This window comes from Gamsiella multidivaricata, assembly GCF_025024155.1.
Source record: "Gamsiella multidivaricata strain RSA 2152 chromosome Unknown BC939scaffold_1, whole genome shotgun sequence".
NCBI classification, from domain to species: Eukaryota; Fungi; Mortierellomycota; class Mortierellomycetes; order Mortierellales; family Mortierellaceae; genus Gamsiella; species Gamsiella multidivaricata.
This window is the reverse complement of record NW_026251709.1, coordinates 1-506,299: the sequence shown is the minus strand read 5'-3', so window position 1 is coordinate 506,299 and position 506,299 is coordinate 1. Positions and strand designations below refer to the sequence as shown.

Sequence of the window (506,299 nt, the reverse complement as noted above, 5' to 3'; positions counted from 1 at the left end):
CTTTGTCAGAAATGGGAAGGATCGTTATTCTTGTCGCGCTGTTGTGTAATTCCAACGATAGACAGAGACGGTACCCTGCAGAGCAGTAAATATGAGATGGTTGTTAGATGGATGTATGAAAGTGAGTATATGGTCCATTGTTGCAATAAGGCAGTGATGAGGGCAGCTGGACCGCGGAGGTCGCCCATTTACCCTTAACATCCAGATTAAAGTTTTCAGGTACCACAGTCAATTGACTGCTCGATGCCATCGTCGCACAGTATGTGCACTCGCAAGTCGCAACATCAAACCCGCACAGCGTTTCGTAAGTCTAGATGGATATTTATTATGAATGCAGATGAATGAATTGATGAACGCGTGCGCTGCGAGGCCTACGAGAACAGCTTGATCGTGTGATCGGCACCACTGGAGAGCAGCCATGGCTGCGAAGGATGCCACTCCACGCATAGTGCGCCTGTAAAGTACATGTAGAAGAAAAAGACTCGATCAGCAACAATTATACCGCATGAACAACGAAACAGCTTTATCAATTAAAAAACCAATCTTCCGCTTACCAAGGGCATCGATGCGTTCGTGAACATTCTTAAGGATCTTGACGGGGACAATCAATGGGTTCTGCAGCAAGTCGTTATAAACCATGCCGTGGAAGATTTGCACAGTGCCATCATCCGCGCATGACGCAAAGAGTGGGTAGCGCTTATGATAGGCGACAGAACGGATGGCCTGCTGGTGGTATCTCAGAGTCTTGTAAGGCTTAGACGAGAGGTCGAGATCGAACCAGCACAGACGCTTATCATACGACCCGATGATCAAGTTGTCTCCTGCAGGGTGAATATCTAACGATGAGATCCACTTAACACCAGTTTGCATGGTCTTAACCAGCTCCTGACGCTGTAAGTTGTATTGGCGAACATAACGCTGCGTGGCGACAAAGAACATGGGCTTGTTGGGGTGAAACATGACCCTCTGCACAGCGCCCTTATTCTTCTTGAAGGGCTGCTGAGTCTGGTGCTTAGTCAATTGATGGATTAAAACAGCGGAGTTATTGGCATCCGGCGCAACCGTGGCAAAATAGTCTCCCTTACGATGCCATGTAACCTGCTTCACTGCCTTCTGAAGATGAACCCAGACACGAATGCCCTGATCAAATTCCGCGGGTGTTGGCTGCTTCCATGTCGCTTTAGAGTTCGTCTCTGATGTGACGCTGCTGGCGAATCCTGCCTTCAGGTATTCCTCAGAGTGCAAAGTGAGCTCGGATGAGAAAATCTTTTCGGGCAAGATAAGTCCGACCTTGTATCCGCTGTAATATTGAAAAGAGGAAGAACTCAGTCAACTAACTAGCTCCTTTGGAATAATGCACGCAAGCTATTCAAAACTGTGCATGCTATGTAACAGATATCCTTAACTTACCATGCGACTGCGAGAATAGCAACCTCCTTATTGGGTCCCCAGACAACAGACGTGACGAGCTCATCCAAATGGTAGGTAGCCATGCAGCGGCCAGTAGCGATTTCCCAAATGCGGACAGTCTTGTCGTCAGATCCAGATGCGAGCCACAAGCCGGAGGGATCGACAGAGATTGAACGAACACGACCCTCGTGTCCCAGAAATTCGATGGCAAGGCGGGTGGGAAAAGGCTGCAGGTCGCGAGGTGAGGGTAGCTTGGGAATCAAACTCTCGGGATCGATATTGAGACGGTTCTTGCGTACGCGAGGTGCCAGATAGAGATCCAGGCAACGCTCGAAACGCTCCTGAATAAACTGGCCGTAACCTGGAACATTCCTGAGGGCATTATACTTTTGTGGGAGATAGTTCTTTGGACGATCCTCCTTGTCCATCTCGTTCCACTCCTTGATCTCCTCTTCTGTTGGCAAGTATTCGGCAGGCGGGTTGTAACTCTCGTCGTGAGTGGGTAACTTCATCTTGGGCGCAGCAATGTGCATAACATGCTCCTCCCTTTGCTTGTCCTCCGCATCGTTCCAGAGGTTGTAGAACTTTGGCTTAGGAGGAACATAGCCAGACTTGCGAGGAACGATGCGACCTTCACGAATGGCGCGAACGATCTTCATAATCCTCTTCGCTTCATGCTTCGAGGGAATGAAACGACGCTTCGGTTCAGGAGCAGCAGATAGAGGCATGATTTCGGTCTTTGACGTGAAGAATTCAACCTGATCCTCGTATGGGTTGTAGTCTGCATCGGGAATCCTGTTGCCCTCCAATCTGCGGATGATTTCGAGCTCCTCTGCTGTCAACTTGACATCTTGACCCTCCTTATAGTTGTGAGCCGATAACCTATTCAATTTGGTTTCAATTATATGCATATCCGGTTAGCTTTGATACTTATGGGCATTTTGGATTGCGGTTCAAAAATCAGTAAAGTAGTTGAACATGAAGATAGGAACTTGCCATGAGTCTGGATCATCCATGGTACTGAGGAACTTGTCAAGCTCGTCGCCGGTGGCGGGCTTCATGATCTTTTTGCCGTTGATATCGTATCCGATATGTGGGTAATCGTCGTACCAGTGCATAGGAATGTTGCCGACAGTGTTCTCGTTCTGGCAAGATAGTGGGGATAAGAATGGCACCGATCAGTTACTTGGTTCGTAATTACCATGTACATCGCATTCCTTGAGTAATGCAAATGGTACAAACCTCTTCCGTCGAGGAGTCACTGTCATAGACAGGGTCGATTTCTGGGTATTCTCGTTTGATAGGATTGTAGTCACTTTCGGCAGGGAGGGGTTCGTTGAGGTTATGTCCAAAGTTGGGATCGATATCGTCCTCCTCAAGGTCGCTGAAATCGCTCTCTTCATCATCATCCCCTTCTGCCTCCTCCTCCTCATGCTCTTCCTGGCTGTCAACAATGCTGTCGCCGTCCATGTAGGACCCCTCAGAGTCATCCTCGTCCTCGTCCTCCTCAATATCGGCAGCAGACATGTCCTGTCCTTCTTCCTCCGGGAACTTTTCAGCTTCGTCTTCCTCTTCGTCTTCCTCTGTATCTCCGTCCATATCCTCATCGTCCGAGGCTATGTCGATGGCAATTTCTCCAAATTCATCGTCAGACTCCTGCTGTGCTTCAGCCACGGTTCTCTTCTTACTCTTGGGTACAGCAGCAGGAGCCACCTTCTTTGTTGGTGTGGGCTTGGCCTTGGCAGCAGAAGACGCCGCGGCCTTCCTTGTTGGTCGCGTGCTTGGCATTGAATGTGAGTGAGAATGGGTTGTGATGGAGCTTGTACTATGTGTTGCGATGAGACGATACGGAGAGTTGTATGGACAAACGGTCGACTCGCGACAATATCCCTCAGTGAACATTTTAAAAAAAAAAGAAAAAAAACACAAAAACATAAGCCACGTAAAAAGCAGTCATATTTTTTTCTTCAGCTCCACAGGCACGCATTCACGGCTACAGCATAGCTCAAAAAAAGAGCTAGGAGTAAAATAATAATCATAAAATGATACTGGCATAAAGTTGAGTTATGGGCTTTATTTGATCCGATATTTCTGGTGTGAACATTTGCAGATCCATCCTGAGGTGTCTCCAAGAGTGCATTACTGAGCATATCACAACATCCCATTATGAATGTCTGCGCTACAATGAGAACAGACAATTTACTCGGCGTGCAAGGTCTCGAGGAAGGCAGCGGAGGTCTTGGGGGCCTTCTTAGCAGACTTCTTCTGGGTCTTCTTGAGGATCTCGGCACGGCGAAGGGTCTGGGCATAGGGGTTGAGACGGTTCATGACAGCCATGGACTTCAAGGGGTTCTTCTTCTGGGTGTAGGGGCGGGGGGTCTTGGCGGGACCAGCAGCCTTCAAGGTACCCTGAATCTCAGCAGAGTTGATAATACGGGTGATATCAGGGTTGGAGATGATGTGGGAAGGAAGAGAGTAGTCCTTCTTGAGGGCAGAAGCCTTGCGGTAGGTACCATAGATCTGATCCAAAAGAGCAAAGGCGTTCTGGGTCCAGATGACGAAGCGACCCATGTGGCCACCAGGAGCGAGCTGCAACAAGTTAAGGTGGCGAACATTGGCGAGCTCAACACCGGGAATGTTGCGGAAGGCCTTGACGATACCGTTGTCCTCGGCGTAAACGACGAGGGGACCGCGACGCTGGCGGTGACGACGGTTGCGCAGCTTACCAACACCAGCACGGAGCTTGCGGGAGTTGGAGACCTTGACGACATCGGCGTAAGCGTGAATGGACTCGAGGAGGGCGACGGCAGCCTTGGTCTTGGTCAAGGACTCGACACCGTTTCCGACAACAAGGGGAACCTCCTCGATCTGCTCAATTCTGTGACCACGGGCCAAAACCAACGAGGGGAGGGCAGAGGCAGCCAAAGCAGAGGCAGTAGCGAAGCGCTTCTGGTTCTGGTTGGTCTTGACGTGCCACTTGCGCCAGATCTTGGTGGGGGCGAACATGCGACCACCACGGCACATGTTTCCGAAAGCGGCCTGGCCGGAACGGTGCGTACCGCCTCCAGAGACACGGGGAATACGGGCAACAGCGCGACCGGTACCCCAGGACTCGGCAGAGGTCTGGTGACCAGCCTTCTCAGAGACAGAGTAAGCCTGGCGGTGGTTCTTGTTCATGTTCTTGTGGACGAACTGGACAACATCAGGACGAATGGGAGCCTTGAAGACAGCAGGCAAGACCTGGGTGCCAATGGCCTCCTTGCCAGACTCGGAGAAGACGGAGATAACGGGACGAGCAGCCTATTCGCGCAGGTACAGCGTAGAATCCAATCGTTAGATCTCCATGTCCTCGCGTTTGAACACTTTAGCTCTCTTCCTGGCTGCAAAGTGTTTAGTGTCTATCCTGAACGCTAATTCAGATCCTGCAAAACATGCCATGAACCCCATTCTCGGTCTGGTCTAGCGTTGTAAAGTGCGACGTCCAATTGGTTCAAGAAAGAGGGTTCCTGCTTCCAATTGTAAGTGATCCCTTCTGCTGAATCCGTAAGTTCTTGAAGCAGCACTCATCGTCGACTAGGTGCAGAAGATCAATTATCCGGGGTGCACATGATGCCTTTGGCGCGATCGTTGAGATGGTGAACGAGCAACTGCTTCATGACGGACGAGAATCGATAAATTGGCGATGGATGAATTGGCAATGGATGGATAAATGGATGGATTGGGTGGTCTGGATAGATCTGCCAGCACTAACCATTGTATTATGTTTAGTGGGGTTTGAAAGAGAGGGAGCACAAGTGCCTCACGCTGCCCGCCATAATATGAGGGCCATTTTCAAGCCCCTCAAGTTCGATTCAATTATAAAATTGGTGTGCTGAGTTTCGTCGGATTTTCAAGTTCAATGCGCTACTGGTACACCAAAAGTACTTCCCCCACTACAGCTTCCTTTAGTAAAAAAGAAGTGCATTCTATCCACAAGCAATTACTGATCCAACAGATAGACCCCGGTGTAAACATGGATCTGCTCTTTCGGTATTAAAGGCGTTTTTCCCCGTAACTGGGCTATCGGTAGCGTGCCCGGACCTGTCATCTGTCAGCATGAACAAATAAAGCGCGCCATTTTGCGTAATGTGCTTTCTTCAATGTAAATTATTGCGTACGTGATAGGTGCAGGGTCCCGATGCAGGGGCGCACATACCCCGGTTGCACGCCGGAGAGCAGTCTAAATGTCGGTACAGATCTTACGATGGGTTCTTGAAGTTCTATTTCGGGTCAAGCTGGGTACCAAGGACCCTTGTATAATGTATGATGGTCATTGCTGCCTGGAAACCTGAAAATCCTTTTTTTTTTTTTTTTTTTTTTTTAAATTACATTAGCACCAGGTTTTATGAAAGAACAGTGACGAATGAAATCGAATTTCTGGTCATCGAATAACGCCTTTGGAACAAAAAAGGGATGTCGGCGCCAGGGAACAGGTCTTGGATCTGCCCATTGTTTACTCTTCCCCTGAACTTCAACTTCACACTTCTTTTCATTTTGTCCCACTCATTCACCTCGCTCTCTATTTACAGCACTTCCTCTCCACGGCACTCTTTCACTGTTTCACCCACAGATCATTCACTTAAACGAATCGCTTTCTCACACAGCAAACGACACATAACAATGAAGTTCAAGCGGCAGAAGGACACTCAGAACAAGAAAGAATCCGAGGCGAGCGATGGCCTCCTCACCGTTGCCGGAGGTAGATACACAACCAGCTGTAACCAGCTACAACCGACCTCAACCTCTCTGGGATCAGAATTCCCATCCAATTGCTCCTATCGTGTGCGCCTGCCGGCTTTTCGCAGTGCACCGTGCCCGATATCATCACCCATTCCAAATCGCACTGTGCCCATCCATTCATGAACCGTCCATCGTTATCATGCAAGTCGGATTCTTCATGTATCCATCGCCATCAGCTTATCTGTCCTCACTTTGCCTGTTATCTTATTCTCTGTCCTCTTTTTGATATATATCCTTCACTTCTCCTGTTATCAAAACGAGCTGTGTTGTGTATTTTTGTGCGACCAAGTAAAGGATCGAGGAAGATTGAGCATTCCAGGCCATTCAGTCTCACTCGATCTTCTATACCTCTATTCATTAACTATACCGCCTCAAAGATGGAAAAGACCTTTTGCACTAACCTCAAGCGACGGCCGTTTTCGCTAGATATCCCCCTGACCATGACCTTTACACCCAGCTCGCCCTGTGATCCCTCTGGTCGTCCACCTTCGTCCTTTCCTCCCGCAGAGGAACTCATAGGCTCTGATCAACTGCACCCCTATATGACACCTGCCTCCGAGCCAATTACACCCTACAGCACCTACAGGACCAGCAATTCCAAAAGCGCCAACAGCGAGAAACACGGCTCAGACGCAAATGCTTTACCGTCTTCGACCATGATCGAAATCGAACGCATTCTCAAACAAGACCAGGCCATGGAGCACGATTTTACTCCACCTCGTCAGGCCATGAACAGCGACGAGTCTGACTTCGACTGGGACGAGGATGTCAATATTGATGATAATGGCCAAATTCATAGCAAGAAAAAGGACAGGAAAGCGCGATCGACCTGGCGTAAATTATCGCCATTCTTACGCATGGTTATTATGATGATTACCATTGCACCGATCGTCGCCATCCCTGCAGTCCTAACGCAGATCTATCTGAGTGTCCCACCTCACCCAGCATACCCACCCTCGGGTGCCACGGAAGACACAATGCTGCAGTACAATCAGGATATCGCCGCGTGGGAGAAGGACCAAGTCCGCAAGGATTCAATCGTCTCGGTGTTTGGCTGTCTGGCATTCATGTGGTGCATCGTCTGTGTCACCAATTGGGGCGTCGACATTATACCAGTCGTGATTGTCCGTATCACCTCGCTTGTTGCCATTAACCGACTGGAGACTGTGAAGTCCAGGCTGTTGATCTTTGTTGCGACCAAAAAGTACCTCAAGTGGTTGATCGCCGCCTGCTGGGCTACGGGCTCCTTCGCCTTCCTTTCGTCGATAACATTTCCAATCATCAAGGACCAAACCTGGCAGCCTATCATAATCAAGGTACTAGGCGCCATCGTTGCCGGTTGCGCACTCGTGCTTGTGGAGAAGGTCCTTCTCCAGATTATTTCCAAGAACTTCCATCAAACCGCATACGCAGACCGTATCAAGGAAAACAAGTACGCCCTGCAGGTGCTCGATCGTCTGGGAACTTCCAAGAGAGTTAACAAGAGGGTTCGTCCGACACATAGCCGAAACAACACAGCGGATAACGCAGATTATATGTCGCCCTTTGGACTCGGCTACAGGTCTCGTCAACAATCGCGGTCTCACAGTCTGGACAACACTGAGACGCTTCATCTGAACGATCTGATCGGGTCATCGAACACGACTCCATTAGGAACACCAACAGAACACAACAGCCGCGGATCGGCCGCACCTTCGGTGCGTCGGATGCAGCGCGACAGCAGGGGCCCCAGGCATAACGACATCTTCAAAGGAATTAATCGAACACTGCAAGGTATCGCTATGGCGGACGACACTCCTGCCAAGGACATCAATTCGACCGAAAACGCCAAACGACTTGCAAAGACACTGTTCTACAACCTTCAAGGCAACGGCGAAGATTTGGTCGTCGAGGACTTTTACCCGTACTTTGATACTGAAGAGGATGCCAAGGAGGCGTTTATGATCTTTGACAAGGACGGCAATGGTGACATTTCCAAAAGGGAGATGAAGGAGAAGATCTTTTATGTCTACAAGGAGCGCAAGGATCTGCATACTTCACTGAGAGATCTGTCGCAGGCTGTAGGCAAGCTGGATATCATTTTCTTGACCATCGTCACGGTGGTTTGGATTCTGATCATTCTATCGATTTTTGGAACGAGCGTTGTACAGAATATGCTATCAATCGGCTCCTTCCTAGTCGCACTTAGCTTTGTTTTTGGCAACTCGCTCAAAACTCTGTTCGAGAACATCGTCTTTTTGTTCATCACAGTAAGTTGGCTCCTCAATAATCAGGACGCTAATACGAAATGATAAGCTGGGGGGCCATGTATTCTGACTTTTTTTATCATTGCTATATATAATAGCACCCCTATGACTCTGGAGATCTGTGCAGTATCGATGGCTACGACATGTACGTTCGCGAAGTCGGTCTTAACAGTACCATGTTTGTGACTTGGGACGGCAAGCGCATGTACTTTCCCAACAACATCCTCAGTCAAAAGGCCATCCACAACGTCCGTCGATCGCCCAACATGTCTGAGAAAATTGTTCTGAATGTTGATTGCTACACGCCTCAAGTTAAGATTCTTGAACTCCGTGCAAGAATGCGCGACTTTCTGGCCAAGGAGAGCAAAGAATTTGCACCTGATATGGAAATCCAGATTCAGGAGATGGACGTTAAACTGAAGATCAGCATGGTCATCGAGCACAAGGGCAATTGGCAGGACTCTGGCCGTCGCTGGGCCCGGAGGACCAAGGTAAACCATCTATCAGAGAAACTACCGTTTTCTATGGTGTTTTCACGTATCTGTGATTCATACATTCTCTGCTGACACCATTTTCTTTACAAACTTCTAGTTCAACTTTGCACTGAAGGAGGCCGTGGAGGACATCGGTATCAAGTACTACGCACTTCCTCAACGTTTGGAGATCACGAACCGCGATCTACACGATGAGAATTACGACCAAGCTGACCAAGCGACATTAGGATCCAACTCTTCGCGGCAGTACTCCTCCACGGAAGAAATGGCGCGACCTTATCGTCGCCGGACCCATCGTCCTCAAGGAGATTAAGAGTTATACCAAGCATTGCAATAAATTGACCGAGGGTCAACAATGATCATTTGTCGCATTAAAAATACTGCTATGTGGCCGCTGGCGAATGGATCCATAAACCACTCCCCTTTCTTCTGCTGCTTCCTGTAGCCCGTTCTGGTAGTAGCTACAAGAATGCAGCCCATTCACTTTACACACCCAAAGTACTCGCTGCAATTGGCAAATACCCACCACATGAAGTAGGTATATACTTCCTGTAAGCACTGATGTGGACTCCAATAAGGTGTACTTGATCAGATCAGAACCGTCTGGGTGTTGTCATGATTGAATTACCGCCCTGTCATAAAGCAACGATTTTTGCTTCGCTTAGACATAATCTGCGATCGTCCATGAAGCGTCCAAGGAGAAGGGACATGTTAATATTAGGATGAAACATGAGGCATAGTTTGTCATGTAATGAACCTACTTGTGTTTTTCAGTACTCTTAAATCCTGAAAACGAATGAACTCAAGAAGATACTGGACTGGACGGCGAGGTTGGCACATTGAATGCCAACATGAACCGTTACTGGATATTTAAATGGAGCTTGTAACTCGTTTAAAGTAGCGGAGCACTGACCGAAACCAAGCTGCGGCTGCTTCTTCATCCACCAGATACGACGCGGTTAGGCTTCCAACCCCATTGAACATCATTTTCGTCACCATTATTCATTATTGTAAAAAGTCTCAAGCTTATTTAGTCTGACACGCGGGGAAGCTGAGTACCGAAATGTGTTGCCAAACGGACTGTCCATGAACACGGTCTTTCATAATGCCCACAAACCGCTAATGTAACGCGACTTCGTTTTTCAAACATTGTCCTTGGACTAACTCCAGGAACGGCGCTCTCTTGTCCAAGCCCCGTCCTTCAGTCCTGGATCTTAAAGTTTCTAATCTTACGCACGCCCATCTTGAGTTCTTATCACGATAAATATAGCAAGGGATTGGAAGAATACGCGGCAATGAGAAGTAAACGCATATCAAGTTCACTGCAAAACTCGTCGACTGCGCAAAGATAATAGCTGCTGCAAAGGACATCTTTGTTTAGGGCACAAAGATCCTGTTCGGATGTGGACTTCCGGAGAGAAACTTTTTAGTCCCTCTTACAGCAACATCTGATGCCGCAAATAGCCTAGGGAATGGATTTGCGGATTAGAATGCGGACCAGGACGATCTTCGATCGATAACAGATGTTGTGCATGCGCATTGCCTTCGGCGTTGTGACCCCATCAACATAACAAATGAGTGCACGCGATGGCAAGGCTACAGAAAAACAGGATAGAAGGATAGAAGGATAGATCTTCTTGGGCTCTGGCAGGCGCGATTGCTTGCCTTGTCATCCCATCCTTTCTATGTGCGCACGTATGCTTACATACCAGGGCGCCCTGCAAATCTTGTACCGCGAGAACCTACTAGCGCCAAGGGACGAAAGATCGTATAAAAGGGGGGCAGCGACGCTTCGTCATACGGAAGAAGAGCTATTAGCTGCAGTTCGCCATCGTCTCCCTCTTTTACCAGAACACCAGAACATCATCGACGTTTTCTTCCGGAGACAAATTCAAGGACCTGGTCGTGTGACAATAGCAAGTAATCCATGCGAACCTTCGCGATCTTAGCAAATTCCTCCAAAATGAATATATCATACCACTGGCCCCAGTTTCTGTCCCCTTTGCTCGTCACCATCGTAATCTCCGATTTGAGTGACAGTATCTGGGACACAAAGCTAAAAAAAAAAAAAAAAAAAAAAAAAAAGGCGGTTAGTTTCACCCTGAAGATGACTGTGCGTTGTGGGGAGGGCATAGGAGAGGTCCAAAGATGGCGGCAAGTGACTATCTAGTATATACACGCTGGGAGAATGAATGATGGTACTACGCCTTCGAGCGGTTCCGTTGTTGGACCATCTTAGTCTACGTTCTTCACTCTATAATATCCATTTTCACTGCTACTACGCCTTGTACCGTCATCATCGACTGTGCCCATATCTCCACGCAGTTTATCCACTCGAGACAACAGTAGTAATCCTGACGATTCGCTTGGTTTCTTTTTCATTCTTTAGCCATCATAATATCGCAGTATCACAGCATGATTCCAGCCCAACCGAGGCAGTCATCCACCACGACGCGCAAATTGCTCTTGCTCCTCTTGGCTACCTTACTTTTTATCTGTTTGACATCACTATACACCAGCAGTATCGGTTATGTTCAAGCAACGCCCGCGTATCGACAGTCGGTACCTGTTTACAAGCGCGCAGTAGCGCCAGAAGACCCGATCTACGCGCTTGTGAAGCGACTCTTGCCGGTGCAATACCATGATCACTTCGTGTTTTCCCTCAAACCAGACCTCGTGCCTGCGTCCTCGACCAACATACACGACACCTTCAGGATCTCAAACGGGAGTGATGGGGTCAGCGTCGTGATCGAGGGGGCCACTTTGTCAGGTTTAGGCGCAGGACTGAACTACTACATCCGAAACATCTGTCAGGTCGAGATGTCATGGAGCGGCGATAGGTTCAGTGACATGCCAACAGTGCCTCCAGTAATCGATACGGCCAAGGGAATCATCAGGGCGAGCTTTGTGCCATGGCGATACTACATGAACGTAGTTACGTTCGGATACTCGTTTGTGTTCTGGGACTGGACACGATGGGAGCGGGAGCTTGGTAGGTGGCATTCCTTTGCATTTGTTACGCCGTATAGCCATTATCTAACCAGTGCGCGTATTCTTCTGTAGACTGGATGTTCCTAAATGGCATCAATATGGCGTTGGCGATGGTTGGACAGGAGTATGTCTTCCGACAAATGTACGAAAACCTGGGCTTGACACGAGAGGAGCTCAATGGATTCTTTGCTGGGCCAGCATACATGCCTTGGCAACGTATGGGCAATATTCAAGGCTCATGGGGCTTCCCGAATGATACACAGTACAAGAATGATTGGATCGACAGTCAGTGGGAGCTGCAAGGACAGTAAGTTAAGATCCCCAGTTGCAAACTTTTTTTTTTTTTTGTCACCATGGGAATGATCCATTCTAAAATTGTATGTTGACTGTTGACTGTAGTGTTATGAGCAGAATGAACGACCTCAACATCACGGCTGTGTTGCCAGCTTTCAACGGTTTCGTGCCTCGGGAGCTCACCAAAAAGTTCCCTGACGTCAAGTTTAACCAGTCTTCACAATGGGGCTTCTTGGAGGACCCATACTCTCGCAACACCTTCATCTCCTCAGCAGACCCCTTCTTTGCCAGTATGACCAAGCGATTTCTTCAGACTCAACAATCGCTCTATCATCAAAAGGGTCTTGAGTCAAACGCTGACAACCAGTTCTATCTCTTGGACCTGTTCAACGAGATGCATCCGGTGTGCATGGAAACCGAATGCTTGAAGCAGTTAACCAGCGAAGTAATGAAGGCGCTCAAGGCCGCAGATCCCAAGGCCATTTGGGCCATGCAGTCCTGGTTCATGCTTCCTGTGGTGGAGGATATCTGGCACGAGCAGGAAATTAAGGCATTTTTTGATGGGATCCGGACGGTGAACGACGGACGAGATGCGTTTGTGATCGATCTGTACTCGGACGTGGCACCCCTCTGGAATGTAACACAGGGGTTCTTTGGCATCGATTGGGGTTGGAGCATGTAAGTCTATGTGTGTTCGTCCTTGCGATGGCTAGCGGTTGGTTTAGTATGGACAAATGTACTAACGTGGATGCCCTTGATTGCCGTAGGCTGAACAACTTTGGTGGTGGCCAGGCTCTCTACGGCACGCTGCCGACGCTTCTCACGGAACCCTTCAAAGGATATCAGGAACCCGCCAAGGCGATGCGCGGTATGGGGATTACGATGGAGGGCATCAACAACAACGAATACCTCTACCAACTCATCCTCGACATTCCTTGGGAGTCTGTTGAAGCTACGTACCCATCTACTACGAATGACAACATCAAACCTGCCGGTCAAGAATTAAGTCAACCTCCACTGGACGGCCAAAAGCACCTCGAGGCATATCTGAAGCGCCGCTATGGACCTAACCAGACCTCGGACGCGGTTCTTGAGGCATGGACCACACTTTCACAAACCGTATGGGACTGTAGCAGAGACCATTTTGCCCAGCCAAAGTCGTACTTGGATCTCACCCCAGCTTTGGAGATGAACCGTACCGGCTTCCTGCCGACTATTTTCGACTATAACCAGGCCAAGGTTGTACGTGCATGGACCCAATTTGTTCAGTCGACTGAGACGGAGACCTCGCGTAGGAGACGTCGACATGGGCAGGCGCTTAAGACTGTCAGCGGTAGGGCTAGTCTCGAGCCTACGGACCACAGTGGCGAGACGTTAACCTCGATACCCCTAGATCTTAATGAACGCAAAGCGGCCTTGTCGAAAGCTTTCTCGAACAGGATTCGCGACGCAATCCTCAACACCATCGGCCAAAGAACCCCAGACACGAGCAGTGAGAGATACACCGGTCCATCCACAGATTCCACATATGTGACTCTTCTCAAGCGCGCCGACCCATTACCCAAGGAATCAGAACTCCCGCTGAACGTGTCTAGTTTCCGCTACGATCTCGTAGATGTGACCCGCGAGATCATGGCCGCGATCGTGATCCCAGGTCTGCACCATGAACTCGTGGACGCATACAAGGCCAAGGACCTTGCTCGTACGCGGTACTGGGGCCGTCTAATCCTCGAAGCGATCAAGGACACGGACCGCATCCTTGGCACACATACGCATTTCATGCTCGGTCCCTGGATCCGTGACGCGCGCCTCGCTGCCAAGACTGCCTCGAGCTCGACATCCAGCCGGTACCAGAACTACGTGGAACACAGTGCGCGCAACCAGATTACATGGTGGGTTCCTGCTGGACAACAGGGTCTTGCGGATTATGCGGGAAAGCAATGGAGTGGACTTGTGAAGGAATTTTACTACCCGCGCTGGAAGATTTTTGTGGACCGACTGGTGACTGCCGCGCAGAAGGGTCGACAGCTGGACTACAAGGCATACTTGGCAGATTCGCTCAAGGTGGAGAGTGTTTGGCTGAAGCAGACGACCTGTTTGGGCAGTAGTCACGGTAGCAGGTGCTCTTCAAAGCACACGTTTGCACTGGAGCCCGTGGAGGATACTGTAATAGTAGCGCAGGATCTGTGGGATCGATGGAACAAGATCGCCGCACGGCTTGCAGAAAAGGCTGACAAAAAGGCCTGAGGGAGAAGATGATGATACGCATTCAGTGGGTGGGCTAGTATTGAGAAGCACCTCAGACGAGCACCTCAAACCGCGACTTACACATTAAGTAAGGTGATTGAAACCGAAAAAAGACTAGACGAAAGAGCGAGCGTATAAAATTGGGAGCTGCAAGTGAGCGAGGCAGCTTCGTCCCCTCTCACTTCACAAGTAAGCGAAGAAAGTGAGACTTTGTAAAGGTTTCGCTGTACATGTACTGTACATGTACTCTAGAGTGACCAAATAGACTACAGTACTACAACGCATCGTAGCATGGGCTCAGTCGCATGCTTTCATCCTCTTGTCCCCCATTCGACAACAGCAGGTAGTCTACTTTCAGACAGAAATTTTGGCTTGTGTACTGTTGTGCAGCCCTTGGGCTCTATTAGTCGACGGCAATCGTTTTCCATCGTGTGGATGAACTCTAACGATGAATGGTTGCTCTTGCCAATTATTTTTTACCGACAATTCCGACCGTTATTTCTTCCTATGCTCTTCCTATGCTCTTTCGCCCTGGGAATGGCCGTCAGTGTCTACGCCCTCGCCCCCGCCTCCGATTGCAACCCCGCTTGTTTGCTACATGCAATCTAATCTACTCTACACCTGGCCAAACTGACTAAACCAGCCCTCTTCTTCCTTCCTTTCTTCTCCTTTTCCCTGTTTCTCCATCCGTCTCTCCCACACTTCACCCACCCGGATCCCACCGCCTGTCCGAAGCAGCACACTAACCGCCCCACCATCTGCAGCACCAGCACACAGACATACAGCGCCCGCATCTTCAGTAAACTTCACAAAATGACCAATTCCTGGACGGAGCACCATGCCGATACAGCCTCGATTCGCTCGAAGAGGTCACCCCGCAGGACTCGGAAATTCTTCTCGCTCTTGTTGATCGCCTCCCTGTCAATATGCCTTACTTGCTCTTCAAACAACAGCATCGGCCGTGCTCACGCTGTACCGACACGCCGGCGGTTACCACCAACGTCATGCGCGCCTCATACAGTGCCCACAAGGCCCACGTTGACCAAACCAAAAGTCGATACGGCTGCCGCAATACTCACTAAGGCCGTATTCAAGCGTGCCACACTGCCGGAGGACCCAATTTATGCGCTTGTGAAGCGACTCTTGCCGGTGCAATACCATGATCACTTCGTGTTTTCCCTCAAACCAGACCTCGTGCCTGCGTCCTCGACCAACATACACGACACCTTCAGGATCTCAAACGGGAGTGATGGGGTCAGCGTCGTGATCGAGGGGGCCACTTTGTCAGGTTTAGGCGCAGGACTGAACTACTACATCCGAAACATCTGTCAGGTCGAGATGTCATGGAGCGGCGATAGGTTCAGTGACATGCCAACAGTGCCTCCAGTAATCGATACGGCCAAGGGAATCATCAGGGCGAGCTTTGTGCCATGGCGATACTACATGAACGTAGTTACGTTCGGATACTCGTTTGTGTTCTGGGACTGGACACGATGGGAGCGGGAGCTTGGTAGGTGGCATTCCTTTGCATTTGTTACGCCGTATAGCCATTATCTAACCAGTGCGCGTATTCTTCTGTAGACTGGATGTTCCTAAATGGCATCAATATGGCGTTGGCGATGGTTGGACAGGAGTATGTCTTCCGACAAATGTACGAAAACCTGGGCTTGACACGAGAGGAGCTCAATGGATTCTTTGCTGGGCCAGCATACATGCCTTGGCAACGTATGGGCAATATTCAAGGCTCATGGGGCTTCCCGAATGATACACAGTACAAGAATGATTGGATCGACAGTCAATGGGAGCTGCAGGGACAGTACGTTCATATATCTGTAAGCGATCTTTTTAAGTAGCCATTATCTTTATTTCACCAAAATAACCAGCCTTTGCACTGCTCATGCGATCCGTTTCTAGCATTATGGGTAGGATGGACGACTTCAATATCACGGCCGTACTGCCGTCCTTTAACGGTTTCGTTCCTAGGGAGCTCACCAAAAAATTTCCTGACGTCAAGTTCCAAAACGCCTCGGATTGGAACTCTATAGGCGACACATTTTCCCGCGTCACCTTTGTCGCCTCAACGGAGCCGCTTTTCGCCAATTTGACTCAGCAATTCTTGCAGACTCAGAGCGCACTCTATGTTCAGCAGGGTCTCAGTTACAAAGGCAACAAGAATTACTATCTTCTGGATTTGTATAATGAGCTGCATCCAGTGTGCATGGAAATCGAGTGCTTGAAACAGATCACCAGTGGTGTTATGGGAGCTTTAAAGAGTGCCGACCCAAATGCAGTTTGGACCATGCAGTCCTGGTTCCTGTTGAACCGAGATCTCTGGCATGAGCAGGAAATTAAGGCATTTTTTGATGGGATCCGGACGGTGAACGACGGACGAGATGCGTTTGTGATCGATCTGTACTCGGACGTGGCACCCCTCTGGAATGTAACACAGGGGTTCTTTGGCATCGATTGGGGTTGGAGCATGTAAGTCTATGTGTGTTCGTCCTTGCGATGGCTAGCGGTTGGTTTAGTATGGACAAATGTACTAACGTGGATGCCCTTGATTGCCGTAGGCTGAACAACTTTGGTGGTGGCCAGGCTCTCTACGGCACGCTGCCGACGCTTCTCACGGAACCCTTCAAAGGATATCAGGAACCCGCCAAGGCGATGCGCGGTATGGGGATTACGATGGAGGGCATCAACAACAACGAATACCTCTACCAACTCATCCTCGACATTCCTTGGGAGTCTGTTGAAGCTACGTACCCATCTACTACGAATGACAACATCAAACCTGCCGGTCAAGAATTAAGTCAACCTCCACTGGACGGCCAAAAGCACCTCGAGGCATATCTGAAGCGCCGCTATGGACCTAACCAGACCTCGGACGCGGTTCTTGAGGCATGGACCACACTTTCACAAACCGTATGGGACATCCGCAACGGGCAAATGTCGCAGTCTAAGTCGAGGCTGGATGTCACTCCCTCACTCGACATGGATTACGGAGGTTTTATGTCATCGTTAGTTTGGTATAATCAGACCAAGGTAGTTCAATCCTGGGGCCAGCTTGTGCAGTCGACTGAGACGGTGGAATCAATGAGGAGACGAGGTCCTGGTGTGATCCAGAACTCGATCGAGCAAGTCTTAAGGATAACCAGCGGTATGCTGATTAAGGAAGCACCAAGGATCGAGAAGAGGGCCTTCGTTTCTACCCCCACAGCGTCCTTTACAAGCCGAATCCGAGGTTCCCAGCAGAAAAGTGGACGCCCTGACCGTGGAAGCAGCTATCAGATCATGGCCTCATGGCTCACGCTATTGAACTCTGACGATCCACAGTCATACACCTATCGGCCTACAAATCTCAAATCGACAGCGCTCCCAAAGTTGTCCGACCTTCCTTTGAACGTATCTAGTTTCCAATACGATCTCGTGGACGTGACTCGCGAGATCATGGCTGCAGTCGTGCTGCCTGGTCTGCACCATGAACTTGTTGATGCTTATAGATCCAAGGATCTAGAGCTGACAAGATCTTGGGGTAAGCTCGTGTTGGAGGCGATCTTGGATACGGATAGGATATTGGCAACGCACTCTCATTTCATGCTAGGACCATGGATTCGAGATGCTCGTATCTCTGCCCGAGTCGTCGATTCAACGGTCCCTACATACACCCGAAACAGGACTCTGGATGACATGAACCTCTACGCGGACTATTTGGAGCAGCAGGCTCGGACGCAGGTTACATGGTGGGGTCCGAATGGTCAAACGTCACTGTCGAACTATGCGTCTAAGGAATGGGCAGGAATTGCCAAGGAGTTCTATTACCCGCGATGGCGGATCTTTATCGATTACCTTGTTCAGGCATTGGAGAATGGCATTGAGCTGGATTACCGGGCGTACGCGGCGGCATCATTGCAAGAAGAAGCGAAATGGCAGGCGCAACGAACGTGTCTCGGCAATGGATGTTTTCCTGGTGGTCCATCCAAGGAGAGTATGGGCGATCGGGTTACGTTCCCAGTGGAAGCCGTGGAGGACACGGCCGAGGTGGCACAAGACTTGTGGGACCAATGGCATCAATTAGCGATGCGGCTTGCCCAAAAAGCCGAGAAGGAGAAGCAGATCAAGTAGTTGTATCCATGAAATATATTCGTATTCATGCACATCAATTCCTCAGTTCTGGTTCAAAGTGGTTTCTTTTGAGGTGCTCGTATGCACCAGAGTAGATAACAAACATGCATTCACGTATATAATCCAAATAATCCAAATGTCCAGAACGATGGCTGGCCAGGCGAAAATCGGACTGGAGCTGGGGCTGCCATAAAAGACATGCATATCTGCATCAGCCCGCTAATTTTCTCACTCTCTTCACCAAAGACGCCGTGAAGCAGCTCAGCCTTCGCAAGACCGGATTTCCTCCGCAACTGAGTACCAACAACCACCCTACAGCGCCAACACCGATCTCTGCCATGTCGACTGCACCGTTGGCGTTAAACCTAAACCCACTTGCTACTCCCGAAATACTGAAGTACATCTTGGTGATACTTCCTCAGTACACTATCATCCACTATACTTATTTCGCCATCAAACAGCGAGACGCAACTGCTATTCACTTCCGCCGACTCCGGACAGTATGGGTCTATAAGATGATGAGTTGTCGTCTGAGTTGGGGCTCAGTTCTTTTTAAGGATTCTAAAGTAGAGGTCCAGCAATCAGAAGGCATACGATCGATTGGTAAGGACACTGCAGCTCACGGCAAGCGACCCTTTGCAGCCGAGGCTGGGACTACAGAGTCAGCGACGCCGGATATTGAAGAATGCTTCAAAAAGATCGTCAGAAAAGGAATTAAATGTTGTCTTCTCACGTATGTATCATTATTGGAATCTTTCTACAGAAGCTCGTCGTCAGCACCTTCAGTGATCTCAAAAATTAGCTTTTCCCGCTGCTTCCTCCACTGCGGTCATGTATCGCCGAGAGCCAGCTGCAAAAGGCCACCCAAAAGACCTATTGTGTCGAGCACCTGCTGTGCGTACTCCCGAACTTCGTCTGATTTTCCTTGAAGTCGAGTAATCACGACCTATACCCAACCATGGACGCCACATATCTGATTGTACACCTCCTATTAATGCTCAAGCCATCTTCGGTACTCCTTTCCCGCCCGAAGCTCCAGAGGTTGGTCTGAAGGATATGCTGTTAGCCATGGCTACGCTGGAGCGAATCCTCTGTCACTGTCCAGATCTAAGGGAGCTGAAACTTATCGGCATGCAGTATCAAAGTTTTCTTGTCTACAGAGCTGAGGAAATGGATGGCTATACACTATCCACATCTGGAGTCGACAATCTCACTTTTGCTAGCGTTGCGCTGGAGACAACACCGATTTCGAGTGGATGGTGTATCTGGGGTGCCGACAGCGGACGCGCGTTCTTGTGACCCCTTACTAGACAGTGTCCGCCCACCGAATCGCTCTATCATTCGCGTCGAGATAAAGCACTTAACCAAGACGATCATCATGCACTTTCTATCCCTCAAACCATAGGACGGATGTGATGACGAAATGGGTCGATAGCCTCGCCACCCACGCGGGACAGTCCGAGCCCTTAGTGAACCCAGCCTAAAGCTGCACGAACACACCAATAGACTCCGAGCCCCAGCGCAGGGCCTTGCTAGTGCGCAGCGCAACCGACCTGCAAAATGACAACCTAATGCAGCCGCCGCAGCAGCAACCACGGAACACTCCGACATCGACATCATAGGCCGACAAAAGGCCGATCCCAAAAAGATCTTCATGTCGAACCGAATTATCTTCGACTACATTTCCGCGTGTTATCCAAAGCTTCAGAAGTTCACCATCTACCACTCTGGGCTGAGTCTAAAGTTCGAGCAGGTCTATGTCTTTTGACGTGGCTCTGCGACTTGAAACGACTGAGTCTGGGGACGACGAATCATGTGAAAATGACCCCACAAGGCATCGTATGGGTGGCCCGACTTTCTCCACAGTTTCGCACGAGAAATACGATCAAGGGCCTGGCCCCCAAGTTGATGCATGTCTCCATCAAATTTATTCGAGAATCCTCAGAGGAGTTACTCAGGAAGAGGGCTAAGGAGAATCTAGCATCCCGATTTCCATTCGGTGGCCATAGCAAGCTGGCCAAGACTCAGGGCAACGGGCGACGCGCAGGCGATGTCCGGCCACGGTTTGAGTGACTGACCCTGTTCCAGAAAAAGCGAGTATCCGAATGGAACAGAGAATTGGTAGAGAACGCAGGGGCGCTTTATGAACCTAATGTAGAGGATGTGGAGCGAAGGGTCGAGGTAACAGAGATGCTCCACAGATAATCGATCACAAGCTTCTGTTCACATATACCAGGCGCGCTCAGAATACGCGCGACCATCAACGTATCGATAATGCAATAGAGTTGTTTAATAGTAAGAAGACGCTATCGTATAATACAGCCCATATGTTGCTTCCGGATGTTTGATGTATAATGTCTGTCCATGCTCAACGATGTGCACTCGAAGTCCCTTTCTTGGCACCCCTAGCAGTTCCGCGTCCCGCAGATTTGCGACCGCCACGTCCACCCCATCTCTGAACCGGTGCGCGCGTTGTGTTCTCCTTGACATCCTCTTTGATCTTGCCGAGCATCATCTTAATCTGGTTGGCAAGGACGGGTTGTCCGCTGGGTGTCTTTTCACGCATCTTCTTCGTTGTCTTTTCACGGTTTGCGTAGTATGCATCTCGGCCCTTCTTGGCCAGAGCCCTCTCACGTTGTACGCGCTATCGACAACCGACGAACATGAAATCCATATGTTAGCACCGATGCTCTATCACGATCTTTTTTTTTTCCTCCTTCCTCGAACAACTTGAGGATGCCAGTTTGGGACACAACTCACCTCTCGGGCTTCCTGAATGGCCTTCTTCTCGGCCTCACGCTTCTCAATCGCAGCTTTGAAGGGGTTTGGCTTAGGTGCGCGCACAAAACTGCCGTCTTCCTGTTTTCCGGGTTTCGCTGTTGCGGATGTTGATGCCACTCCCTTCTTTGATTTTTTGGATTGCTTCTCTTCTTCAGATTCCACCTCATCTTCCTCATTTTCGTCCTCCTCATCCTCGTCAGATCCTAATCCCTGCATATCCTCGTCATCGCTGCTTCCACTCATTTCTTCGGCATCATCCTCGGCTTCTGGAGCGTCATCGTTCTTGTATGCGATAACGTTTCCCTCGTTGTCAATTGTCTTTTCGCCAAAGATCTATGTCGGAGTAAAAAGATGGGAGATTTAATCATCATTTGCTCTTAGCATGATAGCTGAGCGCCTTTTTTTCCAATTAATTTTGAGCAATGGTAGCTTACCTTCTTGTAGAACTCTGGGGTATTCTCCTCTTCCTTCTTCAACACCTTGGCGAAATCCTTCTTGACCTTGGCCTTGTGAATCAGCTCTGCCTTCAGTTTCTTAGCTAGATATTATAATAAAAAGCACACAGACTTTTCAACGCGAATCCTTCTCCACTTTGAGACCTATCTATCCCAAAATAAAAACAAAGAGACCAAACATTGATTCACTGCATCACACCGTACCATGTCCTTTATAAGCATCCGATCCCATATGCGCCTTCGCCATCGGGTTGAACCCCTTCTTCTTCTTCTCTACACGTCCTCCAGTGGATCCTGACTTGTTCGAGCCCTTGTTCTTGAATTGACTGTTATAGTCGTTTTTCATGCGATTGGCTACCCGCTCACCGCTCTCCATACGGTCGCGACGAGGTGCTGGTCCACCACGACCGCCGCGTCGACGTTCGAGAGAGTCCCTCGGCAAGCCCAATGGTTTGACCATCTTGTTGAAAGTGTATGAATGTGAAAAGAGCGAGGGAAAGGGGGAAAGGGAAATAGGGTAGGCAATGGAGGAGGTGGGAAGGAGGAAACGGTTTTGTTTGTTGTAGAGATACAGAGAGATATGCGACACAGCAGGAACAGGGCACTGCTAACAAAAAAAAAAAAAAAAAAAAAAAAAGCGCTGTTTACTTTTTGGATTCAGCAGTCCCCCGGACATTTTTGGATTGCCAATGATATTGGAGGAATATCCAAAACACATTTGGGCGTAGTCGTTCGAACGGATTACATTGGTGGCAAATTCCAGGCACAAAGATGCATCCGCACATTTTGGGCGGCATCCATAGGGGAGGAAACTCTCTTTCTTGGCAGGAAAGAGGGGGGGAGGAGGTTTACACGGATATGAAAATACATATAGGCGTATGGCAGGTTGAGAACGATGACATATAGGGTCGAATATGCTCAGCGAGCTTGTTCGCGATGCGATTTTTTTTTTTTTTTTTGGTGAATCGGATCTGTAATTTGCATATCTAACTACCTCCGACGTTTCCAGGCTATAAGCGACGGTATTCATTAACAAAACGGGATAGGGATGAAGAATGTCTTCGCAATCCTTGCTCATTTGGTTTCTCAACTGTTCCAAGAGTTTCTAATGAATGCTCCTTGATTCTATGGCTCGATTGAGGCGCACAATCATCGCTGGATACTTCCCTGAACCAATCTGACCACGATCAATTCTCGGAAACGACAGTAGTCTAAAACGCGCTTGACCTGGGGACGCGAATACAATAGACTTGCTCTTTGCGGGAGGAATGCATAATTTCAGCAAGTATCTTGGAGATGGCAAGTGTGGACCGGGCCTCATTCTCTTATGTTGTTGCCTGAAGGGGCTTTATGAAACAATAGAACGAAGATGAATCATCTATCGTATCCGCTCACATGGCCACTGAAGTACTGAAAGATGGTGGACAACTATTCCTTGATTGACCGATTACTGTCATGAACCCTGACATCGAAAGGTTGTAGAACCTCCCACGTCGAGAAACGCCTGCAGACGAGTTTCATGCCATGTTATGGATTTCTTCAATGGGTATAAATCTCCAAATATTGCTTCTCTATGCTCTATGAGTCTATATTCTATAATCCTGCTCTAGATGTAATGATAAAGTCTATTTCAGAAGGCCATATGCCTGGGAACATGCTCCAGCTCGCTCGCGTCCATATCCCAGGGCACCGTGATACTAATCGAGTTATCGACACTCGTCACCTCATGCCAGAACCCCGGTGGGGTGTACAACGCATCACCAGGCTCCAAATCAATCACCCACGGATCCGTGTACTTGATCTTTGGCCATCGTTCCAGCACCTCTGACAGATTTTCGTCCAAATGCTTCCTCTCCTGCTGCTGCTGCTGCTGCTGCTGGTAGAGCTCTTGTGCCTTATCTGAAGAGGAAGAGACAAAGGGGAAGCAATGTCCCAATCCACGCACTTTACTCGCATGTCCTGGCCCGGCGATGCTGTCGTAGGCGTAAAGGTTATTGGTATCCTCATGCGAGAACACGACGAAGCGTTTTCGACCGACCAACTGCATAAGGATCCCGTGGCAACGGTCGTAGTGCAATGGGGTCGTCGCGCCAGCGAGAGAGATCCAGATCCGCATAAGAGATTTGTTTGGTGCGCTGGCGAAAGGAGTAGTGTCCGAGGGTAGAGAGAGGGAATCGAGGAGGGCGGGGATCTGGAGGGCAGTGTAGAGGGACGGCGGGACGTGGCCGCGGTAGTAGAAGCGGATAAACGAATCATGTGGGTCCAAGTCCGAGTCTGAGTCTAAAGCGTGGTTGTTCTCGCAGAGAGGACAAATGCATACTGAGGATGTTGTTGTTACAGCTGTCTGTGCGCTAGTCTCTTTGGTGCTGTTGTTGTCCGCATAGATATCAGACCCTGCATCGCATGAGATCGAGGACGATGGACGCACAAGCACTCGGGTAACGATCTCGCGGGCGGTCATGGCTATCTTCTTGGTAAACTGCGGGTTGTCCATGAAGTTCTTGGTGTCCTCGGCAACCATAACCGGCAGCAGCGGTTCACGGAGAGTCTCCGACTCTGTGATCGACAGCAAAGACACTGCGGCGTCAAACCCCTCCTCTTTCTGCTTCTGTTCCTGGACACTGTTATTCAGGGCCTGGGCAACATGCTCTGGATCCTGGGCCCATTGATTCAGTACTTTTGGATCGATGATCTGACGGAGAATCAACGGACCCCTGTTGCGGAACCTGCGGGAAAAGTTGTCGCTGGGTTGAGGGAGTCCCTGCACCCCAGCTGGCACAGACGCTGTGATTCCTGGCATTCCGTTATTGCGTCACTTGAAAAAATAGTGTTCCTGAAAAATGGGACTCTTGTTCCTGAAAAAGAGGACCCTTGTTCCTGAGCTTATCGGTCCTTTTTTTTTTTTTTTTTTTTTCACCAGTAGAAAAAAAAATGAAATGACTTGGCGAATGAGTGAAAGAAATGAGGAACTGAGGATCAGGAAGTTGATTTCTCGCATCGGCTTGATCTGCTCTACTTTTTGTTTTGTTGAACCGCAAATATGTATGAGGGATTTAATTTTTTTTGAGGTTCAAGGCTTCGAGCAATCCACACCAATGGAGGGAGAAGATGTACATTATCAGCCGTTTGTAGCACTTTTTATCTTTACAGCCAGTACTTTATACGGATATGCAGGCCAATGGAGCTAAAGCTGGTCCTCAGAATCACTCCTTCTCGTACGGCGAAGGCTCTGGAAACCGAAGATTCAAGAAGTTTGAGAAGAACTTCTTGACCCTCTCAATGATCAACGGATTGTCCTGTACATCATCATTGATACAAAAGAACGCCTGCTTCTCCCACTGCCGCATCAGCGTATTGAGCGCACTCTCCGCCTGCATTCCAGACTTGAGCTGGAGAAACGAAAAAGCAGAGTGCCCGACCACATAGTTGTACTTTGCCAGGTCCCTCAGTACCTCCCCATAGGCCTTCGAGTTCTGATCCAGAGGCATTAGTGCGCTCATTCCGGGGTTCGGACTTGACTGACGCACGATATGGAGTAAACAATCCCCGCAATGGAACTCTGTGAACGCCAACCGCTCAAAAACAGATCCCTTTCCGGTCATGGCATCTACGAACGGGATACTGCTGTTCCTGAACTCAGGCCCCAGACAAAAATCAATCTCGAACTTGCATTTCCTCTGGTACTGCTGAATCAAGTAGGGCTTGGTGAACTGATGCCTTGAGCTCTTTGTTAGGTCGCCATACGCCAGCATGAAGGGGTACTCATCCATTCCCGTCAAGAAATAAGTCGTCCGGTTAGTCCACGAGATCCCCACGTTCTCCAGCCGCCTATCATGATCCTTAAGGCCGCTTACAAATGTCCTCTTGACCAAGTCTGGCATCACTTTTTGATTTTCAGCCTGCAAGTTATCATAATGCCTCACCATCCGGATCAGCTCCTCCCGCTCCTCCCAGTCCAGCAGCCCATCCTGATTCTTGTCTAGTCGGTACCTCCACCACGATGTCAACTGAGTCTCCCGAAGTCGCTCCATTGTGTAATGCGACAATAGATACGAGACTTGGATCTCATGTGCGAATCCTTCGCCTCGGAATCGATGTGAGCTCGTCTTGTTGAATTCTTCGGGCCAAGTCGCCTGAATCTCTTCCATGAGTGGCACGCTGAGAACGTGAGGGATGTGGGCAATGTAGACACGATGGCGGGCTCCAAACTGCTTCGCCAAGATCGAATTGGTGTACTGAAGGGATTGCCATTCACCCACGACAGCTGTGTTCTCGAGAGGCTTTGGTGGGTGCGGTGGGATCTTTGTGAGTGGATCCATTCGGAAGACGAAGCCATAGAGTGGTGTCCAGAAGTCCGCAATATCGACAGGCATTCCAAAGAACATATCGTCGTTGAGGTAAACAAACTGCGAGGAATAAAAAATGGATTCAGGTCAGAGATACAGCTCTTGAGGTTTAGGTAGAGACATAGTCATGAAACCGTTCACTCTGCCACCTACAATATCAGTTAGGCCCCGGACATGGTGCATTTGACTCTCGATCGACAGGCTGTTGAAGCTCGGTAAATGCTCCTTGTCATCATAAATTTCGCTGTGCGTGATTAGGTCGACCTTATCCCTCGCTCTGTCCAAGTCCAACCACTGCGGGACCTGCCCGCGCTTCTCGCCCGTCCGCTGATCAACGACGACTTCCGTTGTCAGGATATGGATTTTGCGAAACATATTTGATGCTCCATACTTTATCACAGATCGGAGTGAGTACTTGAGTTCGTTCATATCCCTGAATCGGTTCACGGTCTGATCTGCATTCTTGTCCACTGTAGCTCCATTTCTCCCCCGTCCCGCATTATTCTGTCTCAACGATCCCTCGGGTAAGGCCTTCAATGCCTGGAACAAGGGCGATAGATCCTTGTAATATTCCTTCATGTCTTGTAAGGCTGGTTCCGTGCCATTGACCCACGTGTAGACCAGATCCATGGCAGCTTCCTTCTTCAGATCACCCAAGGTCTCTGGGTTTAGTTCCTGGGACCGGAACCAGTCATTTTTCCAGTTATCAGCTGCGAGTGGTGCATGGAGAGGGTTCCGGCGCCCGCCTCGTAAGAGTTCAGGGATGACGACAGGTCTTCGCTGGACTGGCTCTGCGGGCTGGAGGACAGGGGGCTCAGGAGTATCGGCGGAGAGGTAGATAATGAGGTTCACAAAGATGCAGAAGAGGGTTGTGCAGATGATGATGCCTTTGAGATGCCGCCGCATAGTACGGTAGGAGGGGTATGGTTGCTGGTGGTGGTGTGGAGGCGGGCGGGAAGTGGGTATTGTTGCAGCCATAATGCTATGCGGCGTCAATGAGAGTATGATGTGTACTGTGGACGTGGATGGATGGTGGTGACAGATAACGGGCGAGAAGTGAACGGACGAAAGGCAGGGTTTGCTGGGTAAATAGAGTTAAGCAGGCGGGGATATATGAACGGATGTATGTAAAGAGAAAGGGAAAGCGAAGGAAGGGAGAGGAGAGAAGAAAGAGTAGGAAACTCCAAGAGATAAATAAGAGGTCACTGGTCCCCCTGCTTTCCTTTTTCTCTCAAGAAGGTGGGGAGAGAGAGTATTTACCCTGTTCTCAGAGGCCTTGGGTGCATGTGCGTCCCTCTAGAAGTGCTCTCAACTCAGACGATGCACTAAGCTGCTTTAGAGTTCACTCGTTCTTTTGACAAACATCTTTCCACCAGAAACCGAGCGGGTGCAGGAACAAGCATTCAAAAAACATGTATGAGAATTAACCCGGGTAACTGTGAACATCGCATTGGCATGAAGGTATGTCTATGAGTTGCTTTAATATCTTCCTTCACTTGTTCGTTCGTCCTTTGCGATGCCTCATCCTTCTTTTCCACCTTTAAACAATGAGACCCAGCTTCTGCGCCAGTTCGGCCAGCAACACGCCTGATCCCGCTGCGCCCAGGATGGTATTGTGGACCAGCAGTGTCAACTTGATGTCAAACACATTGCACTCCCTCACGCGGCCAACCGTAACACTGTATCCATTGCCGTTCTCCCTGTCCAGACGAGGCTGTGGCCTGTCTTCGTCTCTGCTGACAATAATTGCCTGCTCCGGTGCAGAGTGACATCCGAGCTCCTGAGCTTCCGTGCGGTAGTTCTCCAACACCTTGATCACCTCCTCAACTGAGGGAGCAGGACGCCTCTCAAACTCAATTGAGACACACTCCGTGTGTCCATCAATCACTGGCACGCGGTTGCATGTCGCCGAGACCTTGGTGCCCTTCAACAACTCAAACCCATTGGCTTCCTGGTTCAAGCCGCCGAGAATCTTAAGTGTCTCCCACTCCATCTTTGATTCCTCGCCTCCAATGAATGGAACCACATTGTCCATGATGTCAAGCGATGGTACGCCAGGGTATCCAGCACCGGAAACAGCCTGCATGGTAGTGACCACGACTCTGGACAAGGGACCGAAAGCATTTTGAAGCGCCTTCAGAGGGACCACCAGACCAGTGGTCGAACAGTTGGCGTTAGTGACCAAGAATCCCTTGGAGAGCTGGTGCTTAGTACGCTGGAAAGGAAGCAGATTAAAGTGCGAAGAGTTGGCCATGGGCACAATCAGGGGAACATCCTCGTGTGTACGGTAGTTCTTGGCGTTAGAGAACAGAGCCAGGTCAGCCTTAAGGAATGCCATTTCTAAGGAATAAATTCAAATCAGTCATCGCTGATCTCAGATCCATTCTTCTTCCTTGCAGATCTAACAAAGACAGTGACAGTGTCCATACCGATATCGCCAGCAACATCGGCATCGAGTCCCGAAAAGACAACATCGCACTCCTTAAACTCGTTCTGGGGTTCGCAGGCCTGAACAACCATATCGCGGACGTCCGCAGGAATGGACTGGGACATTTTCCACTTGGTCGCCTTGATGTAGGACTTTCCTGCAGAGCGAGGGGAGGCACCGAGGGCATGGATGGAGAAGCCAGGGTGCTGAGACAACAAGAGGATGAAACGCTGTCCAACTGTGCCTGTGGCACCAAGGATACCGGCCTTTAATACACGAGTCATTGTAATATATAAATGTGGGAGTGAGTATGTGTAGTGAAGAAGAAGGTGATGGAATGAAAGAGTGGGAGAAGTGGAGATTCAGGAACTTGAATGGAAAACGGGGGAGGAGGACTTCCAACGAATTTGACTCACACAGTGACCCACCGATATCTACAAAATTTCAGTCACATCCATTCCTCCTCCCCCATCCAGATATTTGCCGCAGGGTCCACCCCTGGCAAGGATACAAAAATGCAAAAAATAAACACATGCGGGTAGAGTCGTCGTAGTGCTAGAACGATGCCATGTTGGCGACGAAATACATCCCTAGAACCACTCCCCACCAGGCAACCGCTTCCAGGACCATCAGCCACCTTAGAATATTGCGTGCCAGCTGCATATCCCCGTCCTCCACAGATAACCTCCAGCGCCAGGGCAACAAGGCGCCCAAGAAGTGCTGACCCTGCACATGGGATCTCAGTGCACTGGCACTACTGACTGCAGCCATATGTGCGACCGCCTTGTCCGCTGCCACCCAGTTCCTGCTACTGTTTGTGCAGGTATTCGATCGAGCCCCGGCGTTCAATCCGAGAGAACCAGGAGCTGGATGCGGCGAATCATCAACGCTCACTCCATTGATGGCTGCGTAGGGCATCGCGTCGTGAAGACATTTAGCAACAGATTGGATAGTAAGATTATGCGCTCGACCGTAGGGAATCACAGATTTGGCAACTTCGATAGTATGGGCTGTGAGATCATGATCGAGCGAGATGAATCCTTTCCTGTGGGCCACATTGTTGTTGAGGTACGTATTAATGGACTGCTTGAAGGTGGCAATGATCTGGCTTGGAGTTTTTTGTTTCGCGAGAACTATAACAATAAATGATTATCTTATTAATAAACCATAGCACAAAAAAAAAAGAATGCAGTGCGATCCTCGGTTTCTTACTCCTCCAATCCTGGGTATCAAACGTATCACCGCTCCAGTCAACCACAACATAGCCCAACTTTTTGAGGACAAATCGAACCCGGCTGTCAATGTCACCGTACGGAGGTCGCATGTACTTGACCCTGTATCCTGTCGCATCCTCGATTGCTCTCTCTGTCCACTTCATTTCTGCGACGATCTCCTCGTTGGTCAAGGTAGTCAGAGCGTGATGGGACCAACTGCATTGAGATAAAGGAGGATCGTGTTAGTAAATGAAATGCATTGGTGGAAACGTGGCCTTGTTCGCGTAGAATCTTGTCTCCTGAATCGTCATTGCTCTCAACGGCCGTCTTCTCATCCCAGGCTGAAGTAGAATTTATGGTTATCCAGCTTCTTTCTTCTCTTTCTTCAGTCATTAGACCCTTAGAGCTTCTCCTGAATGTTGCTCACTACTCTTCACGTCCTGCGTCATATCCAGCTTAGCTCAACTCAGGAGAGCAATTGAAGGGCTCCATAGAGCACGTAAAATTATAATGGACTCCAAAGGAGGCACGTCCGAATATGAAGAGAGTGAGAGGTCGGGCGTGACAAGTTATCTTACGTGTGTGAAGCAATATGATGTCCTTGCTCTACCTCCGCCTTGGCGATATGCGGGTACTGCACCACATTGCTGCCGATCAAGAAGAATGTCGCCTTGAGCTTTTGCTGTCGCAAGAAATCCAGCAGATCTGAGGTCACATTTGTTGGTCCGTCGTCAAATGTCAGCCCCCAGACATTGCGATCGGGGCAAATCACTACATCGTCTGCAGCACAGCTCTGACATGTCCAATAACAGGCCTTAGGGTCGATCCGTCTAGCAGGTGGACAGGTAGGAGGTAATCCGTGGTTGAGCTTGAGAATCGGAGCACCAGAGAGGTCGATTTCCTTGAGCCAGGCCTTGACCTGTGAAGAATTTGTGGGTGGTACAGCGTTAAAGGGAGGATATACGGTTGTCACACCGATAGCGAAAGAGGAAAGAGCGCCGAGGAAATAGATAAGTATGCGAAGAAAAAATGGGCATGTCGATGCTTGTGGAGAGGCCATGATGAAAGTGAGGGAAGAATATTGTTGTCGAATAGTGATATCCAATTAGGCGAATACAGGTATAGAGTGGATGGTAGCTATGCGGATGCAGTTGTGAACAATGAGGAGATAAAGGGAACAAAATATATCAAGAAGTAAGACTGAAAAGAAAAAGGAGCATTTTTATAGAGACGACTCTGCCAAAGCACTCAACTACATGACTGCATGAAAGCGCGTTTCCATTTTCCAGCAGGCAACATAGGATGAACGCGTTCGGAAGGCGCTGTGCGTGTCCTTCGCGGAAGACCATGCAAGGGCAAGTGTCTCCTGGCTGGTTGGTTTCATTTGAATTCCGCACGTGCGCGAGGTCAAGCCACTGGACTAGGGCCGAATATGAAGCAGTGCTCAATGAGATTTTGACAGTCTCTCCCCCAACTTGTAGAAGTAATTATGATTCGATTTTTGCTGGCACAACAGCCGGGACATCCATTGCATGGCGGGAATGGCCAAAGCAACCATCCATCCATTCATCGATATCGGCATCGCCTCACGCTATCACAGCAGAGACCGGCGCCGTTTCAACCAATCCATTCACCATTAAAATTATTCTGGACGCAATATTTGCAGGAGGAGTTCATCATCGCTTCATGCTGGGGATCACGACTCGTTCACTTATGATCTCTCGACAACGAGCGAAACTGGCGGGATGTCCGTCAATTACATTCAATGGAACTGAATGTATGAGGGGAACCCCTGCATCTCATCGCAAGGATCAGGATCTGAAGTACCAACCATCGATTTGCACACTCTTTTGACCATGGATCGATCTGCCTCGGTACGAACGACAACGCAGGAATAAAAAGGACCGAAGTTTTCAGCAAAGCATACAATCGAACAATCACCGCCATCTACTACAGTATCAGCACTCAGCCCTAGGCTGCTGCTTTGCCGCCATCACAAAAGGATCTAAGGATCTGAACCGCGAAAATAGACCTAAACAGATCGCTAACGCAGGAATTCCTCTTGCTGTATTTGCGTCTCTTTTAGAAGATGGCTCAGCGTCTCACTTACCGCCGCCGTTTGTCGTACAACACCAAGTCCAACAGGACTCGCGTCGTCAAGACCCCCGGTGGTCGCTTGACTTGGCTCTATGAGAAGAAGCCCGGTACCGCCCCCAAGTGCGGTGACTGTGGTGTCGCTCTCCCCGGTGTAAGTCGACGGAATAGAAAGAGGAAAGCGGAAAGGACTTTGGGGAGACAGGAGTCTATGGACAAGGAGCGAATCAGGAAGACGGAATCTAAGCTGCACATGGCGAACAGCTGAAGGATGTCATACTTGGTTCTGTGAATCAGGGATCACTTTCACGGTGCAAGTCTGCGACTTTTTTTTGCTACCGTCTATGCTCAATCGCCCCGACAAAAGCTCGACTGTGTACCATCCAGCATTCCAGCATTCCAGCAACATTATGCGTATACATTCGATATCCTCGACTAATCGCCTAGGAACAGGGGGAAACGAAGTGCGCGGATCAATTGCCGCTTGGATGATGGCGTCGGAAGGCGTTCGATCAATTGCTGCTATATCGAGTTGGATCTGACCACGTTTTTGATATTCTTTCAATCGACTTAGGTCCCTGCTCTCCGCCCTACCGAGTACGCTCGCATCTCGCGCCGCCAGAAGACCGTCAACCGCGCCTACGGTGGTTCTCGTTGCGCCAACTGCGTCCGTGACAGAATCGTTCGTGCTTTCTTGATCGAGGAGCAGAAGATCGTCAAGAAGGTCATCAAGGCTCAGGCTAAGAACGCTAAGCCCGTCAAGGCCCCCAAGGCCGCCAAGAAGGCCTCCAAGTAAACGTGCAGCAAAACAAGAAAAAGGATCAAATAAACCAGTTTGGTCTGTCTATTGTTTTCTATTTCATTACAGCATCATCTGGAGGCGCATTCATAGAGGAAAAAGAAAAGAATAAGAAAGCAGAATATGATTATGCTTCTAGATTGCTATTGGTTTTGAACAGCTGTCTAAGGAGATTCGCATGCGCGACGAGACACGAAGGTGTTGAGTGCATCGATCTGCCCCAGATATACAATATGGGGAAGTCCATGTGCATCAATCTGCAGGCCCTCATGTTTAGGTTTCCGCCGACGCCGCTGTATTCTTTGTCCAAACACCCTTTCCTCCCCTCAACAACAACAGCGAGAGAGATCACTCGCCATGCCACGAGCCCAGCGAGGACGACCGTCTCTTCGCAAGACACGCTCGCCAGTAAGGACGACATCCCAACGTTCTTGCCATAATGATAACAGCGATAGGACGTCGCCACTACCGCTACCGCATACAGTGATGCCTGAAAGGGAAACGAGCGATTGCTTCTCGGAGGAGATTCTCAATGCGCTGGATGCTTGGAATCACGTCTTTCTACAAAGTTTCCTCGCTATGGACGATCCTGTCCGCCAGGTGCGGATAGAGCACATGGACCTTGAGTATCAATGGGGTCGATTAGCACGTATGTGAAAAACAAATCGACACAGATAATATCGTTCGCGTGGAGAGGATCGACTATACTGGGAACCTTGACCTTTATGGCTAAAGATTCAACACGTTTCCCCCCTCTTGAATGACAATTATGTAGGCGGCAAGGCGAGCATGAATCAGGAGAGCAGCGACTCCTTTCTGAAGAAACATGACATTCTGGAATACGCTTTGGACGACGACTTTGTGGCGCGATACAATCTGTCCGTGATGGTGCATCGGCTGTTTCTACCTGAGCTGGAACTCGGAAAGTGCTGGACGGGATTGAAAGGATATATCCGGATGTTTCGGTCACAATTGGAGGAGGATGCTCAGAGATCCGGAGAGGATAAGGGCATCTTCTGGAGGATGGTGATGCAAATGATCTGTGTGGTAAATACAATAAAATGGGGTTCGAGGGATGTTGAAAAACGTGAACAGGATGATACGTGGATGAAGGAACCAATGCCTGACACGGAATGGCGACCTGTGTATTGTTTTTTTCTTTTTCTTTTATAGATCATGGCCGTCTATATACGGTCGGGAGCGGACATATCAAACTATCAGCCGGCGGATCTCATGAAGGAAGCATGGGACATGGAAGGAGAATATTCAAATGCAAAAGGTCCCTGTCCTGCACGGATACAGGATGCTGCTGCTGTATGTACAAGGCGTCTCTGTTGGCAACAAATTGCACCTTTTTGCGCTGCAATAGAATTTGCTCCGCTGACAATATCTTATACCGTCCTGGTGATAGCAATTTATACGTAGTATAGCGAGCCGTGCGGCCAAGGACGATTGTCGACTATATGGACTTTACCAAAACACCCTTCAATTAGTCCTGGAACAAGTCCGATACTGTGTCCTCAATTTGGAGGATCCTCGGGAGATCAACCTCGTCAGGGACTTGTCAGAATTGCGTTCTAGCAAAGTTCAAAAGCTTTATAGCGACCCCTCGATAAGGAACTATGGTTGGTCTACACTGGAGAACATGGATTCACACTGGTTCGAAATATCAGAGGCTGTTAGGCAAGATGCAGAGGGGAATTTGCAGGAGGAAGACGAGGAAGACGGCAAAGACGGGGAACAGGAAGAGCAGAAGAAAGAGCAGAAGGAAGAGACACAGTACCAGGACCAGGACCAGAAGCAGCCCCGACAGCATGCATCGACGACTTCCCCATCCCCGAAGGTCCAATCCCCTTCATTTCTGACGCAAGATCCTGTCATTTTTAAGGCCCACGACTTTAAGGTCAAATATTGGGATTCATCTGAGGAGAGTGGCTCTGAGCAGGAGTTTATACAGAAAGAGAGGGAAGATTCGTCGCCAGTGAAAACCGTGAGGCGTGCAAGCAAGCCCTGTGCAGCTGAAGAGAAGGATGATACGAACTTGCAGAAGAACAAAGGAAAAGGCAGGAAAGAAGCGTCCTTACCTATCGAAGGACATCAAGGCCAGCTACTGCCAGTACAACCATCAGCATCAGCAACGCCGGCAACAGTTTCATCAACATCAACAACAACAGCAGCACCATCTATATTAACTGCGAGTTTATCTTCTTCGTCAAAGGAACCATTCGCACCTAGTAAAGCACCTTCGAAGCCCGTCCCTGCGCGTCTTACCCCAGATGCGGTACAGTCGATGCCAAAAACAGCACCACCTTCATCAGATACGGCACCAACTACGTCAGCGGCAGCAGTATCTTCTCCAGGCTCGGCACCTGCACCGCAGTCCCCGTCAGCGCCGCCGCCGAGAATGGAAAAGAAGGAGGCTATAAGTCTGCTGGATCGCGTCTGTAGAGCGATTGGGGTCGGCTCAGCGTCAGTAAAGCAGCAGAGCGACTCAGAGTTCGAAGATGACGGTGACGACGTACCGCCCATAGTTCTGAAGCCAAGACGAGTGTCTCTCCCTCCTGCGAACCCAGACCCAAAGAGTACTATCAAAGATGATCAGAAGAAGGAGAACACTGAACGAGACGGCTCTGGAGAGAGCCAGAGCATCCGCCGTGGCACGCATGCTGTTGCGCAATTTTCAACCTCAACTTCAGCCTTGGCCCCAGATATTACCTCGACTCCAGCCTCTTTAACGGCACCTAAACTCGCACAAAAGTCTACGATACGCAAGGAGCGTAGAAAGAACCGAACATGGACACGCGCAGAGGTAGAGCGGCTGATGGAGCTCGTCCCGCGTTTTCAGCATCGATTAGAGTCAGGGGCAGCAGCGGCGGCGACAGGTCCCGGTCAAAAACAAAGATCACGAAAAGTTCAGTGGGCCCGATTGAAGCGATTTGATGAGCAAAATGGCAACATCTTACGGCACCGCGATCAAGTCATGTTGAAGGACAAGTATCGAGAACAAACGGATCACGGCCGCCATCGAGCTCAGGTGAGCGAGATATTACGGACCAAGAGTACGAACGCTCCAAGGCACCAATTTCCACAGCAAGATAACCAACTAGTTCAATAATAGTGCACTGCAGGGGCTACAGTTCGATGTAGCCAAACGCATGTGCGATGTATCATAGCCTATTATCCATTAAAGCTCCCAAACAGCTTCGCCCAGGATATCATAAATGAGTAAAAGCAGGTCTTTTATTATGGAAATAATAGTAATCCCTGCATCTACCGGTCTTATACGAGCAGATCAAAAAAAAGCAAATCCAAGATTTACTCGTCAACGACCTGGGTCTCAAGACCCTTGTAGGAGGTGACGGGGACGTAGGAGACGTAGGTGTACAACTTCTCCTTGGCTTCCTCATCATCGTTACGCTTGCGGGACAAGCGGACACGAATGCGGTGCTGGACGGTCTTGACACCCTTGGACCAGATCTGCTTGTTCAAGCTGGGGTCGACACGGACATCGGAGGTACCCATGGTCTTCTGAGCGAACTCCTTGATAGCCTTGATGGCATGGGGAGCACGCTTCTTGAAGGATCTGTTTGTAGAGCGAAAAGAGAAAAAGAGATCCAGACGTCAGTCGAAAATCCATGTTGCAATGACCGTATTGGAGATAACATATCAAAGAGTGGTGTGTGGTGCCAATTCCAATGCCAACTTTACGAGAGTCGAATTTATGTGTTGGGAGCTTTGTTGTTAGCCTCCTGACTATCGCTGTTCGTTTCCTTTCGCAGCTGCTAATGCAAAGATTGTATCACATCGCTCTTGTACAACGGCTAGTTGATATTGCATCCTTAACTGTCCCATGTGTCAAATGGATCCTGATAGTTTTAGCCCGAAAGAATCTTTTGCCCCCTCTTTCCGTGTCGTCAATTACACCCAATCGAGCTATTGCTGCTGAATCCTAACAGACAAGTGTATGGTAGAGGTAATTATTTACCTGCCGTGGACATGCTTGTGCAAGTGAATGGTGTATTCACGGGCGACAACGTCGTGGATGGTAGAACGCTTGGTACCCTTGGATTCCTTGGCCATTTCTAGTGAGTGATGCGCAGATACATATCCATGTCAGTTTTCCTGTTGTCAAAAAGCCGCGGTGAACAATATATGCGAATTTATGGTCGAGGATAGTGGTGTCGGTCGTATAATGATCCAATGCTCCCTCTTGCTCCTTTTCGGAGCGTTTGTCATGGTGATGGCTCATAAGATCTGCCGTGCCGATCAGCGTGATGATGCCATGGACGCTAAATCCTGAAATGTGTATGGGTTGAGCAGTGCGGATGGCGCTCATGGCGATAGGATTAACGATAATCCCTCAATTGCCGAATCGATATAGGTGATCTCCTTTGTGTTATCGATGGATGGATTCCTATGTTCCTCTGTGATTTTGTCCACGACGGATTGAATGTCTCCAAGGCGCACCTGAAAAAATTGCTTTTTTTGATAGAGGAGGAACCTTGGACGAGCCCGAGGAAGCACATTCAAATACAAGGATCAGCAATTAACCCTTAATCAAATGTTAGTCGACCGAATAAGAATGAGTAGCAGGCGAATGGACGCTTTTGTGGTGCATCCCAGTGGGTCAGTTTGTAGCCTCCTTCTTCTCACACACATTCCAAAATGGTTAGTCACGTGGAGGAACCCGGATTGCTGCCTGGATGCCTGGCACTTGCATCGATTGACATATCAATCCATCCGTCTCGACAATTGCCTATATCAGGCGCGGATAAGGGCCGTTCCGGAGCACGAAAGAACATTGTTAATTGTGGGGGACTATAAGTACAGATGGAGATGCTTGCGATGGAGTTTCACTGCGAGTGAACTGAGGCACGATCTAGGGATGGGTTCTCGTTGAAGAACAGCAAGGATATCATATTGGCTATAATCGGATTCGAGGAGTGAACAGGACTCGCTATAGTTCAACTTTGGAGGTAGTATTACTCAACGGCAAACGCAGCAGGAACTATCCACGACCAAAGACTTCATCAGTCATGTTCAACCTTTACCGACTTTTTCAAAGGACATCACTTTCTTTATCAAGGAACAAAGATCTAGCTGTTTCTAATACCCAACATCTCTGCTGTTACATTATCTCTTTTTCAGGATAAGACCCCTGTCAAGCACGCCAAAGTCACCAAGGTTCTTGGCCGTACCGGCTCCCGCGGTGGTGTCACCCAGGTCAAGGTTGAATTGCAAGAGGACCCCTCTAACCCCAGCAGCATCCGCAACGTTATCCGTAACGTCAAGGGTCCCGTCCGTGAGGGTAAGTGTACTTTCATGTGCGACTTTTTTTTTTTTTTTTTTGTTTGGAGGCTCGTCGTCGCCGCAGCAGGATATCACAATCTGGACGTTCAGCAAGCATGCCGGAATGTGACTTCGTCTCTCGGACACTTAATGGTGCGCTCAATAGGAGCAGCAAACGGAACATATGCGTGGATCAACGGCTATAGCTTGAGAACTGAACAAGATCGTAATCAGCTGCAACTGCGGTACTTTAGCTGGGCTTGGTTCGCTAACTAAGAGGACAGACGCTACTTCATCCAACACGCGCACTGTCTCTTCGTACTACCGGACCCGTCGACCAATGCCGCTTTGCCCATAGGTCTCGACATCTCGTTTTGTTTTGGGTCAACTCCGGCAGTGACAATCAGGATATACGTATCTCATTGACAGAAACTGCAGAAATATCCATAGTTTACTATCTATGGGGATGTCGCGCAGAGATCTAACCTGCTGTTCCTATCTGGCGCTTTTATTTATACTATTATTTAGGCGATATCCTCTGCCTCATGGAGTCTGAGCGTGAGGCCCGTCGTCTCCGTTAAAAGGACTGTGTTGTTAATTTGATAAGCAGCAGGAATAAACCAGAAAAGTCAGCAAAAAGAAAATCCACATCGCTTATTGCTATATGCCTTTTTATTCAAAAACTATCTCTTCACGAGTAAGATTTTACTGCATCAGAACCGTAGCAACCGTATCGAGGGCGTTCATGTTTAGGGCAGCTCAGAATCTTTCTAGTCCCAGGCATCATAGTAAACCAATATCATGGAGCCAAAAGCACTGCCCTGTATAACCAAGTAGATAATGCTCAGCGCGATAAGTTGGATGATCATCAACTCCAACCGATCTACAACTTGGTTGCGCCGAGTTTCAGCTCAAAAGAGGCGATGATAGGCCTAGAATGTTTGTCAATGGACACTACAGACTCTGTTCTCCACATAATACATTCCACACTTCACACTGGATGCTTCATGCCCCTCATGAGATAATATATTATAGACCTGGTATTCCTGTCCTAATGATGCATATCCTATCGTGTTGTATTATTCCCAGGAGGTTGACACACGTGACGCTTCATGCTGTGATGACAAAAAAGACCAACAAGGAGAAGAATTGCGAGCAGGATCAGGAGAGCGACTACTGGCAGCAGCCATTGAAGCAATTGAAGGCTATGTAGACCTGTGCGGTGTGGATGAAATATTTTTGAGTACATGTGCATGCTGCATAAGTGCGAGAGGCGAGAAGTATACAGTAGGAAGCGGAGTGTGTGGCATGCTACGATGGGGCATACATCCCACCCTTGTTTTACATGTGTTTGGTGATTGGATCCCAAACCCCTTCTCTCCCTCCATCATCATCGTTCTCATCATCTTCCTCCTCCTTCTCCTTGTCCTCATCAACCAGGCCTCATCTCCCATTACATAGCCGTATATTTATTCGCCTATACATGCCCTTTTCCTTCTTGTAGCACATCTCACACCTCGGTTCCTGGACCCTTATTTTTGTCCACTCTTCTCTACCCTAGAGCTATGCTAAGCTCACCTACTGCTCACCCCTCGTCCTCGTCCTTCGATACAGCCACCACCGCCACAACCTCCTCCTCTTCGTCGTCATCGTCTTCCATCAACGGCAGCTCCAGTCATAGTCCCTCCAATCGTCTCTCCTTCCTCCTCGCCTCCAAGCGCGCCGTTTACGACCCTTCGGCCGCAATGAGTATTGCTGCTAATCAGCTTCAGCAACAGCAGCAGCAGACAGCACAGACACCTCCTTCGGCTGTCCCCGCGCAGCTGACCCCTTCTGCTCCCCAGAGCTCCTTCACACCCCCGTCCACCCGACCACGCCAGCTGCTGCATAATGTGATCAACACCCCACCTCCTCAGGCTGCCCTGTCGCAAACGCAGCTGCATCCGCAACCTATCCGTCCGGCCTCGCCCACATCCTTCCAACGGACATCTCCGCCGCCACCTCCACCTCCTCCTCCACCACCGCCCATCACTACCACGGGAATCAACACGCCCTTATCGTCAATACCCCCACAAGTATCCTCTTCTTCTCTGTACTATCCACCGGTGCCCACTAAGGACGCATCCTCGTCTGCCTCAAGCGCATCTGTTTCTGCTTCGGCCTCAACGGGTTTCGCTTCGGCCTCGGATTCCGTAACAACCTCGGCTACAAGTCCAACTGTCGATCGCGATGGATCCCATTCTCTATCCAATCTCCGAGTAAGGATCCTCCTTTTGAGAAGATCCAGGACAGTTGTAACAGAATGTTTTAGTATTGATACTAATCCATATTTTGCATGACCTGTACCTGTGTTTTAGGCAAATACTAGTACAATGAGTCTCAATTCACAGCAGGAAGGAACACCCGCGGGCGAATGGACAATGGAAAGGGTAGTGCAATGGCTCCGGGGAAAACCACCATACGCCTACCTGGAGCCACTCTTTGTCGGTAAGTCGATGTCAACATCTAATAAGGTAACAACTAATCCCGCAACTGACCTGATTTTGGTTTTGACGTTGTCTGCGAATGTTGCTTCTCGTAACCATAGAGCACCAGATTCATGGGAAAGCATTTGTGGGACTGACGAATCCGATACTAAAGCAGATGGATCCCAACGGCACATATTATCAACGAAGGAAATTGCTACTGGAAATTAAGGACGCTGTCGAGGGGACCAAGACCGCTGCCTCCGTTTCGTCAATAGGACCAGAAGGTGGCCAAACTCCATCTCCAGCTTCTGGCTCTCCAGTCATCCACCGCCTTGGATCTGGCTCGCGCCCAATAGCCATGTCACCAGGACCAATTGCACCCTCACCGTATGCGAATCCCAATAACAACAACAGTGGCATCAGCATCGCGCACCCCATACCTGCAGAGATCAACACTGTTCGCATCTCCTTTGATCAGGATTCTCAGCAATACGCAAGGCTATATCGATCCCCAGGAGAGGAAACACCAGGATCTGCCGCTGTTACACCAATGGCATTGCAACCATCCTCCACCCAACCTAGGGCGTCCATTGATGCATTAGAGCCTCTGGATGACAATCCCACTTCTTCAGAGAATTCCTTCACACAGCCACCCCGCCCAACCAATTCTCCACGACCAGTGAGCGACCCTGATTTGAGGCAATTGCCCGCCCGATTACCGACGCAGGTCACTATCGAGACCACGGAGCACGCACACAAGATACCCACCATTACGCCTCGGCAGTCTTCAATCGCTTACTCCGTCAGCGTATTACGTCCAAATCTTAATGTTCCTCCTCAGATCGTGCCCAGGGGTAGTTCAAGAGAGTACTCAGCGACCCACGGATTGAACGTGCCACAGTCCGGCCGAGGCATGTCACCTGTGTCTCCACCATCGCCTGGAGGACACAGCTATCCGTGTCCAGCACGGGGTCAAGAGTCACCTATGGTAGCAAGGGATGCAGCAGCAGCAGCAGCAGCAGCAGCAGCAAGAAATGGTCAATCGCTAAATGAGCGTAGAAACAACCCATCCGTCCCTCACATTCAGACGCATAGTCTTGTGAATGCTCACGAAGGTCGTACGAGTGGACAGCGAAATGTGCACGAGGAAGAGCCTGGTGTACATGCGGATGCGACAGTCGTGGGTGGCACTCTTGGATTTGGCCGACGCTCCAGCCATAAACGCAACCACAGCAGTGCGGATGTTATCCAATACCAGCCAGCGTCTGCAGTGGCTCCACCGAAGGTAAGCAGACGTGTGCCTGCTGCGTTGTTCTGTGAGAGACCGATGATCGCAATCATTAATTTAAGTGTTCTTAATGATCACATTATTACAGCCAAAGAGTATCCAGGTTACCTTAGATAATGAAAATTTCAAGTACGTGGATATCACCGGCATTGACAATGCGGTCATGCTCAAGGAGAGAATCTTTTCAAGAATGCGCATTTTGGCTGAGAAGAACAAGTACGGGATTTTCCAGACGACAGAGCTAGAGAGCCGTAAGTGTTCAGACATGACCTGTATGATCCTATATAACGGCAATGAAACCCCTCTGCTAACGACAACGATTGTCAACTACATTTTTAGCTGTAACGGAAGACCCTTCAAGTCGAGGACCGCCTTTGAGCGAGAAGGAACTCATGGATCTGGTGCTCAATGCGGACAACAAGGGTTCTGTAAAGTTTCTCGTCACGCCCATTATGCCACTTATCCTTCCGCCAGACATGGACATCTTGAACCCGAAGCGAAATCCCACCACTTCAACGCCCTCTCAGCAACACTCACATTATGCTAACCAAGGACGGAACTCGCCTTTCCAAGGGCCTGCGGTTCCTCAGGACAATGTTGCATACCATCAACGTGAGCGAACAGCGGACTCTGCCCACCATCTGTATCAACAGGACCCGTACATGCCTTTTGTGCAGCCTCCAGACGAACTTTGGAACTCCGTTCATCCGCATCAGCCCTATCCAGACTCAAAGCATCCTCATACCACAGGTCGACCTCCTCTTCAGGGTCCTAGCGGCTCTATGAGCACGTCGCCTTATGGATCTTATCAGCAGCAAATTTACAGACACGTCGATAATCCAGGTCACCCGCTTTACCAGGTTGATGATACTCGACGCCCCTCCATGGGAACCAACAGTGCGAAGACCTCGCCTCGGTTCGGACCCGTCATCAACACCTCTCATGGCAGGATGCACAAATCTGGCAGTTCTCCTGGGGTTGATATTCCGTTGAATCATTCGCCTCTTAGCGGCAAGCGCATGCTGGCAAGAAACCCCAACCTTTCGCTTGTCATTGGCAGCAATACGGATCAGGATGGGAAGCTCGTCAACCATCAACTCCGGAGCAGCGATCGGTCAGCCTCGCCTGGAGGAACGCAGGGCTATCGACAGCCTCGGGACCGCATAGTGCCCAACTACGAGAGCGGAAGTCCCAACGCCAGTTATTACGAGATGAACAGGGCCAATCATCCGGGGTTCGGAGAAGTGCCCATGGTAGCTCCACTGGGCTATGTAGGCAACCTGAATAGCAGCGGGCTACCTGCATCACCCTTGAGCGCAGGTGCCACCAAACGGAACTCATTCCAGCCTGTCGCCAAATATGGATCCTCATACTCAAACCTGAACTCGCCCCGCTCAATTGATGGTGGTCCCACCGGAGAAATGCATATGACGGAGAATCATGATCACGAAGAATCTGAAAACTTTTGGGGCGAACGTCCTCCCCTGGACTTTTTGCTTGAGAACTTTGGTCGGTTCTTCCAGGACCACGATTTGGATCATCCCATTATCGAACTTCGTCCTCCAACACCCTATGGTGGATCTCCTATGGTTCCTGCACAGGCTATCCTTGGTACACCAGGATCCACCCAAGCCTCATCAAATGCTTTCAAGAGCCAGGACGTCAGCCCTGCCATGACAGACGGCTGGGGCTCCAATTCAACTATGTCCTCGACCCATGGCTCCAGTCCTCCTCAAGGCAGCTTTCCAGCGGGTCACCGAGCAAGCATTGTGCATAAAAAATCGATCCGCGTTGTTGCTCAGGAAGCTAAGGATCGATTCTCACGGCAATATTCTGGATCGAAGGTCGTGCGGAGAAAGTCAACAAAGATGTGGGGCAGCCGTCTGGCTGAGGTGATGCCGACTAACCAAACTGGACCTTCTGTTGGCTTGGGCATGCATGAGTACGAAGAAGAGCTTTCGCCGATTGCTGGATCGCCTGCAGTAGTAACGCGGTCGTCCATTGCAGACATTGTGAAAGAAGCAGCACAGGAACACCACATTATTCCGGAATCTCCTCCGCTGAGTCAAGATCCCCTCTTACAGGAGGGCTTGCATGACAATTTACCAGTGATAGATGTATTGTCGACCAGTCCTCAGCCGTACCTACAGCAGCAACCACAGCAACAACAACAGTTACAACAACGTGTCGTTCAAGTTGAGTCGGTTAAGGCCATAGACCAGTCACAACAACGTGTCGTTCAAGTTGAGTCGGTTAAGGTCATGGATCAGTCACAACAAGGCATATACCAGAACCCTCAGAGTGGGACCATTAAGACATTTCAGTATCTCAAGGGCGGTCTCATTGGTCGTGGCTCCTTTGGAAGGGTCTATCACGCTTTCAATCTTGACACTTGTGAAATGATTGCGATCAAGCAAGTGGATCTGCCACAAACACTTTCAGAGCGCAACTGCGATCGACTCAAGACATCTGTCGAGGCTCTGTTCTCAGAAATGGAGGTGCTGAAGGATTTAGATCATGAGAACATTGTTCAGTACCTGGGATTTGCCCAGAACGAAGAAACGGCCAACATCTTTTTGGAATATGTCTCTGGAGGATCGATTGAGTCCTGTTTGAAGCGAAGTGGACCATTTCCAGAAGCTGTCATCCGACATTTCACAAGGCAGATCTTGTTGGGACTGGAGTACATTCACAGCAAGAAGATTGTGCACAGAGTAAGTTTATGGAGGCTACAATGTTTTGAAGATGTCAGGGAATACCATATTCACCCATTGCCTTTTTATTTCCTGTCACTGTAGGACATCAAAGCGGCTAATGTACTTGTGGATGAGCAAGGAGTCTGCAAGATCTCAGATTTTGGAATCTCAAAGCGGAATGCGCAGAGCCAGGGAGGATATGACGAGAACGTTGGTTCGCTTCAGGGCTCCATCTTTTGGTGAGCATCGAGGTTGGGATGTCTTTTTTTTTTTTTTTGGTCGTAAACCATCATACGCTGACAATCTGTATTCATGTATTGTATTAATTAGGATGGCACCTGAGATGGTTACTTCCAAGGCATATGGAGCCAAAGTTGATATCTGGAGTTTTGGGTGCTTGGTTTTGGAAATGTTCACAGGACAGCAGCCTTGGAAGGGCTACGCTCCTCAGCAAGCGCTCTTCACCGTAAGTGATGGCTTCTTCAGCAAACGTTTTTTTTTTCTGCTATGGACTTGCTGTTGACGCTTTTGTTTCCTGTCGTATTGTTTCCAGATTGGAAGCAGTAGTGCCCACCCTCCCATCCCAGAAAACATCTCGGAGGAAGGGCAGCGGTTCCTGGCGAGATGCTTCATTACAGATGCCAACCTTCGACCGACCGCCGCGGAGCTGCTTCAGGATGCGTTCGCTGTGCCACCGGCTAATTTTAATTTTAATGATTACATTGAGGGAAAGATTACCGACTAGACTATTATAATATGATCGCGACGTGATACTTTTTGGTGCGTGTAACAGCATTTTTTTAATTGTTCATAATGAAAAATGATCCATTCATGTTGATGAAGACGATGTTCTATCTCTCTGGCTATGCCTTTGAAAGCGCGTAAACCTGCTTTGGGTGTCCAGCTTGAATAAGGTTGGACGCACGGACGTCGGCGGCTTGTCGTCATTGCTGTGCACCTGCAGGCACCAGGTATGGAGGGCAACACGAAGGAGAACTCTCGTGTATGAGGGCATGCCAAGATGACCAAGGCCAAATGCCCTCTTTGTATGCATAGCACTGTCACATTTCCCGCCAATAAAGCAGCATAGGAGGGACGAAGTCGAAAGATATGATATGGTTTCTGTGAACCACAGCCAAGATATAACAATGGTGATCGTCTTCCCTCTATCTTTCACAAGCTCTCATGCATTCTCTGTCGTGCTGCCATACTGTCATACTGTCACACATGCTCCGTCATGATAAAATGAAGTCCATTTGACATTCTCCAAGTCTTCAGGACCTGGCACGCGGTCTTCGTCCCCATCTTATGGTGCAGAATCGCCACCGACTAGCCGCATACCAAAATAGCTCTCTTTAGGCCCCGGTCTGGAGCGGTACAAGCACCACATCCAAGAACTCTTCTTCGACGGCTACTTCCTGAAGGGAAAGGAGACCCTATCCTTGCATGGATACAATCGTTTTCAGCAACGTTCCATACACTAAAAGTAACAGGCCTTGACCATACGGGATGTCACCATGCACATAAGCTAGTCTATAACTTCAACCTGTCAAACCCATTTACCCTCTTTGGGATTCTCTTGCGTAATGCATGCATTTGGACACGCTGAAGCTGATATACCTCGAGGCCATTCTGAAATTGCTACCGCAGTTTCTTCAAACCTGCTCAAGGTCACGTACGCTGAAGTTGCGTTACGTAATGATCTCCGAATGGCCAGAGTCTTACGACGCATCCGGAGACCTATATAGCTGGATTTCATTTCCGGGGTCCCGTTCACCATGCGAACGTTCTCCGCACGGTTAAGTCTTAATGCTTCGCGCCTTTGTATCGCTCAAATGGAGCAAGAGCTTGCGATTTGGCTACATGGCGTACAGGCCCTTGATATCAGCGATAGCCTATCTGCAAGCGTTACTGATTAACTTATGGCCATTCCCTCATCTCGAGCCTTAAGATCTGACACTTGTCCCGTCAAAAAATGCAGATCTGGCAATGGTTTTGCGACATCTACGCCGACTACATCCTCTCAAGCTCGCCCGACATGTTGTTCGAGCCATTATCGTTCCAAGGATGGAATAAGGGTCATTACATAGGGTTTGCGACCCGAACGAATGTAAGGAAAACGTAACGGACGGTGTACAGCCAACTGGCAATACCAGGCGGGCTGCAAGCGCTCGCTCATTCAAACCCTTTGAGTGGTGAAACACTCAAGAGAGCATTAAGCCCGAGTCTCGTAAATTTGAAGACGGACTGGAGCTTCTGGCTGGCCTGAAAGAGATGCGAGGATTTTCATTTGCAGGAGATGATCACCAAAAGATGGGATTGAGAGGGGCCTGGAAAATCGAAAAGCATTGGAAGCACTTACAATGTTTGGGCGGTCGAGTAAATGAGGGTTCCCAAAGTTATGCACCGATACAGGCCATCCTTTTCCCTATCCAATCCTATCGATAAAGAACATTATCGGGTAGTGACAAATGGAGACAGCGAATGAATATGTATAAGGTATGTATATAAGAAGATTCTTAGAGGCCTATCGAATACAGACATAGGCGGTTCTCTTCGCGTCAAGGGCACGAAAAAACGCGAAAAAAGGTTTCGTGTCTGGGACTGCGCATCTGCTTTGGCTCTGTGGCTCTAAACTCATACGTTAGCGGTGATAGGTCTTTTAAAAAGGCACTGTTGCATACATACTCATGTCTTTTGCTTTACGTGATTCATATGTAGCGATTTAATACCCCTCAAACTTCCTCTATTGTGCTGTGTATTGCATGCTGCTTAATCCAGTCTAGTCTATCCGTTGTCATTGCAGCAAACAATTCCTCAGTCCAATTACTCCGCATTCCTCATGGCTTCGTAGTCCCGACAGCAGCGCTTCCGGCCGTGACAGCAGCGCCCTTCTTTGCAGCCTCCTTGATCCAGCCCTTCTTGACCAGCCACTTGACCAAAGGCGGGGTGATCATACTCGTGGCGACGACACGAAGTGGGACCAGCAGCTTGTGGATTCCGTAAGCGATTACAAAGACGCTCCACAGTCCTGAGGCCTTATTATAGATCGCGCCGACCTGCTCGTCGTCGACCTTATCCAGATCCAAGTCGTCATCATCGCTGTGTGAATGTTGATGCTTCGGGTTGCGCTTGTATCCAAAGTAGGCCCCGACATGATCTACGACCCAGTCTTGGGCAGTCTCGATCTTGTCCATGCCAGCAGCTTTCACGATGACGAAGGTGGCAGCGAGATCAATCGCGGAGATACCAAGGTAGACAGCCACGCCGGTATAGCCGTATTTCTTGACCATGTCCTTGATCTTGTCCATGAATCCTCCGGATTTCTTTGTGGAGACAGCGCTACTGGTTCCTGCTTGCTGTGAGGAGGAAGATGATGATTGGGATGCGAAGCCGCGCCGGATCACGGGCATGAACCTTGAGGACACAATACCATTGAAAGAGATAGCGGAAGATGGATGCAACCCGTTAAAGCGGACATGGTGAGAGCGGTTAGGGAAGGCGTTATAGAGTGTCTTGCGGACGCTGTTGGTGCAGGGTGCTGACGCGGTGTTTTTGGTGGCATAGGATCGAGTTCCGGCGGTGGATCTGATTGTAGAGGAGGGTCGAAGGGTTGATCGGATCGAGCATGCGGCAGCCTGGCGGAGGGAATTGCCGGACAAGGGCTTCCAGCAAGCGGGATTCATTGTCGAGGGAAGGGATTGAGGAATGGGAATCGAAGGTATTGGTGAAAAGAGGGAGTGAGAAAGAGAAGGAGCGTCGAGTGATCACTTTTTTTTATGCGCGAGAAACAGAAACGGCCGGGCTGGAGATGGTCCTAAAAAGGAAATATCCGTTTCAAAGTCGTTTTCTACAAAGGCTTCGATATCCCAACACACGACAGAATGTAAAGATACCAAGGACAGCAATAGAAGGACAATAATTAAAATCGCATGCGGGGCGATTTGAAGTCGCAAACCGTGAAGGAGGCAACTGAGAAACCGATGGTATGGGGAGCCGGTGGGGCTTCCGGGCACCGGGGCTCAGGGTTCCTTCAATACTTCTGTGTGGTTCTTTGAAGTCCAGAAGAGCAGTCCTAGGTACTAGCTGAGCCACTCGAACCTGCTTGCTTTCCTTCAGGCACCGACCAACAACAAGAGACCCCTTCTCTCCTTTTCCCTATTTACCTCATCCTTCCCCAAACATAATCATCACTCCACAAGCACATCGAACATTACGACCATGATGCGTGGAGACACAAAGTACTACGATACCCTTGGCGTCTCACCCGACGCTTCCGATGCTGACATCAAGAAGGTAAACCACCGAGATCCGAATCGTACTACACTACCTCGTCATATAGCATACTAAAGACCTTATTACCGTGGCTTCCTCTTAGGCGTACAGAAAGTTGGCGATGCAGTATCATCCCGACAAGAACCCCGATGCTGGAGACAAGTTCAAAGAGATCAGGTAACAACAAACGACTCTACTTTGCAATTTCTGTATTCACTTCGTATACAGCCTTGCGTGGATGTTTTTGAACTAGCTTTCGTTATCAAACCATTCATGCTTATTCGCAATCTTTTTTTCCTTCTCCTTTCGTCCTTCTTCGTCTCTAGCCACGCATACGAGACATTGAGTGACCCTGAGAGCCGAGAGACGTACGATCGTTATGGTGAAGACGGTCCAAGCGGTGGGTTCGGCTTTGGAGGCGGCATGTCGCAAGAGGAGATGTTTGCCCAAATGTTTGGGGGCGGTGGATTCTTTGGCATGGATGATGGGTTCGGAGGAGGCCCTGGTGGCAGTCGTCGCCCCAGGTCTCGACGTGGAGAGGATATTTCGCACAACTTGAATGTTACACTCGAGGATTTATATAACGGCAAGACTACCAAGTTGTCCTTGGAGAAAAATGTCATCTGTGGGCTTTGTCACGGGTAAGGAAGATGACGAAAGTTTCTCTTGGATCCTTTGTCCTTATTCCAAACCGTGAGACCTATGGGACTGAATCGACGATTCTTTGTTTATCTCGAATGGTTCTGTAGAAAGGGAGGCAAGGCCGGTGCGGTCAAGAAGTGCACGACTTGCGAGGGTCGTGGCGTGAAAATGGTTGTCCGTCAGATCGGCCCTGGTATGATGCAGCAAATGCAGGTTACCTGCAACACATGTAAGTCTTCCTGCCTTTTTTTTTTTTTTTTTTTTTTTTTTGCGTGTGTGTGTTGTTAGGACTAGTGCTAGTAAAAATTACCATCTAACTCATTTATTCTTACGCCCTCTTCAAATAGGTGATGGAGAAGGCCAGACGATACGTGAGAAGGATAGGTGCAAAAAGTGCAAGGGCAACAAGGTTGTCAACGAGAAGAAAGTCATGGAAATCTTTATCGAGAAAGGCATGCGTCATGGCGAAAAGATCCCCATGAAGGGCGAAGCCGATCAACAGCCAGGTGTCGACACTGGAGATGTCATCTTGGTCCTCAACCAGAAGACCCATGCGCTCTTTGAACGTAGCGGTGCAGATCTGTCGTGTAAGATCACCATCTCGCTGGTCGAGGCCCTGTGCGGATTTTCCAAGATTTTGCTTACGCATCTGGATGGACGCGGAATTCATGTGGAGCAACCTGCAGGAAGTGTTATCAAGCCAGGCGAGGTCAAGAAGATCAGCGGAGAGGGTATGCCGCACTTCAAGAGGCCGATCGATAAAGGCGATCTGTACATCACCTTCGAGGTTGAGTTCCCTAAGGACGGGTGGGCGACCGCTGCAAGCTTGAAGGTATTGTTTTTGACAGGTCATTGCGGTGTTTATATGTTGCAGTCGCTTCCTAAATATTCAGGTTTTAACCATCATCCGTTTCTCGATCTTTGTCACGACGATTAGTCGCTCGAGACATTGCTTCCTAACCGTGGGCCCGCTCCAATGGAGCCCGAGCTGGTCGATCATTGCACACTTGAAGAAGGAGACATGGAGGACTATGGCGCCCAGACGCATACCGGCAATGCGTACGACTCTGACGACGACGATGATGCCCATGGACACGGGGGACCAGGTGTTCAATGCGCCCAGTCTTAATATGGAGGAAGAAGAGTCGCATTTTTTGGCCTCATTTTTCACAGTGTATCATAGAAATGAACAGCACAATAGAGCATCACAATGTATCCCGTTCAGCTCGACTTTTACAAATGTATATTACTTGACAGCTACCAAAGCTGTAGTCTTCTGTGTGTCTATCGCATTGAATAACTTAGGAACTTGGCCCCTGTCAAGTCCTCTAATGCTGCCATCCTGCTGGCTGTGTTAGCGTTTCCACTGCTGGATCCTGAGCCATCTGCCACACTTAAGTTGAGTTTCTCAAACAGCTTATCGATCTTGGACGTCTTGAAATCCACGCGCATCTGAAGATACGGGTATAAACTCTTGAAATCGACCTTGGCAAGGTATCCTTCGTTGAGGACAGAGGGCAAAATTTCTGGCTTGACCAAGAACACATTACCGAGCTGGCGTAACATCTCAAACCGCTCGTTAAGTGATGGAATGTTCCATGCCTTCACGGACTCTTGGTACTTCGCAATATCCCTAGAGAAAAATCAAAGGAGCAACTTGGTTAGAGCTGCTGATGCGTGAGCCGTCACCAGGGGCCAAGGAAAAGAGGCATCACTTACTTCGTGAGCAGGACTCCTCCTACCGGACTGATCGAAAACTTTTTGAAGTGCTCCAGAAGCATCCTATAACGAATACAAATCGGACGATGAGCATTTCTTGAGTCTCATACGTGTCTCGATCCGGTGCGCAATAGTTTTTAAACATACCCATGGAAGGCGATGCCAATCTCTGTGCAAAACATTTCGATATTCTTGCCATCAAAGTACTTGCGGATCATATCATACATCCGCCTCAAGAACTCGCAGCAGTCCATGCAAGGTTTTGTCGCCAGTCCTGTCAAGTCAATCTCGTCGTCCTTGGGCTTGAAATCAGTACGACGCTGGCGGCTCAGACAGGTTTCCAACCAGGCCAGGATCACATCGATTTCTTTTTGTATCGTGGCATTCGCCTTAAACTCTACATTAGCCATCAGCTTGTTCTTCTGAATGACTGTCTCGCGGTACACTTGCGGTGAGGGCACCGTAAGTGGTAGCTATTTGGAAAAAACAAAGAAATTTGATGAATAACAGCCATAGGTTGGTAGTATGGGAGCAATATCATAAAACGAAGGTAACGATGCACTTACAATAGTGGTTTGGAAATGCATCTGAAGCAAATGAACAATGCCGCTCACAAGCTTGACGCGCTTCATGGGCCTCATATCGGGAGGAAACTTGGGATCCATTGCTGATAAGTCTTCCAGTGCCGAGTCCAGTGCAGCATCAATGTAACGCATGCCGATATAGTCATTCAGCAGCTGAAACAGCACTGCTGTGTTTTTTGGCCTATATGATATTCAAGGTAAACCGATAGAGCGTTAACACCCACTGTACGATAAAAGGCGACACATATTTTTGTTCCGTGATAATAGAAGTCTTACCTTCCGGATACAGGCAGCAATCCCACACTCCTGACAACACTTTCTGCGTGGATTTTGAGCAGCTTGATAACAACTTCTACCGAGAGATTACCGTCGTCGTCCGAGACTTGCATGTTCTGGTATTTTTCGGGATTCTTGACGGTAGCAAAGTTCTCTTGGACCACAGGTGGAAGTGATTGGCGATTGTTGGAAGAGTCAATGATCTGGTTGAACGTGCGGGTGATGATAGCCCTGAATTTGTTGCCGCCTCGGCGTTGAAGCTAGTGCGGCGGAGAATGAAGGATAGGTTAAAAGCTTATCCCTACCATTGTCTAAGCATCAAGTGGCGCTGAAGCAAATTATATCTTGCAAAAGTCTACCTGGTATGCTGTGAACTTGGCAAGCATAGAGTCATAAATTTCACAGAGCGACTGTAACTCCTTTTCCTGGTATCGGTCACTCTCGAGGTAGGGGACAAAAAGATCGTCGAGGCAGCGATCCAGAGTTTGTGCAAGTGGCTGTGTAGTGACGGAGACGTTGGATCCCTTGACATTAGTGTTGACGCCGACCTTTAAGGTATCCTCGCATTTTTTCAAGTCCTCGACTAGCAAGACGGTTTGCTCGTGAATGGATGAAAGGGTCCTGAGATAGGCGAGCGTCGATTTTGCTTGTGCTCTTTCCAAGAGTGTCTCGATGAATTGTTGAATCTATTGAGCACAAAATACTCTAGGTTAGAAGATGAGACCCCAGTGAGTAATATTGGTTGTACGACTCAATGGCTGACATCCTACCGATTGGCCAAAAACCCGCTGGATAAAGACTTGAAACACTGCTGCGGGGTTTGGGAAGACCATCGAAATAATCTCTGCTTCTTGCTCAACCGTTGTGCGAATGTCGTCGTATAGTTTGATCAAGCCTGCGTCAATTGGTGGGATGGCCGCCACTGGATTTGCGAGGTTCTCTCTATGGTTAAAATGGTAAATTAACATGCGGACTAAATTGTATGTCCATGTAGAACGCTGACAGATACAGAAAGACCAAGAACTTACTGGTCTGGGCCTTCCACAGGCGTACTTTCATTGACTTTGGAATGCAACATGAAGAAATCGTGCTGATTGACGTAAATTTGTACGCAGGAATGTCCACCATTGAATTCTAGCAACGCCTTGGCACAATGCTAAAAAATGGTGCAAAGAAGATAAGAAGTCTTAGTCAGCTACATGCTCCAATCTCCGGTATCGTCTAGTAACTGCTGTGCCCAGCGGCCTGTGTGCCCTTACCGCCATGACCTTGGGATCCGCATGTCTGTATGCTTTGTCGAAGGAGGACAACATGTCGGTCTCAAACTGTTCCCTGAACTTTTCAATCCCTTCTCGCGCCACCTGTGTGTCGGGCAGGTCTACTTCCTTGGCGAGAATAGCAAGCTGTCTAAGAATCCTTGCTGCCTCAATCTGCCCATCAAGTCCCTGCTGAGTCATGAGCGATTCCAGAGTCGGACACCGTCCTTCGTTGAACTGCATAAAGTACTCCATTAGCTTTTTTGATAGAACCGCTCTCGCTCTTTGACTATCAGCCGTTTCCAGTTTTTCACCTAGGTAAGTTAAGACAAATAGTGAGCAAGTTGAGCTGAGTGTCAGCGTTCATTTCCATCTGAGTACCACACGTATGCGATTGCCATTGCCGTACCGATACGGATTGCTGTGCTTCCAACTTCGCTAATACGAGACTCTAGACTCTCCAAACTTGATTGAACATCCTATGGTTCCAGTAAAAGCTATGTTAGATCGCTCATATTGCAGCCATAGTCCATATTAGTAAACCTACTTATCATTTGACATGGCATACATCAAAACCAAGGCCTAATTCCTTGACTTGCTTCTTGAACGCCAACTCTTCCTTTTGTGTCTCTCGCTCTAATTCGATTGTGTGCTTCTGCATCTTGCTCGCCAGCTTCTCAAGCTCCTCCAGCGAGCTCTCGAAAGTGCGGATAAACGGCTTTGGGTCGAATGTATTGGAGTTTTCTTTGATGCGCGTGGCGATAATTCCGCTCGACAGCTTCTCGATAAACGCCTTTGAGCTGAACGTGCCCTACCGTTTACATGGATATTTAATGTCAATATGAGAATGACCAAAGACCACACGCTATTCCGGTGCTGCAATCATCGCTGCTTTGAGTCCCAGTTCGCCATCAATTACTTGGAATGACTCTACGCGAAGCGTCGCTTTCAGGTCCGGGTTCAGCTCGTAAGGTCGAGGCATTCGTGGTGGCGCCATGGCTGTTTAGTATTGTTCCCCAGCGATGGTATATGGACTTATCCTTGAGTCGATGGCGAAACGTTGATGATGCAAGGGAAGGATGACCGCGGTGGGAGATACCTCCAAAACTAGTCACGTGTAGATGAGGCCAAGTCTACACCACCATCTTCCTCACTCTTCCACCAGCTCAAACTTCGCCCACATATACGACATGTCTGACTACGGAAGCTACGGCAGCGGTTCTATGGTGCGTTGCAATATCGTCTGGCACTGGTACCGACTCTAGTGCCTTCGGATCACAAACAATTGCATTCACAGAATCGAACAACGGAAGGAGGATTAACATACAGGCCATTTGACAATAGGACGCCAAGAAGCAGCAGGTCATGGATCAGGTTCGCAGCGAACTCGCGCTCGCCAATGCCCAAGAGCTGATCAACGTATGTGCGGTCACTATTACCATGAATGTCCAGAGCTCTGCCTCGATGACCTTCTCAACGGTTTGCTCCAATTGACTTCTCTCTTCCGTAATTCCTGACGGTCTGCATCTTTATTGCGCTGTATGCTGGATGATATAGAAAATCAATGAGAAGTGCTTCGCCAGATGTGTTCCTAAGCCAGGCTCTAGTCTGGATAGCGGTGAACAGGTCAGTCTCAATTGCTATCTGTTCTTGTCTGCTATGGGCTTCTCTAACCGCTACGAATGTTTCCTTTGCTCCCTGTATTTGAACTGAACGAACTGGACGATTACTTGGAAAACGTTTTTGATGATACGAACTCAAGGCTTGCGTCTCCAAGTGCATGGATCGGTACATGGAGGCATGGAACATCGTTTCACGAACATACATCGCACGCGTGCAACGCGAGTCGCAGAACATGGCTGGTGCCGGCGGATTTTGAGCGAGTATGCTCACTTCAACTCAAGATAGAAATACAAAGCAGATCTGTTGGATGCGAATAAATAGCCTTTTCTCTTCTTACATCAAAACTGAAGGCACTTCTTTGAGATCAATGACCAATAGTGTATGGCTCTCTTCACGAACGTCTTAATCGGCCCGGAACCTCTTTCGAGCGTACGAGCATATGTAGCCGGATTATAATTTCTTCAATGAAGCTCAATACAGCCCACATATCGCAATTGAACCTTGTTCCTTGTTCCCATCGTTCCGTCAGAGCCATGCTCACAATCATCCACGCTTTTCGTATCGGGCGTAGTGCACTAAAGCAATTGCTCTCGTATAAAGCTTGCGCCCAGGAAGTGAAATTAGTTCTGGAGTTGTGGTCCTCCCTTACTCCGGTAAACGGGGCGTGGGGCTGGTGCCTTTTTAGCCGTGGCTGCAGTGCTCTACATGCATGCATGGTCACCCGTCCCTCAGTCTTCGACTCAGTCTGCTACACCAGTAGCCCTTAGAGATATTCCGATCTAAATCTCCTCATTCCGTTGAGCGACGACGCATGTTACACCTTGCTCGAAATCCTTGTCATCCTGACCGTTCTTCCTTTTTTCCCGCACTTATTCATTCTGAAAAGATGCTCCTCGTACTCGGTGAGTCTACGTTTGCTTTGCATCATTGGGAACACAAGTCCATGACAACACTTCACGGCTACCACTTTCGCTACCACTAATACTAGACGAAGTTTTATTCTGTTCTGGGACACCTTTACCTTCCTTGTTTTTCTCTAGGCTTGAATGATTGTTTGCCATCATCGCGAATTTCGTCATAGAACCGGCTAGACCAGCGGAAGCTGTTGCTAAAGCAGCCTAAGCATATCAACACTCAAAACTTGGGAACGGACGTTTCCATTATCAACTACCATACGGATGTCAATGACATGACTATCGTTGTCAAATCCTTACGTAGTTGCACCAAACGACTGGTTGGCATGTACATGTAGCGCATCGGAACGAGGAAGAAAGTCCAATTGCAATTTAGCTTTGTTACCAGGGGCGATTGCACTTTGATAAAATAAATTGTGCTACTGGGAGTGGGCGTTATATGAGATAGCCTTCCCACTTTGGTGCATGTTATTTTTTCTACTACTTTCTTGTCTCGTTCAATCTTTCTTCCTTCGCCCTCTTTGTTTTCTTCCTCGTATTTGTTTGTCATCATCCCTCTCTTTTCTCATTCATCACTTTCTTTCTTTCATCTCATTTCCCTTTTCATATTCAGGGACACTCTTCTCCCCCGTACCTGAAACTTCCACCGCCTCACCTTCTCAGTCTCAGTCTCAGTCTCAGATTTTAATTTTCTACTTCGTCTTATTCACCTCACGCTGTGATCGACCACATCCCCCTCCTCACACATTTAACTGTAGTATCACCTCACTTATCCTTCTCCAAATCACCTCAGGACCACTTCTTCTTTTCTAGAGAGGAATTGAGAGTAGAGGAATAGGAACAAGTCTCCTGCATCTATTACCGGCTCTCATTCATTATGTCCAGTATCTACAATCCAGACTCTGCCATCAACGACAAGCAGCCTATTGCTCTGGCCATCAACTTGGGCACCAACGTTGCCCTGTCTCTCATCACTCTTGGCGCCTTTTGCTGGCTCAGACCCAGGAATGGAGGTAAAGTCCGCCCTTAGTCTGTGAGGGAAAGAGGCGGGAGGGAGAGAAACAGCCTAGTGTTTAAGTAGAGTGTGCCAAACCTGTCTAGTGTGGTCGTCTCGTTTATGTTCTACTCAATCCCCGATTAAACCTCCGTGCTTATGTGATTGACACCCTGTGATACATTTCCATCTACCACATAGTCATCTATGCCCGGAAATACAAGTCCTCACCACAAGAGTAAGCACCGTTTTACACAGCATCCGCGAGTACGGCTATCCCTTTTGTAAGCTGGTCGATCGATATTTTAACTGGAGTTCCCTATTCTCTTTTTTGCAGTAAACGCGCACCAAGACTAGAAGAGGGCTACTTTTCATGGATGCGGCCTGTCTGGAGCTGCCCGGATGAAGTACTAGTCGAGAAAATTGGACTCGATGCGGTGGTCTTTATCCGCTTTGTACGCATGTGTCGACAGATCTTCCTCGCTATGGCCGTCATCGGATGTGGTGCTCTGATCCCCATCAACATTATTTTCACATTACGAGCACAACGCAACATGCCTACAGACCAGGCCTCTACAGACAAGGTCTCTATGTTGACCATGGCCGGAATGAGCGACCTCAGGTGGCTCTGGGCCCATGTCGGAGGCGTTTGGGTCTTCAGCATGATCATGTACATTGCCATGTTACATAACTACAAGACCTTTCTCGGGTTCAGGATCCGATACTTTGAGAGCGAGGCATATCAGGAGGACGTGGCGTCCAGAACCATCATGCTCGCAGGATTGCCTTCGACTCTTCAGAACGACGATAAACTGCTCAAGTTCATGAACGACATGGGTCTCAGCGACAAGCCGGTGCAGGCGCTCGTAGGACGCAAGATTGAAAAGCTGCCGGAGCTGATGGACAAGCACAAAAAGATGGTCAAGGCGCTCGAGAAGGTCGTTGCCAAGTATTATGCCGGTGAGTCCTTGCTCTTTTACAGCTCGATCCAGGTTTATTGGAAGAGCGAACTAGGTACTAACGTTTCCTGCCCGTACACTTTTCTTCCCAGACCCCAACAGACTGCCCTCCAAGCGGCCGACGGTGAAGGTTGGCGGCTTCTGCGGATCGAAAAAGGTGGACGCTATCGACTATTATTCTCAGCAGATCGAGGAACTCACGGACCAGATCGAGATGACTCGCCACCAGGTCTCAAAGTCTCGGCCTACCAACTATGGATTCGTGTCATATGCAACCATCCACGCAGCCCATCGCGTTGCCAAGGAGCTGTCCAGCGCGACGACTTTGCGCAAGCGCTCAAAGATGATCGACCCTCCTGAGCTGTTCCTCTCGCCAATTCCCAAAGACATCATCTGGTTCAATGTCGCCAACCCGAAGCAGCTGCGCAAGACACGCAGGATCATCGTCAACACCGCATTCGTGGTATTTTCGCTCCTTTTCTTCATCCCGATGAGTTTCTTGTCCACCATCGCCAAGCTTGAGAGCATCGTCGGACTGATTCCAGCCTCCAAGTCCTACTTTGAGGAGCACACGTTCGTTGCCAGCTTGGTCCAATCACTGTTGCCTGTCCTGTTCATGGATGTCCTGTTTCTATTGATCCGTAAGCTGATTGTTTACCTGGCATGGTTCCAGGGCAACATCACCAAGTCCAGCACAGACAGATCGACTCTCGCAAAGTTCTACCTGTTTTTCACCCTCAACAACCTTATCGTTCTTGCTCTCGCTGGTACTATCGTCGGCTTCTTTGCCCAGATCAAGGCAACCCTCAGCAACTTCAGCCTCTCGGATGGAACCTGGCAGGACATCAAGAAATTCATTAGCGAGCATAACAACATTGTGGAGCTACTTTCCAAGAATGTAATTGACACCAGTTTGTTCTGGGTCAACTACATCTCTCTCCGCAACTTTGGAGCCCTGCTAGACCTCTTCCAGCTCGTCTCTCTTGTCCTCTACTGGTTCAAAACCACTCTCACCCCGCGCGAGAGCAAGGCCATGAATAAGCCTGATGTGTTCGACTTTCCTCTGTACTTTTCCGTCCATATGTTCCTTCTGACGGTTGCACTGCTCTACTCTGTGATCGCGCCCCTGGTGCTCTTCTTTGCGGTGGTTTATTTCTCACTCGCCTCACTCGTCTACAAGTACCAGCTCATGTACGTCTTCCGCACCAGGATCGAGACTGGAGGTCGTCTGTTCCGTGTGGTCTACAACCGCCTTCTCGCTGCGCTAGTCCTCTTTCAGATCGTCATGATCGGTGTCCTCAACCTCAAGGGCGCCCACACACACTCACTGGTGGTCGTGCCCCTGCCAATTGTAACCATACTCTTCAAGCTGTTCTTGTCCAGAAACTATGACCCCAAGATCGACTATTATGACTATGGCTCTGCTCGCAACGAGAGACATCTGTTCAAGGGCGGCAAAAACGGCAACCTACTGGTCATGAACTTTGAGAACCCAGTCCTCAGCTCCAAGGTCGTCTCTGTACTCGTTCCAGACGTAGCTACGAAGCTTCTGAGCAACAAGGTCTTGCATGGCAGCCGCAGTACCGGCCGCTCGAAAGAGGGAGGCCGTCGCCCTGGTCAGGGCAAGCAGCCAAGCCGCGGCAAATCGTCCCTCCATTCGCAGCGTGATAACCATGGCCATGACGGAAAGGAACAGGAGATGGAGAGCTTTGAAATGGAACATGTCAGGAAGGGATCCAAATCTAACAATCACTTCCAGGTGCTGGGAGCAGATCCTTACGATTCCAGTAGCCGTGCACAATCTCCACAGCAGAATCAACAATACCACTCACAGCATGTTCTGGGAACCGACGATCTCGTCGATGATTATTTCGATGATCAGAAGCAAAGTCTGACGAAGTCGGCTACGCAGCGCTATGACGACACGTACAGCATCAGTTCGCCCCCATCTCAGCAGCAGCAACCAGCACAAGGTCCTAAGGTATATGGCGCCCAGGATATGACCTCTTTCGTTGCTGGCCGCTACAGAGCCGACCGATCCGCAGATCCTTACAGTTACAGCCGCAGTGGCAGCAACAGTAACACCGGAAGCAATGCGGGAGGCGCAGGTTCAAAGCCTTCATATCTCGAGTTGGCAAAGATGCATCAAACGGATAGCTACAAGAGCACTGGAAAGGCAACTCAATATGAGGACAAAAAGGCGCTGCACTTGCCGCCGGTGAATTTCCCCAAGATGCAGAGTAGAAGCAGGAGTGGAAACCAACAGCAACATCATCAGGATCCGTTCCAAAATGGCAGCGATCATCATAGCCCTGAACACTCAACCCCGACAACGCCGACGACACCTCTTCCTCAGCAGGCGATTCAACACCAGCCTTCACCACGCGTTGGATACAAGGATTCGTCTGCCCTGCAATACACATCTACGTCACCTACGCAGGTGTCGAATGATTATGGTTCTGGGAAGTACGGATTTGACGGACCAAAATCGACGCATGGCCACAAGGCGATGGGCCGGACGCAGACTCAAGGGAGCATGAATTATTCCGGTCAGAGCAACAAATACTACAACAATGACAATCCGCAGCAGCACCAAAACCAGGATACTTATGTATAGATATTGCACCTTCGACGAGATCATTAGAATGGGAGCTGCTGGTGTTCAATAATAATAAATAGTATGTACTATAAGAATATGTCCGATAGCATTGCTGTGAACAGTCAACGATAACAAGCCAAGTCAGGTCAGCTAGTATCAGGATGGGATGCAAAAGAGACGGTATAGCAGCGCCAGAAAGAAAGGAGAAAGGCATTACAGCATACAGCAGCATACAAGCAGTACAAGGCATGGACGAGGACAGCTGTCCATTTTTTCCTTTAGTTATAGAGCTACCACCCATAGTTAGACGGAGCATGGTAGGACCATTGATGTCCCACCCTTTTTTTCCCACCGTTCACTTCTACAGCGACCGCCACCACAGCTGTCTTCACAAAAAAAATCTTTTATCGACAACCTCCTATTGTAGCCTCTACCTTTCCTCCCTCCTTCGAGTTCAGTTCTTGGAACTCTTTTTGTGTTCTGTATTCCGCTTCTTACTTTCTTCCTTGCGCAACCATTGAATATCTGCTGCTACTCACCACAAGGTCTCGCAGGAACCTCAACCAGAACTTGACAGCAACCAGGTCCGGCTTTTACTCTGAAAGGAGCTGGCAACAGCGCTCCAAGGGCGACATCCAAAGACGGTGCCTACTGACGAAGCAAGGGTCTCCCGAAAATGTCATCGTGGTTCGGCGATTACAATGCGCTATGCTTCTCATCCTGCGTACCGCTTGCAACATGCAACCTTTTGAACAACACTCTGCAGGAATCGGTCATGGGTCGATGCTCCTTACTATCTCGGGATCTGGGCACATTCGTTATTTCTCTCCTGGGGATCATCTTTATCGTACAGCAATTAGCTTGCAAGGCCAGCCGTATGTTCATGGCTGTGGATAAAGAACCCCCATCCATATCATTTTGGGAACAAGAATGATCCCAACAAGACTATACCTTGCTGATACTGATACTCAAATTCAGGGAGAACCGAGATGAGTCTGCTGTTCGTGATATTTACCATTATATTGCTGCTGCAGCTCTTTACGATCGGGAGCATTGTTCCCAGGGGCGACAGTAGGATGTTTATGGTCTGGACTTCTGCATTGCACCTGGGTACGATTGTGTGTTTTTTTTGGACCCTGATCATCAACGCTCTAATCCGTACGTTAGAAAATCGGCATGTGCTATTGAGAGCGAAGATGGACATGGACGATGGAAAAAGCTGACCTGTGTCATTCTTCCACAGTCTTTCAGTTCGTCGCTGACGGAACAAAATATATGATCCAGGCATGTTGCATCAACCAGGACGATTCTCTGGATGTGAATAAGCGTATTTAAAATCTAACACTGGGCGAAGCAATTTTTAGTTTGTGGTAGGCACTAATATTGTTTGGATGACAGGAACCACTTTCCTATCCCTGGATCTTGCCATGGATATCACTGAATCGCACCATGGGCATAGTCCAGGACTCTTCTTTCTAACGACCGTCTTCCCAGCCGCTGCGGCGCTACTATACATGATCCTGGTCATTATTCTGGTAATTCGAAAACTGGATGAGCGTAAGCCGTTGCGTAAATGGTCTATATATTTTATTTTATTTTATTTTATTTTATTTTATTTTATTTTAAGGAACATTTGGCTGAATTTACTTCTAACAACATCAATAGTCTAGGCAGTTATAGCGCTGATGAGTTTCGCAGTCGGCCAAATTCTTCTGTTTGGTGCGAGTTCTAAAATCGCGGAAACAGCACGCAGTCGTGTCAGCGGGTCCGTGTTCTCGACGATATTTGACCTCTTGTCCATGGCATTGCTCTACAAGTTCTGGCATAGCATCACGGATGGTAACGAGTTCGATTCCATAAAAAAATGATTATACGGAAGAAAGGATTGGACAACGCAGACTGAACAGATCCTTCTGCATGCTTGGTTAGATTCATGGGGTGATTACGCTTTCTGAGACAGTTGCATGAATCTTCCACTCTGGGTTGCCTCGAGCCGCTTAAAAAATGACTGTACCGTAATAAAAGCCGTCGATTTTTACGATTCATCCATCTGCGTTGTTTATTCTCCATGGTATTATACAAAATTATTGTCGTCTTCTAGATCTGCCTGATCTATCGTCTTGTCCCTGTGCCTGCTGAAGAACCTCTTAAACGAAACGGTAACAATCTGACCAGACATAGAAGCTGCCATTGGTCGAATCGGGGCTCAGGACGAACGACTGTGAAAAGAGCCGCTTCTTCTTTTCGTTGCTGTACTGTACAGTGCCAGTAACGTTGAGGATGATACCGCATGGTGCGTTCGGCCCGGTCGCACCACGTACTATTTAATAGATGGAAATATATTAAAAGCGAGTTAGATAATAGCTCCTATGTGGCTGAAGCAAAAAGATTTGTTAATTATCCCATCCTCCGTACCTGGCAAGGGATGGCAGTCGTAAGACTCGACAGAATGTTCGCTCTTGGGCAACTTGTCGTAAAATTCAGAGAAAGGCTTTATTCCCGCGAATGCGTTTCCTATGAAGACGAGTTATGTCCAGTCGTTAATAGACATGCCTCAGAGTACTTCCTGTTGCAGCCGAATCCAGAAAAGCGCTGAATACCATTCCAGAGAATCGCTGAGCTGTCCCTGTAGAGTCGATTTAGAACCTGTAAATAGACAATAGCAAGGTGGGTCAGAAGCTGGAGACGCAATATGTCCTGGGATAAACAGCCCATTGCCAGGTAATTGGGAGCGAACGAAGCATCCCAAGGGATAAGAAGGGCGATCGTCGTACCTCACGCTGACTGTCAAAGACTTTGTAGTAAAGGGCGACAAACTGATCTGCACCGCTGGCGGCCATGTCAACGTGTGCTCTGATTGAATCCTAGTGAGGAATGTGTGTGTGTGTTTTTTTTTTAATAAAGCTGCTCAGTTTCCCTCATGTCCTTAGTCCGCGTATTTATTCAATTCTGTCTCTTTCTGGACAACATACAGCCATGGTGAATCGAGTCTTGTGCGAGAATTGGAATGAACAACAAGCAGAACTGTGGACAAAGGGCGTTGTCTGAGGTTGCCACAGAAGATTGGTGGCACGGTGGCTTAATGGACTGCTCTGTTCCCCAATCATTCGGTCCATAAAAAGGCGGCCAGTCCACGTCCTTTGTGCTCCTCCTCCCTCCTTTCACCGCCCTTTCACATCATATCATCACATACAATGGCTGTCAAGTAAGGAAGCGGCTCTTTCATCCTGTTTATCCAAGTGATCATTTGACGCGCTCTTCATCATATGCAACAGGAACTAACGCGTTACCTGATCCCCCTTTGCTTCGACGTCATGTTATTCCCACCATATAGGAAGATTTTGCTTCTCGGATCCGGCTTCGTCGCCGAGCCCTGCCTTGAGTATCTCTGCCGTCGCTCAGAGAATAAGATCACCATCGGTAAAGAGCTCGTCTCTCAATTGCTCTTTTCGCAGAATAGACCCAGGAAGGAAGGAAGGAGGGAAGATCTTTTCTTTTTCTTTTCTTTTTTTAGTGGCGCTTTTACAGTTGATAATCAGCGACAACGGATCTCGATAGATCTTTAGGGTGTAATTTATGTAGGCATTGGAAGAGCGGAGAGTGAAGCGACTCGTCTGGAGAATATGGACGTAAAGAGAGGATGGATATATGCGTATGTGTGGGGGGACGGAAGATGATTCAGTCGATTATCTTCAAAAGGATCAAATCTTTCCTGGGGAGATGTGTGATCGCCAATGAGTCGGGCAAAATTTCTTTGGTGCTCCAATCCAAACCTTGTTTGCTGTCTGCAGCGGAAGGAGCCAGACCGTGGGTAGACTTTACTATGAATATGTTCTTGTCTTGGCTCGACTGGGGGCTACCCGTCACAAAACCCTACGTTCTTTGTCCCTTTCGTTCGTCATTAGGGACGACGCTAGTACCAAATGTTTGACCTAGCGTGTCTCTCTTTGATCTATCGGTATCAGATCCATCTTCCGCCTAAGATGACCCATCCTGACCGGTCTCTCGATCTAACATCCTCTGTCTCGCCTTATCTGCCCATCCATAGCTGCCAGACGTATTACCATTGCCCAGGAGCTCGCTGCTGGCTATCCCGGTACCACCGCCATCTCCCTCGATGTCAGCGACGAGGTTGCATTGGATGCCGCTGTTGCCGAACACGACCTTGTCATCTCCTTGATCCCCTACACCCACCATGCTCAGGTCATCAAGTCAGCCATCAAGGCCAAGGTTCATGTTGTCACCACCTCCTATGTCTCTCCCGCCATGATGGCCTACGACGAAGCGTAAGTGGATCTAGCCATCACTTCGAATATCATTGAACGAGGGAAAGAAAAGGGAGTCTGACCTATTGGTCCCTATTTCCGAATCAAAATAGTGCCAAGGCTGCCGGCATTGTTGTCATGAACGAAATTGGTGTTGACCCTGGTGTCGATCACTTGTACGCTCTCAAGACCATCAACGAGGTTCACGCCGAGGGTGGAAAGGTAAGCGACCCAAATGTATCCTTGACAAGCCTTTCTTGGCTCTTGACTGCGCCTGATCCGGATCTCTGATTTCACTTCCTCAACAATTCTTTAGGTCCTTTCCTTCTTGTCATACTGTGGTGGTCTCCCCGCCCCTGAGGCCTCCAACAACCCTCTCGGCTACAAGTTCTCGTGGTCGTCGCGCGGAGTTCTCTTAGCCTTGAAGAACAACGCCAAATTCTACGAGAATGGCGAAGTTGTTGAATACTCGGGCGATGATCTCATGAACTCGGCCAAGCCTATTCCCATCTACCCCGCATTCGCCTTTGTCGGTTACCCCAACCGCGACTCGACCCCTTACAAGGAGCGCTACAACATCCCTGAGGCCCAAACCATTCTCCGTGGTACCCTCCGCTATGCTGGATTCCCCGAGTTTGTCAAGACTTTGGTCGATATTGGGTTTTTGGAGGATGCTCCTCAGGACTTTTTGGCTCCCAATGCCGCCGAGATTGCATGGGTAAGTCACGGAATACGAATGACTGCCATGTCTATGGGGAGGGGGAGGTATCTTTTAAGTCATCTTTCCTCGTGTGTCATGCAACTCTAACCAACCATACGTCAACATTTGGGTGTTTGGTGTTGATAGAATGATGTTCTCGCCAAACGTCTTGGATCTTCTAGCAATGCTGAGGCGTAAGTGAGCAAGCAATCGGGGCAGGGATACAAAGTTGACTGGTTTTGAATGAAGTAATGGCTGACCTCTTTTTTCCTTTGCTCGTTGTTTGTAGTGACCTTGTTGAGTTGATTAAGGAAAAGTCTTCGATCAAGGGAGCAGAGATTGAGCGCATTATCAAGGGCATGAAGTGGTATGTTCTTGTGCATAATTTCATAGATGCAAGAGAAATACATGCGACTTTATAGTAACAACTTCCCGTGCTAAATTTTCTGGATATCATCAGGCTCGGTATGTTCTCGACGACGCCTGTTCACCGCCGCGGTAACTATCTCGACACGCTGTGCGCGACTTTGGAGGACAAGATGATGTATGCCAAGGGCGAGCGTGATATGGTTATGCTCCAGCACCGCTTCGAGGTCGAGCTCAAGGACGGTACCAAGGTAACATAAGCTATCATTGTCGTGCAAGATGTTCTCTGTATATCATTTGTGAAGATGCAGCGGATTAACGCTTTTTTCCCTTTTTTTCCTTTTTTTTAACAGCAAACCCGCACATCTACTATTCTTGAATACGGTAACCCCGAGGGCGCCAGTGCTATGGCCCGCTTGGTCGGCATGCCCTGCGGGGTTGCTACCCAGTTGGTATTGGATGGCGTGATCAACAAGCCCGGCGTCCTCGCACCCATGTCCTCGGACATCAACGATCCGCTCATCAAGGCCATTGAAGCCGAGGGTGTTGTCTGCCACGAGGAGATCCTGTAAAGAGCGAGAAAAGATAGAAAATTGTCAGCTAGAAGAAATAAGATACATGTTTGCCTTGTACTTCATGCCTTCCTGCTTTTTGCTCGGGTTTAGTCAGCATCTTCAAGACACACACCTTGTTGGTAGAAACCGTCATCCGACGAGGCTCGATCTTCGGCCAACATAGACCATACGCCGTTATAATTCGTCCAACAAAAAGGTCCCAGCGTTGTGAAATAAAACTCTCACGACCTGTCTTGCACCTCGATAATGCGTATATAAACACCACTTTTATACCATACTCCCTCATACCTCTCACCCTCCCACCTCAAGCCGCAGTCCCATCCACCGCGAGTCCTCAGCAGCAACAAGACATTTTACGGAACAGCTGAAGATTCTAATCATGTCGACAACTGCGAGGCAATCCTTCATCGGCGCCACGTCTTCGGAGGAGAATGCAAGGATATTGGCTGATCCAGGTGCTTCATATCGCCTGCTGTACTGGGATGTGGCCTCTGTTGGAGCCACATCCCGCGATATTTTGACGTATGGAAAGGCCAGGTGGAGCAACCGGTTGCCCGCTGTGAGTTCTATGCGTCGATACCGTCCCTACCTTATCCTTGATGCTTTTGTAATAGACTAACAAAACATTGCTGCACTTTTGACTATACTCATGCACTACAGGACGATGAGTGGCAAGCTGGAAAGCTCCCCACACCGTTCGGAGTAATGCCGGTGTTGACAGTTACCGGCCTAGGTGGCAAGGTGAAGCATTGATGGCATCTGTGTAGCTTTCATGATATGTCAGTACAGCGAGTGCTGATCTACCTATGTTTATTAAACACTCTTAATTCGCCATTGAACTAGGAGGTCGTAATGTCAGAATCTATCGTCATTGACCACTACCTCGCAAAGAAGTTCGGATTATTGGGCAACAACGAGTGGGAAGAGATTACTATCAAGGCATTCTACAGCAACATCCATTACCTTCGTGAGCGATCCTTCATGTGTGTGACATGGACATACGCGGACAAGCGCAAGGTCGCACTGGAGACCTTTATGACGAAGACGTTGCCAACTTTCATTGCGGATCATGAATTCCACCTGAAGGCCAATGGATCAAACGGACATTACGTTGGGGACAAGGCAAGGCCGTGTACAGACATCTTTCTGGACGAAGAATGACTATACAGAATACTTGAGGACAGAGATCTTACACCGTTTTCGTTGTACTTGTTGCTTGAATGCTTGGATTGCTGACATTTCATAGCTCTCTCTGGCGGATATTCACTTGGCTAACGTGATGGATCACTTCTCGCACCTACCATCTGGCGAAGCAATCACGGCAGAGTTTAAGAAGTGCACAGAGTTGTGGAAAGTCAAGGAGACGGTGGAGCAGAATCCAGAGATCGCTGCCTGGAGAGCTACGGATGAATGTAAAGCGCTCGTGAAGGGGTCAATCTACTGTTATTCCCACACCGCTCCATCCGACGGCGCGGACCAGGAAGAATAGATTTGGTCACTAAACCATGCAATTGGATGCATGCACAAGAAAATACTCCTGTACAATGATCATTCATAAACGTGGCCATTTTTGGTCATGATTATGAGGAAATGGAAATTCGCATTCTATTCAAGTTAATAATATATAGTCATTATCCTTCGGGCCAGGACCATATATGTGTTATCTTCTTTTATTGAAATAAAACGCGAAAATCCAGAAACTACCCGTAAGGAAAAAATGAAATAAATTCTGCTCGTATACCATGAATGCCTACTATCTTCTTTTGTTTCGCCAGGGACATACCCGCATACATAGAAAATCACTCCATGTCTACTCCTCTCACACAAGATGCAAACACTATTGCCAACCTTCAAGAACAGGTGGCCAATATGGCCCGCCAGATCGCTATTCTTCAAAGCTCCAGAGACTCAGACCCTCAGCTCGAGGAACCGATCTCCGTCAAGACTTACCATCCTTCTGCAGAGGAAGCTGAACGATATCCTCCTATCCAGCCTTCAGACCCCGCATCTTTCTTTCAGCAAGACACCCCGGACGACGAATTTTGGGAACAGTTCCGCCGCTACCCCAAGAATTCAGCGATGGGATACGAACCTCCCAAGATCCCAAATGTCATTCCTCTCTCTCCGCCACAGAAGGCCCATGATCACCAGCTACGCAACCTCCAAAAGCGTCTGGTCAACCTCACGAGACCAATCGACATGTTCCTCCATCAGATCTGGTCCATGGAAGGCAGCGGACCCATGGATGCCGACGACGTGGTGGAGCTATGCTCAACATTTGCCATTCTCATGCGAGAACAACTGGCTGCGACTGCCGACAGGATCAACACCATACGCATGGACAATTTGCGCAGCTCACAGGGCGCCACTTACAAGCAGGACTCCTTGGATATTGTGGACCCAGGCAAATTTCAAGAGGAGATTAAATCCATTCGGACCATCACCAACGCGTTCAAACCCCGAAGACCTCCTCAATCTCAGCACCAGACCGGCAGCACCAAATCAGGCAACGACCGATCCAACTCTAATTCTAGCAACAACCAGCAGAAAAACAATCAGCGATACCGCCGCAACGATTATGGGGACAACAATTCCTCTTTTCACCGGGATTTCAACAACCGACGGGGGGACAGCGGCAGCTACCGACGAAGGGACAGCAGCAGCCACCGACAGGGAGACAGCCAGCGACGTGGCCGAAGCAGCAGCCGCCGAAAAACACAGAGAGAGTCGGAGGGAGACTCACTCTCTTCTTAGAAGCATGGCAGAGAATTACCGACAACTCCGACATCCTGTCCATCATCGAAGGGGGTTACAAAGTGCCGTTCGAGAAACCGCCACCAGTGTCCAAGTTTCACTCTCCGCCTCATCCGCTATCGAAGGATGCAATGAAGACCATCGACGCCGAAGTATCCGCTTTGCTGACCAAGGGAGCAATCGAATGCACGAGTGGGCCCGGCTTTACAAGCCCATTGTTCGTCATCCCCAAAAAGACAGGAGACCTACGGCCAGTACTGAATCTACGAGCACTAAACCAATTCCTCCCAATACAACACTTCAAAATGGAAACAATTCAACACGTCTGCCATTTAATAAATCGAAACGATTACTTGACATCTATAGATCTGAGCGATGCATTCCTACACGTCCCAATTCACCCATCATCGCGACACTTTCTTCAGTTCCAGTGGAGGGACCAACTCTATCAGTTCAAGGTTCTACCATTCGGTCTATCACTAGCACCCCTAGTTTTTACGAAAGTCCTCAAGCCCCTTCTACGCTGGGCCAGGCGGAAAGGGATACGGATATCGGCGTACCTGGACGATCTGATTATCGCGGCGACCACAGAGAAACAGTCTCTCAAGGCTACAGAGATGGTACTACACAAACTGAAGAGCCTAGGCTTCTTGACCAAGGCATCCAAGTCCAGTCTGACGCCCTCGCAGACACTGCAATACCTGGGATTCGAGATCGACACACGGTCCATGACCCTCAAGATACCAGGACAGAAGATCCGCGACGTACGACGCGAGGCATCCAAGTTGGCCAACAAAGGGACATGCACAATTCGTCAGCTTTCGTCGTTCATCGGCAAGGCCATTGCCATGACTGCAGCGGTCTTTCCAGCGCGTCTCAAGGTTCAACATTTGCAAGCCGCCAAGATCCATGCGCTGAAATCGGGCTCGTCCTGGGAGAGCTCGATCTCTCTCCCTCAAGCAGCAACGGAGGAACTTCTTTGGTGGCGTACCCACCTCCAACAATGGAACGGACTCTCATGGATTGTATCGAACCCTCAGAAGGACATCTACACAGACGCGTCAGATTCGGGATGGGGGATTGTGATCGACAAACACTCCTACAGCGGGTCTTGGTCTCAGCAGCATCGATCTCGCCATATCAACTACAAGGAGTTGCTGGCAGTCTTTATCGCCCTCCGTCGCCCAGAGATCAAGGGACGCACAGTGAATATTATTTCCGACAACATAACGACAATCGCGTACATCAATCACTTCGGAGGGACGCGATCACCGGACTTGATGAGACTGGCGACATCGTTATGGGAGTGGTGCCTGAAAACGGGCACCAGGGTTCGGACGACATACGTCCCATCAGCGTTCAACCCAGCGGACGCACCTTCCCGACGACTGACAGGACAACTGGAATGGTCAATCAGCAAGGCATTCTTTCAGAAAATGGATCGCAAATGGGGACCCCACCACGTCGATCTCTTCGCCTCGCCGATCAACCACCAGTTGCCACAATACATGACCTGGAAGCCCACGCCAGGCGCCGCCGGACACGACGCTCTTCGACATCGTTGGCGACCTCTAGGCAACGTCTACTTATGCCCCCCATGGAATCTGATCCCTCTCGTGCTTCAGAAGATCCGCCAGGAGAAGATCTCAGCAACCATTGTGACACCACGCTGGCCGTCAGCAGTGTGGTACCCGACAGTCAGGATGATATCGACGGCGCAACCGATCCCGATCCCCCGTCATCATGTGATTCCAGCACCGGGAAACGCGCCAGACATTCTGGCAAAGAACCCCCATTGGTCGTTATGCGCATGGAGGGTAAACGGCGCCGCCTCTTGGCCAAAGGATGGGACGCCGACACAGCATCCATCATCATTGACAGCCCAGAACTGAGACGCAAGCAGCAAGCATACTCACGTGTGCAGGATCGATACATCAAATGGGCCACTGCACGCGGAGTGGACGCTATGGAACCGCAGCCAGCACAGCTCCTCAACTGGCTTGCTTCAGGCGTATCGATTAACAACTGGTCCTCGGCCACAGTCGAAGCATACAAGTCGGCCATCGTTCACATGTACGACGACAAGTCCTCGTTTAACGACCCCGACTTTCAACAATTCTTTCTCGCTTTACGTCGGCGAGAGATCAAGCACACCAAGGAACTGAACATCGACATCAAGCCCGTAGTCGACTATTTTCGTCAGCAAGGAGAGAACGAGAGCCTCAGCACGGTGGTTCTTACTCAAAAGTTATGTTGGCTCCTTGGTACATGTGGTTTCCTACGCCCCAACGACATTATGTGCATCGACTTGTCCAATGATAAGTTCCATTTAGACCGGATCACGGCTGTCCTCCCTATTTTGATCCCAAAGGAGACACGAGGTGGTAATGTGGTGTAGTAAATGAGAATCAGTTGGTTGTTCTTGCAAAGTTAATATTAGATCACGGGGAAGAGCACCGCCCCCAGAATAAAAGAATAAACGGTCTGGTACCTGAACCAGAGTCTTCTTTCCACCAAAATCATTTGTATCACACATTGTATTCGTCCAGATTGTCCGGATAACACCGCATCAACGACAGGTACTGACTACCACCGTCAGCAACCCATGCAACGAGATACAATCAACAGGAAATGCCGATCCTGATCATTCGCCACCTTTGCGCCGTCAATCGCTCTTATTTAGACATTGTACTTGCCCCGCAGCGCTTCCCCGATTACCGATCGTCTCATTGAGCATCCGTCATCGGCCCACCCTCGTGAAACGGCATTATAAAGGTACAACGGAGGCCTGATCAGCAACTATTGGCATACAACGACTCCAGAGGGGTGGACTTCATTGTCACGACTCCTCACCTCATCGGACATCACAATATGCGAACTCCTTGCAACTACCCCAGTCATTCCCAAAGGAATATAGTCCTAGCTCGCACCATTTAGCTAAATAGATCCCCATATTTATTCCTTTCCATTTACGTCTAGTCTATTTTACCTTTGTGTTCTTACATTCCGATCTAAAGGAGGACCCTGCACCACGAACCAGTAAGTGACCGAAGCACAGCCTTGCCGAAGTCCTATTCGCGTGGTAACTCCCGTTGTAAATAGAACTAATGGTAGAAGTTATAGAACCCGTTAGTAGACCCCCTACACCGCAGTAACCGTATCTGCAGATATACCACAGTCAAGAGTCACGACGATACTCTCTTGTGCCCAGTCAAGACCCTCACCGAATACCTCCGACGCATTCAAGGACATGACATTGATGTTCCTCATCCCAAAGACGCGTCGATACGATATCGCCCCCTCCTGCGCGATGTCCGGGATCCTAGCCGACATGTCGGAGCTGAGCGCATCAGTAACCACATCGCTTTCATTAGTCGTAAGCTTAATCTGCCAAAGGATGCCAAGTTACCCAAGGCCCGTGCCATCGGATCTACGGCTGCGATCAAACAAGGTGCTCGCGTGGATGATGTTGTTGTCCATGGAAATTGGTCCTCATCCGTACTCTTCGACAAGTTTTATCGACTGAATGCAGCTACCGCGACCAATTTCACATCGATGGTTCTTTCATAATTCTGCTCTGGATCCACATATATGGTCCTGGCCCGAAGGATAATAGCTGGCAGAGTCGAATAACATGAAGACTCAAGCTTATTATCCGAGGGCCAGGACCATATATGTCCCACCCTCTTTTCCCACCCTGGTTCATTTCTGCACGCCCTGGCTCTCCTTTGAGAAGATAGTAGGCATTCATGGTATACGAGCAGAATTTATTTCATTTTTTCCTTACGGGTAGTTTCTGGATTTTCGCGTTTTATTTCAATAAAAGAAGATAACACATATATGGTCCTGGCCCTCGGATAATAAGCTTGAGTCTTCATGTTATTCGACTCTGCCAGCTAGAAATGGGCTTTGTGAAATATCGTTACTGGCTCTCCCTAGCATTGTCTAAGTCTGTCTTCAGATAATACAAATCCATAAAGACTTTTAAGCTCATAGCTAAAGCAGCATAGCGAACCTTCAGTTCAGTATTTGTGATAGGCCAGAAAAACTTTCTAGTTCTTCACTATCTCAACAAGAACGATTGTAAGGGCCCGTCAGAGGCAATTGCTGAATCCGTCCGCTTCGCGTTAGACCATGATGAATACCGGCATTTGTTTTTATCGCACAAGGAGAGCTAAGTCGTTGAGGAGGATCAGGTTGAGAAAGATGACGAGGAAGGTGACCTCGATCCAAATTACTACGACTCCCGGCATGGTAGTGATGTCAACCCAACTCCACCTTCAAGTCCCTTCATCGAAAAGATCCTGGACCATGAGGTCTTATAGGAAAACTTGAGCAGCTTTTTACGGGTACGCGACAATAGACAGCTTGCGAAACCAAGTACACCGAGTGGAATGAATGCTCCATGGCAGAGACATCTCATTTTCCTATTTCGTCAAGCTGTCGCCGACCCAACCGTTCCTTCATCTTAAAAAACATACCACTCCGCATACCCCGCACTGACAATGACAGCGACAGCGATATCTCCGGCAACCACACTACTTACAACGACACACCGACACCGACAGCGACGACGTTGACAGCGATGTCAGCCTGCCGAAGTGTAGGATATCTGTGTGAAGCTCATGGGTGAAGCATGCACGGGGGAGGCGGGTACATGGTAGAGAGATGAAAAAAGCAAAAAGTCAAATACCAGTTCACGAGTGCATTGGTCTTTTTTTTTTTGACAGAAAGAGACAGAGACATACCACGCTGGTAGTCGTTTGTTGCCACCAAAAAGAGAGGATATGAGCCAATGACATTGTGCATGGAGCTTGGGTGCGGATTCCCAAAAAAATAAATAGCGCGAACCTTATTGCTATCTACTATCAGGCAACACAACAATACTGGACTGAAGGTTTGCTATGCTGCTCTTGCCATGAGCATAAAGATATTCCATGCCACTGTTGTAAAGCGCGTCAAAAAAATAAAATCAGAGGCTTCATATTCTCCCACTCGGATGCGCAGCCCAGATTTCAATGAGCACGGCGGCAATGGTTGCCAAATGAGATCCCTTGCACCCCGTCATTTGGCGCCATTGCACTCCCAGCTTCTATATAAACTTCCCCAACCGCACATCTTCCATCCTCATTATTCCTTTTCTACCACTCTACCATCCAGAACAACCTCCTATTCCACCTTTACACCCCATTTCCCACCTCAGACACAATGGCCCAACTCCAAGCTGCTCATTTTAGCCGTGCCTCTACCAGCAAACTCGCCGCGTCGCTCGCGAAGCCAGCCTCGTTCAAGCTCTTGTACTGGCCCATCAACGCGCTTGGCACCACGAGTCGCGAGATGTTGGAGTACGGAGGCGCCAAGTGGGAGAACCTTTCGCAATCGCCAGACGTAAGTTGGAGTTTTTTATGTTGACGTTACAGCAGTTTCTCGCGTTTCCTCATTCAGTAATTGACGTTTTTTTTTTTTTTTTTTTTTATTTAGAATTGGGGTCAGGAAAGGCTTCAGACACCGTTCCATGTCTTGCCAGTGCTTTACATCAAGACCGAGGACGAAAATGTAAGAACCGTTATGAAAAGGATTCTCTTATCTTTTAAAACTGTCTGCACTCTGCTCACGCATGAATCTCTCCTGCTTCTTCTTGGCTTAACTACATTTAAACCCACTCCATTTCCCCGCGCGCCACGTAGGATCTTGTACTGTCGGAAGCTATTGTCGTCGAGCACTATCTCGCCAAGCAATTCTCTCTCCTCGGCGACAACGAATACGAGGAGAACCTGATTAAGATGTTCCACAACTCGTCCCACCTCTTCCAGGCAGCTTTTGCTCAGGGTGTGACCTTGTGCAGCCCTGATGTCAAGGAGAGGCAGCTGGCGGCTTTCTTGAACAACACTCTCCCGACTTGGATCCAGACCCATGAGAAGCACCTGCATGATAATGGAAACAATGGTCATTATGTTGGCGAAAAGGTATAGAAAAAAACAACAGTGAAGCGTTTTGTGTTTTCGAGAGGGATAGGCCTATCTGAATCCCTTCCTTTGTTGATGAATCTTTTTTCTTTTTTTGACCAATTGACTTGAAATGGTAGTTGAGCTTGGCGGATATCCGAACCGCTGTGGCGATTGAGCATCTCACGCTGCAGCCACAGGCAGCGCAAATCATGGAGGTCATCAACAAGTCCGAGCCTTTGATCAAGGTCAAGGAAACGGTCGCAAAGGACCCCAAGATCGCGGCATGGAGGGCTAGCGAGCAGGGACGAAAGCTGACGGAGGCATCAAAGGCCTTCTTTACCAACCCCCCCTTCGCATCCAAGCCTCCACCCAAGAACTAGAAGGGAGAAAATCAACGATATGTTTTCGCGGAGACACCATTGAGGACAGCATAGATCAATTATTGAAAATAATAAATCTTGGGTCAGGAAATATTAGTTGTTACATTAATTTGGTGCGGAATATCATTTTAGAGAGAGCGACTCAATCCTCACTATTAAGGTATACGGATCTGGAATATAAAGGCATAAATCAAGGCACCTTTCAATTTGTATCAGGGGCATGGGAAGCGGTAGCATAAAAAACTTTTAAATGCAATAATGAAGGGAAAAGTTACGCACGAAATACACATAAGATTCTGAACACCAGTGTTCCGGAAACAGACGAAGGAATATGTCAACGGTATATATGAAATACTACGAGAATCGAGTGGTGAATGGTATCTATCACTGATACATATTACTATTACTACTATTACTACTACTACTGCCCCTCCTCCTCTTCCTCCTTATCCTTAATCTCGCCTGCCTGCTGCGCAAGCTTAAAAAACAGCGAATCCTCACGCTGCAGCAACAACTTGGGCGACTCGTACTCTTCTACGCGCCCCTTCTCTAGGACCAAGATCTTATCGGAATCCATCACGGTCTTGATACGGTGCGCAATCGTCAAAATCGTCCGATCCTTGAACTCCTTCCTGATCGTCTTTTGAATCAACTCATCCGTCTCCACATCCACCGCCGCCGTGGCCTCGTCCAGGATCAAAATCTTGGTCTTGCGGAGCAACGCACGGGCCAAGCAGATCAAGGACCGCTGGCCGACAGAGAAATTGTCTCCGTTCTGAGATACCTTGAACGACAATCCACCGGCGAGTGACGATATATGGTCCTTCAAATGCGCGCGCTCCAGTGCCTCCCAAAGGTCTGCGTCCTGCAATTCCTCGAACGGGTCCAGATTCTCGCGCACGGTGCCCGCAAAGAGCGTGGGGTCCTGAGGGATGATCGCGAGGTGTTTGCGAAGTCGACTCAATCCAATGACTGAGATGTCGACCCCATCAATCCAGATCGATCCACCATCTTCTTCAACCTCGACCTTCTCCAGCTCAGCATTCTTCTCATCGGACTTTGGTGGAATCGTGTCTTCATCCTCACCGTTATGACTCGCCTTGGCCCAGTGGCTGTTTGCTGCCTCGATGATACGGAACAGTGCCAGTGTCAGCGATGACTTGCCTGCTCCGGTGCGTCCAACAATACCGACCTTCTCGGCCGGCTGAACCTCGAATGTGATGTTCTTGATCACCAGATCTAGACCTTGGCGGTAACGTGTCGAAAAGTTCCTGAACTCAATACGTCCGGCCTGAGGCCACTTCTCGGGCAAGTCGTCATCTGTAGGTAGCGAAATGGGCGCCTCGGAGTTCTTGCGGAGGTACTCGTCAACTCTTTCGATCGACACCAGTTGGTTCTGCAGATCGCAGTACGAGCGCACCAGGAGAGTGATATCCTGAGTGACCGTAAGCGCATATGACAAGGCCAAACCAACCATGCTAGGATTCAAAGAACCCCTATTCAGGACCGAGAACAGGGCTGCGCCAAGAATAATGGTGGCTCCGAGGCTCTCGAGTCGGATCTGAAGCCAGCGTGCGACCATCTGGTAGGTGAAGAAGGCGTTTGCGGACACAGTGGCTTTTTTCTCGTTCTGGAGAATGAAGGTATTACTAACGCCCATTGCGCGGATGGTCGAGACACCGACAAGGGATTCGGTAAAGTGCTGATAAACAGGCGAACGACTTGTGGAGTCAATGCGACGCAGACTGAGCGAGGGACGAATGTAGTAGCGCTGAATGGAGACAAGCGCAATAAATAGCGGGGGGACCATGGCCAGGAAGATCGGGGTCGTAGAAGCGATGACCACAATGGTGGCTAGCACAGAGACGCTATACATCAGACAAGTCATGAATCCCCATGGCTAGATGTATTACATACATAGTAGATTGAATGAATTAGTAAACGCGCTCTTGATCCTCTAATAGGAAGAATTGCTCTGCGGCATGCGTCATTCCTTACCAAAGTGTTGTCAGTGGCAAAGATGTCGGTCGAGAAACGGTTGACAATACGGCCTAACGGCGTCGTGTCGAAGAAGCTGTTTCGAATAGTAGAGCAAAGAACCCCATGTCAGCCGTGTCCGCATTGAAGAATTCGTAGCGAATTCTACGTTCAATAGATCAAAGGATCTTCTGTGGTTTACCTCATGGGAAGGCGCAAGATTGCGTTCAAAAGGGCGTCGTGAAGCTGTGCAGTGGCTCTCAATCCTGCCACAACCATGAGCAGGTACGTGGTGAAGAAGTTCAGCCCCATGTAGACGACGACGATAGCGGCATAGACTCCCAAGAACTCTGCGGGTGAGCGAGTGCCGTTTTCTGATATCCTCGTCCAATGCTCCAGCCAAATATTGGTGCCGACCTAATAATAATAATAATAATCGTATGGCTAGATTGGTACCAAGGTCCTCTTTTCGCGTTTGTGATCCTCCAAAGATGCTTTTTTTTTTTCTTACCTGGCAGGTCTGCATAAGCAGATAGGCAAAGACAATGACCACAGAAACAGGGTACGAACTATTTTTCCATCGCGGTATAAGCAAATAAATGAGGTCAGAAACACCATTGTTGTTCTTGTGCATACACCAGATCAAATGGAACCCGATGCAAAAAGGACTTACGCAGCACGGAGATAAATATCGAAAACCCCCCAGGTAACGCGTCCTAGCACCATCTTCTCAGCAGCAATCAGCTCCGCAGCCTTGTCGTCCTTCTTGGGCGGCGTCTTCGTGACCTCCTTATTATCTCCCTTCTGCGTAGCCGTCTCACTCGCTCCTTCCTCTTCTTCTTCCTCCTCCACCGCCTCGCCTTCGAGAACCGCTCCATCCATAGCCTTCTTCTTTCGATTTCTGCGAGCATTCACTGAAAACTCCTCAATGAGCTGAAAGAATCCCTTCTTCGCATCCATTAACTCGTCATAATGTCCATTCTCCGTAATCTGACCATCTTTGACCACAATAATCTGATTGACATGCTCCAGGTGGTGAATACCATGAGTCACCAAAAGACGGGTCTTGTCCTTGAGCAAACCGTTGGGACCGAGCAGGTTCTCCCACAGATGTTGGTCTACATGCGCATCAACCGCACTCAGTGGATCGTCCAGAAGATAGATGTCCGCATCTTGATACGCCGCACGGGCCAATGACACTCGTTGCTTCTGACCGCCAGACAAATTAATTCCGCGCTCACCAATCTCGGTCATGTCCCCTCCGGGCAGCATCTCAATATCTGGTAACAGACCTGATGCAGCAACGATACGGTCGTATTTATCTTGATTAAACTCAAGTCCGAACGTAATGTTCTCCTTGAGCGTCGCATTGATGATCCAGGCCTGTTGGGCCACATACGCGATTCGACCACGGATTCGGATTGTGCCCTGACGTTTATACATCTCACCGATCAAGGCGCTCAACAACGAGGTCTTGCCCTGTCCGACACGTCCGACAACCGCGGTCAAGGAGCCTTTGGGGACCGAGAAACTGATATTCGTGAGTGTGGGCGAGTAATTGACTTCAACAGGCTCCTTCTTGGCCGGAAGGGGCTTTCCAGCCTTACGTGCCTTCGCTTCCGCCTCTCTTTCTTTCTTGGCCTCTTCCTTCTCACGCGCGCGTTTCTGTTTCTCGGTTTCGATCGGCGCCTGTTCGAGACACCAGGCAAAGATGCCGTTTTGAACCTCGATCACAGGATGACCATCGTTTTGTCCCTCCTCAGGTTCACGCTCGATCATGGACTCGTCGAGTTCTTCGGCGAGAAGGAATTTTTGGATCCGAGTTGTGGCGACGGTGATGCTGGTGACTTGGGAGAGGGTACTGGACATGGCGCTGATGGGGCGGGAGAGTAATCCAAAAAGGGAGATGCTGACAAAGATGGTCTGCGGGTTGATGTCTCCGGGTCCAAAGTTGGGTCCGCCATGGGTCGCAAAGACTGCGAGGGAGACCAAGGTAATGACCAGAGGCGTCGACAGGAAGACCAGGCCTACCCATGAAAAAACTACACCGAACTTTCTGAGCATTTTGAGTTCGTCGCGACGAACAACGCCGATCTTTTCCTTGAAGGACTCCTCCCCTGTTTTTGAGAGGAAAAAGAAATATAAAAAAATGGTTTCATTAACTGTTCTTGGCCCATATCGTTAGATGGACATGCGTCAGCAAGAATATGTAATTACAGTTATAGAGTCGGACGATCTTCATTCCGCCGAGAACCTCATTCACAAGGCGGAGGCGGCTATCCATGGCCTTCATTTTGGCAGCGCGAAAGGTCGCAAAGAAAGCCGAGAGCTTGGCGTGAATAGGCGGCATCAAGACCACGGCACCGAAGCCCACAAAAATGGACCAGCCAATGAGTCCATACAGCATCCAAATGGCTATAGCGATTTCAATGCTAGGGAGGAAAGGAAGAAAGGGAAAAAAGGAGGGGAATTGCTTTTAGATGCGCTGCACTATTGTTAATGAACACGCCATCCTGGTGATGAGATACAAAACTTACGGGACTGAGATGATCATCGGCAAGAAGGACAGACTCATCGGCCAACGCTCCGCATCTACAGACATATGGTTTGTAATCTCACCCGCCGTGGACTTTTGTCTCGCATCGTTCGACAGTCTCAGCGCCTTGCGATAGATCATTGACATCAATGCCGTGCGCACCTCAATGCCCAAGTTGACCGTCGCGGCCTGGAGCTGTGCGTTCAAGTACGTCACCACGATCGAGCAAAAGAACATGCCGAACGCGAGTATCACCCCCAATGAAACCGGTTTTCTGTCCGTCTCATCGGGCATCGCGTACGATTGAATGAATCCCAGCAGACTGTTGAAGAGCTGAGGCGAGACATAGGTCATGACAGAGGTCAGGATACGGAGGATCATGATGACGGTCCACTGGTTCTTGAAAGACGTCAGGATGGTCTTCATGAGCGAGGGTGCGGTACCCTTGACGGCATGCTTGTCCCGGACGGTGTCCCATTTTGCTGATAAGCGCTCAAAGCTAAACTCGGCTTGCATGCGTTTCGGCATCAAGGTCGCGATATCTGTCTGGAGGAGAGGTCTCTTGTATCCCAACGCGACAGTGTCTTGCATAAAATGGAAGCTGATGCGCGAGAAAAAATTGGCCTTCTCGTACTGACTCGCGCCAGTCTTTCGTTGTACTACGGTGCGGCCTCGAGGCCATGCTTCGACAATAAAATGCGCGCAGTTGATAGCCAAGAATGTAACAAAGCCTTTGAACGGAGTCCGATCGGTTTGGTTGGTGTCATGCATGGTTCTGACAGAGATGGCGGATGCGACGATGGAGACAAAGCTGTAACAAAAGATATAGGGCGACGCGCGAATTTCATATTCGGCTTCGAAACTGTTCAAGACCACGACTAAACACCAGGCGGCGATCATCAGAGCCGTCCCCATCATCTCTGCGGGAGAATACCCATCCGCGAGCTGAGAGAGTAAGACCGCGTTAGCGATTAAAGATGCCACGGCAGCGAGAGCAAGGATTTGAGAGAGGCCGTATATGATCCAGGTCTTGCCGAGACCATGACGGGTTCCTCGGGTGATGAGGACAAAGATCCTGGCGGCGAAAGCGATGAGCGCCAAAATGGCGGGTAGGCCTAAGAGGATGCTGTTTTTGTTTTGTTTTTGTTTGACAGCACCCATTTTGATCAAGAGAAGCAGGGAACAAAGCGATAGATAGTTAGAAATTGTCATCGACTGGCGGGACAGTTGCATGCGCTGCAACGTGAATAAAGAATAGCACAGGTGTTTCCTTCCGTGCTCAGCAACAACGACGCGAATCAGAGCACTTAAACTCCAAATCTCGCATCCACAGCAGAACCACCAGCTCTTTTTTTCATTTTATTGTTGGTGCTGTAGCACCCTCGATCCTCTGTCGTGGTGGCCTAGCACCAACATAGGACGACATCGCATGGCAGTAGCGTGATCAGCAAGGACAGTTAGTTGCCCTTGCAGCCCACAGCAAACCGCGATGCGGCGCTCCCCTCGCAGACACAACGCATGCTTTCGCAACGCGACGCGTTCTAGATATGGTACACCCCCTGTGATAAAATGACCCTTCTCTATTTCAGGAGTCTCGAACCAGTTGGACCGCTCTGACGCGCAGTTAAGGTTTTCTCCCTTCAGTGTTTTGGTTACACAAAAGTCCTCATTTAATCTTGCTTTTTTTTCTTTGCTCTCATATTCTCTTTTACCCATTTTAAGGACGATTTTTCCGGGAATAAGAAATAAGAAAAGATGGCACAATACACCATCGGACACAGACACAACTACACTAAGCAAAAGTTCCCCCAGTCCAGATCCTTCGTCTTTATTCAATTACAGTCGAATCTGGAATGAGAGAATATTTTCCCACAAATCAACAACAACACAAAGGCAAGCAAGCAAGCACGCAGGAATAGCTATCTACATTTCTTTTTTCTTATGAGCGATAAGATGCCTGGCTATTCGATTCAACGAAAAGTACGAGGAGAGACCAGTTAATGTTGACAGAGCTACTTACGTCGACTCGAAGCAAAGGGTCAGATCTGCTCGCTCATGGCTCGTAGGACCCTGTGGGTGTGGAATGGGGGGTTGCGGACAATGGTCGAATATATATAGCAAATAGTCAGTAAGAGTGACAAAACCAGAGCAGCAAAGGGGGAAGCAAAGGGGGAAGCAAAGGGGAAAGCAAAGGTCGATCGAAGTCTTACCCAGCCCTCTGGGTCTCGACAAAAGGAGGAGCTCATGAGGATGAGGATGGGGATAAAGAGAGGGCAGGGACGCTTAAGGATGTGAGAGTGTTTTGGTATGTGAGTAAGAGTGAATTGTTTTTTGGGAACGGGAGTGAAGAGTGAAGGAAAGAGAGGAGGAAGAGGGGGGCGAACGTGAAGACTAAACACTCTCGCCCCCTCATACCCATGGGGACGAGCAAGAACACTAAAAACCAGTTTGTGATTGGTTGAAAACAGGGTTCGAGCGGTCGATAGGGGAGGGAGGTGGGTCCCGTCCAAAAATGGCCTGCATCGACACCATACAGTGCACATCGACGCTGCGTTGTATCCCGCAGTGGTAAGTAGCAGAAGAACAAAGGCGTTGGCGGAGAACATCTCCGGAGGGAATAATTTAAAGGCGGCATATCTATCGAACGCCTCTTTCCACGCAGCAGTTGACGCGTCCAACCTGCAGGAACGGGATCGGTTCGCTGTGCAATTGACGCGTATCGGTATTCAAGGGGATCAACGCGACCTACATAGACATACTCCGCCATCAACAGGCTCCGAATTTGCGGTTGCCTGTATTGTATCGTGTTATCGCAAGTCTATAGAAACGCATCCACAGGAATGGCCCCCACCTACGTTCTCAATTTCCAGTGGGGCTTCGCCTCATCCTCCCTCAGTGCCTTCGGACCCGCGAGCTCTATCAGCTGCCCCTTTAGTGCCTTAAATGCCTTACGACTCTCATCTGCATCCTCATCCACGAGCAAAAATACGCTTAACGCGTCCGCCTGGGTCTGACCCTTCTCCTTCCTCTCCTTCGCCAACACTCTTTGCGCGTCCTCGATCTGCGACTTTTCTTTTGAGGCGGTACTGTAATCCTTGTTATTGATCGCATTCGTGACATCCGACCACAACTTGTGCGACTCCAGCGGCCCCATCTCCGTCTGCGGCTTCAACTCTGGCGCGATCGGCAGATCGGCCTTCGCATCAAAAAACAATCTGCTCTCGGAGCCCTTCTTTCCGTTGCTGTAATTCGACACGCCGCTCCAGACACCCTGGGCTATGTAAAAAGGAGTATCTCCAGAGATCGGCATAAGCTTCGCTTTGAAACTGTTGCGCTCGCCCGAGAAATATCCCTTGCCGCTGTATTCGATCGAGGCGAAAAGTCCTGTGCTGCTGACGATGTAGCTCGAGCCCGCCAATTCAACCGTTGGTCGTCCTGTGATAATGCTGCGGATCTGGAGTGAGGGAAGGGTGATAAGGTAGGTCTCCTTGAACTTTGGCAGCGTCAGCATGGCGTGTCCATTTTGGTAGACATCGATACCAGCGGGCATGGCGAAACGCGACTTTTGACCGCAGTGCCCTTCCAAGACAACGCCAGCGTTCTTGTTTTCAAGGTGGAAGCCCATAATCTTAAAGCATAAAATACCTCATAGATTAATATCTCCTTCGCTGTGCAACCGTGCTATGACACTCCTGCTATTTTTTATTAGTCATTCCGGAGAGAGGGGGGATTTTTTTTCTCTCTCTCTTTTTTTCATTGAGTGACATCGCCAGCCGGGACAAAACAAATGTCTGGCTGGTGAGAACACACAGAAAAAATTACTTACTGGAGGGTGATGACTGACTTGCTCTGCTCTGAGGATGGTATCGCCTGTCTGTTCATCCCCTGTCCATTGAGCGAAGTACTGCTCACCTAGGACGGGATTGTACGGTTTCTTTTCCTGACCTGCGCGGGATGAATACGAGCCATAGAGGGTTGAGATGAACCAGCGCGTGCAATTGAGCAACCGATCCTCAGGGGTTTCGCCAGACGGGATCGCTGCGAATAGCTTTGGATGGTCACCCCAGAATTGACTAGTTTTGGCAATGGGAAAAAAAAAAAAAAAAACAAAAAAAAAACGAGTCTCTATAAGGATCGGCATGTCGTAGCGAAAGTATCGTGATACGGCTGAGATTGGACTTCAAGAAGATGACCAACGCCAACACCGACAACAGGAAATCAGCCTGAACCCTAATAACCATTCCCGGCTGTAACTCCTAAAGTACTTGTTTATTGAGTTATACTTTCAGTCGTGGTCCTCATCCGACAAAGTCGTCGGCCGAAGGTCGATCGTAATAAAGGGCGGCGACAACAGCCAGTAAAGCATAAGCAATGCACTTGAGTGGGTGATGTGTGAAATGTCCCACTTGCTTTGCCACCAAGAAAAAAAAGCTAGGAGTCCATAACAAACTATTATTGAATATACGGAATATCCTCATTCACCTTGGAGGGAGAGAAAGTGGCGTGCTTTTAAGGCATAGGTTGTCCCAATGGAGAAAACAACTTGCCTGTACTCTAGTAGACTGACGGAGCTCAGCAGGAAGCTAGGGCAGGTCAATGCAGACAGGTCTCCAGAGAAAGTGGCGAGAGTGGAGATAAAGCTGCGGAGGGAATCCTTCTGGTTGGCGGGCGCCTCGCTGACAGATGAGCTGTCGCTATCGGATTTGCCGTCTTTCCTGTCTTTGGCCATTGTGTTATTGGAATGTGTGGATGTATACGATATGTGTGGATACAAGTGAAATGAAGGATAGCAGAAAGAGGAGATGAAGCTGTGGAAGAGAAAGTGAGCGCTTAAATACGGGAGCAGAAATAAAAAGCCCGACTTCCGCAGCGTTCTCCTCAAGCCCAGCTCAACGTGCAGTTCTTGCAACAGACGAAAGCTGCTTTCTGTGCAGGGAAATAAATATATCGGCTAGATCTGGGATAAACCCGGTTACCCCGACTCCGACGAACACGTACTGATAATATATCATCCTCACAAATAAATTCGAGCACGTTGAGCTGGAACTTGGAGAAAGGCTGGCTCCACCTACTTGTGGACCATATCTTTGATACCCAAATCCAAGATCTTGTTATCAGCTCCCAATAGCACGATTCCCGCCAAGATGAGGAACGGAATGTGACACAGGGCAATAAAACGTGCAGACCATCTCCACAACCATGAACACGCACATGTCGTCCGCCAGCGAAGACTGAGCATTGAAACAGACGATATCTTTGAAGTGCGATTGACGAGCTGCTGGTGAATGTATGGTTATTTCTGGCAACACTCCTCCGGACCTATAAAATGTCAAACCCCATCCATCTGAAAAATGTAATGGGGTCATGGGTATCGTTCTCCTTGAGATATTTTTTGTCTCCATTTTATGGGATTCTAACAAACTGCAGTAAGTTTGTTAGATAGGACATCATTCAACCAACATTGAGTCTATATTTGACTTGTGCTCGCCACCACTGTCGCATGACCGTAGCCAAAGCCAACACGACCGACCTCAGTTATTGTACAACCAATAGAAGGGCAGTGGACAACGATTATAATAACCAATGAACTTTGGCAGGGACAGAGGGGACCGTAGCCCAACTACGAGTGCTTCAAAGTAAAATAAAAATGACGAAGGAAGTAGAATGATACTACCCTGCGGAGACAAAGGGCTTGAGAGAGGCGATAGCGAGAGAGAGAGACGGTGAGGGCAGCGGTATAGAAAATGAGAAAGGAAGGAAGAGGGTCATGGCGCTCGCTTAAATGATGAAGTCACTGGGACGGCAACTGAGCGTCAGTCTGGTTTGACATGCATCATAGGTATGATCGGGTGTGATTGCGTGTGATGATGAGTAGGGCGAGGGCGAGGATGTGGGAGTGGTGGCAACGGCGGGGAAGGTTGAACTGGCGAGTGTTGGACGCAACAGCAAGGGAGTGGCAATTGCAAGGCATAAGCGTTGCGCCACTTCATTTCCTCCTGCCAGGCCCTTTAGCGTATGGATGGCCCCGCCTCATTCTTCGTCTCCGATCGGTGAGCTTAGAGGATCGCAGAGTTCGCTGCTTCTTCAAATTGATCGTCCTCCTCATCTTCCTCCATATCTACTTGTCGTTGCGCCTCCACCGCCATCTCTTACTCATCCTTGTCCCTTAAAACTCTAAAGCTCCAACAGTTTTCCGGCCCAACTTTAGCGAGGAGATGCTCGAAATATAGCCTTTCCTGCTCGACGTATTTGTCATGTTGAGAATATTGAAGCGGCTGTGGTTGTTCCGCAACGGTTGACGGTTGTCGTCGAAGCTGCTCGCGCATTTCCGTCGGGAGGACTGGTGTCTTGGTGAAACAGTTTCGCAGCGTTGCAGGCTTGGCTCGATTCCATGCATAAGGGGACCAATGCCCAAGCGAGTTCGTTGGAGACACATTTCTTTTCCTCATAGTTGCGAACCAGATAGGTTTCATAGCTGAGCAATCTCTAGGTACTCTCGTTTGAAAACACTGATTATACCAGCGTCGAGAGGCTGCGTTACTGATGTCGTGTTTATTGGGAGCCGCTGTATGCGAAGATGTTTCCAAGGGATGTTTTCCCCTGGATTACGCATGTTGATGTTGTTGTGCGCACCTGCGGAGTCGAGGAGGAGAAGAGTCGGCTGGGAGAGATCGTCATCAAACATTTGTAGCCATTCCATGAATTTGCTGTGGTTCATTCATCCTGACTCAGTATTCGCACGAATGTTGACAAGCTCAGGTTCAATCGCGTCCATGTTGACCGATCCTGCTTCTCCCTGAAGTTGGCAATAGGATATTTGGTGGTGACTCTTGAAAGTGTTGAACCATGAGGCTGAAAACGATGGCTTCGCGTCTGAACCAGTGTCGTCAGAATCGTCCAGAATATCGACGAGAGCCATACAGGCTCCCTTGACCATCCTGCCGTTAACAAGGACGCATTTTGCTCGTTGATCTTGTAGCCACCGAAGCAGGGTCTCCTCAATTAGATGGTTCTTAGGATGGATGTTGTAGCAGGCGCCCGAGAGATACTTGATGGCTGAAGCGCGTACGTTGGCCTCTTCAACGACCATTTTTCGGACAGCACTCTTCGAAATTGGGACTCCTATCATAGGCCCAAAAGCGCGATAGGAAAGCTTGTGCGAAAGGTCGGACTGGCGCCTCTGAAGATAGTGATATATGTCGAGTAATTGGACTTGCTCTTCAAAGGAGTGAACGACTCTGGCCATCGGAACCCTAACCGGGTCAGCCGTTGGAAGTAGAAGGGATACATCTCTGTCGTCGCGCCTAGCACAATTCAAAGATCTTTGGATCGCCGTTTAATATCGCGCTCAATATCCTTCACACCCTACTTGTATTTTTTGTTGTTCTGAGCAGGAATATGTGAGTAGGCTGATGTCATTTTATGGTATCTCGCTGCCGCCTTGGCAAAACGCGAGGTACGAGGCTTTTTCTGGGGATTTGTAGTGGTCATGTTGCTGAATTGCATAGAATGTACCATGAGAGACACGTCCAAGGATGTCCAGTAAGGGATGCTGACATTGCTATGCCACGGCATATATGTGACCTTTTTTTCTCTTTTTAAAATACATTTTTAGAGAGGTTAATTCAAAACGATTTTGATAGCAAACTGTCCACAAAACCAGATTCGACTGTCATACACACTGCCTGCATGCACGTCATTTCATTTATCGAGGTCGCACCCCCCATCACCCCTTTTGGCTCTGCTCTTCGGATCCTCCTTCTCCATTACATCGCATTGCTTCCATCAACACATCCTGTTCTGATCCCACTGAATCCCTCTTATCCTTGCCCATTATTCTGATTTGTCTCTGCAGACAACCCTCCCTCTTTCCTCCTGACCCTCCTGCCCTTACTGCACACACACACGCACACACACCTTTCGCACATCCCAGTTCACACCCGGCTTTTCCTTATTTCTCGTCCCCCAAGGACGAACGACCTCCTCGTCCCGTCTACTTGAACACAATGCATCCAGCCGCCAAGCTCCCATCGGCCGCTGCGCTCACCACAGGCACAAGAGCCCTTTCCACAGCCTCCCGTCGCCCGTCTTCCTCTCTCGGATTCGGACTCTATGACCGATTCGAGAAGGCTGTCTCGTGGCTGCAGCCACCACGACCGACTCCGTCGTCTTCAACATCGTCTTCCATGACTTTGTATCAACAACAGCCGTTGAAGCAACATCTGCGTCAGCAATCGTCCGCCGCATTATTCTCGACCTCGAGTTCGTCTGCGCGTTCGTCGTCGTCATCGAAAGAAGAGGAAGATCTTTATCAGGTAGAGCAAACTTTAAAGGGATATGATATAACTGTCGTTATTATTACTCCAGGAAAAAACCCTAACCCCCCTTCACCCATCCTCTCCCGCGTTTCCCAAACTTCTTCATAACAGGCCCTGACAGTCTCCTTCCGGACACGACTCGCAGAACAGATCCACAAACCCGAGGACGACTATAAAGCCGTGATCGAGCATTGGACAGTCCATTCAAACGCCCAGAAAGATCATCTCGTCCGACAACGAAGTCGGGCCCGCAAGGACCGTCTCGGAGCCGCGGTCAAACACAAGGACATTGGCTGGATTCAAAAGGAACAGGAACGACTCGAATTCGAAGCCAACGGGACTCCGGATGACCATTTTTATGTGATCCAGGCCTATATCAAATGTGGGGAACTCAAACGGGCGACCATGGCGTTTGAGAAAATGGAGACTATGGGCGTTAAGTTGACGGCGAGGGTCCTGGCGGCCTTGACAAGGGCCCATGCGAGGGCGGGAGCTGGGAGTTTGGCGGTTGCGGGGGCGATGGTCGAGAAGATGCGGGAGAAGAACTTGCAGCCGACGTCGATATATGACCTGAGTGCACTGTTGGAGTATTATATTAAGATGACCCCGGTAACTGGCTCTTCAGCCTCGCCATCGTCCTCAACAGCAACCACAACAATAACAATGGCGACGAGGACGTCGGATCCTAGTCATGAACGCGTCGACAGTATCTGGAAATTCATCGAACCCCAACTCCAGCCCAGTGCCACCCCGGTTACTGTCAATAACGCCTCCTTCTCCTACCGGACCTACCTCACCTACTTGATCCAACGCGCCCAGGACCTCGACCGGGCTGCCGAGCTGATCGACAAGATGACGATTCGTGACATCTCTCCAGAACTCGAGCGTTATCAAAAGACGGCACACGCGGTCATCCGACGACTCATCCATCACGGATATCTTACCGAGGTACAGAAGCTCCTGAGCCAGAAGGATGCGACCCTGGCAAAGGCTATCTCCCCAACAGCATGGGGTGATCTGATGGATGCTTATGTCGCGAGAGGGGAGCATCAGAAGGCGAGATGGACCTATAACGATATGATCCGCTATGAAGTCCAGCCGAGTACGAAATGCAAAAAGATGTTCTCGGATTTGCAATTGATGGGCGGCACCACCGATCGTGGCGGACCTGAAGTCGCAGGCGCGGGAACAGGAGTGGAAGCAAGAGCAGCGGCGAGTAGGGAAGAAGCAAACATCTTGAGCATCCTGTTCAATCGGCAGCCCAAACCAACCCTATCGTGAGCTTGTTCACTTGTACTGTACATAGATTTGAAATAAACAGCTGTATTTTATGCGCGAGATTTTGAACAGTGGTGGATCCATTACTAAAAAAAAAAAAAAAAAAAAAAAAAAAAAAAAAGATGGTTGCCCTTCATGAATAGGTTTTGAGTATATCTTTTTAATTACAAGTTCATTCTTTATGTAATGCGACCTCCATTGCCGCTGTTGCGCCTGGTTACTTCTACGATCGATCTTTCTCCTCCTCCTCCTTCTTCTTCTTTAACTAGCTCACAGGTGCGAATCCAATGGTTTCTGCTGGACACGACTATTCCAGTTCAAGACCTGAGACAATCCCGTGAACCAATCGATGCTCTGGTCGAACCTACAGATCGTCGTAGCCGGGTACTTGGACGCTGTGATCATGACCGAATCCCCACGGCCGAGTTCCTGTCGGTGTCTTCCATCAAAGGATGCCCATGCTGTCGTCCGGCTCGATGCGGGCACTATTGGGAATTGAGAAAAAAGGATAAAAAAAAGATGGTTGATGTTAATGGGTTGCGCGAACGCGAAAAGTAATGTTTGAATAATTTGGTCCGATAAGTATAAACCCCCGAACCAGAAGTACGTACCACACACTCGAAGGCGTTTAGTGCCTGAGATGATCATAGGTCGTGCTGTCAACGAGTGCGGAGCAATTGGCGAGATGATAATCGAATTCTTGTCAGGATGAATCAACGAGCCACCGATCGACAGCTATATCACCACAGACAAAAGAAAAGACAAATAAGTTGTTGAGAGATTGAGGAAGGCATATTGGCAAAAAAAAAAAGACCAAAGAGCATACTGTATTCGTGCACGGCACTCTTACCGAATAAGCGGTCGATCCCGTCGCCGTAGCAATAACCAGCCCGTCCGCCAAGATCGTCGTAACCGGACTACCGTCCACAAACAACTCTAGTTGCAACATCCCCGCATTCGAGCCACGATCGACCGTGACCTCATTCAATACCTGCCAAGAATCCGTTGGCGTCGTAGACTCCTCCGGATAAGGTTTTGGTGACCTTCTGATCAGCGTGTGCCCTTGCTCATGACAGACACCCAGATCCGCGACCTCGGCCCCTCCTTTCGAGTCCATTTCCTTGAATTGGCGGATAATCTTCACCCGCGTTTTAGACTCTGCAATTTCCCTCCGATGGTCGTCTTCATTCTCGCTTTCGCTGGAAGCTCCGGCTTCGAGGTTCCCATCTGCACTACTGGTGGCAGCAGTATCGTCAAGGCTGAGAGCTTTCGTACCGTCGCATAAGCTGTCGGCAATGTCACTGAATTTATAAACAGAACACTGTAATCGCATCCGGATGTTGAGGTTCATGCCTTCGCCGCGCAGGATGTTGGTCATGATGGGTCGAAAGTGTTTAAAGTCAAAGTTCGTTAAGAATCCCAGGCTTCCAAGATGGAACTAGTTAATTGGAGAGCAGTGTTAGTCCCAAGCATACAATTCCAGAACGCTGCTGCATTCTTTGAAGCCCCTTCCCAGAAGAAAGACATACAGCAACAATCGGCGGCACTCGATTCTGGAACATCCACGTCGTATAAAGCACCGTTCCGTCGCCTCCGAGAGCAATTGCCAGATGGATCAGCTTTCCTGACTGCTTGTGACATTCCAGTGTCCAGAACTGCAGACGGTCCTTCCACGCCGGGTTACGCTCCAGGATTTTATGGTACTTGAAGGTAGATTGTTCCTGCAGCCTTCTGTCGACATAGACGGTGATTCCCGGAAAGTTCTCGAGTAGCCAGATCGAGAGCTCCTTGGTCAGCTTTGTCAGCTTGCGATCGGGCTTTGTCACGATCAGGATGTTGGAGATCGGTGGGAGCTGTATGGTTGGTCATAGAGAAGGAGAGGGGAGCGTGAGGAAAAAATATCGGTGATGGCGTGAGGCTATGCGTGTCCCTTTTTTGAGTGATTGTGAGGGTTAGGATAGGTTTACCTTGACGACTGTGCGGCTCAAATTATCGAACAGATCCATGACCTTCTCGTATCTATTACGTTTCCCGAGACCATAAAAAGACGTCCTGTTAGCAACCCATGTATCGATTCCAGATGAGGTCCTCTCACTCTCTCTTCTTGGTGCTAGCAACATTCTGACTTGCCTTTTCATCAGCGTTCCTAGGTCTGTGGGCTCAAAAACCTAAAAAAAAACCCCCATATTAAACAACCGAGATGATGATCCTCCGAGCAACTATGATACCCCCAATGCCATGGGTACGTACCCCAGTAATATCTCCAGATTGAATGTGGATTATTCCATCTCTTTCCATGACCTGCTTCAGAACTTCCTCCAGATCAAGATCGTCTAAGCAATATCCCAATGACATCATTTTTGGTTAGACTTCAGGGATCATAGTTCTTCTGAGCAAGCATGCAAAAGTTGGCTCACGGTGCTTCACTCGAGATCCATACCTGGTCGGATTTCGATCCACTCACCATCGCCGTCGAGCCACCGAAGGACTGGCGAGGGGTCTAAGCACTCCGGGAACTCCTTGATGAACCGAGCGATGATAGTGCTTGGGTGAAGATCTGTCATGGAGAACAAAAATAAAAAACCAGCAACAACAATAAAGTAGTTAAGGATCTCTTCCAGCAATCCAGTACGCTCCTCCGTGTGCGCGCGTATGTATAAAACAGTAACCGAATAGCATTGAGCAAACCAAAAGACGCACCCTCAACCTGGACATGGGTCGAGTGGTGAAAGTGTGTCAGCTTGAGTATTGTGGATGATCCCATGGTGATATTCGTCCTTTCTTGGGTCAAAGAGAAATAGAAAAAAAAAGGTCCTTTGTTCCTGGGAGAAATGAAGAAGTGAGATTTCGAATGAGGGTTGATGCAAAGACATGAAACGATCGGTCTCAAGCAAGACTTTAATAAAAAAAAAAAAGAAAGAGTCCAGCGGCGAGTGACTTTCCATTCCTAGGCACGCGCACTGTGCGCACAGATATGTCGTCCCCCCACCCTCAGCTTTCTCGTCCCTTTTTTTTTTTTTGCGTCGTCGCCCTTCAATCGATTATCCGCATAAACTTGAACCACAATTGCTAACGATGCACAAAGTGTCGTCATTAATGTTGCAGTTCTTCCGCCGCCGCCACCACCTCCTCTTGGATACGATCAATTGGATTCACATCCGGGGGTCCATGGCCAAGGGGGGCGAGAGGGACCTGAGGAAGGGGACCCATTTATTTATTATGCTATGTATGTATATAGGGATAGTGGTATGTGTGCGATTTTAAGTGAAGGTCAAGTTACCGCGCGGGCGCGCATTTCCCGAAGACGCGTATTTTCCGCATGGCCTCAGTTCCGGGCGCGTTTTTCGTTTACTCTTCGATCAAATAGTCGTATCCATACGCTATCAAGCAACACAAAATTCATCACAACGAACATAAAGGTGTCAGCTACATTGTTCAGTCCAGTCGTAACGCGCATACTTAATCGCAAAAAAAAAAAATTCCTCGCACAAAACCGAAACCTACCCATGATACCCTGCATGTAACAACCGAGCGTGATACCGGCTCCAACCCTAGAGACCCAATGATCGAACCTAGTAAAGAACGCCAGTGTATAGAACAACTGCCAATGGTGCGGATGAAAGAACCCTGGCACAGTCACCGACCACACATACGCCTGAAACGGAGCTACCGTCTGCAGCTCCGTCGTTGTCGTCGGAGGTTGCTGCTGCTCCACTGCATTATAATCCGTTGAAAAAACAGGAGGGTTGTTATTACTCCGGTCGACGACGAGTGGATCAAAACTTCCTGTACGACTAACATGGGCACTCGGTTGGTGTTGATCCCCCACTTCGATCACGACTGTACCTGCTTGCACGGGTGCTCCTGCCTCCGCTGACTGCTGAGCAGGCGGAGGATCGATCGTCGGCTTCTTCTGTGTCTTCGACCCATCCGCAAGCGCCATTTGCTTCTCAGCCTTCCGTCTCGCTGTCCGTGTCGCCCACTTCCACTGCAGCCGCAACATGGCCCCATAGACCCTCGAGAGCCCGAACGCGTCCTGGTTCTGCTGCTTGAGACAAGCGAATCCGATAAGTGTCAGGATGACAGGGATCAGGAGCGCAAGGAGGTAGTATCCCACGAATCCGGGCACGGTCCTATTAAGGATCACGCCGAGATAGATATGGTAACCTGCAAAGGCGAGGACTACGGCCGTGGCTCCAGCGAAGAGGGCGTACATCCCGAAGGGCCAGGTCTTCCAGGAGGGAAGCGAGGTCTTTGCAAACGGTTGCTCTGCGATCAGCTGGATAATGTACCCAAAAGAAAAAAGAAAAAAGAGAGATGGTCAGGGTTCCACAAGTGGTGCTCACAGTACAAAAAAAAAACGCACAGGGCATCCCAACATGACCAAACATTCCTCCTCCTTCACCCAGTGCTTCCCAGCTGTCCTCAATTGCAAACACTTACAGAGTAACTAGGCCAGGTAATCCAAAAAGCCAGGATGGTAATCCAGCTAGTGGTGGATTATTAAAGCAAACCATTTTTTCTTTTCTTTTTAGCTCATGTCCACTGCAAATGACAAAAGAAAAAAAGAAAAAAAGAGGAGAGAGAAAGTTTCGTGTGGCTATTATAGCATTTGTCGGTCATAGCTTACTTCAACGTTCGTGCGTAGTTGCCGAAAATAAAGACGATTAGTCCATAGGAGGTCGCATGGAGGATATCCTGGTAGTGCCTTGCAGGTCGTTTGGCACGGTGTTCCCAATTGAAGACTGTCGCGACAAAGACATAGGTCGGATAGGGGATCAAGACCGTGGCGAGCATAAAATAGATATATTTGATGGGGTCGAAGGATCCAACCCAATTGGTCATCCCGCAGGCGTCAAGGTCTGGTTCCATCGGTGCCCAACCCATTGTGAAAAAAGGAATGTGTTGCTCTGGGAGGTGATGAGATGAGATGAGTTGAGTGAGAGGGAAGGCAAGATCGCAATGGAAGAAAGAAAGAGAGATGTTGAGATAGCTTGGAGCGGGACCTGAAGGTATGAAAGGAAGGTGTGTGTGTGAAAGCGGGATAAGATAAATGCCAGGGCCAGGAACAAACACCGGAACTTGGAGCGCGAGGGAACTTGAAGGAAAAAAAAAAAAAAAAAAAGCTGGCGCTGAATGAGTGTTCAAATGGAGGAATGAAGAGAAGACTGAAAAGAAGGAAGAAAGAAAGAACGAAAGCGCGCCAGCCTAAAGTGAAAGAAGGTTATTTTTGTCGGAGGGGTCATCCCATGTACCGTTGCACACAGACACGTTTATCACATCAACATCAACAAAGATATACAATTGGGCATAAAAAGACGGGGTCTCCTCCCGCGGATGCAATTGCTTCTTCAATTGGTCTTCTATGCTGGTCCCTCTGTGCCCATTTGGTCTCAATGGCCCCACACACTCTCTCTCTCTTTGTCTTCATGAACGTGTTCAAACCATAGGACGCATACAGGTGTAGGTTGGTGGCAAAGGAGACATGGAACATGTTCAATAATGTTCGAGCGTTCAATTGCAATGCGGAGTAAAAGTGACTTCTAAACTCGGGAATATTTCACACGCTGCACCTGTTTGATTTCCCAGCACCTTCTTCTTCTCTCCCTCTCTCTCTCTCTCTCTTTCTCTCCCTCTTCACTCCCATTCTCGGTAAGGAAGACAGGAGTCCATTTCATCCCACCACCAATGCTCTTGCAACGGATCATCACTCGCTCCCCACCGCTCCCCCTGTCGTTTCTGTTCCCTTCTCTTATTCGTATCCAGGCTCGCTACAAACCAGTCAGAAATCTCCCACTAACATTTTCCACCACCTCCTCCACTTTTCCTTCTCTCATCACACTACTCAAACCACCATCCTCCCTGCGGTATCTTTCCACAACGACCAGCTTAAAAAAGAAACATACAATGACTCTTCAGAAGTTGAACTCACAAGAACAGACCGAGGCTCTTGCCCGTCCAGAGCTCAGTGGCTGGTCCTTGGTCGAGGGACGTGAGGCTATTAAGCGCACCCTCACCTTCAAGGACTTTAACGCCGCCTTTGGATTCATGACCCGCGTCGCGCTCTATGCTGACAAGCATGACCACCATCCGGAATGGTTCAACGTACGTTGATTAATTTTAGCGGGCGCAAACAGAGGGATGTTTGGCGCTGGTATGCCTTGTATTGACATTTGTGCGCGAATGTTATTGCCGTGGGAATTTTTTTGATTGTTTAGGTCTACAACCGTGTCGAAGTCACTTTGGCCACCCATGACGTCCAGGGTCTTTCTGTCCGGGACGTTGAGCTCGCAAAGTTCATCAACCAGATCTACGTCCAATAAAGCAACCATCAGTCCAGCTCTATTTCATATTCATTCTATTGTTGGCTATGGTACAGGTGCAAAAAAAAAAGGAAAAAAAAAGAGTATCTATCGCTACAACCCATTCTCGTGCAGCATATCCGAAATCTCGAGATACAACTCTATAGCATTGAACAACGGCGCCTCCTCCTTCGGCTGGTCCTTGTCACCTTCATCATCATTATCCGTCTCAAAGGCGCCCTTCGGTCTGCCATCGGGATCATGACTCGATCCTCCCAAGACCCACGGAAATCGTGCCCGACTCCATGCCAAGGCATTCACCCAGTTCATCAGATCCATATGATCCGCATTCGGGATCGTCTTCACATAGGTTCCCCACTTTGCGCTCTTTACACTCACCAGTCCATCATTCGGTCCTTCCCGATCCATGATCACGCCCCACGAGAACCGGAATCGTGAAAAGAGCCCCGGCACAAAGGACGCTCCATAACTGTAATACGACACCTCTGGATCATCCGGTGTCTTTGGATTGAATTCATCCTGGAGGTAATATGTCGTCAGGTTCTCGGCAGCTCCGCGTCCGACGCTGACCATGCTCAGCATCGCCCAAAAGGTCTCCAGACGGACCTTGCCAACGATATCGGACATGAAATAATCTGCAAAGGACGATCCACGGTGAGGCGTCGCTAGAGTTGTCAAGGACTTGACCTTGAAGTGGGGGGATTTGAGGTGCGAGATCATATATCGGCAGTCGAGTCCACCCATGGAGTGCCCGATGAGATTAAGCTCTGATCCATGGGGTACAGTTTGTTCGATAAAGAGTTTGAGTTGTTCAGCGCGTTGTTGGATTCCTGCGAAGGGCGGCACACGAGCTGTGTAGACATTGCATCCGATCTCGTCGAGGGCCTCCCGGACACCATACCAGTAGTCGAACCGAAAATCTGGATTCTTACCAAGCGTGTCGAACCCAAAAAATCCTAAAATGGGGAGCAGAGGTAGCATTTGCCCAAACAAAAGTTGTATGTTTAATTCGATGTGGTCATCATGATTCTAGCGGACTGTAATCCCGTGGATAAAGAAATGGACGTGAATGAATGTACCATGACAGAGGACAACGGGTAATCGAGCAGGACGAAACTTTTTGGCGTCCTTGCTATCCTTGGCTGCCTCCTTGCGATCATCCTTCGTGTCGTCGCTGCCTTGGACACGTCGATTGTTTTCCTGGTGGCCCTGCTGGCCTTCTTCTGCTTCGTGTCGACGACGCTTGGCGACTCCCTCACGACTGAAGGAATCCCGGGACGAATAGGTTTGATCGGTGCTTTTAAATCGAATCTGGTGCGTGTCAGGGCACAGTGCTGCAGAGGCACTGATCAGGCGTTGTGGCGGTATCGGGAGTAGAGGGCGGTGGCAGAGAGAGCCATTGCGGAATGTAGACTGGGGTATCCAATGGGCTATTCTTTGGAGTGCAGCTGAGGGTCGCATTGTGAAGGTATGGCTATCGCTTGGAGGGAGGAAGACTGGTTGGTGGCGACGATGGGAGAGAGTGAGGGAATGAGAGAGCGAGAGGACTGAGAGACTGAATGAAGAATGAATGAGACTGGCGATCAATGGAACAAAGGGCGAGACGGTGATTCAAAGCAGTCTCCGTAAATGCATCGAATATGAATTCCCCTCCCTTACAGGTGTAAACTATGTGGACCCTGCACGGCCCTGCCTCCCATGGCAAACCAAGGAGCAGCTGCATTCGCAAGGGAGCGGTATACACATCGACATCATCACTCTGCTCAAAGCACAACAACAAGTCCTGGCTTCAATTGCTTCCTCGAAACAACCCACAGCACCATGCGCTCTTTTGCATTGCCCTATGCGTATGTGTTTCTCTCCGCGGGTATTCGTCTTAGAGTTGGTGGCAATTAAAACGACTGCCAATGGACAACGGACGGCTCTCTCTCTCTCTGTTACTCTCTCTTATCCAATGGCTGTGCAATAATTGTTCGCACATGAGCCCTTCCATCACCTATTTAACTCATATGCCAATGCCGATGTCTCTTTTTTAGCATCCGGTAGCGCTGTCCTTGAAGCTACTCCTCGGCATCTCGCTAAACAATAAAAAGAGGGGTTTTTGCAGTCGTAGATCTGACTTGTGAGAGATATTGGTGCGGCTGTTTTGGAAGATGTTCCGCCATCTGTATTTACCTGCTGCAAGCACGAGCCCTTGCCGTTTATTATTACGACTGTTCATTATTTTCTATTGTAAATAGTGAATGACGATGGCCTAGCAGTAGTCTAGGCAAACGGCCGGTGTCAGCATAGGGCGTGCGGGTGTCCATGTGTGAGTGTCCATGTGTGGGTGTGAGTGTGTACGTGTGCCTCCCCCCCTGTTTTTTGCCCCAAAAAGTGCCGGGTGAAAAGGACATTTTCCTGAATGGAATTGGAAATCGCAATAGCAGGGCAGGGCTTAATATAGAGATTATAGCCAAGTCTATCATTGGCCCGCAGATTCTCTCGTGTCTCATCGTTTTTATCTACACCTTCTTTCTCACTTTACTTCTCGCTTGCTCTCATCCTCTTTTATCCTCATTCTCTTTCTTCCTCCTCATTCTCTCTCTCTCTCTTTTTCTCTCCCCCTCTCTGTCTCTCTCTCTTTCTCTCTTTCTCTCTTTCTCCTTCCCTCCCACACCGCCCCTTCGCAGCGACTGATCTTCTTCCTCTCTCGCCCACCCACAGAAGTCAAGTCCACACCACACCACACTCCCTTTCTCTCTCTTTTCCTTTCCTTCACACCTATACCCCCTACCAAGCAACTCTCGACCCAATACACCTAGAAAATGCTATCGGATCAACAATTCCAAGAGTGCCTCGCAGAGCTGCAGGTCCCCAAGGTCGACGACTGGGAGCTCTTCCTGGAGTCCCACGGGTTCAGGATCTACCGCAAGGCCATGCCAAACACTGCCCTGTATGAATACAAGGCTCTGGGGCACTACCCCGATGTGCCCGCAAGCCTGCTTGCCGATGTCTTCACTGATCTCGACTACCGCAAGACCTGGGACAAGAACATGGTCGGATTCAAGCGGATGGACCACGGTGTCATCCACTACACCACCAAATTCCCCTGGCCACTCTCACCCCGCGAGTACTTTTACGAGCTGACGGTCCATGAACCCAAGGACGGCCACTTCTGCGTCAGTTCCCAGACTGTAGGCAAGACCAGGGCACAGGATGGCGCTCTGCAGAACCTGTACAGCACCAATAACTACAAATCCATGGTCACCCTTGTCCCACCCTCGATGTCGTCTTATTCCCCTTCGCCCTCCTCCTCATCTTTGTTGACAGTCCCTGGAGGATCTGCTGCTGCTGCTGCTTCGTCAGTGTCATTGCCGACATCAGGATCAGAGCCGCATAAGGTGTTCAAGCTGCCACCGATGAACAAGTCTGTGCGTGTGGAGGAGTATCGCCAGGATGTGGTCATGGTCCCATCTGAGGACGGCAAGGGATGCTATGTCTGGTTCGGTTACTTTGATGACCCCAAGGTAAAATATCAACTCTTCTTTCTTTCATCATGATGCTACACTGCTTCCTCTTGCGCCCTGCCTCTCTCAATGGAGCCTTCAAACAAACATTACCCTTTTAAATTATGTACTCGTCATTTTATCAATATTCTCCTACACACAACACCCTCTGGGGAACAGAGGAATTACTTATTGACCCGACACCTTTAAGGAAGACAATGACGAAGAGGCTTCTTGGTTTCATTGCATGCGTGAGGATGCCACTGAAGTCCTTGTAATGGGCTCATCACAATATGGGATATGCGATTACTAAAACCTGTTTATGGCGGCAATCACTTTATTTGAAGATGAACATGGAAGAGAGATGGGGGTCATTCGATGGAGACACTTTTATCTGCGATGATGGTAATGATTGTGGGGAGGGAGGGAGAGCGAGCTTAAGAGCAATGATGATGATAACCCTCCCCTTTGTATCGTCAACAAACAACAGCACAACACAACAAGACAACAAATACGCACGATGATAATCAGACTAGGAAATGAAATGAAGACATGAACCCTGATGGGTGCGACAGAAGGAAAGAAGAGAGAGCGCACACACCACCGCCACCAAACAACAATCCCACCGTCTTCTTTCACTCTCTAACCAGTCATTTCTGTCTACGTATACGTACACGTACATAACAAATAGGGCCACATCCCATCATCGATCGTCAACTGGGCTACCAAGCATGGGATCCCAGGGTTCCTCAAGGGGATCCAGGATGCGTGTCTCAGGAGGGCAGCTGCACAGGAGGCTTCTTCCCCTTCCGTTGTCAGGGACAGGCCTGCAACACCAGACAGCGGTATCGAAGCGTAGACACCCACATATACAACAAACACGACTGCCTACATTCACCACTGCCATCGCCAACTTGGTAGCAACCAAACAACCACCATGCACATGTACGATCACGACCATGTATCTTTTCTCTTAGACCATTCATCCATACCACCCCTCCCTCCTCTCCTTTGTTTCTTCCTCCTTTTTTTGTGGCAGTAGTGGTATACTAGCAGTAGAAGTAGTATGTCAAGTGTACAGCTTTGTCAAGGACTGGATGCTGGTTCATTCAGCCCAAGACCCGGAATGTTTCTTTGCGCGACTACAGACAGATGCGCGCTAGGTGCGACAACAACCATGACAAAATAAAGTCAAGGAAACCATCCTTGAACAAACATGCATTCTCTTTCTTGGTCTTGCACTTGACAGACGATACAGAACAATAAGCACCATCCATCCACGGATCCATTGCTGCTGTAATCCTCCTCTCCCCTACCGTTTTGCGTGTTAACGGGATGGAACAGTGGGGCAGTGGGAGGAAAATAAAAAGACATCTTCACATGCAAGGAGGGCGGAAATCAGGCCATCTGCTCTATCTCCGGACTCCATCCCTGCAGCGAATCACCGGCAGCACCTTCCACCGTTCTTTCGTCTCTCTCCACATAAACAAGCCCAAGCAAGCTCTGGCTCAGGCACAGGCACAGTACCAAAAAACAACCCCCCCTCCTGCTGTCAATATAGCAAACGGCATTCGGCAGCATTTCTCCCTCTCTCTCTCTCTCTCTCTCTTCTCTCCCTCTTTACCAACAGCGACCACACACCACTGCTCATTCAACAGTCGCTACTCATTCCTCTCCTCTAGCACACCATGCACGATGCCATAGACCCACCAGAGCATGCGACGTCGAATGCCACCACATCCACCCACTCTCCATCACCCACCGCCACCACCACCACCACTACCACCCACCAGACACGACGGACCTCGAGCTCAAAGTCGAACTCGGGCTCCAGTCCAAATTCATTGATCTCTCCAGAACTCGCCGCGGCCGTGCGGGTATGCATCCGATCATACGGGGTTGGATACGTCTTTGCGACTGCACCCAAGCTCATCAAGACCGTCATAGGCTTCTTGTTGAACCCGCGCAAGGTCACACCCAGGGGCCAAAATCCCGTCGCAGCGTTTTTTAGGGCGATTTTGTCGGTGGCCAAGGATGGGACGAGCGCACGAAGGGACGGGATGAGCATGTTGTTGATGATCACCTTGGGCGGGTATAAGCTCTTGGAAGTGTTCCTGAACCGGGGGATGAAGAAGGCGATCCTTGCACAGCACCTGCAGCAGCGCCAACAACAGCAGCAACAGCAACATCAGAAACAGGGAGATCAACAACGTTCTTTACAGAAACATCAAGGAGGAGACCACAGCGATGCAGGAACGGTGTGGACAAAGGACGATATGGACAAGATCGAGTTGACCTCGGATATAGGGCAACGGATCACGATGATGGCCTCGTTCTTGTCCTCGGCCGCGGCGATCGTGTTCATGCACCGGTACCGTTCAAGACACGCGACGATTGATTATTCATTGTTTGCGGTCGTGCGGGCGCTGGATGTCTTTGGACATGTGGCGGTCAAGAATCGGTGGGGACCCAGTTGGCTGGGTTCATATGGAGCCGTCGCGGTCTTTGTCCTGGCCTGTACTGAGATCATGTTCTCATGGTTGTATGAGCCCGAGCGCTTGCCTGGGTAGGTTGATAAAGATAAGGAAGCGGACGAGGGAGGAAGACTGGATCGGGAGATGATGGTGCTCCGGATCAAATTCTGAGTGGGGGTCAACAACAACTCAACTCACTACGGATTTGTCTTCTTTTTTTTTTTTTTCTTATGGCTGTATGACACGTATGATGCATGAATAGACCGTATGCATTCTGGATCACGAGGATGTCAAGGATGGACAAAAGACTGCTGGAGACCTTGCGGGCTGTGAGAGAGGACAGGGTGCACTTTGGACAGTCGAACCCACCGGAAGTCAGCAATTTGCTCATAGGATTGTGTGAAGATCTTGGATTTGATCCCAAAATGGGTACGTTTGTCTGCTGGAGATTCGATTTCATGATTGTCTGCAACATGCATTGCATCGTCTGGTGCACTAATTCCTCCACAACAACGGATCTTTGTATTCTTTTTTTTTTATTTCTCATAGGCGACTTTGAATTGCGCAATCGCCTGTCTTGCAGAGTCGTACATCAGGGCATTGCCGATTCTTGTGAGGTAATTTGGATCCCTGTGAGGTTGTCCTGGAAGGTATGGGTAAGATAAATAGCATACTGTGTGAATAGTCTAACATCAAAACGTTTCATCCTTTAGGTCCACACGGGATACCGCTGGATCCAGGGCTTCATGGTTTCTGCAGGTGTACGTTCACGCACCCTTACATCGCAGTTTCTTCCGACAACGGAAACGAAAACTAGTACCATCGCTCTAACGATGGAACTCTTTGTGTTTGGTTCGTAATATATAGATCTATCTGCCAGTCCACCTGCTGCCTGCTTTGTTGAGTCCAAAGGCGTTCTTTGAGAAGCTGCAAAAGAACCCTATTTCGACTGCATCCTCGACCCTGCTGGCCGCCGCCCGATCGAGCGCCTTCCTCGCCACGTACATCGCCCTGATCTGGTACGGCATCTGCTCCTGGCGATCCAAGATCATGCCTCTGGTCATGAAGTTGACAGGAAGACGGTACAGCAGTAATGTGATCGACAATATCTATGGCCCCTTGCTGGGCTCATTCATGTGCGGGTTCTCGGTCCTGATCGAGAAACCCCATCGACGGGCGGAAATGGCGCTGTATGTGCTGCCGAGAGCGATGTATTCGATGTGGAGTCGAGTGATGTCTGGACGGCTGAGTCGGCGAGTCGAGCGGACGGGCGAGACATTGATGTATGCAATCTCGATGTCGGTGCTGTTGACGGGGATGATGTGGAAGCGTGAGATGGTGAGGCCAAGCATGCAGGGGCTGCTGGGCTGGATGCTTGAGGTCCCAAAGGCGAAGCGACATGCACGCCATGGACATCATCACCATGGGAAGGGAAAGGGAAAGGCGTTGGCGGAACATGAGGACATTGAGTCGTCAACGGCTGTCGTAGAAGACAAGGACGCGCTTGCGGCTGTGGAGAATGCGAGGGGCCATTAGAGCGGAGCATTTTAGAGTAAAGCTAGAGTAAACGTTGTTATGTAATGAACCATGCCCGGGTGTTACGTACCCTCTTGGGATGACATAAAACAATTACAATCGGCATCGACTGTTCAGGGAGTTGATCGCGGAAGTTTGTTTTCTGGTTTTTTTTTTTACGGAGCAATAAATAACCTGTTGTGGAGCTTGCTCTAAAAAAAAAAAAAAAAAAAAAAAAAAAAAAAAAAAAGGGCGATCGCGGATACGCAACTCCTATTCAGGCCAAGTTGCGAAACCCCGATTGGAGATGTAGGATTTGGGAGGTCCCTGTATTCAACAAAAAGAGCTTTCTGTACAACAACCCGTCTCACACTTTCTGCTCTCCTATCTTTCGCTACTTTCTCCCTCTCTCACTCACTCGCTCATCGCACCCCTTCCGCTCTTCTCGCTCCCACCTTCTCCACAACGCACATACACCACAAAGACTCTACCGACAATGATGTTCTCAAACTCATTAACCCAACTGCAATGGTGGAAGACCCTTATCACACCCGTACAATTCTCCCACGAACAAATCCCAGACCTTTCTGGTAAGGTTGCCATCGTCACCGGAGCAAACTCCGGCCTTGGCTATGCTACCACCGTCTCCCTTGCCGCCCACGGGGCCCATGTCTTTCTGGCCTGCCGCAACGAGGAGCGAGCGACAGAAGCGATTGCGAAGGCTCGAAAGGAGATCAAGGAGACGTACCCCAATTCCCCGGAACCAAAGCTAGAGTTTTTGGAACTGGATTTGAATGATATGCGCAAGACGAGAGATGCGGCGAATGAGTTTTTGGACAGAGGGCTTCCACTTCATATATTGGTTTGTAATTCGGGGATTATGGCGATTCCGTTTGCGTTGAGTGCTGATGGGATCGAGAGCCAGTTCGCTGTCAATCATATGGGGTAAGTTGAAGAGGATATGACGCACATTTTACATTCATATGCGCACGTACAAAACAAAGACCCGGGTTTCGCTATTGGCCCCCGTCATTTTACTAACCATTCCTATTTCCTTTTCACCTTCGTAACGTTCTATCAGCCACTTTGTCTTCACAACAATACTGCTCGACCGGCTCAAATCCTCTCAACCCTCCCGCATTGTTCTTCTCTCCTCCATGGCACACGAAGCGACCGTCGAATCCGGCATCGACTTCCTCACCCTGAACGATCCCTCCAAAAGCACGTCCTTTTCCAGATACGGTCGCTCGAAACTCGCCAATATCCTCTTTGCCAAGGCCCTGGCGCGTCGTCTCAGCAACGAGCGTGTCTACGTCAACGTCGCCCATCCAGGATACGTCAACACGAACCAGATCAAGTATACGAAGCGAGAATTCAAGGATCGGGTGACCCAGGCATTCTCGGATTTGGTGGCGATGGCGCCCGAGAAAGGGGTGTTAACGCAGTTGTATCTGGCGACGAGTCCCGAGATCGAGAGCCGGGATATTAGAGGGAGGTATTTTATTCCTATCGCGAATGAAATCCAGCCGAGTAAGTCATGTTATCATAAAAAGGGATGAAAGAGAGGGGACGAAGGGGGGGTGCTGAGAATTTGGGCGAAGCATTGGGAACACAAGTGGGCGAAGCATGAGGAATTCACTGCTATAGTATTTCCTTGGGTGCACAAGATCACTAACAGCTTTTTTCCTTTTTTCTTTTTCTTTTTTTTTGTCTTTTGTCTTTTGTCTTTAGGTTCTTATGCGCATGATGAGGAGTTGCAGGAAAAACTGTGGGCGTTTAGTGAGGATTTGGTCCGCGAGAAGATTGGCGCCCAAGGACCTTAAGGACTAACACTGCTGTGGATATGTTAATATAAATTAGGTACACCCCATAGCAACAGCAACAATAATATTAATAAATATTTTTTTTTCCCCTGCTGGTTAACCAACCCGGCACACAGTACAGTACCCAACCACCAGGCAACCGATTCGAATAATTTGTAGGCGAGTTCAGTTTAATCTGAGGGAAGAAATTTGACATTGCAATAAAAAAAAAAAAAGGCACAATAGGTAGTCTAGAGAATTATTTCTTCTAGGAGAAACACATGGTTTATGTGTCCATGGAGGAGTAACCTCTGGTCCATCCTTTATGGCTCATTAAAGCTCACAAAAAGTGCGTCTATGATTGAAAGTCAGTAGGTTTTTTTTTTCTCTTTTTGTGTCCCGGACGCGCGTTTTGTCGTAGTCAATGAGGAATGAGTTCGTCACCAACGGGCACGATCGAAGAAAGTACAGTATCTCCGTCCCTATGGATATTAAGCGTATTCCCTACGTCAGGAGTGTTAATACTCATAAGGTACCTTAGAAGAGAGGCCATGGCAATTAGATTCGCAGCTGCTGAGACTTTTTTTTTTATATAAATATACGCCCTAGCACCCACCTAGGGAACTTATTCCACTCTATAACAAAGCACACTGCAACAAAGCACACCATGATGCTCATGAATTCATTCCGCCAGCCCAAGTTCTGGAAGACCTACTTCACCCCGAACCGGTACTCCTACGACCAGATCCCGGACCTCACAGGAAAAGTCGCCATCGTTACTGGAGCGAACACCGGAATCGGCTATGCCACCACTGTAGGCCTTGCTGGTCAGGGAGCCCACGTCATCTTGGCCTGCCGGAGCAAGGAACGGGCCATGGCTGCGATCGAGAGGGCGAAGAAGGAGATCAAGGAGAAATATCCCAATGCACCTAAGCCCAGACTGGAGTTTCTGGATCTGGACCTGAACGATATGCGCAAGTGTAGAGATGCAGCAAAGAGTTTTTTGGAGAGAGGATTGCCGCTTCATATCCTAATTTGCAACTCGGGAATCATGGTGTCTCCATTTGAGCTTAGTGCTGATGGCATCGAGACCCAGTTCGCCGTCAACCACATGGGGTAAAAGAGAGAGAGAGACAGCGATGGACCAGGGCCATGCCATTTTCAATTCATGACGCTGACCACACGTTTTGTTTTCCCATATATCCTTGTCCGTACTAGACACTTTGTATTCACGACGACCCTACTCGACCGGATCAAAGAATCTCAACCCTCGCGAATCGTCATTGTATCCTCGATCGCCCACGAAGGCCCCGTTTCCGGCGGCATCGACTTTGAGACCCTCAATGACCCATCCAAAAGCGACAACGTCTCGCGCTACGGCCGTTCGAAACTCGCCAACATCCTCTTCACGAAAGCCCTGGCGCGTCGCATGGCCGGGGAGCACGTCCATGTGAACGTGTTACATCCAGGATATGTCAGCACGGAATTGATCCGGTTCGCCAAAGATAAGTTTGGATTTGTGCAGTGGGTGACGAATATGATTGGGGTGACCCCGGAAATGGGGGCCTTGACGCAGCTGTATCTGGCGACGAGTCCGGAGGTTGAAAGCCAGGATATTAGGGGAAGGTATTTTATTCCAATCGCGAATGAGCTCCAGCCGAGTAAGTGGTCATTTCCTTTAGGCTGTTTGGAAGAAAGATTTATAGGCCCATTCAAATTTTGGGTTAAATGCTAATAACTGACTTTTTTTATTTTATTTTATTTTTTCGATCTGCTTAGCTGCATATGCTCAGGACGAGGAGTTACAGGAGAAGCTGTGGAAGTTCAGCGAGGAACTGGTCCGCGAAAAGATTGGTGCTTAAGAAAAGCAGCTATTTGTAATTCATCTTATACCTCATCTATTAAAGAATTAAATCAAAGAAAAAAAAATCGAAAATTAAGAATCTAGTTGACTGTAGGACCTACGTCTGGCGCGTTTCGTCGTTGCCATCATCCTTGCCATAGTTATCGTCGCTCCTCTTCTCGAAAGTGACCGTTTGGCAAACGAGACCTTGGCCCTTTCGAGGGGGGGGGGAATCCGCATCCCCTGTCCACGGAGAAGGTTACACACGTACTGGCCCGTGAAAAACGATCGAGAGATAAGGTTGGACCCTGTGTGGATGGAAAGGGTATATCCGCCGAGAGTTAGTTTTTTTCTCTGGGTCATGAATGGAAACGCACGCAGCGTGGATGTCAGCCAGCTCAGCCCCATCGACACTATAGACTAGATCTTGTTTCGTTGTATAGTGTACCGCGACGCGATTTTTTTTTTTCGCGTCATAAGACTTATGTTTACTGTAGACCCAGATCGCACCAGATCCGGCATATAATCCCGTTACAAGGATCCTCGTTTCAACTCTTCCATACACACACACACACACACACACCGCTCTTTCTCTCTCACGCGTGCAACAGCCCACGACCACAGATGTATCCACGCCGAGATCAAGCTGAAGCTGGTGGCTGAAAGGTTTATGGATCCGGATGAAATGCGCAAGTGCAGAGATGCAGCAAAGTGTTTGCTGGACATGGGATCACCGCTTCATGTCTTGGTTCGCAACTCGGGCATTATGATGGCAACCCTTCGCAACCGGTACAGATGGCATCGAGACTCGGTTTGCGGTCAACCACTTGGGGATAAGAGATATCAAATGACTGAAAAAAAAAAAAAGAAAGCAGGTTGGTCAAAGCTACCACTAACGTCTTCATATTAGACATCCTGTGCTCACAACGACGCATCTCGACATAATTATCATCCTCCTCCAGCATCGATTCTGAAACCCTCCACCATAAGACCAAGAGCAACGCCATGTCGCGCTAAGGCTTCTCCAAGCTCATCAACATCCTCTTTTGGTAAGGCATTACCACCCCCTTCGTCCTGCTCCCACCCCCTTCGTTCTACTCCCACCCCCCTGTCGCCTGGATAATGGACACGTGTATGCGAATGCTGCACATCCGGGCTCTGTCTCCACAGAGTTAATTCAATGTTCCAAAGGATGATGTGGACTAATGCAAACTGAGACGAACTTGCTCCCGGATGTATGTGCGCCGACGCAGTTGCAGTTGTGTCTGGCAACAAAGCCCTGAGATCCAAAACAGAGGATTGATCTGACTCTTCCCCCCACCCCCCAATTGCGCATGAGATCCGGTCATGTTAGTGAAGGTTTCTGCATGGTTTCTACCGCATTTACGAGAGTTAATTTTGATTTGGGACGAAAGCATGCAGGATCGTCAGCTCTTGGGGGGGGGAGGTCTCAGCGAGAGACTGGTTCACACAGGAGAGCGGCGCGCCTAGGTATATCGCTGTTCAACTGAGCTGTCCGTGTCTGGCAAAGCCGGTGAAATAAAAAAGATTGGTAGTAATAAATGTTGAAAAGTTCATGTGTATACATTTCATTCGAAGAATTGGTGTACTGGAGCAAGGGATCCTGATGTCAGCTCCATATCACATCTCCATACGGATGTCGCTTTGTGTGGAGTGTATTTGTGTGCGTGTGTGTGTGTGTTTTCCTGCACCGAACTATGCCGCTTGCAACTGCCAATTGGTCATGAGCGTCAACCAATTGGTCGTAACTGACAGTTTGGCGAAAATGCCGTCCCCTCTCTCCCTCCCCTCTCCCCCGCACCAAGAATGAACAAAGTTGCATGAAGCATGAACCGACCACAAGCGGTCTAGATACACAACGTAGACTGCGGGGTTATCATTTTTCACCAATGGCCCATCACAAGCCCTGGGCACCCACCAACTATCACTGTTGCATACGCAGAGAAGATATATAAAAAAAAAGAGCGGCATGAAGGAACCAAGACCCAAGTGCTCTCACGGTACCTTCACCACATTTTATTTAATAATATAACTTAATATAACCTTCATTCATTGCAATTTCATGTCGCCAGCAATATACTCTGTAGGAAGGGACCCCGAACTCAACGGCATGGAAGGATATGAGAGAGGGTTTCTTTCTGGGGGTTGAACAATGGCGAAGTACCTGTGGGCTATTTTTTGATTGTTTTGTTGCTTATCGGGCAGACTGCAGTTTTGGGAAATGAACTCCCATTTTGCAGCCTTACCAAAATGGGTTCGTAAGCTGTTTGACCCTGTTGGCGACTAAATTTCCATTTATGGTAAACAAAGCGGAGAAATCGTGCGCCGGCCCCGTGGAATGTGCGGTAGACACACAAATCAGTTAAAAACAACACCCGCAAAAAAAAAATGCAGCCCATATCAGAAATGATCATGAAAGTACCTTTTATTTATGTGCCTGCCCATAGTAACAAACACCGCATTTTGCTTGACCTCGCCAAGAGGGTCTACATCTTTTCAAGAATAATTGGTCATATGCATAAACATTTTCACATCTCTTTATTTGGATCTATTTTTTTCTTCTTCTTTGGTGGGTGGAATACATAGATCGAATCAGACGACAGAAACCCTTGGTCCTTGGTCGACTTATTAGGAAGCAAAATGAAAAAAAAAAAAAAAAAACTTGATATGAGGAGCTATTTTTTTTTCTTTAGCCTTGGAAAGGTGGCAGGTAAGCAGTGGTGAGCAGATGAAAGACCACAAAAGCAAGCACAATCTCATGATGTGTATACTCGCAGACACACACATAGACAAAGGAGATCGATCGATGAGGGGTTTCCTTGTCCGCCATAGGTCCATCAGAGGTGTTGGCTCCTTTGCACTGGAGATTGAGAAACCGAAATGCATGCTCCTTTGTTTGCCTGCCCTTTGTCCTTCGTACTCCTCTTGCGTGCTAGCGCTTCATTAATAGTCCGTGAACTGTTTTCACCGCACGGCTTCGATTAAATGGAGCCATTTACAGTCGTTGGAGGGACGGAAGCAAAAAGGATCCGAGACTACAACGAACGGTGCAAGCTCAGTAAAAAAAAAAAAAAGCACCACACGCTAGGCCCTGCCACTTGTGATTGGTTCGCTTGAGGAGTCGAAGGAATGGCCGTTTCAATTTAGCCCTAAATTTTGAGCCCATGTCTGTGCGAGGGCACCAGGGACAGAGACAGAGACCAATGGACAGACAGGACCAGGGAGTCAACTGAGGTAATAGTCCAGCTCAAGGGACACTGTGGATAGACGCAACTATTAGTCTATTTGGGGAGGGGGCTTTCTTTTTTCCCGTGAACTGCGGAGAGAGGGACAGAGAGTTGTGTGCGCAGAGGATAGAAAAATCACACACGCAGAAGACTAAGAGCAATTGAGTTTCCTGTTTGCCTGCACCGCCGCACTAAGAAGAATTAGAAAGGAACAGAACTCTCGACTGTTCTGTCGTCGACCCTTCTTTGGAAATGTCTCATTTGACTCAAACGGGCTTTTCTCTTGGCGACCCTCGGGCTTCAAACCCAAAAGCATACAAGTCGACTCATCGCGGGACTACAGCGCTGTTGCGCTAATTCACAGAAACGCTAGGCGCAACAGTCGTGAATTTCAACCATTCGTTACCAAATCCTCCCCTGTGGTTCAGTCGCCTTTCCTTTCCCCTCTCCTTCTCCTTCTCGAGCGGAGAAATAAGATAGCACACAACGGGGGGACGGTCTTGGATGGACTCAGATAAGAGAGAGCGAAAAAAAAGAGAACGAGAGAGAGAGAGAGAGGAGATGAAGGGAAATGAGAGCCCCCCCTTATTTCTAGAACGAATAGAGAAAGAAAAAGAATTCTTTTTTCGTTTCGGTCGTCAAAAAAAACCACTTCGCCCACCATTGGATTACTTCTAATTCTGGCATTCAGCAGACGCCTGCACCAACGTGCGTCTACAGTAGTCGCGCCTCTGCCTTTTTTTTTTGATTGACGGCAACGAACCACCCAGCAACCAGCGATAAGAAAACAACTTTTATTCGTTCAGGGGCGGAGAAGGCAAGCAAGGACTTCATGCAGCATTCTGGGAGAACAACACCACAACATCAAAGCAAGAGTGGCACGGAATCGACAACTGCACCGCAAAAAAAAAAAAAAAAAACGGCAGAATCGCCATTTATCGTCGGAATAAACAACAAAGGTCCTCTTGTACGACTTGCAATGGCTGGGAGGAGGCGTATGCATTCGACGGCCATTTAATGCAAAACTTCCTCACATGTTGATTGTCTAGACAATTCTCAAGTGTTCTCTAAACCACTTCCACCATTTCTTTTTCATTCTCTGTGGCAAAGATAATTCCGTCCTGATTGCACCACCCCCGTCTTAAAATAATAAACATTTTCTGGTATGAACCTGTCCCTCTCTTTTATTTTTGCTAAATGTAGTCTAGCATAAGAATTTTGTCCATCGCCACCCCAGATCCTGGGGCTGTCTTACCGTCTTGCTGCCTTGCTGTCTTGCATTCTAAAAATACAAGGGCAAAGCAGGTAATGCCTATTTTTTTTGTGTCGATCGATCGGCCTGTGAACTCCGTTCCTTAGGATATTTTTTTTTTTGTTCGGCCAAGATATGCATGGCCTTATTTACGCCCATGGCGTTTCCGCGAATGGTGTTGGTGTGGCTGAATTTTTGGAATATCGGGCCAGGCTGACCAAACCCCCCTCCCTCCCTACTAGAGAGAACTTTGGACGAATGGTCGTATGCACGACATGATGATGTTTGTTTGTCCCTTGCAGTACACATATGCATACATGCGCACACAGCGACCGCGGGGAACGGTACATGGTTCGCCTCGACTCGTCTCTAGGTTCGTTTGTACAAATTCTGGACCATCCTTATCCGATACCCAAGTAATAAAAAAAAAGTAACGCGTCATGAGTGGATCGTTGAATGACCCTCTTTTTTTTTTTTGGAGTGGTCATACTACTGCTCGGTCGGCGTTTAGTATCAACAACTTATGCGGCTCTGTCTCAGAGCCGGATCGAAGCAACTAGAACAAAAGCAAGGAGAGAGTTGTACACCAACAATAAAGATGATAGGTCTACTCCACAACAAAAGAAAGGTATGCAACGTGTGATGACCAGTCTGGACCATTTCGGACAAAAAGGCCAAAACACACTTTACTGAGCGATAGATAGAGATGGACGGTGTATGGAGAGGAAGGGAAGGGATGATGACGGGGATTGAGGGAGGAACAAATTTCAGGAGAAAACGCGAACCTGGCGATTGATGCAGCGGACACAAATCGAACCAATGGTGATGTGTGGTTTCGAAAATCCCGAGCTTGGGGGATTGTAGGATCTTTTTTTTTTTTTTGTACTCAACACGAATGGCTCTGTACAAGGAGGAATTCGCGAACTCTCCCTTATCGTTCCACGAACAAAGGATCCAGAAGAAGGTCGTCAACCGAAGGATCCCCTCTCCTGGATATGGTCATAACTTCTAGTTGTTGGACTTTTTTTTTTTTTCATGTGCCTTGAATAACAGGCCGTTGTTGCTCAACAACACCAAAAAAGAAAAAAAAAAAATTATGACTCGAGTTATGTACACACACATATACACGTTCCGGAAAGAGGAAAATTTTCGTTTATCCCAATATAAAAGCTGAGGTTGAATCGGAAGAAGAAGAGGAAGAGGAGAACCGCGGCTCTCGTCTATTGAAAATATATACCGCTGAAAGCACAAGGGAGAAATCGCGCGCCGGGCCGTGCCATATGTCTCCCACCTCCCAGTCCAGCCTCGGTTACTGGAGAGAGAGTACCAATCACGCAGCTGAAAAAAAGGAAAATAAATAAAAAAAAAGCGCTCGGCAGTTTTTTTCGTAACGGTGGCTCAAGGGAAAATATAGCACCAACAGACGGGTTCGGATTAAAGTTTGCCACGTTTTTTATGTTTTTTTATTGTTGTTGTGAACAAAACAGAACTTTTTCTAGCGGAGACGTAAATCATGCAAAGAATTTTTTTTGCTCTATTGTATTCAAGCCAGTCTTGTCCAGCACACCTCCTCCCCCAAGGAAGTCCCGATTGAGCCTTGGCGGCCTTTTTTTCTACATGTGTTGGGGTCAAGCGAGAACTAGGTCTTTTTTTGGGAATTTGTCGCGTGTAAAAAACTCTGGTTTCCTCGGGTGTGATTACGGTCCTCTTATAAAGACACGGCTCTCGGGTTTATTGATATTTTCATGTTCAGCAAATTGGGTACCGCCCTCAATATTTCACTTTTGGTTCTCCTCCTCACTCCTCACTCGTGGATCGAAATGATCCTCACCCGTGAAGGGTGGTAGAGACATCTAGGCTATTCTTCTCTTCTCCTTCTTCTTTTTTTTTTTTTGTTCCCAGATGCTAATGTAGCCGCCATGCGGTATGTAACAATAGAGAGAGGAGGGGAGGATGGGTGCGGATCAAAAGGTACAGCTCGAGATGTAAGGCTTTTTTTTTTGATATTCTCTTTGCGCAACAGAGAGGGTCGCTTTTGTTTCCCTCTTTGACTCACCTCCACCCTTGTAGTCCTCACGAGCTAACCAAAACAACACGAAAACAGACATCAGATGTAGACCCTTATTACTCCAACCTTGAGCATTTTTTTTTTTTCGCGCCAAAAAAATAATAAAAAAAGATGTAATCGATTTCAATCTCCTCATGGCATTCAAAGGAATGTCCCGATGAATGCATGCGTCGCTTTGTCAGAACCTTTTTACATGTAAAAGCCTAGCTGCAACAAACAAAAAGGTACATTCAGCAAAAAAAACCCCCCCGTGGAGGAAAAAAAAAACCAGAAAAGGTGCCACATGGCAGAGATGTCAAAGAGTCTACGAGGAAGCAATCCGAATCCAGAACTTGAATCTCCCTCTTCGCCACGAGGGAGATACAAGGTCTGGGGTGTTTACTTTTTTCTTTGGACCCCCTGATGGTTGCCCACTGCCTCGGTCCTGTGGATGATCGACCAGTAGAACTTTCACTCCTCCCATCCCCTCCCCCCAAACCAAGTGATCTCTAGGCAGCATAGTACGCTCTCCTGCTCTAGTCCACCCTATTTTTTTCTTTAAAAAAAAATAAGGTAGACATCCTCATGGTCATTCTGCTGACCTAGGAAATAAGGACTGACCAAAAAAAAAAAAAAAAAAGCGGTAGTCGAAGCGTCGTATCCATTCGCCGCCATTGCCATCGCTCACCAAAAAAAAAAATACAGCGCCGTCTGACAAATTCAGCCAGCTGCGTCGCTTTTTTATCGTTTCAGCTCTCAGATCACACCACGTCCGCAGGTTCTTGTTATCGCCCAAGGGACACTGCCTCTCTTCTCTCCGCATAAGTCTACTATGCATGCACTGTGCATACGCCTTCTATCCCCCTCCCCCCCTGGATTCTGCGGCACGTCCGTCTGCGCTTTACAGGTGGGGTGTATAATATAATAAAATCAGACTGGAGCTTTGTTTTGAATGGACCAAGCCAGTGACTGCAATGGCAAATAAGTAACTGCTCACGGTGACTGACCACCCAGGATTGTTATGCGCAGTTTCCGATGGATAGTTGCGCCCCGCCGGCTTGACAAAAACGGCAGGGAGGCGAAGCAACCCGAGGCCAGCGAATAAAGAAAAGGAACACCTAAGGAGGGGTACTCAACTAGTGCTCATGGGGATTTATGTTAATAAAAAAAAAAAAAAAAAAAAAGGAGGGGTACTCAACTATTGAGGGAGAGGGGAGGGGGCCAGCAATTGGTACTGCGGCCGTACCACCTTCTGCTCCTAAATGCATGACCCATGTTGCCTTGTCTTGGCCGCGATCGATCCTTGTCCACGGCATAAAAAAACCCTCCTCGGAAAGGATATGCCGGTTGTCTTGGCTGTGTAGCGCTTTTGCGCGACCGACAGAAGGTTTCACACACGCATACACCTGCTTCTCCTTCTCTCGCCTTCTTGCTCTCTTTCTTGCTGACAATTGACAATTGAGCACACACGTCTGCGATCGAGGTCTTTTGGAATGTCCAGACTGCTCCTAATATATAATTAAAAAAAAAAATTATTCAAAACGTGCTACAGCCGGGCAAAGCGTGAGGGCGACTCGTGTTTGGACACGTTGGGCTTAGGTGCCAAGCAATTTATTTTATTCCAACAATAAAGAGAACCTCATGGTATGACTACGGCTAATTTGGACCGAGAGAACGGCATTGGAAGCAGCAGCACTGACTCTTGGTCATCTGCAATCCACGCCAACAAGCATCCGACTGGATATTAGCCAAGCGTTGAGGGCTATGGCGACTCTCCTTGATCAACACTGCCCTCTGCTCCGTGAACAACAGTAAAAATGCCCGGTTCGCTATAGAGCTGTTAAGGGACCATTATTCCTGGCCCTATCAAAGTGCTCTGCAAAGGTGGGGGTGAAAACAGGAGCTTCATTGGTCTTATCTTCCATGGTTGTGGTCAAAAGAGGGGGAGAGAGCTGTATAGAGAGCATGCGCCTTGCGTGCCATTGAAGACGTTTGGACATTTGAACATATCAATCGTGCACAGTTACAATAGCAGGTTTTTTTTGTTATCATCATATTTATTTTTCAGCTGTTGCTGTTGAACTAATTGAGGGTATATAAAAAAAGGCGGGTATCTATATCTACAAAGAGGAAGACCTCTACCGGTAGGAAGGTGTTTATAGGATAAAAGAGGATGCAATATCGAACACCAAAGGGGGTGGGGTGGGGTTGGGTGGGGGTGCATTAATTTTTTTCTTTTTGTTACTTGGCTGATTGGGCGAAGAGAAGAAAAACTGCATCGAGAAGACCTTAAGTGGTCGTTCTGCCCCAGAAAGAAGACGGCCCATTCTCGCGATGAGATTGACTCGACGAACAAAAGGAGGAGGAGTTCCTCGTGGTGCTGTCGAGTAGGCACAAACGCCTTGTGCTGGAGGGGGGGGGGGGGGGGGTGTCAAAAAAAAGGCAGAAAATTGCGTTGCGAAAATAGCAAAATTTTTTTGGGATGTGGTATTTAAAAAGAGAGGACGGGGGCCGAGGGATCAACCTGTGGCGACGGTTGGAACGGTCTTCATGGCCTCCTCGATAGCCATGCGCAGCTTGGAGATGTTAATGGGCTTGGAGACGCAGCCGGACATGCCAACCTGGCGGTAGAGCTCGCGCTGCTCCTCACCATCGGAGGTTGTGACGGCGATGATTGGGACATTCTTGTTCTGCTCCAAGATCGAGTGCTGGGTATGGGAGTTGTTGTTGCGGATCGCGGTCGTGGTCTCGACACCAGAGAGTCCGGGCATATCGATGTCCATGAGGATGAGGTCGACCTTGTCCTTGGTGAGCTGGTCAAGGGCGGAGAGACCCGAATTATGGACAGAGGCGAGCTGGATCGTGTCTGCGAAGTGCTTGCTGAGTAGGCGCGAGAGGATAGACAGGTTGATGGTGTTGTCGTCGATGATCATGACCTTGATCTTGCGAGGCTGCTGGTGCTCATGGTCGTCAAAGTCGTCGCCGTTGATGCTCTGCATGCTCATAGCGGGCGAAGGAGGCGAGGTGGGGGGGTCGAAGGCCGCAAGGGAAGGAGACGAGGTGGAGGGCTCGAAGGCCGCGAGACAAGAGTGCGAAGACATGCTGGCGAGGGCTTTGTTAAGGTAGGCGGTGGTTTTCTGTAGCTGCTGTTCCTGGAGGAGACTAGTTGGAGTTGTAGAACACATTTTACGGATGAGGGAACAAAGCATGGTAGATGGGTGCTGGCGGTGCTGGTGCTGGGTTTGCGAGAGGTGCGTGGGAGTTATGGTGGTAATGCGGGGTGCTTTCGAGGCGAGGAGGTGGGGATGGTTCCTGGAGGAGAGAATGGTGGGCAGGTGTGCAAGTGCGTGGTACGGGTGCAAAGCTTTCAGAGACAGACGTGTGTATTAGGGCTGGAAAGATAGTAAAAAAAATGAGGAGAAAAACTGAGAGGATGGGGGGACAATCCGCCCTTTTATACTGTTGAAGGTGCTTGGCAGGACTCAATAGGGCGAATGAATTGGGATAAACAAAAGGAGGTCAATTGCTCCGGCAAAAGGACGCGTTCCGTCCGCAGCCCTTTATTCGCACTCAATTGCATTCAATTGAACTCGAGTATTCAAAAGGGCCCTTTAGTTGGAATGAATTGAGCGAAATCTTTACAATACCGTCCACTGAGGACCGCCACATCAACTGACTCGACCATGCCCGCGCTCGTTTGACGCGCAGCCCCATCCTCTCTCGTTTGACAACACGCCTTCCCATCCCCACTCGCTCCCGTTCATTTCTTCGTTGTCAGTAGGCAAAATACCGACTGTCTCTTGCATTATATCCACACCATGCCTCATCGCCACTGCTCCCTCACTGCCGTGTTCATTCTTTTCCGTTCCTGCAGTCCACTAAACTGCTCAAGGGTCAAGAGTCAAAAGTCGACCGCATTCTCTCTCGACCAGCTCTCGATCTTGGGTCGAACGTACAGAATGCACCCGTGCCACTCGAGAGAATTGATGTTTGCCCAGAAGCAAGTCCTCCTCGGCAAAAAACAAAGGCGATCGAAGGCTGGGTAGGCAGAACGACAAAAACCTCTCGCCTTCGATTGAATCCCCTTTTTCTTTGGTGCTCAATTATTTTTTCCTGAGCCGACAACAAAATCTATTCTCCATCTGGTCCATTGTGCTACTTTAATCCGCAAACAATGAGGGAAAAAAAGGAAAACGGGCTGCGGCCAAGACATGGTATCGAACTGGGCAATCATGGCGAGTGCACTTCCACGCTTCATTGGCGACAAATATAGCAATTATCACTATGGCTCAAATAGAACATTGCATTTTTTTTTTTTATAAACATGTCCTTTTGTGCGTTCATGAATAATTGCCCTGAATTGGAGCCGAGTCCCTGGTTGTTTTTTTTTCCTTCTCGGCTGTGGGAGGGATACATGTTTTCTTGGCCTGGTTACCAGAATTGCTGTAAATAGCAAATACTAATAAATGGAAACGACATCAGGTAAATGAACGCCCTGATCTCTATCACTCAGTCATGGTATTTATATCCCACGACATGTGCCCATGACCGGGCTATAGGGCGTTGGACCGGGCTATAGGACGTTGGATAGCCCGTTCACCAAGAAGACCCCTGGGAAGTGAATGCATGAACCGAACGCATGCGTGCCTGGTTCTATTTTTTGTCTGTCCCATCCATTGCCTCTCACAACTCTCAGTCACACCAGTGTTCCCCCTACTTGACGCAGTGGGTGGGATCCATGGCATAATGGTTGTGGGACACGCAGGCAGGGGAGGGGGAAGGAAGAGGGGGGGGAGGAGGGGGGAGGAGGGGGGAAGGAGGGGGGTATGCTGAAGAAGCGACATAAACCAGTTTCGTGCGATCCAAAACATATTTCCATTGTAAGGAGAATAACATGGACACAAGAGCAGACAGGAACGTGTCGATTGAATCGTGGCATGCTGCAGCTGTGGAAAAAAATGCTCCGATATCCTAAAGTGTAGCTACCGAACCCGGATTTAAGAAAGGACCACATAGACCGATCGTCCTGTGTTCTTTTGCTCTGGGCAGACTCTACTTTCTCACTCGCACACGTCTGTGAGACGCGCGCTGAAAAAGCAGGAGAGATGAACAGGAGTATATGCATCAGTTAATACCACGGATGTTCATTGTTAACAAGCGAGCAGTGTAGAATATGTCCTGTTACGTGTATCGCAGCTATGGTGCATCTCATGGTCGACTCCTCAGTGTGACCCTGAAATACGCGAATTGCTTTTCGAACTTTTTATTGTCCCCATCCCGGCTAGATCAAGGCACACAAGCTCTACCTGGCGCGCTTCAAGGAGTACAGTAGTAGACAACCGCGCACGCATGATCAATTGAAAATGACGAGGTTTGTCGACCCTGAGCGTGTTTTCTTTTTTGCTTACTCATTTTGATTTTCTACCTAGCATTTCCTTTTATGTATAAACGTGGGCCTAACCTTTCGCCGCTTCGGCTATCCCACTTCCGCAATTGCCAAGTAAACTTTCGGGTCAAGGTCTGCGCCCATCATGCAATTATCAATCTCGAATGACTGTCTCGAGATGACAATTGACAGAAGTTTGGGAATCTAAACACATGCAATTACCACTGTTTGTAGCCGTTCCGCTCTCTCTATTTGATTATCAGTTCATAGACACCTAACGACGTAGTCTTGTTGATGGATAAACCTCATGGGAAGAACCTATGGGCGACCGAGCAGCACCGCTTCGTTCAATTACCGCTACTAGAGGCTGTATTATGGTGGGTTAATTGATTGAAGTTTGAGTTTGTGGGAAACCGACACTGGTGTTCAATTATAGAATGTTCCATGTATCTTACGATGGCTAAATGACAAGAGTCGGAGACCACAGCCTTCGGTCAATTACCGCTGCTCACAGGTGGTTCTCGACGCACAATTGATAGGCGCTAGGCGTCCCGAGATGGACTTTCGGCGGCCATTCCCATTCGGAGCGACTATTTGATTGGAAGAGTTCTGAATCACAGAGGTGCAATCACCTATGGGGCCCCAGGGGGTTTCATAGTGACGAAAGGACAGGTTTGAGAGGTCGAGCTTTAGCGTAGTTAATGGAACGGGTCTCATCGTTTTTAAAAACTGTAGTTGCGTTCAAGCGTTCACTGCCCTTCATAGGCCAATTGATAAGGGCTCCAGAACGCCTGTATTATGCAAACGTTATCCCACAAGTCGAAGATTCAAAGATATGGTCCTTGAACAGCAGGCTCGTTCAATTAGCGTAGGCCTTGAGTGTCTTTCGGTGGTTAAATGATTGTTCGAGAATATCTGGTGTCAGTACACCGAAACAGACAGTCAGGCCAGAACTCGTTGGCCTAGACTAGCCCAAGATGCTGGTCTATCGCCTGCGATCGATAGTTACGTGAGATGGCCCTGGTTAGTAACAGGTCGGGCATGAACAGACAAAGGCTTGTGTCGCAGACCTGTTCGAGATATTTTGGAAAGAAACGATGGTCAATCGAATGGTGTAGATGGTCGGTTCTGGTGCCAGTACCTCCTTCTTTGTACCTGTACCAAGACCTCGGGAGTCATGCTTCCCTTTGTGTTCTAGCCGTCTCCTACGTGCCACAAGAAAACGCGACTGACCGGACCCAGGCCTTTTTCGCGTTTTACAAATATACAACATCCAGAGACCAAAGGTCATTCGAGCTGGACCATAGACGATGAATCATCCGCCTATCGGTCATTTTAATCCAGAGAGCCAGTCCATGAAAGATAGTCTATATAGTCATTATCGAGCATCGAGCATCGACCATTGACCATTGACCATCGACCATTGACCATGAGAGATTAGGAGCCAGCGTGTTTGGTGCTCTCCATTATGGTTTGCATGAATTCTGGACAAAACAACACAAACACACAATAGAAAAATAGATGGTCTATTGCACCATGCACCAATCCTGACTCCAGGACATGCATCGAATTAGAGGTGGGAGAGACGCCTTTTTTTTCTTTTTTTCTGAGCATGCAACAGAAAATGATCATGCTCACAGGGGTTTGGCGACCTGCATTTTTCATTCTTTTCTTTACAGTCATACCCCGTTGTCAAGTTTGTCGCTGCTTTTCTGGTTTTTCGTGTTTTTTTTTTTTTTTTTTTTTTTTTTTTTTTGCATAGCAATGCATCTACCCTGCACGCCTCCTTCTTCCCAACCTATTCCGTTTCATCGCTCCGCGACATTGTTGTTGGATGGGCCACTGTTCCAACTGTCCCTGAGCAAAGCTCACCCTTGTGAGTTTTTTTTTTTCTGTTGCTGCTGTCTCTTGTTGTACACGGGTCCATCCATCCCTCCTTTCTTTGGCTGCCTATGAAAAATATATGTAGGATCGATGAGAGCCGCCGATAAGGGAGAGTTCACGATGGTAATGTGACCCATCGGGGCCAAGAGCCAAGGTCGTTTCAAAAAAAAAAAGAAGAAAAAAAAAAAAAAGCAGGAGTGAGAAAACACATCCATAACATACAGCAGTTCGAGTCAGGCTATGTCCATGTGTCCATAATGCCTGTCCTCTAGGAGAACCCATCCATTGCGCCTCATCTCCTCGGAGTATGATAGGAAGCCCATGAGGTCTAGGAGACAGTTATTTTTTTTTTTTAAAAGAAAAAGCAGGGTCAACTAAGTGGCATCTATCAAAGTCTCCTAGGAAGATAGTCTACGCGTTCACGTATCGCAAAGCCCATCAAATCAGCTATGTAAAGCGTCAACTACTCCTTATGGCAATTAGTGTAGGATGATTGTGCGCACCCTTCCCCCGGAAAAAACATCGCAACACTATGGAGAGGGATGGAGGGCCCAACAGCCCATCATCACAGACACCATGCACTCTATGCACTAGACTATTTCTTTATCTCTACTGTCTATGTCGACCGTGTAAGACACCTTCGACTATCGCGGGGGGAGGGGGGCCGTGACCTCGCCGTCATAGCCTAAGGAAGGGCAAGCAAGCGCAATGTATACATGATCGCCTGGGAACTTTTCATTTATATGCAATATATTTTTTTATTACATTTTACCGTATACTGCGGCATTACGTGAAAACGTTTAAATTGGTTCACAGAGCATCTCTCCTCATCGTCTTAGCTGATGTTTTCTATGAAATACCAGGGGGGGAGGGGAGAAGAGGCTTTTATTCTTAAGAGATCATCTGGAGCACGACTGGGTAGCGGTCCCAATTGATGTTTAGACATAGTGTTAGCAGCAAAAGAAAGAAAGAGAATGAAGGGGGGGTTCGCTGGCTCTAGTGTGCAGTCTATCATATAGAGACATGCGATTCCGCTAGATAGTTACGAGATGAAGAGAGAGGAGGGGGAGAGGGGGGAGGGGACGGAGAGATGACGATAGAGAAATGAATGGGGCAAGGGCGATTGTGAGGGTTCGATGATGTCTCTATTGAGTCCGAGCGATGACCGTTTCATTATCACACGGACCGGACCCGAGAAATAGGCAGATCATCGCAAGGTGCTTCGCCGGCAGGACCCACAGACGGGAAAAAAAAACAAAAAAAAACAACTCATTTAGACAAACCCGCCTGAGGACCACCTTATCGGGCCGGCAAAAGTGCTGTATCTTTTTCCGCTTGCGTTTAAAACGACGCAGAGCAATTGATGACCCGATTTGGCAAGAGCACGACTGACGCCTTGCGGAGAAACCAAGGGGAAAGGGGTAGTTGAAGGGTTGGTGTTCAAACGAAGCGCGTGGCCATGCCATCCGGTGTACACCGAGCACGTTCGCAGGTGCCACAGGAGACTAAGGGGATAATTATGTTGCCAGAGAGGGCTTGGTAACCGGTATGATTGGGCGCAGAGGTGTAAACTGCGTATTCGAATGATTAATAATGAGACTTGGCCACGCAATCCAAGGTGAAGCGTGTTTGCTGCCTGCAGGCACGCCACGTGTATTATTATGTGCTTGCAACGGCCGCGCAATTGGAGACCCCTCCCTTGGATTAGAAAACAAAAGCTCGTTCTTTGAAAGTCTGGACCTTCACTCCTCCACAGAGATGTATGTATCGAACCGCAAGCAAGTAACGGCGCGTCATTACTTTTGTTTTTTTTAATTATTATACAAAGTATGTAGTTCTAGAAAGGTCCCGTTTATTTCTCGCGACAAGGGTCCAAAAAAAAAAAAAAAATCAATAAAGACCAGCTTTTCTTGTTTTTAGACCCGCCTCGACTTGATCGATGATGCCTTCTCTCCTTCCTTTCAGTTCTATAACTATGGACGCCGTTTACTCCCCATCCTTCTTTTCAGAACCTATTTCTTCTTGAGGGGCAAGACGTTCTTCTTGAAGGAGGCACCGTTGTTACCGACAATGTTGCCTGGGCCATCGTACTCGCAGATGTAGATGTACCATTTGGAGCCGTAGGAGTTAGGGCAGAGCTTCTTGGCGCAGCCCACGGTCTTGGTGCCCTTCCAAACAACTTGGGTGAAATGGCCAGTGTTCAACCCGAAGCCAGGTTGCTTGTAGTTGTAGTTCTTGACCTCGCTGTACCAGCCGGTGACGGCAGCCTTGAAGTTCTTGTATCCGGCTGCGAGGTTCTCACCGTGCTATCGTGGGATTATCATACATTTTTTAAATCGATCGCAAGAGATTAGCAACCAGTACTTGCGGGCTCTGTCGCATTTAAATAAGACAAATGCATGCAGGAATGCAAAAAGATAAAAAAAAAAATAGGCGCTTACAGGTCCACCGCTGTGCTTAAATTGGCACTGTTTGATCCAGTCCTTTCCAAACTTAGCGGAATTGGCGTTCCACTTCAGAGGAGGGGCCTGATGGAGGGCACGGTACTTGTTGTGGGTGTCCAAGATGGTCTGCTGCTCCTTGGTCAAAGTGACGGCGGCCTTCTTGGGTGCATCAGCACGACGAACCAAGGCGTCGTTGTGGTTGGGACCAGGGAAGGGCAGGATCTCAGCGTTGGCCTCGTGTTCAGGGACAACCGAGGCGAAACGCTCGAGATCAGCAGGGCCAAAGGCCCTGGGAGTACCCACGGTGCGGGCGTTGGCGGAAACGGCCAGGACGGCAATGCTGGCAGCGAGAAGGGCGGTGAATTTCATGTTTGTTTAAGTGTTGTGGTGTTGGTAAGTTGTTGAGTGTTGTGGATATAGGGTATAGGGGAGGACGACGAGGAGAGAATAGGCGGTAGCCGGCGCTGTAGGGCGTGTGGGGGTCGTAGCAGGGAGAAGGACGTTTACAAAGTTGGAGTGACAAGGTTCCTCAGGTTTGGGGGAAGCCCTACTCTTTTATACCTCGTCTCATTCCTAGAGAATTCGGTAACCAGGAAGGATAATCAGCTGGGCAACCGAACCTCAGATGAGAGCACTGCGACTCCCACGATGCGCATAAGAAGGCTCTGTGGAAGGAATATCAGCCTTCCTTTGTTCTCATCCACGAATTGAGAAGACGGAACAGTTGAGAGCCGCGTTTTGTAGCGCGCTTTTTAAATTTGATTTCATTAACGTTCATAAATTATCCCGCAGAATGTTTTTGTATGAGACCAAACTGAGGCTCTGCAAACTCCCCGGATACACGGGGGGCGCCAGAAAGTGGCAGGATCCAGGGGGAAATGAGTGATTTCCACCCTCGACTCAGTACTCTAACTACTCGTTGTTTCAACAAGAGAAGATGGTTCCTGAATCAAACTGCAGTCTATCAGGAACCAGCCTCCAGAACGTACATGTACGCCATCAACTAATTGTCTCTCCATTTGTGCACCTCAACTGGTTTTGTTTGTTATTGTTATTGTTGTTGTTGTTGTTGTTGGTTCTATTTTGACAACGGCTACTTGAGAGGAGATGTTTACTTGAGAGGAAACGCCTACTTGGCTCCCCAGATCTCCGCACAATAAATTAGGGCGCCATGGACCCAGGTTTACCCAGGCGGATGGTTTTTTTTTTATATGTGTCCCACGTAACTGAGCCATGATGCACCATCTATCTGACAAACTGCATGCACGCGATCGTGCTCTTCCTTCTTCCGCTTTCTAAACAATTGCAATTTGTACCTCCAGAGTATATGTAGGTCATTGAGCGCGCGCTATCTTGATAAAGTCATACCCTGGGACAAGCATATCCACAATAATGCTCAGTCCCCATAGTTCGCTATACCTTGGTTCCCTTTATGAATCAATTTATCGCAATAATAATTAAAAAAAAGTAATAAAAAAACCGGTATGGTATTCTCAAGAGCTACATGCATCGCTTGATGAAATGCCTTGACTGGAGGATACGTTGGCGGAGTATTTTACCAGAATGGCTCTTTGAACGGGGACCGCGATGTTGGCGAGGAAGACGGGAACTCCTGTCCAATAACAGCCTGCTCTCGTTCAGATCTGAGATTCTAAATCCATCGTGAATTAAATGCGAACTGTACGCTGCAGAGGTCGACATGAAGGCGCGTTTCGACGTACATAGAGAGAAAGAGAGAGAGAGTAATATATACGTCGACACGACGCGAAAAAGTTCAGGTGACTAAAGTGGATCCACTAGGGGGGTATATGTCCAAGTGCATCGCAGGAGCCAATGATCCATTAGCAAAACAAAAGAAATTAAAAAAAAAGTGGAGAACGCGGGCAAGTAAAAGTTCTATATAAGTGGGATCGTAGGTTTCCGCCAAGTCACGCAGCTCTTTCTCTCTCTTCTCTCCAAACTGAAAGAACTGGCACGTACAACTGTGGATGCTGAAATAACGTCAGTCTTTGATAAAAAAAAAAAGCCAAAGTAAAAGAAAGCTATGGGATAAGTCCGCTTTACTGCCCAAGTAGCGTGTTTGGATTCCAGGGATCGACGGTATCCCAAGCACGCGTCTAGATATTTGATGGTTGCAAATGATTCACACTCTTAAATTAGCTACATACATGTGTCTAAACATTCTTGGATAGGCAGGGGAGGCCCTTGTGAACACACGATTACATCAAATGCGCATCCTATGAGGCGCGAATATGGATCAGAAGACAGACAAGTACACGCAATGCGGGGTCGGCTGCGGGGAACAACAGCAACCTGGCTTTGTTGTTGTGGTTATTGTTGTTTTGTTCTGGTGATTGGAGTGGGGGACCTTACAGTAAAAGGCAGATTGCGGGGAGTGTGGGGAGGGGGAGTGTGAGCGAGGGTCTTTTAGGAATCGACCCTGGGGGAGGTTTGATTACGACCGATATAGACGACATGGATATGGATGCGTGTGACGTGGGAACGACATGAAGGCAGCGGGCCCAGCTGATAGGCGCACCAGTCAGGAGTGTGGTAGGAACTGAGTGAGCGGTGAAGAGGGCGAGGAGGAGAGAGTGGCACGATAATTTGTCGGGATCCAGCTGGAAGACTGGAACGTGCACGGTCGTTGTGCGACCGCAGCATAAAAGGGACAATTTCATTCTTTTTATGTCGCTCCAAGATCGCCCCTCCACTCTGAAGCTGTCTCCACTGTTCACTCCTCTCTCTTCTCCGCACAACCACCCGCACCCGCCCTTCTCTCCCTCTGCTTCCTCACTCTCAGCTCCCCACTCTTTTCAACATGTCTGCATTCCTGCTGCCTGCGTCTTGCCGCTGTCCTCAGCGCTCCATGCTCTCCCACTTTGTCACGCCGCCCACCACCGCCCGCAGAGCCAGAACCAGAACCAGGGTCATCACCACCGCCTCGAGATCACGAAGCAGCCTTGTGTCCCAGAACGAGATCTCTGCCTCATCCTCGTTCGCCTCCCAACCCTTCCTCCTCAACGCCAATGTCAGTCAGTCAGAGACCAAGATCTTCGCACCTCTCTACCAGATGGACACACCTCTTCCTCCACAGTACCGCTACCAGCTGCCATTCAATGCACCTCCCGCACCAGCTCCGTCGCCATCTCACCAGCAACACCAACACGTATACCCATCTCATCAAGAGCGAGTAAAGCGACAGGCATCGTTGAGACACGCCTCGTACGCATCCCGGACGATCCCAGCCATGATGGGCCCAGCACCACGACCCAGCAAGATCCAGTTCGACAGGGCGTTCCTTGACCTGGTCAAGAGACGACTGGATGAGGACATGCACCATGCTAGCCACCACTTTGATTATTGTAAAGACAAACCCCTGCGCGAGGCTGCTGTCTTCATGGTAAGAAGCTCGATGATTTGGCCCCAAACCCTTCCTTTGTCCGCTAGCATGTCGTCCGATTAGAATTATCGGAAGCCAGTTAGTGAGCAGATCCTAATCTGGCGTGGTTTTTGGTTCTTTCGTGTCATATAAATAACCTTTTTTTTTTTTTTTTTTTTTTTTTTTTTTTTCAGCCTCTCTGCATCGTCAAGGGCGTCCCCAGTGTGCTGATCACGGTCCGGTCAAGTAATATGAGGAACCATCGAGGAGAGTGCAGGTACGGATAGTCAACATTCAACATTTTTTACCCTTTGGCTCTTCTCTTTGTTCTGAGGAGAAACCAATTGCTTCGTTCTTTATTACTTTCAAACCAAGGGTTTTGTTGGGATGGATACATGTGGAACGGATGCTATTCATAGCTCTGTTTTTCGCGCGTGGCGTGTTTTTTCCTTCTCGCATTCCAATGGTCATTTATTGCTCACTCACTCACTCGCCTTTTTTTTTTTTTTTTTTTCTCTTTCCGCTCCGTCTATCGATGCTATCTATCTTAGTTTCCCTGGCGGAAAACGCGACCCCTCGGACGAGAGCTGTCTGGCCACAGCTCTACGGGAAATGGAGGAGGAAGTCTTTATCTCCCCGAAGGACGTCGAGATCTTGGGCGAGTACACAGCCATGCCCAACAAGGACTGCACCATGCGGGTCCAACCCTATGTGGGATTCATTCGTACGCCGATCAACGACGTGAGCGAGATCCGGTTCAATCCAGACGAGATCCAGAAGGTGCTCACCATCCCGATCGACCATCTGTTGGATCCACAGAACTGTAAGCGTCTGGTGCGATTCAGGGACTCCAAGTATATGTATCCGGTGTGGCATGTGGAAAAGGAAGGATGTGATGTCTGGGGCTTGACTGCGTTTATTATGGACGGTGTGCTGAGGAGGATCATGAAGCAGGGTCCTATGGGCGCGATGATCTGTCCGGAGGGCGCCAACATCCCGAGGTATAAACCTCTGCCTGCGCCCGAGATCCCTGGTGCTGCTGCTGCTACCGTATGATCCTACGACTCTTTTAATGAATAAAACGAGGTCTTTTTAATTTAAGCTATTGAACCAAAAGCCCCCCTGTTGAATGGTGGTAGTATGTTGGTGGCAAACAGCCATAAGAAAAGGGCACTGGCCAGTCCAAAATAAGTCAAGTGACGTGGATCGAAGAGAGTCGCGCGCTTCCCTCAAAAAGGCGTGCACCCTGTCATCACCTGGACTTCATCCGTCTTGTCAAGCATCATCTCCTCCCTTCAAGACGCCTCACCCATACCAACATCTCGCTCTCTAGGAGTCCTCAACTGCTGAACAATCGACTGTCAACAGACGCAAAGAACGTAACAGCTTACTTTTACTCAAACCATGGCCATCAACGTTACACGGTGGACGATCGCCCTTCTGGTGCTCCTAAGCGTTCTCCCCTCGGTCTTTGGCCTCTACTTTTATCTCGAGGGCGCCGAGCAAAAGTGTTTCACTGAGGAGCTTCCGAAGGAGACCATGGTCACAGGTATAACTAAACTAAGAGATGCGAGCAGGATGACTTGGTACTCCCCATCCCTCCCCCTTCATCTTGCAGAAGAGGAGGGGACTTTTTCTTCAGTTTGATCAGCCAAAAGTTGATGACCTCCCCACTAACATCATCTCAACAACGACGTTTCTTTAGGTGATTACACTGCCGAGGAATGGGATCAGGATACACGAAAGTTTGTCCTGAACAAGGATATCCAGCTCGAGGTCGTTGTCGAGGTACACGTTCAACAGATTCTCTGACAGAGATCCCTCCCCCATTTCAGCTTTCGTTCTAGTCCGTTCTGAACTGACGCTCTTATACTCCTCGCATCCCCCCCCCCCCCCCCCCCCCCCCCCCCAACTTCCGCTTACTTTATGGTCGCTGTTGACGACGTCGTCGCCAATCAGGAAATGCCCTCCGGTAACAGAGTCTACGGTCAGAAGTTGGCCCCCAAGGGCAGATTCAAGTTCACGTCTGCGGAGTCCGGAGAGCACGCCATCTGCTTATTCACCGCGGATGCCGGCTGGTTCGGTTCTACCAAGCTCGTAAGTTACTCGGTTTTCGATGGTGGAACTCTTCTTTTTTTTTCTTTTTTTTTTTATCTCTCTTTTCTTTCTGGAATTGAATATGGACGAAACGATGTGCTGATTGCCACTGGATCTTTTTTTCTTTAAAAATAGAGAGTGACCCTGGACTTGGAGATCCGTGATATTCTTGAGGATGATAACCAGATTCCGGATGGAGCTTTGAGTGGTAAGTCCGTCGACCTAACAATCGACTATATACCAATGTAAGAAAGTCACCTCTCCTCCCACCTGACATGTCTCGATCGATCGTTCCAATAGATCTTGCCCAGCGCGTCCGTGATCTGAGCCACAAGGTCGGCGATATCAGACGCGATCAGTCTTATCTTCGTGTAAGGAAACCTTTTCTCCTCCTCTTCCTCCTTCTGCTTTTAGATCGAACCGATCCCTCATTGTCCTTTCTAATTGCGCTATTATGATCCAACACCTCTATATTGCGGCCTATTAGGACCACGAACGAGAATTCCGCGACAAGAGTGAGTCTACGAACGCTCACACCGTCACCTGGACCATTGTCCAGCTCGTCGTCTTGGGCATCACCTGCGCTACCCAGTTACGCTCGCTCCGCAGGTTCTTCGAGACCAAGAAACTGGTCTAGAGGTCTAGAGAGAATGTCCGCTCGCAACAGGCCTGTGCAGGATCGCTTGCGTCCTCACATCTGCAGTACATGACAAGTCCGTCTGTTCGGACCAAGGACCAGAAAATGGAAAACTGGATATATCTTTGCATCCAGAGGAGAGCAATACACGGCAGCAAAGTGCCATTTTAATATTAAAAAACCCCCCCCCCTCAAACATCGTTGTGTTGACATGGCTACCATCACGCCGACCATTGTCATCCATTTTCAATTCTTTCCCTGATATTATTTAAGAATATTTTATATAAGAAAAAAAAAAAAAAAAAAAAAAAAAAAAAAAAGAGTGCATTCCGAAGGATCCACACATTCCGTGATCGCATCGTGGGAAGAAGATGAAAGGAAAAAGAGAGAGAAAACTACAAATACAACAAAAGACGTGAAGCGTTTTTACTCCACGACTGAAGCAGGTCTGCTACACTACACCTCAAGTAACGTAGCGAGGACGATAGGAAACAAGTCAAAAGAATTTTATCCGCTGCACATTACGCATGCATCCTTGTTCTCAAGCTATTCAGCATAAGAATAGAGGGGAATGAGGACTTGCTGAACTCTTTGCTCATCAAATACAAGCGATACAAAGAAATGGATCATGACTCCCTTACCGAGCACATAATAGCATCTAATGCCTTTTGATCTGCCTCGTCCAGTTTCGGAGACACGAGTTCCGGTGTCGTCAATCCATTGACAGAGGTCTGGATGGTCGTCTGCTGTTTGACCGCCTTGGCCATGAGGGCCTGCTTCTTCAAACTCTCGAGAAGTGCCTGTTGGTCCACTGTGAACTTGATAGCGTCCACTGCAGGTCGCGATCGAAGGTAGTACATCCCCGTCTTGAGTCCCTTCTTCCAGGCAAAGAAATGCATCGATGTGATCTTGCTGGCACTGGGATCCGACATGAAGACGTTGAGCGACTGTGACTGATCGATGAACGGTGCGCGGTCTGCTGCCATCTCAAGAAGCGCCTTCTGAGGAATCTCCCAGATGGTTCTGTACAGCATCTTGAAGTCATCATCGAGTTCGGCCAGACCCTGAATCGAACCACCAGCGGCAATGATCTGGTTCTTCATCGACTCGTTCCAGAGTCCCATCTGTGTCAAGTCGTTCAGCAAGTGGTGGTTCACAACCTGGAACTCTCCACTGAGGACGCGACGTTGGTAGATGTTGGACGTGTACGGTTCAAAGCATTCGTTGTTGCCCAAGATCTGACTGGTCGAGGCCGTGGGCATGGGCGCAACCAAGAGCGAGTTGCGTACACCATACTTCTTGATGTCCTCCTTGAGACGGTCCCAGTTCCAGCGACCACTTGGTTTGACGTTCCACATGTCATATTGAAGAATCCCCTCGCTCACAGGCGAGCCCTCATAGGTCTCATAAGGTCCATCCACTTTGGCGATCTCACAAGAGGCATCCAGAGCTGCGTGGTAGAGAGTCTCAAAGATGTCCTTGTTCAACTGACGAGCCTCGGGCGAATCAAAGGGATATCGGAGCAGCACAAACGCATCGGCAAGCCCTTGCACACCAAGACCGATAGGACGGTGGCGCTTGTTGCTCTTCTCGGCCTCGGGAACGGGGTAGTAGTTGCGATCGATGACCTTGTTCATGTTCCTGGTAGCGATCTTGACAATTTTGTGCATCTGATCAAAGTCGAAGCGCTTGTTCTTGACATCCACAAACTTGGGCAGCGCGATCGATGCCAAGTTGCAGACAGCGACCTCATCGGGAGCAGTGTATTCCACAATCTCCGTGCATAGGTTCGAACAGCTGATAGTACCCAAGTTCTTCTGGTTCGACTTGGCGTTGCATGCATCTGCGCAAAACCACAAAGAAATAATGTGAATCACGTAAATATCATTTTCGACTTGGGGTCCTTCCATCCCAGGGGCAATAAAGCGAATCTAGCAAAAATCAAGTCCGTACCTTTATATAGCATGTAGGGCATGCCAGTCTCGATCTGGGCATCCACAATGGCGAACCACAGCTTCTGGGCCTTGACGATCTTACGGAACTTGTTGGCGGCAACGTACTTGTTGTAAAGGTTCACGAAATCCTGTCCCCAGACCCGATCAAGACCGGGACACTCTCCAGGGCAGAACAGATGCCATTCGCCGTCCTCCTGAACGCGCTCCATGAACAAGTCAGGGATCCAGAGACCCAAAAACAAATCGCGCGCTCGAAGTTCCTCATGTCCAGTGTTCTTGCGCAGGTCCAAAAACTCGAATACATCCGCATGCCAGGGTTCCAGATACCTATTGGGATGCAGTGAGGGAATGGAGAATCAAAGCACGATCAGATATAAAGTTAATGCATGTACATACATATACGCATGCATGCATGCATGCACTATGTCGATCACGCATTTGCGCACACCCGAGCACTATCACCTACATGGCAAACGATCCGTTTCTCTTTCCGCCTCCCTGGTTCACAAAGCGAGCGGTGTCGTTGAAGACGCGGAGCATTGGAATGATTCCGTTCGAATTTCCATTCGTGCCAGCGATGTAGGAGCCAGAGGCGCGGATCTTTTGGAAGCTGACACCGACACCTCCTGCAGCTTTCGAGATCAACGAACAGGTCTTCAAGGTGTCGTAGATACCCTCAATGCTATCGTCCGCCATCTGGACCAGAAAGCAACTCGACATCTGAGGACGAGGCGTTCCAGCATTGAAGAGGGTCGGTGTTGCATGCGTAAAGTACTTTTCCGACATGAAGTTATATGTCTCGATAGCGGCATCAATGTCAGATCCATGGATTCCAATAGACACGCGCATAAGCATGTGTTGAGGGCGCTCGACCACAATATCTAAAAGTAAAATAACAATATATAGCAAAAGTTATTGGTTAGAGGCGTTCAGAGGCTACTATGGACGATTTTTTTTTGCCGCCATTGATGGTCAGCGGTATTCTTACCATTAATACGCAAGAGATAACTCTTTTCCAAGGTCTTGAATCCGAAAAAGTTGTAGCCATAGTCGCGGTCATAGATAATAGCCGAGTTGAGTCGTTCAGCGTTCTCCATTACGATATCGTGTGTCTCCTTAGAGACCAGGGGGACGTTCTTATTGAGCTTCTGGTGGACGTGGGTATAGAGGTCCTCGATCACGGCCGAGAAGGCCTTCTTGGTCTCCTTGTGCAGGTTCGAGATGGCAATGCGGGCAGCGAGCGTAGCATAGTCGGGGTGGTTGGTCGTGAGATAGGCGGCTGTCTCGGCAGCGAGGTTGTCCAGTTCGACTGTTGTGATCCCTTGGTACATGCCCTGGACGACCTAAAACAACAGCCATTGTTGTTGTTGTTATTGTTGTGGTAGTTGTTACTATTAGTGAACCTGTTTGACTGTCAATTGAGCACTCCGCTTTGAAAAAGATGCATAAAATACGTGAACGCAGCTACAATGACATGTGGAGAGTGCCTTCATTTGCAGACGAAAACGGGGTCGTCAACGACTTCCAGTGGATTCGTGTGTGGATTTGTGTGCTCAATAATGGTGGCAAATCCACTGTCCAAAACAACGCCTGCATGCACAATGACTCTGCTGCCCTCACCCGGGCACAGTATACTCTCTCGGCCACACCAAGGTGAAGGATACCATGTGTAAGACAAGAGAACGGTTGAGCATGCCTGCTTACCTTTTGCGAGACTCTGGGAGGATCCACAAAGTCTGGGTTCAGACCATAGCACAGTTTCGAGATTCGAGATGTGATCTTGTCAAAGTGGACCTGTTGTGATTCAGCCGTTACATTATGCGGAGAGAGAGAATGGGAAGGTGTGAGCTGCATGCAACAGATCAGAAAGGTTCTCTCATTCAGGCTCAGTCCTTGCATCACTTACGGTCTCGCGTCTTCCATCTAGCAACAGGCAAAGGAGGTGAGCGATGTAACGGTGAAGAGGGGGGAGAGGGGGAGAGAGTTAGAGAGAGTTGGAGAGGGATAGAGAGGGAGATGCTCGGTACTAGTTAGTAGGGAGATTTCATATGTGTATGTGTATGCATGTGTATGTATGTAGGAGTGAGACAAAAGCACGCCAGCCAGAAGCACTCACCTCTCTTGACGACAAACATTATGGAGGAGGATGGACGGAGAAGGGATATGGCTGTGGGGAGACGCAGTGTTTGCTCTGGTTCGAGTGCGTCAAGGTGTGCAGAGGGGCAGCTACGTCGGGAGTGGGCGAGTGGAGGCAAGGGAACGCGTTTGTTGACCGAAAGAAGAAGAAGAAGGAATGAAGCACAAACAGGAGGGGCGGTTGACAGAAGGGGTGTGTAGGGGAGGGGTCAGAGAAGAAGAAGAGAGAAGGGGGGATGGCAGCAGAAAACAATAAAATATACGCGTCTGGACGGTGGCGTCTCTGTTGGTGGTTGCCTTTGATCATATATTATTATATACAAGACCGTTCCTGACAAAAATAAACAAAAAGGACGCGTCTCATTCGCAAGTGATCGTATTTCTAACAGCCGTTTCATTTAAGATTTTTTGGCACAGACGCGAACGCTGCGGGAAGAGGAAGGGAAAACAACAATAAAAAGCAAGGAGATATGCAATCTACGAGACAAACATATACCTAGGAGGATATCTACAGACCCAAAAAGAGAGCCGATGCCAAGGCTGTCAGCCCCAGGGCCATCGAATACACCGGCAAGGCCCCTGCTGCTCCAACAGTCGAGGCAGTGACGCCCTCGCTCTTCGTCGAGTCCTTCGCAGGATCAATGTGATAGTCCTGATCCTCCATGCCGCTCGTACTATCACCGTTGTTCGACTTCTCCATCGCGCCACCTGGCCCAAGCTTGGATCCGCGTTGGTACGGCGACTGATCATCCCAGCAATGTGCCAGACTCATCGGCATCAACCCCTTGGCCATCGCCATCGGGATCAGTTTCTTGGACAGGCTGATAGTCGCGTTGGTAAGATCGTGTTCCAATGAGATAGGCCCGCCGGGTTGACCAACCGAGGACTTGACGATGGTGTGCGAACCCAGGTTCTTGTCGAACTTGTCAACGATCTCCCATTCTTGGATCTGGTTCTGGAGCATGCGCCAGTCGTTCGTGTCCCAGCCCGCGCTCCAGATTACGGTTGTATAGCCCATTTGTCGCAGGATCTCGCGAACTCGGTTATCGGTATCACCTTAGATCACGCAACCAAATAGATTCAGTTGGAAGGACAAAAAAAAAAAAAAAAAAAAAGGGCAGCAATGCTATGTTTTACCATAGGGTGGGCGGACGTATTTCATGGTCAGGCCAGTGATGTCGCGGATAATCTTTTCTGACCATCGGATTTCTGCAACAATCTCATGATTAGTCAATGTCGTCAATCCAGCATGGGACCAGGCTATAGAAACATAAGAGGAGCAAAAGCGTTAGCGACAAAAAAAAAAGACACTTGCTTATATGACTAAACAGGCGCAGATCTTAATGGATTGCATTACTTACTATGCATAGCAATGTGGTGACCTTGGGCCACCTGCTCCTTCAAAATATCTGGGTATTCGATAACACGACTTCCGACAATGAAGAACGTCGCCGTCAATTTCTTCTCGCTCAAGAATTCCATCATTTGCCTTGTAGCTGGGCTGGGGCCGTCATCATACGTCAACCCCCATGCGTTCTGATTGCGACAGGTCACGATATCCGTCTCGGCCACACATCCTGCGCAGGTCCACCAGCAAGCGGAGCGGTCCAATTGATCGTCAGGAGGACATTGGGGAAAATGAGGCACATCCGGCAGACCCTTGGCCACAGGAATATTGGGCACCTTGGACCAGTCAATTTCCGCAATCCAGGCTTTGACTTGAGGAGAGTCTACGTCCGGAATACGATCTTTAGGTGGGTAGGTCGCGGGATTCATACGGAAAGTCGACCGTTGTGAAGACTGGCTCGAAATCAGCTCCTCTTCAGCACCCGAGATGCTAGAAAAAGGAGCAATAACTCCGTGATGATCAATCGCCCTCTTGTGAACTGATGAAGGTGACGACAGCAATCTCTTTGCCTGTTCTGTGGACACTACTGAACGTGCCAGGACGACTTGCATGAACATGGGCATGGTCAGCAAGATAATGCCGAGAAGAGCGAGCTGGCGGCGGAAGGTGGTCGAACTGGGCCGCTCATCATATCTGAGGTGAGAAAAATGCGCCATTGATATCGATGTTTCCAGTGCACCAAAGTTGTTCTTCACGTGCAGACTATGCCAGAGGTGTCGGTAGGATCTGAGGATATTGATAGTACTGAACAGATAGTAAGTGTCTTTCAGGCAGGATGCGGCAGGTTGGTCTCAGGAAATGGATAAAGTCGAACAGCGATGGGAGAGGGGAGGGGTGAGAGAGTTAGACGCGCGTTTGGGATCGAAGATCGACACTTTATGAGAACGTTCGTCGCACTATCAAAAGAGCCCCCATCCTAGGCGCACTAAGACCTTGGACGCGTTTACAACGGCCCCACAACTGCCTCTCCCATGGCGTTCCAATCGGTTCTTTTAAAAGCAAACAATGTCTGCATATGGATTATGTTGATTTAGGCCGGAGGAACATATTCGAGATTCCAACATGACTATCAAAAAGACGTATGACCGCAACTGCCTTCATGTTTGCAATACAATATTGCATCTGTTTTTATTCAGTTTTCTAATATATAATACAATCCACGCATCCACAACGGTCGTGTATAGCTTGGTACAATTAAATAGGGAAAGAGGCGTATTGAAGAGACTGAAAAAATCAAAGACTAAAAAGATGATTATACAACTGGTCGAGGTACAAAGAGGAAGGAACAATAAGAACTGTACAGAAGATGGTAGTTAACAGTAAGCAGCGACAGGGCAACACAACAATGCAGAAGAGGAAAAAAAATATCAAAGAGCAACAACAAATCTAGTCATGATCTGGAAGGGCGAGGGAAAAAATAACAAACACACAAGGTTATACACTGCTGGACAAGGAGCACCAGCAGCACACTGAGAATAGTAGACTGGGTAGAGATCGTAGTGCAGACTTGGGGCGACCATCGGACGTGGGTAACGAGTTGTGACAGGGTCGGATTGACCAGACAGGAAGACCATTGCGGGGATGACAGCTATCGGGACGAATTTCCTGCCGATCCAATGTCTTGCACACAGACGCGTCATTTTTGGTCAGAAAGCAAAGATTTTTTCAGGAACCAAAAAAAAAAAAAAAAAATAGTCTGCGCCGTGGTTTCATGCGAGGATCGGACAAGGAGGGATTGGGACTGGGCCGATCGTCGTACCGACTCCTGTTGTGGCAAGGAGTATAGGAGGCGAGCAGGGGGAGGGGTTCTGGCAGGCTCACTCATTGGCTTGAGGGACTTGACTACACACAGGCTGGAATGCGCTTGGAAACCATAGGCGTTGACATCGGATGGATAGGAGAAGCTGTCACTTCGTTTGTGTTCTATCCCGCTCGACAGCGACGATCGCTTAAAAGGGACGGGCCCTCTTCAGATACGGGAGTAAAATAACGTCTCGGGCGGGAATGTCACTGTGTCTGTTCTGACATGTCGATGTGGTACCAGCTGTGCTGATGGTTGGTTGATCCCGCTCGTCTCCGTAAAGGTATAAAAAAAAGGTGCCAAATGCGCATTCGAACGCATGGTAGGACAAATGAGGAAAAGATAAGGTGGACAACGAAAGGGAGCTACGAGGGAAAACCCCTCGCATCGTCTGTTCTTGGTTCTGTATCTGCTTTTTGTGAGTAACTGCATCGACTCTGGTAAAGAAGTGATCGTTCGGTTCGGATCCAGGCGTCACTTATGCCAGGGCTACTGATGGGGACCTGAAGGCGAGATGGGTCGCAGGGCATTTAGCGTGGCATAAAACAATGGATATGCTGTTGAAGGAAGGTTGTTGTCGGTCTTCTCGTTGTAGAGCTGATTCTGCTGTTGCTGTTGCTGTTGCTGTTGCTGTTGCTGCTGCTGCTGCTGCTGCTGCTGCTGCATCGAAAGATGGTGCGTGAGTGCTGAGGCAGTGTTTCCGCCGGCGATGAACATGAGCGAGGGTGGTGGATTTGGATTGGAGGTGCACTGTGCATAGATATTGGGTATACTTGTCCGCTGCTTGCGAACAAAGGGTGGCAGGGTATAGCTGTTGCTGCTGCTGGTGCTGCCGAGGGACGAAGGGGAGGAGGTTGCGGGCGAGTTCGAGGGCGAGAGACTGAAGTAAGCAGACCCCGCGGAAGAGGTAGAGGACGACGATGATGAGGCGGACGAGGACATGAGGTCGGTGGAGCGACACTCCTCTGAGCAGTAGGTCTCGCCTTCCGCAGTGTGCTTTTCACACACCAGGCACCAGTCGCAGTCGACGCCGTCCATGGTAAACGTGTGTATTGAGGCGGTAGTTGTAGTTGGAGGACTGAGGGTAGCGCGAGGGCTAAGAAAGAGGAGGCTAAAGAGGAAGAAGAAGAAAGGCGTGAGGGCTAGAAAGGCAACGTGAATAAGAGCAGGAGGAGGTGAAGGAGGAAAGGGGGAGGGGGGAGGGAAGGGACTGAGAAGGGTACAGGTGTGCTTTTATATAATCGTGGTTAATATATTGTCATGTACAACAGTATATTGAATCAATACATACAAAGAAATGACGCGAGTAAGGCAACACAAGAAAGAAAGGGAAGCTGGTCTGTGTTGAAGTGTCTCGAGGAGGACCACAAGGTACAACGACGGCTGAATAAGACGGGAGAGGTGGATTCTATTGGGTTCGGTTAGGGCGAAGTGGAATCTGAAAGAGACGAGGGCAAGGATGGGGGATGGGGGATGGGGGACGAGGACAGAGACAGAAACAGAAACTGCGATCGCCAGAGCGTCTCTTCGATGGGTGTTTGCACGGCCATGGCGGTCAATATGTGCTGTATGAAGTCTGTTTGAATAATGGCATTGAGTGTGTATGGAGGGGGCGGATGATTGCGTGTTTGTTGTCCTTGGTACCCTTTACCCCTGCTCTCGTTTAGACTACCACGGGTTCAACCCCAACCCCACACTCCAACTCAACTTACAAGAACCGACAACAACAAACCCGCATTTGTTATTCTTGTTGTGTTATTCTGTTCTGTCAGCCATTACACGGTTTAATGGCAATGCCTAAAATGCAGGTGCCTATCCAGGAACACAGAAATACCAAGGGACCCCAGAAAAAAAAAAGAGCAGGGGCATCGATCCGCATATACAAAAGACCCAAAGGAAGATAAAAATAAAAAAAAGTAGCAAGTGCAGGACATGAACATAGGCATGGACAACGACAGGGACAGGGACAGGGATGAGGATAGTCCGCCCAAGCACAGTCTAATTGCGTGCAGCGGAACGACAACAACGGACAGGGCAGCACTTCCTCCTTTCCTCTCCCAGCCCAAATTAGCCTTAACCCAACGATTCTATCCAAATTGCTTGGCCCTGGCTGGCGGTAAAATATCCATTTGTAGTGCGTGCGGTATTGGGTGGATGGCTGAATGGAAGGAATCGAATCGAAAGAAATTTCGAGAGCATATCGTACACAGCGTCGATCAGGTGTACCATAGCATGAAGAACCTCTCGCTGCCCATCATTTCCTCCACGCCCCCTCCATCCAAGTGAGCTTCGGCACGGTTAATAATGTCAACTATCCTTTTTTTTTTTTTTTTTGTTCATTTTTATCCTTGCCGTATCCAGAACATGGATGCAGCCGTAATCATTTAAATCCATGTGGGTTGGCCCAATGACCGCGTACATATTCTGTCTTGACGATGCTGTTTCGCTCCTTGGATGCTGCGCTGTCTCTCCTACCCATATCCCTTGTAGTTGCAAGTCTGTATGGGTTGCGGATTACTGTCCAACCATTCCAGCGCGTTTCGCGTCCTCTCGCGTCATTCTCTTGTTCCAAAACCCTAATCGAAATGCGTACCATAAAGTCATGGATGACATACCTTTGATTATATATCGATCTGTTTTGAGGGGTTTGTCGAAGAGTAGCCGGATGAAATAAGGAGGAGAAAGAATGGCGGACGATGATGATGATGAATGTATGAGGTGAGGGGCTAAACGTGTGGTATATAGGTTACGTGTGCTTTGGAAGTCCAGTGCCGGGAAGCTGTAGAGATACAAGAAATAATGCCGGAATGGAGTGAGTATCAGATGTGATGACGACTATTGGGATGAGTAAGAAAGAAAAGAAAGACCGACAAAAACGCTGACACGCACTAGACAAAGACCCCTTTCTGGGCAGTAAAGTGACGCGATGATCTGTGGGGAGATCTTCAGGAAGGCGGTGTGTTTGTCAGGAGAATCTCAAAAGCAGTGAGAGAGGCGAGGGAGACGAGAGAGAGAAATAAAAAAAAAAATTCCCCTTCGTTAATCTCAGGATAAGATTTTATCCTGTGCCAGAACACAGAGCAAAGCCCAATGCACAAGGCACTAAAACCATTGCGCCAAGCACGTAACCATGTCTATGGCTGAATGCCATCGCGCAGCCATTTCTAAGAAACTGAAATACAATATTCTAAAATGATCTCGAAAGTCTGAGGGCTTCTCCCGTCATGTCATTGCACTTCGCCACAGAGACACGATCGTTCCAACTTATTCGCCACCGAGGCGAAGGGTCCCCTCTTCAATTTTCTTTTCCTTCCTTCCTTCCTTCCTTCCTTGGAACGATGGGATGAACGCAATGCAAAAATGCGAAATATGCAATGAGATAGGGGCAGTGTCCATTCTGTTCTTGTTATTCATTCAAATAGGAAAACAGAAAAGGACCCAAATGTTTCCCCGGAGTAATCATCGGCAGCATCAAAGAAAACGAAACACGTTGAATAGCAATTGTACACAATCTCACTTCCTCAATTGATGCATGAACAGAAGGTTGAAGCACGTTGTTGTGTTTTCCTCCGCTTGACATATTCCGCCCTTTTGGAGCTGCGGGCAATAAGGCTAATGAAGGCGGGATATAGGCAGGGGGATGATAGAGTAATCATCCTTTGAGTCTTGGTCAGTGCCCTACCTGGAATACACTGTTGACAATCCGCGGAGGAGGTGAGAATGTTCTTTTTGGTCCTTTAAAGAAGCTGAGTATGGAAGGACGTCGTTGCAAGTTAGTATGCGTTATATTCAGAAAGAAGCAATAGAAAAGAAGTGGGTGAGCAAGACTGTTTATATCAGCGGAGCAATGCTCGGTCCATTGCGTGCTTTTTCTCTCTTTTGTCGTTTGCATAGCTGCAGGGCCTTCGTTTGTCTCTGCAGGCAGTATCCAGTAGGTCCTGTGATACGTTTTGTTTTCCCACCGCATTAGCTGCTTTGCACAGGGCAAGCAGCAGGATACCCTATCTTTGGAGTCCATTTTGCTTGGCCTATGCAAACATCCCAGCACTGCGTCTACCACTTTGTACGGCGCAAGATAGATAATGCATAGAGCACGCTTCGACAGCAAGGTCTGGCGCGGTATGACCTATTGTGTATCTTCTCCCTGGGGTTTGTGGAAACTATCCCGAGGCTCGGGTCGTTCCCTAGACCTCACGCCGAAGTGAAGAAGAAGGAACTGACTGCTGTGGTCCTGTATACTAGGGTTTGGTTTTTGTAGGGAGGCTCGAGCAACTGGGCGATTGAGTCAAAGTGAATGCGGCTCATTTTTCCGCGTTGCCAACGAGTCTCGTCTAGGAGCTGACGTTCACTCTAGGAAGAAAGAGGAATAGTCATATCCATCCTGCTACTTGTGCTCTTTGACCCAATGTTACTCATGGCTGGTCCAGCTGGTGCATGATGGGTATGGTCCGCCAATTCTAATATGGTCTACCTTTAGGCTGCTGCCCTGGCCATCTTGTCAGCGAAGAGCGCGTCTGTTCAAAGCACATTGATGAATAGGGATGCATGGAAATAATTTTTGAGCTTGCTTGGATATAAGGCCACTTTTCGCCCTCTAATCTCGCATATGATAAATATTAACTGTGCAACCATAGTTCAAATGAGCGAACGCTTGACTACTGTAACGTTGTCGCCAGCGAGCACCAGAATGGCGATAGTGGTCGCCTTCATTTACGATAGCGTGATTTCGGAAAATATCATCCCAGTATCTCCTTCACAGTAATGCACATGCCTTTTCTAGCGCCGCGCTAGGACCTGACTTCATGCATTGAGTTATGGTAGTCTCTCGGACCACGGACGCTTGGTGGTCAAAAGAGTTATTTACGGACATAAAGACACGTTAATAGCCCCAGCCAGGTCCAGATACATTACACAGAATAAACGAGGCGATAAAATGTTATTTAGCCGTTGCTTCTTGTTTTCTCGCATGTGCTAATCCCCTTCCTCCGCTTGACAAAAAGCAGTAGACCCTCAGTAAATTGCTCTCAACCTTTTGCAAGGAAGAAGGGTGCCAAACGGACAACCTTAGAGAGTGAGAGCCCCCGGCCATCATCTTCAGCCGCAACAGCAGGGCGTTGCTCACCCATCCATTCCTTCGCGAACACCCCGATACAGCCAGCCGTTTTTATACCTGCTCCTCTGCTGCCGTTCCTCTCTTTTTTCCCTTCTTCTCCACACATCCACCTGTCCAACTCCCGCCTGCATCCTTTTTTTCGATCTCACTCCTCCACTCTCTCCTCCACAACATCCCAAACCCAGACCAACTAAACAGCAACCATGATGACCAAATCAGCTTTCACAGCCATTCTCCTTCTCGCCGCCTTGGCCATCCTCTCCTCCACCTCCACGGTCGCTGCTCAGGAGACTCCCACCTCCGTCAGTGCCGTGACCACCACCATCACTGTAGCTTCATCCTCCTCGAGCTCCGCACCGACCTCGACCATCACTGCGCCCGCCACATCCTCGGCCCCCGGCAACGGCAGCATTACCTCACTCCCTAACTTTTCGTCCCTGGCCACCCTGATCTCGTCCTTGGCGTCCGCTCGATCGGCCAACCCGGGCAACTCGCCCACGTCCAAGCCCTCGGGCAACAGTGCCGGAGGCGGAGCCTTCTTGATGCACGAGTCCTCTCGCACTTCCGTCCTGACAGGACTGGCACTGGTCTTTGCCACGGCCCTGATGGCCGCCGTTGGCACCCTTACCCTCTAAAAGAAACGGTTCAATTGACAAAATAAAATAATAGTAGTTATAATAAAAAATAAAAAGTCTGCTGAACACTATACGTACAGCATATTATAGAATGTAGGGCGCGGCCGACGGGGCATCTTATCCTCGTCCTCATCAATCTCGCACTTGACGAAGGCCTTATTTGCTCATCGAGCACACCCCTTCGCGTTGAGTTGATGAGTCCAGTAAATGCATTCTTTGACTTCTCCACAAAGTAGAAAAATTCAAGCACCATTTAATCTATTGTAAATTACGATTTGAATTTTTCGTTCATTGGAGGAGGTTGTGGGGAGAGAGAGAGAAAGAATGTTGATGATCTATGTATGTAGGAAAGGATATGTAACAGTTGAGGTCGAACAAAAAAGCATCGCGCGCTTTCATCCGTTCAAAGAGTCGGGAGACATTGCTCGGGCGGAATTTACTTGTTGGCCTTAGTGGGTCCCAACATGAGCTCGGGGCGGACCCACTCCTTGAACTGCTTCTCGTCCAAGAGACCAAGAGAAATGGCAGCCTCCTGCAAGGTGGTACCCTCCTTGTGGGCCTTCTTGGCGGCCTTGGCGGCGTCTATGATCATTTCAGAACAGAACCTGAGTTAGTTTGAATTCTGGATCGAGCAATAATATTCTCTTCGTGTCATTTATCATATCGTGTGCAACGTACTGTCGTAGCCAATGTAGGGGTTCAACGCGGTGACCAACATGAGCGACTCGTTCATAATGGCGTTGATCTTCTTCTCGTTGGCCTCAATGCCGACGACGCAGTTCTTGGTGAAGGAGACACAGGCATCCGATAAGAGACGGATGGACTGGATGGTGTTCTTAATCAAAACGGGCTTGAAGACGTTCAACTCAAAGTGACCGTTAGAACCAGCAACACTGACAGTGGTGTTGTTACCCATGACCTGGGAGCAAACCATGGTCATGGCCTCGCACTGGGTGGGGTTGACCTTTCCGGGCATAATGGATGAACCAGGCTCGTTCTCAGGCAAGTTCAATTCTCCGAGACCGCAGCGGGGACCAGAACCCAAGAAGCGAATATCGTTGGCAATCTTCATCAGGGAGACAGCCAGGACGTTCAGGGCACCGTGGGCTTCAACAATGGCATCGTGGGCGGCAAGGGCCTCGAACTTGTTGGGAGCGGTCTTGAAGGGAAGCTTGGTGATGCCGGAGATGGCATCGGCGACCTTGACATCGAAGCCCTCACGGGTGTTCAAGCCCTAAAATGCATTCATAATTCAGAACAAGTGTGCGGTAGGTCGGTTAGTGTCTGGCCCATAACAGAAACACAAACGCTCCACGCATATGCCATTTTTGTGTTCCCTGAATGTCCAGTTGTCATCATCGGCTGTCTCGTTTTCTTCTCCACAGACAGGCTTTTTTCCCACGTGCGATGATCCTCATCCTGGCAAAAAAAAAAAAAAACTTACAGTTCCGACAGCGGTGCCTCCCTGGGCAAGGTTGTAGAGACGAGGAAGGGTGCCCTGGATACGCTCAATGCCATAGGATAGCTGCTGAACGTAGCCAGAGAACTCCTGGCCGAGGGTCAAGGGGGTAGCATCCTGCAAATGGGTGCGACCAATCTTGATGATGTCCTTGAACTCCTCACTCTTGGCCTGGATGGCATCACGGAGCTGGGTGACAGCGGGGATGAGGCGCTGGTTGATCTCGATGGCAGCAGCAACGTGCATGGCCGTGGGGAAGGTATCGTTTGAGGACTGGGACATGTTGACATGATCGTTGGGGTGGACGGGCTTCTTGGAGCCCAGTTCGCCTCCCAAGAGCTCGATAGCGCGGTTAGAGATGACCTCGTTGACGTTCATGTTGGTCTGCGTGCCAGAGCCGGTCTGCCAGACGACCAAGGGGAAGTGGTCGAGGAGCTTGCCCTCGATGACCTCGTCAGAGGCCTTGACAATGGCGTCGCCGACGGTCTTATCGAGACCATAAGTCATGTTGACCTGGGCAGCAGCGCGCTTCAAGACACCAAAGGCCTTGATAAGAGGCTCGGGCATGCGCTCGGTGGGACCACCAATGTCAAAGTTCTGGAGAGAGCTGGATATTGTCGAGGCAAAGAGTGGTTTTTTTCATAAAGATCAGTTCGTTGTCAAAATAGGGTAAAAAGCGGGGTAAGATAAAGTAAAATTCACAGGGTCTGGGGAAAACTGAACACTTCACATATTTGTGGGAATGAGAAAACGATTCCAACTCGATTCAAGGCAACGACAAAAACACGTACCGCTGAGTCTGAGCACCCCAGTATCTATCGGCGGGGACCTGGAGGTTGCCGAAGGTATCGGCCTCCTGACGGAACTTTTGAGCCTGTGGACCGAGAGTAGGGGTGATGGACATGGTCAGTTGTGTGTTGGATGTATCAATGAGTAGTGGAGAAAAGAAAACAAAGCGGGGCGCAAGAATGCTTTTATAGTCGCGAGCGAGCCGGGCGAGGGAAGACCGTGTTGTTAATAGGACAGATGCGGTCTCAGTTTACTAAGGAGCGTGCTGCTGTCCCAGGGGTGCAACATTCAACATCAACAATTAGCTGCATTTGTGGTCAGCGCCATAGGCCAAGTGAGTGGTACTTACCCAGACAGAGGGGGCAGCGCTGAAGGAGCGCAACTGCTGGCGCATGATCTATGAAGGATGCAGCAATTAGAGGCAATTGGCATAGGCTACGTTAGCTTGAAGACCTCCTTATCAAGTTTTTTATGTTTCCAACAAAAGACGAGGGCATGAATCTGATCAGTTCTGATTCAGGCACCCAGGTCGAGATTCATCTTTCAGGGTCCTTTTCTTCCTTGCACAAGAGAAACAACAACAGAAATTTATCGAGGGCAGACACCTACGGGAGAAGCCTTGACGGCGTTCAACTTCAGGATGTTCATGGCGAGATGAAAGGGCGGGGTCGGGAGCGGAGAGGGAAGATGATCAAGTCAAGCTGAAGCGAGCAACAGCTGCTTTAAATGTCGCTGTGCCCATAGGGGAAAATCGGCACAACAAAGCCACAGTCGTCGAGCTCGTCTTCGTCTTCCTATCTCCAGCCTGACCGCGACTAATTGACCATCTGGTTGGGGTATGCATGTGGATCTCCTCCAGACATGTATCAGATCCATCTCTCAATGCCACGGTCGCCAGAAAACCATAGCGGGGCCGAGGGGGAAAGGTGGTGGGTGTATTTATAATAGAAAGCACTCAACGACAGGTGTTCAGGTACAGGGAAAGTAATAAAACCGATACACTGACAGCAGGCTAGCAAAAAAACAAAGCTCCATTCAGTTGCTGCTCAGCTGCTGCCTCAATTGCTGCTCAGCTGCTGCCTCAATTGCTGCTCAGCTGCCTCAATTGCTCCCCAATAGCTGTCTGCATAGCGGGAGGATGTCGCATGTGAAGAGTTAAGAAATATAAATTGGTGGCAATTGCACGTTTCCCTTTGCCAGGGCTGCAGTTGCCGTCGAGTCTTGGTTACAGCTAAAAGACCTAGAAAGAAAACTGGCGATCCATTGAGGGACCGAACATGTGTTTCGTGCAGCCATAGTAGGACTTCAGCTGGGATGGACGTGTGGATATCATGGGTGGATAGGCGGCCATGGCTCGAGTGTGCCTCTGTCCCGTGCAGCCAACCAGCAGAAGGAAAAGAAACGGGGAAGTGTGCCTTGAATGATATTCGATTCCCACTTCTCCCTTTTCTTTTTCTTTTTCCACCCCTTCAACCTCTCCCTTTCTTCTTGATTGTATTGTGCGTTCGTCTGCATCCACCTTTCGATCGCAAAATACATTCCTCTCTTCTTCCTGCCTCTTTGTAACGAATGCTCTGAAATCTCTTCATCTTTTCATTGACTCTCTTTACTCTCTTTTAAGCATCTTGGCATCCCAATAGCATACGTCTCTGCATCACAACACTCCCTTACCCTTTCTTTTCTCCATCCAAAACGTCGTAATGTATTGGCGCTTCGGCCACCAGAATGCCTCGGTTATCGACCATCTCCTTGAGAGCGGAAACGTCTCACTTGAAGAATTGCTGGAACAGGATGATCTGATCCAGGAATGCAAGGCACAGAACCCAAGGCTCATCGAATAGTACGCAAACCTACCTATCCTTCCCTTTTTTTCTCCTGCAAACAGCGTCGTTTTATCCTCTTTTGTTCTTTCAGACCTCGGTCAGCTCTGCGTGACATACGCCAACGCGGACCTTGCTTTGTCTTATTGACTCCACTCAATATGGGAGTGGCAGGAGCCGACTGTTATGGGAAAATTGAAGCCGAGACCGTATGATACAGGAATGGAGTGGATAAGTGCATTGCATGTCCAGGCACTACTTCCGCAGGACCCAGTGGACTCTCGTTGGACGCAGTGGGTGGAGGTACAGACGAGTCCACACTGTTCAGACCTCGTCTGCGCCTTCACACTTGGATCCCGCAGTGAATCACAGGACCCTGCAAAAAGATACCACGGCAACCAACCGGAGAGCCAACAGCTTATTGGCGTTATACGTAGGATACATCCACGAGATTGATACCGCTGCGTGGTTTTCAGGAACTGACTTTTTCCCTGTCTGTTTGCCTCCCTATCTATTGATATAGTCTGCGCGACCCAGCGGTTCTTCAACAGCTGCTGAGTTATATCATTAGCGATGATCTCGAAGACCGTGCACGGTTCAAGTAAGTCGCTCGAAGCAGAAGAATACCACATGCTCGCGCTCATGCTTGCAGGAGAAACAATACGCTTTTTGTAGCGTGATTACGTCGCCCGATGGATTTTCGACTCGGGAGAGGATTGGCACAGAAAACACTAAACACAGGATGACGAGCGCAATAATAAACACCACCAAGGGAACTTTATGGACCATCCCAGCGTGGACACTCGCTCACACAGTTGCAGGACCATGTTTTCTTTCTCTGTGGCACAAGACATGAACAAAAAAATAATAACAACAAAAACAAAGCAATATGATGGGGATAAAAGAGATGAGATGGGCTGCAGGGGCATGCGACACATCCATGTGGGTTGCAAATGAAATAAGGAGCCATAGCTGTGAGCAATCAATTAACCACATAGACTTGCAGCACCACAGGCCATGCCGTGGATAGAAGAGCACCCGAACCACTTATCTTGACCTCCAGTATGGTTGCGCAGCACAGCCGAATTTGAACACGTGCTGATATTATTTGCTTACCTCGTAGGTATCCGTTCATTGCCTGCGAGGTGATTGCATGCGAGGTCTGGGCCATCTTCGAGTCGGCGCTGTCGAATATTGATATGCTGGTCAAGTTCTGGGAGTTCCTGGATCGACCCCCTCCCCTGAACCCTGTGCAGGCCAGCTACTTTGCCAAAGTGATCAGTGTCTTTCTTATGAAGAAGACTTCAGAGGTATGTCAGAGAGTGGAGCAATTGGCACTGAAGCCGGACTGTTACGCATTGGGAGCCATCGGACACGCTCGCCTTTCCAGTGCCTACTTACTGACCACCGTTGTTCCACAAATTTTTCATATACAGATGTTGGAATTCATCAAGTCGCAGCCAGATGTTGTCTCCAAGCTGCTCCTGCATATGTCTACCTCTTCAATCATGGACCTTCTCCTTAAGATTATCAGCATGGAGGAATCGCCAGGGGGCAAAGGAACTGTCGAGGTGCGGATTCGTATCAGTGTTACACTACTGGGAATTATGGTTCTATTTCTGTTACTCTTTGTTCTGACTGCGTGCAATACCTCTTTGTATTTTCAACATCTCCGTAGTGGTTGAGCGAGCAAGGCTTGATGCCATGGCTGGTGGACCGATTGGACCCCAACCTTGATGCGGAGGTATATTACAACTGCTCGGTTGACAACGACGATTGTTATAAAGTATGAACAATAGATAACTAACCCACCACCTGATTATAGGTTCATTCGGTTGCGTCGCAAGTATTGCTGGACATTATTGCGATCTCACAGTCTTCGCACCCTGAACAACCCTCTATCGGGATGAATGTGCTGATTGGTGAACTGAAGAGCGAAGTGATTGTAGACAAGCTTGTCGGCTTCATGTTGGACCGCAATGCTCCCTTCTCAACCTCAACGCTTATCAATGGCGTCACCATTTTTATCGAATTGATCCGAAGAAACAACAGGTAATGACAAAGGAGAACTAACGAGTCGTTTGAAGACATTTAGAATGGATAACCAACACGGTCTTTATGTACTTTCATACTTTCTTTCATATTTTCTTTCTCGCCACTAGCGACTATGATGTCGAGCCTCTTCCGCCAAACTCAACAGAGACTATTCGGGAGGCCGTGGACCTTAGCGACTTGCTGAAGGTGCTAGCTTCTAGGATTGAGGACTTCAAGGGTTTGCTCGTTGTGCCAAGATCAGTGGTGAGCTTTTGCCATCCATTGCCATACCATTGCAGCGCATGACTTTACCTTAGTTATGTTGACTAACGTGCTTATCATCTTATATATACAAAATCTAGACTGGTCCTATCGAGACATCTATCGGAAAGCAGGTTCCACTAGGATTTGAACGACTGAAGATTTGCGAGATGTTTGCAGAGCTACTTCATTGCTCCAACATGGCGGTATTGAATTCTCAACCCATCATCTCTGTCTCTGCCGATGGAACCATTAAAATTCCCACTGTCTCAGCCGACCAACCGATCGTGCAGCACTCTCAGACTGTCAAGGAGGAGATGGAGGCTATCAAGTCTTCAACCACCGACGGCGAGAATTCTGTCAAGGAGGATTTGGAGACTGGAAAGATCAGAGCTACTGAGAGCACGGAGTCCACCGTAGAGACTTCCAAAGAATCAAACACAGATGATGCCGACGCATCCAAGGTCGAATCCGACCCCATCAAGGCCACGGCTGCCGATGACAAGGAATCTGTTGCCGAGCCTGTCAAAGAAAATGGTGAAGAGCTCAAGGAACCTACAGCGGATAACAAAGGGGAGGCGAAGTCGAACGACACAGCACAAAGTGAGCAGCCAGCACCATCAACAGAAGTTAAAAGCGACATCGCACAGCTGGAGCAGGCAACATCTTCATTGGAACTGGACGACCAAGCTACGCCCAGAGCCTCGCCTTCTCCACCAGTTGAGTCATCTACAACCTCTCCTGTCAACGATAGTACCGCCGCAACCTCAGGAACCACACCTCAAGGCGATGTTTCGATACCCGTGGGCGATTTCCTGAAGATGCAGTTTGTCGATCATCGCATCATCCCCACATGTTTCGACCTCTTTTTCCAGTTCCCATGGAACAACTTTCTGCATACGGTTGTCTATGACATGGTCCATCAAGTGTTCCACCGACCTATGGGCGATATCGGACGTCCTGATATCGACGGAACATATATTCCACCAAAGGCTGACCAAGGTGTTACGGAGGGCTGGAATAGGAGATTGACAATTTCGATCTTCAAGGATGGACAATTGACAAAGCGCATTACTGATGCTCAGCGCTTGTGCGATCATGAGTGGTATGCTTCCACGTTTGAGTGTATAGACTGTGCTTAAAATTTTTATGCTATTTTCTTCTGGCTCTAACGGTTCTGTCTCCTTGTTTTCCATCCAACAGTGCTCAGCCCAAAGGCGTTCGTCTCGGATACATGGGACATTTGACGTACATTGCGGACGAAACTGTCAAGCTGCTGGAACTGTATTCGCAGACTTCCTTGCTGCCAATGCTCTACGAGTTCATCGACCTGGAGGACTGGTGGAACTATGTCTCTAAGGTGTTGAAGGAGACCAAGGAGCGCGATGCTCAGGTCCTTGGAGGAAGCCGTCCCAACATGATGGAGCCGCATAAGTCGCTCGATGATGTCCATGATGACGACTTTCTGGATGATCATGGAGATGATTACGGCAGCAACAGCGGCTTCCTAGGCGGAGAGATTGGTGTGGGCCATGAAGGCGACGTCGCCAGTGATCAGGTAATCGTCTTTTTCATCTCTGATTTGTTATTTTTCTTTGAGTCACGCCTTTGAGAATTGACGCTCATGCGAACCGAAACCCACTTCCTATCCTTACCTTTTTAACGTTCGAAAGTTTGCGCGTTATTTGAGTCAACAGATCACCAACAACCTGCCAGAGAAATTTGGATCGTCTGATGAGGATGAGGATGACGAGGAGGGTAACTGGATTGGCGAATATGGCACGGACACGGACTTTGAGAGGCGTCGTGCTGCCGCGGCTGCGGCCGTGTCGAGTCTGGAGGATCCATTCGGAAACAGGCACACCGTGGACTTTGACGACAGTGATGATGATGAAGGCGTAGATGAGGAGACTTGGAACTCACCCGTAGGTGGAGGGGTAATCTTTCCCAACATGGATATTTATCAATTGTTTTCTAAATGTACTGACCAAGACCTTTGGATCTCGATATTGCCTGGGTATTTTTTTAGTGGCCCAATACGTTTGGAGATTCTAAAGTATCAGAGCTGGGTCCTGCTACACAGTTTAGTGCTACACTGACGGATTGGTCGGAGGACTTCCAGGATGGATTCACAGAGTTCAAGACGGCTGAGGAGGACGGCAAGGACGACTTTGATTTCCCACCATTCAGTGTAGACCCCAAGGCCGCCGAAGCGTCAACGTCAACAGCACATTTGGATACTCCTGGTCAGAATGAGGTAGACCCCTTCGGCGACAGTTTCGAGGAGCCATCAGCATCAGCAAAGGCATCAGCGTCATCGTCATCGTCAAGTAGTGTTGCTACAGAGTCGACGACAGCGGCAAATGAGATTGCAATGGAGCCTGTGACGCTGACCAACGATGGTTTCGAGACTGCGAGTGAGACAGCCGAGCAGACCCAGAAGGAGCAGCCTAAAGAAGGTGATGCAGCTAAGGAAATGGAACCCGTATCTTTGGCACCCGTGGTTCACGATGTGCCCAAGCTCGAGGAGGCAGACACAGCTGATTCTTCCACTGCAGCAGCAGCAGCAGATGCGAAGGACCAAGAGCATGTTGAGAAGAAGGATTAGGGATTTATTTATTTTTTTAAACTCATTAGACAAGACGCATTTTTTTTCTTTTTACTGACGAACCCCGATCAAAAATCAAAATACAACAGCAAGAAACATACACAGATGAGGTCGTATTCGATTCTATCTGTGTTTATTATTATGCCTTTTTTTTTTTTTTTTTTTATGAGGATGAAGATGAACGGTATCAATGGCCGACCAGACGCTCATGCCGTCCGCCGGAGGGTTGGAAGCCTAAAGAATACATGACTTTTGATTTGAGGTCCAGCCACCGCGTGCCCTTGTTGCCGGAAACGAGTTCCTTGAGGACCCAGAGCGGTAGTCCTGCGAGGACAATGACCATCGCAAGACTGGACTCGAGCGGAGCCTTGACAAAGGGCATGAGGAACAGGAAGAGACCCAAGAAGGTGAACATTATGGGGACGATGGTCCATACCCGGAAGGGCCGCTTCAGATTGGGTTCGTGGTAACGCAGGTAGATCAGTCCGAGAATGCTGCTCAGATAGCTATGAAAAAAAAACCCCCCCCCCCCCATCAGACACTGCAATTTTTGATAACGATGGTCGAGCGATTCAGTTCCGTTCACGGTACTTTGACTTACAAGAGCCAAGCGGCGACGGAATAGAAATTTACGAGGGTTGAGAAGGTTCCGCCGAGGATCATGATAGAAGTCATGACGGCCTGAAGAGCCAGGGCCGCGATGGGTGTCTTGCGCTTCTCGTGGACCTTGCCAAATATCTTTGGGAGATAGCCCTCGCGCGCTGAGGCGTAGATGACGCGGGCGCCCGTGAAGATCGATCCGTTGGCGGCGCCAAAACAACTACAGGCCACACAGATCGCAAACAGCACGCCGCCCGTGTTCCCGAACATCTGTTTTCCAAAATCCTATAGGAAGAAGATGTACATAGACGAGTCAGCTTGTTTGAATATGCAAAAAGATAGAAATAATAATAATAACAAAAAATAATAATACTGTCAGGATGGCACTCACAATCGCCACAGTGTTGGTGCTCATGACAGTCGCCTGTGGCAGTACCGCATAATATGCAGTGTTCGCCAACAGGTAGAAAATAATCACGATCGGCACACCCGCAAAGATGACCCTCGGCAGATCCTTCGTCGGGTTCTTCATCTCTGTCGACACATAGTTCAAGTTATTCCAGCCATCGTACGCCCACAGTCCCGAATAGAGCCCCAGGGCAATGTCCCCAAGACTCGGTTGGGTCTCGCCTTCGAATGCGTGGTCAAAGTTATGGCTCGAGAGCGTCTTTTGGGCCAGGACGACGACGCCGGTGATACCGATGACCAAGAGTGTGACGACCTTCATGAACGTGAAGACATCCTGGATCCGTGTGCCCAGTGAGACGCTGAGAGAGTTGAGTCCAGAGAGGACGACGACACAGGCCACGCCGATCAGTTTGTTGGACCAGTGGCGCATCGGCTGTGTGGGGTCCCAGGCGGATTGAGCAATGATGTTGGTGACATATTCTGCAAAGACGACCTATAGATTGGGTATTTTCCCCCCCAGAAAGATGTCGATTGTGCCGAGATCAGTACTTTGGTTGCTCAATATCCACCGACCATCCTGGGTGAATATACAGCAGTTGCTTCCAAAAAAAAAAAAAAAAAAAAAAAAAAAAAAAAAAAAAAGTCGTGCTAGTCTGAGTCTCGGGAAGGAGAATGCTATGATTTTTCGATAGCTTTTTCCCCCTGTCCTCTTTGGTCCAGCAATCCCATTCTCCTGCTTCAGAATCCTTGCGTTGTCTGATCGCTCGTCGCCAAGTCCATGCGTTCTATGCAATTGCTTCAGTCCTCATAGCCGATTTCAGCACCAAAAGAATTAATGGGAACCTACACAGATAATTGCATTTCCTGCCGGCTGAAGAAGAACAGAAATCAAAGGGAAAACAGAGAGAGAGAAAAAAGGAGGATCAGCTTAAACGGTTTCATTCAACCAATGCCTATCACCACCACCTCCCACTTGGGCACCAATCCATAGGTGAGGGTCTTCTTATTTACCTTCAACAGTGCAATTGAAGTCCAGCTGAACAGGAACGCAGGTAGACTGCCGAAAGCATGGTTCAAATATGCATGCTCACCACCTCCAGAACTCGGCATCGCACTTCCGAGCTCTGCATAACATAACGATCCCGCAAACGCCAGCAGTCCTGATACGAACCAGATGATCAGCGAGACACCAACGGATTTGGAGTAGGCCAGAACGGGACCTGGGGAGGCAAAGATACCGGACCCAATGATGATGCCAACAACCAGGGTAAGGCCATTGCTGAAGGTGACATTCTTCTGGAGGTCGCCCCGTTCACGGTCAATGGCTTCGGAGGAGGAGAGGGGGATGATGTGGACATCAATCGTATCCGTATCGTTGTCGCCTTCGAGTTCTGTGCGATGGTGTGAGGACGCAGGGTTGGGATGATGAGATGCATCCGGATGGAGATGATGCTTCTGTAATGATTCCTTTCCGCCCTTGTTATTGCTCCCTGTCAGGGTCTGGTGCTCGTCCACGCCCTCGAGGTCGTCCTCGTCGTTGTCGGACGAATCCGAGAGGGGATCGATTTGGTACCGGTGCGCTAGTGTCTGGTCCAGGCGGTCGAGCTCGAGCGAGTTGTCCCGGTTGAAGGGATCACCCTTGTCGGGGTCGTTGGACAACATGTAGTTGTATGTGTATGTGAGAGAAAAGGACTGGCCACTCCTGGTTGTGATATGTCGGTTGTGTCCTGAGATGAAAGACGACGGCGGCGGGGTTCAGTTTCCCGTTGTTCCTGCGGGTTTGCTGTTGGACCTTGACGAGGGGCGAGGGAGTAAAGAAGAGGATGGGTTCAAGAAAGAGGAAGCGGACCAACTTTAAGTAAAGCGGAGATCACAGTTTCCTACCAATGCAGGCAGAGAGGACTGGGAGCCCAGCACTGGTCCTGAGTGGATCAATGCCAACAGTCCTTAGTTTACTACTAATTCAAGGTGACGCGGCAGTAACGCCGACTGTGCGATCTGCTGCTACCATCCCCAATACTCTCTTTGGATCGTAAGGAGAGTCAATGATGCCATCGTCCAAGTCCCATGGATTTATGGCTATTGCGGCAGGTATCCCGAACAGGAGGTCCCAGCGCAGGACGACCCTATAGAGACCCGGGAAGAGAGGGTGGATGAATGAGCGATAGTCACATTCCACTCAACAAAGTGCGCTCGAAGGCATCCAACTTCGTGCTGAGAACCTTCAATTGACACTGCTTGCTCTAGCTGCTATTGGCTGCAAGTCCCAAGAAGCAGATTGCTGGAGAACTTCAGCGACTTGATGACATAGTCCCGACCAAGGAGCTAAAACTTCCACCTATTCAGTTAGTCGGGCATTGGGACATGGTGCTCCGGGGAGGAATACACCAATATGGCCGAATCATCGCCAGTTGGCTCAGTAGAAGGGCTCGTTGTTGGTGAAGACAAAGCCATTTGCTTCTCGCGATCGCAGACGCTTGCGTGCGCCTTTCGCACAAGAGTGCAAACATCTAATTCTTAGTCGAACGAACGCCTAACGCACAAGATTATAAGCGCATTATTGAGTCAAGTTGTGAACATGGTGAGTTCAATGGCGATTGAAAGACTCGGACCACATCGACTTGCTCTGGGTCGCGACGCGTGCGATACAACGCTTGTTTTGTACCGAGGTGTCGTCGGGATGCAGTGTAGTTGTTGCTTTCTTAGTTCAATGTAAGGGCCGTTTTTGCTGAGGCCCTCGAGAACTGGCGATGAGGGTACTATTCGGAACCGTCGATGCCTTTGACGGTATCCGTACCCTCCCGATGCACAGGTGAAGGTACAAAAAAAAATACAAAGATGTGGTACGTGCCGAGGACATCGGCTTTCACCCTAAATGGTGTGTTGGGAGCGAGAGAGCTGAATAATAATAAAAAGAGCAATGGGCGTTGCGTGGACGGCTGGCGAGGAGATGAAATTGAAGATAGGTCGCGAACGATCCGTCGCTTTATATCAAAGAGAAGAAGTTCCGCCGCCGTTATTTGAGCCTAGTGCGGGAATACAGACATCAGTCGAAGCGCAGAGCAATTGGTCCACGAATGCACTCTCTCGCTGCCGTGCCTCTAGCCAGAATCCGGGAACCCAGTCGCTACAGATGTCCACGCAAATAACACGCGTCTAATGAAGAGTGACATGTAAGCGCATTGTGTTACATTCCACATTTCGGAAGGATTTGAAGCGTCTTTGCTGTGTGTCTCTCCCTGCATGTAAGTTGCCGTGGCAACGAGAGCACCTTGCGCTTCTAAAAATATGGGCATACCATACACCATGCACCATGCACCCAGTCATTGATCCTACATCCTCTTCAATCAACATATCGTTTCCCAATGAATGACAGAAGACAGACAAACAGTTTTATTGAAAGGCGCTTTCTTTTTTTGCTTGCAGTGACCGCGGATATGTGGTCGTCCCTTAAATCCGTTCCTTTTTCTTTTTATTTTATTTTTACTTGGAAGCCTTCTTGGGAGCCTTGGCAGCCTTGACGGGCTTAGCGTTCTTAGCCTGGGCCTTGATGACCTTCTTGACGATCTTCTGCTCCTCAATCAAGAAAGCGCGGACGATTCTGTCACGGACGCAGTTGGCGCAGCGGGAACCACCGTAGGCACGGTTGACGGTCTTCTGGCGACGGGAGATGCGAGCGTACTCAGTAGGGCGGAGAGCAGGGACCTAAATGTCGTTGTAATTGAGGAAGACAGATCGAGATATTTTTCGTTAGAAACAGGCGTTCTTTCTTCCAAGTAGGATATGATTGGGTGTGCTGCAGGGCTCGCTCCAGCAAGGCGAAAACACTGTTCAGTCGTGATCCACTTGTTCCTGCACATGTTGAGTGATAATCCGATAATTGTCTCGAAAGCACAGACGGAAAGTACAATTAGCGAACGCGTATCCTGTCATAGATGTTGAAGTATTGTTGCAACGGTCCAAGAACCCTGACAGAGCCATAACCACATGTTCTGTTTGCGTGCAGGTACTGAACAATGGACTCCGAAAAGTGATACTGGTGTTCTTGTTGCTGCTGCAAACTTTTCTAATAGTCGCTTGCTGTCGATAGCCTACTTGAGCCATTATGCGAGCGCGGAACTTTGGCGGTGGCAACAAGCTGATCGGGATTCCTCCTTGCTGAACCCCATTGCCTTTCCTGATGTCTCCTCCCCCAAAACTTCATTCCTTGACCCGACATACGTCCTGTGTCGCTACAAGACCCTTTTACACACTCTACGGCTTTTCCTGTCAATTTCCTGAGTTCCTTCTACATCCATGGTTCCGCCGACTTACACCGGGGAGAGCGACACCGCAGTCACCGCACTTGGGGGCGGTACCGGGCTTCTTCTCATAGAGCCAAGTCAAGCGACCACCGGGGGTCTTGACGACGCGAGTCCTGTTGGACTTGGTGTTGTACGACAAACGACGGCGGTAAGTGAGACGCTGAGCCATCTTCTATAAGAGTCGCAGTTGGATACGAAAGACAAGGGTTCCTTCGTTAGCGACACTGCTGGTTTACAGGTGCCTGTAAAAGTCCGTCAAAGTGTCCTGATATAGCAGCGTAGAGTCGGTCCTTGAGTATTTCTTCTCTGTTATTCCGGAGCTCTCCACTGGTGCTGAATGAGGACCTGTTCGTCCAAGGCTGACTAGAGCTCCAGCATGACATCGTGATCAATAGATGCTGATGCTGATTGACAGACCCAAACTAGTCCTCCTGAAGGCCATCAAGACTTTAGCGCGAACAAAATAATTGTTGATCCCGGATCGGCGCTTCATTGATGATATTGTTGCGATGTATGGATGGATGTCTTCCGCCTTGTGTGCCGATGTATCGATCGATGGGGGACCATCCATTCCATTTTGACTGCGATTCCTCCGCACCTGTAAAATTACTAAATGGATAGAGGGAGATCCATTTGGGTACTGAAAGCCTACCATAAAATACAGTTGAGTGAGACTATTAAGGGTATATACGAGGATTTACTGAATGTTGCTTGGAAATAGCGGATTGGAACTATGGAGTAGGCGCGCGCTCTCTGCGTATAAGCCAAAGGATGCACAGACGTCGAACAGGCTAGGAACAGTTGAGTCAAGTACTTTATTCCTCTGGAACTTGTGCTGGTCTTTGCTTTCAATTGACCTCAGCGGCGCCTTCCCTTTTAGTTTCTTCGACAGTCGTCTTTTTCAGTATCATCTCGACAACATGCACGGCTCTAGCTGGTGCTATAGAAGGCAAGGACGGCCAGGAATGCGCCAGAGAAAGGGAGAGAGGAGAATGTAAGTGAGGCTTAATGCTGTCATCGATAGTACAACATGGTCATCCCCCTGTCGCCTGCTGCTGCTGCGTGTCATCGCGTGCAAACAAAGCACTTCGCAGCAACTGCAAACTGCAGCAACACAGGGAACAGCCGATACGAGTGATCAATTGAAGTGGCAACTCAAAAATATGTTCCCCCACCTCTTCTCCCTCTCTCCCTCCCTCTCCCTCTCATTCTTACTCTTGCATCTTCACTTTCCTGCCTTGCATTCCACCATACTGCTTCCGTGCCACTTCGCCAGCTCACCCATCCCTTCACTTCCATCCCATCCCTCTCATTCGATCCCCCGCTACCCCCAACCCCCTCTTTCTCGCCATCACATCCACTCTCTTCAACTCACTATGGGCTGCTGTGGAAGCAAACACACTGATCGCGACGAGGTAAAATAATAATAATAATACAAAGAACCCTGCCCTCCCTCAGGTGGTCTATGCACACTACCCCCACACACCCACAGCACTTTAGCGCCATCAGCCATGCACACCGATCCCCCTCCCCCCTCCTTTCGCCGGCGGGATCGAGATGCCTTTCCCCTCATCAGACTTGGACCAAATCAGCCTTTGCAGCTTATTTTTTTCCATGAAATCCACCACTGAGGAAAGGGCTACTGCTGCACTGGTGCTCTCACGCTCCAGCACTGCCAATACTACCTGTTTATGTATGGCTCCCTCTGACGCCTCGATCCTGGCTCAAACATTCTGAGTCCTCATTCTTCTTATTCCACAGCGATGCGTGCTGTGTGTCTGTGTGCTCCTTATTCTCTCCCGCACCAGTGAAAAAGAAGGGCACGCTGAGTGGTGATGTCTTACTTTCTTGCTCCGCCCATTTGTCACTCTCCCTTTTATGTATATATGAAGTGTGCGTCCAGCATATTCGAGACAAGTAAAAAAAAAAACCGCTAGCAAAGGAACTTGCAGCTCCATCCATTTTCAGTCAAGAAAGACAGCAAGAAACAACGTTGCGTTGCTGCTTTGCTCTCCTGTTCACTGCTATTTTTTATGTTATGTACGTTGTTTCTATCTCCTTTTTTGAACAACTTGCGGATCGGAGAGCGAATACTTCATATTTCTGACAAGCTGGTAAAACAGGAGGAGCCGACGGGAAGAACTTCTTTTGGACAACGAGGAAAATAATATGCACCGCACGCAAATCTACACAACCACACATATTATTTTTTCCCTCGCAGGGCTGCTCAGGACTCTTCCTTGTGGTTCTTGTTCAACCGATTATCTGATTTATCGCGTTATTTCTATGGAGAGGGGGGCCATCGATGACGGACCACTTGCGCGTGAGCGATACGAGCGTTTAGCCTTTTTGCTACACATGCAACACACGGACCAAGACTTGAGTGGTCTGCGCTCGATTACATGAATAAGGACCTCGGATGGTGATCGGTCCAAACTAGATCATCCGCGAATCCCCTTCTATCCTTCCCTTTGCTGCATATGCTCAGTCTCTATCGTGCTTTCCTTCCTTACTCTTCAAACAATGATCTGGTCTACTGCCTTTATGCGGTTGCCTTATCAGCCAGAAACATGATATCGAACACAACGCAGTTAAGAAAAAAAAAGAGCCGTTCAAGAAAACTAACCCCCTTTCGCCTCCTCACTGTTTTTTTTAGGCTGAACGGATCCGTCTGTTGAATGAGAGCCATGCTGTTTGTACCTATGGGTAAGTTGAAGCCATTTATTCATTCGTTTTTATTTTTGTAATTTTTGGTATACAAAACCAAAATTCAAAGCGCGACAGGACGCGATTAATACAAATGCACAAAAAGAGCTTGGAAGCAAACAAAAAAAAGAGGCATAGAGGAGTTTGGGGAGGAGAGGTCCCATTGGGGGTTTGACAATTATCACGATTGATAGGAGGATGGGGCATAAAATAGAACATCGAGAAAATAAACATGGCGACAATAATGAGCCTATGATGTTTGAGGGAGTGGAAGAAATGCGCGGGTACGCGCGCGCGTCTGCGCACAATTTGTATACCTTCTTTTTTTATACCATGTTTCTATGAGGAATGGGTTTATTTGTTGTCTGTTTTCGTTTTTTATTTTATTTTCTCTTTTTTTGCATAAGAGCTGTTCGTTCAGAAAATAGTGGAGTGGTGCATTATATTACACAGAACTGGTCACTACTCGTCCTATTATCGAATTGATACAATATCGGCACTAGCTCATCGGCCGAGAGAGTCGGGTACAGGGGTCTTGGGCGAATGAGTTGAACTGTTGACAATGATAGACTTTGTGTCCATCAGCTGTTGTTGAGCTAGCGGCATTCGCCGTATTACACATATAAAAATAACAGGGGAGCGGCATGAACTAAGAAGACGTGATCTATTTGTTTCGGCAGAGCGGGTTATTGTTTTCGTCGACTGTCTGTTTTATTGTTGATATGGAGTAAGAAAAAAAAGGGCCCTTTTCTAAGGAGCCGCTTGCATGATTGTCCACAACACCAAAAAAAAAAAAAAAAAAAAAAACTCGTTCTCGGTTTGTTTTCCAGCGCGGAGGTTTTCTTTTGGGATGGGGCTTGACCCTATGATCCAGCATGTGTGCAGCGCGTTGGCTGGCGTCTTTTTATTGCCTTGGAACAGACTATTTATGCACCGCCCTTATAGGATCTGGTTGCTGTTGTGTTTTTTTTTGTCCTGCTGGTGCTGTACCAATGGCAGAGGATTATTTGGGCGGGAAGCAAGCACAGGAGGATTTGCCCGAAGTAGGGTTGTTTACACCACTTTTGCGGAAGAAGAGGGAAGGGTAGGTGCACGCGCCGCCCATCGCACTGCTCTTTTCTGCGCCTTTGCGAAACAATACACATACCCCAATAATCCCAGCTTGCAACAAACGAATAATATGACGTGAAAAATAAGGGCACGGTGCACAGGGAATGAGTAAAATGAGTAATGAAACGTCTAGACTAATCTTCCACGTACGCTTATCACATTCATATGTGTGCGTGCTTTTTTTATGCTTATGCGGATTCAAACTAGGACTGATCCCATGGTTGCTGCCTACGGTGAACAGAACCAAGTGCGCGAACTGGAATCATTACAACGCATCGTCGAAAGGACGGCTGGGTAAGTCCTCTTTTATTTCTTACTTTATGATTTTATCGCCGATCTTATTCGGGCCATGTCCATGCCCAGTCCCAGTGCCCAATGACCTGCCGGGGCTCGCGGTGGGTGGGTGCGCATGTGTCGATACGAGGAAAGGATGAAGAACGGGAGGATGGTTTTTGGCGCCAGGATTTTTTAAGTTTCGTGGTACCTGCTTACGTCTCATCCCCTTTCCCCCTGAGTTACATTTCACATGTGCTGTATTGAACAATTTAGACCGATTGGTTGGTGGGTCGGTTGATCGGTAGCACGGCGAGGGAAGTGATTGTCGGCAAGGAACCTGGCTGGTGCGTGCGCGCGCAGCTTCGCTCAATTGCAATGCACATTTTATTATTAGTTGTTTGGTGTATTGCTGAGAGCCGAAATAGCCTGAACATCACATCTTTGTTTGAAGAGTTCAAGGTGTAGGCGAGCTCTTTGTCTGTGGTTGGACCAAACGGCATTCTTTTGAGCAGCTAAAAAAGAGGGGATCGGGTCAGGGTGCATGATTATTCCAATTCCTGTTGCATTGAAATACGGTATTACCCTCATTACGCAATTCTCTACAACGGCCAGGAACAGCCATCAAAAGAAAAAAAGGGCGAAGCAAAACAAATACAAATCAAACTACAGCGCTCTCTGCAAGGAGACAGAGTACGCGAGATGGCAACGACATCAACAAGAGCACAGAAAAGGGTCAAAGTATAGTCGTTGTTGATGCGATTGATGGTCTGTGGTCTTTGGTAGGCCATAGCAACGACAATAGCGACAAAAACGACAATGACAACAACAATAACAAAAAACTACTGCTGCTTGGATAAGATGAGCTTAAGCGCGACCCATGAACCTTACCTTTGACCATGGACCACCTTCCAGTCAAAGCGCGGCAGAGCACATGGTATCCTTACAAATGTCGCGACAAGCAATTGGTCCGCATCTTTCGCAATCACTCACGCAGTGTTATTATACTATGGATCGCCCATCTGCCGGCCCCATCAATCAGTCTATCAACAACACATCCCTTCACGTACTCTTCCTGCGCACCGTTCACACCATCGGGTACCGCGAAACATACGATATTGCCCATCTCTCCCTGCATTCACCTCCTTTGTTACTCTGTCTTGTCAACTTGAATATTCTTCCCCCGTCGGGCGTGCGAAGTGTTCATTACATGTTTGGTGTCGTTGCTTTAACGGATGCATATCATTATTATATCGCATGAAGGAAAAAAAGAACCCCTAGTTTATCCTATACTCCTATACTTCCTTGCTGACAGTATTTACTCGTCAATTGAAAGAAACTATCTTGTGTCTTCAAGTCAAATGTGTGCCGATCCAAATCTAGACCATTTCTATTCCTTCTCTTTTCGTCTATATAAACGTGCATTTGCTTCTCTTCTCTTCCTTCCTCTCTTTTTCATTCTCTCTCTCCTTCCTTTCTTTTCTCATTCATATCCCAACAATCAATTAATTGACACTCTTCACTTCTAGAAACCTAATCGACATCCCCTCGACGCTTCAACTCGAACGCCTTCAGCAACAGGAGGCACAGAACCGGTCGAACGAATACATCACAGCGCTGAACACCGTCAAGTTACCCGAACAGGCCATCAAGAAACTACACAGCATGACATCGGTCGTCAAGGGAGGAGATATCTCAATTGACCAGTTGGACGGCGCATTAAAGTCCTCGGCTTCCTCGACCGTGAACTCTGTCAGGGCACCGTCCGTACGCGAGGTCCTCGCCGAAAAGACGATCGATTCCAAGACCCTTGGATGGGTAGGTTGAAAAAGTTGAACACAAAGAACTGCGACAAGGAAAAGAAATTTGAGAGATCGTTACACGAATCAATGCAATGAACTATGTCCCATGCCCCATGTCCTTTGGGCCCTTCTTTGACTGTTGACGCTTTTTTAATGGTTGTGCGGAATACTCACTATCATCCTTATCATTATGATCGTTTTCCAACTACATAGATGGCAAGTGCGATGGGAGAACTGCACCAGGCAACGGAGCAGATCGATGTCGAGGATGTCGGCGACTTGATTGTGACACTATCGCCACCCGTGGCTTAATAGTCCTGGCCATTGCTGCTCGACCTTCAACCGAACGATCTATTCGTCCATCTTTTTCTTTTCTTCCTCATTAATGCTCATTTTCAAAGATATCCTCTTATTCATTTTGTATTTCTTACGAAAAAGTAATTACATTCTCCCCCATGTTATTACTCTCTCCATCCAAGCATCTTTTTTTTTCTCTCAAACACACATACACACACCACACACACACACGCACATATTCATCGATGATAAAATATATATATACTTTTATACATTCGCACTGCATAACAAAACAGCGATGTGATCTTGTTGTTTGAAAAAAATAATCGGATTGGCTCTCAAGGAACCACTAGCGAAAAAAGGGAAAGCCATGTGCGGGAAACGATTATCGGTTGAGGTGGGAAGAATCATGTTCAATGGACATGACATATTGACGGAAAAAAAACACGTTGTATGGTTTCTCTCTCCGCAGTACTTTTACATACTATTTTTCCTCTGATGTTTATGGTTTCAATAACCATGCATGCAGTAGAATACCATGCACCCTGTATATATAGTTGAGCAATTGGTTGTTCATTTTGCTACCGTTTGTAAAAAAAAAAAAACGAAGACTGCAAAAGCGATGGAGAGAGAGAGGAGGACATGGGTTTGTACTTTTTTATTTAATTTTATTTTCTTTACGAGGACTAAAGTAGTTTGCTGTGTTGCTAGCATATGTTACAGCACTTTGAAGACTTTTTCACAAACGGGTCAGATCCAGAAGAGCCCCAGATCATGGGCAGCAGCGGGTCTCCGGTCGATGTAACATATCCTATCAAGCTAATCATTTAGGTTTCCAAGAATGCAGAAGCAAAAAAAAAAAAAAAAAAACAGTAAGTAACGATTGGGGTCCTGCGTTTTGGATACTTCCTCCTTTCACAATGGTCCATTTGTCTTTTCGTCTGAAAGCGAAACGGGAGGGAAGGGGGGGAGGAAAGACTTTTACCTCTGAGACGCCTCCGAGACACGTATCCGTGGCATCTGTAGCTGCTCCCTCAACCTCTGGTTATGTTCCAGGAACCGCCTCAACTTGACCTCAGACACACCTGCTGCTCCTCCTAATCCTGGTCCTCCTAGCTCTATTTCGCTATATTGAGTCGGCCTATGGGGCGCCTGTCCTACCCCCGGCGTTCTCACGCCTTCTGATCCCTGTGTCTGATATTGTTGATACTGTGACAGTGGCATTCCTCCTGCTGCGCTGTTGGTCGATCGTTCCGCAGGTATCCCGGCCATCGTCGCAGACGACGACGCTGTCATTCCTCCTCCTTCTTCTTCCTCTCCTCCTCCTCCTCCTCCTCCTATTACTGCTCCGTCAGTGGATGATACCGGCGTAACAGAATTGCTCACGATCCCGTCCATGTTATAGACGAGTCTTCCATTGGCCAAGGACGAGGGTGGCACATCAAGTAATCGGTCATAATCATGGTCGTAAGGATTATCGCCTCCTCTTGCTCCCGATGCTGCTGCTGCTGCTGCTGCTGCTGCTGATGTTGATTTGGGATTAGTTCTGAAGGTCGCCGAGTTTGAACTCGTACCAAACATGGGGACGGGTCCGTCTACAACTCCTCCTGTTGTTATCGCTTCTCCAGACATCTTTGTTTCTCACTGCAGGGTCGAGGTTACGGTGTTGTATGTGTTGATTAGAAACCCGGGTTAATCCTGCTTAGTAACTGAGCCAGTTCGTTACGTTGCGGGTGCAAAGCCTCAAAAGCAGAATGCTGGGATTATCTCGTGTTCTAAAAAAAAAAAAAAAAAAAAAAAAAAAAAAAAAAAAAGGTATGATTAGAACGAGTAGGTGCTGTGCCCACCATTTAAAAAAATGTGTGCGCCTACATGTGATCTGTCGTTTCGGCCCACTTATGGTAGCTGTATGTGATGGGAAGAGGACTGGGAGCTAGCAAACAAGCATGGTCCTTAGTATGAATGATGAGGCGGTTGCTTCCTTTCATGCTGCGACGCTAATATGTAAATATATCTTTTTGTAAAAATAAAAAAAAAGAATGCAAAGTATGCAGGGTGTACAAACGCCGTCAGGGACGTAAAGTAAGGGGGATAGTCCACAAGAGATAAAAAAAAACTCCAGGGGGATGATTGTGTTATGATGCTTATAGTCTAATGAGGTTACCTCATTTTATACTAAAGTCGAAGAAGAAGAAGAAGGAGAAAAGTACTGCGTAAAGAATTGGTGCGGGCAGGGTGTCCGTGAGGACCAAATGCGAAACCCTTTTCTACGTCCTACGGACGCACTGACCCAGACGCGTCGCGTTGAAAAGGATAGGAGAATGAAAAAATATATATAAAAATAAACCGGGTGCCACCAAGCCAATAGGATCTAGTGTGGGGTGACTGCGGGTATGTTATCATAGTCATTGGTGCAGGCGGATAAGCATGCGGGGAAGGAGTGTGGGGATCCACCCGGTCTGCAGCAAGATGGCGCGAAGGACTACAAACATGAAACATGGCTGGGGAAAGAGGAGCGGTGGGGTTGATAAGACAAAGCAAAAAAAGGGAAGTAGAAGCCCTAGGTAGGACTGAGACATACGGTGTGCTGGATTCGCTTTTGCAGAGTACTTTTTCCGTAGGAGGAGATATGCACTAGGGTACTATGGGCTCAAAAGTGAGGGCTGACCATTGGTGAGAAGGAGCCTGGTGAAGAGAAGAGTGTTGTTGTTGGAGTGAGAGTGAATGGAAAGAGAGAATGCAATAAGTGAATGTGACAAGTGAATGCGATGAGCGAATGTGACGAGTGTGCGATGGGTGGAAATGATGAGAAAAAAAAAAAGATAGTCAAGTAGAAAATCAGTTATGAAAATTTATAATTGGACAGCGCGGTCTGTCCGTGTATGTGGAGTCTACCCTCTTTCAAGATGAGGTGATACAGGGACCCTTGTTCAGTCAGTCAGTCTGGGCTCAACCACGTCGCTATTGTCGTCTATGGGCACTATCTTGTGCCCAGTGCGTACATGGCGGATACGTCCGTCCATTTCGTTCTTGCTTGTCGTTATGCTGTCTGTGCAAGCAGGAGCCAAGACAAGGACCGAAAAAAAAAAAAAAAAAAGCGAAGCGGGAACACGTTTGACAAAGAAGAGCAGGGGAGGAAAATAGTCTAGCAGACAAAGTAGACAGCGAGCGCTTCGATGTTGTTGCTTTCAAAGGGGGAATGGGGATGCAGCCATAAACGCGTGTTTACACTCTCCTGAGTGCTTGCTTTTGCGCCATCTGCAGCCCAGAAATCCTCCCTGTGTCTTTCACCTGACAGACCAAGGCAGCGCGTCGTCCATCCTGAGCTATGGGAAGCCAAAGGAGCAAATTGGGTTCTTAACAGGAGCGAGAATCGTTTGCTCTACTAGTATCTCTAGGGGTAGGGAATAGCGGGGGTACGGATACGGATATGGTTCAACCCCATTCTTCTGAATCCAACTTCCCAGAAGCACTTTTCATTTTCATGCGCCTCTGTAGGTCTCTCCTCTTACACCTCTTTTTTTTCCATACACTGTAATGACACGCTCCTCCTTCTCTCTCCCAAGGGGCCCAAGAAAAAAATCACCCATTCTTCCCCAATGCTACCTTGCTCCCCTTCTTCCCGCGCGCCTTTTTCATTTCCCGGTTGGACAAGACAAACAACAACACCGTAACCATCAACCAACAACGTAGACTAGTGGACTACATGTGTAATTCTTTCGTTGGTTGTTCTTTCTCTTTCCTTCCAACGGATGGAAAAGAGTGGAGGGATGGATCGGAAGAACACACATCCCTTCCCTGTGTGTCATTGCATGATTTGCAGAGGACATTTGGACGTATGGAAGCTGTCATTGTGCTGTAGCTTTGGTCTATGGTTCGATGGGGTCATGGTCCGATGGTTACTGTAGTATATGTAGTCGGTATATTTAGCTCTGGTTCCAGTCCCTACTTCCCCCACATCTTTTTGTCCATCCTCATATGAAAAAGCCCACCTGTTGAACGAACCAAATAACACATGAGCCGTGGAGAATACCATTTGGCAAATAAATAAGAACAAACACTAATCCTTGCCCACCCTTCCCTTCTTTTCTTTCTTCTGCTTTCTTCTACTTCCTCCTTTCTCTTCTTCTTTTTCTTTATCGCTTGACTCCATCCCTTCATCAACTTTTTCTTGTCTCCTCTACAACTGAACCCTTGTTTTATTAGTACTAAACTGACTTCCTCTTCGGTGCCTGTCCCTCTTCCCTGGTTCCTTCTTCGTGACACATCGCACACTTCATATAAATTCGTATCAAGTGCCACATCCAAAGGAACACTCTCCTTCTTTCCTCTCCTACTTCCTCCTTCTCCTTGTATCCAATTGCCGCCTTTACACTGTATAAATCCACCTTCACTCTCATCGCAGCCTCTTTTTTCTCTCATTTTCCTATTCTTCAAACACCCCTTCGGACAAAACTTTTTTTTTTGCACCGCTCTTTTTCCCGCCTGCTCTCTTTAGAGTGCTCAATATAAGATATTAAGAGAAAATCTTTCAAAGGAGAATCATACTAATACCCCCAGCATGGACATGGAGAGAGATGGGAACACAAAATCCTCCTCAGGGACAGCCACAGCACAAAGCGGCACCCCAAACCACTGCGAAGACAACACTGTCAGATGCAAGCACGAGGAGACCACGGATGCCGCTGTCACTTCTGCATCCTCACATTCTCCCGCTGCAGCTGTAACTTCAGCTGCTGACACACCCTTCCCTATCCCTGTGTCCACGATTGACCACTACCACCCCAACATAGACATCAGCATCGCCCCACAGGATCCTTCCCTCAGCACTGACAATGCCCCTCTGGATACGGACGCCAAATCCGCAACGTTTGATCCTGCACAACAAGCACCAGCCTACGAAGCCGTAACCGCAGTATCGCCCCCTTCACCCCTCCCGTCCATCCTGCCCTCGTCGCTCTCCCCCTCTGCCGAGAATGCCTCCGTTAAGTCCGCTCCTATTGTGGATGAACGGGATGCAGAGCCCTCTACTTGTATCGATGGTGTAATCCTCGGAACTTCTTCCCTCGAGACAGTAACGTGTCAGCCACCAAAGGAATCTCACAAAGGTGACCATACCGCACAACAAAAACGCCTTGCCACTGCCCCTGGCTGCCCCTCGACCGATGCGACGGTAAAATATGCACAGGAACAAGATAAAGACGACAGCGCCCCCTCTCTTGCCTCTCCTACCGTGGCAACGACGACGACAAACATGGCTGCTTCACGATCGACAAGGACGGCACGCCCTGTCTCGGTCACGATCGAAGATGTTGAAGAAGAGCTTTTCAGGCCCACAGGTCCACAGGCAAGACGTCTCTCATCCCTCCACGTCCAGACCGACGCCCGTGCCACTGCCGCCCCTCAGTTCTCTTCGTCCTCCTCACCGTCCCTCTCCTCGTCTTCGTCATCTTCCCTGTCCGAGTACCTGATCATCGGCCAAGACCAAGTCGAAAGCGAATCCGACCGCCGATCGTACACGAGTAGTAGCGAGCGGTACACGTCCTCGGATGACGCAAGCTTCAGCGAGCAATCTTCCAGGTCCCAATCCCCAGCACCTTCTTCGGATGCGAAGGTACACCATAGCGACGATGGTCGTCCACGTCGTCGACGTGCCAAAGTCTCATCCCGATTCGCGGAGGGATACTCCTATCAAGCGGACGAGGATCTGTACTACCAAGACGAACAGCAGCAGTATCACCATATTACCGAATCATCATTCGACTATCCTACGGAGTTTGGATTCCCTCAAGAGCAGCAGCAGCAGCAGCAGCAAGAGGAAGTTTCCTTCTCGCGACGTAAACGACGCTCTCACAAGTCCTTTCAACAGCATGAAACAGAACCAGATCGTGCCTCGACGCCTTCACTCCCGTCCCTCCCGGCGTTCAAGATCCCCTCGCTCCGGAACCTGACCCGTTCAATCGCCGAGTTCGTCGTCGCCTCTGTCCTCTGCATAACAATCCTCTCCTGCATGTTCGCATTCTCCTACGTATCCACGGGCGCGACCCGTCTACTGGGCTGGTATTCAGATCAACATATCGGTCAACGCATCCGTGACGGGATCAAAGAACGTGAGCACCTCGTTCAGGAAGCGCTCGAGAAAATGGCCGGAGAGGAATATGCAAAAGTCAAGCGCAGGAGTCAACAGTTCCACCAGCACCAGCACCACCACCACCACCAACAACAGCAGCAGCATCAGCATCAGCCACAACAAAAGCAGCAGCAAAAGCAGAACAGGAACTCGGGACATTATGGGCACGGTAACCAATACCAGAACCGGTGGCAACAACAATATCAACAGGAACGTGAGCAGCGCCAGAAACAGCAACAGCAACAACAGCAACAGCAGCAGCAGCAGCAACAGCAGGGAACTCAAAAGGAAGGATTATCCACGGCAGAGTGGCAAGAGCTGATACGGGCGGCCTCCATCAGTTTCATGGCAAAGTTCACGGCCGCTCCCGTTGCCCCAACGCGGTCTCCGCCTTCCTCGTCCTCCTCGTCCTCCTCTACTTCTTCATTTGCTCGTCGATAGATCCATCTTTTGCTTTTGTTTTGTTTTATGTGTTGCAATAGGCACACATCAACTATACCCATTCATTTTTTTTCTTTCACAGATATATAAACATCAAAAAGCATTGTGCTTCAAAACCTGGTTACGCTCATTTTTATTCAGTTTTCTGCAAGTTCATGCAGTCGCGCTCGGTAGAGTAGAGCTGTAGTTTATCTACCTACAGCAGCTGCATCTATGACGCGCGTCATTGCAGGCCGAGCATCCTACTCTTTGTCATAGCGTGGGGGAGGGGGGGGGGGGTTCATGATCGCCATCTCTCATTTGCATGCTGGGGCCTTGATTTTATTGTAGGAACAGCCACCGCTTACTTTTTTTTTTTTTGTCCACTGGCAAGAAGAGAACAGCAGGGGAGATTGATTGTCTACTTCATCTCCACATTTTCTTATTGATCGATGTTGAAGTAAAAGGCTATGCTGGGTAAATTCAGACTGCGTTCTGTCCTCCGTCGATAGTTTTTTTTTTTTTTTTTTTTTTTTCACTGCTTGAGTCCCCATCAGAAAGCCGTAGCTTTAATTGTTCTATATTGGTAAATTGTGCCAGTTTGTCTATTTGTAAGTTAAAATTCAATCTTATTAATTGAATTGAGATGCTACTTTAAAAATATATTGGGCCGCGACTTCCTGACGAGGACTCTACCCCCCTCCCTCCCGCTTCACGGAGGCTACTTCCATCTCCAGAACATTGCATTCAATAGCTTTTGTTGTAGACCCGCTTAGGCATACAGTAAAAAACAAGGCAGTAGAGTATAATGAAACCGTGAAGGATGCTCCTTTCATTATCGCGAGTACTAACTAACAACAACTGGCTCCTTGACTTTCACGCCTTGCTTTCGTACGAGGATGTACCCGGAGCAGGAAATAAGACCGTCCACAAGAGCTCCTCTTCCTTGCCTTCATAGTTAAACTCCCCGGGTGTCGAGGCATGGCCCCATATCTCTTTCTCATTGATTCCATACATGGCATGGGGCACGCACGCAGATGTGTTGATTCGGTCTCTACGTGATACCCTACCCCAGAACAATAAAAAGTTCTCAAACTCACATTCGGTTGCAATGCTTGAACATCACTACTATATTATATTGCGGAAGGAAAAGGAAAAAAAAAAAAAAAAAAAAAGAACGAAAAGACACGAAATAACGGTGGACGACATGTCGAGCAAACAAAGAAAAAATAGGAACAAGCTCTAAGAAAAAAGAAACGCAAACAAATACAGGGTAAAAGAAACAAATCGCATTCAAACGAGCTCAGAGTCCTCCAGGAACTTGTACTCGAATCGAAAGTCCGTCTTTTTGCGTTGGCACCAGGCCCCCTCGTAATCAAAGTAAATATAGGTCCCCTGCTCATAGTCATCCGTGATCGCCTTCGGCTCCTCATGACGCTGGAACCAGGTCAGATACTGTTTGTGAAATCGCCATGATTGCTTTTTGAGCTCCCTTGCAGCCAGATATCTATCGAGACGAGCGTCAAGCGATTGTTCAGTCAATAAAAAAGACATGGTCAACAATTTGCAAATAGACCTGGTGAAAAAGAAAAAGAAAATGCCGCATGTGTCCTCTGATATAGAAAGTGGAGTCAACTGAAAAGTGCTTACTGTTGATAGGTTCCTTGTTGATAGTAAAAGATGAAAAACAGAGTGTCGATGTCGAACTTCTCGAATATGGCCGGGTTCTCAAATAGTCCCGGAGGTGGCGTCTGAGGATAATAGGACGGCGTCGGATATGGATTCTTTGGCGTATAAAACTTGGGTCTATCAGGCACAAGCACCGCAACAATATCAGCACGGTTAGAATATGATCCCACGTTTTTCCTCAAACCTCATCAATAATCAGCTTGGTTCATTTCCATACCTTTCCGTGTCAGCTGCATCAGGGATGAACAGATAGCTGGCCTCCAGCATTCGATGTACAAAGAGCCCAACTTCCTTTAACATTGCACGCTCCTTTGACGCCTCAAAGCTATGGGCAAGGTCCGCCAATGCTGCTGGCAAACGAATCTCTGGCTCCGCTACCGCCGCTGGCTTCGATGTGTTTGGCTGAGCAGGCGTTTCCTCCTTCTGCGCCGTCTTCTATATGTAAGACAATTGCAATATAAAACGTTAGCTGCTATCACATAAATACTGCATGTATAGCAATACGTCAGTTTAACAGACATACTTCAGTATTAGCCTGAGAGGGCGACGGGCCACTGCTTTGCAGTGCTGGTGATAAATCCGCGGTTGCCCTTGAAGCCTGTGTTGACTCTGAGATCGGTACCGTTGAGGCTGGATCCGATGGTTTCGCTGCCGATGATGGTTGGATCCTCGCCTGTTCTGGAGCCGGCGAGGGTTCAGATATGGATACGAGGGATGATGGCGCCACTGTCGTTTGTGCAGCCGTCCGTGGCGATGATAATTCCACTTTACTTGACGTGCTTGCTGCTTTTGGCGACTCCTTTGTCAGTACTGCTGCTACAACGCTTGGGGATGCCGATGATGCGGGTGCGCGAGCCGGCTCTGTTGGTAGATTGGCCGCGACTGCTGTTGCATACTGGATAACAGGGGATTCTACAGATCCTGTTCGTGGTTTTGTTGGTTGTCGACTTTGCGCCGTACTCGCTGGCGTTAGTTTTGTTGCTGCTGGACTTGCTGCCGGTACTGGTTTCATTTCCTTTGGTTCTGGCAAAGACGGTTCTATGATGGTTAACAATTTAACGTCAGATAGCGCCATATAAAATTTGCTGCACGGAATTTTTCCCGTAGTTTCATCCAACGCTTACTTCTTGTCGGTAACGTCTTCGCCGCTGCTTTCGGGGGCGTAGGCGTGGGCGTAGGTATGAGTGTGGGCGAGGGTTCTGGTTCCAGTTCTTTGAATGTCTTCTTTGGTGTTGATTCATAATCATCCTGGTCCTGCGCCCCTGAATGGTCCTCCATTCCAACGGTGAAAAAGTCCTCTTCCTCTTCCAGATTCAGATCCGCGTAGAGCTCCTCATATTCTTCAAAGTCAGGGTCCTGATATGCAAGAGTAAAACAAATGAATTAGCCTGGATGCGGATTGATAAAAAGTCTTCAAACACGATTGAATTCTTGCTTAATCCATGCATACCGAGTTTTCATCCACGTAATAGTTGACATCCTCTTGAATAGCAAGGACCTAACCCAATCGGACAAGATGCGGCGGATTAGCGACAGTAAAATAATAGAATCGACTTCCTGTGGAGTGACCGGTCTGAATAAATGTTTTATGCCCACCCTTTCTGCATCGATCTGTCCGTTTTCCAGTAGCCTGAGAATTAGTTCCAGACGCCCTTGGTGCCACTTATGCCTCTCGATCTTTTCCTCGAGCTCTGATATCCTCTCCTTCGCGGGATTGTTCTTGCCCTTCTTGGTACCGGCGTGTAATATCTCAACCTCTGCCTCTAGAGCTTCAATCTGTATACTCAATGCTTCCACGCGTTCTGCAACCCATGAACACGTCTCTGCCTTCTCCTTCTCCTTTGGGTCCATGCGCCCTGACATTATCAGTCCTTCCCTGGAGTATGCCTTGGTCTTCATCTCCTTCTCGATCGCCTTGAACTTTTCCATTTGCTATCGTAAGCATTAACGAAGGAGCAATTGGATCAGATCAGCAGGAGCTCAAGCGCCAAAAAAAAAAAAAAAAAAAAAAAAGAAAAGAAAAATGCTGTAAGTATGACCAAAAATATCTTCTTGACAAGCGTCCTAACCTGTTCAATCAGCTTCCGGTTATCCATGAGTGCCCTCTTGTCCTTGATATCGCTGGAGGAAATCCATGTCTTAATTTGATCGCGAAGCCTTTGCAGCTTCTTAATCTCCTTCTTGAGGTCCGCTTCGTATTTTTCCTTCTGATTCGCATGAGTCGACTTTTCGATCTTGTCGAGGGTTTCCTCAAAGGTCTCGACGCCTTCAGCAACCTTCTTAAGGACCTTATCGATTTCGGCTAAGATTCGTCCGTTTCAGTCAGCAAAAGCGGTGGCGAAAAATAAAATAAAACAAATGCATGCAAGACCGACGCGGCGCAGAAAGCAGAAAGCAGAAGCAGCAAAGGACAGAGAAGAGGAAGAAGAAAAAAAGGGCGCTTTAGAAAATGGAAAGCTGGACAGGGACCGAGATCTGATCAACCTTCCTTCTCTTCTCCAACGAGGAAGTCATTTCTGCCGACCGTGGAACGATGTGCGGAAGGGTCATTACTCTGGAGTTTCCGTGTTGCCATGGTGTGAAATTAAAAAGGGTAAGGTGGGGATTCGGTGTCAGTCGAGCGCCGATGTTTGACCGTGGGAGCGTGGAGTGGTGATGGGATAATGGATAAGAGAGAAGGCGTAAGCGTTTCTGTGTGTTTGCAAGGAAGGCGAGGCAAAAGTAGCCGAATGATGTCACCTGATGCTTTATTTGGTACGCCTGCGCCAGGGGGACCTGGCGTTAATAAAAAAATAAAATAAAAAGGCAAATGCCATGCTACTGCAGCCGATAATAAATGCGATGGTGTTGAAGAGAATGTAGCTGTGAAATAATGTTATCCTACGCGGCGTTTGTCTATGTCGATTTGGAATCGAACCCTGGAACTTTCTCAGTAGAATCCTTGCTCCCTGTTGCTGGAGGTGGTGTTGCTGTTGATGGGGTAGCCGGAATCGTCGAGGAAGCAATATTAGAAGCACCGGTTGCCTCCGCGACCTCATCCGCGTGCCGGTTCATCTCCTCGGCCCTAGTCTGCTGAACGACTTCGTACTGCCAAGTGCCCTTGCTTTCCCTAAGAAGAAATAGCGACCATGTAAGGAGTTGTAATGGTTAGATAAGATCTTGGTAGTTGATGTAGATCTGATAACGCATGGATCAAGAGGACCCACCTCTGGTACTTCTTGAGTGTGGGTTCCCAGATATAGAACCCGGACATAACACCAACACCGACGGCGACAATAAGGGGAATATTACGGTTCATGGTTGCTGTGAATCGATCTTGCTTCGGGATGTGAATGGCGAAATGAAGAGGGCGATCCCTTTTCGTGATTTTGCGCGAGTCAAAAGCGAATATTAAAATTGTCAAACTTGATATATTTTTACCTTTTGGTAATCAATTGTGCAAGTGCACGCACAGGATCGAAGTTTTGGCGCGAACAAACGAACGACGCAGGTCTGAATTCGGGACACTGCAACAGTGTAACGCACTAAGCACTCTTTGGACCAGCGATAGAAGGCGAAACTATGTTGGTATGAAGAAAAGTCTTGCATTATTAATTCATCGCTCAATTGGTACGTGTGGATTCTTGTTTAGAACCTCATCACGGAGGTTCATATGCGTTGGAGTCCGGTCCATCCTTGAAATGATCCGAGTCTAGCGCTCTTGAGGGATGTTTTGCCTCAGGACCATTCTGCCGATCTCGTGAATTTACGTAACAGTGCTTTCGTATACTGCGTTGTCGATTTCTGAGGATGACCTATTCGAAGACGACACACCTCGAGATGCTAGCGATACTGACTGAGGCTTTCTTCCTGAGCGTCGAGGATGGTGATTACATGGGCAAACCTCTGTACAAACGAAAAACAAGCAGTGTGAGCTGCTGAACTCGTCACTGAAGTTGGAAAAGAATGCAGACGCCTTTTTCAGCCGATATCTTACCTAACACCAGTAGCAGGTTTCTATGCGCCAGGGTCAGTTCCACGATTATCAAGGCACTGTAACTACGTTATCTTTCTTGTCTTTTCTTCTGGTCAGTCTTCTTTCAATTAGCTTCGATGCTTTTATGAAAGACCTCGTTTTTTTGACTGACGTCCACGTAGAAAGAGAATAAAGAGAGGCGATGCTGGATTTATGTACTTATCGTAGCAAGGCAGAGCGTGGATTATAGCCGGATGTGCGCGCAACGGCGTGTTACGATATCTAGACTAACATTTACCACGAAGTGTGTGTGTGGGCAATACAAATGTTACAGGAAAACGATGAAATAGTGGTGGTCCATTGCTCCATAGACGCAACGAGCCGCGATTAGTGATGAAAAAAATGGCTATAGGTGACGTTGGCCAGAGAAATAAGCGGAAGTGCGAATAAAAGAGGATACTTTGTAGTTGTGAGTGGAAGAGCATTATGGCTGGCATCAGCAGGTTTTTTTTTCTTTGTCTGGTAAGCGACATGGTGACTGGCAGACGCGAAGAAGTATCAGACGTGCATGTCGTACGTGTGTGCCTGCCTGCTTGCGGTGTATAGTTGTTATACAGTTGGTTAGTTTGAAAGTTTTGTGATGGGGCCGAAAATTGTGGTTATGAGAGACGCACGAAAAAAAATGCGTTCAATTGTCGAAGTAGCGATCAGACCGGAAACTTTTTCATTTCGTCAAAATCTACCCTGGATTGTCTTGTTTTACACGTAGTTACTGCGTGTAACCCATTTTGGATCAGGTTGGCATAAAATTTTATTCTTTCATGTCGCTTGAACGCATTTTAGGTTTAATCATAATTCACAAAACTGCAGTTGGATCAACCTTGTCATGACCCATCCCCCCTTCTTTTATCGAATTCCTTCCTTAGTTTTGTATTGTCTTCCCATCCTTCCTAGATCACGATCATCTCCATATAGCTTTCATCGCCCTCGTATCGCGTCTCGCATGCGTCCTCTGACATAGAATGCCGTACACAGCATAGCTCAAGTACGCTTACTCCCTGGGTGAGCAAACGGTTGTGCTCAACAGGGAAAAAAAACAACAATCGAGTGCAGTCTCCTTTACTTGTGCAGGAAGATATAACAAACAACTTGTGCTATGTCTGCTCCTTTGGTAGACTAGTTCTCGGATCTTTTTGATCTGTAGGCAAAGAACTAGGTGACCGATCCTTGGCCAGGGCTGAAGTCCTGGAAATGGAGAGCTTGGCCGGCGAATTCTTTTCATTACAACCCACTGGCGAAATAAAGGCTGTGTACTGTGTTATGAAGACCTCGATCTGGTGCACCACGCTTGGCTCCTAATCAAAGAGAGTAGGATCCCTTGGTATGCATCTGATATCTCTCAGTTCAAGATCAAGGCTGTTGCTTTCTATGGGTGTGTCTGCGACCTTTAAAAAGCTTGCTACTTTGAATACGGCTGCACAATATACACACATACACACATACACACTGCTACCCACATTCGATCCATACAGAATAGAATTCTTTGCTCATTGTGCACGCTATGCATCTTTCTCCTCTATCGCAAATCTTGATGCTCATCATCCTCAACATCTTTGGACCCTCGGTCTTCATGGTTCTGCTTGCATCTATGGCCCTCTTCGAACCTGCCATGAGGGCCTTGTCGCGCATCTCTATAGTTACAATAGATTTGTAGTGTTACTCTGTACATCCTATGGCACAAATTTGATCTCAGTAGCCCAGTTCTGTCCCGCCTGAATGTATTTGTAAAGAGTCGACTCTTCACATTTGCTTCGATACGAACACGATGACCACTCCGACACGCAGGGCCAGGTTTTTTTTTCCGTCCGCAGACATCAATCAACAGTGAGAGGGCTCTCGATCTTCGGAGGCAACCATTCTTTTGTCCTGTCGTACAAACGGATTTCATTTTATTCGAATGCCCACGGAGCTCCTTCTCCTGGACAGAAATAAAAACAAATGACGACACGCAATTGAGGAACAAGAGGACGCATGCATGCTTCACCGAGTGCGAGCGAGAACTGCCTCCGGATATTTTGTGCTCATTGCGAAGGCTATACATTCAGGCAAACCGGGGCATAATTTTCTCTCCCCCTTCCTTGTCCACTGTCGTGGCTCACCGATAAAGAGTGGAGGGATAGCGTGGGAGCGGTGGATTTTGTCTGGTTCAGGGCCGAGTAAAAAAATATAAGGTTATAGACCCTATTTTCATGTGATGCGGGGGAGAGAGAGATGAGAGAGAAGAACAGCGGAAAAGTGACCTGCCGGGAGAGCTGGCTTTCCCTAGTCTACCCTCCGTTGCACGAAGGCGGGCTACTCCTTGAGTTTGTGGAGGTTGATCGTCCGGCTTTGTGCGATTTCCTGCAGCTGTTCTCCCCTCTCTTCCGTCTTTTCTTTGTTTGTTCATTCACACTCTCACATCAGCACTCTCCCTGCAGTCCTCATCACCTTTGCTCATTCAACACTTTCTTCTACAACTCATCCACCATGTCTGACAGCACCGTTCACGCTATTGCCGGTACGTGTTCTCAACCGATGAAATAACCTGCCCAGCTCCGTTCCTTTTTTCTGTCTGTGCATCATATGTCCCTGTCTACTCGTTTTATTCGCCAGCCTATCCGGTTTGACCCAGTTTCTTCAATGGCTAATTGATATATCTAAACCATTATTATTATTTTTTTCTTTGACCCTCTCTCTTTTTATAGGAGCCGGAGGTGGAATTATTTCCATGGCTCTGACCTACCCATTGATCACCATCAGCAGCAGACTTCAGGTTCAGAAGGACAAGACCAGCAAGGAGGCCTACAAGGTAAAAATGGACCTCTTTATTTTTGTGTGATGTTGAGTATTGAAATGGTCTACCTACCATTGAACGATGGGCGGTCCGCATAAAGTGACAGGACGTTCAAGCTAGATCGACCACAACAAGCACCCCAGGAAAAAAAAAAAAAAAAAGATGGATGATGTTCTGAAATCTAACTAGTCTTGATTGCAATATCTTGTTCTGTTTTCAGAGCGGCCTGGATGCTGTCAAAAAGATCATCGCCAAGGAGGGTATTTCGGGTCTTTACTCGTAAGTTCAAGAAATGAAAAAAAAAGCAAATGGATGGCATGAGTGGGTCGCGCGCAATTGGATCTCTTCTTGACCCCCCTCTGCTTCTTTTTTTTCGGTGCTTGACATAATAGGGGTCTGGATAGCGCCTTGTTCGGCATCTCGCTCACGAACTACTGCTACTATTACTTTTACGAGTTCACCAAGGGGGTGATCAACAAGGCCCAGATGAGCACCTTGGAGTCCATGTCTGCGGGAGCTGTTGCTGGTGAGTAGAGATGGGTTTTTTTTCTTCCCAACGACAGAAAAATCCGTTGCGGTCAAATGAAAAAGGAACTTTTCACTGATCCCTTTTTTTCTTCTATAATCTTTATCCTGTCTGTTAGGTGCCGCCACCGTGTTGATCACCAACCCTATCTGGGTCATCAACGTAAGTGCTGTCTGTACAACCCTCCCTCCATATTTCTTACGGATGATCTTGGGGAGTGCATTCAAGCTGACCATAGCGCGTTATTGTATTGTATTTTTTTTTCGATCCGCAAAACTACTGGCGACTTTGCCTATATTATATATTATAGACCAGAATTGCGACTCGCAATGCCAGCGCCCCCAACGCCCGTCCCTTGGGCACGATCGAGACTGCGACCCAGATGATCAAGGAGAACGGATTCAAGTCGTTCTGGCAGGGAGTCATGCCCGCCCTGGTCTTGGTCGCGAACCCGATCATCCAATACACGGTCTTTGAGAAGTTCAAGACGGCCATTTCCAAGACCCGTGCCCTCACTAGCTTTGATTTCTTCTTGTTGGGCGCTGTCAGCAAGCTGGCTGCCACCAGCATCACCTATCCTTACATGTAAGTGTGTGCTCTGGAGAATTCATGGACGCGTTTTTTTTTGTCTCCAACATGAATTGTGTCGATTACGCCTTATTCTAAAACCGCCGGTTTGGTTATATCTGCTCCGGGGAATAGTGTGATCAAGTCTCGCATGCAGCTGAAGCAGTCGGATGATGCCAAGGAGCGTTATAGTTCTATCATGGATGGCTTCCGTAAGATCATCAAGCACGAGGGTGTTGCTGGTCTCTACAAGGGCATCTCCAGCAAGATTGTCCAGTCCATCTTGACTGCCTCCTTCTTGTTCATGGCCCAGGCCAGCTTGGTCGAGTATGTCGCTCGTCTCTTGATCCACCTTGGCCTCCGTGCTCAGAAGCGTATCTAAGTCGAGTCCTCCCCCCTTCCCAGTCCTCAGTCTGTGTAGTCTCTGGTGGCTCTTTCATCCAAATCCACTCTACATACTCCTACAACAAAAGACCTATTTAGCATGCATGCATCATTGTAAAAACCCATCTCTCTTCTCTGTATCTTTCAAAAAAATAAAATAATTGCATAGACGATAGATGTCTTCTCCTTGAAGAATCATGGACGCCTCTAGTCAGACGGTGATGGTGTTTATTAGTTAGCGTATAGCGCCTTGACCATCATGAACATGGGCGGTTCCTCGACTTTGTATTGTTTCATACGCAGTGGACGAATCATTCGAGCTCGATTCCTCTCTCGGTCTGTGGCCGTTCCCAACGCCACCACCTCCTGTCTCGACCTCCTCCTCCCTTTGGTATATTTCGCGGTTGTGCTCCATGGCTACGTCTCCCTCTGGATATTCTCCATGTCCCATTCTCCGTGCCATCTGTCGTTCGCACTGTCGTTGAAGATACTCATCCGTGTATCCCTCGTAGCGCTGATAGTTTACACCTTCGGCAGAAAAGTTCTCATGCAAGACCTGCATCGGTTCGTCTGGGACGATCTGTGGGTTGTTGACCTCAGAGTGGGTTCTGCCATAGACAAGGTAGACCAGCACGCCCACTGCCATCCAGACCAATAACCGGATGATGGCTTCTCGCTTTGCGCCCTGTAGTAGCAATAACGACGTGGCTGCGCCGATGCCCGGAATTAAGAATGGACCTGGAAACATGGGTGACACAAAAGAGGATAAATTATTATTGGATCCGTCTGACAAATGTGGGTGTGCTTGTACGACATTGCAGACAATGACTCGGAATTGAGTTTTATTATAATTACCTCCAGGCACTTTAAAACGGCGCGGCACGGTCTTGCGGGTATAGCGGAGGATGATGACTCCAATGTTGACGACAAAGAACGTAAAAATGGTTCCGATGGAGGACATATCACTGAGGACTTGAGTAGGCAATAATGCTCCACAAATAGCACAGATGGTTCCAGAAATCACAGTCGAGATATAGGGCGTCTGGGATCATGTTAGGAAAAAAGAATGATTAAATGGTCTAGATTGGTAACAATACATGCGGTGTGCGTCGAACATGACTTTGCCAGCTTACCTTGTATTTTGGATGGACCTTCGAAAAAGCGCGTGGGATGAGTCCATCATTCCCCATAGCGTAAAAGACACGCGTCTGTGCGATCAAAAGCACGAGAATCACAGAGGTTGTTGCAGCCAGCGCACCCAGCTCTGTCAGCAGCACAAGCCAGCGCATCTTTGTCATCCGAACCATGTCGACGAGTGGCGATCCGCCGCCCAGGGCCGTATACTTCGCAACGCCGACGGCGACGACGCTGAGGGAGATGTATATCGTGGCACTGATGAGAAGGGTCATCATGATTCCTATGGGGATGTTGACCTGTGGCTCCTTTGCTTCCTGTGCAGTGGTCGATATGCTATCGAACCCAATGTACGCAAAGAACACTGACGATGCGCCCTGTAGCAGCCCAGAAGTACCATATTCGCCGTAGTTCCCTGTGTTGGGTGGGACGTAAGGGTGATAATTTTCATTCTTGATAAACGGGATTAATGCAAAGATCATGATAACCAGCACCAAGATCTTGAACACGACGAGTACGTTATTGATCCTGGCTGTGAGATGGATCCCAAAATAGATGGTCACTGTAACGACGGCTGAGATGATGAACGCAGGTACGTTGAAGTAGTCGCCCGACATATTAAAGTTATTGTCCCTCCAGGTGATGGGCGCCATGGTCCATTTCTCAGAGAGCTCCGTGCCGGAAGCATCCTTAATGAATGCAACAAAGTACGAGGAGAAGCCGATCGAGACGGTTGCAGCGCTAATCATGTACTCCAGAATCAGATTCCATCCAATGATCCAAGCGGGAAGCTCTCCGACGGTCGCGTACGCGTAGGTGTACGCAGAGCCGGCGATGGGAATCATAGAGGCCATTTCGGCATATGAGAGCGCAGCGATTCCAGAAACAATGCCTCCGAGAATGAAAGAGACCGTGACGGAAGGACCAGCCTGGGTTGCAGCAGCATTGCCTATGGTGAACAATAAGAACAGTTGTTTGTATCCGTGTTGAGTAAGCCGAGGCAGCAACGACAACGACAACGACAGCGACAGTGACAACGACAGAGAAGACGCTCGAGTTGGTGTGTGATTCGCCTGAAACTTACCTAGTATAACAAAGACACCGCTGCCGACCACAGCACCTATTTTTGTGCGCCGATAGTAGTCAAGTAGATGGGTAGATGAGTAGATGTGATGCAGTATTTCGACCTCTGGAGAAAACCAGTGCGTTGCGGTGGATGTGGCTCTGCTAAATTAAAATGTTACGCATTTCTGAGAAGAGAAAAGAGAGCAGCTGGGATTGGCATATAGTTGCCAGTTGACCAAGGATAGTCTAGAAAGGGGCTCTGGTGCAGGTGATCGTGGATTTGTAATATAGAGTTATGGAGATGGTTCCCCACCTGTCACCTGTGGCCATTCGATAGAATATGAACTCAGCAAGCATTCCAATGCACGCGTGCGAGAGAGATCGATCGATCAACTGATTGGGCTATTGCTTTGCCCATATTTGAGACCCTGCGCTGGCTGAGTTCAACGGGTGCACCGCCCGGTCAAAGAAGAAATGGACATGCAAAGAAACAGAGGGCCAAGACAGCAAGGGATGAAGCGAATAAGGAAGGAATTGCTGCGCCAAAACTTGTCTTCAATTGCATACAATCTTAAGACATGACTAAATATCAAAGAGAGACCTACCAAGTCCGACAAAGGTGAGCTCGATAGGTCCCAGGGCTCGGTTGAACTTGGTTTCTGCTTCCTCGACCGTGTACTCTAACCGGCTTAGGGTCTGTATCGAGACCAGCCTTCGAGCATGGTAGCGCAATTTGGATTCATTGGGCTGTCTGAACGGAGTCTGGCCAGTGTAATAGTAGCCTTCGTCCCCGTCCATCGCTCGAAATACGGAGGTCGGTGGTTTCGAAATGATGAAAATAAATAAATGAAGGAAAAGAAAAGGATGCCTGGTTGTTCAACCGGTGAGGGAAGTTGAACAGTAGCTGCTAACTAAACAGGGAGATCCGGTGGGGAGGCGAAGTGTGGGAAGAGCACGAAATTAAGGTGGGAGGGACCGTTTGCAGAAGGAAAAAAAAAAAAAAAAAAAAAAAAAAAAAAAAAAAGGTATGAGGGTGAGCGATCGAACGATCTGCCTATGGGATCCCGCGTCAGAAGGAATGAGCGAAGCGTGGATGCAGCGTGAGGATGGTCTGCGAAGAAGTGGAGTGAAGGACAAGAGGGGAGATGAGCTTTGGTGATTGCAGTACGAGTGCAAGTAATGGTAGTGGTAGTAACGAAGGGAATGGTGTGGGTTTGGAAACAGGAAGAAAGGCAGGCATGGAACTGAGAGAGAGTGTATGTGTGCGAATGGGAGGGAGGGAGAGTGAGTGAGAGTCCGAGGTGGAGCTGGCGGGGGGATTAAGTGACGAAGATGAGCAGCAGGAAGGGAGGTGGGTGCAGGAGAGGGTCACGAAGGGAGCAGCAGAAAAAGGGTGTCTCGTTCTTCCACCCACTGCTGCTGTGGCGCAGTGTTCTCCCCCATGAGCATCTCCTGGCTCCACTCCCTCGCTATGTTCCAGACCCAACGCCGGATCGATCCACAGGCTACACACGCACTTTGAAGAGCAATTGATCACTTACTCTTGAGCGCTCTGCCGCTCAAACCACACAGTTTGGATCCCAATCGCTTAAGCTCTCCACCGTTGAAAAAAAGAAAAAAGAAGGAAAGGAAAGTAGCTTAAACATGGTCTAGATAGCTTCTGTGGAGAGGTGCACTCATTTGGTGGCGCACTGAAAGATGTTAGAAAATGAGAAAAAGATAATTGGCACGGCCAAGACACGCGAATGAGAAGAGCGAAGAGGAGGAGGGGCCCGAGATGAGAATGCCAACTCGACTCCACTTCACTCCAATCGAATCGAATCGAGGAGGATCGAGGAGAACCAGGTGGAATCACGTCAGGTCAGATCCAATCCAATCCAATCAAGCGCGTCCGATGCTCAGCCAGTGCTTGGCATCATATTGTCCTCGCTCCCGCAGCATAACACCTGTCCAATCAATTGCGTCCCTCTTTTCTCTCTCTCACTTTCCACTCCCACCAATAACTGCGCATCTCTCTCCTTCTTTCCCTGTGCTTGATCGCTCATCCATCCAAAACCACTGAGCACTCCTTCTCTCTTCCACACCCACACCCACCCACACACCCACACGCTTTCTTTCTCTTTCTCTTTCTCCATCTCTTTTTCTCTCTTGCACTCCTCCATACACACACACACACACACACACATATCTCTCTCTTCCTCTCTCTCTCTCCCTCTCTCTCTCCTTCCTTTCTCTCTTGGATGCACTCTCCACTCTGTACCCTGTATAACCATATCATATCCATACCATACAGCCTCCCATACCCCATCGCACGGCTCTGCATCCTCCTTTTTAACACAACACACACACATATCCTGCACGTTTCATTAATCCGCTTCTTGGCCCGCTGCACTACCCGCGGCTCACAAGACCACAGCAGCAACAATCCACAGCCTGCGTAGAACCTCCTCCCTTCTCCATATCCATCTTTTCACTGCCAAAGAACCAACACAGGGCGGATTCTGACACCACCACCACCACCACCACCGCCCCGCACTCCTGTACGCCCTCTACACTCCACAGCAACAACAGCAGCACCAACACGTATCTCCCATCTCTCAATGGCCCTCTCTACCACCGCAATAAAACCTAAAAAGAAGAGAACGGCCGTAGTCCTGGGTTGTGATCAATGTCGCAGAAGAAAGGTAATTAGCCCAATTGACTCTTAATGCATCAGTGTCTGTCGTGCCGACTTGTCGCGCACGCGAGAAGAGAAGGGGTACCTTTTTTCATTTCATTATTCTCCTGCTGAGCAAGCGCCTGAATGTGTGGATGTGAGTGTATAGTGTGCGTGTCCGAGTGCGTGTCTGATGGCCTAGTCTGGATTGGAGCAGGCGTTAAAAAAAAAGAGAGCCTGTCCATGGAGCAAACTGGCCCATGGGTATAGAAAGAGGTTCACCCAAGAAGGATCGCGGGTGGCAGTGCGCTTTCGACTAGAAGAGGGTCCCCCTGTCCTCTCCTTTTTTTTTCGGCAAGGAATGTTTTCCACGGAAGACACAGACAACGTATGGTGTGATGGTGTGTGTGCCTGCGCAGAGACGTCTGGGCAACGACGAGAAGGGGAGGGGGATACAAGGGAACGGACCATTGGATCAAATAGAAAATTATTACGAGGACAAAGGAACGGATCCCATTTGCCGGCGTGAAACCCGCTCCAACTAGCCCAAACACGGATCTGATCCGTCCCATCGGGCTCGAGAATCTTTTTTTTTTTTTTTTTTTTTTTTTTTTTTTCATTCTCCCTCACAACCTTAACCCACTCCCTTCTCGGCACTTGGCACTCGGCACTCGGCAGTGTGTCGGACGACAATTGCTAATTTTTTGGGTTCTGTCGGCCGGGCTGTGACTAATCGGATATCACAACCACGAAGGGAACAAGCGAGTAGATAAATAAGTGAATGGAGTGAATGAGTCAACGAGTGAATAAAGGGATAAATGGGGCCCTTACTGCACCAGACCTGCGTTTGTTGAAAACGTTCTCGCCCAAGGTTTTTCTGCTCACGGCACCCGCGGAAAACTTTGTGTTATCTTTCTTTTCGCCCTGGGCTTTGATAAAAAGGAAATGAAAGACAATTCAATTTCTTTATTCGTAGAAACCCAAAAGGTGATGGACACTGACCAATTTCCTTTTGTAACATTGTAACATCGCACTTGGATGACCATAGACAAAATGTGACCAGGCCAGACCAACGTGTGGCCCGTGTCTCTATGCAGGACTTATGGAATGCACTTTCTTACTCGGGAAGACTCCGGCATCAAAGCGCAAGAAACCGCATTCAGAGGTAGAGATCCTGGAAGCCCGTCTGGAAACAATCGAATCCACATATTCAGAACGACTGAGTCAGATGGAGTCTCTGCTGAGCAAAGTCATGCCTACACCAGGCAATGGACAGAATCCTAGCAACGACAACGGCGAAGGCTCCTCAACCTCCGCAGCCAAAGCTGCAGCTGCAGCGGTGGCAGCAAGTCGGGCGATGAAGGATATGGGGATCAACACCAATATCGGGCTTGAAATGTCCTCGAATGATGACGGGTGGATGGACATCAACTCGCCTCAAGAAATCCCCGGAGGCCGCTTCGACACACAATGGGATCGCAGCTTTATGAATACAAGCACATCTACGGTATGGAGTACGGAGGCTTTTGGCACATGTTGGTTTGGTGTGAAAGCAAGCTTTATTTTTCTCAAGCGAACTAATACGAATAGACCAATTGTTTGATGCATGAATGATAGTCTGTGGACCCATCAGCGACACCAACCATGTCAAATATGAAAGGGGGCTCATCGATATCGGGAACTCCACGGCTACCGTTTTTGAAGGAGGAGTCAGAAGGTAACCCTCTATTTACACCGGAGTTCCAGGTAAGTGTTTCTATCATCAGCCTGTACCAATTCTTTTACATAATGGAATCGTGGGAACAGACAACTCAGCGTTCTCTTCCCTTCATAACGTACAACGTATATAGTCTACGAGGTCCGCAAAATCGCCTGCGTCGTCTTTTGCAGCATCATATACCTCAACAGTCGATCATATGCAGGAGGAGAGCGATGGGGATGATGAAAGCGATTTGGGCGAGCTCGCCGCAACCATGGACAAGCTTAGGGTCTTTGATGCGTCTGTTTACTTTGGCAAGGGATCGATGCTCTTCACCTCAACAGATCAGAATCAATTTTGGGATGAGGAGATCTCATTTGATGTGCACGATGCCCATAATGTCGCTATTCCGCCGGATGCATTTGTGATTCCACCGATCAAGGTCATTGACGCTCTTTTCGACATCTATTACCAGGTATGGGTTACGGTCGTTTCTGAAGGAGAAAGTCGACTTGTTTGGTACTGTATTATTAATGTATCATTTTCATTTATTTTTTTCTATAGCACTACTATGTGTTCCTGCCAATGATTCAGAAAACGACTCTGCTCCAAGCGTTAGAGGATCGATTTGAGCCGCAGAGTATATTTTTGTTAAACAGCGTCTTCATGGCGGCAGCATTAACAGGAGACTGCACCCATCCATCCTGCTTCACCAACCCAAACGACCCAAAGACGCTGGCAACGCCCTTCTTTGAGCGTGCACGGACAGTTCTGGACTACTGTATCGGCATCCCTAGACTCTCTACCGTGCAAGGACTAATCATGCTGTCACGATATCCAAGGATCTCTGGATTGGGTCACAGCTACATGCAGCAGGCGATCCTGATGGCTTCTGATCTGGGTCTTCACCGGAAATGCGATCGCTGGATTCCGGATAAGCAAGTACAGGAGGCCAGGAAACGGGTCTTTTGGTGTGTCTATGGCGCGGACAGCTCGACCTCCTGTGTCACAGGACGAAGGCCCATGATTGACGACACGGAAATTGATGTGCCAATGCTGGTACCGACGGAGGGCGACAGTGAGGCAGAGACGATTCAGACGCTGTTCCTGGTATGGATATGCAGGCTATGGCGTATCTTTAGGAACATCAAGCGATATGTGTTCAATGCGGCCGAAGTCCAGGATATGGTGCCGGGAAGTCTTCCAAAGAGCTACGAGCAGCAGTTAATTCAGTGGCAACTTCAGCTTCCGGCAGCATTGCGGTTCAGCTTCGATATGAAGGCGGATAATCCACGAACCATGTACAATTCCCGAGCCGGTACGAAGACCTCTTTTGCCACCAGATCTTGCTATTCTTTGGGGAAAACAATGACTCTGACCACTTGAGTTTTTTATTTCTTATTTTTCTTTATAGGCATTGTACAAATGTTGTACGAATCCGCACTGATCCTCCTGCATAAACCCTACCTCACCTCATCCGAACATCTCAAACGCTCGCCTTACCGGTCTCAGGACATTTGCATCAAGGCCGCGACCAAGATCACCGATATTGCCAAAGTGATAGCCCAGACCTACTGCAAAGCCTTTGAGCTGACGAGTGCAGGCGAGTACGCGTTATTGAACGCGGTCCGAATCCATGCTATGTTCTTGAAATCGACCGACACCAAAGTTGCAGAAGCCGCTCAGATGAACTTTGATTACATCATGCGGTTCTTCCGCGAGTTCTATTCCTCACCACGGGCTAATTGCGACGAACAAAGCATCAACTGTGTGCTTTCGTTTTTTGATGAGTTTATGCACACCGTCAAGGGACTCTCTCGTTCGAGCGTTCATGTCTGTGCGGGCGCGATCAAGAGCCTGGCGATTGCAAAACGGAGCAGGATCCCGACTGGCAGAGGTGGGGCCTATAGCGCAGCCGCCATCGCAGCAGCATCAGCAGCAGCATCTGGGAGCTATGGGCAGGATACGCATGGAGAATTGAGTGCGGACGATCATCGCAACATTAGTCGACTGGTCAAGATTGGTCGTGAGGAACGCGCGAAGGCGCGTAGCAGCTCTGTGACCTCGCCTCCACCACTGTCGATGCGGGACACTCCACGGAAACGACACAGCCATACGCAACATGAGGGGCAACAGCGACTCAATCCTGGACAGTATTTTCAGCAGCAGCAACAGCAGCAACAGCAACAGCAGCAGGATTCAATCGGGTCTCCGGCCTCGTTTCAGGATACTGCATCAAACCATTCGAGGGATAATGCTGGGTATTATAACCCAGGAAAGTTGCAGAAGGTGTCGCAGTACATTGGACCGTTCGGCGGGCCTCAGGTCATGGAGAGTTTGAAGCAGTTTCAGACAACGGCGGCGATCTTGAGCCAGCCTCCTGTTACGGGTATGGAGATACAGACGACGAATGTCCTGTCATCCACTGGAGAGATTTACCAGCCGTTCTCGCAGCAACCCATGACGATGACGATGCAACAACAAGCCCAGCAGCAACAGCAGGCTCAGCAGCAGCAGTTCAATATTCAGAACGCACAGCAGCAGCAGCAGCAGCAGCAACAGCAGGTGTTTAACCAGCTAGGACAACAGACCGGACTATATGACTCGTTCAATCCAACATTTTGGGGAGACATGAACGCCATGGCCATTGGTTCAAGCACCAGCTTCTTGTTAGATCCGCAGCTCATGAACAACAACAATTCCAATACCTCTAATGTCCTATCCCCTGCAACCAACGTTGCAACCGCCACGGCTACCTCCACAGATATCAACACCGCCACCACCAACAACAATAATGCTAATGGACTTTTGAATGGATTCCTGAACAATGGCATGTATACCAACGCCGCTGGGAGCATGTACAACACCCCAACACCCCAACAGCAACAGCAGCAGCAGCATATGACCGGCAGTGCCACCGATACCTCTGGAATCTTCATGCCTTTGAAGATGGAACCGACGGACGGTACAGGTCCCGGAGGTCCGATAGATGAGGAACTCAGTGCGGATCAGGTGCAGGCGCTTTTGGAGCAGACCCTTGCGGCCGCGAACAATACCCGTACCAACAACAACCCCAACAACCATCTGAACAGTGGTAATAATGGTAATAACAACAATGGCGGCGGTAACAATTATCAGCAACAGCAGCAGCAACAGCAGCAGGCCTTCCGACATCAGCTCATGCCGAATTTGACAGGACTCCAGGATGACTTTCATTCGACCAACTGGCCTGGCATGATGTGAGTAAGGACAACGACGAGATATAAAAAAAAGCAGCATAGACTGATGCATTGTACCATAGAACGAACGAACCCCAACGCGCCATAAACGATTATTCTTGGTCTGCCACTCTGTGTCCCAGTTTAATACGTAGTTTGGAGAGATTTATTTATTAGTCGATAACAGCTATGAAAGGGAGAGGAAGGGGGAGGCGGAGGAGTATTACGATACTTAGAGGGCACGCAGATCGCGCTTTTGAACGACGTGGTTTTCATATTACTCGAGCCCGTCCTTCTCATCCGTATGCTCTTCACTGAACCGCTCCGCGTCGTGGATACCCTTCTCGACATCGACCCAGACGATCAACGCCAGCGGGATGATCATCATACACAACGGGAATACGAATCCCCAGCGGGTATCATTATTCTCAATAATCGCTCCTGTGATCAGTGGTCCCAGCCAAGACGAGGACTTGTCCGTGATCCCGTACAACGAAAAGAACTCGGATTCTTTGCCCTTCGGCACCAGGGATGCGTACATGACCCGTGAGAACGACTGGAAGGCACCGAGCATGAGTCCGAAATAGATCAGACAGGGCCAGATCTCGACCTTGTAGACCAAGCCGAACACGTCCGAGAATCCGATCAGGACATAGATAGGGACCAGTGCAAAGGCGGCCGAGATCGCCAGGAGGGCCTGTTTGGATGTCAGGTTGAGTTTGCGTTGGATAAAGAGCCACATGTAGGTGCCGATCAAGGCAGAAAGGGGTACAAGGATGGCACCGATCATGAGCTGCGTGTTGTTGAGGAGGAATTTCTTCTTGCCCATAAAGATCGCGAGCGAGATAATGGTCGAGCTACCGTCCGAGAGGATGAACCAGGAAACCAGGTATTTGAAGGTTTCCTTGAGCAGACTGGCCTGGTACAGTGTCTTGCCAACTAGGGACCATACACAAAAGTAGAGAAAAACAAATGTGTTAGCAATGGATAGCTCGAAATATGTAAGAAAGGCGAGAGGGAAGGAGGGGAGGGAAGGGGAGAGAGATAGGGTCTGAACTTACGGCGTCTCCACGAGTACAGAAACAGATTCACGTCTCCATGCAACGGCTCACCCGGCTGGGGTGCCAAGAACTTCATCGTGAAGAACGACACACAGAACCACCAGAGTCCCGCTAAGGCCATACCGATCTGCAAAGAATACGTCGACTGTCCCATCGCGAGCGCGATCCCTGCTGCGATGATCAACAGGGCCACACCCGCAGCATATCCGACCGCCATTGAATGGGAGGACAAGGAATTCGAGACCTTGTCCTTGATGGACTGATAATCTTTCCAGGTGGTCTCGATTCCTGAACGAACGTTCTTTCGGGCGTCTACGACCTCGGGATGATCACGGACCAAGGTGGGGATGAAGGCGTAGTAAAGGACCCAACTGGCTCCGAATGCGACGTTCGAGATGATGACCAGGACTCCTGCAAGCCAGTACAGGCCTATGAGAGGTTTCAAGAAATAAAAAAAAAGTGTCATTCGACGATTTAGTCTCATGAACAGCACCGCCCAATCTCCAACTTCCTTTTTTTTTTATAGGTAAAGATAACATACTTGCGGTTCGTACGGCTGCAAACAGGATGGTGGAAATGCTCCCAATGAACGAGAACGTCAACAAAAAGGTCTTGCGACGCGCTATTCCAGATCATCATCAAAAAAAAAAAAAAAAAAAAAACAATCAAGTTAGCATATCGAATTATCGCGGGGCATTGAGCGGATTTTGCTCATCGCGGAGGAGAAAGAGAACTTACTGCCGTGGTCAGCCAAAGCTCCCATGCTGATAAAGACAAAGGCCTGCAAGAAGACCGAGACTGAGATACAGTACAGCGAGAACGACGCCGTGTCCAGCCATAGGGACCCAACCTTCACAACGCACTATGTATGTATGTGAGAAAAAGAAGAAACAAAAAAAAAAAAAAAAAAGGTTCGGAGAAACGGAGAGCGCCTGTTAAAAAAACAAGGTTTGCAACCCACAATTGATGAGAAACCGCGACACGAACTCTTTTTTTTTTTTTTTTTTTCCCATGAGAGAGCGAGTTTTTTTTAAAAAAAAGACAGGGAAGATAAAACCATCCACGGTCGTATCACACACACACTCTCTCTCTCTGCATCATAGAGATATCTCTGTTCGTCGTTTTTGTTGCAAAAAAAAAAAAAAAAAAAGAAATCTACTGCTCCATCGTTTACCTTGTAGTCCGTTTCATCCTATCATGTCAGCAAAAGAAGGCGCCCGTTAGTTCCACAAGAACGAACTTTTTTTGTTTTAGAGTTTTCATTATGCGTTCCCAGCTCTTTTTGGACATTTAAAATTGTAAAAAAAAACAAGAGCATGTGCCAACCAAAATGAAGAACAAATATGGGGGGGGGAGACATGCATGTATTACAGTAACGCAAATGGGGGGGGGGACTACGCGGTCAAAAGGAGAAAAAAAAAAGTAACCCGCGTTTATTCCTTTTGAGAAGAATACTTCCAGTTGCGGAAAAAAAAGAAAAGAAAGAAAGTACATACTCCACACTACACACTATCGTCACTATCATCACTATCATCACCACCATCTCTACGACCGCCGCCATATACAAAAGACGTTTCTGCACTTACGGTATTACAGGGCAGGTCTCTGTTATCATGTTGACGTCCGTACCCGCTCGACAAGGCCTCTAGAACAATCGGTGCCAGGGCAGAGATACAGACAACACTGTACGGCTCGGCCTAACAGGATACACACACATATACACACAAAGTCAAGAAGTTGGAGTGTAAGTCTTCATAGCCGTCATGAACTCGTCGGTCGAGGAAGAGGAGGAGGGGAGGACAACAACTTACAGCGACAGCATATGCCAGCCTGTGATTCGTCACGCGCGAACAAGAAAAAAGAAACGCGTTAGGGTTATTAAACAAAGCCAATTGCATTTTATTTTATTTTTATTTTTTTGTAAACAAAATGTAAACAGGCAGGACAGAGCTTCTTCGATAAGCCCAATGTGCAATGTGTGTGTGAGAGTGAAGCGGGATGTGAGTATTTGATCCAGGCCAAGTATAAGTAGCGGTAGCAGCAGTAGCAGCAATGGCCAGAAAAATGATTTCTAGGACGGAGAAAGGCTGCATGCATCCTGTTTCTTTAGGTCCCCTCCATTTTTTTTTTTTTTTTGTAAAGCATTAATAAGGACGAATACGGTTTTTGTTTTGCATAGATATTTACCAGCCCTGGATCTCACGCTTAGTGAGGACTTTCTGGTCGGAGTTGATCTCAAAGCTGGGGTTCCTTTCCAGGTCCAGATCTAGGTCTAGGTCTCTCTTCGTGGCCGGAACGGCTTGATCCTGCGGAATAGTACCCTCGTGGTACTCCTCCTTGAGGTCCTGCATGGTGTTAGAAGGAGATAGGGAGGAGTATTATTTTGAATGAAAGAAGTTAGGGGAGGAGGGGGGAGAGAAGCGGGCGAGAGAGAGCGGAGGATGAAGAAGAAGATGGAGTGGGATGCGGAGCTAGAGGAGGAAGAAAGAAGAGAGGGAGGAGGGAGGAGGAGATGAGAAGGATGAGAATGGCGATTGAGATGGAGGGAAGGAATGGAAATGCAGCCAAAGGAAAGAAAGGAGGAGTGATCACATCCACGATTGTAAAGCAAAATTACTTCTTGCAAACAAGGTTATTTTATTTTATTTTTCAGGAACCCCGTAGCCAACGATGGCCAATCAGCTCATCCCGCCGCCCTGTGCGACCCATACTCGGAAGATCTACTCGCACTAGTTCACCATGCTTTGTACGCCCAAATTTAACGTTCAACTGTTCACAACTACACAAATATATCGAACGACAGGCAGTAACGCGCACATGCAGTTGTCTCTTAGACCGTAGCTCTGTTCATAATAGTGATTCATAATAGTGATTCTTACTAGTGAACGGCTAACCGCGGTGAGCCGGTGAATTCCACAGATGAATGGCGATAGAGTGAGCTACTTTTCCCCATGAACAGGACAGCTTTTTTTAAAGTTTAGGATAGCAGGGAAACATGATAACAGCAGCCCTTTCTTTCGCCTTCCCTCTACATCACGTCTTTGTACTCGGACGGCGAACCTTCATCATCAATGTCTCGAGAATGGGTTCATACCTTTGAGAGCCCCAGCAAGCCCAGAATCATCCTTTGTATGGACGACTACTAGTCAGCCATCAACAGTGACTCCAGCGTTATCTATGAGCCAGCTATCAGAGCCAGATCTAATTAACTTGCCGCAAGCGGTTCCAGGTACCATAGTCTTAACAAATCGATCTAATTAAAACACAGCATGTTTCTTACACTTGCAACGTGGAGTGATCCAGTCTTCATGGCAATAGGCCTTTGGAAAGGCCATCTAAAGGCTCGTCGCGCTTTTCACAAGAATGAACGAGTCTGGCGCCTTTTCTGCCTTGAACCCAGGATGTACCTCCCATTCCTTGGTCAAGTCCTCCTCTACCCCCCTTGACATCACACTTCAGCAGTCGCTATCGCGCAATATCCCTTGAAGTCAAGGGGAAGGCCTAGGCATCCTCAACCACTATAGTCCAAACAAAAATAATCGACTTACCCCTATCTGAATCCAGGCGCGTCAAGATCATCTCTGTTGCTCCGAAGTGGATCATCATGGACATGCTCCCATTCACCACACTGGACTCCAGTGCCCTTCGAGAGCTCTTGGGTCATGTCAACCCCCCTGGCGAGGCTCCCTTGTGCAGTTACTATTCGAGGAGGATTGCTAATGCATCGCGTGCGACTGTCCGACTGTCAGAAAAAAAAATCCGAGAGCTGCTGGATCAAACTCTCCTCTTTAGCTACATTACAGCCGATAGCTAGAGCAGCCGCTCCAACAAGCTGGATTGAGAATGAATTCAATGCACTTGAGTGTGCTCTGGACATGGTACCACAACCATATCCTCATCCAGCATCTGCCACAGCTCAGCTTATTAATAAGTCATTAGGCTCAAGGAGGGATCATTGGTCCTGCCAATTGGAATATCCAGGAAGCCATTCTTTTCAGCCACCACAGACAGTGCGCCAGTCATGCAGGAGACCACCGAGATCCTCGGCATGCCTCGTTTTCCTTGTGCCGCACATGGTTTACACAACCCGGTGAGCGGTGAACTTAAATACACGCGACAGACTCTTTGTTTATCAATGAGAATTACTAGTTCATAAGCTAACCGCGTTTCACCAAACTCCATATGCAAGAGCGAGATGCAACTTGCCTCGTATGTACTACAGTAGTCGTCTCCCAACGCAAGTGCAGCAACTTTCCCTTTTTCTTTGCTGTCAGCCGATTGATTTGTACAGGTACTTTATTTTCTACAGAAACGAACAGTAGTCATATTGGAAGAGGATATGCTCTATATTGATTTTTCGTAAGAGAAGCCTGGTAGGAGTAAGGAAGGGGTCGTGCAATAGAAGGTAGGGCTGGGCTATGTAAGGTGTGCGTTATGTTGTTACAAGTGCAATGGGTGCGATGGGTGATGGAGCGCGAGATGGGTGCATGAGGAAGAGACGCCGGACGGAGGGTGTACCATGAAGGGTATTTAAAAGTTGAGTGGGGCGGATAAAGGGTCATCATTGATGTCGTTAAAGTCATAATTGGTTGGTTGAAAGTAATGATACTTTTGTATAATTCTTAGGAGCTTTTTTTTTTTTTTTTTTTTTTTGGTGTCTTTGATTGAGAGATTAGGTCAATCACACTCGCAGCTGTCGGCAAGTTCTCGCACTTGCTCAGTACTCAACACACGAAGTAGGAGGCACTTGGAATACAAGATCCTGTCCACCGGAAACGTGTATTTTTGAGATCGTTGTTGGAATGCCAAAAACCACTTGATCGTCTTGGCTATTTTACCACTCACAGGAAATCAAACATCTCAGTAAGGACCAAAAAATAATATCCAACCTCAACAGTCTGGCCCCCCTCCCCTCCCCCTCTCCCATCAACTTATCTTACCAATCAATTGGAAACGATAAAAGTGCACCAGCAGCTTTCCTGTCGGAAGCAATTCTTCTAGATCCTTTGGGTCCGGCGCCTCCAATGGCGCTGCTGTCATGACTGGATAATCAGTCCTCATCGATATAGCGGGCATAGAATTCGATCCCGGTTCCCGCTGACACCCTCCTCCATCCTTTGACTTTGGTGTCTGAGGAAGATACCATGTAGAAGAGACTGTAATATGCGTGAGATCAAAGACAAAGAGCCCTAGAAAGGGGATGCATCCTTGCTTTTCTAGCGATACTTGATACTGGAGATATTTGCTATGTCCACACTGTTCAGATTCGCTCAGTAGCTGCACACTGGGCCCATTCGACTCTTGCCCTGGGAAGGTCATAAAAATGCACCAAGAGCTGTTAAACCATCCCTTGTATATTGCACAAAAACAATGTCCGTTTATGTACCCAAAGCATGGTTAGATTCATACCAGAGACGCTGCCGGCGGAAACAGCACTGTCCTGTGTCTGGAAATTGAATCGCTGGTTGCTGTCGCCAAGCGTGTCCTTGTAGCTGACTTGGTTCATGGCCTTCCGAATTACCCTCCAGTTGCTACAAGGCGAAATAAAGTCCTGGAGATCTTGAAGGACTCGCATCTCGTAGTTTCCGACCCTGGACCAGGTGCGTCTTAGTCCGCAAAGGTGTGAGGATCCCAAACCCATGACCAGCTGAATGAGCGAGTTGAAGTTTCGATATTGGTAACATTTCTAGCAAATGATCAATAATGGCGGGGTCAAAATGTGACACGAACATAAAACACTGACATGCGTTGAGCCAGTCTGGGCGTCGGCGCGATATGTTGTACCTGTGCGATCCGGATGAATTTTTCAATAACGTGCACTCGATCTTCAATCGGATGCGTGCTGACAACCTCAGAAGCGACCCACATGCATAACTAGGAAAGCATACAGACAGATAGGGGGGGGGTTAACTCTCTTTCGTGCTGTTATGCTTATCCATATCATGACCTTTACTCTAATACAGAGCTGCTGCCTTACCATGTTGCTCCGCTGATTGCTGGCTTCGATACCACTGCGCTCAAGTTCAACCTTGAACAGATAACCGCTGAACGACGACTGGGCCTTACTTCCATTCCTCCTTCCCGCCTTTGTCAACTCCATCTCCAGTAGCTCATCCCATCTAATCTGCTCTAGAAAGTGCTGCTCGAGCAGACATAACTGTTGTGCTACCATTTGAGATCGATAAAACAGAATAAAGGGCTTGTACACAGGCGAAACCGTGCTGGCGTTGTTCTGCTGCGAACTCGTATACCAAGGAGAGCACTGCCATGCTGGAGAAGGAGGAGGGATCAAGCTCGTCATGCGAGAAACCTGTAGCTGAGGAATCATGTCGATGAAATCATCCTGCAAGGCCTCCTGAAGTGTCGCTATTGAATTCTCATCCATAGGCTCGCTGGGTTTCTTAGAAGTATCTTTACTGGAGGCATTCAAGCATGGAATGTGATAGGGACAGTCCGGATTAGGGTGGTAGCCCATGGAAGAGTTGGAGTTGGAGCGTGAATGGCGGCTCGAAATACTGGAGAACTGATTTCGGGTGGGCGAGGACGTAGGTGAAGGAGCCGTTGCTGGTGTGGACCGACCCAGGTTAATGGATGACTTTAGGCGCTTGACCGACTTATTGGAGGCCACTCCAGGAGTCGTGTGAGCCACAGATGATTGAGACTGGGCTGAATCCTGGAAGGCATTTGTTACAACGACAGACGGCCGCAAGTTGGGGTGACTCCGTGCCGTGTTCAAGACGTGATGTTCGTTGATCCCCGTGTAGGCCGGAGTCCAGCAGACGCAGCTCCTGTTGTCAGCTTTGCCCAGCGCATTGATAGGATGGACAAGGTGCTGATAAATGTCCTCGCTCTTCTGTCGCAATTTGCTAATACCCATCGTCATTATCGTGGACCAAGTGTTCCCACTCTTGTTGGATCTGATGGACGATGTCGATTGTCGACGCTCTCTGGTCATCACCGCTCTGCCTTCGCTCATTTGTCTTAACATGGATTGGGACCGAGCCTCCTTTGAGAGAGGTGGTTTCGAATCCTAAATTGAGTCGCCATGTCAGGTATGCGTCAATAATTGCCCACTTTGTGGTCAGCCCATGAAATGCAATAGATATTCCCACGCCTTGCCTTACCATGAAATTGCCTTGAGACTCTTCGACCATGGATCTTAAAGTCGTACCTGCCAAGGTCGATGCGCGATGGCGTCCTTTGACTGGGGTAGAGTGTTGAGTAGTACTGGGAAGGTCACTTGTGATCGACTTGTTTGCAAACGCATCCCAGGACCTTTGTATTGCCGCCACCACACTTAAGCGTTCTACTTCTGCTGCTTTCAGGTCGTCGTTGCCACAATGCGCATCATTAACATCCTCAGCTGTCTTCTCATCCTTTTGCCTAAGTTTTTGCTCCTGCTCTGTCGTCAGACTTTGTTCTGCAAGACCTTTATAGAGCCGTCTCTGGTACTTGAAAAAATCCATGAGGCTGCGGATAATACGGGAATCTCGTGCAGAGGCCTGCACGCGTGGATGAAAACGCATTTCGTTTAGAAACAAGGCCATTTGGAAACGTAATGACTTTGAGGTCAAAAAATCGTCTGCAAAGTGGTTGTTGATCCAATAACGGAATACAACGAACGTGCTATAGCAGTATTAGATATGAAACGTTTGTAATTCCCACATTGTGAGGACTTTGTCCAAATGATCCTGTAATGAAAGAAGATGAGCTGTACTGAACTTAAACTTACCGAACTCGAACAACGTATCGAGATTCCGTGTCCTGCTCCAATGCCCACAAGTATCGCTGGATGAGATATTTGCATAGCTGCACTGGCGACATGAACAGCCGGTACGTGAGAAAAAAGTCTGTCGTGAACCCAGAGTCTACCAAAGGGAAAGGATTAAGTACATCTGTGCCTTTTTTGACATAGCAATTCTTAATAGATCACGTACCCATTCCATGCTGATGGGTTAGTTTTTCAATCAGCTTAACGATTGTGGCGGCAATAATAGGTAAGGGCTCACCACGTCCAGGAGCAGAGATGTCTCCGGTCGAGTCAGATGGGGCGTACACGATGCTGTCGGGGCCTTCATCTTCCGGATGGTCAAACACACGAGAATCAATCTCGGGGTATCGAGGGGGCACTGGTGGCGCGTCAGATAAAAGTGGTGATTCCGGTGCAGATGAGGGTAGCGTCCCTCCTAAAGATTGCCTCTGAATACCGGCATCAGTGCTGCAATAATGTGTCTGATTAATCGGTGGATATGGGATGCCATGGTTGCAGTGGTTGTCCTGGGAATAAGCAGGATTCGGTTCAACGTTGGTGGCCGACGATGTCTGAAGGGACTGGCTATAAAGTTCCCAAGAGAAAGGCATGTAACCGGAGTTCACCTCATAATCAACGGCCAGAGGAAGCGCCGGCAACTTCTTCCTACAGCGCGTACCCCCTGTATCGAACTGAGTTTCAAACCCTGCCCGACCGACCGGCGCGTTCACCGGCACTGTAGATTGCTCAGTCGATTCCTGCGCGCCCTTCAATTCCGAAATTGTTGGCACGATATCACCACTTTCATTCATTAGGGCTTGGGAGTGAGCGATTGCCTCATCCTCCACTGATGGCTGTAGAGGAGTTGGCTGCTGTCCAGGGAGTGCTGTGAGGCAGCGTTGAGTAGGAGTTGACTTCAATCCCTTATCACTTTTGCGTGGGCACCCCACTCCTCCATTCGAAAAACGCGAACCCTGCTCTGAAATGCGAACGCAGCTGTCCGTGAGCTCTGGACCCCTGGAATAAACAATCAAGAACGCAGCATCAGCTCTGGAATTCACTGCAAGGGTGAAACGACGCGAGTGCAAGCCTTCTCTCACCTAGACTCGCGTGGTGCGCACGAGGCCATCATCGACCTAGGCCGAAAGGCTTCGCCCATGTCCAAGCCATTATCGCTCTCGCACGATGCTGGGTGGATCCCGGTGCAGCGCTGCAGTGTGCCCTCGATCATAAACTCTGCAGCTTGTAACTTTTGCCCGTCGGATCCCTTCAACCAGCTGTTGGAGGATGATACAGTGACCCAGCCAAAAATTGTTGCGAGGGCACGGAATTCCTTGGTATTGGGTGCCACACAGGAGTGGCGCCTTCGTCTGGGCATAAAAGGAACTCGCGCGGATGGTGGCGGTGTAGTGATAGTGCCGTCATTTGCGGGCGAAACGAGCAAGCTGTTCTTTGGTGTCCATTGAGTATTCAGTGGTGTTCCTGCCCACGCTGCAGGCCCTCCCATAAGCCGCGAGCAGCGTCGCTCTCTCCTCTGAACATCTCTTTAAACAAGTGTGGCGTGTGATTGAAAAGTCAGCGTAAACTTCGATATGACCCACAAAATCGTCTTGATTGATGAGATAAAGTACCGCCCTTACTTACCTAACGACGCTCCTTGACATGGAACAATTCGCACGACCGCTCCATCCTTCCTCCTCGATCTCCTCATCGTCTTCTTCCTCGATCTCCACATCATCTTCTTCATCCTCTGCGTGAGAGATATTTCCAGATTGCGATTCTATTGTAGCAGGTTGGCCGATATGTGGACTGAAGTAGCCGCTGAGGGCATCTAGATACCCCGGATCTGGTGAACTTAAGGTGTGCAGCAAAATCCTCTTGCGATCTGTATACTTCAGAGAGGACGAAGAGTATTCTCGGGCTTGAACAAAAGACTGGAGTTGGATCTGTTGGCTTTGTCCCTGGTAAAAAAGATACTGCTGCTCATCGAGAGATCGAGACCGACAGGCATATTGAAGCTGTTGAAACTGTATGGATGGCATTGGTTCGTAATTCTGGCGCAGAGTGGGCTGATTAGGAGGTATTGCGGAAGGAGGGGACGGAGAGCCGAGTCCCTGTCCCTGTCCCTGTTTCTGCGTCTGCTCCTGATTCTGTTCCTGTCCCTGCTTTTGTTCCTGTTTATGCGCGTGTAGCCGAGGAAGCAGTGGGGACGATGATTGGTCAGTCAAGAGACCATGACCGGGGGACACGTTCTTTGTGTCCGGTGCATACGGCGTATTGGTGAAGACGGGGACTGGTACGGAGCGGGGCAGAGGGAAAGTTAGGGGAGTGTCTGAACGTGAAGCAATTGAGGGAGACTGGGGCAGATTCTGATGGAAGGGGGCCATGACTTTGCAGGCAGTAGGGAGAAGGGAAGAAGAGGGTTTGGATAATACAGAGTGGTGCTCCCCTACCCTATTTGATTAAATAGGAATGTCTTCAGTGAACACTTTTTTTTATCTGTGTGGTGCGCAGATAGACAAGGGGGATCAAGGACGATACAAGGAGGAATTGAGCGAGATGATTAAATAGGGTCAGAAGTAGGATGAACAAGCTGATCTGGCGGTGAGAGGGTCGCATATAGTAACGTCGGATGGTTCAGTTGTTTTTACAGTGGGCGCAGTGGGTGTAACAAGGCAAGTGCTGGGGGACGGTTCGCTGCTCTCGGTCCATTCAAAGAATCAAGAGCAGCCGTCCAACGAGCGATGCAAATGATTGGACAGCAGTCGAGAATGGAGTGAGTGGAAAGTATTATTGAGCAAGAGTAGACAAAGATAAATACATGAACAAGAACAAGATCGAAGAGAAAGATAGCAACAAAGGAAGAGGGTATCGATAGCTGCCGAGACAGATCGTGTTTCTTGGACACTTGGTCGTTTGTGGCTGTATTTCCTCTTTATTAGCATCTGCGAGATGGAAATTACATTGTATTATATTGTATGTAGGAGTAAGAAAGAAGAGAAGGACGAGAAGGGGGCTACAGAATGCGACAGATATTGCGACAGGAATTAGTGTCAGAGAATTACACGGATGAGTCAGCTAGAGAAAAGGACGGAGAAGAAGACGATGAGGGTATCAACATCATTAAAAAAGACTGCCCTATAGCGCCTGGCAGACAGAATGCTAGCATGGTCAGACATGTCGACTGAGAACAGACAATCCGAGTTTCAAATTGGATGTAGTTACGGTGCCGAAAGGACAGTGATCGATTGCAATCTTTAATGTTGCTTTTTCTCGGGTCCAACTAGAAATAAGTATGAGGCGTGAGTGTTGTGCTCAAAAGTGGTTGCATGGTGCCATGAACATTGACATGGACATGGACAGTGACAAAGGGAGGGAAGAGCGAATAGGCTTGATGCTGCCTTGAATTAAGTTTAGTCCCTGAGCCAGGGGGCCAAGAAGACGAAAAAAAAGGGAGTGAATTGGGTTAGGAAGACCATTAGCAGTCAACACAGTTACATGCTCAAGAACGAAACTGTCATCTCCGATCCCCTTCCGTCAATCTATCGTGGGCCTTGCACTCCTTTCGATCCAGCTAAAGGACGAACTTGGCCCACGCACGCGCTCTCTGCAAACTCCAAACCGTGCAAATAAATAAACCATCCCTCCACGAGTAGTCCCATGGCTACTGAGGGTAATTTGTACGTGCATCTAGTATTTTTCTGATAAAAAAATGCAATTAAAGATGTGCTTTGGCACCCCGCCCATGTTCTTGGCACAGGATGAGCTACATTTGTTCACGCAATAGGCTCATGAGTAAGGAAGTATTTATTAATGTAATAGATGTGGTAGGAAAAAAATGCTTACTAGCGAGATATTAGGAATGTACAAAGAAGCGCTGCTTCCCAAAGCAAGGTAGAGATGGAAAGAGGAGCAGCCCGAAGGCACTCTTATTCTGAGTGCTTGATCTCGCCAGCCTGCTGTGCAAGCTGGTAGAACAAAGAGTTGGGCCGTTGCAACAGCGTCTGTGGGGCCTCGAATTCCTCGACGCGCCCCTTCTCCAGAACCAGAATCTTGTCCGAGTCCATAATCGTTTTGATGCGATGCGCAATCGTCAAAATCGTCCGATCCTTGAACTCTTTCCTGATTGTTTTCTGAATCAGCTCGTCTGTCTCGACATCCACAGCGGCTGTGGCCTCATCCAGGATCAGAATCTTGGTCTTGCGGAGCAACGCACGGGCCAAGCAGATCAACGAGCGCTGGCCGACAGAGAAGTTGTCTCCGTTCTGCGATACCTTGAATGACAATCCACCTGCGAGCGAGGAGATGTGATCCTTCAAGTGCGCACGCTCCAATGCCTCCCAAAGATCAGCATCCTGCAGCTCGTTAAACGGATCCAAGTTCTCGCGCAATGTGCCGACAAACAACGTAGGTTCCTGGGGAATGATGGCCAAATGCTGGCGGAGATATATCAGGCCAACCGTGGAAATGTCCACACCGTCGATCCAGATAGATCCACCGTCCTCCTCCACCTCGACCTTCTCCAGATCCTTGGTCTTTTCGGTTTTGGCGGGATCTGCATCCGAGTCGGCACCGTTATGACTAGCCTTGGCCCAGTGACTGTTGGCTGCTTCAACAATACGAAACAGTGCCAATGTCAACGAGGATTTACCCGCACCAGTACGGCCACAGATACCGACCTTCTCAGCTGGCTGCACCTCGAATGAGACGTCCTTAATAACTAGATCCAGACCCTCGCGGTAACGGGTAGAGTAGTTCCTGAATTCGACGTGACCAGCCTGGGGCCAGTTCTCAGGCAGCTTGACGTCTGTCTGCGCAGGTGCCTCGGGGTTCTTGCTGGCGTACTCGTTAATGCGCTCTACACCGACAAGTTGGCTGGAATAGAAGAGCAGTAAACGTTAATTCAAACGCACTTTAGAATGGAGAACAAAGGACAGAGAGACAGCAATCGCGAACAATGAACAACGACCTACTTTTGGAGATCACAGTAACTGCGAACGAGCCAGGTGATATCTTGAGTGACCGACAATGCATAAGACAGCGCAAGTCCGACATTTGCGGAGTCCAGAGTGTTCCTGCTCAACACAGCGAAAAGAGCTGCAGCCAAGACAATGACGGCACCCAAGGCCTCGAGGCGAACCTGCAGCCAGCGGTTGGATGTGACCCAAGAGAAGTAAGCGTTGGCAGCAATATCAGCTTTACCAGCGTTGTCTTGTATAAAGCGCTCGTTCGCTCCCAATGCGCGGATAGTCGTGACACCAGACAGGGTTTCGCTGAAATGTTGGTAGATTGGCGACTTGGACACAGACTCGATACGTTTAAGCTGGCGACTGGTTCGGATATAGTATGTCTGTGTGAGGAGATAGATAACTACCAGCGGAGGAACCATAACCAAGAAGATAGGGGTGGAGGTCGCAATGACGACAATGGTTCCGATGACGGAGGTTGCGCACAAGAAGACATTGATGAAGTTCCAGGGAAGCAGTTCGTCCAGCGAGAAGATATCGCTGCTGAAACGGTTAACGATTCTTCCGAGTGGGGTCGTATCAAAGAAGGACATGGGAAGGCGCAGCATCTTTGTCAGGAGAAGGTCGTGCAAGCGGTTTGACGCACGGATGGCGGCAATGGCCATGGTGATATAACTGGATCCGACGTTCAAAACCATGTAGGCGACGATAAGCGCTGCATAGACTCCAAGAAACTCCGCGATAGTATGGCGATTTGTCCCAGCAACACTCGACCAGTACTTGAGCCAGACATTGGTCCCAATCTATAGGCAATAAAGGGAGAGAGCTATGAGTAAAAGAAATAAATGTGCGCCAATATGAAGGCGCATATCGAACACCAGCTGTCGCAGCTCTTACCTGGACCGCCTGCCCGATGACAAACAAGGAAACAACGAGCAAGGAGTACTTGAGCGAAGCTGCCTTGGCATAGATAACATACACTCCCCACGATACGCTTCCAAGCTCCATCTTCTCTTCTGCAACCAGCTCGGCCTTTTCATCCTTCTGGACAACAGCAAGGGCTTCCTTCTCGCCTCCATCTTCAGTCATGCCGTCCTCGTCTGATAAATCATCATCACCCTGCTCGGCGCTCTTCTCCTTGCGTGCCCTGCCCTGGTTGACTGAGTACTCCGTGATCAACTGGTAAAGCGAGTCCTTGGCTTCCATCAAGTCGTTATACCTTCCAACCTCAGCAACTCTCCCTTCCTTAATGACAATGATCCGGTCCGTGTGTTCCAGGTGGTGAATGGCGTGAGTGACGAGGAGGCGGGTCTTGTCCTTAAGCAGACCGGTGGGCCCGATCAAGTGTTGCCAGAGATGCTGGTCGACATGAGCATCGACAGCGCTCAGGGGGTCGTCAAATAGGTACACATCTGCATTCTCGTAAGCAGCTCTTGCCAAGGAGACACGCTGCTTCTGACCTCCCGACAGATTGATTCCACGCTCGCCGATCTCAGTCTGATCTCCGGCTGGGAGCATCGCAATGTCGGGCAAGAGACCGCAGGCCATGAGGATATGGTCGTACCGTGCCTGATCGAACTCATTCCCAAAGATGATATTGTCCTTCAAAGTCGCGTTGACAATCCAAGCCTGCTGTGGAACATAGGCTAGTCTTCCATAGACCTTCACACTGCCCTGGCGCCTGTACATATCTCCAATGATCGCGTTTAGCAGCGAAGACTTGCCCTGTCCAACGCGTCCAACAACGGCTGTTAAATCTCCGCGAGCAACCTTGATATTGATGTCCATGAGCGTAGGTCCGTAGTTTTTCTCGACAGGTACTTCCTTCTCGGGTGCGGGCTTTCCAGCCTTGCGGGCCTCCTTTACGAGCTGCTTATGCTTCTTGGCCTCTTGTTTCTCGCGTATTTTCTTTTCCTTCTCGGTCTCGATCTCGGGGCCCTCTTGTTCCCAGGCAAAGAGACCGTCCTTGATTTCGATTAAAGGTGTGCTGGGGTCGTCAGGCAAAGTCCTGAGATGATCCGTGGTTGACTCTGAGATTTCCTCCGCCAGTAAAAACTTTTGAATGCGAGTCGATGCAACCGTGAGAGCAATCGTCTCGGCAATAATATGCGACATCATACTAATTGGACGGGTCAGCATACCGAACAAACTGATCGAGACGAAGACGCGCTGGGGCGTGATATCTCCTGGTCCAAAGTTGGGTCCTCCATGAGTGGCGTAGACAGCGAATGAGACCAAAGACACCACCAAGGGGACAGACTGGAACATGATTGACATGAATGAAAAGATGATACCGATCTTGCGGAGACTGGACACTTCACGGCGACGATACACACCAACACGCTCACGAAAAGAGTCATCCCAACCATACAGCTTGATGACCTTCATGCCCGCCAGCAGCTCGTTCATGAGACGGACACGCTCGTCCATAGCAGCCAGCTTGATATTTTTTTGCTACGAATGTAGTAAACGTTGATTGTAGAAATAAACTTGGCGTCAATTATCGCTGCAACAAGGGGAATCTCCAGTCTAGAGATCGAACCTATGCACAGCGTTGCATCTTATATTACCTTGAGAAAAACACGTGCAATAATACCGTTCAATGGGGCGATAAGGAAGATGGCACCGAGACCGGCAAAGACTGACCAAGAAATCTGCTGGTACAGCATCCAGATCGCAATTGCCATCTCGTAAGGCGTGGAGATAAGCATGGGCATAAATGGCAACGCTTCGGCCCATCTCTCGGCATCAACAGACATGTGGTTGTTAATTTCGCCTGCAGTCGACTTTTGCTTGGCGGCACTTGAGAGCCTGAGTGACTTGCGGTAGATCATTGCGATCGTCGCGGTCCTGGCCTCGATACCGACGTTCATGACGTAGAGGAAATATTGGGCCATGCAGATTGAGTTCAAAAGCGAGGCAAAGAACATGCCGAACGCCAAAATCACACCCAAAGAAACTGGCTTGGGAGTGGGGTCCTTGTACGATCCGATGAAAGAAAGCAGCTCGTTCAAAAGCTGAGGCAGGACATAGGTCAGGGTCGAGGCCGCGAAACGGAAGAACAGGACCGGGAACCATTGCCATCCAAAGGACTTTATGACCGTTGTGAACAGGTGCGGTTTTGTTCCGCGCGCCTTATGCTTTGTGACCTGGGCCTGCCACAGCTGATTGAGATGGTCGTGGCTGTACTCGGTCTTAATTCTTTCGGGCATCATGCCTGCGATGTCCTTGGGTTTAAGAGGCGTCTTGAATCCGGAGCTGACAATCGGCTGCAGATATTGGAAGCTGATGCGAGAGAACAAGTTGGCTTTGCTGTATCGGCTGGCATTACTCTTGCGCTGGGCTTCAGTGCGTCCTCTGGGCCAGGCCTCAACGATGAAGCCGAGAATGTTGATGGCGAAATAGGCGACGAATGCTTTAAACTGATCCTGGTTGGTCTGGTCTAGCAGTGCCATGGTGCGGATATTGATGGCAGATGCGACGATGGAGAAGAAGTAGAAAGAAAAGATGACATCGCTGGAACGGATCTCCTGCAAGTGCTGATAGTAGTTGAGAGGGACGACGGTCAACTGTCGTTGGAATATCAAGAAAGAGGTTATGGGATGTTGTTAGTGAGATATGATACGTCTTTATGCAACGATTGGGCATAGTGCTATGCATTTTGTTCACTCCATACCCAGGCGATGGCCATGCTAATAGTACTGAACATGGCTGCAGGTATATAGTCACCGTCCTTCAAAAGACCGGCTCTGACAAACAGTGCGACGGCGTTACCGAGCATCAGGATCTGTGAGGGCCAGTAGATGATGTTGGCGCGGCCGAGATTATGGGACTTTCCATATTTCCACATGTAGATGGTTTGAGAGAATGAGGCGATGATCACCAAAAGAGCGGGAAGTCCCAGCAGAATGGTGTTCTCAACGCAGGGCGTGAGATCCGGTCGCGTAAGACTTGTTGGACCCTGTTGAGTATCATTGAAGGGGTGCGTGTGTGGAATTGTTCAAGAGAGAAGAGAGTGCCATAGTGAGTGAGTGAGCAAAAAAGATTTGGTGGGTGTCAAAGGACCTTCTTCCGTGAGCGAAGAGTCTTGGTGTCCATAGAGGTGACAAAAGGGACCCTGGTGCGTACTTACCCAGCCCTCGATATCATTGCAGAAGGCACCAACACCCATTGATTTCAAGGTGGATTTGTTCCTTAATTAATGATAAGTTTGTTGGAATTGGTGGCGTTGACGTGCTGATTCCAGCAAGGGGGATGCGGAGCAAATCAAAAGGAAGGAATAACGCACAGTGAAAACGAAAGCGACAAATGAGATATATGAAAGTGGAATAGGGGTATCTTCGAGAAGAGAGAGAGAAGAAAGGGTGGGGATGAGCATGTCAACCATTGGTTTTATAAGAAAGAAACCAACGGGTTATAAAAAAAGAAATGAACACCATTTTTGGTCCGCAACCTTAACTGCGGGGAAAAGCTCACTCCATCTCCCAGGGCCAAGAGTCCGATCAACCTGGGGATATCTTTTTTTTTGTTTGGATGCATACATGTCTGTAGACATCCGCGACCAGTAAACTGGGGACGAAAGCTGCCTCAATACCTTTCTCGCTTTAATGTATTCCTGCTCATTGAAGCACTCGTCAAGTACGAAGTTAAAGGGTCGCCTTGGCAGGCTAACGGCTTGGTGTCGTTCCCGGGGAGTTGCAGCTGCCAAGACGCGCAAAATTTCCGTAGTATCTAATAGAGTTAGGCGTGGGACACCGAAACGCATCCAAAAAAGACCACGAAGCGAAGATCGAGTGCAAATCGTAAGATTCAAATAACCCTTCGCGCATCGTGTCAACATTCTACGCTGAGACCCCTTCTCTTCTTCTTTTGTGATGTCGCACCATGCACTTTCGTCCTCCATCGTGGACTTATTTGGCAGGTGCAGCCCATTACGTTTGTCCATTAGACTATACGCAATCACAGGCAATTACGTTGGCTCATCATTCTTCCCATGGGGACACCCATATCCATACTCATCCCCGCAGCAGAAACCAAGTCCCTTCCTCGGAGGTTAGTCAACGTCGCGACTACGCCGCCTGGAGATGTAGACTAGACTTATTCGTACAGACAACCTTCATAGTGCCAAGAATCTTGCAACCATACCGTTTATTGTCGTTCCCTCCGCTCACAAAAAAATAAAAAGCGGCCTGAATGAGGGATGAGACACGCCCTCTGGTTTTTGTGAACCTTGCTGCATTTCGCCCATGACTTCCATAACTGGTGTCGTTCCACAAATTCACTGTATCCAAACTTTAGGATTCCCATGCTTCTTCTAAGGTTCGGCTCTATGAATATCGGTGCTGAACTGTGGCCTTGTTCAATAATCGCACAGGAACATGAGAGAGAGGATCAGAAACCAGCTTACCCGTGCTGCCCTAAAGGAGTAAGCAATTTTTTTTATTCTTTTTGGAAAGATTAGGTTGGTCGCCATGCGATTCGCTTCCTGCTTCTAATCCTACAGACTAACAGGGGTAGTTACGCTATATAACCCTTATCTGATGGGAATCTTGCCTTGTGCGAGGGAACACTTTGGCACAATGATAGCAGCGTTCAGCGACACAAGCGTGTTAGGTGGTTGGGATTCACACCTTGATCTCCATTTATATTACATGCCGCTGCACACTGCCCTACATCCCAAACACGTCTCTGACGTTTCTTCAGGCAGACTCGCACCTTCTTGGGACACTCTCCACCCTGCCTCTTCGCTTAATATTCGATAGCATTTCGGCATTTTGCAGATTTATCAGTAAACGTCTAAAAAAAGAGGGCCTGCTGAGAACCATATCTTATCATTGGATCTGCTGCCCTTGCTATTCCCAGTCTCGCTTTTCCGCGGCGATACCAGCTCGGGAACGCGTTCATCCAAGCGCGCTACAAGGTTGCCCTTTGAGCCTTACCCTTATGTCTTCCAGATGTAGGAAGCTGCCGCTTGTCCAGTGCCTTTAGAGGCCTCTACCCCTTATTTTACTTGACATATTCCCTGGGATACACCCTGGACGTGGTATTTTTATCTAAGCAAGATGCAATGTCTCCTATTACTCGAATAGGGGCGTTGTAGCCGCTTGAACCAAGGCATTCTCCTTTTGCATTAAGGTATGGAGACAACATCCATGGTCGTCGATCACTCCCTGACGTCATCATATATGGCAAATGTTCTTCCCAATATATAACGGGTACCGGGAGCGATTAAGGCGATAATGTATGATATTGTCAAAATGAACCAAAACAGGGAAGATTACCCTTGCAGACAATGGAGAGAGCTTGAGTGGTCACTTCAGGCAGGAATAAGAAACAGTGGAAGAGAGAAAGGGGGGAGGGGGGTAAGGTATGCATATCGCCCACTGCCTCCTTCCGAATCTTGGTTCCGTGGCCCCTTCTTCTCTCGTTCATAACTCGCGACCTCTTGATGTCTTTTTTTTCTTGCTCTACTTTCGCTCTCTTCGCATCTCTCTACCAACACTCATTTATCGTGCTCGCAGCCCCCAAACTGCTCCCATCTTTTGCAAAGTATTTTAAGCTCAACTCTGCTTGCCACACCATATTCCACCTGCGACCCGTTTCTTGATCCCGTGCGAGTCAAATTTACCACTCGATTATAGACATTAGCACGGCCTCTCACTGCGCCGTTGATCCGACGGTGTGCATTTACGAGATTCGATCTGTCACCCAACACAAACGTGCTGTCTCTCCAGTTGTGGCAGTGGCACCTACCGACAACGCCTCCGAATCCTCCTCAGCTTCTATTATGTATTCGGGAAACATATTGATCATCTGTGCGGCAGTGCTGGGATCCCTGCTGTTGATCGTTGCATTGATCCTCTTTTACGTCTGTATGAAGCGCCGACGCGCTGCCCATCGGATTGGTCACTTGCAAGGATTCTTGCCTACATTCATGGATGAGAAAGCAGCGGACGAGTACTTCAAGAAGCAAGTGACAGCACTGCCCTCGGCATCGACGTTTGTGCCTCCACCCTCCAGCGTCCATCATCGAATGCGATCAGAACCGGCTGATTTTACCAAGGGTGAATGCGTAGATCGAACCAACAACAACAATCGGTCCGATTCGAGTGAGCAGTTCCAGCAGATCTTGTTAACTGAGGGCACCTACTCTGAGAGTGACGATGAGATCGCCCTCAAGGGATCACTATTGAGCGCTTCACGGACCAGAGCCACGACTATTACGATACCTACGATAACGCTGCACCGCAGCGTCAGTTTGAACCACCACCGTAACTTGGGTTACACCAGCCGCTCGGCACCCATGAATGAAGAAAGTGCGCAAGATTCACAAGACACCGATCCACTTCCAACATCGGTCAAGATCCGTTTTGCGGACGGACAGGCTCCCACCAGATCCTCGATTTCCAAGCAATACAGCAGCTCGAACATGTTCTCTGCCAGCATGAGCTATCCCTCTCATCGCAGATCGAGTTCCTCAGCCATGGAATTCGATCTTATACAGTTCTCATCTTCTTCGACGTCGTTCGAGTCCAAGCGACATGCCAACCATCCGCACGCTGTGGAGTCAGATGAAAGCGATGATGATGATGACGCTGCCTCTACCGTGTCCTCCGATGGATTCGACCATGACCATTTGCCCGCGCACCAAATACACCAAAACTTTGAAGAGCACAGTCCATATATCAGCGATAAACAAGTGCTGGACGAGGACCAGGAGGTGCTCCGATATGCTGTTGCTCAGCATCCATCTCTTTCATTTCGCCATTCCCAAGGCATTGCCTATTCCACTCCGCCCATGAATGTGCCAATTCGAGTGGCACAAGGAATTGCATTCAAGGGCAACCCTCCAATATTCCCTTCTCGCAGCGGCTGCACGGAACACATGGTAGCAGGCATACACCGGAGACGTTGCAGTAGTGAATAATCTAGGCATGTTGACAAACAATGCCTGTACAAAATTGTACACTTTACAAAAGTAACATCCAGTTCAGTAACATGGTCTCATGAGCAACCAAAGCTTCTACCGATGTATATACCAGACTATGTAAATAGTATAATAAACGACCCCATATAACAATGCGGTCGATATGGATTTGGACAGGGGATGACACGGCATCGGGTCAACTTTGCGCCTCTTCAAAAATTGTGATGACAACTGCGTAGTCTCACAAAAGCGTAACCAGCCGAGCATTTCGAAAGTCCGGATGGGTCTAGTATCCATTACAAAGAGAACCGTGATTCTCCTGTTAGACTGCCATGCCCGCAACATGCACGTAGACTATGCTTAACTAGCCGCGTCGAGCGCCATGTTTTTATGTTTTTGTTTGGTCCACATGGCACGGCATAGTATGGAAGATTCCTTTTATTCTTTTCTTTCCTTCACAGGCGTGAATCTACGTTACACAGTCTCTGCATCCGTGCTCAGTCCTCTTACCAAGCACATTGAAGAGACCAACTGGTTGTTTTTTTTCTTTGCAGCTAGACAGAACTTATCAGATCTTCAAAACCTATTCTGGCGTCGGCCTACGTTTTTGTTTATCAGATCCTCAAGCCGCCTGTCTCTCCAGATCGGAGAATATTAGTTCAGCTCAAAAAAAGATAGTGCATTAGAGAACTTTACTCCGCACATAGTCAGCCGTCCATGTTGTCTACGCTGGAGTCATGTAGACTAAGCAGCGCCTCGAGTGAAGTCTAATCCATTCCTTCGAGAGAGATGAGTGTCGATCCCTCGTTCCTCCAGCGAACTTCGTATGAAAACGTATATAACTATATTGTACATGCACTGCTTCCTAACACGGAAACGCAGCGCCCTGAGCGAACGAGAACGATGGATAGGTTTATTCACTTGGGAGCGAGGACGAGGCGCTGCGTGCAAGTATTGAGTTATAAACCAGCGCACCATAACAGTTCTGTACGCTCCTGCTCCTGCCCCTTCTTGTCCTTCCATTTTTTCTATGCGCCCTATCCACTTTTCCTATTGGGTGAAATAAGCATCATCAATATTCCCGTTACCGGGATTGCACAAAAAGAAAACAAATCTGATAAACAAACTCAGCCAAACTAGCTCAGAAGACATGGGTTTCATTCGCCATCTTATCAGATCCTGGGCATTTAATGCGCGCCTCAAACTATGTGGAAGGGGGGAAACCTTGAAAATGCGGGGTGGGCGCGCGAGAGAAATACATGAAGACAGACATATACTACAGATGACAGCACCGTGCCTTTTACATCCATCTCCTTTTCTCTGCCCGCATGGTATAGTGGGTGCCCTTCCTACGAAGCGATTGAAGCCCGACCTCGCTATTGAAAGCGCTATTTTCTTATTCTCATATGTGAACTCGGTTCCTAATCTTTCCTCGCTTGAAGCTTCTCGAGACCATCGTTCGCTTATAAAAGGTCACCATCCCCTCCCCTTTGCTTGTTCTTTACCCTCTCACCCTCTCAGCTCTCGCACTTCATAACCAGGCCCCTCTCTCTGCCTAGCCCTCTTCAGTTCCTCTGATTCCTCGCACAGTAACACTTCACCATGTCTGCAACCAACGTTACCGTTAACCCCAACACCCCCTGGACCAAGTACTACTGCAACAAGGACACTGTCTGCCCTGTTGCAGGTATGTCGTGCCACTACGACAAGTACTGTATCCCACAGTTGGCTCCCGGTGAGACCTGCAAGGATGCTAAGGACACTGTTGCTCCTTTTGTGGCCCGTATCGACAATATCTACTCGCTTTACTGCGATATGCCCCAGGAGATCAAGACTCAGACTACAAAGTGCCCCCTGGGATGCGAGTGTACGTTCTATTGATACATGTTCATGTATTCTTGTTTGTAAAAAAAAAAAAAAAAAAAAAAAAAAAAAAAAGGCTGCCTCGCGATCGACAGATATAAAATCTAACACCTCTGCACTTTCCTATCTCTTTCTCTTGCTATCTATTTCTCCAGCCTGGGAGGACTGCCACGGTGACATTTGCTTCCTCAAGAAATGCACCGCGGATCAATCTGCCTGCAAGGCCGGTCAGCTTGACATGTGCATGGGTGTCAAGCGTGAGGAGATCATATGCTACGAGTCGCTCCCCCACGGAAACTCTGACTCCACCACTGTGAAGTCCACAGGTCTCTCGAGCTCCCAGGTCGGTGGCATCGCCGGAGGTGTCTCTGCTGCCGTCGTTGTCCTTTTGGCCGCCGGTGCCTTCTTCCTGGTCCGTCGCCGTCGCGCTGCCAAGGCCGCCAAGGCCAACAGCTCTGCGGGTTCCTTGCCAACGTACTCTGCTCAAGATGAGAAGAACGCGATGAAGCAGGTCACCACCTCTGTCTAAGAGATATAGCAGATGTAGAGAGGAACCATCCATATATATCCCCTAGCAGAGTGTCAATATCATTTTCTTAAAAGAAGTCCTAAAGCTCCTTGCGCATCTTTAATACATTACCTTTTTAATACACCATTATCATTGGAATGCAGCGAGGTTGATTGACATGCACGAGTGGCAGGGTGTACTCTGCAGAGGGATGATCAACTTGTATAGTTCGGATTTCATGTATGCCGGTCTTTGGGTGGATTTTCTGACGGAATGTTCATGACTCTAGCATAGAAAATATGACAGATGAAGAGATGATGGTGCAGTAGATAATAAGAAGAGATGCTGCTGGCTACCCAGTGTAGATCAAGAATATGTTATTCAGATAATTGAAGAAGCAAGTAACAGGGCTACTTTAGGGTCCGATTTCCTGGCGAGTGTTTGCTCCAGGATTAGCTAAGGATTTAGGCGGAAAGTGGCGCTCCCAGCCCAATGCATGTCTTACGCCCGATATACATGTTCTCTGGAAACCCGGAAATATCCCCGCGATGGTTACGTACCCGGGGCCCAGTATGTATTGAGCGATAACAAAGTGAAATGAAGTTTTGGGTTCATTTACTGTAGCAAGCGACCAATAGTCTGTTGGCAGTGAACAATCGAATGGCCTCTTGTATGGTCTGCGCACCCAACGCCAATTACTAGAGTAAGACGCTTGGGGGTTAGTCTTCCCCTGGAGTCTCGTGGGCGGGTCTAGGGTTTAAAGTACTCATTACGAGTCATTGAGGCAGCATTTCGTTTGGGACACGGTAGAAGGAAGGTATTTCACAAGTGGATTCTACAGCCCCAATAGGTAAGGAATACGTGTACGTGTTGACGTTCTGAAGCAAGCGTCAAGAGCCCCCAGATGGCCCTGAATGAACGCACCCTATTTTAGGAACGCATCTTTTTTGTCAGTAGCGACAGTTTCCAGTGTAGTCCACGTGTAGTCCCACGTGGTAAATACCAACTCGAAGGTATTTACAAGAGATCTGAGTCTAGTCTCTATCTTTAGGTAATAAGCGGCCGGCTGACAGCCCAAGCCGAGGCTTGGACAATGCTGCCTGTGGCACGCCTGCACGCCTGCACGCCTAAGGGGGATCTGGCGTCAGTAAAAAAAAAGACACTACGGATGAGAGAGTCATCGAACCGGAGCAATCAAATACGGCGGTCCATCTGTCTTAGCAAGTGCTGAGGCCGAGACATCTCATATATGCCTCGGCATGGAGCCGACTCTCACCGGCTACGATGTATATATCGTCGCAGATCTCGGGTATGCCATGGACGAGTATGCCGATCGAAATTATGTCTGCGGACTAACCTGAAGACCCAAGAGTGGAAGTCACCGTCGACAGCCCGTAGAGTCAGCAGTTGTTCAACTGACCGAAGATCTGAAAGAACGAGGGCGATATGCTATATATCGTCAATACCAGTACATGAGCTGGGAAGCGCTGTAAACTGCCTTGGGAGCAATAGAGGCAAGGGCCGGTCAAGTATGAAACGTGGTCGAAAACGAGGCAGAGAGGTAGACAGCAGCAAATGATGCAAACTCTCTGTGAGGATTTAACGGTTCTTGTTTCATGGCTTTTCTCATATACCTGCTTCATGAACCAAAGAAACCCTAGGAAACCCTAGACACGAATCACTTCGCTGTCGTAATGTTTTCCCAACAGATGTCATGATTGTTAATCTCGGAATATCGAGGATCCTTCTTATCCCCGTCATTCCCTCATCCCCCCATACCCCACATTCATGGATCTACAAGAGAAAACTGCTAACGACTCCAATTGTACCGGAACCAATCAAGCTATTAAAGATTGCAAAGACCGTGCTAGGCGGGAGACACCCTAGCGATCGATTGCATCATGAGCTTTTTAAAGGTGCAGAAGCAGCAAATCTTAACAGGCTTAAGGGGGTTATGGGGAGGCAATCGGGTTCATCGAGTGCTACGCCCTCCCATCGCCATCGCCGGCCGTTGGGCTGCCCAGCCGTTTGGCGACTAGCGCAGTCTATGGGCTTTATGCATGATCCTTGCGTATACTAAATTATTGTAATTTATGGGTATTGCATGCAGAGGTACATGTTCGGATGCAAAACCTTGATGGGACTCGATGGGGATGGGGTGCCGGCTGTGAGATGTGCTTGCGGACACACAGATGTCTCACATTAGCACTGAATAGGATGATATGGTCAGTCCCGAGTTCCAGTATGCGATATCCTGCACGATGTGTGTGAGGATTACGGATCTTCGGAGGTCCTCATTTATTTTGAATTTCGTAGATCGATTCCTGTAGCACACACATATGCCTTACACATGTTTAGAAGAGGGCCGTAAACAAACGTGGGAAGATCATTTGCGCGGAAAATCGCTGCCGACCCGTAGCGATGAGCGCGCAAGCATATATAGAAATGGGGATGCTGCAGAGCTGTCAACGGTGAAGGCCATCGAGAGTGAGAGTGAGAGAGGGAGGGAACGGAAGCCAACAGGATACCGTCTTAGTCTTACTATTCACCATGGAAGGCTGCTGTCTTGTAAGGAAGCTTTCGTTTTATATCTCCCTGACAGATCACTGACATCGAGTCAAATTGTTGCAGGCCAAGCAGGAGTCCCCGCTTTCTTGTTCTCCATGGAGCACATGGTTCTCCACAGCAGGAGTTCGAATTTGATGCTTCTTTTTACTTTCGTTTCGGCGCACAGCGCTTATTCTTTTCTCTTCCACAGAAGAACCCCGGATTTCGCACGGAGAACTGATGGCGAATATGATGAATCTGGCGAATCTGATAGCTAGTGCCTCCATCCATGGTCAGGCCCTGAAATTGCCTAAAGTCCGCCGCAGGAAGGTCGATGATTGGGGAATGGCTGTTTCGAAGCAGCATGACCATTGGGGAGGACTTTGAACTTGAATTCGCTGGGCAGAGCAAGTGCATGAGCAGAAACCGACCTTCATGGTAGACTATGCGAGAGAGAGAGGCAGGGGCTGGGGAAAACATTCGGATTGGCTGGGCCGTTAACGGTCCAGGAGTTTAGCTGTTTGGCCTCTTTTTCTCTTTTTTTTCCTACAGGTGATCTATTATTGGGTTTCTATGGAGAAAGATCCGCGCCAAACCTGGGCACCGGAGTTTTATTTCATCATCGCCATAGGCTGGCATAGTGCACATGTGTACGGCTCTTGGCTGGCACGCTCGCTGATTACGCTCGATCTGATCCTCTCAGTCAATTCAGTACATGCAGACATGTAGACTGTATCCACTTCCTTCCTCGACTGTTATTGTTATTGTTATTGCTATTGCTATTGCTGTTGCGCGGCATATACAATCCCATGAAATGTACTCCTGGAGCCTTGTAACACTGGCCAAACGGAAAGGGAAGAAAACTTCAATCCTAATATGGACAGCATTGACGACATCGAGATAGCCCAACACCTCTACCGATCCCATTTCATATAGAATTCTCTTAAAGACATATTATACATTATTATATACCCGGGCTAGGGTTTCTACGGGTTACGCAGCTTGTTGGAATGTTCTGCCGTTCTGCCTAGGTTCTCTATCTACCCTTCCTCGTCCGCTACTCTCTGTTGTACGCTAAACCTCCCCAACACATATTCGCTGTCCCATCCCTCGGCTGTCCAGTCCGTGTATGCCTCATTTTATGTTGGGTTCACTCAGCACACTCACGTCTCTCCCAAAATCCAGTGTCCGCTTGTTATTCCCTTACCAGCCTAGTCAGGTTACTCATGCGTCGGTCTTTTACGCACCCCACAAATGGACCCGCTCCGTTAAAGAGCGTCAGCATGCCAGCTGCGGCCATATTTTACCGTTGCTACAGATCAAGAAAGCAAGCAGCAGAATGAGGATCGCTCGATCTGCGAACACAGCAGCCAGGTACAGAATAACAAATAAACAAGGCCCCTGCCCACGGAAGATTGAATAGTTTGTATTCGGTTTGTTTACATTGGTTTAGATGAAGCTGGCTAATGTTTGACAGAACCGGATATTGGCGTAGGATGGTATTGCCCGTGAGCCGGGTAGAACGGCCATTCTATCTGATTCAACACTGTGGACCAGGAAGGGGAAGATGACTTTCCTTGGATGATGACACCCCACCAGTGAGCGAGTACGGCTAGCAGCCCGTTAGACTACCGTGGATCAGGTAGGTTTGGGTCATACCAATGAAGTAGTATTATTTAGTCCAATTAATATATTTTTTTTGCTCCCCACAGATGGCACGGAAAACCGATCTTTATAAAAGGATCTGTCGCACTCTCTCTCTCTTTTTTTTTTTTTGGTTTCTTCATTCCAACTCCACAACTCCTCCTCCTCTTTTGTCATCCTCCTCTTCATCCTCCGCCGCTTCGCCCCCCGATCCTTCTCTCTTCCTCGTCTCTCTATATACCCCTCCCACGAGGAACACAACAACCACAACCCAAAAGAACAAAGCACCGATCACATTCCGATCCTAATCGACCGCTAGCGTCATATTCCCTCATCCATCCACCCGCACGAAATAACTCACCCATCACACTTCTTCCTCCACAGTCCCCCGCAAACACCCTCTATTATGGAAAAGAACGATGAGATCTACGACGCCTCGAGCGTCCACAGCGACAAGGAGTCCATCGTCGACCTCCTCGCTGAGAGACCTGAGCAGGGGTCCAATTTCCTGGCCTATGCCAATGTCGTCTGCGTTGTCGCAGGTACTTAATTTTTCAATTGATCTGCCTATCATCATCATCAAGGGTCTACAAACCAGATGAAAACTAACACATTCGCTCCTATCCTATCCACAACCAGGTACTGGAACCCTCGGTCTGCCTTACGCCCTCAAGTTGGGTGGTTGGATTGGTGTTGGCATCCTCATCCTCTCCCTGATCATGAGTGTCTACACCGCCATCCTGCTCATGAAGTGCCTCTACTACAACGGCAAGTACCGCCTCTCGTCCTACCAGGAAATTGGTCGCCATGCCTTTGGCAAGCCTGGCTTGATCGCCGTCTGGTTCTTCCATACCTCCATCGTTTTGGGTGCCCCTACCATGTACCTGATCTTGGCCGGCACAGAGATGAAGGGCCTCGTCACCGGTGCTGATATCAGTGCCAAGGCCTGGATCTGGATCGCCGCTGCCGTTGTCGCTGTTCCCTTCGTGGCCATGAAGACCTTGAAGGAGGTCGCCGTCATGTCTGTCTTTGGTGCCCTCGCCACCGTCATCCTGGTCATTGTCGCTGTCCGTGGCTCGATCATGGACCTAAACAATCACACTTATCCCAACATCCATCACGACAATGTCGTCCTCGCCAACCTCCCCACCACCGTCGCCTCGATCTCCATCTGCTTCGGAGGTAACGTCGTCTATATGCACGTCGAGGAGGCCATGAGATACCCTCGCAGCTGGAACCGTGTCGTCGCTGCCGCCCTCGGCACCTGCTCGATTCTCTATCTCGCTACCGCTATCCCCGGTTACATCACCTATGGTGACCAGGCCCTCTCGCCCATCCTCAGCAACTTGCCCCAGGATGCCTTCACCAAGGTCGGAATCGTTGTCATTATCGTCCACGTCATTCTCGCGGCCCCCATTCTCTTGACCTCCTTTGCCCTCGAGTTTGAGCGTCTGCTCGATGTCACTGTTGCCCGTCGTGGCAAGGTCATGGAGCGTGTGTACCGCACCATCATTCGCCTCGTTGTCGTGGGTGTCTGCGGTGGCATTGCCTGCACTGTCCCCTACTTTGGTGACTTTTTGTCGCTCTTGGGTGCTCTCGGCAACTGCACCTTGATCTTTGTCTTGCCCATCCTCTGCTACTTCAAGTTGATTGGATGGAGACAGATGAAGTGGTACGAGCTCGTCTGGTGCGCCATCATCGTCATCATCGGCCTCATCAGTGCCGTCATCGGTTCTATCGATGCTATCAAGGCCCTCAAGACGAGCTTTGAGAACGATGCCCAGAATTAGAAGTGGATTATCTTTCCTTCCTCTTCAGACCTTTTTTGTACCATAGACCTCGCCAACCTTATTCCTCCTATACTCATTGTCAATGAGCACGCCCCTTGTATAATAAAATGTCCTCTTTCAAACAATGTATTTGTTACACAAATAAGCGATGTTGTGCTACATGCCTGAGCTAAAATAAGAAAATCGGATCTACAACGTGCTCTGCCATGCCTTGAGACATAGCCTCTTCAACCCTGCATCCTCATCCCATTCTGCTCTGAACAAGTGGACATCGAAATCGAGTCGCCGCTGGACGTCTGTCTCTGTCAGTGTTTCCATCTGCCTCACCAGATCTTTAGCCTTGGCGCACCAGTCCCTTGAGACAGGATCCGCACCCAAATCGTCCTGGATCGAAACGGCTAATCGTCCAGACCACGTCGTCTCCAGAATATGTGTAAATACTGTCTTGATCGTCTCCAGATCCTCGGTCGACACCAGCCGAATGAGCCGTAAGCGGTCCAGTGAGAGTACTGCATCGAGAATTGGAATCAGAAACCGCCTGTTCATGTTGGCATTGATCATCGTGAACGATTCCAGACTCCTCATCCTCAGGAAAGTAGCCGCATGTTCCTGCCAGGTGCCCTCACGCCATGCCGGCTCACATGGCTCAATGAGCGTCAGATGTGCCAGGTGCTCATACTCTGTTCGCATGACCGGAAAAAGGATATTAAAGCTGTTCCAGTAAATAAAAGTCTTCACCCGTGACACCAGGCTCCGCATCACCCCATCCGTTCCGCGATGTGTCGACGGACTCACAATGTTGATTAGTGCCAGTCGCTTAAGATTCGGCATCATCTTTAGACGTTTCCGCTGCTGTCCCGATAGATGACTATCCTCGGACTCGACCAGACTCTGGGTACTATGCACACTAACCGTATCGTCCATCACACTTTGTTCCTCCTCGCTATCGGATCCCGAGCCTGAACTTGAGGAGGCCGGGCTTGAGAGCTGTACAAAGCCACCCCAGACATGTTGCTCGCCTATTGGGTATATGTCGTCCGGCACCTCGATCGATGCGTCTTGGGACAGACTAAAGGTCTGCAGTGGCTTCTCGTTCCTCCACAGAAGGAGCTCTTCAATTTGATTAAGATTCTGAAACGGCCGCCAGTCCCAGTTGTCGCTGTTTCCTTTAATCTTCCGTGCTTCAAAGACTAAGAGCCATGGTAACTTGCTTGCGAGTCGATAAACAGTGTAAGTCTGGATATCCTCTAGCCGTAGCACTTGAAGTCCTGTGAAGAGCTCCAGTTTCAATGCATCGATGAGCACCGGGGATGAGACCTCGCCCAGCAGATTCAATTCGCAGATGTTCGACTTTAGCAGCCGCGGTTGTATTAGCGTATCCCAGTATTGGCGAAGGGATGTGTCGTGGTTTAGTGTGATATGTTTCCACTGCCATTTAAGTAAAAAAGAAAGAAAGAAAGAGTCGAGTTAGAACGCTGTTGTAACATCTGCAATGCATGTATACTGTCCACAACAACCATCTCGGACTGAGGTTGTCTACCATGTCTACCATACCAGATACGGGTCCTGCGCGACTCTCCACAGTCGCACACATGTACTCGAGACCCTGCATATCGACTTCTGACACTGGACAAAGGTCAAGATCCAGAGAAGTATCTCATCGCTCATCTCCAGCAGCTTCGAGGTCTGGACCACACACGGCGCTGATGGTTCTATCCTTGGGTCGTCAAGACACTTCTTTGCGCGCTTCCGAGTAGCGACTGGCTTACAGCGCGGGCAAAGATAGTCGTCGATTCCTGTCGCAAACTTTTTGGTGATCTTGACACAGGAACCATGCATCCACGACTCACATCCATCGCAGCAAATCTATATATGTCAGATCAAAGAGATTAGAATGAGAATGGGAATGCATTTCGTCCGCGTCATCCTGAGAATGGAAGCAAGTGCATATACCATAAACCCAACGTCCTCGTATGACCCGCAAACGCATGGGCCTGTCTCCATAGCGCTCATCCTGGAGCAAAGTACTTGTATATGTCAACGTGTGTGCTAATAGGACAGATAAGTGCGGTACAAGCAGATTGGGGTCCCTGGCTGGCTGATAAATAGAACTACGCCCAGCTCCGCTCTGCTATCACAGTCCATCCTCATTTTGGTGGCGCTGATCCGTCGTGTGCTTCTCATTCAATTACGACTACAAGTTGAGATATGGCGCTTTATTTGGTTATTCTTAAAGTGCAAAAAATGGCAATGGGATCCGCGGTTCCCACTGTGGTGTGTACAATGTAATCGGCCTAATATTCATCGTCGTCTTCCTCCTCCAGTTCTGTAGCGCTGTCGCGGTCCTCACCATCGCTGTCCTCTTCGGTCTCGTCATCATCATCGTCAGCCTCCTCACCATCGTCCCGCTCACCGTCCTCCTCCAAAAGGCTGTCTGAGAACTGGTCGTCTCCTTCCACTTCCACCACTTCCACCAATCCGTGCCCGATGGCCATAGCCTTTGCCCGCTCGCGGATCTCTACAACTGCCCCATCGTCCAATCGGCAATAGGTAATATCCAGGTGCTTGAACCCAGCCTTGTTACTCATCTTATCCAGAAACTCAATCAAGCCTGTCTTTGTAACCTGATCACAGCCCAAAATGCAAAGGTCGCACAGACTATGGGCCTTCTCTCCGAGATACACCACCGACGCGTTCGTGATCTGAGCATTGGCGATCGAAAGCCAGCGCAAATTCGGCAAGGCATCCACAAGGCTGATCAGGTTGTCATCTGTAAACTCCGGAAATGCATTGCCAATATCCAAATCTCGAAGGTGCTTTGTCTTGGAGATAAAGAGCGCAAAATCCTGGAAGGAGTCCGCCAATATGCTGTTCATATGAAGCTCCTCCAACATAGGACAGGCGTCTGCCAAGGGGAGAAACAAATTGGTTGTAAAGGGCGAGTCGATGTTGTTCAAAACAAGGCGCTTCATTGCTGCAAAACGGCCGGAATGGGGCTTCGTGGAATCCGAGGCGGTCGACAGTCCATGAATGGTCGCATGCGTGCAGTCTGTCTCTGTCAAATCAAGTTTCTCCAGTTGAGGACAGCCATCCAGTATCGGGAGCACGACATCATCGGTCACTCCGGAGGAATATTCCAGGTTAAGGGAGACTAGCTTGGTGCAGAGCGGTCCGTATTCCTGTAATCCCGCATTCTCGAGGTCGCAGATCGCTAATGTCAGCCTTTGCATTGATCCACCGTGTCTCTGCCCGATTGCTTTGAGGACCGAGTTATCCTTGAAAATGTTTGTTCCGTAAATGATCTTGAATTGCTGGAGCGTGTTCTTCTGTAGGGACATGATCATGTCCGCAACCGCTTGGGCCGAAACGTCCTCCATCTCTGATCCCGGAAGTCGAAGGTAGGAAAGAGAGTGCACAGTTTCAGCAAGCGCATGGAAGACATTGTCGTTCAGGTCCTGGCTGTACTTGAGATCGATACGAGTAAGATGCTTGAGATGGCGAATGGCATAGACGTGGGTGTCTGGCAGAATCATCGCAGAGGACTGATACCCGTCCACGAACGTACACCGCTCAGCGACCCTGCGCACCAATTGATTGAAGCAGTACTCTTGAAGTACAACCGATGGATCAGTCTTAACCATCTCCACCTGCGCTTCGCTGCCATCCCAGAGGTCCGTTCCCGAGTGCTGGTCTTTCCAAGCGGCACAGAAGGCTTCCCAGTCCTGAATCAGCTCCGTCAACCACTATTTTCCACAGATACAGGAGTATGCAATTAATACCGGGACGATCCCAAATGTTAATGCCATGGACGGTCTAACCAAAGGGAGGGGGAAATAGAAGGGATGATGTGTGACAAATGGACTAAAATAGACCAGGGGGAAAGGAGCAATGACGGCTATGATGCTGTTGTCACACACTCACACTCACACACATTGGTACACACGAGACCTTCCCAAGAGACTGGTAGAAGGCTGTAGACCACAGATCGAGACCGCATGCTCAATATAAAAAAAGAAGAGTAACTTACGGGACATGAGATCTTGTTCAAGTACGAGATGTAATCATAAGAGCAAGTGTCATCGTGGAGCAGCGAGGCCTCGAGTGTCTGCTTAAGTAGCTGCTGTGTCATGGCTACAGAGAGAACAGGGTCAATGGGCTCCAGCATGGTTGATCGTCTGCATTCCTCTCCTTGGTTGCCCTCCTCAAGGCTTAGTCCCTCCAAGGACAATGACAGTGCCGAGGAAGTCGAGAAAGAGTTCGGTCTGCGATAATCCATCATGTGCTGGGCCTTGTAGAGATATTCGACCGCAGCCTTCGACCAGGCACGAGAGACAAGGAGACAAGCATGCAGGGCTTGTCGATTATCCCGGAGACGGTGGGCAATCAATTTCAAGACCTCTAGTGATGTTATTGAATCTGAGTAAATATCGGAGAAAGAGATTGCTTGTAACAAACAACTTTGTGTGGTTTGCATCGGTTGTGGATGATGACGAGAGCGAATACAAAGGAATAAAGGAATCATACAAATTCATTTGGAGAAGAAAGAAGACCTATGGATAGCATTGCTCTCCGCAGCTCTTTTTTTGGATTGAGGGCAACACCCGGGTCCACATAGTTGACAACTCCAGAAGAACACAAAGAATGCTTGCCATTGCATGAACCTCCGGTTTGCGCACAGCCACAGGCGAAGCGGTGCAACTCAGCAAAGACCTTTAGATGAGGATAGGAATGGGAGGAGGAATATATGGGAGAAGAGCTGAGATGACAACAGGGTCAGGATCCTTACCAGGTGGCAGAGTTACGGGGCCACTGCAGCGTGAGGTCTGGCTAGGAGTAAGACCGAGGGAGTACAGTGCCATTTTATTGTATTCGATCCGAAACAGAAGACAAAGGAGTGTATGGGCGAAGCAGAAGTGGAGGAGTTTGGAGAAAAAGAATGAGGAGCCCAGCTGTCGGTGAGGGAGGAAGGTGCCGGCGCCGTTGCCAAGAGGCTGTTGATGACTTGAGAAATGTGCCACAGGGAAGTGCGAGAGTAGGTTGGGATGTGCGCCGATGCGATCGGTGGTAGGTCCCTTGAGGAGTCTGGTTCGGATCAGTTGATGGAGGGTTACAGTGGCGATGTCGAGAAGACGGTCAAGAGTTCAGGGGAAGGAATGAGCAGGCAGATGGTTGAGGAATGAAGAAGGATTTTCTGTTGCCGTCAATGTCCCAGTGGAGTCCTTTTATCTCTTTTTTTGTCAGCGAGGCCGGTCTCAGAGGATCCATATGTCGGACCACCATATGGGATCCTCAGTGCTAGTTTTATGTGATGCTGGCGGAGGGGGCAGCTTGTGGCATGAAGATGAGTCGATGGAACGCATAATCAGTCAAGTGAGACCGAAGAAGTAAAGTGGAAGAGTCGGTGCTACTGCGTATTCCTGCAAAGGGATGGGATGGGAATGGATGGGATCCATGGCCATGATGCATGGGGATAAAGGATGTGTAACGGAGGGTCAAGAGGAGTATATTCAAGGCCTGCACAGAGGCAGTTTTGTTGTGACTGAACTGACCTGCAATTACGGATCGTGTGCAATAATAGAGGGAGGAAGATAAACAAACTTGCCAGGAAAAAAAGAAAAAAAGACTGCTTCACTGCTTTCGCTTCCCCTATCCACCAACCAAACACATCCTTCTCACCCACAAGCTCACAATTGCAAGCATGCGTATCGCCGAAGTCAAGAACTCAAGAGAGCAGCGCATCGCTGCTCATTCACACATCAAAGTAATCATCCTAGGTTATTTGGCTTATGTCTACGCCGCTGAGATCACTTTTGCCGAAGCGCGTCATTGCGCTACGTTGTTCAAGAAATAACCTACAGGCTTTTGACTGACAGATATGTTTCTATTGCTCGAACCATTACCTTTAGGGACTTGGGTTGAGAGATGATGGATACGCCGAACCGATTGCTTCAGGATTCGTTGGACAGGAGCAGGCTCGTGAGGTGCGTCCAGTACACCAAGGGTGGTTTTATAGCCTAAACGATTTCAAGCGACCCTGTACAGAGCAACATCGAACAAGGGATACTGATCTGCGTTTCTAATCGTGTAAATAGGCATGTGGTATTGTCGTGGACTTGATCAAATCAAAAAAGATGTCTGGGCGTGCATTGCTCTTTGCTGGCGCCCCTGGGACAGGAAAGACAGCGATCGCATTGGCCATCTCACAAGAACTGGGACCCAAAGTTCCATTCTGCCCTATGGTTGGAAGCGAAGTTTTCTCGAGCGAAATTAAAAAGACTGAAGTGCTGATGGAGAACTTTCGCAGAGCCATTGGTATGTTGCAAACTGCCTCAACTTGCTGTCTGGAATACTCTACAATAGAATGTTTTTGACATTCAATTTCTCTGCAACCAAATAGGATTGAGAATCAAGGAGACCAAGGAAGTTTATGAGGGGGAGATTACAGAATTGACACCAGAGGAAACAGAGAACCCGTTGGGAGGCTATGGCAAGACCATCTCGCACGTCTTGATTGGCCTGAAGACTGTCAAGGGCACAAAGCAACTGAAGTTGGACCCTTCTATTTACGAGAGCATTCAGAAGGAGAAGGTCACTGTTGGAGATGTCGTATATATCGAGGCCAACACTGGAGCCGTTAAGAGGGTCGGTCGTTCGGATGCGTACGCTACAGAGTTCGATTTGGAAGCCGAGGAATACGTGCCATTGCCCAAAGGAGAGGTCCATAAAAAGAAGGAGCTGATTCAGGATGTCACCCTGCATGATTTGGATGTTGCTAACGCCCGACCCCAGGGTGGCCAGGATGTCATGTCGATGATGGGACAATTCATGAAGCCAAAGAAGACAGAAATCACGGATAAGCTGCGCAAGGAGATCAACAAAGTCGTTAACAAGTATATTGATCAGGGCATTGCAGAACTCGTTCCCGGAGTATTATTTATCGACGAGGTAAGTATTTTGAGTCTTGAAGACTTGGCCGTTTGTGGGCGAATTTTAAAGACTATGGATACTGACCCTTGTCGGTATGGCTGTATGGAATAGGTTCACATGCTAGATATCGAGTGCTTCACGTACCTCAACCGCGCTCTCGAATCAACACTCTCGCCCATTGTCGTTTTTGCCACCAATCGCGGCATGTGCTCCATTCGCGGTACAGAGGATATTGCATCACCCCACGGAATCCCTGTCGACCTTTTGGATCGCCTGCTTATCATTCGCACTCTTCCCTACACACTGGAGGAGATTCGTGTCATCATCACCATCCGTGCCAAGACAGAAGGGTTGACCGTGCAGGATGAGGCTACAAACTACTTGGCGGATGTCGGTCTCAAGACCAGTCTCCGTTACGCTATCCAGCTTTTGGCCCCCGCTAACGTCATGGCCAAGATCAACGGGCGCGACGATATCTTCAAGGGTGATGTTGAGGAGGCCGGAGACTTGTTCTTGGACTCGAAGCGCAGCGCAAAGATTGTCACGGAGGAGAACCACGGTTTCATCGTCTAAGGAGAAACATATAATGATGATGACGGACGTGCGGGGCCTATGGACAGCCCAGCATAATGCAAATAAAAAGTTCTTCAAGCACAATCTGAATTCCAATATTTTTGTGCAGGCTAGTCCTGCCTCTGAACTGATATCTTTCTCATAACAAGACTAAGAGCACCTATGCCTACAAGTGTACAGAGAATGATCGACCATGTCGTTACGATCATGACAGCCTGGGTCATCACACCTTGCAAGAGGGCCTGTTGCACCATCAGCAACCCGAGCTCACCGCGAGCAATCATAGCTGTTCCAACCATCCAGCGCTCGCTCAATCCTTGTTTTCGCGTGCTGGAGTATTGGGCCTCACCAGGCTCTGAAGGAGCCAGCAGAGCGGTTACCAGCTTAGCGAGAGATGCGATCACAGCGTACACCACTCCCCAGCCAAACAGCGACGGATCCAAGATTTTCGATAGTGGAATCGCAAATCCGATGGTGGCGAAAAATATGGCGCTCATGGCTGGCTGCAATTTGTGGGAAATCTGCTCGTCGTAAAGCGCCTTGAGTGCCTCGAATGGCGAAAAAAAGACTCCCGCTACAAAGGCCCCAAGGAGTCGGGAGCTGCCCAAGTACTCTGCCAAGATACTGTATCCCAGTCCCACGGTCAACACCGCCGCAAGTTTAACGGCTGGCGAGAATGTATACTTGTACAATGCCTCATGACGTCTGATGTTGGGGCTGTCTGTTATCTCCTCCTCCTCCTTGCCCGTCTGAGCAGCATCTGCGCTTGAGTTTTCCTGTCCTGCTTCGCTGACAACCCGCATCTCTGTAGCTTGTTTCACAGACTGTCGAGTCTTGGACTTGGTCACGGCAATACATCCAAGGAGACCTACCAAGATGACTCCGAGACTTGACAGGATGGGTTGCACAATGGTCATGGCTCCGATATCAGATTCCGAACCTCCAAATCCAGCAACAATGCCCAGCAGGATCAAACTGGCGATATCGTCAATCATCGCAGCTGTCGTAATCAACGTTCCCACTGAAGTTTCTAATAGTCCCTGCTGCTTCATCAGGGATATGGCACATGCCACCGATGTTGAGGCGAGCGCCGCACCCGATGCTAATGCTTCTGTGACAATATTGGGAGTGGTTCCCTCTGCGCCCCCGTCCTGGATAGCATGTTGTTGTAACAAGGCGTAGATGTATCCATACCCAGTCGCCAATGGAACCATAGTACCAACTAGAGCCACCAAAGCACCTCTAGGACCCGCCCTCAGAAGCTTGTGAAGTCCTGTACTGAGTCCTGCTTCGAAGATCAGTCCGAGCACACCGATGTCTCCAGCGAGAACGAACACCGTCTTGTCGGCCGGTAAAAGGGTGCCAATACCAAGGTTGCCGAATATGATGCCAATGAGCAGTTCGCCAAGGAGTCGACAGCGAAGGACCTGTTCAAACAGGGTTCCTGAGAGCCATAGCGAGACGAGGAAGAGACCAAAGTAAGCGATTTCGGGAGAAAAAACTTCATGGATCATACTGAAGTCGTGGAGTTAGCGTGAGTGATATGAAAATGGGCTGATTGGCAATGTTTGGTTTCTTCCCTGTATTGTCGACGCCACTCTTTAGAGTCAGGACTCCTAGAAAAGCCCACGCTGTGCCATTGGAACGTACAGCCTGCAGCTCACCTTGAACTCAACGTTTACGCTCCCGTTCCTCATAAGTTCATATAAAACCAGGTGCAGATGATATTTACACGACGTGGTCTGTGTCGCTTAGCCTGAGTAGATACTGATTCGTTGGCATTCATATTTGCGCGCAGTTGATTACCGTGGGCGTTGGTCAATATTCGTGACATATTTCATCTCATCTACTTTTCTCCGATTGGTCCCCCTTCAGAGCTGCAAAAGCGATGTGTACCCTTCGTACACATTTGTTTGTGCTTTCTGCTTTTTCATTTCTCATGTCTCGGCTCTCGCCGCTCATGCATGTTGTACGCCAACAAAGGTCATAGGAGATTTTCTCGTATGTTGCTGTTGTCAATTTTTGTCAAACCATTACAGCCCCCGGAAGCGAGGCCGAGAACAGTCCGTTTGATGGGAAAGGTTGCTCTCGTCCCTTTGTTATTTTTATTTTGCAACTAGTAACGAAACCTGCATTACATCTTGTGATGTCCGCATGTAGTCCAGGTGCCCTACAAGCCAAGGTGTATCCAGAGCATTCATGGGCGAGCCCGCATTTTTTTAAGGCTAAGCATGGGTTTGATGGGAGAACTTTGGGTGACCCCCCCCCCCCCAAAAAAAAAAAAAAAAAAAAAGCCTCCAGATAAGGTCCCGGCAAGCCCTGCGGCATCCTCATCCGTTCCGATAAGCAAATTATTCGACGATTGACACTCGTCTTGTCAGAAGAACATTGATAACGAAGGGTATTGTCACAAGACAGTACCATCACTTGCGGAAATGGAATTGTAGCTTTGCAACGTAGCAGAAAATATGTCCAATGAACCATATGGATTTCACATCGCATTTTTTTTTATCTTAAATGCACCATGGGTAATGTTGTTGAGCCGCAATTTCGCTATTTTCCGAGATCCACTAGGATGGTGTTACTATTTTCACGCTGAGTACAACTCAAGCGTCAAGCGCTGAAGGGCACACGGCACACTTTATTTTGGCTCCCGGAAAAGCCTGACCCCTGGCAATGTAGTTTATGAGGATGATGTCAAAGGGGATAGTTTAGTCCGCATCAGTTGCGTTAGACATGGCGCCTTGGTCCACTGTTGGACCTACTCCTGCAGTCTAGCATGCAAGGGGTCCACAGCCCCTGGCCAGGGTATTTTTGGGCCAATCGTAAAATTTATCGAGACAGGGCTCTCTGTCGACTGCACTTTGCACTTTGCGCCTTGCGGGCGAAATTGAAGAGAAGACAAGGGGACACATTTCATCCAGTGGCAATCTTCACATCAAGTAACATCAAGTGTATGACGAGGCAAAGGACTAAATGAAGGAATCTTTGCAGTAGAAAAAGGGTTTATCAAATACACTTTGAGTCAATAGTCAATCTCTAACTGCCTGGTTCCCTTGGTGTGTACATGTACTATCCCCACAAGAAAGTAGCGAATCATAGACTCGAGGTAGAGTTGGTTGAGGGTTGGGCTCCCACAATAAGGTTCCGTCTTTTTTAGTGTCTGTTGTCCAATCCAATTGATTTAGTCACGCCCTTTGCGAACATTGCTCTGCCCTATCCGAGAACAGGGCGGGTTCCTTGAGTGCGGGGAGTGTCATTGGTCTGTGTCTGACCGTAATGCTGTTCAGTCCTCCAAAGCTGAACGTTTTCTGCTCTGGTCGCGGTCTGTTGGTCAGACTGCATGATTAGCTTTCTGTTGTTGTTTCCCACAGATGCAGAAAAAAGTGGATTTTCTCATTGTTTCTCGCCAACTCGAAACATGACGGGTTCACGTAATAGGGCCCGTTTCTGGACAGTCCAGGGAACGTCCCGCAAACCACCACTATCACCATCACCAATAGGAGAACAATCGCGAAAAGGAAATAATGGTACCGCTGCCATTCCAGGAGCTTGCCCAGTTGATGGTACACCAGGACTGGAGCCCCGATGGCTGCGGAAGATGATACTGGCGATGCAGCTCTCTATCTGAATGTGACCTTTCGACAACAACAAAGACACGGCGCTCACGCTCAACTGCATATCTGCGTGGGCACTTTTTCGTCTTTGTCTGCGCCATCTGCAAGCAAGAACTGTGGACTGGATTATGAACCTCCAATAAACAAAAGATCCCCGTTGACACAGGCTGCTGTTGCGTCTTTGTTTTGTTTTGTTTTCCTCCCCCCTGGCCTTGTTGTTCCCACACATGCTGGGGGGAGAAAGCGAAGGTACTCTCTCGAATACACTTTCCTCTAGCCTGGTTTGTGTCGTATTATTGTTGGATTCAATTGGTGAGGACATGTTCTCAGCAAGTGTGTGAATTGAATGCATTCAATGAGGCCTGGTCCTTACTGTTTTTTCCCTTCGTTTTTGGCTGCAGCTGCCACTGCGCTCTTATTTGTGAGTCTTTTCATTACTGAATAAAGAAAGAAAGCGAATGGTTGCGGACCGGAGAAAAAAAATGAGAGAGTCGAAAGAAAGGCACAAAGGGCGCACATCCAAAAAAGTATTCTCCGTCGCATCCATCTTCTTTCTTTCTTGTCTTTTCTACTATTCCCTTTCTCTCGCCTTTTGCCATCCGACAATCCTCACCCTCATTCTTTGTCCCTCACTCATCGCTCTTCGCTCTTCACGCTTTACTTCTCTCACTCTCCACTCTTCACTCTTCACTCTCCACTCCCTCCTATCGGTCACTCACACTCAATTGCGCACTTATCCCTCACGCTCACGCTCCACCTGGATATATTCCCACTACCGCCACCACCCTCACTCTTCCTTCCTTGACATCATCCAGGATCCTCCTTTGTAAGATACTTGGCGCACATCTTCCCCTACATACATTCCCTATTCATCGCCCTGTGCCATTAGAAGAAGTTACTTCCAAAAGAATATCCATCCCGGTACCTCACACACTTTTCCCAAAAAGGACTCGGTCCAGGGACATTCCATGGCCCCCTCCCCCTTTTTTTACACCGACTGCACTGCATTTGCAACTCAACCGACCTGACCTCGACCCTTCCTTCAGTCGTCCATAACCCTCATGCGATGTTCTTGTTCCTATCACCCCATCACCGCCTATCCATTTAGCCAGATAGCCTATTTATCTTTCCTGCTACCACATCTCTTATGGATATGTCCACATGCATGCACGCCAAAGAAGTCCTCCCGCTGATCAATTTTGTTCATCTCACTCTAGAAGTCGACCATGAAGCCAGCATTTGCCACCGCACCCACGGCCCTGGAACCGGTTGCTCAACCTTATGACCATTACTACTCCTCATCCTCTGCGTCTTCCTCCTCCGCGGCCTACAGTGAACCTTCCCTTGAGCGAAACTACAGCCAACATCCCCGACAGGAATCCTCTTCCTCTTCCTCCAGCACATCTTACGCCTCTTCTTCCTCATCATCATCCGCAGCATATACACATCATCGTACCTCTGACGAACACTTGTACCGCCAACAATCAAGTAGTTATAGCCATCATCAAGCTCAGCGTTATCCACAGGGACCTCATCGCCCGGCCCCATCGCATGATTCCTATCCCTCTCTTGCCTCAAACCCTCATCGTGCCTATCAGCAATATACCCAGACCTACGACTCATCTTCACAGCACGTCAAGCACACTGAGGGATATGAGGGTCGAGTACGCAACACGACCCGAGATCACAACGATCATTTGATGACCGACCCCTCCGCCAGAGACCAGCAGCACCACCACGACCAATTTCGTCGCGATCCCACCTACGGATATCTGAAGCAGCATTCTCCGCGCACGCCCTTCGAATCCGTCGATGAGGATGCGCCAGCATTCAAATACAGCCTGCCGCCTATCCAAGTCCCAGAGGAGCCCTTTTACCGTAGCGATTTGCCCGGTCGCCATATGCGCTACTTTAGCAAGGTGACAAGCCAAGACCGCGAGAACAGCGATGGATTCTTTTCCTCCGCCCGACATGTTGCCCCAAGTAATACCACTGGCAATTTTGGACATGGCCCGCCTATCAACCAGACCCTGGAGAGGTTCGAGACTGCCCGACAACGTCAGCTGCAGCGCGAACGCGAGCGCGAGCGACAGCAAGAGCATCAAGGCCAGCGCCTGCCTTCGCTGTACGCGGCGTTGCCTGAGCAGAGGCCAGGCAATCTGTCACCGGAATCTCCTCAGCGACACGAATCTCGTGACCAGAGCTATGATTATATGTCATCACGTGCAAGATCGCCCACTCGGTCTGTAGAATCACGGGCGCCGGGTCATCACTTCCAGGGATATCAGCAGCAACAGCAGCAGCAATCCAACCAGACAAACAAGATCAAGGCTCTGCAGCCTCGTTCAATTGCTCCAGCACCAACATCCAATGCCGGCCCTCTCTCCCTGGTTCATCAGAAACCACCAGCTACGCCAACTTCTGCTATTTCCTCCCAGAAGAAGGCTGTTTACAATTTGGAGAGAAATCCATCGGTCAAGATGGAGCCACAAGAGTTCTCCCAGAGCTCGCACTACCAGCAGCAGCACTATCGACCTCGGCGACCACTCGAACACCAGCATCAGCAGTCTGATCAGCACTCTCAGCAGCGGCACGAGTTACACGCCGAGGGCAAGCGCAAGTGGTCTGGGGACCACACTTCCATTCGCATGGGCCCTCGTCTGAAGGTCTGCGTCGACCCTGTGGAGCAACAGCAGCAGCAACAGGCAGACGGGATTGCCTCACAAGAGCTCCATCTGCTGTCGCGCCGCACGACACTGCCCACGCAGAGCAAGACTCAGGCGTCGCCACAGAAGAGCAGCAGCCAGTACCCGCGGACGAAAATGCAGCGCTATCAAATGACGACCATCCGATGCTGGCACGGTGCCATTGCCCAAAAGTCATATGGAATTGAGAAGCGGTATCTCTGCCCACCACCCATGGTCCAGGTCTCTGCAGGCATGAATGCAAAGCACATCCGCACCGAACAGCCTCATGTGACCATGTCGATTCTGCACGAGAAGCTGAGCAGTGGACACCAGAGCCAAAGCGGCAGTGAAAACTTGATGGAGCAGGACTGCACCTTGGACGATACCCTGAAGTGCTCGTTCAGGAATCTCCATGTCACCGGTACGGGAACCGACAGCTCTAAGCGCTTCAAGCTGGGACTCAAGGTCTTTTTGAATAAGAATGTGAGCATCCCTACCGCGCTGATGGATTCAAATCCGATCCCAATCATCTCGAAGCCATCAAAGAAGACAGCCAAGGCTGGCAACGCCTCATGCTTCATTCTCAATGGCATGAGTGTCTCTCTGCTGAACCGCATCAATGCACAGACGGTGCGGACAAAATATATGGCTGTGAGCAACAATGAGGTCTGCGCCAAGATCGGTTCGTGGTCCTCGTTCACGATCAAGATGGTGAAGCCCCCACCAGCACCTCCAGTTAAGCTCGCGCCCACTGGTAACATGGGTGTTTTCAGAACAGCGAGCCACTCGACCAAGTTCGTACCGATCCGGATGAAGGGCGACAACAGCCAGTCATCCTCCAGCCCTAGACCTTTGGAGAACTCGACCGGATTGTCTCAAGCATCTGGTCATTCGCCCGCGCCGCAGTATTATCTGCAGGACCCGTCCTATCTTCGACAGCACCAGCAACACGACGCGCCTCAGCAACAGCACCAGCATCAATCGCAGCCTCAGCCTCAGCAGCCTCAGCAGGAGCCTACCTATGTCTTTTCAAACTCGGAACCTGTCCTCTATGGGTCTGAGATCATTCTCATCAACGACCTAACGGGCGTCACCACGGACCGTTTGATCATTCGCAAGGTCGAGAATGGAAAGGTCATCCGCAACGGAACGGGTCCAGTGAGTCAGATGCAAAAGATTGTATTGCAGCATCCAGACCGTGTCCATCCTGAGGATGGTCGTCCATACTACCTCAGTGCCTCCTCGATCGGAAGCCCCAAGATCGAGGGTAAGATACCACTGCAGGCAGCGATGGACCGCAGCCCACTGCTGGAGTACAGGACGTCGTCGAAGAAGGCGTCGATCATGGACATGACTGAGGCCCCTGAAGATGATGAGGGCGATTATTATGGCGATGAGTCCGGTTACGGAAAGCGTGGCCCCGTGCGAGTTCCCAAGGGACAAGAAAACGTCGCTGTTGATGATTTTGTCTGCTGGACCATTGCGGGTATTGGTAAGGATCCCCCATGTCTCGTTATGGATCATTCAAATGTGCAAGCAAGCAAGCAAGCATTAGACGACAAGTTTGAGGTGGTTGCTGACATTTTAATTTATTTTATTTTCTATTCTACAGCCAAGTTCGACTATACGTATTTTGGAGCTATTCCTACCTCGATCGACACAGATGTCGACCCACGCAAGGTCCCTCAGGTGCTCACTCCTCCACGATACAACAGCCAATCCAACAAGTTGGTAATGAAGGTCAAGAACGTGTTCGAGAAACTGTCGCCCGCAGAGGAAGAGGCCCGTCTTCGCGGGGCGTCCCAGGACAACCCTTACGAGCGCAAGTTGTCGCTCTCGGAGTTTGTCTATAGGCGATGTGAGGATGTCCGCCAGCCTATGGAGGACGAAGAGGGACCGATTCAGCTTTGGTTGGCGCAGCATGGCCCAGTGCATATGAGACGTCGGTTGGTGAAGGATATTCTTCCTAACGGCGGCGAGGCCGAAGGAGAAGCTGTTGATCAAGAACAACAGGATGATGAGAACGTCTCGGACTCTGAGGATGAGGAGGCGGGCAAGAAGCAGCAGCAGCAGCAGCAGCAGGAGGCTCTCCAGGTTGAGGACAAGCTGCCAAAGATCCCTACGAAGGCTAATGCCACCTTTGGTCGTCAGCAACAACAACAACAACAACAACAACAACAACAACAACAACGGCAGCAGCAGCAGCAGCAGAAGGTAGCTTCCGCGGGATCAGCTCAAAAGACCGAGACGGCCAAGTTGTTGTCACGCCCGATGGGACTGGAGGCTGAACTGCCCTATGGGTGTGAAGTGCGTGCGTCGCACGATGGGGAGGGTAATGCGCACGCGGAGATGGATCTTTTGATGGTGGAGCGCGCGACGGGTATTGCGTACCCTACGGGATACAAGGTTGCGTACACGCGTGGCCGCGAGAGTTCCGAGTGGGTTGTGGAAGTCCTTCACATGAAGTAGATTGTAACAATAATAAGTGGTCTCCTCTTTTTTTTCTTTCCTTTCCTTTCCTCATGTATCATACCATACATTTACCCAAAACAAATAAATGTAAAAAATTGCAATTTTTTTTTGTTGTTATCTATATACGTGAACGCGTGGATGCAATATGCTATCTATCTTGGCTATCTGTCCCTAGCAATCTGAACGTTGAGATCCCGTGTATTGTTGCTTGGTCCCTTTTTCAACACCATGGATGTCCATTATTGGTCCTTTGAGGCAAATTCAATTTTTGATACTTTGTGCGGCGACGATAAAAAAAAAATCTACCTGCTTGGTTAATTTATCGTAATCATCGTCATTCCCCCTCTTGCAGCAATTGCTCAATGGGAAAGCGATGGACCTAGAGAGAGAGAGAGAGCACGCGTGAGAGCGAGAAAGAGCGAGCAAGAGAGAGAGAGAAAGAGCTCTTAGTCGCGTTGAGTTCGTCACGATGACATAGCTCCATATCGGAAGAAACTGCATGGTACCTTTACAGACAGAAAATCGGAGATAGAGAGAGGCAGAAGAAGAGCGGGGAGGAGGAGGAGGAGGGGGGAGGGGGGAATATCAAAGTGGGAGTGGGACGCAATGAAACGGGTAGCGCGTAGTAATTTTTTTTTTTGCCGAGATCTGGGCTGGGGATATTATAACTATGGCAAGCATGAGGGGGGGAGGGGGGTTAGTCTAGTAGGTAGCATAAAGACAATCGAACACAAGTTTTGGGGATGGATTGCCCGATGGATCGCGCTAGAAGTGAGATGTTGGAGTGGAGGATGCAGAGAACCACATGCAACAGAAGCAAGTAACTGTAAACCCCTGCATGGTACCGCCCCTGCCCCTTACCCCCCTCTCTTCCTGTGTACATTGTTACTTCTTTTGTGCAGTATGCACAAGTCTACAGAGGAACAAATTCTTATTTTTTTATTTTTTTATTTCGTGAAGGAGTATTAGGTAGACTCTATGGGGTAAGCTGAGTCTTTTTTTTTTTTTTTTTTTTTTAATCATCAAATACAATCATACAATCATAGACTACAAAGTAATCGTTGAGGGACCCATTCGAGTCGAGAATATCTTTTTTTTTTTTTTTTTTTTTTTTGTTTCTGTTTTCTTTATCATAAGGATCCGAGGTTATGGCTCGGTGGGGAGGTGACTCTCGGCTGCTGGAGAGGCGTGAAGTAATATACAAGCAAAGAAGAAAAAAGGTTTGGATGACTACATTAAAAATACATAGACGCTGGTAAAATAAAACGCAGACGGGACGAAACATGTGCGTGTAAAGGGATGGGATGGGATGGGATGGATGGATGGATGGATAGAGGGGCGAAATCATAAAAAAGAAATGATTGCAAGCGGTCCTGAACGGGACGCAACTTTGCCCGGGAGCACAAGGCACAGAGGCATAAGCATGGGGAGGAGGGGGGGCAAGGACCACAAAAGAAAAAATCTTTTTTCTTTAGCACATGGCACGGCTCGAGCCCGTCCAGGTTCCGTTGCGGCCGGCACTTTCATGATGAGCCATGCTACTATAGGCATGCGGGTGCACGTGGCCGTGGGCCTGGTTGGTATAAGTCAGCGATGCTAGGGGTGGCAGCGAGTGGCGGCCGTAGAGATTTCCCGATGCCGGGGTCCATGATCGCTGAAGTGAAATGCCATGCCCGACATTCTCGGGTGAAGAGTGCGAGGATCCGGCCGGGGTCATCATCTCCTCGTCCTGCAACCGATGTGGGGGCTGCTCCGACCCGCCGTCCGGTGAAGGGTAATGGTTCTGATGGCTGCGGACGGCCTTCTTCACGACCGGCATAATTTCTCCGTCCTCCAGACAAGGCTGGTTCGGCAACGAGGGACGTCTCCGGAACGCGTCATGGGGTTGCTGCTGCAACATGTGGACCTGCGTCCGGCTCTGCTGAGGCTGCGCCCGACTCTGGGAAATCCTCTTGTTGGTGCACTGCTGGTTCAAGGGCTGCGTGATGCTGTTCTTGGGCGAAGGTGTTGAGGGGACATGGGTTGATTTCTGGACCGGATGGGTATTGATGGATGGAGGTGGGGCATAACGGCCGCTCGGTAGGTCTGTGGAGGACACCGCGGAGGCCAAAGTCTTTGTCTGTTGCTGCAGGAAACCTTGTAGACTCGATGCCAAGTCAGCCTCGGTGATACGAAGGTCAAAGTCCTGTAAACAGTTGTCATCATCATACAGAAGATCGGGGTTAGGAAACAATAACAAACAGGCTCTGCAGCGTGGCACGTATAGTAAAAAAATAAATAGACAAATAGACATAGCCCAACAAAAAAAAAAAAAAAAAAAAAAAAAAGATTGCAGAACTGCGCACAAAGTCGATGCCATTTAGACTGAAGTCGTGATGTACTTACAAGGAGCGAGAGCAGCTGCTTCTCCATCAAATTGACCTCCCCCACGGAAAAGACGGCCGAGTGAGCCGACCAGTGCTTGTTCTTTGGCGATTGGTCGTTGAGGTACTTTGCTGCCACGATCAGGCTTGCGAGGAAGACACGGTGGCAGGTGCAATGCATGCCTAAGAGCCATCGATAGCAGATGGAGATTGCGAAATTCAATACGATCGATTAGGACACTGCGGAATGTTTGAGCGTGATTGTGATCAGTTGCGCACACGCGCACGCGTTTTGGGTGATTGGGTCGTGATCCCCGGGAGGCCATGGTAATTCCTCCAGTCCTGCCCATGGGTGTCCATGCGAGGGAATGCACATGAAAGAGAAAGGGGGCAGCAATGGCGGGTGGTGGCAAAAATAAATTACGCTTGTCCATAGAATATTCAGGCACAGCCCGTGGGTCAGCGAGGCTGTTCCCAGGGAGGCAGGAAATAGAAAATAGAATACAGTCAATCCATCCCTGCATTCCCCCCCCTCCTTCCCCCCTCTCCATCCCCGATCACTGCAATGCTTGCTGCATGGGAAGCAAGAACAAAAGAGTGGGAGGGGGCTGGCAAGGGGCAAGGGGTGTGTCAATGGCATTGAGCGCTGGAGGGGGGGAAGGGGGAGGAAAGGGAAACTCTGAGTTTGACAAGGTTTTGAGCACAGAGCAGAGGGACGCAAAGGGGGTGCATGGGGCAGACCCTATGTACAGACCACCATCTATCCATTTTTGTCCTTTCCACCCTCTTCCCAGAGGCACAAAGATAATTGGGGAGAAAGGAGCATTGCCATCGACGTTGGCAATGAGGGAATCAACGAAACGAAGAGGCATGAGAAAACAAGGAAGCGAGAACTCACCCTTGGCTGCGACAGGAAGTTTGTACTTCAGTCGCTCGAGATAGACTAGCGTAGGGAGGAGTGTCGAGGCCTGCACGTTCGAGTTGACGACCAGAGTCCGAATGAACTCGTTCAGTGGAGGGACCGCCACCATCGCTGACTCACTGCTGCTGCCGCTGCTGCTACTGCTGCTACTACTGCTAGTGCTGCTGCGACGGGCAGGTGTGCTTGACGGTGAGGGGAGGGAGCTGCTGTAGACATCCGCGAGTGCAGGAGGCGGGGGACTGCACTCAATGACCGTGCTAGCAAAACTGGCAATGTGATCTAAGCGAAGGGGGAATAGCGGGAGCACCAGCAGGGAACAAACACCGCGAGGAGGATGTAACAATACGAATGAGTACACAAAATGTAGTGTATACACAAGTCGATCATCGTATCGTCATATCATACATAGCCGAACAGGTGTCGCCATCACACAAAACACACATGAACACGCCCATTGGAGAGCGTGATATAGTACATGGTATAGTGTGCTGCAGGCGCTGTCGCGGCTCAGTTGAGGTGGATAGAAGAGCAAACCCTCTTACCGATCATTTGTTGGGTGACCGGGCCTCGAAACAGCCTTTCAAGGGCTCGACTCGAGTATGTCTTTGGTTCGGCGAGAGAAGGCATTGTGTTGAGGAAAAGGGGGGTGTGAGTGGATAGAGGGCGTCCTTTGAATGGAGCAGGAACTGCTGGGCCGGGGTGAAGGCAGTGTGTGTTGGTGTGTGTGTTGCTGCCAGGGTGTGGATGTGACCGGATGCAGCGATGCAGTTGTTGGTGTGGTATCGAGGCGAGAGAGGGAAGGAGTGTGTGGGACGAGGGAGGGACTGAGCGAGGAGTGGAGAGAGGCGAGTGACGAGTGAAGGAGAAGAAGAGAGAGAGAGCGCGCGAGAGAGAGAGAGAGAAAGATACGCGACCAAGGATAGAGAACGAGAAACGAAAACGAGAACGAGAGCGAGAACGAGATTAAGAACAAGAACAATAGGAAATAGGAAAATAGGAAGGAAACGAAAAGAGAAAAGACGAGTCCCTTGGGTCTTTTATACCGAAACGCGGGCCAGTGCAGTTGCAGCGGAGGGCTCGAGGGCCAGCGGAGGAGGGCAGGACGTATGGAACGTTGCGATTGAATCGATCAGAATAAGAGCGCCATCCGGTTTAGGCCCCTCTGTCTCGTCAAACGAACGGATTCAATTGCAATCAATACCCAATTGCAATTGATTTGCTGGTCAATATATATATCCTCCCACTACAAACACAATTGAACGCCAAGCATTGGGCAATTGAGTCCTAGATGTGCCCAAACCTTCTCACCCGCTACCCATCCCAGCCCATCCGCCGCCCGTGGACCGTGCCATCCGCCAGCCAGCCAACCCTGGATGCGGACCAGGTAACCAGGGGAGTCCCCCTCTTGATGCTCCTCTGGAACGGTGCTCGCCAGAGCGTCTGGTCTTGGTCCCCCTTCCTCTCCCTCCCTCCCTCTCTCCCGTATACCCTCTCAGGCTGAGCAAAGCTGTGCCAGATGTTCAAAAAAGAAAGAGAGAGAGAGAGCATGCGGCAGAGAGAAAGAGCACCCACGGAGAAACAAAGAACTATACCGTAACGGACAAATCAAGAGGGCGACACCCTCTCGTTCACTCTCCATCGCTCCAAACGAACCGCTCTCCCCTCTTTTCACTCCCCCCAAAAGGGACGTAGATTTGTCAGTTGATCGTTGAGGAGACAGTGAGAGCAAAGAAGGAAGAGGCCAGATGGACTAACGATTCAAAAAAGCGCGACCAAATTAACCCTTTCGCAACAGCTCCTTAGACAGCGCAATAGCATATAGTAGCAGTAGTAGTATAGTAGTAGTAGAAAAGGAGTCTGAGGTTATTAGGGAACGTATCGCTTTGAACCATCGGTCATAATATGTGCTGCGAGCAAGAAAATAAAAAAAAAGTAAGGGATGAAATCTACAACTGCACCAGACAACAAAGACCAGCGTAAAACAGTGCGCAAACTGGCCAAACGGATCAGGCGGGGGGGCCGCGACAGAGGATTATTTCACCCTCAACGACAGGAGAAAGAGGAGCACAGACGAAGGAGGTCGTCGAATTAGTCGAAGGGCAACAGGGAGAAGAGGAATAGAGGATGCGTTTCCTGATCGCTTTCTTCCTAGTCTATGCCTCAGGCAGTTGTCTCTCTCACTACCCCAAGCATCTACAAGGTACCAAGGACAGCAGATGAAATGCACCACACTTTACGAGCCTCCAAGTAAACATCTCTCCATCTGGCCTCCTATTGAGCTTACGCATGCATTAGTAGAAGGATACATTGATAAAGTCCTATGGCACCCGTGGCGGACGTTAAAGAGGAGCCACTGTATCGCCGCATAAGAGGCGCCAATATAAATGTCGACCATGCTAAGGGAGCACTGCAGCGGTGAGAACCGTAACGATATAGATGACGGCAGGAGTAAATGACATTTTCTTTTGTTTCCAATTCTACGCGGAATATAATCAATTTAGTTGCTCTATTCAATGAACTCTAAATTGCTCATCGGAGTTTAGGCGCCATGAGCCATGATGGTAATGAAACGGTCGCCGGCTCTGTCTACATTTCAATTTGGAACAAAAAAGCAAAAAAAGTTCGATGTGGATGGCTGCCCGTGGCGAAGGTACTCCAAGGGTGGCGTTGACCAGCGGGTTCTAGTGGCAAATCACCAGTCTTTCGCCCCCCTCCCCCAGAAATAAAAATAAAAATAAAAATGAACGCGTTAATGTGGATGTGGCAATTGTGCGCGTCGCCTCTACTATTGACAGTTTCACGGAAACAAGGGAGGAGATGTAATTATACATGGACCAGCATGAAGCAGGGCTGCGTCCACTGCAGGTTTTTTCTTTTTTGTCCTTACCATTCCTCAATTTGCGCTTCCATCGACCCATCGACCTCCCCCCTCCCCCTTGGAAGCTATAGCTGAGGCAGGGCTGTAAAGAGATTCTCCATAGAAAAGACGTTCTATCCATATGCATGGCGATTTGGTATATGCAAGGCGATTTAGTTGACACATGCACACATGCACCTCAAAGAAGAGTGGTTCAGGGGGGTGAGTGGGGTACTTGGCTTACACATGCTCACCTACATAGGTAGGCAGGATGGATAGAGCGGGGTAGATAGTAGATTCTAGTTAGCCCTCCAGTTCGGCCGAACCAACGAAACCAGTCAAGCCAAGCCAGGCCAAGTCAAATCAGCCCGGCACTTGCATTTTTCGTCAATGAGGGCAGACAATGTATGCGAACCCTAATTGTCGCACCCTATCGCGACGTGGAAGTGCAAACGTAGGGTACCTCGCCAGTCGTTATGCAAAGAGTCTGGGCCCCAAAATCATGCGTCGTCACCTCCCTAGGGATCTAAACGCGTGACACTCGACTGCGGGTGGGGGGGGTCTCTCTTGTCATAGTGCAGCAGCACCGCGTCTATAGGGCAGCCGATATCTTATTGCACGCCTAGTAAAACCGTTCACACCCTCACCGCGCTCAATCGCTCGCTCTTTTTTTTTTAATAGAACTGCAGCTCATTCTTCTTTACTTTCCGGAACTACACAAAGTGCGTTTTTATTTTCTCTCTTTTCTTTTAGCCACCGTTTTCCTGCATTTCGTCCATGGCTAAAAAAGGCCTTCATTTTTTGTCTTGAACTTTCAGCAGAACAAGGAAATCGATAGGATAGTGCGGGTAAGAAAAAGCCGAGTGTGATGGACTATCTCAGGGAGCAGACGACGACAGAAACAGCAGATTCGCCCACCTGGGCATAAGATTCAAGATGTCCAGAGAGATGTCGAGAAGAAAAGAGTGCTGGAGTTCTAGAGCGTGGATAAAGACCCCCAGCACATTCTGCCTTAAAAGGAAAATCTGCCCAGCGACATTAACCGGTACCTCGTGCGCAGCACGTCCAACTCTATTTGCGTAGACACGGGTGGTCTTTTTCCTTTCCTTTTTCTCTCTTTCTGTTCTTTTCTGGGTTAGGAAAGACACGATAGGAAGTGGGCAGGAGCGCGGTGAAAATTCATTCGTCCCCACAGACCCCAAAGGACCGCACGATAAACGTCTTGCTTTTTCATTTTTGGATTCATGAGCAAAAATGACTAGAACACACTCCATAGATGTCTCCCACGCTTTTTTTTATGTAAACAAGAGCCAGCTTCCACCACGGTCTATGTTCCAGACTAGACTTCACTCTGCTGGTGCATTTAATAATAAACCAAGGACGTTGACTGAAGGGTGGGGAAGGAAGATGGACACTCCCGCCTTTTTTTTTTTACTTTTTTTTTACTTTTTTTTTTTTTATCATCTGGAGTAACCGTCAGAAGGGCTGCTGTAAACTCACAACGTAAGGGCATGATTCCATGGTTTAGGCTTGATGACGACTCGGACGCATTCAATGACGATACTGGTCCATTGGTCTCCGCGTTTTTTTTTTCTCATTTCATGCATGCACATGTAGTCTATGTGCATGCATGAACGTCATAGCGACGGATACCCGTTTGGAGCTTGTGAACAGATCCTCCAAGTAGCTGCCGTGCTACATCACCTCAGCATGAAGTAGCCCTCCATAGACTATTCCGTCGTGCGGATAGACGTTGTAGTTCGAACGTTGGATAATGCAGGAAAAAAAAAAACAGAAAAAAAACGAGGGCCATGAAACGATCTCTTGTTCCGAAAAAGTACAAATTTTTTTTGCTGACATTGTAGATCCTCTTGGACTGAAGCTAAATAGAAAGGACACGATTTTCACGCGTAGGTTCATTGACAAGAGCACGCGTGCGCGTATGCGAGAAGGCTAAGGCTAAGGCCAATACTAAGAAAGGGAGTGTTTTCGACTCTAAGAGGGGGGGGGAAGCCTCAAAGGGCATCAAAAGCTGAGAGCAGGTGTCATGGTGACAACTGCAGTCTGCCCTCGTACAAGATGTTGCTCCTCCCCCACCCTCCCCCCCCCCCCCTCCCCAACATCCCTCCCTTCCTCTTCCATCTCCATCTCCATCTCCATCTCTTCCGCAATGCCGAGCTTATTTTTTTTCTTTTTCTGTGGCCAGAAAACGCGCCGTTGCTGTAGTGGAAGCGGAAGTTGGCCCCCCTCCCCCCCAGTCAGTTGTCTTAGTTTGTATCGTGCTGAGGGTTCTACACCTTCAAAAAGGTTCACCACGCTCTCATTGATGTATCGATGTACATGTTCATTAATACTTCCCCCCTCCCCCCCCCCCCCGCCACACACACACATACACACACATTCGTCAAGAATAAAAAAAAAAAACGATGCGCGGTGGGCGCGCTCAATTGCTCAGAAAACACGCCGAAAAAAGCTAAGACAGCATGGTTCATATCTCCGTCTTTACACTGTGAGTTATTCCAGATCTCTCCATCTGTGCGAACAAAAGCAACAGCTCACTGCAAGGAAAAAAAAAAAAGAAAAAAGAGGTACACCTTTTTCTTTTCTTTTTTTTTTTTTGAGGGGATAAACAGATATGCGCGAATCTGCACGCATGTTCCAACGCCGATATAGAATGCTGTAGGATGCTCTCATTGACCATGATCGAAGCTCGCTCTCCACATACATACCTGTATGTACTGTTTCTCTTTGAAAACCGGGATAAAAAAAAAAAAAGCAGGGCCGATTCAGCCTCCTTTTAATATGAACAAAGAAAAAAATGCAAGGGAGGAGGGGTTTGTTCTTGTAGAGGACAGAGACATCCAGTACCCTCCACAGCTCTCATGTCTGATCTTCTCTGACACAGGTGCCCTTTAGCCCACCTTTCACGCGCCTGCATGGCATGGATAACAGCAACAGCGTAACAGTTAGATACACATGTTCAGTTACAAAAAAGAATAAACAATCCACATCTCCAGAAAAAAAAAAGCGAGTCGGGCAATCAAATCAAGGTTTGATTGGCCTGTGCGCGGACAAAATGAATAAGAAACTCAATTCAATTGGCCAATGAAATATGCCCTATACGCCAACAACCAATAGGAATAAAAAAAAGCACAGACAAATCATCAAGGGGACGCAGGAACAAGAAAGGGGAGCACATACACACACCACACACATAGGAAAAGAGTAAACAAAGCACACAAAACAAGTGAATCGAGCCAGTAGGAGGATTTTTTTCCTTCCCCCACTCCTCTTTTCTGTACATACACTTGCAGCAGACTAACAGTAGACTAACAGTAGACTACAGCAGTCTATGTACATGTACAGTACATGTGGTAACGCCAGCCATGGCTCAGTTATGGACCAAGCAAAGGACAAACGGGCATTCCCCTGAAAACAACGAACCTGACTGGATCGCCAACGTGTTCTTTGATTTTTCTTTTTGCGTTTTCTTTTTCTTTTTTTTTTCCACAAAGGGTTTTCTGCACCCGTAGAAACGTCTGCATGAAAAAAAAAAAAAAAAGGCCAGCTGAGTCATCTATCTGCGCTTTTTTTTAACTTCAATAGTGGGGAAATCGCATTTTCCAGAAGAGTGACCACGGACCAAAAAGAACAGATCTAAAATAAGCATTTCAGAAACAAGAAGCTCTTTGTATCCCACAAGTAAAACGAGAACCCAAAGAAAAAAAAAAGAGGTTTTCGCCATGGGGGGGGGGGGGGGGGGGGGGGGTGGCTCTCGTGGGGTGGGGGGTTGAGGACCCGGATGAGCGCCGTGGAGTAGATGGCCAGAAAAAAATAGACCCCCTTCCCCCCCCCTCTCTCCCTTGGCTCACCTCCTTTTTTGTTCCAGTGAAAATAATAAAAGATATCTGTGCGCAACAAACATGTGTGTACGAAAACAGCACACCCAATCTATTCCCAACAGAACGGAATTCGGAGAAAGAGAGAGAGAGAGAGAGAGGGAAGGGCCAGAGGGAGCTGTCAGGCATAGAAATGTTCGCGCCTCCAAAGGATCAAAAAAAAAAAAAAAAAAAAAAAAAAAAGAGGTCAATTCTGCGCCTTTCTTTCTTTCCTCACTGCCTCACTGTCCTACGAGAGTCTACAGTCAATAGTCTACGAGTCTGCATGTAGACTGCCAGAAAAGCGCACATGATTGACCAGACCGTTGGTGACTGACCATTACACAAGGAACACGGGGTGCGAGGAGGGGACCCAAGATCAAAAGTAGCTCATCCCCACCCCGTCACGCCTTGTGCGCGCGCACACACCTTATTCCAACCAACTCCAAAGAACACCAACCAGCAACAAACAACAAACAACAAACAACAACTCAACAGCAAAACTTAGCTAATCCTTGATGACCTGTGCTCTCTAGAAAGCAAAAAAGAAAGAAAAAAAAAACGCGATTTCCCTCCTTCAAGATAGTCTAGTCCTCTATACCACCATACCTGTCACCCAGAAAGTAGGCTATAGTATAAGTGGATGGATATGTGAGCTGGAGTGGGGGGATTGGAATCAGTCTAGCACCAGGTATCGTCTTTTTTTTTTTTTTTTTTTTTTTGTGGATAGCTTTTGTAACCTTCATTCTCTCCTTTCCCCCCTCCCAAAAAAAAAAGAAAAGAAAAAAAAGAAATTGTGTGAACGCTCTCAGGACCTGCCTCCTTTGATCGCGAATTTCCTTCGATCGCGATTTTGCAATTCCGAGGAGCTTGCATGGGAAAAGGAAACAGAGAATCACCACCACCAAAGGGGAGGAGGAGGAGGAGGAAGAAGGGGAGAGGGGGAAGGGGGGGCAAGATTCTTTTTTGTGCGATATTATATTTTTACATTGACATTTTGAAGAAGGTATGGGCGATGGGGAGATGTACATAGATGTACATCTCTTTGAAACGTGTGTCCGAGGATACATGGTCCCAAGAACAGCAGAGCGTGTCAAGATGTGTGAGTTTTATGAAAAAATAAATAAATATGTTTATAGCGCCGGGTGGGGAATGCAAAAAAAGGTACTCGCATGCCTTGGTCTTTTATTTTGTTCCTTGTCTTGTTCATAAATATATATCGTTCAGGGAGGAGGAGGAGGAGGTCGTCCATGGAGGCAAGATATAGCTTGGTATATAAAAAGGGGATGGGGATGGTCGGAATATCGTGTCTCTTCTTTCGTTTTTGGTGGCGCAAGGGGTGTGTGTGTGTGTATGTCCGACGTCTAGTTGTCTAGTGGTGCCACGAGGCCGCAAAGACCTCCTCCTCCGAAGGCGAGGGCTCGTCCTCGCCCTCGCTCTCGGTGTAGGAGGAGCTCACCTCCTGCTCATAGTCGAACGACTGCTCGTGCTGCTCCTGCGCGCCATCGAATCCGTTGCCGTCTGGGTGCCCTGCCAGGTCAAAGTACTCCTCCGACTTCATCTCCTCGATCCAATCCTGCAGACCCGCCTCGTTATCAAGACGACGTTCCTCGTTCTCATCGATCGACTCGAAGTTGTCCTCGTCCTCATCCTCCTCATCCTCATCCTCCTCATTCTCGTCCTCATTTCCCTGTCCACCAATCTCGTTTCCGTCGTTAGTCTCTTCCTGGGACTCCTCAGAGTTGGTCTCACCATCAAAGCTCGCACCGTTCTCCTCTTCCACTTCCTCGTCATGCTCATCCCCCTCCTCGTTCTGTTCATCATCCCCATCCTGTGTTCCCTCATAATCCTCAGCTCTCTTAACAAGACGCTTCTTCAAGTCGATGGAGCTCTGAATCGTCGTCTCCACCTGCGCATTCACAAGGCCCAGGTCCCCAAAATCCTGGTCCAGGGACAGATGTGCGTCCTTGTCATAGATGACGGCGCGCTTGGCCATGCTGGCGCTGCGACGACGACGACGACGACGTCCAATGTCTCCTCCACGGGCACCGCCGGGGCGGTAATTGATAGGGATCTCCTGGTCCTCATAGGCGCTCACCTCTAGATTGTGCAAAAAATTCGAACGTGCAAAAAATGAATGAGTGGATATGTCGCACACCCGTCTTTTATAGGTCTCACAAGACATGTGTATATTTAATTATTAATTAATTATTATTATTTTTTCACTTCAAACTGTCGGTCCACTGCGCGGAGTGAGGTTACCAACTGGTTACAGTGGTTCCCCCTCCCTTCCTCCTCACAGTACAGGTAACATTGTGTGTTTGTGAAAGCACAGATATAGAGAGATTAGGATCAAAGCGGACGTATCATCGTACCTTGCCAGATGGGAGGGGACTGGTACACAGTGTAGTCAAAGACCTCTGTCTGCGCTACGGGCGCAGGGGCTGCGTCAGCTACGGCGGCCTGTGAACCAGGGGTTGTAGCAAGGACAGCCAGGGCGAGGGCGAGAGTGAGATAGAGCTTTGTAGAGGCAGTCATGGTGTGGATGACAGAGGTTTCCAATGGACAGTTGTCGTTGCAATGAAGGAATCCTTGTGTCGGGTGTTGGTGGGAAATGGTTGAATGGGAAATGACAAGATGAGTGTAAGATGTGTGCAAGAGCAGTGAGACCCTTCTTCAACGGCCTAGATTTTTTTTTTCTTTAATTTAGAGCGCTCTCAGCATCACATATAGACAATCGGCGCATGCCCCGTAATGGCCCATATGGCAACGTGGCAGTCTAGAGCATGGCCTCAAAGAATCTATGAAAGTTTTATTTATGGTGAGAAGAGTGAGTGGATGTGGGGAGTGTAAAGTGTACATGGGCAACCGCGGAATCGCAGCCGCTGTAGTGGCAGTGGTGGCAGTGATGGCGTGGGAGAGAGAGGGGCGAGGTTGAGAAAGTACAGAATGGTTGCCTAATCCTCCTTCAGGACGTCCTCCTTCTTGAGCTTCTTATCCTTCTCGGTCTCGGTCTCCTTGCCCTGGACCTTCTTGCCCTCGACAAGGACACCCGTGCCCTCCTCCTGCTCTACCAGGTCCGCCAACTCGACGATGTGGCTCAGCAGGACCAGTCCGTCGCCGTCCACATCCAACTTCTTGACAATCTGCTTAATCTTCTCCTCGTCCGGCGCGTGCTTGATCACCTTCAAGGCCGACTCGATATCCTTTACTGTCAACTCTCCGCGCTCGTTGGCCTGGAACGCCTGCAACTTGTTGCCCTCCGCATCAAACGCCTGCAGTTCCTGATCCAGCTTCGCAATCATCTTTTCGAGGCGGCTACCCAGTCTCTTCGACACGTTGTGCTCCTTGCGCTGGACTTGCGCCAACTCCTCGATGTCCTATAAACATTTAAAGAGATCAAAACACTCATTAGTCTTCCTTATTCTGCACATCCTACACCATCTTCTGATCCCTTCTTGATAAGCGGTACATTACCTCCTTGTAGTCCATGCGATCCTCCTTTAGATCCTCCAGTTCCTCGCGCTCCTCCAACACGGCCGAACGAGATGACATGATGCACAAAGCCTCTCTCAGCTCGAGCAATTGCTCCTCCGTCATGCGGGCAGTGTCTTCCTCATCCTCGGTAGGTTTAGCAACAGGGGCCGCACCAGCAACTGCAGCAGGAGCAGGAGCAGGAGGGCTGGTACTCACGGACTCTGCAGCCTGAAGCAACTCCTTTGTGGCTGCAGTCGCACCAACATCCTTGGCCACCTGTGCAGCGACCTGAGCGTCCGTCAATAACTCTGATGCGCCCGCCAGAGTCGCAGGAGCACCAGCAGTAGTAGCCACAGGAATCGGCTTGTCAAAAGCGAGAGTGTCGGCCGAGGTCGCTACAGCAGGTGCCTCCTGCTGATCCTGTACCTTTTGCTTCTCTCTTCCCTCAGTCTCCTTCTTGATCCTTGCCTCCTCCTTGCGGACCTTGCGGGCCTTTTCTTCCTTCTCCTCTTGAGCCAACTCATCAGCGATAAGCTCCTCCTGCTGCTCCAAGACTTCCAGCTTTTGTTGAGCTGTAGCTGCGCCCTCGAGTTCTGACACATGAAGCTCTGTCTCTGTCAACAGGCTGTCGGGCAAGGATGAAAGGGTCGCCTGAAGGGCCTCGACGGGCGTGGCCATTTCCTTAAAGTCCGAGAACGAGAATGCGCGCGAGAGAATCAAGAGCGAAGATGGAATCGCATAGGTCAAGTTGAGCTCCAGCCATTGCTGGAGTTCACTTCGAAGACGGGCGGTCGACACGCCTCCTGTACGGATACCGCGCGACTGGCAAGCAGCTTGGAGTTCACGCGTCGTCAATGAGTCGACGCCTTCCGCCATAATCAACTATTGAAAGAAAAAAAAAAGAAAAAAAAGAAAGATCAAAGACCCGGCATGAGAAGCCGTCCCGGAATTCACGGAAATAGTTCTTCCACCACAAGTTGAATGGGGGGCACTAAAAATATTGAAAGATACGGAACTGTCCGTCTGCGCGACTGCTTATGATGTATGTATGGGCAGGCTTACCTTGTCGTCCTGCTTGATAGAGTTCATTTTGTTGCGGATTTGGTATCTCAAAAAGTTGTCTGTTCCGAACGCGTTGAGGTTCATGTAGCGACACATAGAGACGAGCTGGGGCCTGGACAGGTTGTCAAGTGTCAATTCGTCATGGAACAGTTTGGCGACCCGGATCAGCTCGTCTGTCGAGGCCTGTTCGCCAGTTGTGCGCACCTTCCTGAAGAAATCGCCAAATTCCTTGACGGCCTCTGCACGCGAGGACCCTGGGATTCCTGACTCCTCGATTGTCTCTTGCAAAAACTTTGCCATCTCGAGTCGCATCTTGAGCAGCTTTCTCCTCTTTTCCTCCTCCGCGTACTTGTCCTCAAAGGTTGAGGGCAGCATATTGGGGAAAAGTTTCAATGCGACAGGCAGCAACAGTTCCATGAAGGGCACAATCAGGAAGACCGAGAAAGGGAGCAATCGAAGCAGGTCTCCAGTGGTTCGTCTCAGCTATTAAAGAAGTAAATGAAGGAATTTGGGGAGGTTAGATATTCAATTGATAACTTTTCATCGACCGTGTGAGAACACGATATGATTTGTAATAGGATGCACTTGCCTGTCTCTGCTCGCGTCTAGTCAGTTTGTTTCCATGCAACAGCCGACCAGCCAACTTGGTCGAGATCTTGATCTCTTTGCCGAGCAGTTTTGTTCCGTGCCAATAATGGATCATCTCGTTCTTGAATCTCACCCAGAGCGACTTTTTAGGTTGAACAACGGCACCCTCGCCTGCAATTCCACTGGCAGCCTCGGTAGCCTCCTTGGCTGCCTTGGCCTTGGCCATCTCGGCGGAACGAGAAGCAAGGGTCTCCTTTTCGATGGTCGATTTGAGGAGTGGCTGTTGCTGCTGCTCTGTCGCGCGTAAAAGCCGTAGGGAGCTGGGGATCCTAGGAAATGGCGACGAGTGAAAGGCATGGCGCTGACTGCTGTATTTGAGCCCCTGAACGTTGGTTTGTCGCATGTGGACGACCTGGACCTTGACAGAGCGGTAGTAGGGAGTCGAGACATTCATACGCAACGCGGACGAGTGAGGGCCTGTTGGTGGGTCAATAAAAAGGTTGGGTTAGTGAGGAGGACATGGGATGAGTTCAGATCAGATCAGCTCAGCTCAGCTCGGATCAAACACACGGGCAAAGGAAGGTGAAGCTCCGGGATACCTGACAGATCCCTTGCGGCGGTGATGCCAACCCTGAGAGAGGGTCTGAGGGTGTGGTACATGTTCGGATTGGGATGGGTGAGAGTGGAGCAGAGGAATGTACTGAACAGAGCAATGGGGTGAGACGGACAAAAGGAGGACTATGGTGACAAAAAAGGAAATAGCAGGGCCATGCAAGTCACTTCTTTTTGGGGGCAATTCGATTGGCCATTGAAAAAAGACCCTGTCGTTTTTTACACACACGTACACTCCATTCACACATTCACTCATTTGTTCTCTCATCCACTCCCTCACTCTCTCACTCCCTCACTCTCTCATACACACACTCGCACAGAGAAGCCATTATGTCTGGACGCGCTGGAGGAAAAGCAAAGCCCCTCAAGGCACCCAAGAAGAAGGCTGTTGACCTGGACGAGGTACCTTTCCGTTACAAGCACATGTATGCTTTGGTCAGGCCCTGAATGCAAAAGCGATTCATATTGAATCGGCTTTTTTTTTCTTTTGTTTCGTGCCTACAGGAAGACCTCGCCTACAAGGCCAAGCAGAAGGAAGAGCAGGCTAAGCTGAAAGAGATGCAGCAAAAGGCCGCTGGAAAGGGACCCCTCGGTAAGTTCTTGTCCTTTTTTGAGGGGGGTTTTTTTTTTTCATATTCGCGTGGCGCAGTGCATTTTTTTTTCTCACAATATGGACCCTCCCTCTTCTTCTCGACTTTTCAAGTTGGTGGCGGCATCAAGAAGAGTGGCAAGAAGTAGCGAAGGAAGATGGAACGCGATAGAGGAATAATAAAAGTCAGGAACGCAGTTCAGAACATTCCTTGTAAAGAAATTGAATTCAAAAACGACCCACGGCGCAGCAGAGCATGGATAGTTCTGAGGATCGAGAAGGAATGATGATGCTACAATGAACCGGAAATTCGGGAATTGACAGGATTGTTGCATGTGCCTCTGGAGCGAGATGCTGTCGCATTTTAAGATTGCATGCTTTTGCGCATCAACTGCTCCTGCGAGAGATGCAGGGAGGAGAGAAAGAAAGAAAGAAAGAAAGAAAGAAAGAGGGGCTTTGAGGAAATGATGGAGCTGATGAGGAAGAGGCCGAGGGATATAGGTCAGTAACGACACGGATGAGGGAGTGGTGATATATGAGTATGCATACATCTGTACGTACACATATGCAAGCATACAAATTGGTGGGCACAATCGATTGTATATGTATGTGTGTGCGTGCGTGTGAGATATCGAATGATATGGTTGGAGGAATATCAAAATGCGCCCAAAAGGATGAGAAAGGGGGAGGGTAAATGCAATTCCCTCTCCCTCTTTCCCGCAGTTTCTGTGCCTGTGCCAGAGCAGCGCGAAAGAAAGCCATTATTATTTAGTTCATTTTGGTGCACCGTGGAGACGAGTCTGTCCACAACAAAGAGGACATCATCGTGGGATCCATTCTTCCTTTGCATGCACCAACGTCCTTTCCATTCGACAAAAGCAGACAACCACCAACTGTGGACCTGTCTTCTCATTACCCTCATCCTCCCTTCTCCTCTCTTCTCTTCTCTTTTCTTCCCTTCTCCTCTCTTCTCTTTTCTTCTCTGCCTTTTCTTTACCTTTTACCTTTCCTTTCCTTCTCTCTTTCTTTCCTGTCCTCCTCCCTTTGCGGGTCACTCTCCTTCACTCTCTCTGAAGAGGGCGCCGGACTGGTCCTCTTTTTTTTTTTGATCCCTCTCTTCTCCCCCCATCGTTCTCTCCCACCGCACACCTCGATCTCTCTTCTCCTCGCCTTTGCCACCAATCCATCCATCCATCCATCCATCCATCCAGTCTCTCATTCCCTTTTTCTTTCTTTTCTTTCTGATCAATCCTCCTTTGAATCCACAACCGCAACCACAACTTCACCCTCAACAAAAATTAAAAAAAACCCCAACTTAACACTCTTCCTCCGTCTGAACCCTCTTCCGCTGAACGAGAGGATAGCTGGACCCCTCTTCCTCGCAACCCTTTGTCCTCGTCCATGTTGCTACCTCTGAACAGCGAGCACAAGCGTCTCAGTTCCACTACCACGGTTTCTCCCCCTATCTGCGATCAAGGCAAGCACCCCATGGGCCCCCCACACTCGCCTCTGCACGGTCAGACCCTGCTGCACCCTGTCGTCAGTCTACACACCCCACATCAACAGCAGCAGCAACGTCAGCCTCGGTCTCAGAAACGCCAGGAAAACCACCAGCAACAACAGCAGCGACCAGACTCGCCTACCAGCTTCGAAGACTCCTTCTCAGAAAGTGGCGCCGATACCGTCTCGGTCGATTCCACTGACTCTGCTGACTCTGCTGACTCTACAGAAAATGGCGTCAATACAGCCCATGCCTTCGAGCATGGGCATGATTATATCTCTGCTGGGAATAGTGCCGATGTACTCTCAAGCAGCTTGGTTCGGAATCCTGTCTCTATCCTCACCCTTCAGGATTGCAACAGCAACAACATGCGTAATTATCTTGCGCCCAGTCTGATGATAGCCACGCCCCCTCTGTCCCCAACCAGACAGCAGTTTGTTAAGGAGCCAGTCGAAGTCCAAGTTCCTGGCACCGAAAAAGTTCGACCAGAGGAGTGGAGTAAAACCCCTCCAGCCCGAGCACGAGCAGGATCAGCACCACCACCAGCAACAAGAGCAGCTCGATCATCGAGAGTTGCTCCTGCAGTAACGCCTGTAATACTGATGGCGCCCAGGATATCTTCCCTTGCATCTCACCTGCCAGCGCAACCTGCTTCGGCCTGGACCGCACTCCTACCAGGGGTTGCACCCATCCGAGTGAACCCGAGGCCGATCGTCAGACCGCCAATGCGATCGTCTACACCAAATATTTCCACTGAGCAACGGCTGCATCAACAGGTGCCAATTGTATTACCTCCTGAGCGTGAAGCGAGCCTAACAATGGAGATGTACAGGCTATTCGAGGTATGTTTATCTGCAATACTCAAAGAGAAGGCGAGTGGAGGCTACTTGGTCTTCATGGTTGATCCTTAGAATGAAAGTATTCAAGCCCACGTGCGACTACCCTTCCTCAACGTGCCATCCCCGTCTGCAATCCGCAATTCACCACCCATATCCGCAATTCACACTTTCCCCATACCAAAGACAAAGAGATTTGTTTGTGTACATGCCACAAGCACATTTACACACGGGTCGTGCGCCGTTGAGGTTGTATAAACATGTACACTAACTGGGTCTCCTTCTTGGCTATATTCAAAATCAATAGAATCTACTGCCGACTGAAGAGAGCCATCAGCGCAGGACAATGTTGATCAGCAAGATTGAGGGCATCATCCACACTGAATGGCCTGGGCAGGATATCAAAGTGCTACCATTTGGGTATGAATTTCCACTTATTTCTTATGAGAAAAGATGGAAGTGCAGAGCTCTCTGGTTATTGTCCATTTTTTTTTAAAGAAAAGTCGCATTTACTAATACACGTAGGTTCTTTCTTACTTCTCAGATCGACTGTGAATGACCTCGGTACCAATACAAGCGATGTGGATATCTGCATTTTGACATCCTGGTTAGGCCTACAGGGTGTGGAAATGTTGGCGGAGGTGTTCCGAAAGCATGGCATGGAAAATGTGTTTTGCGTCCCCGGGGCAAAGGTCCCCATCGTCAAACTGTGGGATCCTCAGTTGTAAGCTTTTTATTTTTTGTTATTTTTTATTTTCAGCTGCTCAACAATAAGAGGATCACAAAGGAGCTCCTATACTTATATCCCCTCTGTTGTTCTTTGTTAGGCAACTCTCTTGCGACATGAACATTAATACGCAGCTGGGGATTATGAATTCGAGGATGGTCAGGACATATGTGGCGATCGACCCTCGCGTCCGGCCTTTTGCGATGATCATTAAGCACTGGGCGCGAAAGAGAGTGCTGAACGATGCCGGTATGTCTCATTTTGGCACCGCGATCGTATCTATCTGTGCTTCATCGCATTATTCTGGACTGACACGCCCAACCGTCCTTACAATCGGATAGCGAACGGAGGCACGATATCGACATATACATGGATTTGCATGGTCATCAATTTCTTACAGATGCGATCGCCACCAATTCTGCCCTCCCTCCATGACATGCCTCACGAGCTATCGCCGGATAATCAGATCATCAACGGCAATAACACATCGTTCTTTAGCGACCTGTCGCAGCTAGAGGGATTTGGGGATGCTAACAAAGAGTCGCTAGGAGGGCTGCTTTATGCCTTTTTCCGAAAGTAAGTAATGACAAGTGTCGATGTTTTCCTTTTTTCACAATAATACCCGATTTCACAGATGTCTAATGCATTTTTATGGATTCTGTAGGTTTGCGATCGAGTTTGACTACGACCATCACGTCGTCTCGGTCCGACATGGATGCTACTTGACTAAGGAGTCGAAGGGCTGGCATATCCCTGGAAAGCATTATCGACTGTTTTGTATCGAGGAGCCATTTGACACCACGCGAAACCTTGGAAACTCGTGCGATATGGCTAGCAGCAAGGGTCTGAAGCAGGAATTTCGACGGGCGTTGGATATTCTTAATCACAATAGCAGTTTGGATCAAGTGTGCGAGCAATGGGTGTTCCCCCCTTGCTACTATCACAACAACAATAACAGTGTCTACAACCGAAGTGGCGGCGTCGGCAATTTTTCTGCCAACAACCATTCCACATTAGGAAGACGCTATGTTAATGGATACAGGTCCCATCATCACAGTTTCCATGGACGAAATGAGGGGAGCGCGGACGCTGATGACACTGTCAGGCATACGGAATCATGGCGCCCTCGAGGAAACAACTCTTCATACGCATCCAATAATCGATATGATCGTGCCGGGCACGAAAAGCGGGCACGGTCAAATTCTGTGTCCCCTCCAAGTAAGGACCTGCCGTCCTTGACCTCGACTCGAATAAGCAACACAAGAAAGGATGCAACTACCTGTAGTGAGGTCGGAGTCACGAGCTCAACATTAGAAGAGGCTGCTGCTATCAATTTTCCTAGGAACGACTCCGGGAAGGCTTTGGCTGAAGGCAATGCTGTCGGCGTTGAAGGTCCTGCACAGAACCGGCCACGGAAATCCAGCATACGCACGCGCGATGACACCGCAGGATCGTCTATGACTGTTGGAAAGCAAGGCGAGCGGAATGGAACATCCAGGCCCCCATCATCGCCACCGGCTTCACCTCCTCGACACAAATCAACAGGCAAGAGTCATGGTGGCGAAGGACCGAAGGGCCATGGCGGTCAGAAAAATGGACGGGCCAACGGCAACAACCGCGATGGAGGCCATGGGGGAAAAGTACCCAGAGCAGCAGTGGAGCTATGCTTAGCGGATATTGCCAGGATTGTCAACAAGCCCGAATCCACCCAGACAGGCCCCATAGGGACAGCTGGGGATAGTACTGAGTGCAGGAAGAAGAAGGGTGGCAAGAAGAGCGTATTGTGGTCGACTAACTCAAACCGAGGTGAGTTGCGTGGGAACCACCAAGGATTGAAGCAGCAGGACTCGGCAGAGCAAGCGAAGGCGCGATCAATTGTTGTTCCTGCAGAGCTTGGCGAGGCTGGTCCTGGGATCGATGCTATGTAATCATCTAGGAACAAATCCCGAACGTTTAGCAAGACGCGCACCCCCCTCTTGACGAGGCGATGCCGTCTCTATTATTTTTTCGGGCGATCGAATTTTCAACATGGTTCAGTCAACCACATCTCGACGCATTTTCTTTTTTTGTTCTCCTGTTCGTTCTCTCTTCATTCTTTCTCACTGATCCTTCTGTGCTATATCATTTTCTCACTATCCAATCCAAATGCATTATCTTGTATATCCCCCTAAGATTTTTTTTCTCCCCACTCCTACAGTTCCTACAATTACATTCTTCTCTTTATGCAATCCCTCATGGTCTTTTTTTTTTTTTTTTTTTTTTTTCCTCTCGATATTAGCGGCATCCGTTGGTAATAAAAGACGCAATTAGTAATAATTTTAACCGCTTGCACATCTTGTATGGCATGCACACTGACAATTCAACGATGCTTTCTTTGATGATAATATCGCACGGTTCGACCTGGGATGTGCTGACGGTCGCTTTTGACGCTTATGCATCTCATTGACTGAACTGGGTTTAACTTGAAAGGAAAGGCGAAAAAAAAAACCCCCAGTATGTGTAACCTTCCCACACTCCCAGTTTTCACTTGTCCTTTTTCCAATTCTCCATAACTGACCCCAGAACAGCTCCAAGCAGAGCGCACTAAATATCCAACGAGTTGTGAACTTACCATCAACGTACTTATTGACTCCAATAAGCTCAGAGACAGCGACATCAACGTAAAAAAAAAAAAAACAGCAAAAGCGAAGGTGATGCTATCCGCTGTTATGCCAACCACGGCCAGATGAGCAGCCCTTGGAACAACCAACGAAATGTCTACTGCAACAACAGTTTCAGCAAACAGAGTCTATGGTTGGTCGAATTCTCCACCTTACCCACCGCAGCAACAGCGACAACAGCAACAGTGGCGGTAATAAGGAGCAATATACCGGCTACGGCCCCAGCGATCGCGTTATTGGGCGCACCGCTCTTCAGCATGTACGTAGATTGCTGTGTAAGATTACGTTACTCGGCGACTCATGCCTGCAGTCATTGCCCCCCCCCCCCCATACACACATCAGTCGAATATTCCTCGCGGGTGCGCTCAAATATAACTTTCTTTACAAAATTGCTCCGCGACCGACTGGCTTCCTATTCTGCTGTGCTATGCTTGTCACTCCAAGGACTGTACACTCGAGATTGCAATGACGGCCAGAACAAAAGATGGGCAACGATAATTGTTTCTTTTTTTTTTTTAAAAAAAAAAAATATATATATATCCCGCCCCAATAGTTTACTCCGCACGTTCACGTTGCACCCTATCAGTCTCTATGCATCCACCCGTAGCATTTCACTGCCTAGACCAGTCTACACACACTCTCTGTCTGTCTGTCTGTCTGTCGCGTTTCCTCGTCATTTTACACAATGGAGCACCGTTTAGCATGGAGAGTGCCTTGGAATCATACGGAGCACCCAATTTTTTTTTAATTTTTTGAGAGTGGGAGGGCAAAGTAATTGTTCTACTGTATGAGGGCTTGATTGCCCCTAGCACAAGGACGTATTCGCCGAAGACTGTCCATAAGATCTCTTTTTCAACTGACTCCAGTCGTCTCTCCAACGTTTCTGAGCATTGACCAGGACAGCCATCGTCACATCGATCTTTCCCTTCTTCCTTCTCCGGGGAACACCCATAGCAAAAGGCTTCTGAAGCTGTAAAGTGCAGTTTTGTATCATTTCGATGTGTGATGGTCGGTAGATAGATAGATAGAGTGCCCGCTTCCCTGCTGCTGCGTTTCTAAACTGCTGCTGGAGTACGCATAGGAGGTGGCCCCTTGTCAGACACCATGGTGTGAAATGTGTGCGCAGTGAATGGGAATTGAAGTGAATCGAAGCTGTGTATCTGTCGTAGGCATTCATCCTCGCTTGCCTAGTTGAGCGAAATGTATTTGGGGGGTATCTAGTCCTGTCGTGTTCTCCGTTGAAAAAAGAGAGGAATGTGAGGGGCCCGATATAGATCAAATATTTATAAACACGCGTAGTCATGGTAAGAGGAATTGTTGATTGATGTAGCTGTACGCGCGTTGACTGTGATCGCCAGCCCACGCGGCTTTGTCGTGTATATATATGCAGGGTATATATCGTCCTCCCTATCTAACAGGATAGCCTGTTCCTCCCCGAGGGGGCAGGCGATGCGAGATCGAATGGAACTTGCAGAGCATTCCCAATTCAGGTACAACCTCTTCCTCAAATCGAAATTTAAACGCTTTATTTTTACATTTACACCGGTTGTAGTACGTTCGCTCAATGGGGCCCTCTCTCCATAGTTCAGTAGTTTTTGGCCGTCAACCAGGCGGTGAGTCCCTCATGCTCGCGTGCGACCCAGGCAGAGTTGACGTTCAGACTCTCAATGGCCTGGTCCAACGCGCGCTGGAAGCTCTTGGTGTCCTTGTCGACAAAGAACTCTGTCACGTCCTTCACTAGGCTGCTGTCCGACACTTGCGACAACGGCGCCTTGACACATGCGCCCAGCAGACCCATCGAGGACTTGTACCGCTCCTCCAACAAAGGCCACTTGGCCTTGACGAACTCCCACGTTGACAGACGCGCCTTGGGGTTGACTGACAATCCGTTCAACACGTACATGATATCCTGAGAACGGACCTCCTCCGAGATCGCAAGGGCTTGCACCTTCGCAATCAACTCAGGCTTCTGCACATGCCCGAGAGCCAAGAGCGCAACCACCTGCTGGTCCTGCTTAGGTGCGCTGCGGAAGTACTTGAGCACATGATTGAGCTCCTCTTCCCCACCCTTGCTCAAGACAATCTCAAAGGCTGTCTGACGAATCGAGGGGTGCAAGATACCATCCTGGCTGGGGTCCGACACAAAGATGGCGAACCGGCGCTTGGCCTCCGCAACCGTGGCCTCATGGCCAGCGCGGCCGGCAGTGCGCAGGATCACATTGCGAAGACGGCTAGTGAGGTAATCCTCGCCATCGGGGTACTCCCATCCCAACTTCTGAACCATACCGTCAATCAGGTTGCGCTGAAAGTGGTTGATACCCTGGTAAATGCGCTCGTCATCGGCAAAGACGGATGCGATCTCTCCCACACGCTGGGCGAGGAGCTCCCAGACAATGTAAGTATCCTCGTTTTTGTAATACTGAACGAGGTCCAAAAAGTTCTTGGTGGCGGTGTGGCCAGATTTGGCCAGGGACGAGATGTCTGCGACGAGTCCAGCGCGATCGCTCAACGACACAAGATCTGAGCCATTCAAGATGGCCTGGCCGATGCGAGCAATGGCGCTAGGTGGGTAATTGGTGCGGAAGACGCCGCTGAAGTTTTTGTTGAGCAGGTAAGGGCCCTCAGGGACCTCGAACTTGAGCGAGCGCGTCTTGAGTGTTTGGTTAGGATCGGCAATCGATTCGGGCTTGGGGTACACGCCCAAGGGGACCCACCAAATGGTCTCGTCCTCTTCAGGCTTGACATCGTTGGTGGACAAGTAGCGGTGCTGTTCCACCGAGACGACGCCGTCCGATTCTGAGACATCCAAGATAGGAAGACCGATAACACGAGTCCAGGTGCCCATGAACTCGCCGACATCAATCTTGGATTCTTCTGAAAGGGCAGCCCAAAGGTCATCAGTGGTAGCGTTCTGGTACTCATGCTTCTTGAGGTAGCGGCGGATTCCAGCCAAGAACACGTCCAGGGTCAGCCAGTTGCTCAACATACGAATGACAGAGGCACCCTTTGAATAAGAGATGGCATCGAAGATCTGGTGGATCTCATGAGGGTCGTTGACAGGAACCTCAATGGGGTGCGAGCTGCGGAGAGAATCAAGTGCAATTCCGCGCTGAACATCGTTAACAACAAAGCTGGACCAGGTGTCCCACTCGGGGAAGAGGTGGTCGACTGCCAAGGTTCCAACCCAGGTAGCGAACCCCTCGTTCAGCCAGAGATGATCCCACCACTCCATCGTGACCAAGTTTCCGAACCACTGGTGGGCCAGCTCGTGAGCAACGATCGATGCAACCTGCTCCTTGAAGCGCAAATCGGAGGTCTTTTCGTCAAAGAGGAGCGCGACAGTGCGGTACGTGACAAGACCCCAGTTTTCCATGGCACCCATATCAAAATCAGGGACAGCGATCTGATCCATCTTGGGAAGAGGATAGGCTGTTCCAAAGATCTCAGAGAAGTACTCGAGGATCTTGGGCGTGATCTCGACAGCAAAGCGACCCTGCTCCTTCAGTCCCGGGAGAGTATAGACGCGGCAAGTGACAGGGTTCTCGAGCTTGGTGGTGGTCGACTCAACGTACTCAAAGTCTCCAACAGCCCAGGCGACGAGCTATCATCGGATCCAAAGAAATAAATGAAGTGCTGTTAATAAAATAGTACCACGGGTCGTTATATCCTTCGTCATACTCGCGCCAAGAGTCAGTGTCGCTTACATAAGTGGACATGATGGGGGTCTTCTCGAAGTGGACTGTCTTTTCTTCGGGCTCGACCATGGTGACAGACTCAACAGGCATGTTGGAGAGGGCAACGAGGTCCACGGGGATGACCAGCTTGATCGAGAAGGTGGCCTTGGCCGAGGGCTCGTCCCAGCAGGGGAAGGCGCGGCGGGCCTCCGTTGCCTCGAATTGCGTGACACCCATGACCTTGGCATTGCCCTCGGTATCCTTGTACGAGGAGCGGTAGAAACCGGCCATCTTGTCATTGAGGATACCATCGAAGTGCATGCTAAGCACTGCTGAACCCTTGGGCAGCTCTGATTCAAAGGTGAATGTGGTGGTCTCGCGGTGCTCATCAAAGGTTGTCTCGGCGGCGTCGTGCCTATTCCGATAAAAATATCCATCATCAGTTGTCAGGTTAGACTAGATGCTTGGGCCAACGGCAGCACTGTTCAGATGTCCAACACTCAATTGCTGTCCTTACGTCTTGCCATCAATCTCGACGTTGACCCAGCTGGTAGTCAGCTCCTTGGTGTTGATCTGGATAGTCTTTGTGGCCTCGTGAATGGTGATGCTATTGTGTGCAGAGATTGAAAAAAAAAAAACGATAAGACTATGTACCCCTGAAATACTTATTTTCTATCAAACCAACCCTACCGAGCATTTAGGGACTGAACACGCTACATCCCATTTGCACCACTCGGCTCATATCCCTTCCCTCTCCAGCTCATCACTCCTCCGGACAAACCTGGAGTGCTGGCAGTTGTTTCATTTATTTTTTTCCCACGAGCATTGGTTTCCGTTCCCGGGCCTTTCTTTCTGATCCAGAATATCATCAATTGACTCCACAATATCGCATGCCAATTAGCCTTTTTCAGGGGCTGTGTCTATAACGAGGTGCAACGTACTTGATCTCGACATATCCGCGGAAGGTATACTTCTCCAAATCTGGGGTGATGGTCAGGGTATAGTGTGAGGGCGTCACGTTCGTGGGGAGCACCACACGGTTGGGGTTGCCAGGCTTGTTGCACATGATGAAGACTGAATCTCTTGTTGAATGAAGAGCGAATGAGTCGAATTGGATTGGGGTAAGTTGAATGAATGAATGAATAAATAGATGAGGATGAGGACTCTTTCAAGCACAGCACTGAATGAATGCGGGGGAGAGGGAGAGGACAGGACGCAGAACAGAGGAGGGAAGAAAAAAAAAAAAAAGGGGCGGTAGATATTTATATGCGATCGTTCCCCGGAGGAACCATCCCTTCCCCTTGGCGCAATTGAGCCATGCCATCAATCCCGCCAAATTTGGCATGGAACCAACGCATGAAATAAACTCCAGAGTGTACGCAAAATACACATACACACACGCGCACGCACATAAATAAAGACATCGCTCCTTCGCAGCAAGATCCTCTCACCAGTGCCACCCGCAGTAGGGCCCACTGTATGCGTTCCCCCCCCCACATGAGGGTCTTGGCAAAAGGAAAGGTAACGGAAACTCTCGCCCACTTTCGATAACGAGATCGCATCTTCAATGGCCTATGGCCTTGTGTTGTGCGACCCTCTCCTTGGATCGAACGAGACCATGTGCCACTAGTACCAGTGCAAACAGGTTTTGCAGCCGACTGCGATACCCCCATCGCTTGAACATTCCTTCTACCTTCTTCAGCAACCGACGGTGCGGTGCCCCGTCACAGTATCGCCTCATGGAAGCCGCTCGAAAAATGAGCAGGGGGAAGGAGGGTTATTTTAGGATTCATCTTTTCCTCCCCCACAACTTTTTTGAGCATTGATTGCCATCCAATCAAACCATCTTCGCCGTGTGAACGCAATTCACGCCTTAAAAGGTAAGCTTTATTCCTTCACCATCGCAGCCCATCGCGGTTGAAAATGGTGTCAAGGGTGGGTCTCGCAGATAATGACAGTAACAGATCGGATTGTCGCCGCAAATTCTGATAGGAAACCGAGCTCTTAGTATCCCTGTTCCACCAACCACGACTCAAGAGCAGCGCCATCTCGAGCCACCCACTTGCTACGGATCTGGAGTCCTTCCTTGGCCTGCTCTAGGTCTCGCTCAAAGTCCTTTACGTCCTTGTCTGCGAAAAAGTCGTCCAGGTCCTTCAACACCTCAACGCTTGCCATCTTGTTGACCGGAATCTTGACACAGTAGCCCAGCATACCCATGTTGCCAGTGAAACGTTCCTGAATCGTCGTCCAGTTGCTCTTGATCCACGTCCATGCTGCATGACGCGCCTTGATATTCGTGGCCAGACCCGCAAGCACATACACAAAGTCCTGAGACCGCACGTCGTCCGACATCGCGAGATCAAACGTGCGCTGGATTAGGTCCTCGCCATGGACTGCAGAGCCCAGGGACATCAGGCACATCACCTGCTGGTCTTGCTTGAGCGTCGTCCTGTAATAGCTCAGGATCTGCTCAAACTCCTTCACTCCACCATGAGAGACAGCAACCTCAAAGGTCGTCCTACGAGTCGACGGGTGTAAGATCGCGTCCTTATCAGCGCCTTCCTCAAAGAACAGCTTGAACCGACGAAGGGCCTCCTTGACGGTGGCCTCATGGCCTGATCGACCAGCACACGAGAGGATGGCCCCACGGAGACGCGTACGAAGGTAGTCTTCGTCCTTGGGGAACTCCCAGCCGAGCTCATGGGCGAGGTCGTGGACCAACTTGCGTTGGAAATGCTTGATGGCCTCGTGTGTACGCTCGTTCACACTGAATACCTGCGTGATGTTATCGAGCTTATTGAGCAAGAGGTCCCAAACACTATTGGGAGAGCACACGACGCGAGATGAAATGTCAGTTCAGGTCATTGCCTTCGCGCGTAACTAACTACACATAAATAAACTTCAACGAAAGGATGTTTACTTACACAAATGCCTTCTCGTTCTTGTAGTATTGGATCAGGTCCAAAAGATGCTCCACGCCGCTGTGACCTGACGTAGCCAGACTAGATTGGTCAGCCAAGAGACCTGCTCGCTCAGTGACACCCAAGTCTGGATCTCCTGCCTGAATAGCCAGGCCAAGTTGGCGAATAGCACTGGGCGGGTAGTTGGTGCGGAAGACCCCTGTGAAGCCCTTGTTGATCAAATAAAACTTTTCGCCATCCTTGGATCGTGGTGCCTCGAATTTCAATTCACGAGTCTTCAAGGTCTGGTTGGGGTCAGCAATCGAAGCAGGCTTGGGGTACACACCCAGGGGAACCCACCAAACAGTCTCGTCCTCCTCGGGCTTGACATCGTTGGTTGACAAGAATCGGTGCTGCTCCAAAGTAACAAGCCCTTCAGCCTCAGTAACGTTCAGGATGGGAATGCCGATGACGCGGGTCCAGGTGTTCATGAATTCGCGAACATCGATACCGGATTCCACAGAGAGCGCGTCCCAGAGATCATTTGTGGAGGCATTATCGTACTCGTGCTTCTTGAGGTAGCGACGGATTCCAGCCAAGAACACGTCGACAGTGAGCCAGTTGCTCAGCATACGGATGACAGAGGCACCCTTGGAGTAGGAGATGGCATCAAAAATCTGGTGGATCTCGTGAGGATCCGAGACAGGGACCTCGATAGGATGCGAACTGCGAAGAGAGTCCAGGCTAAGTCCCTGTTGGTACTCGCTGATAACAAAGTTTGACCAGGTTTCCCAGGTGGGGAAGAGGTGGTCGACTGCCAAGGTTCCAACCCAGGTGGCAAACCCCTCATTCAGCCAAAGGTGCTCCCACCATTCCATCGTGACCAAGTTTCCAAACCACTGATGCGCAATCTCGTGCGCGACTGTGGAAGCGACCTGCTCCTTGTTCGATGCCGCCGAGGTCTTCTCGTCGTACAAGAGGGCGACAGTTCGATAGGTGATGAGACCCCAGTTCTCCATGGCGCCGGCATCGAAGTCAGGGACGGCAATGTGATCCAACTTGGGAAGTGGGTATTCTGCGCCGAAGATCTCGGTGAAGTACTCCAGGATCTTGGGCGTGATCTCGAGGGCAAAACGCCCCTGTTCCTTGAGACCAGGCAAAGTATACACACGGCAGGTCACTGGCTTCTCGAGCTTGGTGGTGGTGGTCTCAATGTACTCAAAGTCGCCGACTGCAAACGCAACCAACTATGGTAAGGAACGCGGACAGCCCTGTGTTAGTAAACAAGCAACTGAACAACGCCAACGTGCAGCCAGCAAGACGAGTTAAGGTGCCATTTCCGTAGCAGTCTATGCCCTGAGCTGCCGTGTCACCAAATCAAGAAGTTGTCGACCTGCGAACAAATATATGTTATGCAAACCAAAAACCCAAAATACATAAACAATGAAGCATGCACCGCCGCGTTCTGCCAACACGAGGAAATTCTCCGAGGACTTTAGACTCGTGTAGGCATACAGTAAGTACTTTCCCATTGATTTGTTTCATCACCATCCACTCTTACGGATACCATGTTCATATCGATGCCTCAGTCCATTTAGACAATCCCTGTTATTTTTCTTCCATACTGATTTTTTGTCACTTCTCTTGTCCATGTATCTCTTGGCCTTGTCTCACATAGCCATTGCATGGCGTTGTTGCACTTGTCTTCCATCCACTTGAGGCGCTACAGGTCGCGAAACACTTACATAGGTCGACATGATGGGCGTTTTCTCAAAGTACACTGTCTTGACAGCTGGGTCCACCGCAGTCATTTCCTTGATGGGCATGTTGGACAAAGCCTCAAGTTCAGAAGGAACAACTAACACGACTGAAAAAGTCGCCTTGACAGCGGGTTCGTCCCAGCAAGGGAAGGCCTGACGGGCATCACAGGCCTCGAACTGGGTGACAAGCATGTGCTTTGTGTTTCCGTCAGTATCCTTGTACGAAGAACGATAAAAACCATTCATGCGATCATTGTGTTCACCCTTGAACTCGATCTCGAGAACCGCAGGACCGACGGGGATCTTTTGTGCAAAGGTAAAAGCCGCGAGCTGGTCCTGCGAGCAGTCGATGTCGGTGGCCTCGTGTCTATAGCCGAGGGAACCAAGAAAAGCGTGTGAATTTCTGCCCTGTCTTGTCCTGGCAACATTTTGATGAGATAAAAAAAACCAGCGCCTCTTGCTGGTCCTGCCACCCCAAGCATAAAAGTGGCTTACGTTTCTTCCGCGACAGTAATTGTAACCTTGCTGATGGTCAGCTTTTTGGCGTTGACCTTGATCTCATGTGTGGGTTCATGAACGTTGACTCTATAAGGGATAAGGATACGATGTAAGAAGCGTGAGAATTTAGTCAACAAACAGGAGTATTTTGCGAATGGAAGGCGAGAGCTGAGACGTTACTGGATGGCAACCTCTCCTGAAAAGATAAATGTCTCGAAGTTTGGCCACAGCTTCAAATCGTAATGCACAGGAGTGACATTCTTGGGCAAGACAACGCGTTCCGGGGCCATGGTGTGTAAGAAAGAAAGGCAGGGTTGGGTTGAGGAGGGAGGAAAAAATGGCGGAATCCAGAAATGCTTTTCGTCTTTTATTCCAAAGAGATCGCTATCACTTCTTCCCACGAATCAAGGTGATACACAGAGTCGCAACACGTACCCATGCATGGGCAACTTACTCATTCGAACGCATTGTCTACGTGTATATTGTCTACTCTTGACGCCCTTTGCTATTTTCCACACACTGCTTCTGCGTCTTGAACACTTCTTTCCACTTGGTTAGCTTGGTTAGTGGGAAAAAAAGTAAAGCATTCTCCATGTTATCCGCTGTCCAGCTGACATTGACCCTCTGAGCCCATGTTGACAATCAACCAACGCGTTCGGTTCAACTGCCCACTGACATTTTCATGAGAATCCAACACTCCAAGTGGAAGTCCTTGGTACAGAGCAAATATGCATGTACGTGGCAGAGAATAAGAGGATCACTGTCTCCTCAACACATTCGGTCGCCATCCCGTCTCTCCATGTTCACAGCACTGACCAACTTCAACAGGAGTTGATGACATGAAAATACCTTGACTATTGGATTACTATCATGATATTAAATGGCCTACTGCACTCTGTACGCTAAGGAATGTTTCCGTGCTTTGATGAGGGCTCCGACGCGCAGCAAATTGAATGGATGTAGCATAATTGCTGCCACAGCCTCAGAGCTACACGGCATTTTTCTCTCCAGCGATCCCACTCAGCCAAGGGCTTATTCGTTCTCATCCCGCTTCCATCCTTGCGTTGTTATACACCTGTTACACACATACTTATTAATGGACTTACCTAGGACGTCTCCATTAAGCAACAGTCCTTACATATGCAGCAAAGGTATTGCTTCTATGTTCTAGGCTGTTCCAGGACAATTAGTCGCTTCTCATCTCGCATATGATCCCATGGGACGTTGGCAGAGCTAAGGACATTCACTCAACAATATTAACCTTGTCATCTTGTGGATATTGACGCGTCTTGTCGAAAAATAGCTGAGGACATCCGTCCATCCTGAAACTGCAGTTCTATATATTTGACGGAGCTGGGACCCTAGAGAAAGTAAATTTATACGCTGATTGGGAGCAGAAGCAGGTATAACAGAAGGAATCAGCAGATACGGATGTGTTATCAGCGCCGTCCCTAACATGGGGGTTTCGATATTATTCAGCAAGATCCTCAAATTGAGGAACGTAACTGTCGCTCAGAATCGTGGAGTGCTGTTAAAGCGGCTCAAACAAGGGCTGAACGGCAATATGTCGATCGACAAAACGACCGGAGAAACTGCATGAAGGTGACTTTGCTAGTCGTCGATGAGATGGTCCGCCTGGGCCCGGGAATCAAAGATAGACGCGGATTCTGTAATCGCTCTGCACATACCAAGGATTATAGAGTGATACGCGTTCATCGATTACCCAAAGCAGATACAGATCCTTAAGAAAATCTGGTACCATGTGTTACAGGACATCCTACGCCAATGACTGCTTCCGAAATTCCTGACGGCTAACTCAAGTTCCTGGTGGAGCCGTACCAAGACGCGTCATCTCTTAAGTCCAAGGTCACATCGAATCTTTAAGGGCAGTTCCTGGCGACAGGCGCAAAAATTCTACATTAGGCCCACTATGCACTTTTCCCCATCACATCCACATTCTGCAGTGCCATTGTTCGATACACATGAGGAGCCCACCAGCTCCAGAGGGCCCTTGAGAGTCGTGAGACTACAGATAGCGGATGCTCTGTATAGGCCGGACTATGCTGGATGCTGGATGCAGGGTTTAGTTTAGCGGCTCACGGACAATGGACTTGTGCAGGCCATTGATTGGGCCGCATTCTGAGCCTAGGATAGAAGAAAGTCAGTCCATTTCGCCCAGCAATGCTGCAGGTCGCCGTGGGTCTCGGGTCTTGGTCCTCTGCAGCAAGCAGCAAACAAAAGTTACAAAACACAAAAAGCGCTGTTTGCATGATTTGAATTGCTGATGGCAACCAATCATTTTGCAGGCCTGTCTTTGGTTGCCCTGTGCAACCACAGGAAAGAAAAAGGTCGATGTGGAGAACAGCCATTTCACCGCATCAAAGAGACCGTTCATTTGTTTCGATATATCATGACGAAGAGCTCAAGAGACCGAGACCGAGAACGAGAACAAGAACGAGAGGCAGAATGAGAACGAGAATGAGATCGAGAGCTAGAACCATGCCGTGGAGAAAAAGAAGGCAGGTGCATATACCAGTTGGGCCAATGACGGTAACCGGTGCGCCCTCATTCGCCCCCATGTGAATAAGGTCGCTGACAGCTCGGTTTATCAGCATCAGCCATATGGACTAGGAGTTCTCATTTCAAAGTTCATTTTATCACTGCAGACAGTGGGGGAACGAGGGACTACAGACCATCTAATGAGGCATGAGGCATGAGGCAATGAGCGGAGCCTTGAGGGACCCTGTGTTTTCTTGACTGAGGAGGCGGGTTGGCAGCGAGTAGACGGCAATGGAGCAAGGAAAGACGAGGGCGAGGACGAGAGTGAAGACGAGGACGAAGGCGAGCTGGGCCGGGGCTGCAGAAGGGCGGTAGGGGTGTCGATGGTCCTTCCAACTGCTGTCCCTACCGCCGCCGTAGCTGTTGAAGGGCAGTGTTCGCTTCTACGGATGGAGCCCTTTTTTTCCTCTACTAAATGAGAATGGAAAATGAAATGTCCATTGTTTAAAGGAAGGAAGTCTTTCTCTTTCTTCTCCCCTCTCCGTCCTCTTGCTCTCTCCTCCATCTCCATCCCCATCCCCATCCCCATCCCCATCACAACCGCCATCACGGCCACCATCAGTGCCTCCTCCTCCTTGCTATCATCTTTGGTGCAGTGCGTTCCTCATTCCTCAACCAATTCGCTTTGTCGTGGGTTCCTCATTCGCCACCGCAAGCACCGACCACCTCAAAGTCTATTTCTATTTCCCACTCAGTCCCTTTTGCTGTTTCTTTCCTTCTCTTCTTCGCACCCTTGTGCTCATCTCTTTTTCTTTTCAATTCTTTTCATTCGCACCATCGACTAACCTCGTATATAAAAACCGCCTCCTCCCTGCTCGCCTTCTGCTGATTCCCTTCAAATGAACCGCGACCAGCAACCGTCCGGTCTGGTGACGCCCCCGCTCGTCGCGCCTCTGCCCATCCAGACCCGCCAGACCCCCGACCATGCGCCTCAAGACAGCAGCTGGAAGGCCGTCGGCAGTCCTCCCCGACGAGCCTCTATTTCTCCGCCCGGCGAACACGCCAAGGGCATCGTCCCCAAGGGTACGGAGACCGAGAGCAAAAGCGAGAGCGCTCATTATCAGCAGCCTGAAGACAAGCGAGACAACAAAGACAACAAGGACACGCAGCAATCTCTTTCTCAACGGTCGCACGACCCTCAGAACCAGCAACTGGGCCAGAGTCAGAATCAACCGCGGCAGCAACGGCAAGTAAAGGCGGCTAATCCTGCTGTATCAGAGCCAACAATCCTTCGTGAGAACATTGATAAAGCATCGTCCAAATCAGTCGTGTCCCGTGCCCCAGACACCGCCCCCACCGCACGCGACCCCTTGGATTCGAAACCATCACACGCGACTGCCTCGGCACTACCTTCGCCCCCAGAGCAGCTTGATTCCAAGCAGAGTTCCCTCCAGGCCTTCACCTCGCAACCACCCCAGATAGGGAGCCTCTATACTACCTCGTCTTTGCGACTTGATGGTCTGCTCGGTGACTCGGGACCCAAGGTTCATGCAACCACTTTGACCACTTCCAGCGCGAGCCCTTCAGATATCCGACGCGGTCAGGATCTTTCCTTTGGTTTACTCGAAAACAGCTCTGAGAATTATCAAGGGCAGCAGCAGCAGCAATATCAACAGCAATATCAACAGCAATATCAGCAGCAATACCAACAGCAGCAGCAGCAGCAGCAGCAGCAGCAGCGTTATGGCAATAATGGAGGCTACCAGGCCGTGTCCAAGGGACCCGGTGAGCCCGATCATGTGACAACCGCCGCAGGAAATGGCCTGGAGTCCCCTCTCAGCATGTCTTCATTTATCTGGAGCGGCCATGTGCCTGGTCAGCATGGCGCCAGCCCCACAACCACCCTGGCTACGGCCCTTGGCAGTTTGACAACCACTCTTGGACAGGATGCCACCAGCGCAGACAATCAGTTTTTCTCCATGTCAGCTGCTCTTCATGCCGATCCATTCGTGCCTGGGCACGGCCGCCCTGTGCGAAGCCTATCGCTCTCTGAGCCTCTTGGATATCAGACAGGCTTTGGCAACACCTACAGCAGAAACAGTACTGCTAGCAAACCCAGCGGTTACGGCCAGGGCGATGGGGACGCCCTTGGAGCGTACAAAATGTCGCTGCCCACGATGGCGGAGGAGATTGAAGACACATTTGAGCACTCTCGTGCGAGTCGAGCCCGCAGCTATTCTACTTCTGCCGCATTTGGGCCAGGAACTTATTACAGATCGCTATCCAGCTCCACGTTTGCGCCTCCAATAACCAATGATCCTTTTGCGTCCTCCACGGCAACCTCGGGCTCCCTGGGGCTTCTTGACAATCAGAACCAGCATCCGTTTGTGCATCGCAAGCTCTCGGTGGGATCCGCCTGGCCTAGCGCCTCTCAACGCAGTGACGAACATAGCCGTACTGGCGTAGCGCCAGCCCATCGTCGATCCATCACTTCGAGCACCTATGGTGCCCCCATCTGGGAATCAGCCACCACGGCCTCCACGTCCAATGCACAGCTGCCTTCCGTGCAGCCTGCCCTTGAACAAGAGCGGATCGAGCGCCAGCGAGTTCCCCGGCGGTTCTCTGTGGCACCCTCCTCTGGATTCCAGGCTTACGACCATTTTCTCGAAGCGGAACACCATGGGGGACCCTCGGTTTCGAATGGCTACAGCAGCAAGTAAGATCTGATGCTTTTAAGGTTTTCTTGCTTTCACGACGCGAGAGCTACGGCAAATCCTGCTAGGTTTGGAACCCCGACTATCCAATCTGGTCTATGCACGCTTGATGATCTGACCGTATTTTTTACATCTGCATTTCATCTTACTAGCCCCTTTGTCAACGACTACGGGCATACGCAGCGAAGACATTCCGTGGCTGGGCAATCGGGACCGTATTTTGGACCTAGTATTACACCCTTCAGTGTTACATCCTCGCTGGAGTCGCTGCAATTGGAAGAAACAGAGCCGGTGAACAAATGGAGTCTCAGTGAAGAGTATGAGCAAGATGAATACCAGAACAGCCAGACATCAAGCTCCAGCGATCTAGCCAAGAGCATGAGCTTGGCTCAGCTTTCTCAGCACGGATTGCTTTACGTTGTTGAGTTCAAGGCCGGTCGGAGCGATTTGTTCTATGTTTCAGAGAACAGTGGCCTTTCCTTGCAGAGAGGCGATCTGGTCATGGTGGAGGCAGATCGCGGAAAGGATCTCGGGAAAATCACCAACGATTCGATCACGCCTCAACAGGTCCAGGCACTGCAAAAGAAACATGCAGAGGCAGCAGCAGTAGCAGCCCAACATGAAGGTCAACGCGCCCCCAAGGAGATTCATCCGAAGCGCATCTTTCGAATGGCCCACCCTACTGAGATTGCGCAGCTGGTAAATAAGAGCCAGGACGAGATCAAGGCCATGATGGTGTGTCAGACCAAAGTTCGCCAGAAGAAACTTCCCATGGAGGTCGTAGATGCGGAATACCAATGGTAAGGGTCTAAAACACCTTTTTTTTTTTTTTTCGTTAGCCGCATCTATACACGGAGCATATCTAATCAGTTTTTGTATTAACGATTGACATATTTAGGGATCGCCGCAAGCTGACGTTCTACTTCCAGGCGGAGCACCGAATTGACTTCCGCGAGCTGGTTCGCGAGCTGTTCAAGATCTACAAGACACGTATTTGGATGTATGCCGTGAACCCTTCTATGGCTGCTTCTATGGGACGCGACGCTGGTCCACAAACCAGTCCTCCTCGCGTCGTGTCTTCGCCTACTGCGTCTCCCTCATCCCCACAGCCACACCACTCGATTCTACACCATCACCATTCGTCGCAGCAGGCTCTGCACCTCCAGCACCCACAACAGCATGCGCAGCATCAGCAACACCAGCAGCACGCGGGGCTTTACTATCAACAGCCTCAACTGCAAGATCTGATGCGCCAGATGCAAGCGCAGTACTTTTCGACATCCCAGCGATCACCTTACCAGGGTCTCCATCACGAACGCCTCCTTTCGGAAGAGGAGTCGATGCATCGCCCGTTCTATGAGCAATCGTATCCGCTTCAGCCTCCACATCCTCTCATGTAATGGAGGTCTACAAAGATCAACGGTGTGAGATGTTATTATTTCTTTTCCTTCAATACTTCTTGGCACAGCCCTACTCTCTACTCCGGTTTCAAGACTTTCCACCCCTTCTAGATGTGTTATCCTGTATATTGTTCGTCTTCATTTCTTTGCTTCTTGTTTCGTCGTATACACTTTGTTTAGAAGGGTTCTTACCTCTTTCAAGCGCACATTCGGGTCGGACCATCTACACAGTAGCCGTGAACCCCATTCTGTCCTGTTCTTCTTTCGTTTCTTTCTTTCTTGTAAATTTTTCTTCGTTTCTGTATATGTTTTGCCTCGCGGATCCAATAAGCCTAGCCTATGAACAAATATCTCGATTACCCGCCTGGCATATGTATATTTCCCACCACAGGACTCTTCAGATTACAGACATCAAGAATGAGGGTGTGCAAGAAACAAATCCTCGGCCTTTGTAGAGTCATCAAGAATAAAAAAAAATCATCTAATTTGCTCCTTCCCTGAACTTGAGGAATGGAACGATCGGAGCCTGTGCTGTGAATTGATTTGGCGAGTCGCATAGGGCATAGAGTTTACTGTTGGGTCAGGCTTTGGAGCTACGTCTTTTTTTCTTTTTCTTTTTTTTGAGTCAAACTAATGATCATGACTCGTTTTTCATTTGTTCTTAATGCAGAGTGTCTATGGTACAGAAAATATGATACACTAAAGGGAAACTACACGTCTAAACTCAGGAAATAGAGAGTGAGTGTGTGTGTAAAGATGATGAAGAGTGGGGGAGGGGGAGGGGGAGGGGAGTGGTTGTTATCCTTCAACTCCCAATGCTTTTTAGTTATCATTATCGTCGTCGTCGTTCTCTTCTTCTTCTCCTTCTCCTTCTTCTTCCTCGTCTTCGTCTTCCAGCCTTTCGTCCAGATTAGACATGGCCGGATGCTGATCCAGCTTCTTTGCCTCTTGCCCTTGCCCTTGTCCTTGTCCCTGAGCCTCCGTTTTTGCTGAAGAGGCATGATCGACACGAACACGCCCATCTTGATGGATATACACATTGTTTGTGCAGAAACTGATTCGACGCTTGCGTTCACATTCCTCGATCCGTTCCAGAGAAGACGTAGTCGAGGCCTGATCGTCCATCCCATCATCGTCCGACCCAATCTCCAAAAGCTCCTCCTTCTTCGCCTGGGCCTTGGCCAGATCCTCGTCCAGCGACTGAAGGATGTCCCGTGGACTCATCAGCTCTTCCTGTGCCAAGAAATTCAGACCCACGATCTTGCCCTGTCCGTCATCATTATCGTTGTCGTCGTCGAAATCGCACTCGATTTCATCCTCTGAGTCGGATCCCTCGTCCTCGTCCTCATCCTCCTCAGAGTCATCATCGGAGTCGTCGTCAGAGTCATCCTCCTCTTCGTCCTCAAGCCAGGCGACAAATTTGGAGCTCTAAAAAATAAAACACCATTATTAGCAACAACAATGAAAAAGAAAAAGTTAATAGAAGTCATCGGAGTAAATTAATAAAGCATACTGCAACCGAAGCAATGTCAGCATAAAAAAAAAAAAAAAAAAAAAACAAGGAAAAAAATTGTTGCTTACCATGCTGCGAAGCCCTTGGCTATGCCCAAACATTCCCTCGGACTCCTTGAGAAGACGCCACCATTCCAAGATCGCTGGCGCATCCAGCACATCAAACTTGTACAACGCCATCATCTGCGCCACATGGTTGCGCTTCCATTTGTCGCAGGAGTTGGCCGTGATCTCCATTTTTTCCAGCAGCATCGTCTGTTCCTGATGCGATGCCACATAATTCAGCAGCAGTGGCACATAGATCGCCTTGAACTTGGTCTCCACCGCGACTTTGACACTCACATGATTGCCATCCTCCGCCATCAGGACCGTACTAGTGCCCCACCCTCCCGTCGCTGGGCCTCCGGCTTCCACGCGCTCGTTCTCCCACCACTTCATCGATTCCTGAGCCAAGACCAGGACGAGCTCCTCCGGCGAAGCATCGTACTTTAATAACAGATCATCCAGCTGTAAAATCATCCGCGCTGGCGTAAATTTGGCATGAAGTGCCTGGTACAGAAACTTGTGTGCCATCGAATCAAACGTTTCATTGGCGTCCGCTGGTGGGTCCTGAGCCTCATCCTCCATTGAGCGTGATTGTTCCTTTTTGATCAGCATTTCCATCATGGTACACGGCGCATCCTCCTCATCGTCATCGTCAGTGCCATCGTCGTCATCGTCGTCCTCTGATTCTTCCCCAGCTTCCGTACATTCGGTGATAGATGTCGGAAGAGAAGACGGGATGCGTTCCGGGATATCGAGGGGCTCTGACAAAAAGGTGACCTTCTTTTCCACATCGTCTTCCTTTTCCACTGCACCATGCTCCAGATTTTTCTCTTTGTCCTGCTGGAAAGTTGTCGAGGAGGTATTACTATCCTGGTCCATGTCCTTATTATTGACCCTGTCTTCATGTTGGGATGGTGTTGGTGGTGGTGGTGGTGGTGGTGGTGGCGATACGGAGGGTGATGTGCTTGATCCCTTGTTGGTCCTGGACTTGCCAGCATGGATACTAGACGGACAAAAGAATTTGTCTTCCTCATCCTGTCCTCCCAGTAAATTCGAAGGATGCAGCATCAATCCTCCCCCAAGTGCTGACGACAAGGAGTAGTTGGAGCTATCATACCCGATCCGGTACGACGACGTATTCTGGGTCTTGGCCTTCAATTCCTCCATTTCCGTCGTCATCTGCTCCAGCTCCGCCCTAAGTTCCGCCACCTTGTTCTCCTCAGTCTCCAGTTTCGAATTGAGTTCCTTCTTGATCTTGAGATAAATCTGATCAATCATCGCCCGGCTATGTCTCTCGGCCGCCAAATCCGCCTTTGCCTGGGCCAACGAGGACTTTAGGGTCTTGTTCTTGGCCACGAGTCTCTGCATGGACCGCTTCCGCCTCGAGCGTCGGTCCAGTGCCAAGGAATCGTTCACAGCCGAGTAATCCGTGTCGTTCGAGTCGCTCCCTCCTAGGAAATGAGCCTTATCTTCATCTTCCTCGGTCCCGAAGGTGTCGCAGTCGCTGCCTTCACGCATGCTGGAATTTGAAGAGGACATATCCGTCTCGAGAGGAAGGGCTGGAGGAGGAAGGGGAGGACGCAGGGCATTCAAACGCAGCTCAACAGCCAATTGGGATCTGTTAATGCCATTGTTTTGATTGGGGTTTTTGCGCAGGAATGCAAAAATAAGAAAGGGGCAGAGGAAAAAAAGGCCTGTTTAGACATTGTTTCGCAAAAAGCAGCAAATGTTTTCCCCGCAACAACAACAAAAAATTCCTTCATACTTTTCTCCAGAAATATGATTAGACACGCTTGGATGAAGCGCCAGGCTCTGACGGTTGGATTGGATAACATGTTGCTGCATCTGTAGATACTGCTGCACATCGCTCAAGGCTGGTTCCGGGTCGCTGTTGTGAGCTTCAGAGCCCCCTGTCCCTCTTGAGACAGCGACCAGGGTGACTGCCGGTACAGAGGAAGTGGTGGCAAAAGATGGTGCAGACGAGGGCATGTCTACAGTCGAAGAAAATGGCGAGGATGACGACAATGACGAGATCGCCATTGACAATGAGGCAGGAGTAGGAGGTGCGAGGGCAATAGAAGAAGGTACTACTGCGCCCGTAGCAGTAGCAGCTACTGCAGCAGAGGCTAACGTAGGGGCTATCGAAGGGTCTAAAGGTGCATCCCTTTGCGTCAAAGATGATGTTGTCGTAGAAGTCCCAAGAGCAGGCGCTGCCGCTGTTCGAGACTGGATTGAGTTTCTATGGTTGTTGCTGGTGGGTGTCCGATGAGGCTGTCTTCCGTTCTGGCGGATATTATTACAATAGAAACTGCGATGATAACTATGGTTATCGTACACCCCTTTGTGAGGATGCTCTGGCTCTCTATAATTCTGGTCGAAATTGAGGTGATAATTATACTGTTGCTGCTGATAACATTGATGCTTCCGCTCTGCACCGCCGCTAGCCCTCCGAAGCTGTGGTGAGCGCTGTAATTGATGTCGCTGCAATTGAGAGGAGGAGGAGGAGGAAGAGGAAGAGGAAGCGGAAGAGCGAGAGAAGGCGGCGTAGTGCTGCCGATTGCAGGAAGTGGAGGTGCGACTAAAGGACTTAGGCTGTTGCTGTTGCTGTTGCTGTTGCTGCTGTTGTTGTTGCTGCTGCTGCTGCTGCTGCTGCTGCTGCTGCTGAGACAGCACCATGACGGGGGTCTTGCCCTTCATCGTATCTGTTGCTCTGGCGATAGGGATGGTAATTGGGTAAAGGGAGGTGCTGCAGTTGATGTTGGTATTCAAGAAGGAGTTGAGAGTGGAGTTGGAGGTGTGAGTGCTGTAGGTGGAGCACATGCAAGGAGAATGCGATGATGATATTGGAGATAATGGGTGGTGGCAAACAGATAGGAGAATGAGTGGATGGCGGTGTGGAGGAGTGGTGGATCATAAAGAGAGCTGCTGTGATTGAGAGGTTTTATGGCTAAGAGCTGTCTTTGTGGAGCGGAGAGGAAAGTGTGGTTGGGAGTGGGAGAGAAAAGTGCGTGCGGGAAGAGAGAAGAGAGTGTGCAAGAGGCAAGAGAGACGCTTTTGTTTGAGACAGGGATTGGCCGGAATGCGACAAAAGAAGAGAAGAGTCGAAGGAGTGGAGAGGAACAACAAGGAACAACGGAAGTGAAAGTGGAAGTGGAGGGAAGTGAAAGCGGAAGTGGAGCGTGGATGAATAATATAATAATAATGACAGTAATAATGTGCCAAGCAAGTAAGCAAGTAAGCAAGTAAGCAAATAAGCAAATAAGCAGGCAAGCAAGCAGGATGAGCATTGGATGATATAAACAGATAGCCATGCCCAATTTGCCCAGGAACAGGGAGTCGACAGAGAGGGATGGATGTCTCCGTCCGTTGCTGCAGTCTCTTCATGATGACTCAACCGCGCTGTGCCTCCAATGCTGCTCACGTGGGAGCCCATCGCAAGAACCCATTAATTCCTCACAAACCTGTAAAACCCTGCAGCCTGCCCAAGTCTCCCCTCCTTCCATCCTCAGACTCCAGATGACACAGTAAAATCGTGGGCCCTGGCGCCACTTTGTTAGCTATTGATAACCCCGCCTGAGTCTGTTTGGAGTCGTTATTCAAGTTACTACTCGTTCTCGCTGGCAAAAAATTAGTGGCGAAAAATCCCTAAAAAACCCTAAACATCATACAGCCGTGATTCAAGTTGCACAAACACCCTGTTGTCGCAAGCAAAGATCGAACACTTGCTCATTCATACACCTTTACCATCACAATGAACCAGGACGGATCCAACACAGCTTCACAGGAGGACATCCCTATTCAGAACCAGCACACTGATCTTGCCGCACCACCTTCAGAGACATTTGAGGATCTTAAGGCCAGACACAAGAAGGAGCAACGTGATCTCACCGCCAAGGTGACGGCACTCAAGAAGACTGTCAGCAAGGGCGATAAGAAGAAGAAGAAGGAAATCGCAGCAGAAGTAGCTCAATTGGAACAGAGTCTGATTCAGCAGCACGACAAAGAGGAAAAAGAATGGTTGAGTCTGCATGGAAACAGTGCTGTCAGCGGTAGCAGTAGCAGCGGCGCCATTGGCCAGGGATCGACATCGGAGCAAGATAACGACTCTGAGGACGACTTCGACGTGAACAATGTAAGGCGATGATCTATTCTTAACCCTCTCAGCCTGTTCAACTGGACTATGGAAAGCATATTGACCGTCGCGGCTTCGTTCCACTTTTAGATTCCCATTGATCATCTTGTTATCGAACCAACCCCGAAAAAGCAACCACAACAGCAGCAGTCCACTGGAGGCAAAAAGTCCAATCGCCAGAAGGCACGTAAGGATCGTAAAGCGCAGGCATTGAAGGAGATACAGGACAAAGCCGAGAAAGAGGCTGCGGGACAGGTCAACATGAATGAGGTTGAGCGGAAAGCGATTGAGGAACTCGCCGAAGTCATGAACGTAGCTGTCAAGGACGTCACTCCGGATGGACACTGTCTGTACAATGCCGTTGCGGACCAGCTCTCTCAGCACTATCGAACAGAGGTAAAGGGTTGCTCAGCTTTTTCATTCATTTGGAATTTTTTTGTTGCGTCGCAAGTCGTTGACACGTTTTATTAATCATGCCTCCTCTGCTGCGGCTGGATCGTGTACAGACCACGGTCAAGGATCTTCGACACTCTACAGCAGAGTATATGCGCGAAAATTCCGATGACTTTTTGCCGTTCTTGACCAACAAACATGGAGACATGATGTCACCTGAGGACTTTGCAGAATATTGCAAAGATCTAGAGACAACGGCTGTGTGGGGTGGTCAACCTGAGGTATATCAATATCTCGACTGGATATCAGACTGAATATTAGAATGCATATCAGATTGTATTGCAATATGGATATGAGTGCAGATTGGGGAATAAGCTACTAATATGTTGCTATATCTTCTGGTTGTAGTTGCTTGCTCTGTCGAGGGTGCACAAGGTACCAATCTGGGTGGTCCAGATGGGAAGCCCGACTATCAAGCTGTCGGCAGATGTGTACTCGGCAAAGACTCCCTTGATGGTATCGTACCATCGCCATATGTATGGATTAGGGGAGCACTACAATTCTTTGCGACCCAAGCAATCCTCATAAAAATAAATCGAAAGGAAGGTGCTATCTCATTCTCAGGCCTTTGTCTGCAACCTCGTTACACCGAACACTCTCTCAATGGTCTACATGCCGCATGTTTTTTTGACAACTTTCTACTCGGGTCCTCTGCGGAGGAGAGCATGCGAGGGAGGTCAAGGCCCATTGCCTCGTTGAGTCGCCCAAGCGAACACCCTACACAAAGTCGGCCGTTATGTTGGTTGATTGCATAGTGGTCCTCGAGGGAATACACAGTCTAGGGATACAAACAGGGTTGGCCAGCAATAACCCTGTAGACTGACCTGACTGACTACCCCCCGCATTATTGGTCCTTGTTGCTCTTGCTGTCCTCCGGAGGTGTTGATCGTTCAATTGCGTAAACTCATTCCTCTCATCTGCCCCAAACCACTCCATCCCTCTCTGGGTCAACAGGGCCTGATCCTTCCCGCACTTTTTTATATCAATTTCTCTGCTCCTGGGCAGCCTGATTTGATAATCCTCGTCTTTGTAACACCTCGACATTTTGGACATCCCTTTCCTCTTCTCTTCCTCACTCACTCACTCACTCACTCCGTCCTCACCGCATGCTGCCATAACCCTCGGCCCCCTCTCTCTCAATTGTCTACTGTTTCCCTTATCTCTCTCCGTCCTTTTTATCAATTCTTCACCCATATCCACTCGTGCTTCGAAAATCCCACCCACATCCCCCTCATTCTCTCTCTCTCTCTCTCTCTCTGAAGTATCTCCTTCACATCCACACCACCATGGCCGAAGTCGACGAGCCTTTCCCTCAAAACGACGAGGCCGCCAAGCGGTTCAAGGGCGGTCAAAAGAGGAAACAGCCAGCCGCCACCAATACCAACTCGACTGCGTCCCCACCTTCCAATGCCCAAGCAGGCCCGGTGTCACCTAACGCAATTGGGTCATTGAAAGCCTCAAATCCGCCGAGCCAAAGCCGCGCCACCACAAGCGGCATGGTCTACCAGCAGCCAAAGTCACTCCAGCACCACCCTTTACCCTCTCATCCACTGCAGCTCGACCAGTCCATATTCGATAGCGAGAACTTCCGACAATATCGCAACAGCAGTATCAGCAGTAGCACAACCAATGGCGATAGAAATGGATCAATATCTGGCGAGGTGAGTTTAATATGCCCAGCCTGTGATGTGTGTGTGGAGAGGAGGTTGGAGTGCTTTTTATGAGAGTGTGAGCAAAGGTAGTAGAGTTTAATATTCAGACAAAACGATGGCCGCGTGGGAAATGTGGAGATGCGAGACATTCGAGTCGACGACCAGGCACCTGGATTGCGAAGATGGTGGTTCACACCCTTGCTTCCATGGGGCCAAAAAGGGGGAAGGGGGGTTTTTGGTTTCTACCATGGGTAGACCAGTTGCTCTCTTAGTTTATTTTCCGAAAGATACGTTCAGGGCTACATGTAGGCCCTTGCCTCGTCTCCTTTCTTTTGTATACAACCTGAGTTTGAGTTCAGTATCTTCCAATTACAAGAGCAATAAGAAAAACAAAAACAACGAGCAAATAGCAAATGAGGGCGGCATGGAAGCGCAACAGATACTGGTATTGCCTATTACATGAAGGGCGTGCTTGTAAATAACTCACGCATGCTGCAGGATATCGGAAGGTTCTAGTCACTTATGGGACATCAGGACGGAGTTAACCAGCACAGGAGATAGACGCTGGGCTTGGGGACCAGTGGAGAAAAAGAAAAGAAGGCACGGGTCGGTCAATAAGGAGGCTATTTTGTGCACGTACGCTTTTTTGAACGAGGGAGGGGAAGCAAGGATCTAGACCAAACAGTGGAGTGGATGCCAAGCTGATTGATTTTCATCCTTTCGGCCCGTTGTAGACCCGCTTGGCAGATCAACCGACCAACGGAGTCGACTTTGCCCAGCGGCATGCGACCAATAGCTCGCTCGACACCCGCGGCAGCAGCTTCTTGGACTACCCGGCAGCCACCCCAAAAACCGTCAACGTCGTGGACCACTCAAGTGCTGAGGACCTGGAAGCTGTCACCTCCATGCTGGCCGAGACTACGCTCAGCAATGTCGCCTACTATGGACCCAGTGCTGCCGCAGTCGCCAGTGTCTTCAATGACGAGGATCTCTGGGGCCCACAGCTTGGAGCCGCCAGCACAGAGGGAGATGTTCTCGTCCCTGAGGAGATGCAGGTCCTCCCAGACCTTGCGACGCGCGAATATCTAATCGCTCTTTACTACAAGGTACATTACCGAATGTTCTTTGATTATGTTACTTTAGTAATATGCTGAAACCTACTGTTGTTGTCTAAGCATTGTTTCTGACTTGTTTGCAATTGTGGATGCTACTTTCAGAACCACTACTTCAGTCTACCGATGGTCCAGCGAGAGGTGCTCCGTGTCTGTCAGGAGAACATTCATATCCCACACTGTCTCCTGCTTTGCAACGCTGTCTTCTATTGTGGGTCCATGTTCTCCTCCAATACTCTCTCCCTACGAAAGGACAGAAACGATGAAGGCACTGTTGGCGAGGACTTTTTTATGCGAGGACAAGGTAAAGGGGCACAACACAATGCAGGATAACAAATATGGATATTGAGTTTCGAGCGCACTCTGCGGCTCCTCACCTTTGTCAAGGGCATCGAACGTCATGGTCTACATCGTCCATTTTTGTGCAAAAAGAAACTGTTGCTAATACTACTCTATTCCGTCCGCAACCCTGCAATAATACCCATTAGTATTACTGGAGAAAAAGTACTTGACGGCCCATCTGTGCACCATTCAGGCTCTGTTACTGTTCGCTATCGGACACAAATCGCCTGCACAGCGCTCTGCCTTTATCAGCCAAGCGATCACGATGGCGCTCGACATGGGATTGCACACTCGACTGGACAGCAGCGCACATCCGTTCGTGAGGGCGTATAGAGCGCGCGTCTTTTGGTGCTGCTATCTCTTCGACTCAACGGCGTCCGCCATCAATGGGAAGCCTGCATTAATCAACGACGAGGAAATTAGCATCGACATGTTTCAAGCTGGCGATTTAGGACCCGACACGGAGACATTCTCAGATCAGTACATCATACACTGTCTGCACGGCTGGCAAATCTGCAGGAGGATCCGAAAGAACTCAAAGTTGATTGTCCGTCAGCCGCCGCCGCCGCGTTCTATTCTGCTGGATAATTTGGCCCGCCTCGATAACGAGCTCGTGGAATGGCAGGAGAACCTACCTAAGGCCTTCGATTTCCTGCCTGTCGATGGATGCATCATATCGGACATCTCGTCTTTGGCAGCATGCGCCCAACTCCTCTGCTATGCGCTCATTATCCTACTTCACCACCCATATTTGCCCAACCCAAAGAGTAAGGAAGCCTTTCAACCATCAGCGCCAGGTCTGCCAGATTCACAGGGCTATTGTACGCAGGCCGCTAAGGAGATCACAAAGATTGCGGGGATATTGCTGAAAGAGGCGCCGCGGACGTTTGAGCAAAACACGCCATCACGCTATGCGCTCAACTTTGCCATTCGCATCCATCTTCGGAACTCGAAGTGCTTGGTCGACCCAACACTGGCCAAGGAATCTCGGCGAGATCTGCAGAGGACAATGGATTACATTGAGCGCGTCGAAGACTTGCAGTTTTTCCGCATCAACCGCAGCAAAAAATCGGACATGACGGATTTATTAGCATCTTGTCGAGCTGCCCTGGCACAGCAAAAGTCAAGTCTGGATCTGGCAAAGGAGGCTGCGGCATTGAAGCACCGCCAGATGCTGCAGGAGAAGGAGGCCCTGAAAGCCAAGCAAAGGCTCTTGCAAGAACAGCAACAACAACGACAGCAGCAGCAGCAGCAAGCTCATGAAAAAGCCATCCAGCAACCCGTCCTGGCTTCGCAGAATGTGCCAACACAGCAGCAAAAACACCAGCTTGACGAACGTTCACAGAATGCGCCTCTTTCTCCTTCGCAGATCGTGCTCTCCATGCAGGCAACACAGCAGCATCCCAATATCCAGCAGCAGTCTTACAAGCAGCATCAGCTCCACCTTCAAATGTATACCCAGGAGCACAGCCAGCAGGAGCTCGCTAGACTTAACCAACTTCAACGTCAAGGACAACTCGATATGGATCACCAGCGCCACCAACACTTTCAACAACTTGCAATGGCGAAGCATAAGCAACATATATTTATGCAGCATCAACAATTTAACCATCCGCATGTATACAGACAGCAACCATCAGTATCTCAGCAGCATAGCACTCTCGCGCATAATCATCAGCCAATGCAGCCCTCTCGTCAGCAGCAACAACAGCAACAGCAGACACAGCGGAACATGCAGCCGTTTCCGACGCAGCAAATGCTTCAAAACTCGACCCTATTTCAGGGGCAGTCACCGCCAAATTATGCATCGCCGTTAGGAATGAATAACTCCAACAGCAACACGGGCAGTGGCAGTAACGGATCCTCATTGTCGTTCCCGCTTTTGGATATACAGGACCCCTCAGCGTTTGCCAATCTTTCGCAGGAACAGCAACAGCAACTCTTTGTTGCCTTCAGCCAGAGTCTGAATAGCAATAGCAACGTATACTATCCGACAGGTCCTTCCTTTCAGCAGAGGCCAGGATCAGGAAGCATCGCTGGTGGTCAAGGCAATGTCCAAGGTCAAGAGCAGCCGATGACGGACTTTGGCGACATGATGATCAATAATCAGCAGCAGATGCTGTTCTCCTCTGCTGCGTCTTCCTCTGCTCTGAGTCAGGGGGGCGGGAGTGGAGTTGCTCCGACATCGTCCTCAACAAGATCGTCCACATTAACCAGCAGCGGACTACTCGATGATGTTTTTTTGAATCCCAACACGGATACGACCATTAACGCCAGGAGTATGTCCAGCCATCCTCGCATGGGCCAACAAGTCTTTAACCGTATGCCCTCACCTACCTCAACAGTCCAGCCCCAGACACAGCAGCAGCGGCAGCAGGGCTATAATCACAATAATTTTGCGAATGGCGCAAACAACCTGAGCAGCACCAATAGCTATGCATATAGTAATAGTAGTGCTAGTGGTAGACTAGGATCGCCCGAATCGGTTGCTTCACCTGGCGGATCGATTTCTGAAGAGTCGATCCTTCAATCTTGGTCGATCTCGACTCTTCACGACAACATCTACCTGAATCCGAACCTGGCTCGCGATGATCCCAGGAACGATCTCGGCACATTCATGTATCTGCCGAGTGAATTTGAGTATGGCGATGCACCGGCGCTTTCACCTGCAGCATCGTCGGTCAACGGCGGCAATGGTAGTATAGGCGCTGGAGGTGGATCTGAAGGAGGAGCCTCTCCGCGCAACATGCCCTAAAGAGCACGCCATTAATGTATATGATCTTTTCTTTTTCTTCCCCATTCGCGTTTGTCTAAAGTGCAACAATTGGGTTCGGCGGAAATGTACTCCAATAGGGTCACTTCCCTTTTTTTTTTTATTCGATAGACATTATTAGTGGCGTAAAACGCGTTAACTTGAGTAACCTTATCCAGACGCGAAATAAAAATACCACATTCCTTTGTTTTTTTGACCATTGTTCCCGCGATCAGCTTTCTCTCGAGCTATTTAAACGCGACAACAGGGTCTCGGTTGTGCTCTGCCACGCGATCTCCTCAGAGGTCTGTCGAAGAGACTCGGAGCTGTCCACAGAGCAAAGGGCAAGAACACAAAGTAATGGTGCAGCGTTTTTAGGACGTGGGAATATACGACAAATTCATTTTTCCGGATGGTGTGCCTCCAAAACTGCTTCAATGGTATTTATTTGTGCGGACAAAGCGGGTTGCGCAGCAACGATGAGTCGCGGTGTTCTAAGGAGAATGGGAACGCGACTTTAGAACATGAAAAAAGTAAAGATACGTACTCTGACGGCCAGCAATAGTCGATATGCCAAGTCTGCCCTACGGCAATTTAAAGCGGGGCCAACGTCTTGGGGATGTTTGGCGCTTCAGAATTCAAGGCTAATGCCGAGAACTGCGCTTGCTCAGTTTTAGGTATATAGACTATAGTGACAGGGGCATTCATTTCGCGTTCGTTAAGTTTCGAAGCTGAGAAGGTGAATCGTGAGAACATTTGTACGCACCCAATCGCGCCTTACACCGCATATCGGTACTAACATCACTTCTGTACATCGCTACTCTCCATCCTCTAATCAACGCCTGCAATGGAGCAACATTTGAAATAAATCAGCCCTCTGTATGTCGTCCTCCTTTTCAGCCGAGCATAGCTCTACCCTTGCCATCGAACAACAGCTTTCTCGATCCTTCCTCGACTGCTGAGGAGTTTAGTTGCAATTAGCGCTTAGGAGTTTTTTTTTTTTTTTTTTTTTTTTTCCTTAGCTGTGTTCATTTCTTACCGCTACACCTAAACAATACCTGCGGCTAGCTTCATTCCTCTCGTGCTCGTCCGGGAGCATAGCTGCGGTTCGACTGGTCGGGATTGAAAGACATTCGGCATACATGGGTATTGCACAATTCGCTAATGCTATTATTTTTTATATATACATACTCCCGAGGCACCGCCGATTGGCGCTTCAGCGCTAAAGGAGTACAGAAGTCTAGGTTGCATGGACACTCGTATTTTTTTCTTCTGTTTTCAAGGCGTACAGACACCCACCACATCTTTCTGGCGTTATTTGGGTTATGTACTGGAACTGTATGTATAGACACGCGTAAATAGCTTGAAAAAAAAAAGCGCGTGCGAGTCTACTGAACGATAGATCTAGAGCCAGCATTGGCCGCTCTTCAAGCCTCAAGTCTATTTTCGATATACCCGAAGTGGTTGATGTCTCCCTTGGCCCGGCTTTTGGCCTTGCACTAGTAGTAGCCGAGTGTGGTATTCTCAAATGTCCACAAGTAATCAACTTCGCTTCCAGTGTCTCACATTACTGACCCTGTAGTGCTGTAGGCTGCTCAGCAATGGTTTTAAACATGTTGCCGATTTGTTGTACGATTTGACTCTAGATGGGGCCTGGATTACGGTCTAAGCATAGGTAGGAACCAAGGCTTTTCGACCTGGTCCCAAACGAATTGCGCCATTGATATTTTCAAATATCGCTGCTTCTAGATCTGTTTCAAAGCGTAGTGGCTGACCCTTCCCCTGAGCAGCCGAAACAGAATGTTGGAATTATAAGCTATTCCATTTTGCGTTGAATATTGGCAGCTTGATAACGGATGGGCATAGGACAGGATGTGGATGAGCGTGAAAATATTGCGCCCTGCGACTTCCTGGCGAAGACTCTGGAAGTTTGTTTACGGCGCACTCTTTCTTTTGAACCATTGTCCTCCATATCATAAACTTTTGTAATACCGGATGCTTCATGCCAAGTAAATACAGTTTCTTCTTTGTTAAAAGTTATCCTTTGTAGACGGTGTCTGCAGCAACGACTCTTCGCTTACACAACACAGCGGCCAGGCATATTCATGAATCCATAGATGTCGAATGACGGCTTTAATCAGGTGGTGCTTTATCTAGGATAAGGAGGCACAGCACATGGGAGTGTGTGTGGACGTGTACGATCTTTCGGTGTGCGGGTCATTTTCAGTCCAAAAAAGAAAACGCGGCTCGCGATTTCTTGTGCAACCAATCGCTTCCATTGCGCCTAGCCAATCAAATAGAGGTAACTCAAAGTGAACAAGATGATCTCCGAACCGCGTCGCGAGCCGAGAGATCAACGCAAAAGCGAAAAACAGGCAGAGGTAGACCTGGTGGACTATGTAGAGTGCAATGGTAGATTACATGTTGCCGGAACTCGTGTCGGCCCTCCTCGGTCTTCTGAAGGTGGGTTCGGGACCCGTCTGTGTAACAAACAGAGTAGACCTTGCACATGCATGTCACCATGAACGAACATTGCCGGTACCCGATTTTCTTAAAAAATAAAATCGCTATCAGAGATGATCCGTAGCTTATTCTTTAAAGTGCGAAGCGAGTACCTTCAACCAGGTACTGCCGATCGTTACCGGCTCCCTGCGGTATACTCTGGCGATAGTAGTTCAAGAGGCTGCCTTTTCACCTACTCTTATGTAGACAGGAATGTTTCAGGGCACCCTCACAATTGACTTCCCCACCAGCCGATATTTGATTCTGTCCACCATCCCATCAGCGAAAACATAATAAACAACAACAATAATAATAGAACAGCAACCTACATCAAATCACATTCATTCCCTCTTGTTCGCATCCTTACATCGGTCCCCGTCAGTCTCATTCAGCACATTCTCATCTCGACTCCCTTATCCAGTCAATTTTTTTTTTTTTTTTTTTTTCCTTCTTCGCTTTCCCTCCACAAAGTCGTCTCAGCCTACTTCAGCCTACTTCGTCTGTCCCTGATTTTTTTTTTTTTTTTTTTTTTGCACACCTTGAAATTCTTTTCGCCTCCAAAACACCACTGTTCACTCATAAGACTAGCTAACAGATCCGGAATGGATGCTGATTCAGTGCATTACTAAAGAAACAGACAGGTAAGGACAGAAGAGACCAAGCTCCATGGGGGTCAAAGGGGTCCTGTTACAGGCATGATTGCAGCAAAGAATCATAGGGCTTAGTAGAGGATTTCTAATTCGAGCAAGCCAATACATTTGTAAGCTTGAGGTGCATGTATGTGGGGCAGTGTATACGTGTGTACTTGGTCTGTCGCCTTCTTGGGTGTCATGTCTTCGAGATGGAGTGCATGGCTATCTGTGTATCCGGATAACTGAACTGGGTACAGTATGCTCGTGCGCTCGCGCGTGGCATGTGTTTGTGAAGGGACATATGCTTTCAACTTAGATACGCTATTTGAGAGCGGGCTGTTCCGGCACATGAAAAGGACCTACATTCATTCATTTGTGTTTTGGTGGTCGTTGTCATTTTCCTGGATAGCTTGTATGGGGTTTGAGGCGGTTTCATTGGCGCGCTGTTGCCATCATTTACATTGGTCGGCCTTTGCTTCAGGAGGATTTACAGCACAGGGATGGGGAAGGTAGACCGACGATCCTATCGGTCGTTGCAGCGATAGCAGCACCGGCAGCTCCAGAAGAGCTACCTCGCTTCGCAAATGTAGATGTACAGCATAGGAGATATAACTAACCGACCGCTCTTCTTCCTCTTTCAATCTTCTACCTACATCTCTTCTTGACGCTCTCTTCTCTCTCCGCCCTCTTGTCACAACGTCCATCGCACTTCAATTGCTTCTACACCTTGCCTATAATTTCCTCCGCACACAAACCCCTACATATCTCACTTATAGTTTCCACTCTCGCTTCACCTGCACGCTCTCTCAGCAGAGGCAAGAAATAACCTGACAAAACCAACAAACAGCAGCCGACACAGCTGAATACATACTCTACACTTTACCACTCCATCATTTTATTGCAGGATCGGTTCGTCTCATCCCTGGCTTTCTTCGCTCCTTTCCGCTCCTTTCAGCCGCCTTCTTTATCATTGTCTTCTCCACATCGCTCACGCTCCACAACAAGGCAAAAGCAGCATATAAGGACCTCCTAATATAGAATGGACCCGCATTCTATCAAGAGACCGAGGATCATGCCTCCAGAGGCCAGGTCGTCAGATTTCACTGCCCCCTCCACATATCCCCTACTCCCGCCATCCGCAAAAGCAACACCTACAGCTCCTTCGTATCACACCACAGAACCCTCTCCGACCCATCAACGACTCAGTGTCAACACAACTGCAGTTGGCCTCAATGCATCCACAGCCAAGCTGCCAAATGCCATGTTCGCGTCCGCCAATCGATCTCTGCTAACTCTCCCCGGCAACAGCGGCACCACCGCTGGCGCTGGCGCCCAGTTTCCTGAGGGTGATGCAGGGCTAGTGCAGCGAGGATCGTACTCCAACCGACATTCCAAGGATACGCTGTTCCACAAGAACACACATCATCGGCATCCTCCCAAGCAGCAGCAAACGCAGATCGAGCGCGAGAACAAGTATCGCCAGCAACTACGACTTCAACAGGCCCACCAAGAATTCCATCGCCAGCGGGAACTTTACCAAATTCAACAGCAGCAACAGCAACCACAGCAGCTGATGCTGCAACAGCGCGCAGGAACCTCGTCGTTGTCGTCGTCGTCGCCATCAATGTCTATACCGCTTCAAGGCTCAGCAGCACAGCCACAACACTATCACCACCACCATCACCATCACCATTATCATGTCCGCCCTTTGGTACCCAACGTCAACGCACAGCTTCGTCAGCTCAATACCTCTACGACCGCTATGGCCCCATCTACCTCTCAATATAACGAAGCTGCATCCGCATCCTCTATTTCGTCCGCTTCATCGTCCCCATCCTTGCAATCCTCTACACCACTCACGACACCTGGCAGCTCCTCTACATCTTCCCTGCTATCCTCACCAAGCCTGCACCATCACCATCATCATCACCACCACGGCAGCCTCCACCAACATCTCCCTCAGCGGCCAAACCAATTCTCAGAATGGACCAACGTGAAAGAGAGAGAGCGCGCACGTCTATTGTCCAACGTGGCCAGGGCGCGCGATGCCCAATCCCCATTGCCCTCCGCAGAGGCAGCAAAAGAAAATCTCCGCCGACTCTCGCAAAGGATTCATCAGCGACGTACTCGTGCTCGAGAGACCATCCTGTACGACCTGCATCAGGGCGTCAAAACCGTGGAAGCACAGGTTCACAAACAGGTGGAGATGGTTCTAAGCAGGCTCAAGGATGCACCGGGCTCAAAGTACGCATTTGCCCTGACACATACATTCCTGACGCAACTCCCTCAGGCCCTTTCAAATACCATCTTGCCATCCGCCATCTCTGCTGTGGCAGATACAGTGGCAGGAAGGACAACGAATTCATTAACGACTTTGAGAGGGCGTGCTGGACTGGACGAGTTTGATGAAGACGACGAGGACGAGGACGATGAGGATGAGGACCTAGATGATATCGATGACCTGGAGGAACTCAGCTATCAACAGCAGTTGGCCTTGATGAGGCTTCACCAGAGGCAGGACTCGGGTGTTTCGCAACAGCTGTCAAATGAATTTGGGACGATTGCCTTGGTGTCTTCTTCCTCTTCAGCCGAAAGTGGGTCAGGACCTTCATCGTCACCTTCATCGTCATCTTCATCTGGAGGAGAGTCGTCCATGAAACATGCGGCACAAAGTCAGGCCGTCGAGAACAATGAAGGCTCTAGCATTGGCGCGGTATCGATTTCGAAGGCTGGTGCTTCCGAGTTCTTGGCAGCATCAACACACCACAATTATTCGATTGCCGCCTCTCAAGTCCTGAACGCTGCACTTCCTTCGTTTATCCCATCCATGGTGGCGCCTATCGTTTGCGTCTTTTCTTATCCCTCTCCACCAACCTCGAAAACTAACACGCCCAGCCAGTCAGCACCTTCCTCTCCAGATTCGATAACTTCAGTCAAGGGCAAGGAGGTCGCCTCTGATATCCCAATGCGTGTGTCCGAAAGGGAGCCGGAGCTGGATTTCACACCGATACAACAACACATTAAGCAGGAGGATGAGGACGATGAATATCTTCGAGCGGCCCTCCGTGCCGATCCAGGCATCGCGGCCGTTACCTCTACGGCATGGACGACCGCTGAACGTGAGGCCTTGTTCTTGGCGGCGACCCGATTCAGACTCCGGGGCCAATGGTCTAGGATTCGACAGATGATGGGTTTGCACCGTACCGACAAAGAAATCGAAAGTGAATACCAGCGACTGTATGGTGAGACTGACGACGAGGACGAGGACGTGGGCTTGGACCTCGAGAGTCAAGGCGACCAAGAGATGCAGACAGCTGACGGAGACATGGACCTTGTACCCATCAAGCAAGAGGGCGATGAAGAAGACTATGGTGATGCGGACGATGAAGCCGAAGCTACCATCTTTATGCGATTCGGAGGGCATCACCACCATAACCGTCGACCATCTTCGATCTTGGCGCCGATTTCGCTGTCTCTCGTTCCCCAAGGCACACAGTATATCCCTCCCTCACAAGATGAAGAGTCCATCCTCATGGCTATCGAGCCGCTACCAACGATCACTCCAACAACGACCATACCACCACCACCGACAACAACAACAACAACAACAACAACAACAGCAATGGCAAATTCTACAACAGCTTCACAACGATCTCCGCACCGACACGCACATCATCATCGATTAGATCGTGGCCATCACTACTATCGCCGCGACGACAGGATCTTGAGGACCTTGAACGAAAAGTCGCTCAGGGTGATCAAGAAGGAGTTTATGATTGACAAACGATTCGCGCTTGAGGACATCCCAATGCGCCTGTAGAGCCCTATTTACCTTGTACTTTTTTTTCCTTTTACATATCATTCATTTGCATTTTTCATTTTATTAATTCTATTCTATTCTATTCTATTTCATATTTTCTTTCGCATCCATTTCTAACGTGTATGATATGTATCCACCCTCCCCGCTCTCTTTTATCCATAATAAATGGCCAGAATCTAATGCCGTTCATTGTAATCGCTTGCCCAACAAGATACTGGGGGGATTTTATTTCCATGGCATGTCCTAACACGTCGCTTCAGCAATATGCTCCGGTACCCTCCTGCCCGTAATCCGGCTCTCTCTCATGATCCGAAGACGCTCTGCAAGTTTTTTGATCTCATCCGGGCCCTGTCCGGCCAAGGAAGTGTTCCACGCAGGATGGTCTCCTGGGTAGCTCAGAGGATCGGCTGTATCGTTTCCATAACTAGTACCGTTACCGTTTTTGCTGTTCGAGGTCAGCGGCATGATCGGTATCCGACCAGGCCGAAACGCGCGCGTGGCATGGCTGTCAGCGAGGTAACGGTGGAAAACCTTGAGCTTGCCGCGTGCGAGTTCGCCGCCGAGGACATACACTGGTTTTCTATTGTTGTAGAAGCGGAGATAAAAAAAAAAAAAAAAAAAAGGCATGTAAGCAACCACAATTGGGACCAAGATAGTTAATTCCGGGAGGAGTTTTTTTCTTTTTTAACACTGCCATTAGAACATTGAAGTTTTCGAATGAGAGAAAGAGAAAACTTACCCTGTCGCCAACGCCTCGTTTGTCATAGCAACCGAATCTGCAGTGACGACGATTTTGTCCGCAAGAGCCAGCATGGCTTCGTAAGGATTCACACGCTCCAAAAAGCCCGCTGCTCCAATTGGTCCTGGTACGCCAGTCCAGGACACTGCACCCCTGTTTCCTTCATTGCCGCCAGAAGTCGTACCAGTACCATGGGGAGCCATCGGATCGTATACAAAGATCTTCTCGTCATCCTGGACTCGCTCTCGCAACTGAGCGATGGCCTGCTTCGTATTCGCGGCCGTTCTTTGAGAGAACGAGATCAAGACTCTACAACCCTGTACGTCAATAAGCCGAGCGAGTCGATTAACCATCCTATCTGTGTTATGTGAACAATCCTCGTTGGGGCCTCCGATCAGGACAGCGACAATTGATGAGGAATTTCGATCAGAAAAGTAGGATTTGGGAATGAGGCCTTGATCTAGTGCCTTGGTCCTTGCGAGCACGAGAGATTTGGGCGTGATAGTGTTGAGGGTGGAATTGATCCTGAAGTAGTTTTTTTGGTCTTTCATTAAGCCTAATGCAGCTACATGAGGATTGGTTGAGTGTTTTTGAAAGGTCTTTTTGTCAGTCCATATTTCTCAAGTCCATTGTCACATTATTATTATTTTTTTCGGATCCGCATGGTCGCATGATCCCATACCGAGCTGGACGACAACTTCATGCCTCTGAAGAAATACTTGATCGAAATGGATAAAGGGTAGCGCAGGGAAGTGAATATGGGCTAATGGACGAAAATAGAGCAGCGTTAGAACAGTGTGCCCTGGTACAAAGTAAAAAAGAAAGAATCTCGGAATTATTCGAAAGACGGTATTCCAGCACTGCAACGAAAATCGGTAACATACCTGAGTAGGATGCTTTTCCGCTCATTCGAGAGACTTGGAGCAATCCAGGTACCGCATTCGTGCCGGAGCCGAGCACGAAGCTGGGGTAAGGAGCGGCCAATGGATCGCCCGTTAGGAACCACGGCAATTTATCCGCTAATATATCGCGATCGCAATCAAGAGATTAGTGGCAGGCGGTGATAATTCCTCGATGCTGAAAGAGAGCACATGATGCTAGACAACTTCTCGCGACTTACTCTGTCTCCGGTTCATGACATGATGATAATCCATGATCAGTTTTTTGAACGGTATCGGAAGCCATTGAAGCCCTGGGCGTGACCATAGTGAGAATTGATGTCAGCTTCTAAGTGTGCTTGCCCATCTTTAATTTTTATTTTTTTCCCTCCTGCCGGTCGTACCTTGACGCCATTGAACTCGCTTTACGGTCCAAGGAAGTGACAATCCCTTAGCCAGCGCAATAGCCTCCTTGTCCGCGCTCACCAATCCATCGGATATAATCCAGGTCGTAGCGCTGGTGGGTTGATAGGCCACTCTTGGAGCGAGGTTGAGTTTGCGGGTGGCTCTTTCGTGTGTGGTATTCTTGGTAGCGTACAACCTCCGGGGTTGGTCGGCTGCGCGTTGCTGGTGTGCTTTGGGGATGGATGTCAAGAACAAAGCCCAGTGCCTGATGCCATAATGGCTGCAGCGATGGTGATGTGCATGTCGAGCTGCAGCTCCTGTAATGCAGCGGATGGACTCCATGTCTTCGTGATCCTGAGGTTAAGTCCTGAGCAAAGACGCTGTAGTCGTGCGATCCGGATGAGCGATCCGATCGTTTCCAAAAGAAGCAGAGATGCTCTCGCCTCTCGCCTGCGCCCTGAATCGAGCCACTTAAAAAAAAATTCAGTTTCTCACGAACTATCTCTCTCACCTCCTTCGTCTTCTTTACCTCCACTTTCTTCACATCCCTCCTACCACTCGCATCCATGGCACCCATCAAGAAACAGAGCGACAAGGTCAAGGTCGTCCTTACTGGCTTCGAGGTAACCCGTTGTGCCTTCCTCATTCCTCCCGAATGCCACCTATCTTGTTTTGCATCAGCTTCTTAACCCTGACTTTATCCTTCCTCCGCTCGACAGCCCTTTGGAAGACATTTGACAAACCCGTCCTGGTTGTCTGTCCAGCCGTTGAACAACACCACCCTCGACCTCCCCACCATCGCCGCTGCCAAACAGAACTCCAAACATCACAATGCCACCAAGGCCTACGTCGTCTCCCAGGAGCTGCCTGTCGAGTACCGCAAAGTCCCCGACCTAGTCTCTGCCTTGCACATCCAACACAGTCGAAGAGTCCCCTCTCTTGCAAGTGGCGAGGACGTAACCGAGGAGCACGAGGAGGAGGACTACCTGAAGACCTATTACATCCACGTTGGTGTTGGCCTGGATGGCTACACTGTCATTGAAACAAATGGCCACCGTATCGGATACAGCCACCCGGACAATGCAAAGTGGTCGCCTGAGTCCGCAAAGGAGCCCCCGGTCAAGAAGGAAACTTGGGCTGCGGACCCTGATTTGCTGACTACCACCGTTGACTCGGCAGCCTTGGCTGAGTACCTGAAGACGGAAAAGGGCTGGATCTGTAAGCAGAGCTTAGATGCCGGAAACTACCTTTGCGACTACACCTTTTATCTGAGCATGGCAGAGAGACATCGGAGGGTCGCTGCGGGCGAGGAGGGTGAGGACGAGAGAACGTGCTTGTTTGTGCACCTGCCCTCGGTCGGCAATCCTTACTCATTGGAGGAGCTCCAGCGGTTCATCAAGGATGTGGTTGTTGCTGTTGTTAGTTTTTATTAGATGAATACTCACATAGACTACCACTAATAATACCATCAGTATCAAAGTACGCCTTTTTCCCCCTCATCTTCTCTAAAATGTACAGGACCGGGGCTGCTATTACGGCTGCAGATTCCCAGTATCGCTAGCTCCCGTGTATGGACTCTTGCGCCATTAACTCAACTGGGCAAAAGGTGCTCATATCCCTCTGCAAAAAAGAGTCGGCAGCAGGTGACACATCTACGCGATATCGCCCCTTGTTTGCAATGCTGATCTACAGGATCTCAAGGCGCTGTAAACTTGATCCTATGGATGCCAAACAGATAGAGTCCACTCTCGAGCGCAAAGTCGAACTTGTGTAGACGGATGTAAAGAGGCTCCAAAAGCGGGAATGCTATGAAAATGTGCTCAAGAACTTTGCGCTGACTGGACATCGGAAGGATAGTTAAAGAGGTTTAGGGTGTTGACACGCCCACAGATACAGTTCCTAGAGTCAGACAATGTCCATAGACGCATTGTAAGTGTAAAAATGCAGGAGCGGTAGACAGAAACATAGGAATCGATGCAGTAGACTACCGTTAAAGGATCAAGATGTCTGCATCATCTCGGTGGCCGTGACTACGCAAGGACAAACCACGGTAGCAATAATCAAAGTCCCTCTACAAGGCCGGTGTCATGGGCGCTAATCGAGCGCCGTCAGGGTACTTCCTCGAGCACCATTAGGAGGTACAGCTGCGGATCCTGGCTGTTTCGTCTGAGAGTGCTGAATAGTGTCTATCTTCTGGCAGTACAACGCCAGACATCTTAGAAACTCCGTTGGCTAGTGAAGGGCCTCGGTCGTGCACAGCAGCAAATTCTACATGCTATTGCAGGACGCAGGCAATTTTAGGCCGGATGGGCAGACACTGACCATGGCGCGCAAGGGATCTGACATACATATTGGTGGCAAAGCCGTGCGAAGAAAGTTCAGGCATGGCTTTCATGTGACCTGGACAGTCCTGTGTTTACACTTACTCATAAAAAAGAAAAAAAAAAAAAAAAGTCGAAGGTCTTTGTCAGCTTTCTATCGACACTCACTTCCTTGTTTGTCATTGTCAGGCCCTGCTTTTCCCCTTGCCTCCTTGTCCTGTTACTCTCTCCATCCCTTTATCTATCCCTCTTTTTCATCCTATCCTCCTTCAATCCTCGCTCATACCCTCCTCCTACCCCCACATATCAACCATCACAATGGAGTACAAACCCGAACTTACGCAGCAGCAAATGTAAGTATTCATATTTGACTGCGGCAACCTAGTGTGCTGGAACCCAGCACCATGGTCGATGAACATGGCTGGATACATCTCAACAGAAGAACCATGCGTCGATACACTTGCTCATAACCTATCTATCGCTCTACTCATGATATCTTTCATAGTCTTTGCTGCTCATGTGGAACAACAATCCCTCCAAACCCGACCAGCATGTGTATCAACTGTATCCGCAACCAGGTCGATATCACCGAGGGCATCCCCAAGCACGCCACCATCTGCTTCTGCCGCAACTGCGAGCGCTACCTTCAGCCACCTATGCTTTGGGTCTCCTGTCAATTAGAATCCAGGGAACTCCTTGCCCTGTGTCTAAAGAAGCTGAAGGGCCTGAACAAGGTCCGACTGGTCGACGCAGGATTCATCTGGACAGAGCCCCACTCGAAACGCATCAAACTCAAGCTGACAATTCAAAAGGAGGTCTTCACGTCGACGATTCTTCAGCAGATTTTCGAGGTCGAGTTCGTGGTCTCGCATCAGCAATGCGACGACTGCGCTAAGGTCATGGCCCAGAACACCTGGAAAGCTATGGTTCAGGTTCGCCAGAAGGTTGATCACAAGCGCACATTCCTGTACCTGGAGCAGTTGATCATCAAGCACAGCGCACACAAGGATACTATCAACATTAAGGAGTGCAAGGACGGAATTGACTTCTATTATGGCTCCCGATCCCATGCGCTCAAGATGCTCGAATTCCTAACTGCGATCACGCCTCTGAAGAGCAAGGCCTCAGAGCAGCTGATCTCTACGGATATCCACTCTGGAACCTCGAATTACAAGTTCAGTTACTCAGTTGAGCTGGTTCCCATCTGCAAAGATGATCTGGTTTGCTTACCTCCCAAGATCGCCAAGGCCATGGGTAACATCAGCCCCCTGGTCATCTGCTATAGGATCGGAAACTCTGTCCACATCATGGATGTCAACACCCTCAACGTTGCCGAGATCTCAACACAGACCTACTGGCGCACACCCTTCATGGCATTAGCATCGGTCAAACAGATGGTCGAGTACTATGTTCTGGATGTCGAGCCTTGCGGACCCGTCCGTGGCAAATACGTCTTGGCAGACATCCAGGTCGCGCGTGCACAGGACGTTGGACGCAACGACACAACGTTCTTCGCCCGGTCTCATTTGGGAGGTATTTTAAATCCCGGCGATTCTGTCATGGGTTACGACATTGGATCCTCGAATTTCAACAACGACGCCTTTGATGCCCTTCACCGTGGTTCATTGCCCGATGTCATTTTGATCAAGAAGGCCTATCCAAATCATCGCAAGCGCAACAAGGGTCGCAACTGGGAGCTCCAGCAGCTGCGAAAGGAGGAAGAAGAAATGACCCCTCGCAAGCAGGACCAGGAACGTCTCGAGCAAGACTATGAGATGTTCTTGCGTGATCTGGAGGAGGATCCTGAGCTTCGTGCTACCGTCAACCTTTACAAATGTAAGTCATAGGAGGCATCATAAGAAGATTGCCCATCTATTGGATAATATGGAAAAACTGGGAACGTCAATTCCAACTCTAACACTTTTATTCTGACTTTTGTTTTTCTTCTGTGCTATAGCTGACAAGGTCAAGAAGAGCACCGATCATGCTATGACCGAGGATGAGTCTGACTTTGAGGAGGAGGACTTCCCCGAGATTCAACTAGACGAGCTGCTCGACAGTCTCAAGCTGGATGATGGACCTGACGACGAATACGTGGGCGAGGACGACGAGGATATGATGATGGACTAATTTCGCACACTGTTCGCTGCTGGCGGAGCGTTGTTACATATATCAAAGATTCACAAAGGGCTTCTCATCGCCGTGTGCAGCTGGGACGAGAAGACGGTTTTCGCATCATTATTATTTCTGTAGACTAGCATAGCATCATTTTACAAAATATGCGTATCATTTCTCATCATCCAAACACAATGCGCATCAAAAATGTCCAATACTGTCTTTATTTTCGACCGCTTATGATCGAACTGGGACTTCGTACAAGACGTCCGCGCGAATGATATACTTGGCGCCTTTCAAAACTGGAGATCCCTCATGAAGCAAACTTCCTGCCGCCTCGCCATGAGGGAAGCATAGTACGCTGCCTGCCCTTGGGGAAACAGCCCGAGCATCCATGAACCCGACATCGGCTGAGGGCGTGAAGAATGTGGTTCCGCCGCCCTCGAATTCATCGTTCAGGTAAACCAGGAACGTCAGTCGGGACCATCTCGTTCCGCCGTAAGCATCATAGAGATATTCTCCAGTCTTTGGATCCAACCCACTTCCGGGCCACTGTCCATCAACGTGGATGCGATAAATGGCTCCAGGTACATAGCGATAGACCCTCCATCTCGAATTGATACCGACTGCATTGTGTCCATCGCCTCTCGTCTCTGGGAAATGCGCCTTGCACCGATCAAAGATATGTCCGAGCAGCTGGTCGTCTGCCATCCAGAAAAAGTTATGTGCCAGGATCGAGATGGACTCGGCTGCAGTCCCAACGATAGGCACATCCGGCGTAAATCCAATGGCCTCAGCGGCCGAAATCATCTGGAGGCACTCCTTGCGCGTGAGTACATCCTTGAGCAAAAATGCCCCAGGGACATGAGGCATGTCGATGCGCTCAACTGGAGGCTGCAAGGAAAGATCGTCCTGGTGGCAGAGTCGGATGGTGCCGGGGTTGGAGAGATAGAGCGTAAAGTCGTGCAGATTCGGCGTCCTACGGAGAGGGCCTTTCTGGTGGGCAACGATCCTGAACAATGACTTGTACCTCTCGGCCTCTTCCTCCGCTGCGGCGATGGAAAGGTAAGAAAGAAACAGCGTTAATGGGGCTTCTTTTGCGATTTAACAATATGCCAGTACAAGTGTGGTCCAATTGGGGAGAGAGGAGCGGAAGGTGACTTACTGAAGAGGGTCTTCGCCAATGCAGCCTCATACTTTTGTACGTTATCATCCATCCTGGGGAAAGCTTGCCACATGGGGTGGGTCCTGACTGGGTGCTCCTCTTTACCATCGACTCCAATCCTCTTGGGCACCATAGATGGGTCTACGGTTCTGAGCATCGAATCCAATACCCGAAGAACGACGGGGTCTCCGAAGGCGCCGTTCTTGGCCGAGGCTGCGTCGCAGTCCCGGACCCATCTCTGCAGAGCGCCCAATTTCGGCACTTGCCCGCGAGCTCTCATCTCCTCTAGAGCTGCCAGGGCATCGTTCCAACGACCATCCACCAAAGCATCCGAAATACGGCCGATAGGTGTTTGTCCTAGTGTTTTAAAGGACAAAAGAGATGTGAGAAACTGCGGATTCTATGCTTTTTCAGTGGCCAAGTGTAGTTCAGAAAACTGTCAATTGGATCGTACCCATGCCAGTGGTAGCAGTGGCTGTCTGTTGGAGCTGATGGACAACAGCACGAAGAGGCTTGCAGGCCTTTGACCGGAACACCTCAGTGTGCTGTTCCAAGGCCAGCAGCGTGCGCAGTGTCGTCGCCATGTCCTCCTCTGAGACCACACCGCCGTAGTTCTTGCAGTGCTGAAGCGCTTGGTTCTCTGAGTCTACTGGGTCAGCCATGTTTTCCTGGTCGACCTTCAAATGCTGTATACCTACACCCGTTGCTGAGACCTCTGCCAAGAGACGCCTTCTCTTGCGATCTTTTCCTGCTTTTCCCATGGTTAACAGTTGTAGGCTGATGTGTGCTTGGTGGAGGAGTGGGGACAGGAAGACCTGGTAGAGAGATGATAGTGCGGCAGTTGGTGGTGGACCCTTTTAACTGGGTGGGAAAGAGAAGGAACTCCCCAGGCCAAGTACCAAGACTAAAAAAAAAAATTGTGCTGTAGTGTGCATAAACAACAGTCATCGCCCACTAGCCCAATGCAGCCTTTCAGTCTCTAATATCCGTACGCGGACTTGGACTCACTGCAGGGTTGTCTCCACTTTCAGCCAGAACTCCAGGAAACGGGCAGAAAACGAAACCGGGCGTGCAAAACAAGTAGCAAGTAAAGTTCCGGTCAACATCAGGACTGATTGCTCTCGAAATCACCTTCCTCAATCGACCTGGCAAGACGATGTCTTCTCGACCAAAGCGCTCCACGACTAAAAATGTCTCTTACAAGGCAGATATTTCCAAGGCAGGGAAACGCAGGAACAAGCAAGGAGTCAATGACGGTGGGGATGACGACCTTGACTCTTTCGATGAGGGCGATGTGCCTATCCCAGAGGATGACGATGATTCGGATGAATACGTAGAGCCCTCGAACACCAACAACAACGAGAACGACGAGGATGAGGACGTGGTTATGGACGAGGACGAGGACGAGGACGAACCAGAGGATGCCGCGGCCAGCAGCGGGGAGGAAGTGGACACGCATAAGCGCAAGTATAGAAGGCGCAAGATGAACATCATCACGGTGTCCCAGGAAGAGATGGACAAGCTTCTGAGTACCCATGACCATTCAACCACGACTCCATCTAACTCGAATTTAAAGATCACGCCTGCAACAATATCGCGCAAGTCGGCCAAGCCAGCGACTCCAAAAAAGGTCCAGCGGCAGTTACCGAGGAGCAAGTCGCACAAGAAGGGCGAGATACTCAGCTCGGATCGCATACCCCATAACTGGAAGGTTGCGTACCAGGCACCAACGTCGGAGGATGTGAGCTATATGAGCATGCAGGAGGAGGTTTTGAAAAGGACGCTCTATCTAGGGATGAGATCCAACATCAAGGACTTTGTCGAGCTCACGTAGGTGCACATCTATCCACGGTACGACTATCTGGGTGGACAACTATGATATCTGTGGAATTAATAATCGACATTTCTCGGGATCTTGTAGTGATCCGTCTGATCTGGACGAGTACTTGCCTGTCTTGGCGACCACGAAAATATATGCACGAGACGGGGAGTTTGAGATGCTGACAATGGCATCCCATTATGTCGAAACAACTACGAGTACGTATTCTGTGAATACGACCGAGCGATAGTAGTTTTGGAGACAATCGTATAACTCTTTTTTACCTTAATTTTTATTATGAACTGCAATAGAAGCGGGCGTCAACGACTGCTATGTTTTGAACGCAGGATTCTCAGTCTGGGCAATGGATTGGTGTCCTCTCCCAAGCTACGACAGGAATAATGAAGCAGGAAACAAAAGCTATGTGGCCATCGGCGGATTTCCCGACACAGCGGAGAACTGTATCAAGCGAGATCAGCTTTATCCACTTGGAAAACAGGATGCGCATCCCAACATGATTCAGCTCTGGAGTATGAATTGCAAGACCAATGACCAAGGAGAACTGCGGGGCGCTCCCAGCGCATATCTAGATATGTGTATCTTGCATCCCTACGGTGCTGTGCTTGACCTGAAGTGGTGCCCGACAGGCGGTTGGATGGAGACGGTAAATATGAGACCCGCATTCATGCACTATTGCTCACGAGCCTGCTTTTTTTAAAAAAAAAAAAAGATGCAACAGGTGATCATTAATGACTTGTTTTGCAAAAACTGTGCTAGGACACGGAGAGCATGGAACCGGGAGATTTGACGCGGTTAGGCATACTCGCAGCTTCATTTAGCGATGGCTCTATCCGGATATTCAGCGTCCCGGAGCCCAGCAGCATCCGCGGTCACAAAGGCACAGAGATACCGGAGGGATCAACGCCAGAGACTCTTTACAGTAAGTACTTTAAGTTCGCATTGTTTTATCATGACACTCTTGGCTGTTGTTTGAAAGGACTATATCTCTAACGCCTGCTCGGATCTTTGCACAAAAAAAAAGTCAGGTATCCTGAACCGTATGCGACGATACGCCTTGGGGATGTCAGCTTTATGTCTATAAGTTGGGGAACGGCCGAAAGGCTGGCGGCGGGAGTGACGAACGGAACTATTGCCATCTGGGATATGAAGACTATGCTCAACCAGTCGAAAGAAACGTTGGCGGAAAAAGATTCCGGTGCGTATTTGCGCAGGTGACAGTTGGGTTGTGAATGTGAGAATAGATATAGGACTAACACTGCATGCGGTTCATTTGTAGAATATCTGGACCCGATATACCTGCCTCAGGTGCACGATGTATGTGTGCGAAGTATAGACTGGGTCAGAAGCTGTGATGCAGAGAGCGTTCCTTGGGTCGTTGTCACTTCTGGATACGATGGTCGAGTCCGATATACAGACCTGCACGACTGTTTTACGCAGATCGATATCAAAACGATCTTGGGAGTACCTATGACCTCGATCTGTATCCCATGGGCTGAAGCTACTATTTATGTGGATGTTGATTTTGGAGCAAAGATCGATCAGCTCTACCGTGAGACGCATGGCTTCCGACTGTTCAACGCCAAAGGCACCATTTGGGACTTCTCATATTCCGACTACCAGCCGTTTTTGGCAGCTGCGGTCTCGGATGGTAGAGTCAAGATCGCCAACCCGGCGTACAAGGTCAAGCGCGGCTATGTAAGTGCACTGCCTCCGTTTCTGAAATGAACAAATAGCTCGTACCTTGGTGGGCTCCTCTCATATATTGCCACACTCGCCTCTCCTCACGCCCTGCTGGGCTATGCTGCATTTAGGGCATGGTGCAAAATCACATTTATCAACTCGAGGAGGTTGCCGGCGATGTACAAAATGGGTTAGGCGAAGCAGAGCAGCGCGAGGAAGAAGTCGACACGGAAAATATTTCGGTTTTCCGCTATAATGAGGGCGAAGAGAAGGAGTACCTTAGCAAAACGGACGGATTCCTGAACTTTTATGGCGCCAACGTGGCCATTCAAAAGGTAGAAAAACGGCATGGTATTTGATTTACACTGTAGAATGTTGAGAGCGACTTCTGCTGACACTCTGCTATATACTTTTTTTTTCTGCCGGTGATGCTGCTATAAAGGTCCAGTGGTCTAGATGTTATCACTCTGCTGCATGGCTGGCTTCCGGATCTGCTGGTGGGATAGTCAGGATCGACAACACGATGTTGCGCAAGGAGGAGGGCGGCTATGGAAACAAGATCAAGTACGCACCAGAACCCTATATCTTGAAGAAGCGGATGGCCCTTGGGAAGGTGGACGAACTGGGCAGGCGACTTAATTCAGATGGTCAGCCTGTTAAACTGGGTAGGCCCAAGACGGGAACCACCAAGGAAACAGGAGGGCCAGCATCTCGAAGGGCTTTGCCCAAGAATACACGTAGCAAGTCCAAGGTGAACCAAAACGACAGCTCGGACCAGGAAGAAGGCGATGATCATACTAGAGGGGACACGAACGCTAAGGATGTCAGCGGTTCTCAGCCTGGGTCATCTGTTTCATCGGCGGAGAAGAGAGCAATCCGGCAATCTACTAGATTGGCGCCCATCTTTACACGAACACTATCCACGACCACCACGACTAATTCTGTGGATGTAGATGTGGCTGCAGATGTGAGTATGGATGGCGAGCAGGCAGAGAGTTCTTCACAACAAGCGAGTTCGTCATCGAAACCGCCAAGTGATGCGCCAGCGCCGCCAACGCCAAGCGAGCCCGTGCCACCCAAGAAACCGAGGGGACGCCCACGGAAGCACCCAGCTCCTACTGCGGCTGCTGAGACGGCGTCATCGAGCCAGAACATTCTCTCAGTAATGAAACCTTCAGTAGTCTCCTTAGCATCATCGACAGTGGCTACTGCGCCAGCAACAACAGAATCCGGTGTGGAGGCCAACGTTGATAAGGATGAGACTTCACAGGCTGCACCTGACTTTGAAATGCAGGGCGGTGAAGAAGAGGCGGCTTTGTCTACCACAATAGCAACGAGCGTTGAGAGAGCAAAGAAAACGAAGGTTGCTGCAGCCAAGGGAAAGCGAGCTGCTAATGCGAAACCACCAAGTGAAGAGGTATCGGTCGAAGAGAATCAGCAGGCTGAAGAGTCAAGTCAGCCTTTGGGGTCGTCCTCGAGAGCGTCCTCTGTGACCCCGGACTCTCCACGGAAGAAGCGTGGCCCTTACAAGACAAAAAAACGGGTGGAGGAGCTCAACAAGCAGAACCGCAGTCTGAAGGACTTTTGGGGTGGAGCTGCAGGAAAGTCGAAGGATTGAGGGGGGACGATGGACTATCATGGCTCATCGATGCCAGGCTCAAATATACTCTACGTTGATACTCGAATGTATGTAAAAATGCCTTTCAGGATCCCTGATACTGCGACTTGTCCACATCTGTCTATCTGTTCTGCGAAGCGCATAAATCTATAAACGTTTACTGCGGGTCCTATTACAACAAACGGACCAGCAGTTGCGCCTCCCTGCGCCCCATTCTATTGATGAGATAAGCCGATGGGGGAACAGCAGCGAGGCACCATATGGTCAAGGACCAGAATCGACAAAACGTAACTCCCTAGAAAGTTCAGTAATCGCGGCGCATCGTGGGCAGTTTGAATGCGGGTACGTGTATTTTGAGTCCAGGGATGGCCATGATTACGCACAGGTACTGATACAGGACGGATCCTTATTCGGCTTGCTGTGCCTGAACTAGAAATCAGGTCTAACGATGTGGAGGAAGGATTCCTGGTCGGCTCTTGGCAACCTTGCTGCTGGAAGACCCTGGCTTCCGGTGGAGCTTAAAATAGAAACCAAAATTGCCATTTCAGGCAAGCCAAGGATCCACAAAGCCAAGAGCAGGGTTCTTTATTTCGATCGATGGGGGCACAAAGTACGATGATCTGTGCTTACTCAGTCTTTTTTCCCCGCGGGAACCATCGACTTGGGTCACATCCTGAACTGTCGCAACAAATTAGTCGACGCATACACGAGACACGACTCAAAAAAAGGAGACAAGGGGGGATTAATGGCCCGGCCCCCATGATTAGTGACAAGGTTGATTATAGAATGATGCTACTGATGCTGGTACGAGTCCTGATGATGATAACGATGAGAGTACTCGTCTTCGTCCATGGTCACCGGGTTCTGAGCCTTGTTGAGGAGAGATGTATTTCGATATGTGGTTGTAGTCAGGCCTAGGAGCATGGCTCTATGATTGGTCGACTGTCTATATATTTCTGGATGCTATTGAGTCGACGGGATGTTTGAATAAAAGTCGACGGTGAAATCCGTTCCATCAGGTATCGCAGTCACGCGCCAGGTGGAGCAGAAGCACGGGTTCGATTTTTGGAGCCAACGTACGCCTTGAAGTCGATGAATAAGGAGTAGAGACTATGCAAAAATATATAACCAGGACCTTCTTTCTTCCTCTCTTTTCTTTCTTTCTCATCCTTCCCTCCATTCTTCTTCTTGGCCAGCAAAGTCGTTTTAGCCCATTCTTCAATACACACACACGCACACACACACACACACTCTTCCTCTCACTCATCGCCACATTCACCACAATCCTCAATCCCTGACGCGTCTTTTTTGATCGCCACTCTTTCAAGCACAACAGCCAGCCAGCTACATACACATCCACCTCAATACATTTTCGCCCTTCTCCCCACAAACACTTCATACATCATGGTTCGCTCGGCATTCCAGCAAGAACATGCCTTTGGTATGTATCTGTTTCTTTTCCCTATCCATCTATCTCACTTGTTACCGCTCTTTCTTGCTTATTAAGCGCAGCTTATTGCTTTGCGCCACTCGTCCACATGGCTCTGCGCTTGTGTTTATCATGCCACACAACAATACTGACCACCCAACTATCTCCTTTTGCATCTTCTTTCTAATAGAGAAACGCAAGGCAGAAGCAGAGCGCATCCGTCAAAAGTACCCCGACCGCATTCCCGTAAGTAACCTTGTCCGTTTTCCTCTTAAAAAGGCGACGGGATATAATTTGTATGATATGACGACTTAGACTATCGGGCATCGGGCACACAATGAGAAAATCGAGGGATATTTTATTTTGGTTTTGTGTACCGTACAATCATCCAAACATTCGACTCAACACACAACATATCAGAGTGCCAAGACTACGACAACTGTACCATATGTGGTGAATATCTTGCATGTGCATGCGGCTGACCATCTTTTCTTCCCCTATATTAATGTATTGTGCATTACAGGTCATTTGTGAAAAGGTTGACAAGTCCGATATTGCCACAATTGACAAGAAAAAGTACCTGGTTCCCGCAGATTTGACTGTCGGCCAGTTTGTCTACGTTATCCGCAAGCGCATCAAGCTTTCGCCCGAGAAGGCCATCTTCATCTTTGTCAACGAGGTCCTACCCCCAACAGCGGCACTCATGTCATCCATCTACGAGGAACATCAGGACAAGGACGGATTCCTCTACATTACATACTCTGGCGAGAACACGTTCGGTTCATCATTGGAGGCATATGAGTCTGATTAGATGAAAGAACCAAGACCCTTTTGTCCCTTCCTACTTCCCACTTTTTTTTTTTTCTTTTGCGCACCTGTGAATTGCATGAGCATTGTGTTTTCAATGAAAAATAAGGAGCGAAGAGAAAGAGATGGAAGGGATAGTGGCAGCTGTCAAGCCCGTCAACGGACGGCTCGAAAGGGCTGCCCGCCTCTCGGCTTCCTCGCTTCTCTCCCTGTAATATCTCTTTATGTGTACTCTTCTCTTGCTCTTTGTTGTTTATCCCTTTCTTTTTTGTATCATCACCCACCACAGTCATTTTTCATCAGAGATAGTTACAGCCAGACGTTAGTCTGTTCAATACATTGCTTTGCTGTCGTCGTGCGAAGAATCTTTGGCTCCGTTTGCAAATGATAAAATACGTCCTCCTTAGAAGATTATGCTAAAATGTAAAACCATGAAGAAGGATTCATTGGTTCATTGTGATATGCATGCGTGTTTATTGTTCAATGTCGACTGATGTCTGTTAAAGATCAAGTCGACGCAGCCGTCTTTGTCTGCTCGGCTGGGTTTGCTGACGCGTCTGCCTCCATCGGTTCAGACACGCGTTCTCCGGCCTTGATGATCGCGTCAATGTATTCATCAGCCTCCTGAGTGATCGTCTCAACATCTATCCTGCTCAGTGCCAAGTCGCGCGCTTCCTTATATTCCATATCGGATAATAGCAAGCCATGCTCGACCTCACGCTTCTTCCAATAGTCGACAAACTGCTTTCTCAAAACAGGATCCCTGAGTGAGGCCGCCCGTGCCAATTGAAGGGCCCTGTGTCGCTGAATCATACCTTCCTGTGCCTGACAGAGGTCGTTCAGGATTTCGACCTCGTCTCTGAGGCCGCCGCCTCGGGTTGATCTCAGCAAGACTCCCATGAGGACTACAGACATCATGGCTAAGGAGCCGTGTCGGAGAAGATGTGCTCCACGGAAGCCAACTATCCAACCTTCGTGCTTCATCAAACCAGGCAGTGATCCGATATCGGCGCTCCTCTGATAGGTCCCGTATTCGAGCACGGAGATAATAACCAAGGCTGCAGATCCCCAGGTCCGATACTTGTTCAGGTGCGAGGTTTGGGTGGTGGCAATGCCGAGGATGACAGCCATGCCGACATAGGAGGCCATGGCACCCGGGATCAAGTAGCGCATGAAATCCGACCGCTCTGTGCAGTATTCGCAGTTCAAAAAGGCATCTTGACCATAGACCTCATACCACAATCGATTCTCCATGGCCTTGAAACGCTCCCGCATCGAGTCTGGGTACTTGTTCATGAAGGCCGGGTCCAGTGCCGCGCGTTCTTTCCAGGATTGGTGCAGGATGAAGTTGGGGCAGTCTGCTGGAAGGGACAGGGTCTTGAAGATGTTGGGTGGATCGTAGAAGACGACATAGAAGACGTGATAGAGTGCTGTCAGGCCGAGGAGGAGGAGCATGGAACGGTTCCAGGCCCTTGTCCGTGAAGACACCTTTTCACCCTGCTGGTTGTTGATGCGCTGAAGCGGCGACGGTGGAGGCGCCTTGGCGAAGAAGGAGCGGAGGGCGCCGATGGCATAGGGGAATCCCAGGACGATGAGGATTTGAATTACGGACGAGTCGAGCATTGGTGTGGAGGGAGTGATGACGACTGGGCTATATTGATGAGAAGCAAAGCAGACCGCGAGGGAAGGCTGACAGCGACAACGAGCACCACTGATGAGACAGTGCAGAGCCGAGCAAGAGAGCGAAGCGAGCGAGCAGGGACTGGCTGGTGATGGTAGAAAGGGTCCAGGGAAGATGGAAGGAGGTGGTGGTCGCTGTGAAAAAGGGAGCAATAGTGGTGCAGGAACGCATGAGAGGAATGAAATGTCGTGGCTTGCAGAGAGGGGGCGAAAAGGGTCGCGACTTGACTCCTGAGGAAGGAAGGCCAAGGACAAAATGACGGCCCTCCTATTCCCCGAAGGACCTTGCTTGTTTGTTTTGCCTGTATGCCCTTCGACGACCACCCAGCTTACCAGGGACAGCGGACGACCCAGCGAGGATGTCTTGAATACCCATGGGCAACACGACGACCGATCCTGGACAAGCACCAGACAAGGACAATCAACCATCTCCTCAGCACAGCAGAGTAGATCCATCACCACAGACAGCCGAACATGAATCTGATCCATCTTTGCACACGGCACCTACTAGTCAACCCAGGTCTGCAGACAATGGACCCCCAGCAAAGGCTGCAAAGGCTGCTAAGCGGTTGCCACCCTACGATTGGCAGCTGCTATCCCAGGGGGAACTCGAGCGGATCGCCTACAACTCCAGGAAGCAAAAGAAAGCGAGGTTGAGGGTAACGTTTACTCTGGATCAGTGCCCACATTATGGAGGATAGATTTAATACCATAACATGCGCACCGTCCTAATCGTCTTCTTGTTGATTTACACACCTTGAACGTGAACCAGGCAGACCCACCGAAGTGCAACTATTGTCCAGCGGCCCACTTCACCTCCATGGCCATGCTATCGACACATCTATCATCGAAAAAGCATCTTGTACGCGTCAAAATGCAGAGCGAGCACAGGCAGCAAGGGCCACACGGTCGTTCACACGAGAGTATGCACACCGAGCAGGCACCTGGATCATCTGGCGAGGATACTGAAATGAAGGACGCCGATCAACACGAGGGCCCAACTATGGTGAACAAGGAGGGTGATATTGGAACTGGTACCGACAATACTACGAGCTCGTCAAATGACAAAGGGGGTCGTGCAGCCGAAGGTTCGAGTAAGCTGTGTGGAGTGCGGACGCCAACGGCGAAGCAGCGAAGACGGAAAGCCGAGAGAGATAGGAAGAAGGCACGGGCTCGACAGGGACATGCACTCATGGATCAGGATGCGCCTGCCACCGATACCACACTCCCCCCTGCCAACTTTGATGAGTTTAAGCCCGCGCTTAAACCTATATCTTCAGGAACACCGCTTACGATTGCCTCGACAGATCTAATATCTGCACCAGTGTCCAAGGAGCAGTTTGAATCTTCCGCCGTATCAAGCAGGGTGATTTGCACTACTGATAAACCCAGTGAGGCCAAGCATCCAGACTCAAAGACATCTACGGATACAACGAATGTTCCAACTCAAAGATGGTGGGACTGCTCCGTCTGTGGATCGCATTGGAAAAAACAGAGGGGATGGCAAGGACACCTAGAGAGTGCACAGCATATGCGACGACTATCACAGATCATGAGGGAGATCGCTCCGGTCATGGCGCCATATGGCGAAGGGGATGTTCTTGCATCGAAAGACACGTTCGGATGGGGCACAGCTGTGGGTGCTGAGGAGGAGGAGGAGGAGGAGGAGGAGGAAAAAGATGATGAGGACAACGAAGACAGCAAGGACATGGAAATGGAGGACCAAAAAGGAGCGTATGATGTTGAAAATGTAGCCCACGATGACATGGTTCTCTCCGATTGAATGAATTATTAAACAAAATAAACCAGCGCCATGGAGCCTATGTCCAAAAACTCAAATACATGTTCGACTGCATTGGAATCGGTCAAGACAAGACCTAGAATGAGCTATTAGGATGCTCTTTTTATCTTATCCATCAGTCGTCACAGATTGACTATACAGAGTGTTCGGTGCATGAGGCTAAGGCCCGACAGCAATCCCTGGCGATGAGGAGGGGTGGGAAATAAGAAAAAAAGAAAAAGAAAAAAACCAATGTCCGACACTGACAGTCATGGCAGACAGCCAAGACGGCGGAATGGGCCAAACTAACAGCAGTAACGGGAACCAGAGGGTTATCAGATCTAGAGGAACATGTAATAGCGATGACCAGGGCTGCTCTTCAGGCCTCAGGGCAGGAAGGGCGAGATGGTGGATGGTTGCAAGAGATAAGATAGACCGTGGGTAACTGCCCTTCTTGTCGATGCACTGACCCCCATCCCATGTTTGGTGTAACAAGCAAATAAGCATGCAAAAAAACCAAGCAAGCAGAAAACAATCTCCATGAGAATCCATCGAGCGTCGATCCATCCACAACAGCACAGCTCGATGCCATGCATTATTCATGCAATGCAACAGTGCGAATGGCAACGTTGACTTGTATCAACGTGCGTCCATCCCCAGGTGGTAGTTAATATTTAAGCTGCAGCAGGGAACTACTTATGTCCGGATACAGGCCATCTTTCTTTTGTTGCTGTTCAGTGGCCGAAACATAGATAATCTTCCTTTTGTGGGTGACTATTTCATTTTGAAATGTGTACATGACGTTCTTAGCCTTCATTCTCTCTCGCTCTCGCTCTTCTCTCGCTCTTCTCTCACTCCTCTCTCACTCTTCTCTCACTCCTCTCTCACTCTTCTCTCAATCTCTCCCGCTTACCCTCTCCCTTCCTCCTTTCTCGCTCGCGCCAATACCCTGTTCATACATCGTATACCTCACCTCTCTCTCTGTACATCGCACTACACCTCCTTACCCATGATGAGGAATTCCATCGAACTCGCAGGGATGCCTGCGGCCTCTAGAGCCTCCTCACAGTCATCACGGTCCATAAAAAAGGTAGGCAGCACAACTAAGCTGCCTTCATTCCACACAGATGAACAACCTATCCTTCCAGCCGACAATGAACTCAAGCGAGGACTCAAGGCTCGGCACCTGTCCATGATCTCTATCGCCGGTACCATCGGCACAGGATTGTTCTTGGCATCTGGGTCCTCCATCGCACAGGCTGGACCGTTGGGTGCCCTGATTGCTTATATCATGATCGGATCCATGGTCTTCTTCATGATGACCTCGCTTGGCGAAATGGCAACCCTCATCCCAACGGCTGGATCCTTCAACACCTATGCTGCTCGCTTTGTCGACCCTGCACTTGGTTTTGGTAAGTCTGAGTGATCGGTTCTTTCAGCCCACATATACAGGTTGTCAGCACTCGTAGTAGCATGTATTATTTAAAAGGTATTGACCTCTATGCATTTTTTATTTTGTCTTCATAGCCCTTGGTATCAACTACTTTTTGAATTGGGCAGTGACAGTTGCGGTGGAGATTGCGGCAGCTGCCATGATCCTTGAATTCTGGGTCTCGCCGAGCGTTTTGCCAGGCTGGGTATGGAGCTTAATCTTCCTGTTCATCATGGTCTTTGTTAATTTTCTGTCGGTGCGCGCTTATGGCGAAGCAGAGTACTGGTTCAGTGTCATCAAAGTCCTCACGGTCGTCATTTTCATCATCGTCGGAGTCTTGGTGGACGCAGGGGTTATCGGAGGCCACAAGATCGGATTCAGTAACTGGACTATTCCAGGCGCACCCGTGGTCGATGGCTTCGGCGGCATCCTCGCCGTGTTCTTGGTGGCCGGTTTTTCGTTTCAGGGCACGGAGCTGATCGGTATTGCCGCTGGAGAGAGCGAGAACCCACGTAAGAACGTTCCCAAGGCGATCAAGCAAGTCTTTTGGCGCATTCTCCTGTTCTACATCATCTCGATCTTTATCATCGGCCTCGTCATCCCGCACGACGATCCCAACCTGCTCAACAGCGGAAGCGTCGACAAGTCTGCTATTGCTGTTTCGCCCTTCACCCTAGTCCTCCAAAAGGCCTTCCAACCAGCATCGCATATCATGAATGCCGTTATCTTGATCACAGTTCTCTCCGCCGGCAACTCTGGCATGTACGCGTCGACACGAACTCTACTCATGCTTGCTCGTGACGGGAAGGCGCCAGCCATCTTTAGCCGTGTCAACTCTCGAGGCATTCCCATGCCGGCCCTGATCTGCACCACTGTCATCTCCGCCATTTGCTTTTGCATGTCGCTGTTCGGCTCAGGACAGGTTTACAACTGGCTTCTGAATATCTCCTCCATCTCGGGATTTATTGCCTGGCTGGGTATTGCGATTTCCCACTATCGCTTCCGTCGAGCATATGTCGCGCAGGGTGGAGATGTCTCCCGTCTTCCCTACAAGGCTGCTATGTTTCCCTATGGTCCTATCTACGCACTCCTGCTGTGCACGGTCGTCGTCTGTGGGCAAGGATACTCCGAGTTCACAAAGCCCAATCCCCAGGCAGTCAATCTGGTAGCCTGCTACATTGGCTTGCCGTTCTTCTTGTTCACGTATTTGGGTTACAAGTTCTACTATAAGACCAAGTTGGTGCCATTGATGGAGTGCGACTTTAGCGTCTCGAATTTAGAGGACGGAGATATCGATGAGTTCCACGAGCTCTACGAGCCCAGCAAGAATCAGGCGGATGAAAAAGACCAATAATGCATACTTTGCTCGAGTATTTAATGGTGATAATAATAAAGCAAGAACGCTGGTTTTCTTGAATCCACATCTATGACCTTGGCCTTTTCTTTTTCTTTTTCTTTTTTTTTTTTTTTTTTTTATATGCTGCAACAAAGAGAGCAGGAACATGAGCTCAGGTTCAGATATATTCCAGAAACATCAATTAAAAAAAACTCGAAAGACACTTACTTTTACTATGAGCAACTTCTCCATCGTTCCAAGTTTACTTTACTATCTCGTTTTTGTGGTGAATGAACCTGTAACTGATCGCTGTCTTGACTTCGTTATCCGATCTGCCACCCGATAAGGCATTGAACCTTTTTTTTTTTGGTGTCCCACTTCTTCGAGCAACAACTGTCGCAGTAAAATCCGGTCAAGTTCTGAAGATCCTAAACTCGAAAGCGAGCATACAACCTTTTAGTCTTCCTTCACTCTTACTCATCTTTTGCATTCGTAATCCAGTACAACGGTCTCTCCACTTTGGATTTACTCGATAGCAGTTTTCACCAATGCCACATGAATTGCGATGAGAATAGACTTTGGTTCTGGAAACTTACCCAGGAAGAGCCCCTTCAACTTTTTGTAGACGGCTGTTTTTTTCCGAATAATAACTGCCCAGATCCAATGTTGCGATTAGCTCAAGGTTACTATGGAAGAGCCCTATGACATAGGTAGCGCAGACATCGCGTACCAGAGCCGCCGGTTGAGCTCAAGTGTCTTCGTTCGGTTCACTCCACCTCGTTAACAACCAGCGATGCTCTAGATGATCGATTAAAGCTCGGTGCAGCAGGCAGTAATCCGATATAACACGCGAGACGCGAGTGAGAACGGAGGCGGGAGGCACGCTTAAGTTCGTGCTGCGGTATTGCGGCGAGTAGTAGCTAGCACGCGCGAGCGATGCATTCCAACGAGCTGATGTGGTGATGCGTAAAAGATAGCAACTCGCCTTTGAAGGCTAAGCGATATCAATATCGAAAGGCCGACTTGGATTATTCCGAAGGGACTGAGCCTTTATTTCTTAAAAAAAAAAAAAAAAAGCGCCTTCGAATGTCTAGCATTGTTCAGATGGTATTTCAAGTTTGGATCGAGCGTCCACGAGGGTCCAACATGGCACTCTCATAGCAATTTAACATTCATTTTGGACATCCAGTCTTGCACGCGCTTTTTAGCGCGAGTGGACGATAGATGGACCTGTCGAACACAGCTGAATGGGCCATCATCATTTTTCGGTGTTTGGATTCATACGCATGGGATGTCGATGTCTATTAAACGGTGAGTCGGCTCCGTAAAAACTATATGACTGTATGGAGGACAAGGCCCGCCCTTCTCCATGTTCAAAGCTTGATATGAGCAACAACGAGCTAGCAATTAAAAAGATCGGTAAACAGTGTAGCAGTTAGCGCAAAAAGGTCGGACATGCGTCGTTGCCACTGCAATCTTCCGCAATGTGATCCTTACGGTTCCATTTGCAACACAAGCTGCAAGTTTGTCCCCTGTGCTATTCCAGTCGACTTCGAATATGCCCCCTTCGCCTCGATATGTTTTCACCAAAGCTCCATCCTATACCATCCAGTATGAAATATGCGTGGACATTAGCTTGCAACCCATGTCTGCACGAGCTCAAATGCTGCGATGCTGGCGGATGCGCTACAATACCTGTACTCTCCAGATGTTGATAGTGTAATCCGGTGACCCAGTAGCAAGATGAGTTCCAGCTGGGTTGAAGGCCACAGTGTATACAGCCTCGACGTGTCTCGAGAGGACTCGCAAGCAGTCTCCTGTGTTTGCATCCCAAAGTCGAACAGAGGTGTCAAAGGAAGCCGTCGCTAAGATCCTGGATGAAGCTTCGCGCGGCGCCCAAGTCATGTCGTAAACTGCCTGCGTGTGCGCAGTTAGATCAAACACGCACTCGTCCTGTGCCATGCTCCAGATCTATACAGAACAACACAAGACCAACAATATCGAGGTAAATCAGTCATATACTGCAAGACTAGGACCACACCGCGACAACAGGCTCGTATAACCCACGTACCTTGACTGTCCTATCATCAGAACATGACGCAAGTAACTCTCCGAGAGGGTCCCATCGGATGGCGTTGACCTCATCCTTGTGTCCCTCAAACACCTTGAGCGGATCCATGCTATCCACTTTGCAGACATAGACCTTACCATCTGACGATGAAGTCGCAAAAGTTGTGTTGTCGAGCCAGTCCACATCTAGAACAGCACCAGTATGGAATTCATGCTGTTGCTTGGCATCTCCAGTGGTAGCGTCCCAGACGATAGTCGTATGGTCTAAGCTGCCAGTCAGGATATAATTTCCTTTCTTGTTCCATTTCAGAGCGAAAATTGGGCCCCGATGTTGGCTCATCAGATATCGTAGCTGTCCACGTTGTGTCCAGATCCGTGCCTGCCCATCATAAAATCCAGTAGCGAGCAGTGTTCCAGAAGCCTAACGAAATCGAATAAACCGAATTAGCGGATCAATTCTCATTCATATATAAAGACGTAGAGCGCCATAAACATATAGAGGTCGCTGCCAACTTACATTCCAATCCATTGTTGTCACGTCCCTGTTGTTGTCTGTCAATGCTGGCAAATGCTTGAGCACAATGGGCTCCTTGAGTGGCTCGTCTGTATTCGCTGGTATCTGCCAAATACGAGCTGTTGCATCTCCAGATCTAAGAACCGGTTAGATATTATGAGGATAAAACTACGCAGTTGCTTCCGAGTTCAAATACGCAAAAAGAGTTCTCAAGCTCCGCTTCCACACATACATACCCTGATGCCAATAACGAAGGCGAGGCTGGATTCCATGAACATACAAAGACATCTGCTGTATGTCCCTTAAGCGTGATGGCGTCGCTTGCCGGTATAATCTTCACTTCAGGGATGTCGGTCATCTCTGCGGCTACACGAGTTTTGAACGGGGCGATGAAAATAAAAGGCCAAGCAGCGGTAAGTTTACTTTATCTGATAGAACACATTGTACCGCACAACATAGCCCAGCTATAATATACGCACGGGTCCCGACCACAGAGACATCTTCGACCTGGTCTGTGTCCATCATATTCTCTTCATCCTTTTCTTCGTCGTCGGCATCCATCTTTGCGCGTTTTTCTCTTTCCTGCTGCTGCTTTTGAGCCCTCTTGGTGTCCTTTCGATCCCGCTTATTTCCTCTGCTGACCAGCTCGTCGCGTTTCGGCTTCTTGGCCTGTTTGTCGCAGCGGTGCGGTCCAATAAGCGCCACTGGCCCTGTGCATTCCCGTTCTGTTCCGTCCTATGTCGATTTTAAAATAAGCGGGTCAGGTTTTTGGTTAGCGTATGCCAAGCATTATTTCCTTACATCTCCTATGCTTTAAGAGCTGATTGTATCCTGTAGTATCCGTACCTCATTAACGTGTAGTTCCAAGTCCATGTACAGTAAGCCCTTCTGAATAACGCTCACGAGCGCTCCAGGTTGTACATTGGCATTTCTATATTCCGACTTGTGGATGTGCGACTCGTTCTGGAACGCGAATCCAGTATGTACGAAACCTATGGGTCACAACAGCAAAACCAGGGTTGAATGCAACGTTTAACATCCCAAAAGAGGTTCTCGGCATTGTAAGGAAGTATCTGCAAAGCAACCATGTATGAGTGCCAAAACTTGTACCTGACTCCTGAAGGTATCGGAATATCAAGTAATTTATTTCTTCACTGGTAACGCTCATATCGCCGTCGAGAAAGGTGAGGATGCTAGTGCGGGATTAAGATTTTGTCGAGCGGGGAAGCGGGTTGAGATGTGATGTATCTTCAAATGGGGCGGTGAGAAAGCAAGCAGGAAACAACAGATGCTCGCGGCATTCGAGATGAAAGGGCACTGCAATAAGTTGAGTGAGACATCCGCCAGATAGCGGATGTTCAATTAGACATCATTCCGTAATTGAATGAGGGACTGTCCCTGAACTGGGCGCGCATAACAACATGATCGGATCTTTCACTCTCGGCCCCCCTCCCCAAGTTTCAATCACTCCACCATGTCGATGACAACCCCGGCTGCGGGCAAGCTCACGCTGCTCAACAAGTTATCATGCGCCATCTTCGGGAACGTATACAATCCCCAGGGACTTCGCACGGGCAACAAAATCCTTCGTCAGCGCCTTGTCGGACCAACTGTCAACTCATACTACCCCAATGTCAAGCAGATCAGGTTGCGTGAGATCACAAGGATGGCACCCGAGATGAATCTGGTTGACCAGGCGGAGAAGGTCCGTCTGGAGGATCTGGCGGAGCGCAAGAAGCGTGGAAAGGGACCCCCCAAGAAAGGTATGCTTGTTATTGCAGCTGGACTCTGCCAGAAATCTCTTCCCTTCGGTCACGGACAGACATGAAATTATTGAGGACTCACCCATCTCCCCGTCATTATCGCGGAAATGATTTATCTAGGTCAAGGTCGTCGTTCGACTCTCAAGAAGAAGTAGTAGTAGAGAAGGCCCTTACTGGAGCACATCCAGGACTCGTTTGGATGGCATGCTGCCGTTTCCTCTTAGCTGTCTTGGTGCTTCATCAAATGTGGAGACGGATCTCTGCTATAGCATCTGGCACCTCAGATGGACTTGCCATGCATGCGGCAGTTGTATAATACCAATAAAGAACTATCTTATACTTGTATTGAGCAATTTTTGATAATATGTACGATCGTTTCTCTTTATTTCACGCCCTACGTCCTTCAAAAATGAATTTACAATACGCCTTTGAAATTAGGCACGGTCGGCATGCAGTCTGTTGTGATGCCTATTCATACAATAGTTGAATCCGGCTCTGTCGATTTACCATTCTCCTGCGGTTCAACAGATTCTGATGAGCGGGCAACGCTGAAAGCGCCTGTTTCCACGATAGCTGCCACAGCTGCCACTACAGCCTCTGGCGCGGGCGCCGAAGTATCTGTTACATCGTTGTTCGAACTCGCCAATGTATCCACTTGTACTTCTCGTGTTTCACTTTGGACCGACTCGAGAGTTGTTATTTCCGTATCAATTTCCATGGGAGTTGGCTGCACAACGGTCGAAATGATGGTCGATTCCATTGCGAGCGTTGATGTTTCTGTCGTCTTTTCTACCCTGGGGCTTACTGCCTCGCCATTTTCCTGTGCCCTCTCCATCATACCCTTGTACTGCTTGATCAATTTCACGGATCGCTCAACAATACCGTGCCGGTCCTCACTGAACTGAAGCACTGAGATCTTCTTCATTAAGCGTCCGACCTTCGTGTCCTGTAAAAGAGTGCAGCCCAGTCAGTCGCTTTGTGAATTGCAAAATATCGTCCATCAAACACCATCTCAAACAGAGCAGCAGCGTACCTTGAGCATTTGTAAATCAATATCAAATGCCTCCACCTCCGCCATGATAGGATCTGCACGGTCCAGATTCTAGACGTAGAGCATGTTGATGCCGTTAAAATTTTACAGTATAAGCACCGAGACTTGCAGCAGTCTGTCAAGACATATACCTGAATTAGCACCTCGTCAGAGAGTCCCTCGACTAGAAGGAGTTTTTGCAGCTTGTGTCGCAACTTCAGCAGTCTTTCACTAGGCTGACCACCTACGCAAGGTTGATCAGAATACAATCGCGTATTAAAACTCAGTTTCACTTGCCCTTGTCAGAATCGTAAAAATTGCAAGAGCACATTATATTAACGTACTACGCATCCTCTTCTTGGCGCGAAGATCAGAGTCTGCGGCGTCATCCTCCGATTTCTTTGAGCGCCCGTTACTTGGGTCGCCAATACTGATATCATCGTCTACGCTCTTAAAATCTGATTCGAGACGAATGCGGCTAGCGGGACCGGCACGTTTCTAGCGTTGTATTTTTTTTAAAAAAAAAAAAAAAAAAAAAAAAAAAACAGGTACCATAAATGCACAGTTCGCAATCGTCAATACATCTCCGCGGCGCTTTCAGCCTGTTTTGACATTTTACCTTGGGCGAGTCAAGTTCGCCATGGTCTTCGTCAATTGAGGTTTTCTTGGACACCTTTCTCTTTGCTGCCTGATCCTCCGTTGAGCTTGGTCGTCTTTTCTTCTCAGCCGCCGATGTCTCAACCTTCTGCGCCGCTTTGACCTTGGATGCCTTTTTCTTCACAGGAGTGACCGATTCCTGGTCGTATTCATCATCGTCATTGTATTGGTCCAGCTCCGCATTGGATCCCGGTCTTTGTGCGATTAGGCTTGGGTCTAGTGCCTCACTGAGGGCTGTTCTCAAACCACTCCCTTTCTTTAGCGCCGATTTTGCTTTTTCGGCTGAGACAGGATCAAACGACTTGAGTTCCGATGTGCCAAACCAGCCGCTATAAAAAATATGATAAAGAGCGAAAGAAAGCGTTAGTGTGGCGCTTGGGGCTATCAAGTAGCGACGCACAAGCTCAGGACACCCATGAAATCGAAATATCTTGTTCTCATCGCGTAAAATGCCATTTGATAAGAGTGACTCCAAAGTCCAAACTCAAAAAAAAAGTGCATGATCATGAGTCCTTTCCCTGTTTATTCTCGTCGCATTGTCGCACAAACAAGAAAGAGAGCGCCTCTGAAAACTTCAATCCCAAATCCCACCCCTCCCCCGTCCCTGTTGCATTCCGCTACCCTGCCCATTGTTCTCCACCTCAACATGAAGGTATTTGCTACGATTCGATGAAAAGCTCAGCGGAATGTAGGTTATCATGGATTATTTTGACAGCCTCATGCCCAGTCGCCATGCTGAGGAGTGATCCTGCACAAGATTCATCGGGATCTGGCCGTCAGCAATGACTTTTAATGATGATCCTGATATCGTACGAAGTCCTCTGCTGCCGCCTCTGGATGTCAATTGTATCGCTCGTATCGATGTCTCCTATCTTGCTGCTGCTGAATCCTTCCTTTGACGATGGCGTCCTTATCAGATCTGCTTGTTCTTTTCCTTTTGTTTGCGTTTTACTTACTAGTCATAAGAACCAAAGAAGAATACAGGCCAGATAGGTCTCTGCTTAGGCTTCTTGCTGCTGACGTTGAGTGGCAAGTCTTCGTCGCTTTCAATCTAAGTGGGCGCAACGCGTCCGACGACGAATATAAGATGAGTGCCTACAGTTGAGGAGCATGTGTCAATCGCGCGTGTGTCAGAGTTGCAAGAGTCGTTACGCGTGCTGGCCACCAAGGGTAGCCCTTCAATTTGGCGAAGACTGTTGTTCCAACGGGATAAGGATTGTCAGTCATTTTTTGCTGAGGTGCGCTCCAGGCCGTGTTTCCAGTTCTCGACCGCTAGTAAAGAGATGGCGATGGCGACGGGCTGTTGTTCCTGATGTTGAGCGCGTCGAATGTGGAGTGATGGGAAGAAAAAAAAATGACATTGGGGGGTTTTTTTGTTATGCAAAAGAGTGACGTCCCGTTGGGCTTTTGAGTTTTCCGGAGCGTGCCACCAATTCATTTATTTGGCAACTTATTTTGAAGTACTGGTTGATTTGCATAATTCTACGGCGCCGAGTTGCTGGAAATACCGGCCATGGACATGTCTCCAGAGGCATTTTCATCCATCAGTGGGGATCTAGGGAGAGCTACATCTCCGAGGTTGACTGCGGTAGTGCCGGGTCCTGCAATTGACGACGATCCTGGTCCGCCGGTAACCGCAGAGGGTCCTGCAACAGAAGATCCCGCAAGGCCGTTGCTGCTACCCGAGATGTTGTTCTCAGGAACTGCCGCTGCGGCACCCGCGGCAGTTGCATTTTCGACTACCTGTGCTTGGCCTTCAACCACTCGTTTGAATGTCTCCAGGACCTTTGTGTTGTATCCTTTGCACTTGTCGCACTTATGGTAAAGAAAATGATAGGGCGCTTCGGACTTGACCTCACAGTCATTGCACAGTACAATGGAAAAAATATTGGCATATTCCGGAGGCATGGTCTGCTCTGCCAGCAAGGAATCGATCTTTGAATAGTACACGGACATATCCCCAAGAGATTTCCAGCATGTCGGGCATTGATAAGAAGCTTTGATATAATCTTCGTGACATTTGGAGTGGATGCAGTGACCGCAGGGCTATCGCAAGGAAAAAAAAAAAAAAAAAAAAAAAAAAAAAAAATGAATAGGAGCAGTAGGAGCAATACAGGGTCTAAAAGAATGAGCCATAGAAGCGAAAGGCTCACCATAAAGATCACCGTCGTGGTGCTAGTAAACATGTACTCGCCGCAGATAGGACAGTCGCACTCCAGGTTGCGCTCGATACACTTGTGGTTTCCTTGGAGTTGAATGTTCATGCACACGTTGCACTTCCTGCAATGAAAATAATCCTTTCCTAGGCCCTGACCTATCCTGCAGAGCCCGCAATCGTCGCAGTGGTAGATGCTCTTCTTGGAATCGTCATCCCATAGCTTACAGATATCGCAATAATGCGTTGCCAGACAAGCCTTGCATGAGTTGCATGTCTGAGCAGCAGCTTGGACCGTCTGACAATGCATACACAGCATCGTCTTAGTCTCGCTTCTACTTGTTCAAGTACGCAAGTATTGCAAGCGTCATCAAGGCAAGTTCCAAAATCCGAGTTCTTTTTTCATGGAGGGAAGAAAAGCGTTCTCGCAGCGTACCTTATGATGGCATGGTCACTAGCATCATCATGGCAGAACCTACAATTGAACCATTTGCCGCAGCAGTCGGCCTTGAGTTTGCAACCACGGATGTAGTGCTTGCACCCTAGCTGTCCCTGTTCTTCGTTCTAGATAAAGAAAGGATGAATATTTTTGTTTGGTATAGGACAGTATGGATTGTTTTTGCTAGAATCAGGAGCTGGTCAACTCACATGGAAGGTTTTTCTTAAATCGTCGGCAGTTGCCTCCACCGACCCATCTCCTTGGCTCTCAGTCGACCTCTGAGAACCATGCCACTTGGATGACATAAGTTTCTAAGCACAGCACCAAATGTGTGTAAGAATGCGATCGATGAAATGTCATAGTTGATTTGTAAAACGAGGTCAGACCCAACTCGAAGGCATACCTGGATCATCCCCGCTTTGTCGGTAAAGCTGATTGTTGAGTCTCGCTGGATATCCATGATCTTGCGTCTCAGCTCACTCTGAGCCTTCTCATCCACCACCGGCACAGAGACTCTTCTTCCGCTTGCTGCTATGCCTGATGCGTTGGATCCCAAGCTGCCTTCTGTCTGCGGGGTGGTTACGTGGGCTCTTTCTCTGGCGCCTCCAGCGGATGATTCTTGGACTGATGTTGACGATGATGTTGAAGCCAGAGCTGTGTAATGGTTGACGCCTGCCGAGGCATCGATCTGCATATCCATATCTGCGTCTGTCTGCGGCTCTTCGTCTACTTCCATATCGTTGCTGGAATGACGATGCATTCTACCTGAGTGTCGAAAGTCCGCGCTGTCTATCTGTCGTGTGGGGGTTGGTGTTACACTGACATGATCTTGCGAGCTGTCTCTGTGAGAGCCCGTTTCTGTGCCAACGCTCATAGGATCCTGGGGCGGTATCTCAAGGGCGTCGCTGTAGATGCTTGGTGTTCTGGACATGAGGAAATGTGGATGTGGGATGAAGTGGAAAATGAGTAAAACGAGAGATGTAATGTCTGCTCATGTCAGAAGCTCTTCCTTGATATCCTCTTATTTTTAGCGTGAGTGTATGCATATTGGTGTGTCCATTTACGGTCAAGGACGCGGTAGAAAAATGCGCCAAACCTTAACTGGATTAAAGGCGCGGATGATTTTTTTTCAACAATGAGGCGCGTGCACATCAAAATAATATCGTATGAGAGTTGCATCGATATCAACGTCTACGAGTGAATGTTGCCACAACGGCCGACTTTATTCAAGTCAGTACTACTCTACTCTCAACTTGCCCTGACCATCCCATCTGTCCGTACCATCTTTAAAATAAAGCCTCGTAAGTTCAAACCGATTGGGGATCCATAGCGGCCCTGCCCTTGCAATCATCCTGCAAGCAACTTCCCCGACCAAAAGGAAGAAGCACAGGCTTAATAAGAATGCAGGGGCCAACTCGATCGATCTGATAAAGTTGAAATAAAAAGGCGAAGATGGTCCTGAATGGAGTTTGGAACAGGCTTTTGAGAAAAAAACGATAAAAGAGCATCCAGAGAAGAAAATAAGGGCAAAGAAGAAAAATGCAAAAACAGAGACTGCAACTGCAATTGAGGATAAACCCTGCAGTAGACGTATTCGTGTCTGAGCTATGCGCCTTCTCGACCAAAAGAAAGCGCACCTCGGCGACACATCTGCGTTGCTGGTAGGATGATAGACCAGCAGCAGTCAGAAGTCCTCTAAGGCTCGACCATTGTCCCTTCCCGACCAAAAGAAGGAATATGGCAAAAAGAAACCGAATCAAAGAGGGGTTGACCAAACGAATGTTTTGCAAAAAAAAAAAAGAGAGTACTAGTCCAAATGAAGTCTGGTGTTCTGGTGATCAACCGCAAAGAAAAAAAAAAGAAAAGAAAAAGAAAAAGAAAAAAAAAGGGAAACAAATCTATAAGATACAATGAACGAATGAAAATGACAAGGGGAAGCGGTTCACGAAGGCCCATGCCTCGTTATTAGTAGCGACCACCGACAAACTCGGCCCAGGACTTCACTTCTGCTGGGATGTTGGTAGCCTCGTTGCTTGTCGCCAAGGCTGCCTTGCGTTCCACGTTCTTGTTGAGGGCGTCGACAAACAAGACACCGCACTTCTCATCGTTAATCAAAGAGATGCCCGAGTCAACACCAGCGCGACGGATCATGTACTCCTTGTCGGCGACATGCTGGGCACGATTCCTTGCCAACGAGATCACCATCTGCACGTTCTCTCCGGCCATCGCCTTGTGCATCAAAGGCAGCGCGTCCGGTGCAGCAATAAACTTGCATGGAATGCCAGCCTGCTTAAGCTTCTCTTGTGTGTGCTCTGACATGGTTACGATCTTGGCGCCGTATTTTTGAAGACCCTGGCCGATCTTGGTCAAGTCGCTGGTAGTAGTCAGCTCATCAGAGCTCAACAGGACACTCGAGCTTGGCGCTGGCAACTTGAAGTTCTGGACACTCTGAAGGGCAGTGAGGTAAGCCTCCTCCTTGTCGCGGCCAAAGCAAGCCACCTCTCCTGTAGATGCCATCTCGACTCCCAAGAACGGATCAGCACCACCCAGGCGCGTCCACGAGAACTGAGGGACCTTGACGGCTTGGTAGGCATATTCTTTGGTCATCAAGTCCTGAGGGGCAGGCACGTCCTTGTCGCAGAGGGCGTGGGTGGCTGTCGTGATAAAGTTATGGCCAAGGACCTTGGAAACGAAGGGGAACGATCGGGAAGCGCGAATGTTGCACTCGATGACTTTCAAGGTCGGGTCCTGGTTGGCATCACCTGGAGCTGCAGGCTTGTGAATGATTTGCATGTTGAACGGGCCGGTGATCTGGAAGGCCTTGGCAAGCTTCTCCGCAATCGTCTTCAGCTTGCCCTTGGTCTGGTCTGGGATATCGCGAGTGGGCAAAACCAGCGTGGCATCTCCGGAATGAACACCAGCGTTCTCAACGTGCTCCGAGACGGCGTGCACAATAAGCTTTCCATCGTGCGCAACCGCATCAATATCGATTTCCTGAGCACCAGCGATGAACTTGGTGATGACTACGGGATGGAGAGGCGACACATCCGCAGCAAGGGTGAGGCAGCGATGAAGGGCCTCGGGGGTGTGAGCGACATTCATGGCCGCACCAGAGAGAACGTAAGAGGGACGGATGAGAACAGGGTAGCCAACCTGATCCGCAAAAGCAGAGGCTTGATCCAAAGACGTCAGTTCTTTCCACTCTGGCTGATCAACTCCGATGGTGTCGAGAATCTTACTGAACTTGTAACGGTCCTCTGCAGCATCGATCATGACTGGTGAAGTACCCAAGACCTTGGCATTGTTCTCATGGAGGCGGAGAGCAATGTTCTGAGGAAGCTGACCACCCACAGAGACAACGACACCTTGCGCAGACTCCTGTTCATAGATATCCATGACACGTTCATAAGACAGCTCCTCGAAGTAAAGACGGTCGCACTCGTCGAAATCCGTCGAGACCGTTTCTGGGTTGTAGTTGACCATGACCGTCTTCTTTCCGAGCTCGCGAAGAGCTCGAATGCAAGACACGCCACACCAGTCGAATTCGACCGAAGATCCGATTCTGTAGACGCCGGATCCCAGAACCATGGTACCCTTGTCACTGAACGTGACATCGTGCGACGATGCGTTGTAGGTTGTGTACAAGTAGTTGGTGTCAGCGGGGAACTCGGCGGCCAAGGTATCAATGCGCTTAACAAATGGTGTGATGCCCATCTGCTTGCGTGCTTGTCGGATGACGTCCTCTGTAGTCTTCTCGCCCAACAGCCCAGCGATTTGAGCATCAGCAAAGCCCTTACGCTTCGCCTCGTGCAAGAGCTCGAAAGGAAGGTTTTGAGAATTGAACTTGCCGAGCTCCTTGTGGACAGCAACAATGTTTGACAACTTGTGAAGGAACCACTTGTCAACCTTGGTAATGTCATGGACCTGATCGACAGTGTAGCCCTTGTTCAGCATGGCATCACCGATAGCGAAGAGGCGACGATCGGTGGGGTTGGCCATAACCTTGTCTATATCCGCGAACTCCAATGCCTGGAAACCCTTGAATTGAGGATCAACCTGACGAATGGCCTTCTGGAAGGATTCCTCAAAGGTACGGCCGATTGCCATGACTTCACCAACAGACTTCATCGAGGATCCAATCTCGCGGGAGACGTGCTGAAACTTCGCCAAATCCCAGCGAGGGATCTTGGTGACAATGTAATCTAGCGAGGGCTCAAAGCAGGCAGTAGTGGTCTTGGTGACGGAGTTGCGGAGGTTGGGCAGAGTGTGACCCAAAGCGATCTTGGCAGCAATGAAGGCCAGAGGGTATCCTGTTGCCTTTGAGGCCAAGGCACTATGATATTCAGGTAAATCAGGGAGATAGAGAGCAGTGCATGAGTATCTAAAGCCGAAGATCACATCAGCATACAGGCAGATTCAAAAATATAGTGCGTGATATTTACCTGGAGCGACTCAGGCGAGCATTCACTTCGATGACCTTGTACTCGAGACTCTCTGGGTGCAGCGCATATTGGACATTACACTCTCCAACCACCCCCAAATGTCGGATGATCTTGATGGCAGCTGTGCGAAGCATATGGTACTCTTCATCGCTCAAAGTCTGCGAAGGCGCCACGACAATCGAGTCTCCGGTATGGGTTCCGAGTGGATCAAAGTTCTCCATGTTGCAGACGGTGATGCAGTTGTTGGCAGCATCACGCACAACCTCGTACTCAACCTCCTTCCATCCCTTCATGGACTTCTCGACCAAGATCTGGGGCGACAGAGTCAAGGATTTTGTTCCAAGGGCCGTGAGCTCCGCAGCATTCGCGGCGAATCCCGAGCCCAAGCCACCAAGCGAGAATGCAGATCGAATAATGACAGGGTAACCGATCTCTTCAGCAGCAGCCAAGGCATCCTTCATGTTATCAACGGCAACAGACTGGGCCACAGGAATGTCGATTTCTATGATCATCAATTTTCGTTATAGATTACGACATGTCAGCACATTGATCATATAGGATACAAAGGGAGAAAGAAAGAGAGAGTATACACAGAAATAACGGCGTACCATTCAGAGCCTTGGCAAAAAGATCGCGATCTTCACTGACGAGAAGGGTGCGGATGGGGGTACCAAGGACCTTGACATTAAGCCTGTCAAAGATACCCATCTTGTCGAGCTGGATGCCGCAGTTCAGGGCAGTCTGTCCACCAAAGGTCAGGAGGATACCATCGGGACGCTCACGCTCGATGATATACTCGAGGTATTCAGGGGTGACGGGCAAGAAATAAACGGTATCTGCGAGCGCATGCGAGGTCTGGATAGTGGCGATGTTGGGGTTCACCAAGACGGTCTCGATGTTAGATTCCTTGAGGGCTTTGATCGCCTGGGAGCCTGCAGAAGAGTATCATGAGCGAGCAGATCGCGGTCAGAGCCAAACTGTGACTGGGCATCTGCACCCGATATGATAATCCAAATATTGACACCCAGCGTAGAAGCGTAGAGCAACATCTCTTACCTGAGTAGTCGAACTCTCCAGCCTGTCCAATAGTCAGTCCACCGGATCCTACAACGAGCACCTTTTTGACCTCAACCAGAGGTACGTCCGCAAGGATTGCCTCCGAGACAAGTTTCTTGGTGGGCGAGGTCTTATTGGCGGACAATCCTGCTCCTTGCTGCTCCTGGAGGCGCTCGTGAGTCATTGAGAACCAGCGGGCCTGCGATGCCGCCATGGATTTCATGCCGAGCTGTCCAAATGCCATCGACTTTTGCTGGCTTGATCGCAAAGACGAAAGCGAGGCGAGGAGCGGGGTGCGAAGGCCTCCAGGCCCAGAGGTAGCGGAGTGGTGCAGCATGGCCTTTGTGGAAAGTAAGGGCACGGTGCTGTTGCTGAGGCCATTCGAGGTCGTACGCTGAGCAGAGGCGATCAACGAGTTGGAGAGCAAGGCAGATGAGCCCTTGGTGCAGGCTGTCCTGGGGGCCTTGGAGTAGAGTTGCTTGTACATTGCTACTAAAGAGATCCTGTGGTCGACTGGATGTGTTGTAAATGCTGGTCTTGAAGCGGTTTAGTTGTCCTTCAGGTAAAGATGATACTTGGTCGGATATCGATCAGTACAGAAGACTGGTGGGGGGTGGGGTCAAGGAAAAAGGGCGTGGGTTTGGTAAAGGAAAAAAAGATCGGAGAGGAGGACTCAGGCTTGATTTATAGGCGGAGCCAGTATCTGGGGAGTGAGAGATAAAAAACGATGAGACGGCATGACACATAAACCTTATTTATCGAAAGAAAAATAAAAAGATCCTGGCGACTGTAGATACCCCGATCACAGCCCCTCTGTTTTATAGTCAGTTCGCTGGAAAGACTTTTCTCCGTGAGCGTGCCTTTGTCTGCAGTACAGTGCGATGCAGTGCAGCGGTATCCATAATACGCGCTCCATGCTTCCATCGCTATCGAAAGACTCGCTGGATCTTCCGGCATCCATTGCAGTTTCATTATACTAATTTGGGGTTCATATTTGATCGAAAAAGCCTTTCATCTCTCTCGAGACAACAATAACAAACAACAACAAAATAGGCATTCTATTTCCCATTCCATCCCATTGGGATTGGGTTTGCCACCAAAAAAAAAAAAAAAAACGCGCCAATTGCATTTTACCCCTGAATCTGGACGCGGACGAATGTTCCTTGCGCCGGAGACACGAGCATCACCTTCGTGGTGAGGATGGCGCCTGGACAGGAGACAGTGGACATATAAGAGGGTGGGGAGGCGACATGGGATTCACGAAGCATATTGCCAACCGGACGCATATCGTCCGCATAGCTTTAGTCCTCTCCCTCACGCACCACGGCACAGAACATGAGAGCCGCGCTCTGTTTATGAACAGCTCGGTTGGTAGATGAGCTTCCCTTCTTCTTTACTCCATCTTCCCCATCTCTTTTCGCCCCCCCCCCCCTCGCAGATCAACACTCGATTCCTCTCCGTCCTTTGTCTCATCCCGGCTTTTGCTCTCTGTCCATATGGCTGACCCTATCAATAAGAACCACAACTGCGCCTCTACCAACGACGACACCGAGGTCGTCGACGAGGGCAATCGCAGTATCCTTTTGGATATTATCTCTCAGCTCAGCAAGGGAGGCGACCTCCATCGAATTACCCTGCCAACCTTTGTTCTCGAACCCAGGAGCATGCTCGAGCGCATCACCGACTTTATGTCCCATCCTGAGATTATCATCAAGTAAGGATCGCCCTTGTCTTTGGCGCAGAGTATGGCTGCGCCGAAACAATTATTGCGACCATGAATCCAGACAAGATTGGGTGCATATAATTGATTCAGGGCAACGCGAGCCAATCTGCTTTAGGGTGAAAACAAGCGGTGGTCTATTGCATCAACACGTTTTTTTTTTTATTACGTTGAATCCGTGCTGGTCCTACAACGTCGACACGTCGCAAGAGGGGTGACTTATAGCGCCTCATTATTGCTGAATCATGCTCTTCCTTCACACGGATGACCCTCTTTTTTAGTTCACGCGGCCCTTCCTGGGGGTCATCACCTTATCTGCTTTAGTTTTAGTGTGCCGGGGATGGTCCACCATGCGCTACTACATCTCCAAAGGAACTAACCGCACAAACACATGCTCTCATAGAGCAAACAAAATGGACGATCCTGTGGAGCGGTTTGTAGCTGTCACTCGCTACTTTTTGTCCGGTTGGCATATCAAGCCCAAGGTATTGTTCAGGAAACATTATATTCACTGGCTGCATTTCCTGCTACGATAGCTTTTGCTGACATGACTTCTCCACCGTGTCGTCGTATTACAATAGGGCGTGAAAAAGCCGTACAATCCTATCCTTGGGGAACAGTTTCGCTCAAAGTGGATATTTGCTGATGGTACAGAGGCGTTCTACGTTGCGGAGCAGGTCTCTCATCACCCTCCAATTTCGACTTACTATTACGCCAGCCCTGAGAACCACCTCAGCATCGTTGGCGATGTGATGCCAAAGTCGAAATTTTTGGGCAACAGTGCTGCAACGTTGATGCAGGGAGAGATTAATGTCTCCTTCACAAACCGACCTGGAGAAAACTACCTCATTACCATGCCCAATGTCTACGCCCGTGGTATCTTGTTTGGCACGATGTTGATGGAATTGGGGGACGCTGCGGTCATCAAATGTCCCAAGCTAGACTTGATCTGCTCTCTGGAATTCAAGGTCAAGGTAAGGTGGCAAGTTGGCAAGGCAGAAGCTGGCTACATATAATCCTTTTACAAGTATACTGACAGGGACTTTTGCCACGTTCATTTGAATATTCGCTGATTAGGGGTACTTCTCCGGATCTTACAACAGCATTGCCGGAAAGATTAAGAGAATCTCCACTGGCGAGGTCCTTTACGATATCTCTGGAAAATGGTCGGATGAAATCTACATCACTAAGGACGTATGTTGTTGTAAAAAAAAAAAAAAGAAGCTCTTACAGGATGTCATGGTACTATGATGCCCCTCATGCAAAAGCCACCTTGTTAATATTTTTGTTCCATCGTATCTTATCTAGGGCAACAAGGAGGTATTTTTTGATGCGAGGACGGCCAGCATTCATCCAAAAATCGTAGCGCCTGAGGAGGCGCAGGAGCCACATGAATCGCGCCGACTGTGGAGCAAGTTGACTGCAGCTCTGAAAGCGAACAACCAACCCCTGGCTACAGAGGAAAAGAGCAAGGTCGAAGATGCTCAAAGAGCCAGGTCAAAGCAGCGTGAAGAGCGGGAAGAGACTTATGTTCCAAGATATTTCGAGCCTGTGAACGACAACTTCCATATCAAGTTGAAAAAGTAGGCGGATCCGTCCTAGTCAATGAAGTGAACATTGTTTAAATCGTGGCATGCCAGTATATTAACCTGTCCTTCGTTTCTTTTCTTTTCTTTTCAGTATTTCATCGGATCCTCAGGAGGCTAAAAAGCAGATCGTGGACTTCATCTTCAATACTCCATGCACAGTCTAATGGAAGAAACTAAGTGACACGGAATAAATAGACGTCGTACGGATAACTAGGAAGCGGTCAAAAGTTGAATATTCAAAGCGCTATGCATGTGCCATCTTCTTCACTTCGCCAGTACATATTGCCTATGAACATAGCTCAGTGGTATTTCTTCCATAAGGCTGCCTGCATAAAGCAACAAATGCGCTTTAAAACCAAATACAGGTTGATATTTTCCTCTGCAGGCGAACAGTAGATCTCCATGGCACTTGGACCGGCCATACGATGCATTGGAAAAGAATACGAAAAAATGTTGGATAGAGATATAATGTATTAATATATGATAAGATAACGGCTGTCTAGGGGAGGGGAATGCTTTGGGGGAAACGGAAGATGTTTGTGGGGTCGGCTGCGGCTTTGATCTGCATGAGACGAGGAAGTGTTGAGCCGTAGTAAGCATCCTGCCAGTTGGGAATATCTCGATCGATGTAGTTCTGGTAACCGCGAACGGGGCCATAGTTGGTATTATAGTCGGCCAAGAACTCAGTATACATGTCATCCATCCATTTGAGGCAGTCCAGGCAATCGGCCTTGCCAGGCAGGGCGTTCGGGTTCTCGTCCCACTCAGACACAAACTCAAAAACGGTGTGGGCATTCCGGTGGATAAATGCAGTCGCGTCAGTCGGGGTGTCTTGAACGGCTCCTCCCCAGATGTCTATAATGATATAGTTGTAAGTGGATCCCACGGGTTTGATGGCTGCCCACTTTCCAAGAAGGGCGATGGTCGAGTCTTTGAGTGCAACTGGGTATACAAGAGACTTGCCCTTGGTGTAACGTGAGTCGCCTGCTTTGAACGATCCCGTCAATCCCAACGCATTGATGTCCTTGGGATCGCCAGCTACATAGGCAAACCGCAGTTGTGCATCGATTTGAGGGCTTTCGCGCACATCCAAGGATAGGGGCGCGGGTACGGTCTGGAGAAAAGGTGCGAGCGCAGCCGCTTGCTGGGTCTGGGCGCCTTGGAAGATTCCGTACAGCTCCAAACCATCTGGGCCGATGTTCATCTCAACACCGACATCTCTTGAAGCTACGGCCTGGAAATTGACATAACCGCGCAACACCGCGGCATAGTCCGGCAGCTTCCAAGTATAGCTGAAAGATGTCACTGCAGTTGGGGGCTTAAACGGCAAGATGGTGAATGAGATTACAACACCATAGGATCCTCCACCGGCGCCTCGCAAGGCAAAAAACAAGTCTGGGTTCTGGGTATTAGAAACGGTGAGCAGATCCCCGTCGGCGTTGACGACCTCCATCTGGACTATGCGATCGATCAAGAGACCGTACTTGCGAGCAAAGAGTCCAAATCCTCCTCCTAATGCGTGTCCACCGATACCGACGCTTGGACATGTTCCTGCGTTAATACTCCATCCTCCTTGATTGTAAAGAGCGAGGTAGAGGGGTCCAAGTCGAATGCCGGAGCCAACCTTAGCCTGGTCACCAGAAACGACGACAGAGGAGATTCCAGAGAGATCAATGACCACGGCGCCATCCTGTCCGCCGATACTGTAGCCTTCGAACGAATGACCACCGGAACGAGGTGCAACAGGAACATTTGAAGCCTTTGCACACTTGACGGCCGTCTGGACATCAGCCGCGGAGCTGGCCATGACAATCATCTCAGGATTGTAGGTGAATCTCAGATCGAAGGCATATCTATTGCTTTCGAAGAGCGGTGTGTTGCGCCGTAGGACCTTGGAGCCTAAGGACTGTAGACAGTCAAGGGTGGAGTTGGAAGCAGTAGATGGGGCGTCCTGCTTATCGATATTGATATTGTGGGTAACAGAATATGTGGATGTGAGCTGGCTAACGAGTAGCAGAAGCGATGCGCTGACACCGAGAGTATAGAAGCGCATTGTCGTCTTCCCGCGTCGAAAGCGAAGGTGTGGGATCGAAATGGGCGAAGGTGGAGGGGAAGGACGTTCTTCAAAAAAAAAAAAAAAAAAAAAAAGTGGCACTGGTCCTTCTTTTTGTACATGTACCAGAGCTGAAGAGCGGGCGAATAATCAAGTATGGAGGATAGGGGGCTGGATGTTGAATACGCCGACGCATGTTACACAGAGAGCAACAGCGGCGCAATTGTCGTTCATGTTCTGTAAAAAGGATGTTTATTTTTATCACCAGAGTCTATCCATCCTCGTATGCTGCCCGCACACAGGCAGTGCATGAAAGTTCTCAGGTCGTGAGGACGGATAGAGCTGGTGTTGATGCGTTTGCCCACGGTGAGCGGACGAAAATAGTGCGTGTATGCGTCGGCATTGGAACATACAGAGCGGAGTACATGTGCAACCGCCCGCAGGGCGAGGGCACGTGCGATGTCATTTAAGAGAGAGGGAAGAACTTCTCCATGAATCGTCCTTCATCTTCATGCCCATGGCGCCGACAAACAACATATTGACGCCCCCTCCCATCAGTCCCCTAGAATTACCAGAGCTCATCGTGCATATAGCACGCTACCTCGACAGGAGCGAGCTCACAAAGTGCGTTCGTGTGTGCAGACTCTGGCACCGGTCCCTTTTACTCTTTATCTGGAGAGATATCCGCATCATTGCTGACTCCAGCAGCGCACGGTATCCCTCCCTAGCACTCCTCCTTAAAAATGCTCCCTTCATCAAGAGACTAACAATATACGGGTTTATCCTTCGAACCCACACCCAAATCCACCTTCCAGCCCTCGAAACACTGAGACTCACCCTTCACCAAAAGGCAGGAAGACCAAACATCCCTGGCGCAGGCGAGATCAGTCGGGAAACTATCATGATCAGGCACCATCCTTCCATAACGAACCTAATACTGAGTTCCCTATCTATCCACGACAACATGGACTTTTGGAAGGCCGTCAGGGATTCTCGCAGTCTGGACTCACTTCACTTTTCATATGCCATCGTGGGGCTAGAGCTCGCAGACATATTCTGGCAGACATGCACCCGCCTGGAGTTCTTGTGTATCGCCTTCGCAGAAGTACCCGACATCCCATCATTCGCAACGCACTCCTTCAGCAGAATTCAACATTTAGTGCTAAGCTGGGTTCGTGGTGGGCTGTCTCCGGAAAGGCAGCTGGAGCTGATGGTGCAATGTCCGCAACTGCAAAGGTTGACCTGGCGTGGGATGCATGACCAGCTGCCCTTGAATGCCCTATGTGACAAAGCTGCTCAGGGTGTCTGGCCGAAGCTGGAGGAGCTCAATCTGGAGGACACGCAAATCCGAGATGAAGATCTATCTGTGTTGCTGACTTCAATCAACCGATTGACAGTATTACAGGCAAACTCCACCGGGTTTGCTCTTCTGTCGTTCGAGGCGCTCTCGAAACACTTTTCAACGCTTGTATATCTGGATATCGAGAACTGTCCGAAAGCCAGTAGTCCCATGGTTCATGCCATCATGGTGTCGTGCCCAAGTTTGATCAAGATGAGAGCGCCAATGATTTGTGGAACTGATGTTATTCAAGGAGACGGCAAGAGCGAGCTCGGTCAGCCCTGGGTATGCGCGAAACTTAAAGAATTGAGTTTGTGTCTCGATTTAGGCGGGCTGGATTCTCAGATGGACATACTTCAGAGATTAGGAGACCTCAAACAACTGGAAAACCTAAACATAAGCACGAGGAAACAGCTCTCTGGCGAGTACTCTGGGCGGTCGCTTCAGTTTTCACTTGAAAAGGGCATAGACTCACTGAGGACCTTGCGACGGCTATCTGTATTTGAATTCGATGGAGTCGACCAGGACATGGGCGAGAGTGAAATTCTATGGGTGATGGAGCACTGGAAGAATCTGCAAATTATCCGTGGCCGATTGAACAGGGATCTGATGCGCCACTACGAACTAATGGCAATCCTCAAAACCCGCCAAATCGACCTAGAAGACTGAGCAGGATGGCGGTTGAAGATGATAATAAAACCACTTCCCAAAGATGTGCTTATTCAAGGGCCACCTCCTGCAACTAGTCATCCCCCATTTTTTTTGCCACTTCAAAGGAGAGATATGGGGCAGCCATCTGTCCGCCCTCAGAATCGGCAGGCCATATTGAGTTGTCTATCTTAGAGGCTGGGTGCCCATGCGGCAGATGAGGGAATTTGGTGAGAACACAAACAAAAAAAACAATTGTGCGAAATGGGTATTTGATGTACCGAACGAGCATCTTTTCCTCTCTTCCTGGTATTTACCCCTCCACACTCCTCCACACTCCTTCACGCCTACCATTCAGTCGTCCTCAAACCGCTCTTTAGCCAACACCCCAAATATAGTAGCTCACACACCCATGCCTCACAGCCAGCATCCTTCTACGCTTCTGAAAAAGACTCCACCGGCTCTGTCCATCCCAGAAGTAGTCGTTACTATCCTCAAATCCCTCCCCCGAAGGGACCTTCTACAAGCAGCACCTTTTGTATGCAAAAGATGGTATCTCCTTGGCCGCCCACTCATACATCCTACGGACTTTTACTGGCTTGGCAGGATACCACTCACGGAACAATACCTGCTTGAGGGCATCAGGAACATCCAGACACTGCCCATCATCTCCTCAACATCAAGTTGCTATTATGTTCGGCCAACCAAACGTAGCGACTGGGGGCTGATGCAGAAGCAGATTGCACAGTTGTGGGTCAAGAATGCGGCAGAGTACTTTCAAGAGCTCGTCATCGCAGGCAATCTGTCTATGGATTTAGCAGCACTTGAGCCGGTGGTGGTGCTTTTTTCGTCACTCAGAAGTGTGAAGATTGAGAACTCTTGGATGGAAACCATCGACATCGGGCCTATCCTAGAGGGTTGTGTTGCACTGGAGCGCCTCAACATCGACTCGACTTTTTGCCGCAAGCAGACACTTGAGGATGAGACAAAAGACCAGGACACGCTGAGCGAGAAGGGCAAGCTAGCTAGACTGCAATTACCCGAGCGGAGCACGGCAACAAATCTGAAGAGTATCAGTTTCCAAAGAGTGGAAGTCGAATTCGCAAAGCTGGAGCGCCTTCTTGCTGGCAGCTGTTCCAAGTCTCCAATGCCAGGGATAATCGAGCTTTTAATGGAGCATATCATAGTGCTGCTGCCTCAGTCAGTCGTTAGGCAAGAACAAAAAGCAGTCGAAGGCAGCCGAACTATCGCGGCCACCCTAGCTTACCAATCGCAAATATTGGACACCATCCATCGCTTATGCCCGTACCTGAATTCGATTCACTTTTCGCTTCTCGACTGTCGACCAAGGCAACAGGACCAGGCCCTGCTCTTCAGGCATTTCCCAACCATCCAGCGATGGAGTTTACCCTATTCCGATGTCCTGCCGTCCACCTTTGTCTCCCTTCAGACCTATGTAAACAATGTGATATCCTTGGAACTGACTTGCTTCAGCAGCACTGTGTCCCCAATGACACTGCACGAGTATCTTTGCAACTCGCCTCAGCTACGTCGTCTCTGCATCCACAATATGGTCTACCCTGCGGAATACATGGACCTCGAACCTGTGGCTGAAGGAAAGGAAGGACTATACTCCCCCAGGAACTGCCAGGATACCTCATCAACACCTGCTGTGAGTAGTACTGGGGATTATGAGAATTCATCAAGTCAGCTCTGGCTTCAACGGCGTGTGTGGGCCTGTCGCAGTTTGGAAACACTTCAGATCAAAATTGGAGGGCACTCTGGCGATACTCGATCCGGTCGAAACTCCAGAGTCATGTTCGCATATCTGTGTCTGGTCTGTCCAAACCTGCGCGAGTTAAGCATCACGAGGGAGATGATGAATGTTGAGTTGGAAGGCGGGCTCTGCTATTTAGGGGCTATGGAAAGCCTGGAAACGCTGACGCTACAGTCGACGCACTTTTGGATCAAGCACGTGTCGGATATAGGGTGGATTCAGAGGTCTTCAAGAGCTGCTGCTGAGGCCGCTGCAGCAGCAGCAGCAAAGAAGAGATCGAGGGCAGCAAAGCCTGCCGCCACCAGCAAAAACAATATGAGCAGGAACATCAGCAGAACAACCACGCGGAGCTCGTTGGTCTCCCGATCGGCGGTTTCATTTGGACGGAGCAAGACACGAGTGTCAGTTAGCAGTGGGAAGAAGGGTCTACTCAGCAGGGTCGCTAGGAAGCTTTTTGGAAAGAATGGCTACGAAGGTGAGGCCATGACACGATCAAGGACAACTACATCTGCGGAGAACTCTTCTACATTGGCTTCCAGGTTTGAGCGTGCGGATGAAAAGCAGATTATCCAGCGGCTGATCAGCATGTTCCAGCCAGAGGGCGTTAGCAAGTTTTTGGAGAAGCTAGAGAGGCGAAAGCTACGTGCTGAGCAGAGGGAGCGCAAGGGCTACGATGACGATGAGGAGGAGGTGGGCTATTGTTGGCCAGACATGAAAGTGTTTGTGATGGATGCAGTCAAGTTCTCGGGCGTTTCTAGTCAGTCTCTTGAGGCAACCGTGAGGCAGCTTCGACCTGAGATTACGTTCCGTGCCTTTTCTTAGTGATGTTCTCCCTCTCGTTATCATTAAAACGCCAATATACCCGCTACTACCGCAAACTGAGGATGGCCTATCACTTTTTTTTTTTCGAACATGTTCCTGTTGAACCGGTGAGGATGCTGCTTTAAATCGCCACAAGTAACACGCGAAAATTTGTGTCTGTCCGCACGCGTTCTGACACTTTACTTCCATTTTGGGCGCATTCATCGAATTGACCTAAAAAAGTGAACACCCGAGTCCGCTATTCCTTTATCCTTCCGCTAATCCCCATGTCCTCCTCATCCATGACCTCCTCTCCATTCACTGCAGCCAACGCAATCATCTCCTCCTGGAGGGATGCACTCTCGCTCACGCCCGCAGAGCTGCGCCCGATCCTTATCGTAAGGACCCCTCGTTGTCTCTCAGTCATTTCAGGCGCATATCACCCAGCCCCTCGGCTCACCTCTCCATGCTCAATTGTGATCTTCTAGGCGTGCACTGTCACTGCAGCCAACTACCCCAAGATCTTAGTTCCACTGGTCCACCAAGTTCTCACCGATATTAGCACTAAGTCCTTGATGGCACCGTCCATCAAGGCTCCATCTTCTGCGGCCACTTCGGGACCGCTGGACGAAGCAATCCCCTCCGGTTCCCCCTTTGCAGAGCAAGTCCGGTTCATCCGCAGACTTAGAGAGGCACTATACAAGGTCTCTGTCCTGTGCGGTGGGCCTTATACCATCAATGCCCTTGGCGCCGTTAATTTTGCGCTTGATCCAGAGCTTTCTGCAGCTGTCAATGAATATGGACCCGTGCGCGGAGCAGAGAACGCCGCAACCCCCGACATGTATTATCAACGAGGAAGGAATCTCTTCCAAACCATTTATCAACATCACAGTACGTATTCTGACTTTTACATATTATCGTCAGCTTGAACATGCAGTTTTTTTTTTTTTTTTTTTTTTTTTTTTTGTAAACGCTAAGAACTGACGGCCCTTGAGCGTTTTCCACCCGCATTCATAGCTGAGCCGATTTTGACAAAAATCGGAGCAAGCAGCCAGGACCTGGTCCAAAGTATTTTGCAAGACACTTATGGAAAGGTCTTGAGTGACACTTCCTTGATCTCGACGCCGGAGACGGAGCTGTGTCTCGTAGCTACGCTTGTAGCGCAGAATGTGCCTCCACAATTGAAGAGCCATGTTTATGGTGCCCGAAACGTAGGAGTGCCAATGGAGCAGATTCAGCAGCTTGTGGTCGTCGCCGAATCGATTACTCAGTGGGTCCATAGTCAGATGAACGACAAAAGCTCGCTATAACCAGACCACATTGTGTCTTTAAGATTTTTTTTTTTTTTTTTGGTATCTACATCGGCTATCGTGGCCAGTTATTTTATTAATAAAACTCATCGAACGGACGAGTATCATTATAGCATGATTCGAAAACAGCATTGACGGCCCGCTCCGCTGCAGCGTGGGATGGACATTTAGGATTCGCCACTACAGAAATGATAGCCCGACGCTTGACACATTCTTGATGCTGCTTCGTGAAGGTATAGAACCCACGCCTGACCTCGCGAGACCAATTGCAATCACCACTCAATGCTGCTGCGCGCACCTGGAGGGATTGGTTTTGAAAGTATGGCGTTAGAGATATTGCAATAGATTTCAAGTTGAACGAAACTCGACTGGATCTATCATTAGGACCATGATCATGGGCAACCTACCTCACTACAGGCATGATGTCGGATGTTGTCCCAATCAACGTTGAAGGCACAATGATCGTACATGTGGATCATTTCGTGGATCATAGTATGTTCTTGGTGTGTTTTGCTGAAGAAGCCGTTCTGACAGAGCAATATCCCGTAGTCCTTGGAGAATCCTCCTGACTTTGTTTTGTCGCATGGTGCGCACTCGACCATTTTCTCGGTCAAAGGGCACCCGGCTTTAACAAGGTTGTTCATCATAAACCGCACACCAGGACCTACGTTCACAGATACACACACAAAGAACCAAGTCAGCTCATAGTGTAGTGGGGAAAGCGAGATACCATAATAATCATTCCAGTGGTGCGTTTCATAAATTGTTCGATGGATATGAAATTGCATGCTTACTGTTTTTGATGAGTTTTTCCTTGCGAAGTTCACACTGTTTCCGGTCCGCCTTCTCGATCTCCTGCCGAAACTCCTCCGGCGTGAGACCGACTCCAGTGATCAGGGATATAGTCCTGCGCCAGCGCTCAAATGACTTTTGTTCCTTGGCCTCCTTTTCTGACGGTTTAGTTGACGAGGATGCGGTGGATGCGACAGGTACCGCCGGCGACGGGCTCGCTGAGACCTCTGTTTGTGTCATCGAGTAGGCTATGGCTAATGCTTAGATCGAGAGGTATGCGGCGCTGTCTTTCCTGAATCCTGTCAGCTGTTAACAGGTCCACTGGTTGCTTCCTACGGATTTATGGCTTCGACTGTGTTGAAGAGATGGATGTCGTGTTTCTCGAGGTGCTGGTTGTGGCCCTTATCCCTAATCCCTGCTGGTACAACAAGCGGCGGGTCGTGGCTTTGGGTTTGTTTACGAGCAGGCAGTCACTAACGTGTTCCTGATAGAGAGGATGGGCCCTCCGAGAGGAGCTTACTTTCCTCCTCACACTTTGTCGACTGAGACTTTCATCTTTGCAACTAGCCATATCAACAGGCCGCTTATCATTGCCCGTGCCAAAGCATCCATAAGGTACCGGGATCAGCGCGACAGGGGAGATCAACGCGGCAACCAACAGGAGCACTGGAGTATCAAAACTAGGGACTAAGTCTTGTTGCATTTCTATCAACTATCATCCATAGGACAATTGCGGCGAGGATAGTAATCAGATGCAGCATGTCTAAGTCTAAGGCCCTCCAATGGCCAGTCGTCCTCACTAATTTTTTGTCCAGTCCAGGGCCAGCACGCAAGGCAGTTCAGCCCCCAGCAACTATTGCGCGTCATTGTAGCAGGAGGAATCGATCTACGAGAGTTTCCGTGCCAAGGAGCACTACAGGACAGTCGACTCAATCAATTCCGACATGCCAATGGCCTGGATCTGCCAGGGCTATATCCTCCTCAGGCAAGCGACATTCGATCCGACTTGTGCAAGACTCGGTCCCATGTTTATGTTCTTTTGGTCTCTTTTCATCAATACACCCGCCAGCAACGTTACCACGGATAGGATCGACTTTGATCAAGAGTCGCTCTGGACTTCGCCAAATACATACAGCCGGAAAAACAGCCCATCCAGATCTCATCCAGTCATCTGTATCTGGCAAGGTCGGGAAGACAAGGAGGACGAGACAATCACTATTACAAAACGATACCACGCCATTTCAGTCAATGCCCACTACACAAGCAGCATCTCCCGATAGGGGTCAAATCGCCCTCACCAATTTTCGAATGCTTGTCCACTCGGATCATTCTTGCGCTCAACAGATGCGATCTGACGCCCTCCTCTACCATAAGAGTTTAAGATCAGAACACCGTATACCTTCCTCTATTATTCCCCCTCTTCCAGCCCTGCAACAACTTTACGCGTACTTGGAGTCGTCCAATCATGTTGACCAGCTCACTGCTGCGGACTGGAACTCATTCATCTTTTGGCTGTCTCACCACGAGGATTATCGGACACTGAGCGTCGTTCACAGGGCTATGCTTAGCGATATTGAGCTGGGCAGCAAATGCAGTACGCCAACGTATATCCGTCTCGCCGAAGGACGTGTGAGATTGATGAGCAGTGAGCCGCATGCAGGAACCACCTCGGAACGTCTTGGATTAGAGGCAACCTCACATGGAGTATCGTCCTCTATTTCCGACACAACATTGCAATCGTCTTCAGGGGTTGTTCAGACCACCATCGACTGGATGGAGTCTTTGGACATCCCTCGTAGCATGGATCTGTATGAACTTTGGCTCAAGTCGGCTTTTCAGGAAAGGAGTTGGCGCAAAGGAATCGAAGCTTGGGACCGAATGATAGCAGAAGGAAAACAGCTGTTTATTCCCTCCATCACTATGATGGCTTACGCACTACAATGCCATCTACATTCGGGAAACATGTCAAAGGCAGGGAATCTACTTGAGTCGATTTTGGAGCGAAGTGCAGCGATCCAACAGCGACAGAATGATAATAAAGTCGTGGAAGGCAGCATCTCGGCAAGCATAGGCCGTGGCAGTGGAGAAGGCGAATTGGAGGTAGGCGCAGTCGATGAGCGTTCAGAGTTTCCGAAGCGCCAAAAGAAGAGTCTCAGGGCACCCACAGCATTACAGCACACATCTGAGGCCACCATGAAGTCCAACTCGGCCAATACTGATTCATCAAGTGCCGGCTATCTGCAGGAATGGAAGATGACCTTCAACCCCGCATTGATTGAGGCCATCTGTCTTGGCGATAAGGATAAGGATGGGGTTACACTTGCCACGGAGCTGGCTCTGGAACTGTTCAAGGAAGGACATCTGCTGGACAAGACACGATTTCGGTTTTTGACGCGGTACATTGCCGAGTGCAGATCCTCCGAGGATGCAGAAGCTTTTTTGAGGCGCTTGGTCGAGTTGACAAAATCGGCCTCATTAGCTGCCCCGCTCACTGCGCCAACAAATAACGAACAGGATTCGGCTGCAACATCATCGTCCCCAAAAGGTTCACGCAGGACAAAAAAGACTATCGATTCAACCTCTCGAATTCTTGCGGAAGTTGGGCTTCAGGAGATCGTCAAGCAGGCTAGCACCGAGAGGGATTTTGACCGCGCCCGGAAGATCTCTCAAGGAATGGCTAGTCAAGGAATCCCACTCGGAGCTGAAGCCTCAGAGAGATTGATAGTGGGGTTGGCCAGGAGCCATGATGTTCGTTCGGCCTTGACAGTACTGGAGCAGTCTTTACAGGACAAGTGGATACCTTCAATCGAAACTGCCAACATCCTAATGCGAGGTTTGATCAGGGACAACATGCTGGATGAATCCGTAGCGGTGTTTCGGGACCTGACGGAGAACCACGGCCTCAAGCCCGATGTGGAGATGTATCGCAACTTGATGAGCCTGGCTTCCTCGTACGGACAGTTGACGATGACTCAAAGGATTCTGTCCACCCTAAGGGGCTTGGGAGTCAGACGTGATGGGGAACAGTATGAAGATCTTATGCGCTGCTATGTTCGCACGGAGAATCTGCAAGGGGCAATCAAGATATTCGAGACCATGGACCGTGCCGGCGTCAAGACTGAAATCAGGCATATCAACGTCTTGCTCGAAGGAGCTGTTCGTCGTACCTCACCGGCCACCGTGGTGGGCATATTGGAAATCATGTCGTCGCAGCGAGTCCATCCGAATGCAGAAACATGGAACATTCTTCTGAGCGGTGCGTTCCGTGCCAGAGACGTATTGCTGGCGCAGGAACTGTATCACGAACTAACCCACTCGGTCGTGGAGGGCGCCATGGACAAGGCAGATGGATCGTTGCGGGCCTCTCGTCATCCTGAGACCTTTCGACTTTTGGTCAATGAATACGCGGATCGTCATGGAGTGGAGCCGGCGCTCAAACTGTTGAAGGGTGCTCTGGATGCCGCCTATCCCAGCCGAGTCGCTCCCAGCATGTATCGCGAGCTGATCGAGAAGAGCTGCAAGCAACGCCAGGGTGTTGCTGGATATGAGTTTTATCAGCTTTTGCGGCGATGCAACCTCAACGACAACGGCACTCCCCCTGAACTTGATAACCACGGGGACAAAAGCGGCTCTGGATTGTCGTATGCCCGAGGCGCAACCATGTCCTCGACTTCGGTCCCAGCTATCACTTCATCGTCTCCATCGGTGATGGCCCCGTCGCTGGCCAAACTCTGCAGGCAATTGATGACGCAATTGGATCGGGAAAATCAGCTCGAGCTCGGAAAGGAGATGGCGACGGACCTTATTCTCACGGGTTTTGATATGGACGAGGATTTAGTGGCGGCAGCGATCAGGGCGTATGCGAGATCGGACGAGTTGGCAGCTGCTTTTGGGCTGTTCACGAAGATGGGACGTGTATATAATGTCGAGCCCTCGGCGGAGATGGTCCTGGTGTTGATGGAGGCTTCGAAGGCACATGGGCTTTCGCCGACATCCGTGCTTACTCCTACAGCAGCACCGACAGCGAATTTGAGGGCATCTTCGAGAGCAACAGCGGCATCTTCTGTGAAGTGGGACGAGGGTTCGACTCAACAGTGGATGAAGGCATTGAGAGTGTCGATGGAGAAGTTTGGAATATTGGATGATACAATATAATAGCACTCAATAGACAAAAAAATAGGGGGGGAGGGCTGTCCATCATAAACTTGTACATTAGCGCATTTATCCTTCGACCATCTGCAGCAAAAGCACAGTCGCTATTATATCTGCATGTATTAAACACGTTCAGCGTTACTTCTTCGTATTGATGCAAAAAGCAGAATATCCTGCCTGTTCTCTTGCGCCTGGCCGACCCTTTTGATCCGCTCTCCTTTTTTTTTTTGCTATTTGTCAACAAAAACACACTAGGGCATGAAGCCGTACAGTCCTACCAGACATGCCGTTCGTAATAGCTCTCCCACAATGAATTCTATGTATTTTTGTCTAGACACCCTTTCTTAACAATTCGTCTCTCAGGTCAATTGACCGTGCGAATCTACCAGAACAAACTAGCAAGCACAGGCCAGATTCCTTGAGCTTGCCCCAGGATCTGCGCAACAAATGCCAGCGTATTGAAAAATGAAGACTACCTGTTACAAAAAGGTTACTTTCAAGATTGACAACCTCCGGTCCGCAGCATTTGGCCAATGGACCCCTTAAGCCTGGACACAAATCGCCACGTGATCTCTAGATTTTTTGAAAATATGTAATACCTTCAAGCCAAGGTTTGCAACGCACGAGGCCTAAAGGGTCGGAGGACACAGTAGCAGTAGGCTTCGCGTTGACTGACCTAGACACGTGCTGGGAGTGGTTCCGGTGATAAAGGTGTTTATTAGCATATCTATATGCGGGGGGTATGTAGGTGTCAGGGTAGAGCTATATACCTGGGAGTGGTTCCGGTGATAAAGGTGAGGAACCACTCCTCAGGGGGGAGAAGTCTATTTATATGAAGAGGTCGGCGACACACGGGTAGGGCTGACGTCATCAGCTCCAGCGTGGCGGGTTGGTTGGGATAGCAATTGGTGTACCCACCCGTCGTGGCGGTGTTGCTGGTGGCGGTGCAGCGGTAGACGGCCCTGCCATGGTCTCCGAGGTCATAGGTCTACCGCTTAAATTGCCCCGATTTAGGGCAAGCTCCCCGCGAGAAATCCAAGCCGCCCCTGCGGCGTCGATGCTGGGGTTAGCGCGCGCGGATGACCGAGGGGGACGCTGTGGCGGAGCGGGGCTGGCTAAGGACTCTGTTCCAGCCGTCGTACCTCGGAGTGAAGTTGGTCGCGCTAGGGCTATCTGCTCCGACTCTGATTGAGGTCCGCCCTCATCGTCTTCTCGAATGACCTCCATTGGTACAGTGAGCTCATCACGGTTGTTACGCGTCTTATACCAGGCGCGTTTAGGGGGCTCGCTATTCGCGGGTAATCGTGCTGGTTTGAGGCGATCCTTGTGTACGAGGTCCGTCTTCACCTTGCCATCGGGCCACGTGAGTTTGTAGGCGCCGAAGGGTGTTGTCATCGAGATACTTAAGGGGCCATACCAAGGGTACTCGAACTTTTGTTTGGCGATGTTTTTCACCAGCACCCAGTCGCCGATCTCATAGCTCTGCCGAGGTGCTTCGGGGTCGATATCATGTTTCTCGTTGTATGCTTCCTCCATATTCCTTCTCGCCTCCTCCTGCCTTTCCTCATTAGTCAATCTCTCCAGTCTCAATGCTTCCAATTGCGCCTCTCTCGCTGCTTGTACTTCGGCAAACACCGTCCCGTCGAAGACGTATGGTCTAGTGGTGTCTCCCGGAATAGTCGGTTCAACGCCGTAGACCAGGTAAAAGGGCGACTTCTTGGATACGCTATGGGTTCGGGTACGACATGCGAACACTGCTTGGTCCAGGAATTGATCCCATTTGTGCTTCATCTTGTCGCCCACATACTTCGTTAGGGCCGTCCCCAGTATGCCGTTCGTCCGTTCGGTCTTTCCATTGGTCCGAGGGTGATACGCCGAGGTGAGTCGGTGCTTGACCTTTAGCTTCTCCAAATACGATCGCAGCACCTCAGACATGAACTGGCTACCTCTGTCGGAGATTAATTCGGCTGGGCATCCATGGTTCATCACGATCTCCTCGTAGATAAAGTCGGCGACCGTCTCGGCCGTAGCATCAGGCGTCGCTTTGGCTATCGTCCAACTTGTTGCGTAGTCGACTGCTACCAGGATCCACATGTTGCCGCGTTGAGTCTTCGGGCACCGTCCGATGAAATCGATTCCCCAACGTTGGAAGGGCTTAACCACGGAGAGGGGATGCAACGGTTCTGTGATAGTGGCTCCACCTCGGGTCAGTTGGCACTCCTTGCAGGTACGGCATGCTTCCTTGATATCGCGTCGCATGCGTGGCCACCAGTAGCGAGGCTGGATGCGATTGAATAGCTCCTGCTCTCCTGGGTGCCCCATGCTTTGATGCATCCTCGCCATGTAATCTGCTCGTCTCGCGAAATTAAGGAATTCGACTTTTTCTTCGCCGTTCTGCCTGTAGACCTTCCCGTCTTCGACCGCGAAGTTGCCTTCTTCGACCTTTAGCGTATCCAAGAGGTGTTTATGCCTAGCGTCCGCCAATGTGCCTGTCCGTTTGTACTCCTCCATCAGCAGGGGCCAGTCGGCGTTTTCGAGTGTCTCGTCAAATTCGGCTTCTTCTGTGATCGCCAAGAGTTCGTATTCCAGGGAAGCGGCTACATCGACCGGCGCAGGATCTTCCCGACAGTGTTCACCTTTTGCCAGCTCTATGAAATTGCAGGCAAAGTCCTCCTGTGAGCCTCCTGATTCTCCACTGGGACGAGAGAGAGCGTCGGCTACGGGGTTGTCGCGTCCCGGTCGATAGGTGATGACATGGTCCTGCTGCTCCATGTGGGAACACCATTCGGCCATGCGCCGGCTCATACCCTTCTGGCGCTTGAGAAAGATGAGGCTGTGGTTGTCCGTCAGGATGTTGACCGTTCGACCTTGAATGTAGGTTCTCCATTCGTCGCATGCACGGATGATCGCGTACATTTCTCGTTCGTGGGTTGGCCATTTTTGTTGGCCTGCGTCAAGTTTTCGCGACATGAATGCGATAGGGTGCATTTCCTTCCGGCCGTTTGAACCGAAGTCCTGGCTCAGGACGGCGCCAATAGCAGTGAGGGATGCGTCAGTCTCGATGAAGAAGGGACGTTCAAAGTCGGCTAGACGGAGGACGGGCGCGGAGATCAGGGCTGCCTTTAGATCTTCGAAGGCGGCTTGCTCATTTTCACCCCACGGACGTGGTAGAGGCCTTGTTTTGGTCTTGTTGTTGTCGACTTCTTTGGTCAGGTCCGTGAGCGGTGCTGCACGCGAGGCATAGTTCTTGATAAATTTGCGGTAGTAGCCGGTCACTCCGAGGAACCGGCGGACCTCTTGCACATTGGTGGGGGGCGACATCGACTGAACACCTTGGGTCTTGGCGGGATCAACCTTCAATCCTTCAGCGCTGACTATGTGACCCAGAAAGACCAGCTCGGGCTTGCCGAATTCACATTTCGACATCTTGGCCTTGAGCTTGAATTTCGCCAGGCGTTCCAGCACCCACCGGAGATGCTCCTTGTGCTGAGTCTTGTCTGCGCTAAATACGAGAATATCGTCCATGAAAACGAGACAGAAATTATCGATGCCTCCTTGGAGCACTTCGTTCATCATCCCTTGGAAGGTTGCCGGCGCATTTGTTAAGCCGAAGGGCATTACAAGGTATTCATAGTGACCGTAGCGGGTGCCGAACGCCGTTTTTTCTACATCCTCCGGTTTAACGCGTATCTGATTGAATCCTGATTGTAGGTCCAGCTTGGAGAATATTCTGGCACCAGACAGCCGATCAAAGAATTCGTCGATCAGGGGCAGAGGATACTTGTTCTTGACGGTGACGGCGTTCAGGGCGCGATAATCGACGCACAGTCTAAGCCCGCCATCTTTCTTCCGGACGAAGAGCACTGGTGCTGACCATGGCGAAATGCTCGGGCGGATAAACCCCTTTTCCTGCATCTCCGCCAACTGCTCCCTTAGGACATCGAGTTCCTGAGGTGACATCCTTCGAACAGGCACCGCAATGGGCAACGCTGCTCCTGTTTCTATACGGTGATCGACATGGCGGTGAGGTGGAAGTTCGTTCAGCTCCGAAAACACCGGATCCAAGAATTCTTCCACCAGCTCACGGTACTGCTCAGGGACGGCATCCAGGGTGAGCCGACCTTTCTCCTCAACAGCACTCAGCTCAGCTTGGTTGCCTATTTCGACCGAAAAGCAGACGCCATAATCGGTAGCTGAGTTGAGGATTCGCTTGAAGTGCTTATGCCCCACGATGCGGACATCTGGTTGAATATCTGCGCTAGGCTCATTCTTCTCGATCGAAGCTTGGTTCACCTCTGTGGCCGTAGCGATGACTTCCTCCTGGATTGTTCCCGTCTCCACTGCTTCCTCTAGCTCTTCCGTGATGCTGGCGGTACTCGTCTCAACTGGGTTCTCGGCACTAGACAGGGATACCAATGGACTATCGCGCTTCTCGCTGCGCACTACTTGGGGGCCTCGGCGACCCTGCCAGGTGTACTCGGCTGTCTTCCAGTCTACGGTAGGGTTCCATCGACGCAGCCAAGGTTGTCCCAAGATTATATCGTATCGCAGATTGTGGACAAGTATACCGGCTTCGCGCTCAGCATCCGTACCCAGGCGCAGGTCCACCGATGCTTTGGTGTCGGAGGTAGAGCTCTGCCCTCGGGCCAAAAGGATTTTGACTGGTTTCGATAGCGGTGACATACGATAATCCCTTTTCCTTAGACGTTTGAGGAGATTGCTGCAAATAAAATTTCCTGAGGCACCAGAATCGATGAGAACTCGGACTTCGGTGCCGCCAATTTCTCCGCAAACGACATGTACCGGATGGTTGAGATCCTGTTGCTCCTTTGGATGATCCACCCCGCTGTTGATATGGTATGACTGCAAGATGTACTGGCCAACCGGGCCTGACGAGGTGTTCTTTTTATTGCCAGGACAGAAATCAGCTACGTGACCTATGTTCTTGCACTGGGTACACACCTTCGCGGGCTGCCTGCACTGCCGCGCTAAATGTCCCACTTGTCCGCAACTGTAGCACTTACGGCTTTCGTAACGCTCGCGCGTGTGCATCGCAGCCAGATCGAGTTCTTCGGGGGAGAAGTGTTGCATGTTATCCACCTCCATCATCGAATCGTCGTTCGCAGCGTTAGATGTGGAGCTGGCCGTGGACCACGGTTGCTGCCAACGGAATTGACCAGTGCCTCCTCGATTGCTTCCTCGGCCTCTTTGGCTGAATCCTCCTCGCTGACCCCCGTTATAACTTCCGCGCTGACCATTACCGTTATAGCTTTGTTGCTCATAAGCCTGAATGTTCTGTTCTTTGGCCACAACCTTCTGGATGAACGTCTCGACGGAATCGGCGTCGTTGTGGAGGTCGCTTATTCTGGTGCGGAGGTACTTGGGCAGCTTTCCGGCAAACTCCAGCTTCTTGTCCTTGTCCGTCTTATCGGTGATTCGTCCCGCGAGAGCGTTGAAGCGGGCAGCGAACGACTGCACGGCTTCACCCTCCTTCATCTTCAAGGCATCTAACTCCGCGCGGAGGTTCGTAGTGAGGTGGAGAGGGGCCCACCTATCGAGGAGTGCTTGCTTGAATGCGGTCCAGTCTTTGCTCGTCTCTGGGAGTTGACTCTCACGTTCCTTGACATATTGCAGCGCCCAGCTGAGGGCACCTTCCTTGAGCTGACCAATGAAACTGGAAACCTTCTTATTCTCGGGCCATGTCTGGTTCTCGAACTGCAGCTCTATCTGCGCAAGCATCTGTCGGAGATCGAAGGTGATCTCGTGACCGGCAAAGGTCGGAACGTTAACGGAGAACTGAGGTGCGGGGCGATTAGGATCGAGCCATCGACTAACTGGGGGTTGGGGTGGTACAGCCGATCGGGCATGGGCTTGGGCTTGCGCTTGGACCTGGGCTAGCTGTTGGGTAAGGGTTTCGATTTGTTGCTGCAGCGTTAGCACGAATTGAGTTGCGTCCATTTGTTGCTGTTGTTGTTGTTGCTGTTGTTGTTGCTGGCCGAACTCGGCAGCATGAAGGCTGGTGTTGGCGTCCATAAAGTTATCGTTACTTGAATCACTTGTTGTATCTGACAGTTCCGAATCGTCAGTATCGCGCAGGCCGTATGCCCGGTGCATAAATACCCGTTTTCACTGGGCTCGTTAAGATCGTAGTTCCTTTGCTACCAATGCAACGCACGAGGCCTAAAGGGTCGGAGGACACAGTAGCAGTAGGCTTCGCGTTGACTGACCTAGACACGTGCTGGGAGTGGTTCCGGTGATAAAGGTGTTTATTAGCATATCTATATGCGGGGGGTATGTAGGTGTCAGGGTAGAGCTATATACCTGGGAGTGGTTCCGGTGATAAAGGTGAGGAACCACTCCTCAGGGGGGAGAAGTCTATTTATATGAAGAGGTCGGCGACACACGGGTAGGGCTGACGTCATCAGCTCCAGCGTGGCGGGTTGGTTGGGATAGCAATTGGTGTACCCACCCGTCGTGGCGGTGTTGCTGGTGGCGGTGCAGCGGTAGACGGCCCTGCCATGGTCTCCGAGGTCATAGGTCTACCGCTTAAATTGCCCCGATTTAGGGCAGGTTTTCAACAGCAAAATAGCTTCTGTGGCGCAATTGGTTAGCGCGTCTGACTGTTAATCAGGAGGTTGGTGGTTCAAGCCCACCCAGGAGCGTTTTTTGTTCAGTTTTTGGCCATTAGTGCAAAGAGGTAAAGCTATCGCATGCTCAACGTTGCAAATGGTAGATTATTCCTTATTTTTTCTTTCAAGAAGAAGGTCCTCTACATGTAGTCGTCCTGTGAAATGTCGTAGCCTCGGGAAGTGCTGTGCGATCCATTGGACATCCTCCATATCCATCCTTTGGTCGCCTCTGCACCAAATTTCCGCCCACTGGCTCAGGTACGCCAGCTGTTCAAGTCCTGACTCAAGGCGCAAGTCTAGTGTGTTGGAGGACTGCATGCTGGGCTTTTCATGGTTGACGGCAAGCTTCTTTAGTTTACCCACGACTGAGGGTTGCTTGTAGACGGTGCGTTGTTGTTCCATGTAGTCAGAGTTCTCAACCGCTCCGTCGACATCAATGTTGATGTAGAGGTTCTTCATATAGCGGCAGATCCAAGGCTAACCATGGACAATATCGTAAATTCGAAGCTGCCACCCTGCGAAGTACTCTTCCAGGGCCGGACACGAGGACAGGATCATCTGTATTATTTGGCTGGTGACCTTAAGGCAGTTGTTGAGCTTTAGTCCGCGGACAGTTGAAGTGAATCCTCGGCGATGCATCGATTGGAACGCTGGGTTTGAGAAATCGGCTCTGGGCGTGTGCTGCAGGGCTAGTGGTCTCTTGAGGGCATCAAGGATACAAGGAAAGTTCGTTATCAAGGAGGTAGTAGACGTGTTGAAAATCGAGCGAACCGAGGTTTGGACATATACTGGTGGCAAATCCCTCGTAGAGAACGTCTACACCTCCATTGTTAATATCGGCACTTGACAGGACAGGAATTGAGCGCCTGAGGAATTTGGTAACAAAATCTGAGGCGGTTATGAAATGTATGTTTGCGCAATGGAGCCGCAACAGTCTTGTCAAGTCCTAGGCGTCAGCGTCTGCAAAGGCTGTGGGCAAAAGAAATGCTAGGCCATACAAATCCAGTATAGTTGGGCGAGAGCATGCCTGCCAAAACGACGCCAGCTCCTTTCGTGCCATGGACCCATTTCACACGACTAAGTGCTGGAGACTGGAGCAGGTCGAGATGGCTCCCAAATCTGGTCGACGTATGGCAAGTTGGCTTTGCCAAAGGCGATTTCGATCGTCGTCAGAGTAGGGCTGTTGGCTTGGATCATACCCGCTAAGTTGTCGATAACCGCAAGGGATTCGAGCTGTCAGCCTTCTGAAAGTGTCTCCGACTCAGGCGGGTAGCTTGGACATTGCAATGGCTGATGTCTGAAGAGTCTCATATACTCGGGCGGATAGTGCGCGTGGAAGTTCAGACGACAGACCAGGTGTTTATAGCGGCGAAGGACGACTTCTACAGGATATCGATCACCCGTATGGATTCCGGGACGAAAGGGTATCTTACGAAATAATGGCGGGATAAAGACAGCGTGCCAAATGCGACAGACACGGACACACCAAGCAAGCTGCTGCTGGGACTCTATGAAGGGACGATGCACTCGATGATCTCGATGCATTCGATGCACTCGATGCACTCGATGCACTCGATGCACTCGATGATCTCGATGAGGAGGTCCTGGATGTACATGGCAGTGCTGATGGAGGGGAGGTAGATATAGGGCCTCACGTTCCGTTACACAACCGCGCGTTCGAGCAAATACTTAATGGCTTGCATCTTGCTTACAATGTCTAACGCATAGGAGACCCATCATCTTATTTGTCTAGGCCCGGAATGCATGCGCAGCTGTCTTCGCCGGATTTTTTTTTTAAATATACCATTGAAGAAGCGCTCTCTTTTGCTGCATAAGCAAGGTCGACGGCATCAGGTGCTTGGACGGCATTGGTGAAATGCTTACAACTGGATATTGCTGGATATAGGATATGCTCCCATTGTACCACAATGCAGCAGTAGTTCGGAGAAATAGAGTTACAGGCTCCGGCTCCAAATAACTTTGGAAAAACGACCCGATCTTTGCTCTCAGAAGATAAAGAAACTTTACCAGTTCGGCAGCATCTTCATGTGGGTGCATGCTGTTTAATTGAGTTTCCCAACATACTTAAATACCGACGGCCCCCTTCGCCCTACCGCCCCTCCACTCCTCTATCTCTGATATTTTTTCTATTCCTTTATACCCAGTCAAACCATGCCTCCATCACCCAAGGTTTTAATTATCGGCGCAGGTATCGGTGGCATCACACTTGCGCTCCTGCTCGAAAGAATCGGGATCGATTATGAAGTCTTTGAGAGAGCAAAGTGCGTCAAGCCCTTAGGTAAGGAAGCGTCGCATAGGCACTGCAAACACACGGCTCTTTTGCAGCACAAGTGTTTTGATGCATGCCAGTTTAATTAACACAACATGTCACTTGTGGTTGTTAAAAAGGTGCCGCAATGAGTATTGGCCCTAACATCCTGCCTGTGTTTGAGCAGCTTGGACTGATTGACGAGATCATGAAGGTCTCGCTCCCAGCAACGACTATGGAGGTCTACAAAGAGAACATGGAACTCATTGGAAGAACGGACAATACCGCATTCATAAAACAGAGGTAGGCAAATGCGGAGATAAAGTATCAATATCATGCCAGAATGCATCCATTTCTTGATATCTAACGTCCTCCGCACTTCGTCTATAGGAGTGGATACGATCCTATCATGTTCAGTCGTCCGGACGTGCACAATCTCTTGCTGTCCAAGGTTCCTGCTAGCAAAATCCATTATAGCAAACGAGTACTGTCGGTCGGACAGAGTGATACCGGGGTTCTCATTCGATGCACAGACGGTCAGACACACGAAGGAGATATCCTCATTGGAGCCGACGGCGCATACAGTGCGGTGCGACAGAGTTTGTATGACCGGCTGCAGAAGGACGGGATGTTGCCCGCTAGCGATTCACAGTCGCTTAACCTTGGATACTCTTGTATGGTGGGAACAACACTCCCACAAGATCCTGAAAAGTACCCTATTCTGAAGGATAATCATGCGCACTTTGCTGTCGTTGTTGCAGATGGTAAACCCCATTCTGTAAGTTCCTTTATTACTATATAACTTTATTTTTATATCGTGCCAAAAACATATGCATTTTATGTGAGTGCTAATTATCCGGAGAAACCTTTTCGAATAGTGGACTATCATCTCAGTGCCAGGAAACAGAATATGCTTTGGGATTGTGATCCAATTAAAGGGCGAGGAGAAAGATGAGACGTTCCGGAACTCAGAATGGGGACCGGAGTCGATCGACTCCATGGTAGCTCAGGTTGCGCACCACAAGATCCCTTTTGGCGGCACACTCGGCGACCTGATCAATGCTACGCCCAAGGAACTCATATCAAAGACTCACTTGGAGGAGAAATTGTTTGAGACTTGGACCCATAAGCGTATCGCGCTTATTGGCGATGGTGAGTTGATTGTGTTGTCTCCCCCCCCATCCTCAAAAAAAAAAAAAGAAAAAAAAGCGTGTTGGACAACATGAATGAACTAAATAAGATTTTCGACACTTTATCATAGCGTGCCACAAAATGTTACCAAGCGCTGGTCAAGGTACATTGCCAATTAACATGTGCATGGAGTACTTTTTTATTTGTCCTACGCATCACTAATACTCCATTTACGTTCGTTCCCCACTCCTGGTCTAGGTGCTATTAACGCGATGCAAGACGCCGTAATCGTCGCCAACTGTCTCTACGACCTTAAATCCTTGTCACAAAAACACATTGCCGCTGCTTTGGAGGACTACAAAGCCCAGCGCTATGGCCAAGCGAAGAAGCAAGTCCAGATCAGCAACATGGTTGGAAGGGTCCTCTATGGTCAAACGTGGTTCGAGAAGTTCATGCGCAAGGCAGTCTTCAACTGGCTACCCAGGAGCTTTGAAGAAAGTAGCTTCATAAAATCCGTAGAATATAGACCACAGGCAACGTTCCTACCGTTCGTCGACAACCCAGCCAAGCTGCCTATTTTGCCGCAGAAAATGTCGAAGCGGTATGCGGAGGAGCAGAAGCTGAAAAAGGAGAAGGACGCGGAAAGCACGCCCGTAGTAGACGCAGTATGATAGTACGCATTGATATCCATTAAAGGATTAGTAAATTAGTAAAGACAGAGTTTATTTAGAGAGAATGCAGGATGATGCGGACGCAGCCGGCCGTCGTCGCGGTCGCGTCTGAGTGCTAATGGTGAACGCGTATTTCCGAGAACGTGACGAGCATCGCACGGACCGCATGTTTCTCTTTCCGTCCTTTTCTTTTCCCAACACCTGCTCATCCCTCATTCTTCATCTCTCTTCCTTAAACCCGATCGGACCACACCGCCATGACCATCGTAGGAGTAAGTCCTGCTGCTGACACTCGTTAATACTGTATGCCTCTTGTCATAGAACTATGAGCACATGTGCAGCTTGACGCAGACGCACCATACTCTATTGTGTGTATTTCCATAGACCATCTACTCGTATCCTCAGAACCCCCGCGTGTTCAAGTCCCTAATCGTTGCCAAGTACAATGGCCTCGAGATTAAGGTCGATGACAAGTTCGTTATGGGCACCACCAACAAGACTCCTCAGTGGCTCGCAAAGTTTGGCGCATCTCAGGTAAAGAGTCTTCCTCCTCGTCTTCACAGTGCAGCCGCAGTAACCAGCGCTGGCCCTCCAACGGGAGCTGAATATGCCTCGTTGTCGATTTGATTTTACATCGGAATAGGTGCCAGCTTTCGAAGGAACCGATGGCACAGTCATTATCGAGTCTGGGGCCATCGCCTACTATTGTACGTGTTTTTTCTGCTGTCCACACTGATGCAAAGTGGCAGGTAAATGACGCCATATCACAAAGCGCAGCATGACTCACGTTGATTGTTTTCGTTTGCTCCTCCTGTTTCAACTGCACAGTGGCCCATTATAAGGATGACTCGTCCTTAATTGGTCGCTCCAAGGCCGAGGAGGCCCATATCCAGCAGTGGATCCAGTTCGTCGACATCTCCGTCGGACCGTCCCTTGGCCAGTGGATCATCCCTTTACTCGCCCCCGAGCGCGTGCCATACAACAAGGCAACCGAGACTCAGGCTATCGAGAGAGTCAAGACTCAGCTTCAGACACTGGAGCGCCATCTGGTCAAGAAGACTTACTTGGTTGGAGAGCGCGTTACTCTGGCCGACATTTCTGCTGCAATCACACTTTATAATGGCTTCAAGAATGTCTTTGACGCTACATTCCGCAAGGAATATCCCGCGGTCACCCGCTGGTTTACCACCATTGTGAACCAGCCCAACTTCAAGACCGTCGCAGGCGAATTTCAGCTCTGCGAGGCTGCCCTCAAGTTCACCCCACCCAAAAAGGATACCAAGGAAAAGAAGCCCAAGGAGGAGAAGCCCAAGGCTGCTAAGGAAGAGAAAAAGCCCAAGGCAAAGGAGCCCGAGGAAGAGCCCGAGGAGAAATTCGAGGATGCACCCAAGCCCAAGTCCAAGCTGGATCTCTTGCCTGCTGCCAAGATGCCACTCGATGAGTGGAAGCGTCAGTACTCTAACAACGATACTTCTGTTGCGATGAAGTGGCTCTGGGAGAACATCGATCTCACTACGGACTATTCGATCTGGAAGGTTGACTACAAGTACAACGACGAGCTTACAAAGCTCTACATGTCCAATAACCTCGCAGGTGGCCTGATGAACCGCCTCGAGCGCGCGCGCAAGTATGCATTTGGATGCCTTGTCGTCGCTGGCGAGGACAATGCCAACATCATCACCGGCTACTTCATTGTGCGCGGTAACGCAGACGAGATGATTGAGGAGATCACAGATGCTGCGGACTATGATTCCTACAACTGGGTCAAGGTCAAGGTTGATGATGCAGAGAAGAAGAAGATCGACCAGGTCTTTGCCTGGGAGGGCTCCGTCGATGGCAAGCCCATCAAGGACGGAAAGGTCTTCAAATAAGCCAATGATACAATGTTTGGTGATGCAGTTTTTCATTTTTATTCGTTCTGCAGACATTCAATAAATTTCGGTGCAATTTTTGCCACCAAGAATTTTTATCCTTGTTTTTGCACTTCAAGTCCTCTTCTCTTCTTTCCGCGATCTGCTAAGTAATATCAAGCAACCATGAATTGGACCGGCGGAAGGCGGTAAACGACCATTATATGACTCGACTACAACCCCCTCCCCCCCCCCCCCCCTCTCTCTCTCTCTCGCTTTTACTCATTTACAACATGGGCTTCAAAACTGCTTAGGACCAGAGCTCAGGCGACTCAGGAACAACTCAGGCAGAGGCAGCACTTTGAGCGGCAGCGGCGACTGGCACCCAGCCAAACCTCACCTGCAACCAATCGGCATCATCCTCGTAACAGTGAGCATACGAATCAGAGGTGGCCATCGTCGTGTTCTCGCAATCGAAGGCCTAATACGCAAGTTTCAAAGTCAAATCCCGATACTGGTATTCAGCGAGTAAGGCGCTGTAACAGATATTATTTTGGCCACCAAAGAAGCGGCAATGCATATGAAACTAACATTGCACCAATATGAAGCATTCGCGCAGCGTGTCCGACATTAAGGACTACGAAACCGCGAGAAAAATGTGCATTGACATGCTCCAGTCTTCATTCGATTGGGTTGGAGAACCATATCTATTGCGACCACCCCCAACACCGAATTTGCCTAAGAAACGAAGGCGCGTTGATGACAGGCTCGAAAGTGACGATGATGGCGAAGACAAGGATCGTGTTCAGGGCAAGTCGTTCTTCTATCAGCCTCTCTCGGATCAATCTGTGCAAAATGAACAGGAAAAGGAGTGGCAGGAGGATTCCATTGAACGTGGGCAGGTGAACCTAGTCGACCATGGACAAGACACCCTCGTCGGGCATAAAGAGGAGCATTTGATCGATTTTGGGCAAGGGAGAACTACCGGTCCAGGACAGGAGGATCAAGCTCGCCATAGACAGGAGGACCTAACCAACTGTGGGCAGGGACTCACCGCTGAACATAAACAAGACAGTTCTACCAAGCACGGACAGCGAGACTTATTTGACTATGGGCAGGAGGACATTGACGAAGTCGAGGAGGAGGAGGAGGAGGAGGAGGAGACCCTCCAAATCCCGGTATTACATTGAAGATGAGATGAATTCGTGCAAAGGATGTCTTTCTTACTGAAATGGGTGTGTTTTCTTGTATTGATAGGCACGACATGTTGCTATCTGCAATGCTGTACGAGCACGTCAGGGTGGAGATATTCGGATTGTTCGAAGATATTTATGTGCTGATTCGGCAACGGAACGCTTGCAGCATGACGATGGGCATAGAGACGCACCTGGCGACATCCTTGTCGACCCAGCAATCGAGGGTTCTACACTGATTGAGATACCGTCAAACTCCCAGGAAGTCGACACTGCGGCCGCAGAGAAACAGCAGGATGCAATGAACACGGATGCCGAAATTGTAGACAAACTGCAAAATGAGTTTACCGATACCGTGGGTGCCGAGGAGCAGCAGGACGCAAATGGAGATATATTATCGCCAGTGTCCGTTCCAGTCGACCCCAAATGCAGTACTAGCGGAGGTGTTGGCGATCAGCCGGCGCTGAACGAAAATGATATCTCGCCCCTGGTCTCAAGTCCTACCCCGGAACCTGTTAGGACGCGCTTCGAGACCTTCGAGCCGTTATCCTATGAATGGCCGCCGGCTAATCAAGGGGCCACCGGACGTTTTCAATGGCCGGAAGCGCATTCACCAGACTGGACTACGGCACAAGTGCAGAATCAGAGCGTGTGTCCAATCTTCTATGGATCGATGCCGGTCTCCCCGGCCCAGTCGCCGTCCAATCCAGGAGATACAAATATCCTGGAACCCCTTGACACGCTGGAGGACGACACATGGGGCAACAGCATTTCTCTGCTGGAGTACGAGTGGCAGTCGATTGCGTCCTCGTCCGAGTGGATCCGATCAGAGGATTGGCAAACGATGGACGAGAAAGGTCAGAGCGCGGACCAGAACCAGAGTTAGACTGGAACCAGAGCTGACTGATAACCAAGACCAGGACCAGAGCGCGAGTCCAAGGTGGACACGGAGAACCATGTATTGGGTGAAATTGGCATCGCCATGCTTGAATAACAACAATGGTCATCCGTGCTTCTGAGATCCACGTTGTGTTTGAATCCTGATTTGAAGAGAACACGGCAGCGATTTAAGTAGTATCACTTGAAGTGATAGCAATGTCGCAAGCTTTTTCATATTCCGCGTAGTTGCGATGCACAGACGCGTCGCCTGCAGTCTGCTGTCATTGTTCAGCAAGCCGTCCTCCTCCTGACCCTGACCCTGACCCTGAATGAAAAACAAGAAAAAGAAAAAAAAAAGGGGCAGCCAACCCAACACGGAGCCGCGTGGAGGATGAAGCAGTGGAAAAAATGTCTTCTGCATAGTGTGCGAAAAACGACATTACTTACTCCTTCCTCTTCACTTTTGTTCATTCCTCATCTGATCCATTCCTCATCGCTGCTCCCATCCAACCCAAGCGACTGGCTTTCTCCATCTACCCTTGCTTCGCCCGCCCTCTTATTTCAACTTTGATTTTTCCTCTTTATTTTTTTTTTGTTCGAAGCAGCCGCACGATAGGGCCACAGTGTTATATTTTGCGCGAAGCACGCTTCCCCGGGATAATCGACCTTTGCCAAAGCAATTGACCACCCCTTCACCCATCACCGCTCTTGCGCAGGATCATATCAGAGAAGAACAGAGAGAGGGAACGGACGAGGAAGAAATTGAGCACCTACTCAAAGGTCGTGCTGCGACCCAGAAAATCAACTCAACACTCCTTCTGAGCGCAAAAACGTCACCTCACTTCAGGACGCCGTAGAGAGTCATTTTGCAGCGCACATACAGCTCTCGACATTCGCTCACCAATCCGCCATGCTAAAGTCCTTTCCTGTGACACCCTTGGGTCAAAACTACACAGAGTTCCTAGAGTTCAGCGGCGAAAAATCACTGGCAACATTCCTTCAAGAGCGCCTTCAAAAATACAAGGAATGTGTCCTGGAACTTTCTCAGCATCAACAGCAACAGCGGAACGGGCAGATCGCTGCCGGCAAAGCAGAAGGAGACACCCAAGTTCAAGGAGGAATCGACGCCCTAGTGGATGGACTCATTGCAATTCACGACGATACTAGGGCCGTGTTGCACACAGAGAACTGGGGCGCTCTGCCCGCCTTTTGGGAACGGTGTAAGTGCCTGAGAAAGATAGCGTATCAATTCAATTGTACCTAGAAGCTGTTGCTCATTGCATCTGCATCTGTTTTGCCAGTTGAAAAGATCGTAGCGACGCTGAAGTTGCTCAGAGTCAACAAGGATGACTTTGAGACTATCAAAGCTCTAACACGCGGCCAGTATGGAAAGGTACAACACTGTTTGACGCAGTTAAAGCAAAAAAAAAAAAAAAAATCGACCTCCTAATTTTTTTGCGTATCAGGAGTGAATCTGATGAAACTTTGAGTCCCGAACATTAGGTGTCAATTGTCCGGAGTCGACTGGACGGTGGAATATATGCTATGAAGACTCTGAACAAGATGTATATTCTCTCGCAGAAAGATGTAAGTGGGACCCCTTTTATTATTACACGTTTGGGGGTTCACGAACATAATGACCTGACCAATGTTTGTTGTTGGTTTCCAGAAAATTCTGTATATGGAAGAACGACAGGTGCTCGCCATCACATCCGAGTGGTTCCCGAAGCTGCACGCTGCATTCCAGGATGAAGTCAACCTGTACCTGGTGATGGAGTATGCGCCAGGAGGGGATCTGTACAGCATTCTGGATAAAAAGCAGGACGAGATCGATAGGGTTCGAGGAGTAGCGGAGGGCAGTCAGGGCGGCAATGGTGGTGATGACGAAGGTGACGAGGACGATGACGAAGACACGACGTTGTCTGAAGACGAGATTCGATTCTACATTGCAGAGATTGTCCTGGCAGTTGCGGAGTTGCACCGCAACAATTATATCCACAGGTATAAAAAAAAAGGAGACATGAATTTTTTTTTTTGCGCAATGTTCCGTCAACATGCAGCTTACAGTTTTTATATGGATGCATTTCTAGGGATCTCAAACCCCAGAACATTCTCCTGGATGCAACAGGACACATCGTGCTGGCAGATTTCGGTGCCTGTGCAAGGCTCGACGCGGGAGGAGAGGTACGCCTGTCAAACCAAACTGCGGGGATCATGAAGCTATATCGGTTTTCTAATGAGTGCACACTTTTCATTCATGCTATCCAAAAAAATAAATAGGTGCATGGCCAGACAGTTCCCCTTGGAACATGGGACTATATGTCTCCCGAAGTTGTAGATGCTCAATCTGGCGGCAAGCCCTATGGTAAAGAAGTCGATTGGTGGGCGGTTGGAGTGGTCATGTATGAGTTGCTGGTAGGAGAGCCGCCATTCTTTGCTGAGAGCGCTATGGGTATCATCCGTTTATTGCGGGACCACGAGGTATGTTGCTGCTTTCTATCCTAAGAACTGGGATCCGAGGCGATAGCATTATTTTCGTCATCCCCTGACGAGCCCGTCCAACAATTTTGCGTTTTCCTCTAGAAAAATCTTTGTTTCGATAAGGGGCCTAGCCTGAGTAGCGAGTGTAAGGACCTTATCACTCGGTGAGTATTTTGTGGATGAAGTACACATCGTAATCAAGAGTTATTGGATCGACCAGAACACTAATTCTAAAAAATGGATCGTTGCATATGTCTCAAGGCTGCTTGCCAGAAAAGAAAATCGGTTAGGCAAGAACGGCGTCGAGGAAATCAAGGCACACCCGTTCTTCAAAGGAATCGATTGGGACAATATTCGTAAATGTAGGTAGCGAACGTTATTGGCAAGCGGAAATCGAACGTGGATCAAAAACTGTACGAAGTAAGGTATCTGTGGTGGCTAATACGAATTGTCTTTTGTTTCTCCTTTGTGTGTGCTCTCCCTAGCAACACCACCTTTCCTGCCTATCATCGAGGCCCCAGATGACACCTCGAACTTTCGATTTGACGACGAGCTGGACGGCAGCGACGAGACATTGCAGGACAAGCAGTCGACTGTTGTGGATTACAGAGGTGGTCAGTTACGTCGGTTTGAGGGATACAACCTCGCATTCATAGGCTATACATATCAGACATTTGTCGATTTTGGCAACTTGCGGTCTCCAGACGAAAGACCAGCGTCTGCTTCAAAGGATAACGTCAGAGCGAATATGAGAAGAGAGCCATCGTATACAGGGTTAGACAAGGACGATGTAGGGCGTTTGCGCATGGAGCAGGAGATATTCCGGTTAACGAGCGAGTTGACCACTAAAGAAGATCTACTAAGTGAACTCAACACAGTCCACCAGGCGCTATTGACACAATACGACGAACAGGTCGCGAGGGCAACAGCCGTGGAATCAGAACTTTCAGCGAAACTGGTGGGTATCGCAGCCGTTGCTGAGAGAGAGCGCGTGGAGGCAGAGGAGGCGACCTTGGACCTTAAGAACAGTCTTGGACTGCAACAAAAGAAAACTCTGCAGCTGGAGCAGGAAAACGAGACCTTGCGGGCGAAATGTGGAGAGCTGGAAAATGAGATTGAGCGCCAGAGAGAGTCGATACTGAAGCAGGAGATCGATGGCGGCAAGGTTTCACTGCTGAAGGCCGAGAACGAGGAGCTCAGGAATCAAAAGGAGCACGATAAACTGCGGGAGAACCAACTTCTTCTGGCAGAGATGGAGCGAGGCAGTCGGTTACGGGAAGAGAACGAGACCTTGCGATTACAAATCCGCGATTTGGAACGAAAGGAGGAACAGTCGAGCTTGGAATACAGGAACTCGATTTCTGAACTGAAAAAGAATCTGCGAGGCGCTCAGGAGGACGTGACATCTCAACTCCAGACGCGGAAGAGGCTTGAAGAGGAGCTCCATCAACAAAACGAGGCCAGGGCAACCCTCCAGGAATCGCTCAACAAGGCGCTTGAGAACCTCGACCAAAAAGACAACGAAGTGGTACAGCTGACCAAAGCTTGCGAAATAGCTGCAGCAGCTATGGATCCATCGTCGGTTGGGGCCAATGGTGGCGGCAGCATCAAGACCATCTATCCGTCCATGTTGAAACGTGAGCGAGCGAGCAACAAGATGCTCACCCAGCAGCTGGAAGAGCAGGGCGAGAAGATTACCGAGTTAGAAAACAAGATCAAGCAGCTGGAGCAGGAAAAGGGCCGCCAGGGTGCTCTTCGGAGTCCAGACAGGGTATCATCGCCAGTGCATTCCCTATGGACCCACGACGGTGCCTCGTTGGCGAGTCCGACAAAGGCGCTGATGGAGATCTGTGCACCGAATGATATCTCTGGATGGATTCGTGTGTCGTGGCCGTCCGCAGAAAAGAAAGCCCCCAAGCAGAGCTGGAAGAAACAATTTATCGTGCTGAGAGACCTCAAGATATTTGCGCTCGAGAGGGAGGGCGATCCAAGCTCAGCACCGAACAGCAAATTGTTAGCCGATTTGAGGTAATGGCCTATGCTGGTCATCCAGTTCGAGTTGGTGCCAAATGACGTCAGGGACGTAATATCTAACGAAGAGCTGGTCCAATACTTTTGACCATTGCTAGATCTGACTTTTTCTGCGTCCGAACCGTCAATCGGTCTGAGCTAATCCACGCAAGCGCCAAAGAGCTGGAATGCATTTTCCAGCTGAGAAGTTCAAATGTCGGCACCACTTCAACGACCTCGACTTTTTCGGTACGTATTTGTGAATATGGAGCATGTCAACAACAAAGCAGGCGTTTTATGCAGCAGACAAGTGTGGTTCCTGACATATGCGTGTACTTTACACTTGTAGACAGCAACAACGGATACCGCTGTATCGCTCGCTGCCTCGACGCATTCGTCGGTCCATATAACACCAACAGCAGGTCTGAGTCGTTCGGAAATTCAAAACAAAATCGACGTGTTAAAGGCAGAAATACAGAAGGAGGAGCAGATCAAGCGCGGCGCTGAATCGATGCAGGCTGCCTGGATGAGCTCCAAGGGTACAAGTGACGCCTACCTGAAGTCCAGGGAGAATGTAGACATATGCATCAAACTGATCAAGGAAAAGACTGCAGAAATGGAGCGCCTAACATCTTTGCTGAACACTGCCGAGGTACGAGGGATCACAGCCATGATATATTTACATCGGATTGCAGACCTTGCAGCGAGGGAAAAAAAAAATACTCAAAGATGACCTGTTTGATTTTCTTTTTGTTAACTGGCATCCAGGTCAAGCCGGAAACTTCACAGGATTTGTTCTCAGCAGAACGAAACTATAGGGTCAAGGAGCTGGAGAAACTGATCACGATTGAGCGTCGTCATCTGGAGGCTGCGGAAAAGATGGCAGCACCACTCATGAACTCTGCCAATAATGCTGCCCGTCGGAACTGGAAGTCAGCGGTCGAGGTGCAGATGGACAGTTCGAGACAGCGGCTGGCGTCCCTCAACGCGGAACTGGAAAAGGTCAATTCTGTAAGTGACTCCCTACCCATGTGGAGCTGGGTTACCAGAGTGAGTCGTAATTGATGTAGAGACAACTCACGCTTATTTTTTTTTAATACACGCAAAATAGGGCTCCAAGAACTCGTCGCCTCTTCAGTCATTACAGGGAGTGTGGACTCAACAGCGCGAGATTTATGGACATACCTTCCATCTCAAACACTATGCGACCCCCAAATCGTGCCATCAATGTCATGATGTCCTTTGGGGATCTCAAAAGTCTGGTTACGAGTGCTCAGGTATGGGCAACGACTCTATTTTTTATTTTTATTTTTTTGGTTTGATCCCTTTTGGTTCGCCAGGTTCTAAACTAATCACGCCTCGCGCGCGCGTTTTGATCTTATTTGTAGCCTGCAAATACGTCGCGCACAGACAGTGCCTAGACGTGCTGACGATCTCCTGTCAAGAGCAACAAGGTCTCCGGCACAGCATCCCCGTCTATTTGTTGGCACACGATAAGCACGAGCAGAGGCGATGGATCCGGACGATTGAGCTGCACCGTAAGAGGGCCGAGGCATCGATGAGCAGCAACAGCAGCAGCAACAGTAACAGCAGCAGCCAACTTTCCCCTACTGGTGCTAGTAATACCATTCCTGACAATTCAACGACGGCAGCAACGACAACGACAATAACAACGACGACAACGACAACGACGCATATTGCTGACAAGCCAGGGTTATCGCCGACAGGAGTGGCATTTCCAGTAACAACGACTAGTGCCTGAGATCGTTTACTTTTTTTCTTTTTTTTTTTATTGCATTCACTCCTAATATAATAAATATCGATACTTTATGCACTGCAATGAACTGTTGAGACCAGAGGAGGAGCTAAGGAGCAAAAGTTGGATTCGTGAGTAGTGGTGGTGGCGGTAAATCATGAAGGTCGGCTCGGTGTGGCCACATTTGTGCAATGATTCTATGCTTTGGTGCGTGCGTGGATGGGTGGGCAAAATACGCTCACCACCGCATCATTCTTATCTTATCGCCCAGAGCCTGAGACAGACAACAATATGTTTTACTTTTTCGACCTTGGATTTTGCTGGCCCCCCACCCATCAACAGCCGCACCAGCACCAACGGGAAAGGAGAGGAAGAGAAGGACGAGAATACCTACTGTAGTCTATATTGATTAGACTACACCTGCCTGGATAGAGTGGGAAGAAAGAACTAGACTGGACAGAGTGGGCTTGGATGGATGCAGAATGAGATATGCATGGTCAATCCCCCTGGTAAGCATAAGAAACCATGACCAAGGGTACCCCCCCCCCCCTCCCCCAATTCCCAGTGGCCCTTCTTCTCCTTGGACCGGAGCAATGCCACGACAAGAGGAGTGAAGGTGAATCGTTCTTGAGGCAGATCAAACGAGTCCGCAGTGCGCTCTTTTCTTTTTTTCATTTTTATTTTTTCAAACGCGGTGTTCCTTTCTTTGAATGCAAGACACGGCCAAAACCTTTTGATGAACAACGTCTTTTTTTTAATTGTTCTCTGAACATTCGGTGCATTGGGCAATGAACGGTATAAAAGATCAGCGATCGCACCCTCCTGTACGCTCCTCCTTCTCTCTCTTCTCTTTCTTTTTTTCTTTTCTTCTCTTCATTCCCTTCCTCATCCATACATATCCTCCTTACATCCCTAATCCTTTTACCACTCTATCTCTCTTCCTTCCCTCCATCTTCATATCCTACAATCATGTCTGCTTCTGCTGATAAGCGTGCTGGTACGCGTCGTCTTATGAAGCCATTTGCCTGAACCTGTTGTTCACTAAAAGGGATTCCCACGCCGAATCTCTCACTATCATCGCAAAAAAAAAAAAACTAATCTACCCCCCTTCGTCATAACCTGTTTTGTCTTCACATAATCCAGGCTCCAAGATGGCCATCATCGGTGCTGGCTCTGTCGGTTCTACGATCGCGTTCGCCTGTCTCATGCGCTCCGTGGTCTCTGAGCTGCTCATCAACGACTTTGACAAGAAGGTCTGTGAGGGTCAGGCCCTGGATCTTCAGGATGCGGCGTTTGTCTCGTCGACGAACATCCATGTCGCCACCCCGAAGGAATGCGGTCAGGCCGACATCATCGTCATCACGGCCGGTGCGCGTCAGCGCCCAGGCGAGACCCGCGACGAGCTCGTGCACCGTAACGAAGAGATCCTCACGAGCGTCCTGAACGGCCTCAAGCCCATCAAGTCCTCTGCGATCCTCATCCTCGTCGCCAATCCCGTGAATATCCTTACTTGCATGGCGCAGAAGCTCTCGGGATTGCCCTCGCACCAGGTCATTGGAACGGGCACGTTTTTGGACTCGATCCGTTACCGCGTGGCGATAAAGAATTTCCTCAAGGTTTCCGAGACCTCGGTGCATGCGTACATTGTGGGTGATCACGGTGACAAACAGGTCGCGGTCTGGTCCTCGGCCACGGTTGGAGGAAAGCCGTTGCTGTCGTTTGAGGAAATCCAGAAGCTCGACACTGAGAAGGAGGCTGAGAAGGTTGCGCGCAAGGCCTACAGCATCATCGACCTCAAGGGCGCTACGCACTTTGGTATCGGTGCCGTCGTCTCTGAGCTAGCCCTCTGTATCACCCTCAACAAACTGAATGTCATCCCCCTGTCGACCTACTGCGAGCGTTTCCAGGCTTGCCTCTCTTTCCCCGTCTCCCTGGGCACCAACGGCGTCGAGCGCATTGTGTACCCAGAAATGAACGAGAAGGAGCTGGCCATGGTCGAGGCTAGTGCAAAGAGCACTCGCGAGGCCTGCAAAAACTACATTTAAAGCAAGTGTCCCATCCCTCCCATCGTCCTTGTACAGTGGACTCTCCCTCTCTTGCTGTAACTGTAATATACTAACTATTAAATACTTGAATGTAAATAAAGATTGTGAAGAAGCGAAGCATAGTTTTTTTTTTTCTAGACAGGAGACTTTATTTTTTTTATTTCTTGCTGGGTTGACTGGATCCTGTATTGGATGTCGTCGACCCAGATGCACTGGCATGGGTTGCCTGCGAGGTCTTGAAGCAGATAATGTTATTTTCAGGTGTGATCACATCGTCTTCTCCGATCTAATCGAGAAAGCATGTGAAGCCAGGCAGGTTAATCCATCGGGAAAGCCAACGCGTACAAAAAAAAAAAAAAAAAAAAAAAAAATAGATAAGAAAGAACACGCATCATTTTGTGATCAGCGTTGTTTACCTTGCGATTGCCAATGGTCTCTGCGCCCAGATAGTGTTTAGCAATCTCTGGATGGACAATATCCGCAAACTCGAGGACGGTGGTGCCTGGCCATAATAGAACACAGTCCCGGAAGACGCCCTTTCCATTCGCGTTGGCGAATGTTGTCAGGCTCTTGACTGGGAAGGCCGGGACAAGTCCCAGGACCTCAACCGCCTTTAGAACAACGTCTTGTACGCCGGTGGAGCCATAGCGGTATAGTACTAGATCTTGTACCTTTTCAATACGGCTATAGTAAAAAAGAGGAAACAAAAAGGCGTTCAGTGCCTGCCTGCGTGGCATTATTCGATGAGAGAAAAAAGACAATGAAACCTAAAATGAAAACAGCGGCAACAGCTTCATTGCATACTTTTGCAACTTCTCGTCCAGTGGCTTCAGATCAGAGTCCGGCTATACAGGATGAAAGATCAAGTAGATAAAGCTCGGTCAGACGCAACATAGGTGTAACATGCGTATGTCCGAACCTATGGCGTTGTCGAAGCAAATGCAAAACGTACGAGGTCCTCCTTTGTCTGGACATTATCCGTTCCTTCCTCGTATACGACGAATTTCTGTTTGTGCAGCTTCCGAAGAAACGTCTCTGCCAAAGCGCTGGAGAGAACAATCTTGTTCTATGGGGTATTAGCAGAAGATGGTAGGATCAAAGAGTGTCAAAGCTGATGTTTCCTGCATCCGATGCATCCCTGACAAAGAAGGGTTACGACGTGTACCTGGTCGTATTTGCGCATAATCTTGGCAATGTTCTTGTCAGAATCTGGGAGATCAATCTTATTGAGGGCCTACAGGGACGGAGGGGAGTATCAAGTAGATAATAAGAATCATGTTATTTCGCTAATGCGATGATCGGTTGGGGATCGTCCAAATGGCTGGCTGACTCCGCTTACAATGATCGTAGGGAAGCGCTCGTCCAGGAACGCATCAACCACTTTACGGAGGGTCTCTTTATCCCAGGTGTCCATGGATTCCTTCACACCACTCCTGTCAAGACTCCGTTGTACCAACAGTAATGTTGCTCCATATCCTGAAAATTGATTGTGCAAGGTCTCTGCAGTCGACGCCTCTATACATTGGAGAATACGCGCAATGATTCGATTTGAATTTTAAAACGATGTGTTCAGCATAGGAACAATCGACGTCAACGAATCCATCTCTCAGGGCTTCTTGCCAATCATACGTACTAACAGCAGTATGCCTGCGGACGATTTGGCTCCATCGTTTGTTCAGATTCCCAAAAATCCAAGAGTGAATCTCGCTCCTGAGCCATTCGATATCTCCAATGGGGTCATAGCCGACAGTTTCCTTGCCGTTCGCATCGGTGGTTCCACTGACATCGACGACATGGATCAGAGCGTTGGCATGTCGTAGGTCATCCAGGAATTGGTTGCCGAGACCCTGTCCCTCGGACGCTCCAGGGACCAAGCCGGCAACGTCTAGAATCTGAATGGGCACAAACCGCTTGCCATCAATGCAGCGACCTATCATTGGGGAGGGGGGTTTTTTTTATGTGGATTTCAAAAGAACCACAGGTTTGGTAAATCATGTCAGTCAAACCGATGGCGGTGAAAGCAGAATGTCATGTCCATGTTCATTGTATGTTCCGTACCATATCGGGGAGCACAGAGATTGGACTTGTCGAACCGCCTGCAAGGGCAATTGATTGGAAAGTAGGCTGGAGAGCGGACGAAATGTTACAAGTTGAAAGATGAGTTGTTCCGTCCATGTGTTTTTTTTCGAGAAGCTGTAGTGGGTGGTGTTGGCGTCGTCCTGATCGGCAGACTTTTTTTTTTTTCTTTCTTCTTTTTTGGGAGGGTTCAATTGGTGGACGAGGAACATACCGATGCCGTTGTTGGGTTTGATGGTTGTGAAGGGATAGTTTCCGACCTTGGCAGTCGCATCCGTTACTGGCAAAGAAGGAGAAGAAGAAGAAGAGAAAGGGGACGATTAGATGAGGATGTCGCTCCGAGCACTGGTGATGTTGCTCGACAGCATGTGGGCCTCGGCAAAGGCGAACCTGCGTTCAGAAAGGAGGATTTTCCTGCGGATGGCTTCCCGACGCAAGCAATGACAATATCCTTCATGACTCTGTGTCGGTGCCGGTGCTGCTGGTATCTGTGTTGTTGGAGGTTTGCCGCGACTTTGGGCGTGCGGCGTCCTGGGCTTGGTCTCGAAGTGGGGCTGGTTAGTGGACGAAAAAAGCGATGGCAAACAAGGAAACTGATCTCTTCTTTTATCCTCCTCCTTCTCAGCAGAAGTGGCTTTCGAGATCCAGCAGCTCCATTCAACCCTATCAATCCCACTAATCCTGCCTTTTATAGTAGCATAGTAGCCGTCCGTGTGTCTGTTTTTTTTTTTTTTTTTTTTTTTTTTTTTTCCTGCTCACTCCATTGACACTTGCCCCGTGCTTCGTACCAGGGACATCAGCAAAAGAACAAGGCCATACTCGGCGACACGCGACTTCATTCGGAACGGGCACTGAGAGCAAGACGCGAGAACAGCATCACTTTTACAACCGCCGCCTACACGCGACATGGACACCGTTGCGCTGCATGTGCAGAATGAGGTCGCCCTGGACGGTGAATCAGGCAAGCTGCGTGTTCTTGGACAGGAAGCGAGCTTCGTAGACAAAGACATACCTGGCAAGATAAGATGACACTAACAATCCAGTCTCTGCTTCTCGCGCGGTAATATAGGTTCCAGCTGGGGCCGATTTTGGTACATTGTGGACGAGTTTTTACAACGGGATGCGAACGCAAACACGGCAACGGATACCACAGCCAGGCACTCGCAGATGAAGAGGACAGACGAAAAGTTCAGGCAGTTTTTCTGGCGAAACTTTATGCAGGAGGATGGTGTGTTCTTCTATATCCACAACAAAGACCCTGATGGCGCCTCGGATCAGACATCGAAGGCCGCTTCTCGACAGGCATCCGACCACGTAAGAGCTGACCCTCGGCTTTTTTTTTTTTTTTTTTTTTGCCCGCTTCAAAAGATGAAATGGACCACGTAGCTGATGGCCCGCCTTGTTGCATTCTTTATAGTCGAAAGCCTCATATATCCCATTCAACGAGTTGACAGCAGTGGACCCCTCTGAGATCTCGTACGAAAGCGTGTTGGAAGAGTACCAGGACACGCTCCGGATCGTCGCAAGCGCGGAGCAGCAGCGATACGTTCTTCTGGGATATTCTGGAGCTGTCACCCAGATCTCGAGCCAAACTCTCCAGGTTTTACAGACCGTTACCGCCACTCGGGAAGTCGGCACCACGCAGGCGCAACTCGCACGGATGCTCAAAATCGATCCCAGGAGCATGTTCCACTTTCTCAAAGTTCTTCTGGAGATGAAACTCATCGTAAAGATCCCGGTCACAACAGATGGTCAATACACGCTTCTCTGTCTCCATGTGAAGTTCGCGTCCCTCAACCCCGGATACAAGGCCATGAACTCTGAAGAGAACTATTCAAGTGCCGGACGTTTGGTTGTCCAGGATGACGGTGGTCGACGGTTCGAGGGACTGCTCAGGTCTGATACGAAAAAGGTCAGCTACTACAGCGGACTGATCAAGCAGAAGCTGACGCACATTCTTGCGCGCTCCAAGAATCAGATCATGATGGTCGAGGACCTTGCAAAGGCACTGGTAAGTGCATGAAATGCCGAAAATCGTGAGCCGTTATGCTTAAAGTTGCTCTGGGAACTAACGCCTGCATTATTTTCCTCTGCATCCGTGCTTTTTTTTTTTTTTTTTTTGTTGTAGGACTTGTCCGACATGAATGTGGTCCAGAACAGGTGGTTCAACAGACAGATCGAGTTGCTCTGCAAGCTCAAATACATCAAGCGTGTCCATGCACCTGGGTACTACAGATGTGTCCAGCTTTTGCGCCTTTACGGAGCAGATACCCCAGTCGATGGTACAGTTCGTTTACAGTGTTTAGATTAGAATTGGAAGCATGAGACCTACCCTTACTGACTGGATATATCTTCACCTTTGTCTTTTGTAGAGGGTGAAGCCGTTCAACTCAACTTGAAAAGCGTTATCGCGGACGATATTCCTCAAAGTGGCATATGCATTGACACATCAATAGAACATCAGGTCTACAAACATGTCCTGGAGGCGAAGGAGCAAGGCACGATTGCCAAAGTAAGAGCTATACCAAGACGGACGTGTCTAACTTGCTTCATTGGGGATCCCTGCCTGACATTTCATATTATCGCTGATAGGAAATTCGACGCAAGATGAACATGTTGAACGCCAAACTGTTGGCTCGCATTCTGGATACACTCAGCAAACCGGTGCCTGGATCGGATAAACCTCTTGTCAACCGCGTTGTGGAGTTTGTGGGTAGGGAGCGCCGTTACCGCTACTATTCGGAACAGGGCTTCAAGACGAGTGTCGTCGATGACCACAAGGATTATATTGAGATGGCCAAGACAGCTCCTTTGGCGCGCTCGGGACGGAAATCAAAGCAGAGCCAGGCGCCTACTTCGAGTGATACATTGGCCGCTGAAACTACAGTTCCTTCAGGGCTCTCGCAAGGGAACGCGTCCGCTATTTCTGGCACTGCAGGATCGCCCGATGCAAATGCCGAGTCGAATGCCGCCTCGTCCGACGCAGCAGGTGGTGCAGAGCCGGAAGCCATAGGTGCAAACGCATCTGGGCAAGACTCCTCAGCGACCAATGGAGCTCGGCTACAGATTTCAGAACCGGCCCAGCCCCCGGCTCCGGAGCGATTCATCTCGGTGGCACTCATCAAGCGACGAAGGATCCTTCTCTCCATCCTGGAGCGCAGGCGGATAGTCGAATTCCAGTCAGCACTTGTGCAGGAGTACCAACAGGAAAAAGCTCGGCTTTACCCAGCAGAGAAGGAGTCCGGCGTGATTGACAGGAAGACACTCTATCGCACCATCAGTATCTTGGAGGCGGAGGGTCTTCTGAAGGTTTTCAAGGTCCATAACATCCCCATGGTTGGAGGCGGTACAATGACAAAGACCTTCTGCCTTCATCACACGGTCGATTCAGAATCAGAAGAAGTCAAGACGTTTGTGCAGGAGTGCAGCGATCGACACTTCCTGTTCGGAGCACTTGCACACAAGTCTCTTCCAAAGGCTGAAACAGTGGATCTTGAGGCGGAGACGCTGGACGAGATGGAACAGCGTCTTGGGCAGGACTTTTTCAAGAGCCCATCCGTTCCGCTGGCCTCAGTGGATGCCTACAGGGCCAGGGATGCACTAAAACAGATGCCCAAGCTCCTCGTTCGCGGAGGAAACGAGACTGAGGGGCAGGCAGCAGCGGCAGAGTATGGTTGGAACAGAGCCAAGATGATGAGGGCGCTCGCTTTTCACCGGTTCTTGTTGGATCGACTCGGCTCAGCGGACAGGAATGTGTTTCCATATCCTTCCTATCCCAACGTTTTGATGGCCTCCTCCTTGTTTGAGGTGATGCCTCTGCGAGTGTTCTTGATCGTCGTCGGTATAATACAGCTCCCTGAGGGCGAAAACAGGATCTACCTGGACGCAAACCGGACGTCGAACATCCCGCTGCACAGCGTGCCAGAGCACATGAGAGGAATAGTGGCTCCCAACTACCACTTCAAGAAGCGGCTCCGAGAAGTGCTGGAAGTGTTGGACGCCCTTGGATTGGTATCACCACTTGATAGGGCACCCGGCACGCCTGACAACCCGGCGCTGATCAACTACGCAACAAACCATTTGGTTCTCAATACGCACTACGAGCTGCATGTCAATGTCAGGGCACCACTGAATCCGATCGTGCCTGAGAAGTTGGAGGAGAACCTTACGGATCGGAAACAGTACATGCTTTTGTCCGTCAAGGAATGCAAGGACTTTTGGATGGATCTTCAGTCGAGCGCGTCGAGCATGAAGTATATCCCCTCGGAGAGAACAACTGGGCGGCCCTGGAGCGAGATTCGACAAATCTTTTTGCTCAATCTGTGCAATAGGCGACTTTGGGCGGACCCGATCCGTATTACGCACGCACAGCGGGAAAAGCTCATGGTTCTGGTCAACAAGAAAATGCGGTATATTCCACCGGCACACGACCCAAAGATGGATCAGATGGCAAAGGAGACAGGTCTCCCGAGGGACCACGTCGTCCATTTTTACAAGGCCATCAAGGCTGCCTGGCATGCCAACCCTATCGCAGCGCCTACGGCGAAATCACGCTTGCCTCGAGTGGGCAGGAACCAACGGACGCTTACCAAGAACGAGGAGGAACTTCCTTCGGATTCGCACGCGGACTCTGCAACGACATCAGCAACACCGCCAGCCCAAGAGAGCACCATTTCTACAGCGCCTGCGACAGACATCTCTTCCCACGAACAGGCCGTACAAAACCCAGAAAATTCCCTCAGGGAACTAGGAGGGAAATACAGTGTGGGGAGACCCAAGCGGACACGGAATAAGAAGGTCCTCTGGACGGATGCGGACGATGAACGGCTGTTGCTCACCTATGCTGTTTTGCGTTGCTTTGCGGATACGTTCAATGTCAAATTCAGCTGGTTTGCAGTTGCGAAGGCTTTTCATGGGAAGCGAGACCGAGAGATTTGTCGCCATCGATTTGACAAGCTGATGAGGGAAACGACGCTTTCGAAGCGGGTGGAGAGCTACCGGGCGCAGTTTACGCATGTCATGCCTCATTACACGGAGAAGTATGAAATCGATCGCAACCTCAAGACGTTTGATCCGAGTGCCATTCTCGACGACTTTCGACCAGGCCTTGACCTGCCCGTGTAAGTAAGAGAGAGAGAGAGAGAGAGAGAGAGAGAGAGAGAGAGAGAGAGAGAGAGAGAGAGAGAGAGAGAGAGAGAGAGAGAGAGAGAGAGAAAGAGAGATAGATAGGAGCATCTGGAGGTTTGGATGCAAAACGATGCCTTTTCAATTTTTCGTTAGATTATGCTGATGTGCTATTTCTTATTTTATTTTTTATTATAGCGGCGAGACAGCAGACCAGACACCGTTGTTGAGTAGCGTGGAGGATATCGAGTCGATGAATGTTGTGACACATCTTGACCCATATTCAGGACTGTACGTTGAAGATCGATTGCACCCTGACCTATCTCTGCCAAGGCGAATGCAGCTGCTGCATCAGATGCCCCCCACACTCCGATCGATGGTCAGTCAAGAGCTGGACGAGTGGCCAGAGGACCTAGGGGACGCACGGGTGATTACTGAGGATACGATAGTTCACAGTAACCACAAGAGCACACTGGGACCATTAATTGTACGGGACGAAAAATTGGCGATGGAGCACCTTATTCTGGCGCTCGTGAAGGCGATCTACTGTCTGCCGCGGCATAAGCGACGTCGAGGGATGATTAGGGCGATCTTGGAGGGATTCCCACAGAGTACAGTGTTCAACACGTGTGATCTGGCCAAGGAATGGAAGATCCTCTCAGCGATCAGGAGCTCGTCGTTCCGGATTCCTGGGCAAAAAGTAGGCGGATCCGAGCGCTTTATCACGCTCCTGAATGGCGCTTATCCTCGTCGACTAACGGCGGCGAGTTCAGGAGTGGATGAGATGTATGCGGGGGCGCAGGAGCGGACGTTTCAGATGGACACGGGTGCAGCGGAGATGATGGTTCTGTTGACGGATTTGTGTATGGGTTCGGTGGAACTTTCGATGGCATTCGAGGACGGGGATGGACTGGCACCGGCGTTTGAGGAGCCGTATGGGCAAGGTGTGTTGCTTCATTTCAATGTGGTTCTGAAGAACACGAGGGCGTTGTGTCAGCCTGTGCCGTTACCTGCTTCGGCGAGGGTACAAGAATTCCGTAAGAAGCAGGAGGAGGAGGAGAAGGGGCTGAATAGGGTCAATGGCGATGTTGCAAAGAAGGAGTCGGCAGTGAAAGAGAAAGAGGTGGTGGACGTCTGGCAGAAGGCAATTAGTCGGACAGAGGAAGAGTTTGTAAAGATCTGCGAGAGCATGGCGGATATGGATGCGGCTCGTGGTCGACTGTATGAGTCTGTATATGATATTATCTCCCGGTCCTGCACCTCTGGCATGTTGCCCCAAGACATCAAAGTACGTACGCTTTCCCTCTCTTTCTCTTGTCGCTTTCTGCTCCTTGATCTCATTCGCGTACTAACAGTTTGATATGTATGTATAGAATGCGTTGCGAGGAGGAGATGTTTCGTATGCGGACAATGAGATTATGGAGTGTATCCGCACACTCTTGAATGCGCCTCGACCCATCTTGGTCAAGGTTGGTACGGCACACACACGCTATGTGTTGTTTGGATATCATCAAACCTGGACCGTCAATTACCGCGCGGCCATGGAGCGGAGGAAGAATGTGGAAGGGTGGATGCCTGGAGAGCGGGCCGCCGCGGAGGACACGTCTGATCCGCGGAACTGGATTGTGCCTCGGATGTGGAGGACCCTGGAGGGAGAGGTGGACGAAGCGATCTATGAGACGTGTCTGCATGCAGTCCTTACACACATTGCCGAGAAGCCTGGCGTCTCCAAGGTATGCACAGGATTTGAGACGGACGAGTGCAACATGACTACAGATCATATCGCTTTCGCTTTCATGTCATGTAGTGCAAAAAGCTGACAACCCTTTATTTGATATTTGGTATGGTTTGTATATTTAGGGCACACTGTCAAAATACTTTTTCAAGATGTTTTTGGCGGTGGAATTGGATGATTTGACAGAGGAGCTGGAGAGACGAGGGGCAATTGAGCTCCAATGGGGTATCCTTCCTCAGCAGGTGTCGTTGTTCTCGAAGCGAGGAGTGTTCAGACGCTGTGAGCGAGATACGATCGACGAGTGCAAGGTGACGAGCTACTATGCCAAGCCGGCGTATTACAGTTACCTGGACATGTCGCTTGTGGTGTCGAGCTCGAGCAGGGTGTTGCCCGGACCTGATTTTGAGGGCATTGAGGTGGAGGAAGAGGAGGAGGAGGAGGAGGAAGAAGAAGAAGAGGAGGAGGAGGGAGAGGAAGAGGAGGAAGGTGCCGGAGAGGGTGAAGGCGAGGAAGGTGGAGGAGAGGAGAAGGGCGCAGGCGAGGAGGCGGAGGAACAGCGGGCGGCCAAGAAGCAGCGGGTGGAGTGAATGAGATGAGAGAGTGTCCTTTGGGTGTACAGTAAAAAGCAACGGGGGACCCCGTTTGAATCCAATGTCGTCAGTGGAATGGAAAAAAGAAAAAGAAAGGTCCCCGGACTTGTTCTGAAGTGTGATTGTGCTCGTGCTATTCTTTGTGGGCTGTGTGTCAAAGACCACCCACCGCCCCTTCGTCTTTTTTTTTTACTTCTTTTCTTTTCACCCCTCTCTCATTCATCCTCCCTCCCTCATCCCAACTGTCCCCTACTACTCAGCAACCCACAACCCACAACCCACAACCCACAACCACAACCCCACCTTACCAAACAACACCCCACACCAGCCCACGCAATGTAAGTACCACTCGAGTGCTCATCACCCTGCTCGGCTCAGGGAAAAAAAAAAAAAGCACACGCCCACTTCTCCACAAGGCTGCGAGCCGCTCTCTAACCACGAGAGATTCACTCTCCCACTTTTTTTTTTTTTTTTTTTTTTTTTTTTTTTTCATCTGGCTGTCGGAAAGTAATTGACTATATACTATGCTATGAATACTCTCTCACCCTCGCTTGCCTCTGCTGTCTTTTTTCTTTTCTTTTTTTTTTTCACTCTTGTGAATTGAACTGACAATAGGTCGTCGACTCCCTATGACCCCCATCCCGGCCCATCCTCAAAGACTGCCCAGTTGCAGCAGCAGGTCAATGATGTCGTCGGCATCATGCAGCAAAACGTAATGTGCACTTTTTATTTGTTTTTTTATTTTTTTTATATATTCCTGTCTCATCGGGGAGTTTATAGGCAATACGCGCACTAAGCAACAAACTAACCAAGAACCAACAATAACAATAATAATGACATGTGCGTTTTTTTTTACATGTATATGTATATGTCTTTTTTGTCTTTTTATATCAAATAATAGATTGATTCCGTAAGGGACCGTGGCGAGAAACTCGACTCTTTGCAGCACAAGACCTGTAAGTCGACAGTTCTTTCTTTTTTTTTCTTTTTTTTTTCTTTCTACTTTTCATGCCCCTTCCCTATAAGTTTCCTCCCGCTCCTTCATCCCGCTCTTTTTTTGGGGAGGAGGAGGGAAGGGAGGGCGCTACTGTTTACCCACGGACAGTATAGTCAGTCTATCACTGTAACTGCTCTTGTGATGTTCCTGGACGGGTGTGGGTGGTATCCCGTTTTATGTTTAGAATCTGTTTGTGTTCGGACTCTTTTTTTTTTCTTTTGTGTTCCAAGGGGAGGGGGAGGGATTTTTGTTCCAGTCCAGTCCAGTCCAGTCCAGTCCAGTTCAGTCCAGTCGAGTCGAGTCCCCCCAGTCCAGCTCAGCCGAGTCCCACCAACACACAAACCCGACTTTGCGCGCAATTCTCATTCCAGTAACAGGGACAGGGGTTTTTTTTGACGGCGGTGATGTAGTGCTGATTGTACACACACACTGCTACTCCAACAACGCATCAACAACAACAACAGCAACAGCAACAATAATAGTATGGCATGACAGAGCAGGACAAACATTCGGAATTAGGAAAAATAGTTCACGCACCAGGACACAACAGCGGACGAAATCAGGACAGATTGCACTACATACTAGACGTTTTTGCACTGTCTGAACAGACACATTGGAAATAGAGGGAAGGATATGCTGTTTCTAACATGAATCTTTATACCACTGTCACTTAAAAAAAAACTTTCACTTTCTAGCTGACCTTGAGCAGGGCGCCGTTCAATTCAGAAAGGGCGCTTCGGGAGTGAGACGCCAGATGTGGTGGAAGAACATGAAGTGGCGCCTGATTGTCGGTGCAGGTATCCTCATCATCCTGGCGATCATCATCGGTAAGACTTTTGACTCGTCCAAGAAAGAATGAAAGAAAAAAGAAAAAGACCTGACTTGGGCTGCATGGGCTTTATACTCAAGGATCATCCATGTTTTATTTTTTGATAAGGAGGCATGGTGAAGAAAAGTTGATTGATTCTCATTTTTTTTTCTTTTCTTTTTTTTCTTTGTGATAGTGTCGATTGTCAAGGCAACAAAGCCATAAACCTAAAAGGAAGAAAGAAAGAAAGAAAACAGGAAAGAAGAAAGAATGGTCGAGGATCAGCGGACCTTTTTTTTTTTTTTTTATTCAGGACAAACAAACAGGAGATGCTGTTTGCGAGATTGATACAGGACAGGAGAGAGTGAGAGTGAAGAAGGAGAAGGAAAAAAAGAATGATGGTGAGGGGGGGGATCTACAATGAAGGAGAGACTTCCCCCGGTGTTCTTTTTTTTTTTTTATTTAGTTCGGCCTTTCCCTCTTTCTTTTCCTTTTTCTTTTTCTTCTCCTTTCTACTTGCTATACATATGTACACACACACACACATACACACATTTTATCTCTCTCTGTATCACTCAAATAAAACACACGCACTATTACACTATTACAGTAATAATAACTGGCATTGGAAATTGCGATGAGGACAATGAATATTCATGCATCGGCGGGTGTGAGGAGGGGGGGCGGGAGGGGCCGTGTATGGAGGAGCGTAAAAATGTAGCCCATTCATCTCTTTGGACGTGTCTGTGTTGCCTACGCCCAATGGTACCTGCATGTTATTGCGTCCCATTTTTATTTTTATGTCTAGTTTATTCTATTTTATTTTATTCGCATGCAATTGTATGACAATTAAGCAAGGAAGAAATACTGGGCGAGAGGGAGGAGGAGGTTTATCTTGAGACAGAAGAAAGACTGTCTTGAATGCCTGGTTACCCGGTAAGGGAGTAGGCTGTGATAGAGGAGAAGAACAAGAAGAGCAATGAGTGTGTGAGTGAGAGAGAGAGAGCTATGGATGCAGTGCAAGTGCAGTGCTGTGTGCTAGATGAAACATAGACAAATGAACGTGAAACGTAGGATGGGGGGATACACACACAAGACAGTTTTTTTTTTTCCTGGTGAAGATAGGAACTGACTGACCTTTGCGTCTGCTAGTTGCCCATCGGAGAAGGGCGACCGGTCCATGGTCCATGGAGTGTGATGCTGATCTGCTCCAAAGACAGACAGACAGACAGACAGACAGACAGAGAGAGGAGTGCATGAGTAGGATGGGATTTGCAGATGACGCGTGTATGCGTATGGTATGTGTATGTGTATGTGTACAGCGTAGTCTATGGAGTGGATGCTGTCGATGTAAGGCCGGGCTGTGTGTGGCACTCACTTACATACACACACACTACAAAGACACTTGTTGCACGCTTGTTGCGCACTTGTAAGGGCTATATGTTGCGGGTATATATATATTTTATATATATAGTCGATATACAGCAGAGTGTAGAAAAGTGATGTACTTTCGAACTGGGTGATAGTCGTTATTCTGTGGATTGCCCTTTTCTACTCTTTTCCCCCCCCTCTTCCTTCTCCACTCTCTCTCTCTCTCTCTCTCTCTCTCTCTCTCTCTCTCTCTCTCCACTCCCCACTCCCCACTCTGCTCTTCTTTTCACTCTCTCCCCCGCCACTCGCTTCATTCCCTTCATTCGCTTCACTCGACTGCCCTCTCTTTCCCCCTCTCTCTTCTTCTCTTTTCATCACACACATACACACACTCTCTCTTATTCACAGCCCCCATATCCCCCCAGCAGAACATGACTATGCCACGGAAACTGGGCACACTCGTGGCAATTCCGATCAAGGGCAGGATGCTACTCAACCGTTCTGGCGGGAAGCAGTCGCCCTATGTCCAACTCAGACTAGGCGCGGACCAGAAGAAGAGGACCAAGGCCTCGTTGATAGCGTCGCTCGAGCCAGAGTGGGACCAGGAGGTAAGGGATTGCAGCACCTCTCCTCCTCCCCCTGTGTTTTCTGCCTGTTTATGTTTCTTCACCAATAAACAACTACAACAAAAAAAGAGGTGAATCCGCTGTTAACCACTCAGGAACACTCAATCTTTCACTCACTAGATCCGATTGGATGTGTACCAGGGGTGTCTGGCCATGCGGGTGTCGGTCGTCGACGAGGGCAAGAAGGACGAGCTGGTGGGCGAGGGCACCCTGCTGCTGCACGAAGTCCTCGACAGGGGCGAGCTCGATGGTAAGGCCTTGTTGCTGTTGCTGTTGCTGTTGTCGTTTCTATTGTTACATGCATGCATGCATGCATGCATGCACACAATCGACCTCTATTGATGCACTGCACTGTCCAAGTGGCTGGTATGCTGGGTCCGAAACAAGCTTCTTCTGGACCAAGGGGGCATGGCTGTGCTGGTGCAGGAATAGAAAGCCTATATCCTCCAATGCTCTTTCTCCTTCAATGCACGCCTCTCCAGTCCCGCAGCTGCAGCATCGCCACTCTCTCTCTTCCTCGCCAATAGTGCATTCTCCCGTTCTTAACCGCAATTTCCCTATTTTCCTTTACTGACGAGTAGTGTGGTTCCCGATCAAGCACAAGGGTGCGATCCACGCAGGCGACATCTATTTCGAATTGACCTTCTATGCACTCGCTCCGCCTCCACATCCACAGCAACATCCACCACAACCACAACAACCACTCCAGGCTGGAGCCAGACCACTACCACACCCTCAACAGCACCAGACCATCCCACACCCGGCGATCCGCCATACCCAGCCAGGCTACAGCAACGCCCATCCAGGGCGTCTACTACCGCACGCGCCGCCCGTGAACATGTTCAACAGAACCACACCCGGACCACCAGCACAATACTCTGGGAACACTTACCACCACCCGGCTGCCTATGTGGGCCATCATGGAACTGGTACCCATAACAACCATGCACAGCCGCATCCGCTAACGCACCAGCGTTCCTTCCCCTCACCCCAACCATCACCGCCACCACCACCGCCAACAATAACGACTCCAATAACTGCAACGGCCGCGATAGCACCGTTTGGGAATTCGACCCGCCCTACGGTACCGGGGCACCGTCCATCCTCTTCGTTGCCGACGTCGTTTGGGCCAACACCATCGCTGATGGCGTTCAAACCCAAGACGAAATACACGGGACCGAATCACCAAAGACCGCAGCAACAGCAACAGCAGCAGCAGCAGCAGACGTTCCAAAACGGGAATAACGGTCGGCAACAACAGCTGCAGCATCCATCCCCAGGAGGTTGTCCGGGACTACAGACGAATATTGGAAATCGGTTGAACCAGGGGCAGCAGCAGGGATGTATCACTGGCTCGGGATCTAATCAGCCGAGGCCAATACCGACGACAGGGCACGCTCATGGACCACCAGGACATGGTCATGGACATGGACAGAGGTCGATGACACCGCTTGTGCAGTATAATTATACCCTTGGTAGTTTTCCATAGTTTCCCTTTCTTTCCCTAGTGCAGAAAGTCGCTCTGGTACAACTGACTACCTTATAGAAATAAAAAAGCATGAAAAGAACGAGCAGAAACAACAAAGTGGCAGAAGAGGTAAGGGTAAGGGATAGAGGTTAGAAGGTTAGAGGTTAGAGGTTAGAGGTTAGAGAGAACCAAGAATGAGCAGAGAGATGTATGCCATAGCATTTATATCGTTAATCAACGCGTTGGGGGAGTTTTTATATATTTATTTCGCATAGTCTTTATTTTATTTTGTTTTCATGTAGATCCTGGTCTCGAAGTAAGAGTCGCGTCGTCGCCCCGAACAACTACATGGCCAGGACGCAGCCAAGTCCTCTTTGGTCGGCTTCTTGCTGTTCTGTATCCTTCTTTTTCCCCATTTCCCCATTTCCCCATTTCCCCATTTCCCCATTTCCCCTTCTCCCTTTTTTTTTCGTGAACAACATACCAATGCAAAAAAAAAAAAAAAAAATCTGCAAAAAAGAAAAAGAAAAAAATAATCCTTCAGAGATAAGAAAACGGTCGGCGCATGAGAAAGGCGGTGTCGCCATAGATGGACAGATCCATATCATGTTCAGGCACGACCTCGAACCCCCCGGCGCCCTCCCAGAACGGTCTCGTCCCTTGCACGCTCACTAGCACGATCTCTTTCAAATTCGGAGCGCCGCCCTTGGACCCCCCACGTCCGCGACCTCCCCTTCGGTGGCGGCGGTGATGAGGGCGGTTGCGATGGTGGGGCCTGTCATGCTGGTGTTCTTCTCCTTGTTGCTGTTGTTGTTGTTGCTGTTGTTGCTGTTGTTGCTGTTGTTGTGGTCCAGGTTCGGGTTCGGCGAGGAGAGATTCGTCAAGGGAGGACGACGACGACGATGACGGACGGAGGGATTCTTCGAGGGCTTTCCAGAGTCTGGAAGCGAGACCTTGGCCGCGGTAGTCGGGATGGATCGTACAATCGTGGATGTAATATCTCTCCATTCCTTGGTCATGTTCGTACGCCTCTTCCTCGTCTTCTTCTTCGTCTTCTTCTTCCTCGTCTTCGTCCACTCCCTCCTCTGCCTCTTTGTTCTCGGCCCCGGAGGGGCTGGGTTCCGAATCAAGACGCTGTTTTTTGGTGGTTGATGCTGTTGATGCTGTTGTTGCTGCTGCTGGCGAGGCAGACGAATTAGGGATTCCGGCTCCGAGACGGTGTAAGGTAACGGATTCACGGGAGTATGGGTGTGAGAACAAGTAGCCGACGGGTTCTTCCCACTGGAAGAGGATCGTCGTCATATCCTTGTCGTCTTCATCTTCATCTTCTCCTTCTCCTCCTCCTTCTTCTTTTTCTTTATCCGTACGGGCTTTCTTCTGGTGTTTGTGATTCCGGTGCCGGCGCTGGTGCGGATGATGATGATGAGGAGGAGTCTCGGGGGCGAGAGTCGAGGATGCGGTGTGACGGGTCGTCGGCGTCGTGGCATTGTCGTCGTCTTCATCCGTATCATCGCCGCCTTCGAAAATGTTTGGGGTACGCGCCCGGATGATGATGGGCTCCTCGGCCTGGAGGGTCTCAAGGGCGGGGTCTCCGGAACCAGTTGTCGTGGTCGCGGTCGTGGTCGAGGTGGTGCCATCCAGGTCCGTCTCGGAGATCTCGACGACTGTGATCCCATGGATACCCTCCATCATCCCTTCTCCTCCTTCTCCTCCTTCTCCTTCATCTTCCTCTATTTCTTTAGTACCCTGTCTGCTCTCCTGTTCCTTCTTCTCCCCCTTCTCCACCTCTTCGTCTTCTTCTTCTTTAGCCTCGTCGTCTGCACGGGCCCAGGTTGAGGTGTCATCGTCCGTGACGACAGAAGTGGTCGCGAGGGCGACAAAGTTCCCGGCGGGGTAGGCCTCCAGTTTGGATCGAAAGACTTCGAGGCTTTCGTGGAAGTCGGTCCGGTCGGGGTAGGCGAGGAGCTGGAGAGCGTGGATCGCGGGCAGGTGTTCGGGACGCACGTGGATGATGGACAGGGACTTGAGTGTCCGTGTACGCAGGTCTAGAGGTGGGGACCATGGACGCGACATCTTTTCGGTGTGCTGTGCAGTGTGGGGGAGGGGGGCGAGGGAGGGAATTGAAAAAGAACGTGGGTGTGTGGGATGTGGAGAGAGAGAGAGAGCGGTGGGTAGTTTTGTGTGAAGGTGGAGTGTGGATTTAAAGAAGAAGAGGAAGAAGAAAGAAGAAAGAAGAAAGAAAAGAAAGAAAGAAAGAAAGAAAGAAGGAATTGGGGGAGTACGGTGAGAAAAAATAAAATAAAAAAAAATTCAGAGACATGATGTCTTGTCGTGTCTCTCTCTCTCTCTCTCTCTCTCTCTCTCTCTCTCTCTCTCAATGAAGACCATGCACGACTGCTTCTACGCCACTGTCTCCTCTTCCCTCTCCTCAACAAGCACGACACTTGGATACACGGCAAGGGCTTCTTCACCATCGCCTTCCTTTTCACTTTCTCATCCCCCTCCTTCCCTCTTGGATGGATCTAGTATATAATGTTTTTGATTTATTGTTTATTTATTTGTCTAAATACTTGATGAATTATAAAGTGTCAAGGTCGTAGCGGCGAGGTCGTAAAGGATATCATAAATCGAAAGAGTCGTAGGGGGATTCATAAAGTGTATGCGCATGGCAAAGAAAAAAAAAATCAGTCAGAAAACTAATAACTGAAAAAGTGGTGGTAAAAGACACAGTGCAGCTCAACAACTTTAAAGGGCCTCGCGGCAGGCTTTGAGACACTCCATAAGGCCCTTGATTTGTGCTGTCAACACCTGGCACTCCTTGGGGCTTTCAGCCATCTCCAATGCCAATCTGTAGGCTTCCAATTTCACCAAGATCGTCGCAATCGTCCTGTGTGTTGCTGCAACTAAAGCCTGCACCTCCGGTGCCAGCGGTGCAGGCGGAGGGGGTGTTGGCGTACTGCTGTTGCTATCACCACCTTGACCTCCGGATCCAAGCTGAGACGACAAACCTTGTCCATAGCCTTGACGTTGGCTAGGATAATGGCGATAGTTCCTTGGCTCCTGTCTCTCGTACTCTGACGGGATATCCGAAGAATTCGAATACGTCGATATCGGACGCGATCCATACTGTGAAGTCGTTGCTGCAGGGACAGGGACCGGCGGGAGCGACTTGTTGGAAAACTCGCCAACCTTGCGAATAATCTGAATGTGTCTCCTCGACTCCTCATCCTCTGATGCCAACTTCTATTCACATTCACAACAACAGACGAAAACAGTTTCAAGTAGCCGTTAGTGAGCGAAAACCAAATACCTTGCAACAACAAACAGCAGGCGGACAATGTTTTCCAAAACCTGAACAACTTACATCCAGATCCTCGCTCATATGCTTCCCTAGGATCTGTTGACCAGCACCACCAAGATTTGATGAAGTCGCTGGAGGGAGAATGATCGAATTTGATACTCGACCAAGGAGCTCACGTTGACTGCGACCCATGGAAGGACTTGAGATAGGCGAGGAAACAGCCCTGATACCAGGTGAAGTAGCGTTCGAGGTACCCTGGTACTGAGGAGGGATCGCAGGCGAAGGCGCCTGTGGAGGAGGGGGGAAATTCAATGGCATTGCAGGCAGAACCGATGCCGCAGGAGGTACTGGTATGGCTGCAGGTGCCGGCATAGTAACGGCAGGAGCTGGGGCAGCTGGGGCAGCTGGTGCAGCAGCAACAGCAGGAGCAGCGTTACCGTTATCTGCTGATACGATCGTGTACTTTCCCTGCTCCAAGTCCTCCTCCCGCTGATAATAGTTTTCGCAGACAACACAGTACTCCTTCTTCTCACGACTCCTCATCAGTGGCACCTATTTGGACAGAAACCGATAGATGAAATTAGAATAACACGCATAGCCACACCGAGTGCGCGTATTAAACCAGGAGATATCATCCATGTTACTTACACCGTGACAAGAAGGATTGGGACATGGGTCCTGCAACATGGTCCAGCCCTGCAGCATCTTTTGTCCGATCAGCTTTGAGGCATGTTCACTCTGCTCCCTCTTGGTCTCGCGAACCTTGATCTCCTCCTCAGAGGGCTTATATACCTCCTCCTCCGCATCCTCAAAGTCGTCGTCGCTCTCGGCGCCCTTGTCATCCTCTTCTTCATCGTCTGCTTGCTCAGTCTGCTGTTCCTGCCCCGGAGCGCTAGTCTGCGCAGATTCCTGAACAGTCTCCTGAGTAGCCTCCTCCGTGGTTTCCTGGGTAGTCTTCTGAGTCGCATCCACGGCAGTTTTCTGGACAGGTTCCTGGGAACTCTCTTGAACAGCCTCTTGAACAGCCTCCTGGACAGCCTCCTGGACAGCTTCATGAACAACCTCTTGAACAATCTCTTGAACAGACTCTTGTGCAGCTTCTTGGACAGTTTCTGGTGTGGCCTTCTGAGTTAGTTCAGGAGCAGCGTCCTGCTGAATAGGTTCCTGTGTTGACTCTATTTCCATCTCCTCTGTCTTCTCTACGTTCTCGGCTACCGGTGCCGGCGACTCCTCCGCGGTCTCTTCCGTTGTCGTTTCTGGTGCTGCTTCCGCACTGTCGGCTTTAACAACATTCTCTTCCACAGCCTCTGCTGTCTGCACCGATTCTTTATCCTCGGTTGCGACGACGACGGAATCACCGTTGGAGGCAGGGATAGAGATGGGACCTGACGTTCGAGAAGGAGGGGGGTGGTTGGGAGGATTGGGGAAGGAGCTTGAAGACGGTGTTGACACGGGTGGAGGTGGAGGGGGTGTGGAGGGTGGAAGAATATTGCCTGAGAGAACCACTGAACTCTGAGGAGAGCGCCTCATATCCCTTGGTATAAGCTGAGGAAGAAGGGTGCCGGCTGGCGGTGGAGGTGTTGATGGCAAGGCTGGCGGGGTTCCTGCAGGACGAGGGATCGTAGCTCCCTTTCCTAGCAAGGGTCCCGATACAGTCTTTGCGGCGACGCCCGGTGGTGCTGTGATCGGGGGCATGGGCAGCGATGTCAACGATCTTGGTGGAGGAGGTGTTGAAGGAGGCTGGGGGCCGCCAGAGCTGCCGATGTTGCGACTGCCGACTGGGCGCAGCGCCCTGCGTGCTTCCATCATCGGATCCAGCACGGATGCGCGGTGATTTTGGGGCGAATTTGGACGGGGAGGGCCTGGTGGAGAGGGAGCTAGTTTGGTTGGTGGTGGCGGCAGAGGCTGGTTTGCCTGTGCAGGCTGTTCTGTTGGCTGCGCCGACTGTTCAGACTCTGTCTGCTGTGCGGTCTTGTCATTGTCGTTGTTGCCCTCCTCGGGGTCGACTGGTGGATTCAGTTCACAGTTGACGCAGATCTGGCTGGTTGCCTCACGGTTGCGCATCAGGGGTGTCTATTGACATAGGAAGAACACCGAGAACCTGGTTAAACGCGGGCGCTTTCATTCGCCTTTACCAGGCGGCACTTGCATTAGGAATATCAATCGTTCTTCTCTCAGTCTCCTCTCCCTCCTTCTGCCTTTTCTATTCGGCTCAAAGAGAAGAGAGCCTTTTGCAAATCGAGGCAAAGTAAATAAATAAGAAAAAAAAACGCTTCAGGGTAGCTATTTCGCACTACAGGGCGCTGAGGCTAGACCAATTGCGGACAGCAAAAAAAAAGTGCCAGAAAGTTGTTTGTCCATCGACCAAAAAGAGGAAAGAGAGAGAGCTAGCGAGCATCGAGAGCACCATCACGTAATGCAGCGCTCAAGAGGGGTCTCCGGTTGCAGAAACACGCATAACACAGCTTCTCCACACTGTCCAGGAACACATACGTTGCAATCAGGGCATCCGTCATTTAGCATGGCCTATTAATCGTCGGCGGATGGTGGAGAGAAAGAAAGAAAGAGAGGGGTGTCAGATATTTGTTGTGCACAGCTTTGGATCGGATGAATACGAGGACATGTACACAAAGTACATACACGAGGCGATATAGAGAGAATAATGAGGGGGTTGATATGAACAGCGCAGACAGATCAGTCCCCTAGAAGACAGACAATTGATACGTACCCATCCCTGGAGCATGTAGCTGCCCATGGCAGCAGAGACCTTGTCGGTATCCATGGTTTTGGTGGCGTCTCCTTTCTCGGTTGCTGGAGTGTCTACAGCGGCAGTGGTGGCGTTTTGTTCGGCTTCGATGGTCATTAAGAGATCGTTACAAGGGATGCGAGGTCGCTAAGAAGGCAAGAGAGAGAGAGAGAGAGAGAGAGAGAGAGAGAGAGAAATAATGGAGGGGGATAGCAATAGCGAGGGATAGCGAGGGAGGGGTTTGAGCGGAAGAGGAGCAGATGGGGTTGGGTGGATGAAGAAAGACGATGGGGACTGAGATTCAGAAAAAAGAGGGAGGCAACAAACGACCGAGAGATGGAAACCCAAAATAAAAAGAAAATAAAAATTAGGTTGATTGTGCCCTGCCTTCATTTTTTTACATCTCAGCCAAAAAAAAAAAAAAAAAGTTGTATGAAGAAAAAGGACACCCTTGTTTGCCTGGAATGGCTCACCTAGTCTACCCATCCCCCCTCCCCTCCCTCCCCCTTCCTCAGGCTCAGTCGCCTTGTCTATTTACAACTCTCCACACGCACCAACAGTGGATTCCCCCTTTGTATCATCACTCAGTATCCTGCCTGCGGATAAAATGAAAAAAAAGAGATGGCGGGAACTTGGCAACATGGACGATCTTCATCTCTTTGGTCAAAAATACTCTGGGGCTCTCTGTGTACCTCTTTCCTCCTTTCGCCTCACGTATCCAGTCGTTCATCATGTTTGGTACTTGCATTTATTATGGTCAATTGTAGGTTAGACGACTATATATATATATTGTGAGGGGAGGAGACAGTGAAGGAATAAAAGTACATGGCTTTTGAGATCAAAAAGGGTATAGCACATTCCTGTCTTTATCGGACAGAGACAAAGTACTGGGGATGATGCCAGGCTGGCATCGCTGGCATGGGTGCTACTGGTGCCTCGGAGAGGGAGACAGTGCTACCATTGTTTGGATTCACGATCGGGATCCTGGAAGTCGCTCTTGAGGGCGGCGAATAGACTCCATTATTCGAAGGATAGAACATGCCCCTTGAGGACATGTCCTGACCAAAGAATGGACCCTGGGCAGCGGCAGAGGGTGCAAACATCATATCACACGCGAATGGCTGATGGTGATGCTGATGCTGATGCTGATGCTGTTGCTGCTGCTGCAAGAACTGCAGCTGTTGCATCTGAAGCATCTGTTGGTCTTGTTGTTGTTGTTGCATTGTCCAATCCAGCAGAGATGTGTCCTGGGCATCAATATGCGACATGGTATCTCCACCAGAGCTGACTGAGCTGACTGAGCTGATGGAACCGTGCCTGGATGGTGTTATAATGGAGGGGCTAGTTGAACATGCTTTGCTCGATGGAAACCCTGGTGGTGGGAGCTGTACGGGTGCTTTGCTGGCTGGGTCAACAATCGCAATTGCTTTCGAGGTAGGAGGGAATCTGCCGCTGACGGTACATTGGGATGGTGTTCGAGGCGATGCTAGGGGGCTGCTATGATCCAGTTGCGACCATCGTGCTTCTCTCCTTCTGGCATGAGCAGAGGCGTATTCAGACGCTCTTTCTGATAGCTGTGGTGGCGGTCATGCAAGTGTATTATGAAAGATGTGAGATACTTATTCACTGTCTCAACTGGGTGCAATTGCCGAAGAAAGACGATGCAAGAGAGAAGAGAGAGAAGATGGGGAAGAGTCAAGGGATTGTGGGTGCTTACCTCGGATGCAGTTAGACTCGGACAAAAGTCGAGATCATCCTCGAAGCATTTGGCTGCCTCCTGGGTCTGCATGTAATGTTCAAGATACGTTGTGTGCTGCAGTGACAGAGACATTGGGAAAGAAGTGGAGTGTGCGGACATGGTGTAGAATACAGGCGGGGTTGTGCTTGATGGTATGTATGCAGACACAGATGCAGAAAGAACGGAGGCACGAGTGTGGTATGTGTTTGCTAAAGGAAAGAGACAAAGAAGTGAGGAGGAGAGAAAGTGGATCGTGGCCGGGATACGAGCCGTGTATTTATGTCGAATGAACTTTCGACTGGGACCACCAACTCTTCGAGAAACCTCTACAGGGAGATAGTTCGGATGCAGTGCACGGCCTCATGATTTGGCAGTGCCCCAGTAGACATCCAAGAAACATAACGAATAATCTGCGTCTATACCCATGTTCCATTTCGGCTTAGCCGTTTCAGCGACTAGCACCGTCTCCCGATAGCCCCGACATGACGCTCAAAGCCCATTGACAGCAATGATAAATGGAGGTAATGGTCGACGTCAGATTAGGATCCTTCAGTAGTGGATTCTTAGCGAAGGGTCCTTTAGTCTTTGCAGATGACGACCAAATTGGCCCAGCCCAGACTAACCCTTTAATGCAAAGGCCCGTCACTCTAAATCAGAGTTGTGCTGATTGATTTTTTTGGTTAGACCTTGTCAATTATGGATATTTTGTTAAGCAAAACCCCTGTAGTTGAAAAGTTTTAACCAAAAAAATCAGTCAGCTTAACTCTCTGCTACAAATGACACTTCCTTCAGCCTTCAGTTGGAGACCAGATCGAATACAACAAATAAGGATCGTTCTTTATTTATATTTCAATATTTTTGGTCAAGAGAGGGGGTGAATGCTTCGATGGTGGAAAAAAAAAGTAATGGCGAAGGAAAGGAGAGATGATGTATATTTACAGACGATCGACGTTGTTAAGATCCTTGCAAGCGACCTTGACACGCTCGACCATGGTCTTCTCACCCTCACGGACCCAGACACGGGGATCGTAGAACTTCTTGTTGGGCTTGTTAGGACCATCGGGGTTGCCGACCTGGGCCTGGAGGTAGCCCTATTAGATTCACCATAAAAAAAACCAGACAATTGAGGTTAGATCTTTGATCCAAACGATGCTGCCAGCACACCGCACACCAAACGGTCTGATCGTGAATGCCGGGATAGCCGCGTTACCTTCTTGCTCTCGTAGAAGTTCTTGATGCCCTCCCAGTAAGCCCACTGGGTATCTATTGGGAATAAACAACAGAGCAGAAGTGGATGGTTAGAGACAGTCCCATGTCGGTGTCAATCAGTCGTCCCAAACAAAGTTCATCGCCCATATATTTCCTCCCCAACAAAGGACCCTATACGAGGGCCGATGATATGGCTCAAGACAATCAAGTTCCATCGGGACTGTGTCCATATCGGTCGATTTCCCAATGAGACCCGACTCTCAGAAAGTAACACAACAGAAACAGAAAGCTTACCAGTGTCAACGTTCATCTTGACGACACCATAGCCGACAGCGGTCTGGATGTCCTTCTCGGTCGATCCAGAGCCTCCGTGGAAGACAAACCAGACGGGCTTGTCGGTCTCGAGCTTCAGCTGCTCCTTGACATAAGCCTGGTGCTTGCCGAGAAGCTCGGGGTGGAGCTTGACGTTGCCGGGAGCATACACACCGTGGACGTTACCGAAGGCAGCAGCGATCGAGAACAAGTCGGTGATCTTGGAGAAGGCGTTGAAGATATCGAGGATATCCTGGGGCTGGGTGTAGAGCGAGGCATTGTCGACATCCGAATTGTCGACACCATCCTCCTCGCCTCCGGTGATACCGATCTCCATCTCGAGATGGCAGTTGATCTTGGCCATGCGCTCGAGATACTTGACACAGGTCTCGATGTTCTCTCCCTTGCTCTCCTCCGAGAGATCAAGCATGTGGGACGAGAAGAGAGGCTCGCCATGCTTGGCAAAGTACTCCTCATCGGCAGCGAGCATGCCATCGAACCATGGGAGCAGCTTCTTGGCGCAGTGGTCCGAGTGCAGGATGACGGGGATACCATACGCCTTGGCAACGGCGCGGACGTGATGGGCACCAGCAACGGCTCCCAGGATAGAGGCCTGCTCGTTCTTGTTGGAGATACCCTTGCCGGCAAAGTAGGCAGCACCACCGTTCGAGAACTGGATGATGATGGGCGACTTGGAATCGCGGGCAGCCTCTACGCGTCGCGAAAAGAAACAAGAACGCGAATAAAAATATCAATGTCAGGTTTTCCGTGTCTTTGAACGCGAGAAAACAAACAGGACTCGCCCGTAGGGCCTCCATGCTCCTTGCCCAAGCGAGTGGTGCGGACGATTGAGAGAGCGCATTATTTACCAAGAGCGGCGTTGACGGTTGAGGACGAGGTGCAGTTGATGGCGGGGATGGCGAAGCCGTGCTTGGAGGCATAGGCAAAGACCTTGCGGACGTTGTCACCGGTGATGACGCCGGCGGGGACGATATCGAGGAGACCCATGGTGATGCTGAGAGTACAGAAAAGGGGGGGGGAGAAGAGGGAGATGTGTGGTGGTGAATGTGTGGGAAAAAAGAGCGGTAGAGAAGAGAAAAGAAAGAAAAGAAAAAAAGGAGACGTGGGTATATAAAAAAAGAAAAAAGAAGGGCGCGGATGCGGAGCACCCCGGCGGCGAATGAAATGCAGACCTTGTCCCGTCGCAGAAACCCGCATCCATCATTCGGCTATTTGACATGTGGCTCCTGCGGAGATAGTGAGACAGTGCTCTCAAGTGAGAATGCGACCTAATGGTGCATACGTTGGTGCCCCGAATCCTGTCCCCGGAGCACGCCTATTTACAGGCACATGAACCTTCCCCCAACAAGGTTCTTTGTTTTTTATGTTCTCTCATCCTCACGTCACCTTCACTCAGACAATCCCCGGCCGTGCAGCTGGCCCTGCTCAAGTGCGGGGAAGACCAGATCGGGTTGGCTAAATATAATACTCAAAGACCATTCCACACTCAACATGTGCAGATCATCTTTCGCCAGCGTGGCACGCGCAATTACTCTCTTTAGTCTCGAATTGGAAATGGACGTCCTCGCTCGCGAAATGCTTTACGCGGTGGCACAAAAGAGATAACACACTTAGTTGACCCATTACATGTAAAGGTGAAAGAAAGTTGCTATGCAGGTCCCTGGAATGCCCTCCCATGAGCCTTGGAATAAGCCAAAGCAGGTTTATAATAGTTTAAGCTAAAAAAATTTTCCACAAACACGCTCTCAGGAATGGTGCGCACGCAAAACCCCCTATCATGCCATTAAAATGAAAAGCACCAACATACGCAAAAGAAGAGAAAGGGAGCAGCTGTCAGGGCGGTAGGAAGCGGCACGCGTCTGTTTATCGTCCCTCCCCCCCACAGCCACAGATCACCACTGATCGAATCCAAGCAGGACGAATCAATCTTCAACTTGCTCTACGACAATGGCAAGTCAAACGGTATCGGAAACAGGGTCGCGTACACCAAGGTAGCCGAGTATTTTGTTGACCAGCTCAACGCAAAAACATATTCTATCGAAATCGGCTTTTCAAAAATGGTGCTGCATATCCCCACCAGAGTGCAGTGTACAGTAGAAAATAGACTGGTAAATGGAGGCTGTGAAAACTCTCTAATAACTGGCTTGACATCCAGGCGTTCATAGCGACGTTGCTTCTTGATCCTTCGATGTCGGCTCTTTCAATTCTTGCTTCGTTAGAATTTTAGTATTTGAGCGTATCTGGTGTTATGCAGCAGTTGATATTTTGAAATGCTTTATATCAAGTGGCGGACCCAATCTTCTTTTTGAAGTGCAGGTAACTGCGGTTAGAAGGTTATTGAGTCTTTATGGAGGTGTCCGACGTAAGTGTGAAAGAGGATCTGCTTGAAGAGCGTGGAGTCACCGGTCATCTCAATACAGCTGTAGTGACAATATGCGCGTCCATCTGGTTCAAGCAGTACGTGCACGTCTGGAGCGACCTATGCTCGCCTATCATGGCGGCAGACCCGTATCACTGATGATTTTCCTGCACCTTGCTATCGCCTCCCTTCGTGTATGACCCTATATCCTGTTGCCAATGCCGGAGCCCGTTGTTTCGATCAGATGGATGGGCTCGAACAGCTGCATGGGCTGACGAGCATTCCTGTGGACTTTCTGGGCCCTGTCTATTTCCTTGATCGCCTGTGCTGTCGTCAATGACGCTTCGCAAAGGGCGTTCTGGGCATTTCTACCTCCGTTATTCTACAGGGCAATTACGCGGCGTGAACGTGTTCGCCTGTACAACGCGTGAATGGACGGAAATTAGTTCCTTCAGGACGGATGCAAGTTTGCAGGTGAGAGAAAGGGAGGCGAGGAGCATGCTGATCTATCGTATGTTGCACAAGTACCCTAAACAACGCCCTGCGATGGCCAAAGCGCTCCTTCGTGAATACAGCACAGCATAGACTGGTAGACTGGTGCGACTAATATCTATTGGCGCCGGCCTCAGTGGGCCCGACTGATACATTCCAATGACGTAATTGTTGACAAAACGAGACTGTGCACGAACCATGTCAGGTGCCTGTCGGGTGCCTGATTTTTTTTAAACACGTCAACAACAAGAGACGCGCTCTTTACCCTTTTCCCCACACGCACTGCCAATCAGCACCTAACCACCAACCACCAACCAGCTAGCCAGCGCTCACCAGCGCCCATACTGCACTCAACCATCACTCAACCACCACTCAACCGTCACTCAACCATCACTCAACTAACACCATGATCTACCGCTCAATCAAATCTTTCAGACTCACTCACCCCTATCACTGCTAACTTCTTGACTTTCTTCTCTCTCCGGCCTCCACCAAGCATCACTCTGGGAGCCCATCACGCTCGCCAGAGCAGCTTGCCGTCGACTGCGATGCTGCCGAAGAAAACACAACCACCACTGTGAACACAGTCCTCAACGCAGCCTGATACGCCGCCCCTGCTGCGGCACGGCCCTTTTTTGACCCCAGCCTCGCGTGCGCAAGACCCAAGGGGGGGTCCGTTGCGTACCTTGACAGACTCGAAGACATACTCGGGGGCAGAGGTGCCGGAGTCGACTCGACTGGGCTTGGTGCTGGCCCACAAGTCCCAGTCGAGCAGGTGGATAAGGAGCGCGCGTTGTCTCCGGTTATACAAAAGGATGTAGATCCCCTCGATACCGTTGCAGTCCACGAGCAGCGAACTCGGTGCGGCAAATATTCCTCGAGAGACCGAGACGCTTGCTCGTCGAAGATGCAGGCTCGTCCTACTCACCACAGGCATCACGCAAGAAAGTCAGATTCTCGCCTGACATAGTGGAGCCAGCAGACAACAGCCATTACCGGCTCCGAGAAAAACTGCACGCAGAAAAGAGGATAAGGCTCCGGGAGGAGAGGAAGAAGGCAGCCCTAAAGCAGAGAAGGCGCCAAGAAGAAGCCGAAGAGGTAGCCCGAGAGCAGAGTAGACGCCAGGAGGAATATGAGAAGGCGTTGCACTATATTGACTTATGTAGTACGTAAGAGTAGATAGGAGTACCCTTAATATGGTGCAGACGGGAACCGCTTTATAAGGTGCCGTCTCCCCTGGAAATAAAGATTCCTCTCTTGTCTTGTTGACTTTCTTGTCTGTAAGTGAATATAAGAGTAAAATATCGCAGGCAACACGAGACTAGAAGCAAGGGCGCAGGTTAGCGACCATCAACATAGAATTACCTTGGAGCAAACACACCAAGGAATGTACTCTATGAAACTCGATATGGGTACCTCAGCAGAGCATCTTGGGCGGGATCTTCGTGCAAGCAACCACTGTTCGTCCCGACGCAGTATTTTGCAGATAGATGGTGACTTATGGTTGATCTTAGTACAAGTACTCACTGCGATGCAGCAGCAGAGACACTCATCGATATATTGAACGACATAAGCTAACAGTATGACCAAGACAGCCGAGGATAGGAACGCCTCTCACAATGGCATGTTGGAGAACCAGCGACTTTTGAAAGTGACAAGGGCAAGCGCTTACCGACCAGAAGCGCGTGGTGCTAGCACACCTGAGCCAAAGCAGCGTCGCCCAAGATCCACAGCAGCTCTATTCACAATTTCCTTGACAACAATCTCATAACGCATATGCTGACGGGTCATGGAAAGAAGAATCAAATTCAGCAATATATCACTATACAACACATCATCGCGAACGGAGTCATATATGGGGGGTGCTCTGCCATGATCAGCGACCGCCGGAGCCTGTGATGACTCTGGATAAGAGTACAATATTTTACCCTTATATTCACTTACAGACAGGAAAGTCAACAAGATAAGAAAGGGATCTTTCAGGAAGCTGTTCTGTTGGACGATGATGGAATGGACATGGTCGATGACGACGAATCTCGACAGAAACATGACGAGCACAAAGCCGTGACATGAGCAATGTCAAGATTAAGGCAGTGCATAGTTACTACTCCATGTCGCCGGTTTCCTTACGTAGGATTGTCGATATCAAACCCAAATAACTAAAAGAAGAAAATAAGAATAGAATGAAAAGATCCAATCCATTACACCAGGAAAAAGAGACCAAATAACAAAGCTGAAACCCCCAGAGAGACATAGCAGCATGCAGCAGCGGCGGCGGCGATGGCAGTGGCGCGACCCGGGTGCCAAGTAAAACAGCGTCGCAGCTGAAGTTTCACACTGCCCTTGAATGTCCTCAGCAGAGAGGCAAAAAATGTAACGCGCACCAAGATTGATCGTATAGAAATTCGAATTAGCGGCGGCTGTTCCCATTACTGCGTAGTCTGACAAAGATATCGAAGGGATGTGTGCTGTAGAGCCCAGTGCTGTGCTGCAGATGTTCATGCCGGTAAGTGCAAACGATGAGACCGGGGGAGGGAGGAGGAGTGAATTTGAGGTAAACAGAAGGGCTTTATTTGGGCGGTGTATCTAATTCCAGGTGTAGATAGGGCTCATATATAGTTGTGGGGTCAATGTCAATATCAATAGCAACTGGGCGAAGCATCTGTTGACATCATAGCATATTAAATCTTTTACAAACACTCAAAATAAAAAAAAAACCTCGAGTGGTGTGGCGGTGCCGCTCTATATCAGGTAAAAGTACTAGCTGCAAATATAGCTGCGCAACAAAGAGTTCACATGCTTTTGCAAAATTCGCGTTCGTACATTCGATTGTTCCAGAGCCTCAGCAGACTGTACGTCGATACTACTTTCGCCACTATGCAAGTTTCGAGAAGAATCTGATGACTCTATGGACTTCTATGTGATTCTAAAGTCTTATGCCCATATAATCTTTTGGTTGCGCACTGTAAGTTGCTCAATAAAGGTCTCTACTGGCCAACGAAGTCTCTAGATAGTAATTGTCTTACTGTAAATATATGTCACGAATAAATGAGCGACGAGAAGGGGGAGGGTCTCGGTTGAGGACCACAATCCGTATAACAGAGGACTACGGAAAGAAATTGGGAAGCAAAAGATCTAGAGTTAAGTTGCGGGGCTACAGTAGAAGCAAATAAAGACTCCAGACACCGAGAACACTTATAATGAGATCCTTTTGGGACGGTACCTCAAAGAGGTGCTTGGTCCTTCGGATATGACCGTATGAATATCCTGTACCTATTTCGCTCATCGTGCCATACCAAGTGACGTAGCTGGGCCATCCACCCTGGATACCCTGTCTGGATCCCACGTTGGATCCACCACACCACACCGGCAAGCACTGAGGGTCGGATAAAGTCCGGGTTTAGTCAGGATCGCCCGCGACGCGGCTAAGACGCACGCAATAGCCTCACGATCAGCTTGCCTCGGATCGCGGCTAAGACGTCTCGACGTCTGTTCGACTGACACGCAGCAGTTTTAGACATTTCAGTGCGTGGTCCTAGACCTTGACAGCGCGCCATAGGGAGAAGCATCTCCGCAAGGCACTCAAGCGCCTTGGAAATACTCTCGAGCCCATGTCCGGCTGCAGAGTTCGGCGCCCGCGCGGAGGGTACTCCGCTGTGTATTCGAGTGCCTTGGAGATACACTCAAGCTCATACCCGGCTCCACCGCTTATTCAAACGCGCTCTCTGGTAACGTTTTGAATCTATGGCGACGGTGTAGAGACCGCTGTGGGACCATCCTCATTCCCGATTGAAGGTCGCGGCGATGTGTTTTGTGCAGATGCTGTCCCATCTATCTCTTGAGGATCTGTTGATCAGTCGTGTAGGATGGTGGATGGATATAGTGCATTCCTGGTGAAAGAAAGTCAAAGAAATAAAAATAGATATGATCAGACAACTGAATCGATCAGGAGGCATGTGGCTCACCGCTTCCACCACATTCTGTGTACTTTTATGAAGAGCCGCCACACTTTTTTGAGCGTGCATCGATTCCCTCCCTTGGTTCGACTTGTGAAGACCCTGTACGCGTTCAGCACGACTCCCAACGAGCATCTGTGCTGTATCGCGCTTCCCAACTAGCCGTGCTGACTAGAAGGGGAGGGGATCGTGGTCTGAACAGGACAGCGTCAGATCGAACCAATGGCGGAGCAAATAAAGGGGGGACGGCGAAAGGCCATTAGTTCTACGATTTTTTTTTTTTTACTTCCTCACATTTTACAGGAATTTAAAATTACCGCACGACATCGATCGATACTGGATCTCGTATAAGCGTCTTATACGTGTGCCGAGTTCAATTCGAGACCATATCAGCCGTTTGACACGAGGATGCGAGTATATCGTCTGCTGTTGCTTCCAAAGCAAGTAGGTAGGCAGGTAGAGAGGTAAAAAAAAAAAACACATGGGGTTAGTGCACCTTACAGTATGCATTATCGCCACTAAAAGTCAATCGGCATAAGATTACAACTCACCCATCAGAAAAGCAGGGGGTGTTTATTTTTCGGAACCCCATCTGCCGTGAGAACCTGTCCGCTGCACTTCTTGAACGGCTGCTTGCCGTTTCTTGAGAGAGATGGACCCACAAGCAGCAATTGAAAAAAAAAAAAAAAAAAAACGCTGCGGTTCAATGTGATAGAAGCACGATCCTAGTCTAATAAATGATAACAAGTATCAACCAACTGACTGATTAGAAAGGGTCCATAGCGTTCATGAAGCAGCAAATGGTGTTATACGCGGAGGAGGTTGGTACGATACGTTACATAGGGATCTAACCCTACGAAGGTTCCGTCTGAGGGGTCACGACCAATGACTCTGCGATAGTCGCATTACGCCTGGCCGCCGCAGTGGTATGTCGGTGAGAAATGTAATGTCAAACGAAGGAAAGGGAATGAGAATGTGGGGAAGAATGAGAGCGATTGTGTTCGACCAATCACGTGTGGGGAAACTCTTTGAGAATCTTTGCCACCAAAAAAAAAAAAAAATTCCCCACAACGCGTCGAGTCTGTGCACGATAAAAGGTTTGGCTATTAATATTTTTAAATCGATTTTTTATTGAATAACTATGCTTTTACAAAAAAACGACAAGTAGGAAGAAAAGAAAGAAATATACAATTTATGTACAGATGGCTGTTTGTGTAAATGAGTCCTCTTTGTCCTCGAATACTGCATCCTCTCCACCATCATCCTCGCTTCTCGTCCATACCATGAACGCCTCGAAGTTGCTCCGCTGTAACATACGCCGGTGCATTGTTGTCCTCAAAGCTCACGGACCGACTTCCGCCATTGATCGAGGGCCGACCATTGGCAAAGTTCTGTACCGGAACACGAAGTGACCCCGCTACACCCGACGTGTGCGCTCTCGAATGCTCAGCCTCATTCGAGTGCCTGGATCCAGACTGAACGACCAACAAACAGGGGGCAATGCCGGAGGTCAAGTAGTTCTGAGCAACCACGCCAAGGATGTTCGACACTGTCATGAACGAATAGTGCAGGTCCCGAGAGGACTGCTGGGGACGAAGCTGGCGAGGCTTCAATCCAGGCTCTTGGCTATTGAACGGATTATCGTTGACTTGGGTAGGTGTATTGACGTTCGATTTCGACACCATAAATCCGGTTGGCAAATTGTCAAGATGCAGTGTTGGCTTGGTCGAGCTTGCCTGGATGCTGGTAGACACGCCGTGGACAGTAACGGGTTGGGGCGTAGGATCCGGAGTATACATAGAATTGGCAGAGCTGTGCTTCGCTCGCTTGGTCGTCAGTCCACGTCCCATCACCAGGAGGTCGCGCGATCCCAACAATGCCTTCGAGAGCCCAATAGCATCACGCACAGTCGAAACAACGTGAATAAAAACGCCAGTACCAGCCTCCACTGCTCCATCAATTGAGGTGCGCTTAGCATCCGCGCGCTTGTCTCCAATAGCAAAGGCCCTATGTGGAAAATAGGACCGGACCAGGGCCTGGTTGTCCTCCGGTAACTTGACCGCTTCATCCATGTCCGTGTCAATAGATTGCGCATCAATATCCACCATGACACCACGACTCTCTTCTTCCTTCGTAAGGGACCCTTTGGCTACCTCAATGCGAACGATGAGAATGTTGCACAATCGGTTATGGCTCATAGCTGAAGCAATCTTCAGAGCCTCCTCGTCGTCATGGGAACCATAGAGTGGAATCATGATGTTGGGAAAGTGTCCTGCTCCCCCAAACTCCCTGTCCACAAAGACAGCGGTGACCAGGCCAGTGTTCGCTGTGGTGCTCAATAGGCGGCTAACCATCTGCGTGTTGGATGTGACTAGAGGGCGCGACAAGACAGGTTTCTCGCCCTCTTCCGAGTTGCTCATAGGAGGATCAGGAAGTGAACTCGAATTCCAGGGTACGATAATGACATTGCTGCCGCTCTCAAGCGCCTCATCATAGATGCTGTTAGCAAAGTCATCGGGATCCGTGGAAAGGGTCACGCGTGGACGGACAAAGATCCCGTTCAGCTTGGCGAACGCTTGGAACACAGTCATCAATGCGTCACGGCGCAAAACCTCGGCGCGCTCCGTCGCAGCGAGCAGTACGGACGAGCTTCGGTCGGTCAGATGCAAAAGTCGTAAGGCCAAAAGTTTAGGACCAGAGATAGTCTCGTTCGTCGCAGGTTGAGTCAGCGGAGTACATGATCCAGGAACTGTGAGCGACGAGTCGCTACCGTTGACGCTTGAGGACTTGGGGACAGCATGGTGCAGCATCTCCAGGAATGTCATCATGGCAGGCAGGTTATGGATCTTGTCGAGACAGAGCATGAATCCCTGGTTCGTTCCATTGGCTCCAGTGGGGGACGCGACTCGCTCGGGGCCAAAGTCGCCATGTTTCTTACGTTCCTTTGCAGCGGCGCGCAAGGCGGCAGCCCGTTGGTAATGAATGGGATAAATCCAAGACACGGCTGGGGTTGTCATGCAGGTCGTAATTAAACACATGGCGATCATGATCACAAAGACCTTATCGTTGATAACGCCAGCGTCGTAGCCAATGTTGAGCACAATTAGCTCAATCAGACCCTTGCAGTTCATGAGGACGCCGATAGCGAAAGATTCTCTCCACTCCATGCCTTGAACGCGTGCAGCAACCGAGCATCCTATGATTTTTCCAAAGCACGCGACGGCGGTCGTCAGGATCACCAGGCCCCAAATTCGTCCATTGTCCAGCAGCCCGACCTGAGTCTTGAGTCCTGAGAGAGCAAAATAGATTGGGAGGAAGATGACGCTGACAAGATCCTCGATTCTTTTGGTAACTCCGTGAGCGAAGCCCGTATCATTGGGGATGATCAGGCCAACAAGAAAGGCGCCGAAGATAGAATGCACACCAATAATATCCGTGATAAAGGCGCTGATCAGTACGATTGCGAGGGTGCAGGCCATCATGGTCTGACTAGGCTCGTCCTGCGACTTTGTAACCCTGATCATGAGCGTAAAAAAGGGACGAACCGCGAATATCAGAACCAATATCCATGCAATTGATAGCAGGACAACGTACAGGGGAGTGATTCTGCTAGCACTGTTGATAATGGAAACGACGAGAGCCAGCAGGATCCAGGCCACAATATCGCCGACTGCGCCAGCACAGATAGTGAGGAAGCCGACTTTCGTCGTCAGCAACTTCTGCTCCGCTAGGATGCGAGCCAGGACCGGGAACGCAGTGATGGCCATAGCGACACCACAGAAAAGCAGAAATTGGCCGAACCCAACCGCGGTATCAGGACCGAGCTCCTCGTAAAGAACATAACTGACGGCGGCACCGACTCCGAGAGGCAAGGCCATGCCTGCAAATGATATGCCGAGAGCGAAACGAGCGCGTTTCAGAACCAGGGCGGGATCCAACTCCAGACCAACCAAGAACAAGAACAAGACCAAACCGATGGTTGAGACCAGGTTCAGGTAGGGCAAACTGTCAGGGTTGAAGATGGTACTGGCGAAGCCGGGTATGCGGCCCATGGCCGAGGGACCGAGGATAATACCCGCAATGACTTCGGAGACGACGCGGGGCTGCTTCATCTTATGCAGGCCAAAGTGCAGGATGTAGCATAGCCCGATGATGATTACAGCCTATTGACAATGATTTCGTGGTACAGTGTTATTTGGTGTGACCACTCTGAAACTTCGTCTCAGTCATATCCATATGTATCAAGGGAATATGAACGCAAACTCAATGAAGGGCTGTTCTTACCTGGATGACAAATAGCACGAATGGATCGGACGGACTGACTTCAGTCGGGTTGAGTCCCGTCAGGACGCTTCCTGCGAGTGGGGATGAGGGTGCGAGGCATTGGTTAGGAGTCTGCAGGGATCTTGAGGTGTCCATGATTATCAGTACAAGCATTCCTAGGACTTACCTGGCGCTGCACCCATTGGTGGATACCTTTACTTGAATGTGTTATGTGCGAAAGAGAGGTTACTGAAAGGTATTATTTCTTAAGTCTAATGTTGAGTAGAGAAGGACGAACAGAGAATGAGTTTAATAAGTAAAGCAGGGCGAGTAGAAAGTGGGTGAGAAGAAAGAGAATCCCTTTTGCATGATCGAGGCACATCTGCATGGGCGGTGAGAAGGTTTCGAATGCAACAACAGTGACCAAGGATAAAGCACATGGTACTATCCAGTCAATTGCGTGGTCGACGCTGCAATGCATTGCGCTGACACGGTCCTTTAGATCGACATCCCTAGCCCACAAAATCGTATTTTCCTGACCACGATTGAGACAAGAAGAATTGGGTCTGTCGAACGTGCGCTGAGGGAGTGAAAAGGGTGAAGCGCAGGGCTGTTGCAACGGGGAAAATACTGGAAGGCTTACACACGATGGCGCAACATGTCCGCCATTCTTCTTCTTAAACCTTCAGCATTGCTATTCTCCTTCTTCCACAATATGTCTGCTTCGACTGATCGTTTCTTCCAAAAAAAATAAAATAAAATAAAAGTAAGGGCATGCTGGCGACATGCTTAATCGATGATAAAGGGTGCCCATCAAAGGCATGCATATGTCAATAAGATAGAGAGATAAGGAAAGCACTAAAAGGCAATAGCGCGTCCTTCTGAGGATAAATAATGAGGTTGCAGGGCGAAGTGTCGTCCTGCATGAGAGCTAGTCACATTTTTTTTATGTCCTCTTGAACTTACAAACTACCAGCGGAAGGTTGTCCAAGCGAGAGTGCGATGGGGAATGCGGAATGAGGAAGGGGAATGAAGAAGGGGAATGAGGAAGAGGAATGAGGAAAGAGAAGAAGAGAGTGAGAGTGAGAGTGAGAGCGAGAACAAGGAGGAGGAGGACAATAGCAAGGTGACGGTGGACAAAGTGAGGTGGAGATTAGTGGCGGACGGTACCCCTCATATACTTTTTTTTTCCGGAGGTGGAGAGGAAGAGCTAAATGTTTACAAAGGGTCCGTTGTTCCTCGTCATCATCGTCGTAGTTATCCTGTCAAAGCCTTGTACATAAACAGCGAACAAAGATAGAGCAGGACAATCGAATGAGATGATAGAACGAGTAATATAGCAACCAGGATAGACTACAGACGGCACTATCGGACACCTACCAGATACTGTACACACGTTGGTGTCGGTCCTTATCCTTGTTCTCTGTCCATCCTCAGCCCGGTCTGTCACCATGAAAAACAAGTCGTGGACAAGGGCAATAAGCGTGTGTGTGTGTGTGTGCGGAAGGGAAGACTTAGTTTCTACTATCACACCTGCTGCTATGGATGCCACAGTACCGCGTGCATCTCATTTTCTTTTTTCCTCGGTAAGTCCTCAGTCTCCTGCATCCCCAGTCCCCGTTATACTTTAGGCCAGGGGCAAGTCCTGTTTGTCACCTCCCATTTTGCTCCTTGTTCTCGACACTCTCGTCTTGTCCTGTTCATCCTTTACTGCATAGAACCTTGGAACGATTTTCTTCCCTCGTGTCTATCTTTGTGTCTATGGAATGTGGAGACCTACCGCGTGTGTCCTCTTTCTCGCTTGCAAGAACTGTGGACATCATGAAAGACACAGTTGTGTCTCGCAATCCGCGTAAAAGCTGTGTTCATGGTTACGTCCTTCCTCTGTGTCCTGTTCCCCCTTCTTTTTTCTCCTCACACAGACAATTGCCGCGTCCAGGGCACAGGAACAGCAACTAAGCTCGATCTGTTGCACAAGCGGATGGCTAGTGTCAGGGGCAACTACGAGAAATCCTGGTAAGACTCTTTCGCTACTGAACCCCTTTCTCCCTTCCACAGTGATGTGCCTGTCTTAGAAGCCCCTATCTTTTCATTTCTTGAATAGGACATACACGTCCAAGTAGCGTGTACATGTCCAGGCTGCGTGACAGACAGTCTATGAGATCGTCTCGCCATACATTGCGCGACTTTGGTCAACGTGCGTCCAGTTTCTCCTTGATGCTATGTTTGTAGGCATCGCTGAATTGAGTGCCTTTTTTTTTTTGGTACCTATCCATTGTATATCATGGCCTATGCAAACGCGACCTAAACTTTAGTAGGCGAAACCATGTTCACCCTTGTCACACTGTGGTACAATGACCCGCCTGCATCATTCTGCAGATAGAAAGCAAAAAAGACACGTTTGTGGATTTTGCCATTTCGCTGGGTTAACCTTTAGGCTGTACATATTACTGGAAGAAAACCAAGAAAGGCACGTTCTGGACCTGTTCTCAATTGCAGCGCAGTCTGAAAAGCGAAGCATGCCCACAGAATTATCTGTCTCCTACAAGCACAACCTACATCTTGAACACTCAATCTCAAGGACAGTAAAGCAAATGGTCTCGCGCGTTTGCTTAGAGCAACCTTTCCTCCATTTATTGAAGTTATTTCCGCGTTTATTAATCATCAAGGATAGAAAGCAGACAAAAATCAGGCAAAGAAAATACGTGCTGCACATCTAGTAAACGTAGGGAATGATTCGCCACTTGACTTTCTCGCAGTACTTCTCCCAGTCCTTGCCATACTTCTTGCGGCACTTTTCCTCGTCCCTCCGCTCGCGGTGGAACAACAGCACGGCAAAGTAGATTGGGTAAAAGTAAGGGATTGGGCTTAAAAGACCTACAAGCGCGAGCAACAAGAAGGAGATATTACGAGCAAGAGTTAGAACCTTATTCAATCTCGGACGAGCTTTCCATCAATCGCGCAAAGGGGAGCGAATGGGGCTTACCACAGGGCAATGACCAGGCAAGGGCCATCAGCCAGTCGCCAAAGTAGTTAATATGGCGGGCAGTACCCCACCATCCACTGATCAGCAGCTTGGACCCAGTTGCTGTCTCCATGTACTTCAGGCCTATGAGATATCCATAGTTGCCAGGTTAGTATTTCGATCCTTGAACACTCGCGCATCCCATACAGACGCACCAAGCTGAAACCTACCCTTGTTCTGAGGCGCGGAGGCACCGTAGCGTCTGAAGTTATCCTTCTGACCATTGGCGCCCCTGAAGATATAATAGCCGATGCACTGCACTGCAACGACAATCAAGGAATGAGTCAAACTCATGTCAACAGGGAAAGCAGCCAAGTATCGCGCCTGCAACGAGTAATTCATGGGCAACCAGGTCAGCAGTCCATTCGCCAACATGAATCCGAATCCGTCTGTGGTGATATCCATGGTCGTCAACACAGCAGATTCGTTCCAGAGTGAGTCCACGACGTAAAAGGTCTCGAAGGTTTGGACAAAAATCATGGAGTTGGTGATGCGTCCGAGGTCGTGGTATTGCTTGCAGGCCATGCCAAAGTTGAGCAGAATCCAGCCGATGAGACCAGGACGGAGCTCGATAAAGTACTTGATGTCGAATGTCGAGTCAGGCGAGGGGCTGAAGCGAGGGTTGAGCTCACGTCCAAGCACGAACTAGTTGGTTACCATGAAATATCAAGGAAATGAATCCAGAATTTGAAGCGCGTTAGTGTCGTAGTCAATAGAGGACAAATGCACGCGATCGGATCAATTGGAAGCACAGAGCACAGCATACATCATAAATCTTATTGCCGGTGTTACCACCGCAGGCAAGGATCTTCTCCTGACCGTTGCTGTCAGGAATGAACGACCAGACATAGACAAAAATCGAAACGCCGAACGTCCAGACCAACGAGGCAGTAATCAGCCCCAGGAAGTGATCATGCAAGAACAGGAATGGCTCGACGCCCTTGATGAACAAAGTGGCAATAATCAGAACCGCGATCAAAAGCAAAGTCCTGAGGGCATTGACCTTGTACTTCAACTTATAATTAGATCGGTCCTTGGTCAAGGGCGATCCTCCCACTCCCCCGACCACTGTACCCTCGACAACTTGTCCGGGAATAACAAAGTAACAAATGAATAGAAACAGCATGAAGGCCGAGTAGGTGTAGAAGGCGTCTGTGTCCCATGTGGAGACGAAAAAGTTCCACAGATCAGTAGGGTAGGTAGAAGGATCGGTACCGACCGAGGGCCAGTATCCGTCCTTGGAGTTCCAGTAAGCTGGAATGCATCCGAATCCTGGGCGACAGTTGAAGTAGAGTCCGTAGGTGACCAGAGGAAGCGCTATGAGCATAGCAACCGCACCTGGAGGGCCAAGGAACTCGTACTCAGGATTTGGGTTGGGAGGTGTGCGCCTCCGACCCTTGGACGGGGTTGTCTTTTTTGTTGCCATATGACTGTGACTCTAGGAATTGGAATGCAGGTGATGGAATGAGAGTTATGGCGAAGCGAAAGAAAAAGGAAGAACGTTGATGAGAGAGGAGCCAAGTATGAAGAGGCGCATGAGGAGCGAGAGATCTGATTGCAGGGTCGCCTTCTATAAAAGAAGTGGCCTGATTTTTTGTGCGAAATCCGGTTTCCAGAGATTGCTTGCCGCCAGCTTAAAACCGCTTAAGGGTGTACTAGGCCTTGCGCCCTTGGAGAACAATATGCCAAATATGCGTTAATCCTTCCTATCCAAACTCCAGCAATCACCACACTATGGACGCGGATTGGAATATGTGATAAACTTCCCATGGTAAATAGGTATCACAGCAGCATAAGTGTATAAGTGGCCTGATTTTTTTTTTTTGCAAAATCCGGTTTTACAGCTTACATACCACAGATCTTCGATAACTAGAAAAAAAAAAGCCGATCTCACGCCATTGGAGAGAGGGAGAACTGAAGAGAGAGAGAGAGGTAGTCTTTCTCGGATGCACATTGAGTTTTTCTATACATTTCTGTTACAACGGGATGGTAAATGTGAACTAGAGCGCGGATCTCTGAGTGGCCTGATTCTTTATTATTATTATTTTTCTTGGAAGCTAACTCGCCGCAGATCTTCGAAAAAACTCGAAATGAAAAAGTTGGTCCTACGCCATTTCAGAGAGAGAGAGAGAGAGAGAGAGAGAGAGAGAGAGTATTTTCGGGTGCATATTGAGCTTTTCTATCCATTTCTATTACAATCGCATGGTGAATGCGAATTAGACCGTAGACCTCCGAGCGGGCTACTTTCCCCCCTTTTGCCTTGGCTTGATTAGCGGTATGACCGGTTATGTACACACGCACGAAGTAAAAAAAAAGCCCAGATCCCATGCTTGAGTTTGCCCGACAGGAGAAAGAGTTTAGAGATGTAGAGTCATTTTATCTATCTATTTCCGCCATTCCTGTCTCGCCATGTCAATGCAGGTTAGAAGACACTGTTACCTTAGAAATGCGTCTGAGTCCTAGTCTCTTGATATTTTGACGAGGTTTTTTCTAAGGTTGCCCGCCGCTCGACTCTGAATGACTAAGCGGTTTGCTAGATTTCTCGTGTTTGGTATGAGGATTGTTCAGATTTAGCAAGATCGTGTCCTTTTACTTTTACCAAGCTTACCGCGGTATGAAGGGTGCGGACCAAAAAAACCCCAGTCATAACTAAAAAGCGAGCCTCCCCTCTCTTCCCAAGTGACCTGGTTTTTTTTTTTTTTTTTTTTTTTTTGCTATTGTCGTAAATCAGGTTTCCTGTTCATTTACCACCAGTCTTGAATAGCAGTTCTTGGGAAGAAGCTGTTCCCATAATTTGCCTCGTTGGCCATGGCGGGACTTACCCAATTTAAGTTCAGGACGTTTGCGGATACAAACGACTTAAGGGTTCATTATTATTTCTTTGGAGTTGCTCATGGGCTGAATCTCTTACTCATTTCACCACCACGGCGATTCACAGCATGGAAGACGACTTTCCATTCAGCTTTGGGAACGTCTCAGACCAGGACGAGGGTTCGGATGGCTTATTTTGCGCGCTAAAGACGAAAGGTAACGGGAAAAGGACAAAGGCACCTGTCGATCAGGAGCCCTATTACGCCCAAATTGACGAGGATGGGGTAGGATTTCAGGAACAATGGGCTATGAGGAAAATACTGTTCGTTAGTAAAGAGATCGACCAAGTTCTTAAATAATATTCAATGACTTGAAATTTGATAGTGGTTCCATCGTACAGGCAAATCCGTGCGTGAACTCATGCTACATGACAAAAATGGTGCCACCAAGGTCAAAATGCAGGCAGATCATTGCTACATGCTACACAAGTATCAGGACGCATACGACATTGCACAGGAATATTGTTACATCATCGCACGGAACGATTTGGGCGCAGCGACAGAAAGCAGGGAGGTTCAATCACCCAAGACATGTGCTGACAAGACTGGAGTGCTCAAAGTGACGGACTCGAAAGAGATGCAGGAGATGGCCCTTCGATGTGCCGTGAAGCTGGGGAAATTCGTCGAAGCTGAAGCATTGGCTGACGATCTGGTACGTTGGTGTCGGAGCATTTTACATGTGCATGGAACTGATAACGATTGGCATGCGCTGACATTATAATTCTACAGACCTTGCAGGATATTGGCACTTTGTTTCTTAAGGCAAGGGTGTATATGGCAGTTGGTCGATACAATGGTAAAACCATTAGCTTTATGGCAATCACTACGACCGTGCCTATATAAACCGATCCTAACTGTTGCTCCCTTTTTTTTTTTTTTTTTTGAATGCATAGACGCGGCCTTGATGTTAGTGCAGTATCAGAAGACACGGAGCAGTAACTATGCTATTTGGAGGACCCTTGCAGAATGCTTGCATGAATCTGCTGCCACAGCGAGTGTAGAGTCAGGTTCAGCGCCAGAAACTGCATCGAAATTATCGTCAATATCGCCCAGGAAGCCAAGGATATTGTCTATCCTGGCATTGATCAGCATTTTGCGAGCTCGACATTTGATGCGCGTGTCTAATTGGTCCTCAGTAGACTACGCTCAGGCGCGCTTTAAGAAGGAAATGAATGTTCTTGAACAGCAGCTACATGCTCTCGAACAAGCATGTGATCTTCAAACAGACCGTACAGCGGATCGAACCCTTGGAGGCGAAAAATGGAACTCAGTTGAATTGGAGATGCAGTCAAGAGTACAGGAATATGAACGCATGGTTGTCATGCCTGCTCAGGAATTATTACAGAAAATGAAAGCGAACGGAGGTCAGCAATTAGACAGCTCTGAGGGGATTTTTACATTCGAGGTCATAGAATTTATTGTCGGCTCATGGGATCCGCAGGTTCTGGCATCCGCATTGTCTTCAGGGACCACTGCAGAAGAGGAGGGCGAATTATTGGAAGTGAGTGTTCGAAATAAATAGAGAGGCAGCTTATCAAAATGATAAAAGCCCTGATCAAAGCTTTTGCAAGGGTCGCTCTGAATAAAAAAAAAAAAAAGGGACGTTGCGCACGGAGCAATTGATGTGGAGGGATGCGGAAGAGCAAGGGCGGGCGAATGAACACTCGGAGCCGATTTCACGCGCTTGACTAACCAATGCAGCACACACTCCCTACAAACAACGCGCATAAACACACTAGGCCACTTTGGCACTCATTCATCTTTGTCCTCATCCACCCCATTGCATCAAGCAACCAGTCGACTTAATGGCGTCAACTTCCCTCTCATTACTCCGCTCATTCAAAGGGCCATGGCGACGGCAGCAGATGCTTGCCGGGGACACCTTATCAAAACTCGTACAAAAGTCCACTACTGCCCTCAAGGTGTCAAGACTCTCTTCTGCAACTTGCCGCCATGTCCGTATAACACCCCAGACAGCTCCACAAGCACGCATGCTTTCGACTGCCCACGCGACATCTCCTTCGCAGCAGCCGCTCACAGACGGTAACGACCACGACGACCTTTCAGCCGCATCTCAGAGTCCTACTGCATCATCACCCACCTCAATCATTGATTCGCAACGGATAAAGCTCGCCGCTGCTCGCTCTGTTACTCCACTGTCAATTGCTCAATGTCTCAAGCTTGGTCGATCCCTAAGCACCAAGGCCCTTGTCAAGAACCTGACGTTTTTGAACCGTGAGCTGCCCGTCAGGTTTTCAAAGCGAATCGTTGAGCTTAATGGCCTGCCGACCGAACTGAAGGGGACGGAGCCTTTTGCGAACCTGATCAAGAACTATGCTGCTTCATTCGAGGAACTACAGACATATTCCGACAACAGCCGCTTGCTGTAGGTGCTGACTGGACCCATCGCTTTTGCATTTTTGCGCCCCAGTTTATATGTACACTCTTTGAATCCAAATCGAGCGGACTTGAAAATAATTCAATTTACTCCACATTTTCTTCCCACTGCATGCGCACGATAATAGGTCACTGTCGCCGAACGCCTACCATCGTGAAGATCTAGATCTGGATGAAAACGAGGCTCTACAAATCGCGGTTCAAAACGAATACGCGGATCTTTTACAGGCTATCACTAATCGTCATAAGCAAGGTAACAGAATAGTTCGTTCTTTTTTGGAAACGAGCAACCTGAATTGGGCTGAGAAAATAATAATAAAACATGGTCTTTTTCGTTGTATGCCGATACGCAGATGTGATCTACATGGCCCATGGTATCAGCCTGTTCAAGCGCTATCAGAGCAATCGCAACAGGCCATCAGAGGAGATCCAGACCTTCCTCAACTCGTTCAATCGCGGTCGACTCGGGATCCGCATCATGATCGGACACCATCTAGCTCTTCAGCACCAGCTTTACCATTTGGATGAACCTACGTCTTCGGCCTACCTTTCGACGCCATCGACTGCTCACTCCAGGAGAATCGGCATCATTGAGCCCCAGTGCGATATTGAAGCCATGATTCTGAAAGCTGCCCAGTCTGCGCAGTTTGTGTTCTTTCAGCATTATAACACAGTGTTCCCGCCCAATGTACACATCGAGCACGCGAAAGAGGTCGGTGGCAGGAAGGTGCGATTCCCAGTGGTTCCAGCGCTCCTGCACCATATTTTGTTTGAGCTGCTGAAGAACTCGATGAGGGCAACAGCCGAGTTTCATGGTCTGGACAAATCGTCATATCCAGGTATAAGAGGATCAGGAAATGACGGAGTATCTCATGCATAGGAATGATCCATCACTGACATTCTGTTCTTTTTCTTTCTCGGCGCGGTGGAATAGAAATCGAGGTTAAGTTGTCGTCAACAGCAGAAGGCCATCTCAACATCATAATCAAGGACCACGGTGGAGGCACGGTGACCATAAGACTTTTACGCTGGTTTGTTTCTAGACCCCCTCCCCCCTCCCTCAATTACTTATTTTAACGATCCTTTTTTATTCCTCGTAGGAATGCCACCCGCACAGGCTGCGAAGCCGTTTAATTATATGTTTACGACGGCATCTAACACCGTCATGATAGACTTTCCTTCAATTATGACGGCTATTGAGAAGAAGCCTCAGAATGCTGCATTGGGAGAGAACCTGCCTCTCTGCGGGTTTGGTTTTGGGCTCGCTACCTCAAAGCTGGTAAGCATTTTTTTTTTTTTTTTTTTTTTTTAGCACGAAAAAACCCTCCCCCCATCACCATTTTTGAGTTCTTGTATCGCAGCACACATTGTACTAAACGTTACTGTTCCTGCTCTCGGTTTGTTATGGCCAATACAGTATGCGCGACTATTCAACGGCGATCTGACGTTGAGCTCGATCCCAGGCAGCGGAACAGAGGCCAATATACATCTGAAGCGGCTCGAGGAACAAATAGAGCAGCTGGAGGACAGTTAGGCAACACATATCCTTGCACGAGATCAACTCTTTATTATGGTTGCCATACCATGAGGCCATCACAGCATTCATTATCTTGATTCCGTCCGCAAGTGGATTCCTTCTTGTACATATTCGATCCTTTCCAGAACTCTTGTTCTGGCGCGCAGCGCTTATAAGAAATAAAGAAGCCGTTGTAGCGAGCATATTTGTACAAATAGTATAACTGAAAGATCTATATTGAAGGTTAAACAAATAATCTATAGGTAAGGATTATATAATGCTGAGGTGAGGATAGGGTGCTTATTGTGCAGGAAGCGCCTTCTGGTTTCTGTCTTTCAAGCTCTTGGGGTGAGCCATGACCCTGCAGTCGGTATCCATGCACAGGTTCTTCAACGCCCTCCGCTCCAGCATCTCAAAGAACTTGAGTCCTGAAGCCTTCTCAACGGCCTCGATCGGCACCTGGAATGCCGTCAAGGGCACGTCGTTGTGGATGGTATTATTGGGCAAGACGAACGCGCCGAGCGCCATTTCGCCATTACCCTTGTCGGTCAAGATGACCTTGTAGAAATGGGTGGGTACAGCAATGTTAGGAGGGTTTCCAATGACCTCGTGCTTGATATAAAACTTCTTATCGGTAGGATCCTGATAGGGCAAGTACAGGGGTCCAGTAATCACATAGACGTCGGCATATTTCCTGGTTAAGATTCTGCAGAAGTTTTCGAAATGGGCCCAGTAGTCGCGGTTGAAGCCATCGCCGACTTGTGGGGCAATGTTGGACAGATAAAAGGTTTCGTCCATGGCGTTCTGTGAGCTTTTGCAGTCTGCGGCAGGGGCCATATGTCCGCGATCGTATCCTGAGCGGAAGTAGTCTGACAGCTTGGCCTTGTACAGATCAGGGACCGTGGGGTCCTCCTTGAAGTTGGAGTTGCCACGACCGACACCTTCGCTTGCCTTCAATGATTCCGCAGTGAGGTGCTCTGCAACCCAGTTCGGATGACGGAGTTGACGCTGTTGGGATCGGGAGCAGAATATTGAGGGGAGAAAGAGTTGGGTCCGGTTAATCACACATCGTTTCCAGTGTTCCTTTGCGCGCTGCGATTGCTTTTGAAGCGTTGGATCAAAGGAGCACTTGCGTTGTAAGAAGCAACATAGCCTTCTCTGGTAAAGACATCATTGACAGGGCCTAAGATATATTTCAATGGATGTCAAGGAAAGTTTAGAACATAATGGTCGCAGGTCTAAAGTGTGTGAAACAGCTCAGCAGAGTGCAGCAACAGTACCTGGAAATCCATGGGGCATGATTTTACGGGCATGACCGACCGATGTGCCGGGAGGAGGACGAGCAATGACAGGGGGAGGAGTCGCTGGGCTTGTTGGGACCTGAGGCAGGGGTGCGACCGGTGCTGGCACAGGGACCGCAGGTGCCTGAGTCTTGGTCGTCAGGGCCACGGGGCTGGTCTCCTGCTTAGACTTGAGGTACGAACCCACGGCGATGGCGCCAATGACGGCACCGCCGGCGAAGATAGCAATATTCCTGACGACCATAGCTGTTCCTGGGTTGCGGGGATGGATGGAAGGGGAGGAATCAACGAGTCGAAGGTCAATCCCGAGACGGGAATCATAAAAGGGCAGAGTGGCTGAGTTCATTTTTCATTTTTCATTTTTCATTTTTTGGTTTTGAGCAAACAAGATCTGCACTCTCACTCCGCCTACACGTTCAAAGTCGACTCAGCGACGCTTCATCAGCTCCAGAAAACATCAACAGGAGGAGAACCGAGACACAACTCAAACAGCCATGGCCATGGACAATAAGACTGTGCGGGATGCCATCCAGATCCGCGGAACCGATCCACAGTTTCTGATTGAGAAGATTCTCAGGACGCGCATCTACGAGTCCACCTACTGGAAGGAGCATTGCTTTGGTTTGACTGGTAAGCAGACATCACACGTCCACCAGTTGCGGGACTCATCTTAGGACCCCAGAAGCTTCATTTCAATAACCAAAGTCGCGTTTATTTTTCAATATATATTCTCGCTTTCGCGAATTCATAGAATCCACAATTATTGAAAAGGCTTATGAGCTCACCTACATTGGTGGCCAGTATGGCGTTCAAAAGCCCACAGAGTTCATCTGCCTCGTTCTCAAGTTGCTTCAGATCCAGCCTCGCGAGGAAATTGTCATAAAATATATTACAGGTCTGAACGAATCCGAAAACAACAAGTAAGGGTCGCTTTGCCTCTAAAACATCTCGGGGAAGCAGTAACATCTAGGTGATGTTCTATGGAGAACCTAATTCATTTCATCATCGTCCATGTATTTTCTATCATTTTAGGTACCTACGAGCTTTGGGAGCATTCTATTTGCGACTCGTCGGGAAACCAGTGGACGTTTACAACTATCTGGAGCCCCTGTTGGATGACAGCCGCAAACTAAGGAGGCGAGGCTACGGTAAAGGATGGATCCACGGCATTGCCCTTTGACCAACTGACCCAGATCTGGTGCTTCCCTTCAACATTCTCTAACGCACACGTTGTCTTATCTTCCCATAGGAGGATACTCTATCGTTCATATGGACGAATTTATTGACGAACTCTTACGGGAGGAGCGTGTGTGTGATGTGGTCTTGCCTCGACTGGTTAAGCGCCATGTGCTTGAGGATGCTGGCGAGCTGGATCCCAGGATCAGTACGCTGGAAAAGTTGGAGATGGAGCTGGAAGAGGAAAGAAAGCAGCAGGAGGAAGCGGAGCGTGGACGGTCTCGTTCTCGTTCTCGTTCTCGTTCTCGTTCTGTCTCTCGATCCCGTTCCCAATCACGATCACGATCCCCACGGTCTCGATCTCAATCACATTCACGCTCTCGATCTCGGTCTCGATCTGGATCTCGTCCTCGTAACCGCGCTCGCTTGGCGTCTAGAAGCAAGAGCAGGAGCAGGAGCAGGAGCAGAAGCAAAGGCAGGAATAGAAGCAAGAGTAGAAGCGAGAGTGGGAGTAGGAGTAGAAGCCGAAGCCGAAGCAGGGAGCCCAAATCGAGCCGTCGCCGAAGAGACGATCTTAGCAGGAGTCGGAGCAGAAGTAGGAGTAGAAGCAGGGATAAGGACAGGAGCCCTGATAGAAAGAGGCGCGCATAACTGAGCTGGAATGTTGGCCGATGCGAAACTGGATCTGGAGTGAGGCGTATGTCTTCTGCTTCGGCAATTTAACACGCAAAAATGTACCGCGGCGATGAACTGAATACAAACTGGTTCTGGATAGAGGGCAGTGGCTTGAAATACACGGCACTTTGACAACAGGATAGCACGCAACGGGTGCAGAATCCAATTGCATTATAATTTATCAGCCCAGCTAGCACAGATAATAAAACTGTTGCAAGACACCTTCATTGCTCTGGGATATGCTCATACGCGGACAACACAGCAAACGAGGTCGGGCGGCTGCTCATACGAAGCAACAACCATTGATAAGGAGATGGCGAATGATTTCTGCGCCGCGATACATCATCATCCGCGGAAGTGCTACAGTCGACTCTATAAAAAAAAAAAAAAAAAAAAAAAAACTGCGACCAGAGACGTTGGTTCCTTTACAGAGAGTATCCCTTTGGAGTCCCGATTCTGCCTATCCTAAGATCGTCGTGTGATCCGAATAAGGGGTCGTGCAGGCAATAAAGGCGATAGAGCAAATGACATTCTTCTGGCAGTTCCAGGATCACGATACACCCAAAAGCTTGTTTCCAAGGCTGCCCAGTCTCTACAGAGGAAACATCTCCGTCGATCCACCATGGAGAAATGCTTTTCTTAATCTGATTAAGGGAGCTTCCATGTAGAACGCGTGCCTTAGTAACTTAATCGGATATGTTCCTTGGGGTCGAAAGATCTGGATCATACAAAGTTCTTTCCTTGCTGCGATAAAAATAGTTCCATGCGAACCTTTCCCCCTTTCGCCGTAGTATGGAAATTATGAGCTTGCCGGGCTGAGGCAGTTCGTTTTCAACTAACGTCTTCGAGGCCATGTCCCCACACGCCCTTTGTTTTCTCCTTTCTGTTCTCCCCAGCCCACCCATCGCATCTGCACAGAAACGAAGTCCTCTATCCACAATGACCTCTCACTGCCCCTATACCCACTCCATACCCGTCTTTTGCGCTTCACTCCATGTCTTCCTCACATTGTCCTTCCTTGTCCTCGGTTCTCTTGCGGAGACCCCCTCCCCTGTGCAGGAGATGGCCTTCATCCGCGCAGGATCTAATCTATATATCCAGGGCGGTAAATTCACTCAAAACAACACCGATATCGCAATATCCCCTCAGCTCTTTGCTCTTGATCTCTCCACATCCTGGTCCGTGGACTCGCCCCCATGGAAGGCGCTCGCCAGCGGTGTTCCCTTTTACCTGTTTGCAGGCACCAGAGCTTCCGACAACCAAACTCTGATCACATTCATGATCACGGATAGCACCACTACAATTGCTAGGTACAGCATCCCACAGGACACCTGGCAGAGCATTGTGGCATCACCGCCGGAGACACTTCAGTATGGACTGCAGCCGGTGGCAGATCCCCGGAGCGGACACGTATATATTGCCGGATCAAAACTGATGAATGTCTATAATGAACAACGCGGCACCTGGGGGTTCACTGCCATTCCGGACAACGTACTGAGCCAGAAGGTTTATGGGAGGGCGGTTTTCAATAACGCCAGGAACTCGATTATGTATCTGGGCGGGTACTCTGCGACCAATGAACAGACCACCTATGTCACAGAGTACTCCATTGGCACAGGCGCCTGGTCCAATTTCGTAAGCAGGCAAAAGGCGACGTACATCAATTGACATCTGTTGCTCCCCTCCCTTTGTATTGGCCCTAACGACTAAAACATCTGCATCTAGTCCACAACTGGCTCCCTTCCAACGCCAAGGACCGATCATTGCATGACTGCAAGTATGTCAACGTTGCCGACGATAAATCATATTTTTAATATTAATTTCAATTCTAACAAAGTCCCCTTGTTAATCAATAGGCGAGGATGGCAATACTGTCATTGTTTTTGGAGGTCGACTTACCGCGCCGCAGTCCGGCTTCTCGGGATCACTATACATATTGGATGTACCGACCGCTAAATGGAGGGAAGGGCCTGCGACGCTACAGCGACTGTATATGGCCTGTATCGTTGTTGGCGATCAATTCCTGGTATGGGGAGGAAGCGACGGCCAGAACACAACCTCGGGGCCTCCCATAATCTATGATTTGTCCAAGAATCAGTGGGTCAACAAATACACTTCTCCCAGCCCGAGCGTATCTTCTCCAGGATCAACATCTACGGCTCCAACATCTACAGCTCCAACATCATCCTCGCCAACTCATTTAGGTGCTATTCTGGGAGGCATATTTGGCGGATTAGCGGCATGTGCGCTTGCGGGAGCGTGGTTCATCTACAGGAGGAAGAGGAACGCAAGGCAGGACAAAGGCTATGAGCTAGCGAAGCAGGTTGGTATCAAACAAGGCAATGAGAAAGCCTCATCAGGAAATTCGGCCCAAGCACTCGATTCAAATCCACTCCATGAATGGAAGGGGAGCCAGAAGGCACCGATCGGCACAGACGCCTGGGTGGGCCTACCGGCATGCGAGCCACATCAAGCGTTACCAGGATATTCCTTCGATACCATTAATTCAAGCAATTTTACGAGTCGGAACCCTCATACCGCTCTGACGTTCTCAGAGTCGACGGGACGTCACCCGCAGGACTATACAGGTGGACGGCCGTAGTAGCATCCAGTAATGTCTTATCCATTACTATGTTTTCATACCTATAAATTTGGCCACCTTTTTCGAAAATAAACTACTGTATGAGATAGTGAGGCTGTGTGTGTGTGTAAGGGGGCATTAGACCTTGCGAGACTAAAATCCTTAAGCTGTTTTGGTGTGATTCAGGAGTGCTGGTGCCAACACACAAACGAACATTCGAAGTCTCTGGTCGAAATTTTCACTGCAGTGATAATAAGAAAGCTTTATTTTATGGTGATCGAATAATGAAGAGAGAGAGTATGCTTGAACGGGCTATGCAGTGATACCAACTGCAGGCAGATACAGAGGGCGGAGCGAAGGGTGAATGGAGGCCGCGGCAAAGAAACGTTAGGCGTAGATGTCATGGATACTTGTAAACCTCTTCACACCACCTTCCCTTTTTTCTCTTGCTCCATCTACTGTGTCTCTTACGGTCTCCCACTTCTCTCCCCGCTTCTATTTTTTTCTTTTCTTCTTTTTTTTTTTTTTTTTTTTTTTTTTTTTTTTTCGGAGGCATTCATCGTTCATCGCGGTAATGTCTGCGAGTGCACTCAACTCTACACATATCACATTGGATATGAATATAGGTATCTGGAAGTAAAGGTCTCCACACGGCGCTGGAGTGGAGTATTATGGCCTGTACCGTTTATTAGGACCCAGCTACTTGCATAGGAGGATACGATGGCCAAAGCAAAACTATGAAAAACTCCCCACGTTTTCTTAATATTTGGTCAAAAAACCCAGTGAGTCGACCATTTACACCGCCCGTACTATAAAGGCCTCCAATCCCAAGGTTATTTATTCTATAAACCATCCTTGAATGGCTAACAGGATTCATGGTTGTAGTGGTCTGGTTCTTCCCGCAAGCCGAGAAAGGACATGGGGTCGGGTCATGGAGAGCTTATGGACAAGGGAGTGTAGTAGAAGTTTAGCGGCTCAGGCCCCCTCCCCCCCTCGATTTAATTGAAGAGGTTTGGGAGGCGGAGGAGAACCTTACGAGTGCCGGCGATTCATTCTTTATTCTAGGTTATGGCAGTTCAGCCGATAGATATTACGATATATAATATACACAGACGTGAAGAACGTCTTGGACGGATTCGGATCCGAAAAAAAAAAAAGTCGGCATATTAAAGCAAGGACAGAGTTGCCACGACTGCTGCCAGAAGAATCATCTCGCCCCTGATCAGGGCAGCCCAAGTCTGGGAGGCAGTCGAGGGTTTGTTGGAACTATCTTTGGAGGGGGGTGTACCAGCAGGAGTGGGCGAATAATTGGTTCCCCAGGTGTTGGCAGAGATGTTGAAGATCGCAGGCCCATCTTCGTTGGCGGTGTAGTTTCCGGTCGCGTAGACGTTATATCCTCCCCAGATTATGAAGAAATCGCCAGTGACGGCACAGGCTGCACCGTGATAGGGCTTTGAGGCATTGGCCATTTTTCTCCAGACAGAAGAGGGGACATCATAGACGTAGATGTCGTCCAGGGCAGCATTTTTAGCGCCGGTTGTGTCGGTGACGGATTTTCCACCGGCCAGGATGAGTTTCGTGCCACCGTAGGCTATGGAAGAGAGAGAGAGAGAGAGAGAGAGAGAGAGAGAGAGAGAGAGAAAGAAGAGGTGAGGGACCGAGTGAGTGGGCAGTGGTGGGATGGCGTAGGAGAAAGAGTTTAGTCCACACAATCCTGCGGTAGTCCTTACCAGGCGCGAAGCACACGCCGCCACGAGAGGTGGGTGCATCTCCGGTCGTGTTCTAGAAACCAATAAAGCGTGCTTTGTTAGATCTATCTCTTTTTTTTTTTTGTTCCTTGTCTTTTAACTTTAAATCTCCAACTTACCAGCTGAGTCCATTTCTTGGATGAGGTGTCGTATTCAAACAACGCGCTGTCATTCTGAGTCCTCTCCCACTCAAATGCATACAGCTTCTTCGTTGCCGCACTGAACACCAGCGAGTTTGGGTTCGTCCCGTTGGGTCCACCAGAATTAGTGTTATATGAATAGGTGTAATTGCCGGTTGCAGGGTCGAACGCTGCCATGGAAACAAGGTAACCATCAGCCTCCGGATCTGCTATGGTCCATAGCGGAACCAAGGGTCCAAACCCATGGAGTATTCCTGTTTCGGGATCCGTGACAATATGATCTGCGAATTCGAAAGGGACGCTGTCGTTGCCTAGGGACGGCGCGCTAGTATCGGGAGCCCATGTGTTAGTCTTGACGTCGTACTTGTGGACTTTGCCGTCGAAGAAGAATAGGGTCGCATTATCCTTGGAGATCCCGAATTGCCCCGCAGTTTCGCCCTCGCCAGTGCTTCGGTAGGTCAGGTTCTTCCAGGCCGGTTTATCGGATGTCCAGGGCACAGACAGATCGAGTGAGTAGAGCCCTGCGTAGAGCGCCTGCTCCTCCTTCGCCCAACGGCGTACGCCATCGCTGACAAACAACTTTTGGTACTCAGTGAATGCAAAGTTGGTGAAGCCTCGGGGTGAAGGACCGTTGCCGGGAGTGGGAGCTGCGGTCGGCTCGGGGATTGGGGTTTGAGTGGACGTTGGTCCTGGAGCGACTGAGGGTTCCTCAGTGATGAGTTGACCATTGGCTAATGGAGTAAGGAAAGCAGCAGCAGCAAGGACTGCTGTAGCTGTCGACAGAGAGAAGCGCATGCTGTTATTGTTGTATGTATGGAACAGGAATTGAGGGGGGGGGGAGGGGGGGGAGGGTAGGAGGGCGATAAAGGAAGGGCAGGCACATCCATGGCGGTCGTTTGTGTTTAAATAGCCTTCCGTTGAAGTACCCTTGAACTGGTATTCACTTTGTTCCCGTTGAAGAAAAGTGTAATTCGGGAAGCGCTGCAACAGTTCTGCGCGCAACCCGGGTAACAGTAACATTTGCGGAATGACGCACAAGAGATGGTGAATGCTGCATCGTACTCTTTTCATCTCATCAGTAGCTGAAAGTCTGGTCTCAAAGAGACTATCCTAGATCTTAGACAGACACTTCCCGCAGGGAACATGGGTCATGGGCAGACCAACCGTACATAAGTGGCCTTTACCGCGTGCCAAATTTGCATGCCTTGGGACGAGTGTTCATGGCGTGCTAGTACATATGAATTTACAGTGAAACGCGTCCCTGCATTAGAATTTGTTGTCTTTATTCCGTTGAAGCGCAATGACCGCAGCTAAGGAGATCAAGTTACCCTGACTAACGACCTTCAAGACTGAGCTTGTGAGATCCATCTATGAAGGGGCCTCACAGCAACAGGGGCGGGTGAATAAGTAAGTGGTTCTCTAGGCCTTGGCAGAGATATTGAGAATGGCAGGTCCATTTTTGTTCCTAAACGGAGGTAGAAACGTCATAGATGTAAACTTCATTCAGGATACCGTTGGCACTGTTGTTTTTGGTAGTCCTTACCATCGTAGGCTATGCACGCGCCGCTGCGAGAGCGGGGGATATCCCCAGTCGCGATCTACATAGAGCCTGAGAAAATAAAAAAGCGCTTCATTAAAAAGTGGTTCTCTAATTCACCCTTTCTCTTTTCAATTCGAGATGTCTTACTTTCCACCCGAGTCCAGTTTCTTGTAGCAATCTCAGACTAGAACAGTGAGCCATCGTTCTAGATCATCACCCACTCAAATGCATACACTCTCGGTGGTAGCACTGAAGACCAGCGAGTTCGAATTCGTACTGTTGGGCTCACCAGACGGGGACTTGAAGGAACACGCGGAATGGATGGTATGCAGGGTTAAACGTCGCAGTGGAGTATCCCATGCTAGCAGCCAGATCGGTTCCGTTGGAGGGCATCAAGAATCCAAAATTCCTGCCTTGGGGTCCGTGCCAGATTTTCCTGAATAGTTCATTACTAGGACACTGTTGCCGTTGGGTAGGAGTGCGAGCGCAGAATTTGGATTATGGTTGAAGCTAGCTAATTCAGTGACTGGGGATCCTGTGGTAAATTGGCTGTTAGACGGTGGGCCCAAGAGCCAAGAGGACAAGGGGCTCTTGTTAGGTGGGCGCAGCGCCAACGTTATTAGAGACTTCTCGAGTTTTATCCACTTAAATCAAACTTCCTAGACTAGTTCTACTGGCCAGCCATTCGTCTCATACTCGAAGGGGAATCGCTTCCCAGCTTTCGGCTGAGCAAGGTACTCGAAAAGAAAACTTAGGCGGCTAATTGGACAAACGAGTTATAATCGCGCACTTCGAGACGCAGAGTGGGTTCACAGATACAAGAGTTGAGCATACAAAGACAGCATCAACTCGGCGTCCTGCGGATCTACATTTATTGGCCACTCTCTCTTGCTGGTTGCCTCTTTTTCCGCTTGTCCCAAAGTCCCTCATTCCTTGGGATTATTCTGATCGAAGTTACATCTTCGTCTTTTATCTCATCCTTATCTGCGCCTTGTCTGGCATTGATATTGGGAGTATGCAACGTAATGTAGTGCCGTTGAGCCGTTCTTTAGCTAATTGTTCGCGGTTATATAAAAAAAAAGTAGGGCTAGAACGAGAAGATTAAATCCGTCTACTCAACAAAGCAGGACACTACAAACAATGGTGCCATAAAAGTATTGCGCATTTATTGAGATACAAAAGAAGGAGAGCGTGCGCCAACAGGAGTGGGAGTATAGGTGGTCCCCCAGGTGTTGGAGGACATATTGAAAATGGCAGGACCATCCTCGTTTGCGACGATAACCTCGTTATTGTTGCTGTAAGCGCTGTATCCTCCCCAGATGATGAAGGAGTCGCCAGAGACGGCGCAGACGCCACCGTGGTGGGGACTAGGAGCACTCGCCATCTTTGTCCAGACGGAGGTGGCGACGTCATACAGGTAAACGTCGTTCAGGGCCGCGTTCGTATCATCGTCTGGAGCGGTGCTGGACCTTCCGCCAGCCAGGATCAGTTTTGTGCCACCGTAGGCTATGGACGGGCGAATGGATTACAAGAGGTTTAGATCCACGGATTAGATATGGGGAGACGACAATAAAGTGGACCATGTTCGTATAATTGACTCTTACCAGGTGCAAAGCAAAGACCTGCTCGTGGAGATGGGATATCTCCTGTCGTGTTCTATTTTGCATGTGGTAATTAAAAAAAAAAAAAATGGGTCAAAAATGGGTCAAAAATGTAACTCCATCGCCCTCGTTTTTTTTTTTTTTTTTTTTTTTTAACAGTTCTTGGCTTACCAACTGGGTCCACTTCATGGACAGAATATTGTATTCAAACAACGCACTCTCGCCATCATCCATCTCCCACATAAATGCATACAGCTTCTTCGCAGCCGCACTGAGCACCAGCGAGTTCACTACACCGGACCTGATATCGGACAACTTGACACGATGCGCATCGTTATCGTAGGGCCGCGTGTAGTTGTTCGTCGCCGGATCAAACGTCGCTATGGAAGCATATGGAGAAGTCCTCCATCGATATACTTCATCCCACACTTGAATTGACTCTCCAAACCCGTACATCACTCCGGTTTCGGGGTCAGTGGCAACATCGGCCTTGAAAGAACGCATGTCGCCATGGGGGTACATTTTGCCCTTGTGCAGGTCCAAGGCGGGGTCATCAGAGATATTCTTTGGGGGACGAGTGAAAACACTGTCGATGTTGAGATCCCATGTGTTAGTCTTGACGTTGTACTTGTGGACTTTGCCATCGAAGAAGTATAGGGTCATATTGTCCTTGGAGATTCCGAATTGCCCTGCAGTTTCGCCCTCGCCAGTGCTTCGGTAGGCAAGTTTCTCCCAGGCCGGTTTATCGGATGTCCAGGGCACAGACAAGTCAAGGGAGTGGAACTCATTGTAAATACCCTTCCAGTTTGAGGCCCAACCGAACCAGCCGTTGCTGATGAATAGCTTCTGGTGCTCAGAAAAGGCAAAGTTGGCGAAGGCTCGAGGTGGAGGAGCATCGCCAGGAGTGGGAGTGGGATCCGCGGTTGGCCTAGGCCGTTGGATGTGGGTGGAGGTGGGTCTCCAGGAAGGGGGTATCCAGGAAGGGGGTTGGCCGTTGACTGATGCAGTAAGGAAGGCGGCAGCAACGACTATCGCTGCTGCGGACATAGAGAAGTGCATGGTGCCTTTGGTGTTTTTATTTGCGTACGGAGAAGTGGGACGGGTGGAGGTGTAAGGGAGTGAGGGAGGCAGACCGTCATGCTTAAATAGAGTCCGGTTGATAACAAGAAAATGCCGCAAGTGAGCATGCATACTTTACGCCCTCTCCAGGGCTGGGTTTCCTGTGCAACCAAGGTGGTTGGTTATCCATGAGCACAGTGCAGGAACAGAGCTGCGCTGCACTCTTGCCAATCAAGGTTCATTCTCAGTCTCATGAGTGTCCTTCAGGCTGGAAGGCACCGACTGCGGTCAAGGCGTCAAGCACAAACTCATTCATAACCGATCGCAAATTATATTTAAAGGCGCCATGAATCTTTCCTCTATCTAACAAACGAGCAATGTGCGATGTGTACAGCATCCCCAGGGAGCTATGCATCCTGTTGGCTCTTTTCCAGAGCCCACAATTGGCCCTGCACCTCGCCCACGAGGTTAAGCAGGCCCTCTCGTGTCTCCATCATCCACTTTTTCGTCTCGCGGATACGTTCCACGCGGTCATCCTTGCTCTGTGCCTGGGGTTGAGTCGCCATCGTGGCCTGATGCGAGATCAGGAAAGAGATTTTCCGGAAGGCGTCCCGAAGACTCTGTTCGCCGTCCGTATGGCTTGTCTGTATCTTGGTATTGTTATCTGTCGCATCAAGATTCGATTCTTGCTCGGGTGTCTTGCGATCCTCCACTTGCATATCCAGTATTTGATTGAACGATAATGTCATACCGCCAGGAGCCATCTTTCTCTCCTCCTCAGGACTATTCATAATCACCGGCGAGGCCAGTACATGAGGAGTCTGCAATTGAGCTGGTGGATCGGTTCCGACGACAGGGGACGTAGCGGGCAGTTCTGTCTCCCGGTCACTGTCTACAGAGGATCGTGCCTTCAGGTCCGACTCTGCAGTGGCGCTTGATAAAATCGTCTCAGATAAAGCAGAGGTCTCGAACGAGGATTGTACGTTTTTACTGCCACCAGGGATGGTGAGATACCCTAGTTCAGCGAGCCGCTTCCTAGTTCGCTCCACCTCCTGGAAATAGTCATCGGACTTTGATGATCCCATCGAGGTATCGCCACCCTCTTGTTCAGGGTTGAGCTGCTGTCCTGCAGAATCCTCTCGATTGGTTTCCTTCGACAAAGCCTTCAGCCCACGTTGCTTCCATTTCATTGCGGCTGCATTAAGAGACTGAAGATTGAGGCGCTCCTCTAGTGGTTTCTCATGAGGATCAGGTCTCTCAGCTGTCATATTCTCCGCCGTATTGGAAGGACCATCTTGTCCAGCATCAAGTCCCGAGTCCTGCCGGTCATCTTCCGCACGCGAAGGACTGTCCTGCCCCTGCCCCTGCACCAGCCCCATCATGAGTGCGGCAGCATGTGCCGCCAAGAACCTCGAACTCAGACTCCGTCGTTCAACAAGGGGCCGTATACTTATCACACGGCCGCCAGGAGAAGTTACGTTGTAGTTCCTCTCAGATCCTGGCGAACCAATCAGTCGCTCGCCGTCTTCGAACGCAACAATCTCGCCATTTGCGTCTATGAAATCGTTGATGACTCCCGGGCCAATATTGCGTCGTTGAAGCGGCGATAGTACATCGTTGTCACTTCCTGCTTCGCTGATACTCTCCTCTCCATCTGCCTGTTCATCATCCCCATCCCTCTCGTCCGATCCGCCAGTCTCGCTTCCAGCCTGGTCTGACTCGTTCGATCGAGATAACACAGCATGTTCCTTTTTATGTGGCAGCACATGGGATTTGATCGTAATAGCAAGAGGTTTGCGTCGCGTGGGAGTAGTGCTCGTCCTGTCCATTGTCTCGGGGATATTGGTAGGGGTATCGGTGGGGGTATCGGTGGGGGTATCGGCGGCAGCATCGGCAGGTTGGTGAGCCAATAGCGACCCAGCATCGGACCCATGCTCCGTTTCGTCACTGAGGTCATCATCATTCCTGTGTCCTGCCGCAGGTGGCGGATCATCATGACTGTAATCGCTCAACGACTGCCTTTGCCTTTGCAAGCCCTTTGATTTCGCATCATCCAACTTCAGGACCGCCTCATTCGGGGCTGTCAGCGAAGTCGCTCTAGGTCTCGAGGCATTGGGCGAGAGCCACTTGCTGCTGACCGCAGTTTTTGTGGTGCGTGGTCCCGGTGAGCTTGACCTAGATGGCTTGATTGCAGAAGGGGACGAGGCAACCCTATCCTTGGCAACACTCCTGTTCCATCGTGGCGGGTCCTGCTGCACCCCTGACCGAGTAGACGACGTTGGCGGCTTTGGTGCACTTGGCTGGGATAGCGAATTTTGGCGTGATCGTATGAGGGGAGTCTTTGAAATGGAGCCGGTGACCCTCGCTCGGGTACCGGGTGCTCTGGCGCTGGTCGCGGGTATGTTCACAGTTATAGGTGAAAAAGTTTCCTTTGACGTATCCTCCACTTTTGAAATGCTTGGTACCGCAACATCGTCAAAGTTTTCCTCAGAGCGCATGTCGCAGTCTTCACTCATCATGGACGCAGTCGAGTTCCGGCGAGAAGCCCCAGAGTACTCGCTGCCATACGTGCCTACTCTGTCAGTCGATTTTTTTTTCAATCTCAATGTTCTCGGACTTGATGTTGCCATACTGGGGTTCAGAGTTGCCTGTTTTTCTGCTGCCTTTGCCTGGAGGTACCCTGGTAGGTTCACGTTCTCTTGGATTCTGGTATGTATCCGCTTGACAACGTCCTTGGACACTCGCCACACCAGCACGCATCCGTCCGCACTCGTGGAAATGATGCGGTCGAAATTGCTTGTGAACTTAACGCTTGTTATCAGTTCCGCATGGCATATTGTGTGAGCCAAACAGGTCCCATGAAGAAGATCGTAAATCCTGATAGATTTGTCACTGCCCGAGGCTGCAGCAATGGTGCCAGTGGGGTCTAAGCTGATGTGTGTCATACTGCAGATCTCCGCCATCCCTGCTGTCACATCGTCCCCTTTTGTCTCGGCCTTAAAAGATTTGATGTTCTTTCCGGAATCCAAAGCAAAAACATTGAATCTTCTGTCGCCCGCTACGACTGTTATGGTCTGACTTGCATCATTCATACCCATATCATAAAACGTAGCTCGGCCAGGGGCTTGATGATAGGGCTGATAGACGATGCTATCTGGATTCTATATATCGGTCACAGGGGCAGTAGCTGTTAATTGTTCACTCATTATCATACACCGCTGTCCAACTTCCCATCATGCGGCGCGTGTCATACCTTCAGGCAGTTACGGAAGATGATGCTCTTGTCTGCACCGCAGCTCATCATGCGCGACCCGTTAGCGGTGAATTTGATACATGTAATCGAGGACGAATGATCGTCGAGTGTTTGCACCAATGCATAATCATTCAAGGCATCAAACACATGCAATAATCGGTCCCGGCCAGCGGTGGCGATTAATAGCGGCGACTCCTTGTCCACGGGGTCTGTGAAATCGATTGCTAGAATCTCCGTATCATGAGCTTCCTGATAAGTGATTTGCTCCAATGTTGAAAGAACGTGCACCCTATGTAAACAAAACAAAGCTGTCAGTTATTGCCATGCTACAAGCCATTCTCTAGAACAGTTGCAGGATACATGTAGCCAGTCTACCTTAGGTTTCCTCCTTTGTCGCCGGAGGCAAGAAATCGTCCATCTGGGCTGACTTTGACAGTACGAATGCCGCACTCCAAAGGCACAATGTTGAATCCAGGCTCCATGCCATCTAAACCGTGGAAAATAAGACGATACAACATCGGCGTTAGGCAGTAGTTCAAAGTCCAGCTTCACGTCACGAAAGATTTTGCTCCGCGACAACTATCACGCACCTTGATTCTCTGGTGCCTGAATCCACGATCTACAGTTCTCGTCCGCATACAAAACACTGAGAATCTCCCTGCTGGGCGCAGGTGCAGTCTGAACTTTAGCCTTGGGACTTGACAAGGGTGATAGCACAGATATATTATCGTCTAAGTTCCAGAACTTGATTGATCCATCGGCAGAGTAGGTAACAAATGTCTCTGGCGGAAATGGTTGAGCAATTTCCTTGCTGTGCGAGTTGGGTATCATCTATACAAACACTGTTTCGTTAGATATAGTCCATCCTCCCGCTGTTCAACTTTGTACCATGAGCGACTCTTACCTCTACTCCCCAGACACAATCAGAATGAAACAAATGACTCCACAGAACGACGGCATTGTGTATGTCATTCATGTCCCAAACAAAGAGAGAACGGTCCGAGTAAATGCAAATCAAGCTATTTGAGGATGTGTCGTATTGCGAAGCCAAAACATCGGCGTATATAGCGTTTGGATCATCTTCCTCCTGTCTAGCCGTTTGCATCGTCCCAGTAAAGGCGCCAACTGCCATCGGCTTAGGCATGGTCCCGATGTACTCCAATGTTTCGGGCTCAAATAACCTATTTTCGTTATTAGAGCAGAACATCTTTTAGAGAGAGCACACAGCACTCTAGCATCTCCATCTGTCGCTAGACGTTACACATACCTGATGAATCCATCTGTACATGCACAAATGATGCACCCCTCGCCCAGGTTGACGGAGTATGCCCCACGGACATGAAGGTCGATCCACTTTTCTATGGCACGCCCCTCGTTAAAGAGACAGAGAATGCCATTAGAGGCGACAACATATGTGGACTTCCCGTCCTTGCTGCACACCGCATCCACGTAGTTGCTGTTGCGTAGCTCTCCTAGAATTCCTGAACGACCATCCAGGACCTGAGTGTTGAGCGACCCTTTGTTTGGTCCGACGTTCAAATACCAGAATTTGATGTGCCTCAAACCAGCGGTGACAAAGAAGGAGCCGTCCGAAGAGAAGGCAAGAGCATTGACCTTTGTAGTGACTTTATTACTCGCGATCTGCGCGCCAGTCCTCCAATTCCAGACATGAATGTATCCATCATGCTATAAAAAAGAAGAAAAAAATGGATAAAGCCATGTGTTAGTGCATCGACAAGGCTTTATTCCGTAAGCCGGTTGGAACATGTATCACAGAAATGGGTGACAACGGTACCTGAAACCCAAGGGACACTAGAAATTTAGAGTTTGGAGAAAAATGGACAGCCTGCACGCCGAACTTGTGTCCTTGGATCTCTCCTACTAGCATTTGGGATGCTACTTCCCAGATGAGTATCCGCGGTTGATGTCCAGTCTATAGTAAACAAGATTTGCTCTGGTCAATATGCAGGCCAAGCACCAACGAATGCCATGTTCTAAAAATTGACAAAGAGCAAACAAATGCATAGCAGAGCACGTACCTCTCCGATGGCCAGGAATTGCCCATCAGGGGAAAACGAGAGACAGGAAATGGGCTTTGGCTTAACGTTCTTATTGCTGGTCGGGTTCGAAGTCCCAAAGCTGGACGCCACCGAGCTGTCTGACATGGCCATGGGCATCAAACCCGCCAGTGGATTGATATTGGCGCCCGACATACCGCTATTCATCCATTGAATGTTGTTCATTGACCTGGGAGATCCACTATGCGCCGCCACTCCCCTGACACTAGCTGTTCCTGTAGCTGAAGCAGCTCCTGGATCACTAGCGGTCGACTTTTTGAGGGTGGAAGTGCACAGGAGTCCGATCTGCTTGTCGCGCTTGTGGTTGTAGAGAACAACTACGCAGCCTGCTGCATAGGCCACCAGATCATGAGTCGGATTGACGGAGAGGATCATGGGTTTGTTTGAGGTCAGTCCTAGGACGCGTTCAAGCTTAAGCTATGTGGGCGTAGGATCACCAGAGGAGCATCAGTGAACTGTCATCGTTGGAATTACCCACGCTGCTGGCGAAGCATATGCATAGTATCCAGTGCGAAACGGGCGGTTACCAGGCATTCTGTCTCTTTGCGCTTGCGTCGCAGAACAGAGCTCGCAGACAAAGATCCAGAGCCAGCCGTACTGACGATGCTGGAGTTGCTGGCGGATGCCTTCCTTCGTTCCGTTCTCAGCATTGAATAGAGATTTTTTTTATTTATATTTGTTTGCGTGTTTGGGCTAGGGAAGGTTGGAGCGAATGAGGTTTAGGGATGCGTGGTATGAATGATGAGATCGGGTTCATTCTCTTGCGGATGATGCATAGAATGAGGAGCGAGTTTGATGGAGAAGAGGATGGTGAGGATGAGGATGGGAAGACGAAAGAGAAAAGACGAAGTTGGGGACAACGGCTGCCGGCCATACCATTCCCGCCCAACTGCATGCATCCGACTATTTTCGCGCCGCCTTGTGAGCAACCCGCCTTTTTTTTTTTGTCTGTTTGTTTGTTTGTTTGCGCGGGGATTTTTTGATGTGTCCGAACGTGCATCAGCTAGTCTACTTGAGTTCAGCAGCAATCAAGGAAGGAGCACGTTCACCACCACAGCGAAAAGCAAAATGAGCACTGCATTTAACCAACGGCCGGCGCATCTGTCGCGTTCATAGATCCAGAGCCTTGAATGTCATTCGCACCCCTGTTTACCGTTCTTTGTCAAATGAGCTTACAGGACAGTTGACATAATCCAATGATAGATTCAACAGTTGTCGCCAACGCGTTCGATTCTCATCTTGAGCGCACCCGTTGTATGCAATTCCAATATGCAAATGGATCCCAGCAAAAGACCCGGACCATATCGTCCCATGCTCCACCTTGTCATACCCAACATGCATGGTGCCCTTTTACCTGTGAAGTGATATCCTATCCCTTCTGGAAGATGATTTTAAGTTCGGATCTTTGTTTTCCCTCATTGCTTTGGAGAGTCTTGTCGACCACGGCTGATCGACACCATATCTGTTTTTGTTAGAATGGACGCGAGTTCTTGTTGTTTGTTTTCGGTAACCATCGATGGCCGCGAACTTTAATGGACAAACAATTCTAGGAGCATCGCGACTCCGCCGCGCAAGGCACAGTCAGTGTGTATTGGGAATCCTCAAATACGTTCGCGCAATCAAACCAAAAGCTCACTAGGACGACAGCTCGGGATCTGGCCATAATCCACCTATACGTTCTACTTCATTATCGCTCCCGTAAATATGACGGAGCAGTAACTAGGTCGGACATAGAGATAACGCTGCTTGAAGAAGCATTGAACATGCGGTGTTCTTCCAGGACATAAGGCTTCATTGATGTCTCCGTATAATTATGCCACAATAAGCGAGGCCAAAATGGGCAATTTGGCTGCGCGTTTGTATATCGCTCCCGCGCGAAAATCATTTAGAATTTTAAAAAGAAAGTAGAATATTGGTCAACTACAACATATGCACATGAATTACACGCTGACAAAGCGAGAAAGGACTTGAGCATAAAATAAGTCGTCGTAAATGTGTTTTTTATTGCTTTTGAGTATAGTCTGATGTTAATGGGGTGCAATATTAAGTATTAGCTGACAGGGTCGAAGAACATGAAGGCTCAAGCTTATTATCCGAGGGCCTGGACCATATTTATGAATCCAGAGCAGAATTAAGAAAGAACCATCGATGTGAAGTTGGTCGCGGTAGCGGCATTCAATCGATAAAAATTGTGAATAGGACGGAAGAGGATTAATTGCCATGCACAACAACGCTGTCAACACGTGCGCCTTGCTTGATGGCGGCCGTGGATCCAATGGCGCGAGCCTTAGATAACTTAACGTCCTTTGGCAAGGAGAGCTTTCGACTGATGGAGGTGATTGATCGCTGATGCACTCAGCTCCTATATATCTTCCAGGATCCTTGGCATCGCGCAGGAGGGGGCGATAGAGTATCAGCGGGTCCTTGGGGTGAAGGACATCAATATCGTGGCCTTGAATGCGTCGGAGGTACTCGGTGAGGGTCTTAACCGGGCACAGGAAGGGGTCATCGTGGCTTTTGATCGTGGTGTATTCGCAGATGCGGTTGCCGCCTCGCGTCTTCTTGGGGATCAAGATGGGGAGGATAGAGGTGATCCGGTCTAAGTGGAATTTATCGTTGGATAAATCAATGCACAGAATGTCGTTAGGCCGCAGGGAGCCGCAAGTGCTGAGTAGCCAAAACAGCTTCTGAGTGAGAATCAGTGTACTGAGACCCTCGTTCTGGCCCTGCTGCCGAAAATAATCGATCGCCGGTGTAATGTCGATGTTCGACTCCTTGGTGTGCTTGATTTCTCGCCGACGCAGTGCGAGGAAAAACTACTGAAAATCAATGTCGTCGAAGGATGACTTATCATCGTACATGTGAATAATCGCCGACTTGTATGCCTCCACCGTGCCTGACGTTCATTTGTTGATCGACACTCCTGATGTGATCCAGTTGAGTAATTGCACTGGTTGTGGCTCCATAGCATCCATTTCGCGCGCGGTAGTCCATTTGATGTACCGATCCTGGATACTTAAATAATCACGTTGCTTTCGCTTCAATTCTGGGCTGTCGATGATGATGGACGCTGTGTCTGCGTCCCATCCTTTAGCTAGGTGTCTACGCCGCTTAGTCTCCAGACGCATAACGACTAGTGGGGTTCTTTGCCAAGATGTTGGGATGTTGGGCGTGTTTCCTAGTGCCGGAATCACTTAATGGTGCGGTATCGGGATCGGCGGCGCTTTGGACAGGGAACCACACCGCAGCATGTGGCACGCCTGCACGCCTGGAGGGATCTGGCGTCAATAAAATAAAAAAAATAAAAATAAAAATAAAAAAAAGGACAGGGAACTACACTACTGATGGCCAGTGAAGTGTTATAGTGGTTGCTGTTACCTTCTCCTGGCGGATTATCTGAAGAGCTAGAGGGATAAAATTTCATGGCGGACATAAGTAGACGTTGACTAGAAGTCGTCAACGATGTCAAAGAGCGTCGTGTCCGGCCGCGCCTGGTGTGGGTCTCTAGGTCATGTATCGTGGCAGCTGGCGGTTGATCGGCCATTTGTGATTCATTTTTTTAAAGAATGCCTTGTTGATTGACCATTCCAACTGTCCTGTCAGGTGGTGTGAAGGTGCGTTCGCTGGATTGAACGCTTATAGAACGTAGGTTGTCCGGATCCTAGTCCCCATTGTCAGGCACCACTCCCATACTGTGGTCGCCAGTTTCATCAATTCTAGTGATCATGCCCGCCCAAAATAGTGTTGATATATGTCAAATACTCGTTTGGGTTTATTAAATGGCAAACGTGTGACCAGGAATTGATTTACTGCTCGTAGGCTGAGGACCGGTTGAAAGTCCCTTGTCTTCTTGGGGATAACGAACATTATAAAGCCGGGCCCACTCGCGAATTCTATTGCTCCTCTGGTCAACAAATCTGACATTTTGTCCATGCTGGCTGTTGCCTCCTGGGAGAGAGGAGGTCATTAGGCTTGATTGGAGGGTAGCGATGGGCCTCAGCTTCGGAGGGATAAAAGACAGTGCTGGGGCGTTGATTCGCGATCTGAGGATCTCTGTTAGTAATGTTGCGTTCTTGAAGACGAGCCAGCTCTTCAGCCATTTGAGCCAGCTGCTCAGAGGTGCATCGATGGAATCACCTGTGGACATGGATAGTTGAACGTGAAGGATGAACTCTTTGCGTGCAGGTACATCCCTGGCGAAACAAAAAAAGATAGTAGACATTCACGCTGCAAGAGCAAAATATATTTCATGGGCAGTCTCTGGATTTTTCGCGCTTTATGTCAATAAAGAAGATAACACATATATGGTCCTGGCCCGAAGGATAATTGCTTTAGAGTCAAGCAGTCTATCAGGTCTCAAGGCAAAAATCGTGTAGTTATTAGACAATCGAATTTATAGTCTAGCTGTGTGTCTGTATGCATGAGCAATAAACGACCGTGTCTAGGATATCCGCTACTGCTGCAGCTTCTCAAACCTCGTAGCTATAGCGCGACCGATGTCAGCCATTGGGCCAGGCTTGTCCATTTCCATATGACCGCATTTCACCTCGTGAACTTCAATGTCGCCCTGAACATAAGGCGTCCACTCTGCAGGGTTCACCACTGCCTCAGTATCATCGACACCGGCCGTCGCGCGGAAGAAGAGCATGTCGCCACTGTAGGTCGATGTTACGTATTCACTGCGGAGCTTGGAGTTGTTCAATCCAACCGCCTCTACCAAATTCCAGATCTCTTTTCCCTCATCTATCGTCTCCTTGTGCATGAAGCGAGAAAGATGCTCAAAGTACTGCTCTCCATTATTATCGCTGGTAGCCACTTCCATGGCGTTGCCGTTGGTTGGAGCCGAGTCAATCAAGGCTAGCATGTTAACTTTCTCCCCCACCTTCTCAAGCTCCACCGCCATGCTATGAGCCACGTTACCGCCAAAGGACCAGCCAAGGAGGTGATAGGGTCCATGAGGCTGAACGTGGCGGATCTGGTCGATATAATCCTGTGTCATCTCCTCGATCGTCTCCGCCATCTTTCCAATTCCGCCAATACCGCGTGCCTGCAGACCATACAAACGCTGCTCTGGGTGCAAGTGCTTGGACAGGCCCAAGTAGCCCCGGCTGAGACCAAGACCGGGGTGGATGCAGAATAGAGGAGCCAAGCTGCCATTGGGTTTGAGTGGCACCAGCACATCAAATGTGTCGTCCTGACCACCCTCCTCCTGCGACAGCTGCTGGGCCAATCCTGCAATCGTAGGTGCTCCGAACAAAGTACGCAGTGTCATCTCAAAGCCCAGGCTGGAGCGCACGATGTTGATCAGACGTACAGCCAGAAGAGAGTGACCGCCGAGCATAAAGAAGTTGTCATGGCGGCCAACTCTATCGACCTTGAGGAGCTCCGTCCACATGGCAGCGAGAGCCATTTCAATATCGCTCTTGGGCCCCTCATAGCCTTGGGTGTCGAATGCGTCTCTGTCAGGCTCAGGAAGTGCACGCTTGTCGACCTTGCCGTTGCCAGTCAGAGGCAGCGCATCCAAGCGGACGAATGCACTGGGGACCATGTACTCGGGGAGACAGCCTGCGAGGAAGGTGCGCAGAGTGTGGGTCAGCTGTTCCTGTGGGTCAGCGACGACGTAGGCAACAAGACGCTTATCATTACCAGCTCCCAGTACGGTGACTGATCCTTCGCGGACCAAGGGGTGTTCAACCAGCCGCGACTCGATCTCTCCTAGTTCGACACGAAAGCCACGGATCTTGACCTGGTCATCGCTGCGTCCCATGAACAGTAGGTTGCCGTCAGAGAGTGAGCGCACGAGATCTCCGGTCTTGTACATGCGTCCGCCAGGATGGCTGCTGAAGGGGTCAGGCAAAAACCGCTCGACAGTGAGGTCTGGGCGGTTGAGGTAGCCAATGGCCACACCGGGACCACCGATGAACAGCTCCCCAACAGCTCCGATAGGAACAGGCTGACGGTGCATATCCAAGACATAGACGGTGGTGTTGCCGATAGGACGACCAATTGGCAGGCGGTCCTGTCCCTCTTCAATCGCCTTGAACTCATAGCTAGTGGCATACGTGGTCGCCTCTGTAGGACCGTAGCAGTGAACCAAATGAGATGGTCCCCCATGCTTGAAAAGCGCGGAAATGAAGCCAAGCTTCCTTCCTCGCCACCACAAAGTAGATACCTCAGTTTGGCTAGGCAAGCACCGATGCTTAAGACATGCTGGTTGAACAGCGCAGGTGTTAGGCAGAGCCCAGTGACATTGTGGCGAGTCAGCGCCTCCGACAGACGATGCGAGTCAGTGATGGTATCTGCATCAATAATGACAGCACGACCGCCGTTGAGCAAAGGTGCCCACAGCTCAAACGTGCTGACATCGAAGGCAGGGTTAGTTGCTAAGGCAACACAGTCTTCTGCACCTATGTCGGCATAGTCGTTGTTGATGACCAGCCGAGAGATACCACGGTGTGGGACAACGACGCCCTTGGGAACACCCGTAGAGCCAGAGGTGTACATCACATAGGCGACATCCTCGCCGGAGCGCGCAGCATCGATGTGGGGTCCATTCAGTGCAGTGATGAGGCCCTCCGCCTGGTTTGCACTGAAACGAAGCACATGCGTATCAATGGTAACGGGGACCACTATGTGTAGGTTAGTTATTACCAAGCGGGCTGCACAGTCCATAACAATCCAGGTCTGGCGCTCGAGCGGTGCCTTAATATCAATAGGCACATATGCAGCTCCAGCCTTGAGGATGGCCAGCTGTGCGATGACAAGCTCCATCGAACGAGCAAGGTACGTTCCCACACAGTCGCCAGCGCAGACACCGGCCTCGACAAGCTGGTGAGCAAGCGCATTCGAACGCACACTCAGTTCCCTGTACGTCAGCGACTGGTCCTCATGCACAAGGGCGATGGCCTCTGGCGTCTGCTTCACACGGTCCTCGAAGATTCGGTCCACGCAGAGGTCTTCAGGGAACGAGGTACTGGTAGCATTCCACGACTCCAGCAGATCGCGCTCAACTGCAGGCAGGATGTTGAGGCTCTGGACTGGCGCCTCAGGTGAGTCATCCAGGGCGTCGACAAAGCTCTGCAGTGCCTCCTGCATATACGCGCAGATCCTGTCTGCGTCATAGGATCGTACGGTCTGCGAAGTAAGACCGAGGGATGTGCCAAAGTCTTCGACGGACATGACGAAGGGGTAATTGGCTCGCTCCGTCGCGTCGAGGACCTCGATACCGGAAATGCTGGCAGTGTCTGTGGATGGCAAAGTGTTGTGGCGATAGTTCAACATGGCACTGAACAATGGAGTGCCAGATGGGACGCTACTGCAGCGCTGGGCCAATGCCAGGGACGCATGCTCATGCTCGAGCAATGATGCTAAACGTCGTGGTGCCTGGTGCACACTCTCCTGGACACTGACATCTCCAAGTCAATCCTGAGAGGCAGGTGTTGATGAACAGACCCATGGCGCGGTCGGATCCAGAACCGCCTGCCATCCGGCCAAAGAGCACAGTTCCAAAGACGACCTTCTGCTGTCCACTGGTGCGGGCAATGACCTGGGCCCAAGCCAAGTGACACAAGCTGGCAAGGCTGACTCCGAGCTGCTTCGAATGAGCACGCAGACGGTCGTTCAAGTCCTGAGGCAGCATGCGATGTGACGTTCCGTGACCTCGACTCCGTCGGTGGACTTCGCACACCAGAAGGGCAGTGCGGAGTGTCAAAGTCCGACAACATCTCTGTGAAGAACCGCTCGTGTCTCCGATGCTCAGTCCTCTGCGTGCTGGCAATCAGGTTGCGGAATGGCTGGGGTGTCCAGGTATCGCCTGGCCTTCGAGGAATGCCTGGATCTCGATTCCATCTCCTCTAGGGTCGAGTGGTCACCAATGAGATGATGGAGCATCTGGACCACAACCCACCGACCATCGACGTCCTGTGCAACGGCAAAGCGCGTCAACGGAGCCTGAGTCAAATCAATGCGGTGCTCTCGCGGGTTGTATCGCTCGAGCAGCTGCTGAAGAACAGATCCGTCTGCAGCCTTGAGCGAGTGTCCGTCACAGACAGCTTTGCATTGCGCCAGACCACCTGGGCGCGTTCGACAGATTCTCCCAGATGAAGGCCGTGCGAAGAATGTCGTGCGGCGATAGTCATCTGGACTGCCTGAGGTAGTGGTCGAGAAGAGCGCGACTCTCGAACGACATACTGAGGACGAGCAAGTAAGGATCACCCTTGGTGCCATCAGATGGTGGAACAAGATACCATCCTGCAGAGGAGACAGAGCGTAGATGTCCTGGATGTTGGCACTCCCCCAGGCACATGTGCAACGATACGTTCAATGTCACCTGTCCGAGGTCGATCAGTGGCAGCATCTCAGGGGTGATGGCCATGGCATCCAGTCCAATGAGGTTCTTGGGCACAGCCTTCTCCACTTCTTTGTGCTGGCTGAGGGACTGAGCCAGAACAGCAAGAGTAGGGGTGGCAAAGAGAGCCTTGACCGAAAGCGAAAGACCAATCAGTCGAAGGCGTTCGATCATTTGCACAGCCAAAAGCGAGTGGCCACCGAGCATGAAGAAGTTGTCGTTGCGGCTGACACGATCGAGGTGGAGCAACTCGCCCAGATGTCAGCCAATGCTGTCTCGATCTCACCTTGGGGTTCCTCGTAGCCTTGGGTGTCGAATGCATCTCTGTCAGGCTCAGGAAGTGCACGCTTGTCGACCTTGCCGTTGCCAGTCAGAGGCAGCGCATCCAAGCGGACGAATGCACTGGGGACCATGTACTCGGGGAGACAGCCTGCGAGGAAGGTGCGCAGAGTGTGGGTCAGCTGTTCCTGTGGGTCAGCGACGACGTAGGCAACAAGACGTTTTCATTGCCTGCTCCCAGTACGGTGACTGATCCTTCGCGGACCAAGGGGTGTTCAACCAGCCGTGACTCGATCTCTCCTAGTTCGACACGAAAGCCACGGATCTTGACCTGGTCATCGCTGCGTCCCATGAACAGTAGGTTGCCGTCAGAGAGTGAGCGCACGAGATCCCCGGTCTTGTACATGCGTCCGCCAGGATGGCTGCTGAAGGGGTCAGGCAAAACCGCTCGACAGTGAGGTCTGGGCGGTTGAGGTAGCCAATGGCCACACCGGGACCGCCGACGAACAGTTCGCCGACAGCTCCGATAGGAACAGGCTGACGGTGCATATCCAAGACATAGACGGTGGTGTTGCCGATAGGACGACCGATTGGCAACGGTCCTGGCCCTTCTCGATCATCTTGAGCTCGTATGTAGTAGCGATTGTAGTCACCTCAGTAGGTCCATAACAATGAATGAGATGTGATGATCCTCCATGCTCAAGTAGCGCTGTGAACGAACTCAGGCTCCCCTCCTCACCACCGCAGAAGACATACTTGAGTTGTGCCAGTTTATCGCTTATGCTCAAGACGTGCTGGTTAAACAGTGCAGCCGTCAGGAAGAGCCCAGTGACATTGTGGCGAGTCAGCGCCTCCGACAAGCGGTGGGCGTCCATGATTGTATCGGAATCGACAATGATAGAACGACCACCATTGAGGAGGGCAGCCCACAGCTCAAGCGTGCTGGCATCGAAAGCAGGGTTGGCGCCAAAGACGATGCGGTCATCCGCACATATGTCGGCATAGCCGTTATTGATGACCAGCCGAGAGATACCGCGATGGGGAATGAGCACACCCTTGGGACACCCGTAGAGCCAGAGGTGTAAAAGACGCAGGCGGCATCCCCACCGGAGCGCGCAACATCGACATGGGGCCCATTCAGCGCAATGTTGAGGCTCTCTGTCTGGCTTGCACTGAAACGAAGCACATGCGTATCAATGGTAACGGGGACCACTATGTGTAGGTCAGTTATTACCAAGCGGGCTGCACAGTCCATAACAATCCAGGTCTGGCGCTCGAGCGGTGCCTTAATATCAATAGGCACATATGCAGCTCCAGCCTTGAGGATGGCCAGCTGTGCGATGACAAGCTCCATCGAACGAGCAAGGTACGTTCCCACACAGTCGCCAGCGCAGACACCGGCCTCGACAAGCTGGTGAGCAAGCGCATTCGAACGCACACTCAGTTCCCTGTACGTCAGCGACTGGTCCTCATGCACAAGGGCGATGGCCTCTGGCGTCTGCTTCACACGGTCCTCGAAGATTCGGTCCACGCAGAGGTCTTCAGGGAACGAGGTACTGGTGGCATTCCACGACTCCAGAAGGCCGTGCTCAACTGCAGGTAGGATGTTGAGGCCCTGGACAAGCACCGAAGGCGTGTATTCAATAGCGTAAGTGAGGCTCTCTAATGCCTCCTGCATATACGCGCATAAACGGTCGGCGTCGTATGGCTGCACAGCCTGGGCCGTCAGTCCAAGAGTGGTACCGCCGTCCTCGACAGACAGCGAGAAGGGGTAGTTGGTGCGCTCCTTCTCACCCAAGAACCTGATGCCGGGAATGCCAGAGCGCTGTTGGACTGCGAGGTGTTGTGGCGGTAGTTCAGGATCGAGCTGAAGAGCGGCATACCAGCCATCACATTGCTGCACTTCTGAGCCAGAACCAGCGATGCTTGCTCGTGTTCCAGCAGTGCTGCCAAGTCGCTCTGGGTCTTGCGCACGCTCTCCAGGACGCTGGTATCCTCCACATCAACTCGGAATGGCAGAGTGTTGATGTACAGACCCATCGCGCGGTCTGCTCCTGACCCACCAGCCATGCGTCCCAAGAGAACCGTGCCAAAGACGACACGCTTCTGTCCACTGGTACGAGCGATTACCTGTGCCCAGGCGAGGTGGCACAGACTGGCAAGACTTACTCCCAGCTGCCTGGCTATACCACGCATACGGTCATTGCACTCCTGCGAGAGCAACCTGGTGGACTCGAAGATGTCTTCACCGTTGCTGTGGACCTCAGTAATGCCGTATGGGAGCGACGGTGTGTCAAAGTCGCCCAGCATCTGTGAGAAGAACTGCTCCTGAGCCTCGATGCTGACACCGAGGCGCGCTTGAGCAATGAGGTTGCGGAATGGCTTGGGTTCAGACAGAGTATTGCCATGGCCTTCGAGCAGAGCCTGGATCTCAAGGTTCATTTCGTCTTCAGTAGAGTGGTCGCCGACCATGTGGTGCTTCAGCTGCACCAAGAGCCATGTGCCATCGGCGTCCTGGGCAGCGGCAAAGTGGTAGAGCGAAGCCTGAGTCAGGTCGATGCGGTGGTGGACAGGGTCGAAGCGCTGGATCATTTGGTCAATGACCGGACCCTTGGCTGCATCGAGCGAGAGCTCCTGAAGTTTGACTTGGGCCTTGCGCCAGACGACCTGAGCAGCAGTCGACATGCTCTCCCAGACAAAAGCTGTGCGGAAGATGTCGTGGCGATCGACAACCTTCTGGAATGCATCCATGTAGGCATCGAGACGTTTGCGGTCGGCAAAGGCCAGGCTACTGATATGCAGGTACGGGTCGCCCTTGGCAGTGAGCAAGTGATGGAACAAGATACCATCCTGCAGAGGCGACAAGGCATAGATGTCCTGGATGTTCGACACTCCTCCGGGGACCTGTGCAACGATGCGGTCAATGTCGGCTTGTGTGAGGTCGATCAGAGGCAGCATCTCAGGAGTGATGACCGTGGTCTCTGGAGTGATCAGGTTCGGAGGTGCCTCATCCTGAGTCTGGTGTTGGCCAAGAGACTGGGCCAGGACACTCAATGTCGGGGTGGCAAACAGAGCACGGACAGAGAGTGAGAGCCCAATGCGACGCAGACGCTCGATCATCTGCACTGCGAGCAGAGAGTGGCCACCAAGCATGAAGAAGTTGTCGTGGCGACCTATACGATCGAGACTGAGCAGCTCAGCCCAAACCGCAGCAGAGCCTCCTCGTCTTTCCCACAGGTGCCTCGTACTCCTGAGTGGCAAATGCATCGCTGTCAGGCTCAGGCAAAGCACGGCGGTCGAGCTTACCGTTGGCGTCAACGGAAGTGCGTCCAGACGAACATAGGCAGCAGGGACCATGTACTCGGGCAACTTGGAGGCGACATGGGTGCGGAGAGCGAAGGCAAGACCCTCTTTGGGTACAGTAACAACATATGCAACCAGACGCTTGTTGCTGCCCTCGCCCAGAGCAAGCACGACTGCATCACTCACAAGCTCATGTTCCACCAGCCGAGCCTCGATTTCACCCAACTCGATGCGGTAACCGCGGATCTTGACCTGGTGGTCGTCACGACCCATGTAGACCAGCTGGCCATTGGGAAGGTAGCGAGCCAAGTCCCCAGTCCTGTACATGCGGGCCTGCTTGTCATTGGCAAACGGATCAGGGAGGAAAGCCTTGGCTGTCAGATCTGGGCGGTTGAGGTAACCACGAGCTACACCGACTCCACCGATATAGAGCTCTCCCACAACACCCATAGGCACTGGAATCCCACGGGTGTCCAACAGATAGATGGTCTTGTTGTCAATGGGCCGACCGATAGGGACAATATCGCGACTAAAGTCCTCGGGACATTGGAACGCCGTGGCTGCGACTGTGGTCTCCGTAGGGCCGTACTCGTTCACAACCGAGCCATTCGGGATGAGTGTCTTGAGCTTGCGCAACAGAGCCAGAGGGAGTGCTTCACCTCCCAAGACAAGCCTCAGGGGGTGTTCAGAGGCGGCAGGCCTTTACAGTCCTGAAGGATCGATGGGGTCAAAAGAGCCTGCGTGATGGAGTGTTTGTCAAGATATGCCCAGAGCTGATCACGGTCAAGGCGGACACGATCAGGCAGGATATGCAGGCTGGCACCGAAGCACAAAGCTGACATCATCTCGCCGACACTAGCATCAAAGCTGAAGGAGAGGAACTGGAGCATTCTGCTCGAGGGTCCACCCCATAGACGTGGGCCGCGTCATGGCCAGGTTCACAAGGCCCTGATGCTCGACCATCACACCCTTGGGTTGCCAGTCGAGCCAGAGGTTAGATGACATAGGCAAGATGGTGCGAACACAGCTTGGGCACCTGTGGGTTGACTGCAGGTCGTCGGGTTTGAGGCTCAGTCGACCACAGTCAGCGATCGAAGTGCTTCCTCGCCGATGGCACTGCGGCCGGTCTTGTCAGCAAAAGAACCGCCGGTGAGGCGTCGTCGAGGATGGTCAGGAGACGTTCACTGGCATGCGAAGGATCCAGTGGCACATATGCACCGCCAGCTTAAGGACACCAAGGATCCCAACAACCATCGCAGGTGAACGCTCGACGCAGAGGCCCACAAGGCTGTCAGGCGCGACCCGAGGTCGATGAGCTGATGCGCAAGCCGGTTGGACTGAGCATTGAGTTCCCCATAGGTCATGGCTGGTCCTCAAAGACAACAGCGATAGCGTCGGGAGTGTGGGCGGCCTGGCTCTCAAACAGGTGGTGGACACACTGCTGATCGGGGTATATGGCGGTCGAGCTGTTCCACGTGTCGAGCAGGAGTGTCCGCTCGGCCTGCGAGAGAATGTCGATTGCAGCAACAGGCTCGGTGGGCCTGGCTGTCATTGCCTGGAGGATGGTGACCAGGTAGCCGGCATGTCTTTCAACTGTCTCGGCGTCGTAAAGCAACGCAGAGTAGTGCAGCTCTCCAGCAATCTCGTCGCCCTCTTCCTGCAAACGGAGTCCGAGTTCGGGTTGAGGAGAGTGAGTCTCGGCTGGGGCCTGCCAGAGATCTCCATCATGCCAGCGGAATAACAGCTGGAACGACTGTGCATGGCCGTAGGCACGCTGTGGCTGCATGATGTCGATGATCGTCTGGAGGGGGATATCCTGGTGTGCACGTGCATCAAGGGGAGCCTTGCGAACGCGTTCGAGCATGTCGACAGTGCTCACGTCTCCAGAGACCTGGATGAGCAGCGGCAGGGCGCTGTCAGTGTTGTCGCCAGGGATGGCAATGAGGATGTCGTCTTGGTTGGTGAGGCGCGACATCACCAGGGCCCATGCAGCCAACAGGGTTGTCGGTAGGTTCACGATACTGTTGTCGCTCAGGTTCTTGAGAGCGCGCTTCAGTGTTTTGTCGATTCGGAAGCGGTGGTGAGCGTCAGCAACCGGCTGCTTGCCAAAGCGCGGACGATCTGTGGGCAGCTCCAGCAGCACGGGTGCACCGGCTAGCGTCTTGTGCCAGTAGTCAGTCGGGTCGTGAGAGCCTTGACCACATCGTCCTGACCCTTGTCGGAGTAGAGGGTACTCTCTGAAGGCGCCTCAGAGGCGGCAATGGACGAGGGAGTGGCAGCGCCGCTATGATAGGTAAATATATGGCGGCGTTAGGATCCTGGTCCATGCAGTTACCACACAGGTACTAACTATTTACCACATAGCATGATGCATAGGATTTAGCATACCCTTGATCAGCAATTGGCATGTCAAAGTAGCCCTAGGGAATTTTAAGAGTACAGAAGATGGTTAGGTGGGGACAGATGGGTCCATGTCGAAGTGCTGAGATTCAGATTAAAGTCCAGGGATTGAGGGTTTAGTGTCCTGCAATGCAGGATCGGTTACTGCCAGGATGCGCCCGTGCGTTGTATAGACAGTTACTGTTTATGGTTACCTGATCACCACTGCTGGCAACAGTGGGGACGACTGACGCAGTGTTAGCGTGGGCTTCCTAATATATGCATGTTTCAGGGTCTGATGTGGTTAGTGAATGTGCACCCTCTGGACACGTTTTTATTTTTTTGAGCAATGGATGCTCTACTTACAGGTGGGGTCAAAGCTGCCTCAGAGACATAAGCCCTCTCTCCATTGTTGGCACTGAAGGCGCTGCTTGTAGTGCCTGCGACACTGGCCTTGTTCCTAAAACCCTCAAAAATAACCGGCATGTTAGTGTATAGTTTACGAGGGGCGATTGCCGCAGGTGTTGGAATGTGCCAGTGTCTGCCGTTGCGTGTGGATTTGCGTGTTTGTGTCCGGGTTAGGTTTTGTGCCACTGTGTATTTGGAACATACTTTTCGCTGGTCAGACAAGCGCTGTCGAGCATCTAGGTTTGAGATATTTGTAGATTTAGATAATTTAGATAGCGGCACAAAGTCAGCAGCCGAATGCGTGGCCCGAGTGTTTCACGCACACTTGGATAGCAATTGCCTGTCGCCAGAGCCACTGAAACTGGGCTCGAAGCGGGGCAAGAGAGGGCTATTCTACTGGCATCAGCATCGACTTTTCGCCGAGAAACGAAGCTTACCTGGTCGTTATCAGAATTCATGTTGATTATAACAGTGTCGTTGATATGTCTTTGCAGATAGAGTGGTAGAATAACTGCGGGATAAAAGAAAGCACGCGTTTGTGAATATGTGAACGAGTGCCCGTATAGAAGTATAGTAGGCGAGGTGTGAAGGGTTTGATGGTCAATCTTAGGAGGGGAGAAGAGAAGGAAGCGTCGTTTTGATTTCAATCTTAGAACCAGGGGTCTGAGAGCATGCAGACCCGGGAAAGGCGTTAAGGAGCATGCAGACTCGGGAGCATGCAGATTCGGGAGAAGATTTAAGAAGCAGAACTATCCAGCAGCACACAGAGTATGCTAAAAAAAGGGTTTGCCTGTAAAATCCGAACCTTGCCTCTTTTCTTGGTTCGGATATCGGCAACAGCTTGGTTGTTCGAATATTGGCTTTTACCGGTTCATTGAGGCAGAGTTCTACAACTATTTCTACACCACCAACTACCAAACTATCAGCCACTCCTTTCAACTAATCAGCACGGAAGATCATCAGGATCGGGCGATCCAGATGGATAGCCACCTTCCCTCGTCCAGCAACTCCTCCAATCTAACCGATGAAACCCAAAACTCCTACAGAATGAAAACCCTCATCTTATGGAGGCCTGGACTGCACTGCACTGGTTGTATTTTGTCGGATGCACACAACCCTGTTTAATTGAATTGGGAAGTTATTATAAAATACATGGCGGCGGGACTTTATGACAAGAAGTCTAGCACAAGACATTATCTATCGAATTCTTAGGCTACATGAGCTACCATTGAATCCTTAGGCGACATGAGCCAGCATCGAATCCAGGCTGTCTCTAATGCTAATCGATCACTGATTTCTGCAGCAGCAATACCACAACAGAACATCGGACGATAACGAGAAGGCCCAAAGGGACTGCATACTTCCGATGGGCTGACGCCAAGGACATGACATAGCTTGACCGATGCAGTAGTCGGTCATGCACCACTGCGATCAAATCCTGGTTCTAAAAGGCCCTGAGGAGCAGTTCGTAGCCCAATATGACGAATGCTACAAGTATTCGAGCCTCGACATTCGGCTCCCACACGGCACCAATACATAGATGGAAGGTAATGGATGTGTGCTATTGCTTCCTCGACTTGGTCGTTCTTTATTGCGGTTTATTATTTGCTTGCTAATCGGTAAATTTTGATGTCTTATGTCGCTGAACAGGGATTTTGAGAAAGAGGTCGCGATCAGTACATTGGGTCAGGATGGTCGTGTGCTACAGCTTGGACTTGGCTGGAAATCTCGTCGCGCTTTTCGAAGTGGATATGGTTGTCCAAACTACAGCCAAGCACACCAAAGCTAGACTGGAGTTCCGGAATTTGCTCGGTGTCAGGCAGGAGGGATCCAAACTCAGGGGAAAGTTTGTCTAATTCACTGAGTAGAGCGCGATAGGACTATCCCATGGTTCACGGAGTCTTGCGCTGAGACTATGCATACGCTGGTTTCTGACATGCTGCTGCTACCTTTTTTTATCCACATAGAACTGAAGGATGTCCTTGACAGAGAGTGAGCAAGATGAGAATAGACGTTCCAGTTGAGGTGGAGGCAATGTATATAATCCAGAAATCGAAAGTACGATCCGAAAGGCAATGGTCAGGATCCGTTCTTTATAGTTGCAACTGATGGATTTGGAACATCCTGCACCTAATAAAGCCCCCTTTTTTTTTATTGACGCCAGATCCCTCCAGACGCGCAGGCGTACCAAAGGCTGCATTGTCCAAGCCGTAGCTTGGACTGGCGGCCGGCCAAAAGCTACCTAAAGATGGCTAACAAACAACCCTGCATTAAATTAATGTGAAGCGGAGGTACACATTCAAAGTCGCATGTTTTCTAATCTTTGAGCTGGAACCCAAAATCGCTACGCAACCTGTCGGGTCCAATGGGTCCTCTTCTAGTCAAGATCACGAACCAACATGAGTTTTATCCTCCTTCTTTCCATCTCGTTCAACACCACCTTTCCCTGGAAATGTTCTACTAGACGGTCATTCGCTCTCTTCCTCGCCGCCGTAGCCAACCCCTCCTAGGGCCGTTGTCGCACAAAATCCTGAGCCGCTCCTCCAAAACGCCTCCCGGCTTTCTTCTTTCTCGCGCATATGCCTTCAGACTTCGCCCATGCCACCATTGCCTTACACCGCTCTTTCCATAGCTCCTCCTGTCTAAAGGCTTCAATTTGTTCCACAGAACGTCCAGCCAGGTAAGCTGCGATGTTCCTCGACTGTTTAAGGAGCAGCGCCCAATCCGTCGTCAGGAACTTTGGAACAAGCCCGTGGTAGATATCCATCGTGGTCCAGAACCCCTTGGGCGTGTTCTTCCTTTCAACGTTTTTCTGTCCCTCTGCTCTTCACTCTCCCTCGTAGACAGTCACCCTATTTTCTGCTTCATTCTCCCCAGTTCGCCGCTCTTCCAACAGCCTTATCCAGTCGTTATGCAATGTGTCTGCTATTCTTTCCACCCCCCGAACCTCATGTAGGCTTCACCAGAGCGTATCCATGCCGCATAGAGAGAAAGTCGGCTCCGTGCGTGTAAATTGTCGACCGTTCCTACTCGCCTCTTCCATATCGTTCAACCGCCTTTTCCATGCCCTGTCCAGTACGGAGCACCTCTTTGAGGGACTGTGTCCATTTCTCTTGACGCTGGTTATGTGTAACGCGACATATCCGCAGATGCCGTGCGTCCTCCAAAGCGGTAATGCACACTTGATATCGATCTGTGGTATAGAGATTCGGCTTCCAATTGTGCATATATTGCATGGTCGGGAGCATATCATGTATCTATCTTCTTGGTCCGGTGGGAACGATGACTGCAGTCTGACTGGTGAAATGCCCTCCTGGCGGGTTTCGTTCATGGACTATAGCGAGGCTCGATCGCCACTCTACCTCATCCCACTGCTGAATAAAGCGTTGCGTCCGTTGCTAGCACGTCCATGCATGATGGCTCCTCGCCGCTAAATAAAGTTTGATCAGGTGTCGGAGATCGTTTCCTGCTGGCTGGTCGTTGTATGTGTTATTATGCTTGCGAAGTGCTGGTTGTTCAATTGCCACTGCAATGAAATAAAGTTTTACAGGGGAAATAGCTTAGGAGAGAGGAACGGCTATTTTATTGCTGCCTTGGCGGGTTATCGAATCATACGTATCTTGCTAAACTAAATTATGTGCGTAATGGCACATTAAGCGCATGCCATTATGCAGCGCAACGTGGTCCGTGTCCTCTGGCGTAGCGCTAAGATTTACGTGCAATACTTTCACATTGCTTGCAGGCATTATTATCATGAACTGCACCCTGTCCGTCTCCATTTCTCGAAAAAAACTTTCAGTTCATCCTTTCATCACCAATTGTGCCGTCAGGTGGATATGAAGGCGAAGACCGGAAAATGTGTCAATTCCTAGAATATTAACGGGCGTATCAATGCTATCTCCTCTGTGTGCGTCATGTATCCTCCTCATCTGGACTCCAGTCAGAGAGAAGCCTTATCCACAATCCTTTTTCTAATCTTCTTCGCTTTCCACATTGACCTCTTGGTGCTTCCCGATTAAAGAGGATATTCTGGCATGAAAAGAGCGAGATGGAGTATGAAAAACAACCTTTTCCCATTCCAAGGCTGCAGGCACCACAACCTCCTCGCTGTAGATATTGCTTTCCTGATTTTGCGCCTTCTGCCTGTAGTCGACTTGTTGCTTTGTTGAAAACGCATTGGCTGCATACTGATCGTAATGTTTCTAAATAAAAAAAGCCCCTCGTCCGTGATATTTAGCACACCGCATTCTTCATGCTTCGTAGAGGCCATAAATGGACAAGATAACCCTTACCAGCAAGTTGAACAGAGTATAGACCGATCCCTCGAGGAAGAATTTGGCCTCGTCTCTTGTCGTTGGCAGGACAATCGGACTACAAGCAGATCCTGCCACCCAGATGTCATGGTACTTGCGGATCTGGAAAATGGAAGCCGATAATCCTATTCATATTAAACCAGTTAGTACCTCGCTCCTTATTCTTTTCGTAACACAAAACTCAAAGCTTTGTGTATTACCGTGTATATTGAGAAGCGGTGGGCACTCAAGACCATATCGCCCGAGCTCCAGCAGAATGCTTTTGTTGATCTTGATGTTTTTGAGACGCTGGACAGCAACATCCTCCATGCTAGCTTTTGCTCGTTTCGCTTCGAAGTTGCCCACCTCCAGACCTCCCACCTTCAAAATACAATCGCACTTTCGAGTGCTGTTTCCAGTGCTGAAAATCGTGGCAAGTTGAGATTTGGAGAGGGTAGCAGCGGCGCATCCTTGCTCGCCTCTACATATACATATCAGTAAAAAAACAGACAATTGATTAGCATCTGGTTGACTATTCTTTGTGAACAATTCATGTACTTACAGGCAAAGGTCGAGTGCGGTGGTCAATGGCAATCCATCCCGAAAAACAGAGGCCCACACAAACATGGCATCAGCTTCCGACGAGGACTCGTTCCCATGCAGTGGTTTGATGATATTTTTGAAACTAAAAAACAAGAAATCATTAGATCTATTTTTTTCTTATAAAAAAAAGAAAAGAAAAAAAAAGAAACGTACATGGTCTGCAACACCTCCAGGAAGGACCGCAATTCTGGGTGCTGTGCTTGAAGTGCATATGTAGCATCCAGTACATCCTCAGCGCCTTTCCTGGCATTCACCATATCCAGCAATGGCTGGATAATAATATCCAGTTTTGCGTCTTTGACCTCCAAATCCGACAAAAGGCAGCGACCCCTTGCCTCGTTAGTTCGACCTGCGCCAAACAGATTATTCGCCTTGCTTGAGAAAAGATTCCAGATCCCCGACAGGGCAACCCTATTTCACAGAGTTACCTTAGTTAATTACAGCCATAAAGCAAATATATATTATAGCTAAAAAATAAAAAATAAAATAAAAAACCATACAAAGATTCCTTCCAAGGACGTATACTACGATCGACCCCTTCGGTGGCCGTGTGAAGACTGTCCAGTGCCAGGTAATACAATGTCGTCTTTAAAGGAGAGTCGACTCCTGGTTTTGGTACATCGGAGAGAGGAGGCAGCTCAACGGGACACCCGGAGTGCTAAAGTACAGAAGTAGTAAAGCACATTAGATGGGAGGGGGATGGATAGAGAGGAGAGGCAGGTGAAGTACATACACTGAGCACAGCACTGTGAATAAGGGAATGCCAAGGTTCTTCGATTTTTGGACTTGGTTCCCTTGTGTATTGGGGAATCTCTTTTCGGGTACGCTTCTGAGAAGCAGAGACAGCGATTGCCTTTCTCTTTTCATCGCTCTTCTAAAGGAGTGGAATTGCCGAGTTGAGGTTATAGAGACAGCTTAGGTCAGTGGAGACTAATAGCCAAGGTTGAAAACAATGGGCCCCGCAGAGATCGAGGAGCTTGCAGAATAAAGACCAAGCGTGCCTTGCATGGCTGCGCTGGAGATAACGACTGCTCCTGCTGCAGGGGTTGTTGTTGTCCGTGTTGTTGCCGTTGCTGTAGACGGGCTAGGGCGCGAACGGAAGATGAGGATGGCGAGTCACTCTGTACAGCCTGTGGAGGCAAAAGAACAAAAACAACATGTATAAGAAAAATGGTGAGCTATATTCATGTCCATTCAAGCATCCTTCAAGCTTCTTACAAGGACATTCCGAAGAACCTGTTCCAATTTACCTTTGATCCTTTTAAGAAATGCTTCGTTCGCACATGAGCTAAATAAATCGACTCCGACTTGCCCATCTCCTCGTGAGCACGCCGCAGACTCATGTCCAGTTCCGCAGAATCCAACGAAGCCTTGCCCTCCTCTGTCTTGTAATACTTGAGACATGCTCCAGCATAAGTGTTAACAGTGCCTATCCCAGCACGCCTGATTGCTGACAGGCCCTGCACGAATTGTCCCATATTGATGGCATCATCATGCGCAGCGAATTTCGAAGGCGTCCAGTCTACGGGAGGCGTTAACTTGAAAAACTCGTGCACAGGTAACGACAAGATATCAGAGGCATTGATGGCCTCTGCGTTTTGAATAACAGGGTACATCTTGAGAGGATGCAGAAGAATGAGACGCGTCAAGGCAAGTAGCTCGTTTCTCGCCGAAAACACGTCACGGAAGACGTTCTTCTTGCGAGGACGCGCAACCTCAAAGTAAAAAGTGTGCTTGCTTACACACACCACAATTTTATTTTTGTTCCCCACCGTTGTCGCCATGTTTTCTTTGCGGGTCTGGACAGCCCACCCTTCACGGCCTTGAAGGAACGCACCAATGCTCGTTTGAAGGACAATTCCTGGCGGCTATGGGCGGTTCCACTTCACTGGCTATGTGGTTCTGGTCTAGCGGCACCAGCAGACCAGCGCCAAAGGTAAGTACTCTCTTCCGAAACGGTCGTCCTGGATTAGGAAGAGATATCCTTTTTCCAACTACTCCATCCAACAGCTTTCATGTGCTATGCGTGTCTTCTCATCTCACTACGGTCGCCATGTTTTCTTTGCGGGTTTGGACAGCCCACCCTTCACGGCCTTGAAGGAACGCACCAATGCTCGTTTGAAGGACAATTCCTGGCGGCTATGGGCGGTTCCACTTCACTGGCTATGTGGTTCTGGTCTAGCGGCACCAGCAGACCAGCGCCAAAGGTAAGTACTCTCTTCCGAAACGGTCGTCCTGGATTAGGAAGAGATATCCTTTTTCCAACTACTCCATCCAACAGCTTTCATGTGCTATGCGTGTCTTCTCATCTCACTACGGTCGCCATGTTTTCTTTGCGGGTTTGGACAGCCCACCCTTCACGGCCTTGAAGGAACGCACCAATGCTCGTTTGAAGGACAATTCCTGGCGGCTATGGGCGGTTCCACTTCACTGGCTATGTGGTTCTGGTCTAGCGGCACCAGCAGACCAGCGCCAAAGGTAAGTACTCTCTTCCGAAACGGTCGTCCTGGATTAGGAAGAGACATCCTTTTCCCCTCTTATCCCTTATGGTCTTCTGTTTGGCAATGTTCATTGTATTCGTTTGTTGACGTATTTCTCATGACACTCCTCGCCATCAGCAAACACTTGAGGAAGTCATTCTACTGGCCTTTGGAGGCGCGTACGGCGCTTGCACAGTATCTCAGATCGAAGGGGTGGATTGTACTCGAATGCTCGACCGAGGCGGATATCGATATGGCCTGTGATTGCACACCCGGTGATGTGATTATATCAATCGACAGCGACATGTTTATCTACAAGAACGTCTCGATCATTAGGCTGTCAATTTCAAGATGGCGGTTTCTCGTTTATGTCCTTCCAGATGTCCTTGCCACCCTAGGCATCAATAGAACTCAATTGACAGTGCTTGATCTGGTGTCGCACAACGATTACAATAGTAACATCCATGGACTAGGATGTGCAACCAATTTCAGTATCATCAAAGGGTTGCATGGCAACGGTATGCCTTTAAAAACGATCATATATCAAACGTCCCTCTTCATTGTCGAAGATATTAAATGTGTTTATGTTCTGATGAATGATCGAATCTTTTGTTAGATCCCACGTTAATGGTTTAGAAATACTTGGCCAATAGTCGCGTCGTTCTTAACATGGATCAAAACACCTTTGCGGCCTTATCAAGGTGTTCGCCCAGGGGGTGCAGACTCCTGCACAACTTGTTCTTCTCACTGAGTCCTCCGGACAAGAGCCAATGGCCTTTGGCATTAATATAGGTAGGTTTAATCATTTCCGCGAGCAGCATGCCATGAGCAAAAGCGAGCAAAGAGAAATGCAGCTTGCAAAGAAAGGGTGCTACATTTTACTTTGTACAAGAACGCTCCTCTACCCTCAAGTGCTCAGTTGTTGATCTGTCTCATTTTTGGATAAATAGCGACCCATCCAAGGAAAGGGTCATAAGCAATGCGCCAGAGAAGAGGGCATTCTACCCCATCCTGGTCCAAACCGCATTCTGGTCGATATTCCTCGGTGACTCCGTAGTTTGTGATGAGCTGGTTGGCCTTGGTGTCGGCGATCGCCGTGCACATCTCAATAAAAGACATTTAGCAATCTCAAGTGCATCATTGCTCGGTGCAGCATGTCGTCCCGGTGACAGTTGACAGAATCAAAGCACCGCTGCATATTCTTGAACACAATCCATTGCTCCTACTTGGATTCCCGCTGCATCCTTCATGACACAATTCAACGCATGGATGGGGTTCTTCGTCTTGCACCTTTAAGAACCGAGTAATTTGTCCGTCGAGGATGTTGTGCTGTGTAATAATCTTACTGAGCCGTTTGGTGAGAATCGAGAGCATGATCTTCCATACGTGTTCCAAAAGCGTTATCGGATGCACATTAGCCATGCTACTGTCCTGCACCTAATAAAACGAAGGAGCGCAATTCCATCGTGGACCATCGCATAAAGAGCCTCTATGTACAAGGTATTCAGCCGGCTCATAGGACCACCGAGTCCCACAGACTAGGAATGCGGTTGGAGGATATCAAAGACGAGGACGATGGACTACCTAAAGAGGAAGGGTGGAAGGTTTTTACATGCCTTGGTTGCCTTTCAGCTTCACATTTTGAATGGCAGAATTCTGGTTTCTTCCTCTCTCGAAACTCTGTCAGCCGCAAATACCACTTCAGTGGATGACCTTGGCATCGACAGCGAGACTCGGAGGGACGAGTACATGCAGGAGATGAATAAGATCAGCCCGAATTATACGCTACTATTAGAGAGGAGTCCTCATTAGGAATCACGCGGCAAGAGAAACCTGCAGTCGATGCGGAGACATACTCTGAAGACGTTGCCAGGGCCTGTGCAGCTCAGGCTGAATCGGCGAGTTATATCCATGACGCGACGTGTCGATTGCGCCATAGTCACCATGGCAGGATTTGCAGGACAATGTCTCAAGTCGTCTACGTTCATAAGGTATCGAAAAGAGATGGACGCTGCTGCGGACATGAACGAAGTGGATACGGTGTAAAAGTATAAAGACACAGCTCCCGAAATAGTGGACCGACCGATGATCTTGTTAACGCTTATGCAAACGCAACATCTGCTGACCCAACTGGCCTGTCAGATTCTGCAGCAACACGGACAACCGTTAGAACAGCAAGCATCGACGCGAACTCAGGGCGAGTTGCAGGACACCAAGCAGCTCTTTTTCAAGTAGCAACAGTAGCACCAGCATTAAATGCCATGGAAAGAAGGTGCAGACGCGGCGGGCAAGGAGTGCGGAAGACGGGAACTAAAAAAAAAAAAAAAAAGGTTGGCAAAGCAGGTTCGTTTATTGATTTCACATTGCATTCCTTTCAAGGCCAACAATGTTCCTTTCCCGGCAATTAGATATTTCTGTCAGTCCTTCACTAAATTGTAAATCGAATGACAGATGCTTTGTCATCTCTTGCCTTTCCAAGGTAACGGCGGATAAAATAAACATACCGTTCCTGCATTGCTGCGCCCGGGTCAATGCGGGCATACTGCAAAAATAATAATAAAAAGGCGCCTGGTTTTAATCGAGCTCCACTCTTCACAATCCTATTCGGATATCATCTACCACAATGCTTCGTCTAATATCGTCAAGAACCCCTCTAGCGCAGGTGTGTTTTGCCTCCCTATCTTGCCGTCCTAACATGGCCAAGAATGTTGTTCAGCTCACTCAAATATTGGAATCAATAGATCGCATCTCACAACACCAAGAAATTATCAGCTCCGGTTCTCACAACTCTGCCTCGGCTTTATTCAACCTTTACAGGTAAAGGCCACAGTGCATTCCCAGCAAGCGGCTTTTGTAGAACCCGAGATGGACAAACACTAATTTTTCGTTAAATTTCTTTTCTACCGCTAGATGAATTGGATCTCGTTGTCATTGGAGGTGGTCCGGGAGGTTATGTTGCTGCCATCAAAGCTGCCCAACTCGGTCTAAAGGTACAAGCCGGTATCAAGAAGTCCTGGCGATCATTTGTAGCTCTACATACTCACTTCTCTTCTTAAATTTTTCTCATTATTTGGCGTAGACTGCGTGTATCGAAAAGCGTGGCGCTCTCGGCGGCACTTGCTCCAATGTCGGGTGTATTCCCTCCAAGGCTATGCTAAACAATTCTCATATCTACCATCAAACAAAGCATGACCTCAAAGCCCGCGGCATCGATGGTATGCACTGATTCTCACTGAATGACCTATAGCTTTTTTTTTTTTTTTTTTTGACGGATGCTAACAAACCAATTCATTCTCCTCTAGTCGGCGATGTTGTATTGAACCTCCCGGTCATGCTAAAAGCCAAAGATAAAGCTGTCTCAGGCTTGACCAAAGGGATCGAGTTCCTATTTAAAAAGAATAATGTTGCCTATCATAAAGGTGCGGGCAAGTTTTTGAATCCCCACGAGATCGAGGTCACAGGTCAAGATGGCACCGTCAGCACCCTCAAGGCCAAGAATATCGTCATCGCCACTGGATCTGTCGCCTCCGGCTTCCCTGGAATCGAGATCGATGAGAAACAGATTGTCACGTCAACGGGTGCGTTGGAGCTACAGCAGGTCCCCAAGAAGATGCTGGTTATTGGCGCCGGTGTCATTGGTCTGGAACTGGGGTCTGTATGGCAACGTCTTGGTGCTGAGGTCACGGTGGTAGAGTATCTTGATGCAATCGGAGCAGGCATGGATAGCGAGATGGCGTAAGTACCCATCTGAGTGAGTAAACAACGGCAAATCTTCGGTTGGCGGTCGGAGTATTAACAAACCTCGCATGATGTGTTTGAATGTATATAGCAAAGCATTTCACCGCATACTTTCGAAGCAAGGGCTCAAGTTCAAACTGGGCACCAAAGTCCTCGAGACCGAGAAACTTGCTAACGGACGTGTTGGTCTCAAGGTTGAGGAATCCAAGGGCGGCAACGCTGAAACTGTAAGCTGCACCATCTCTCAGACTTACAACACACAGCAATGAAAGAATGCTAACCATTGTTCGTTACTCAAATTTAGCTGGAAGCGGATGTGGTCCTGGTTTCGATAGGTCGCAAACCATATACTGAAGGCCTTGGTCTCGAGAATGTCAAAATCCAAGTTGATAAGCGCGGCCGCATCCCCATAGACTCTGAGTACCGCACCTCTGTCGCTAACATCCGTTGTATTGGTGATGTCACCTACGGCGCCATGCTAGCCCACAAAGCTGAGGAGGAGGGCATTGCAGTCGCAGAGCTCATCAATGGAGAGCACGGTCATGTCAATTATGACACGATCCCTTCTGTGATCTACACGCACCCCGAAGTCGCGTGGTGTGGGAAGTCTGAGGACGAGATCAAGAAGAGCGGGATCGAGTATAATGTTGGCAAGTATCCGTTCTCAGCCAACCCGCGTGCGCGCACGAATGGCGATCAGGAAGGGATGATCAAAATGATCTCGGATAAGGAGACAGACCGGATTCTGGGGGTACATATTATGGGTCCCAATGCGGGGGAGATGATCGCGGAGGCAGTATTGGCAATGGAGTATGGGGCTTCTTCAGAGGATATCTCGAGGACTACACATGCACATCCGACGTTGGCGGAGGCGTTCAAAGAGGCGGCCATGGCGACTCACAGTAAACCGCTTCATATCTGAAGATGCATATTTTATTTGTATCACCAAAAACATTCTTTATCTCTATCTAGCCTTCCATAATAAAAGTTTGGGAATTAAACGCGCTCAACGTCCAATTGCTCCACTGGAATTCCCAGGCACAGGGCAATCAGTGGCTTGTTGCTAGACAAACAATCCTCGCTCCAGATCCCGTTGCCTTCAAGGCATCAGCAATACCCCCCAGGAAACCCAACACATCATTCACCTACTTTCTTAGCGCTGGCAGCTACTCGAGGACGACAGCGGTCCACGACTCAACACTTTCAGGAACAGTACTTGATCTGACAGGGGGATAAGATCCCTTTCTTTGCTTCCATCGACTGGTACTACTTGCACCCGATCAAAACCACGATTCACCATGCACTCTGTAGTGAGGACAGCCAAGGCTGGATCACCTCTAGGCAGGGCCATTAACGGAAAGGTGCCGCCAGCTGTTCCATTGCTGAAGCCTTCTAAGGCAACCACTCTTCACCAGCGCACACAGCCGGCAGTCGCGGCCTTCTCGACCAATGCTCTCGCATATCGCTCTGGATCAAATCTTATCTCGCCACGCGTGTCGTCTTTGTTGGCGAATCGGATGCACTGGACACGACAATGTATGTGCCATGGGGAAAGCGGGCAGTGGTTCGATCTAATATGATTAATTCGCCATGAAAAAGCTAAGAAGCAACGGTGCTTTTTTTTTTTTCTTCTTTTTTTTGTTACTCGAACCATTATTGTTCTAGTACACACAACGCAGCCTTCAGCAGCTCTAGGAACACCGACATCAGCAAATATTCAGGAACTGGAACAACTCCTTGCCAAGGGTGAATACGCCGGATTTCAACAGGCATGCATTGCAGCCAGCACTAGTCCCACGAAGGATTCATACCACTTTCTGCTCAGAACATTAGCAGAGCAACCGAAGGCCTTTGCTCCTCTGTCGACATCGACCGCCACCAACACTGAGACCTTTGATCCACTCAATAGCGCTATTGGGATCCTGACAGATATGAGTCGCGAGGCCAACATGAACGGAAAGACGGCGCTTCAACCTGATCGGGAGACCTTGCTTTTATTGCTCAGGATCGCCGGATCCAAGGAGCGACTCGCGCCTTCGTCATCGCAACTGCAGGAGGATGGAGATCGCACGAGATGGGAGTCAGCACGCTTGCTAGTGGACGCTCTCCGTCATGGCCGCTTGCCAGCAGTCATGTCTCCAGATCAGTGGGAGCTGCCGGATCTGAATATTGAGCTGGATCAAGAGTTGTGGAAGGGCATGTTCGCGTGTGTGAATGCCGCGGCCGGGGGTGTCCATGGAAAGCAGTTCCAGGATGAGTTGGATACGACCATGTATTTGATGGCAGATCAACTGAATCGGTCCCAGGATGTACAAATGGATGAGCAGCTGTGGGGCTACGTTATCGAGGTGATTGGAAATGTTGCTACAGCCCAACCCTATGGGACTGTATTCATTCGAGCGTCCTCCCAGACTTTCAGGAATTAACATTATTTTGTACAATTCTACTAGGCATATGGGAATTCTGGATCGACGACAAAGCTGCGCAGTACCCTTTCAAGGCTTCCCGATATCACTCACGCCACTCCAGAACTATACTCCACTGTCGCAGAGGCCCTTGCCAATTGTGGATCGACAGCACGGGCGATGCACATAATGCATACTCTCAACAACACGCACAGCAACCTTCCCTCCATCAAACCTTTTATCGCCCTGGCACGTCAACATGTCAAGACCGGCAACTACGAAGCCCTTCGCAGCGAGTACAAGATGTGGACAGCCAAGGGTCAGAGTTCAGCCGTGAATGACGCCAGCATCATTGATCTGCACCGAGCGATGTTGTCAGCCAGTGCGACCGCTCTCGACAGGATGGTCAGTGTGGTTTCGAGGGTGCTGAAGGATCGCCAAGCAAATACGTTACCGGACGATGTACTCCCGGGCATGATGACACCGCCCCAGTTAAGCCTCCTACAGTTCGGCGAAGCCTCGTACCTGTGGATCCGTACCCAGGAGGCCATCAACGGCATTACTGAGGACCGATTGACACAGGAAGATTACGACACTATCATGCGGATCTTGACACGATTGAATCTTTTGCAGCCCTCGCAGTGGTCGTTGGAGAAGCATGCTAGGAAGGTGATCCCGGAGATGAAGCAGCGTGGACTGAAGCCCTTAAAGTCAACGTATTTCACATTGATGGAGACGATTGCTCGGACACGCGAATACGGTGCGTCGCGTGGGAATGGACAAGTGGCTAGGCAAGCTAGGAAGGTGTTTGAGGAGATGACACAGGAGGGCTATGCTGCTACATCGGCCAAGGATTTCAGACCGTTGATCGAGGCGTGCTTTGGAATCTACTCGCACTCGCCATTTGTGGCGGGCCAATGGATGTACTCGAATCAGCTCTATCCAGTGTGCAACAGTGCACTCGAAAAGGTGGAGCAGATGATGCAGAAGGCTCTGGCGCCGGAGGATCAAGGCGAGAGCAGCAGCAGCACTGGCAGCAACAGCATTCATAGGTACCACGATTCTACAACGATTGCGGCCTTGTTGGCAGGTTTAGCGCATGGCGATCAAGTGGATGAGCTTTGGAAGCGGTGGGATGATCTGGCACTTCAGGGAATCGAACGTGATGCGAAGTTGTATCAGACAGTGATTGGCGCGTCCCAGGGACAAGAAAAGTTGGCCCAATATGTCCTGAGGACGGTTCGGTACGAGATGCAGAAGGAACAGCCGCCTATCCCTATGACACCAGAGATCTTTTCAGGACTATTGAACTGCTGTGTTCGTGCACAGGATACGATTTCGGCGCGCAGTCTGATTGCGCAGTGCTCTTTGTCGGGCGAGATCCAAAAGTCAGCAGAGTGGTACGTGCCCATGGTTCGGACGTGTCTGGTGTTGGAAGGCTTAGAGGAGGAGGGGACGTTCTTGTTGGAGGAGATGAGGAAGAGTGATATGAAGATGGATAGCTTCTCGGGCTCGTTTTATGAGTTCTTGATGTCGTACTTTGTCACGAAGCGGATGGACCATCAGGCAGGAAGGGAGATATTCAAAAGGTTTGTCCAGAGTGAACAGCAGAAGATCACGGAGCTTTTAGAGGCCAGGGAAAGGATGAAGCATATCCGGTTGGATGAAGAGCTCGAGGACGACCAGCAGCAGGTGCTGATATTTTCGAATAAGGAGCTGACAAAGCGTGCACGGCGACTCCAGGCACCTGTCGAACATTTGGTGGAGAGGGTCGATATCTCAGCAAGAACTGCATCGATGCTCAATCTTTTGATGTTATCGTACATCCGTGAACGGATGACTTTGCTGGAACATGAGCAGCGGTCGGGCTTTGGCGCCGGTGCACAGGAGCACCTAAGGAATGCGCGGGCCGTAATTCATTGTTTAGTGGGCGAGAGAAAAGTCCATCAATTGGCCCAGGGAATGGGATTGCAGACGAGCTCGGTATCGATACCCAACACAATCATTTCATCCCCAGAATCTCAGGGATCGGATTCACTTTCGCGGCTGCTCGACCAATCCCTGCTTACGTCCCAGTCCCGCGTACCGGAACCCGGACACCAGAGCAACGGCCGTCTCATCTTTGTGAACAAGTACGCTCTGGGCGAGTACATTGATACGTGCATCAAGGAAGGATCACCCGAGATGCTGGAGGAGGCTAGCTGGGCCCTGAACAGGATCATGCCCCGAGTCATTGGTGAAGCAAGGATCGCCAAGGATACACAGAGGCTCAGACAGGCACTGGAGAACGCACGGAGCAGACAGTATGGGGAGATGGACATATGAAGCGATTGAAACATAGACAAGAACCTTAAAAAATAGACATGTAAATATTACGGCTGAATGGTGTCATATTATTATGGTATGGGCAAATGCTAAGTAGTGCTGCTGTTCGTATGTTGTTCATGACTCCCTTTCCTATCCTTTTTTGTCGGTTCACAACATTTTTTTCGGCTCAATCGGTTCAAGCGACAGAAACAGTAGCAAAAGCAACTTCCTCTTCTGAGGGTATCCTCTCGTAGGCTGCATGATTCAGAGTAAGGTTCCTGAGTTGTGTTAGTGGGGTAATATTGAGTAACAGAAGGTTCTGCATCACCTCGCCGTCACCATGACCACTGCTGACCCTGCTGTTGCTGCCTGGGAGCTGACGCTGGTGCTGAAAGGCGTCGAGAGAATCCGTAGAGGGCCTGACGAGTCTCCAGCCGATCTTTGTTGAAAGTGACGATGAAGGATTCATGCTGACATGTGCCATAGTGTCATTGGATGATGAAACAGCCGAAGCGATCATGCCGCTGATACTGAGGGTGTCCATGTCCAGCGATACCCAGGGCTCCTCCAAAAACGCAGCGACCTCGTCCTGAATATTAGACGCCTGTTGATGATGATGATGATGGTGGTGGTATCCCTCTGGCGAAGAGGTCGAAGGTTCGATGGCTGCATGAACGAGGTCCTTGTCCCATGACAAGTTCAGTTCTCTGAGACGCACGAGCGATGCCTTGAGCCGACGAACACAGTGCACCTCCCTGATCATGTCAATCCCTGTTTGCTGGTCCGATTCTGACGACTCGTGGAAGGAGAATGTGAGTGACTTGAGTGAGTGACGCTGACTGACCAGGGCTTCGGTCAATCCATGATCCAGTGTCACCATGTCTGCAGAAAAGGCTTCGAGTCGTCGACAGGCATTCACGAGCGCAGCAGACTCAAAGTCGTGGAGGAAACATTGGCTCTGGATGACGGAGGTGTAATTGGAGGAGAACTTGATCGCCGAAAGTTCAGGGCAGCATTCGCGAATGTTTTGGGCAAGTCGACCGATCTGGAACTCTTTGCTGCGGTGGTCGTTATTGCCCAACAGACTCGTGATGATGTTACCCAGGTTGCTGTTATTCACATGATGATGATTCGCGCCAGGGATGGGACTGGGCGCGGGCGAGCGGGTCCTGGATCCTGTGAGGGACAATCGTTGCAGACGAGGGCAACAGCGGACCAAATCCACCAGTGCCGGACTCTCGGTGCCGCCGAACGTGATATGCAACTCTGTCAAGAATGGTAATTCCAGTCCCTCAATCGAAGTGACGCCCTCGACGGTCGACAGGGCCAGGTTCGACAGCCGACTCGCGTTATTCCTCAGCACCTTCACAAACAATCCCTCTCCCAGACTAAACCCTGACGTCTTTAGCACATCCAGGTTCTCAAGCCCCATGAGCGCCTTGAGCTCGAGTTGCCATTCTTGTTGCTGCTCCAGAGTTTCGATCCGACGGTAATATGGTCCACCCCAGACGAGGCGCTTAAGACCCAGGTTAGTGATGAGGAGTTCACGGGACCATTCTTGTCCGTAGACGGTTGAGAGTTCGATGAGATTCTGACAGTGGAAGGGGCCCTTGAAGGGGCCAGTGTTGGAGATTATGCGGAAGAGGTGGGAGTACTGAATGAGGATGGAAGAGGGGACGTTGCGCATGCGGAAGCCGTCGTAGACGAACCAGAGCGTTGGAAGGAGAGAGGCGCGCCAGAGCTTGGAGACGAGGGCGCAGCGGAGGAGAGGGAGAGGAGAGAACTCGCGATGGAAGCCTTCACCGGACCAGAGGGGAAGGAACTGGCCGATGCGGGTGAGGATCTCGGGGAGGTCTAGAGGACTTGGGTGGTGGGGTGCGAATGAAGATGAGGAGGGTGTGGATATGGAAGGCTCCATGGTGGAGGGATAAGAAGATATGAAAGAGATGAGAAGAGATGAGACGGGATGAGGTGAGGAGAGAAGGGCTGACGATGAGATGTAGAATGAAGAATGAGGAGATGGAGAAGTGTGAAAAGTAAAGCGAGGTGGAGTGCTTTTGTTTCTAAGGGGCAGAGACAATGAGACAGGGCGCGGTAATGCTCGAGAAAAGTGTGGGGTTCATTGCCAAATGGGGTGAAGGGGTTTATTCCACGGACACCCTTCGTTATTTTTAGGCCAATTTTCTCACGCTCTCAATCTCTTCATCAATCGAAATAATACCCTGCAACAAGACAGCATGCACATGGTTAAGAGAGGGCTCCCGTTTAACAAGCACCGAAAGATCGAATTCCATGTGTCATCTCGTTTTGAGGACCATGTCATACGATAATTCATGTGCTGCCACTGAATATCTGTAGTTGCCGTCAGGTCCAATTCCAATGATGTGATCCGGGGGCCAAACTTTGCTAGGTAGAATAATGGTATTATCGTCTATTCCATCGCGCACGTCAAATTCTTTCATGCACCATCGATATTGATGAATAAGGTCAAAGTTGTGAGGAATGTATTAATGCTGTTCTCAAAAAATGCAATGTGCAAGGCTAAGCTGTTAGGAATTTGAGTGTGAGTGTAGTGTAGTAGCTTGTAGTGGCCGGTATTAAAGTCCGCACTGTGTTCGATCTCAGGGGGTTCTCGCGATAATGCTCGTCGCAGACTCACTTGATATGTCCTGCGCACGTCTTGATATAAGGCAGCCTGTCAAGAGTGCGACCCCTGTCCTTGGTTCTCAGAAACGCCTCGGATCTTCGCAGGCTCACTCCCTCCAATTCTTTTAAAGTCCTCCCAGCCTTGCATCTTGTTGCTTCCTACATGCGTGCTATCCTGCCGATCCCAGATATGGCTAGTAGAGTTGATCCGATGCTGTATACTTCGCCAGGTCCTGTTACCAGGTCAGAGGCCATAATTCCATTCTTGAGCATCTTCATGATCGTCGACGTGCGTGGCTCGCACCTCTGGAAGCGCTCGTTAGTTCTCTGGATGCCTTACTCCTCGCTTTCCAGTATGTGAATTTTATCCAGTATTTGAGAGCCGCGCTTGCAGAGAAACGTGCTCCTAGGTTTGGAGGACGCGAACTTGGACCATATTGATGGACGAGACTTGTGTTACCATAGGACCGAAGCGCTTGATGGGTGTTTTCTCAAACAAAATAAAAAAAGCTGCCTGGAATGTCTGTCCAACATGGTTGCCTAGGCGTATGATATGTAGAGTTAAGCGTAAACAAGGATCGTCTATCTGGCACATCGGTCAAGTCAGCTGGCAATTGGACAGGTTAGCTTACCTTCCCATTCTCCACAGTGGTATTGGGGAGGGGGGAAGGGAGGGGGGGGGGGGGTATCGAGATCCAGGCATTCCTCGAAGGCCGGGGCGGTACCCTGGGTGCACCCTAGCCATTCTGCAACCTGATCGCACAGGTACGCAGCGGACTGAGCGTCGAGGACCACGAGCGGTTCTTCACAGAGATGCTGTCGGACTTTGACACTCCGGCACTGCTCTTTCTGCTGAGTAATGTCCACCGCGACGGAGTCGAAGTCGCGGAGTCACATCGCATGCTGCCTCAGGGCTTGAACAACCGCCTGCGCGCTCATGCCAAGTAGCTCGGAGTCAGTCTTGCCAGCTTGTGTCACTTGGCTTGGGCCCAGGTCATTGCCCGTACCAGTGGACAGCAGAAGGTCGTCTTTGGAACTGTGCTCTTTGGCCGGATGGCAGGTGGTTCTGGATCCGGCCGCGCTATGGGTCTGTTCATCAACACCCTGCCTCTCAGGATCGAGTTGGAGGACGTCAATGTCCAGAAGAGTGTGCACCAGACCCATGAACGTTTAGCATCGCTGCTCAAGCATGAGCATGCGTCCCTGGCTTTGGCCCAGCGCTGCAGCAGCATCCCCGCCGGCAGTCCCCAATGCTACTCCGCCCACACAAGCCTTGACCGATTCGGGCATGGAGGTCCTCGATGCGACGGAGCGCACCAATTACCCGTTCGTCATGTCCATCGAGGGCTTTGGCACATCCCTCGGCCCTACTTCGCAGATCGCACGGCCCTGTGACGCAGACAGGATCTGCGCGTACATGCAGGAGGCACTGCAGAGTTTTGTCGAAGCCCTCGATGACTCACCTGAGGCCCCTGTCCAGAGTCTTAACATCCTGCCTGCAATTGAGCGCAACCTGCTGGAGTCATGGAATGCCACCAGCACCTCATTCTCTGACAAGCTCTGCATTGACCAGATCTTCGAGGGCCGTGTAGAGCAGGCGCCAGAGGCTATTACTCTTGTGTATGAGGACCAGTCGCTGACGTACAAAGAGCTGAGTGTGCGTTCGAATGCGCTTGCTCATCAGCTTGTGGAAGCCGGTGTCTGCGCTGGCGACTGTGTGGGAATGTATCTTGCTCGACCGATGGAGCTGGTCATTGCTCAACTGGCCATCCTCAAGGCTGGAGCTGTATATGTTCCCATTGACACTAAGGCACCGATCGAGCGCCAGACCTGGATTGCGGCTGGTTGTGCTGCCCGCTTGATGGTCACGGACCTTCACACAGAAGTCCCCTCTGCCATTGAGACGCATGTACTTCGTTTCAGTGCGAGCCAAGTAGAGGGTCAAAGCTCTACGCTGGATGGACCCCACATCGATGTTGTGCGCTCCGGCGGGGATATCGCCTATGTGATGTACACCTCCGGTTCTACGGGCGTTCTCAAGGGTGTCGTTGTCTCACACCGTGGTATCTCTCGGCTGGTCATCAACAACGGCTATGCCGATAAGTGCAGAAGACTGTGTTGCCTTAGCAACTAACCCTGCCTTCGATGTCAGCACGTTTGAACTGTGGGCACCTTTGCTCAACGGCGGTCGTGTTGCCATTATTGACGCGGATACGTCCACTGATTCGCACCGCCTGTCTGAGGCTTTAACGCGCCATGGGGTTACGATCATCTTCTTGATAACTGCACTGTTCAACCAGTGTGCCTTGAGCATAGGCTCTCATCTAGCCAAGTTGAGATATCTGCTTTGCGGTGGTGAGCAGGAGAATCTGAATTCCTTTACGGCGCTTCTCAAGCTGGAAGGACCATCACATCTCATTCACTGCTACGGTCCTACAGAGACAACCACGTATGCCACTAGTCACGAGCTCAAGAATATCGAGAAGGGCCAGGACCGCTTGCCAATCGGTCGTCCCATCGGCAACACCACCGTCTATGTCTTGGATACGTACCGCCAGCCTGTTCCTATCGGAGCTGTCGGCGAGCTGTTCATCGGCGGTCCCGGTGTGACCATTGGCTACCTCAACCGCCCAGACCTCACTGCCGAGCGGTTTTTACCTGACCCCTTCAGCAGCCATCCTGGCGGACGCATGTACAAGACTGGCGATCTCGTGCGCTCGCTCCCTGACGGCAACTTACTGTTCATGGGACGCAGCGATGACCAGGTCAAGATCCGCGGCTTCCGTGTCGAACTAGGAGAGATCGAGTCGTGGCTGGTTGAACATCCCTTGGTCCGCGAAGGATCATTCACCGTACTGGGATCCAGCAATGATAAGCGTCTTGTTGCCTATGTCGTCGCTGACCCACAGGAACAGCTGGCCCACATTCTGCGTACCTTCCTCGCCAGTTGTCTTTCCGAGTACATGGTCCCCAGTGCATTCGTCCGCTTGGATGCACTGCCTCTGACTGGGAACGGCAAGGTTGACAAGCGTGCACTTCCTGAGCCTGACAGAGGCGCATTCGTCGCCCAAGGTTATGAGGAGCCCCGAGGTGAGATCGAGACAGTACTGGCTGGCATCTGGGCCGAGTTGCTGCACCTCGATCGTGTCAGCCGCAACGACAACTTCTTCATGCTCGGCGGTCACTCTCCTCTGGCTGTACGTCTGATCAACATCGTGCGCTCCAGCCTGGGCTTTGAGATGACACTGCGTACTTTGTTCGGAGCACCTATGATTGCAGGGTTGGCCCAGCAGCTGTCGCAGGAGGAGGATGGTCAGGACGACACATTTGATGTGCTGGTGCCACTCAAACTCAATGGCAGCTTGACTCCTCTATTCTGCATCCACCTCGGTCTTGGTCTCAGCCGGGGCTACTTGGGCCTGTCCAAGCACTTGCACCCAGAGCAGCGTTTGTATGGTCTGCAGGCACGCGGTATTGGCGGAATTGGAAAGATGGCGGAGACGATCGAGGAGATGACACAGGATTATATCGACCAGATCCGCCACGTTCAGCCTCATGGACCCTATCACCTCCTTGGCTGGTCCTTTGGCGGTAACGTGGCTCATAGCATGGCGGTGGAGCTTGAGAAGGTGGGGGAGAAAGTTAACATGCTAGCCTTGATGGACTCGGCTCCAACCAACAGCAAGGCCATGGAGGCGGCCATCAGTGATATCAATGAAGAGCACATCTTTCTCGCTTCATGCACAGGGAGACGATAGATGAGGGAAAAGAGATCTGGAATTTGATAGAGGCGGTTGGACTGAACAACTCCAAGCTCCGTAGTGAATACGCAACATCGACCTACAGTGGCGACATGTTCTTCTTCCGCGCGACGGCCGGTTTCGATGATACTGGGGCAGTGGTGGACCCTGAAGAATGGATGCCTTATGTTCAGGGTAACATTGAGGCTCACGGAGTGGAATGCGGTCATATGGAGATGGACAAGCCTGGCCCAATGGCTGACATCGGTCGCGCTATAGCTGCGAGGTTTGAGAAGCTGCAGCAGTAACGGATATCCTAGACACGGTCGTTTATTGCTCATGCATACAGACATACAGCTAGACTATAAATTCGTGTGTTATCTTCTTTCATTGACATAAAATGCGAAAAATCCAGAAACTGCCCATGAAATATATTCTGCTCTTGCACCGTGAATGTCTACTATCTTCTTTTCATTCGCCAACGACGTCCCCGCATGCAAAGAGTTCACCCTTCACGTTCAACTATCCATGTCCACAGATGACTCCATCGATGCACCTCGTGAGCATCTGGCTCAAATGGATGAAGAGCTGGCTCGTCTTCAAGAACGCAACATTACTAACAGAGATCCTCAGATCGCAAATCAACGCCCTAGCACTGTCTTTTACCCCTCCGAAGCTGAGGCCGGTCAGTACCCTCCAATCAAGCCTAATGACCTCCTCTCTCCCAGGAGGCAACAGCCAGCATGGACAAAGTGTCAGATTTGTTGACCAGAGGAGCAATAGAATTCGCGAGTGGATCCGGCTTTACAAGTTCAATGTTCATTATCCCCAAGAAGACAGGGAACTTTCAACCGGTCCTCAACCTACGAGCACTGAACCAATTCCTGTCCACACGGCACTTCAAAATTGGAAACTATTCAACACGTTTGCCATTTAATAAACCTAAACGATTATTGACATATATCAACCATTTCGGAGGACACGATTGCGAGAATTGATGAAACTGGCGATTACATTATGGGAATGGTGCCTCGAAGCGTGGGCATAAGAGAAAGTGAAAATGTCGGGGTTTGAGTAGAAGAATTGGGTAGTGAGAGGTGGAGCAGTGAAAGCGGCGGTATTGGTTTGATATTTGTGGACGTGTCGTTTTATTATCGTCTATGTGAGTATCGAGAGTTGGGCAGGGAACGCAGGGCTTTGAATTCTATGAGGATACGAGGACAGCAGAGATCGGGCGTAATGTGCTTAAGGTGTTGTAGAGGAATGCGCTGGCGCGCGCATGACTGGAAGGGAAGAAGGAATGCGAGCTAAGGGGCATGAATTGTTACCGAGGCTCTTTTATACTTTTGGTGGTGGTCGTCCTCTGGATCTTATTTGTGGCCGTTGTACTTTTAGAAAGTAGACATAATTCACGACTCCATTTGGACTGTAATAAAGACGCTGAATATTTGGTGGCGACGTTTAACCACTGGCAATCTTCGAAACCACTACACCATGCAATCTATACATGTATTCATACATTGCGGAAGAAAGCTATGCGGTTGATAGGGCATTCTTTTTTCTTCATTTCAGTTGCTCCTCGCGCTCCAGCACTTCCTTATCCAACTTAATAAGAATAGTCGTCCGCAGCGGGTATCCGTCTATTGGCACCGTATGTGCTGTCACCCGCGATGGCTATTCATAACCAAACAAATATCAGGAGCGTAGTGACCAATTAGTATTTTATCCATATTCTGTGCTTCGTTGCTAATAACGCCCATCAATCCCCAAAAAATGGAACAAAAAAAAATACAGTTCACACTTACAAACTGGCATCCATCCATGATGGCCTCGACAATTCCGGCCATGAAGGCTCCACAGTTCAGTTGCGACACATCCTTGGGCACAGAAATGAATTTCGACACCATTGGATCATTATCTGAGATCATATCTATTTTGAATCGCAACAATAGCAGTTAGCAAAAGACCGGAACGTTCTATAACGATCATAAACCACCCCACCAGATCTCAATGCCTTCGATAAATCTCTTTGTCAAACCGGGGACTCGTAAAAAAAAAAAAAAAAAAAAAAAAAAAAAACGTACATTCGTCCTCATTCTCAGTACTCTTCTCCAGCGAATCCGCCTGCTTTCCAAACATCGTTTTCCACACCGTCGTGTGGATGAAATACAACATCCCGAGCACCCTGGTCTCACGTTTGCTGTTCTTGTCCCGCCAGACCAACAGATCCAATGCCCGAATGCCCACTCTGTATCCCAGTTCGTTCAACCTATCAAGTAGAGCAATAATATCCGATGTGGTTCCTCGTTAGGATTAAGTCGGTCCAGGTGTATGTGGTGTGAGATTCAATGTCCACCAAATCACATAATTTGCTAACAGTCGGTTAGGGTTCCCGTACTTTCTCTCCAGGTCCTGGATTCCATGGACGCGTTTCTGGGTGTACTGGAGCATCTCTGAGAACAAAAAGGCGAATGCGTTAACGCTGACCTATGGAGGTATTGAAATGTAGGGAAAGGTCATAGGACTCTGGTTTAGACTCATGCCATACCATAGCGCTCTCTAGTCTCAACCCTTCGATAACAGCTCGCTCTTTGCCAAAACAGCAGCACTTCATGCCATCAAGTGGTTGCTGGCTGTTTCCAATTCTATTTTTCAAAGAAGCACATATCGCAGCCGATTCCGTCCCAAGTATAGCCAATTCCGTCTCAGGTGCAGCCAATTCCGTCCCAGGTGCAGCCAACTGCTTGGGCGCATCTCCCTTACCTCCGCACCCCGCGTCTTGTTCAGATGACGCTCCAGAATGTTGGTCGTAGCGCGCTTCGAGTAGATGGATGAGGCTGCAGATGAGTATGCGCCAACGCTTGGCAGCGATGCTGCCATGCTCATCACCGACAGTCTTGACGTTGCTGATGGAGTGCTTGACATTGCCTATTGTTGGACGACGACGGTGAGTGTGAGGAGGGAGGACGATGAGCGTGAGGGTCTGGTGTTGGATAGCAACCTGAATGTATCACGTGCAATGTCCTCCGAAGATCTGCTCAACAAAAGTCAAAAGGGTGTTCAAAGGCGCTTCTTCACGAATCTTTATGAATATCTGCATTATGTATGTAGTCTTGATGATGATGATGATGACGATGATGGTTTTTGTTACAGTAAATAAATGACGATAAAGAACTAATACTGGCTCACAAGTTGGGGCTCGAGTCCATGCTTGCGTCCGTAGTACATCACTTGATTCCTCTCCAAATACATCCTCACGCTCTGGCTGAGCTCGACCATCCTGCTCTCCGCCTCCGTCCTCGGAATCTCCGCCGCTTCAATACCCATGCCCGATCCCCCATATCGACCCATGGATCCTCCCGAGACCGACCCTGAGCCCGACACCAATGGTGAGATTGATGCCGCCAGCATTAACTCGTCTTCAAAATTTGTCACCCCGCGCATCTGGAAGCACCGCAGGACCGTATTCCGTTGAACACTGCTCTCCATCACAGTCATCCATTCTGCCGCATTGTTCCAGTTGTTCTCCTGTTCAGCCGCGTTGTTAGCGGGCTGATATGCACACGACCAGAAGGACCATGGGAGCCGGATCTTGAGGTCCTGCAACGTCGTATTAGAGTCAATACTCTGACACAGACTGTGGAAGCACAAGAGTGCGTAGTTGGGATCCTGCGGCGAGACACAGATAACGTTGTCGACCGTCAGGGAGACCAGAGATTTGTTTAGGTTCACGATCTGCGAGACCACGCCGAGCGATAGCTTCGAAAAGCTGAGATGGGTCAAGGACGGGTGAAGGCCCATCAACTGGACGACCTCATAGTCTATCGACCCTGGAAGGAGATTGGAATTGATGTCCTGGCTCAGATAGATCTTACGAAGCGGCGATGCCGAGGCATTTTTGGAGACACAGTTCATGAGCGCCATCAAACCAGGCTTGGAGATCTGGTTGGCGGACAGGTTGATGTTGTAAAGTGCACCGATGCCATTAGGACCATCAATGTTACGGCTCAAAAGCTTAGCAGCCTCATCGCAGAAACCCGTGTTGGCTAATTGGAGTGAGATCAGGTTCTTCTGTTTGGTGGCGTGCGAGGACTGTGGCCAGATCGCGTTGAGGAGACTGAGACAGCCTGAGGTACCGATACTGGGGTTATCGGACAGATCGATGAACCTAAGATCCAACGAAGTTGGCAAGACTAGGTTCGACAGTTCCTTGACGCCTTCTGCGTCCAGCTTATTGTTCGAGAGATCGAGCTTGGTCAATCGACGGAGGTTCTTGTGGGCGGAGCAGAGAATCTTGACGCCTGTGCTCGTCATCTGAGCCCTGGTGAGGACAAGGTGCTCCATGTCCGAGTTATCGGTGATCAGCTTTTTCATGTTGGTTACGGCCTTGTCATTGTCAAGTAGGACGCCGTCAAAATTGAGATACTTGGCGTGATGCAGGAACCCGGGCAGCTTCTCTCGGAGGAGGAAGGGAAGGCCGCTTAACTTGACAAACTCGAGCTGGAAGCAGGTAAAGAGTCGACGCACATGCAGATAGATGTTATCCTTGTCCATCAGCTCCGAGTCGCGAGCCTGGTTGGCGTTGATCTCGATCATAGTCAAATGTGCCTCCGCCAGGACCTTGGTCAAGTTCTGGATCAATTTCTGATTGGCAGAAAAGACCGCGGCGACCTTGCGTTCTGGCTGCTCAAAGTACGAGGGCGACATGTGGACGACGGCGTGCTTGATGCGACTCTGGCCCCTGATCATCTGTGAGTACACATCGATCGCCGCTGCGTTCAGAAGATGTGCCTCGCTCTTGACGCCACTCTTTTCTGGATAGTTCATCAGATCATCCAGGCTCGCTTGCTCGTCGTTCCACTCGTAACGACCTGACTGGAGCCCAGAGAAACAGTCTTGGCAAACCCACATGGGACGACCGGTTCCTGGGGAAATCATCCTCTGCAGTCCACCTGACCAATCGGCCGCAAGATTTGAACCAGTGACTTCGCGCATGAGTCGTGCAATGCTCTCCAGCTGCAAATGCTCAGTCATGAACTTTTCGATCTGTAGGCTCGTTCCATCGACAGCGGTATTCAGCTCGATAGTATCCCTCATCGCTGGCACTCGAGTCGTCGGCTTGACCGTCTTCAAAAACTTTTCTGCGTGTTTGAGAATACTCTTTCCAAAGCCAGGCTCGCTCGCTCCGGAAACGAGACAGGCAAGGTTGGCCATATGCTGCAAGACGGTACCATGGGTCTTCATCATTTGCTCAGAGTTATTAACGATGTAGCCCTGGTGTTCTGGGAAGTGGATTGGGTGCTCCTTTTGATGGTCACGGACCCCAAGGGCCTGGCAGGGTGCCAGGATTCGGAAGGGCGTATATTGTCCCGAAGAAGAGGACGAGGCAATGGGTGCAGCAACAATGTAGACCCGAGGCATGTCCTCGAACGTGAGCGACGCTAGCACTTCGGCCGTTTTGAAATCCATAACGGCCTTCGAAGGAAACGGTATTGTGACTCTGCTAATGACACTCGCGCGACGCTGAACTGACGATGAGGCCTATAGACATGTGCACAAAGAAATAATAATGTTAAGAATAGGAGTATAGAAGCATAAAAGCATAGCAGTTGTTTACATGAAGTGCTCAATCTTTTTTAAATTTTTGTGATAGCGGACACAAAACACGAGAATTAGTGTGCGAGGCACAACGGCGAACTGCTTACCGAACCATTAGTGGGAACGCGTGCGAGCTCTGTATGCCCGAGTGAGGCAACTGAGGGCGCCAAGGAGAGGCTGGAAAGCGATGCATGCAGACTGAATGCTGTCGTGTCAATGTTTTGGGACAGACTAGTCTGTGAACGCATGGGCGCTGCAGGACTCGTTGGCGAGTTGGGTGCAATAAAGGGCTGGTGCTGTGAGTGATATCTCTGTGGCGGTACTGGAAAGGACACTTGAGCCACTAAAGGAGCCGAGTGAGGCTGCTGTTGCTGCTGTTGTTGTGCATGGAATTCCGGGTATATCTGAGCAAAGGCTACATCAGAGATTGGAGGAGGTTGAGGAAGTGGGGCACTGGGTGGAGGAGGCAGATGTTCAGACTCTTGTGACTGAGAGACCGGAATGGGTTGCGAGAAGTAGTGCTGTTGCTGTAGAGGAGTAGCGGATGTGTGTGTCTGGTACTGCTGTGCGATCGGCAACTGCTGTGTATGGTGAGCCGTTGTTGGAGGGCTCGGATATGGGTTATAGCCGGGATATGCTCCGCTAGGGTGTCCACCACTGGCCATTTTGGGGTCGTGCTGATAGGCAGGAGGCGCCGGGTCCGTAGATCGCTGCTCGGACTCGAGCGTGTGCAAGAGATGGCCCTTCGGAGGATCGCGCTGTCAAAAAGTCGAGAGAATCACGACGCGGTTAGCTAAGGCTTGGCATTCATTCGGCAAAAGCCGCTCGTACTTTGAGCACCGTATTCACCCTCACCTCGGGCGGCGAAAAGTAGGTCTGTGGACCCCTCGTGCGAGGGGCGGCTGTGCTAGAAGACGACAAGTGGGACTCCGCATAGGGTGGCATGGCCATTGGGCTCTGCGAACGCGAGGGGTGTTGCAAATCGTTGTTTGAATTCATTTTGGGCGGAGCATAGTACGCGGGGTAAGGAATGTTGGCGGAGGACTGCATAGGGAGGACTTGGTCGGAGATGAGAAAAAGAGAGTGGACGTCAAGAAGAGAAGAAGTGGAAGTGTGCGAGCGACCGACCGACGAAGGAGCCGCTTCTTTTAAAGAGACTAGGCAGGATATGGGGAAGTGTAACAGAAACAAACAAAAAACAAAAAAGGCGATAGAAAGATGGCAGCTGGGGAGAAAAGAGTGAAAGAGAGAGTGAGAGAGTGAGAGAGAGAGAGAGGACGAGAGAGAGAAAGAAAGGGAGAGAGGAAGAAAGGGAGAGAGAGGGAGAGAAAGAGAGAGAGAGAGAGAGAGATAATTGTTTGTCCAAGTATCCAAGTATATGCGTATATGAGAAAGTGAGAATAAGTGTAAACACAACAAAACGGTGAAACGGACGGAAGGATGGGCAGATGGATAAGAGTGATAAAGCTAAAGGAAGATAGGATGGAGGAGAAGAAGAAGAAGGAGCAGAAGAGTTGGGTTTAATACAAGAGTCGAGCACACAAACAAAGCTGCAGATACCCGCGTGCGTGTACAACTGACAGAAAGACGAGAGCGCCCCAGGGGACCAAACAAAAAGATTTTCTTGTCAAGAGGTCTGGCCCGGCTTACTCCAGGGTCTGCAGCTGCGGCTGCAACTGCAACTGCAACGCACAAAAAGGGTTATGTATTCAGTAGTCTCAATAGCCTCTTTAATGTTTCTGCAGGTGGGTGAGTGGTGCTGTATCATAGCTATCTTCCTCCCACTTTCTCAACGACAAAGCCTGTTTATCGGCCCCCTGCCACTGCTGCAGTTTGTGTTGTGTTGATATGCCCTCGTCGCCTTAGTTCTTCATACGTATGACATAGTACCATGAAGAGCACCACAGGTTCTTTTTGCTATCTGCTATCTGGCCATAATCACGACATAGAGCCAAAGTTCATATGGTCGCTTTCTAGAGGATTCAGTCAGGATGATCCAAAAAAAAAAAATTAACGAGAGCATCAGGACACAGGGGGACAGCCAGTGAGAGCTGCCCTCTCAGTCTCTGCGATCGCAAGGCTTGTTGTATGAAACGACTGTAGGTGTCGACAACGAGAGCACATACCCCAGTACAGATTCCAAATGAGCAAAGACGTAAAAATGTCGAGCAACAAGGGCCAATCGAGCTTAGGGTTCACTGTCAGGTGCATCCCTTGCGCTGGTTGGTCGGCCGCTGTCTTTTGTGGACGTGTGTCCTGTCTGGTCTAGGCTATATACCTGGAACCAGGGCCCAATTACAATCAGGATTCCACCTGGCTACATGCAGAGTCAGATGCTTGGAAATATGAGGATGGTTACTCCCAACAGACGTCAGTTCTTTACCTCGCTTTGTATTAAACACTCATTGGGTACCAGCGGTTGGCAGTGATTTTGAAGAACGACTTGTACTCTCGGCTTTTATGGTGTGCCTATGTTTTGCAAGACATCGCAAGGCGTCCCGCCGTTTCTATGGTCGATACTCATACCTCTCACAATGATAAACAACAAACATCAGTTTTTCCCGCTTCCCACACAGCACAAAAAGCACCCAAACTGGCTGGCTATGGAAACGCATGTAGTACGTGTACATAGCATGGCTACATGAACATATGAATATGGAGATAGACACGAACATGGACGCTTGCCCTCCACTGCAGCAGCTGCAGTCTTTCTTACGGCATGCACACCAGCTGACTCGGTGTATTATAATATACAAACATGCGCTCAAGCAACAACAATGTTGGTACTTGCAACAAACAAGATCTATGAAGGCCGCATTACTAGTCCATCATCATTAACAGCAACAGTAGCCGGAGCATTTGCTGCATCGACGCCCATCACTAAGTACTGTACGACATGTCTCTCTAAACAGCCAGAGTTCTTCCCGCCTGGTACTCTTCATCATGTAAATACAACAAACAAACCTCATCTGCTCTTTCCTTTCTTTGGATTACTCGATCGGCATCTGCCTTTGATCTTTTTTTTTTTTTTTTTTTTTTTTAGGAGCCATGAATTTCAGCAAGTGCGAAGGAGGCATATCTTCAGTGGGCAGCCTTCTATATACGTCAACAAAATCACATAAAGTCTCGGGTACTTGCCAAGGTGAAAGAAAATAGGGATAAAAATTGCTCTGCCAATGTCTATATCAACCAAATACATTGGTTAGAATACGACGTTTTGCTAAGCGGTTAATTTGTTCTCCAGCGTAGAGCACTCTTCGAGTCGTTGCCTTTTAATATGCGAAGGGATCTAGATGCGCAACTCGTGTTTATTCTGACCCAAATATCTCTTGCTTTGCTTCGTTTATCCTGTAGACACACTGCTCGTTGGATGCACTTCGCCTTTTGGCCCTCTATAAGGGATGGTCTGATCGCTCATTAGCCTGTTGGGCCGATAACCCGCTTTTCCACCATTAAATGAAGACGTCGTCGAGTGTTTTGGTCGTCATCGTATTCTGGGGAGGAGGGAGGGAGATGCCCAGGCCCTACCAGGCAGTATATCTACGCGGACTGGGGCAGGACATAAGACGAAACCATGGCCTGAAGTAGCGCCCTGCGATTGTCAGGCTCCTTTGTATCTCAAAAACCGGTTCTCCATCGTTGTGCAACCTGAACGAAGTGATTTTCGATGGAACGGAACCTTGTGGCTAAAACACAAATAAAAAAAAAAATAAAAAAAAAAAAAGATGGGATGAGTGCATCCTTGGTAGAGTATCTGCCACTGAACGCCTATGCTCTACTAATTCGATTTTTTCTTCAAGCTGCGGAAACAGAATGGATACGCAAGGCGGTTGACGTGTAACTCTACCACAGCTTTATTATGCGTCTCCGCCATGGTCCAAAACGCACACAACTTTCATGTGAATAGAAAGAAACATGCACGATAGTTTTATTATCTGTAGAAACCAAAGTATCTCCTCTACATACCTCTGCTGCATAAACCTTGTATTCGCCCTCATCTTAGCTGCAATGTGAGACGGGATTAAATGTGGAACCAAACAGTAGCGCGTCCTGTCTGTCGACTATAGTTCACATTGAGCAGTCTTATACACCTCATCATCGATCTTAAATTCGGCGTACCTTATTGCATTTAAAGCCTTGCAGACGGAGCATACGTGGAAGTTAAAAACGACTCTAGTTTACGTGCGCAATTGGTCAACGTACTGAATTGCTTTACGCAGGGAACCAATCGTGAATCAATGTTTATACATCTTTTGGTCGTAAGTACCCTCAAAATGACATGATAACTCTGCCAGAACCATTCAGGACAGGAATATGTTTCAAAGGTGCAGGGCACAGCATTCCTAGTGTGATTGGTACAGTCCAGCGCATGGATTCGAAACCAAGCTTCTCATCGAGGGAAGACGCGCGCGCGGTATTGTTAGAAGTCTATCCAATTACGGCAAAGCGGAGCCAGATGACCTCCTCCAAAGGCATTGGAAGAGATTGTAAGAGGTGCGTATTGGTTGAATGGTTGACTATTGATCATAGGCCAAAGCCCAGAGCCAGTCTGTGCATTCGATTCGGGCGATGAGACAACAGCTCTTCGCGCTTTTCAAGTTTAGCTTCGAAACTGTCTCGGTCCTGCAGCAGCTGTGCTATTCGAAAATTAACGCCCCGGCAGCATTCTTTGCCTATGCAATGGCCGCCCATAGGACAGGTAGGCATAGCTCATTTCAGCTCATGTTTCACAAACGTCTTAAATGGTTCAACCCCCCATGGGCTATCTGATCCCACCACGCACAAGGCTCTGTTGCAAGACAGGGCTCAATTCTCGAACATGGCCATCGTCTTCATCTCCCTGTTCCTTTGACGCCTGTTCGTATCCTTTTTTTTTTTTTGCTCTTTGTGAACGTCGTTTTTATATTACACTCTAGTTCTGATACTATCTGCAGCCTCTACTGATATTCACAACATTGTCCGCCTTCATTTGATTTCGCCAATGTCTTTCTATCCCTATTCTGCCTCGCCACTGTCCCATAGATCACACATACTGCATATTCTCTGCATACAAGGAGAATCAAAGACTTTATATCCTCGGCGGGATGCGTACAGACGCTGCAGGTAATGCAATTGATTCTGTCTTTCGAAACTCTCATGACCGATCTGTCACCTTCATAGAACGCGACCGCTCAAGCCCTCAATCCACTCGATGCCTGGAGCCAGCAATTTAGGGGGAGTGTTCTAATAGCGCGAGGACCTCAGGACATGGTTACTTACAGCCTGAAGTCTGGATGGATAAACGAACCTAGGAGCTGGATCAAAATGACTCTTGCTCCACACTGTGAACCTTACCTTGCGCCAGCTTACGGAGATAAGAAAGTGGTCGAGGTCGGGGGATCTAATTTTTATGTGACCTGCCACAGCGTTGGGAATATCTATACCTTGGACGTTGCAGCGTTGACATGGTCCAAAGGACCAGATACCAAGCTGAAGAATCCAAGATAGGCAGCTGTGTGTATGTGTGTGCAGTCTCGAACGGATATTTCATATTGTAGGGTTCTGTGGATATGATTTAAGATTTACGGCGCAATCCTAGCATCCTAGCAGCCGCGCTTGGGAATAGCTACATCAGCTCCTATATCTCCACAGCGTCGGACGCTGCCTCAACCAACGCAACCGTCTATGTTACATCGGCCGCTTCCTCTCTTACATACTCGACCGCCATCATCACCTCGATTGCATCTACCACCTATGTCACCGTCTCGACCCCCGCGTTGACCTTATCGTACCCCACTCGTCTTCCTTTAATCCTTGGAGCCCTCCTAAGAGTAGCCCTCATTTTTAGCTTTCCAAAGCCATTCGACGCATATTGAAATTATACGCGTCCGCTGAGAAACAGCTTGTTTTCATGAGCCGCGCTCATCCAAAGAAGATCACCAAGTCCAACACACTCTAGTGAACAGTGCCAGCTTCACGCGCTCCAAGTCGCTACCTCACCTTGCACCGGACACGCGTAGTGGTTGCTAGTCATGCCCGTTATGGGTCCGCACTAGTGTATATAGATTTTTGAAGCAATGGCTCAGTAGGACATTTGACATGTAACTCATATGTCTTTTGTTTCGCGCGCCGATTGTTGTAGGAAAGCGTTTGCCGATAATGAGCTAGACATAAAAAAAAAAAAAAAAAGGCTGGGCAGAGGTACAGTTATGAAAGTAGTGGCAATGAAGGATGATCGACCAATGTTAAGTATGGGGCGGATTAGAACAAAAGAGCTACAGAGGATCATGTAACGCCATCCTTCCTTTGTTTGGGAAGGATTGGAGAGAAGCCTTGGATGCGAAAAGATTTTACGACTGGCACAAAGAATGCTTTCTCTCTTTGGGAAGGTTTAGGAAGGATGCCAAGGCCATGATGAGTTCAAACTAAACCTTGACTGGTCCCTCAAGAGACGTCCTTTTTTTTTTACTTTGCAAGTGGGTATTATCAAGTAGAGCTGGGTCCTCTGACCAAAAAATGCAGGTATTGTTGATATGGATGGTAGCCATCGCCTCTTTGAAGGGACCCCGCAGTCAGTTCAACAGTCGAAACTTGGTGCCGAGAATTATTTTTTGTCCTCGGACATGGAAAAGACCCTTCCGGCTGCATGTATGGGCGTAGCACAGAAAACGGCGCTAAATGGGTCACTGACAAAGCTGAGGGAATTGTAACTATTTATTTTTTCAACTTCTGCCAAGCGCGACCTTTTCTCCGCCTTGGCTAAGATCTCGCTCTCGCTCTCGCTCCCAGAGCGCGTCATGAGAAACGAGATATGATTTGACGATCTCTTCCCCTCACTCCTCCTACTCTCTTCTATCCCTCTTGGCTAGGAAGCCTGTATAAAACCCCTGGCCCCGTCCTTTTTTCATCCTAGCAAATTACAACAAGCCGGATCAAAAGAAAGAACAAAGTTACAAAGAACAACAGCACCATGGACGGTTTCAGACGCTCGAATTTCAATTACCCATTATCTGCTGCAACCCTCAGCAAGGTCGAGTCCACACGATGGTCCCCCAGGGGCAAGCTGGTCCGAGATTCTGCCACACAGACGGATTTCGTTGAGGATTTGAGCTCATCAATCCAGGAGGACGAGGCTGCAGCCGGATCTCCGAATATCGACAAGACGCCGAATCCGATGGAGGGCGTTACGCTTACAACAGCCGCTCAAGAACAGTCGCACAAAGGCTCCGGAACAATTGTGCAATGAATAATAAAAAAATTAAGAAAAAAAAAAACACAGCTTCAAAAGTCCACGACAGCCGAATATCATTTATTGTTCAATTGAACGCAATAGAATGCAATGAGATGCATCGCATGCTTCAGATAATGGAATAATGGATGCCTCCAAACAAGCGGAAACGATGAAATTGATTTAATACTGGACTGCACGAGTGGCGAAGCAGATGGGTGGCCCGGTTCATTCATGCGTCCAGAATTCCAAAAGTCGTCCTCTTGGTCAAAGACCTCCTCTCACTTAATCGGCTCCTGCACCTTGTCGAGTCGATCGCTGGGGGGATGGTATGGCCTGTTCTTTTATGCGCTGCCACTAGCGTCATCTCTACAAGGTTCACCAAATCCTGATGTCCGACTAGCGACCAGTAGTTTGCCAAGTCAAATCCATCCACGCCCATGTCGACAGAGATATGCTCGTTGCGGAAAAAGAACACCACGTTACAGGGATCATTCAATCCGTAGAGTCTATTGAAGTCCGTGAGCTGGGTGATATCGACCTTATAGACAATCGCGAGGGATTGGATCTTTCCAGAGACAGAGCCGAAGAGCTCGTCTACTTGTGTGCATAGTGGGTCGCTGTTGTTGCCAAAGCGAATAATGACTAGGCGGTCATATTCTGAGCGGATGGCCTGGTCGACTTGACGAGCGGTTTTGAGGTGTAGGAGAGGTGTAGACATTTGTTGTTGGATATCCTTGAATGTGAAGTGCTGTAAGAAGAGGAAACTGTGGATTTTGTTTGGTGGTAGGAACAGAACGGAAGAGCTGTTTGCACCGCTTTGCATTGCTGTCGAAACATTGATTGTATTTGCATTGCGCCCGTAATCGCTCAGCAGATATGGTACAACTGGAAAGGAGGGGGGTTCTTTATTTGGCGTCCTGGTGCATAGTCGTAAAAACAAAGCGAGTCCATCCCAGGGAGGAAAAAAGAAAAAGAAAGAAAGAGTCGCTTCGTCCGCCGCAGCTTCCTCTTAGTACTTGTACTTTGTCGAGTAGTCTTTTGGCGAGACGACCAGACCCCTTCCCTTCCTTGCGCCTCTGAACACAGTTTCTACAATATCAATGAGCTCCTGTTTGCTGTCGAGCGCCCAGTTGATCTTGTTGTTGTTTCCTGTACCGAGATCAACCATGATGTGCTTGTTGCGGAAAAAGAACATGGTCGTGCAGGGGTCGTAGAGTTCGTACATCTTGTTGAAGTCCGGTACTTCAGTGATATCGACCAGGTAGATGACTGCAAAGTTCTTGATCTTTTCGGCGACGGAATAGAGGAGTTCATCCATTTGCATGCATGTTGGATCCCAGTCGGTGCCGAACCGGATAACGACTACGCGATCTTCCTCTGAGAGGATGGCTTGATCGACTTGCCAGCCGTTCGTAAGATGTGGAAGGAAATATGACTATCGCGGTGGAATAATAAAAAAAAAGATGTGTTAGAGACCATACACACCGGCTTGAATGAAAGACAAGAGGATGTGATGATAATGGCCCAATAGGCAGGCTGCTACTTACCATAATGAAAGATTATATAGTACAGAGGTCTTGGTTTTCTTTTGCTGGAGGGAGCAAATGGAAGCAATGAGCGAAGAAGGTAATGGAATGGGAGAGCAACAGAAAAGACCTGGATCAGTCTTAAGAACGTGGCTTACTTATACCCAGGCAATGACTGCCTGCGATTGGTCGCAAAATCTCTCTGGGCCCTGGCAGGCATCCTTGGGGAAAACGAATAAAGACGATTATCATCTCACTCATTCTTCCTTCAACGCCGCTCCCGTCTTCTCCACTCCCCCACTTCCTTTCCTCTTCTCCTCTGGACACTTCTTTCCTGGAGGAATTCTCCTTTGTCAGGCTGTCCACTCCTTCGTCCCTTTCCTTTTGTGTCATACTCTCACTCTCATCTGGACGAGGACGCTTGAACAGAACGATGAAAAGAAGTACTAGTGGGAACGGACTCCCGCTCCACTCTTCAGGCAACATCAGGCGGCAAGGATCCTCCGGTCTACTCTCACAGCTCCGCCGCATTAGCCCTGGAAGGCTCTTCATCCTAATTGGTCTCTGCATCATCTCCCTCCTTGCCGTCTTTCGTATCTCTGGCTCGAACAGCACCCCTCACACCTCTATTGAGCAGTCCGAGCACGAGTCCAGGAGCGAAGCAGAGCGAGAGCTGATAGTCAAGCAGATCCTTGAGACCAGACAGTCAGCTTATAGCTTTGATGACTTTACGGAGGAAGCATTGGTCCTGGAGGAGAATGCCCACCTCTTGCCGGCGACCGCTATCTTGTTGGGCTGGAAGCGTCTGGAGGGTCTGAAGTTGATTGTCAGATATCTGGCAAGATATCCTTACATTAAGGAGATCATCATCTGGAACAACAACAAGGAGAACAAACTGTCTAAACGCGACTTTGAGCTCGACCCCAGCTTTGGCCCCTTACCAGAGCTGCAGATATACAATGGCAAGGAGAACCTGCACGACTTTGCAAAATACATGTCGTGCTCGTTGGCGAAATATCAGCATTGCTACTTTCAGGACGACGATTGGCTGAACACACACATGGATGCGCTCTATACCAACTTTTTGACGAGCCCCAATCTCATCCACACCAACACCTTGCCATTAATTCATATGGAGCATCGTCGATGGACCTTTACGAATGAAGGTGAGTTACTCTTGTCGGGAAATGGATCGCTGGGCTCATTCCATCTTTTGCGTTGTTTCACCATGGAGTGTGGCCCATGCTCACGCTTGCATACCTTCATATCTGAGACTGAAGGCTTTTTTCTCCTGTTGCCACTTTTTTTTTTTTTTTTTTTTTTTTATATTGTGCCATGTGTATCCATAGATCGTAGGATGCATGCTGGATTTTCGTGGATGGGCACTGGATCTTATCTTCCCAGAGAGAAGGCACAGCGGTTACTGGAACAGGGCGGAAACAGCAATCTGGCCAAGGACAGGTTGAGAGTCATTGACATGTACTTCTCTATCTGGACCAACCAGTACCCCTACCAGCTTGTGAACTATCTCACGCCGCTCGACCAGAAGAACGGATGGAGCACGGATGGAGTCAGCGACCACTGGGCCATTGTCTTCAGGAACATGGTTCGTGAAAGATCTCCTTTGATCCTTGTTGGTACTCTTGGCTCACCAATTCTGATCACTGGTTACATTTGACTTCGTTCTTCCCCGATAGCTTGATGCCGCTGATCGCCTCTATTCTGCACTGGTTGCGAACCCAGAGGTGTCAGAAAAGGACTACTTCCCTCGGGAAGAGGAGCTTCCTTATATCAAGGACCGTCATGCTAGGTTTGTACTCCACTCGACTGCTACGAGTATTGACAGGAGATCTCTCAGAGACGGCTTGGTTAACATTTTACAATATATTTCATTTTAGATCACCATGTTACAACGACAAATGCTTGTTTATGACCAGTATGGACCCATTCCCAAATCCTAAGGATGTTGTATTTAGTGGCGACCTGCAGACGATTGATGAACAGAATCAAAAGTTCTTTGCACTGGAGTATCCCAGCAACGAGTTCATCAGCAAGTTCGCCTATATCCACGCGGTCGATAATGATCCCCTGACTTGCTGGAATAGCTTCAAACGTGAGTCATTAGAAGCGATGTGTAAAATGCATCAGAACTGTGTCCCGGAGAACCAACTCATTCGATTTCTTTCTTTTTCTTTCTTCTTCTAGTCCCACAAACAGGCGAGTCGTTCGGACTCCAATTTGTGAAGGCGACACCGCTGAGGAAGTTCACGGTGACATCTTCAAAATCATTAGCCCATCTGGACGGCAAGTTCACGGTGATGGTCTCTGACCAAGCAGGCACCGAATGGACAACGTGTCGCCACTCCACACGATTCCCATTCGCACACACCATGACGTTGGATATCTCTTGCCCATCTGCACCTAACCTGCCCAGAGGACTGGTCCATAATGTCAGGATACAGTTTGATCAGCCCCTAGAAAAGTCACTGGAAGTGTGTGGCATGGATGTAGGCGGCATGGCTGTTTGAAAAGGGAAAGGCAGACAAATATAGGCGGATCATGGGTGGAGTGAGAGGATGATAGGTAAATAGACTGGGTCATGATTTGAAAACGACTCGATAACATATTCTAATGAAACTACGGAGAGATGTATGGACTCTTCAGATGATGTGATGTCAATGACAGTTACTGAGACAAGAAAAACACTGCTATTGACAGGAGGAATCATGATCGTATGTCTGGGAGTAGAAGATGGTCGTTTCTACGCGCGCAGGTGTTAGCGCGTCGTGTCTAGAATGTATCGAGTGCGAATGGATCAGCAACGTGGCCCGAAGAAAGAGATGTCATTGGCGACAAAACAAATGTCCAAGTTAGATGACATTGAGGGGAAGATAGGATAGACGAGGATGAGCAGCAAGTATAGGTGGTATAGGTGGTTGAGGCGGATGTTGCTATGGTCTCAATCAACGCAGTATGGTATAGGTCCTATATAGCTTGGCAAAAACATAAAGGACGTGCGCATGGGATCCGAATGTGCGGAAGGGATAGCCATCCCAAAAATAGGAAGGTCACATCTTTCATTTCATTCGATAGTTTAAAACCATCTCGCTAAGAGGCTAATATATTTATCTGAGACCTCATTCATTCCCACATTTCAACTGCACTGCAACCCCCTTTCACAACTCATTCGCTGCCATCTGATGTCTTCGGACTGACCCATTCCTCATCTTCTTTTTTTTTATCTCTTTTGGAATATGCAAGGGCTCTCATCAATAACGGCTTATCAATGTAGCTCATCCAACATTAAAGGGACTGCAGCAATATAAAAAAGCATCCAAGGCCGTTTGTGCACACATCTCTTCTGCTTAGTGTTCATATAATATCCGTCTCCTTCCTTCCTTACTTTTCCCTTCACTTCACTTCACTTCACTTTATTTCACTTCCACTCGCTCTCTTCACTCTCCCTCCATTGCATTAACCAAACGTCCTTCCACACATAAACTATCATAATGAACACCAAAGGATACACCCTCAGTTACTACGTCTCCGGCCACGGTACGGCATTGTGTCGACTGATCTGACCATGGTTAACAGGGTCAAGGGGATTCATTCCCTCTGAACCAATGGCTGTGCTTTGTCGACCGCTATTTATACAAACGCACACATCCATTAATCTTAACTTCGCTTATCTCCCATCTCGCCCTATTTCTGTTTCGATTTTTACTAAATATGCTGTTGTGCGGTGTTCATGCACCCTTCAGGATTCGGCCATGCGACTCGTGTCAACCAGATCATCACAGAACTCTTGAAAGAAAGACCAGCTACAGCAACCACAACGACAACCACAACGTCGACCGGAGACCTTGATTCAACAGCAGCAGAAGCAACGATGCCATCACGCCAAAAACACACGATCTACATTGTCTCGGACGCACCCCAATTTATCTTTCAGGATGTGATTGCGCTGGGAGCCATCTACAGAAACGCCAAGGTCGACGCAGGCGTCGTCCAACCATTGGTGCGTGTATCCCTATGATGTGTCTGTGCTTTTTTTTTTTTTTTTTTTTTTTTTTCATTGTTCCAGGAAGACATGAACTGGGATCGTGTTGGCGACGCTGGATTGTCTCTGTTGATGTTAAAACCAATCTGTCTAACCGTTATGTTTCTGTCCCCCCCTCCTTTCGTTTGTAACCACCCCCGATTTCATTTTCCTGCACCACTGCAATACAACACCCCCTCCCCCCCATCTAAACAGGCATACAGTGTAGATCGAGAAAAGACCATCGAGGGATGCAAGAACTTTTTGTCTAAACGCGAAGAAACGATTCAGCTCGAAGTCTCCTGGCTGGCCCAGGTCGGTGTTGACTGTGTCCTCGCAGACGCTCCTTTCTTGCCATGGTAAGTAAGCATCGCCATATCTCCCTTTTCTCTATTCGATTCTATTATCCTCCGCATTATAGTTTTTTTGTTTTTGTTTTTTTTTTTTTTTTTTTTTTGGGGGGGGGGAGGGGCCCATTGCAGCGGTCATCGTAAGCCATGTTGCATTTCGAGCGCACACAAGGCCATCCCACCATCAACTGTCTCTGTTAATTCATTGTTGAATGGCTCAGAACCGGCCTGCAGATTAAGAGGCAGGGAGCGAATTTGTTTAGCTCTCTCGGATATGAGCATCGCATATTTTTCCATAAGCCATTTCCATCGCACTCCTCTTTAAAGCCTTGAAGAGCATTTTCATTGAGCAGCTATCCCCAACCCGTGAATGAATGAATAACGTTAGCTAACGTTCATATTATACATTTTTATACTCATAAAGTGCGGCTGCGAGCGCATATGGCATCCCTGCGATTCTTATCACAAACTTCACATTCGATGAAGTATATCGGTTCCTGCGGGAGGGCGATGCACTTGACAAGGATGTGTTGGCATGTGCGGACGCTGCGCTGGAGGACTACAAAAAGGCGTCACTGTTACTCCGCCTGCCAGGATCGATCGATATACCGGCATTCGAGGATGAGATCTTGGCGATGGAATCTGGGGCGTTGACGACGTTATCGACTGGCAGTCAAACGAACGGAAGGAGTCCATCGATCTCGGATATGGATGATACGGAAGAGGATGTCCATCAACAATCAAGTGGCCAGCTACACACGTCGGCTATTGATATCGAGGTGCATTTTGCAGATAACAAGAACATGAAGGAGCATGGGCAGGAGCAGGAGCAAGAAAAAGAAAAGGAAGAGCTTTCGGAAACATCTATGGGCGACACGACACCTGCAGGCGTGATGTCGCCGGTTATTATGAGAACCGCGGCTTCGTCTCCGAATCCGTCGATCGTCAGCGGAGGCTTCAATTCTGGACCATTTTTGTCGTCATTGTTATCGCCATCGACGTGTTTGCCATCTCCGTCGAAGTTGCAGGCGGTCCCTCGTAGGGCCGTGGATGTGCCGCTGGTGGTCCGGATGGCGGTGAATAGTCGCGAGGACGTGCTGCGGTCGTTGGGCGTGGGTGAGGAGTTGATTAGGACCCATAAGGTGGTGTTGGTATCTTTTGGAGGACAAAGACTGAAGCAAGGATGGGGAAACCCGTTACCAGAGGGGTGGATTGGAGTGATTTGTGGGTTACCTGTGGAACATGAGTTACCGGAGGGGTTCTATAGGAGTCCACATGGTGTCTACGTGCCGGATCTGACCCAGGCTGCGGACATTGTTATTGGCAAACTGGTAAGTATCTCTTTTTTTTTTTTTTTTTTTTTTTTTTCTAGAGCATGGATAAGCACCATGAGCACCTGTTTTGAGGATAGTGATAGTTGCTAACGATTCTTTTTTAATTTGATAATAGGGCTATGGAACGTGTTCAGAGTGCATTGCTCATGACAAGCCGTTGATCTATGTTCCGCGTCCGCAGTTCATTGAGGAGCATGGACTTATCAACATGATGGTCAATCACGGATTGCCAGTCGAAATGACAGCGGGGGAGTTTGAAACGGGTCATTGGCAACGAGCGATCCTGGAGGCCGATCGACAGGCGAACGAGGAGAGGGAAGGTCGACGGCTGTTTATGGAGAGCTCTGAAGAAGATAATAACGCTAGTCAACTCAACAAGGTGATCCCAGAATTGTGCGTGAGCCCAATGACCCCAATGGCACCGGCGGTAGTGCCCCTTTCGATGGTTACCGAGGCTGAGGAACAGGAGCCGAGGATGTCTGGAACGCGTCGCCGATCGAGACGGTCGTCATCTGTGGCATCGCTTTCGGCGTTTAGACCTAAGGGGCCCAAAATGGCGCGTCTGTCGACGGCGGGGGTGTGGGGGAAGTATAGCTCGCCGGTCGAGAGAGGGGTGAGCGCCTTGCCGAGGATGATGGAAGAGGGAGGGTCGCCTAGGACCCCAGGATCAACGGTGTGGTTCGAACGAAGGATTCCGAATAATGGAGGGGAGGTGTGTGCACGCCTTGTGGAGGAGTTCATGGCGCAGGTAGAGGCATGTGAGGATGTTTGAGAGGATGTGTATCTTGAAGGTGCTGCTTCCGTATCATAGACGAAGTTGCCAAGATAGAGACCAAAAAGAACAATACACAATAATAGAAAAGCATCACTCGGATCTTTGGACTCAAATGTTTTATAGCTACTGGCGCTGGAAAAGAGGCAATGGTACTCTTTTAAATCGCATAGTGCGCATGATTTCCGATAGATGAGCGATGGAACCCTTGAATTAGCTCAATAGCGAAGAAACAAGCCAAAAATTGGAAATTCGGTCTGACAATGGTATTTTAGGCCTTAGATAACATATTATAACCGATGTCCTGGCGCTCAACTAGTACGACCGATCAGCCCTCCCGGATGAGTTGGTTCCCTTTTTGAAGCTGCTGATTTTTATTCAAGTTAGGATTGTTAGGATTTTTAGGATTTTTAGGGTTTTTTGAAGGAGTTTTATATTTCCTCCCGCTTTTTTCTCCTCTGGTCCTGCAGTAGAGAAATGAGAACGTAAAAGGTATGGCGAAACAATGGAGGGCTGAAGCCGGCTTTCTTTCATCCTTTTGCGAGAGTAAAGGTGGGCGCTTTGAGATGTTAATAGATTGGCCAAAAAAAGAAAGAAGGTGGCCCCTGCTCTCCTGCTCTCATTGTAATTTCGGAAGGAATGCGCACAGATGACGATGACCGATCGAGAGGATACGATATCACGTCAACAACATAGTATTCATCAGTGCGAGAAGCAGTATTGCTGTTCCTCTGTCATCGATGTGGATGTTTGGATGGAATGGTAATGTTTAATGATGAAAGGCGACCTGTGCAATAATTTGAGACCCATGGCAGCATGGCTCCATGTTGGAACCATTACTGGAGCCAAAAGAAAAAAGAGCAAATTACATTTTCTTATTTTTAGTCAGTTCAGCACTGATTTGCCACCAAAAAGGGGAACCAAAGGGCTACACCATCCCATTCCGAAGAAAGGTTAATCCTTTTGCTTTCTCAAAACGTCATTGTCCCTACATCACCTTTTCTTTCTATTCCATTCATTCACATTCATTCATTCCTTTGACATTCGCCAATCCGCCCCCACTCCACCTCTTTCGCTTTCTTGCGCTCACTCATTTTCACTTTCTTTCTTTCATTTCTCTCTTTTCTTCGGCTCCACTTTCTTTATCCTTTTATTCTTTTTCACCCCTTTGAGGACAACTAAGAACGAGGCTTTACTTCCCTGATAAGTACAATGGCATCCTTTGGGAACTCGATTCTATCTACCCATTCTGGTCACCATCGTATCTTCATCGGCCCCATCGTCCTGAAGCATCATAACCACAGCAACAGCAACGAACCCACCTCTCACCAGGGACAAGCGAAATCTTTCCATTCACATCATGCCAACGCTCGTCACTCTACACAAGCAGCTGTACCAAAGCCATGGTGGGTTCAAGGGTCATCCTTTCTCAAATCTCATACTTTGCCTCACCAGACTTCAACGCCAACTACTGCACCAGTTCCCGGCACGACACCTACCTCTCCAGCACCCTCAGCAATACCAAATGCTCCCCTGCAGCAGACCAGTATACCCCAGCTATCCTATACCTTTAGCGACCACAGCTCCGACGAGAGCCACGAAACTGATGATGAGGATCCAAATGCTTTCGACAGCGAAGACGAGAGGCGAGACTACGAGCAGGATAATGACGAGGATGGCGAGGATGAACGTGGGGAGCGCGAGGGCCATAGAAAGCTAGAATATGGTCCGGATCGAAACAAATCCGTGCATCCATTTCAAATATCGACATCCACAGCTTCTGCATCATCCAACGAATCACTCTCCGCCCGTGTTGGACACAGCCTCCAGGGCTACCATGGAACTTCTGAACACAGTGATCCCACTCAAGGACGGCATGAACTGCCACATACTGGAGATAGCGCTGGCGGATGGAGGACCAAGGGCCCGGAGGTAAAAGGCAAAGAGAGGGCGGCTGAGGACAACAATGAGCCGATAATGGCGACTGCTACCCGGTGGTCTTCCAAGGAGAAAAAGCGCACGAAGAGCATGCGAGATGAAGGGGAACCCAACCGGCTTAAAAAGTTTTTTGGACACCATCGGAAAGCACGACCCCATGAAGGCGATCTCGACAACCCGGACCTTGGATGGGAGAGCGAAGGATCGAGGTAAGGACGCCCTTTCCCTTTTCCCCCATAAAGAAATTAGCTTCGCGCTCTCCACACTTTGTTCAACATGAACAACGTGCACCCTCATCCCCCCTATTATCGTCGTTGTACAGTGCAGCTGACTCCATTGGCAACAAGACAGGTTGACTGATCGGTCTTTAATTGGTTTCTTTTAGAATGCCTCGACCACGACCTACCAGACAGATGAGCTCAGGGGCATTGATAGTCGGTCAACAGCATCTACATAAGAACCACCATCCAGTCCTTGTGGGATCACCATTATCATCTGTGATGGACCTTCCAGCAACCAACCACCCAGTCTATGTCAGCTCCCCTGTCTCTTCAATGGTGGATGTCAGCAAGCCTGAAAATTTGGAACGGCCCGATCCGATTCCTATTCAGAACCTGCCTCCAGAGGAGAGCGGCGTACAAAAGTCAGATCATTTGGGTCCAGCCTGGAAACCGTCATCATCATCAGTTAAAACACTTTCAACACCATCTTCGCCGATAAACAGCAATATACGGCGTGGGGCAACTTGGGTCACAGCCCGAGAATCTGTCTCCAGTGTCAACCGGGATTCACTCTACGGACAGGCATTAGAGGAAGAAAATGAGGAAGATGAGGACGATGCGGATGAACATTACTCGCTTGCAAAAGTAATCAGTCGTGAGAGCGACAGCGGTGCAGGAATTCGACCTAACGGCCAGGCCGAGGGAGCAATTCGAACGAGTCAGGAATCAAAGGAAAAGACGATGGAGGAATTGGCCGTCTCAGATACTGCCTCTCAAAAGGAGCCGCTTTCAACAACGATCAGCAAGGCGAGCACACGATTCGGTCGGGCGCTTTTAAACAGGTCTCCAACAGGAATGAAGCGACAGAGCGACATGCCAATCAGGACGAGTGTGCAGCCCGTCGAATCGATATGTTCGATTGACAAGGGTTGTCAACTACAAACGGACAGTCCTGTCAAGAAGAAGCATGTACGATTCCTGACCAAGGTGCAATACCAGATCAAATCTAGTCGAGAGCCTACCTTATTGTCGACACATCCGGTCGTGAAACAGGATCGAATGTTGGTCAGGAAGGAGGTGACAGAACGATCTGGACCCCATGTCTACAACTCGGATACTGCTCGTCGCCTGGAGCGCATGAGTCAAGGGTGGAAGGAATGGTGGTGTGTCATGAAGGGGCCACCTACTGATTCGAAACCACCTGTCAAGAGGATTCGAAGGAGATCCAAAGCCGACAAGAGAATCGAGAAGGGCCGTCTCGAGTTTTATTATAACCATGTAAGAGGCAACTTGAAAACTGGACATTGTTACCACAACCATCCACATGTAAACTGACGCAAGACGCTGTCGGTCTTATAGAAAAAAATCAATGGGACGGTCGTCCTGTCGTCTTGCACAAGCGTCTCAGTCTACTCCTCTTTGGACTATTCGATTGCTGTGACTCAGAACTATCCAGAGGCACTGGGATTGACTGTATACATTCTTCGCCCTCGCACCATTTCGCTTGCCTGTGCGTGGTATATGGATATTTACACGCTGTTGAACGGGAATGCGCCTATTCCACCCTTCATTGAGATCGCGGTGCCGGACTTTGATGTGAAGATCAGAGTCCCTATCCCCGAAGATTCAGATTCAGGAACCGACGATGATGACGACCTGGTCGAGAGTATCGAAGATGAGGATGAGGATGAAGGCATGGGTACGGCGCTAAGTTCGACATTACCATTTCAGGAACAACAGGACGCTGGTCAATCAAGCACCACAACCCCGCACGAGAATTATCGGACGGCAGCATCGGACCTCCCCACACGCATGCTGTCCAAGACGTTTTACCTCACAGACGACAATGCACGACCTCAACTGGTGGCGCCAGACGAAGTCACGCCCAAGTTGTTGCGATCCCATGTTTTGTCGTTGCTCAAAGATGTTCCGGACTGGACAGAGGTGGTCAAGATATGGCAGGATCCAGGACAGTATGGCGATGTGGCACTCTGTTGGAAGCGTTATGATCGAATCGAGTGGATTTATTGGAACGAAAGAGTGCTATCCGAGACGAATAATCTACACTTGCAGAAGGGTCATATTGGATTTGCGGATGGTTCAGAGTGGACTGGCAGAATGGATTGGACCGTTGTAGGACCACAGGTGCTGGATAAGGTATGAAAAAAAAAAAAAAAGGTTTAGCGTAGACTTTATGAAGTCGCGCTAATGAGCGATCGCTATATGGTTTTGGTTTAGCCATTTAACTGGGATTGTACTTCTTGGGTTGTTGATAGACACATCTGTTGGAACTGAGACCAATTACCCACTACCCATCCAAGGCAAAAATTGCAGGTGGTCAGGAACTGCATGAGCCAGATCCTATCGAAGGCTATCTCGTGCGTGTGAGCACGTTTGCAGGCAATCCGATACGTCGCTTCCGTCGACTTTACTTGACCTCGCACGACCACATGCTGATTTATACAGTTCCGTCGGAGTCGCACAGCCCCACGATGCAACATGCAGGATCGATCGACCCTTTGACCCTCGTTTTCTGTATCACCCCACATCGATCTGCTAATCCGGATCACAAGGATATGTCACAAAGCCGTTCTCTCCGCAGGCTGAAGGCGCAAGTGAAGGCAGCGCGTGGATTCATTGACATGACCAAGATTGAAGCTGTGAGAGTGTTGACTGTCCGGGAGTGGGAAACCATGCGACATGTGTCATATAAGAAGAGCATGAAAGGGAGTAAGAGGGAGAGGTTGGGCAAGGCCGTCATGCGCGCGACAGAGGCAGTAGAGGAAGCGGGGGATCGTGCCAGAACAGCCAGTGCCAGTCATCAGGTTGGCCAGCAAGAACAAGAGCCACAAGTCATCGAGAGGGAACCGGACAACTACTTTTTCCCGACGATTTTAGTTGAACCAGAGTCTCTCCAGCAGCAAACTGCTATACCCGGATCTAACAGTCAACAGCAGCAGCAACAGAGGCATGGTGCGGCTAATGGAAGCACACATGAGTTGCACGGTTCTGAACCCCTGAACAACAGTCTGCGTAAGAAGCTCGCAGTTAACGGACACACTGCAACGACCTCACTCAGGGAGGGATTCATCAAATCAGCAACGTTTGTTGCGGATGTGCTACTTCACAACGATACCGGCAACATGGACAACCACCTGGAGGATAGCAATGTGATCGAGGTTGAGATGAAGGGTGGGCCCTGTGTTCGCTTCCGTGCCTTTAGTCCCGAGGCTGCCCATCTCTGGTGTGACCAATTACAGAAGCTGGCCGAGTATTGGAAGCTGAGGAAGCACTTGGATATCAAGGAACACATGTATGTGTCGCAGGCGAACTGCCAGCTAGCGTCAAGTCTAGATACTGACGAGATCCAACTTGGAGAGACGATCCAAGACTGGGATAACGATAGGGCGATGGTGTCACCGGGTATATGGAACTGGTGTGTTGTGAATGGGTGCCGGAGCATTACAAAATCTGGAATGGTATATTATAAACCCAAGTTGCACAGCACCTTCCGAAGGATGTTCCTGGTCCTGACAGAGGGCTATCTAATGCTGTTCCACCCTCACCGGCGATCCAAGACGACAGGACAGTTGGTTCCGACAACGGTGTCGAAGTTGGCCTCGATCCATTCGCTAATGGATATCTATATCTACTCGGGCCACTTTTCGGACGAAGACACTGTGCATGGGACGAACGATGAATCTGAGCGGCTGCCGCGGTATTTCCCCGATGGACTAATCGTCGACGATCCGGACGAAGACTGCACGTTTTCTATCTGGCGAGGCAAGCGGAGGAGGATGTTGAGTCGACGTGGTCCGGCGCTGCTGACGATGTCAGCGCGAGCAGTGAGCGGATCATCGAAGGTCTTTGGCAAGGATGGTCTGCTTTCGAGCATTGTTAAGGACGGGGTGGTGTATGGAAGCGCGCCACGGAGTTGCGGGGTGTTCAGAGCTCGATCCAGGCCTGATTTAGAGGAATGGGTGTTTGCGATCAACAATGAGATAGAGCGGGTTGTGCGAGCAGAACGGCGCCGGATCCGGTTCGCAGGACGCAGCTGAGCGAGCTGCACGTCGAGACAGAACCTAACCGGGCAAGGACGCTGAAATTGATACTCTTATGAGGACAGGCTCAGTAATAAACGCACCCATTGGTTGAAAAGATATCATATGAATTTGGGTTCGGTGGAGTCAAACCGTAAGATAGTCCACTTTGTTGATTTTGCTCGAGAACTCAATTGGAGGGCTGAAGCCCAGTTGCATGGAAGAAAAGAGAGATCGAGATGAATGCGGCAAAGAAGAAAGAGGATTAGGATGGATGCAGCAAGTCGAGTGGAGAGGAGAGGAGGGGCGTCCTGTGAATCATGCATGAATCATACATCGTATGTATATCCGGAGAATTGATCCATGCTGACTATCCGTTGCCGGAGCTGCAATAGCCCTTGTTGTTGTGTACTCTCCTTATCTCTTCTCAGCCTGCTCCCTCGCTTTCACACCTCGTGGCCTGTTCTATTACTGCATTGCACAGATAGACAGACGGACAGACAGACAAACAGAGCAAGTCCAGATCGCCATTGCATTCCTCCTCTGCCTTTGATTCGAATCGAATGGATGATCAATCACTTGATCCTCCTTGATCGCCCTTGTTTCTTTTTCTTTCTCATTCTCTCTCTCTCCCCCACACTTTCTTTCACTCTCCACGCTATTACTCCGTGTCGGTCCTCCTCCGTCACAACACACACTCCTTGGTTTGCTGCTCTCGAACCTGTACCACATTCATCACATACTCTCCCGTCCACGTTGCCTCGTCTTCTCGAGAGAGAGTGCTTGTTCAATTGCACCTATTTCTTATTTCGCTCTCTCACTCATTCATTCACTTGCTCACTGGAAGCAAACATCTCGAAATCACTCCTTCCATTCAAACCGAGCCTTCATCCGCTCCACAGGTATATATACGCCTTCAAATCCACAGCATATATTTTTTTTTCTTTATCTCTTGTTCACCCTTACACCCCTGACCCTTACACCCCTGTCGAGTTTGTTGCCACTAAATAAACTAAAAACAGGGACAGATTACAACCGTTTGGGTGTTGAGGAATGGGCGATGCATTTTTGGGTGCTGATGCTGTTAAATGAGTGAATGAGGCTGTGTTCCTTTTTTTTTTTTTTTTCTTTGGACGTTAATCGTTGGGCGATGCGTTTCCTTAGTTTTTATTTTTTTGCGATTGAAACAGCCCCACAGCGAGCGCTTTGCTTCTTGAGCTCTGTCTTTCCTTGTCTTCATCCTCCTGCAACTCTACCCTTCGTCCTGCCTATTTTCTTCCTTCCGTTCCTGTACTAATCTCAATCTCAATTGGCGTATGTATACAAACATAGAAAAGGACGTTGAAAAGACACCAGATACAAGAGTGAGAGTACTTCAACAAAGGGCAGGAGGGCCAATTATATACATCGTATCGATCTGGTGTAAATCACGCGCCTCTTCAACAACTCCCGGTCTTTCTCACCATCTGCAGCAGGATTATTTCATTCATTTCATTTCTTAACAAGCAAACAACAATAGCTGCGGCATTAACAACACGTGGGAAGAAGATCCGTTTAAAGCGAGTCAGGGAGCGCCATCGCTTCAAAGCAGTTAACATCACTGCGACTCTCTCCCTCCATCCATCCGTTCTCAAAGACCTCAGGATATCGATAACAAGCCGTTGGAGCCTATCAATTCTGTCGTAAACCAGAGGGCTGGTTGAATCGGTCTGGCGATCAATATAAGCAGGGGATTCTAATTGGACCGACAGTTTTTGTCGCACACCCAGTACTCTTGCGCCACCATCTTGTTCACCATCCACATCGCCCGATGATGTCCGCAGAGGATGCCGCTATAGCCAGGTCACTCGCTGAGGGTTTGTTCCCAGTCTCATATGGCCAGTTCTCTCCTATGTCCTCGTCTTTGCCGTCGCAACCAGTCAGCTACTCCTTTGGAGTTGGAATGCAGCCAGAAGGACCAGTAGTAGGGTCTGTCGATGGTCATGGCATTATGGACAACCAGGCAGCAGAAATTGCGACACAGGGCAGTAATGAGTATGCCTCCTTATTCGACCAACAGCAACATACCGACCAACAGCAACATACCAACCATCATCAGAACAACAGTCATCAGATCATTAGGGGAGCATCTAAACGCGAAAGAGAGTGGTCGGCAGAGGAAATACAGGCACAGTATCTGGATGAGGTAGAGGAGTACCAGTGGACACAGACCATGGCAATCAGGACAATGCTGCAGCAACAACAGCAACAACAACAAATGCAGCTACAGTTTGAGCAGCAATTACAGCAGTTTGGTGCGCAGGCGCATCCTCAGCACTTTGATCCATCATTTCAAACTACTGCGGCAGTCGGGGCACATGGTGCGCTGCAGAGTCCCTATGCCCAACAGGGTCAGCAGCAGCCAGAGTTTAGGGATGAGGGATCTACAGGATTGAATGCGGCACAGTTTGTGGCGCCGATAAACCAGCATCACCCGCAGCAGCAGTCGCACCAACATCGGACGATCCATAGCTCACAGCAGCAGCAGACTTTTCAGGCGAGCAGGCAGATTTTGCAGATACCTCAACACCAGCCTATTTACCAGTCGTCGTCAATATTACCCGTTATCCCAACGCATCATCAACAACGACAACAACAGCAACAGCAACAGCAGCAGCAGCAACAGCAGTTGCAGGAGTCTACCCAGCATGGGACACTGTCCGCGCCAAGAGAAATTGCGGATCAAGGCGCGACAGCGATTGTGGTGGCTTCAGCAGCTGCAATAGCGAGTCCTCCTCACTCAGTATTCGACGCATCTTGGGAGCCACAGTTGCCGACGCGGCCATATCAGCAGCAACAGCAATCGCAGCCGCAACAGCAGATATCGTTACAGCAGCCACAACGACTACAGCAACAACAACAGCAGCAGCAGCAGCAGCAGCAGTTTCAAAAATTTGCTCAGTCGTCGTTTCTTCAAGGCGTTCGGAAAGCACCACACTACCAACAGCAACAACAGATAAGCGCCTCATTTCCGATGGCCATGAGTACTAGTACCAGCAATATGCGTGTCTTTTCTTCTTCATCGACGCCAAAGCCCACGCCGTCTATACCCAGCTTTCCATATTTTCCACCGGCCATTCAGGTAAATGGGCAGGATGTTTTTTGGGAAGCTCAGCAGGGTCATATGCTTCTGTCATTTTTTTATTTTTATTTTTTTTATTTTGTATTCACGGCAATATTAATTGATATCATTCATTTATCGATACATGATTCCGTGTTTTCGCAGGACGCTTCTACTTTGTGGTTTGCGGACTTTTCTTTTCTAATTTAACCTTGACTTCAGGGCGTTCTCTTTTGATTCGTTCATTTCTATGCAGAGAGAAGAACACAAGGAAATATGACGGTTATGCAATTGACCATTAAGCGCCGAATATTAACTCTTTGCACATTTCTGTCTTTTCAATTGAATTAGAAATACTCTCCAGAACTGAGCCCTGCTCCATCAGAAGAGCCTGCAGCAGCAGGACCTGTCTCATCCTCGTCGACTTCTTCTATCGCAGGTGCATCAACCGTCAGGTTGTCGTCTTCGAATGCCAGCACAGGAAAGAACGCTCTGTCACAGTTGTCAGGGATGGCAAAGACAGCGGGCACACCATTATTGGCGGGTCCGGACTCTCCTGAGAACAGCAAGGGCAACTACAGCAGTAATGGTTACGCTGGTCGAAAGATCTTCAGCATTGGCACCACCCAGCAGCAGCAGAGTCCAGAGCATGTACATGCCTCCAACAACGACAACAGAGATGTCGCCCAACCCGCAACAGTTGGACCCCACGCCGCTCAGCAAGAATCGTCATCTGCGTCTCCCTCAGCTCCGCCATCATTCTCGACTGTGGACGCGAAACTCTATAAAAAGGGAGATGTGGGAGGAAACTCGGCTGCTTCGACCCGCGCTGGCCGTCAATCGGCTATTCTTCGGGTTCCCTTCCCAGCCCGAGCACCCCCACCTCCACGCAGTGTCGCCCAACTTGAACAAGCGATGATGGATCTGAAATTGTATGACTCGTGTTTATTTTGGGGTAAATCTGGAGCTGTCAACCTTAAGCCTGAGGGCAACTCGTGGGATGATGATATGGTCATTCAGTCCAAGGATCCGGCATGGGTGCGCAATTCAGTCCAGCCTCCGATTCCGGCTGACCAGGAACTGTTGATTTTACCACCGATCGCCAAGATTGAACGATCAATTGAGGTGTTCTATGAGGTGAGGTTCAAGAATGCTTTTCCACCAGACTTTTTTTTTTTTTTTTTTCTTTTTTTGTTTGTCGCTGTTGCCTGTACCCTTTTGCGATGTAGAAATTCAATATTCCATTACGTGTACATGGATATTTTGTGCTCTCCTTTTTGCATCTCTCTCACACAACATGCAACCATTCATCTCCCGTTGATTTCTGTATCTTAGCACTCGCATTTGTATCCTCCGTTCATCACACCGCTGATCGTTGAGCGTGCCAAGCAGACGCGATCAAATCAGGTGTCGCGTATCCTACTGAACACGATCGCGGGCATTGCGATTCGTATAGACCCCGATATCGAAAACATGTTGACGATGACGATGAGCATAGGAGGCAGCGGGACTGGAACTGGAACTAGAGCCGGAACTTGGACCGTGCAGAAGGATAGCCATACTACCGCTGCAGCTGCGGCGGCGGCCGACAGCAATAAGACGCAGTATATGCGGTACTTTAATCGCGCGTATGGTATGTATCTGGGCCACGATGTTACATGTCGTTCATGGTTCACTTTGCGGGCCACAAAATGACAGGGATTAATGTATACCCCAACAATGTTGTACAAAACACTAGGACTGTTACAACACTTAGAGGATATCCGGAGCACGTACTCGACGACGTACCTTCAGGCTGCTCTGTTGCTCTGTTATGTTTATCCGAAGCCTCAGCTGCGCGTGGAGTTACTCAAGCTGATGACAGAGGCCGCATTCCTGGGGTTGCATGTGGACGCATCGCGGTGGATGCCCAGGCCAGTGGTCATCCGGAACCGGTGCTGGTTGTTCTGGGCCTGCTATATGTTTGATTCGGTACACCATGTAATTCGGGGCCAGCTGACCCAGATGGACGATCATTACCTGGATGCACCGCTCCCGCCGCTGACGGAGTTGGACCACGACGATGGACTCTGGACGAGTTGGTTTATGCTGAAGGAGATACATTTGTGGCGGATAGGACGAAAGATCCATGCGTTCTTCCAGGCGGGATTGAAGAGAATGGATCGATTGATTGAAGAGAGTGCGAGGAGCGGGAAGGAGACTGAACAGGAACAAAATCGGCAGCGAAAAGAAAGGACCAAGGTTCTAGGATCAGGTCGGGATGCGGCACCGGCGTTTTTCATGGACATGCAGGAGGTTCTGACAAGCGAGTGCTCAGAAGCGGAACTGGTCGTCTCGCTCCAGTTCTGGACAGATGGGTTACCGGCGGCGTTGACGGCGCAATTGGATCATGGTTTCTTTGAGAGGACGGATCCAAGGGTGAATGGACGGGCGGTCGGACTACAGCTTGTGTATGCAATATTGAGGGTGTTGCTGCTGTACCCGAGTATGTTGGCAATTGGGACGAACTTGCTGGCCAAGTCTGTTTCAACGTTTCCGGCCTTTGTGCCATCGTCAGCGTCTTCTGTATCATCATTGTCTCCAGCCTCGACTTTGTTGCCTTCGGGACCTTCTCCAGCGGCTGTTGAAGCCGGAGCAACGACAACGACAACGGCTCAACAATATCAACACCAACACCTTTTGAGACGACAGGAATTATTGGAAAAGATCATGAAGTGTGTTCAGGAGGCGGACCGTATTGTCGGACTGACTACTGTGGTGTTGGAGAAATACCCAGAGCGGGCTAGGATGTCATGCGTGGGCGTGGCGCTGGATTGGTGTCTGCGGATCTATTACAAAATTGTGACGGAAAAGCCCGTCACGAGGGTTGGCAATTCGCAGGCGTCGAGTAACTACAGCAACATTGGTAGCGGTGGAACGGTCGGCAACCAACAACAACAACAGCAACACGGACAGACGACGACGCCGGGAATAATGGAGGCCGAGATGGATCGATGGGTATTCTCGGCGAGACTTAAGGCGCGGTGTCGGGCACAGGTGACGAAAGTCGCAAAGCTGTTGAGGCAGTTTGAGGGACTGGATCATAAGCATTTCTTCTCGTGGCTAACGATCGAGCTGGAGTCGTTGGAGGAGCATCAGAGGACTGAACAGCAGAGGATGATCCAGAAGTGTTTGGAAGGTGTGGCGAATGATTTTGGGGCGACGGCGGCTTCGATGGCAACAGCAACTGCCTTGAGGGCGGGTGCGAGTGATGGACTTGATATGGCAATGCCGATAGCGATTTCGATGCCGGGAACGGTAAACTTAGCGGGCACTGGACAGGAGTACCTGTTTGCTCAACAGCAACAGCAACAGCAGCAGCAGCGGCCGCAGTCTCACTCCCAACAGCAGCTTTATCAGCATCAACAGCTACAGCAGCACCAACAGCAAGAGATGCATCCGAAATCACACGACCTCCAGACGATTATCCGCAAGCGCCAACAGATGGGGATCTACGCGAATTCTGGGATCCGACCGAACGGTGGACACGGCAACTATTTGGGCCTGACACCATCTCCTCCGAATCTATCGACTACATCTGCGTCGCCCATAAGCGTATCTGTTTCCAGCGCTGCTTCGGTGCCATTACCGTCATCGCCGTCATCGTCTTCGTCAGTGTCGGTGCCATCCCCTGAGACGACGAATGGCTCGGAGATGATGTTCTTGGATGGCGGTGGGCAGATGAAAGTATCAGCGGCGTACTCGACGACGATGGTTGAGTCGCATTCGTCTGCCGCGGCTGCAGGTATATCGCCGTTGTCGACTGTTTCGGGGAGTGGTACGTTTGGACATGGACAGCTTTCAGTGACACCACACCACCATCATCAACGCTACCAGGAGCAACAACAGCAAGCGGTGTACCATCTTGGGTACCACCATCAGCAGTCGACAAATGTTGGTGGGGAGGCACGGCATTATAATGCACACCAGCAGCAACAGCAACAGCAACAGCAGCGTCAGCAGCAGCCACCACAGCATATTCAGCAGCACTCCAATTCTGTATCTTTAGAGTCGTTTTTTTGATTAAAACTAGAGGGTGAAAAAAAAATACGTAATTTTCTATTATGTTACTTTTTTGTGGCGATCTGTTGTGCTCATAAACTGTATTACCTTTCTTCGCCCTCGCTAAGGTCACCACGAGCAAGGAATAGACTGACTGAGATAATAAAAAGAGGTCTTGTCAAAGGACGAACTGAGCGATTGATTATGTCGGGTACTCCAAGAAAGTATTGGATTGTGATGAAGAAACTTTTTGAAGACAGGAAGGCAAACAGGAGCTCAGGATGGTTTGCAGACAGAAAAATAGGATCCACTTTTATGGATACGCCGGCTGTCAGGAAAGACTAGCGAGAGGCGGTGTCCTTGGGCTCGATGTCCGGACAATGAAGGCTCTTCCTGCGACTGAGGAGAGCGGGAAGAATCATGTCTGCCGAGTGATGCGCCGTTGCAAGCAGCAATCCACCAGTTCCGCCTCGGCGGCTGGCGCATAGTCTGCGAATAGCTGGCTGAAAAGAGTCCTCGACACATCTATAGACGCTCCCGAAGGATTGATTGATATTGCCGATACCATTGTCCTTCACCGATCCGTCGGAGTAGAAAAGTATCGTACTCGCCCCAGCTGGTATCCGCCATTGCATCTCAAGGATCATCAGTCAAGTGTCCTGATCGATATTGAGCCATGAGAGGTCATGCAATTGCTCCCTTAGAGCCAAAAGATGCTAGTGCTGGTACAGTCTGAATTGGTGGTGGGCTGGCTGCAAGTCCATTTTCTTAGTCGCTGATTGTCTTATTATTGCTTGAAACTTCTGGCCCTCATCTATGCCACGGTACTTTCTCTCGTGTTTCCGCTGACGATATCTTTTTGCGTCGGACAGCAACGCTGTATGTGTGCATTACATCCTCGGCAGCACATCACACTTTTCTGTCCTTGACCTCAGTCGCTAGTTGTAGAGGTGAACAATATCAATACAGATCTAGATGTATCGCATATCGAATGTAACCATGGTAATGTTCAAGTCCATATAGACTACCGCCTCTGCGCTATGTCGCTTGACCCGGACAGGCGATGTGTTTGCCTAGATTCTGGATTTGACAGGAGACAAGCCCGAGAGGAGATTCGCTGGAAGGGGGGGAGGGATGGGGAGGGTAATCGTTGTAGTCCTAAGAGGAAAAAATGGTCAGAATGGTAGGATAAACTCAAAATGTCTCGCCTTAAATATGAAACCTCAACATCCAGTCGCCCCCAATTCTTTAATCGAGCGAGGAAGCATAGCTCGCTTGCGAGTGTTATCATGAGCGTATGTTTTCTGTCTATGGAGGCCATGTAGCTGCTGACAAGTACCTGGGACGTATGATAACGAGCGTAACGCGAGTGGGCAAAGGTGCGTCCCCAAGGTACGAAGGGCGCCAGCCTTATGATAACATCTCTTCTGACCAATAAACAGTATTTATTTCTACGCATTTCTACTTCACCACTGCCCCCTTGACTCTGCTACTATTGTAACATGCCTCTAAATTCAAGGACTCCATATTGAATGATTGAGCGAGATGAGTCCGGCAGGAAGAAGGGAAAGGGGGAGAGGTCAGTGGATACGCGCCAAGAGAGGGATGAGTCTTGCGACATCGAGCTTACCACGGCTGATAAGCCTGTGTCGTCGTCTTTCGATTTTCCTTGTTCATCGTGTTTGTTATGGTTTCCAGACCGGGGTGTTGGCAGATCCTAGAAAAGCGGGTGCCGTTCAGGGTTTGATCCCTGGTCGTCAGAACGGCCTCCTCAGATTGCTCAATCCATCACAATAGAGTGTATGGATGTTGTTGAGCGTCTTGCGTTGGAGAAGGGAGTGTTATACACCAAGATGGCCTACCGATGGCGACAACAGACCGGTCGTGCAGGGAAGAGCACGTACGGTGTGATCGCTGTAGAGGGGGTAGAGGTTGAGTGTAGTTTGAGATGGAATGAGTGATGGAGTGATGGAGTGATGGAGATGCAGAAGGGCGGCAGGTCTCTCCAACAGAAGAGCGATAGGGGCCACACGCGTGCTTGTAGGCGCGGTCCTGCATGTATACCCAATCAGGCGAAGATGCGATTTCTCCACTGTGTGCCAAGGCGGAAATGCGACTTTCCTCCTGGGACGGCGACATCGAGAGCTCGATCCCAGTATCTCGGTGAGGGAGCACCCTTTGTTTGCAGTGTTCATTTCCAAACTAGTAGAGGATCGGATTTTTTGTGTGTCGCACTGCTCAGCGGTATGCTGTTTACTGCCAAGAATGGTGTCTTGGCGTGGGGACTTTATTTCCCTCCACAACTTGGCATTGCACACAAAAGATATATAAAGAGGACCACCCACCACCACTACTTATTTACTTATTTCTCTACTCACCCTCACAGGACACTTCGAAAACGAAAGATGACTAGACACTGCAACAACACCACGTCGACATCACAGTACCCGCCTGTGTGCTGCGTTCACTTGTCTGAGGGCCAACCATTGCTCGGCTACCACTCACACACTCCGCAGCAAGAACACTGCATCAATATACACGATGAGAAGTCCGGCATACTCTCCACTCCATCGGAACCATACGCATGTAGGTTATCCCTCCATAATGCATGCATAATATCTCGTGATGTCGTACAGTATGCACATCCAACACCAAGCGTGGATTACCTTCGCATCTGACCTCTAGGCCCATCTTGGTTGTTCTCGTCTAGGCAAAACAACGCGCCGTCGCAAGTTCTGGGGTCGATTCTGCGGACTGGTGTTGCTCGGCTGGGTCTACTTTACATTCTTCCACTTCAACAAGGACCACCGCAACTACGACCACTATCTTCACAACAACGTCGATAATATCGATAGCATCGACAGCATCGATACAACGACCGGATCAGACATGAACAACGGAGGCGAACGGGAGTCCAGCTGCAGCAAACATATGATCGACTGGACAGCACCCTCACCCTTCTCGACCGATGCTCCAAACTTCCAGCTCAGGTTCGGAAAGGGCTCCTTTGGCTCGAAAGTCAAACTCCATCAAGGCCAGGTCTCCCAGCCCACGCTTCTGGTCAGCGGCAAGATCTCGCCTATGGACAACAAGGACGGCAGCATGAACAGCATGGATTCAGACACCAAAATCGTCGACCTCGGCCTTCACATCGAGATCAAAGAGTCCAAGGACTTGTTTGAGGCCTTTATCTGGTTTGAGGACCGCATTGTCCACGATGGCCATAACCGCTACCGCGCCTGTGCCTCTCTTGAGATCGACATCATCTTCCCCGACTCCCTTAAGCGCTACAAGAGCGTCGTTATCGATGGAGCAGTTACTTCCATTTTGACATACGACCTCAACATCGCTTTTGACAAGTTGGATTTCTCGTCCCAGGTTGGAGACCTGGTCTCGAAGGGTTACCTCGCTGCAGATGAGCTCAAGCTTGCTTATTCGACGGGTAAGATCGAGATCGAGTCCGTCCAGGTTGCCAGCGAGGACAAACCCCTGAATGTTGATATCCACACCAACACCGGAAAGGCCACCGTCAACGTCGAAACGGCGGCTGTGAGCAAGGACGAGCAGAAGGAGCATAGGATCTTGGTCACCGCACAGACGGGCGCTGTCGTGGTTGATGTCCGTCCCAAGTCGACTGAGTTACCTGAGGGCAAGAAGGCTGGAGACTTGGATATCTACACCCGCACGAACACGGGGGCTGTCAGGAATACAATCTCTCTGGCTAATGAGGAGCAGGCGCTGAGGTTGAGCTCAAGGTCGTCGACTGGATCTGTGGGTGCCACTGTCTCGGATGCGTTCGTGGGACGATTCTACTTGCAGACTAGCGTGGGATCAACCAGGGTGAAGGCAGCGGAGGGTTCGGAGAGCAAGATTGAGTATGAGAAGCAGACGTCGCAGACAAAGACGGGGGTGAAGGGTGGGAAGGAAAGCGAGAACCATGGCTCGATTGAGCTGCACTCATCTGTCGGAGCTGTTACCCTGGAGTTTTTGTCGCAGTAAGAGAGTATGAAGGATGCGCAGGATGCGTTCCTAGAGCCTATCTATCTACAATAAATGCGAATATTGATGCCTGGATGTAATGATACAGTGATGCAGTGTACTAAAAGACTGTAGCCCATTCGAAAGGAGTGCTATTTAGTATTTTCAACCCAGCTCATTTGGCGCTTCTCCACCTGTTCACCCCTTTCCCCTCCCCATCAAAGGGCCAGGTTTTGGCGAAGGGGATTGCGGATTTGAGCCATCCGCGCCATATGGATTGTGGCTATCATTCAGACACGACACCTTCCCATGGCCTCCTCCCGAAGATGGCATTTCACAACGAAAAGCTGGCTATGAGCTCGCTTATTTCAATTAGCCTTGTCGTCGTTGTGGAACACGTAGCCCAAAGACTCCACTGCCCTTTCCTATCTTTCCTTTGGTGGAAATAATTGCAGGGTAAAAGAAGTGGGCAATAAATGTAGCTCCGCGCATCAAAAGCAGAGCATTGCCACCCTATGTTTGGAGTCTGATAAAAGGCGCCTGACCAGGATGTTGCAACAGCATACGATGAAATGTATAGATACACGCATGACCGGGGCCATTAGTCTGGTTTGGCCAGAGGATGGACTATGAACGATGCACGTTCTTTTTCATTGGCTGACTCTGAGGCGACCCAAGGCACGGCACGTTTATTGTTGTGCATGTTCCGCACGGATTCAAAATGACCGTTAACGCTCACGGACAGACAATGCAGCAGTGCATTTGGACTGAATGCTTCCGCTCAGGAACTGGCGTATGTGTATGGAATCGAAGCGTGTGCACTGAGGTGTGTCTCTGCGACATGCACAAAGGTCACAACCACAGCCTATGAGTAAAAAAAGGCGCCGCTTCTTTTTTATTTGTTTGCTGTCATTGATGGGCACGGACGCTTCCTCTGGCAATATGGCGATATTTCCATCCGCCTCTTATCGTTCATCGTGCTCAGTAAAACATTCTTTCACTAGTAGAGAAATGCAGTTGTTATCCTTCGGGCCAGGACCATATATGTGTTATCTTCTTTTATTGAAATAAAACGCGAAAATCCAGAAACTACCCGTAAGGAAAAATGAAATAAATTCTGCTCGTATACCATGAATGCCTACTATCTTCTCAAAGGAGAGCCAGGGCGTGCAGAAATGAACCAGGGTGGGAAAAGAGGGTGGGACATATATGGTCCTGGCCCTCGGATAATAAGCTTGAGTCTTCATGTTATTCGACTCTGCCAGCTATTATCAGATCGAGTATACACCATCGCACAAGTCGCTTGTATGCTCCTCACAGACATCGCGTCGTATATGCATCCAGTGCTGAACTGTCCGCCCTCATAGCCCCTTTTACAAGCAACCCACCCAGGGTCGGATTTGGGGGTAGCAAAGATCGTTCCTTCTGTCTGGAGCTGCGCCTGCCTCAGCATCGAACGAAGAATTTCATTTGGCGGTGTACAGCCCTAGGCCTACGTAGAGCGCTTTATTCATGCATGTGGGAAATAGAATGAATAGAGGCCGATGGCATGCGACTATGGGAGAGAAGAGACAGAGAGGACAGCGGACATGGGGATGTATAGGACGCATGCTGCAGTAGCACGGAATGTCAGAAGGACAGTGCACAGGATGTATAAACTCCGTCAGATTGGCGGACGCACATCGTTTACTCATTGTCCTAGAGCAATAATATATTTGCAGCGTGTTGGTAGGCCAGCAGGGGCGGCGTGCATCAATAGATGGGGTAAGTGATCCCTCCCGAGGGAGAAGAACATGAGAGCATAAGGGTCCCCGCATTGTCCGACTCTTCAGAAGCTGTGCACCTGAGAAAGAGAGCGGACATGTCTGTTTATCTGTATATTTGTTCATTGATATTGTTACCATTGACGGGAATACAATAACCCAGCCAGTTCCTCCATTCTCCTGCTCCTCTAAGATTATAAAGATAGGAAGTGTATAGACTATTCACAACACAGAGCAACAAACCAATACCAAATCATCTGCATCCGCATCGATATAGCACTATCTAATAAAGCAACTATGACTTGTATACACTGCACCCTCGTTTGTCCCCTTCCCGGTAATAGCGACGTGTTTGCTCTATGTGCCTATGCTATTTGCACGTGTGGAGGAATGCTCCACTACCGTTACTCGCAAGCGATGATCTATCTCGGCCCAACGTGCTTCTACGCTTTTCTTCCACCAACCATTCTTTCAGAATTTCCTTCCCAGCTGCTTCATTGGGTGCAACAGACAGCTTCAGATATATGATTGGAATAAAGCTATCGTCGCACCATGCTCCTGCTTTGCTCAAGTCTTTTGGTCTAGAGCCAACCAGTCTATCGAGTCAAGACAAAACTCGTTTAATTATCAGACAATCGAATTTATAGTCTAGCTGTAAGTCTGTATGTATGAGCAATAAACGACCATGTCTAGGATATCCACTATTGCTGCAGCTTCTCAAATCTCGCAGCTATAGCGCGACCGATGTCAGCCATTGGGCCAGGCTTGTCCATCTCCATATGGGCGCATTCCACCTTGTGAATCACAATGTCGCCCTGAACATAAGGCGTCCACTCTGCAGGGTCCACCACTGCGCCAGTATCATCGACATCGGCCGTCGCGCTAAAGAAGAGCACGTCGCCGCTGTAAGTCGAAGGCACGTATTCACGTCCGAGCTTGAAGTTGTTCAGTCCAACTGCCTCTACCATGTCCCAAAGCTCCTTTCCTTCCTCCATCGTGTCCTTGTGCATGAACCGAGCAAGGTGCTCAAAGTACTGCTCTCCATCGTTATCATTGACAACCAC

The 506,299-nt window shown here is 49.4% G+C and overlaps 166 protein-coding genes and 1 non-coding gene across 167 annotated transcripts; 87 read left to right on the top strand and 80 right to left on the bottom strand.

The window, feature by feature from the left end:
- Positions 1 to 277: 277 nt before the first annotated feature.
- Positions 278 to 2,675, bottom strand: BC939DRAFT_434056 (NUC169 domain-containing protein). The gene is made up of 4 exons (XM_051553322.1): positions 2,407 to 2,675; positions 1,411 to 2,292; positions 555 to 1,300; positions 278 to 454 (listed from the first exon to the last, which is right to left on the bottom strand). The coding sequence occupies exons 1-4, from the start codon at positions 2,526 to 2,528 to the stop codon at positions 372 to 374; spliced, it is 1,833 nt and encodes a 610-aa protein (XP_051417820.1). The 5' UTR covers positions 2,529 to 2,675; the 3' UTR covers positions 278 to 371.
- A 788-nt stretch (positions 2,676 to 3,463) lies between these two features.
- BC939DRAFT_434054 (ribosomal protein L4 domain-containing protein) lies at positions 3,464 to 5,193 on the bottom strand. The gene is made up of 2 exons (XM_051553321.1): positions 5,162 to 5,193; positions 3,464 to 4,710 (listed from the first exon to the last, which is right to left on the bottom strand). The coding sequence occupies exons 1-2, from the start codon at positions 5,162 to 5,164 to the stop codon at positions 3,610 to 3,612; spliced, it is 1,104 nt and encodes a 367-aa protein (XP_051417819.1). The 5' UTR covers positions 5,165 to 5,193; the 3' UTR covers positions 3,464 to 3,609.
- A 691-nt stretch (positions 5,194 to 5,884) lies between these two features.
- Positions 5,885 to 9,277, top strand: BC939DRAFT_434052 (Mechanosensitive ion channel-domain-containing protein). The gene is made up of 4 exons (XM_051553320.1): positions 5,885 to 6,148; positions 6,616 to 8,438; positions 8,534 to 8,926; positions 9,027 to 9,277. The coding sequence occupies exons 1-4, from the start codon at positions 6,070 to 6,072 to the stop codon at positions 9,240 to 9,242; spliced, it is 2,511 nt and encodes an 836-aa protein (XP_051417818.1). The 5' UTR covers positions 5,885 to 6,069; the 3' UTR covers positions 9,243 to 9,277.
- Positions 9,278 to 11,524: 2,247 nt separating this feature from the next.
- On the top strand, positions 11,525 to 14,475 carry BC939DRAFT_405218 (tim-barrel domain-containing protein). Its single transcript, XM_051552821.1, has 6 exons — positions 11,525 to 11,921; positions 11,993 to 12,227; positions 12,320 to 12,892; positions 12,982 to 13,155; positions 13,222 to 13,505; positions 13,788 to 14,475. The coding sequence occupies exons 1-6, from the start codon at positions 11,750 to 11,752 to the stop codon at positions 14,459 to 14,461; spliced, it is 2,112 nt and encodes a 703-aa protein (XP_051417817.1). The 5' UTR covers positions 11,525 to 11,749; the 3' UTR covers positions 14,462 to 14,475.
- Positions 14,476 to 14,953: 478 nt separating this feature from the next.
- Positions 14,954 to 18,612, top strand: BC939DRAFT_434046 (tim-barrel domain-containing protein). The gene is made up of 4 exons (XM_051553319.1): positions 14,954 to 15,971; positions 16,043 to 16,277; positions 16,376 to 16,942; positions 17,032 to 18,612. Exons 1-4 carry the CDS (start codon positions 15,275 to 15,277, stop codon positions 18,581 to 18,583), a joined length of 3,051 nt encoding a protein of 1,016 aa, XP_051417816.1. The 5' UTR covers positions 14,954 to 15,274; the 3' UTR covers positions 18,584 to 18,612.
- A 75-nt stretch (positions 18,613 to 18,687) lies between these two features.
- On the top strand, positions 18,688 to 20,656 carry BC939DRAFT_498076 (uncharacterized protein; the record flags this gene model as incomplete). Its single annotated transcript, XM_051559770.1, has 4 exons — positions 18,688 to 18,697; positions 18,830 to 19,186; positions 20,206 to 20,336; positions 20,450 to 20,656. 4 exons carry the CDS (start codon positions 18,688 to 18,690, stop codon positions 20,654 to 20,656), a joined length of 705 nt encoding a protein of 234 aa, XP_051417815.1.
- Positions 20,657 to 20,951: 295 nt separating this feature from the next.
- Positions 20,952 to 22,279, bottom strand: BC939DRAFT_498075 (uncharacterized protein; the record flags this gene model as incomplete). The annotated part of the gene is made up of 4 exons (XM_051559769.1): positions 20,952 to 21,227; positions 21,344 to 21,697; positions 21,799 to 21,902; positions 22,024 to 22,279. The coding sequence occupies 4 exons, from the start codon at positions 22,277 to 22,279 to the stop codon at positions 20,952 to 20,954; spliced, it is 990 nt and encodes a 329-aa protein (XP_051417814.1).
- Positions 22,280 to 23,286: 1,007 nt separating this feature from the next.
- BC939DRAFT_434041 (uncharacterized protein) lies at positions 23,287 to 24,912 on the bottom strand. Its single transcript, XM_051553318.1, has one exon. It carries the CDS (start codon positions 24,617 to 24,619, stop codon positions 23,450 to 23,452), a length of 1,170 nt encoding a protein of 389 aa, XP_051417813.1. The 5' UTR covers positions 24,620 to 24,912; the 3' UTR covers positions 23,287 to 23,449.
- BC939DRAFT_434039 (uncharacterized protein) lies at positions 24,913 to 27,380 on the bottom strand. Its single transcript, XM_051553317.1, has 2 exons — positions 26,319 to 27,380; positions 24,913 to 26,225 (listed from the first exon to the last, which is right to left on the bottom strand). Exons 1-2 carry the CDS (start codon positions 27,141 to 27,143, stop codon positions 25,023 to 25,025), a joined length of 2,028 nt encoding a protein of 675 aa, XP_051417812.1. The 5' UTR covers positions 27,144 to 27,380; the 3' UTR covers positions 24,913 to 25,022.
- Positions 27,381 to 27,591: 211 nt separating this feature from the next.
- Positions 27,592 to 28,984, bottom strand: BC939DRAFT_418169 (aspartate-semialdehyde dehydrogenase). The gene is made up of 2 exons (XM_051553031.1): positions 28,595 to 28,984; positions 27,592 to 28,505 (listed from the first exon to the last, which is right to left on the bottom strand). Exons 1-2 carry the CDS (start codon positions 28,875 to 28,877, stop codon positions 27,706 to 27,708), a joined length of 1,083 nt encoding a protein of 360 aa, XP_051417811.1. The 5' UTR covers positions 28,878 to 28,984; the 3' UTR covers positions 27,592 to 27,705.
- A 109-nt stretch (positions 28,985 to 29,093) lies between these two features.
- On the bottom strand, positions 29,094 to 31,099 carry BC939DRAFT_524305 (uncharacterized protein). Its single transcript, XM_051561251.1, has 3 exons — positions 30,386 to 31,099; positions 29,806 to 30,023; positions 29,094 to 29,726 (listed from the first exon to the last, which is right to left on the bottom strand). The coding sequence occupies exons 1-3, from the start codon at positions 30,865 to 30,867 to the stop codon at positions 29,149 to 29,151; spliced, it is 1,278 nt and encodes a 425-aa protein (XP_051417810.1). The 5' UTR covers positions 30,868 to 31,099; the 3' UTR covers positions 29,094 to 29,148.
- Positions 31,100 to 31,896: 797 nt separating this feature from the next.
- BC939DRAFT_390821 (ribosomal protein L34e-domain-containing protein) lies at positions 31,897 to 32,697 on the top strand (the record flags this gene model as incomplete). The annotated part of the gene is made up of 2 exons (XM_051551917.1): positions 31,897 to 32,055; positions 32,476 to 32,697. The coding sequence occupies 2 exons, from the start codon at positions 31,897 to 31,899 to the stop codon at positions 32,695 to 32,697; spliced, it is 381 nt and encodes a 126-aa protein (XP_051417809.1).
- Positions 32,698 to 33,562: 865 nt separating this feature from the next.
- Positions 33,563 to 35,880, top strand: BC939DRAFT_3621 (uncharacterized protein). The gene is made up of 2 exons (XM_051551673.1): positions 33,563 to 34,014; positions 34,112 to 35,880. The coding sequence occupies exons 1-2, from the start codon at positions 33,877 to 33,879 to the stop codon at positions 35,813 to 35,815; spliced, it is 1,842 nt and encodes a 613-aa protein (XP_051417808.1). The 5' UTR covers positions 33,563 to 33,876; the 3' UTR covers positions 35,816 to 35,880.
- A 135-nt stretch (positions 35,881 to 36,015) lies between these two features.
- Positions 36,016 to 36,780, bottom strand: BC939DRAFT_482688 (ribosomal protein L31e-domain-containing protein; the record flags this gene model as incomplete). Its single annotated transcript, XM_051559140.1, has 2 exons — positions 36,016 to 36,283; positions 36,686 to 36,780. The coding sequence occupies 2 exons, from the start codon at positions 36,778 to 36,780 to the stop codon at positions 36,016 to 36,018; spliced, it is 363 nt and encodes a 120-aa protein (XP_051417807.1).
- An 851-nt stretch (positions 36,781 to 37,631) lies between these two features.
- Positions 37,632 to 38,724, top strand: BC939DRAFT_3546 (ribosomal protein S28e; the record flags this gene model as incomplete). The annotated part of the gene is made up of 3 exons (XM_051551669.1): positions 37,632 to 37,676; positions 37,849 to 38,008; positions 38,518 to 38,724. Coding segments are annotated over 3 exons (258 nt in total), but the record flags the coding sequence as incomplete, so codon positions are not given.
- A 5,282-nt stretch (positions 38,725 to 44,006) lies between these two features.
- BC939DRAFT_390776 (kinase-like domain-containing protein) lies at positions 44,007 to 45,186 on the top strand (the record flags this gene model as incomplete). The annotated part of the gene is made up of 4 exons (XM_051551913.1): positions 44,007 to 44,459; positions 44,544 to 44,680; positions 44,772 to 44,907; positions 44,995 to 45,186. 4 exons carry the CDS (start codon positions 44,007 to 44,009, stop codon positions 45,184 to 45,186), a joined length of 918 nt encoding a protein of 305 aa, XP_051417805.1.
- Positions 45,187 to 47,136: 1,950 nt separating this feature from the next.
- On the bottom strand, positions 47,137 to 48,451 carry BC939DRAFT_434020 (uncharacterized protein). Its single transcript, XM_051553316.1, has one exon. It carries the CDS (start codon positions 48,125 to 48,127, stop codon positions 47,282 to 47,284), a length of 846 nt encoding a protein of 281 aa, XP_051417804.1. The 5' UTR covers positions 48,128 to 48,451; the 3' UTR covers positions 47,137 to 47,281.
- Positions 48,452 to 48,535: 84 nt separating this feature from the next.
- Positions 48,536 to 50,580, top strand: BC939DRAFT_434017 (dnaJ-like protein subfamily A member 2). Its single transcript, XM_051553315.1, has 6 exons — positions 48,536 to 48,737; positions 48,820 to 48,893; positions 49,043 to 49,357; positions 49,466 to 49,587; positions 49,706 to 50,190; positions 50,296 to 50,580. Exons 1-6 carry the CDS (start codon positions 48,663 to 48,665, stop codon positions 50,485 to 50,487), a joined length of 1,263 nt encoding a protein of 420 aa, XP_051417803.1. The 5' UTR covers positions 48,536 to 48,662; the 3' UTR covers positions 50,488 to 50,580.
- Positions 50,581 to 54,268, bottom strand: BC939DRAFT_434015 (exocyst complex protein). Its single transcript, XM_051553314.1, has 12 exons — positions 54,113 to 54,268; positions 53,762 to 54,004; positions 53,603 to 53,672; positions 53,197 to 53,507; positions 52,966 to 53,093; positions 52,708 to 52,879; positions 52,297 to 52,623; positions 51,938 to 52,197; positions 51,644 to 51,842; positions 51,225 to 51,550; positions 51,078 to 51,140; positions 50,581 to 50,991 (listed from the first exon to the last, which is right to left on the bottom strand). Exons 1-12 carry the CDS (start codon positions 54,188 to 54,190, stop codon positions 50,643 to 50,645), a joined length of 2,526 nt encoding a protein of 841 aa, XP_051417802.1. The 5' UTR covers positions 54,191 to 54,268; the 3' UTR covers positions 50,581 to 50,642.
- On the top strand, positions 54,269 to 55,148 carry BC939DRAFT_434013 (Tim10/DDP family zinc finger-domain-containing protein). Its single transcript, XM_051553313.1, has 4 exons — positions 54,269 to 54,419; positions 54,538 to 54,612; positions 54,751 to 54,819; positions 54,956 to 55,148. The coding sequence occupies exons 1-4, from the start codon at positions 54,315 to 54,317 to the stop codon at positions 55,070 to 55,072; spliced, it is 366 nt and encodes a 121-aa protein (XP_051417801.1). The 5' UTR covers positions 54,269 to 54,314; the 3' UTR covers positions 55,073 to 55,148.
- Positions 55,149 to 56,175: 1,027 nt separating this feature from the next.
- On the top strand, positions 56,176 to 60,366 carry BC939DRAFT_434002 (uncharacterized protein). The gene is made up of 4 exons (XM_051553312.1): positions 56,176 to 56,743; positions 56,926 to 56,962; positions 57,062 to 57,684; positions 57,776 to 60,366. Exons 1-4 carry the CDS (start codon positions 56,608 to 56,610, stop codon positions 60,298 to 60,300), a joined length of 3,321 nt encoding a protein of 1,106 aa, XP_051417800.1. The 5' UTR covers positions 56,176 to 56,607; the 3' UTR covers positions 60,301 to 60,366.
- Positions 60,367 to 61,236: 870 nt separating this feature from the next.
- Positions 61,237 to 62,237, top strand: BC939DRAFT_509132 (uncharacterized protein; the record flags this gene model as incomplete). The annotated part of the gene is made up of 4 exons (XM_051561081.1): positions 61,237 to 61,392; positions 61,681 to 61,817; positions 61,953 to 62,121; positions 62,212 to 62,237. The coding sequence occupies exons 1-4, from the start codon at positions 61,272 to 61,274 to the stop codon at positions 62,235 to 62,237; spliced, it is 453 nt and encodes a 150-aa protein (XP_051417799.1). The 5' UTR covers positions 61,237 to 61,271.
- Positions 62,238 to 62,429: 192 nt separating this feature from the next.
- On the bottom strand, positions 62,430 to 63,122 carry BC939DRAFT_498060 (uncharacterized protein; the record flags this gene model as incomplete). The annotated part of the gene is made up of 4 exons (XM_051559768.1): positions 62,430 to 62,602; positions 62,698 to 62,796; positions 62,883 to 62,928; positions 63,057 to 63,122. The coding sequence occupies 4 exons, from the start codon at positions 63,120 to 63,122 to the stop codon at positions 62,430 to 62,432; spliced, it is 384 nt and encodes a 127-aa protein (XP_051417798.1).
- A 318-nt stretch (positions 63,123 to 63,440) lies between these two features.
- Positions 63,441 to 66,393, top strand: BC939DRAFT_433995 (saccharopine dehydrogenase). Its single transcript, XM_051553311.1, has 9 exons — positions 63,441 to 63,487; positions 63,617 to 63,702; positions 64,331 to 64,568; positions 64,661 to 64,769; positions 64,864 to 65,265; positions 65,395 to 65,441; positions 65,537 to 65,614; positions 65,708 to 65,864; positions 65,967 to 66,393. Exons 1-9 carry the CDS (start codon positions 63,477 to 63,479, stop codon positions 66,183 to 66,185), a joined length of 1,347 nt encoding a protein of 448 aa, XP_051417797.1. The 5' UTR covers positions 63,441 to 63,476; the 3' UTR covers positions 66,186 to 66,393.
- BC939DRAFT_433993 (uncharacterized protein) lies at positions 66,394 to 67,888 on the top strand. Its single transcript, XM_051553310.1, has 4 exons — positions 66,394 to 66,747; positions 66,849 to 66,929; positions 67,032 to 67,310; positions 67,435 to 67,888. Exons 1-4 carry the CDS (start codon positions 66,568 to 66,570, stop codon positions 67,675 to 67,677), a joined length of 783 nt encoding a protein of 260 aa, XP_051417796.1. The 5' UTR covers positions 66,394 to 66,567; the 3' UTR covers positions 67,678 to 67,888.
- Positions 67,889 to 68,016: 128 nt separating this feature from the next.
- BC939DRAFT_433992 (uncharacterized protein) lies at positions 68,017 to 68,519 on the top strand (the record flags this gene model as incomplete). The annotated part of the gene is made up of 1 exon (XM_051553309.1): positions 68,017 to 68,519. A coding segment is annotated over one exon (503 nt), but the record flags the coding sequence as incomplete, so codon positions are not given.
- Positions 68,520 to 71,013: 2,494 nt separating this feature from the next.
- On the top strand, positions 71,014 to 72,512 carry BC939DRAFT_390946 (uncharacterized protein; the record flags this gene model as incomplete). The annotated part of the gene is made up of 2 exons (XM_051551926.1): positions 71,014 to 71,336; positions 72,095 to 72,512. 2 exons carry the CDS (start codon positions 71,014 to 71,016, stop codon positions 72,510 to 72,512), a joined length of 741 nt encoding a protein of 246 aa, XP_051417794.1.
- Positions 72,513 to 74,150: 1,638 nt separating this feature from the next.
- On the top strand, positions 74,151 to 75,270 carry BC939DRAFT_472248 (uncharacterized protein; the record flags this gene model as incomplete). The annotated part of the gene is made up of 4 exons (XM_051558257.1): positions 74,151 to 74,330; positions 74,424 to 74,498; positions 74,630 to 74,908; positions 75,028 to 75,270. The coding sequence occupies 4 exons, from the start codon at positions 74,151 to 74,153 to the stop codon at positions 75,268 to 75,270; spliced, it is 777 nt and encodes a 258-aa protein (XP_051417793.1).
- A 421-nt stretch (positions 75,271 to 75,691) lies between these two features.
- Positions 75,692 to 80,554, bottom strand: BC939DRAFT_391037 (P-loop containing nucleoside triphosphate hydrolase protein; the record flags this gene model as incomplete). The annotated part of the gene is made up of 9 exons (XM_051551932.1): positions 75,692 to 76,281; positions 76,366 to 77,170; positions 77,269 to 77,344; positions 77,450 to 77,664; positions 77,759 to 77,816; positions 77,921 to 78,809; positions 78,948 to 79,364; positions 79,465 to 79,679; positions 79,785 to 80,554. 9 exons carry the CDS (start codon positions 80,552 to 80,554, stop codon positions 75,692 to 75,694), a joined length of 4,035 nt encoding a protein of 1,344 aa, XP_051417792.1.
- A 1,095-nt stretch (positions 80,555 to 81,649) lies between these two features.
- On the bottom strand, positions 81,650 to 82,511 carry BC939DRAFT_3140 (uncharacterized protein). Its single transcript, XM_051551478.1, has 2 exons — positions 81,994 to 82,511; positions 81,650 to 81,853 (listed from the first exon to the last, which is right to left on the bottom strand). The coding sequence occupies exons 1-2, from the start codon at positions 82,387 to 82,389 to the stop codon at positions 81,800 to 81,802; spliced, it is 450 nt and encodes a 149-aa protein (XP_051417791.1). The 5' UTR covers positions 82,390 to 82,511; the 3' UTR covers positions 81,650 to 81,799.
- A 123-nt stretch (positions 82,512 to 82,634) lies between these two features.
- On the bottom strand, positions 82,635 to 84,512 carry BC939DRAFT_390969 (uncharacterized protein; the record flags this gene model as incomplete). Its single annotated transcript, XM_051551929.1, has 3 exons — positions 82,635 to 83,411; positions 83,610 to 83,856; positions 84,337 to 84,512. The coding sequence occupies 3 exons, from the start codon at positions 84,510 to 84,512 to the stop codon at positions 82,635 to 82,637; spliced, it is 1,200 nt and encodes a 399-aa protein (XP_051417790.1).
- Positions 84,513 to 88,764: 4,252 nt separating this feature from the next.
- On the top strand, positions 88,765 to 89,382 carry BC939DRAFT_472245 (uncharacterized protein; the record flags this gene model as incomplete). Its single annotated transcript, XM_051558256.1, has 1 exon — positions 88,765 to 89,382. The coding sequence occupies one exon, from the start codon at positions 88,765 to 88,767 to the stop codon at positions 89,380 to 89,382; it is 618 nt and encodes a 205-aa protein (XP_051417789.1).
- An 85-nt stretch (positions 89,383 to 89,467) lies between these two features.
- Positions 89,468 to 92,257, bottom strand: BC939DRAFT_488541 (ATP-NAD kinase-like domain-containing protein). The gene is made up of 9 exons (XM_051559377.1): positions 92,080 to 92,257; positions 91,820 to 91,936; positions 91,630 to 91,712; positions 91,510 to 91,547; positions 91,347 to 91,398; positions 90,909 to 91,232; positions 90,230 to 90,817; positions 89,991 to 90,114; positions 89,468 to 89,864 (listed from the first exon to the last, which is right to left on the bottom strand). Exons 1-9 carry the CDS (start codon positions 92,141 to 92,143, stop codon positions 89,650 to 89,652), a joined length of 1,605 nt encoding a protein of 534 aa, XP_051417788.1. The 5' UTR covers positions 92,144 to 92,257; the 3' UTR covers positions 89,468 to 89,649.
- Positions 92,258 to 92,508: 251 nt separating this feature from the next.
- On the bottom strand, positions 92,509 to 94,495 carry BC939DRAFT_433964 (uncharacterized protein). The gene is made up of 4 exons (XM_051553308.1): positions 94,010 to 94,495; positions 93,823 to 93,868; positions 92,884 to 93,658; positions 92,509 to 92,759 (listed from the first exon to the last, which is right to left on the bottom strand). The coding sequence occupies exons 1-4, from the start codon at positions 94,264 to 94,266 to the stop codon at positions 92,728 to 92,730; spliced, it is 1,110 nt and encodes a 369-aa protein (XP_051417787.1). The 5' UTR covers positions 94,267 to 94,495; the 3' UTR covers positions 92,509 to 92,727.
- Positions 94,496 to 95,286: 791 nt separating this feature from the next.
- On the top strand, positions 95,287 to 95,702 carry BC939DRAFT_390809 (transcriptional coactivator/pterin dehydratase; the record flags this gene model as incomplete). Its single annotated transcript, XM_051551914.1, has 2 exons — positions 95,287 to 95,484; positions 95,598 to 95,702. The coding sequence occupies 2 exons, from the start codon at positions 95,287 to 95,289 to the stop codon at positions 95,700 to 95,702; spliced, it is 303 nt and encodes a 100-aa protein (XP_051417786.1).
- A 93-nt stretch (positions 95,703 to 95,795) lies between these two features.
- On the bottom strand, positions 95,796 to 96,446 carry BC939DRAFT_390862 (uncharacterized protein; the record flags this gene model as incomplete). The annotated part of the gene is made up of 1 exon (XM_051551921.1): positions 95,796 to 96,446. One exon carries the CDS (start codon positions 96,444 to 96,446, stop codon positions 95,796 to 95,798), a length of 651 nt encoding a protein of 216 aa, XP_051417785.1.
- A 1,801-nt stretch (positions 96,447 to 98,247) lies between these two features.
- Positions 98,248 to 100,410, top strand: BC939DRAFT_433957 (uncharacterized protein). The gene is made up of 2 exons (XM_051553307.1): positions 98,248 to 99,211; positions 99,882 to 100,410. Exons 1-2 carry the CDS (start codon positions 98,510 to 98,512, stop codon positions 100,047 to 100,049), a joined length of 870 nt encoding a protein of 289 aa, XP_051417784.1. The 5' UTR covers positions 98,248 to 98,509; the 3' UTR covers positions 100,050 to 100,410.
- Positions 100,411 to 100,431: 21 nt separating this feature from the next.
- Positions 100,432 to 103,305, top strand: BC939DRAFT_433955 (uncharacterized protein). The gene is made up of 5 exons (XM_051553306.1): positions 100,432 to 101,756; positions 101,927 to 102,093; positions 102,214 to 102,281; positions 102,378 to 102,425; positions 102,532 to 103,305. Exons 1-5 carry the CDS (start codon positions 100,879 to 100,881, stop codon positions 103,198 to 103,200), a joined length of 1,830 nt encoding a protein of 609 aa, XP_051417783.1. The 5' UTR covers positions 100,432 to 100,878; the 3' UTR covers positions 103,201 to 103,305.
- Positions 103,306 to 103,675: 370 nt separating this feature from the next.
- On the top strand, positions 103,676 to 105,002 carry BC939DRAFT_498047 (uncharacterized protein; the record flags this gene model as incomplete). The annotated part of the gene is made up of 3 exons (XM_051559767.1): positions 103,676 to 104,124; positions 104,261 to 104,709; positions 104,911 to 105,002. The coding sequence occupies 3 exons, from the start codon at positions 103,676 to 103,678 to the stop codon at positions 105,000 to 105,002; spliced, it is 990 nt and encodes a 329-aa protein (XP_051417782.1).
- Positions 105,003 to 105,621: 619 nt separating this feature from the next.
- On the top strand, positions 105,622 to 106,843 carry BC939DRAFT_418123 (uncharacterized protein; the record flags this gene model as incomplete). Its single annotated transcript, XM_051553030.1, has 3 exons — positions 105,622 to 106,097; positions 106,200 to 106,642; positions 106,761 to 106,843. Exons 1-3 carry the CDS (start codon positions 105,649 to 105,651, stop codon positions 106,841 to 106,843), a joined length of 975 nt encoding a protein of 324 aa, XP_051417781.1. The 5' UTR covers positions 105,622 to 105,648.
- Positions 106,844 to 108,458: 1,615 nt separating this feature from the next.
- BC939DRAFT_433953 (uncharacterized protein) lies at positions 108,459 to 108,850 on the bottom strand. Its single transcript, XM_051553305.1, has one exon. The coding sequence runs from the start codon at positions 108,814 to 108,816 to the stop codon at positions 108,541 to 108,543; it is 276 nt and encodes a 91-aa protein (XP_051417780.1). The 5' UTR covers positions 108,817 to 108,850; the 3' UTR covers positions 108,459 to 108,540.
- A 2,694-nt stretch (positions 108,851 to 111,544) lies between these two features.
- On the top strand, positions 111,545 to 112,206 carry BC939DRAFT_433949 (uncharacterized protein). Its single transcript, XM_051553304.1, has one exon. The coding sequence runs from the start codon at positions 111,781 to 111,783 to the stop codon at positions 112,015 to 112,017; it is 237 nt and encodes a 78-aa protein (XP_051417779.1). The 5' UTR covers positions 111,545 to 111,780; the 3' UTR covers positions 112,018 to 112,206.
- Positions 112,207 to 115,780: 3,574 nt separating this feature from the next.
- Positions 115,781 to 116,784, bottom strand: BC939DRAFT_433945 (CheY-like superfamily). Its single transcript, XM_051553303.1, has one exon. The coding sequence runs from the start codon at positions 116,578 to 116,580 to the stop codon at positions 115,891 to 115,893; it is 690 nt and encodes a 229-aa protein (XP_051417778.1). The 5' UTR covers positions 116,581 to 116,784; the 3' UTR covers positions 115,781 to 115,890.
- Positions 116,785 to 116,949: 165 nt separating this feature from the next.
- Positions 116,950 to 117,708, top strand: BC939DRAFT_433943 (uncharacterized protein). The gene has a single exon (XM_051553302.1). The coding sequence runs from the start codon at positions 117,190 to 117,192 to the stop codon at positions 117,415 to 117,417; it is 228 nt and encodes a 75-aa protein (XP_051417777.1). The 5' UTR covers positions 116,950 to 117,189; the 3' UTR covers positions 117,418 to 117,708.
- A 4,945-nt stretch (positions 117,709 to 122,653) lies between these two features.
- Positions 122,654 to 123,454, bottom strand: BC939DRAFT_472236 (CAP domain-containing protein; the record flags this gene model as incomplete). Its single annotated transcript, XM_051558255.1, has 2 exons — positions 122,654 to 122,947; positions 123,083 to 123,454. 2 exons carry the CDS (start codon positions 123,452 to 123,454, stop codon positions 122,654 to 122,656), a joined length of 666 nt encoding a protein of 221 aa, XP_051417776.1.
- Positions 123,455 to 125,760: 2,306 nt separating this feature from the next.
- On the top strand, positions 125,761 to 127,570 carry BC939DRAFT_433931 (NUDIX hydrolase domain-like protein). The gene is made up of 3 exons (XM_051553301.1): positions 125,761 to 126,488; positions 126,662 to 126,744; positions 127,019 to 127,570. The coding sequence occupies exons 1-3, from the start codon at positions 125,907 to 125,909 to the stop codon at positions 127,521 to 127,523; spliced, it is 1,170 nt and encodes a 389-aa protein (XP_051417775.1). The 5' UTR covers positions 125,761 to 125,906; the 3' UTR covers positions 127,524 to 127,570.
- Positions 127,571 to 127,671: 101 nt separating this feature from the next.
- BC939DRAFT_433929 (transmembrane Emp24 domain-containing protein 4) lies at positions 127,672 to 129,498 on the top strand. The gene is made up of 6 exons (XM_051553300.1): positions 127,672 to 128,016; positions 128,173 to 128,255; positions 128,427 to 128,564; positions 128,700 to 128,772; positions 128,865 to 128,935; positions 129,052 to 129,498. Exons 1-6 carry the CDS (start codon positions 127,872 to 127,874, stop codon positions 129,199 to 129,201), a joined length of 660 nt encoding a protein of 219 aa, XP_051417774.1. The 5' UTR covers positions 127,672 to 127,871; the 3' UTR covers positions 129,202 to 129,498.
- A 25-nt stretch (positions 129,499 to 129,523) lies between these two features.
- BC939DRAFT_433923 (ribonucleotide reductase) lies at positions 129,524 to 133,490 on the bottom strand. The gene is made up of 8 exons (XM_051553299.1): positions 133,273 to 133,490; positions 133,063 to 133,079; positions 132,861 to 132,950; positions 132,145 to 132,499; positions 131,623 to 132,037; positions 131,155 to 131,483; positions 129,843 to 131,044; positions 129,524 to 129,747 (listed from the first exon to the last, which is right to left on the bottom strand). Exons 1-8 carry the CDS (start codon positions 133,289 to 133,291, stop codon positions 129,709 to 129,711), a joined length of 2,466 nt encoding a protein of 821 aa, XP_051417773.1. The 5' UTR covers positions 133,292 to 133,490; the 3' UTR covers positions 129,524 to 129,708.
- Positions 133,491 to 133,800: 310 nt separating this feature from the next.
- BC939DRAFT_391132 (uncharacterized protein) lies at positions 133,801 to 135,068 on the bottom strand (the record flags this gene model as incomplete). Its single annotated transcript, XM_051551937.1, has 3 exons — positions 133,801 to 134,348; positions 134,430 to 134,552; positions 134,654 to 135,068. The coding sequence occupies 3 exons, from the start codon at positions 135,066 to 135,068 to the stop codon at positions 133,801 to 133,803; spliced, it is 1,086 nt and encodes a 361-aa protein (XP_051417772.1).
- A 715-nt stretch (positions 135,069 to 135,783) lies between these two features.
- Positions 135,784 to 136,392, bottom strand: BC939DRAFT_433918 (uncharacterized protein). The gene has a single exon (XM_051553298.1). It carries the CDS (start codon positions 136,338 to 136,340, stop codon positions 136,068 to 136,070), a length of 273 nt encoding a protein of 90 aa, XP_051417771.1. The 5' UTR covers positions 136,341 to 136,392; the 3' UTR covers positions 135,784 to 136,067.
- A 273-nt stretch (positions 136,393 to 136,665) lies between these two features.
- On the bottom strand, positions 136,666 to 138,336 carry BC939DRAFT_2817 (uncharacterized protein). The gene is made up of 3 exons (XM_051551216.1): positions 138,214 to 138,336; positions 137,793 to 137,909; positions 136,666 to 137,612 (listed from the first exon to the last, which is right to left on the bottom strand). Exons 1-3 carry the CDS (start codon positions 138,237 to 138,239, stop codon positions 136,991 to 136,993), a joined length of 765 nt encoding a protein of 254 aa, XP_051417770.1. The 5' UTR covers positions 138,240 to 138,336; the 3' UTR covers positions 136,666 to 136,990.
- Positions 138,337 to 141,714: 3,378 nt separating this feature from the next.
- BC939DRAFT_433908 (uncharacterized protein) lies at positions 141,715 to 142,326 on the top strand. The gene has a single exon (XM_051553297.1). It carries the CDS (start codon positions 141,818 to 141,820, stop codon positions 142,247 to 142,249), a length of 432 nt encoding a protein of 143 aa, XP_051417769.1. The 5' UTR covers positions 141,715 to 141,817; the 3' UTR covers positions 142,250 to 142,326.
- A 153-nt stretch (positions 142,327 to 142,479) lies between these two features.
- Positions 142,480 to 145,186, bottom strand: BC939DRAFT_433907 (fumarate hydratase). The gene is made up of 6 exons (XM_051553296.1): positions 145,107 to 145,186; positions 144,847 to 144,894; positions 144,500 to 144,582; positions 143,694 to 144,315; positions 142,928 to 143,483; positions 142,480 to 142,831 (listed from the first exon to the last, which is right to left on the bottom strand). The coding sequence occupies exons 1-6, from the start codon at positions 145,143 to 145,145 to the stop codon at positions 142,686 to 142,688; spliced, it is 1,494 nt and encodes a 497-aa protein (XP_051417768.1). The 5' UTR covers positions 145,146 to 145,186; the 3' UTR covers positions 142,480 to 142,685.
- A 753-nt stretch (positions 145,187 to 145,939) lies between these two features.
- Positions 145,940 to 151,385, top strand: BC939DRAFT_433901 (SIT4 phosphatase-associated protein-domain-containing protein). The gene is made up of 11 exons (XM_051553295.1): positions 145,940 to 146,337; positions 146,841 to 146,918; positions 147,441 to 147,627; positions 147,754 to 147,888; positions 147,996 to 148,061; positions 148,143 to 148,369; positions 148,480 to 148,615; positions 148,714 to 149,717; positions 149,816 to 150,170; positions 150,310 to 150,537; positions 150,642 to 151,385. Exons 1-11 carry the CDS (start codon positions 146,198 to 146,200, stop codon positions 151,218 to 151,220), a joined length of 3,135 nt encoding a protein of 1,044 aa, XP_051417767.1. The 5' UTR covers positions 145,940 to 146,197; the 3' UTR covers positions 151,221 to 151,385.
- BC939DRAFT_2693 (amino acid permease-domain-containing protein) lies at positions 151,343 to 154,317 on the bottom strand. Its single transcript, XM_051551121.1, has 5 exons — positions 153,240 to 154,317; positions 153,076 to 153,099; positions 152,212 to 152,721; positions 151,822 to 152,105; positions 151,343 to 151,726 (listed from the first exon to the last, which is right to left on the bottom strand). The coding sequence occupies exons 1-5, from the start codon at positions 153,888 to 153,890 to the stop codon at positions 151,408 to 151,410; spliced, it is 1,788 nt and encodes a 595-aa protein (XP_051417766.1). The 5' UTR covers positions 153,891 to 154,317; the 3' UTR covers positions 151,343 to 151,407.
- A 1,393-nt stretch (positions 154,318 to 155,710) lies between these two features.
- Positions 155,711 to 156,704, bottom strand: BC939DRAFT_433895 (ribosomal protein L34e-domain-containing protein; the record flags this gene model as incomplete). Its single annotated transcript, XM_051553294.1, has 2 exons — positions 155,711 to 155,933; positions 156,543 to 156,704. 2 exons carry the CDS (start codon positions 156,699 to 156,701, stop codon positions 155,712 to 155,714), a joined length of 381 nt encoding a protein of 126 aa, XP_051417765.1.
- Positions 156,705 to 157,615: 911 nt separating this feature from the next.
- BC939DRAFT_2439 (uncharacterized protein) lies at positions 157,616 to 159,717 on the top strand. The gene is made up of 3 exons (XM_051550949.1): positions 157,616 to 157,947; positions 159,189 to 159,238; positions 159,345 to 159,717. The coding sequence occupies exons 1-3, from the start codon at positions 157,696 to 157,698 to the stop codon at positions 159,427 to 159,429; spliced, it is 387 nt and encodes a 128-aa protein (XP_051417764.1). The 5' UTR covers positions 157,616 to 157,695; the 3' UTR covers positions 159,430 to 159,717.
- A 305-nt stretch (positions 159,718 to 160,022) lies between these two features.
- BC939DRAFT_433889 (uncharacterized protein) lies at positions 160,023 to 160,470 on the top strand (the record flags this gene model as incomplete). Its single annotated transcript, XM_051553293.1, has 1 exon — positions 160,023 to 160,470. A coding segment is annotated over exon 1 (334 nt), but the record flags the coding sequence as incomplete, so codon positions are not given.
- Positions 160,471 to 161,313: 843 nt separating this feature from the next.
- On the top strand, positions 161,314 to 162,793 carry BC939DRAFT_2218 (uncharacterized protein). Its single transcript, XM_051550791.1, has 3 exons — positions 161,314 to 161,719; positions 162,151 to 162,439; positions 162,637 to 162,793. Exons 1-3 carry the CDS (start codon positions 161,502 to 161,504, stop codon positions 162,733 to 162,735), a joined length of 606 nt encoding a protein of 201 aa, XP_051417762.1. The 5' UTR covers positions 161,314 to 161,501; the 3' UTR covers positions 162,736 to 162,793.
- A 634-nt stretch (positions 162,794 to 163,427) lies between these two features.
- Positions 163,428 to 163,944, bottom strand: BC939DRAFT_390833 (GGL domain-containing protein; the record flags this gene model as incomplete). Its single annotated transcript, XM_051551918.1, has 2 exons — positions 163,428 to 163,539; positions 163,706 to 163,944. 2 exons carry the CDS (start codon positions 163,942 to 163,944, stop codon positions 163,428 to 163,430), a joined length of 351 nt encoding a protein of 116 aa, XP_051417761.1.
- A 3,074-nt stretch (positions 163,945 to 167,018) lies between these two features.
- BC939DRAFT_2161 (uncharacterized protein) lies at positions 167,019 to 169,412 on the top strand. The gene has a single exon (XM_051550740.1). The coding sequence runs from the start codon at positions 167,282 to 167,284 to the stop codon at positions 169,289 to 169,291; it is 2,010 nt and encodes a 669-aa protein (XP_051417760.1). The 5' UTR covers positions 167,019 to 167,281; the 3' UTR covers positions 169,292 to 169,412.
- Positions 169,413 to 170,563: 1,151 nt separating this feature from the next.
- Positions 170,564 to 173,534, bottom strand: BC939DRAFT_482672 (Not1 N-terminal domain, CCR4-Not complex component-domain-containing protein; the record flags this gene model as incomplete). The annotated part of the gene is given in 13 exon segments (XM_051559139.1): positions 170,564 to 170,777; positions 170,921 to 171,076; positions 171,177 to 171,324; positions 171,338 to 171,391; positions 171,479 to 171,557; positions 171,582 to 171,632; positions 171,669 to 171,854; positions 171,876 to 171,997; positions 172,084 to 172,315; positions 172,410 to 172,457; positions 172,556 to 172,891; positions 173,029 to 173,261; positions 173,513 to 173,534. The coding sequence occupies 13 exon segments, from the start codon at positions 173,532 to 173,534 to the stop codon at positions 170,564 to 170,566; spliced, it is 1,881 nt and encodes a 626-aa protein (XP_051417759.1).
- A 124-nt stretch (positions 173,535 to 173,658) lies between these two features.
- BC939DRAFT_488518 (uncharacterized protein) lies at positions 173,659 to 174,294 on the bottom strand. Its single transcript, XM_051559376.1, has 2 exons — positions 174,166 to 174,294; positions 173,659 to 174,068 (listed from the first exon to the last, which is right to left on the bottom strand). Exons 1-2 carry the CDS (start codon positions 174,255 to 174,257, stop codon positions 173,855 to 173,857), a joined length of 306 nt encoding a protein of 101 aa, XP_051417758.1. The 5' UTR covers positions 174,258 to 174,294; the 3' UTR covers positions 173,659 to 173,854.
- A 3,033-nt stretch (positions 174,295 to 177,327) lies between these two features.
- BC939DRAFT_405132 (peroxisomal membrane protein PMP47A) lies at positions 177,328 to 179,398 on the top strand. Its single transcript, XM_051552820.1, has 7 exons — positions 177,328 to 177,471; positions 177,659 to 177,762; positions 177,968 to 178,026; positions 178,140 to 178,273; positions 178,392 to 178,435; positions 178,584 to 178,858; positions 178,976 to 179,398. Exons 1-7 carry the CDS (start codon positions 177,441 to 177,443, stop codon positions 179,220 to 179,222), a joined length of 894 nt encoding a protein of 297 aa, XP_051417757.1. The 5' UTR covers positions 177,328 to 177,440; the 3' UTR covers positions 179,223 to 179,398.
- BC939DRAFT_433861 (amino acid permease-domain-containing protein) lies at positions 179,399 to 182,420 on the bottom strand. Its single transcript, XM_051553292.1, has 5 exons — positions 182,029 to 182,420; positions 181,443 to 181,478; positions 180,358 to 181,307; positions 180,080 to 180,266; positions 179,399 to 179,962 (listed from the first exon to the last, which is right to left on the bottom strand). Exons 1-5 carry the CDS (start codon positions 182,219 to 182,221, stop codon positions 179,460 to 179,462), a joined length of 1,869 nt encoding a protein of 622 aa, XP_051417756.1. The 5' UTR covers positions 182,222 to 182,420; the 3' UTR covers positions 179,399 to 179,459.
- Positions 182,421 to 184,841: 2,421 nt separating this feature from the next.
- Positions 184,842 to 189,147, top strand: BC939DRAFT_2044 (fungal-specific transcription factor domain-containing protein). Its single transcript, XM_051550648.1, has 5 exons — positions 184,842 to 185,586; positions 185,697 to 185,825; positions 185,930 to 186,253; positions 186,343 to 187,096; positions 187,193 to 189,147. Exons 1-5 carry the CDS (start codon positions 185,182 to 185,184, stop codon positions 189,019 to 189,021), a joined length of 3,441 nt encoding a protein of 1,146 aa, XP_051417755.1. The 5' UTR covers positions 184,842 to 185,181; the 3' UTR covers positions 189,022 to 189,147.
- A 126-nt stretch (positions 189,148 to 189,273) lies between these two features.
- On the bottom strand, positions 189,274 to 192,408 carry BC939DRAFT_472216 (autophagy-related protein 22-like protein; the record flags this gene model as incomplete). Its single annotated transcript, XM_051558254.1, has 8 exons — positions 189,274 to 189,935; positions 190,058 to 190,486; positions 190,599 to 190,679; positions 190,796 to 190,919; positions 191,232 to 191,249; positions 191,644 to 191,754; positions 191,869 to 191,887; positions 192,245 to 192,408. 8 exons carry the CDS (start codon positions 192,406 to 192,408, stop codon positions 189,274 to 189,276), a joined length of 1,608 nt encoding a protein of 535 aa, XP_051417754.1.
- A 1,927-nt stretch (positions 192,409 to 194,335) lies between these two features.
- Positions 194,336 to 194,710, bottom strand: BC939DRAFT_433851 (uncharacterized protein). Its single transcript, XM_051553291.1, has one exon. The coding sequence runs from the start codon at positions 194,638 to 194,640 to the stop codon at positions 194,380 to 194,382; it is 261 nt and encodes an 86-aa protein (XP_051417753.1). The 5' UTR covers positions 194,641 to 194,710; the 3' UTR covers positions 194,336 to 194,379.
- Positions 194,711 to 195,073: 363 nt separating this feature from the next.
- BC939DRAFT_2004 (ras guanine nucleotide exchange factor domain-containing protein) lies at positions 195,074 to 197,795 on the bottom strand. Its single transcript, XM_051550606.1, has 4 exons — positions 197,182 to 197,795; positions 196,035 to 197,087; positions 195,842 to 195,931; positions 195,074 to 195,743 (listed from the first exon to the last, which is right to left on the bottom strand). Exons 1-4 carry the CDS (start codon positions 197,602 to 197,604, stop codon positions 195,396 to 195,398), a joined length of 1,914 nt encoding a protein of 637 aa, XP_051417752.1. The 5' UTR covers positions 197,605 to 197,795; the 3' UTR covers positions 195,074 to 195,395.
- On the bottom strand, positions 197,796 to 200,360 carry BC939DRAFT_2003 (uncharacterized protein). Its single transcript, XM_051550605.1, has 3 exons — positions 199,452 to 200,360; positions 198,908 to 199,351; positions 197,796 to 198,824 (listed from the first exon to the last, which is right to left on the bottom strand). Exons 1-3 carry the CDS (start codon positions 200,192 to 200,194, stop codon positions 197,987 to 197,989), a joined length of 2,025 nt encoding a protein of 674 aa, XP_051417751.1. The 5' UTR covers positions 200,195 to 200,360; the 3' UTR covers positions 197,796 to 197,986.
- A 1,376-nt stretch (positions 200,361 to 201,736) lies between these two features.
- BC939DRAFT_472214 (ABC transporter type 1, transmembrane domain-containing protein) lies at positions 201,737 to 206,945 on the bottom strand (the record flags this gene model as incomplete). Its single annotated transcript, XM_051558253.1, has 6 exons — positions 201,737 to 202,682; positions 202,781 to 203,577; positions 203,672 to 205,228; positions 205,345 to 206,343; positions 206,451 to 206,735; positions 206,907 to 206,945. 6 exons carry the CDS (start codon positions 206,943 to 206,945, stop codon positions 201,737 to 201,739), a joined length of 4,623 nt encoding a protein of 1,540 aa, XP_051417750.1.
- Positions 206,946 to 209,195: 2,250 nt separating this feature from the next.
- BC939DRAFT_433843 (uncharacterized protein) lies at positions 209,196 to 210,816 on the top strand (the record flags this gene model as incomplete). The annotated part of the gene is made up of 1 exon (XM_051553290.1): positions 209,196 to 210,816. A coding segment is annotated over exon 1 (1,136 nt), but the record flags the coding sequence as incomplete, so codon positions are not given.
- A 1,155-nt stretch (positions 210,817 to 211,971) lies between these two features.
- Positions 211,972 to 213,219, bottom strand: BC939DRAFT_433842 (uncharacterized protein). Its single transcript, XM_051553289.1, has 2 exons — positions 212,720 to 213,219; positions 211,972 to 212,568 (listed from the first exon to the last, which is right to left on the bottom strand). Exons 1-2 carry the CDS (start codon positions 213,124 to 213,126, stop codon positions 212,211 to 212,213), a joined length of 765 nt encoding a protein of 254 aa, XP_051417748.1. The 5' UTR covers positions 213,127 to 213,219; the 3' UTR covers positions 211,972 to 212,210.
- A 2,126-nt stretch (positions 213,220 to 215,345) lies between these two features.
- BC939DRAFT_433839 (uncharacterized protein) lies at positions 215,346 to 216,109 on the top strand (the record flags this gene model as incomplete). Its single annotated transcript, XM_051553288.1, has 1 exon — positions 215,346 to 216,109. A coding segment is annotated over exon 1 (482 nt), but the record flags the coding sequence as incomplete, so codon positions are not given.
- Positions 216,110 to 217,404: 1,295 nt separating this feature from the next.
- Positions 217,405 to 219,167, top strand: BC939DRAFT_433833 (transmembrane amino acid transporter protein-domain-containing protein). The gene is made up of 2 exons (XM_051553287.1): positions 217,405 to 217,805; positions 217,903 to 219,167. Exons 1-2 carry the CDS (start codon positions 217,670 to 217,672, stop codon positions 219,051 to 219,053), a joined length of 1,287 nt encoding a protein of 428 aa, XP_051417746.1. The 5' UTR covers positions 217,405 to 217,669; the 3' UTR covers positions 219,054 to 219,167.
- Positions 219,168 to 220,558: 1,391 nt separating this feature from the next.
- BC939DRAFT_433831 (uncharacterized protein) lies at positions 220,559 to 221,248 on the bottom strand. The gene is made up of 2 exons (XM_051553286.1): positions 221,007 to 221,248; positions 220,559 to 220,919 (listed from the first exon to the last, which is right to left on the bottom strand). Exons 1-2 carry the CDS (start codon positions 221,064 to 221,066, stop codon positions 220,599 to 220,601), a joined length of 381 nt encoding a protein of 126 aa, XP_051417745.1. The 5' UTR covers positions 221,067 to 221,248; the 3' UTR covers positions 220,559 to 220,598.
- Positions 221,244 to 223,103, bottom strand: BC939DRAFT_433830 (uncharacterized protein). The gene is made up of 2 exons (XM_051553285.1): positions 223,081 to 223,103; positions 221,244 to 222,866 (listed from the first exon to the last, which is right to left on the bottom strand). Exon 2 carries the CDS (start codon positions 222,692 to 222,694, stop codon positions 221,348 to 221,350), a length of 1,347 nt encoding a protein of 448 aa, XP_051417744.1. The 5' UTR covers positions 222,695 to 222,866; positions 223,081 to 223,103; the 3' UTR covers positions 221,244 to 221,347.
- Positions 223,104 to 224,686: 1,583 nt separating this feature from the next.
- On the top strand, positions 224,687 to 226,635 carry BC939DRAFT_405121 (TIP49 C-terminus-domain-containing protein). Its single transcript, XM_051552819.1, has 5 exons — positions 224,687 to 224,814; positions 224,960 to 225,034; positions 225,146 to 225,365; positions 225,451 to 225,998; positions 226,092 to 226,635. Exons 1-5 carry the CDS (start codon positions 224,752 to 224,754, stop codon positions 226,551 to 226,553), a joined length of 1,368 nt encoding a protein of 455 aa, XP_051417743.1. The 5' UTR covers positions 224,687 to 224,751; the 3' UTR covers positions 226,554 to 226,635.
- A 3-nt stretch (positions 226,636 to 226,638) lies between these two features.
- Positions 226,639 to 228,279, bottom strand: BC939DRAFT_433822 (Cation/H+ exchanger). Its single transcript, XM_051553284.1, has 2 exons — positions 228,218 to 228,279; positions 226,639 to 228,068 (listed from the first exon to the last, which is right to left on the bottom strand). The coding sequence occupies exon 2, from the start codon at positions 228,065 to 228,067 to the stop codon at positions 226,664 to 226,666; it is 1,404 nt and encodes a 467-aa protein (XP_051417742.1). The 5' UTR covers position 228,068; positions 228,218 to 228,279; the 3' UTR covers positions 226,639 to 226,663.
- Positions 228,280 to 229,598: 1,319 nt separating this feature from the next.
- On the bottom strand, positions 229,599 to 230,651 carry BC939DRAFT_433817 (uncharacterized protein). Its single transcript, XM_051553283.1, has 2 exons — positions 230,544 to 230,651; positions 229,599 to 230,448 (listed from the first exon to the last, which is right to left on the bottom strand). The coding sequence occupies exons 1-2, from the start codon at positions 230,603 to 230,605 to the stop codon at positions 229,950 to 229,952; spliced, it is 561 nt and encodes a 186-aa protein (XP_051417741.1). The 5' UTR covers positions 230,606 to 230,651; the 3' UTR covers positions 229,599 to 229,949.
- A 2,341-nt stretch (positions 230,652 to 232,992) lies between these two features.
- Positions 232,993 to 234,045, top strand: BC939DRAFT_390838 (beta-trefoil DNA-binding domain-containing protein; the record flags this gene model as incomplete). The annotated part of the gene is made up of 2 exons (XM_051551919.1): positions 232,993 to 233,592; positions 233,872 to 234,045. Coding segments are annotated over 2 exons (774 nt in total), but the record flags the coding sequence as incomplete, so codon positions are not given.
- A 2,374-nt stretch (positions 234,046 to 236,419) lies between these two features.
- On the bottom strand, positions 236,420 to 239,667 carry BC939DRAFT_433811 (uncharacterized protein). Its single transcript, XM_051553282.1, has 4 exons — positions 239,157 to 239,667; positions 238,591 to 238,893; positions 237,715 to 237,875; positions 236,420 to 237,514 (listed from the first exon to the last, which is right to left on the bottom strand). Exons 1-4 carry the CDS (start codon positions 239,239 to 239,241, stop codon positions 236,801 to 236,803), a joined length of 1,263 nt encoding a protein of 420 aa, XP_051417739.1. The 5' UTR covers positions 239,242 to 239,667; the 3' UTR covers positions 236,420 to 236,800.
- Positions 239,668 to 246,500: 6,833 nt separating this feature from the next.
- Positions 246,501 to 248,006, bottom strand: BC939DRAFT_433807 (uncharacterized protein). The gene is made up of 2 exons (XM_051553281.1): positions 247,725 to 248,006; positions 246,501 to 247,449 (listed from the first exon to the last, which is right to left on the bottom strand). The coding sequence occupies exons 1-2, from the start codon at positions 247,885 to 247,887 to the stop codon at positions 246,722 to 246,724; spliced, it is 891 nt and encodes a 296-aa protein (XP_051417738.1). The 5' UTR covers positions 247,888 to 248,006; the 3' UTR covers positions 246,501 to 246,721.
- Positions 248,007 to 248,060: 54 nt separating this feature from the next.
- Positions 248,061 to 251,332, bottom strand: BC939DRAFT_433806 (LETM1-like protein-domain-containing protein). Its single transcript, XM_051553280.1, has 5 exons — positions 251,076 to 251,332; positions 250,478 to 250,953; positions 249,889 to 250,371; positions 248,827 to 249,708; positions 248,061 to 248,729 (listed from the first exon to the last, which is right to left on the bottom strand). Exons 1-5 carry the CDS (start codon positions 251,134 to 251,136, stop codon positions 248,307 to 248,309), a joined length of 2,325 nt encoding a protein of 774 aa, XP_051417737.1. The 5' UTR covers positions 251,137 to 251,332; the 3' UTR covers positions 248,061 to 248,306.
- On the top strand, positions 251,333 to 252,164 carry BC939DRAFT_433802 (uncharacterized protein). Its single transcript, XM_051553279.1, has 3 exons — positions 251,333 to 251,490; positions 251,593 to 251,680; positions 251,792 to 252,164. The coding sequence occupies exons 1-3, from the start codon at positions 251,419 to 251,421 to the stop codon at positions 251,824 to 251,826; spliced, it is 195 nt and encodes a 64-aa protein (XP_051417736.1). The 5' UTR covers positions 251,333 to 251,418; the 3' UTR covers positions 251,827 to 252,164.
- Positions 252,146 to 252,932, top strand: BC939DRAFT_1692 (uncharacterized protein). The gene has a single exon (XM_051550353.1). The coding sequence runs from the start codon at positions 252,313 to 252,315 to the stop codon at positions 252,784 to 252,786; it is 474 nt and encodes a 157-aa protein (XP_051417735.1). The 5' UTR covers positions 252,146 to 252,312; the 3' UTR covers positions 252,787 to 252,932.
- Positions 252,933 to 252,979: 47 nt separating this feature from the next.
- On the top strand, positions 252,980 to 256,778 carry BC939DRAFT_1683 (uncharacterized protein). The gene is made up of 6 exons (XM_051550342.1): positions 252,980 to 254,020; positions 254,322 to 254,434; positions 254,559 to 254,738; positions 254,842 to 254,990; positions 255,083 to 255,317; positions 255,406 to 256,778. The coding sequence occupies exons 1-6, from the start codon at positions 253,079 to 253,081 to the stop codon at positions 256,667 to 256,669; spliced, it is 2,883 nt and encodes a 960-aa protein (XP_051417734.1). The 5' UTR covers positions 252,980 to 253,078; the 3' UTR covers positions 256,670 to 256,778.
- A 2,126-nt stretch (positions 256,779 to 258,904) lies between these two features.
- On the bottom strand, positions 258,905 to 262,290 carry BC939DRAFT_405111 (peptidase family M1-domain-containing protein). Its single transcript, XM_051552818.1, has 4 exons — positions 262,017 to 262,290; positions 261,593 to 261,682; positions 261,106 to 261,490; positions 258,905 to 261,002 (listed from the first exon to the last, which is right to left on the bottom strand). Exons 1-4 carry the CDS (start codon positions 262,139 to 262,141, stop codon positions 258,987 to 258,989), a joined length of 2,616 nt encoding a protein of 871 aa, XP_051417733.1. The 5' UTR covers positions 262,142 to 262,290; the 3' UTR covers positions 258,905 to 258,986.
- Positions 262,291 to 263,079: 789 nt separating this feature from the next.
- Positions 263,080 to 266,523, bottom strand: BC939DRAFT_498008 (peptidase family M1-domain-containing protein; the record flags this gene model as incomplete). Its single annotated transcript, XM_051559765.1, has 5 exons — positions 263,080 to 263,893; positions 264,000 to 265,222; positions 265,721 to 266,102; positions 266,231 to 266,320; positions 266,414 to 266,523. 5 exons carry the CDS (start codon positions 266,521 to 266,523, stop codon positions 263,080 to 263,082), a joined length of 2,619 nt encoding a protein of 872 aa, XP_051417732.1.
- Positions 266,524 to 269,280: 2,757 nt separating this feature from the next.
- Positions 269,281 to 271,533, top strand: BC939DRAFT_1643 (uncharacterized protein). The gene has a single exon (XM_051550311.1). It carries the CDS (start codon positions 269,632 to 269,634, stop codon positions 271,450 to 271,452), a length of 1,821 nt encoding a protein of 606 aa, XP_051417731.1. The 5' UTR covers positions 269,281 to 269,631; the 3' UTR covers positions 271,453 to 271,533.
- A 291-nt stretch (positions 271,534 to 271,824) lies between these two features.
- On the top strand, positions 271,825 to 272,846 carry BC939DRAFT_391042 (PSP1 C-terminal conserved region-domain-containing protein; the record flags this gene model as incomplete). The annotated part of the gene is made up of 2 exons (XM_051551933.1): positions 271,825 to 272,246; positions 272,345 to 272,846. 2 exons carry the CDS (start codon positions 271,825 to 271,827, stop codon positions 272,844 to 272,846), a joined length of 924 nt encoding a protein of 307 aa, XP_051417730.1.
- An 822-nt stretch (positions 272,847 to 273,668) lies between these two features.
- Positions 273,669 to 277,100, bottom strand: BC939DRAFT_498006 (uncharacterized protein; the record flags this gene model as incomplete). The annotated part of the gene is made up of 3 exons (XM_051559764.1): positions 273,669 to 274,274; positions 274,428 to 276,021; positions 276,169 to 277,100. The coding sequence occupies 3 exons, from the start codon at positions 277,098 to 277,100 to the stop codon at positions 273,669 to 273,671; spliced, it is 3,132 nt and encodes a 1,043-aa protein (XP_051417729.1).
- Positions 277,101 to 277,934: 834 nt separating this feature from the next.
- On the top strand, positions 277,935 to 279,611 carry BC939DRAFT_1612 (uncharacterized protein). Its single transcript, XM_051550293.1, has 4 exons — positions 277,935 to 278,535; positions 278,626 to 278,931; positions 279,042 to 279,209; positions 279,337 to 279,611. Exons 1-4 carry the CDS (start codon positions 278,155 to 278,157, stop codon positions 279,514 to 279,516), a joined length of 1,035 nt encoding a protein of 344 aa, XP_051417728.1. The 5' UTR covers positions 277,935 to 278,154; the 3' UTR covers positions 279,517 to 279,611.
- A 1,548-nt stretch (positions 279,612 to 281,159) lies between these two features.
- Positions 281,160 to 283,789, top strand: BC939DRAFT_433786 (fungal-specific transcription factor domain-containing protein; the record flags this gene model as incomplete). Its single annotated transcript, XM_051553278.1, has 3 exons — positions 281,160 to 281,746; positions 281,858 to 282,056; positions 282,241 to 283,789. Coding segments are annotated over exons 1-3 (1,517 nt in total), but the record flags the coding sequence as incomplete, so codon positions are not given.
- Position 283,790: 1 nt separating this feature from the next.
- On the top strand, positions 283,791 to 285,045 carry BC939DRAFT_433785 (uncharacterized protein). The gene has a single exon (XM_051553277.1). The coding sequence runs from the start codon at positions 283,827 to 283,829 to the stop codon at positions 284,847 to 284,849; it is 1,023 nt and encodes a 340-aa protein (XP_051417726.1). The 5' UTR covers positions 283,791 to 283,826; the 3' UTR covers positions 284,850 to 285,045.
- Positions 285,046 to 288,952: 3,907 nt separating this feature from the next.
- On the bottom strand, positions 288,953 to 289,721 carry BC939DRAFT_433784 (uncharacterized protein). Its single transcript, XM_051553276.1, has one exon. It carries the CDS (start codon positions 289,600 to 289,602, stop codon positions 289,210 to 289,212), a length of 393 nt encoding a protein of 130 aa, XP_051417725.1. The 5' UTR covers positions 289,603 to 289,721; the 3' UTR covers positions 288,953 to 289,209.
- Positions 289,722 to 290,387: 666 nt separating this feature from the next.
- On the top strand, positions 290,388 to 291,836 carry BC939DRAFT_433782 (uncharacterized protein). Its single transcript, XM_051553275.1, has one exon. It carries the CDS (start codon positions 290,478 to 290,480, stop codon positions 291,798 to 291,800), a length of 1,323 nt encoding a protein of 440 aa, XP_051417724.1. The 5' UTR covers positions 290,388 to 290,477; the 3' UTR covers positions 291,801 to 291,836.
- Positions 291,837 to 291,847: 11 nt separating this feature from the next.
- Positions 291,848 to 294,320, bottom strand: BC939DRAFT_1546 (mitochondrial fission ELM1-domain-containing protein). The gene is made up of 6 exons (XM_051550247.1): positions 293,822 to 294,320; positions 293,660 to 293,731; positions 293,424 to 293,558; positions 293,222 to 293,302; positions 292,540 to 293,104; positions 291,848 to 292,380 (listed from the first exon to the last, which is right to left on the bottom strand). The coding sequence occupies exons 1-6, from the start codon at positions 294,162 to 294,164 to the stop codon at positions 292,044 to 292,046; spliced, it is 1,533 nt and encodes a 510-aa protein (XP_051417723.1). The 5' UTR covers positions 294,165 to 294,320; the 3' UTR covers positions 291,848 to 292,043.
- Positions 294,321 to 294,388: 68 nt separating this feature from the next.
- Positions 294,389 to 295,255, top strand: BC939DRAFT_498001 (uncharacterized protein; the record flags this gene model as incomplete). The annotated part of the gene is made up of 2 exons (XM_051559763.1): positions 294,389 to 294,445; positions 294,542 to 295,255. 2 exons carry the CDS (start codon positions 294,389 to 294,391, stop codon positions 295,253 to 295,255), a joined length of 771 nt encoding a protein of 256 aa, XP_051417722.1.
- Positions 295,256 to 296,694: 1,439 nt separating this feature from the next.
- On the top strand, positions 296,695 to 298,273 carry BC939DRAFT_482664 (NMD3 family-domain-containing protein; the record flags this gene model as incomplete). The annotated part of the gene is made up of 2 exons (XM_051559138.1): positions 296,695 to 297,979; positions 298,101 to 298,273. The coding sequence occupies 2 exons, from the start codon at positions 296,695 to 296,697 to the stop codon at positions 298,271 to 298,273; spliced, it is 1,458 nt and encodes a 485-aa protein (XP_051417721.1).
- A 222-nt stretch (positions 298,274 to 298,495) lies between these two features.
- BC939DRAFT_497999 (uncharacterized protein) lies at positions 298,496 to 300,184 on the bottom strand (the record flags this gene model as incomplete). The annotated part of the gene is made up of 3 exons (XM_051559762.1): positions 298,496 to 299,307; positions 299,424 to 299,780; positions 299,878 to 300,184. 3 exons carry the CDS (start codon positions 300,182 to 300,184, stop codon positions 298,496 to 298,498), a joined length of 1,476 nt encoding a protein of 491 aa, XP_051417720.1.
- A 1,155-nt stretch (positions 300,185 to 301,339) lies between these two features.
- BC939DRAFT_1497 (uncharacterized protein) lies at positions 301,340 to 304,814 on the top strand. The gene is made up of 7 exons (XM_051550212.1): positions 301,340 to 301,460; positions 301,554 to 301,906; positions 302,020 to 302,182; positions 302,285 to 302,458; positions 302,540 to 302,958; positions 303,075 to 303,278; positions 303,392 to 304,814. The coding sequence occupies exons 1-7, from the start codon at positions 301,421 to 301,423 to the stop codon at positions 304,559 to 304,561; spliced, it is 2,523 nt and encodes an 840-aa protein (XP_051417719.1). The 5' UTR covers positions 301,340 to 301,420; the 3' UTR covers positions 304,562 to 304,814.
- A 1,151-nt stretch (positions 304,815 to 305,965) lies between these two features.
- BC939DRAFT_390950 (putative autophagy-related protein 8) lies at positions 305,966 to 306,801 on the top strand (the record flags this gene model as incomplete). The annotated part of the gene is made up of 3 exons (XM_051551927.1): positions 305,966 to 306,002; positions 306,181 to 306,236; positions 306,514 to 306,801. The coding sequence occupies 3 exons, from the start codon at positions 305,966 to 305,968 to the stop codon at positions 306,799 to 306,801; spliced, it is 381 nt and encodes a 126-aa protein (XP_051417718.1).
- Positions 306,802 to 307,208: 407 nt separating this feature from the next.
- On the bottom strand, positions 307,209 to 308,658 carry BC939DRAFT_433773 (uncharacterized protein). Its single transcript, XM_051553274.1, has one exon. It carries the CDS (start codon positions 308,418 to 308,420, stop codon positions 307,305 to 307,307), a length of 1,116 nt encoding a protein of 371 aa, XP_051417717.1. The 5' UTR covers positions 308,421 to 308,658; the 3' UTR covers positions 307,209 to 307,304.
- Positions 308,659 to 309,131: 473 nt separating this feature from the next.
- On the top strand, positions 309,132 to 310,301 carry BC939DRAFT_1422 (uncharacterized protein). Its single transcript, XM_051550159.1, has one exon. It carries the CDS (start codon positions 309,298 to 309,300, stop codon positions 310,258 to 310,260), a length of 963 nt encoding a protein of 320 aa, XP_051417716.1. The 5' UTR covers positions 309,132 to 309,297; the 3' UTR covers positions 310,261 to 310,301.
- Positions 310,302 to 311,296: 995 nt separating this feature from the next.
- BC939DRAFT_390820 (amino acid permease) lies at positions 311,297 to 313,043 on the top strand (the record flags this gene model as incomplete). The annotated part of the gene is made up of 2 exons (XM_051551916.1): positions 311,297 to 311,669; positions 311,785 to 313,043. 2 exons carry the CDS (start codon positions 311,297 to 311,299, stop codon positions 313,041 to 313,043), a joined length of 1,632 nt encoding a protein of 543 aa, XP_051417715.1.
- A 1,057-nt stretch (positions 313,044 to 314,100) lies between these two features.
- Positions 314,101 to 316,918, bottom strand: BC939DRAFT_524229 (WD40-repeat-containing domain protein). Its single transcript, XM_051561250.1, has 9 exons — positions 316,720 to 316,918; positions 316,456 to 316,601; positions 316,089 to 316,344; positions 315,846 to 315,975; positions 315,613 to 315,745; positions 315,097 to 315,516; positions 314,721 to 314,996; positions 314,523 to 314,624; positions 314,101 to 314,425 (listed from the first exon to the last, which is right to left on the bottom strand). Exons 1-9 carry the CDS (start codon positions 316,775 to 316,777, stop codon positions 314,399 to 314,401), a joined length of 1,548 nt encoding a protein of 515 aa, XP_051417714.1. The 5' UTR covers positions 316,778 to 316,918; the 3' UTR covers positions 314,101 to 314,398.
- Positions 316,919 to 316,921: 3 nt separating this feature from the next.
- On the top strand, positions 316,922 to 317,712 carry BC939DRAFT_433764 (mitochondrial ribosomal subunit S27-domain-containing protein). Its single transcript, XM_051553273.1, has 2 exons — positions 316,922 to 317,372; positions 317,493 to 317,712. Exons 1-2 carry the CDS (start codon positions 317,084 to 317,086, stop codon positions 317,525 to 317,527), a joined length of 324 nt encoding a protein of 107 aa, XP_051417713.1. The 5' UTR covers positions 316,922 to 317,083; the 3' UTR covers positions 317,528 to 317,712.
- Positions 317,713 to 317,738: 26 nt separating this feature from the next.
- BC939DRAFT_433763 (uncharacterized protein) lies at positions 317,739 to 320,469 on the bottom strand. The gene is made up of 7 exons (XM_051553272.1): positions 320,212 to 320,469; positions 320,016 to 320,110; positions 319,022 to 319,388; positions 318,747 to 318,900; positions 318,555 to 318,646; positions 318,406 to 318,474; positions 317,739 to 318,318 (listed from the first exon to the last, which is right to left on the bottom strand). The coding sequence occupies exons 1-7, from the start codon at positions 320,284 to 320,286 to the stop codon at positions 317,845 to 317,847; spliced, it is 1,326 nt and encodes a 441-aa protein (XP_051417712.1). The 5' UTR covers positions 320,287 to 320,469; the 3' UTR covers positions 317,739 to 317,844.
- A 72-nt stretch (positions 320,470 to 320,541) lies between these two features.
- Positions 320,542 to 322,584, bottom strand: BC939DRAFT_497990 (zinc-ribbon-domain-containing protein; the record flags this gene model as incomplete). The annotated part of the gene is made up of 5 exons (XM_051559761.1): positions 320,542 to 321,105; positions 321,213 to 321,549; positions 321,651 to 321,778; positions 321,863 to 321,964; positions 322,057 to 322,584. The coding sequence occupies 5 exons, from the start codon at positions 322,582 to 322,584 to the stop codon at positions 320,542 to 320,544; spliced, it is 1,659 nt and encodes a 552-aa protein (XP_051417711.1).
- A 1,034-nt stretch (positions 322,585 to 323,618) lies between these two features.
- On the bottom strand, positions 323,619 to 327,335 carry BC939DRAFT_390898 (uncharacterized protein; the record flags this gene model as incomplete). Its single annotated transcript, XM_051551923.1, has 4 exons — positions 323,619 to 325,986; positions 326,096 to 326,597; positions 326,704 to 327,027; positions 327,152 to 327,335. The coding sequence occupies 4 exons, from the start codon at positions 327,333 to 327,335 to the stop codon at positions 323,619 to 323,621; spliced, it is 3,378 nt and encodes a 1,125-aa protein (XP_051417710.1).
- A 1,312-nt stretch (positions 327,336 to 328,647) lies between these two features.
- On the top strand, positions 328,648 to 330,458 carry BC939DRAFT_390978 (uncharacterized protein; the record flags this gene model as incomplete). The annotated part of the gene is made up of 5 exons (XM_051551930.1): positions 328,648 to 328,865; positions 329,275 to 329,356; positions 329,453 to 329,791; positions 329,949 to 330,065; positions 330,180 to 330,458. The coding sequence occupies 5 exons, from the start codon at positions 328,648 to 328,650 to the stop codon at positions 330,456 to 330,458; spliced, it is 1,035 nt and encodes a 344-aa protein (XP_051417709.1).
- Positions 330,459 to 330,860: 402 nt separating this feature from the next.
- BC939DRAFT_433758 (uncharacterized protein) lies at positions 330,861 to 332,578 on the bottom strand. Its single transcript, XM_051553271.1, has one exon. The coding sequence runs from the start codon at positions 332,511 to 332,513 to the stop codon at positions 330,960 to 330,962; it is 1,554 nt and encodes a 517-aa protein (XP_051417708.1). The 5' UTR covers positions 332,514 to 332,578; the 3' UTR covers positions 330,861 to 330,959.
- A 436-nt stretch (positions 332,579 to 333,014) lies between these two features.
- On the top strand, positions 333,015 to 334,615 carry BC939DRAFT_1164 (uncharacterized protein). The gene has a single exon (XM_051549962.1). It carries the CDS (start codon positions 333,025 to 333,027, stop codon positions 334,519 to 334,521), a length of 1,497 nt encoding a protein of 498 aa, XP_051417707.1. The 5' UTR covers positions 333,015 to 333,024; the 3' UTR covers positions 334,522 to 334,615.
- Positions 334,616 to 337,449, top strand: BC939DRAFT_1237 (uncharacterized protein). Its single transcript, XM_051550011.1, has 2 exons — positions 334,616 to 337,206; positions 337,322 to 337,449. Exon 1 carries the CDS (start codon positions 334,709 to 334,711, stop codon positions 337,097 to 337,099), a length of 2,391 nt encoding a protein of 796 aa, XP_051417706.1. The 5' UTR covers positions 334,616 to 334,708; the 3' UTR covers positions 337,100 to 337,206; positions 337,322 to 337,449.
- BC939DRAFT_433756 (uncharacterized protein) lies at positions 337,288 to 338,491 on the top strand. Its single transcript, XM_051553270.1, has 2 exons — positions 337,288 to 337,969; positions 338,096 to 338,491. The coding sequence occupies exons 1-2, from the start codon at positions 337,654 to 337,656 to the stop codon at positions 338,386 to 338,388; spliced, it is 609 nt and encodes a 202-aa protein (XP_051417705.1). The 5' UTR covers positions 337,288 to 337,653; the 3' UTR covers positions 338,389 to 338,491.
- On the bottom strand, positions 338,465 to 339,567 carry BC939DRAFT_524219 (metalloprotease ATP23; the record flags this gene model as incomplete). The annotated part of the gene is made up of 3 exons (XM_051561249.1): positions 339,183 to 339,567; positions 338,796 to 339,052; positions 338,465 to 338,686 (listed from the first exon to the last, which is right to left on the bottom strand). Exons 1-3 carry the CDS (start codon positions 339,418 to 339,420, stop codon positions 338,465 to 338,467), a joined length of 717 nt encoding a protein of 238 aa, XP_051417704.1. The 5' UTR covers positions 339,421 to 339,567.
- Positions 339,546 to 343,335, top strand: BC939DRAFT_472175 (uncharacterized protein; the record flags this gene model as incomplete). The annotated part of the gene is made up of 3 exons (XM_051558252.1): positions 339,546 to 339,630; positions 339,672 to 339,795; positions 340,461 to 343,335. 3 exons carry the CDS (start codon positions 339,546 to 339,548, stop codon positions 343,333 to 343,335), a joined length of 3,084 nt encoding a protein of 1,027 aa, XP_051417703.1.
- Positions 343,336 to 349,920: 6,585 nt separating this feature from the next.
- Positions 349,921 to 349,994, top strand: BC939DRAFT_t3. Its single transcript has one exon. It is a non-coding gene; the product is annotated as a tRNA-Asn (tRNA).
- A 72-nt stretch (positions 349,995 to 350,066) lies between these two features.
- Positions 350,067 to 350,420, bottom strand: BC939DRAFT_472173 (uncharacterized protein; the record flags this gene model as incomplete). The annotated part of the gene is made up of 1 exon (XM_051558251.1): positions 350,067 to 350,420. The coding sequence occupies one exon, from the start codon at positions 350,418 to 350,420 to the stop codon at positions 350,067 to 350,069; it is 354 nt and encodes a 117-aa protein (XP_051417702.1).
- Positions 350,421 to 351,996: 1,576 nt separating this feature from the next.
- On the top strand, positions 351,997 to 354,078 carry BC939DRAFT_1068 (uncharacterized protein). The gene is made up of 6 exons (XM_051549893.1): positions 351,997 to 352,260; positions 352,371 to 352,533; positions 352,621 to 353,008; positions 353,109 to 353,382; positions 353,492 to 353,524; positions 353,620 to 354,078. Exons 1-6 carry the CDS (start codon positions 352,134 to 352,136, stop codon positions 354,030 to 354,032), a joined length of 1,398 nt encoding a protein of 465 aa, XP_051417701.1. The 5' UTR covers positions 351,997 to 352,133; the 3' UTR covers positions 354,033 to 354,078.
- A 144-nt stretch (positions 354,079 to 354,222) lies between these two features.
- On the top strand, positions 354,223 to 355,999 carry BC939DRAFT_433744 (uncharacterized protein). The gene is made up of 4 exons (XM_051553269.1): positions 354,223 to 354,304; positions 354,417 to 354,566; positions 354,676 to 354,739; positions 354,861 to 355,999. Exons 1-4 carry the CDS (start codon positions 354,290 to 354,292, stop codon positions 355,901 to 355,903), a joined length of 1,272 nt encoding a protein of 423 aa, XP_051417700.1. The 5' UTR covers positions 354,223 to 354,289; the 3' UTR covers positions 355,904 to 355,999.
- Positions 356,000 to 356,490: 491 nt separating this feature from the next.
- On the top strand, positions 356,491 to 357,424 carry BC939DRAFT_1044 (uncharacterized protein). The gene has a single exon (XM_051549861.1). The coding sequence runs from the start codon at positions 356,539 to 356,541 to the stop codon at positions 357,070 to 357,072; it is 534 nt and encodes a 177-aa protein (XP_051417699.1). The 5' UTR covers positions 356,491 to 356,538; the 3' UTR covers positions 357,073 to 357,424.
- A 1,271-nt stretch (positions 357,425 to 358,695) lies between these two features.
- BC939DRAFT_1008 (uncharacterized protein) lies at positions 358,696 to 364,228 on the top strand. Its single transcript, XM_051549837.1, has 14 exons — positions 358,696 to 359,174; positions 359,256 to 359,347; positions 359,458 to 359,541; positions 359,624 to 359,955; positions 360,045 to 360,138; positions 360,235 to 360,435; positions 360,538 to 360,599; positions 360,697 to 360,797; positions 360,921 to 362,463; positions 362,565 to 362,694; positions 362,795 to 363,097; positions 363,214 to 363,456; positions 363,557 to 363,722; positions 363,834 to 364,228. Exons 1-14 carry the CDS (start codon positions 358,865 to 358,867, stop codon positions 364,205 to 364,207), a joined length of 4,035 nt encoding a protein of 1,344 aa, XP_051417698.1. The 5' UTR covers positions 358,696 to 358,864; the 3' UTR covers positions 364,208 to 364,228.
- Positions 364,229 to 364,963: 735 nt separating this feature from the next.
- Positions 364,964 to 366,368, top strand: BC939DRAFT_433738 (lactate dehydrogenase B). The gene is made up of 2 exons (XM_051553268.1): positions 364,964 to 365,198; positions 365,345 to 366,368. Exons 1-2 carry the CDS (start codon positions 365,171 to 365,173, stop codon positions 366,244 to 366,246), a joined length of 930 nt encoding a protein of 309 aa, XP_051417697.1. The 5' UTR covers positions 364,964 to 365,170; the 3' UTR covers positions 366,247 to 366,368.
- A 1-nt stretch (position 366,369) lies between these two features.
- On the bottom strand, positions 366,370 to 368,896 carry BC939DRAFT_433737 (45.2 kDa GTP-binding protein). The gene is made up of 10 exons (XM_051553267.1): positions 368,713 to 368,896; positions 368,537 to 368,602; positions 368,305 to 368,370; positions 367,880 to 368,176; positions 367,586 to 367,761; positions 367,412 to 367,480; positions 367,199 to 367,312; positions 367,051 to 367,091; positions 366,663 to 366,930; positions 366,370 to 366,532 (listed from the first exon to the last, which is right to left on the bottom strand). Exons 1-10 carry the CDS (start codon positions 368,777 to 368,779, stop codon positions 366,404 to 366,406), a joined length of 1,293 nt encoding a protein of 430 aa, XP_051417696.1. The 5' UTR covers positions 368,780 to 368,896; the 3' UTR covers positions 366,370 to 366,403.
- A 187-nt stretch (positions 368,897 to 369,083) lies between these two features.
- BC939DRAFT_433736 (uncharacterized protein) lies at positions 369,084 to 376,062 on the top strand. The gene is made up of 9 exons (XM_051553266.1): positions 369,084 to 369,283; positions 369,392 to 369,636; positions 369,740 to 370,333; positions 370,451 to 370,604; positions 370,695 to 370,834; positions 370,915 to 373,442; positions 373,645 to 374,734; positions 374,820 to 375,179; positions 375,307 to 376,062. Exons 1-9 carry the CDS (start codon positions 369,229 to 369,231, stop codon positions 375,766 to 375,768), a joined length of 5,628 nt encoding a protein of 1,875 aa, XP_051417695.1. The 5' UTR covers positions 369,084 to 369,228; the 3' UTR covers positions 375,769 to 376,062.
- Positions 376,032 to 377,730, top strand: BC939DRAFT_433734 (synaptobrevin-domain-containing protein). The gene is made up of 4 exons (XM_051553265.1): positions 376,032 to 376,109; positions 376,387 to 376,483; positions 376,673 to 376,727; positions 377,464 to 377,730. Coding segments are annotated over exons 1-4 (318 nt in total). The 5' UTR covers positions 376,032 to 376,107; the 3' UTR covers positions 377,628 to 377,730.
- A 1,035-nt stretch (positions 377,731 to 378,765) lies between these two features.
- On the top strand, positions 378,766 to 379,203 carry BC939DRAFT_433730 (uncharacterized protein). The gene has a single exon (XM_051553264.1). The coding sequence runs from the start codon at positions 378,855 to 378,857 to the stop codon at positions 379,077 to 379,079; it is 225 nt and encodes a 74-aa protein (XP_051417693.1). The 5' UTR covers positions 378,766 to 378,854; the 3' UTR covers positions 379,080 to 379,203.
- Positions 379,159 to 381,495, top strand: BC939DRAFT_433729 (uncharacterized protein). Its single transcript, XM_051553263.1, has 3 exons — positions 379,159 to 379,555; positions 379,694 to 379,823; positions 380,155 to 381,495. Exons 1-3 carry the CDS (start codon positions 379,379 to 379,381, stop codon positions 381,060 to 381,062), a joined length of 1,215 nt encoding a protein of 404 aa, XP_051417692.1. The 5' UTR covers positions 379,159 to 379,378; the 3' UTR covers positions 381,063 to 381,495.
- Positions 381,496 to 381,504: 9 nt separating this feature from the next.
- On the bottom strand, positions 381,505 to 383,252 carry BC939DRAFT_433726 (uncharacterized protein). The gene has a single exon (XM_051553262.1). It carries the CDS (start codon positions 383,112 to 383,114, stop codon positions 381,582 to 381,584), a length of 1,533 nt encoding a protein of 510 aa, XP_051417691.1. The 5' UTR covers positions 383,115 to 383,252; the 3' UTR covers positions 381,505 to 381,581.
- Positions 383,253 to 383,414: 162 nt separating this feature from the next.
- On the bottom strand, positions 383,415 to 386,939 carry BC939DRAFT_433724 (uncharacterized protein). The gene is made up of 4 exons (XM_051553261.1): positions 386,836 to 386,939; positions 384,991 to 386,415; positions 384,406 to 384,894; positions 383,415 to 384,284 (listed from the first exon to the last, which is right to left on the bottom strand). The coding sequence occupies exons 1-4, from the start codon at positions 386,863 to 386,865 to the stop codon at positions 383,787 to 383,789; spliced, it is 2,442 nt and encodes an 813-aa protein (XP_051417690.1). The 5' UTR covers positions 386,866 to 386,939; the 3' UTR covers positions 383,415 to 383,786.
- A 1,015-nt stretch (positions 386,940 to 387,954) lies between these two features.
- BC939DRAFT_497971 (uncharacterized protein) lies at positions 387,955 to 388,946 on the bottom strand (the record flags this gene model as incomplete). The annotated part of the gene is made up of 2 exons (XM_051559760.1): positions 387,955 to 388,662; positions 388,806 to 388,946. The coding sequence occupies 2 exons, from the start codon at positions 388,944 to 388,946 to the stop codon at positions 387,955 to 387,957; spliced, it is 849 nt and encodes a 282-aa protein (XP_051417689.1).
- Positions 388,947 to 389,642: 696 nt separating this feature from the next.
- BC939DRAFT_433702 (fructose-bisphosphate aldolase, class II) lies at positions 389,643 to 391,465 on the bottom strand. The gene is made up of 4 exons (XM_051553260.1): positions 391,217 to 391,465; positions 390,330 to 391,058; positions 390,037 to 390,089; positions 389,643 to 389,917 (listed from the first exon to the last, which is right to left on the bottom strand). The coding sequence occupies exons 1-4, from the start codon at positions 391,353 to 391,355 to the stop codon at positions 389,762 to 389,764; spliced, it is 1,077 nt and encodes a 358-aa protein (XP_051417688.1). The 5' UTR covers positions 391,356 to 391,465; the 3' UTR covers positions 389,643 to 389,761.
- A 1,397-nt stretch (positions 391,466 to 392,862) lies between these two features.
- BC939DRAFT_433699 (uncharacterized protein) lies at positions 392,863 to 394,168 on the bottom strand. Its single transcript, XM_051553259.1, has 2 exons — positions 393,905 to 394,168; positions 392,863 to 393,143 (listed from the first exon to the last, which is right to left on the bottom strand). The coding sequence occupies exons 1-2, from the start codon at positions 394,154 to 394,156 to the stop codon at positions 393,105 to 393,107; spliced, it is 291 nt and encodes a 96-aa protein (XP_051417687.1). The 5' UTR covers positions 394,157 to 394,168; the 3' UTR covers positions 392,863 to 393,104.
- Positions 394,169 to 398,434: 4,266 nt separating this feature from the next.
- BC939DRAFT_497968 (Sodium/hydrogen exchanger family-domain-containing protein) lies at positions 398,435 to 401,641 on the bottom strand (the record flags this gene model as incomplete). The annotated part of the gene is made up of 3 exons (XM_051559759.1): positions 398,435 to 401,338; positions 401,460 to 401,530; positions 401,626 to 401,641. The coding sequence occupies 3 exons, from the start codon at positions 401,639 to 401,641 to the stop codon at positions 398,435 to 398,437; spliced, it is 2,991 nt and encodes a 996-aa protein (XP_051417686.1).
- Positions 401,642 to 404,055: 2,414 nt separating this feature from the next.
- On the bottom strand, positions 404,056 to 406,035 carry BC939DRAFT_433693 (ERG4/ERG24 ergosterol biosynthesis protein). Its single transcript, XM_051553258.1, has 4 exons — positions 405,230 to 406,035; positions 404,634 to 405,108; positions 404,425 to 404,547; positions 404,056 to 404,315 (listed from the first exon to the last, which is right to left on the bottom strand). Exons 1-4 carry the CDS (start codon positions 405,887 to 405,889, stop codon positions 404,155 to 404,157), a joined length of 1,419 nt encoding a protein of 472 aa, XP_051417685.1. The 5' UTR covers positions 405,890 to 406,035; the 3' UTR covers positions 404,056 to 404,154.
- A 1,116-nt stretch (positions 406,036 to 407,151) lies between these two features.
- BC939DRAFT_542 (uncharacterized protein) lies at positions 407,152 to 408,922 on the top strand. The gene is made up of 4 exons (XM_051561735.1): positions 407,152 to 407,558; positions 407,659 to 407,985; positions 408,063 to 408,129; positions 408,227 to 408,922. The coding sequence occupies exons 1-4, from the start codon at positions 407,403 to 407,405 to the stop codon at positions 408,853 to 408,855; spliced, it is 1,179 nt and encodes a 392-aa protein (XP_051417684.1). The 5' UTR covers positions 407,152 to 407,402; the 3' UTR covers positions 408,856 to 408,922.
- A 20-nt stretch (positions 408,923 to 408,942) lies between these two features.
- On the top strand, positions 408,943 to 411,458 carry BC939DRAFT_433690 (mitochondrial branched-chain alpha-ketoacid dehydrogenase kinase-domain-containing protein). The gene is made up of 6 exons (XM_051553257.1): positions 408,943 to 409,719; positions 409,859 to 409,983; positions 410,084 to 410,569; positions 410,665 to 410,733; positions 410,831 to 411,009; positions 411,148 to 411,458. Exons 1-6 carry the CDS (start codon positions 409,139 to 409,141, stop codon positions 411,262 to 411,264), a joined length of 1,557 nt encoding a protein of 518 aa, XP_051417683.1. The 5' UTR covers positions 408,943 to 409,138; the 3' UTR covers positions 411,265 to 411,458.
- A 6-nt stretch (positions 411,459 to 411,464) lies between these two features.
- Positions 411,465 to 412,836, bottom strand: BC939DRAFT_433688 (uncharacterized protein). The gene is made up of 3 exons (XM_051553256.1): positions 412,527 to 412,836; positions 412,380 to 412,429; positions 411,465 to 412,254 (listed from the first exon to the last, which is right to left on the bottom strand). The coding sequence occupies exons 1-3, from the start codon at positions 412,789 to 412,791 to the stop codon at positions 411,547 to 411,549; spliced, it is 1,023 nt and encodes a 340-aa protein (XP_051417682.1). The 5' UTR covers positions 412,792 to 412,836; the 3' UTR covers positions 411,465 to 411,546.
- Positions 412,837 to 412,943: 107 nt separating this feature from the next.
- BC939DRAFT_433684 (PRP38 family-domain-containing protein) lies at positions 412,944 to 414,711 on the top strand. Its single transcript, XM_051553255.1, has 4 exons — positions 412,944 to 413,177; positions 413,299 to 413,467; positions 413,580 to 413,695; positions 413,797 to 414,711. The coding sequence occupies exons 1-4, from the start codon at positions 413,042 to 413,044 to the stop codon at positions 414,372 to 414,374; spliced, it is 999 nt and encodes a 332-aa protein (XP_051417681.1). The 5' UTR covers positions 412,944 to 413,041; the 3' UTR covers positions 414,375 to 414,711.
- Positions 414,712 to 415,337: 626 nt separating this feature from the next.
- On the top strand, positions 415,338 to 417,000 carry BC939DRAFT_497963 (uncharacterized protein; the record flags this gene model as incomplete). The annotated part of the gene is made up of 3 exons (XM_051559758.1): positions 415,338 to 416,033; positions 416,124 to 416,175; positions 416,255 to 417,000. 3 exons carry the CDS (start codon positions 415,338 to 415,340, stop codon positions 416,998 to 417,000), a joined length of 1,494 nt encoding a protein of 497 aa, XP_051417680.1.
- A 934-nt stretch (positions 417,001 to 417,934) lies between these two features.
- On the bottom strand, positions 417,935 to 419,706 carry BC939DRAFT_433680 (uncharacterized protein). The gene is made up of 3 exons (XM_051553254.1): positions 418,847 to 419,706; positions 418,710 to 418,761; positions 417,935 to 418,570 (listed from the first exon to the last, which is right to left on the bottom strand). The coding sequence occupies exons 1-3, from the start codon at positions 419,660 to 419,662 to the stop codon at positions 418,146 to 418,148; spliced, it is 1,293 nt and encodes a 430-aa protein (XP_051417679.1). The 5' UTR covers positions 419,663 to 419,706; the 3' UTR covers positions 417,935 to 418,145.
- Positions 419,707 to 421,422: 1,716 nt separating this feature from the next.
- On the bottom strand, positions 421,423 to 423,166 carry BC939DRAFT_433677 (uncharacterized protein). Its single transcript, XM_051553253.1, has 3 exons — positions 422,180 to 423,166; positions 422,012 to 422,063; positions 421,423 to 421,913 (listed from the first exon to the last, which is right to left on the bottom strand). The coding sequence occupies exons 1-3, from the start codon at positions 423,065 to 423,067 to the stop codon at positions 421,573 to 421,575; spliced, it is 1,281 nt and encodes a 426-aa protein (XP_051417678.1). The 5' UTR covers positions 423,068 to 423,166; the 3' UTR covers positions 421,423 to 421,572.
- A 128-nt stretch (positions 423,167 to 423,294) lies between these two features.
- BC939DRAFT_433675 (uncharacterized protein) lies at positions 423,295 to 429,253 on the bottom strand. The gene is made up of 9 exons (XM_051553252.1): positions 428,926 to 429,253; positions 428,360 to 428,815; positions 428,116 to 428,253; positions 427,588 to 428,006; positions 427,225 to 427,501; positions 426,911 to 427,151; positions 426,696 to 426,807; positions 426,321 to 426,609; positions 423,295 to 426,228 (listed from the first exon to the last, which is right to left on the bottom strand). The coding sequence occupies exons 1-9, from the start codon at positions 429,046 to 429,048 to the stop codon at positions 423,475 to 423,477; spliced, it is 4,809 nt and encodes a 1,602-aa protein (XP_051417677.1). The 5' UTR covers positions 429,049 to 429,253; the 3' UTR covers positions 423,295 to 423,474.
- Positions 429,254 to 430,609: 1,356 nt separating this feature from the next.
- Positions 430,610 to 431,392, bottom strand: BC939DRAFT_472152 (uncharacterized protein; the record flags this gene model as incomplete). Its single annotated transcript, XM_051558250.1, has 3 exons — positions 430,610 to 430,724; positions 430,754 to 431,214; positions 431,258 to 431,392. The coding sequence occupies 3 exons, from the start codon at positions 431,390 to 431,392 to the stop codon at positions 430,610 to 430,612; spliced, it is 711 nt and encodes a 236-aa protein (XP_051417676.1).
- A 10,295-nt stretch (positions 431,393 to 441,687) lies between these two features.
- BC939DRAFT_497955 (uncharacterized protein) lies at positions 441,688 to 443,572 on the bottom strand (the record flags this gene model as incomplete). Its single annotated transcript, XM_051559757.1, has 7 exons — positions 441,688 to 442,481; positions 442,562 to 442,611; positions 442,716 to 442,747; positions 442,922 to 442,978; positions 443,073 to 443,166; positions 443,319 to 443,350; positions 443,552 to 443,572. The coding sequence occupies 7 exons, from the start codon at positions 443,570 to 443,572 to the stop codon at positions 441,688 to 441,690; spliced, it is 1,080 nt and encodes a 359-aa protein (XP_051417675.1).
- Positions 443,573 to 446,677: 3,105 nt separating this feature from the next.
- BC939DRAFT_433673 (uncharacterized protein) lies at positions 446,678 to 449,692 on the bottom strand. Its single transcript, XM_051553251.1, has 9 exons — positions 449,260 to 449,692; positions 449,011 to 449,139; positions 448,743 to 448,883; positions 448,510 to 448,667; positions 448,163 to 448,420; positions 447,969 to 448,091; positions 447,628 to 447,887; positions 447,407 to 447,552; positions 446,678 to 447,316 (listed from the first exon to the last, which is right to left on the bottom strand). Exons 1-9 carry the CDS (start codon positions 449,623 to 449,625, stop codon positions 447,086 to 447,088), a joined length of 1,812 nt encoding a protein of 603 aa, XP_051417674.1. The 5' UTR covers positions 449,626 to 449,692; the 3' UTR covers positions 446,678 to 447,085.
- A 356-nt stretch (positions 449,693 to 450,048) lies between these two features.
- BC939DRAFT_318 (uncharacterized protein) lies at positions 450,049 to 451,512 on the top strand. The gene is made up of 4 exons (XM_051551507.1): positions 450,049 to 450,487; positions 450,628 to 451,007; positions 451,143 to 451,281; positions 451,440 to 451,512. The coding sequence occupies exons 1-3, from the start codon at positions 450,303 to 450,305 to the stop codon at positions 451,238 to 451,240; spliced, it is 663 nt and encodes a 220-aa protein (XP_051417673.1). The 5' UTR covers positions 450,049 to 450,302; the 3' UTR covers positions 451,241 to 451,281; positions 451,440 to 451,512.
- Positions 451,513 to 453,083: 1,571 nt separating this feature from the next.
- BC939DRAFT_433663 (uncharacterized protein) lies at positions 453,084 to 455,229 on the top strand. Its single transcript, XM_051553250.1, has 7 exons — positions 453,084 to 453,151; positions 453,231 to 453,306; positions 453,400 to 453,479; positions 453,569 to 453,704; positions 453,792 to 454,224; positions 454,319 to 454,454; positions 454,532 to 455,229. Exons 1-7 carry the CDS (start codon positions 453,113 to 453,115, stop codon positions 455,147 to 455,149), a joined length of 1,518 nt encoding a protein of 505 aa, XP_051417672.1. The 5' UTR covers positions 453,084 to 453,112; the 3' UTR covers positions 455,150 to 455,229.
- BC939DRAFT_281 (uncharacterized protein) lies at positions 455,219 to 456,733 on the top strand. Its single transcript, XM_051551209.1, has 2 exons — positions 455,219 to 455,763; positions 455,893 to 456,733. Exons 1-2 carry the CDS (start codon positions 455,526 to 455,528, stop codon positions 456,651 to 456,653), a joined length of 999 nt encoding a protein of 332 aa, XP_051417671.1. The 5' UTR covers positions 455,219 to 455,525; the 3' UTR covers positions 456,654 to 456,733.
- On the top strand, positions 456,587 to 459,046 carry BC939DRAFT_304 (uncharacterized protein). The gene has a single exon (XM_051551407.1). It carries the CDS (start codon positions 456,813 to 456,815, stop codon positions 458,955 to 458,957), a length of 2,145 nt encoding a protein of 714 aa, XP_051417670.1. The 5' UTR covers positions 456,587 to 456,812; the 3' UTR covers positions 458,958 to 459,046.
- On the bottom strand, positions 459,005 to 461,064 carry BC939DRAFT_433658 (uncharacterized protein). The gene has a single exon (XM_051553249.1). The coding sequence runs from the start codon at positions 460,855 to 460,857 to the stop codon at positions 459,136 to 459,138; it is 1,722 nt and encodes a 573-aa protein (XP_051417669.1). The 5' UTR covers positions 460,858 to 461,064; the 3' UTR covers positions 459,005 to 459,135.
- A 3,790-nt stretch (positions 461,065 to 464,854) lies between these two features.
- BC939DRAFT_509055 (Alpha/Beta hydrolase protein) lies at positions 464,855 to 465,633 on the top strand (the record flags this gene model as incomplete). The annotated part of the gene is made up of 2 exons (XM_051561080.1): positions 464,855 to 465,214; positions 465,376 to 465,633. 2 exons carry the CDS (start codon positions 464,855 to 464,857, stop codon positions 465,631 to 465,633), a joined length of 618 nt encoding a protein of 205 aa, XP_051417668.1.
- Positions 465,634 to 466,888: 1,255 nt separating this feature from the next.
- On the bottom strand, positions 466,889 to 467,776 carry BC939DRAFT_482646 (NO signaling/Golgi transport ligand-binding domain-containing protein; the record flags this gene model as incomplete). The annotated part of the gene is made up of 4 exons (XM_051559137.1): positions 466,889 to 466,999; positions 467,131 to 467,255; positions 467,410 to 467,594; positions 467,724 to 467,776. 4 exons carry the CDS (start codon positions 467,774 to 467,776, stop codon positions 466,889 to 466,891), a joined length of 474 nt encoding a protein of 157 aa, XP_051417667.1.
- Positions 467,777 to 468,390: 614 nt separating this feature from the next.
- On the bottom strand, positions 468,391 to 472,453 carry BC939DRAFT_524188 (uncharacterized protein). Its single transcript, XM_051561248.1, has 3 exons — positions 471,779 to 472,453; positions 471,031 to 471,681; positions 468,391 to 470,866 (listed from the first exon to the last, which is right to left on the bottom strand). The coding sequence occupies exons 1-3, from the start codon at positions 471,971 to 471,973 to the stop codon at positions 468,500 to 468,502; spliced, it is 3,213 nt and encodes a 1,070-aa protein (XP_051417666.1). The 5' UTR covers positions 471,974 to 472,453; the 3' UTR covers positions 468,391 to 468,499.
- Positions 472,454 to 476,227: 3,774 nt separating this feature from the next.
- BC939DRAFT_497945 (uncharacterized protein) lies at positions 476,228 to 478,148 on the top strand (the record flags this gene model as incomplete). The annotated part of the gene is made up of 3 exons (XM_051559756.1): positions 476,228 to 476,370; positions 476,502 to 476,733; positions 477,816 to 478,148. 3 exons carry the CDS (start codon positions 476,228 to 476,230, stop codon positions 478,146 to 478,148), a joined length of 708 nt encoding a protein of 235 aa, XP_051417665.1.
- Positions 478,149 to 478,362: 214 nt separating this feature from the next.
- BC939DRAFT_497944 (thioredoxin-like protein 4A-like protein) lies at positions 478,363 to 478,851 on the bottom strand (the record flags this gene model as incomplete). The annotated part of the gene is made up of 1 exon (XM_051559755.1): positions 478,363 to 478,851. One exon carries the CDS (start codon positions 478,849 to 478,851, stop codon positions 478,363 to 478,365), a length of 489 nt encoding a protein of 162 aa, XP_051417664.1.
- A 198-nt stretch (positions 478,852 to 479,049) lies between these two features.
- Positions 479,050 to 479,885, bottom strand: BC939DRAFT_145 (mitosis protein DIM1-domain-containing protein). Its single transcript, XM_051550182.1, has 3 exons — positions 479,818 to 479,885; positions 479,681 to 479,724; positions 479,050 to 479,568 (listed from the first exon to the last, which is right to left on the bottom strand). The coding sequence occupies exons 2-3, from the start codon at positions 479,681 to 479,683 to the stop codon at positions 479,143 to 479,145; spliced, it is 429 nt and encodes a 142-aa protein (XP_051417663.1). The 5' UTR covers positions 479,684 to 479,724; positions 479,818 to 479,885; the 3' UTR covers positions 479,050 to 479,142.
- A 207-nt stretch (positions 479,886 to 480,092) lies between these two features.
- BC939DRAFT_497942 (uncharacterized protein) lies at positions 480,093 to 482,187 on the top strand (the record flags this gene model as incomplete). Its single annotated transcript, XM_051559754.1, has 5 exons — positions 480,093 to 480,825; positions 481,009 to 481,265; positions 481,357 to 481,469; positions 481,558 to 481,772; positions 481,865 to 482,187. The coding sequence occupies 5 exons, from the start codon at positions 480,093 to 480,095 to the stop codon at positions 482,185 to 482,187; spliced, it is 1,641 nt and encodes a 546-aa protein (XP_051417662.1).
- A 622-nt stretch (positions 482,188 to 482,809) lies between these two features.
- Positions 482,810 to 486,256, top strand: BC939DRAFT_433647 (uncharacterized protein). Its single transcript, XM_051553248.1, has 5 exons — positions 482,810 to 483,214; positions 483,421 to 483,677; positions 483,915 to 484,057; positions 484,473 to 485,379; positions 485,498 to 486,256. Exons 1-5 carry the CDS (start codon positions 483,169 to 483,171, stop codon positions 486,152 to 486,154), a joined length of 2,010 nt encoding a protein of 669 aa, XP_051417661.1. The 5' UTR covers positions 482,810 to 483,168; the 3' UTR covers positions 486,155 to 486,256.
- Positions 486,257 to 487,048: 792 nt separating this feature from the next.
- Positions 487,049 to 492,695, top strand: BC939DRAFT_433642 (Pleckstrin homology domain-containing protein). Its single transcript, XM_051553247.1, has 4 exons — positions 487,049 to 488,301; positions 488,478 to 489,591; positions 489,673 to 490,470; positions 490,590 to 492,695. Exons 1-4 carry the CDS (start codon positions 487,367 to 487,369, stop codon positions 492,369 to 492,371), a joined length of 4,629 nt encoding a protein of 1,542 aa, XP_051417660.1. The 5' UTR covers positions 487,049 to 487,366; the 3' UTR covers positions 492,372 to 492,695.
- A 54-nt stretch (positions 492,696 to 492,749) lies between these two features.
- Positions 492,750 to 493,745, top strand: BC939DRAFT_34 (uncharacterized protein). Its single transcript, XM_051551651.1, has 2 exons — positions 492,750 to 493,255; positions 493,686 to 493,745. Exons 1-2 carry the CDS (start codon positions 492,921 to 492,923, stop codon positions 493,696 to 493,698), a joined length of 348 nt encoding a protein of 115 aa, XP_051417659.1. The 5' UTR covers positions 492,750 to 492,920; the 3' UTR covers positions 493,699 to 493,745.
- A 1,444-nt stretch (positions 493,746 to 495,189) lies between these two features.
- On the top strand, positions 495,190 to 499,528 carry BC939DRAFT_433636 (uncharacterized protein). Its single transcript, XM_051553246.1, has 4 exons — positions 495,190 to 495,474; positions 495,805 to 496,590; positions 496,789 to 497,086; positions 497,192 to 499,528. Exons 1-4 carry the CDS (start codon positions 495,367 to 495,369, stop codon positions 499,513 to 499,515), a joined length of 3,516 nt encoding a protein of 1,171 aa, XP_051417658.1. The 5' UTR covers positions 495,190 to 495,366; the 3' UTR covers positions 499,516 to 499,528.
- A 1,389-nt stretch (positions 499,529 to 500,917) lies between these two features.
- BC939DRAFT_433632 (uncharacterized protein) lies at positions 500,918 to 501,607 on the bottom strand. Its single transcript, XM_051553245.1, has one exon. The coding sequence runs from the start codon at positions 501,550 to 501,552 to the stop codon at positions 501,283 to 501,285; it is 270 nt and encodes an 89-aa protein (XP_051417657.1). The 5' UTR covers positions 501,553 to 501,607; the 3' UTR covers positions 500,918 to 501,282.
- Positions 501,608 to 501,791: 184 nt separating this feature from the next.
- BC939DRAFT_433631 (uncharacterized protein) lies at positions 501,792 to 503,568 on the top strand. Its single transcript, XM_051553244.1, has 2 exons — positions 501,792 to 502,080; positions 502,205 to 503,568. The coding sequence occupies exons 1-2, from the start codon at positions 501,900 to 501,902 to the stop codon at positions 503,491 to 503,493; spliced, it is 1,470 nt and encodes a 489-aa protein (XP_051417656.1). The 5' UTR covers positions 501,792 to 501,899; the 3' UTR covers positions 503,494 to 503,568.
- Positions 503,569 to 505,936: 2,368 nt separating this feature from the next.
- BC939DRAFT_497937 (uncharacterized protein) lies at positions 505,937 to 506,245 on the bottom strand (the record flags this gene model as incomplete). Its single annotated transcript, XM_051559753.1, has 1 exon — positions 505,937 to 506,245. One exon carries the CDS (start codon positions 506,243 to 506,245, stop codon positions 505,937 to 505,939), a length of 309 nt encoding a protein of 102 aa, XP_051417655.1.
- Positions 506,246 to 506,299: the final 54 nt, after the last annotated feature.

Excerpts from the sequence above, each read along its gene's own strand:
- BC939DRAFT_434056 (XM_051553322.1), bottom strand. The coding sequence starts at position 2,528 with ATGCACTGGTACGACGATTACCCACATATCGGATACGATATCAACGGC. Across the intron at positions 1,301-1,410 it reads GCTATTCTCGCAGTCGCATG|CGGATACAAGGTCGGACTTA; the intron begins GTAAGTTAAGGA and ends TCAATATTACAG. Across the intron at positions 455-554 it reads CGAACGCATCGATGCCCTTG|GCGCACTATGCGTGGAGTGG; the intron begins GTAAGCGGAAGA and ends TGTACTTTACAG.
- BC939DRAFT_434052 (XM_051553320.1), top strand. The coding sequence starts at position 6,070 with ATGAAGTTCAAGCGGCAGAAGGACACTCAGAACAAGAAAGAATCCGAG. Across the intron at positions 6,149-6,615 it reads CCTCCTCACCGTTGCCGGAG|ATATCCCCCTGACCATGACC; the intron begins GTAGATACACAA and ends CGTTTTCGCTAG. Across the intron at positions 8,927-9,026 it reads GCTGGGCCCGGAGGACCAAG|TTCAACTTTGCACTGAAGGA; the intron begins GTAAACCATCTA and ends ACAAACTTCTAG.
- BC939DRAFT_405218 (XM_051552821.1), top strand. The coding sequence starts at position 11,750 with ATGTCATGGAGCGGCGATAGGTTCAGTGACATGCCAACAGTGCCTCCA. Across the intron at positions 11,922-11,992 it reads ACGATGGGAGCGGGAGCTTG|ACTGGATGTTCCTAAATGGC; the intron begins GTAGGTGGCATT and ends ATTCTTCTGTAG. Across the intron at positions 13,156-13,221 it reads ATCCTCGACATTCCTTGGGA|TCAACCTCCACTGGACGGCC; the intron begins GTCTGTTGAAGC and ends TCAAGAATTAAG.
- BC939DRAFT_434046 (XM_051553319.1), top strand. The coding sequence starts at position 15,275 with ATGACCAATTCCTGGACGGAGCACCATGCCGATACAGCCTCGATTCGC. Across the intron at positions 16,278-16,375 it reads CAATGGGAGCTGCAGGGACA|CATTATGGGTAGGATGGACG; the intron begins GTACGTTCATAT and ends ATCCGTTTCTAG. Across the intron at positions 16,943-17,031 it reads ATCGATTGGGGTTGGAGCAT|GCTGAACAACTTTGGTGGTG; the intron begins GTAAGTCTATGT and ends TGATTGCCGTAG.
- BC939DRAFT_434041 (XM_051553318.1), bottom strand. The coding sequence starts at position 24,619 with ATGCCAGGAATCACAGCGTCTGTGCCAGCTGGGGTGCAGGGACTCCCT.
- BC939DRAFT_434039 (XM_051553317.1), bottom strand. The coding sequence starts at position 27,143 with ATGGCTGCAACAATACCCACTTCCCGCCCGCCTCCACACCACCACCAG. Across the intron at positions 26,226-26,318 it reads TCCGGGGCCTAACTGATATT|TTTGTTTACCTCAACGACGA; the intron begins GTAGGTGGCAGA and ends TATTCCTCGCAG.
- BC939DRAFT_418169 (XM_051553031.1), bottom strand. The coding sequence starts at position 28,877 with ATGACTCGTGTATTAAAGGCCGGTATCCTTGGTGCCACAGGCACAGTT. Across the intron at positions 28,506-28,594 it reads CGATGTTGCTGGCGATATCG|AAATGGCATTCCTTAAGGCT; the intron begins GTATGGACACTG and ends TTTATTCCTTAG.
- BC939DRAFT_524305 (XM_051561251.1), bottom strand. The coding sequence starts at position 30,867 with ATGGCCTCTCCACAAGCATCGACATGCCCATTTTTTCTTCGCATACTT. Across the intron at positions 30,024-30,385 it reads CATCATATTGCTTCACACAC|TTGGTCCCATCACGCTCTGA; the intron begins GTAAGATAACTT and ends ATCTCAATGCAG. Across the intron at positions 29,727-29,805 it reads TGATACCCAGGATTGGAGGA|TTCTCGCGAAACAAAAAACT; the intron begins GTAAGAAACCGA and ends TTATTGTTATAG.
- BC939DRAFT_3621 (XM_051551673.1), top strand. The coding sequence starts at position 33,877 with ATGGCCGTCTATATACGGTCGGGAGCGGACATATCAAACTATCAGCCG. Across the intron at positions 34,015-34,111 it reads GGATACAGGATGCTGCTGCT|CAATTTATACGTAGTATAGC; the intron begins GTATGTACAAGG and ends TCCTGGTGATAG.
- BC939DRAFT_434020 (XM_051553316.1), bottom strand. The coding sequence starts at position 48,127 with ATGAATCCCGCTTGCTGGAAGCCCTTGTCCGGCAATTCCCTCCGCCAG.
- BC939DRAFT_434017 (XM_051553315.1), top strand. The coding sequence starts at position 48,663 with ATGATGCGTGGAGACACAAAGTACTACGATACCCTTGGCGTCTCACCC. Across the intron at positions 48,738-48,819 it reads CCGATGCTGACATCAAGAAG|GCGTACAGAAAGTTGGCGAT; the intron begins GTAAACCACCGA and ends GCTTCCTCTTAG. Across the intron at positions 50,191-50,295 it reads CGACCGCTGCAAGCTTGAAG|TCGCTCGAGACATTGCTTCC; the intron begins GTATTGTTTTTG and ends CACGACGATTAG.
- BC939DRAFT_434015 (XM_051553314.1), bottom strand. The coding sequence starts at position 54,190 with ATGGCGCCACCACGAATGCCTCGACCTTACGAGCTGAACCCGGACCTG. Across the intron at positions 51,843-51,937 it reads TTGCTGCCTGTATCCGGAAG|GCCAAAAAACACAGCAGTGC; the intron begins GTAAGACTTCTA and ends AATATCATATAG. Across the intron at positions 51,551-51,643 it reads TGCATTTCCAAACCACTATT|CTACCACTTACGGTGCCCTC; the intron begins GTAAGTGCATCG and ends TTTTCCAAATAG.
- BC939DRAFT_434013 (XM_051553313.1), top strand. The coding sequence starts at position 54,315 with ATGAGGCCAAGTCTACACCACCATCTTCCTCACTCTTCCACCAGCTCA. Across the intron at positions 54,420-54,537 it reads GCTACGGCAGCGGTTCTATG|GACGCCAAGAAGCAGCAGGT; the intron begins GTGCGTTGCAAT and ends ATTTGACAATAG. Across the intron at positions 54,613-54,750 it reads ATGCCCAAGAGCTGATCAAC|AAAATCAATGAGAAGTGCTT; the intron begins GTATGTGCGGTC and ends TGGATGATATAG.
- BC939DRAFT_434002 (XM_051553312.1), top strand. The coding sequence starts at position 56,608 with ATGTCCAGTATCTACAATCCAGACTCTGCCATCAACGACAAGCAGCCT. Across the intron at positions 56,744-56,925 it reads GCTCAGACCCAGGAATGGAG|TCATCTATGCCCGGAAATAC; the intron begins GTAAAGTCCGCC and ends TCTACCACATAG. Across the intron at positions 56,963-57,061 it reads TACAAGTCCTCACCACAAGA|TAAACGCGCACCAAGACTAG; the intron begins GTAAGCACCGTT and ends TCTTTTTTGCAG.
- BC939DRAFT_433995 (XM_051553311.1), top strand. Across the intron at positions 64,770-64,863 it reads TTCACGCCGAGGGTGGAAAG|GTCCTTTCCTTCTTGTCATA; the intron begins GTAAGCGACCCA and ends ACAATTCTTTAG. Across the intron at positions 65,266-65,394 it reads ATGCCGCCGAGATTGCATGG|AATGATGTTCTCGCCAAACG; the intron begins GTAAGTCACGGA and ends TGGTGTTGATAG.
- BC939DRAFT_433993 (XM_051553310.1), top strand. The coding sequence starts at position 66,568 with ATGTCGACAACTGCGAGGCAATCCTTCATCGGCGCCACGTCTTCGGAG. Across the intron at positions 66,748-66,848 it reads GGAGCAACCGGTTGCCCGCT|GACGATGAGTGGCAAGCTGG; the intron begins GTGAGTTCTATG and ends CATGCACTACAG. Across the intron at positions 66,930-67,031 it reads TTACCGGCCTAGGTGGCAAG|GAGGTCGTAATGTCAGAATC; the intron begins GTGAAGCATTGA and ends CCATTGAACTAG.
- BC939DRAFT_3140 (XM_051551478.1), bottom strand. The coding sequence starts at position 82,389 with ATGTTCTCCGCCAACGCCTTTGTTCTTCTGCTACTTACCACTGCGGGA. Across the intron at positions 81,854-81,993 it reads GTCGAGACCCAGAGGGCTGG|GGTCCTACGAGCCATGAGCG; the intron begins GTAAGACTTCGA and ends CCACACCCACAG.
- BC939DRAFT_488541 (XM_051559377.1), bottom strand. The coding sequence starts at position 92,143 with ATGGGATCATCCACAATACTCAAGCTGACACACTTTCACCACTCGACC. Across the intron at positions 90,818-90,908 it reads GAGTGCCGCCGATTGTTGCT|TTCCATCTTGGAAGCCTGGG; the intron begins GTATGTCTTTCT and ends CCAATTAACTAG. Across the intron at positions 90,115-90,229 it reads CGGGATCGACCGCTTATTCG|CTGTCGATCGGTGGCTCGTT; the intron begins GTAAGAGTGCCG and ends GTGGTGATATAG.
- BC939DRAFT_433964 (XM_051553308.1), bottom strand. The coding sequence starts at position 94,266 with ATGGGTTGGGCACCGATGGAACCAGACCTTGACGCCTGCGGGATGACC. Across the intron at positions 93,659-93,822 it reads TTACCTGGCCTAGTTACTCT|CTGATCGCAGAGCAACCGTT; the intron begins GTAAGTGTTTGC and ends TACATTATCCAG. Across the intron at positions 92,760-92,883 it reads TTACATGCAGGGTATCATGG|CGTATGGATACGACTATTTG; the intron begins GTAGGTTTCGGT and ends GTTGCTTGATAG.
- BC939DRAFT_433957 (XM_051553307.1), top strand. The coding sequence starts at position 98,510 with ATGCTATCGGATCAACAATTCCAAGAGTGCCTCGCAGAGCTGCAGGTC. Across the intron at positions 99,212-99,881 it reads GTTACTTTGATGACCCCAAG|GGCCACATCCCATCATCGAT; the intron begins GTAAAATATCAA and ends CATAACAAATAG.
- BC939DRAFT_433955 (XM_051553306.1), top strand. The coding sequence starts at position 100,879 with ATGCACGATGCCATAGACCCACCAGAGCATGCGACGTCGAATGCCACC. Across the intron at positions 101,757-101,926 it reads GAGCCCGAGCGCTTGCCTGG|ACCGTATGCATTCTGGATCA; the intron begins GTAGGTTGATAA and ends ATGCATGAATAG. Across the intron at positions 102,094-102,213 it reads TGGATTTGATCCCAAAATGG|GCGACTTTGAATTGCGCAAT; the intron begins GTACGTTTGTCT and ends TATTTCTCATAG.
- BC939DRAFT_433953 (XM_051553305.1), bottom strand. The coding sequence starts at position 108,816 with ATGCCGCTCTTTTTTTTTATATATCTTCTCTGCGTATGCAACAGTGAT.
- BC939DRAFT_433949 (XM_051553304.1), top strand. The coding sequence starts at position 111,781 with ATGACCCTCTTTTTTTTTTTTGGAGTGGTCATACTACTGCTCGGTCGG.
- BC939DRAFT_433945 (XM_051553303.1), bottom strand. The coding sequence starts at position 116,580 with ATGCTTTGTTCCCTCATCCGTAAAATGTGTTCTACAACTCCAACTAGT.
- BC939DRAFT_433943 (XM_051553302.1), top strand. The coding sequence starts at position 117,190 with ATGCCTCATCGCCACTGCTCCCTCACTGCCGTGTTCATTCTTTTCCGT.
- BC939DRAFT_433931 (XM_051553301.1), top strand. The coding sequence starts at position 125,907 with ATGTCTGCATTCCTGCTGCCTGCGTCTTGCCGCTGTCCTCAGCGCTCC. Across the intron at positions 126,489-126,661 it reads GCGAGGCTGCTGTCTTCATG|CCTCTCTGCATCGTCAAGGG; the intron begins GTAAGAAGCTCG and ends TTTTTTTTTCAG. Across the intron at positions 126,745-127,018 it reads AACCATCGAGGAGAGTGCAG|TTTCCCTGGCGGAAAACGCG; the intron begins GTACGGATAGTC and ends TATCTATCTTAG.
- BC939DRAFT_433929 (XM_051553300.1), top strand. The coding sequence starts at position 127,872 with ATGGCCATCAACGTTACACGGTGGACGATCGCCCTTCTGGTGCTCCTA. Across the intron at positions 128,017-128,172 it reads GAAGGAGACCATGGTCACAG|GTGATTACACTGCCGAGGAA; the intron begins GTATAACTAAAC and ends ACGTTTCTTTAG. Across the intron at positions 128,936-129,051 it reads GCGATCAGTCTTATCTTCGT|GACCACGAACGAGAATTCCG; the intron begins GTAAGGAAACCT and ends GCGGCCTATTAG.
- BC939DRAFT_433923 (XM_051553299.1), bottom strand. Across the intron at positions 132,038-132,144 it reads TTATCTCTTGCGTATTAATG|ATATTGTGGTCGAGCGCCCT; the intron begins GTAAGAATACCG and ends TTTTACTTTTAG. Across the intron at positions 129,748-129,842 it reads TAGATGCTATTATGTGCTCG|CTTGAGAACAAGGATGCATG; the intron begins GTAAGGGAGTCA and ends TATGCTGAATAG.
- BC939DRAFT_433918 (XM_051553298.1), bottom strand. The coding sequence starts at position 136,340 with ATGACGCGTCTGTGTGCAAGACATTGGATCGGCAGGAAATTCGTCCCG.
- BC939DRAFT_2817 (XM_051551216.1), bottom strand. The coding sequence starts at position 138,239 with ATGCGGGTTTGTTGTTGTCGGTTCTT. Across the intron at positions 137,910-138,213 it reads GTTTGTTGTTGTCGGTTCTT|AATCCACCTCTCCCGTCTTA; the intron begins GTAAGTTGAGTT and ends CGAACCCAATAG. Across the intron at positions 137,613-137,792 it reads CTTACTCGCGTCATTTCTTT|CCTCCTCTTTCTTAGCCCTC; the intron begins GTATGTATTGAT and ends CTTCCTCTTTAG.
- BC939DRAFT_433908 (XM_051553297.1), top strand. The coding sequence starts at position 141,818 with ATGATGACCAAATCAGCTTTCACAGCCATTCTCCTTCTCGCCGCCTTG.
- BC939DRAFT_433907 (XM_051553296.1), bottom strand. The coding sequence starts at position 145,145 with ATGAACATCCTGAAGTTGAACGCCGTCAAGGCTTCTCCC. Across the intron at positions 144,583-144,846 it reads GCGCTGCCCCCTCTGTCTGG|GCTCAAAAGTTCCGTCAGGA; the intron begins GTAAGTACCACT and ends CTCGGTCCACAG. Across the intron at positions 144,316-144,499 it reads TGGGGTGCTCAGACTCAGCG|CTCTCTCCAGAACTTTGACA; the intron begins GTACGTGTTTTT and ends GACAATATCCAG.
- BC939DRAFT_433901 (XM_051553295.1), top strand. The coding sequence starts at position 146,198 with ATGTATTGGCGCTTCGGCCACCAGAATGCCTCGGTTATCGACCATCTC. Across the intron at positions 148,370-148,479 it reads TTGATCCGAAGAAACAACAG|CGACTATGATGTCGAGCCTC; the intron begins GTAATGACAAAG and ends TCTCGCCACTAG. Across the intron at positions 148,616-148,713 it reads TCGTTGTGCCAAGATCAGTG|ACTGGTCCTATCGAGACATC; the intron begins GTGAGCTTTTGC and ends TACAAAATCTAG.
- BC939DRAFT_2693 (XM_051551121.1), bottom strand. The coding sequence starts at position 153,890 with ATGTTGTCCAACGACCCCGACAAGGGTGATCCCTTCAACCGGGACAAC. Across the intron at positions 152,722-153,075 it reads CAGGAAATGCAATTATCTGT|GTCGTCTTTGCAGAATATGT; the intron begins GTAGGTTCCCAT and ends CCCAATCTATAG. Across the intron at positions 152,106-152,211 it reads GCACCAACACTGTGGCGATT|GATTTTGGAAAACAGATGTT; the intron begins GTGAGTGCCATC and ends TTCTTCCTATAG.
- BC939DRAFT_2439 (XM_051550949.1), top strand. The coding sequence starts at position 157,696 with ATGTTCCCCCACCTCTTCTCCCTCTCTCCCTCCCTCTCCCTCTCATTC. Across the intron at positions 157,948-159,188 it reads AACACACTGATCGCGACGAG|GCTGAACGGATCCGTCTGTT; the intron begins GTAAAATAATAA and ends TGTTTTTTTTAG. Across the intron at positions 159,239-159,344 it reads CATGCTGTTTGTACCTATGG|AGCTTGGAAGCAAACAAAAA; the intron begins GTAAGTTGAAGC and ends ATGCACAAAAAG.
- BC939DRAFT_2218 (XM_051550791.1), top strand. The coding sequence starts at position 161,502 with ATGAACCTTACCTTTGACCATGGACCACCTTCCAGTCAAAGCGCGGCA. Across the intron at positions 161,720-162,150 it reads CGCACCGTTCACACCATCGG|AAACCTAATCGACATCCCCT; the intron begins GTACCGCGAAAC and ends CTTCACTTCTAG. Across the intron at positions 162,440-162,636 it reads ATTCCAAGACCCTTGGATGG|ATGGCAAGTGCGATGGGAGA; the intron begins GTAGGTTGAAAA and ends CCAACTACATAG.
- BC939DRAFT_2161 (XM_051550740.1), top strand. The coding sequence starts at position 167,282 with ATGGACATGGAGAGAGATGGGAACACAAAATCCTCCTCAGGGACAGCC.
- BC939DRAFT_488518 (XM_051559376.1), bottom strand. The coding sequence starts at position 174,257 with ATGAACCGTAATATTCCCCTTATTGTCGCCGTCGGTGTTGGTGTTATG. Across the intron at positions 174,069-174,165 it reads ACACTCAAGAAGTACCAGAG|GGAAAGCAAGGGCACTTGGC; the intron begins GTGGGTCCTCTT and ends ATTTCTTCTTAG.
- BC939DRAFT_405132 (XM_051552820.1), top strand. The coding sequence starts at position 177,441 with ATGTCTGACAGCACCGTTCACGCTATTGCCG. Across the intron at positions 177,472-177,658 it reads CACCGTTCACGCTATTGCCG|GAGCCGGAGGTGGAATTATT; the intron begins GTACGTGTTCTC and ends CTCTTTTTATAG. Across the intron at positions 178,027-178,139 it reads GGTATTTCGGGTCTTTACTC|GGGTCTGGATAGCGCCTTGT; the intron begins GTAAGTTCAAGA and ends TTGACATAATAG.
- BC939DRAFT_433861 (XM_051553292.1), bottom strand. The coding sequence starts at position 182,221 with ATGGACGGGGACGAAGGCTACTATTACACTGGCCAGACTCCGTTCAGA. Across the intron at positions 181,479-182,028 it reads GCTCACCTTTGTCGGACTTG|GTGCTGTGGTCGGCAGCGGT; the intron begins GTAGGTCTCTCT and ends GCACAAAAATAG. Across the intron at positions 180,267-180,357 it reads AGGTCCATCCAAAATACAAG|ACGCCCTATATCTCGACTGT; the intron begins GTAAGCTGGCAA and ends ACATGATCCCAG.
- BC939DRAFT_2044 (XM_051550648.1), top strand. The coding sequence starts at position 185,182 with ATGGAATGCACTTTCTTACTCGGGAAGACTCCGGCATCAAAGCGCAAG. Across the intron at positions 185,826-185,929 it reads TATTTACACCGGAGTTCCAG|TCTACGAGGTCCGCAAAATC; the intron begins GTAAGTGTTTCT and ends CAACGTATATAG. Across the intron at positions 186,254-186,342 it reads TTTTCGACATCTATTACCAG|CACTACTATGTGTTCCTGCC; the intron begins GTATGGGTTACG and ends TTTTTTCTATAG.
- BC939DRAFT_433851 (XM_051553291.1), bottom strand. The coding sequence starts at position 194,640 with ATGACTTTAACGACATCAATGATGACCCTTTATCCGCCCCACTCAACT.
- BC939DRAFT_2004 (XM_051550606.1), bottom strand. The coding sequence starts at position 197,604 with ATGGCCTTGTTTCTAAACGAAATGCGTTTTCATCCACGCGTGCAGGCC. Across the intron at positions 195,932-196,034 it reads GCAATCAGCGGAGCAACATG|TTATGCATGTGGGTCGCTTC; the intron begins GTAAGGCAGCAG and ends ATGCTTTCCTAG. Across the intron at positions 195,744-195,841 it reads AATTCATCCGGATCGCACAG|AAATGTTACCAATATCGAAA; the intron begins GTACAACATATC and ends ATCATTTGCTAG.
- BC939DRAFT_2003 (XM_051550605.1), bottom strand. The coding sequence starts at position 200,194 with ATGGCCCCCTTCCATCAGAATCTGCCCCAGTCTCCCTCAATTGCTTCA. Across the intron at positions 199,352-199,451 it reads ATGTCAAGGAGCGTCGTTAG|AGATGTTCAGAGGAGAGAGC; the intron begins GTAAGTAAGGGC and ends ACTTGTTTAAAG. Across the intron at positions 198,825-198,907 it reads TGCGCACCACGCGAGTCTAG|GGGTCCAGAGCTCACGGACA; the intron begins GTGAGAGAAGGC and ends TGTTTATTCCAG.
- BC939DRAFT_433842 (XM_051553289.1), bottom strand. The coding sequence starts at position 213,126 with ATGGATGGTTCCTCTCTACATCTGCTATATCTCTTAGACAGAGGTGGT. Across the intron at positions 212,569-212,719 it reads ACCGTGGCAGTCCTCCCAGG|ACTCGCATCCCAGGGGGCAC; the intron begins CTGGAGAAATAG and ends AATAGAACGTAC.
- BC939DRAFT_433833 (XM_051553287.1), top strand. The coding sequence starts at position 217,670 with ATGGAAAAGAACGATGAGATCTACGACGCCTCGAGCGTCCACAGCGAC. Across the intron at positions 217,806-217,902 it reads TGTCGTCTGCGTTGTCGCAG|GTACTGGAACCCTCGGTCTG; the intron begins GTACTTAATTTT and ends ATCCACAACCAG.
- BC939DRAFT_433831 (XM_051553286.1), bottom strand. The coding sequence starts at position 221,066 with ATGAGCGCTATGGAGACAGGCCCATGCGTTTGCGGGTCATACGAGGAC. Across the intron at positions 220,920-221,006 it reads ACGAGGACGTTGGGTTTATG|ATTTGCTGCGATGGATGTGA; the intron begins GTATATGCACTT and ends TGACATATATAG.
- BC939DRAFT_433830 (XM_051553285.1), bottom strand. The coding sequence starts at position 222,694 with ATGGTTAAGACTGATCCATCGGTTGTACTTCAAGAGTACTGCTTCAAT.
- BC939DRAFT_405121 (XM_051552819.1), top strand. The coding sequence starts at position 224,752 with ATGCGTATCGCCGAAGTCAAGAACTCAAGAGAGCAGCGCATCGCTGCT. Across the intron at positions 225,035-225,145 it reads GACAGGAGCAGGCTCGTGAG|GCATGTGGTATTGTCGTGGA; the intron begins GTGCGTCCAGTA and ends TCGTGTAAATAG. Across the intron at positions 225,366-225,450 it reads GAACTTTCGCAGAGCCATTG|GATTGAGAATCAAGGAGACC; the intron begins GTATGTTGCAAA and ends GCAACCAAATAG.
- BC939DRAFT_433822 (XM_051553284.1), bottom strand. The coding sequence starts at position 228,067 with ATGATCCATGAAGTTTTTTCTCCCGAAATCGCTTACTTTGGTCTCTTC.
- BC939DRAFT_433817 (XM_051553283.1), bottom strand. The coding sequence starts at position 230,605 with ATGAAAAGACTCACAAATAAGAGCGCAGTGGCAGCTGCAGCCAAAAAC. Across the intron at positions 230,449-230,543 it reads AAAAACGAAGGGAAAAAACA|GCTAGAGGAAAGTGTATTCG; the intron begins GTAAGGACCAGG and ends GACACAAACCAG.
- BC939DRAFT_433811 (XM_051553282.1), bottom strand. The coding sequence starts at position 239,241 with ATGCCTTCTCTCGCCGAACCAAAGACATACTCGAGTCGAGCCCTTGAA. Across the intron at positions 237,876-238,590 it reads ACTTCCTGTCGCAGCCAAGG|GCATGCATTGCACCTGCCAC; the intron begins GTGAGTTCTCGC and ends GATGGCTCTTAG. Across the intron at positions 237,515-237,714 it reads AGCAGCTGCTCTCGCTCCTT|GACTTTGACCTTCGTATCAC; the intron begins GTAAGTACATCA and ends AACTGTTTACAG.
- BC939DRAFT_433807 (XM_051553281.1), bottom strand. The coding sequence starts at position 247,887 with ATGACTGCCTCTACAAAGCTCTATCTCACTCTCGCCCTCGCCCTGGCT. Across the intron at positions 247,450-247,724 it reads GTCCCCTCCCATCTGGCAAG|AGGTGAGCGCCTATGAGGAC; the intron begins GTACGATGATAC and ends TGCACAATCTAG.
- BC939DRAFT_433806 (XM_051553280.1), bottom strand. The coding sequence starts at position 251,136 with ATGTACCACACCCTCAGACCCTCTCTCAGGGTTGGCATCACCGCCGCA. Across the intron at positions 250,372-250,477 it reads CTAGACGCGAGCAGAGACAG|CTGAGACGAACCACTGGAGA; the intron begins GCAAGTGCATCC and ends CTTCTTTAATAG. Across the intron at positions 249,709-249,888 it reads CTATCAAGCAGGACGACAAG|TTGATTATGGCGGAAGGCGT; the intron begins GTAAGCCTGCCC and ends TTCTTTCAATAG.
- BC939DRAFT_433802 (XM_051553279.1), top strand. The coding sequence starts at position 251,419 with ATGTCTGGACGCGCTGGAGGAAAAGCAAAGCCCCTCAAGGCACCCAAG. Across the intron at positions 251,491-251,592 it reads AGGCTGTTGACCTGGACGAG|GAAGACCTCGCCTACAAGGC; the intron begins GTACCTTTCCGT and ends TCGTGCCTACAG. Across the intron at positions 251,681-251,791 it reads CGCTGGAAAGGGACCCCTCG|TTGGTGGCGGCATCAAGAAG; the intron begins GTAAGTTCTTGT and ends CGACTTTTCAAG.
- BC939DRAFT_1692 (XM_051550353.1), top strand. The coding sequence starts at position 252,313 with ATGATATGGTTGGAGGAATATCAAAATGCGCCCAAAAGGATGAGAAAG.
- BC939DRAFT_1683 (XM_051550342.1), top strand. The coding sequence starts at position 253,079 with ATGTTGCTACCTCTGAACAGCGAGCACAAGCGTCTCAGTTCCACTACC. Across the intron at positions 254,435-254,558 it reads ATCAAAGTGCTACCATTTGG|ATCGACTGTGAATGACCTCG; the intron begins GTATGAATTTCC and ends CTTACTTCTCAG. Across the intron at positions 255,318-255,405 it reads CTTTATGCCTTTTTCCGAAA|GTTTGCGATCGAGTTTGACT; the intron begins GTAAGTAATGAC and ends TGGATTCTGTAG.
- BC939DRAFT_405111 (XM_051552818.1), bottom strand. The coding sequence starts at position 262,141 with ATGTGCAACAAGCCTGGCAACCCCAACCGTGTGGTGCTCCCCACGAAC. Across the intron at positions 261,491-261,592 it reads GTCGAGATTGATGGCAAGAC|GCACGACGCCGCCGAGACAA; the intron begins GTAAGGACAGCA and ends TTATCGGAATAG. Across the intron at positions 261,003-261,105 it reads CCCCCATCATGTCCACTTAT|CTCGTCGCCTGGGCTGTTGG; the intron begins GTAAGCGACACT and ends ATCCGATGATAG.
- BC939DRAFT_1643 (XM_051550311.1), top strand. The coding sequence starts at position 269,632 with ATGAACCGCGACCAGCAACCGTCCGGTCTGGTGACGCCCCCGCTCGTC.
- BC939DRAFT_1612 (XM_051550293.1), top strand. The coding sequence starts at position 278,155 with ATGAACCAGGACGGATCCAACACAGCTTCACAGGAGGACATCCCTATT. Across the intron at positions 278,536-278,625 it reads ACGACTTCGACGTGAACAAT|ATTCCCATTGATCATCTTGT; the intron begins GTAAGGCGATGA and ends TTCCACTTTTAG. Across the intron at positions 279,210-279,336 it reads TGTGGGGTGGTCAACCTGAG|TTGCTTGCTCTGTCGAGGGT; the intron begins GTATATCAATAT and ends TTCTGGTTGTAG.
- BC939DRAFT_433785 (XM_051553277.1), top strand. The coding sequence starts at position 283,827 with ATGCAGCCGTTTCCGACGCAGCAAATGCTTCAAAACTCGACCCTATTT.
- BC939DRAFT_433784 (XM_051553276.1), bottom strand. The coding sequence starts at position 289,602 with ATGGCGACGACGACGACAACGACGAGGTTCCTGCGCGCTGTTGCAGCA.
- BC939DRAFT_433782 (XM_051553275.1), top strand. The coding sequence starts at position 290,478 with ATGAGGCTTCACCAGAGGCAGGACTCGGGTGTTTCGCAACAGCTGTCA.
- BC939DRAFT_1546 (XM_051550247.1), bottom strand. The coding sequence starts at position 294,164 with ATGGAGTCCATCCGCTGCATTACAGGAGCTGCAGCTCGACATGCACAT. Across the intron at positions 293,559-293,659 it reads TGTCATGAACCGGAGACAGA|CGGATAAATTGCCGTGGTTC; the intron begins GTAAGTCGCGAG and ends GCGATATATTAG. Across the intron at positions 293,105-293,221 it reads TGAAGTTGTCGTCCAGCTCG|CTGCATTAGGCTTAATGAAA; the intron begins GTATGGGATCAT and ends ATCCTCATGTAG.
- BC939DRAFT_1497 (XM_051550212.1), top strand. The coding sequence starts at position 301,421 with ATGCTGACAATGGCATCCCATTATGTCGAAACAACTACGA. Across the intron at positions 302,183-302,284 it reads AACGCCAGAGACTCTTTACA|TCAGGTATCCTGAACCGTAT; the intron begins GTAAGTACTTTA and ends ACAAAAAAAAAG. Across the intron at positions 302,959-303,074 it reads ACAAGGTCAAGCGCGGCTAT|GGCATGGTGCAAAATCACAT; the intron begins GTAAGTGCACTG and ends TGCTGCATTTAG.
- BC939DRAFT_433773 (XM_051553274.1), bottom strand. The coding sequence starts at position 308,420 with ATGCTCGACTCGTCCGTAATTCAAATCCTCATCGTCCTGGGATTCCCC.
- BC939DRAFT_1422 (XM_051550159.1), top strand. The coding sequence starts at position 309,298 with ATGGCCATGCTATCGACACATCTATCATCGAAAAAGCATCTTGTACGC.
- BC939DRAFT_524229 (XM_051561250.1), bottom strand. The coding sequence starts at position 316,777 with ATGAGCGTTACCAGTGAAGAAATAAATTACTTGATATTCCGATACCTT. Across the intron at positions 316,345-316,455 it reads TGGAACTACACGTTAATGAG|GACGGAACAGAACGGGAATG; the intron begins GTACGGATACTA and ends AAATCGACATAG. Across the intron at positions 314,426-314,522 it reads CTTGTGTTGCAAATGGAACC|CTCGTTGTTGCTCATATCAA; the intron begins GTAAGGATCACA and ends TTTAATTGCTAG.
- BC939DRAFT_433764 (XM_051553273.1), top strand. The coding sequence starts at position 317,084 with ATGTCGATGACAACCCCGGCTGCGGGCAAGCTCACGCTGCTCAACAAG. Across the intron at positions 317,373-317,492 it reads AAAGGGACCCCCCAAGAAAG|GTCAAGGTCGTCGTTCGACT; the intron begins GTATGCTTGTTA and ends TGATTTATCTAG.
- BC939DRAFT_433763 (XM_051553272.1), bottom strand. The coding sequence starts at position 320,286 with ATGACTGACAATCCTTATCCCGTTGGAACAACAGTCTTCGCCAAATTG. Across the intron at positions 318,901-319,021 it reads GCGAACTTGACTCGCCCAAG|AAACGTGCCGGTCCCGCTAG; the intron begins GTAAAATGTCAA and ends ATACAACGCTAG. Across the intron at positions 318,475-318,554 it reads CTGACGAGGTGCTAATTCAG|AATCTGGACCGTGCAGATCC; the intron begins GTATATGTCTTG and ends CTCTACGTCTAG.
- BC939DRAFT_433758 (XM_051553271.1), bottom strand. The coding sequence starts at position 332,513 with ATGCGCTTCTATACTCTCGGTGTCAGCGCATCGCTTCTGCTACTCGTT.
- BC939DRAFT_1164 (XM_051549962.1), top strand. The coding sequence starts at position 333,025 with ATGCCCATGGCGCCGACAAACAACATATTGACGCCCCCTCCCATCAGT.
- BC939DRAFT_1237 (XM_051550011.1), top strand. The coding sequence starts at position 334,709 with ATGCGGCAGATGAGGGAATTTGGTGAGAACACAAACAAAAAAAACAAT.
- BC939DRAFT_433756 (XM_051553270.1), top strand. The coding sequence starts at position 337,654 with ATGGCACCGTCCATCAAGGCTCCATCTTCTGCGGCCACTTCGGGACCG. Across the intron at positions 337,970-338,095 it reads AACCATTTATCAACATCACA|CTGAGCCGATTTTGACAAAA; the intron begins GTACGTATTCTG and ends CCGCATTCATAG.
- BC939DRAFT_1068 (XM_051549893.1), top strand. The coding sequence starts at position 352,134 with ATGCCTCCATCACCCAAGGTTTTAATTATCGGCGCAGGTATCGGTGGC. Across the intron at positions 352,261-352,370 it reads AAAGTGCGTCAAGCCCTTAG|GTGCCGCAATGAGTATTGGC; the intron begins GTAAGGAAGCGT and ends GTTGTTAAAAAG. Across the intron at positions 353,383-353,491 it reads TATCGCGCTTATTGGCGATG|CGTGCCACAAAATGTTACCA; the intron begins GTGAGTTGATTG and ends ACTTTATCATAG.
- BC939DRAFT_433744 (XM_051553269.1), top strand. Across the intron at positions 354,567-354,675 it reads CAAAGTTTGGCGCATCTCAG|GTGCCAGCTTTCGAAGGAAC; the intron begins GTAAAGAGTCTT and ends ACATCGGAATAG. Across the intron at positions 354,740-354,860 it reads TGGGGCCATCGCCTACTATT|TGGCCCATTATAAGGATGAC; the intron begins GTACGTGTTTTT and ends TCAACTGCACAG.
- BC939DRAFT_1044 (XM_051549861.1), top strand. The coding sequence starts at position 356,539 with ATGTGCATTGACATGCTCCAGTCTTCATTCGATTGGGTTGGAGAACCA.
- BC939DRAFT_1008 (XM_051549837.1), top strand. The coding sequence starts at position 358,865 with ATGCTAAAGTCCTTTCCTGTGACACCCTTGGGTCAAAACTACACAGAG. Across the intron at positions 359,348-359,457 it reads CACGCGGCCAGTATGGAAAG|GTGTCAATTGTCCGGAGTCG; the intron begins GTACAACACTGT and ends CCCGAACATTAG. Across the intron at positions 360,139-360,234 it reads GGCTCGACGCGGGAGGAGAG|GTGCATGGCCAGACAGTTCC; the intron begins GTACGCCTGTCA and ends AAAAATAAATAG.
- BC939DRAFT_433738 (XM_051553268.1), top strand. The coding sequence starts at position 365,171 with ATGTCTGCTTCTGCTGATAAGCGTGCTG. Across the intron at positions 365,199-365,344 it reads TTCTGCTGATAAGCGTGCTG|GCTCCAAGATGGCCATCATC; the intron begins GTACGCGTCGTC and ends CACATAATCCAG.
- BC939DRAFT_433737 (XM_051553267.1), bottom strand. The coding sequence starts at position 368,779 with ATGAAGGATATTGTCATTGCTTGCGTCGGGAAGCCATCCGCAGGAAAA. Across the intron at positions 368,371-368,536 it reads CAAACCCAACAACGGCATCG|CCTACTTTCCAATCAATTGC; the intron begins GTATGTTCCTCG and ends TCCGCTCTCCAG. Across the intron at positions 367,092-367,198 it reads TCCAGACAAAGGAGGACCTC|CCGGACTCTGATCTGAAGCC; the intron begins GTACGTTTTGCA and ends CATCCTGTATAG.
- BC939DRAFT_433736 (XM_051553266.1), top strand. The coding sequence starts at position 369,229 with ATGGACACCGTTGCGCTGCATGTGCAGAATGAGGTCGCCCTGGACGGT. Across the intron at positions 370,605-370,694 it reads AGCAGATACCCCAGTCGATG|AGGGTGAAGCCGTTCAACTC; the intron begins GTACAGTTCGTT and ends TGTCTTTTGTAG. Across the intron at positions 374,735-374,819 it reads TGTTGCCCCAAGACATCAAA|AATGCGTTGCGAGGAGGAGA; the intron begins GTACGTACGCTT and ends ATGTATGTATAG.
- BC939DRAFT_433734 (XM_051553265.1), top strand. Across the intron at positions 376,484-376,672 it reads TCGGCATCATGCAGCAAAAC|ATTGATTCCGTAAGGGACCG; the intron begins GTAATGTGCACT and ends ATCAAATAATAG. Across the intron at positions 376,728-377,463 it reads CTCTTTGCAGCACAAGACCT|CTGACCTTGAGCAGGGCGCC; the intron begins GTAAGTCGACAG and ends TTCACTTTCTAG.
- BC939DRAFT_433730 (XM_051553264.1), top strand. The coding sequence starts at position 378,855 with ATGACGCGTGTATGCGTATGGTATGTGTATGTGTATGTGTACAGCGTA.
- BC939DRAFT_433729 (XM_051553263.1), top strand. The coding sequence starts at position 379,379 with ATGACTATGCCACGGAAACTGGGCACACTCGTGGCAATTCCGATCAAG. Across the intron at positions 379,556-379,693 it reads AGCCAGAGTGGGACCAGGAG|ATCCGATTGGATGTGTACCA; the intron begins GTAAGGGATTGC and ends TTCACTCACTAG. Across the intron at positions 379,824-380,154 it reads CGACAGGGGCGAGCTCGATG|TGTGGTTCCCGATCAAGCAC; the intron begins GTAAGGCCTTGT and ends ACTGACGAGTAG.
- BC939DRAFT_433726 (XM_051553262.1), bottom strand. The coding sequence starts at position 383,114 with ATGTCGCGTCCATGGTCCCCACCTCTAGACCTGCGTACACGGACACTC.
- BC939DRAFT_433724 (XM_051553261.1), bottom strand. The coding sequence starts at position 386,865 with ATGCTAAATGACGGATGCCCTGATTGCAAC. Across the intron at positions 386,416-386,835 it reads ACGGATGCCCTGATTGCAAC|ACACCCCTGATGCGCAACCG; the intron begins GTATGTGTTCCT and ends CTATGTCAATAG. Across the intron at positions 384,285-384,405 it reads ATATGAGCGAGGATCTGGAT|AAGTTGGCATCAGAGGATGA; the intron begins GTAAGTTGTTCA and ends GAATGTGAATAG.
- BC939DRAFT_433702 (XM_051553260.1), bottom strand. The coding sequence starts at position 391,355 with ATGGGTCTCCTCGATATCGTCCCCGCCGGCGTCATCACCGGTGACAAC. Across the intron at positions 391,059-391,216 it reads AACCGTCAACGCCGCTCTTG|AGGCTGCCCGCGATTCCAAG; the intron begins GTAAATAATGCG and ends CGCGACGCGTAG. Across the intron at positions 389,918-390,036 it reads ACTTCTACGAGAGCAAGAAG|GGCTACCTCCAGGCCCAGGT; the intron begins GTAACGCGGCTA and ends TGAATCTAATAG.
- BC939DRAFT_433699 (XM_051553259.1), bottom strand. The coding sequence starts at position 394,156 with ATGCCTGTGGTGAGTAGGACGAGCCTGCATCTTCGACGAGCAAGCGTC. Across the intron at positions 393,144-393,904 it reads ATGTCTTCGAGTCTGTCAAG|GCGAACACGTTCACGCCGCG; the intron begins GTACGCAACGGA and ends CGCGTTGTACAG.
- BC939DRAFT_433693 (XM_051553258.1), bottom strand. The coding sequence starts at position 405,889 with ATGGCAACAAAAAAGACAACCCCGTCCAAGGGTCGGAGGCGCACACCT. Across the intron at positions 405,109-405,229 it reads CCGGCAATAAGATTTATGAT|TTCGTGCTTGGACGTGAGCT; the intron begins GTATGCTGTGCT and ends GTAACCAACTAG. Across the intron at positions 404,316-404,424 it reads TGCCTGGTCATTGCCCTGTG|GTCTTTTAAGCCCAATCCCT; the intron begins GTAAGCCCCATT and ends TCGCGCTTGTAG.
- BC939DRAFT_542 (XM_051561735.1), top strand. The coding sequence starts at position 407,403 with ATGGAAGACGACTTTCCATTCAGCTTTGGGAACGTCTCAGACCAGGAC. Across the intron at positions 407,559-407,658 it reads CCCAAATTGACGAGGATGGG|TGGTTCCATCGTACAGGCAA; the intron begins GTAGGATTTCAG and ends GAAATTTGATAG. Across the intron at positions 407,986-408,062 it reads AAGCATTGGCTGACGATCTG|ACCTTGCAGGATATTGGCAC; the intron begins GTACGTTGGTGT and ends ATAATTCTACAG.
- BC939DRAFT_433690 (XM_051553257.1), top strand. The coding sequence starts at position 409,139 with ATGGCGTCAACTTCCCTCTCATTACTCCGCTCATTCAAAGGGCCATGG. Across the intron at positions 409,720-409,858 it reads TCCGACAACAGCCGCTTGCT|GTCACTGTCGCCGAACGCCT; the intron begins GTAGGTGCTGAC and ends GCACGATAATAG. Across the intron at positions 410,734-410,830 it reads AATCAAGGACCACGGTGGAG|GAATGCCACCCGCACAGGCT; the intron begins GCACGGTGACCA and ends TATTCCTCGTAG.
- BC939DRAFT_433688 (XM_051553256.1), bottom strand. The coding sequence starts at position 412,791 with ATGGTCGTCAGGAATATTGCTATCTTCGCCGGCGGTGCCGTCATTGGC. Across the intron at positions 412,430-412,526 it reads CATGCCCCATGGATTTCCAG|GCCCTGTCAATGATGTCTTT; the intron begins GTACTGTTGCTG and ends AATATATCTTAG. Across the intron at positions 412,255-412,379 it reads GCTATGTTGCTTCTTACAAC|CGTCAACTCCGTCATCCGAA; the intron begins GCAAGTGCTCCT and ends CGATCCCAACAG.
- BC939DRAFT_433684 (XM_051553255.1), top strand. The coding sequence starts at position 413,042 with ATGGCCATGGACAATAAGACTGTGCGGGATGCCATCCAGATCCGCGGA. Across the intron at positions 413,178-413,298 it reads GCATTGCTTTGGTTTGACTG|AATCCACAATTATTGAAAAG; the intron begins GTAAGCAGACAT and ends GCGAATTCATAG. Across the intron at positions 413,696-413,796 it reads ACTAAGGAGGCGAGGCTACG|GAGGATACTCTATCGTTCAT; the intron begins GTAAAGGATGGA and ends ATCTTCCCATAG.
- BC939DRAFT_433680 (XM_051553254.1), bottom strand. The coding sequence starts at position 419,662 with ATGCGCTTCTCTCTGTCGACAGCTACAGCAGTCCTTGCTGCTGCTGCT. Across the intron at positions 418,762-418,846 it reads CCAAGAAATGGACTCAGCTG|AACACGACCGGAGATGCACC; the intron begins GTAAGTTGGAGA and ends ATTGGTTTCTAG. Across the intron at positions 418,571-418,709 it reads CGGCGTGTGCTTCGCGCCTG|CCTACGGTGGCACGAAACTC; the intron begins GTAAGGACTACC and ends TCTCTTCCATAG.
- BC939DRAFT_433677 (XM_051553253.1), bottom strand. The coding sequence starts at position 423,067 with ATGCACTTCTCTATGTCCGCAGCAGCGATAGTCGTTGCTGCCGCCTTC. Across the intron at positions 422,064-422,179 it reads CCATGAAGTGGACCCAGTTG|AACACGACAGGAGATATCCC; the intron begins GTAAGCCAAGAA and ends CATGCAAAATAG. Across the intron at positions 421,914-422,011 it reads AGGTCTTTGCTTTGCACCTG|CCTACGGTGGCACAAAACTG; the intron begins GTAAGAGTCAAT and ends GCCCGTCCATAG.
- BC939DRAFT_433675 (XM_051553252.1), bottom strand. The coding sequence starts at position 429,048 with ATGCTGAGAACGGAACGAAGGAAGGCATCCGCCAGCAACTCCAGCATC. Across the intron at positions 426,610-426,695 it reads GACAAAGGAGGAAACCTAAG|GGTGCACGTTCTTTCAACAT; the intron begins GTAGACTGGCTA and ends TTGTTTACATAG. Across the intron at positions 426,229-426,320 it reads TCTTCCGTAACTGCCTGAAG|AATCCAGATAGCATCGTCTA; the intron begins GTATGACACGCG and ends ACCGATATATAG.
- BC939DRAFT_433673 (XM_051553251.1), bottom strand. The coding sequence starts at position 449,625 with ATGTACCCTGTTATTCAAAACGCAGAGGCCATCAATGCCTCTGATATC. Across the intron at positions 448,668-448,742 it reads TTCACAGTGCTGTGCTCAGT|CACTCCGGGTGTCCCGTTGA; the intron begins GTATGTACTTCA and ends TCTGTACTTTAG. Across the intron at positions 447,317-447,406 it reads ATACTCTGTTCAACTTGCTG|AAACATTACGATCAGTATGC; the intron begins GTAAGGGTTATC and ends TTTTTTATTTAG.
- BC939DRAFT_318 (XM_051551507.1), top strand. The coding sequence starts at position 450,303 with ATGCGTGTCTTCTCATCTCACTACGGTCGCCATGTTTTCTTTGCGGGT. Across the intron at positions 450,488-450,627 it reads CCAGCAGACCAGCGCCAAAG|CAAACACTTGAGGAAGTCAT; the intron begins GTAAGTACTCTC and ends CCTCGCCATCAG. Across the intron at positions 451,008-451,142 it reads CAAAGGGTTGCATGGCAACG|TCGCGTCGTTCTTAACATGG; the intron begins GTATGCCTTTAA and ends CTTGGCCAATAG.
- BC939DRAFT_433663 (XM_051553250.1), top strand. The coding sequence starts at position 453,113 with ATGCTTCGTCTAATATCGTCAAGAACCCCTCTAGCGCAG. Across the intron at positions 453,152-453,230 it reads CAAGAACCCCTCTAGCGCAG|ATCGCATCTCACAACACCAA; the intron begins GTGTGTTTTGCC and ends TGGAATCAATAG. Across the intron at positions 453,307-453,399 it reads GCTTTATTCAACCTTTACAG|ATGAATTGGATCTCGTTGTC; the intron begins GTAAAGGCCACA and ends TTCTACCGCTAG.
- BC939DRAFT_281 (XM_051551209.1), top strand. The coding sequence starts at position 455,526 with ATGCACTCTGTAGTGAGGACAGCCAAGGCTGGATCACCTCTAGGCAGG. Across the intron at positions 455,764-455,892 it reads GATGCACTGGACACGACAAT|TACACACAACGCAGCCTTCA; the intron begins GTATGTGCCATG and ends TTATTGTTCTAG.
- BC939DRAFT_304 (XM_051551407.1), top strand. The coding sequence starts at position 456,813 with ATGCACATAATGCATACTCTCAACAACACGCACAGCAACCTTCCCTCC.
- BC939DRAFT_433658 (XM_051553249.1), bottom strand. The coding sequence starts at position 460,857 with ATGGAGCCTTCCATATCCACACCCTCCTCATCTTCATTCGCACCCCAC.
- BC939DRAFT_524188 (XM_051561248.1), bottom strand. The coding sequence starts at position 471,973 with ATGCAGTCCTCCGCCAACATTCCTTACCCCGCGTACTATGCTCCGCCC. Across the intron at positions 471,682-471,778 it reads CCTACTTTTCGCCGCCCGAG|CGCGATCCTCCGAAGGGCCA; the intron begins GTGAGGGTGAAT and ends ACTTTTTGACAG. Across the intron at positions 470,867-471,030 it reads GCGTTCCCACTAATGGTTCG|GCCTCATCGTCAGTTCAGCG; the intron begins GTAAGCAGTTCG and ends ACATGTCTATAG.
- BC939DRAFT_433647 (XM_051553248.1), top strand. The coding sequence starts at position 483,169 with ATGAACACCAAAGGATACACCCTCAGTTACTACGTCTCCGGCCACG. Across the intron at positions 483,215-483,420 it reads TTACTACGTCTCCGGCCACG|GATTCGGCCATGCGACTCGT; the intron begins GTACGGCATTGT and ends TGCACCCTTCAG. Across the intron at positions 483,678-483,914 it reads CAGGCGTCGTCCAACCATTG|GCATACAGTGTAGATCGAGA; the intron begins GTGCGTGTATCC and ends CCATCTAAACAG.
- BC939DRAFT_433642 (XM_051553247.1), top strand. The coding sequence starts at position 487,367 with ATGGCATCCTTTGGGAACTCGATTCTATCTACCCATTCTGGTCACCAT. Across the intron at positions 488,302-488,477 it reads TGGGAGAGCGAAGGATCGAG|AATGCCTCGACCACGACCTA; the intron begins GTAAGGACGCCC and ends GGTTTCTTTTAG. Across the intron at positions 490,471-490,589 it reads GACCACAGGTGCTGGATAAG|ACACATCTGTTGGAACTGAG; the intron begins GTATGAAAAAAA and ends GGTTGTTGATAG.
- BC939DRAFT_34 (XM_051551651.1), top strand. The coding sequence starts at position 492,921 with ATGATCAATCACTTGATCCTCCTTGATCGCCCTTGTTTCTTTTTCTTT.
- BC939DRAFT_433636 (XM_051553246.1), top strand. The coding sequence starts at position 495,367 with ATGGCCATGAGTACTAGTACCAGCAATATGCGTGTCTTTTCTTCTTCA. Across the intron at positions 496,591-496,788 it reads CAATTGAGGTGTTCTATGAG|CACTCGCATTTGTATCCTCC; the intron begins GTGAGGTTCAAG and ends TCTGTATCTTAG. Across the intron at positions 497,087-497,191 it reads GTACTTTAATCGCGCGTATG|GACTGTTACAACACTTAGAG; the intron begins GTATGTATCTGG and ends ACAAAACACTAG.
- BC939DRAFT_433632 (XM_051553245.1), bottom strand. The coding sequence starts at position 501,552 with ATGCAGGACCGCGCCTACAAGCACGCGTGTGGCCCCTATCGCTCTTCT.
- BC939DRAFT_433631 (XM_051553244.1), top strand. The coding sequence starts at position 501,900 with ATGACTAGACACTGCAACAACACCACGTCGACATCACAGTACCCGCCT. Across the intron at positions 502,081-502,204 it reads TCCATCGGAACCATACGCAT|GCAAAACAACGCGCCGTCGC; the intron begins GTAGGTTATCCC and ends GTTCTCGTCTAG.